General features: G+C 45.0%; 1 protein-coding gene across 2 annotated transcripts; it reads right to left on the bottom strand.

Annotated features, from left to right (window-relative positions):
* Positions 1-157568: 157568 nt before the first annotated feature.
* On the bottom strand, positions 157569-498251 carry CFAP69 (cilia and flagella associated protein 69). 2 transcript variants are annotated; one of them, XM_069211560.1, is made up of 23 exons: positions 497989-498251; positions 436717-436779; positions 430992-431057; positions 426023-426132; positions 420703-420779; positions 410432-410530; positions 405068-405220; positions 402206-402383; positions 357976-358099; positions 356682-356730; positions 346770-346891; positions 337936-338152; positions 333999-334163; positions 330247-330365; positions 306348-306466; positions 305059-305140; positions 300577-300766; positions 298627-298764; positions 269993-270069; positions 201735-201932; positions 194599-194685; positions 179436-179540; positions 157569-159326 (listed from the first exon to the last, which is right to left on the bottom strand). In XM_069211560.1, exons 1-23 carry the CDS (start codon positions 498106-498108, stop codon positions 159150-159152), a joined length of 2835 nt encoding a protein of 944 aa, XP_069067661.1. In that variant the 5' UTR covers positions 498109-498251; the 3' UTR covers positions 157569-159149. The 2 variants fall into 2 exon arrangements, with proteins under 2 accessions (XP_069067661.1, XP_069067662.1); XM_069211561.1 differs by lacking the exon at positions 436717-436779.
* Positions 498252-528720: the final 30469 nt, after the last annotated feature.

Below are 528720 nucleotides of genomic sequence, written 5' to 3'. Positions count from 1 at the left end.
TAGGGGCAAACTTTATTCATTTGAGGCCCAAATTGCCCCTCCTGTAGACTGACATCTACATTACTACTCAAGTACTACCACTCCTATCTACTACAGGTAGTGGGGGACCGCATGTGCCAGGAGATAGCCACAATAAGGGGATGCTGGGGGGAGGTGTCTGTTGCGGAGGCGGTCAAATTAGTCATCAGTGTGGCCGTCCTTCCATCCCAAAGCGTTCATGCGGCTTATGCTCTGCATGGTGGGCCCTATGCAGTGCATATACTTGACTGCTGCTTAAGGAGCGCTCTGGTGGGCTGACTGCTTGTGCCACTCAACACAATGGATCACAGTGGTGCATTGGTGGGTTAGCAGAGGCTTGCATACCCCAGAACCTACATAGTGGTATTTCACATTGCACCCACCAACATGGTGAAAGACAGAGCCCCCCGGGTGTCAAATAAAGTACTTTGGACAAATACCCACAGCCCGGAAGGTCGGCCCCATCACAGGGATATGTGGACAAGAAGGCACAATACCAGACAATGCTGCGCTTCTGGAGGCCATCACACAATCAAGGGGCATGCTGGACATGAAGATCAGAGCGGTTGGTGTGAGTGCCAATCTGCTTCACTAAGACCTCAAGAAAGTGATTGAGTGGACCACGGAGACAGAACAGGGTGTCTGGGGTGGACAACTCAGTAAATACACTGCAGCAGACAGTGACCAAACATACTGCAGTGACCAAGGAGATGATGGTGAGGGTCAAAGATGCTGAGGGCAGGGCCCGCCGCAATGACCTGCAGTTTGTAGGCTTTCCTGAGGGCTGTGAGGGACCCTTGATGGAATGTTTTCTGGATCAATCACTTCATTCCCTCATGCTTTTGAGGCCCTGTCATCCTGCTTCATTATAGACTGAGCCCATAGGGTGGTGCGGCACCCTCCATCAGGAGCCCAACCCCACCCGGTCATTGCCCATTTCCTCAATTATAATGACAGAGACGCTATCCTCCAACATACAAGGCTTCAGGATAAGATCTACCAATCACACACCATCATGATATTCCCTTATTATACCAAGATGGTCAAACAACAACAGCACTCTTTCCAGGCTGCAAAACAACACTTTCATGAGCTGAACATCCAGTGTGTATTGCTCTACCCAGGAAAGTTGAAAGTCATCTACCTTTCACAGACCCTCTTTTTTTGAGACCCCAAAGGAGGTTTCCCAGAGAACGGATGAATGTATGCACCTGAAGCATCACACTCCTCTACATATAGACTCAGACTCCTCACAGGCTGTCTGACAGAAGAGACCTACAAAAAACCCTTTGAAGAAACGCAACAGGTTCCGGCCCCCATGGAGGATTTTCCGATAGGATGGGGAAGTCCCAACAGAAGGGGCCAATCCCTCAGAAGCCCAAGAGGCGGCCTCATTACCCACCGTCTGAACTAAATGTTTAACCGAATGTAGTGTAGAGCCTGTGAAATCCCCCTGATGTTGCTATAATGAGTAGCGCCTGCCAAGCTACAAGAGTGATGCCTCCAGTTATATGACTTTGTTGTGTTCGAGGATCCATTGGGGGCGAGTCCTGTTGTGGTTAGTCTCATGACGATACTTCTTGGTTCTTGGAGTATGGGGGTAGGGAGGGTTGATTGGGGTTCATTTCAGTTGTTTTCATTGCAGTATAGGTTTCTACTTATTATTCTGCTTACCACTGCCCTCTCCCTGCATCCTCATGGCTTGCCTAACCCTTCTTCCCTAATGTGTAATGAGTGTCCCTAACATGGTCGGCAAAATAGACCTAATACAGGTGGTATCCTGGAATGTCAACGGCTTACTGGATAAGGTCAAATGTGGTGCTGTCTTTAAATATACTAAAAGCGTGGGGATGGATGTCCTCTTATTGCAGGAGACTCACCTCATGGGTAACAAAGTCCCTTGCCTTGCCCGCTTTGGGTTCACGCAGACGTATTACTCCAGCTTCATAAGGGGATCTAGGGGTACATGTATTTTAATTAGGACCCAAGGGCCATATGTACGAAGGCATTTTGCATTTCCTAACGGTGCAAATCTCAATTAGGAAGTGCCAAATGCTATTTTGGGATGTAGAAAAGGTGTTTGTGGTGATTCAAAATTAAATTTCTACCTAGTAGAAATCACATTTTGGAAATCGCAAAATAGGAAATCCCAAATGGGGATTTCCTAATTATGAATCGCTAACTCCATGTACAATTACTTCCTAATTGCAACTAGTCACAAAATTGCCATTTAGGAATTGCAATTACCATCGGATCTAATGGTAACCAGGTGCAGACTTAAAAAAGGCACCCAAAATGCATCAGGATCATTCCCAGTGGCAGCTGTGTACATTCTGGCAAGGAGGATGAGCCTCTTCGTTACTAATTAGGTAGACTAGAATAACATGTCTTTACAGGAGATTTTTTTTTTAAATGTATAAGTTGACTAATGCTGCTTTTCAAGCTCCACACCTTGTGACTCCACCACTTTTTCTCTGCCACACCTTGACCCCACAAATTATGGGTTCCGGGAGTAAACGTTTTCTAATTCCAGCAAAAGTTGGAGTTTGTTATATTACACATCAAAATAAATAAATGAATAAATAAATCAATTGAATAATTTACATTCAGAAAATGTGTCCCTCTCCTTGGTCTTTTCCAACTATGTATTTTGATACCTAGCTAGATCACTCTACCAGGTACCTAGCAGTGTCGGAACTCTTTGTAAGTATGCGTTGTGATGGGCAGAATTAGAAAGACAGTTTCTACCCAAATAAAGCCCATATGGCCATTGACATTAAAGATGTTATATGGGGCACGCCCTTGTTTCTGGTGCACAATGAATATAGCAGAATGTTTTGAAGCAGGTGAAAGGTCAATGCATCCTGTTAGTTTTCAGTTTGCATCAATGTGTCTATGGAGAGGGTGTATTCCAAGCAGCATTACCTAGAGGTGCGATATTGGTACTTTTTGGCAGACAAGTGAGCTACACATATATTTACACATTTGAAGGGGAGCAGGGCTGCGCAGTTTTGTTGGAAAATTAGGCCGTAGGAACATTGTAGGGTCCAATCTGTCTTAAACAGCATACACAGATTTGCTATGTCGAAGCAGTACATAACATTGTGCCCTGGATATGACGCAATGGCATCACAATGGGGTGTCTGAGAAGATATTTCAGAACCAGGACATACAAATGCTATCTTGCAGAAGCATTCTTAGAAGGCACTCCCACCAGGAAATCCACAGGTCAGGAGCCACTGTCACCAGTAGCAAGACCTGTGTCAGTGTTGACTTGCCTGTGTGGGCGCCCATGTATTGTAAGGTAACCAGATACTTTACCCCAAACAGGGATATCTTATATATAAAGAAGCAGGCTACGAAATTACAGTGATGCGATAGGGCTACACTATAGCACTTTGATGTATGAGTGTGCAGAAGACGCAGTTTCCATGACATTGCTACATAGACTTATGGAATTGACAACAAAATATTCTATTCTCACTTACTAAATATAGGTGTTTTTGTGATAATCACACACTAAAAAAAAATTAAAGCAAATTTTATGGTCCCCTTTAACTGTGCATATTTTAACAAAGACATGAGAACGAATTGTTGATCTAAGAAATGTTTACACTTATGATGCAGGGCAATAGGGAGATGCTGAGCCGGTGATACTCTGGCGCTGCACATCATATGTTTTTTTTTCTGTACATGTGATACTTGCTTTGCATGCCAAAAAACAGATCTATGTAAAAAGGTCACAACAGTATGGTAGGCTAGGAGGACATGTTGTGCACACGCCACGCTGGGCTACTGCCACTTCTGCGTGAGGGAAAAGCCAGCAAGGGGGCTGGTTGAGGAATGCCTCCCTTCTTCTCACGCTGCATGCCATAAGGTCTAACGGAAATTAAAGCATGAGCAGCGTCTTACTCTAATGCTGTGCCCCCTAGACTTTCCTCAAAACTGGGACATGTATTTAATTTTGGTAAAAGTATGGGAATGCCGAACAGAAGTTAAACAACTGGGACTGTTGGACCTGGCCCTTTTTGTGGTTCATCCCCAAACTTTTTGCCTCCTCCCTCCTATTTTTTCTGACCTCTTGCTGTTGGCTGTAGGACTCTGAGCACTTTATCACTGCTGATCAGTGCTAAAGTGTAGGTGCTCTCCCTTCTAAAATTGGTATGATTTGCCTATACCTAATTGACACATTTAATTTACCTGTAAGTCCCTTGTACAGTGGTAGCCCTATACCCAAGGCCTGTAAATTAAATGCTAATAGTGGGCCTGCAGCGCTACTTACGCCACCCACAGAAGTAGCCTTTCAAACCTGTCTCAGGCCTGCTAGTGCAGGGGCTGCGTGCACTGTTTGCTGCCACAGGGACCTGGCATCTAAATTTACTTGCCAGGCCCAGAACTCCCCTTTTACTACATGTAAATCATCCCTAAGGTAGGCCCTAGCTAGCCCTATGGCCAGGGTGCTATGTATGTAGAAGGCAGGACATGTGCCTGGTTGCCTGGCCGGTCCTGATAGTGACACACAGCCTATTTGGTTTCACACTGCTGTGAGTGCTGCCATCTCATAGGATTGCATTGGAAATGCCCTGCCTTATGTCTAGGGGGTATTTGTCTGAATTATGAAGGGAAGCGTAGGCATGTTTGGTATGGTTGTAATGGTAGTGAGAAATGCTGCCTATTGGTGTAGGTGACCTTTTTATTATCATTACAGAAAAGCCACTTCTAGAAAGTGAGCATTTCTCTGTGTTTATGACTCTGGTGTTATGCAGCTTGACTCCAATCCACGTCTGGGCAGAGTGACAGTTGGGCTTTGTGCATACTTTTCAGACAGCCTGTACACAGTGAGGGTGGAGGTGTCACAGAGATGCATCTGTATTTTGAATGGTCTTCCTAGGCTGAGAGAAGGCTGAGGTGGGGCACACTTACATCTGTAAAGGCTATGCTAGGCCTCACACAAAGGGCTCGTTTACCCCCAACTGATGTTTGGAGCAGTGGCGGCCTTTCCTTTAGGGCGGAGGGGCCGCGCCCCCCCACCTTTTGCCCCCCATGAAGAGTGTCTGTCAGGCTGAACAAAGGTCAGCGTGACAGACACTCTTCATGTTCAGGTCAGGCAGCCAGGAGCAGACATGCGCGATTTGCGCAGACTCCTGGCTGCCTGAGCTGAACTTTGCTGGGCTGAGGAGATCACAGCTCCTATGGGCGTGACCTCCTCGGCCCAGCAAAGATGGCTCGAGGCCCTCCCCTGGGTGATGAGAAAAGCGTCACCAATTGACACTCTCCCTAGGCGCTTCAGGTTTAAGCCCTGAAGTGCCCAGAGTGAGTGTCAATCAGTGACACTTCGTCACAGAGTGGGGTAGGGTCAGCAGTCTCACTGACCACATCCCACTCTGTGACGAGGGTGGGACTGCTGCCTTCCCTCATTGGCTGACCTAAGGTCAGCCAATGAGGGAAGGCAGCAGTCCCAAGGCTCCTGGGACCTGGAGGCCGAAGGTAAGTGTGTGTGTGATGTTTTAAATTGAATGTTTGGTGCGTGCATGCATGTTTGAGTGTTATGAGCGTTGCTAATGGATGTGCATGCGTGTGTGTGTGAAAGAATGAGTGAGTGTGATGTTTTAAAATGAATTTTTGGTGCGTGCGTGCATGTTTGAATGGTATGAGTGTTGTTAATGGATGTGCGTGCGTGTGTGAAAGAATGCGTGTGTGTGTGTGCCCATCCCGCCCCCCCTCCCTCCTAAAGCTGCCGGCCGCAACACTGGTTTGGAGCCTGTCCTGGAGGAGAGAGGGGGCGCTCCCAGAACCAGTTGTAACTGGTTAGAACCTCCTCTCTCCTTTGTTAAACCTTTGCAAAACTGAGTATAAGTACAGGGGATTTTTCCCCACAATTGGGAACACTTCGGGAACACTTTAGGACACAGAATGCTACTGGAGGAACTCCCCAAGAACTGCCTTGGACTGCTGCTGTTGTGTTGACCGGTGACCTGCTGGGTCACTAGGAGGAACTGCCTCTGACTGCAACCCTTTGTGCTGGCCTGTTGCTGTGCCCTGCCACCCTGTGCTCCGTCTTGATGGCCCCCAGGGGCTGGGTGCTGTGTCCCCTGACCCTCTGCGATTGCTTGTTAGCAGCGCATGAGGAGCGCTTCCTGTACTGCATTTGCTGGACCATAGCACCTTGTGAAGCACTTTATTCACTGGTCCATAGCACCATTTGAGCGCTTTATTTCTGTGCCCCCTGCGCTTCTTCAGCACTTGGCGATGTCCTAAAATCACCACCATGACCCGGGCGTCCTGAAACATACGGCCACGACCCAGGTGGCTTATCTGAGCAAAGCCGGGAGCACTGCTGAAATGCGCTGTGCTTGGGACCCCCAAGGCATGGGAAGGCGAGAACAGGAGCACTCCAGGTGGTGCACCCGGGGCACAGGAGACCATCCAGAAGTGCCCCGGGGGCACCTGCAGTCACCCACTCTGGGAGCCTGGGGTCAGAAGGGAGAGGAGCCGGAGACCGTCGGATGAGCACAGCCACCCCCAGGACGAGGGCGGCTGCCACCTGAGAAGCAGGACACGGGGTGTGAGTCCCTCTCCCCAGGTCACTGCGCTAGGGGCATGAATGCCTCTGCATTGTTTTTGGGCCCTTTGCTGCTCCCAGGGATGAGTGGGGAAAGAAGCCTCATCACAGGCTCCCCGCCCCACCGGACCCCTATTTTCTTGGTCAGAGGTAGCAAACGGGAGGACGCTTCATCAAAGCCCCCCCAGCAAGGCTTGACCCCTTTCGCCATGTGGTTCTGCCCCACTCCCCCACCGGGAGGGCTGGTTGTGGCCCAGGGGGGCCCCAGAGGCTGCAGGTACCCGGTTTGGGCATCGGCCCCCAGGAGGTGCCCTGATATTAGAACAGATGGGGGTGCAAGCCACCCCCTTCCCCCAAATCATTAAACAGCCCCCGTTTGAGCGCCGGGGGCCCCCTTGTCTTGCTTCATGGCACCAGAGGTGCTTTCATCTTGACAACCAGTATTATTAAAAGGACATATACTTTGCTAATGTTCCTTTTATGGCCATTCTTCACTAATATGTTTTCATGACTTGAATAATGTTCCTTTTATGGGCATTCATGATGATGTGATGACAAGTGCTTTATTGTTGTAATGTTTTCCTGACTACTGCTTATGTTGCAGAATAATGAGTAACTTGTGTGTTATTTGTGACTACTGCGGATTTCTGCAGAATAACAGTACTGTGTAATGTTCTGACAACTGCTTGGGTGGCAGGGAATAACTGACATGCTGTGTTTGGTCTAATGATGTTGTGTACAATACAGTTTATTTTTATATATAACTTGGTGTTGTGTTTCCTTTGTGGTGGGGATAGTGCATCACGTGTGTTGTGTGTGTTGTGCAATCGCTTTGCACATTGCCTTTGGGATAGGCCTGACTGCTCGTGCCAAGCTACCAAGGGGGTGAGCAGGGGTTATCTTGGATGTGTAACTCCTTTGCCCTGACTAGAGTGGGTGAGTTCTGCCTGGCTTAGGTGCATACCTTAGCCAACCAGAAACCCAATTTCTAACAGGGACCATCCAGGGAAATCTGTGACCTCTGGTCACCCTAACGTATTGTCCTTTCGCCCACCAGTTGTTCCCTGTCCATGGCAGAACCTCGAATTCCAAGTTTGCGATTTACTATGAGGAATTTCTTTTAGGAAATTGCAGGTTACATACTTCCCCATTTGCGATTCCCACATAGCAATTTCTATGGATTTGGTATCTGGTAATTGCTGTTTGGGAATTCCCTAGAGATAGGCTCAAGTCACATTCCAACACCTGAGGACCTGGGTGTATCATCAAGGTCCATATATAGCAGTAATGGACACACTCTATGGGAAGCCCCTTACATTCCTAAGCATGCCTCCCTCCCACACGTAATCAATTCTTCATACATTTGGTTACTAGGGTCTGGAGAGAATAATGAACCACTCGGTAAATAGGTGGCATCTACGCAGCCCATCACATAGCCACAATAAAACTCCCCTGACTTTATTTGTTTCAGCTTTAGGCCTGGTGGATGTTTGGAGGACCCACCACCCCGGGGGGGAGCCCTTAACCTTTTTCTCCTCTGCAAACAACTCCTTCTCCCACTTAGACTACTTCCTGATCCCACATACACATTTACACGGAGTCGCAGATATTTCTGCTTTGGCGCAAGGTCTCTTGTATCACTCTCCAGCCAGCGTTCATCTCCATGTGGGTCATCATCGTCCGGTCTTCCAATGGCACTAGTCACCTTGGCATATGCAGAACCCAGACTACAGACCCCGTATGGAGAGCTCAAGAGAGGAATATTTTGCAGTTAATACCAGCACAGTAGCATCAAAGGCGCGCTGTAAGAGGCCCTGCAGCCCACACTGCAGGGGGGGGTGATATCCATTTGCAAAGCGCAGGACTTGGTGAGTCTAAATGCCCAGATTGCAGGTTTAGAGATATGGGATTGTATGGGCAACAGGCCTGTTGACCGCTAGGCCTCTTGCAACAACAATATCAATAGATGCTCTTAGAGGAGGCTAAGCTGTAGTTGAGGGCAGCCCAAAACCACATCAATGGGGTGATAAGTCCAGTAAGATTTGCATTGGCTGTGCCAGGGTCCCCGACTCGCCCCTCTCATGCACGACTCAATGGGTGCGTTACTTACTGACCCTAAGACAGTGGCGTGCAGTTTCGCCGCATACTTCCAGGATGTTTATATTGGCAGGAGGCACTATCTGGGGAGCAAGTGGAGGATTTTGTGACAGAGATCCCTCTTAAAGCTCTTCCCTCTTTGGACCGTGACACCTTAAGATTGTGCTTGCATGGGGAAGGAGCTTTCATCGGTTCTGGCGGGGTTACGCCCTGGAAAGCCCCCAGGCCAAATGGATTTCCCTGTTAATTTTATAAGGCCTTCATGCCAAAACTTCAGGAACATATATTGGGGAGATCCAAGCTGCAGCTGACATCACTACCCAACCTTCCAACTGGCGCCATGCTCCCCAAACCTGGTTGGCAGACTGGGGACCATTCTTCTTATCACCCTATCTCCCTTCTACATTTTGAGGTGAAGATCTTCACAAAGGCGTTGGCAAACAGGCTGGTGTGTGTCATCCTAGACTTGTTCTATCCGGACCAAGCTGGATTCATGCCTGGTCATGCCATCCGACATAATAGTCAGTGCCTGTATAGCACTTTGTCCTTGGCGGCAGACAGGTTGAAGGGACCAGCAGCAGTCCTCTTAACTGACACTGGCAAGGCCTTTGACTCTGTCAGTTGGTCTACCTCTTTGAGCTCCTCCGTTGCCTCAATTTTGGCCCCTTCAGACTCCATTCTGTTCAGGCGGGGGACAAGCCTGGGGTGCATTTTATCTACTCTGTTGTTTGTTATGGCTATAGAGCCTTTAACGACATGGGTAAGGATGGACACCCAGGTTCGTGGGGTGGAGTGGGAGGATGGTCCTTTGGATCAAATAGCATTATATGTGGATAATGTCCTTTTCTTTTTAAATTGCCTTGCAGCCTCAGGGCTGTACGTTCTACAAATCATGCACATTTTTGGTGAATCCTCGATATATGCCTGAACATCTCAGAATTGTCTGTGCTCACAGGACCTTAGCTGAGCATCAGGACTCCAGATTGCCACGGGTGGTCTCAAGTAACTGGGGGTATTCATATCCCCTCACACAACCTTGACCCTCTTCTAGGGCACCTCAATGAAGACATGTGTGGTCGGTTCTACCTCTTTCCCTTACAGGTAGATGTGCCATTCTCAAAATGGTATCACTGCCCAGGCCGTTATACCAACTACAGAATTTTCCTTATGCAATCCTCCAACAGTGGTTTCGATTTGATAACTCTATTCTTATTAGCTTCCTTTGAGCGGGCAGCATCCCTCGCATTACCCTGGGGAAATGATCCAATCCACATACTGTGAAGACATAGCTGCTGCTGACATCATATCTTACTATCTGGCAGTGCACCTTCTGGTCATTAACAACTGGTGGTATGTGGTGTAGGAGGACCCTGCGTATGCGTTCAAGCAATTGGCAATGGGGGCACTACAGTCATCTCATATTTATATAGCAAAGGTGGCTATGAGGTTCTTCCACCAGCAACACATGTTGTTATTATGCAATGGCAGTGTTCCCTTCTACAGATGGGGTGGTGGAAAAGACTAACACAATGGTGACCACTGTGGCATGGCTGTTGGCTGTCAGAGGTGGCCACACTTGAGGGTTCTCAAAAATGGGGTCTGACAGAGATTTCTACATGTGGTGACATTATGTGTGGGACTGTCCTCAAATCATTTCAGACATTGCTAACAGACTACCACCACCACCGTTGCCAGTTCCATTAATATTTGCAATTCTGCCACTCACTAACTCCGTGTATATTGCAGATCTTCCAGACTTTCCTGAATTCAATCCCTTGGAAGGAAGACTCCTTATGGGCGATTTAGGTGATTGTAAGTTTGCAGAAATTTACCAGATGCTCGTCTCTAATCACCCAGTTGCCTTTGCGGCTCTCCGACAGGCATGGGAGTCTGTTGTGAGAGTGTTTGAGAGTGAAGACTGACCCAAGGCACTGGGTGCACCTAGGAATGCAGCCATCGCAGCCTGGCTCCGACTGATCTACCTTAAATACCTACACAGGGTATACAATATGCGTCATTGACTGTGAAGGATGGAGGTGATTGCCTCCCTGGCCTGCCTCAGTTGTGAGCCGGAGGAGGGTACATTTCTGCATACAGTGTGGGGCTGTTCTGAATTAATTTGCTTTTGGAAAGGTGTGACATCATGTATAGGTGAGGTTCTGGGCTGGACCATCCTGATGGGCACAAAACATAGTCTTCAGCAAGTCTTGGCCATGCTAGGGGGCAATCAATACAGACTGGTCCTGCTTGACTCTGGCGAAGCAGGATATAGTAAAGGGATGGAAGGCAACGGCCCCCTCGACCTTGGCGGTATGGAAGAGTGGTCTGGATTATTGCATGGGCCTTGAAGTGGCAATGTACAAAGCCCGGGGATGTCCACTGAAACACACAAATGTATGGCTGGCATGGGCAGACTACAGGGGAATAGTGCTGGAACCTGTCCATCCCACAAGACATAATGTAAATGACAAAATACGCCAGTTTGCATGATAGGGTGGGATGGAGTAGGCATGGCACGGCAGAATTGGTCTTCAGGCTTTTCTATGTTGTATTCTGTACCGTCATTTTGGGAAAGGGCTGGGGCTGGGTTGTGTTGAACAGATGTATAGAGGTATACATGTTTCTTTTACATACATTTGTTGTTTTTCAGATCATTGGTGGGCGGACAGTACGGCTTTGGCTGGTGAGAGACTTACCTTGGGCACGAAATTCCAATTTTTCCTGCTCAAAGCTTTCCCTCCAAAAGCCAACAGCATCACTGGGACTTTGTATGATGGTTATCTCATCTCATTAAGCTCTCCTCAGCTACACCCTACTGCCTTGCCCAGCTGAAGATTTTGGACTTCCATTTTTTAGACTAAAGGCCTCATTACGAGTCTGGCAGTCAGACAAGCCAACCACCAGACTTGCGGTGAGGAGACCACTGCAGAGCTGGCGGTCTCCCCACCAGACCCATCACCAAGATCTGCCCAGTGGAAACTGCTGCAGCATTGGTCTCGGCTCCACATGGAGCTGAGGCCAATGCTGTCGCTTGGGGGGGGGGGGCCCCAGCACCATCCAAATGCACACTGATAGTGCGCATTCTGATTGTGCTGGGCAGCGAGGGCACTGGCTTTCCACCAGCCTTTCCATGGTGGGGTCCCTGGCATGGAAAGGCTGCGGAAAGCTGAATTGTAATCAGCCAGGCGGTGGTGAGTTCAGCGCCATCCTTGCTGAGTACAAGTCCGACTGCCATCACCCCATCAGGAACCATGTTCCTGGTGGAAACAGCCGCCCCCGGTGGGTACGCCCGTCAGGGTTGTAATCTGGGGGTCGGACCATCACAGTTGCGGCGGTCAGACCCCCTCCACGAGGCTGGCAGTCCTTGGAGCGCCGGCCTCGTAATGAGGCCCTAAGTCCCAAGGTAGAACTTTAAACCAGGTTGAACCTTGTTTCTGTCTCCAATCTATGCAGTTGGCACGTAACAATTTCTTTATTTTCAACTTAAAAAATGTGTATCTCAGATTCCGCTTATTGAATTCTTGTCATTTTGTTGTCATTTTATTTAATACATTGTACTCTATTCTTCTAACTCAATTTGAGATTGTTATTGCATTGTGTTAAGACTTTATTACTATTACTATTTTTGTACTACATAAATACTTTACACAGTGCCACTAAATTAAGCCTGTACGCTTTGTGCCTTAACTACCTGGGGGTTCAGCTAAGGACAAAATAGTGAATTAGGGCCTGATTTAGTTCTCGGCGGAGGGCTTACTCTGTTGCAATGATGACAGATACCCTATCTGCCGAAATCTAAATACCATTGTTTTCTATGGTACTTAGATTTCAGGTGATGGGAGATCAGTCACCGTTGCAACAGAATAACCTCTTTACTGAGATCTAAATCAGGCCCATAGTGTTTACCCTGACAAGAATTGTGATTTTCCTAGCCTTGGTGTCAGAAAGGCTAGATTTTATTAAAGACACAGGGGCAAGTATTATGCATTTCTTTTGTTACTTTATTAAATAGCAGCCAAGAACTATAAATCCCAGCAACCCTCACAATGGGGCTGACCAATCCGACGTCGAGCCTCCACATAACAATCTTGACTGAGAGCAACAAGCCCTCTTTTTTACAAGAGTCAGTCCAAAGCAGAATCTGAGAGCAATAATAGAACCATATATAAAGTCAGAAGAGAGGAGAAGAAATCCTTGCAGAAATCCATGTGGAACTGAGAGGAAAAAACTGTTGAGAAAGAACTTCCACACTGAGCTTCCGGGCCAGGAGAAACTGGAAGAGCATCAACCAAAAGCGGCGGAATTGGTTGAAGACGTGGCAACTGCAGAAGAAGAAACGGGGAGGGTTAAAAGAAATGTGGTGGGATAATACTCGCCTCCATTTCTTTATTAAAATCTAGCCTTTCTGACATCAAGGCTAGGAAAATCTAATTTTATTACAAGACCGGAGGCTCATATTATGCTTGTTTACAGCAACAAAATAACAGTGTCCAATGGATGATCAACAGGCTTACAGTAAAAAGTTCTCAATGTACTAACGTTTGACCAATCTGCAGATCTAAAGATATCTTGTAAACTAGCCCATGCCCAGAAGGCTCGAGAAGCCATAGCTCCTCTCACCAAATGAGCACCATAAGAAAGGGTAGAAACACCAGCCAGGGACATGAGCCACTTAACCCAACGAGCCAAGGTGGGAGCCGAGACAGGTTTGTGGGGTGCCTGAAAGGAAATAAGCAATTGAGACGAGGAACAAACCCTGAGATCTTCAGTTCAGAAATGTAAGTCTTCAAACAATTACCCACACACAATTTAGGTTGAGAGGGAAAAAAGGGATAAAGAACAGTAGATAAATTAGTCTTGGTACATCTAAAGACTTGAAAATAAACACCTAAAACAGAAAATGAAAGGAGGAAGCATCCAGAGCTTCAACATCTGATACACGTTTAATAGAGACTAAACACAGGAGCATAGTTAATTTTGCAGACAAATGTTTCAACGATAAATCAGCATTATCTGGCCATGCAAGGAGTAATCGAAGTACTGAATCAACATCCCACATCACATTGTATTTTGGAACAGGACGTTTAGCAAAACGTACTCCCTTTAAAAGTCGACAAACCAAAGCATGTTCACCAACAGGCCTTCCATCCACCCTGATATGTTCTGAAGTGATTGCAGACCTGTAAGTATTAACAGTACGCTTTACCTTGTGAAGCTAAGGAAGACAAAAAATTCACCACTAAGGTGACATCTGCTGAAAAGGGATCTGAATCCCTGTCCACACACCAGCTACACCAAACCAACCAAGCAGATCTGTAGACCCTTGATGTACCCGGAGCCCATGATTGCTTAATGAACTGGACAGCTTCCTCCGAAATTCCTGGGGTTCTCCAGGAAGCTCCGAAAGGCTCCACGCTATGAGATGAAGGGAGCCTTCTAGAATTAGACTGTGAGGAAGACCCTGAGGGTTCAAGAGAAGATCAGGAAAAGGAGGGATTAATACTGGAAGGTCTGGGGATAGTTCCCACAGAGTTGGATACCAAGGCTGGGACTGCCAGAATGGAGTCATGAGAACCAGGGAGGAATGCTGTCTGCTGGCTTGCGTTAGCACCCAAGCAATAAAAAGGATGTGAGGAAAGGTGTAAAGAAGAGAAGCAGGCCATAATTGCAGGAAAGTGTCCATGGCCATTGCTAACGGATCTGGCCTCCAGCTGAAGAAGGCAGGAAGTTGAGAGTTGATCCGGGAAGCAAAACGGTCTATTGACATAACCCCGAAGAGCGAAGAAAGATGATTGAACACGGAAGGGTGACGTTTCCAATCGCTTGAGTCGTAAGTAAGCCTGGAAAACCAATCTGCCACCACGTTCAGCTTGCCTGCGAGGTATTCCGCCTTGACCGAGATATTCAATGGGAGACAAAACTCCCACAAACTCCTGGCCATGAGTGCCAGAGGTTTGGATCTCGTACCGCCTAAAACGTTTATATACCTGACTGCAGACAGGTTGTCCATTCTCAGAAGAATTGGGCATTTTATCCTGTCTTTTATAAAGGACTGGATGGCAAAGGAACCTGCAAGCATCTCTAAACAGTTGATGTGCAGTGAGGTCTCCTGGACGGACTATGGACCCCCAGTCGAGAGGTGACCACATCTTGCGCCCCAACCTGTCAGACTTGAATATGACTCTAAGACAAGATCTGGGGCGGCAGAGAAAATCATTCTACTGTTCCAAGCGACTAAGCAACTCATCCACCAGGAAAGTTCTTCCCTGCACTCGGGATCCAGAATAACCAGATCTGAGTAAGCTAGACCCTTGCGAAGGTGATGGATTTTTAACCTCTAAAGAGCCCTGTAATGAAGGGGACCTGGAAAGATGGCCTGAATGGAGGAAGAAAGAAGGCCTACCAAACGAGCTAGAGATCTGAGGGAACAGAGAGAGGTAGATAAGGCGCGAAAAGAGGGATTGTTGCTCTCAGTCAAGATTGTTATGTGAAGGCTCGACGTCAGATTGGTCAGCCCCATTGTGATGTTGTTTTGTAGTTTTTCTCCCAGGGTTTCTGGGATTTGTAGTTCTTGGCTGCTATTTAATAAAGTAAGAAAAGAAATGCATAATATGAGCATCCGGTCTTGTAATAAAATTAAGTTTGTTGTTTGAGGTCGGTAGCCACGACCTTAACTAACAACCCAATTTCTTAAACACACCAACCCCAATGCATTGAGGCATTCTTCCATCCATGTTACCTCTAAAACACCCAAACACTCTGATCACGGATCTCAAACTGCTCCCTGTTACAATAAACTCTAGAGCTAGATATTCTATTTACAACCAAACATTAATCTGCCCAAGCATCACCTCCTCAACCTAGTGGTGCATCATGTATACATCACATCAGAGCTGCGATCCTGAATTGTAGGTCTGCGGTGGTTAAGGCAACTTCCATATCTGCTCATATCCAAGACAGTGATCTTGACACTATTGCACACATTAAAAACTGGTTGTGACCATCCTCCATATTACTATCATAACAGTTGAAGACAAAATCATTACCTTCAATAAAATAAGTACAAAAAAAACATTGGGGACGCATTTGTTTACATGAAATGCCTTAAGTGGAATTTGGCTAGTTTAATGAACTGGTCCTTATTCCCATGCCCCACTGTGGAGTTTATATATATATGACACCTAAACCACTGATAATAAACATCTTAAAATGCTCACTTGGCAGCAAAAATAATATTGTAATTGGTTTTGTAGATAATAGCACTGATCAACTCACATCCTCTTGTAGTCAGATTAAGGGATATTTTCGAACTCTACTAGGAAAAAAATCAAGACACCAATCCATCACACATACAATCCTTCCTGTCCTGCTCCCGGCTTCTTGCATCCATTTCCACGCTGTTGCACACTCCAAGTCTTCTTTCTTACTGAATGCTTCCTGGTGATACTCATTCTGGTGTTTTTTAGAATACACATTATTGGTTTATTCAACGTTTATCATCAATAATAACCTTACAGAATATTAATATCATGCCAACATTTTCTAATACCGTTTTGCAATTAGAAAATAACTTAGGCTAAGGGCAACCATTTGACCCATTCATTTCCCTATGGATTAACATCAGTTGGTGCCCTAAAATAAGCAGCAAAAAATCAACATTACTATCATGTGCCTAACTTTTCCAAGTACACCATCAAAGGCAAAAAGCAACAAAAACAACAAAAAGATTGTTGGTGATAGAGTAAAAACAGGAATGATTCTTAATTTTTTAAAGTCCTTGTTAGTCCTTTGGGGCGGCATGGTCCGGCCTCGGCATTGTTGTCCGGGTGACGACACTTATATGTGATTAATATGAAACTAAATGTTATGTGTAAAATGTGAGCCTGTAGCTACTCGCTGTCATTGCCAACTGAAGGGAGAAGGATTCGTCCAGCATAATTATGGGAACATCATGGCTCATACATTGCCTCCCATGACTGAGCTACATCCTGCTTCCTCAATCTTTTTCTCAATGATTGTTTTCAGCTCATCGACATATGGCGCCTGGCTAATATAAAATCAGACTTTACTATGATTTTGCGTCGGTGTTGCATGAGCTTTCTGGCCCGGTCTCGGTGCAGAATCATTTTTAGTATTTACTAAGCCATGCAAAAGCTAGTAAACTTGGGAATGTTTCAAAATGCTACACCTTCCCAAGTGAGGCGTAAGAAGGAGAGATAGGTTTATTCCTTCTCGGTACTTCCTCTATGTGTGCTGCATTCTGTAGCGCATATAGGAAAAGGAATAAAACTCCAGGATTTAACCCCCACAAAAATAATTCTGCCTGTAACGCAGGCACTTTTGCACCATGGTGCAAGGGTGTCTGCTTTAGTGCTGGGCAGTCTCAAGTGCGCCAGTGTAGAGAGAGAGCTGAAGAGTTCCATATCTTAGTAGATATGACGCTCTTCAGCTCTCTCTCATTCACACAACTCAGCGCAGCAACATGCCTTGCTTTCCAGTGTTGCAGGTTTTCCATGTAAATCTGCTCCTCAATCCGCAAATCTGGTTGTGACAGCATTTGTCTAGTTCCTCAGAAAAAGGCCAAGCAGACCGGACTTTGGAGATGTAAGGGTGGTTCTGACTGTGACAAACAATGATGATTTGCACCACTTTATCCCAGTATTGTACAAATGAGAGACAACTCCAAACCCTGTGGTAGAAAGCAGCTCCATCAAGTCTACATTTGGGGCACACTCCTGGTGCATTAGGAAACATTAACTTAATACATATAGAGGTAATATAAACTTGGTGGAGATAGCAGTATTTAATTCATTTAAATATAGAGTTCCTGGTGGTTTTAGGGGTATTTTTTTAAATAGTGGACCAACCCACTTCTGTTAGAGGTGTTCTCATGTCTTGAGACCAGTGATCATCCATTGTGGTCAACTCTTCGGCATCCAACCATGTAGCTAACTCCAATTGCTCATATGGGGCAACATCAATAGTTCTGTTAGTGGAGTATTTGGTGTATGCAGTAGTCATGTGCATGTCCTTTGCTGGGCTCTGGCCCATGCGTGCTTAAGTGTCCTCACCAAGATTCCCACCTTCTGAAAGTTAGGTTTTCTGGACAGGTTCAGGAGCAGTCATGAGGATTGCTGTCATGCGTATCCAAATAACAGACCCCTGGGGCACCCCATTGGGAATCCCTCCATCTGGTCGCCCACTGTAGCTGTGCTGCCAAGAAGTACAACTCAAAGTCAGGGACAGCCAGGCCTCCCATGTCAACCAGTAGTCCAAGCTTGTACAACACAATACTAAACCTATTCTGCCCCAATATCAGGTCTTTGAGCAGAGCATCTATTCCTCAGAATACACCCTGAGAAATCCATATTTGCAGAGATATGAAAAAACACAAAATCTGTGAATTGAGGTCCATTTTGGAGAGTGCAATTTTCCCCATAACTAAGAGGGGGAGGGTCTGTTAAAAATTGCTAGTTTGTCGTGCAGAAGATAAGGCTGTCATGATATTGTCTTACAGCAATTCACCTGTGGTCCAATAAACACATACCCCCAGTAGTTAGTGGGGTTTAGCCTCATCCAGTTGGGCATAGACAGGGATGACACTAGATTTACTCCAGTTTACCCTTAATACGGACAAGTGGCCAAATTGTTCAAATGTCTACAATGAGCCCATTCCATTTGCCCGCTCACCTCAGAGATACAACATCTGTGTATAGTAAAAATATAGTTATGTCCGATACAGTACCAGTCTCTGATAACAGCTGCCCCGGCTAATTGCTACTGCTAATGATTTCACAGCTGTGGCAAAAAGCATTGGTGACAATGGATAACTCTGCCTTATTCTCCGGGCAGTTGTGCTTTCTGCCAAAATTACTCCCCCCATTTTATTATGATCTGTTGGATTAGTAGATAACAATTTAGTACATTTTAGAAAGCCCCTATCTAGACCGCTGCCGGCCATGACCACATAAAAAAAAATCAATTTCCAGAAGTCAAAAGCTTTTCCAATGTCTATGGACAGGACTTACACTTCTGGATAGACTTCCAAGGGAGAGTTTAATTCTTGCACCAGCTGCCTAATATTTAACATCGTGCCACAAGCGGGTATGAACCCAAACTGATCAGCTTGTATCAGCACCCCAATTTTAGGTAGAAGCCTATTCATCAGGATCCTGCTCACTATTTTATAGTCAACATTGAGCTTAGGTAAAGGCCTGTAGAAACCCATGTATTCTGAATTTCTACCCTTCTTAGGCAACAAGACAATTGCCACTTCTCTCATCATTCTTGACAAGCTTCACCGTGTCCTATCCACATTAAACATCGTAGTCAATTTGAGAGCAAATATATTCATATATGCTTGATCACATTTTATGGGCAGTAGACAGGGACCTTCCCCTAGCTAATTCCTTTGTGAAGTCCCTGACTTACTGACCAAATATGTCACCGGCCAAAGATTTAGGCCCTCATTACAACCCTGGCAGTTGGTGATTAAGCAGCAGTAATACCGCCAACAGGCCGGCGGTAAAAAAAAGGAAATATGACCACGGCGGAAACCGCTCAGACAGACAGCCACTTTAACACTCCAACCGCCACGGCGGTAGCAACAAGAACCACGGCGGTAACCGCTAACAGCCAGGCAGAAGACAATGTACCGCCCACTGTATTAAAACAGGCCTATCCGCCACCTTTTCCGGGGCGGTAACAACGACATCAAAAGCACGGCGGAAACAGAACACAGAAGTCAAAGGACTCACCTCTGGACACTCAGGGAACAACCACAATGCCATGGAGCCCGAGTTGCACATTTTCCCCATGCTCGTCTACCTCTTCCTGCATTACGAACATCAACGCCGACAAAGACGACCACGGTGAGTACTGCCACCTAGCATACAAGGGAAGGGGGAGGAAAAAGAGAGTGACACACACACGGAACACGCAACACCCCCACCCCCACCCCCACCACCATACACACAACCAGATGCAGTAACATTACATATTCACCCCCTACCCAACAGGAATAATGCAAGGACAAAAAGAATAGAAGAAAGTGAGTGAAATAAAATAACATGAATAAGTGCATCAAAATACAAACGTATATACATATTTATAAATGGAGGGACACTGCCCAGTCCTCAATATCCATGGGCCACAGGGCCACATCACATAGGCCAATGCAGAACACTGCAGGCATCAGGGGCATCAGGTCAAAAATACACAGGCAGCTCAGGGGGGCGGGGAATGGGGGGCACCTTAGCTGGAAGATGGTACAACACCTCTGGTCCTGGAGGGGGCTACATGCCCTGTGCACTGTCCTGAGGAGTGCAAGGCCATAGTCTCTCAAGTGGGTGGATTGCCCACTGCTTGGGCCTGGGGAGTGCAAGGCCACAGTCTCTCTAGTGGATGGCTTCTCCACTGCTTAGTCGTGGGGAGTGGAAGGCCACAGTCCCTCAAGTGGGTGGACTGCCTACTGCTTGGTCCTGGGTAGTGCAAGGCCACAGTCTCCCAAGTGGGTGGATTGCCCACGGCTTGGTCCTGGGGAGTGCAAGGCCACAGTCTCTCTAGTGGATGGCTTCTCCACTGGTTCTGGAGGGGGCACTGTGCCCAGTGTGCATCATCCTGGGAAGGATGGGGTGAGTGGATGGCTTCCTCCATTGGTTCTGGGGGGGGAATTGTGCCCAGTGTGCTTCATCAAGGGAAGGATGGGGTGAGTGGATGGCTTCTTCCACTGGTTCTGGAGGGGGCCCTGTGCCCTGTGTGCTTCATCCTGGGAAGGATGGGGTGAGTGGATGGCTTCTTCCACTGGTTCTGAAGGGGGTCTTGTGCCCAGTGTGCTTCATCCTGGGAAGGATGGGGTGAGTGGATGTCTTCTTCCACTGGTTCTGGAGGGGGCCTTGTGCCCTGTGATGCAGACCTTGGGGAGTGCAAGGTCACAGTCTCTCACCTGGGTGTCACACCTACAGGATTTTCAGGGACCAGGACACACTACAGCCCATGGAGGCAGGACTACACACTGCCCGCCAGCGGTGACGGGTGCTCAGTGGTGGCAGTGGCGGGTCTGGTGTCGGGGCTGGCAGTGTTGCTAGTGGCGGTGCTGGCAGAGGTGGGGGGAAGCTCCAAACCATCCCCTGCAGCCTCAGACAGCTGCCCACTGGGGCTGCTGCTGCTGGCAGTGGTGCCGGCGGCAGTGCTGGTGGCAGTGCTGGCAGTGGTGGGGGGAGGCTCCAGCCCATCCCCTGCAGCCTCGAACAGCTGCCCACTGGGGCTGCTGCTGCTGGCAGTGGTGGCGGTGCTGGTGGTGGTGGCGGTGCTGGCAGCGGTGGGGGGAGGCTCCAGCCCTCCCATGCAGCCTCGGACAGCTGCCCACTGGGGCTGCTGCTGCTGGCAGTGGTCCTGGTGGCGGTGCTGGTGGCTGGGCTGGCAGTGGGGGGGAGGCTCCAGCGCTTCCCCTGCAGCCTCGGACGGCTGAACCGCCATGGTTGGTGGTGGGGGCTCCGAATGAGTCCCAACACCAGGCCTCCTGTCCTTCCTGCCTGCAGGTGTTGGCCCCTTGCCCTTCAATTTTGCAGGTGGCGGTGCCTCCTTGCCCTTCCCTTTTGCAGCTTGTGGTGCCTCCTTGCCCTTCCTTGATGCACATGGTGCATGCACACTTCCAGTACTGCTGGCTGGTTCCCGGGATCCTCTCCCACCTGCAGTAGCTGTCAACACCACTGTGGCCGTGGACTGGGTGGCTGAGGTGCTCGCCTGCGTTCTGACCACCCTGGCCCGATGTGAAGGACGAGGGGGAGGGGTAGGGAAGAGGTCAACGGTGGAGAGGAAAAGCTTCTTAGGGACACTGGGACAGGAAGAGGGTGAAGGTTTGGGAGTGGAGAAAAAGGAAGTGGTTGTAGGAGGTGACAAAAAAACAGCTGCAGCAAGCTCATAGACAACGCACCATCCCAGTAAGTACCTAGTGATTCGTAAGATCAAGTGAACAACAATACTAATATTAAATCTCCATGGGCGTGCAACTTCACCAAAGCTCCTGCTACATAAAGGAGCCACAAGGGCTGAACTATCCCCACTACAAGAAACTCGAAAGGCGGTGCACCGCCATGCAAGCACATGCGTAGTGTGAAGTAAAAGAAGAGTCCAATGCTGTGGCAGTACAGATGAGCAATACTTCTTTTAATAATTCTTTGCAAGTCCAATGTGTTAAGTTCACACAGTTCCGTAGATGAGGCGTATTAGGACAATGAATAAAGCAGCCTTGTATTCTTACAGTTCCGTAAGCAAATCGAATTATGTTATGAGTGAACAGCCAACGCGTTTCGCCCACTTAAAGGGCTTCTTCAGGGCAAAATGGTGTCCAGTCAGTCATGATAGTCAAAAAGTGCAGCAATGCAAATGGTACCAATCGAAACGGCGGTCCATACGAGTCCCGTCCACGGGTTGGGATAACGCGGTCAGAGCGACCGTTGAAAATAACATAAAACCGGCACAAGTGCAATGCCGGTCCCTGAAGAGCAGTGAGTTGGTTGTAGGAGGTGTCTGTCTGCTGTGTTTGGGTGCAGGTGCATGGGCTCGATGCTGTTGTGAGGTGGATGGCTTTTGGGTGTCTGAGTGCTTCCGTTTGTGTACTTTGGGAGGTGGGGCACTGACACAGTGGGAGAGGACACAGGGTACGTGTGCATGGATGTGGGGGTGGTGACTGCAAGTGAGGGGCGTGTAGTGATAGGCGTGCTGGCGATGGAGGTAGTGGATGAGGATGTAGTGCATGCAAGTGTGTGTGTAGGCGCTAATGGGAGGGAGGTGACGAGGAGGGGGGCACAGTGGAGGCAGTGGATGTTGGTATGTCTGCATCTGGATGGTGTTTGTGTGAGTGCCTGTGGGGTGATGTGTGGTGCTTGTGTTTGCCTGAACCACTCCTGTGTGTTGTCCTGGGTGCATGCCGGTCTGCCTGTGTGCTTGAGATAGGTTGGGGTTGAGGGGAATGGGACTGGGTAGAGGAAGTTGGAGGGGGAGGCTAGAAACAGGGACAATGGCTGCCATCAGAGAGGCAGCCAGAGCCTGGATTGATCTCTGTTGGGCCCCCATGCCAGAGTGAATGTCCTCCAGGAACGCATTTGTTTGTTGCAAATGGGCTGCCAGCCCCTGGATGGCATTCACAATAGTTGACTGCCCAACAGAGACGGATCGCAGGAGGTCAATAGCCTCCTCACTCAGGGCAGCAGGGCTAACTGGAGCAGGGCCTGAGGTGCCTGGGGCGAAGGAGATGCCCACCCTACTGGGTTAGCGGGCACAGGCAACTCACTGAGGGGCTGCTGGGAGAGTGGTGCTGGTATGGGGGTGGCAGTTGTACCTGTAGTTGGGGTGGTCACACAGGTGTCCGCCACCACCAGGGAACTTCCATCGGAGGAGGTATCACTGTCGGAACTGTACACTCCTGTCTCCACCGTGGTTCTCCCCTCGCCCTCTGTCCCACTGGTGCCCTCACCGTTGGTGGATTTGGCCTCCTGGGCCCTGTGGGATGTAGCTCCCTCCATCGCCGGTGCCTCAGCTCCTCCGCCAGATGATGCTAATGCACAGAAGGACAGGGTGACAAAACAAAAAGGGGGGGTAGAGACAAAGAATACATTTGGTCAATGGCTGCTACAACACCACCGTTGGCGTACACAACACACATAGGGGGAACAGTCCTACACATTAGGCAATGCACTACCAGTCACAATGCTAGTCACCAGCCCATGGACAGTAATACCTAACCCCACTAACAGCATACCTGAGACCCACAGACCCCTGCCCAGTAGTGGATGCCTACTAGCTTGGTTGGAGGTGGTTCACATCATACCCTGCCCAACATGGGACCTACCCTGCAATGTCCGGCCTAGCCTAGGGGCACCAACAGGCCCACATCCCCCACCCGGAGACCACGCCACCACATGCAAGTAGTATATTTGGAAACTGTACTCACCCCCTTGTGGCTGCTGTGATGCCCTCAAGCACCCATCCAGCTCCGGATAGGCAACCGCCAGTATGCAGGCCATCAGGGGGGTCAGGGTTCGACGGGCACCCCTTCCTCGTTGGGAGGCCATCCCCAGCTGATCTTCCGCCGTCTTCCTTGCCCAGCATCTCAGGTCCTCCCCGCATTTCCTACAGCAGGTGCTCCGCCTGCCATAGACCCCCAGGGTCCGCACGTCCTTGGCAATGGCACGCCATATACGCATTTTCTGATGGGCGCTGACCTGCAGCAAAATACACATAGAAAAAAGGTATCAGTCGGACCGTCCGGCCTGTTGCACTCATGTCCCACCATAGCCCTCCCACCCTTTATGCACAGACATTGCCCACCATACATGCAGCACGCTGCCCAGGACCCTTCCACCAACCCCCCCTTACACGAGGCCCTCACACACAGCACTCTATGCATTCATGCCCCATGCATCGTGCTCACAGTGTACTCACCTGTTGGTCTGGAGGCCCATACAGCATTCGGTACTGGGGTAGGACCCCATCCACCAGTCTCTGCAACTCTGCAGTGGTAAAGGCAGGGGCCCTTTCCCCAGTCACACGAGCCCTGGTCGGTTCCAGACACATGTCACAGCAGCACTTGCAGTGTAGGTCCTCTCCTGTTGAAGGTAAGGTAGCAAGTGGGTGAACAGATAGAAAATGGCGGTCACGTCCGCAGCAGTGCGTACCATCACCGCCGGCGTACATCACCATTGGCAACTGTAACCCATAGGGCCCAAAGGGATCCAATGAGGAGTTGCACAGTGGTTTTCGACCACCTACAGCGATGACGCACAACGTCAGCAGAATTACCTCATTTCCACATGTCACTACATACAGGACAGGCAGATGCCTTTCAGGGGGGAGGGCAGGCCATGGCACCTAACTGCGTCACAGTACACATATGCACCATTTGGGCCTATACAACAATCTTGTGTTACAGTCATAACATGCAATGCAGTGTAGTGTTTTGAAATATGGGAGACTGACCAGCTACTCACCGTTTGCCCCCTAGATTGCAACCGCTGCAGATGAATCGGCAATGGAGACATACCCTGTGTACAAGCCCCTGGTGGACTTGGCAGCAATGGAGGACAGGCACATTATCCTCAAATATACATTGGACAGGGCCACAATCACAGAGCTGTGTGCCCAATTGGAACCTGACCTGATATCTGCTATCCATTAGCCCACCGGGATCCCCCCTCTTGTGCAAGTCCTACCTGTGCTCCATTTCCTGGCAAGTGGCTCCTTCCAAGTGACAGTGGGCTTGGCAGCAGGAATGTCTCCGCCAATGTTCTCAATAGTGCTGACCAGAGTGTTGTCTGCCCTGATTAAACGCATGCACAGCTACATTGTTTTCCCCCAGGTGGAGTATTTGGCCACAGTGAAAGCTGATTTCTATGCAATGGGACATATCCCCAACATTATTGGGGCAATTGATGGTACCCATATTGCATTTGTCCCGCCCCCCCCCCCCCCAGAGAAATGAACAGGTGTTCAGAAATCGAAAGGCTTTCACTCTATGAATGTGCAGATAGTGTGCCTGGCGGACCAGTACATCTCCCTGGTCAATGCAAAATATCCTGGGCCTGTACATGATGCCTTTATCCTGAGGAATAGCAGCATCCCATATATGATAGCTCAACTCCAGAGGCACCAGGTGTGACTAATAGGTGAGCCCTGGTTCCCACCCATTGGATGTTGGTGTATGGGTATGGTATGGGCCCTAAGAGTTAGTGTGTGTCTAACAGTTGTCCCTCGATATTTGCAGGTGACTCTGGTTACCCCAACCTCTCATGGCTACTGACCCCCTTGAGGAATCCCAAGACAAGGGCAGAGGAATGTTACAATGAGGCACATGGGCGAACAAGAAGAATAATAGAAAGGACATTCGGTCTCCTGAAGGCCAGGTTTCGTTGCCTCCATCTAACAGGTGGATCCCTGTACTACTCACCCAAGAAGGTGTGCCAGATCATCGTGGCATGCTCTATAATGCACAACCTTGCCTTACGTCGCCAGGTGCCTTTTCTGCAGGAGGATGAGGCCGGAGATGGGTGTGTGGCAGCAGTGGACCCTGTGGGCAGTGGAGATGAGGAGGCAGAGGATGAGGACAACAGAAGTGCTATTATAAGACAGTACTTCCAATGACACACAGGTAAGACACAGTAATTACACTTAACATTGACAGTTTTGTATTTGACATTGTCATTGGCAGGCTGATTTTCCAAATTTTATGCCCACTTACTGAACCCTTTGGCATCTCTATTTTCAGATATTTGTGTCCCACTATCGCTCTTGGTGTGTTGACTGCAGCCAACTACAGGTCATTCCTATGTATACAATACTGTACAGTTATATTGCAGTGTTTAAAGCTTGTTAAACAAATACATGGTTAAATGATTTGACAGACTCCATACGTGTATTTTTTCAAATGGTGTTTATTTAAGTGCTAACAATTAGAAGGGGATGTGCAATGGGCTGGGGTGATGATGGAGGAAAGTCCAAGTTGTAGTCCAGTCTATTTGTATCACAGATGCATTGTCCAAGGGGGCATAGGAAGGGAAGCAATGGCAGTTCAAGGTGGACGGGGTGACAGAGTGGGACACAAGGGTGACATTCAGGAGAGTCTTATTTCCTGGCGGGGGTCTTGGCAATGTTCTCTGGCTTCTGCCTGGACCGCAAGGACCGTTTGCGCGGTGGTTCTCCTTCTGCAGGGGGTGTGGTGGTGGTGGCCTGTTGGTCCTGTGGCGGAGCCTCCTGTCCACTAGCGGCAGCGGAGGTGGAAGTCCTCCCTGATCCCCAGGTACTGTCCCTCCTGCAGCTGCTGGGTCTCCTGCAACTTGTCCAGTATCTGGCCCATCGTCTCCTGGGAATGGTGGTATGCTCCTAGGATGTTGGTAACTGCCTCCTGTAGAGTTGGTTCCCTGGGCCTGTCCTACTCCTGTCACACAGCAGTCCTCCCAGCTTCCCTGTTGTCCTGGGCCTCTGTCCCCTGAACCGTGTGCCCACTGCCACTGACCCCAGGTCCCTGATCATCCTGTGCCTCTTCTCGGGTGGACTGGAAGTTGCTGGCACCCCCTCTCCGGTGACATTGGGTGGGGGACCTGTGGGGATGTAAATGCAGTGTTATTGTTTCTGTGTGTGTCATCTTGTGCATGGGCGTGTTGCCCTCTATGGTTGTTATAGCCCTGGCAGCTTTGCCTTGTGTGAGTAGTGATTTTGTGGGCTAGGTGATTGTCTCTAGTGTGCATGCTTTAGTGATGGGTGTCCATGCATTGGTGTTGCATGCAGGGCTTGGTATTAGGATGAGTGTGTTGTGATAGTGGGGTATGTGGGAGGTGGTGAAGGAGTGAAGTGATGGGAGTGAGGGTAGGGGTGGGGGTTTGTGATGGCATGCAGGTAGGAGAGGTGATAGTAATAGAGATTTGACTTACCAGAGTCCAGTCCTCCTACTCCTGCCAGACCCTCAGGATGTATGATCGCCAAGACATGCTCCTCCCATGTTGTTAGTTGTGGGGGAGGAGGTGGGAGTCCACCGCCAATCCTCTGTACAGCTATTTGGTGTCTTGCTGCTGTGGAACGTACCTTCCCCCGTAGGTCATTCCACCTCTTCCTGATGTCATCCCTTGTTCTGGGGTGCTGTCCCACGGCGTTGAGCCTGTCCACGATTCTCCACCATAGCTCCATCTTCCATGCAATGGATGTCTGCTGCACCTGCGATCCGAATAGGGGTGGCTCTACCCGGATGATTTCCTCCACCATGACCCTTAGCTCCTCCTCAGAGAACCTGGGGTGTTGTTGTGGTGCCATGGGTGTAGTGTGAGTGGTGTGGGTAATGGTGTGTGGGTGGGGTGCTGTGTTGGGGTGTGGGATGTGGGGTGCTTTGATGGTGTATAGGTGATGGTGGTGTGTGTCTGTGGTCGTGTCTGTGGTCTTGTCTGTGGTCTTGCTATCTCTCTTCTGGCACTTGTTTGTAATGGTAAAGGGTTTTGGGTAATGTGTGTGTGTTTTATAGTGGTGTGGGTGTGGTGTGTGTATGTGTGTCAGGTGTGTTTTATTCAAATTGTCTAATGTGGTGCTGTTTTGTTTGAGTGTGTGTATTTTAAGCGTGGCAGTATGTACCGCCAATGGTTTAGCGCTATTGAATGTCGGCCACAGTGATTTATGGGTCATAATGCTGTGGGCGTAGTTCTGTTGGCATAACGGTGTGGGTTTTGGTACCACCAGTTATCACTGACCTTTGGGCTGGTGGACTTGTATGAGTGGCTGTATAGTGACAGACTGCTATGTGAGGGTCATAATATGGGTGGTGGTAATCCGCTGCGGTGGCGGTATGTTGTCGGCAGTCAGCATGGCGGTAAGTGGGATTTACCGCCAAGGTCATAATGAGGGCCTTAGTGTCATTGGACAGCAGTCTGGGTGTTTTAGCAACCATTATGTAGTCATGTACCTCCTGTGAACCAGGATCCACCCGGGAGACCAGTACTTAATTTGAGCTGGTGGATTCTGGTGCTCAGCACCACTGCTCAATCGCTAACATCTGCACCAACATCAGCACCTATGAAATTCTGCCACATGGTGGCAATGTTTGTCTTACTTAGAGATGAGCTCAACAACAGTTTATTAATTCAGTATACATTAAAAATGACAAAATACCTGCCACCGAAGCCAAGTCTGAATTATCACACATGTAAAAGTGCAATAGTTAATACGACTGTTTGTACTGTCATTGGCAGCAATAGCAGGGGCAATGTGTAGTGCAAGCTGCAGTGGCCTCCTGAGGATGGCCCTGGTACTTATTTTTTAACAAATTAAGCACTGTGTGAGGCATGTAATTTCATAATAAGCCCTGACCGTCTCATTAATTTCTGTCTGTATACCAGGTCCTCTTTGTCACTTTTAAGAATCGGGAGCCCTTTTTGTCTGGGGTAGCTATCCATGTTGGTAGCCTCCCTGCCATTTCCCTTTCATCATGCACTTTATGGGGATAGATTATGGAATCACGTCGTTTAGTGGATTGACCATAGCCAATACATTATCCCTTTCCATTTTTAATGGTTTATCTGCAGCAGTTTGCTTAGGGCTTCTCATTCGAGTTTAGTCCGTTTTTTCTTTTTTGTGTGAATGTCATTGAGCTGTTGCACCCTAATTCCTGCTGTGGTGGTCAGGCTGTGTCCCCTAGCTACAATTTAATATGTATCCCATTCCATCATTAGTGTAGTGACCGTGCTCTCAATTTTAGCAAAATAGTTATTGATTATGTCATTCAGAGCATCTTTAAACACATGTATCAATTCGGAATAACTGATCTGGGGTGCCCTAATCTAATGTCAATAGTGGGCTATGGTTAAAGTAGGTCTTAGCAAGATACTTCACCTGTGCAACCCTTATCTGAAGCTGGCTATTGCACACAAATGTGTCTAGGCGAACATGCAAATCATGCACGCCGAAATATTGGGAATACTCATGCCTTGTGTGGGATATGCGTTTTCTAGGTATCAGCTGCTGCCAGTGTTGCAGCCTGCTGCAGAAGGTAATAACTGTACTATATATCATATAGATGGGCAGAGGCGAGTGAAACCCATCCAAAGTCATGTCTTCCATGCAATTAAAGTCACCTACAATGAATAGCGGGCAGTTCAGCATAGTGGAGATGTGTGAGGCCATGGAGTCATGTCTCTTGGTCCACATTCAATTGTATATGTTTACTAATTCAAAGACCTTCCCCTCTAGCGTAACTGAGGTTGAACAGGCTTCCTCTGAGGTATCCATATCAGAACCCTGCAAGGGAACTGAGAACATGTGGTGTCATACACCAGCCCGCACCACTTATTTTGCAGAGCTTATTTCCTCCCCTTTGTAAGATGTGTTTCCTGAAGGAAGGCTACCTGTACACCTTGTCTTTTAATGTAAGCAAAACACCATATCACTTATTTGGAAGTAAAGACCCCTCACATTCGATGTTAGTATTTAATGTGGCTTCTGTGCACGTATATGGTTGGCTTTCCTTTTCCCTTCCTGGACAAAACAACAAGGACTTTTGGAACCCCATATTACCTCTGATTTCAAGGAATCTGCATTATATCCCACCCTTTATAAGTTTTTCGTCAGGAAAACTCAAAACTATAACCACCACTGAGACAGACTTCACAGTTACAATACTGTTACCTGTTCATTCGATCTACTAGGATTCAGGGACGGCCGCCTACCTTCCTCATAGAAGCTTTCAACCTTTCCCTTCCCTCATTCTCCTTCTTGCAGGATCTTCTTTGTCTCATGAGCCCTGATGATGGCCCCCCATCTACTTCAGGAGTTGAAACGTCGACTACCACTACGGACCCCATATAGATTATATTATATATAAATGAGCTGTGCTGTTCTTGTTTTTTAAGATACACAACTTTGACCACTGAATTTGTTCACTTGTATCACTTTGATGGGAGCACCAAGCACATTTCGTACTACACACCCACTGCACAATCACGAAGTAAACGTTTTTTTTATAAAAGTTCCTCATATATGATTCATTATAACTGATGAGTAAAATAACCCTTTGGTTAATTTGTATTGATTGTATTGTTTTCAACTGCGGAACCAGTGTTTCTTTTGCACATACTTACCAAAGGTACCTGATGATCCTCAGGTTCCCTTTTTAACTGCAACTCTCAATGATGGTTGGATCCCATCCCTCTCCCTTCCCCCACATTTATATCATTGTTCCTCCGTCTTCCCCAACAGATGACAATTAAATTAAACAAAAACAAAGGCTTATAAGGCACTTTCACCCCCCCCAATGCACTGCTCCCAGGAATGTGGAGTGAAGACACTCTCCTAACTGTGGTAAAATACAACATTACTGCATGTCTGGCATGACACAAACTTGAGTGCGAGTAGGAGTCCACAGCCATTGGTGCTGTTTGGGAAAGAGTCTTTAAGATTAAAATTCGTGAAGAGGTAGAAAAGGAAGATCATAAATTGCTCCCCCGGCTGACACCAGGACCCAATTTTTGAGTGAAGGACATTGATGCGCCCATGTTAGTGCCCTGTGATCAGTAGTTAAAGTGGGTGGAATCAGAGGGCCCGGCGTGCCCCTTCTTTTCTGATTTATCTGAGACCATTCTCCTACTTCTTCTAAAAAGACAACAGCATTGGGATGGTTAATTCCTATATTATAATTGCGTCAGCTGAAGCGTCGTGCAGTGAGTCTCCCTTGCAGTGAACCGAAGTCGACAGACAGCTAAACAAACCTTCCTGCCAGGGTGCCTGCGTGTCTGAAAGAAATGCAAACGTGTGCAGTGAGTTAATCTGCAAGTGTATAGGGTAATGGACTCTTGGGAGCCGGTACTGACTTTAATTGATCAAATCATTCAAAGTTTTGTGGTGACAAAGATTTATTTTTGAATGGTGGTGCAAAGAATTAGCAACTTAGCTGTGAAGTACATGCTTTTAATTGAAATTGTATTTACATAGAGTTTACTACTCCTAACGAGGTGTTGAAGGGACAGTTATGTAAAACAAATTGCATTACATTCAGTCTCGGTATTTCCAAAATCTATATTTTGGAAGCACCATTTTATTTTAAACCTTTTTGTGCATTTTGTAGCAGTCTACATTATACTGTGTTTAAAGCAAATTTAAAAGAATGACTTACATATTCACACAAGCTCTGACCTCTAGCACTAAAAATACACGTCACTGTTCTCCACTACACCAACCAAGATTCTGTGACCCCCCTCCGGTTAGAAGTTTCATAATATACCTTAGTGCATTTCCCAGAGTAACAACTTATTTATTTATTTTTCATTTAAGCTGTGTGTTACTTTATATGTAGCTACCTGACTGCGAAAGATAAAAAAAGTACAGAATATTTTGTTTTTTAGCCACACGTTTGACCCCACCCCCATGCTCACTGACCCCACCCCTTTGCATGCAGCATCACAGTGCCCACACATTTATTAAATGCTCCTTGACCACTGCCTGTGAGACTGCCAGACTGGATACTCAATGTTTGAAGTTCATAAATTCTTGTCCACTGGGGCAGGGTTGATGTTGGACACCACAACTCTATAATCAATAACTCAGCACTGCCCTCTCCAGATCCTGAGACCAGGTTCTCCTCAGTGTTTGTAGATGTGCTGCATAGCGTGGATGTCACCAACAATGCCTGCTCTCTCATCAGTAGGCTGTTGCGTGGTGGGACTCACACATTTTTCTCCTTTTGCCCTGCATCGCTTCCGCTGTGAAGTTTTGGAAATTGTTCATCTGTACAAAGACCTCTGATAGCTTCATATTGCTCCAGCTGTTCCAATGCCTCACACTAGGTGGCAAAGAAATGAGAGTCATGGTCTATCTGCACCTGTAGGTTAGTAGTGTAGATTAAGGCATATTGCACTTCCAACTCGCTCATTCTTCTCTTAATTGCTGTTTATGATGCCTTTTCCCTGTTTTCTACAATGAAGGGTTTCTTGAGGTGTGCTTCTTGTAGGATAAAATCACTGTCTCTGTAGTATAAAAGGCAGGCCACTGCCAGCCGTGGGGGCCCTCCAGGCCTCAGAGGGTGCATGACAACCCTATGCGACCGTTGCAGCAAGAAAACGTGGAGTAACCATACGTGTAATCAATTCTTGTTGTAACTAATCCACCAAAAAGGTTGAGGAGCCCTCGCTATTCGTAGGGAGACCATCACTCATATTATTGTATCTAGCTCGCTCTTCCTGGTCCTCAGCTGGGGTTGCAGTAAGTTTATCTTCATGTTTGTAGCGGCAACTTGTTTAGCAAGGTTTTCTGCCACAGGGTTAGATGAGTCACTTTAAGCCTTCTATCTGACATCTTGACATCGTCATCTCATAGCAACCGTAAGTCCATGGTCAAAATGTCTATTTTATGTTCCAGGAGGTCTCCTCGGCTCCAAAGTCAGCCAATACAGCATCTAGTTTATGCCCTGCTGCAGCGCTCTCTGTGGGGGTGGCTCTGCCTGGCTGCCTGAGTGGACCTACCTGTCTCAACTGGGACCACCCCTGCCACCTCATCCTTGGGTTACTGGGCTCGAAGTCTGTGGGAGGAGTTCCATATTGTAACTGTTGGTGATCGACTTTCTTAGGAGTGAGTAGCCCAAGTCACCAATCATTAATACTGCATGTGTACCCACACGCTGTCCTCAAATCCAGATCATGTGTGGAACTGCGATTATAGCATTCTGGCATGCACCATTGCCTCTAGTTCGGCGTGTGTAACTTGTTTCGCAACATCAGTCACAGTTCAAGTTTTCCATGTGCCCCATTCCACAGTTTTAAGCTTGCAAACAAAGGTGTGTTTGCTTAAGGTCTCCAGCTGACCGATCCCTCAAGGTATTCTCTAGTCAGACCGGCACCCTCCGGTACTCTAGGGACAGTCCAGTGTTGCAGAATCTCAGGGATAGTTCCTCCCCCTTCCTCTCACCTTTCCTGTAGCCTCACCGCTAGCGGGCCTCGACTTCGGCTGGCATACACTGTTTCTGAAAATTAGGTGGGGCCTGGCAATCAACCTTCAGAGCATTCTAGGCTTTGTACACCTTTATTTACAGGCCTCCACCTTTCTCCCAGCTCAAGGGGTCCGTCTGCGTCCTCCCTTCACCAAACCTGGCCACCAAGAGTTTCGTGCAGAGACTAGTTGGCAGACACCCGATATCACTCCAAAATCACACGATAAGAATATAATCTTGGTTTAAAAACTGCTAAACAAATTCTATTCTACTAATCATATTTACATATCTGTAAATGTAGCAAATTAACTATTCAGGATTGTTGCAGACTCTGCCAATCCCAGGTATCTGACTAACTGAAAACACTTTTTATTCCTTGGGGCTTCCTCCCTCCTTCACCATTGGTATTCTCTTTACTTCAGGCCTCATCAGGGCTTCTGGGCTCTTCACACATGCTTTTTGGGCAGTTTCACACCGCTCAAACTCGACCCGACGGTATTAGAGCGCTTTGCATGACAAAATATTTAAAAAGGACACATTCTGATTTTTTAGGCATGGCGAGATTAAGGCCCATATTTATACTTTTTTAGCGCCACATTTGCGCTACTTTTTGATGCAAAAACGGCACAAACTTACAAAATACAATTGTATTTTGCAAGTTTGCGCCGCTTTAGCGTAAAAAATGACGTAATGCAACGCTAAAAAAGTATAAATATGGGCCTAAGTGATTTGCCGAGAATCACAGGATGATGAGCCTTTACATTTAGTAAGGGCTGTGAGAGCAGTGAGAGCATCTCCTCTTTTAATGCTTTTAAAATGTGCTCTGAAATCTGGAGAAGATCCCCTTGGCCTCTAAACAGCAGCTATCACAATGTTACTAAAGGGTGATGGCAAATTTTAGAGGCAGATTTAAGAAAAGCAGCGCTGCACACAGTGCAGCGCCATTTTCATTCCACCCCTTAGCACCTCCCTACTGCCACCATGTATGCGTCGTATTTAAAATATTGCACACCATGGCGCAAGGTGGGGTGCAATAGCATAATTATTTTTGACGCTATTGATGTACTGTTCAGGGTTAGCACCAAAATGTTGGCGCTAACCCTGAACAGTTCATAGGAGCCCATTGTAACCAATGGTGTGCCCCCTTTTAACGCCTGCTCTGAGCAGGCTTCAAAAATGCCCAAAGAAATGGCGCAAAGAAATTGTTTGGATTTCTTTGCACAGTTTTTTCAGCCCTCCCCTAATGGGGGAATGCCTCCCTTACATACATTACGACTGGCGTAGGCATAATGTGGTGCAAGGGTTACAAAGTGGCACAATGCATGCATTGCTCCACTTTGTAAATATGGAATACGAATTTGGTCTTGTTGGGCCACATTAGCCTCATAAAATAGGACACTAATGTGGCGCAAGGTGGCGTTAGGCCTTCTTAAATCTGGGCCTTGGAGCACTTTCACTTCTTACATTTATTAGAAACAAAGGGGCATATTTAGGAGCCCCTTTGCGCCGCCTTAGTGTGACTATTTTGACGCTAAGGTGGCCTTTTGCCTGCACCATATTTAAAAGTGGTGCAATGCATGCATTGCACCACTTTGTAACCGCTTGTGCCACATTATGCCTGTGCCAGACATAATGTATGCAAGGGGTCATTCCGGCACTAGGAGGTCCGCAAAAAATGGCGTAGTGACATTTAATAGATATCACTGCACCATTTTTGCCATCATTTTTAATGCATGCTGAGAGGAGGTGTTAAAATGAGTCACCCTTAAAACCCTACGGGCCTCCTTACATTTTGCTGCACTAGCATAAAAATTTGACGTTAGTGCAGCAAAGCACCACAATAGCATCAAAAATTTTCACACTGTTGTACTAATGGTCGCCATGTTGCGCTGTATTATAAATACGGTACAACCATGGTGTTGTTAGGTGCCGGTAGAGGGGCTAAAAAAAAATGCCGCATGAACACTGATGAGCCACCTTTACATAAATATGAGCCAAAGTGTTGTAGAAACAAAGAACAATGTGGATCCTGACTAAGTTGACTTTCATAAGGGTAAGTAACTGGGTGGTTTAGCCTCGGTGATTTACGAATGGAGGGTGATTGTGGAGGTGTCAGAGTGCTGATTTTGCTTGAACTTTTGGTAGCCCCTGACACCATCACCTCCTAACCCAGTGACTGTCCGGAATTAGTGTGTGTTGTAAAGCTTTAGAGTGCCTAGCTGAGGTCATCTCAAACAGAATTCAAATTATTGCATTATCCAAGTCTTTATCATTCCTACTAAACTGGGTTGTTCCTCAAACTAGCCATTCGATCACCATTGTTTTTCAAATATCTGCAGTCCAAGCCTTATTTGTCTTCTGTGCAATCTAGGTGGGCAGGTTTACATTTCAGCCGACCACAAACAGTTACTGTTTACTTTGGCTCAACGGATCTTCTCTAAACAAACCTTTGAGACATCAGTTCACATAGCCTCTTGTTGGTCTGCTGGGCATTAGTAGGTGTCTGTTGTCTTTTCCTGGATGGGTACCAACTGTTGATACCCTCACCATTTCTTTATGGCCTCCCTGACACAATCACCAGTTTGGTATTAAACAAAGCTGATTTTACTCTTCTAGGGGAATTGAACATTCATTTTGATGATCCAAATAGCACCATCGGCATTAACCTTTTACAGGATCTAGCGTGTTTACAATTGACGCAAAGCATTGATGGACCAACGCATAAGAAAGGACTTCTTCTTGATCCTGTTTTTAGTATCTTTCAAATATGCTTGTATTGAAACCACTTCCAGTTATATGGTCGGATCACTACCTGATAGCAGTTATTCTGTCCGGACAGTCAAGTAGCAGACTTCTAGCACAGAATGCAAGGACAGGCCTTGCTGGCCTAAACTTGATCCCATGGGAGGGGAGCACATGCTTCGTAACCCCTGACCTGAATTAGGAGATATCTCTACTTCAACACTAAAATTCAATGATTGGATTAAGACCTTCTTGGACCAAACTATTCAATTTAAACCCATAAATCTGTACAACATGAGAGATAGTCTCCATGGTATAATCCTCATGTACTAGAGCAAAAAAAAAGAATGTAAAAGGCTGGAGAGGGAATTAAGAAGGTCTTATGACTCCAACAGTAAACTAGCTTACAAGAAGGCTGTAAAAAAGAATAATTCCGAGATTAAAAGTGCTCAGTCACTTACTATGCATCCACAATAGGCAAGGCCTCAAATTCGGCTAGAGAAATGTTTCAAATAGTTAACTCTTTCACAGATCCCTCACCTGTTCCGTAATTTCACTTTTGGTGGCACGTTGCAATGATTTGGCTAATTTCTTTTTTTTAAATGTCACTGATCTATACTTGATGGTTTCTGGCAAGGCTAACCATTCACAGTTGCTTATCTTGCCTTGGTAAACTAAGCTTCCCTGGGAGTCACTTTCATCTTTTCCATCTCTCAGTCCAGAAGATACACTGACTTTAATCAATGTGGTCAGATCAGGCTCATCACTAAACTCTGCTTAACTAAGCGGGGGGTGAAAGTAATATATCCAGCATTACAAGAGTTGCTCAATCTTTCTTTAAGGACTGGAGCCCTTTCATCCCCTTGGAAACACGCAGTGGTAAAACCACTGTTAAAAAAATCTACCTTGGATCCGTTAATAGCCGAAAACTGCAGATCAATTTCTTTACTTTCGGGGATTGGGAAAATGGTGGAGAAACAGGCCAATCTGCACTTATCATTATTCTTGGAAACCAATGAGATCTTGCACCTTATACAAATGGATTTCAGACCAGGACACATTACCAAGACAACATTACTTGCAGTCGTGTGGGAGCTCAAAATGATCCTTGATCAAGGGGGCTTTGCAGCAGCTATATTACTAGATCTAAGTTTCCCATTTGATACCGTAGCCCACTCAGCCCTTGCACAGAGACTTGCAAGTGTGGGTTTAAGTGATCTTGCTCTAAACGGACTCACATGATTTCTTGAGGACAGGAGCTCTCAAGTATTTGACAAACCTTGATATTCGGAGATTGAATCCTTGTGTGGAGTGACAAGGCTCCTCATTGAGCCTGTCTCTTGTTAATCTTTATGTGCGCCCCGGTCTTTCAATAGATACCTATGCTGATGACACCCAAATGCGTATGTCCTTTACTCCAGAGAACTACCCAAAAGCACATCAACTTGGACCCTGCTTGAAAGAAGTAGCAGATTGGATGGCTAAATGCTGCCTCAAACTTGATGGTAAGAAAACCGAAGTCATGGTGTTCGAACAGTGAACCTCCTGTTCCCCCCCCCCCCACCAAGCGCCTTGAGACCCTCACGGGTGAGTAGCGCGCTTTATCATTTCTTTTGATTGATTGATTGACTTTAACCGCTGGCCTTAGGCTGTTAGCCAGACCCTCTAGGAAATCCTTCCACCCCAAAAAGTTCAATAAAAATCTAGGTATTTGGTTGTAATGCAAATTTTCCTTTGACACACAAGCTAGAAAGGTTGCAGCAAACTGCTATGGGACGCTGAGAATGTTTAAAAAGGTAGTAGACCACTTAACTTTTTTCTCTCAAAGATTAATTGTACAGGCTCTGGTCCTGTCACACCTTGACTGCGGGAATTCCCTTGATCTTGGTTGCCCACTATACCTAATCAAAAGATTACTGGTAGTGCAAAATGCTGCTGTCCGTCTTCTATTGAAGGTTTCAACGCATCACTCAGTCTCAAGTTTGATGGCCCAATTACATTGGCTATCAATCAGACAAAGGATACAATTTAAGGCCTTTTGTATTGCTCATACGTTGTACTACAAAAGGGGCCCTCAACTGATACATTCTTTGTTGCAACCCTACGTTCTTGTTAGGGCCTTAAGGTCCGCAAATTTATGATTTATGGTGATTCCAAAGGTCTGAATGACGGGAAGTGTAGGCCGCTCCTTCTCCTTTCTGCCCCCTAAACGTAGGAACTCCTTATCAATCAGGATACGCAAAATTGAAAATGAACTAAGCCACAGGAAGATATTGAAGGCATGTCTGTTCATCTAATTAAGGTTTTGGCCTTCCTTGGTGCCTAGAAATCGGGGTCGCTGATGGATTAGGGTCTCTTGGTTGTTTATCACTGGGAGGCCTGTTGTTTAGTCATGGGCTCTGTAAATTGCATACAATAGAATAGAATACTTACACTGACTGCACGCAATCAGTCATTTTTTGTGGCACACTCAATGAAAACAACAAACAGTTCAGCAATATGTATTTACAAACAAAAGTAGCAATGGTGGAAAGAAATATACATATGAAATAAGTCAATGCATAAATAAATCCATAAAATCAATTTCAAAACAAGAGTAAAAAATGCTGCTTTCTCACGTCCCTTTGTCGGATAATTTTTGCAGCTTGAAGACCTGCACAGATGCCGGACCCGGATAACAGGGCAAGTGACAAAGTGTTGGGTGCATGCTTGTGTCACGTCTAAAACAAATGTGCATGACACACACTTCTATAGGAACAGCTTTGCCCTCAAAAGCCTTCCAGCCCTTCTCTGTACTTTTCTATGTATCACAAGCCCATGTAGGTGACTGGACAGTGTCCAGTTTCTCAAGATTTCCCTCATGCTGGCTGGACAGTGGCAGGCCCTTCCCACGACTACATTAATTCTGCAAAGAAAGACGTTTTGGCGTCATGCTCTCTGGAAAACGTCAGCATCAGTTTTGTGTAGGGAACTGCAAGAGGCTGTCACCCCCACTGGAGCTGTAGAAGCCTTGTCACTGTTCCACCCCAGGTTCACGGTAACAATCACTGCTTTGCCCTGCTGCTCTTTACTCCCTTGAAGATCAGGAGAACCACTCCTTCAAGCAGTGTGAACCATTTAAGGTGTTCTGACGAGATGTGTTCTACAAAACGAACTGATCTACACTAATCAAGATCTAATCCTTACTCATGGGAGCTGACCCTACTTCTAGGAGCTATGATAACATCAGAACACTACCTATGTGATTTTCTTGAATTTAAATATCACGAAGTAATTTTTACCAATGCCCCATCGCCTGTGTGAAACACTACTGAGTGGTCTTTATCCATGGACACTCACCCTTTGCCTCTCAAGTTAGTTAGTAATCCAGTTATCATGAGTTACGAGAAACTATTTTTGAGACTACGAATTGCAATATCAATCACTTCCTACTTTTACTATTTGAAAGTACTGCATCGCATTACTTCCCTCCTTTACTCACACCATCACATTCCATTAATTTATGACCATATTCAGTACTGGAAAGATTATTATGGAAATAATGTGTATCTGAGTACCACAGAATAAATGTTTTAGGCCATCCAATTTATTCAAAATGCTGCAGCAAAGGCAAGTTGCAAGATTAAACAAGCATTTGCAACGCAATGGGTCTCACGTTTGCTCGATTTAGAGCTCTTAGCGTTGCAAATTCCTAAATGGACTTTTCTTGCTATATAAATTGAGAATGAAAAAAAACAGTTGACATAATCAAGTTAATTCAAGGCACCACGGCCGCCATGAGCGTGAGCACAAGAGTTATTGTCTCTCTGAGTAAATGTCTAGAAAGGATTGTGGCTGGGATGAAAGGCAAACCAAAACCAGAGGAGGGTTCATCATAGGCTGTAACAGGAGGAAGTGTGACTTAGTGTGATGGCCAGCAGAAAAAGGATGGACATTTCACAAAATGCACCAATAAAAATGAAGCATTCAAAACAAGCACACCAAAGAATAAATAGCAAAAGTCGGCGTGGTTAAAAGCCCACACAGAGATTACAACAGGCCAGAGCGCTTGCGAGCTCGACCCTCGAAACACGTGATCACATTTTCCTCACACTACACTGGCTTCGAGAGAAGTTTGTTAAATCTATAACAATTGTCCTCAAAGCATTCTACTCTCTCTCTCCTACATTATACACACTTTGCAAATAATCCTTAACGTAACATAATCTAATTCAATATCAGATCTTCTCCAACCACCATAAGGGCTCTACCTTGGATCTGATTTTTAAAACTAAAACCCGCAAACAAACCTCCCTCCCTTCAAATTGTGTTGGTCAGTTCACTACTTCATTTCGTTCAAAATCCTGACTTTAATGTGCTCTCTCAATGCCAAGCAGCTGATGGAAGTGATGAAAGTTAGAGGCTTCAAACACATTGACTACAAGCATAGACAATGCTTATTAGGTCTGGTTTTACTGTTCTAACTCTTGCAGATACGTGTGCAGACGATGCTGTGTTTCTATGCAATATGTCTTTTCCTGGGTCTACCATGCCAGGTCTCTGTTTACATGTCCTAGATTTCAATGCTGCTGTTTCTTATACTTTAAAAATGGGCTTGGTGGTGCCAAGCAGCCCCAGAAGCTTGGGGCAATAAAAATAGGCCACAGACATAGGAGGCAGAACCAGGCAGTTTGCAGAGAGATACATCACAAATAGACTAGAGGCATTTTGTGTCTGCATGTTTTGCCACATAAAGGACTGAACTATTGGCCTTGGTTGTTTTTATTTGTGTTTATAATTTTGTTAGAGTAATCTTTCAGGATCTGCCTTTTTCACTACCTCCATTAAATCTCTTTTTTTAAAAATCAGATACACTCTGTGGAGAGACTCCTATATATGAATCACACCTATGGGATCCATGGTTGGGGCCTCATATCCCTTGCACATTTGTTAACAAATAATAATCATAGGATTACTAGGGTCGGCTCCTCTGCTATGGCAGAGGAGCGTCACCCCCACCAGCAGCAACCGCTGCACATCCTTTAACAATGAAAGGATAATAACTAAGTTTATTACCTTTTAATTGTTAAAAGGGCGGGGCATTGAGGACGACAGGGACGACCAAACACACATGCACAGTAGGCTCTTTCCAGCCCGGCACACTGCTGCCGAGCTGGAGAGAGCTGGCACAGGCTACCAGTCTGCCTGGGAGCGCCCTGGCTGGGCACTCCCAGCCAATCCTGATGCTGCTCTGAGCAGCGTTAGGATTGGCCGCAGGGCAGGCTGTGAGCCTGTGCTTGCAGCCTGCTGAAGAGACGGAGGAGCGGTGTGGCAGAGAACGGCATACAGGTAAGTTTATTTAATTTTTTATTTTATTGATATTCCTACCCTGCCACCACCCCCTGCTCCCCCGCGTCACCCTGCCCCCTGCAACACCCACGAGCCGCGACTTAGTATTACACAAGAAATAATGCCATTGGCATGGTGACTATTTTATTTAAAGCATCCTTTATTCCTGCTTCTCATGTATGCAGCTCAGTTGCTATTGGGAGGGCAGGCTCTTGCTATATAAAATCAGAAAAACAAATAAATAATATGTATAGATAAGAATTTTAAAAAGTATGAATGAAGGCCACTATATCTACATAGATTTTTATTTTTTTTAAAGTAATTATTTATCATGTACCGATTACTGCCATTAAACTTTGTTCTATAAAAATATTCCTAACGTCACAGAGTGGTAACATATGTATTTATAATGCTAGTAATCTAAACTAAAGAACAGTTTACATCGTTTGAAGTTTAACTTATATTTTCCTACGCTTTAGGTTTTTGTCTTTGGACTGATACATTCAATGTATGTATACCAGTGGTTTTTATAGTAGACCCACACTGTGATGCTTCTCTCCATTTATTTCCTGATCCATGTAAATCATAAAAGATAAGATAACAGCACAGACTTTAACATTGTTTTCAGGAGATGAATTTATTCATGCCACGGGCATATTGTGAATTACAATACCTTATGGCTTAGAAAGAGCTCCAATAACAGGTTTGCAGCTGATTACCTTCTTATTATTTTAATTCACACCTACGCATTTGCTATGTGCATGAACATTTTTATTACAACAGTCATCAAATAGGAAAAACATATATATTGTGCTTCTTAAGATGTCGAAATGTGTCACATTCTAAAGTAAAAAGCCATAACATTTGAAAGACTTTATTGCTGAAAGTGAGTCACACATAATAATGACATTAAGATGAAATATATATCTTTCCTTTAAAAAATATTTTAACAGAAATTAACTACGATAACAAAAAGAAAAGCATATAAATTTCACATCTGAAATGTTATTATTTGTCATATTATGGGAGTCAACTTGTAATAAAATGTTCTAGATATGAAAATCAGACATCATATACAAGTTCAGCAAGAAAATAATTTCAAATGGACTTAATTTCTCCATTTCCCTCAATATATTTTACAGGAGACCTAGAATAATTATGAAGAGCAATTTGTGGACGCTCATGGACATTTAGATTTTTCGGGGTCTTAAACTGCGATTGTTATAATTAAAAAAGTGCTAATTAGTAGCACGTTTTCACTGGATACTGAGAAATTTCCTAGCTATCGTGAAGGAAAGTTTCAATTCTATTAAGGACACTGAGGCGAGGATTATGAAGTTCTTTCTTCACTTTTTATTACACAGCAGGTTCAAAGTTCAACAGCAAAAACATTAAAACCACAAATCCCATGAGTCCGTAGTCATGGCAACCATAATCCAATGAACACAGATAACGTCGACAGTATAAATGCCCAAAGTAACGTCATCCTCCCTCGACTTCACTGCGAAGGGACATCTGAACATCAAGTAGTCGCTGTCTCCGGACCTAAGAGAGATTGTAAACAGCATCAGACAACCCGAAATGTAATTCCGAGATGTACATCTGAAACCAGGAATAACATGAAGTAACAATGCAAATAAGGTACAGTATAAACCCACAACATAGTATCTGTTACCAGAATCGCATATCCACCCGTATAAAATACACAGCAAGTAGACAGAGACTGTTAGAAGCGGAGAATGCACTCCGAAAAGCCAAGTATACCACCTTTGAACGTGATCCAAAATGTCCTCTCCGGGTGGAAAGGAACGGATCATGTGACGGGTGGGATAATCCTCGCCTCCATGTCCTTAATAGAATTGAAACTTTCCTTCACGATAGCTAGGAAATTTCTCATTCTATGACCGGACCGGAGGCGAGGATTATGCAAGTTCAAAGCTTACTCACCACTAATGAGGCCGCCTCATGGATCGGTTTAAAATAGATTTTTTTTTAAACCAACTCCGAGGACCAATCAGCTGCACTCATGATGTCCTCCAGCCTACCACCTGCACTGCCTTAGAGGCCATGGCACCTCTAGTCGAGTGGACTCCAAAAGCCTGAATGTCCACACCAGCTTCCGCCAGGATCCATCAGATCCACCTAGCGATGATAGGCGAGGAAATCGCTTTAAACGGCTTCTTCAAGGAAATCAGTAGCTGGCCTTCACCAGGAGGCCGAAGGGCAGCCGTCACCTCTTCGTACGCCTTTAGGCAACAAACAACGCACAATTTAGGGGCAAACGGAAACGCCGGATAAGACACTGACCTAGTATTACATTTCGTCCTTCGGGCGATCAGGAAGGTAAGTCCTTTAGGAGAAAAAACTCTGGACGAGACGTCAAGAGCCCGAACATCCGACACTCTCTTGCAGGATATGAGACACAACAACATGGCCAATTTAGCAGACAACTCTTTCCTAGACAGGAAAGAATTGTCCTGCCAAGAGGATAACAAACGTAATACCAGGTTAACATCCCACAGTACAGTGTATCTGGGTTGAGGAGGACGGGACAGGCGAACGCCCTTGAAGAGTTCCCACTGGATAGCCCTCCAAAGGAGGGTGTCCTGCCGAAATAGCAGATCTAAAAGAATTTACAGTGCAATACGATAGACCTGACGCTGCCAATTCCACCAGGAAATTCAGCACATCTGTAATGTGGGCCCTCATGGGATCTGTATGTTCGTCCAGACACTAGCGAGACCATCGAGACCAGGCTGACTTGTATCTCTTGCCAGTCCCTGGAGCCCAGGCCTGAGAGATGAAGGTTTAAGCTTCCTGTGAAAGTCAGCAATCATGCCAGCGGTTCCGGAAATCCTCCAGGCTACCAGCTGTAGGTGACCCTGGAGCACTAGCGGGTGGCACTGGCCCAAAGAATCCCGAAGGATTGAGGGGTAAGACGGGAGGCGAAGGGGAAAATCGCACAACAGTTCCAGTAGGGTTGGAAACCAAGCCTGAGAGCACCACAGAGGAGTCACCAGGATAATCGTGGCTTGTTGTCGACGCACTAGTGACAGAACTCTCGGAATCAACAAAAACGGGGGAAAAGCGTATCCTAGAAAAGGGCTCCAGGTCTGTTGGAACGCATCCACCGCCTCCGCTCCCGGGTTTGGGACGCCAACTGAAATAGCGAGGAAGATGCGCATTCCACCGGGAAGCAAAGAGGTCTACCGCGCAAGGACCCCAATAAGACATGATCGCCTGAAAAGTCGTCGGATCCAGCTGCCAATCGCTGGAATCCGTCAGATACCTGGAATTCCAGTCAGCCGTAGCGTTCTGGATGCCCCGGAGATACTCCGCCGTGACTGATATCTGGTGCGCCAGACAAAAATGCCAAAAATCCTTTGCCAATTCGGCCATTGCCCTTGACCGGGTGCCCCCCAGGCGGTTGATATACTGAACCACCGATATATTGTCCATCCGAAGGAGCACCACACAAGAGACCTTGTCCCGAGTCATGGACTTGATCGCGAACGAACCAGCTAGGAGTTCCAAGCAATTGATATGCAGGTTGAGTTCCTGGGGCGTCCAACGACCGCCGAAGGAAAGGTCCCTGCATCGGGCTCCCCAGCCTAGCAGACTGGCATCCGACTCTATGACCAGATCGGGAGAAGAACCAAAGATGGCCCTGCCGTTCCAGGCCTCCATGTGGTCCAACCGCCAAAGCAACTCTGTCTTGGCCTCCGAATTGAGGGAAATCTGTTCGGAATAAGTCAGCCCCAGGCGAAGACGATGCGCTTTGAGGTGTTGGAGAGCCCTGTAATGAAGAGGGCCTGGAAAAATTGCCTGAATCGATGAGGATAGTAAGCCCACCACTCTGGCGAGCTGGCAAAGCGAGATCTTGTCCCGTCTCAGCACGATCCTTAGCTCCTTCTTGATTTTCGCAATCTTCTGGAGCGGAAGGCTCAGAGAAGCCACCTGGGAATCTACCAGGAAACCCAAGAAGGTAATTGACTGCGAGGGGGTCAGATCGGACTTCTGGAAGTTAATCACAAACCCCAGATCTTGCAACAGCGCAATAGTCATGTTCACATTGGATAGGAGATGAGGTTTGGACTGGTCCATCAAAAGGATATCGTCCAGGTAGATAATGAGGCGAATTCCCCTCGAATGAAGGAATTCCACCACCGGTTTGAGAAGCTTGGTGAAGCACCAAGGGGCTGAAGAAAGGCCGAAGGGGAGAGAGGTGAACTCGAACACCTGTTGTCGCCACCGAAATTGCAGAAACCTGCGATGCGGAGGGTAAATGGGGACCGTGAGGTACGCGTCCTTGAGGTCTAGACGAACCATCCAGTCCCCTTGAAGTAAAATGTCCCTCAGGAGGTGAATACCCTCCATTTTGAAGTGCCGATAGACAACCCAGTCGTTGAAGGCACGCAGATTGATCACCGAACAAAAACCTTTGTCCTTCTTCTCGACAAGGAAGAGATTGCTGACGAAACCCCTTGGGTGAAGCGACGTGGGGCAAATAGCGTCTTTGCGTACCAACTCCTGTACCTCTGCATCTATGAGGAGGGAGCCTGAGTCCGAAAAAACCATAGGCTTGGGAATCGATTCCTGAACTGGGGTCCCCCAGAGCTCTATGTGAAAGCCTGACACTGTTTGCAAGACCCATGCGTCTGAGGTGAGGAGTTCCCAGTTGTGTCTGAACAAGCGGAGTCGCCCTCCCAGTTTTTGAGGGAAAGAAGGGGTAATCCTTACCCGAGGTTCCTCCTGGGGCATTGGCTGCACCACGGGCTCCTCTACCCGCTTTACTTCGTCCTTTACCCCTGTTGGGGAAGAAAGTCCCCTGACGACCATCTCGCCAGCCAAACTGTCGGGAAGTTCCAGGGCCTTGTTGGAATTGGCGGCCGGAAGAGCGACCCCTTCCTCGTCTGGTCCCGCCAAAAACCTTTCCAGGAAAAATCTTCTTTATCGACAATTGGGCCTTATCCAGGGCCGAAAAAGTGGCCACGAATTTCCCAAGTTCCTTGACAAAGGGGTCGCCGAACAAATTACCCTGCGCCACCGCCCCTGCCTCCGAGGGTGACAGTTCTCCCAACTTGGGGTCAATCTTAATAAGCAGGAAGTGGCGCCTCTCCGCTGAAATAGCGCAGTTGGCATTGCCGAGAAGGCATACCGCCCTCTGGGCCCAACCCGCAACGACTTCTGTCTGAAGAGGTGTACTTGACAATTTGGCGTGCTCGGCCAATTGGATAATTTGAGTCAGAGGTCCAACCACGTCCAGGAGCTTATCCTGGCACGCTCGCCAAGACCTATCAATCCCTTTTTTAGGATCCTTCACATACTTTCCCAAGAAGGTACACAGTTTAGGGTCTATCTCTGAGGTGACAGCCACCCTATCAGGGAAGGTAGGGCGGGGGCATTCGGCGCTGAGCCACGCCCGCACATCCTTATCTAAAGGTTGGCGAAGTTTACCCGCCACGTAGTCTGCCACCTTGGGATCCGGGTGCCATTCAGATGAGCGGGGATGATAGATGCCCTCCGGCTCAAATATGTCGGAATCCGACTCTCCCGGATCCTGGGATTCCGGGATAGAGGCTCCCGGGCTACACGGACGACCCGTTTCCTCCTCCTCCACCGAGGAGGAATCCCCCTCAGAGTCACCAACCATGCCCACTGAAGACCCCAGAAGGAGGTCCGATTTGGGGTGCCACTTGTCACCAGTAACCCCGGGCAAAGAACCCTCCCGGGAGGGTAAACACAGTTGCGTGCGCGCACTCTTACCGGGAAATGTAGAAAAAGACTCTGCTTCTCCGAGGTGCTCCGCAGCACACTTGCGTGGTTTCCTGGGGGAAGCCTCATGGGCAACCCCCGTCACCCCCGCCACGCCTGGCCCTTTAGATACCTGTTCGGCCAGCTGCACCATGCTCTCCTTAATAGGAGCGAGAGCCTGCCGATGGCCTGCGACAGGACGACATCCACCCCCGGGGGGAGGATGCGGAGAGAAGGGACCTCAGAAGACATGAGGGGAAAAGAGTCTTGATCCTGGGCAGGTTGCATACCACTCATGAGGGTAATGACTGGAGAAAAATATGCCCCAAAAACTTTGCGGAGTAACCCCCTCATACTCCTGTCCTAGCCAAAGGCTTAAAGCTCACCAGCCTAAAGTCAAGGAAAAAATGGTACACAAACCCTGTGTGACCGTGTAGCCAGAGCGTACCTCCCGCTCAAGGTAATGCAACTAAACGGTGTCACTAGAGGGGGCAAAAAACACAGGGCAGACGAAATTTGCCCTAACGCGTTAGAAAACACAGCACCGAGCGTTAAATGACTCGCGCGCTGTGAACGCGAATGAAAAAACCGTGATGCGCGCCCTCTAGAGGGCCCGACGCGTCAGCACAGTGCAAACGCGCTCAGGCTTGCAAAGCCTACCGCGCGTGTAGCAAACCACTTGAAAGTGAAAGGATTGACGCAATTGACGCACGCGAGCCAAATTATCAAAACACACACTCGTGACCAAGTCAAAAAGAGCGTAGAAGCAGAAAGGCACTTATCTGTCACCGCGAGCAGTAAAGAAAGAGGGAGGATGACGTTACTTTGGGCATTTATGCTGTCGGCGTTATCGGTGTTCTTTGGATTATGGTTGCCATGACTACAAACTCATGGGATTTGTGGTTTTAATGTTTTTGTTGTTGAACTTTAAACCTGCTGTGTAATAAAAAGTGAAGAAAGGACTGCATAATCCTCGCCTCCGGTCCTGTCATAGAATTATTCCATAAAGTTTGATAAAAACATGAACAGCTAAGGCTTTGTTTATAGGTCGGTGAAATCCACTCCAGGTAGACTGGGATAATGTCTCTCCTGGGACTATTGAGCATCAGTGACCAGGAAGAGCGTTGCGTAGTTCAACGCGGTGTCCCTCGGTATTCCAGTAGGAATCTGTGGAGGCTGTGTTCGGGGTCGATTCCTTCAACACTGACGATCCTGAGGGATTTGTTTCGGGTGTGCATAAAGCACTCAGCTTCTGCATTCGCCTGCTGGCATTGTGGGGTGATGCGGCAATGCCAAACTCCTAGGCACTCAAGTAGTTCTTTGAGCTCTGCCCCTTGGAAGGGTCGTGCCTTATCTGTTTTAATCTCTTCTGGCAGGTCAAACAGTGCGAAGATCTTCTCTAATACTGGTGCCACGTTGGTGTACGCTGTCGAGTCAATTACATCAACAATGGGATAGTTATTGTTAGAACTGGAGTCTCTAGTTGGAAGTGGTGTGCACCCTGTCCATGTAGGGAGCCTCACTCTAGTCAGGGTAAGGGAGTCACACATCTAAGATAACCCCTGCTCACCCCTTTGGTAGCTTTGCACAAGCAGTCAGGCTTATCTCAAAGGCAATGTGTAAAGTATTTGTGTACACACACGCACACACTAACACCGTGAAAATACCACAAAAGTGCTCCACACCAGTTTAGAAAAACAGCCAATATTTAGCGGAGTAAAACAAGACCAGACAACAAAAAGCCAACATGCACTAGTAAAGATACAAATTTTCAAAGATTAAATGTAGTATAGCGCTTAGAAACACAATAGCTCCAACTGGAGCTATCAATGACTTGACAGAGTCACTTCCAACAGTCCAGCACCACCCGCAAGGGGGGTGCGGCCGGTCACGGAGTCGTGTAGACCACAGTTCCAGTTCCATAGAAAATGATGAGTAAACAGGAACGTTACACAGAGTCGGGGAGAAGAGGCATCGCTGGAGCCGGTGTGGCGTCTGTTCCTTACTGCCACTATGGAGGTGAGGTGTAGGTTCCTTACTGCTAGGCAGGGGAGGTGAGGTGTCGGTTCTTTACGGTTGCGAGGAGGTGATGCGGCGTTGGGGGCAAGGCGTAGGTTCCTTAGGCAAGGCAGAGTGCATGAATCCACCAGGTCAAGATGCAACACATCAACTTTGTGGTGTCGTGATCACACCATGGGGCCACACGTGCTGTGGTCAAGTCAGAAGTCATAAACGTCAGTGGCACAGCACTCGGGACTCATGCTGTGGCGGGACTTCAGTGGTACATTTCCCTGCCCTGACTCCAGACACATTCCAGGGGTTGGAGACTGTTTTGTGTAAGGACAGGCCCAGCCCTATTCAAATGCTAGTTTCAGCTCCTCCCTCCACTCTATCTCAGGAAGATCCATCAGCCCAATGATGGGCCATCAGGATATGCAGGGCACATCAGCTCCCTTTGTGTGACTGTCTAGAATGAATACACAAACAACCCAACTGTTATCCTGACACAGACATGTATTCAGTAGATAGGCAGAGGCCCAGAATGGTTAATCAAAAAAATGCCCACTTTCTAAAAGTGGCATTTTCAAACTCACAATTCAAAAATCAACATCACTAAAAGATTTATTTTTACATTGTGAGTTCAGAGATGCCATACTCCACATCACTTTCTGCTCCCAATTGGAAATTACACTAAAAATGTATTTCAAGGCAATGCCCATGTCATCCTAGTGGAGAGATAATGCCTTGCTATAGTACAAACCGAATTTAGCAGTATTTCACAATCAAGACCTGTAAAACACATCAGTTCATGTCCTACCTTTCAGATACACCACACCCTGCCATGGGTCTGCCTTGGGTCTACTTTAGGGTTCCCTTACATGTAGTAAAAAGGAAGGTTTGGGCCTGACAAGTGGAGCACTTGCCAGGAGGAAATGGCAATTTAAAACTGCACACACAGACACTTTAGTGACAGGTCTGAGACGGTTCCCCCGCAGCACTGAGTCACAAAATGATTGATCTTTCCCCAGTTTGAGCAGGAGCGTCCTTGAGCAAAGCATTGGTTGAGGGGGTGTTCTTCACAACCACAATAGCTACATCAGGGTCCAGCCTCAGGAAGCACAGGTAATCTGGGTCTGTTTGTTTTTCCTTTGGTGTACATCGCGCCACGCGTTCCACTTTCACCCTGGGTGTCTTTTCTGGTGTCTGAGTGACGATCATGTTCATCTCAGAGGCTCTTGAGGCCGAGGGTCATGCTACCTGGCCATGATGAGGATGTCGCCCAAGCTGATATTTGTTTGCCTTAGGATAAGACCTCGGAGCGTCTTGTTGCAGGATCCTTGAATGATTTGCGCCCTTATTTCCTCTGGTAGATTGTCTGCTGTGCGTGTAATGGCTAGTTTCCGCAGGCGGGTGTAGAAGGTGTCAATGGCGTAGTTTAAAATGCTCAAAATCAGGATTTAAATGTGGGTCTAAGTGTGCGTTGAGGGCTCTAACTGCAGAGTAATTTGCTGTTCCAGTATTTGGGAGATATTTGAACATTTTGTAGATTTGGTCCCCTATGTGATGAAGCAGCAGTGAGCATTTCACTGCCCTGCTAGTCTCTCTTGTAGCAACAAAGTAGTTGTCTATCCTTTTCACCAAGATTCTCCACTAGGGCGAGACAGTTGCTGGGTCAGCGAGCTCACTGAAAGACAGCATGACTCCCACCAGTGTCTGTTCATGGGAGATCCTTATCTACTGGTCGCATTTGCATCATCAGCCATGGCTTGGCAGCGTTCTGAGCAAATCATGGAGAACTGGCTGATAGTGGCTTCAGACACACAGTGTGAAGGAGTTCAGGCCTACAATCCAATGAGGGGCACTTGTGGCTCCTTGGTGGTGTGTTCAGACCCCTGGCCCAAAAGTATGTTGTCCCCCAACAGGCTATGAGTCTATCTAATGCACATAGTGGGCAGTGCAAGGTCCAACAATGTAATGCCTGTAAGGCCTTGAAAACAAATAGCCCGCTTACAGTTCAGTAGGGCTTGCAGCCAGTACACAATAGACAGTTGTCTGGGAGCCATCAGGGCTGCTTTATGCTGGGACATTGCTCTAGGTCCTTCAGGTGTGCAGGGCTTCCCAGCTGTCTTTGATGTGAAGTGCAGCTCATCTGGCCACTGGAAGGAAGTTGCAGTGCCTGAGGCTAGAGTCGGTGCTCGCCGGCAGTGAGGGGCCGTGATGCCAACTCTTCTAACACTGAAGGAGTGCTGCACACTTCGGCACCTGGGTGCTGCTCGGGCAGGAGCCATGCAAGGAGCCTGTGCAGGTGGAGACAGAGCCACTTGGACAGCGGTGGTCAGGTGCGTCAGAGCAGATGCGCTGCAGTATGCCTGGTGACATCTGGAGCAGGCTGGGGGCACGGGAGGTAAGTCTACCTCCTCGTCGCCAAATGTTTCAGGGTATGATGTATGCCCTCTTGGTGCTGGACAGGATATCTTGGCCTGCACGCAGTTAGTGCCAATGCTAAATACACACATACCACATTGCAGTACAGGTGTAAGGCCTCATGCAGTCTACAACCGCTTTGTTTTATAGCATCTGGCCGGCGGATATACACATCTTGGGCACCGAGTTACGACGGAGTGGTCCAGGTGGCTCACTACACAGTGGAAACTGTCTCCTCATCCCTATCACTCTGCGCAGGCACATATTCAAAGCTGTGCTCTGGTCGCCCCGCACCCAGAGCTAGATTACTACTGAGGAGCAATGCTCCTGCACACAAGTAGTTGAGGCTACCTGCTGCAGCATTATCAGAGGGGAGAAGGCAGTAGTGAGGCACAGGACACCCTGAGATGTACTGGGACAGAAAATAGGCCTGGGCACCAAAATAAAGATTGACCCCAGGAGAGAATTAGATAGCTAAAATAATGGGCTATGATTGCAAACTGGGACAGTTTTAAACTTGTAAAAACATGCTGCATATGTGTTTTGCAGGGTATGGAAGACTGCATGCATTTGTGTGGGAATATAAGGGAAATCAACAGAAAAAGCTGGCCAAACACACCATAAAACAGGCCCACACATAACTGACCTTTGAAACCAGACCTTTGGGGTAGCCTGATTGTCCTATATGCCAGTCCGACCCTGAGAACATACGAGTAACTGCTGTCACAGTGCCCACAGTCCACAAGGGCCAAAGTAGATCACTGTAATAAATAAAATAAAAAATGCATTGTCAAAACCAGTAGGTCTCGCTTTTATGAGTGCCAAGCTGTTGGCTTTGCCAGTGCTTGTGTAGGGCCTGCAAACCTGAATATGCCCCAGTAAAAAACTTCTGATTTGATCATTTGCCTTTGCAGGGACCAATGCTTGTTTACATAACCCAATGCTTGTTGGAACTAATGCTTGTTAGAGACCAATGCTTGTTTGGGAACATGTGATGCAGAAGCCTCCAGCATTGCTGTGAGACAGGCTGGGTGTGGCTCCCTATGACTTAGACTGGGTGTGTCTGGATGCAGCATGTATTTAAACCACACCCATCCTTAGTGAATTGCTTGCTGTAAAGGTCACCGCCTGCAGAGAAGGAATCTCTGCCCCTCGCCTTTTGATCTTCACCTTCTGTTCTGTTCCACATCTTGGAGGCCGCTTCTGGAAGAAGAGACCAAGGGAATTAACCCTTAAAAAGGCGGTAACGGGCTGCGTGCAATTTAAGAACATTTATTGCTAAAACTTGATACTTTATGACTTGAAACTGGATAAGCAAATGTTCCAGGATGTGATGTAAAAGGGCACATCTATGGGTTTTAAGGTCATTGGGATGTTTGCGGCTTGCCATGCTATAACACTTATTGTAGTTGCTTGCATTATACCACAGAAAGGAATTTCTATTGGATAATTATTATGAATTATTATGAAAACGATATTGTGTGAATACGTTTATCATCTCCGAGTTTAATGTGTCATTACATTTGTTAGGAATATGATGTACTGTGAATATGGTGAGTTCAAAGTGGCATTTGCATTATTTCAAATTGTTGCTGGTGATGCGGAACTTTCTGTGTTTGGTGCATAAACAAAGTTGAAGCTTATCTTTGCCATGCTCAAAATTATGCAGTGATGTAACATTGATAAGCCGGTTGTTCATGAAGTTTAACACTACTGATTAACCCTATGTTTGCATAGTAATATAAAGTGAACCGTAATCCTTGATATTAATCCTCTGTTTTCAGTGTGATTTAAACAATGAATTGCGTTCCTCGCAATACTAGCATAGTATAATGATTAACCCATGAATATCTGGAGAATCTAATTCCCTGAAAGTTTGTTTTTATTATTGTTGCCTATGTAAATGTCGAGTGAGTCAGCATCTTGGGAAATCTCATCAAGGTGAAACGCAAAATATCCACTGAACATCAAGAAACATCTAGGTGGGCTTCATAGAGGTGATGAGGGACTAATCTGGGATCACAGTGGGAGTAGTTATAGACAGTATAGGAGGTTCAAGGTTCTTATTTAATTACTGGTAATCCACATTGTTTCCAAAAATTCCTAGAGCGAGGGAGAGCCATCAAAAGCGGGAAAGGGGACACTAACAGGTACACCTAGCATGTACATCACAGTTTAACAGTAGAGTACACATGAGTTCTGAGATATTAGTTATTTATTATTGGAAAGACCGACTCTTCAAGAACCATCACTAGGCATCCAGATCCAGCCCTGTGACTCCAGTGCTTCTCTCCTTCTCTCATCCAAACCCTTTCCTCCGGGACGTTGTGGTGCCGATCATGTGTATATAAGTGGGAGGCATGCAATGTTTAGGTGGAATTGGGAACAAGCAGCTAGGTCAACATTGTGTCTCCATGGGACGAACAGGTTAGTGCTTGACAGATTGTTTGTAAAGGATTGCTTAAAACATGCATTGGCATGGCAAACAAGTCTGGCATAGTTTCCCGTTGTCTGAATTTACCAGTGCTCATTTTGTTTGTGACAGTTTTGAAATCAAATTTGTGAGACGTTAGCGTCTCAATAGAACAAGTTACTTACTTCCGGTAATGATTTATCTGGTAGAGACATTTCCTAGTTGCAGATTCCTCACCTTAGAATTTCCCCCAGGTGTTAGACTGGAACCAGAGATTTTTCTTCAAGCACCCTTGCGCGCCATCAGGTGGCGTCGGTCAACTCCGTATCCGTAGTTTGCGTCGTGATTGCTGTTATGACTTTGCAGTCGTATATAGGCGCCCCCCTGGCGAACTAATGCCAGTTTCTTTTCACTACTTTCCACGCCAGTAGTGCGGAGCCATGACAAATACTGAGAATGGTGCACCAGAACTAGGTCCTTGAAAAAGGAATCACCGGTCCCTAGAAATCAGATCACAGTGAAGGGAGGATGTGCGGGTTGGTAAGGAATCTTCAACCAGAATATGTCTCTACCAGATAAATCGTTACTGAAGGTAAGTAACTTGTTCACCTGATAGAGATCTCTAGTTGCAGATTCCTTACCTTAGAATAGTGACCCAAGCAATACCATCCTCGCCGGTGGGCTGCAACCCAAGATCATACTAGAAAGTCCTGCAGAATTGTACGACCAAAGTAACAGTCTCTGTGGACCCAACTGTCCTGGCAGTATTGTTTTGTGAACGTGTGCAGGGATGCCTATGTTGCTGGCTGGTAGATGTCCAGGATAGGAACTCTGCATGTTAACGCTGTGGTAGCAGCAGTTGCTCTGGTGGAGTGAGCACGTAAAGCCCTTATGGGGTTGCTTCTCTGCCAAAGGATAGCACGTTTTGATGCAGAGCACCACCAGTCGTGAGATGGTATGCTTCTGCAGCACCTGCTCTTTCTTCGCACCCACATATCCTATAAAGAGTTGATCGTCCATCCTGAAATCTTTAGTACGACTGAGGTAGAATGCAAACTACCTTTTTGGACCCAGATAGCAGATTCTCTCCTTTTCATGAGAGAGATGTGGGGGTGTGTAAAAAGTAGGAAAAGTGATGGATTTGCCTACATGAAAAGGCGTAACAACCTTAGGAAGGAAGGAGGCGCTGATATGAAGCATTACTCTGTCAGGATGGACAGATAAAAATGGTAACTTTGAAGCTTGAAGCTCCCTCACTCTTGAAGCAGGGGAGACTGCAATCAGGAAAGCAGTTTTTAATGTTAGGAGCTGCAAAGGACAATTATGTAGTGGCTCAAAATGGGCACACATAAGGTAGCTAAGGACCAGGTTCAAATCCCACTGATGATTTTGTACGGGGTAGTTGAAACAAATGGATGAGTCCCTTAAGGAACCGCCAAACAATGGGAAACTTGAATAAGAAAGGTTGATCTGGTGATCTGAGAAAGGCCAAGATGGCAGATAAGTAGCCTTTAAGGATGCCCAAAGCAGAGCCCTGCTTGGCAAGAAAGAGGATGTACAGTAGAATCTTGGACACAGGTGCAGAAAGGGTATCAATAGACTTGTTGGTACACCACTAATTTGTGCCAACAACAGGCGTATACCGTTTTGGTGAAGGGATGCCTGGCTGCCAAGATAACATTACAGACTTTAGGCGGAAGGTCGAAAGCTGTGAACTGCCGCCGCTCAATCTCCATGCAAGAAGGCGGGGACTGGACAGGGTTGGGTGGAGAACCGTCCTCTGCTGCTGCAACAGAATATCCTCCCAAAGCGGCATTCTGGTTGGAGGATCCATGGCCATACCCGGGAGCACGGGATACCATACTCTTTGTGCCCAGTACAGAGCCACAAGGATTACTTGGGCCTGGTCACTCTTGATCTTCTTCAAAACTGTGGGCAGAAGTGGTATTGGAGGGAAGGTGCAAAGGTGGCCTGAGTTCCACTCAAGATGAAAAGCGTCACTGAGCCAGTGCTGCCTTGGAAACTTCAAAGCACAAAACAGCTGACGTACATTCTCTGCGGAGGCAAAAATATCTAACCAAGGCTCGCCCCACTGCTGAAAGAGACCTTGCACCACCTCCGGCTGGAGACGCCATTTGTGACTGACTTTGCATCAACAGCGGAGTTTGTCTGTTCTGACGTGAAGAGAGCCTGCCAGATGTTGAAACACCAGGGTTATGCCCTGGTGTTCCACCCATGTCCAGAGACGCAGAGCCTCTTGATAAAGGGTCCATGACCCCACCCCACCCTGTTGCGGTACCACATGGCGGTGGTGTTGTCCATGAACATCTGCACTACTTTCCCTTTTAGAGAGGGAAGGAATGCTTCCAATGCAAGCCTGATCGCGCGGAGCTCCAAAAGATTGATGTGGAATCCAGACTCCGCTGGACACCAGAGATGTCTGATCTCTGCCTCTCCCATGTGGCCGCCCCATTCCAGGAGTGACACATCTCTCACTACTGTAAGATCTAGCTAGGGATGGGAAAGGGATCTGCCACTGACCCAATCCCAATTCAAAAGCCACCACTGCAGTTCTTGTGCGGTTCCCTTGGAGATCTGTACCATGTCGGAGAGATTTCCCGGATGTTATGCCCATTGGAACTTCAGGTCCTACCACAGAGCCCACATATGCCATCTGGCATGTGTCACTAGCAGGATGCAGGAGGCAATGAGGCCCAGCAGACTCAGAGTCATTCTCACCAAAATCTAGGAGAGAGGCTAAAACATCAGTATCATAGCCTAAATATCCTGGTCTTGCTTTTTGGGGGGGATAAGCCCGAAACTGCACTGTTTCCAGAACAGCTCAGATGAAGGGGAGCATCTGAGAGGGAGTCAGGTGTGACTTTGGCACGTTTATAGCGAACCCTAGCTAATGCAGAAGGTTCACCGTAGTCTGAAGGTGTGAGACGACAGTCTGGGGTGTGCTCGCCTTCAACAGCAAGTTGTCGAGGTAGGGGATGACTGAAACCCCTAACCTGCGCTGAAGAGCTCCAACCACTCCATCACTTTTGTGAACACCCGAGGGTAGCTGGTAAGGCCGAAGGGGATCACAGTAAACTGAAAGTGCTTGTGACCTACCAGAAATCGCAAATAGTGTCTGTGGGCAGGCAGGACAGGTATATGAAAGAAGATATCTTGCAAATCCAACTTTACCCTCCAGTCTACAGGATCCAAGGTGGACAAGACCTGAGCCAGGGTGAGCATTTTGAACTTCTCCTTCCTGAGGAAGAGGTGTAGGATAGGGTATCAGAAAGTAGCAAGAATAACAACTACAACTGTGATTTCCTCAAAGAGAAGTGCCGAATTATCCTCAGGAAGTGGTCGTAAGACAGTGGCATGAGCTGAGGTGTAGTCTCGAATGGGAGGGAGTAGCCACTTCAGACTATTTGCAAAACTCACCTGTCCGCCGTGATGGATTCCCAGTGAAGTAGGTGATGGCGGATCCTGTCTCCAACTGGTCCTGGATGTTATGACTGACTAGGAGGGTTTGGAGGTTGCATCGGGGGCAGGGGTGGACTGGGCAGACCTCTGGCTCCCTGACCACTGAGCCCATTGGATTCTGCATCTGTGCAGAGGCTGTGCAGCAAGCGCGGCTCGGTGACGGGCAGGGAAAGGACGCGTGAGGAAGGCCCTTCCATGAGCACAAAAGGGGCAAAAAGCAGACTGTGCTGGGCGAGGGGCTGCTAAAAGGCTAAGTGTCGGAGCCATAGCCCGGGACTCCTTGAAATGCTCGAGCGCCAAGTCTGCTTTGTCTCTGAAGAAACGGGTGCCATCGAAGGGCATGTCCATGAGAGACTGTTGGACAACCCCCAAAAAGCCAGACGTCCTCAACCAGGCATGGTGCCGAAAGGCCACCGTTGATGCAACCAATTTGCCCAGTGAGTCAGTTGTGTCCAGCCCACAATGTATCATGAACTTGGCCGTATCCCTCCCATAAGCAAAGGCTTGGGAGATGATGGCCCAGGCCTCGTCGGGACCTGCAGTAGCACCTGTGTGAACGTATCCCATAAGGAATGGGTTTAGCTGCCCAAGAGGAATGCGATGTTCATGGACTACAATGCCAGACTGGAGGAAGAAAGCATCTTCCCAAGCTGATCCAGTCTTTTTGATTCCCAATCCGGGGGGTCAGATGGGAATGTGCCAGATTAGGAAGAAGCCTGGATGACAAGGCTCTCAGGCGTAGAGTGTTGGGACATGAATTTAAGGTTGTTCCACGAAGGCCACTGGCAGTGGGCGATTGTCCTGTTCACAGGAGCTCCTGTGCTAGGTCTAGACCAGGTACCCAGTAGGACATAGGTAGGTAAGCGGAGTTCCGAGGTGGAAGCCCCAGGCTGGAGCACCTCCATCAGGAGTTTAGTCCTGACCGCCACAGAAGGGGTGTTCGAGGCCGAGGACCTCAGCCGCCCTACTGACCACCATGGAATATGACACTCCCTCCTCCATAGCCACGGTATGGGGAGAAAGCATGTCAGCATCTGGAGAAGTATCCAGACTGCTAGCCTCACCTAATTCCTGGGCCCAGTCTGAGTCAGAATTTTCTAGCTGGTATTCCAGAGGGTCCAGCGACCCCTCCAAACCTTCCCCGTGCCCATACCCATAGTAAAAAGGGTCACAGTCCAACATGGGATGAAAAGACTCAATCCAAGATGTAACCGGTGTCGAGCAACACCATTCCGGCTCATCAGGGATAAGGATTGAGTCAATTTGAATTGTCGGGAGCTTCAACAGCTTTGCCTGCACTGGGGAAGGTCGCGTTGGCAAGACCGGCATTGGCACAGATCCGATATTGGATTGGAAGGGACCCTCGGTGGCCGGAGCCAAAGCCGCCAGCACGGAATCAGAGGGACCCTCATCTGACCCCTCCCCCCCAGGGCCCGAAGACGCCATAGGTGGGTCAGTCTACCCAAAGATGAGGCGCATGGCTTCGTAAAACTCTTTCAGCTGGGCATGGGTGGCTCCAGCTCCCAGAAACTCAGGGAGGCACAGAGCCAACCTATAAGCAGGGCCCCCAGACGGAGACCTAGATCGTCGATGCTCTTCACGTGGTACGTCGGCCGAGCAACAGGGCGAAGTCAAAAAATGTTTGGACTTCTTTTTCTTTGACTCAAGTGTCCCTAGGACTTAGAGTGGGATGACAAAAAGTGGTGGTGACTTAGCGGGCGGTCTTGTGATCTTCCTCTCTATTGAGACCGGGAGCGATGCGGAGTCGATCGCCGGTCCTCCATGAACTTCAAAGACCACTCTCTTAAGGACTTCGGGTACATGGCCTGTCACATTTGGAGCACAACTTCATATCGTGGTCACGCTCCAGGCACCAAAAGCACAAGGTGCAGATCCATCACCAGCATCATTCGGTGACAGGAATCACACGGTTTAAACCCAGTCTTCTGTGACATCCTTGATGCACCAAAAGAGTAAAAAATATCGACAAAACTGTTGAAGTTAGTCAAAAAATGACCAAGGGTAGCTCTCTCCAGATCTGTGCGCAGGCTAGCGCGGAAAGAAAACAACTGACATTAGCTCTCCGGGTGGCGCCCATATCTGACCACAAAGTCATCAATGGAGACAGAGTCGACCGACGCCACTTGACAGCGCGTAAGGGTACTGCTAAAAAAAAAGTCTCCAGATCCAGTCTGACACCTGGGGGATATTCAAATGTAAGTAATCTACAACTAGGGGTCTCTATCAGATACAATGTTAGAAGAGCTACTGGTTCCTCTCCTAAGTAAAACAAGCATCGCCCAATATATACATATTATATATGAATATATATATAAAAAAACATTTATTTTTTTTACCGTAGAAGCAGACATTGCCACAAATAGTCCCTGAATGCAAGGCGACTACTTATTTACAGATGAGCACATTGCACAAGAGCGGAATGCTTTTACAGTGAAGTAAGTCAGTAGCTGACGTAGACTGGTCATGTGCCCACACTGTATGCTGTATTGGTTGGAAGTAAAATGTAAATGGCACTATTGCAGACCAGTGGATCAAGAGGACTGACTGAAAGCACCTGTATGTATGTATAGTATACATATTTCAACATAAAATGGTCTTGGCTCTCGCCAGATCGAAATGGGAAGAAATTACAGAAATAAACAAACCCACTCTTCATCGTTGCTGCTAAATAACAGGCAGCTTGTTGCATATCTCAGGACACAGACAATTCAGTTTGACCATGAGGTTAGCAAAAAAGAATGCATTGATTAAATACATCTACCTGAAATGACGTGGAAACTAAAAAAGTAGTAAGCATGTCATTAACGAATTAAGTATGTTTTGGACAAAAGTAATGATGTGTGTCAGAATATGCTAATATGCTACTTAATGTCAAGTCAAATGATCTTTATTCAGTCAACATTTCACAACTATAAAAGATGACATAAAACAATACACAAAATATTTTTAAAATATAAATTCTGATATAATTTGCATTCACACCAGGTAGCGTTTTCCGAATCCTCACAGCACTATTTACAAAACTTAGCACAGTAAAACAGATAGGTATAGTATGAAGATATTGTAAACATATAAGAGCTACACTGTTTAAAATGCATTACAAATTGTTTTAAAAAGCAAAGTAGTATAAAAGGTGTAGGAAAGATGTAATAAATGTAATATGCTTTGTGCAGGTACTTCATCTCACTCATTGATATGGGATGTCCTACCATAAAATGGATTGTACCAAGATAAAAACAGGTTAAATACAGCACTAGTGGCTATTTCAACATGCAATAGATAAAATTGCAAGCCATGTCTTGGAGGGATTGGAGTATAGGCTGCCACTGAGCTCTTAGCAGTTTCATATTGTTCTCTAGCCTCGCTGGTTGAGGCTTTCAGATTCTGCTTGACTTGAAGTTTTGAAATTTTCACAACAATAGGAAGAATACTTTCTTCAGGACTGCCCAAAGCAAAATCTAATAATTAATGTGTTGATCTAATAAATCCCAACCAGTCAATTTTATGTAAGAAGTCAAGAGACCAACAGTGAAAAATGAAAGCCCTATTCAAAGTGAATTTCGGTTTCAACCAAAGTGAATGCCGGAGCAGTATTGGGCAAAGTCTAAGAATGTCTTTAATATATGGAAGCCCCAGTTCCTTATGGCAAATGAATGCATGGGTGGATTGAGGGACAGCTAAACGCCTTCTAGGAATTTTGTTCTAGTTCCACTGCAAGAATGCACAGTTCACATAGCCCCAAATGCTACGACGGGGCTGAGACATTTTTACAGTTATAAATTATAATCTCTCTAATTGGCCTAGTTTTGAATCAAACAGATGCAGATGTCTCTATTAGTTGATGAATCTTAAGCCGCATTTGAGGGGTCCAGTTTCCTTTGTTGTCAAATAACACACCCAGATATGAAAACGAAGGAACTTTCAGGATTACAGTATCTTTTACAGCAAATAGTTTTAGGAATCCCCTTTCCACACAGGTCATTTTAACTTTACTAAATTCAGATCGTCCATGTATATGTACATGAATATAACAACGACTGAAGGCCATTTGCAGTGCGCGCCAGAAGAACCACATTGTTTGCAAACGCCGTCACGCCCTCACAGGATTTGTGTGAATCCCTCGCCACCTTCTTCCACCGCAAGATCAGCGACCTCCACGACAGCTTCGGACACCAGACCCAACCTAACATCACCGAACCCACACCCCCGGCCTTCACCCTCAACAACTGGACCCACATCAACACTGAAGAAACCAAATCCATCATGAACTCTATCCACTCCGGCGCCCCTTCGGACCCCTGCCCTTACTTCATCTTTAATAAAGCCGACGACATCATCGCCCCGCACCTCCAGGCCGTCATCAACTCTTCTTTTTCTTCTGCTACCTTCCCCGAATGCTGGAAACACGCCGAAGTCAACGCCCACCTAAAGAAACCTACGGCTGACCCGAGCGACCTGAAAAACTTCCGCCCCATCTCTCTCCTGCCTTTCCCAGCCAAGGTAATAGAGAAGACCGTCAACAAACAGCTGACCACCTTCCTGGAAAACAACAACCTGCTCGACCCTTCACAAACCGGATTCCGAACCAACCACAGCACGGAAACCGCCCTCATCTCAGTCACAGACGACATCAGAACCCTGATGGACAACGGTGAAACAGTCGCCCTCATCCTCCTCGACCTCTCGGCGGCCTTCAAATCAAATCAAATCATTAACATTTATAAAGCGCGCTACTCACCCGTGCGGGTCTCAAGGCGCTAGGGGGAAAAGGGGGGGTTATCGCTGCTCGAACAGCCAAGTCTTTAGGAGTCTCCGGAAAGCGGAGTGGTCCTGGGTGGTCCTGAGGCTGGTGGGTAGGGAGTTCCAGGTCTTGGCCGCCAGGAAGGAGAAAGATCTCCCACCCGCCGTGGAGCGGCGGGTGCGAGGGACGGCAGCAAGTGCGAGGCCAGCGGAGCGGAGGGGGCGGGTGGGGACGTAGAAGCTGAGGCGTCTGTTGAGGTATTCCGGTCCCTTGTTGTGGAGGGCTTTGTGTGCGTGGGTGAGAAGACGGAAGGTGATCCTTTTGCTGACTGGGAGCCAATGCAGGTGTCTCAGGTGGGCGGAGATGTGGCTGCGCGCTTTATAAATGTTAATGATTTGATTTGATTTGATTTGCAGGTAGTAAAGCAGGTATCATTCTGGGGGCAATCTTAGGTAGATCAGTAGTAGTATAAATGGTCTTGAATAAGCCCTCATGCAATGTAATTAAAAATAGGGCCAGAGCACACCCTTGCCTATTTCCCTAGTCTCCCCAGAAAGGCCTGGTTCATTTCCCTCCCAGACCAAACGGGACTCTGATAGTGACATTCTGATAAAGGTGGCTGAGCAAATAAGTGATTTGAGGATCCACACCCATAGAGTACATCATCTGCTGTAACGTAGTATGGTTTACACAGTTGAATGCAGTACTAAAGTCCATAAATGCCCGGAATAAAAAGCTTTTTTTATCCTTTGTGTGTTTACACAGAAGAAGTTCCAGTTTAGGCATGGTTCTAATGTACCAAGGCCTTTCCTAAAACCATACCGTAAGTCGGAGATGATAGAATGTTCCTCTCCCCAATTTTGTAGCCTTTTCAACAGACCCCTGCCCAAACTTGTTACTGAACTGCCGAGCAGGGAAACTGGGCAGTAGCACTCAGGGTCACAATTATCCCCCTTTTCAAAAACAGGTACAAGCGTTGTTTTAGACCAAGTGGAAGGAATCTCTCGTTTTTTTTTTTACTGCATTTAACACATTAGTTAATAAAGGGACCCAGAGTGTATAATTACTTTTGAATAAATCAACTGGAACGCCTTCAGTTCCTACTGCTTTGTCTGAGTGACTCCTGCTCAATGCTAATTGAATTTCATCCATACTAAAATTTATATAAAATTCATTAGCTGCCAAGTTGATTACTCGCTCAACAGCATCTCCCCTATCTTTATTATCCAAAACAATTACTATAATGGGTTATCCAGTGATCTTCCAATACCCCTTGATCCAGATAGGGGTAATTTCCTCCCCTTAAAATAAAATATGTCAAATTGCATCTAGACCAAAACATGCTCGAGTCCTTTAAAACACTAGTTTTAACCAAATTGTCCCATTTCACTCCCCAAATAGTATGCTTACGCATTTTTAATGTATGCTTGTAATCTAATCTACATTGGGCAATTGCAGTATGATTTTTAGGGTTGCCTTTCAATGCCTTCTTAACTTTTGAATGTGCCTTCCTACATGTGGTGTGAAACCAACCCTTAGTGGGATTACTCTTTAAAGTTGTAGGCTTAGTAACTTTTAGTAACTTTTACATTAATAGCAGGACAAATGGCTTCAAAGTACTTTACTACCTCACCTGGACAAGAGTCATTTGCTAAACAAATGATAAAGCTTCCCTTATTCTCTGAGATCAAATAAGAGACCTATTCCTTAGGGTCAATCCTAGCCCATTTAATACGAACCCCATTTGATTTAGATTCGCTTATGTTGCTTACTATAGGGAGATGGGTTTTCCGAGGGATCCACAACTTGAGTAGTATTTCAATTATATTATGGTCACTCATACATACTGCAGTGACCTTAAAGTCTCTTAAGGTTGGTAATAGATTCACTGAAATTAATATACGATTGGTAATATGTGTAGCTCCTCTTCCTGTAAAGGTTGGTAGAGTCATCTCAGAGATAGGGCAAACGTCACTACCAAACCTCAGATTAATAGTACATGCTAGGGCCTGTAAAGAATCTCCATAAGATGAGTGAGAGAAATTAGTTTGTCTGTCTCCCATATTGTCTACAAAGCCACACACTGCCTTTGAATCAAAGGTGCAAAGGTGAGCATTACAATCTCCAACCCAAACAAGGAGAGTTTTAGCTTAATTGGAGCAATGTGTTTCACGAAGCTGAATCTAAGGAATCCAACACATTCGCATTATTTTGATCAAAACAGTTATCATAATGATTTATTAATATTAAATAATTTCCTTGTGTAATTTCTAAACAAAGTAGATGAAAATGAAGAGTGCCTTTGATAAACCACATTAGTTTTATGGCTAGGAGACTAAAGATTAGGGTAACTAGACCACCTTTGGCTCGTCCAGCTCTAGAAAATTCAGCAGGTGTAACATGCATAGTATTCCCATTCACATGAAAGGTATCTAAGGCCCACATCGCCTAAAGGAAAATAACGCTACATCTTAAAATAACAGCCAGCCAGTCAGTCTGGATTAGTTAGTTTAGTAGATGTTCCTGCAACATTCCAAGCAGCTAAATTAATAATGCCACCTGAAGTGCAGGAATTATTCTTTATATGTCAATCCAGATATGTAGCTTTAGCAAGTGGGGCTATTAGGTCTGCCATAACTGATGGGCCCCCTAACGTAGGATAGTGGGCCAGAGGACCAGAGACCTTAGGCCTATGATTCAGATGACAATAAAAGAACATCAAGGGAAGAAGCTAGATAGAATACAGGGACAAAAGGCCAGTACTGGCCAAATCTAATAAACAGGCTGCCACCAGAGGGTGCCTAAAGTTAACTATTCACACATGCTCCAGGATATTCCTTACTTCGTAGACCAGCCCAAACCTGTCTCCTGACCATTAGAATATCATTATCTTTATAGTTATTAAACTTAACTGAGCATCTCAACCAATGGAAGACTTCATTCTTTAATTACTCAGACAATTCCAAAGTCGAGAGGGCTAAATTGTGGAACATCCATTAAAATTATCACAAAAGGGCATGCAGGCAAGGGAAGGGGAGTATTCCCAGATAATATACTTGCCTCCGTGTTAACGCTCCTCTAAGGAGCAGAATCTTGCACAGGACATTGAGCCTCTCTATTTTGGAAATTATGTCTGGCACTTCCTGACAAGCCATTATCTTGATTGCTTTAAACTTGAGGGGGCTTCCAGGCAGATTGAGAAATGGATATAACATTAGATGCCAACAAAGATGTTCCTTGTGGGTTTACGTAGGTAAGCTCGGTTTGAAATTCCACCAATTATTACCCAGGCTTCTGAGCGCCCCATCAATAGTCCCTAAGGATTCATATAATGATTGCAGAGTCTCCTCCAAAAAAGATTTAATTCTCCCACATAGGAGGTCTGTTAAAACATTTATGTCAAATGAGGGCAACAGTGACACATCTTCTAGTGGTTGGGATAAAGGTTTTGGGGGCTTTCTAGGTAATACCTTCCCTGACTTTTTTGGCCGCTTTGGTCAGGCCCAGAATTTGAGGCTGAGGACCCAAGTGAAGAATGGGGGCTAATGGGTGCTTTAGCAGGACAAACATTATGGATCGCCACTTCAGTAGTTAAGACATGAGGAGCTGCTGAGGCGGGAAGCACAGTTAAACTGATTGGGGTGGTATCTGTTGACAAAGTCAGATGACTTTCAGTGATTTTTATTTTTTCTGAAATCACCCCACCAGCACGATTTAGAAATACCTCAATCATTGTAGGTCTTACCTCCTTTATACACCCCCTTAAAAGCTTCCCTTATGCCACTGAAGCTATGGGTAATTTTGAGACCAGGTACCAAAGACGACGGGCCGAGCCTAGTCCAGCCTGGACAGGCATGTACGGGCATGCCTGGGTTAATCTTGCGTGCATCCTAAGCCATGGGAGAAGTCAGAGTGCTGTAAACGCTGGGGCTGTGTTACTCCTCCTTCTTCCTCTAGCAGCGAGTTGTGGTCCTTGGCTGCATGAGTCCTTACCATAGGAGAAGTCAGAGTTCTATAAGTGCTGGAGCTGTGTTGCTCCCCTTCCTGCCCCCAACAGCAGCAACAGCAGTGAGTTGTGGTCCAAGGCTGCTACTACGTATTGCCAAATGTAGCATGCAATCAATCCAATACTGAGCACCTTCTAATACCGGTTGAATTTACATATGTGCTAATGGGCAATAGATGAGTGGTTCTGCTTTTGATCAGGTTAATGCTTTACTTACAATCAATATAACAGAAATTATTTAATGAAATAAATCATTGATAGTGATGTGAAAATATGTAGAAGAACTTTGTGTTGAATCAATTACGGCACAAGGAGGCACTGCACTTAAAAACAAAGAAGCCCCACTTAGTTTCACTGAAGGCTACTCCAACACAAACACGACAGATATGCTGCCCGCCTTACCCAAGTGGCATATGATGTAACGCATGTGTAGTAATTAGGACAGAATATCCTTCACCATTATGTTGGAGTAACCTGTCCGCTACACTTTAAATCAGGCCTAGAGTGACCCTAAGGCACAGAGAGATTTTACTAGTCTTGAACAAAAAACAGACTGGAAAGGACAATACAATAATATCAAGTTCTCCATTTTACATTGATACTACAAAATATGATTTCGCTGTAAGCGAGTATTTGTGGCATAATTAAAAGCTGTAATGTATTAATGAGATAGCGTTTAACATAATGCCAAGACATACTTTGACAGCTCTGTATAAAGCGGGACGAGACCTAATGAAGAAAGTAACCAATACAAAACAAGCATTTGCAATGCAATAGTTCTCACATTTGCGAGGGGTAGAGCTATTGGCGTTGTAAATGCATAACTGGACTTTTCTTGCCACATAAATTGGTCAACACTGCCTTATAATTTGGTTCTTTCCTGCCACATAATTCCAGTGGCCCTGCCTATAACTAAAACACTTCTGTTTACCTTCTTCCTCTGCAGCAAAAAATGAAAATGTTGCAATTTAGCATCCTAATGTAAATCTTCCATTCTAATTACAATAGAATACCACTTTCACCACCCCACCATCAGAGTTGCTGGCTGTCATAAGGGGCTTTGGCTTATTAGCCTTCACATGACACAGGTGAAGTACAATTGGCTACAAAGAGACATTCAGTGACATATTCTGCCTGAACTAATTGCAGAAATTAGATGTTATACTCACCGAGAACAACAAGGAGGGAGTAGTCAAGAGGAAAACAAATGGCGAGATTACAAGTAATCCAATGTTTACCATGAACTGTAGGGGGCAGAACAATAAAGAGGGAGTAGTCAAGAGGAAAACAGATGGCGACAGGGAGATGGCAGAAGATATTGTGACCTGGTGTCGAGAGAGGCCACAGATGGGAGCATCTTTGCCTCACACAAGGCTAGAACCCAGCTCCTTGTTACCTAGTTTAAGGCATCAGTGAACATTAGCTTATTTTAGGCCTAGGTCTAGTGTTGCAATGGAGTAGGCACTTCCAGCTGTATGTGAAGGAGGAAGTGGGAGTGGGTTTCCACTTACACAGCACCACGTGTGTATGTTTTGGAGGAAGCTATAGTGTTTTGGAGGAAGCGTATAGACATGACGCTTTGACAGTCATAAAAAGAACCACAACTGTTGCTCAAATAAGATGTGAGCATTACTGACTTTTATGTCCTGTATAAATACATTAGGTTGACAACAACTGGAATATGGGAAATAGAAATATATGAAAGTTGGAGACCAAATTGCACACTTTTCTACAGTATGTTGTTCAGGTTTGGAGCTTAAATGTACAATAATGGAGATATGTATTTTATATATTTTAGCAGTTTGCTATAGTAAAAAAAGAATTTTGTCAGTTTTACTGTATGTATGGCTTAAATGGCATAATAACAAATTGGCATAATATTATACAAATTAACTTGATTTGGAAAAATCGTAAAACATCTCATTTTAAGTACACAGAGTTTCTAATCGTTATGAGGCCTTGAACGCCACTTTGGGGGCCATCTTCATGTTGTACGCAAAACGGGGTAATACTTGGTGCTCAAAACGCCAGGGTTTGCTTCTGCGATTCGTGCAAGACTTCCACAGCTGCAAAGCAAGGAGCGAACACCACAAATACGCTATTTGCACCTGCAGACATAGGCGAAAATTGTGCAAAATGTGCTTTTAATTGCAACTGGTAGTTTGTAAAGCGTGCACATGGCTGCGGCCTGAGGGCAAAAACTACCGAAAAAAGCCTGGCTGTTTTAAATACACAATTATCACTGTATTAAACGGGTTGTTAAGAATGGGTCACAAGGCTTGTGCAAAGTTAAGAACAAAGATGTTTGTGGGTGTTGTAACACTATCACCTTTCAGGTGACGATTAACTTAAATTTACACCTACATGTAAATTTGGCGTAAACAGCACTTGCGTTCTCGCACAACCACCCAGGTGGCAGATTTATTTCACAATTTAAATACAGCTGCTGATAACACAGTAAAATACACAGCTTCCCTCATTTCTCAAAGCTTCAAGTGGAATATTTAGGAAAAGCATCCCTTCGCACCACGCAGAGTAAATAAAGTGCAAGTAAATGACAGCTTTGTGTCAAAGTGCAGCGATTACTCTGACTAGTTTCTACTTTGTTCTATTTTAAAACTACTGGATATTTGAAACAAATACTCACCTGCATAATGCACAATCTATTGGTTTGTTGCGGTTCACTGATCACGCGATACTTCCTGCCCAAGCATGATTTGTTTTTAAAGCAACACCACTTTGCATTTTGGGATTAGTAGTTTTCTTTTTTACCGTAATCAGTATAGACTTAAACATTTAAACATGCAAAATGCTGTTAACTCAAAAAGCAGGGGTGATTAAAGGTGCCACATGCATTGATGAATTGAGGTAATTTGGAAAACACAACTGGAGTAAACACAATTTAATGTTACACTAAATGCTGGTATTTGTTGTAAATCACATAACAGAGCGTGCTTACCCCACAGAAGGTAGGCTGGTACGTCCTCTTTAGAATGAACGCTGGACATGTTGAGGGACTCCATTGTGTGAAGAGAGGTGTGTGGGCAAGTAGAGGACCACACCGCTTACACTCGGCTGCTCAGAGCATCCTGGGGGGAAAATAGGTCCTTGGGGTGTGGACAAAACTGCCCAAATGTCAAATTTAATTATTCAACAAGGGGTTGTGGTCTTTGCTCAATTCAGTTCAATCTTTGGAAGCACTGGTTAGCTAGGTCAAAGGTGATAATGAGCGCACTCTGCCTGGCTCTCCTAGACTCTCATCCACTTGAAGCCATACAAGCAAGACCGCCCACTTCTGTAAGGTTATTCACTTCTATAGGCGATATAAAACACACCATCAGCATAAGCGCGAAGGAGAGACCCAAAAGGAAAAAGAAGTTAGCTCTCAGTCAAACATATCGGCAAATGTGCAATTATCAATTTAACAGGGTCAGTCTGCAAGGCGGTGAAAAACCTCCCAGAGGCGGGACAAACGTAAAACATTTATCAATGATGTCAAAGGATTTTTAAATGGCAAGCCCAGAACGAGTGAAAGTGATGGGCGTGAGGTGGGTGTGGTTAAAAACCCACAATACTTACAACAGATCAAAATGTTTGTGTGCTCGACCTAAAAGTGTTGACAGAAAGTGAAAATATTTTTTTCGTTTCATACAGCACATATTGCGAAAGTAGTCCCCAGCACTGAAGGGAACAACTTTATGTGTTGCTTTGCAACTTGTGAAAGGCCGGAATGCCATTACTCAAGTTAGCCAGTGGCTGAAGTGGGCTGACCCTCTGCCCATGATATAGACTTACGTGGGCAGAGGAAACATGAATGACACAATACTAGACAAATGCATAAAGAGGGCTTGCAGTAAGCTCCTACAATTCATTATAGTATACATATAATTTTAGTAAAATCAAAGTTATTGTCTGATGCCTAACCAAAAAAAAGTGAAAGTAAAAAATTAAAAATCTTGGAGGTACAGCAAAAACATATCTTACATTGTCGCAAAAAGATTGAATTCTGTATTTTCAATCTCTGTACACAGCATTTTGTTAGCCAAATACTTTTGAAGCAGGACACTGAATAGAATGAAAATATTTGTTGTAATTGATCTAGCTTAAAGCAAACAAAGAAGGTAAGCTGCAGTCATTTAATAGAACATAACACTGTCTGTTGCCATCAATAATGTAATTTCCATGCAACTCTGAACTGAAACTGCCCATTCGCTTCTTTAGTGCAGCCCCGAGAGCAGATGTTCGGCCTTCCAGAGAAGTGTCATTTTTTCAGAGGTGAGTGCAGCAGCCCGCCTTCACCACAGCCATAAATGCTGCCTTTCTATGCTTAGTCCTGCGTTTCAATCCAACATGGGGAACAAAGGACATAAAACAAACCCATCCCGATAAAATCAGATCTTATTACAAACCTCTGCAAACATATACTCATCTCTGTGCTTTTACAAGCACCCTGGAAGAGGGAGCAACAACAACTGTGCGGGGTGTTAGATGTGAAGGGAGAAGTCTCACTTAGAGAAGCACAACATACATACCCTCCCACAGAATGCTGAAAGAGGAAAAGTACAGAATAGTGAAACAGTTTGTCTTCTTTCTGGCACTGGCAGGTACAGTGCTTATCTTTAGCAATCGGTTTGCAACTTGTAATGTCGAGGATTCGTATCCATTGTAATATCCTGCCATTTAATCTTTGGCTCCGAATATTAAAAGTTGTTTTTCTTTAAAGAAGTGCTTTCAGTTTTGATATGATTCCAGATACCTCAATCAGACCCACAATAAACTAAGATAGAGACCCCACCTCATACTATGGCCCATTTTAATACTTTTTTTGTGCCGCATTTAAGTCATTTTATTTATATTTTGGAAATTTGCGCCATTTTTGCGTAAAAAAAATGATGCAAATTCGGCGCAAATTTGATAAATATGGGCCTATGTTTTTCTACAATGGAGAAAGTGTGCACATTAAGGTGTCAAACAAGAAAACATCTGTGTATTGTGCATGAAATAGTGTGTAATGGAGGTGTAAGGACGAAAAGCTGCAAACTTTTCCTGTCTGCAGGATGTAATTATGCAAATCACATGTTCTGCAAAGACTACAAAGCAAAACTCAAACCCTATAAAGTGGTGGTGTAAGAAATCTACCTTTTATGCATGGGCATCCCAGATTTTTTTGCTGGACCCTAAATTTTTGCTAGCTCTTGTACTCTGTGCACTTTACTTCTACTAATCAGTAAAAAAGTGATTGTGTTCCTCCTTTCAGCATGATGAAATTGTAAATACTTATAATTGGCATATTTAACTTACATATAAGTCACTAGTACACGGTACAAAGTGTACCCATGGCTTGTAAATTGAACGTCACAAGTGGACTTAGGCACCATTGTGCCATCTCTACATTGACAGTGTAACCATGAATGCAAGGCTATTCTTTGTAGCCTGGCTGTGCAGTTTCAAACTGCAGTTTTGACCTGTCAAATCAACCCCTTTTGGGAGGCAAAACATTATTTTAAAATATATATGTCACCCCTAATTAGACTTTATTCCCCATAAGGCAGGGTGCATGGTATTTAAAAGTAGGACATCTAAAAGTTTAATGTGAAACATGTCTTTACAAGGAAAAGAACCGAAAGCTATTTTCCCTGTAGCAAGGCTGGGCATTCCATAGGAAAATACGTGGGTGCAATATTAAATATTAAATAATAAAATTGTATCTCAGGAATGGAACTAGATACAAAAATAATGAAAAACTATTTTTAATTGTCATAAAAAATCCAGTTAACTAGTGAAGTCAGAATTTGACTTCATATTTTCAAAAAGGTACTTTGAGAAAGTTACCTTTTTCCTGCATAATGCCACTGGAGGCCCATTCGCATTTGTCTTCACACTAATGACAGTCAGTAATTGGCATTTGAATAGGCATAAATTGTTGTGAAATGCCTCCCATGACCAAGCAATAGGCTGACCAGAATGGACAGAAATGACAACTCTGAAATTGACAGATTATTGAGGATAGGGGGGTGACCATCCGTTTTTGGCATTCAAGTGTCAAATCCTGTTTGAACATCACATCCTGATTGACAGGTCTGCTAGAGTTTTTCATAGAACACTTGGGGTGCACTTCAAAGAGGCCTCTCCTGTCACAGGCAAATATTAGCCCACACTTGTGCAAGGCCATTCATTTGTCCCTGTAGCCAGGCAGGATATACTGACATTGGGCCCCTTTTTGACATTAGTGTCAAATCCTGCTAGTGTCAAAACCTGCTTGACAGGTCTGCTAACGTTTTACATATAGAACATGGGACACACTTCAAAGGGCAAGGACAGGATGCCAAAATAAATTCTTGTGTGTCTGGTCTATCAAAAACTCAGCTTTGTTCTACTAGGCTTCTATTTCTCCGTTTCTTGGGGCAGCAGGAACTGCATAAAACAGGATTTTGGTATTAGTTGTGGGAAGACAGAAGAATTACCATAGTACACCCCCCTCCCCACACACACACCTTATGCCCTCAGAGTCCAAATTTAGTGTGGCCAAAGACATGCCATCTTGAAAATGCCCAAAGTGGATAGGAATAGCCCCACAAACCTTTACCCCATTGGTTAGGGTTACCCACAGGTCAACCCCACCCACTAACTTGTGCCAGGCATAAATGTGGCCTATCCAGATACCCACACCAGAACACTCCTTGATCTGTAGAAAGTCAGAAGAGGGCTGAACATGCTGTCTGAGACCTGCTTTCTCTCCCATACCAGGTTCAAATAAGTGGATTCCAAGGGTCATAAGGCTGACTTCCTGTTCAAGTTACAGGCATACAACAAGCTACAAGAGGCCTTTCTTGCAACTTCCCATCTGATTAGAGGTAACTGTACCTGGACTAGACTCTGCCTGACACTCTGATAGTCTCTAAGTGGCCCCCCTGAGGTCCTGGGGGAGAGGGGCTTTAGAATTGTACTCCTGTGGTGGATTTGGGCCAAACGTTCTAAGGTCAGAAGGTAAAATCTTTGATGAGGATGAGCATAGTGTATATGCTCCGCATCCCATCATGGTCAGATTCAAATTGAGCATTGGCAGAAAGTCAATCCAACTGCGGTATGGGCACTTGGGGACAGCTCAGCTCTCTGGAAGGTAGTCAACCACCCTTTTTTTAGCGATTACCAGATGTCTCAATTAGAGTCCCTCATTTGTGAATATATTTCGGTGGAGCATTTTACGAAAACCTTTAATCCTGTAGATCCTGAATCATTGCTGTGGCTCCTTTTGATCAGAGGGCTACAACCACTGTTGTAAGGCCTTCCTAGGCCCAACTTGGTTCTCCATTTTAGTTGCACATTTTAGTTTGACACTTTTCTAATAATGATGTATTGCATGTTTTTAAGCTTGCACGTTAATGTACTGAGAATATGCTGTACATGCTGTGTATTTCCAGTAAGCCTTTCTCACCATGCAATCTGCACATTCTGTTCAGCGCTAGGAACATAGAAGAAGATATCCTAGTGCTTGCATTGTCCATTTGGAGACAACCCCTAAAACCCAGACATATCATTGCATCAGAGTTGCACCTCTAACACAGTGTGATTTTATTATATAAATGGTGTGCTGCCCTACACGGGTAAGAGGAGCACTTCAGCCGAGCTTGTCACAGAATGGATCCCGTGTTTGAGATGCAACACTGTTGACGCTGACCTCTTACCTTTCAAACGACAATAGACTACTCTGTACCAGAACAACTCCTTGGCACATCTTTTCAGGCATGGGAGGTCAGGTAACCCTTCTAAATCTGGCAGAAGGTACTCCTACTTTGTTCTTAGAGTATAGGTAGTAATAGATTGTAATCTATAGAAATATAACCATGTAATGTTGCCATGGTTGGATTGTTTATCCTATTCATCATGTTAGTAATGCTGAACACAATGCTTTGTTTCATCTGCTTGATCATCACAGCTCATTCGCTGTATGCAAGAATGCGATTATTTCAATAAATGTTTGAAAACGTTTATTTTTATCTTTTTTGTGTGTAACTTGGGCATGCATAAGTAAACAACAAAAGGGAAGATCTGTTTTCACAATTTCCTAGGAAATCTGAGTGGTCATGTGCAAGGATTCCAAAATTGTCTGCTACCCTGGGAAGCTTAGGGGTTCAGGTGAGGCACTGTGAGCCAGCTAGGAATTGGGCCGACATTTCCTGATGGTGTAGATGGACTCAGTCCCTACATCCTGAAGTTTATATTGTCCTAATACACATTTCTACCTTTTTGTGGGAACCGTATGTCATGGCGCCACAAACATAGTAGGTCAGGTGCTTATTTAATGGGTCTCCTCAGTAGTTTTTATGTGTGTCCAAAGACCCTGTTCACCTTTGAAAAGGAGGCGACCATTTTGTTAGGGATTAAAGGGTTTAAAAGGTTATCCCACTATAATACTTTCCTCTCTGAATTCCTTTCATTAAAATGGCACAAGTAATTAGCATTCCTGCTAATTGCAGACATGCTTTTATAGACAATTAACATTGCATGGACTACCTCTTGGGGGTAGAGATGTAACCTCTGTGTTTGAGGCTCATGAAGCTTACAAAACTGAAGTATTTTACTCATGGGCCACTTTTCCTGCAGTCAATGCCAACAAACATACATTTCACACAAACACCAAAGCTGCCTTACCAGACCAATATAGAGCTTGTAATGATTTATGAATAGCATTAACATATCAGAAACATTAAAATTGGTTCCAAGGTGCCCTACCACATGTATTACAAAAAAAAAATAACTGAGTCCCTTCAACAATTATGGGGCAACATGGCCAGTCTTTGCTGGCTACACACCATATCCAAATTTAGCACTGGTAAACGTAAGTGAACTGTGCACTCTGTTCACAGGTCTAGTTAGTCTGTACAGGCATTAAACACAGTTTGTTATGCACACAATAACACCTGCCCTAGCAAGGGCTGTTCAAGCTGTCCAGCCACAGTTAGCTGTGCCTGTGATTAGTCCAGTAACTATTAATGCAATTATGGGTAAAGTACCCACAAGACGAGGGGAAATTCCATTCTGGATTGCACAAAAAACAAACTACCTTGAAGCAGTATTTTCCCACACGGGACCCCAAGATAACCATAGGATTCTCAACACAAGCTTACCACTAGGAATTGTCCCCCCTCTTGATGCCTGTGCCACCTGGGATACAGTCTTTGCTGCAATATATACCAAACACATGGTACATCATCAATTGCTGTTTTGCCTGAAGTGCTAAAGCAGATTCAAAAAGAATACTGGGCTTCCTCTGCCCTAGATTTGGGAATTAAATTGTTTGGAAATGTCACCACAGTTTCATCAGTCATATTAAGTAATATTAAAGAGGAAGCAGCAGCGCTGGCACTATGCCAACACATCATGCAAGTTGCGGTTGTACACCAGGAGCGCAAATCACCACAAATTATTGTGGACACTTACACGTCTATAGGCTGAGATAATTTGAGCGCCAGACCAAATAAGGTTGTTCTGAAAAGGACAATACCAAACAAGGACATGAGGTTTCTAAAAAAGGCTGGGACAAGTCAAACAGAAATATAAAGAAGAAGTAAAATCACAGGGTGGATGTCTGCAACTGGAGTCCTCTGGGGAACGTTATAACCAATATTACTGTGATACAACTAAACTCCCTATGAGGTCTCAGTACACTGATACACATCCATCTCGTTCCTTTCAGGGCTCATTAGATTAAAAATTGGAGTGTGGGGGTGATCAAAGTGCAGACAAAAAGAGTATGCAAGACTGAAAAAGACTCACAATGCTCGTCTGACATCATAAAAAGGAAGAGTAGAAGAGAAAGTTCTACAACAAAAAACCCAGTTCAAGAAGAAGAGGTTAGCAGGTATTTCAGCAAAATATGAAACACATATTGAGAATGCTTCTTCAGAAAAAGATGTGGGCAATGACACTGTTGGACAGCGCAGCAGGGGTCGCAATAGTTTGCCAGAATCTTCAAGAGTTTGTGGATGTGAAAGCAATTAATTACTTTATTGAAGTTGAGACCACAGATCAACAAGCCTGCTCTCCTGACAGACTTTATCAATTGAATATACAAATTGAGGATGATATAACGCATACTATTAAAGTAATATTCTGGGGAAGTGTAACACTTAGTTATGACAATCTCTTAGCTGGTGTCGGTTGGCCACCAGAGTTTGTTAAAAAGGTCCCACAAGGAAAGGAATTGGTATTACCATTGTTTTCTGTTCTTGTTCCTGAAAAAGTTAAAAAAACATTTGCCGCAGAATGGGCTGTTTCTCAAGCCCCAAATTTATACCACAATAATGTAGACTGGGATAAGGATTTGCCTTGTCACATTATACCCCTAAGCTATTGCCGCAAGTGCAACCACAATACCCAATAAAACATCAAGCAAAAGCTCCTATGAGGAAAATTCTCTCTCAACTGAAGTACTAGAGCGTGAGTGAACCATGTGTATCTCCCATGAATAACCCTTTATTCCGGGTAGCTAAACCAGATAATTACTAGTGCATAGTCTTAGATCACAGACATTAAAACAGCCATACACGCACATTTGCAATTTAAAACTCACATAGTAGGGCTTTAATGAACAATATTGTCCGTAAAAATATGAAACAACCTTAGATATTTCCTAGGCCTGGCAGCAGTGATCTAACCGCTTTCAGCACCCTAGGGAGCCAGATGAAGTTTTACAGACTCCATGAAGGATATAAGAACAGGCCTGGACCGTTCGCTGCCCTAATAACGTCAATTCTACATGATATAGACTCAGTACCATTGTCCTATGTTGGTGATATATAACTCATGGATGACTTAAATACACATTTAGCTAGAGTAGATTACATTATTGTGGGATTTGCAGAACATGGCTCTAAACTTAACTTCAAGAAACGAAAAATTGCTTTTATCAGTGTCTCATTTTTACGATATGCACTATCAAGTGAAGGCAAAAGTCCTGTGCCACATTTCTTAGAGAAATGTGCTCTCTTACAACCTCCAAACACCATTAAACAACTGCAATCATTGTTAGGTTTTCCTAACTTTGGTAGAACATGCATACCAGATTAGGCACAATGCATAAAACCATTATACAATTTAATTTGCCCAGATTTTTCCAGTGCACATTGGACACCAGAACATACACAAACACTCAAAACATTACTGTTAGAAATTGGGACTTTAGTTGATAGAGGTATATACCCTGGTGAAATACGGACACCACTTCTAGTCAGGGTAAATCAGATACACAGCCTAAATTAACCTATGCTCACTCTCTGGTAGCTTGGTACAGAGCAGTCAGACTGAACTTAAGCGCCAATGTGTAAAGTATTTGAGCAATACTTAAGCAATAACAGTGAAAACACTGCAAAAAGACTTCACACCAGATTAGAAAAATAGAATATGCTTGTGAAAAAGAAACAAGACCAAAACGACAAACATTTTTGCAGTAGAAGTCGAGATATACATTTTTGAATATTAAATGCAAAATATAGCGCTTAGAAGCAAGTAGGGCCTAAAGAGTTAAATGATTGTGCTGGACCAGGACAAAGTCAAGGGTTCAGTCTGACTGCAATGGAGCATGGGCCAGTTCCCACAACAGCGGCGATGCATCGATTCAGCTCTCACAGCACAGGATGCATCAGTTGCACACACAACATCATCCACTGCCTCCACTGTCTCCACCTCCTCCTCCTCCCTCACTGTCACATCCGCACTCACACCTGCATGCACTGCATCAACAGTCCCTGAACCTGCAACCTGCACAGTTTTGCCCACAGTCACAACAGCAGACCTGCAGACATGCTACCCTACATGCACAGTCAACACCACCACCATCACCACCTCATGAAGCACACCCTCCTCACTTGCAGACACCACCACAACATCCATCCACACGTCATGTTTGACCTCCTCACCCTGTCTGCACCTCCTCCAAAGACACACAAACGCTCGCACTCAGACCCCCAACAGTCATCCACCTCACACATGCACACTGTCCATGTGCCTAAGTCCAGCATACCTTCTCCTCCTACAACCACTCCCACTACATCCACTCCCATCCCTCCACCCATGTCTCACCCCATTAGCCCTAAGAAGCGTTTCCTTTACTGCCTTGACCTCTTGCCTCCCCCCTGTCCTGCCTGTAAGAGGAAGGACCCACCCTCTCCAGCCCAGTACCTCCAGCACACACTCTGACCCTGTCCCACCCCCAAAGATCCCAGCTCCCACTAAGGGGCACATGAGGTCTGTTGGGTGCTGACCTACAGAGGAAACACAAACAGAGGGACACTATGAACCAGACAACCCAGCCTGTCACACATATAGCATATAAACTGCATTTGGCCCTCATCAGGCACACACATGACCCATACCTCTACATTACATACCCCCCCAAATGACACACTGCCAGCACACACACATTTCCATGCAGCCATGTTGCATGAAACATAACCATGGTGTACTCACCTGTTGGTCTGGAGGCCCATAGAACTGCTCATACAGGGGTAGGACCCCATCCACGAGCCTCTCCAACTCCTCTGACGTGAAGGCTGGGGCACTTTCCCCTGTTGCACGGACCATGGCAGGATCCAGACACAGGTCTCAGCAGCACACGCTGTGGCGATGTCGTCCTGTGGAATGTCAGGAATCAAGTGAAGTGGTAGAAATAAAATGGAGGTCATGTCCGCAGCGGTGAACACCATCACTGCCGGTGTTGATCATCATTGGTTCCCATTCTCCATAGAGGGTCATGTTAGCCAATGAGGAATTGCATGGCGGTGCAGTCTGCCTCCCGCCATGACGCGAACACCAGCGGAGAGAGATGTCCATCTCTTTTAGACTCAGTTCATGAGCCAGTAGAAGTTTCTTCTCTGCAAAGGCCTTTTCAACCTTTTTGTTCTCAGCTTCCTTTTCAGTTTGGCCATCTGCAGCTTGAACTCTCTCTCCTCCCTCCTCTCCCTCAGCTCCTCTGTAGATAGGCCACGGGAGGAGACACTGCTTCCTGCTCTTGCAGGGAGCTCAAATTCAGGGGTGCCCCCCCATCCACTGCAGGTGGCTTCTCGGAAGAGCCATTCCCAGTCTCCCCAATCCATCATGCTCCTTAGAGTGGGTTTTTGCCCAGACCCTCACCACCTTTTGAAATTCCACCTTCTTGGTGGTACTCTTGGCCAGAACCCCATCTCCCTGCAAACATCTTTAACCTGAGCCAGTGTGTAGGTGTCCAAGTTGGCCACCTCAGATTCCATGATTCTAATTGTAGAACAAGCATCCAGAAACACGATTTTGAGGAAAATTTAAAAAATGCCAATAAGGGAGAATTAAACATTTGAAATGGTTTTGGATGTGTATGGGTAGTGTATACCAAGTTACTGTATGGCACTGCAGAAACACAAGGCCTATACTCACCACTGATCACCAATGTCAGAACTGGGTCTCTAGTTGCAGAGGAAAACACCTTGTCCAAGTGGGGACCACAAGCCTAGTCAGGTTAAGTCAGGCACACACCCTACATAAACCTGTGCTCACCTTCTGGTAGCTTGGCACAGAGCAGTCTGGCTTCTTGTATAAAGTATTTGTGAAATACTTAAAGAATGTCAACACCAGAGCAGTACGCGCTCTATTGGCGACAAAAATGCCAAAAAACCCAGCACTCTCAAAACAAAGTAATTTATGCATTGTGCTGATATGTTGTGGTTTAACCTTTTGCATTGCAGAGTTCAATCCTGAAAACTTATTTTTAATATGCTTATAAATACTGTTCCTTTGCAATGTATTGCTGCAGGTTTTCAGAGTGTGTTAGGGTGTGGTCCCTTTCCAGGGCCTTCCAGAGACTTTCCCTGCAACATGCCTGGGCGTGGTTCTGAGCTGGGCCAAGACTCTATAAAAGAGAGCCAGCCCAACTCCCAGTGCTCACTATTTAGAGGTCCCGGTGCAGAGCAGCAGCTTCTTCCTGAGCTCCTGTTCCGGCGGTCTATTTGGATTTTCCAGTCTTCTGCCCTTCATCCTTCATTGGTGATCATTGTTCCAGGCGGTAAGACGGTGGTTGGACTGTCCCGACACCGTTATTGAGAATTTTCATATTCTTGGTTTAATTCTTAAATGAGTAACAGATTACTTGCGCGCTACCATTTCTTGACATTTATATGGTAGTTTACAAATAGGCAAGACGCGCGATTGGTTTCATAAAGGTTTGACTTTGTCATTCATTGCGTGCTACCATTTCTTGACATTGGCATGGTGGCTTAAGAATCGGCAAGACGCGCAATTCGTTTTATGGTGTTTAAACATTGTTGTCCATTGCGCGCTACTATTTCTTGACATTTACATGATGTTTTACGAATTGACAAGGCGCGCAACTCGTTTCATGAGGATTTAACTTTGTTATTCATTGCGCGCTACCATTTCTTGACATTTACATGGTGGCTTAAGAATCGGCAAAAGAAGCGTGATTCGTTTCATTGTACTTTGATCTTGTTATTTATTGTGAGCTGTTATTTCTTGACATTTACATTGTGTTTTACGAATCGGCAAGACGCGCAATTCGATTAATGATGATTTGACCTTGATATTCATTGCGTGTTACCATTTCTTGGTATTTTACATGGTGACACTTGAATCAGCAAGACGCACAATTCTCTCCTCGAGTTTATTTCATGTTGTTTATTGTATGCCACTATTCTAAGATATTTATTATGTAATATTCGAGTTGACAAGTTATGTGATTTGTTTCCTGAATCCATATTGTGTTATTCATGGTGCACAATCCTTTTATGGCGTTTACTATATATATATATATATATATATATATATATATATATGGAATATGCGCAATTTGTATTGAAACATTTTAAGAGTACACAGAAGGCCAGAGTTTCTAGATGCAATATTGTATGGTCCTAGTATACATTCTCAAAACAGGATTTATATGACTGGTTTAAAATTTAGTCAGAATGTTTTTCTGATTCTCATGTAAAGGAAAGTACTTGAATAAGAAAGTTTTAATTTAATTCATCTTGATTCCCCTACAGGTATCCGGCCATCTTGAAACTTAATCATTTTAAACTTAACTCTTAGATTGTTCATGTTTTCAGAGTGACTAGGCTTAGAATCATAGTCTAATATTGATTTCAGGAGATATAATTTTCATATCGTGTGTTCTAACCTTTTTCTTACTACAGGTCTCCTTCCCAGCTGTTCCCTTCCTAATCCCCTCTTCCCCTCTTGAACTCTCTCAATCTCTGTGATTTATCTATCAGAGTCTTGGAGCTGTTCAGTGGTGGATGTGTTGGGAACGTGCACAGACCCTGAGGATCTGGTGACTCTGACAAAGAACAAGTTACTTATCTTCAGTAATGCATGATCTGGTAGAGACAATATCTAGACACAGACTCCTTACCTGTGTCTAGATATTGATCACTAGACACAGTCTAGTGTTAGACTGGATATGGAATTTTTTCTTGAGCAGTACCTGTGCGTGCCATAAGGTGGCTTCATTTGATTCAGCGCTGCGTCATCAGCATCATACTCCTCATAGTGACATTAGGGTCACCTGTATAGGTGCCACCTCGGAGCACGGATGTTAGTTACTTTTACGACTTATTACGCCAGGATCGCACAGCCATGAAGTGCACTGGCATTGGCGTGTCCAAAAGTAGGGCCCTGAAAGGGATCATCTCTATCCCTAGAAACTTGTCTGCAGAACAGAGAGGAATGGGTGGATTGGTAAGGAATCTGCATCTAGATATTGTCTCTACCAAATAATGTGTTACCGAAGGTAAGTAACTTGTTTATCTGATAGAGACATCTAGGCACAGATTCCTTACCTTAGAGTAGACAGCCAAGCAATGCCATCCCCGTAGAAGGGCTGTGGACATCCTTTCTAGACTAAAAAGTCCTGCAGAGCTAAATGGCCGAATTGGCGATGGTGGAGTCACTTTTCTTCTTTAGAAGGATGTGGAGGAGCATAGAAAGTGGCCAGTCACTGGAGTCACCACTTTTGAGAGGAAAGAGGCCCTAGTGCAAAGCAGACGGAAATGGAAGCTTGGATGACAAAGCCTGCAGCTCACTCACCCTCCGGGCATGTGTTACTAACACTAGAAAAACTGTCTTGATGGTGAGCAGTCAGAGGGAACAATTATGCAGAGGCTTGAATGAAGCACACATCAGGAATATGAGAGCAAGTTTGAGATCCCACTAAGGCAGAATAAAGGGCAAAGGAGGAAACATATGTACAAGCCCTTTGAGAAATCTATGTACAAAAGAGGACTTAAAGAGAGAAGGTTGGTCAGGCAGCCGCAGGAAAGCGGACAGAAAGATAACCATTAAGAGTACCAACAGCAGAGCCCTGCTGAGCATAGTTAAGAATGAAAAGAAGGATATCAGAGAGAGAGGCAGAAAGAGGGTACATAGATTTTTCTCCACAATAATTTACAAACTTCTGCCATCGGCAGACATACACAGTCTTGGTGGAGGTACGCCTGGCTGCCAGAATGACATTCCAGACTTTGGGGGGGAAGATCAAAGGCTGTCAACTGTTGCAACTCAATCTCCACGCGAGAAGGTGTAGTGTTGACAGGTTCAGGTGGAGGACCTTCCCCTGCTGGTGCTGCAGAAGATCCTCCCAAAGGGGCAGTCTGATCAGAAGATTGATGTTCATGATGAACAGCTCAGGATACCAAACTCTTTGTGCCAAGCCCGGTGCCACAACGATTACTTGGACCCAGTCATTCTTTTAGAGAACTCTGGACAGAACTGGTATGGGCGGAAAGGCATACAAGAGGCCTGATCTCTACTCTAGATGAAAAGCGTCTCCGAGCAAGAAACTCCTGAAATTACATGTTCTCAGTAGGGGCAAACAGATCTAACCAAGGCTCTCCCCACTGCTGAAAGAGACCTTGCACCACCTCTGGATGGAGACGGCACTCGTGATCCGCTAGGCAACTGTGGCTGGGTTAGTCTGCCCTGGCATTCAGAGAACCCGCCAGGTGTTGAACCACCAGGGATATGCCCTGCTGTTCCATCCATGTCCAGAGACACAGAGCCTCTTGACATAGGGTCCACAACTCCACTCCGCCTTGCTTGTTGCAGTACCACATGGCAGTGGTGTTGTCTGTGAAAAACCTGCACTAGCCATCCCTTAATGGAAGGAAGAAATGCTTTCAATGCCAGTCGGATCGCTCGGCGCACCAGCAAGTTGCTGTGGATTCTGGAATCCACCGGAGACCAGAGTCCTCTGATCTCCACCTCTCCCAGATGGCTCCCCAATCCCAGGAGTGACACATCTATCACTACTGTGAAATCTGGTTGGGTTAGAGAGAGGGGTCTGCCTCTGACCCAATCGTGGTTCGTTATCCACTACTGTAGATCTTTTGCAATTCTCTCAGAGATCTGAACCATGTCAGAGAGATTCCCCTGATGCTACATCCACTGGAACTTCATCCACTGGAACTTCAGATACCACTTCAGAGCCTGCATATGCCATCTGGCATGAGTTAACAGCAGGATATGGAAGGCCATGAGGCAGGCAGCCTCAGAGTAATTCTCATTGAAACCCAGGATAGAGGCTGAAAGATCTATATCATAGCCTACTCGTTTCTTGAGAAGAAGCTCGAAACTTCACTGTGTCAAGAAAAGCTCCTATGAAAGGGAGCATCTGAGAGGGAGTCAGGTGTGACTTCAGCACGTTGACAGTGAACCCAAGTGAATGCAAGAGATCCGCTGTAGCCTTGTGGTAGGAGAAAACTGCCTGGGGCGAGCACTCCTTCAACAGCCTGCCATCGAGATAGGGGAAGAGTGACACCCCTGATCTCCGCATATGAGCTGCAACCACCGACATCACCTTGCTGAACACTCGAGGGGCTCTGGTAAGGCCGAAGGGGAGCACAGTGAACTGAAAGTGCTTATGGCCTACCATAAACTGCAGCTAATGTCTGTGGGCAGGCAGGATGGGAATATGGAAATATGCATCCTGAAAGTCCAACGCTATCATCCAGTCTCCTTGGTCTAGGGCAAACAAGTCCAGAGCCAAAGTGAGCATCTTGAATTTCTCCTTTTTGAGGAAGAGATTGAGGGTTTGAAGTTCTAGAATAGGTTGAAGACCCTTGTTCTTTCTGGGCATCAGAAATTTGCGGGAATAGCAACCACTGCTTAATTCACATATCAGAACACTCTCTATGGCTCCCTTGGCCAAGAGAGCCATCACATTCTCGTAGAGCAAGGTCAAATGATCCTCCATCAGCTGATGGAATGTTGAAGAAATAGGAGGATTCAAAAGGGAGGGAGTAGCACCGTTGAATGATCTGCAATTCCCATTTGTCTAATGTAATGGACTGTCAGCTGTGGAGAAGATGGTGGATTCTCCCAACAGCTGGGTACCCATTGTCTTGCAGTAGAAGATTAGGGGCTTGGAAGCTGCAGCTGATGTGGGAATTGTGGTTGTGGCAGACCTCTTACTACCCAACCCGCGGGGTAGGAATGCACTGCGTCCATGCCCACACAGAGCTTAGGGAGCTAAGTGTTAGATGGTAGCTGGCATAGGGATGGCGCGGTGACATGCTGTTTCCACAGCCACCAAAGGAGTGAAAGGCAGACTGAGTACAAGGGGTCATTGTGAGTCCCAAGAACTTGGTCTTAGACCAGAAGTCCTTAAAGCGCTCCAGCGCAGGGTCTGTCTTTCCTCTGAAGAAACGTGTCCCATCAAAGGGCATGTCCATAAAGTATAACTAGGCATCCCCAAAAAAGCCAGATGTTCTCAGCCAGGAAGGACAGTGAAGTAGGACCATTGATGAAACCGCTCTGCCCAGCGAGTCGGTCATAATCAACCACACCTGATGGTGAACTTGGTTGCATCTCTCCTGTTCTTTGCTGCTTGAGAGAGAATGGCCCGGGCCTCCTCCGGGACCTGTGGCAGCACTTGCGCAACCGTTTCCCACAACATGTGGGAGTAACGGCCCAAAAGGCATGCAGTGTTCACTGACCACTGCACTAAGGTGTTGGAAGAAAACATTTTATTTCCTAAGGTGTCCAGCCATTTGGATTCTCTATCTGGGAAGCGGAAGGGAACATGCCATGGGAAGTTGAGGCTTGGACAACCAAGCGCTCAGTGGTGGATTGTTGAGTGAGAAAAGCTGGGTGCCCTGGGGCAGGACCATGGCAGCAAGCAATTGTCCTATTCATAGGACCCCCTGTACTAGGCTTGGACCAAGTTCCCAGTAGAACATCTATCACTGCTTCATTAAAAGCGGGCAGAGGTTTGGATGAGGAAGCTCCAGGCTGAAGCACTTCTGTCAAGATTTTTATCTTAACCGCTACAAAGGGTAGTTTGAAGTCGAGGACCTCAGCCGCCCTCTTCACCACCATTGCAAAATATTGTCCCTTCGCAGCCATGGTGGTAGGAGACGGTAAGCCAGTATCTGGTGAAGTATCCAGTCCACTGGCCTCTCCTGGTTCCTTACACCAGTCCAATGATGTCTCTAACAGGTATTCTAAAGGGTCTTCAGAATATGGCTCAGGGGGCAACCTATGATGTATGAATCCTGTCAACACCAGAATCAGTGTTGATTGATGCCCTTCTGACTCCAAACTGTATGAGATTAGAATGGGACTGATGCCGGTGGTGGGCGCCGCTGGGAGCATCAGAGTCAGGACCAACGTTGCAGAAGGTCGTGGTGGCATGAACAATGTCAGTTTGGATCTGAGATCGGATCCACAGGGGCCCATCAGCGCTGAAGCTGCCAGTGTGGAAACTGATAGGGCCCCCTCTGACCCCCACCGGGCCCAATGGCGAACTGAAGGGGCCGGCCTGCTCAAATACATGGCGCATGGCCTCAATAAATTCTCTTACCTGAGCAAGGGTGCGCTTCAGCTCCTGGAAACAGAAGGAGGCTCAAAGTAGACCTAGGCAACAGCTCTACAGAACCATGCCAGGAATGCTGATGTTCCTTACTCGTCATGTTGGCCGACGGATGAGGAGAAGTCGAAGCACGCTTCGACTTCTTGTGATTTTTGTGCCTCTTCCCAGAGTGTCCTGAGGACTTGGAATGGGACGAATAGGACTTGGGGCTCCTGGAGTGGTCCCGCAACCTTTCCCTTGATCAGGACCGAAACCTCTGAGGAGTTGTTCGATGTGATGTCACCTGCTGGGCCACTAGCAGCTTCAGGGATTACTCCAATAAAGCCTTTGTTTGGCGCCATGGCCCGGCAGTTTAATTGGGGTCCGTAACCACATGGTGCGGTGACAGACGCCGCAGGGTTTAACACTTGTCTTTCTGGAAGACACCCTCAACACACTCAAAAAAGATTTCAACAAAACATTGGAAAACGTTTGGCAAAAACCAACAAAGGGGTTGCTCTTCCCGGATCTGTGCTAACTGGCATGGAAAGAAAATAACTGATGCCCGCACACCAAAGTGGTTCCTATATAGGTGACTTTGATGTCACTATGGCGTGTACGACGCTGATGCTGACGTGCAGAACTGGAATGAAGCCATCCAACGGTAAGACTGGATACACAACCTACGTGGGCCCTGGCGCAAAAGTACCTTGGTCCTGGTGACAACAGCGAGATGCGTCATTGATCCCCACTCTGGTGAGGTGTTGTGCTGAATTTCTTCAAGCAACTGCGGCAATACGTCAGAACCAGGAGGAAAGAATTGATTCTGAAGTGCAGCAGTTCCTAATGCGATGCGCCGTGTTTCTCCATGCTATAGAGGTGATCCGTCGATTTTCTCCATATAGTGCCAGCGTTGAGTCGGTTCTGGGGAGTAGTTCTGAGTCTGATTCACTGATCCTGTACCCGCAACAGCGGAGATGCCTCAATTCTGCTCTCACAGCAGAGGATGTGTTGGTTCCATTAGAGCAAACATCTAGGTCCACCGCCAAGGGTCCAGGACTGGGTGGCACCAGTTGGCAGGACAAACTCACAAGCAGATGAGCCCAAGGGTTGGAACAGGAGGGTTCTCTATCTTTTGTGTCCCTGAGATGTAGGCAAGAGGAGGCAAGTCAGCAAGCCCTTGGAGACACTCTGGGGTCAAGTAATGCAGGTCCAGTCTTCTGGCCCAGACAGGGGAAGAATAGGTAGCAGGGCAGCTCAGCAAGGCAAGAGCACAGCAAAGCAGAGTTCAGCAAAGCAGCAGTCCATCAGAATAGAAGTCCTCTCAGCACAGCAGTTCTTCTTCCTGGCAGAATAGTCACAGGTCCAGAAGTGTACTAAGTAGGTGGTGTTGGGGGTCCAGTATTTATACCCAGTTGTGACTTTGAAGTAGGGAAGACTTAAAAAAAAAGCTGAAATGCACAAGGTCGCTGCCCTTCCTGCCCTGGCTCCAGCCTCACTACAGGGGGCTATGCAGCTGTTTGTGTGGGAACAGGCACAGCCCTTCCCAGGTGCAGGTGTCAGCACCTCCTCCCATCCACCCCAGGAAGACCCATCTGCCTGGTTATAGGCCACCAGGAAGTGAATAGCCTATCAGGCACACCTAGGCTCCCTTTATGTGTGGTCGTCTGGAGGGAATGCACAAAGTCCAGCTGTCACCCACCACAGACTTGTATTGGAGACAAACGTTACATACAACAATGCCCTTAAAAGGATTTCCTTTTAAGTGAATTGTATGTAATGTTTATTCTCCACCCAGCCCTTTGGGGTTTATGGGTTACCCTCTGTGGTTTATAAGTTGTATTGGATACAGGCAGTAGTCACCAGATGGCTAAAGTAAGAAAATTTGAACTTTCTAAAAGTGGCATTATCAGACCTGCAATTTAGAATCCAACTTCACCACGCATTGTGATTTTAAATTGTCAGTTCAGAGACACCAAAACTGACAAACTTATCTCTTCTAGCTTAGGAAGTACACTTATAAGATGTAATAAGTTGAATACCAGTGTACTCCTATGGGAGAGATAGGCCTTGCAGCAGTGAAAAACAAATTGGAGAGTTTTTCACTACTGGGACATGTAAAACTTGAAAGTACATTTCGTACTTTTAAATACACTACACCCTGCATGCAGGCTGTCCAGCGCCTAGCTTAGGGGTGCATTTTATATATTAAAAAGGAGGTAACTGGCCAGGTCAACATGGCTGTTTGAAAGTGCACACATGGGCTCTGCAGTGGCATGCCTGAGATAGTTATAGAGCTACGTAAGTGGGTGGCACAATCAGTGCTGCAGGCCCACTAGTAGCATTTAAATTACATGCCCTGGGATCATGCAGTACACTTTGCTAAGGACTTATAAGTAAATTAAATATGCCAATTGAGTTTGAGCCAATGTTACCATATTTAGAGGAGAGATCACATGTATGTTAGCAATGGTTAGCAGTGGTAAAGTGCTCAGAGTCCTAAAGCCAACAAAAACAAGGTCAGAAAAAGAGGAGGAGTAAGACAATAAGTTTGGAGTGACCCTTCTGAGAGGGTCACTTTCCAACAATTACAAACTGACATGCTAGCATTTAGACACTTACACATGTGTCAAGAAAACAAATTTGGTGATCCGTACAATTTAGGATTCCACTGGTTACATATATGTCACATTTAATGAAGATGACACAGTGCCTATAGCATATAAATCACATCTATATTCCAATGCTGAAATGTATTTTGCATCCACTAAACAAATGTTGACTGCAGTTCATGTGGCTGTTATAAAGAAAAGACCTTTGACTAAGGGGAAACACATAATTGTGGTTACTCCTATTCGAGTATTAGAGGCCGTTACAAAGGCCAGTGTTCCTACTGTGAAAGCCTTACATTCTAGATGGATACAATGGGACTCTTCCTTAACAGCAACTGATATAGACTATTTCTTTGACCCTACTTTACAAACACAAGAATTTCTCCAGTAGGAACAAGAATACCCCGTGCCCAGTGATATATTGCCTCTTGATCAGTGTACGTATGTAATATATACTGATGGTTTAGTCCAGCATTCGATAGACAGTAAAGACCAATACTCAGTGGCTTGCACCACCGTTCATGGTGTCATGAAAGATAGAGAATTCCATCTACAAATAACATATCCACAGACCTTAGGAGATTTGACTGCAAAACTTGCTGAACTAAAAGCTTCAACTCTGGCACTAGAAAATATGGATTCAGAATTTCCCACACTCATAATGTGTGATTCGTATTATTGTGTCTAGTCTTAGAAAAAATTATTAGCGCCTGAATAGATTCAGAGAATCAGGAAATGCAATCAAGCATACATTGCTTTGGGGAAAAGTGGCACAACTTAAAGATTTTTTCCACGGGCTCATGTGATACGTACACTGAGGCCCTCATTATGACCTTATCTGTCCGAAGACCGCCAAGGCCGCGGTGGCGGTCTCACCGCTGACGGCCCGGTGTTGAAGACAGCCACATTACAAGTGTGGTGGTTTGGCCTCTGGCAAACTGCCACATCTCCTCTGGTACCGCCAGGGCTGTAGGACAGCCGGGCCGGAGGACATCACCTCGAGGCCGGCGGTCCTTTGCAGACTGTCGGCGGTATTACGAGTCACCTTTCTGTCAGGGTTTCCTCGGCGGTAGCACCTCCACAAAACTCCTGGTGGAAAGGCTGCCAGCGACTGGAAAGTCCTTTCCTGCTGCCAGCAGATGACTACCCCAACCGCCCTTTCGATTACATGGCTCCTCCACCCCCCCTTCCATGACACCACCCACTCTCTCCACATACACATACACGCACCCCGCATACACACATTCACCAACACTTACATACACACACTCACCAACATTTACATACACGCATACACCAACACTTACATACATGCATTCACCAACACTTACATACACTCATTCACTCGCACCAACAGACATGCATTCACACATACATACCAACACGCACTCACTTCAACAATCACACATGCATTCACAGACGCATACACACTTACATTCACACATGCAGACAGACACCCTCTTACAGGTGCACACACAACACCACCCACCCTCCCACCCCCTCCTCTGTCAGACAATCGACTTACCTTGTCCGACGAGGAGGTCGTCCACCAGGGAACAGGACCCACCGTTTCCACAGCGGCAGCGCTCAGCCATCAGGACATCGCCACACCATATTACCGCTCGTAATACAGTGGGTGGAGTCCTTTTGGTGTGGCGGTGAGGGCTGTGGAACCACCTCTGTGCTGCTGACTACCAGCACGACTGTTGACCGATTTCTGTCCAAATTGTGGTGGAAATCCTTCAGTAGTCGGAAGAACGGCAGCACTGGTGGTCTTCTGGGGCCCCCGGCTTTGGCAGTCTTTGTAAAAGACTGCCAAAGTCGTAATGAGGGCCTGAGTAATTGAGCGTATTGGAATACTGGTTGTGGGGAATTCATTGGTTGGTGAAGCAGCCAAATCTGCTGTTAAGATTGCAACTGTAGCTGTGATTACTCGTTCACATACAAGAGTAGATGAAGATATTATGGCTGCTGTCACTGCATTATGCAGTGGCAACCCATTACTGAAAAAATATCCAGCAAAATATTCCTATCTACTGAGTGCCCAAAATATTTCCTTTGCTCGCATTCTGGGGGTGGGCTATCGAGTAATACCCAACCAGCACTACAGGCTACAATTAATAGTAGCTGCACATGAGGGTTTCGCATTTGCTCGTGCAGGTGTGGCTTCCACAATTTCTGTACTACAGAAGTGCAATTGGTGGCATGGTCTGTACAAGCAGGCAAAACAGTATGTCCTCAGTTGTGAATCTTGCTAACAAAAAGTTCCACTGTTGCTCACCCTCCGCAGACAATTCACTTAGTTTCAAATAAACGCTCCAATGCGTGTATTTCGATCACTGCGGACCTCTAAAATGAGATGTTATTTTACTAGCCATAGATTCTTGTACTAGATTCCTATGGGTGAGCTGACACCTGAAATGCTATTAAGGGTTTGCAAGTCTTTGTAGGGACATATGCAGTAGCCGCATTCCACTGGTACCAGGACCCTACCCTTAACTCTAAGGCTTACAGGGACACCATGGGAACCTTGGGTGTTTCTGTGCATTATTCCTCTCCATATCATCCTGAGGAAAATTCAGTAGTGGAAAGGAAAACCGTTGACTTAAAGCACACCTTAACAGCTAGAGGATTAGGTTCAGGTCATAGTTGGATCCATCACTCTTATGGAGTCCAGAGAGCATTAAATAATCTGCTAAAACAATCCCACTATGTGGTACTCTTTAGCATCCAGAAGTACGTTCCAGATTTCAACAAGGCTGGAGCAGTCTTTTTACATGAATAAATATTTTGCTGTCTTATAGGAACTACAAGACTCTCAAATTAACTTTTAAAACGTTCTGCCGCCAACGAAGTGAGGGAGCAACCAGCATCTTCTGGCTGGATTCCCCCAAAAATTGGAGCCTAGTTCGAGAGAAGTTTACAACAAAAAAGGAATTTAGGCCATCATATCGTGCACAGGTGCCAGTTCTTGTCATTCAAGGTATCAGAACAGTGATTTTGAAACTGCTAGCTGGTTGCAAAGATGAGAGATTTGTCTCTATAGATCAAATTAAATTATATTGTGTGGCCAATCCTACACACTAGGCCATGAGTGCTCCTGAGTAGTCCCCTAACTCCTCTCACTACTCTACAGAAAATACCTCTGCGAGTATTGAGCAATACCAACTGATCAGTATAGGGAAAGGTGCGGAAGACATTGTGATGCGAAGGGTTAATTAGCTTGAACAGTGGAGATGAGCGTGATGCCTGCCGAAGCCAGAGCAACGTAGAAGAAATTCACGATGTTCGCTTTCAAGCTTGTTTTCTTTTGACATTCCGTAGATAAACTTATTCGCAGCTGCATGTGTGAGAAACAGGCTGTGAAGGAGATTCAGTCTCAACCTCGAGAACAAGACCACAGTAAAAGATGGAATGAAAGCAATGGCCAGGGAATGGCAAGGCAGCCAAGAGACATATACTGATAACATAGCTAGGAAATACTGGAAGGGGGTAAAATCCAAGCTTCAGGTTATTTAAACACTGAAAGGTGGGTGAGGGAATTTGAAGCTCGCAGATGGAGTTATGAAACTGTCATCTTCAGACCCAGAGTTGCCTCCCTGTTTTGCTGTTCGAAGACCGTGACGCTCGAGGGGGAGAGAGGTCCAAGCGGGCGGTAGAGGGCTTCCCAGCATTCGTGGACTAAGTTAAGTTCCACTCAGGGATTAAAGGCTTTTTGTTTCTCTGCTCTATTATTATGATTGAGTATTATGCTTGCACTGTGTTTATAATCTGAGAAATTAAGCTTGTTTATAGTTTTTCTGCCTTACTGAACATCGTAGTGTGAGTCTGCCACAGTAATTGAAATATGCACTTTAGTGTGCAATAAATCAAAGCTTATCTGAAGTATTCAACTCGTTAATATTCTGCTCTATGAACATCGTAGTGTATCACATTTTGGTATACAGTTACTCCAAGTTTATATCTGTCAATTAACTCTTTGCTCAGATGTATACATAGATGCTCTTTGTAGTGTACTTATATATATATATATATATATATATATATATATATATATATAGATGCTTTTCTTTTTTTTATTGCTATTCTTACTCTGTCAATGAACTCTTTGCTCATACGTATTCATAGATACTCTCTGTAGTGTACATATATATGAATAGATGCTTTTCATTGCTATTCTTATTCCACTATTGTTAATGTGCTAAATGCCTGCATTTACCTGAAATTATATTAAAGCTAAATTGTATTCATAATTGGCGTGTGGTCCTTCATTGAGCGTCCTTATTGACTTATACCGAACAAGTGTCAACTAGCCACCTGGATAAGACATTTGGTACCAGAAGTGGGGTTCAAGTCAATAATGCCTCTTTGGGATTGTAAGAAAAGTGAGGCAGAGAGCGGAAGACAGCATGGGGCAGAAGCCAGATCCATTCCCGGGTGGTTAGCAACTGACCCGTTCTCTGGTGTGGCAGGGCTCCTGAACCGGTGGGCAGCGCCGGTGTTATGGGAGGCATTAGATGAGAAAGTGACTCCCCTTTTAGTGGAAGATGCGGTTGAGAGTTTGAAGCTAAGAGGGGCGAAGCTGGAGCTGAAAGCAGCAGGGCAAGTGGGATGGCTTTTCCTGTCTGCGCTCCGTATGGTATACAGGAAAACATTAACACAAGATGCAGAAATAAGAAAACTGCGGGATGAGGTTGCAGCCTTGCAGGAAAGGCAGTTACTTATGAAAGAAACTATAGAAAGTGCAGTGACTAGGGGTGATCAAATGGAGGCAAGGTGCACCGCATTAGCAGTTCGAGTAGCAAAACAGAAGAGTAGGCAGAAGCCTAAAATACCATCAGCTGTGCAAGTGAGGGCATTGGTACGCAAAGAAAACTTGGATCCTTATACTTGGGATGGAACAGTTTCGGATAATGATGATGACTGGAATTGGGAGGATGAGGTGGAACTACGTGTAGCAAAACTAGGTGGAGTTGAAAGTGGAGAAGGACGTGCAGGTGAAATTGAAGGTGAAAGGGGAAGTGTAATGGAGGTTCGCCCACTCGTGCAGAATAAATCAAAGGGAGTGAATGGTGGGCAAATACAGAATTCACATTTGGTAAGAGATTATACACAGAGTGAATTGTTAGAAATATCTCGTATGTTTAGGCAGATGCCTGCAGAGCCCTTGTTTAAATGGTTGGTGAGATTGTGGGACTCTGGAGCAGATGGTACATATTTATCACCAACTGAACTTTTGAAAATGGGATCAGTAACTATACATGCTATGTTAGGGCAACGGTTACAAGGTGCACAGGGGCAACAAGCTTTCTCTCTAATGGGTTGGTTGATGGAAGGAGTGAAGCAATTGTACCCAACTGCTATAGATGTGGAGGAGAGTTGGGGTCCTTGGCATAAGATTTCAGAGGCAAATGAACAACTGCGAGAAATGGGGATGCAGAACGCAGTATACTCCCAACAGTTTTTAGGACCTGATGTTGAACCCGTGACAGCAGGGATCAGGACACGTTTAATCAGAAATGCCCCTCCGCATATGAAAGGTGCCTTGTTGGCCCTTCTAGGACCCGCTCAGGGAAGACCAGTGGGGGATGTGGTATTATTAATGGCACAATTAGAAGGGCTTGATAGACAAAAATCAGCAAGAGCAGTGGGGCAGGACAATAAGTATAAGGGAAGAGAATCTACAATAAAAGTGACCAGACGACAAATGTGGATAGATTTGTTGAATGCTGGGGTGAAGAAAGAGGAGATAGATGGAAAGCCTACCCCTTATCTGCTTAATAAATGGAAAGCATTGCAGTGTAGACAGAAAGAGAAAGAGGCATTTGATGAGAAACAGCCCTCAGCACCACCCATGGAAGAGTCTGAGAAGGAAAAAACAGAATCAGGGAAAAATTGGAAGGTGCCTGTCTCAACTCTATATCCTGACTTGTCCAGCAATGGCTGGGAAGTCCCACACCCCTTATTATGAAGGTCAGGCCAAACCCCCGGGGTCAGAGCAGTGCAAGAGGTAAGCCCCGGTGACAGGCGGACATATGTACCTCTCATCATTTATTGGCACAAAGGAACACATGTTATGGCACTGCTCGATACAGGTGCGGAAGTAACTTTAATAAATGGAAACCCTAAGAGGCTGCCAGGGAAGGGTGTGATCATTAATGGTTACGGGGGTGCAGAGACAGAGGCCAAACCTGTTAAGCTTAAATTGTCAGTCGGTAAAGGACCTCCGTTCATGGCAGAAGTTTTAATAGCTGAAGTACCACAATACATTATTGGCATGGATTTGTTACTAGGCAAAACTATTGATACGCAATGGGGAACATTTACTTTTGGTGTGAGGAGCGTACACATAAAGAAATCTAGGACAGTTCTGGTTGGGCATGCAAAGTGGAGTCCATTACATGTGCCTCCTCCAAAGGAGCCGGTGTGCATTAAACAGTATCGCATACCCGGAGGTCATAAAGAGATTTCAGAAACCATACAGGGGTTGCTAGATGCAGGTGTGTTAAGGCCGGCTGTGAGCCCATTTAACTCTCGTATGTGGCCTGTGAAGAAACCAGATGATACATATTGAATGACTGTCGACTATCGACAACTGAATAAAGTGGCTCCACCTTTGGCAGCCACCGTCCCAGACATCATCACGCTGGTGGAACAGTTGAGTAAAGATGTGGGGGAATGGCATGCCGTGATTGATCTAGCAAACGCCTTCTTTTCAATTGATATTGATTAGGCCAGTCAAGACCAATTTGCAATAAGCTGGCAGGACAGACAATTCACATTCAGGAAGTTGCCCCAGGGGTACGTGCATAGTCCCACATTGTGTCATGGGCTAATAGCCAGAGATTTAGCCAACTTCTCGGCTGGAGACACCCGACTTGCACATTACATTGATGACATCATGATCACTGGGGACACTAAAGAGCAAGTCTCAGACACGCTGGAAAGATTTATTGAATACTTACAGCAGAGGGGATGGGCTATTAACCCAAAAAACGTCCAAGGCCCGGCACAAGAGGTGAAATTCCTGGGAGCTATTTGGTCAGGACCAGTAAAAAGAATACCACAGAAGGTGATTGATACGGTACAGCAGCTAAAGATTCCTTCAACTAAGGCAGAAGCACAACGATTTATTGGTTTGATGGGATTCTGGAGACAACATATCCCTTACTTAGGATTAATATTGAGACCAGTATATCAAATTACACGAAAAAAGCACCCTTTCCAATGGGGACCTGAACAGCAAGAGGCCTTTGAGGGAGCAAAAGATGCATTACAGAATTATTTTGCGTTAGGTCCCATCACAGAAGGAGACCCGTTTGAGCTGGAAATGATAGTACAGGATGATGTAGTGATGTGGAGTTTATGGCAGAGGCAAGGAAAAAAGAGAGTGCCACAAGGATTTTGGTCAAAGAGATTAACTCCCTCCATGAGCAATTATACCCCGTTAGAAAAAGAACTAGCAGGAGCATATTGGGCGTTAGTAGAAACAGAGCGCATAACTGGTGACCGGCCGGTTACCCTAAGAACACGGATCCCCTTACTAGGCTGGATAAGAGAAGGAGGGGTTGGCACTAAAGTAGGCAGGGTGCAGGAGTCTACCATCGTAAAGTGGAAATGGTATCTGCAGCAGAGGGCAAAACCGGGGCCAGCAGGAGTATCGAAGTTACAAGAAGATATGCTGGGGGCAGTGGACTTCCAAGCAATGGTCCCCTCACCAGAGCCATCTGAGATGGAGTCCTCACCATTTAAAACAGCCCCACCTTTTGAACAGCTCACAGAAGAAGAACAGCAAAATGCATGGTTCACAGATGGTACCGCCCGGTACCATCAAGGAAAGAGACAATGGCAAACAGTCGCATTCCAGCCTGCTACAGAAACGCTGTTGCTGCGAGGAGGAAATAATGGATCAAGTCAGCTTGCAGAACTGCAGGGGGTAACAGCAGTGATCGACCAGGCCCCCATCGGAGAGAAAACGTTTGTGTACACTGACAGCTGGGCCACCTACCAAGGACTAGTAAGCTGGGCCCCGACTTGCCGCAAGGATGGATGGAAAATCAAAGGCACTCCCATTTGGGGAGGCGAGCAGCTATGGGAAGAGATGTGGGAGAAAGGGCACAAATGTCAAATCTATGTGGGACATGTGGATGCCCATTGCCCATCAGACAACTCACTTGCATCTCTATTCAACAACACCGCAGATCAGATGGTCAAAACACGAACAGTGATCATCAATGAGGAGGCTGAAGCTGCTCTAGCAAACTGGGCTCATGCAACATCTGGACATCTAGGAGAGAATGGCACTTATGCATGGGCACAGCAACAACAGATTCCAGTCACTAAAGAACAGGTCCAACAAGCAGTAAAAGAGTGCCCCACATGCAACCAGATGAAACAAATGCCCCTGCAAAAGAAGCCTAGCGGCCATATCAGAAGAGGAACCGCAGCCGCTACAGTGTGGCAATTGGACTATATCGGGCCGCTACCAAAGGAAGGAGGAAAAAGCTACGTATTGACCATGGTGGACACCTACTCTGGCCTTATGTTGGGTATGCCCTATAAGTCTGCAGACCAAAAGTCCACTTTGCGAGGGTTAAACTACCTGATAAAACATTATGGGGTACCTGAGAAATCTGAACAGATAGGGGCACACACTTTTCAGGGAAAACAGTGCAGGATTGGGTGCAGGAACAGGGAATTCGGTGGATTTTACACCTTAGTTATTATCCACAAGCTGCAGGCATGATTGAGAGATATAACGGATTGTTGAAAGAACAGCTAAAAATTTTATCAGCACATCAGACTCTAAAAGGATGGAGTAGTAATTTAGACAACGCCTTGTTTGAATTGAACAATAGACCAGTTGGGCAGCAGACTCCTTTCATTCAGATGACAGGGTATGATAAAGAAATCACCCACACAATGATTGTCTGGAAAACAGACCCTCGAGCTCGATTACCTTTACAAGCTACTTCTGGCAGTATAGCACTGGACCTGTTTGCTCCAGAGGATGGAGAAATACCCATAGGACAGGTGAAGACTATTCCCCTAGGAATAGGAGTGAGAGTACCACCTGGAACATATGGTAGAATTGCCCCTTGATCCAGCTTAGCCATCAAGGGAGTGTCGGTGCTAGGGGGAGTCATAGACCCACATTTTAGAGGAAAGGTTAAAGTAGTATTAATGAACCAAGGAGATGCTACTGTATCGTATCAAGTACATGACAGACTTGCCCAATTGATTTGTGAACAAGCGTATACCCCCCACATTGAAGAAAGATCTGCCCCCCGATAACACTCAGAGAGGTGAAGGAGGATTTGGAAGCACAGGAAGAAGAGTATGGGTGCATCATCCAGGGAAAAAGCCAGAGGCAGGAGAGATATTGAGTCAAGGGGTGGGGAGTACGTATGTTGTACTTTTAAAGAATTCTAATGTACCTGTATTTGTACCTGCAGTGAGACTTACCCTACGGTCGTAAATGATGACATCTGCATCGATGACGTGGTTCCTGTTTGCGGTCATGATTATAACCGAAAAAGTGTATAAGTCCAACCAAATGTGGCAGAGAATGTCATCACGGATCTTCATGTCACTTGTGCACCTCAAGCCGCTAATGTAACTGATGACCAGGGAAATGTTTCACTCTGCAACGTGAAGGTACCTGGAGGCAAATGGATGGCTGCCAAAGCTGTAACCTGGAAGGTAACTGGACAGCAAATCCGACATGCCAACGGACTGAACGAGTTGCAGGGAATACCCACAATGGTACAGGCTTTGAATTACATCCTAAACATGATATGTAAATATTGTGATACCATTGTACCTTTTACACCAGTACAGACATATTCATGTAGATCTTATAATTGTTCAAACAAACAATACATTTTACCAGGACATATGGTGGTTATTACAATGTCTAATAGAACTACAGGAGTTCGATACTCCAAACCGCCTGCCTTTATGTTTTATGTAGCCGAAAGACGCATGGTCAGCAATTTAGGCAACGTTTCCATAGTTCGATATAGAATAGGATGTAAGCAAGCTTTACATGCAAGCATAATTAACCATATTGTGTTACAGATAACTATTGCCAAGGGGAATGTCTCTAAGTACAATCCATTATGCACACCATGGACACTACAGTTATGGCCCTTGCCGAAGTTACGCATCAGAAGAGATCTAGGATCCATGATAGCCGGGACCACCGGAATTGGGGTAGGGGCCCTGAACGCTTTCGATATTGAAGCCATCAGGAATAAGCTATCTTCAACAGGATATAGTACAGGGGAGGCCATAAAAGTAATTTCACAATGGGGACCCACACACTCACAAGAAGTATGGAAGGTTACGTATGGGTTGTATCGTGATTGGCAATGGCATAATTTCACTTATGAACAATTTGGAAAAAGCTTTCAAAGCACCCACACAATGTCCAAAGGAATTCAGTGCATACTATGGCAAAGCATTGTTAATCAACAGTATGTAGACTTCAAAGCGGAATGGGGACAGCTTCAAGGTGAATATTGGAGACAACAATTGCATTTGCCTGAGGAAATATGGGTAAAGCCTATACAATTCCATTGTGAGGGAGAGATGTGTTATGCTCATTTTGATATAGCTAGAAGTAATCTTCCTCCTGAAATATGGTGCCCCTTTATATTGCCCCCTGTAGTAATAGGTGAAGAATGGTGGATACCTCACACTGACGGATTGATCAAAAAATCACACCGTAGATCCCACTAGATGTGCCGATTGGTCTAAGGGGTGGGTATGTACCCACACTGGACGGGCGCTAGACCCATGCCTTCACCCAATACCAGGAGAATGTGAATGGTTACCTTATCCTATTAATGGTACAGACTTATATCAGATAGGAACAGAGAGTATATGTTACGTTACTAATCACCCCTTACTTATTAACGGATTTGTACAAACCACCGGAGAGCAGGTAATGTGTATGTGCAATATTACCAGCATTATTGACATAAGAACTCACATCCTATACCGACCGACTAAGTTCACCACAACCACATTACAGACGCAAATGCAAGCACAGTTAGAATGGAACATCCCGCTTGTTGTGAAGCTACCTAGATTAGAGGCAATCAGGCGCTACGCACAAATCACATTTGCTAAATTCGACATGGCAGCTAAATATACCAAGGATACAGCCATACAGATGACCATAGACGCCAAACAGCTTATGCACACTGCTTCACGCATCCAGCAAGTAACTGAGCACCATTGGTATGACATCTTTTTAGGTTGGGCACCAGGAGCTACGAAGACGCTAAATATAGTGTTACATCCGCTAATCTGGTTATTGGTTGTCTGTGTCATGCTAATGATTATACTATGTAGACTGTATGTACGCACAAACCAGCTTTATACTAAAATGCAGGCGCTTAGAATAATGCTAACAAGTATTCTTAGCAATCTAGCTAGCGAAGTGTTACAATAAATACTTCTGGTTTCGCAAGCATCACGCTCATCTAAGGGGTGGAGTGATCAGTATAGGGAAAGGTGCGGAAGACATTGTGACGTGAAGGGTTAATTAGCTTGAACAGTGTAGATGAGCGTGATGCCTGCCGAAGCCAGAGCAGCGTGGAAAAAATTCACGATGTTCGCTTTCAAGCTTATTTTCTTTTGACATTCCGTAGATAAACTTATTTGCAGCTGCATGTGTGAGAAACAGGCTGTGAAGGAGATTCAGTCTCAACCTTGAGAATGAGACCACAGTAAAAGATGGAATGAAAACAATGGCCAGGAAATGGCAAGGCAGCCAAGAGACATATACTGATAACATAGCTAGAAAATACTGGAAGGGGGTAGAATCCAAGCTTCAGGTTTTTTAAACACTGAAAGGTGGGTGAGGGAATTTGAAGCTCGCAGATGGAGTTATGAAACTGTCATCTTCAGACCCAGAGCTGCATCCCTGTTTTGCTGTTCCAAGACCGTGACGCTCGAGGGGGAGAAAGGTCCAAGCGAGCGGTAGAGGGCTTCCCAGCATTCGCGGACTAAGTTAAGTTCCACCTAGGGATGAAAGGCTTTTTGTTTCTCTGCTCTATTATTATGATTGATTATTATGCTTGCACTGTGTTTATAATCTGAGAAATTCAGCTTGTTTATAGTTTTTCTGCCTTACTGAACATCGTAGTGTGAGTCTGCCACAGTAATTGAAATATGCACTTTAGTGTGCAATAAATCAAAGCTTATCTGAAGTATTCAACTCGTTAATATTCTGCTCTAAGAACATCGTAGTGTTTCACATTTTGTTATACAGTTATTCCAAGTTTATATCTGTCAATGAACTATTTGCTCAGATGTATACATAGATGCTCTTTGTAGTGTACTTATATATATATATATATATATATATATATATATATCAATGCTTTTCTTTTGTTTATTGCTTTTCTTACTCTGTCAATGAACTCTTTGCTCATACCTATACATAGATACTCTCTGTAGTGTACATATATATGAATAGATGCTTTTCATTGCTATTCTTATTCCACTATTGTTAATGTGCTAAATGCCTGCATTTACCTGAAATTATATTAAAGCTAAATTGTATTCATAATTGGCGTGTGGTCCTTCATTGAGCGTCCTTATTGACTTATACCGAACAAGTGTCAACTAGCCACCTGGATAAGACACCAACAAATCTACTACTCGGCTGGAGAGGGAAGAATGAACTTTTGTTAATTCCTGTTACCACTGCAAATGCAGGGCATACAGCCCATGTGAGTCTAGAGTTTTTTACTTCTACTCCTAACAACAGAGTTGTTTATGATGAACCACCTTTGGAGGTGTCTACCAATTCTCTTCTGCCAACTGAGGCCGCTGTTTTTACAGAGGTTGCTTCTATTTATTTTGTCGATGTTTATGACTTTTCTTCTGGTTCCTTGTATATTTCACTACACTGAGTACATGATTTTCTTTTTTGGCTGAAACACACTGATCTGATAACCAACATTTTTCTACAATTGGATTGCAATTTTATTAATTTTCGTATTCATTTGGATTGGATTTGTGACTGTTTTTTTCTTGCTCGTAAATGTATATTATCTCCCAGAACACTGCTGCAGAACTGGTGGCTAAGGTGCTGAAACCTCATTTGTCTTAAGTGCAAAGAGACCTGTCCCTTGTGAACATTTACGCTTTTCCAATCCGTGATGGAACTGTTTGGGATAAGGTCCATATGATATTTTTTATATCCTACAGTAGTTCTGCAGATTCCCAATGTATTTAAGGTCGCAAATGGATGACATAATAACCCCAGCTTTTATTTCGGATGAATGAGACCTTAAAACTGTAACACATATGCTTTCTGAGCTTGAATTTTATCCAGTATTTGAAAGTGGGACTTGTACCTAAATTCTGCTAATTATGGCAAAATGTTTTTTTATCACTACATGCCCATCCTTATTCACATACAGTTAGTACTCCACATACAATTTTCAATTATGCACAGTGGGAACACAGCTTCTATTATTATAAAGATACTCCATCACAATCAAATAAAAATAAGCTAACCCAAACAAAATTAATTTATTCAGATTCATTTCTTTCCCAACTGGCCCTACAAGACTATGAGTATTGGAAGAAAAATATTGATTTAAAATCAGTTTGGGAAACAAGCCTAGCAAGTCCTGGGCACAGCTGCTTTATTTAGAGCCTGTTTTATTCCAATACAAATGATTTTTCTGAGCAAGACAGTGCACCAAACGAGTTGCCTGGGTCTAGCTAAAATGAAATACATAAACATGGCTACTAGCATTCCCTCTCCTGGACATTTTGATAAATGAGATCACTTTGCAAATCACACAGAAGAGCAGCTCAGTGGCATGGTGCAGAATGGTACATAAAATTCTTCTCTTTTAGGTCCAAATGGATGGCCAGTTGACACCAATGGTTGTAATGCAGGTTTTTAAACTCCTCAAAGGGGTTTAAAACTAGGAGACCAGAACCTTGTTATATTCATTCCCAATACTCAAATGTGGTTACTGCCTAAAGCTTAGGAAAGTTGTGCAAGCAATTGTTACAACATTCCACTCTGTCTGCAGTAAAAGAACAACTATCTCTCCTTTCTGATGAGATGGATTTGCAAGATTTCTTGTTAGGTCCTAGGTCACCAAGTTCTCAAAGATTAATTTATGCTGCTTATAATGAAATTTAGAAGCACGGATTGATCAGTTTAATTTGGAAAAAGTATTGGCTGTTGTAGGTAATGGTATGTGTACGTTGTCAACTCATATTTACACTTTGAATAACATTGTATCATCTGCAATTGATATTATACAGAATGACATGTTTTACTTACTCCATGGGAAAAGTCAGCTAAGTTTGATTATGCAGTTGAGTTTGACACTGTTAGAGCTGATAGCCTTAGGGTGGTCTTCCCACCAACAAATGCTTGTACTCTCTCCCCTAAATCATGGTAACATTGGTGTATACACAATCGGCATATTTGATTTACTTGTAAGCCCCTTGTAAAATGGTATAACATATACCCAAGGCCTGTAAATTAAATGCTACTAGTGGGCCTGCAGTATTGATTGTGCCACCCACTGAAGTAGCCCTTCAAACAAGTCTCAGGCCTGCCACTGCAGGGCCTCTGTGTACAGTTTACTGCCACTTTGACGTGGCATTTAAAACCCCTTGCCAAACCTAAAACTCCCCTTTTATTACCTATAAGATACCCCTAAGGTAGGATTAGGTATCCCATAGGGTATGGTGCTATGTAAAGGTAGGACATGTAAATGTAAGATTTAAATGTCCTGGTAGTGAAAAACTCCCAAAGTCGTTTTTACTACTGTGAGGCCTACTCCCTCATAGGTTAATATTGGGAATTCCTTAATACACTATAAAGTTGTAATTCCTGATTGAGAAGGAATTCTATGTCTTCTTTCACATCTTTGGAATGGTATTGATAAATCCTCTTTACTGATAAAGTTGGATTTCGCATTACTATTTTAGAAATGCCACTTTTAGAAAGTGGACCTTTCTCTGCTCTTACAGCTCGGTGAGCCTGTAGCCTGTCTCCAATACATGTCTGGAATGGGTGATAGCTACACTTTGTGCATTCCCTCTAGACAGCCAGAAACACAGGAAGATTAGGTGTTTCTGAGTACTCAACTACATTTATCTGCATTCTGATGGCTCTTCCTGGGTAGAAAGGGCAGGAGGGGATGACACTTACACCTGAATAGGCAGTCCCTGTCCCCACACAAAGGTCTAATTACCCTCTTCTAATATTCTGGGGCCAGGGGTGGGAAGAAAGGATCACTGTACACTTCAAAAACACTTCTTTGAAGTCCTCCCCACTTCAAAGGCACAACTGGGTAGAAGTACTGGGTCTCTGATCCCCACCAAATCAGCACACTTCTGGACCTGTGAAGGCTCTGCCAGGAAGAAAGATTGCTGTGCTGCTTCAAGGACTGCTACTCTGCTAGACCTTTGCTTTGCTGTGCTGCCTTGTTGCCTGCTGTTCCTCTGCCTCGGTGAGAAGGACTGGACCTTCATCACTTGAACTTAGAGTGACTTTAAGGGCTTTCTATCTTGCCTACTGTTTTCTGAAGTCTCAGGGACACAAAAGACTTCCTTTAACTCTACCGCGACTGTCTCGTATCTTCTGTTGCTCTGAACCGGAGACCTCAGCTAACTCATGAGGGGCAGAAGGAACGACATACAAAGGTGGAGGGCGATCTAGTAACAAAAAATCATTGTGCGGTTTACTAAGGATAGGATAGAGAGGTTGCCGAACAGTGTATTGGCCAGTTACCTGTAATTTACGTTCTTTCTCTTCTATCTCCTTTTATTATCCCGTTTATTTCTTTCTTTCTCATTTCCAATACTTTCACATATACATTCTTCCGCTGCTCTTTCTCAAGCAAGGCTTGCTCACGCTTCACGCGTCCACGCACTTCTTTCTCCCACATTCGTACACAGTCAAACATATCTTGCCTAGACCTTCGCTTACACATACATTGTTCCACGTACTCAATCTTTCACAAATCAAATGACCCATGCATAGGCCAACGTAACTTAGGATCCGCACAAGTGTATTTATTCCATAATGTGCTGTACATTATAGAAGAAAGACCATGTTTAACATACATATCTCTATTGGGCGTCCCCTCTGGGGTGCCGGTTACGATTCTTCCTGTCTCAAATTGGTACCATTACAAAAGCAACATATCCTACGAAGTGCGCTAAAAACAGGCATGCCAAAAATAGTGCAGAATATGCAGTATTATAATCAAAATAGCACTTAAAGTACCTCTAGTACGATGTGCCGTTCAAATCAAAATTAAATTGGAGAAAATTCTCCTCATTACCTGCCTATATAAATTGCAATTTATATCTCAATTCAAAGGACATAAATTGACTAGTCACCCAAAACACGAGAGCCACAGTAAGTGGTGCTAAACTACATTACCAAACAAAGGCATCAAAACCCACAGCAAGTGCCGTAAAACGGCTCTTACCAATCACAGGGCGACCAGATTCCAACTGCCAAGTTCTAAAATCGACCAAATGGTCACTGCACGAAGAATGAACAAAAAGGATCTCAGTCGAGGACCGGCGCCACCTGGATGGTCAAATCAGAAAGAAGGGAAAAACACCGTGGTTGCTAAGACTCGGGTCTCCTCAGGAATTGATCGTCCGCAGCGAGATCCCAATCCTTCGTTGCGACCAATCCGTCGGGCGTCCGAGTCGCCGATGAGTCGCTGCTTGGGCGCCAATTTGTCAAAGTAAGCCTAAGCAAGGCCAACTAGTGCAAGGGGTTCGCCCTTCTCTGCACAAAGTCCTCAGACCATATAGGAAGAAGTTGGCACAGAAACTGAAATAAAAGACAAAGTTTATTAAACCTCAAGAGGTGGTACTACAGTCCAAACAGCACCCTTCGGTAATGTTTGAAGTAGCACACTGAACTTATATACATATAAGGTCATTTGGAAATGCACAGTCGACAGGTAGGAGGGGCTGACAGTTTTCAAGGACTAGTAGACACATTACTGTCTGTTACTAATTACTAACAGCTGCAGACCTTATTGGGCATGTGTGAAAGTGGGTGATGCTAAATTTAACTTGTCACTAGACAGATTTTCAAGAGTAGTTAACAGGAAGGTAGGACAGAGCACATGGTGAGCACATGGCAGCATGTGGCAGAGAAAATGGCTGCCATGAATACAAATGGATTCCGCGAAATGTTCACAATAGTTACTAAATACAAGATGTCTTCTGCTAATGCTTAATCTATTCGCTACTAAATTACAACAGACGACTCTTTCAGCATTAGCTGAAGACATTCGTCTTTCTGGGATAATCTAAATATTCATCTTGTATATTTATGCCCATCATTTCAGCTATTTCCTTATCTAACATATGTTGTGCTTTCATTTCTGTAATATCTCTTTTGTTAGGCATACAAGCAGGAATACACATGGAGCAGAACATTGGACCACACTAAATACAGATACAGCATGTGAAAAACATTGCAATCATTACACACAGGATAGTCAGTAGTTTCCAGGCCCCAAGCAGAAACAAGAGCCCAAAACCATCCTCAAAATGTCCAAGTACCAGTCTCTGTGTGAATTTCTGCAGCAATTTAATGCAATTTAGATATTGCATCATATACTGAAGGTGAGTGATCTGGAATGAAAACGCAGCAGCTACTACCGATGATGCGACATGCACCACCTCAATCAGCTAATATCACATCTAGTACCATACGATTTTGTAGCGCTACAATCCTCGCAATTTGGAGTTCCTCTGTAATATTCCCAAGTGCCAGAGCTGCCTGATTGGTAACAGCTTCCACAACCCTAGTCAATCGTCTCACTTTCCTACTGATTAACGCACCACCCACAAAGAAGAACAACCCTAAATTAAAATCAACATATTGTTGCAGGCCCGTGTCTGTTTGGTCTACCTCATTTGTACTTATTGTCCTTTTATATATTTTTTTAATGATGTCATTGAACAGTTTAAAATCTCAGTGACATGATGCAGGTGCCAAAAACACAGGGGGTAATAGAAAAGATACATAACACACACCTGACCACCCAACAGGTAGTTGGTAATATCCATAATTACCACAAACAAAATATGTATCATGTGAAGCTGTAAAACTACTATTATTTACACCCTCAATAGTTAAAATCAAGGTACAATCGCTTATCCCCATTGGAATTCGCCCAATGCTACATACACATAAATCTGCTTTAGTTTTTGTAACAGAAATCACAAATTGTTCTTTCTTGTCTGAGTCTCTTATATTTGTGAAGACATATGGGGGGTCATTCTCACCCTGGCGGTCATTGACCGCCAGGGTCAACGACCACGAGAGCACCGCCAACAGGCTGGCGGTGCTCTCAAGGGCATTCTGACCGCGGCGGTTTGGCCGCGGTCAGAAAGGGAAAACCGGCGGTCTCCCGCCGGTTTTCCGCTGCCCTCAGGAATCCTCCATGGCAGCGCAGCTTGCTGCGCCGCCATGGGGATTCCGACACCCCATACCGCCATCCTGTTCCTGGCCGTTCGCCCGCCAGGAACAGGATGGCGGTATGGGGTGTCGTGGGGCCCCCGTAAGAGGGCCCCACAAAGAATTTCAGTGTCTGCCTAGCAGACACTGAAATTCGCGACGGGTGCAACTGCACCCGTCGCACCTTCCCACTCCGCCGGCTCCATTCGGAGCCGGCTTCCTCGTGGGAAGGGGTTTCCCGCTGGGCTGGCGGGCGGCCTTCTGGCGGTCGCCCGCCAGCCCAGCGGGAAACACAGAATCACCGCAGCGGTCTTTAGACCGCGGAGCGGTGTTCTGTCGGGGGAACTCTGGCGGGCGGCCTCCGCCGCCCGCCAGAGTTGGAATGACCCCCATGGTATTGAAACATTGTCCGGTTGATACTCTTCTAATTCCCATTTAGTTCCTTTGGCTTGGGAATACCCATCTTTGTCTTGGTAGCATACTTTATTAAGGCAAAAAAGAAGTCCCCCCTCTGTACGTTTTCCAGGTGCAAACAAAAGCGTATACCAAGCTTGACAAGAACCATTGTGTGAAAAAGGAAGAGGAATGAAAGGTGTTCCTCCTTTCTTTTGATGCGCAGGTATCATTCCACATACCCAACAGTTAGTAGTATTTGTAGCATTATGATTATGATGCAACATCTGAATGAAAGTATCACTGAAGTACGATTGACAGTGATTCTGCTCATGATAGGGAAGCGTAAAGTAACAGTGATCCTCTGGTACTGGAGTAGTGGCAACAAAAAACTCACGAGCAGGAGCCATCTTTTCAACAAACCAGGTGATTACTGCCATAACCACCAAAACAACAACAAACCCCATAGTACTAATGATCACTTTGTTATTCATGTTAGCAACAGTGATAACAGACCCTTCCTGAAATTAATTAAAAACAATCGTTGGAGTTCTTATCCTTGGGCAGCCGCTGATTTCTTCACCACGGGCCAAGACGGGTGTCACTACTCTAATGCATGGCTGATCCACCCCCCTTGCCACATTGACTCTCTGTTTCACTAACCCAGGGCGGTAGCTCCACCCATTTTCTCCAGCACTACAGATTCTTTCCTCGGTCTCAAATTATTTCGCGACACTCCAGAAATCGTATGGTCCGGGAAGAACTCTGCAGATTCGTCAGGTGATATAGCACGGCCTTTCTCCGTAGTCAAGATCTCTCGATGATCGGTCAGCACAGCAGCTTCCACCAAGGTAGGTAGCACTCTCTTGCAGTGAGTACTATGGACCCAATTCTTTTGGTTTGTCACTCAAACTGCTGTCCTCGCTGCAAGGAGCACCTGCTCTGGGCCTCGCCACCTTGGTTCCAAGCTGCTTAATCTTTCAAAGGACTTAATCATCACCTGGTCACCAGGTCAGAGTTCATGGCCTTCACCTGTAGATCTGTCAGGAAGTGCTTCTCGAACCTGTTGATGAATAGAAACCAAATTGTCGGTTAACTGTGCCAAATAATCATTCATCAGGACACAAGGTACATCATATACAGAATTTGGCTTAGGAACTCCCCAAATGTTCATTGGCCTTCCAAATACTATTTAATAGGGGGTAAGGCCTGTTCGAGAATGTGGCACTGACCTAATAGACAATAATGCCAACGGTAATGCATCCGACCAAGTTAAAGATGTGGAAGCCTGTATCTTCGCTAACTTCAGCTTCAAAGTAGCATTATACCTTTCCACCAACCCTGCTGATTGTGGGTGGAAAACCTCATGGAACTTCTGTTTGGTCCCTAATCCTTCCAGGACATACTTAATAACTTCCCCAACAAAATGAGGTCTGTTATCATTCTATAAAAGTCTGCAAACACCAAACCTAGGGAAAAATTATTTCAAAAGCACCTTCGCTGTGGTAACGGCAGTATTATCCTTTGTGGGGTACGCCTCTATCCATTTACTGAAGGCACATACCACCACCAAGACATACTTTAAATTGTTGCAGCATTCAAGCTGAATATAATCCATTTGTAGAACTTCGAATGGTGCAGTTGGTGTAGCAAACCCTCCCGCAGGAGTTTGTGTCCCTTTTCCAGGATTGTATTGTAAACAGATCAAACAAGGCTGTACTACTCTCTTAGCTGTACTGGAAATTTCTGGATGCTCCCAAACTTGCGTAAGCAACGTCGTTATTGTTGAAGCTTCAACATGTGCCAGCCCATGTGCCATCTGAACCATAGGTTGTACAAAAGCTATAGGCAATTTCCATTTATCCATCTGCTTATTCCGCCAACAGCCCTCCTCGTCCAATTCTCCTTCTTCAGACCATTGCTCGCGTTCTTTCACAGAAGCAGATTTCTGAATATCTAATACGACTTGTCTAGCATTATGCCAACGTTCAGCTTGTGACTTCACTACATACATAGAAGTAGTACTTATCGCAGTCTCACGTGCTACGCAGTCCGCAAGGGCATTACCTTGCCCTATCTTATTGGTCACTTTCTTATGTGCACTACATTTCACAATAGCTATTTTCTTTGGATATGTCAATGCAGTCAAGAGGTTATACACTAATTCTCTGTGCATTATCTGCATCCCTTGGGATGTGAGAAAACCTCTCTCCTTCCAAAGCAAACCAAAATCATGAGCCACTCCAAAAGCAGAGCGGCTGTCTGTATAAATGTTCACACATAAGCCAGTACTAAGCTCACATGCTCGTGTCAAAGCTATTAGTTCAGCTGCTTGAGCTGACTTCTGTGGTATACGAGCTGTCTCCACTACCGTGTACCGTGGTGATTGCATATGCAGCTGAGGTCGTACCGTCTGGCAACTTCAAACAAGACCCATCAACCCACAATTTCCCGTCTACATCTGGAAGGGGTGTATCTTGCAAATCAATACAACCCTTTGTCTGTTCTTTGGTAAGGAATATACAATCATGTGTTTCTTGTGACTGAGGCTGAGTCACCGGATATGGCAACAAAGTGGCTTGATTAAGTGTTGCACATCTCTTCAGTGTAATGTGAGGAGCCAGCAATGTCAAATCATATCCTGTCAGGCGAGTGCTAGTTAAATGTTGCGTCTTTGTTTGATTTAAAAGAGCATCAACCGCATGGGGTACTAACACCAACAGCTTATGTGACAAAACTATCCCTTCACTCTGACTTATTGACACAGCTGTTGCTGCAACTGATCGAAAACACCCAGGCAACGCTCGAACGACAGGATCAAGTACTGCTGAAAAATATGCACAGGGACGCTGCTTATCGCCATGTGTCTGTACTAAAACTGACAATGCACATCCATCTTTCTCATGTACGGAAAGTGCAAAAGGCTTCGTGTAATCTGGAGTACCTAACACTGATGCTGAACAAAGGGTTTGTCGTAGCTGCTGGAAAGCAGTCTCACATTCAACTGTCCATGGGAGGGGCATTGGAGTATATTTAGTCAAAAGTGCTAGCAAAGGTTTGACAATGTGTGAAAACCCTAATATCCATTGCCTACAAAAATAAGTAAGACCAAGGAATGCACGAACATCTTTCTGAGTAGAGGGTACTGGTGTGTCTAAAATTGCTTGAATACGATCTGATGTAAGTGCACGGCCCTCCTTAGACAAAAGGTGACCTAAATAGGTTACCTTTGGTCTACAATATTGCAATTTCTTTTGTGACACTTTATGATGGTGTGAAGCAAGAAAAGAAAGTAAGGACAAAGTGCACTTTTCACAATGCTCAGGGGTATCAGCTGCCAACAAAATATTATCGACATATTGAATGAGAGCCACACCTTCAGGCAAAATAAAAGAATCAAGGTGTCGTTTTAACGCTTGACTATAAATACTAGGACTCTCAGTATAGCCTTGAGGAACTCTGCAAAATCTATATGATCGTATATTCAAAGTAAAACAAAACAAATATCGGCTGTCAGGATGAATAGGGATCGAAAAGAAAGCATTCTTCAAGTCTATCACAGAGAACGTAGTTGCTGTCGGGGGAACCAAAGTAAGAAGTGTCGTGATGTCAGATACCACAGGATATTGTGGTACCACAATCTTATTCACTTCTCGTATATCAATAATGAATCGGTAAATCCTAGTATCAGTATCCTTTTTCAGAATAGGAAGAATTGGACTGTTACAAACATTATACAGAACTTCCTCAACAACTCCAACTGCAATACGATCATGCACAATTTGTGTGAGTGCTTCTTCGCCCTCCTGTGAAATTTTGTATTGAGGCAAACGTGGCAATACAGCTCCCTCCTTGACACTAACATGTACCGGTGGAATAATCATTTGTACCACACCAGTGTCTGAAGTAGCCCACAAAGTACTAGGGAGTGAAGCTAATGCAATATCCTCTTTAACAAGACAAACTCTTTCCATCACAGGATGATTATCATTCAAAATAACACGCACCCCTTCAGGAGAGCATCGTATTGTAGCCCTGAAATACTTGAGCATATCGAGACCCACAATATTGTCTGGTGGAGAAAGCAAAAACGGACATGGAGCAGTAAATTTATCAACATGGAATGCAAGTGGTTGTGACAATGGGCTAGGGGAAGGTGTTCCATCGAAACCTATCGATGTAATGGTTAAGCCAGACAGGGGAGCCCTTGGAACCAATTGTTTAGACAAGGTGCTACGAGTAGCTCCTGTATCAACCAGAAACTGATCAGTAGAACCCAAAACATGTGCTGTAACATAGGGACCCCTCTGATCTACTGGAACTTCAACTGATTCCTTACCCCATCCTAGACAATCCTATGCATAAGCAGAATCTTGGAAATCAGGCTGCACATAGTTAGACATCTGGTATTGGTTCTGTCTATCAAAAGTGTTAAACCCATCCTGCCCTCATATATTAGCATCAAACCTAGCATGATCATTAGTGCTTCTCGTAGGCCCTGAATATCCTGAGCGATTTCTCATTTGTCCCTGACCACGTGAACACTGCTGAACACGTAGTGCTGGACAATCAGCAGCCCAATGCCCAAATTTCTTACAATACGCACACTGATCAACAGACAAATTCGAACGAATGTATGAAGAACCATAAGATCCACGTCCACCTCTATCACTACCTCTAAAAGGCGGACCATAAGCTTTAGCCAACATAACCTTCGTCTTTAATTCTTTAGTCTTTTTATCCTCACTACCTTTTGCTTCTAATTCCTGACGTTCATAATACTGAGCCATAGTCAAAAGAGAAACCGGAGCAGAGGTAGTCCATGAACTTTCACTAGCTTTTAGACGACTAGCTATTCCTGGTAACAGATTTACGACATATTTATCGACAAACAAATGTCTGCCCGTATCATCTGACAATAACTGGCCGCTAAAATCATGAAATGCTTCTTCAAAGCGTGTAAAGAAATCAGAGACGATTCATCTGCCTTTTGCTTACAAGACGCTAAAACAGTCCAATCTATCTTTTTAGGCGGAATAATCATTTTTAACTTAACTAATATGGCTCCGGGAAGATCTAGAATCAACTGATACGGCTTTTTCGCAGGTTCCCTATCCCCATCCATTTGTTCTAAATCTGTCCATGATGCCCCAAAAGCTATACGATCATCAACTTTACGAACAGTTCTCCACATATCTGGCGGTAATATCAATCCGAAAAATAAATCAATGTCAGCCAAAGTCATAGTACAAGAACTAATTGCTCCCTCAACTTCCTCATAAAAGGCGGCTGGATTTTTCCGCGGGTCAGGTAATGCTGCTTTAAGTGCCATTACATCTGCCCTATTCCAAGGAGTATACACCCAATTATAAATAAAATAACCCTTAGCATCAACAGAAGTTTTATCATCACTTGTACCCGATCCTTTAGGAGGAACATACAAAGGCGCGGCCTCCCTCACTGGTTTCACGTGAACTATGATAGTCTTATCTGTTCCGAAGATGGAAGCTTGCACACCGCCGGTCTGAGATGTCCGTGCAAGTACGTCCACGGCCTTTTTCTCCTTTCGCAAAGGGACTGCCGCAACACATAATTTCACCAAACGCCTGATTGCATCAGCCACCTGGGAGAAAACAAAAAGACCATCACGCATTTGCTTACAATCAGCTGCTACATCATCGAGCTCTAATTCATCAGAATATTTCCAAAATAGTTCAATAACTTCTGTGCCAAATGCCTCAGTAAAATATAGCTGCTCCTTTTCCGTCCACCCTTTCATGTTGTCTAAAAGTTCAGAAGAAGAGACAACACTACGAATTGCTTTACGAGCAATAGATCTAAGCTCAGACGCACGGTCAGCAGGCAACATAGAGCGACTGTCTCGTATCTTCTGTTGCTCCGAACCGGAGACCTCAGCTAACTCATGAGGGGCAGCAGGAACGACATACAGAAGTGGAGGGCGATCTAGTAACAAAAAATCATTGTGCGGTTTATTAAGGATAGGATAGAGAGGTTGCCGAACAGTGTATTGGCCAGTTACCTGTAACTTACGTTCTTTCTCTTCTATCTCCTTTAAATCGTTTATTTCTTTCTTTCTCATTTCCAGTGCTTTCACATATACATTCTTCCGCTGCTCTTTCTCAAGCAAGGCTTGCTCACGCTTCACTCGTCCACGCACTTCTTTCTCCCACATTCGTACACAGTCAAACATATCTTGCCTAGACCTTCACTTACACATACATTGTTCCACATACTCAATCTTTCACAAATCAAATGACCCATGCATAGGCCAACGTAACTCAGGATCCGCACAAGTGTATTTATTCCATAATGTGCTGTACATTATAGAAGAAAGACCATGTTTAACAAACATATCTCTATTGGGCGTGCCCTCTGGGGGTGCCGGTTGCGATTCTTCCAGTCTCAAATTGGTACCATTACAAAAGCAACATATCCTACGAAGTGCGCTAAAAACAGGCATGCCAAAAATAGTGCAGAATATGCAGTATTGTAATCAAAGTAGCACTTAAAGTACCTCTAGTATGATATGCAGTTCAAATCAAAATTAAATTGGAGAAAATTCTCCTCATTACCTGCCTATTTAAATTGCAATTTATATATCAATTCAAAGGACACAAATTGACTAGTCACCCAAAATACGAGAGCCACAGTAAGTGGTGCTAAACTACATTACCAAACAAAGGCATCAAAACACACAGCAAGTGCCGTAAAACGGCTCTTACCAATCACAGGGCGTCCAGATTCCAACTGCCAAGTTCTAAAATCGACCAAATGGTCACCGCCACCTGGATGGTCAAATCAGAAAGAAGGGAAAAACGCCGTGGTTGCTAAGTCTCAGGTCTCCTCAGGCATTGATCGTCCGCAGCGAGATCCCAATCCTTCGTCGCGACCAATCCGTCGGGCGCCCGAGTCTCCCATGAGTCGCTGCTCGGGCGCCAATTTGTCAAAGTAAGCCTCAACAATGCCTACTAGTGTAAGGGGTTCGCCCTTCTCTGCACAAAGTCCTCAGATCATATAGGAAGAAGTTGGCACAGAAACTGAAATAAAAGACAAAGCTTATTAAACCTCAAGAGGTGGTTCTACAGTTCAAACAGCACCCTTCGGTAATGTTGGAAGTAGCACACTGAACTAAGAGAGCATGGTCCTTTTATACCCAGGCAGGGGCTAAAAAGAAGGTGGTACAATTATAGAAGCAAGACTTATATAGATATAAGGTCATATGGAAATGCACAGTCGACAGGTAGGAGGGGCTAACAGTTTTCAAGGACTAGTAGACACATTACTGTCTGTTACTAATTACTAACAGCTGCAGACCTTACTGGGCATGTGCGAAAGTGGGGGATGCTAAATTTAACTTGTCACTAGACAGATTTTCAAGAGTAGTTAACAGGAAGGTAGGACAGAGCACATGGCGAGCACATGACAGCATGTGGCAGATAAAATGGCTGCCATGAATACAAATGGATTCCGCAAAATGTTCACAATAGTTACTAAATACAAGATGTCTTCTGCTAATGCTTAATCTAATCGCTACTAAATTACAACACGCTAATCAGAACCAACGTATTGTCTTCACTGTTGACGCATCACAACTGCATCGCTGCTACTGTGTGGTTTGAGGACACTGCATCGCTGTCAATGACAGTGGACCACTGCTGTGTGAATCAGAGCATAGCATTGCAGACTGTGCAACTCATCATTCCTTTTGTGTAGCCTGGAAACAATGCATTGCCTCCCTCCTTCAGATTGATGATGACGCATCGCTTCACTTTTTTCTTCAGCCTGGGTCCAGAACCTCCACATCAACACCGTTGTGCCGATCAGAACCGAAGCGTCCCAAGTACCAAGGTACTTTTGCTCAGCAGGTCCTGCGTGGGTCTTGTAGCCAGCCGACGCTCCATCACAGTCAGCCTGAACTTTTGACCTTGGCCCATCTAGCACAGATAGCTCAGGTTGTCGCTTTTTGCGTCTAAGGACTACCATCACATTTATCATTTAAAAATTCATAACTCAACTTCTACTTATTGGATTTTTGTCATTTTAGTCTTGTTTTATCCATAAAATCATACTTTATTTTCCTAACCAAGTGTCGAGTGTTTTTGTGGTGAACATACTGTGTTACTGCTTGTGTGTTGCACAAATCATTTACACATTGCATCTAAAGTTAAGCCTGATTGCTCTGTACAAAGCTACCAGAGAGTGAGCACAGGATAATTTAGGTTGTGTTGTGACTTACCCTGACTAGGATTGTGGCCCTACTTGGATAGGGTGCATACTTCTGCTAACTAGAGACCCAATTTCTAACAAACACTACAGGTTTTGAACTCAAAATGCATGCCATTGAAATACCAGAATGTAACAGAATTGTTTTTGCCTTTTAATTTAAAATGCAGGCAACAATAATGGTGAAAAAAGATCCTACTTATGCAATGCTAAATATCGAATGCTTAGAAAAGTTGCCTTTTACAGTAGCTGAGTGTCATGACCCTCCTTCTGGTGCAGCTGCAGAGCCCAGTTATGATCTGTCTAACCCAGCGAGATGTTAACCCTGCAATCATAACATTTGCATAACACTTGCATGTGGCAGTTGCAGTATGCGTTATCCTTTGAACTGGTATGATGTTAACTCCAATGACCTTGCCATATACCTGCCTAAAAGACTGCCTGTCAGTAACAATACTAATGCCATCCCCGACTGCTGAGTGCAGATTATTGAGATTCCCGAGATTGCCACTTCTATCCAGAGCTTCTGGCAGTTTCCAGTTCTTGCATTCTTGAAGTCATTGGTTCCTGGGATCGTTGTAGGGCTTGCTTCTATTCAACTACAATCAGGTAGAAGCACAAGTGTCCTGGCAATCTGCACTGCACCTGAGTGAATTTCTCGACAGAAACCAGCCTTGCCTTCATGTAGTGCTCATGCTTGGCCCAAACAGCACTAATTCGTTGGAACAAGTTTGCCACTAACAGAGAATTCTGGTACCAATACAAACACAGACATATTGCATCATAGAGTTTGTGGAGAAAGCCTAAAGAATGCTCTATCAAAAAGAAGTTGAAGACAACAACAGACACTATTGGCATAAAAGCAGTATTTTCCCTAGGAAAATTAACTAGAGATGACACAAATACCTCTAGGATATTCCTAAAATGTGTACTGACATAGGAGTAAAATAAATAAATGCCTATGTACTAGCAAAATAACATTCATATATATTGTTATAAAAATAAATCCAAGTACTCAGTTGGAACAATACTGACATAATAGTACGGAAACTATGGTGGGCATCATACTACTTAGGAACGCAACAGCCATCCAACCAGTCAAAGCAATACAAGTTGTCTGAGACACCACCATTAAGCAATAGTAATGTAAAGATGAATAAGATATTAAGACTGAAAAAGAAAACCTGGTAGACTAGTGAAAACCAAGGTTAGCATGCGACCCTACTGTATGACTAGAGTCCCATCTACAGATGATTTAGAAAAGGTTTCCCATACTTAAACTGGAAAATGTAAAGGATTCTATAACAAAAAGAATCCAAATGATGCTATATATTCCATCTAGAGACAACATTCTGTAAATTTTGAACCTAAACCCACCAATAACTAGAGTCAGTTGAGTGATGAAAATAGTTGTCGCTTAAAAGAGCAACAATCCTTTACTATAAAAATAAGCGTCTTGTACAAAAAGGAGAAGTATATGAAGCAAATACCTATTCCTCTCATGTACAACAAATATGAACATCTCCGTAGAGAAGAAAAAGTACACCAGTAGCAGAAAAAAGAAAAGAAGGAAATCTTAAAAAATAATGCAAAGGCATCACAACAACTCCTAAAGAGTCAAGAATATTAAATACTCTATACAATAGAGTGAATAGTAATCTACAGAGAGACCACGTTTCAATGGAGACTTATGATAGCATGACATAATGCCAGGAAAATAAAAGAATAACTTTCAAAGAACATGTATAAAGCAACAAACGTCTACACAAAGGTTCTGAATAGTCATGAAACTGAAATGGCTATAATACAAAACTTTGAAGACCAAAGGCTCACATGATGATAACTTTCTGTTTTATAATGTACTAAATCTAGCAAAAGTAGAAAACATTTACTACTAAACATAAGCAATAACATGAGGGATACACCCTCAGTACTATATCATTCCCAACAATGGATCAACTCTTGAGCTCAAGCACTTCTTCAGAGTAAAGAAACTGTATGACCTGAAAATCAGGTAAACAAAATAAACAGCTAAAGAGCTGTCAACGACAGACATTAAGTGGAAAGCCATCACGTCTGCACCAACTAGTTAATAATAACAATGAAAGCCACCTGAACAGGGAACAAAGCACCCTTGCAATGTGAGCAAAGCACCCACTATGAAAGTAGAATTGGGTAGAAGCCCAACTTCAAAGAGAAAGAACACCTTGAAGTGGCAGGTGTGAAACTCCACATAGGGTCCCAAGGCAATATCCACCCCAGGGAAGGAAAAAAAACCCAGTAACCTGTCATTGACAGTATAAGAAAGAATAAGATCTGCGGAAGGCAGGAACACCTTACCAGGTGCCACCATTAGGTTGAATATGTATAGGAAAGAAAAGAAATCTCATGGACACTGCCAAGGTATGGCTTATCTTGTGAGAAAAAGCATAGACAAATATCACCCAAACAAACCTGTAAAGGAGGAACTGGCGAGACAGAGGGGAGAGAGGAACAGAGATATTTTACAGTACCCAATAAATGGGTGCCATCAAAAGGCATGTCAAAGAGGCTTGCACAGTCTCTGAAGACTCGGAGTTGCATAACCAGGCGCAGCGCCGTAGTGCCTTTGAAGAGGCCAAACCTCAACTCACAGTCAGTGGCATGCATACCACAGTGAATGATTAATTTAGCTGCCTGCTGGCCATCTCGGATCAAAGGGGCAAGATTGTTCTGGGTGTCACCCTGAAGCGATGGCAAGACGTGTGCCAATGAGTCCCACAATGAATGGGGAAAACGTCCAAGAACACAAGACATAATAAGAGAGCGCAGAGCAGAACTGGTGGAAGAGAAAATATGCCTGCCACAAATGTCAAGACTCCTAGAATCTCTGTCAGATGGGACATGTGGAAGAGAGTCAATATTATGGGAGGCCAAAGCCGCCTGTACCCCCAAACTACAAGGAGTAGGATGCCTGAGGAGACAGGCTGGATTACCAGGGGCAGGTCGGTGCTATGAGATGCAGCCCGATCAACAGGGGCCCCTCTATCAGGAATAATCCAAGCCCTCAACAAAATGTAGGGCTTCACCATAAGGAAGCAACAGCCTAATCCCTGCTTGACCTTGATGAAGGATGTCAATCAGTAGTCAATTCCATGGAGGAAAGTGTCAGATCCCAAACCACAGCAATCCACCTCAGCATGTCAGCCATAGCGAAACTCGTCTCTGTAGCAAGGCAAGGGGGGAAAGGATGCCAGAGGCTGGGAAAGAGTCCAAGTCACTATCCGCACCTAGGTCAGTCAGCCAGCTATGCTCTATAGGAGGCTGACCAGCGTGAGAAAAGGGCAGTAGACATCCCAACTCTTCTTCAGCATCTCCAAAACCATGCCCTCCAGAAGGATAAATATGAGGGGACTCCCCAGAATGTGGAGGGAGGGTGTCAGAGACAACTGGCACGACTGGCACTGTCCACGATGTGCCGAAAAGGTGATGTCTCAATGTCGGATGGAGAGAGCGGTGTGACATCTATCGGCTCCACCAACGGCGTCGCTGGAGTTGAATGATCAGATACAGGAGCTGAAGGTGGAAACCCTGAAGGGCTGTGCACCGGCGCCGGAACGGCTTCAACAATTGGAGCAGAAGGTCTAACAGAAGCCAAGGACAAACCCACCGACATGGACACAGTCAAGGCCCTTTGCACCTCCTTGGGGCCCGAAGGCACTCCAGGGAAAACTGATTTTCCAAAGATAACGTGACGAGAATCATAATATTTACACATCTGGGTCAGGGTTGCCCCGGCCCCAGGAAAGGGAGGGAGGCACAGGGTATACTTGGGCCTCCGCTCCTCTACCGAGGAGTGGTGGGAGCTCGTACGCAGTGAAGTCAGGAAATGCTGTGACTTTGATCGCTTCCATCGGGACTTACCGCATGAAGTCGATGGAGAATGACGTCCACAAGAACGACTCCTGGAGCGGGCCCACAAACAGACCTTAGTACATTAAGGAGACCATGGTTGCTGTGAAGCCTGGGAAGACTCCGACAGCCGCACTGCCAGAAGCTTCATATGACTCTCCTGCAGTGCCTTTAGCCGAAGATGACAAGAGTCGCACTCTATGGAGTCATGGTGCTCACCCAGCCTCCATATACAAATAGAGTGGTAGTCCATGGCGGACATTTGTCATCTACAGGGCCTACAGGGTTTCGAACCCTGAAGACATGGACAGAAAAAAGCACACTGTTCTGTCTACGAAAATATCAAAGTAGGCCCAAATCGGCATGATAAACCATTATCAGATCTGCGTTGCAAGCGTGGAAAAGAAGGAACTGACATTGGAGAGGAGGCTATATGGACTCCGTCAACATCACATCCAGTGGATGGCGTTGCTACGGAGTCGCGCAATACCCTCTTCCGACACGCAGACGTGCTAGGAAAAACATTCTGGATCCAGTCTTGCGCCTTGGGAGGATTCTAAAGTAAGAAATCTGCAGCTAGATGTCTCTATCAGATACATTATTTACAAGTATATCTCTCACACACATGGTTCAGAAGGTGAACTTACTATGTGATGCTGAATTTGCTTATAATAATCTTAATCATGATTCCACCAACATGTCACCATTTTTTGGAAATCATAGTTTTCATCTATGCTTCCTGCCACTGCTGACGCCACGCACCGAATCTCAAATACAGCATCTGGCTTTACGATTACAAACCATGTCAAGACTTGCTTTGCAGTTGAGCACTAATGTACTGAAAGCCAAAACGATGTATAAAAAATTTGCAGATCAAAAGCATCAAACTGGCCCAGGTTACCAACCAGTAGACAGCGTCTGGCTGTCCACTAGCAATTTGAAGGTTGAACAATGTTACAGGTTTCATTTTTGTTTTATTGGTCCCTCAGAGGTCAGTGAAAATAATAATCTAGTGGCTTTCAAAGTTAAACTTCCCAAACCTATATCCGCCCATCTGGTCTTTTACACCTCACTCTTGAAACCCACGAGCATCACAGCTCCCCCTTGACCGTCCCCTGAGGTTGTCGAGGATCATGTAGAATATGAAGTCTGCAGTATCAAAGGCAGCAAACGATGATGGGATAAACTCTGGTATTTAGTTTCATAGAAAGGATATGGCCCTGGGGACGACTTTTGGGAGCCCAGTGTTGCCATTCATGCTCCACACCTTATCCGATGCTTTTATGCTACTCACCCTACTGCTCCCGGCTTGGACTTATGACCCACATTCCAGTGCTGCTGTAGAGCCCAATTATGATCTGATTTGCTGACGTGATGTTAACCCTATGATTATAACATCTGCATAACGCTTGGATGTGGCAGTCGCAGTATGCATTATGCTTTGAACTGGTGTGATGGTAACTCCAAAGACCTTGCCATATTGCTGCCTAAAAGACTGCCTGTCAGGAACAGTACTAATGACTCCTTGATATCTTAGTCGAGTGGCAAGTGATTCTGACTCTTTGATGCCTCCGTTGTCTGGTATCAAGATGCAGAAAGTGAGCGTTACACAAAACCTAAAAAATGATTCTGCACGATGCGCACTATAAGGCGCATATTTTACTTTAGTTTTATGTTTGTTTATAATATCCTTTCTTAGTTGCAGTTGCAATGGCCTCCTGCGAAAGACTGCAAATCCTGGACGCCATTGCCTGCAGCAGGTATATTTGCGGCCATGCCGCACCGATTATAGCTGATTATTGAGCTTCCAGAGATCGCTGCTTCTACACGCAGTTTCCAGTTCTTGCATCGTTAAGGTATTGGTTCCTTGGATGTTGGTAGGCCTTCCTTCTATTCATCTACAATCAGATAGGAAGACACATGTCCTGGCAATGCAGGCCATGCCTGAGTGGATTATTCGACAGAAACCAGCCTTGTCTGCATGTAGCGTTCATGTTTGGCACTAAGGCCCTCATTAAGACATCAGCGGCAATTGCTGCTTACCGCCATGCTTACAGCCGCCGATATACCACAGCGGTGGCGAATATCCGTTCCCCATATTATGACACACACACACCAATCTGACAGAATACTGCCACATACACAAATCCACCAGCCCAAAGGTCGGTGTAAAAGTAGCCGTCCCAACACCCATACAGTTACGCCAACAAAACAACGCACATCACATTATGACCCACGAATCACCACACTGGACATTCAATGGTGGTAAACCATTGGTGCTACACACCGCCGTGCTCAGAATGGACACCCACATACAAAAAAAACACTATATTGGCCAATACAAAAAGCACACACCTGACACTCAAACACACACCACACCCACCCACCAACAGCACTATAAAGCACACAACCACAGTACCCACAACCCTTTACAAACAACAATTACTGCCAGGAGATTGACACAAACAGCACAGAGACAACTAGACACACACACCACATACACCCATGCATCCCTCACTCACCCCACTTCACATACCCCATCACCTTACTCAACACACTCACACCAACACACACCACAAAACACCCATGTCCCCACAAAGGCACCCCGTTTCACTGATGAGGAGTTAAGGGTCATGGTGGAGGAAGTTGTCAGGGTAGAGCCACAGCTGTTTGGAGCACAGGTACAGCAAATATCCATTGCAAGGAAGATGGAGCTATGGCGGAGAATCGTGGACAAGGTGAACGCCGTGGGACAGCACCCAAGAACAAGGGACGACATCAGTAAGAGATGGAATGACCTACGGGGGAAGGTACGTTCAATAGCAGCAACGCACCAGCTCACTATACAGAGGACTGGCGGTGGACCCCCACCTCCTCCCCCACAGCTTACAGCATGGGAGGCACAAGTCTTGGCAATACTGCATCCTGAGGGACTCGCTGGAGTAGCCAGAGGACTGGATACTGGTAAGTCGACATTTAACACATCACCCCTCATACCTGCAGGCCATCACACCCCCTTCACCCTCACTCCTATCACTCCACTCTACCCACACACTGCACCAATGCAGATGACTAACCCCAATGCCAAGCCCTGCATGCCCTACCAATGCATGGAGAGCACTCCCAGCCCTGCATGGACATCCATCACCAAAGCATGCACAGCAAAGGGAAACTAATAATCAAACAAAACATCACCATACACAATCAAAGGTGGCAGGGCAACACCAACGATAGAGGGGAAGCCAGGGATGTACAATATGTCATACACATGAAGCATAATACATCACTTACATCCCCACAGGTACCCTAGCCAATATCAGTGGAGAGGAGGTGCCACGACTATCCAGTCCCCCAACAGAAGATGCCCCCAGATGATGACAATAACTCCAGACTGCAGGATCTGGATGACCTACTTGGCCCATCAGGGACCACTGGACAGTCGGTCACCCAAGCCCACTTACAGACCACCTCAGATCCTCCTCCCTCAGTATCCAACACCACATCACCCACCCAGTGTACCCCCACCTCTGTCCCCAGGACACATCAATCAGCAGTGTGTCCACCTGTACAGGGACCCCAGTTCACACCTCACACCCAAAACAATCAGGGACCTGGGGTCAGTGGCAGTGGGCACACCATTCAGGTGACCGGGGCACAGGCCAACAGGGCCCCTGGAAGGACTGCTGTGGTAGGACAGGACCAGGGAACCAACTCTCCAGGAGGCACTCTCTGAGGTCCTGGGAGCCTACCAACATTCCTAGGACACGATCGGCCAGATCCTTGAAAACATGCAGGAGAACAGGCGGCTGCAGGAGTGACAGTATCAGGGGATCAGGAAGGACTTGCAGGCCATTAACACCACCCTGATCTCCGTAGCAGGGGTGCTGGCAGACATGGGCAACATCACGAGGGAGGCAACAGCACAGCAGCGGGCCCCTACCACTAGCCAGTCCATTGACCAGCCCTCCACCTCCGCTGCCGCTAGTGAGCAGGAGGCCCCGCTACAGGACCACAGGCCACCAGCACCCCTCCCCGTGCAGAAGGTGAACCACCTGCAAACATTCCCTGCGACCCAGACAGAAGCCAGAGACACTTGCCAAGACCCCCGCCAGGAAATGAGACTCTCTTGATTGTCCCCTTCGTGTCCCACTCAGTCACCTTGTCCACTTTGAACTGCCGTTGCTCCCCTTCCAATGGCCCCATGGACACTGCCCCTGTGCTATCTACAGACTGGAACTACACCCTGAACTTTCCTCCATCATCACCCCATTCCATTGCACTTTACCCTCAATTTACTAGCACCACAATAAACACCCTTGAACACAAATCGACTACTAGTATTTTATGTGTTGAAAATATGTATTTATGGAAACAATCACATCCATTGCAAATGACATGTACACTGTGAGAGCATAGAAATAATGACCTGTAGCTGGCTGTAGTCAGCACATCAGTACACAGTTGTTATATCACCTACATCTGTAAAATGACAAATCATAGGTGACAGTAATTAGAGGTAAAAGGAAGTTAATGCCATCATGCTACAGCCACACAGAATACACCAATAGTCAAAGAAATTTGAAATTGCACTGTCTCGCCTGTGTGTCATTGGAAGTACTGACGGATAACTGATGTTCTGTTGTCCTCATCCTCATCCTCAGCCTCTTCATCCTCACTGTCATCAGGGTCTAGTGCTGCCACAGGGGCATCTCCTGTCTCCTTCACCTGCAGAAAGGGTACATGGCATCTGAGGGCCAGGTTGTGCAACATGCAGCTTGCCACTACTGTCTGGCAGACCTTCTCGGTGAGTAGCACAGGGATCCACCTGTCAGATGCAGGCACCTGAACCTGGCCTTCAGGAGGCTGAAGGTCCTCTCGGTGATCCATCTGGTTCGCCCATGTGCCTCATTATAACGTTCCTCTGCCCCTGTCCTGGCATTTCTCACAGGGGTCAGCAGCCACAATAGGTCTGGGTAGCCAGAGTCACCTGCAAGTATCGAGGGACAAAATTTAGCCACACACAATCCTATGAGGTTAACACCAGAGGCATACACTAACATACAGTAGGTGGGGGCCAAGGCTCACCTATTAGCTACACCCTGTGCCTCTGTAGTTGGGCCATCACATGTGGGATGCTGCTATTCCAACATAACAAAGGCATCATGCACCGACCCAGGATACTTAGCATTGACGTCAGAGATGTACTGGTCCGCTGGTACACCATCTGCACATTTAGTGAGTAAAAACTCTTACGATTCCTGTACACTTGTTCATTCTGGCGGGGGGGCAAATGCAATATGTGTACCGTCAATCACCCCATTGCATAGAATCCGACCTTCACACTGGCCAAATCTTCCACATGGGGGAAAGCAATGTAGCTGCGCATGTGTTTCACCAAGGCAGACAATACCCTTTCCAGCACGATTGAGAACATTGGCTGTGACATTCCTGCTGTCAACCCCACTGTCACTTGGAAAGAACCTGTTGCCAGGAAATGGAGCACTGATAGCACTTGCACAAGAGGTGGGGTCCCAGTCTGAGGATAGAGAGATGAGATCAGGTCAGACTCCAATTGGGCACACAACTCTGTGATTGTGGTCCTGCCCAGTCTATAGATGAGGATGATGTGCCTGTACTCCAGTGTAGCTAAGTCCACCAGGGGTCTGTGCATGGGGATATGTCTCCACCTTGTATTCATCGGCAGCGGTAGGTATCTAAGGGACACAAGAGTGAGTAGGCTGTCACAATTGGAACAACAAAATCACAACTGTAGTCCACATGGTGCACTTATGTATTGGGACAGTGTTAACGGTGAAGTATGTGACGATCTAATCTGTGACGCAGTAATAGTCGATATGACTGCCCCCCCCCGAAATGGCGACTGCCTGGTATGTATGTAGGGACAAGTGGAAGTGAGGTAATTTCGCCGACGTTGGGTGTCGTGGCGGAAGGCGGTCTTGCACCGCCGTGCAATTCCCCATTGGATAATATGGGGCTCTATGGAGTACAGTGGCCAATGGGGATCTATGCCGGCAGTGACGGTGTACACCGTCGCGGATGTGACCACCATTTTCTATTCAATTCCTAACTTGTTTCCTGACCTTCAACAGGAAAATACCTACACTGCGTGTGCTGCTGTGACCTGTCTCTGGAACTGACTATGGCCCGTGTGACCGGGAAAAGGGCCCCAGCCTTCCCTTCAGAGGAGCTGGGGCAACTGGTGGATGGGGTCCTACCCCAGTACAGACAGCTGTATGTGCCTCCAGACCAACAGGTGAGTACACTTTGGGCACAATCCATGTGGGAAGGATGCATGGAGATGTGTGTGCAAGCAGAGTGTAAGGGGGGTGAGGTAGTGGGGGAATGTCTTGTGACAGCGTGCATGGCAGTGCGCATGGTGTGCGCAGGTCTATGTGGGTGCCAATGGTGATGGAAACAGGTATGGTGGGCCATTTGTGTGACAGGCTGGACTCTTTTTGTAATAGTATTCTCCTGTCTGTATTGCCTCTGAAGGTCAGGGCCCATCAAAAAAGGAAATATGGCGTGCCATCGCCAAGGACGTGTGGAGCCTTGGGGTCTATTATCCTCAACCCAAACCCATCCCAGGCACACATACAGACGAGCATGCACACAAGACAACACACTTCATCATACATGCAAACACAGGCACCACACTTCATCACACATGCACTCACGCAACACCATACAGTTGCAGACACGACAACATCCACTGCCTCCACTGTCTCCCTCTCCACCTCCTCCCTCCCAGTTACATACACACTCACACCTGCATGCACTACATCAACATCCACCACCAGCATCACCACACCAAGCAGCACACACACCTCACTAGCAGACACCTCTACAACAGCCATGCACGCATCCCCTCTGTCCTCTCCCACCCTGTCTCTTCCCCCTTTCTAAAGGACATAAACACAAGCACTCACACACTCAACAGCCATCTACCTCACATCAGCATACAGCCCATGCACCTGCACCCAAATCCAGCAGACATACACCTCCTACAACCACTTCCTCTATCTCCACTCCCATCACTCCTCCCTCCTCCTGCTCCAAAGTCCCTAAAAAGCTTTTCCTTTTCCAACTTGACCTCTTCCCTCCCCCTCGTCCTGCCCTTCAGAGCAGGGTACCAAAGCCCCAGCCCAGCACCTCATCAAACAGTCCACAGGGACAGTGGAAGCACTAACTACTCGTGGTGGTAAGGATACAACACCTCCATCAAAGAAGAGGAAGGAAGCAGCACCTCCAGGCAAGAAGGGGAAGGATCCTGAACCTCCAGGCAAGAAGGGTAAGGAGCCTGCACCTCCATCCAAGAAGGGGAAGGAGCCTGCACCTCCATCCAAGAAGGGGAAGAAGCCATCCACCTCTGCCAGGAAGGGTAAGGAATCCACGCCCCATGTGATGGAGGAGACAAAGCCCTATACTCCAGCGGAGGCTGTCAGGGTGACACCTCCACTACCACCAGCTGTCACGGGCCCCCACTGCCAACTGATGAAGTGCAGCCATCAGCAACTGCAGAGCATGCACAGGAGGCACCTCCATCCACCACCACAATGCAGCTATCAGCAACTGCAGAGGATGCGCAGGAGGCACCAGCCTCCACCACCACACTGCATCCATCAGCAACTGCAGAGGATGCCCAGGAGGCACCTCCATCCACCACCACACTGCAGCCATCAGCAACTGCAGAGGCTGCCCATCAGGCACCTCCATCCGCTAACATACTGCAGCTGTCACCGCCAGCGGATGCCATGTAGGCCGTTCTCCATGGGCTGCTGTATGAGTGGCCCCCTCCAGAACCAGTGGTGAAGTCACCCACCTGAGAAATTGTGGCACTGCACTCCACAGGACAGAGCAATGAGCATGTTGCCCCCTCCTGAACCAGTGGTGAAGTCACCCACCTGAGAAATTGTGGCACTGCACTCCCCAGGACAGAGCAATGGGCATGTTGCCCCCTCCTGAACCAGTGGGGAAGTCACCCACCTTTGAGACTGTGGCCTTGCACTCCCCAGGTCAGAGCAATGGGCATGTTGCTCCCTCCAGAACCAGTGGGGAAACCACCCATTCCAGAGACTGTGGACTTGCACTCCCCAGGACAGAACAATGGGCATGTTGTCCCCTCCAGAACCAGTGGGGAAATCACCCACTCCAGAGACTGTGGCCTTGCACTCCCCAAATTAGAGCAATGGGCATGTTGCCCCCTCCAGAACCAGTGTAGAAGTCACCCACACCAGAGACTGTGGCCTTGCACTCCCCAGGACAGAGCAATGGGCATTTTGCCCCCTCCAGAACCAGTGGGGAAGTCACCCACCTTCAAGACTGTGGCACTGCACTCCCCAGGACAGAGCAATGGGCATGTTGCCCCCTCCTGAACCAGTGGGGAAGTCACCGACCTGAGAAACTGTGGCCTTGCACTCCCCAGGACAGAGCAATGGGCATGTTGCCCCCTCCAGAACCAGTGGGGAAGTCACCCACTCCAGAGACTGTGGCCTTACACTCCCCAGGACAGAGCAATGGGCATTTTGCCCCCTCCAGAACCAGTGGGGAAGTCACCCACTCCAGAGACTGTAGCCTTGCACTCCCCAGGACAGAGCAATGGGCATGTTGTCCCCTCCAGAACCAGTGGGGAAGTCACCCACTCCAGAGACTTTGGCCTTGCACTCCCCAAATTAGAGCAATGGGCATGTTGCCCCATCCAGAACCAGTGGGGAAGTCACCCACTCCAGAGACTGTGGCCTTGAACTCCCCAGGACAGAGCAATTGGCATTTTACCCCCTCCAGAACCAGTGGGGAAGTCACCCACTCCAGAGACTGTGGCCTTGCACTCCCCAGGACAGAGCAATGGGCATTTTGCCCCCTCCTGAACCAGTGGGGGAAGTCACCCACCTGAGAGACTGTGGCACTGCACTCCCCAGGACAGAGCAATGGGTATGTTGCCCCCTCCTGAACCAGTGGGGAAGTCACACACCTGAGAGACTGTGGACGTGCACTCCCCAGGACAGAGCAATGGGCATGTTGTCCCCTACAGAACCGGTGGGGAAGTCACCCACCTGAGAAACTGTGGCCTTTCACTCCCCAGGACAGAGCAATGGGCATGTTGCCCCGTCCAGAACCAGTGGGGAAGTCACCCGCTCCAGAGACTGTGGCCTTGCACTCCCCAGGACAGAGCAATGGGCATTTTGCCCCCTCCAGAACCAGTGGGGAAGTCACCCACTCCAGAGACTGTGGCCTTGCATTCCCCAGGACAGAGCAATGGGCATGTTGTCCCCTCCAGAACCAGTGGGGAAGTCACCCACCTGAGAGACTGTGGCCTTGCACTCCCCAGGACAGAGCAATGAGCATGTTGTCCCCTCCAGAACCAGTGGGGAAGTCACCCACCTGAGAGACTGTGGCCTTGCACTCCCCAGGACAGAGCAATGGGCATGTGGCCTCCTCCAGAACCAGCGAGGAAGTCACCCACCTGAGAGACTGTGGACTAGTACTCCCCAGGACAGAGTGATGGACATGGAGCCCCTTACAGAACCAGTTGGCTTGTTCCTGCATCAGGCTGAGGTGCCCTCCCTCCCCCTGAGATGCCTGCCCATTTGCAAACTGATGCCCCTGCGTGTACTATCCGGATGAAGTGAGGATTCGAGTGGGGCCTTAAACTGTGCCCTGTGGCCATGTCAGCCCTTTGAACATTGGACTGGGCAGTGTCCCTTTGTGTACATGTGTACATATCTGTTTCATTGACAAATCAATTACGTTTTTTAGATATTGATTTGATTACAATCACTTTGGTCAATTCCTGTTGTCCTTGCATTATTTTGGCGTGAATCCAGATCAAATAGTTTTTTGTGTGCAGCTGGTTGTGTGCATGGTGTGTGTGTGTTTCGGGTGTGAGTTGTGTTTGTGTCACTCTTGTTTTCCTCCCTCCCTCCCTACCTTGTGTGCTGGGTGGCTGTACTCACCGTCGTCACCTTCGTCGGCGTTGGTGTTCCAGGTGGAGCATAACTTAGAAGATCATTGGGAAGACTTGCAGTTCGGGTTCCATGGTGGCGTTGTTCTTCCCTGTGTCTCAGATGGTGAGTACTTTCTCTTATCTGTTGCGTTTCTGCCAGGCTTTTTATGGCGTTGGTACCGCCCTGTAAAAAAGGTGGCGGTGTGCTGTATCATAATATAGTGGGAGGTACTTTGTCTTCCGCCTGGCTGTTGATGGCTACCGACGTGGATAGTGTTGTTTCCGCCAGAATTATCACCGCCATGGTCATAATTTGGCGGTAGTCACCACCAGCCTGTTGGCGGTATTACCGCCACTTTATCACTCACCGCCAGGGTCATAATGAGGGCCTAACTGTACTAATTCCTACCCACACACAAATAGAGAAGTTAGCCTGTGGCCTTCCATTCTGACCTATAAGGACAACTTTGAGAAATTGAGTAAACGGGAAGCATTGTTGTTTCAAAAGGATGTGGCACTTACATCTTCCTGTGAAATATTGCAAGGTCGTCTTCTGAAATAGTCGCTATTGTGCCCAAACTTGCCTCATCATTTTGGTGAACTTGTGCTTCGCATATTTAATGCTTCCAACATTGCGGGTGTGGTAGACGTTTTTAAAGCGGTTAGGTCTAGCTTTGTTAGCATTTTCCAGCCTATTAGCCTGATTTAGATTTTGGTGACGGATAGCCCATCCGCCGAAATATAAACCCCATTATATTCTATGGGATTTATACTTCGGCAGACAGGATATCCGTCACGTTTGCAACAGAGTAACCTATTTGCCGAAATCTAAATCAGGACCTCAATTTGGAGTGATACAGTCCTTTATATATTCTATGTTTTCACTGTATTTGGAGGCATACCACTTCTGTTATCTCCTGATTGGTGGTATTTTGGTCCTATTTTTGTTGCTCTGCAATGGATGTTCCATTGTGCAGCCAAGTGGTTATGGAACTACTGCATTTCAAGCTATGTTGTGAATGCATGATATAGTACTTTGGAGTGCCTTTGCTTGAGGAACTGAACAATAACTGGTTTTTGTCCTTTAGACCAGGGTTGTTACACTGTGTGCAGCCTGTGTTCCACTGTCTTTGGTGCCCTTTCGAGTGTGCACTCAATATTTGTCTTGTGATGCAATTAGTACAATCTATCGAAACAGATCTGCAGGTGTGGGCATTAAGGGCTCACTTCCACTGCTGTCCTATGAGACTGCCATTGCTACAGGATGCTTTCTATGAGCAATTCTTTTCACTGGATATGGATGATTCAGTTTCTGGATTCCTGAATCCTGGCTCTTCTAATGTGGTGAGAATACAGGATGCCACACCATCAGCACCAGCTGATGGCAACAACCAAGAATGTTCCTTGGAACTGGTTGTCCGGGCTATTGTGGATCTGTTGTCTGCTGAAGCGGGTTCCTCTTTGGATACCGTTGACTCAGAGAATATGGAAAACATCTTGGGTGCCATCTATGATTTTTAATTTGGCCTTTTTAAAAACAGGAATTTCCTTTTGTTTCATTTTTATTTATTTTTTAAATTGACATGTTTAATAGCTCTCACTTGCTTTTATTGTTAGGTTTAAGATCTCTTTTATTACGTTTGAAACATTACAACATCACCCACCTACAACCACAGGCCGGTGGGGGAGAAACAGTAGGAAAGAAGAATAGTAGGAGGTAGAGAAAGAGAAATACAGGACACCCTGAACAATGAGCCGGTGTCTTCGGCCAAAAGGGGTAACCAGAGTAGCAGTGATCTGCACACATGTGGAGAAGGGGGGGATCCACCAGTCAGTTCTGGGAGTCAGCCACAGTATACGGAGGTAGGAGGGGCAGGATAGTTCCCGGAAGTCTGCTGACATGTATCTAATAGCCGGCCCCCACGTTTTGTCAAAGAGGGGCAGTGTGCCAGTCGCCGCTGCTGTCCGCTTTTCCATGCCCCAATTTGTGTAGCCAGTCCATGTGAGTGGGGACACTCTCCGAGCCCCAGCGGGCCAGCAAAAGCTGCTTTGCTGCCCCAAGGCCAGAGAGATAGCCCGGCCCCTAGGAGAACGGAGCAGATTCGTCAGGGGGTTAGGGAGGCCTAGCAGAATGTAACTAGGAAATTGTGAAAAGCTAATATCGTAAATGTTGTCTAGTGCCCGCAGGATCAGGCCCTGAAAGGGAGCAAACCTCGGACAGAGCCACAACAAGTGCGTGAGTGTGCCCTCCCCCCCACAATTACGCCAGCATCTACCGTCGCTCTGCCCTCCCCATAGAGCAAGTCTAGCAGGTGTGTAGTATATGTAGTGGGCTATTTTCAGAAACATTTCTTTGGTATTCCTGGAGTGAACCGTCACCCGTGTTCTGTGAAGGATATCCCTCCATTCGCAGTCAGTAAAGGCGCATCCACATTCGGACTCCCATCTACGTTTAGTTGGGGTGTCAAGAAGCTGAGGCTGTGGTATCAAGAACGCGTAGATATCAGACAGTAGGTGCTTGTCCGTGTCCCTTGTTATGAGCCACTTCTCAAAGCGGGTCAGGGGTCTACTCACATGGGATCGTATTGCGGGGGAGGTTACCCAACGATGGACGGCCCTGTATTGCCATGAGGCATTATCCGGTAGACCATATACCGCCTGTAGCCTGTTAAAAGTCATGATGCCATTCTCGTCAAAGAGATCTCCAATTCTCTTACACTGTGCATCCTGCCATGGTAGGTACGCTGGATCTCCGATCGCAGGAGGGAAGTCGGGGTTACTGATGAGCGGCGTCTAGGGGGAGATGGGGGTGGACAACCCCTTTGCCGTCTGCATTCTGCCCAAGCCCCCAATGTGGGACGCAAGACCGGGGAGACATGCACCCCAGACCGACGGCGTCCCCTAGGAAGACAGGGCACTTTCCATATGTGTACACCCGCGACGGCCTGATCAATGAAGCACAAATACTTTTCCGTTTGCAGATTGGCCCATTCCACCATGTACTGCAGCTGGGCAGCATAGTAATAGTTCAGCATGTGTGGAACACCCAGGCCGCCCTCCGCCTGCGGTAGATAGGCCTGGGCCTTTGACATTCTGGCCCTCTTTCCATTCCAGATGAATTCCCACATAAGCACCTGTAGTTTGTCTAGGAGGTGGGGTGGCGGACGCAACGGCAAAGTTTGAATAAGATGGAGTATTGTAGGCAAGAGAGTCATTTTAATTGCCACAACCCGCCCCAGCCACAAGAGGCCGAAAGCCCTCCACCTCACCAATGTGGTATGAGCGGAGTCCAACATCCTTGTATAGTTACTTGCTACTGTTGCGTCGGGTGTGAGGTGGATTCTCAAGCCAAGATATGTAATGTCCTGAGCGGCCCAAGAGAAAGGGGGGGGCGGCCTCCAGGGCGCGCCTTTCTGCATCTGGGATGGACAAGTTCAGAACTGATGATTTAGTGAAGTTCGTTTTAAAGCTGATACTGCTCCAAATGCCGTCAGCTCTGACATAATCCCCACCAAGGAGGGCTGAGGCTGAGAAAGCTGGAGCAGCATGTCATCTGCATAAAGAGCAAATTTATATGACTTGCCTCCCATCGGGATGCCAACTATGTCAGGGTTGCTACGTATACGTTCAGCAAAAGGTTCCATATATAGAGCAAATAATAGGGATGAGAGGGGGCAGCCCTGCCGCGTGCCTCTAGAAATAGGAAACTGCTGCAACAGCCCGCCATTCACAGACACCATACCTCTAGGGCTATCATACGAGCAACATACCCAGTCACGGAACCTAGGGCCAAGCCCGGCATGCCGCAGAACCTCATGGAGGTATCGCCAATGAACCCTGTTGAAAGCCTTTTCGGCATCGATAGAGAGAAGAAGCGCCAGAATTTGAGCTCGCTGAACTTTGTCCAGTAAATTACATAACGTTTTAGTGTTGTCACTACATGAGCGCTCGGGAATAAAACCAGTTTGGTCCAGGTCGATAAAGCTCTCTATGTACGATTTCAGTCTGTTGGCCAGGATACCCGTAAAAATCTTAGCATCCATGTTCAATAACGTGATGGGGCGATAAGAAGCACAGAGGTATGGGTCCTTTCCCTGTTTTGGGATTACAGTGACAATCCCCAGCTGCATCGAGGGGGGAGAGGGGCAGCCGGCCCCAATCCGTTATATAGTCGGACCAGGACCGGCGCCAAAAGGGAACCGAAGGATTTGTAGAACTCCGCTCTAAAGCCATCAGCCCTAGGTGACTTCCCAGCCGGCAGCCTCTGTATAGCCGCCAAGACTTCTGCTATAGTGATGTCACCACCCAGCGCCTCACTGTCGGTCGGGGGAGTCGAGACAGGGGAGCAGAGGCCAGATAGCCCTCCACTCCTTCCTCATCAAGCCCCTCCTCCGCATACAGATTGGTGTACAATTGCTCAAACTGAGCGATAATGTGTTCCTCCCGGCTTAGTCTCCTACAGCCAAACGGGAGGGTGTTGTAAAGCCTTCTAGGGACCAACTTGGCTCTCCTTTTAGTTGCACGTTTTATTTTGGCATTGTTTTTCTAATAACAATGCTTTGCATGTTTTTATGCTTGCACAATAAAGTACTGAAAATGCGCTGTTTATTTCCAGTAAGTCTTTCTCACCATGTAATCTGTACACTCTTTTCAAGGCTAGGAACATAGAACTAGATACCCTAGTGATTACTTTGTTCATTTGGAGACAGCTCCTAAAACCTAGACATATCATCGCATCAGAGCTGAACCTCTAACGCAGTGTGATTTTATTATATAAACAGTGTGCTTCCCTACACTTCGGTTGAGCTTGTCCTGGAAAGAATGCTGTGTTTGAGATGCAACCCTCTTGGCGCTGACCTCTAACCCTTCAGAGGATAACAGCTTACACTACACCAGAATGGCTCCCTGGCACATCTATCTAGCTACGGGGGTTGGCTATCTTTCTAGACCTGGCAGAAGGTACCAACACTATGCTCTCCTAGCGTAGGTAGTGATAGATAGGAAACTATAGAAATATAACTATGCCATTTTGCCATGGTTGGATTGTTTATCCTATTCACCGTGTTAGTGATGCTGGTAACAATGCTTTGTTTCATCTGCTTAATCATCGCAGCTCATTCTCTCTATGAAAGAATTAGATTTTTTCAATTAATGTTTGGAAATCTATATTTGTATCTTTCTTGTGTTTACCTTGGGCACGCATAAGTAAACAACGAAAGGGTAGATCTGTTTGCATGATTTCCTTTAGAATCGGAGTAGTCATGTTTGAGGTTGCCAAAAATCATCTGCTACCCTGGGAAGGTTAGTGTTATAATTTGGGTCTCTAGATGGCAGAGATATGCACCCTGTCCAAGTAGAAACCACAAACCTAGTCATGGTAAGTCACAACACAACCTTAATTATCCTGTGCTCATCCTTGGCTCGGAGCAGGCAGGCTTAAACTAGAAGGCAATGTGTAAAGTATTTGAGCAACTCATATAGTAACCCAGTGAAAACACCACAAAAAGTACTCCACACCAGTTTAGAAAAATAGATATGACGTATCTGAATAGAATAAGACCAAAATGACAAGAATCCAATATGCACAAGTCGAGATATCACTCTTTTGAAGCTTAGATAAGTCTTAATCTATAGTAATCAATGGATGTATCTTTTTAGCACAAAGTACCTGGGATGCGTCAAAAATAACAACACAGGGGGCCACAGGGGAGGTGATGCATCAGAAAATAAAAGCAATGCATTGATTTTTCCCTTGCATGCAAGGGGATGCATCGATTTCCGAGTGCGCAGCCTTGGCTTCTTACTGCGGTGCGAGGATAATTTGACGTCCAGGTACGATGCGTTGAATATCCAAAACATGCCGCAAGGATGAAACAGGTGCAACATCAATTCGGTAGGCATTGCAGCGATTTTCCAGCTGCAAGATGGGCACTGCATCGATTCTGCAGGCAATGCGTCGATTTTGCAGGCATTGAATCGATTTTCCGGGGCAGTGGATTTTCGCTCTCTGGTGATGACTTTGATGGTCCTGAGACTTTGTATGTGGAGGCAAGCTCAGTCCAAGCCCTTGGAGATCACTTGTGGGGGAAGGCAAAGTCCTTCCAGCAGAGTCAGGGAGCAGCAGGCAGCAGTTCTTCTCGAAAAGCAGTCCAGATGAGTCCTTTGGCCAGTAAGGCAGTCCTTCTGACAGAATCCAGTTGTAGGTCCAGAAATGTCTGGTTTGAGTGGGGGGACGCAGACCCAATATCTATACCCATATGTGCCTTTGAAGTGGGGGAGACTTCAAACAGTGGTTTTGAAGTGCACCAGTTCCCCTTTCAACCTAGTCCGGTCTGCCAGGAGATCTGTGGGGGATTATCAGTCCTCAGTGTGAGGTCAGGCCACTAGCCTTTGAAGTGTAAGTGAGAGCCCCTCCACCCTTCCTGCCCCGGAAAACCTATCAGTATGCAGATAAATGCAGATGCAGCTGAGTGTCCTGTGTTTACGGTTGTCTGGGTGGAATGCAGAAGGGGAGCTGTCAACCAGCACAAACCAGACATGGATTGGGAACAGGCTGTAAGGCACAGAGAGCAGCAAGTGCAGAGAAATGCCTATCTTCTAAAAGTGTCATTTCTAGAATAGTAATGTTACATCTAACTGTACCAGTAAGCAGGATTTCTCTCTACCATTCAAACCATACCAAACATGATGATGCCACTTCTTTCATATCAGAAATTACCGCTTAAAAGTATATAAGGGTTATTTCCAATGCTAGTCTATGAGAGGAGCAGGATTCACAATAGTGAAAAACAACTTTGGGTGTTTTTCACTACCAGACCATGTAAAACTTAGAAATACATGTCCTGCCTTTTACATACTTAGCACCTTGCCCTGCGGGCTACCAAGGGCTTACCTTAGCAGTGACTTATAAGTAATAAAAGGGAAGTTTAAGGCTTGACCAATATTTTTAAATGCCAAGTTCGACGTGGCAGTGAAACTGCACACACAGGCCTTTCAATGGCAGGCCTGAGACATGGTTAAATGGCTACTTATGTGGGTGGCACAATCAGTGCTACAGGCCCACTAGTAGAATTTCATTTACAGGCCCTGGGCACATATAGTGCACTTTACTAGGGGCATATATGTAAATTAAATATGCCAATTGGGTATTAGCCAATGTTACCATGTTTACGGGAGAGAACACAAGCACTTTAGCATTGGTCAACACAGGTAAAGTGTGCTGAGCTCTAAAACCAGCAAAACTGAGATCAGAAAAATGAAGGGAGGCAGGCAAAAAGTTGGGGGAAGACCACCCTAAGGCTGTCAGGTTTAACAGTGGCTCAGGTGAGCCACTGTGAGCTAGCTAGGAATAGGGCTGACACTTCTTGATGGTGTAGACTGACTCAGTCCTTACATCCTAAAGTTTCTGTCATTCTAATAAGCAGTTGTGCCTTTTTGTAGGAACCGTATAACACCACTTGCAGTCAGACTACTAATATTCATGAAGTTGAGCTTGCTATTAGGAGAAGCTCTCCAGGGAAGGCCTTAGGCCCAGATGGGGGGGCCTTCAGATTTATTTAAGGAGAACATTTATTGTTGGGCTCCCTTGATCACCAAAGTGCAGAGAGCAGCAGTAATTTGTCCTCTAGTCCCACCTGGTAGAAGGCAGTTGCGGTCTCAATGTTGAAACAAGGGGATAGGAATTACCCTAGTAATTACCATTGATAGCACTACTGGATAGCATTTTTAAAAATGTAGGTAACATTTTAGTCTCTAAGCTGAACGATTGGGCTGCTGAAAAACCAGTCTCTTTTTGAAGTAAACGTGGGTTTTGGTTGAACAGTGTCTCAACCTTTATCTTATAGCTGGGAAATATGTTAAACCCAGGAGAGGTTCCAGTCATATCGCTTTTATAGACCTCTCTTGTACATTTGATACATTTACTTCACTCAAACTATAAAAAATTACGAAGGGGATGGGTGCTGACATAGCTCTGATTTATTTGCTGCAAAGATTACCTGTGGATACCTCGGCTTTGATCCACTATAGCACTAAGGGGGAACTTTCCTTGGGGATTAGATCCAGTAGAGGCATCCGTCACAATGTGTGATGGCACCCTTTTTTTTTTTTTTTTTACTTGAAATCTTAATATTGAAAGATTGTTAGTAATGGTGTCCCTAGTTGTCAGTCAGTTTGCAGTCTGTCCAAGGAGGGACCCTCACTCTAGTCAGGGCAATGGAGATACACAGTTAAGATAACCCCTCCTCACCCCCTTGGTAGCTTTACACAAGCAATCAGGATTATCTCAAAGGCAATGTGTAATGTATTTGTACCAACACACACACACAGTAATACAGTAAAAACACTACAAAATGGACACCACATCAGTTTAGAAAAATAGCCAATATTTATCTAAATCAAACTAGACCAAAACAACAAAAATCCAAAATACACAAGTCAAGATATGAATTTTTAAAGTAGAAAGAGTCTTACTCCATAGAAAACAATGGAAACATGGTGGTTACACAAAATACCTGGTTTCCATCAAAAATAAAGGCGCACGCGCAAACGTGCATTGGAAAAGTCAGCAATGCGTAAATTCCTTACTCGCAAGTGAGGCCATGCTTCGTTTCTTCTCTGGTTGGGTAGGCAATGTGTTGTTTTTTTTATCTCCCACAAGACAGCGATGCGTTGATTTCCAGATGGGGCACCACGGATCCATGCAGGTTTGCGATCATTTTGATGCCCATCGATGATGAATGTGAACTCCAGCCACACAGTGATGGAAAAATTGCGCTGCAAGGGGTTGCGTCGTTTTTACCACCGCATTGCAGGTGGTGCGTTTAAATTTCCCCCCCACGGCGTCTTGTGCATGGATTTCAGTCCCTTTTCTACCAGCTTCACCTTTCAAGGGCCAGTTGCAGCAGAGTCCAAGTGCTGGCAGAGGAAGTCTTTGATGCCTCTGAGACTTCAAAACAGGAGCAAGCTCAGTCCAAGCCCTTGGAGACACTTCACGGACATAAATATACCACAATGTCCAGTCTTTGTCCTCTTTCAGGCAGAAGCAGCAACTGCAGGCCAGCCCAGCAAGGCTCAGTCACAGGCAAAGGAGCAGTACTCCTCCTCCAGATTTTCTCCTTGGCAGAGGTACTTCTTTGTTCTAGAAGTAATCTGAAAATCTGGGGTTTTGGGTCCACTACTTATATTCCTTTCAGCCTTTGAAGTAGGCAAACTTCAAAGGAAAGTCTCTGTTGTTCACAAGATCCTGCCTCACCAAGGCCTGGCTCCAGACTCACACCCAGGGGGTTGGAGACTGCATTGTGTGAGGGCAGGCACAGCCCTTTCAGGTGTAAGTGACCACTCCTCACTCCACTCTAGCCCAGATGGCACATTGGGATATGCAGGCTACATCCCAGCTTCCTTGTGTCACTGTCTAGTGGAGATTCACAAACAACCCAACTGTCAGTCTGACCCAGACCTGGAATACACAAGCAGGCAGAGTCACAGAATGGTTTAAGCAAGAAAATTCTAACTTTGAAACTATACATCTCTATCTGCTCCCAAAGGAAATCCACACTTAAAAGGTATGTAAAGGCAGCCCCGTGCTAACCTATGGAGAGATAGGCCTTGAACAATGGAAACGTAATTTGGCATTATTTCACTGTTAGGACATGTAAAACACATCAGTACATGTTCCACGTTTAACATACACTACACCCTGACCATGGGGCTACCTAGGGCCTACCTTAGGGGTGTCTTACATGTATAAAAAGAGAGGGATGCGGCCTGGCAAGTGGGTACACTTATCACGTCGAATTGGAAGGTTAAAACTGCACACACTGACACTGCAGTGGCAGGTCTGAGCCATGTTTACAGGGCTACTCATGTTGGTGGCACAATCAGTGCTGAAAGGCCACTAACAACATTTGATTTATAGGCCCTAGGCACCTCTAGTGCGCTTTACTGGGGACTTACTAGTAACTCAAATATGCTAATTATGGAAAAGCCATTTCCTCATAAAATTTCACATAGTGAGCACTTGCACTTTAGCACTGGTCAGCAGTGGGAAAGTGCCCAGAGTATCAAAAAACAGCAATAACAAAGTCCAGCACACAGTCCAAACATAGGAAGCAGAGACAAAAAAGACAGGGGAAACCACACCAAGGATGCCAGGTCTAACAAAAATTATAACAAAACATGATACAATGTGTCCACAAAGAAAGATATTGGTTGTAAACTAAGCATGGCATTGCAAAACAATCACATGTGATAAGGCCCGATGGTCACCTCACAGTGATATTCAAAAATGAAAAGGTGGAGAACACACAGGGATGACCCTAACAATAGGAAATGCCCCACACCAATGAAACTGGGAAATAATTCAATTCTGCAATGACAGGCCAGTGTGTGCCACAAGAAGCCCCTGGGACAGAACGGCTCCGTGTAGCACTGTGTGAGGAGTCCCCATAAGCGGTGGGGGTTAGTGTAGTTAGTGCCCGGGCGTTCAGCAGGCAGCAATGATATTGTCTCAACTGCAAAAGGGCTGTTTAGTCAAAAGTTGCAGCGCTTTAAGTTTTGGAGGGGTGAGGCAAGCGAACTTAAGGTGGGTAAGGTTCACTAGGTAGCAATGGTCACTAGATGAGCAGAAATTTGGCATCAGTGTAGCCTCTGTGTTTGAGAGTTGTTCCAGAGCCATCAATGCCACAGATGTTGAAACCACAGGGCAACAAAGGGTGCTACAGCCTTTTTCCAGGCCAGCATTATAAGCTGCCTTGCAGCATTCAGCAAACGGCTGATGAGTCTCCAGTCAGTGTGCATCATTGTTTCCAAAGAGAGGTCAGATCCCCAATATAACAGTGGGTATGAGGTGGGAATCGGGTATCCGACTGTGCCCTTGATATGCCCCAAAATCTCTTTCCAGTACATGGTTATGAGTAAGCAGGACCACCAAATGTGTCAAAAATCCCCTCTTTCCATTCTGCAGCACCAGTAGAGGGGAGGTGTAATAGAATAAATAGTGTGAAGGCGGGTCAGTGTGTAGTATCACTGAACCATAAGCCTATAGGCTGTCTCCTGCTGGGGTATGCTTCTGTATGTCTTGAGGATGTCATGCCAGAGAGTCTCCCACTGCTTGGATGAAATGCCCCCTGTGGTGCTGTTCTGCCAGTGGGTTTGATCGGAGTGAGTGCAGGGGGGGGGGGGCATGGAGTGCTGAAGTACCCAGTAAGTATTGGAGATCAGGACTCTTGAACTGCTATTTGCCCTGACTAACTTTTTGAAGGAAGTGTAGGCTTGAGTGGCCCCTTGAACATTAGGAGCATATAATTCCCAGTGGTGCATCTGATGGTACTGCAGACATGTTGATTCAGGGAGATTAAAATCTGTTTGCATTGTTCAAAGTGCTTAATGGTGCAACCCACAATGAGTTCCCCAAGTGTCTTACATTCCCCCGTCTCCCAACTAGGAAATGTGTGGGGATTAAGCACCAGGGTGAACTCTGGATTTGTAAGCAATCAGTGCTCTGGGGGCAGGGATGCTAGTGAGTCCCGTCCTGAATGCTATTTTGCCTCAAATCTCAAGAACGCTCTGAATAGAAATGACTATATAAGCACTTCTTGGCCTGGCATGTTTAAGGAGCCAAACCAGATCCCAAAGGGGGTGACAGAACACCGCTCGGTCCTTTTGAAACCAGGGCTTGTCACTCTTGTGAACGACCTATTCAGAGATGTAGCATAGATGGGATGCCCAGTAATATTTGAGAAAGTTGGGGCAATACCAAACCACCCCTGTCTCTGGGCAGTATTAGCAAAGAGTCAGGCAGTCTTGTTCATTTACCCCCCCCCCCTCCCGATAAAGGAGCATGTGTCCCGTTACAAGCACAAGATGTCATCCATGGGGCTAGGAGTAGGCAGGGAAGGAAAAAGGTAAAGAACCCAGGGAAGAACATTCTTTTTTTTAACATTGATATGGCCCAGACAGGAGACGAACAGGGGTTTCCATCACTGACGGTCATCCAAGATGGACCACCTGAGAATCGGGCAATTGCCCTGCATCCAGGTGGTCAGGGTGCGAGTTAGATTGAGACCCAGGTATTCAATCGTGGAGGGGGACACCAAAACTGCACCAATTCTTATTGTGCATGAAGGGCTTGCCAGGGTATGGTAAGATTGAATGCATAGGACTTGGTCAAGTTGACTTTAAACCCCACTACTGCTGTGAAAGCAAAGAGGCAGTTGACGACCACTGAGAGAGAGGTAGCCAGTTGAAAGATGATAAGGAAGAGGTTTTCTTCAAGAAGGCTTATCTTGTGGGCTTGGCCACCAAAGGGAATGCCTACTACTTCAGCAGTTCATTGAATGGTGATGGCTAAAGTCTCCGCGACTAGAGCAAAGAGGAGGGGTAATAACGGGCACCCCTGGTGGGTGCCCCTGGAGCTGCATAGGAGGCCATGAGCTTGCCGATGATGCCTGGCTCTAGACCAATCTTGCCCAGGACTGTTCAGAAGAAGGCTCAGCTCCCCTCGTCAGATGCCCTCTCCACGTCAAGCGGGAGAAGGCATGCTGGAATGTTATGGCAGTAGGATATTCTGACCAGGTGTGCTACCCAGCAGATGTTGTCTCCTCCTTGCCTTTTGCGGATGAACCTCATCTGGTCAGGGTTGATAAGACCAGGGAGGAATTGTTCAATCTAATGGTCAGGATCTTTGTGAAAATCTTTGTGCCAGTGTTCAGGAGGGCTATGGGGCGATAGGAGGAGCAGTGCGTGGGGTCCTTCCCCTGCTTAGGAATGAGGGCGATTTCGACTACTGCCATGGTTGATATGACACTTGTTGTGAGTGAATGAGTTTAAGAGTTTCAACAGTTGGCCCTGCAAGCTAGGGAGAAACAGCCTATAGAAGGTGATAGGGAGCACATCAGGGCCAGGCTCCTTCCCAAATGGCAGCCCCCAAACTGTCCAGCATAAGTCCTCAAGGGTGACTGGGGCGTCAAGGAGCTCTGCGTGCCAAGGATCGATAGGATTCCAATCCCAGGCCTGTAGGTAAGCATGAATCAAACCTTGAGGGGTGTCATCTTGCTTGTCTAAGGTCTGGTAATAGACATGGAATGCCTGTTGCTTGTCTCATTGGGTGATCACTCTTTTTGTGGCCCCGGTCTGGATTTTAGCTATGTGTGATTCAGCTTGGTGCTGGTGGAGTTAACGATCTAGCAACTAAACTAAATTGTTCCCCCATAATATTTTTGCTTCAAGGCTAGGAGAGAGTGCTGAGCCTGACCCTGGGGGTCGTGTGATCAAGCCATTCTAAAGGTTTAATCTCAGCTGCTAAGCTCACCTCCACCAGTCTGGACTCTCTTGCCCTGGCAATGGCCATGGTGGCTAGCAATCCCAGAATAGTAGCCTTGAACCTATCCCAAAAAGTGTGTGGTGGTGTGTCCGGGACAGCATTGAGAGCAAACTAATCCACAACACCCTTGCAAATTGCTGCTGTTTCCATCGGGTCCCTAAGGAGGTGTAGAGGAAGGGATCAGCTTGGTAATCCCCTCCGGGTGTGTGCTTTACTGGTCCACACCAGCTCCACATGGGCATGGTCAGAAATGGAGATGTCTGAAATGGCTGCGGTGTCCAGGTCACTAAATAGAGGGTGAGTAAGAAAGACATCATCAGTGCTTGAGTATGAAGCATGAACATGGGAATAAAATGAGTACTTGCGCACATCTGGGTGTCTATAGCACCAAGCATCCACTATCCCCAGGTCTGAGATATCAAGACTGAGTTGAGCAGATGTCACCCTCGTTCCCCGATATGTTGGGTTGCTTCTGTCCAGCGCTGGATCCCACACCAGATTAAGGTCACCAACCACTATAATGTTGCCCTCATACCTGCCAGCTGGATCCGCAGAATACCCCGGGGGTAGGAATCTTGCACCTGATTAGGAGCATAAATACTGACCCACGTGAAGGGGTGCTTGCCTCTCAAAACCTGTAGTTTTAGAAAGCGACCTTTCTTATCCTTAACTAACTTCAAAACAGTGGAGCAACAGCCTGCCTCACATCAGATGCCCATCCTGATGTTTTAGTATGATCATACGCCCAGTAACAATGCAGGTATTTCGGATGACCCATACGGCGGCTATCTGCCCCCAAAGATGAGTCTCTTGAAGGAGGATGACATCCTTGTTGTGTTGTAAAAGTAACGCCAAACCTACATGGGTTTGCTAGGCGAGTGTAGACCCGGACATTTAAAAAGAGGAGCTTTGTGTGTAGTGTTGTTTCCATGGTTTAAAAGTAATCGCAATGCCGTCAAAGCAGAGTGGACACAAATCAGACTGGGACATGTGAGGATTGAGGGGCCCCAGGTGTAAATGCGACTCATCCTCTAGGACGTAGGGCAAAGAGGATGGTGGTTGTAGGAAAGTACCATCTGTCTTGGCATGTTACCCCCAATTTTACATGTATGTCAGTATGTTTTTGCCTGTCTCACTGGGATCCTGCTAACCAGGACCTCAGTGCTCATAGTGTGTGGCCTAAATGTGCATGCCTGTACAGAGCCTAACTGTGTCACTGAGGCTCTGCTAATCAGAACCTCAGTGCTCATGCTCTCTCTGCTTTAAAATTTGTCACTATAGGCTAGTGACTACATTTACCAATTTCAATTGGCATACTGGACCCCCTTATAAGTCCCTAGTATATGGTACCTAGGTACCCAGGGCATTCTGGTTCCAGGAGAACCATATGGGCTGCAGCATTTCTTTTGCCACCCATAGGGAGCTCAGAAAAACCCTCACACAGGACTGCCATTGCAGCCTGCGTGAAATAACGTACACGTTATTTGACAGCCATTTTCACTGCACTTAAGTAACTTATTAGTCACCTATATGTCTAACCTTCACTTGCTGAAGGTTAGGTGCAAAGTTACTAAGTGTGAGGGCACCCTTGCACTAACAAAGGTGCCCCCACATAGTTCAGGGCCATTTCCCTGGACTTTGTGAGTGCGGGGACACCATTACACGTGTGCACTACATATAGGTCAATACCTATATGTAGCTTCTCAATGGTAACTCCGAATGTGGCCATGTAACATGTCTAAGATCATGGAATTGTCCCCCCCGTTCCAACTCTGGTATTGGGGAGCCAATTCCATGCATCCTGGGGGCTCCATTGTGGACCCTCAGTACTGCCAAACCAGCTCTCTGGGGTTCTCTCTGCAGCTACAGTTGCTGCCACCCCACAGACAGGGTTCTGCCCTCCTGGGATCTGGGCAGCCAGGTTCCAGAAAGGCAGAACAAAGCATTTCCTCTGAGAGCAGTGTGTTACACCCTCTCCCTTTGGAAATAGGTGTTTAAGGCTAGGGAGGGGTAGCCTCTCCCAGCCTCTGGAAATGGTTTGAAGGGCACAGATGGTGCCCACCTTGCATAACTGAAAATGCTTTGAAGGGCACAGATGGTGCCCTTCTTGCATAAGCCAGTCTACACTGATTTAGGGAATCCCCAGTCCTTGCTCTGACGTGAAACTAGACAAAGTAATGGGGAGTGCCCACTCCCCTGTCCATCACCACCCAGGGGTGGTGCCCAGAGCACCTCCAGTGTGTCTCAGACCTCTGCCATCTTGTTTTCAGAGGTATGGAGGCACTCTGGAGGCCTCTGAGTGGGCAGTGCCAGCAGGTGACATCAGAGACCCCTCCTGATAGGTGCATACCTGTCTAGGTGGCCATTACTCCTCTGAGGGCTATTTAGGGTCTCTCCTGTGAGCTTCTCATCAGATTACGACTTGCAAGAATCCAGCAGGACTTCTCTGCACTTCTTTCTTCGACTTCTGCCAAGGATCAACCGCTGACTGCCCCAGGGCGCCTGCAAGACTGCAACAAAGTAGCCAGAAGACTACTAGCGACATTGTAGCACCTAATCCTGCCGTCCTTCTCGACTGTTTCCTGGTGGTGCATGCTCTGGGGGCTGCCTGCCTTCACCCTGTACTGGAAGCCACGAAGAAATCTCCTGTGGGTCGACAGAATCTTCCCCCTGCTTCAGCAGGCACCAAACTTCAGCTTCCCCGGTACTCTGGGTCCCCTCTCATCCTGACGAGCGTGGCCCCTGGAACACAAGTGGTGGACCCAAGTGACCCAGACTGTCCAGAGGTCCAACTGTCCGAATTAGGAGGAGGTAAGTCCTTGCCTTCCCTCCCTATACAGTAATCCTGTGCACCATGTGATCTGCAGCTACAAGGGCTTCAGTGCACATTTCCAAGAAATCCTGTATGCACAGCCGAGCCCAGCTCCCCAGCACTCCGTCCTGCGATGCTCAGCTCCCTGAGTTGACCTCCAGTGTCGTGGGACCTCTCTTTTCAGTGTTGAGACAGCCGCAGTGCTCAGTCTTCTTGAACCTGTGTTTAATGACTTCTGTTTGTGCTTCCTTCCTTTCCGTGGGCTCTCTACATTGCAGAGGGCCTCCTCTGTCTCCTCTCCCAAGTGGCGACATCCTGGTCCTTCCTGGGCCCGGGCAGCACCTTTTTCTCCAACCACGACTCTTGCAGGTAGCAAGGCTTGTTTGTGGTATTTTGCAAGTAAACAACTCTGCATCCTCCAACACGCCATGGGACATCTTCTGCATGAAGAAGAACCTCCTTTCGTTGGTGCAAAATCAGCATCTTCTTCAAACCGGAGGCAGCCATTTTGCACCTTCATCCGGAGTTTAGTGGGCTTCTGCCTCCCCCCCGGACATTTTAGCGACTCTTGGACTTGGTCCCCTTCCTTTGCAGGTCTTCAGGTCCAGGAATCCGTCTTCAGTGCTTTGCAGTCTGTTGTGGTCCTTGCAAAATCCTTTATCACGACTTTAGTGTGTTTAGGGGGAAATAGTAGTACTTTACTCCTACTTTCCTGGGTCCTGGGGTGTGGTCTCCTTTACACCCTTAGTGTTTTCTCACACTCCTAGCGACTCTCTGCACACTACACTTGCCTAGGGTGCGCATTCATGGTTCACATTCCAATTACTTAGTATATGGTTTTTGTTGCCCCAGGCCTATTGCACCCTATTGTGTTTTACAGTGTTTGCACTATTTTCTGACTGTTTTACTTACCTGATTTGGTTAGTTGTGTATATTTTGTGTATGTTACTTACCTCATAAGGGAGTATATCATCTGAGATATTTTTGGCACATTGTCACTAAAATAAAGTACCTTTATTTTTAGTAACTATGAGTATTGTCTTTCTTATGATACAGCACCTATATGATATAAGTGGTATTGCATGAGCTTTGCATGTCTCCTAGTTCAGCCTTGGCTGCTCTGCTATAGCTACCTCTATCAGCCTAAGCTGCTAGAACACTACTACACTCTACTAATAAGGGATAACTGGACCTGGCATAAGGTGTAAGTACCATTGGTACCCACTACAAGCCAGGCCAGCCTCCTACAGTGGTCTCATAGGGACCGTCGTCCCGGAGGGGGGAGATGTACAGAGGAGACAGGTAGCGCATTGGGTTGTCTGGGGGGGCAGCGTGTATGATAGAGCCTTGGGGAATCAGATGTGGCTACCCCACAAGGTATCTGATCTGAAAAGGAAAATAAAATAGTACCGGGTCTACAGGCCCAAACAAGGTTGTCCATGTCCCACAAAGATCAGCGAGTATTCGCACAGATCCCCCTAGAGGAGTTACTCTCCTGGGGTGCGAAAAGGGATAAGTGGGCTACAAGGAATGATTCATGTTCCAACATGTGCAAGAGTTGAGGATGGCTTATCCAGGAAACAGAGCCCCACAGACCACAAAGGCCGCAGCAGGAGAGGTAGGGCACCCCTCCCCAGGAGCGCACTGTTGGTGCAAATTCACAGGAGGCCTGTGGTAGAAGCATACAGGGAGGGGTCCTTCCCATTACTTTGTAGGTGAGTAATGATATGCCATTTGGCATCCTAAGATGCAGTCTATTTTTGCTATTTGTCATGTCGGCTGTATCACACCATACTCTAAACAGGGCGCAAACACTCTGGTCACTCGATGGGAGGGGGAGAGCCTCCACAGGGCAGATCATTCGAGATCCCTAGCAATTGCTTCCCTTCTGCCAAAGAGGGCAGGGAGCGCCATTTCCCCCTCAGAAGAACAAGAAGGTGAAGGTGTGCTCCCACTAATAACAAATGCCCAGTTCACTCAGTATGCATGTAATTGGTTTAAAATCATCCCTCTTGTGCAGAGTGATCCATGAGAGACCTTGGAAAATCTGAATAGTATGACCTCGGAACAGCAAGTATGCTTTACCCCTGCAAAATTGACTCCTTTTCAATGAAGAAGTGGACCTGTGTCAAAATGTCCAGGGCTTAGTTGGGGCGACTGGGCACTGAGGACACCTGGTGAGCCTTATCAAGGGCCAGTGGTGGGTCATCCACATCTCGGATCATCTGTAGAAGCTCAGTGGTGAAAGCCATGATGTCATCCCCCTCTGCTCCCCTGGGCACTCCTTGGATATGTATAATGCAACGGTTGCTTCTGTTTTCTAGGTCTTCCTGTTTGGCTTGTGATTCAACCTGATGGTCCCCGAGGGTAGCTACCCTGTGCCAGAGCATCTCCAGATCCTCTGCGGGGGCATCAACTGTTCACTCTAAGTCATCGACACGCCACCCTCCTCCCCCTAATTTCAGAGACGTCCCAGCAAATATCTTTGGTGCAATTCTTAAAGTCTGCCTGGAGCGATCTGATTTCAGAACAGACCTCCTTGAGGAAATGATCCATACAGTCCTGGGATATAGGCACTGGTGCTGAGCATCTGGGCGTGGCTGCCAGGGTGCTTCCTGCAGTTACCGTGTCTGCTAGGGGGAATTTGTTATATAGCGAGGTCACTGAATTTGTTTTGGCAGGCTTGAGGTGTGGCATGTTGTTGTGCTGTTGTTGTGCAGCTGCTGCTATCCCAGGCATGGGCAGTGCTCCCCTGAAGGCACTCCAAGCAAGCTCCAGGTAAAGGTGTGTGTGTGTCCTTCCAGGCCCAGGACTGCCTTTGGGGGAGGTGGGTTGGCCACACCAAATGGAAAAGGGAGGTCCCAACTCCTGTGGACCCAGGATTGGTTGGCTGGCAAAAGCAATGGATCCCCAATCCAGGTGCCAGAGAGTCTCTCCCTATGCACCAGCAACAGGCAGCCCCCTGGGCAGGCAGAGATAGGGTTGAAGCCCTCAGAGCCTCAAGTGCTGGTTATGTCAGGCACCCCAGGCCACCCCTCTCCACAGTTCAGGCCCAAGGCTGGGCAGTGTTCACGGGCCCCGCAGGGGGCTACCCCGCAAAAGAGTCTCTGGGTGGGGGCCACCATCCAATCCTTTGTGGGCTTTGGGCCCAATCTGCAAGCGGGCAAAGCCACACAGCGTTTTAGGAAGGGGGCATAGTGTACTTATCGGGCCCGCAGTGGTGCACCAGGCCCAGCCTCTTCTATGTCTCAGGACCGCTGCCCTATAAGATCAGTCTTTCTCCCTCCAAGAATCCCCCACATGTCCAAGCTCCAGCACTCCCCCGATGTTGATTCAGGTACTCACTACATGCAAAAAGGGGGAGCGAGCCCGCTTTGCCCATGCAGTGTCCTTCGTTCCCGACGCACACCATAATTGCCTACCAGCGATATCCTATGTGGACCAGGGCAACAACCACCAGCTGTCCCGCGCAGGCACAGTCTGCGTCAAGTCCTGCTGCTGGCTCCAGAGTGGTGAGCTTTTCCCCCCAGAATGGCAGCATGGCGTCTCAGCCCTAGGTTGTAAGACCCAAGTTGTGTCCATGGCAGGCAGCTCCACAGGTCTAGGCAGCCATTCAAGGTCTTCCGCAGGGATCCTGTATGGATCCCGGGGGCGAGTGTATAGGGTGAGAGGCTCCGGTAGTCAGGAAGCTGCAGTAGAGGCCCACAGGGGTCCAGGTCAGAGAGAAGGTGCATCTCACTCCATTCTCACCTTGGCCACGCCGTCAATGGCACTCTTCTTGTTTTTATTGTACATAAATGGCCTAGATAAATATCTGTGTGAAGTTGGCAAGGACTTGCCCTACCTCGGCACCTGTCCAGTGCAAGTGCTTTTACACACATATAATTCTGTCTTAAAAGACTGGATGGACAATGGACTTCAAATTTTACTTGATGCTTTTAGCTCTCTTATGACAAATTTAGGCCTAAAAACAAACTTTGAAAAAAACTTGTTGTTAGACCTGACTGCCTTAGGGTGGTCACCCTCAACTTTTTGCCTGCCTCCTTACACTTTTTGACACTGTTTTTGCTGGTTTTAGGACTCTGCGCACTTTACTACTGCTAACTGTGCTAAAGTGCATATGCTCTCTCCCTTAAAACATGGTGACATTGGCTCATACCCAATTGACCTATTTAATTTACTTATAAGTCCCTAATAAAAGTGCACTACATGTGCCCAGGGCCTGCAGATTAAATGCTACTAGTGGGCCTGAAGCACTGATTGTGCCACCCACATTATTAGCCCCCATATCTATGGGGGTCATTACAACCCTGGCGTTACAAGACCGCCAGGGCTGTTATGATCGAAGCACCGCCAACAGGCTGGCGGTGCTTCACAGGTCAGTACGACCGCGGCGGAAGCGCCGTGGTCGCACCGCCGGGTCCGGCGGTTTACCGCCACAATGGCCCCAGTGGTAGTAATCCGCCAGGGCAGCGCTGCTAGCAGCGCTGCCCAGGGGATTACGAGTCCCCCTACCGCCAGCCTTTTCCTGGCGGTTTGAACCGGCAGGAAAAGGCTGGCGGTACGGGGAGTCGCGGGGCCCCTGGGGGCCCCTGCACTGGCATGGGCAGTGCAGGGGCCCCCTGACAGGGCCCCGTGCAGCTTTTCACTGTCTGCATAGCAGACAGTGAAAAACACGGCGGGTGCAACTGCACCCGTCGAACGACCGCAACACCGCCGGCTCCATTTGGAGCCGGCCCCTGTGTTGCGGTCCAGCGGGGATCTCCAAATGGCCGCGGCGGGGGTGCGGCTGCATTGGCGGCCGCCCGGCGGTCCAATCTTGGCTGCCCGCCAAGGTCGTAATGAGGGCCTACGTCTCATTGCAAGGCCTGTGTGTGCAGTTTCACTGCCAATTCGACTTGGCATTTAAAAGTACTTGCCAAGACTTAAAATCCCACTTTCTACATATGTCACCCCTAAGGTAGGCCCTAGATAACCCATAGGGCAGGGTGCTATGTGGGGAAAAGGCAGGACATGTACCTGTGTAGCTTATATGTCCTGGTAGTGTAAAACTCCTAAATTCGTTTTACACTGCTGTGACGCCTGCTCCTTTCATAGGCTAACATTAGGGCTACCCTCATATACTGTTTGACTGGTAGATTCTGATCTGAAAGGAGTAACAAGGTCATATTTAGTAAGCCCAGGATGGTAATACAAAATCCTGCTGACTGGAGAAGTTGGATTTAATATTACTATTTTAGAAAAGCCACTTTTAGAAAGTGAGCATTTCTCTGCACTTACATCCTTCTGTGCCTTACAATACACGTGTGGCTGGGTTAGTTGACAGCTCCCTTGTGCATTTCACTCAGACAACCCCAAACACAGGATGCTCAGTCACACCTGCACACATCTGCATACCGAATAGGTCTTCCTGGGCTGAGAGGGTGGAGGGCCTGACACTTACATGTCAAAGGACAGTGGCCTGTCCTCACACAATGGACTGCCAAACCCCCTACTTGGACTGTGGCAGACAGGATGGAACTGAAAGGGGACCTTTTGCACTTCTAAGCCTCTCTTTGAAGTTTCCCCCAATTCAAAGGCACATTTGGGCCTCTGACCCTATGAACTCAGACACTTCTGGACAAGATACCCATGGGGAAGAAACTCTGAACCACAACCTGCAACCTGCCAAGAGAAGCTGCATGGCTGCCCAAAGGACTCATCTGACTGCTTTGCGTAAAAGGGCTGCTGCCTTGCTGTTGCCCTGCTGCTTTGCTGCCCTCTGTCTCTGCTGAGGAGTGCTCTCCAATGGCTTGGATTGAGCATGCCTCCTGTTTTCTGAAGTCTCAGGGCCAAAAAGACTTCATCTATGCAAAGAACTCCTTCTGCGGCGAACATCGACGAACAGCCGGCTGCAATTGACGCACAGCCTGCATCGCAGTGAAAAAAATCACAGCACTCGAACCGGAAAGACGCAGCCCAGCTCCCCGAGTGGAGATCGACACAGCGCCAGCATTGCGACTGGAACTTCGACGCACTGCCCACTTGATCGACACATAGCCAAGCCAGAACAACGCAGCCCTACTTCCTGCGAGAAGAATCGACGCAGCTCCTGCCGTGCAACAGAATTTCTCCACAACGCCCACTGGATCGAAGCAGCCCCCTATGACTTCGTCCTGCATGCCAGGGATTTCTCTGCATCGTCCCTGGGGCATCCAAATACCCCACAACCCAAAGAGGATCCAAGTCCGCACGCCGGTAATCGACGCATTGCCTTTGCTGCATGGAAAACATCGACATATCGTCTGTGTGCACCCGGAGAAACTGACGCACACCTCCCTGTTTCCTACGCATCTCCTCTCTGCTCCCTTGTGGAGAATTTGGATGCAAACCAGGTACTTTGTGCTTGCAAGAGACACTTATTGCTTTTAAGAACTTAACACTCTTTATCATTTCCTAAAGTGATATTACAACGTTTACTTATCAAATCTTGATTGTTTTTACCTTATTTTACCCAGATAAATATTCTATATTTTTCTAAACCTGTGTGGTGTATTTTTGTGGTGTTTATACTGCGTCATTGCATGATGTATTGCACAAATACTTTACATATTGCCTTCTAAGTTAAGCCTGACTGCTCAGTGCCAAGCTACCAGAGGGTGGGCACAGGATAATTTGGATTCTGTGTGACTTACCCTGACTAGAAAGAGGATCCTTGCTTGGACAGTGGGGTAACCTGACTGCCAACCGAAGACCCCATTTCTAACACGTGTGTAATGAGTTGTAGCCCAAAGAACTTGAAAACCAAGACCTATTTATTAAATGGGGTTGAAGTATAGAAAATTAGCGCATTTATTTATCTAGGTATCCCATTTGATTCTGCAAATACGTTGGGATCCACTGGATAAAAGTCGGGCTCTCTATATGCAGAGATCTATTGAGACTATTTTCCGATATGCGGCTAGGTTAGGCCATAAACCTATTGGAAAATTCATAATTTTTATAACTCTAAATGTGTGACAATTGGAATCTATGGCATGGAGTTGTAGGGGTACATTGGTGTTGAACAGCTGCAAAAGGTGAAAAACAAATTACTGCGGAAGATGCTTGTGGTCCCTCAATCCACTTCTAATATAATGTGTTAATTGGAGGGTGGGCTAGAGTACCTGAAAGGTAAAATCAAGCTTAGCCTCTTCTTGTTATGGCTGAGGATTTTGTGAACACCTGAAGCAAGGCTCTCGAGAATGTTTATTTCTGACTGCTTAGCATTAGATAATATGCTCCTATGCCATGGCTGGTATATGTAAAAACAGATCTTACCAGCGTGGAATTTTCAGAGCTCTTTCATAACCCTGAAAGCATAAGGAATGAAGCCGAGGCCTTGCTTAAGGAAGGTTTTATAAATTACCAACAAGTGGCCCGTTTGACTAAATATGGCATGGCAAAGGAAACGCTTTTTAGTACTAATTATGAAGGATTCAAATATTAAACAGTATAAGCCAGCATTGGTGTTCTTGCAGCAACTGAGTACACCCAGAGTATGTCAGGCAACACTTGAGTTTATTAGATGCATATGATCTGTTAGAAAGAACTATGTAACTATGTATTAGTAAACTGTATCTAAATCTTTCTTTCGAAGACTGTTTTAATGTTCACCCTTGTATATATATAATGATGTACTGTACTCCTTTTATCTTTGAAACTAGTATTGTGTATAATATTTTATAAACTGTGTGTGTGCTTTTATGGTTTGCTTTGAAGCCAAATAAAGCTAACTTTGACTTGATTTTGATTTGACTATTATTAGCATTTTCTGCTTCTTGGCACTATTCTTACTTAAAACGTTAGACATTTGTATCTCCAGTCCCCTTTTTGAATTTTTGTAATTTTGCTTATTAAATATTAGTCTATTTTCTAATTCGTTTTGGTATTATTTTTGTTGTGCATTTCAATTTTATTATTGTTTTGGCACTGCATGAATTCTTTACCATTGCCTAAGTTAAACCTGTCTGCTCTGTGCCAAAGCTACCAGGGTTGAGCTCAGGCTAACTGAGTGACTCTGACGGTTCACCCTGACTAGGATTATGATTATGACTATTACTTGAGGTTGTTATGAAATTGGGTTACTGGTAGAGGGGTTGGAACCCTACTCAAGCAGCAACCACAATCATTGCCAGGCTAAAGACACAAGCAAACTCCAAATTAATCTGTGCCCAACCCTCTGGTAGCTAGGCACAGAGTAATCAGACTTAACTTAGAGGCAATGTATAAAGTATTTATGCAGCACTTCAAACAGTAATAAAGTGAAAAACACAACACAAGAAGGCTCCCACACCAATTCAGAAAACTAGAGTACGTTTTAATAAATACAACAAGAATAAAACAACAAAAACCCATTCAGTAGAACCGGAGATACACAATTTTATATATTTAAGTAAAAATAGGGCCAGAAAGCACAAAGTGCCATCTCAGGATATCTGGTCGAGATACACCAGGACAAAGTCACAAGTTCAGGCCAAGCGTGATGGAGCACTGGCCTGCAACATGGACCCAGTTAATGCCACTGAATAAGAGTACGTTGCGGAGCGTTGAGGAGTACCGTACTGAGGATGCGCCATGCACCGTTGATTCCTAGAAGCTGCAATGCAGATTCCTGCATTGTCAAGATTGCTGTCTTACAATGTGAAGCCCTGGGTTGAGGACATTCATGCACTAGAGCTGATGCTTTGGTTGTGCTTGGGGTTGTGCTGCGCAGCAGGGGAGATGTGTCAGTTCTGCTGAAACCACAGCTGGGCGGGCAATGCACCTTCAGACCCACTTCCAAGGGTCCAGGAGTGGGATGGCACCACGTACCAGGGTAGGGCTCACAGACTGCAGAGTCCAGGTGCTGGGTTCAAGGTTGTTGGAGCCTTCTGTACCCGAGGCTCTAGTCAAGAGGCCATCTAGCCCTTGGAGCCACCCTGTGGTCCGGGGATCAACAGATGCAGGTCCATTCCTTCTCACCCAGGCAAGAGGGCAGCAGACAGCAGGTCAGAAGAGCAGGGCAGCAGTCTTTCAGAGCAGCAGCACAGCATTCCTGAGGTTAAACATTTATGTCTGGTGCCACTTTGAAGTGGAGGAAGCTCCTAGAGGTTTCCACCCCTCTGAGGTGTCAGACATCCCCCTTCTCCCTGTCCTGGCCCCAGCTTGAGGTGGTCACAATAGACCAGTGTCAAACCCTTTGTGGGAGTGCTCAGGCAGAACTTTTGTGATGTGCAAGTGTGGTAGGTGACAACTCCTCCCCTTCGTTAACTCAGAGTGACCCATGCTGCCAACACATATCTTTCTCACTGTCTGAGAGCAATACGCAAAGACCAACTGCCAGCTACACCTAGTCATGTGACCCAGGGTCAGGCTGAAGGCACCAATTGGTTAGGACAAGAAAGTGCCCTCTTTGTAAAAAGGGAATTTTCAGAATTGTGATTACAAATCCAACATTGTCATTATAGAAGGCTTTCAATGTGTTTAACTACAGTTCTGTAGACACCAAACTCAAGCTGTCAACCTGCTCTCAACTGGAAGTTACAGCTCATTAAATGTAATATGGTAACTAAAATGGAGTTTTTCACTCCCAGGACATGTAAACTTAAAAGTACACGTCCTATATTTTAAATACCGTCTAGGCTCTTCAGGGCCTATCCTAGGTTTGAGTTACATGTATTAAAAAGATTTAGGCCTGGGAAAACGTTTATTTTGATAGATCGAAATGGCAGTTTAAAACTGCACACACAGGCTGCAACGGCAGGCCTGATACTTGTTTACAGGGCTACCTAAGTGAGTGGCACAATCACTGCTGCAGGCCCACTACTAGCGTACTAGGAACTTATAGGTTAATTAAACATGCCAGTGGGTCTAAGCTAATTCTGCCATGTTTTTCGGAGACAGCACAAGCACTTTAGCAGTGCTAGCAATGGCAGAGTGTGCAGAGTCCTAAATCCAGCAAAAACGAAGTCAGCAAAACAGGAGGATTGAAGGCAAAAAGTTTGGGGAGAACCACACCAGGACACCAGGTCTAATTACCCACCCCAACTAATAATCCAGTTTCTTACATATGACTGGATGGTGGGAATTTTACAATCACCTACCTAAGACACATCCCACCAGCTTCACGATCTTATTCTCCACTCCAACATGGGCAAAATATTCTATCACATTCGTAAATTATCCCCACAACTAATTAACCGTTGACCTACATGATAATTTCTTTTAAAATTACTTTCTATTTCCTTAGATCCAACTGTACAGACTGTGAAACACAACAGATGATTTCACCAGATCCTGGCAACACTTTACCTGGACCCAATTCCCTGAAAGAGACAATCATAATTAGAAACTGCTCCAGCCCTTGGGACAGTGACTTATGGCTATACCGTCCATTTAACCACTAATTATCGTTTGCACACACTGTACAGTTTATGTTAGCTCTTCTGTTGTTTTATCATGACTGCCCCCTCTCCCCCCTTTCACGTCACCTCCCAGAACACATACAAACTTGAGGTAATCCCAATTTCTTATAAGTACCAGCTTACTTGTATTACTGTTATCATGAAGACTGTTACTAAACCATAATTTACCCTCATTTATTAAAAGATTACCTGCCTCTATTTATCACTACGGAAAACAGTCCTTGGTATGTGGGACTTTGGCCTCTAATTACTAAACACAGCCTATTGTGGACTTTTTGCACCTGATCATCTCTCTAATTTCTTTTCCATTACTAGTCCCATAATGATGCAAAGACAAAACCAAGCCAACACCACCAAACTAAGAACCTCACAGGATGTTTTCAGTTCCAATTTACGGGCTTCTACCTTGAACCGAAAAGACTGCTGTACCAAGTGGGCAAGTACTCCCTGGCCCCTTCCCTTTCTCTGCTGTACTATGAACTGTTTTTTCCATTAACACCTGATTCTTCTTGACTTACAGAACATCAGGCTTAATACATTTATACTACATCAGCTATAACTGTGACTATCAGTTTGGGGACTCAATCACATAGATCTCTAGGTAATATTCTACAACTTATGTATACCGAACACAACCTCACTAAATGATTCTGCCACTAGGAGGAACTGCCCTTGGTTAACTTGGAATCCTGTTTAAGACCCCTACATGTTAAACTTCTGAATCCAAAACAACATATTATCATCCAACATAGGCACAAGGTCGAATCTGGATAACCACCCATTTTTAATTTGTACCAGAGCTCAGGTTTGCAGGGTACACAGACAAAGTGAATTACACTTGGATCTTAAAAAATGATCAAAAACAATTTTTTGGACATTTCAATTATTTGTTTGTTTTTTATGTTTTCTTGTTCTCATATCTCACCTTTCAATTTCTGTTTTATATTTTCACATTTTCTGTACCTCTGATTTACTTGTTGATTGTTCAAATGAATCGTTTGTTGCTACAAATAACCATACATCCTTGAAAAAATCACAAGACCTGTGCGCTGCATAAGGGGCAAAACACATGTTGGCTGGCTGAATCTTCTATAATTAAACTTTACCTAAATAAACCACTGAGCTAACAATGTAGCCTCACTCTGTCATTGAATGTGTGCAATTTATCTCAATTGGGAAAATTTCCCCATCCATAATGTACTGTCTGTCCTATTCCCCCTAAACCTAATCTAGAGCAGATAGTAATCTCAATCTAATTTTACCTATCTACAAAATAATAAGGTTGACATTTTAACCGTTCGTTTACTCCTCGACCTTTACAGGCTGCTATGCAATTTAAGCAACAATACTCGCCAGTGAGCCTTACCTTCCCACCAGTATCTCAATGTAGGTTTTTGCATGCCAGAAAAGGTCCCTTTAACCCAGAGTCAGAAAATGGCACACAAACTTAACTTCTTTATAGACAAATGTCTCATGCACCTTTCATGAATCACTGAATATTTTGCTTAATTAGTGCATAATTATACAAAAAATATCTGGACACTCATATTAAATTCAAATGTTTATTTCTGCAAACGTATAATAAGTGATTCAAATAGATACAGGTATATACAAAAATATAGGAGGATTTCTACCATACAAAGTCATGGCTGCACATTGTGCACCCATGCTTTGCCACAGACCTCACAATACTCTTTGTAAATTACTCTAAATGGATTAAGTGATTGCTATATATAGAACGTTCATCACAGTTCGTATTTTTTCCATTTTAAAAATAAAAAAAGATTTTCTATTCATCATAATTCACATTTTCAATTAAAAAAAAAAAAAAGATTTTCCACTCTCAACCTGTGGCTAAATTACATCCCTTTGTAACTAAGAAGTAAATATACAATCTTTCTAAAATTAATTTTCTGGTTTCGGTTTAGGGTATTCGTGCATAAATGTTTGAAAATTATGTTGGCCAAGTATAAAATTAATATTCCTGTGGAAGTGTGAGGAAACGTATGATAGATGCTAATAATATATATTTATAATAGAGTGATGCCTTAGAGACTTCTTCTTAAAATATAATTTGGCTGAACTGCTAAACATATGGTGTGAGTGGAAACTGTGTGCCAAGAGGGGTAAGGTGTAGGATGGAGAAAGGGTGACCATTTAAAGTATTTAGAAGACTTATGAGAAATCAATATTTGGGTTAACTTAGGTGCATCTGCTCACCTGTCCAGTTTTAAAACTGCTCTCGGATGTCGACTGTCAAATGCAGTCCAGAGGAATTGTATAGCATTCAGGGAGAGGCAATGGAAGGTGCATACTAAGCGCAAGCTTTGCCTCCCACGTGCTGCTTCTCCACCACATCCCCCAAATATCAGACATATATTCTGCACTTTGTGATTACAACTGAATATTTAATCAAGCCAGTCCATTTATATCTGAAGAGGGGGTGAGGCCCAGAAAGGGGGTTGACGTCTCTAAGTAACATGTAAAGATTACAAATAAATTGGCAGTGATCATCCAAAAGATCTATGCAGAGTGTACATCTCAATCATTTTGTGGATCCCCCTCTCCACCCCTCAGGTGTACTAGTTTGTGTTTGACACTGAAAGACAGTTGTGAGCCCTCACGATATACGTTTATTTTGGTATAAGGTTTCACCCTCTCGTAACTTGAGATGTTTACAGACACTGCAACCATGGAATTTAGAGAAGGCAAATGTACCGTGCCTAGAAAGTTGGTACTACCATTTCCTGTGAACACAATACAAGTAATGTTTCCATTTGAAATTCATTTTGAATGATTTACCCGGTAGGAAGGGTTATACTGAAATTCATAAACGGAGAAAGAGGCACACCTTATCGAAATAATCTTCGCTTGACATGTAGCCTTTTCATAAATCTTATCTGAATTTCTGCAGCAAAATGTAAATCTAACCAAAGTCAAAAGTTAACGGGCTTGGTGTGCCTACGGGTTACTGTTGCATGGTTTGAAATGTATCCGAAGAGACAACATTTCCAACAAATCCTAATACCTTGCAATTATATTTAAAGGCTAACGTGCAGATCATATATCTACATTGTATTTACCCTTAGTCATCAATTGATTATACAGCTATTTACAAATAAAGTGCATTTATTTTACAGACACTTGATCTACTTTCGAATGATTTGCCATTTTAATGCTTTTAACTTTTTGAAGCGCTCCTCCTCGAATAGGAACTCTCTTGAGAGCGAGTGGTGTGTCTGCCAGAGGTCCACCAGTGATTTCAGAAGGTGTGCTTTTAACAGCCACTGTCCGGCCATAAGAAATCTAGAAAACCAAAGAAATATGTATAGTTATCTTTCCACAATGATTGTGCTCTGTCAATAAGAAGCATGTTTAAAACCATTTTCAACAGATGAAACAGGTGTTTGGACGTTGCTTCAGGCATATAAACACGTTAAGGCACCAGATGAACAAGGTACTTACATTCGCTAACACTCTTTTTTGTACAGACCCTTTATATGCACAGATTCCTCACTGCTGTACCGCCCCAGAAATTATAAGCAGAGCCTATGTAGGGACCACTTCCTCCATAAATTGCTTCTGAGACTGTACACATCCCCATACGCAGAACCCCAAAGGAAATTAGTGAGACCAGTGTGTAGATTCCTAAACGTGGGATCTTATTAATGGATAGCGCCCAGACACAGAACAGGGAGGATTGGAGGTTCAGTAAGTAATCTGTGGAAAGATTGAGTTTCTACCAGAAAAAAAGGTTATGGAAGGTCAGTAGCTTTTTCTTCTGATAGAAACTTCTAGCCATAGATTCCTTACCTTTTGAGTAGTTATCAAAGAAGTACCTAATTGGAGGCTGACTCAAACCAGAAAGTTATGAAGAAGTGTGCAGGCAAAATACCCTCTCAGCAGACCTGCTTTCCAGACAGCTGCGCTATGTCAACATACGGAGGGACACCCACAAAGCTGCCTGGCAGTTGTCTAGGTCGGGGCCTCCGCATGCCAGTGCACTGGTAGCAGCTTTGGACCTGTCAGAATGAGTATGCAGTGCTCATAGATGCTGTGAACCGCGCCAGGCGGTTGCTTATTGGCCAATGCGTAGCAGATTTTAATGCAGAGCATGACCCACCTAGAGATGGTCCACTATTGCACCGCTCGACCTTTCTTTGCACCGACATACCCCACAAAGAGTTTGTTGTCCAGCTGGAACTCTTTTGTGCGATCAAGGTAGAACGACAATGGTCCTTTTAGGTCCAGGCGGTAGAGTTGCTTCTCTTGTTTATAGGGATGTGAAAGAGCGAAAAAAGTCAGCAGTGTGATTGACTGGGCTACATGAAATGGGCTGACAATTTCTGGCAGAAAGGAGGCCCTAGTGCAAAGCACCAGTTTGGCAAGGTAGACCGAGAGGTAACAATTCACAATGAGAGAGTAAATGGGAGCAAAGGGAAAGACAAAGGCAGAACACAGCCGTACTCGGCTCCCAAGACAACTACAAAAACACAACAGGGAGTACGGGGTTCTTAAAAATGTAACGAGGGATAGCTCAGTGGTGCATCAATTGTAACACCAAATTCCTCGTGGACCTGAATTAGGCTCGGGGTATCGGTTGGCTGTGGTGCTGCAGAAACAGAGGGGGGGAGAGAAAGAAACGGGGGAGTTTCCTTTACGGACTAGGTGGTCTCACACACTATATAGTGTCATGCTTCATCATATGACCACCTAGCCCCACCCAGGTAGGACAGTGCCACCTGGGCGGACTCAACCTTGCTGTTAAAGGAACAGGAGGGAGTGCGTAAATTAATTCTGATTCTGGAAATAGAGGGATCCAGCTATACTACGGAATAAAAACACCTAAACAGATACCTGTGTGAGTATTTAATAGAAGGTTCTGTCTGGTGTGGTTAAAAAAGAGGAGATTGGGACACCTCTGTGAGAACAAGGACTCGCAGGAGTACTACTCGCGAAAATCTTACGGCTCCAATCTGACACCTGGGAAATTCAAAGGTAAGAAATCTGCAGCTAGAGGTCTCTATCGGATATACTAATACACTTAATACTAACGTGTACAAATTCAGCTCTCCCAGAGTTCGTTTGGATCGGTGAGGCCAATGCAATGTTCATTATCATTACATCGACTATTTGTGATGAAAATTTGCAACTAACTTGCTGTTGTCTCCTTCTTAACCTGGTCTGGTGTCATCTGTTTCTGGGGCGATGTTCCAGACCTGCCCTGGGTGTCGTCTTCAATCTTCAGTCCAGTTGTTGACAGGTGCAGACACAGGTGAAGACCACCACTCATCTTTGAGATTTCATTCTCTCTATTTCACTTAGCCACATTTGGTGGTGGGCTCCTTTTAATGAGAGTAAGGCAAATCCAGGTTGGACTTGCATCCACCTTGACCGCAGTGTGGGAGTTAACAGGACTTGTCAAGGTGCACTCCACCTTTGCTCAAGGAAGTCACTCTTTCTGAACTCTCTAATGCAGGTCATCAGCAGAGAACATATATGCCACTGGAGTGCTGCCAGTGGGACAAGAAAACCTTCCTACCATTTTGCTTTACCCTTAATCCTGCCTCCTTCACAGCAGTCTCACTTTTAGCTCCAGTGCACACAGGGCAGCCATAGAGATAGCAGGAGCTCTAGGTGTCAAATCACTCTGTGATCGCCACCCTTGCCACCAAAAAGAGAAGGGAAAAGAATGAGCAAAGAGACAAAGTTGGAGGAAAGGAGAATTTACAAAGGAACAAAGTCAGACGCCTGGTGGCCCTTACATTCAACAATCAGCAGGTTATAGAGTGAAAGCCCCCCAGTCACTTCAGTTGTTTACATCACGGTGACCCTCGTAGACAGAGGACCAAGCATCCTGTGCTCTGGCACTAAGAATTGTTGCAGAACTGATAAGGTAGTTTGTAACTCCTCAGCACTGCCTTTCGTCTCCGAAGGCCCAATTAATAAGACCAGGTACACCAGGTATATTCCAAAAAGTGTCAGGGGTTTATTTGCATTGTACAATGTGGTGTGATGCCCTCAGCAGAACCTCAAGAACGTGTCACACTGCACACTTTGTTGAGCCAGTATTTATACACCTTGTTGCAGACCGTATATATAGCAATAATGTTCGAGAAGTGGACAGTTGGAGCCATAAAATATACATATGATGCATACAAGAGTAAATGTAAGACAGAATCTGGTATTCTTTGTGAGTTCACAGAGAGTTTTGGGCCTGACCTTGCCTAGGGCCCAGTGCCTTATTGCTACAATTCAATGCAACCCTTCAGCTAAGAGGGCTTTGGCCTCGCCTGGCTGTGGCAGGCATAATGAGGAACACTGTGGCATGCATAATGAGAAGAACACAGTGGGCACACACAGACAAACACACACACATGTAACAGAAAGGGTCAGTAGTTCATAGTAGCAAAAATTCAGCATTCCAAGGTACGGTAAGTTGAATAGGTCAAAAATTCAAGACTCCCGAGTTGCCAGAGTCTAAATAGGGAAAGGGATTAGCAATAGTTCATTTGAAAAGAGTTCAGCAAGAGTATGTTACACTTCTGTCTCAAGACCATGCACCACCTCAGGGTGTAGTTGCCACTTCTGATCTGCCTGGCACAGACAGTTGAGCTTGTCTGCCCTGGCAGTCAATGATATTGCTGTGTTGTTCACCACCAGGAAGATAACGTGGTGATTTAGCCATTTCCAGAAGCGCAAGGCTTCCTGGCAGAGGGTCCGTTACACCACCCCACCCTCTGTATTGCAGTACCAAATGGCAGTGGTGATGTCTGTGTGCATCTGTAGCCGCCTCCCATTGCTGGATGGAAGGAATGCTTTCAAAGCTAAGCAGATGGCCCAAAGCTCCACACGGATGTAATGGAGCTGGGACTCTGCTTGGGATCAGAGACCTCTGACCACCTCTTGCAGATGGCCACCCCTACCCAGAAATGATGCATCGGTCATCAATATGAGCTCTGCTTGGACAAGGGAGAGGGGTCTGCCGCTGACCCAACTGCAGTCCAGTAAATACCACTGCAGATCGTTCTCAGTTCTCTCTGAAATCTGAAGAGGTCAGAGAGGTTCCTTTGGCGCTAGGCCCACTGAGGTTTCAGAGCCCACTATAGAGCCTGCATATGCCACCAGGTATGTCTGGCCTGCAGGATGCAGAGGTCAATAATTCCAGCAGCCTAGCAGTCAACTGCACTGAAATACAGTTAATCCCCTGAAGTGCAGGACCAAGGCTGAAGGATTGGGATCACAGCCTGTACACCTTGGACTCTCTTTCTGGGGAAAAAAGGCACAAAACCGAACCGTGACTAGAATGGTTCAGATGAAGGACAGCATCTAAAAAATTGTCAGGTGTGACTTCTGCACCTTGATAGTGAACCCCATGGATGACAGGAGGTTCACTGTAGTCTGGAAGTGGTAAACGACTGCCAGAGGTGAGCCTGCTTTTAACAACTAGTCTCCGAGGTAGGGGAAGACTGTCCAGGGTTAGTGTGAGCATCTTGAATTTTTCCTTCCGGAGGAAGGAATTGAGGGGGTGCAGGTCTAGAATAGGCCAGAGGCCTCCATCATTTTTGGGAATGAGGAAGTAGCGGGAATAGCAACCACATCCTAGTCCTGGTGCACACACCCTCTCAATAGCCCCTTTGGCTAAAAGGGCTTGCATTTTCTGTCACAAAACAGAAAGATGGCCCTATGTCAGCCACTGGGGAAAGGAAGGATAGGGCATAGCTCTTCCCAACAATTTGCACGACCCACCTGTCTGATGTTATGGCCTGCCAACTCAGCAAGAATCATCAGATCCAGCCTCTCACTAAGTGGCTGTGCTCCACTATGGACACGCTGAAGGGGTTTTGTTGGTGGGAATGCAGGCGAGGAGTAGACTGGCTGCAGGTATGTTGTACCTCTGCCAAAGCCATGAAAGGAAAGGTAGGGTTGATTTGGCTGATGAGACTGGGCAGATAAACCCAGAGAGTGTGCTCTGGCCCTGTTATTTTTTTACCTGCTTGAGAGCAGAGTTTGCTCTGTCCCCAAACAAGTCAGTTCCATTGAACGGCATGCCACTAGGGATTACTGTACATTGCCTGAAACAATGGTGGATAGTAGCTATGTGTGTCAGAAAATGGATCCACTGGTGCCAGTGGCTTGATGAAACTGCTTGTACCCCAGCCAAAATGAATCATGAATTTGGCAGCATCTGGACTGTCCTGAACCGCCTGGGCAAGAATAGGTTAGAGATATTTGGGGACACCTGGAAGTATTTGAGCCATGGAGTCCCTGAGGGCTTGGGAATAGCCCCTCATCAGGTGGCTGGCAGATGAAAACCCTTGTATACAAAAAGGTTTCAACACATTTTGACTCTCTGTCTGGTACAGTAGTTGGGAATGATTTGGAATTAGTTTTGCTTGTGGATGTCTGCACCACCAGATTTTCTGGAAATGGGTGCTGAGATCCAAAAGCGGGATCGTCTGGGGCAGAGCAATAGCGTTGCACTATTTAGTGGCTTACTGGTGGACCAGAGCAGAGCCTAACTGGAGGACTAGGTCAAGGTTTGGCCCACGCCCAAATAAGGTATCTGTGAAGGCTTCCTTAAATGGTAGAAGGTGCTCAGACAATGTTTGTCCCAGCTGGAGAACTTCTGTCAATACGTTAGTCTTTACCGCCGAGGTAGGGAGCTTGATATCAAGGACTTCAGTGGCTATATACACATTACCATGGCATAGAACATAGACTCTTCTAAGGCTGGTTCAGGGTGTGAGAGAAGGCCCATTTCAGGGGAGGTATTGAGACCACTAACGTCCTGCAAGTTATCATACCAACTGTCAACTTGATAGGTCCATGCAAACTCATAAGACTGCATCATAATCTGTGTCCCATTCCATGCCAACAGGTGAAAGTAGGGTGTGTTGTTTCCCCTGTGGAAGTTGCAGGGCAAGCACAGGAAGTGGTGCCTCAACTGTCATTGGGCATGGCATCTGGGGAGGTTGGATTTGCAGTGTCCTGGAGTCGGACAGTACTATGGGTAACTCATTGTGCAGCAATGATGGATTCACAACTAGTGTCAAAGTCCCAGGGACTGACGTGGACCTTGGCGCCAGAGGTGCAGTTAGGACTGGGGCCAGAAATGTAATGGAGTCAGAGGGTCCCAGCTGGGGCAGAGGGTGAAACCTCCAGTGGTACAACAGGTGGAGGGCCTCTTGACTGTGTGGGCCTTCAAGGCACACCAGAGACTGTCGACAGTGAGCTGAAGAGCCAGAGCATGGCTGCATAAACTCTTCGATCTGTTGCAGAGTGGTAGACGGCCCTGTAAACTCAGATTATGCCAGAACCAGTTGCGGTGTCAGCTCCGAAGTCAGTTGACTCTGGGAGCTAGACCCATGATGCCTCCTCAGATGAATGTGAATGGTGAGAAGGTTCTGAGTCTGGCTTTGATTTCTTATGTTTCTTTTTAGACTTACCAGACGATTTGGATTGCTATGAATATTGGCCTCATGAACTCTTTTGGCGACTCCTGGAGTGGAGATGGACCAGGGTTGAACCTTGGAATTGGACCGCGGCTTACAGCGGTCCTGGTGGGCAGTCTTTTTGATGTTTCGTGACAAAGTTTCATCTTGCGGTCTCAGATGGCCTTTGAGATATCAACGCAGGTCTCTGAGTTGTGGCTCGACACCAGACACCACAGGCGGACATGATGGGGATTTGTCATGGACATTTGCTTGCAGCAGTCCCTACAAGGTATAAAACCTGTATTTTTAGAAGGCGACATCACTTCACACTGTTGGAAATTCGGTAAAAATATAAAGGTAAAATGTAATTGAAAGATGAGAGAGAGCTCCGGATCTGCATTAGGATGTGCAGAAAGAAAGAAATTGATGTCAGTCGCTGGAGTGGCTCTTATATAAGCTCTGCACATCTTTTCCAGATTGGCGACAGTGAGGAACCACGCAGCTTCACCTACTGGCACACATAGGTACTGATAAAAAAGTTTTTGGGTCCAGTCTGACAACTGAGGGGTATTTTAAATGTGAGGAATATGTGGATAGAAGTCTCTACTAGACGTGTGTACTCATAATCCAAAATAAACTAGTCCAAATTATGAGTAGAAGTCATTTACATATTTTAATGGCATTACCCAAGCTCTTGGCTTTGCTAAAAAAAATTGTGGACGCTGTTCTGTATTTAGAAAAAACAAAATGCTTGTTTGTATATGAGTCACTACATGTGCGTGCATGCATCATAAAGGAGCCATGTTTTTTAAACTTTTAATTTTGAGTTCCAATATGGACGAAACCAGGGTACAGGAGCTGCCCAATAGCAAACTGCAGCAGTGGGCCTGCAAGAAAAGTTAAACAAAATACTTATTTCTTATAAGAATAAGAAAAGGAGGGGTGGGGAGCAACAGCGGAGTTAGTGGTGAGTGAAAGTCAATGGCACAGCAAGAGCTAAGTGGGTGGGTCATATGAGCAAGGAAAGAGAGCTGGAGGGGATAAAAACAATTATACAAAAAAAGCAAAAAGATGAAATAAAGGGCAGGGAAAGCAACTGACGGGGGGGAAAGAGATAGAGGGGACAACACAGAAACCATGGGGTAGGAAGCTGCACTGAGGAGAGAGCCAGACACTGTAGGCACCCTCATGAAGATATGATAACAAAAGAAAAAACTTGTTTCCTGCTGTGAAGTGTTGGAAGGATACAAGTCATCCCTTCAAAACGTGGGTAATGAAGCTATACTCCAGGGATAGGACAAACACAAGAAGAGGAAAGAAAGCATTCAATAAGACGCAAGCAAAAAAAAAAAAACAAGTCTGAGAAGAACAGGACTTAGCCATGACAGCTGAAAGTTAAAAGCCGTCTGCAGGCGAAACATAAAAATTAGATAGAGAAGAAAGATAGAAAAAAATTGTGATTGATTGATAGTGGAAGTTGTGGAGAGAGACACAGGTTGGTCATCAATACTACACAAGGGATTCGTTAGTTAGCTAATAGTGTAGCTCTCCAGCAGATGTAGATTTGTCTTAGAATGAAATATTTTTTTGATTCATCTCCATGGTCAGGATGGAAATACCCATGCCTGTTTTTTTTTCTTTTTGTATTGCTAGCAGTACACCTAACTTGTACCCATATTCACGTCACGTACCTATATCCTTTCAGGCTTTTTGTTCTGAAGCCAATCAGCATCAACTGACTTTCTAGGCTCTTTGTGAATCTTTTTGCATACGGATACTTAGCAAACAGAAGCGTATTTGTCATCACTGGAAATTCTTGAAACAATCATGTTTAAAAGCAGTAGGTTACCTGGCACCAGGGTGACCACAGTGGGTTCCTGATGGGCATATGGACTTCTGCGTCTGATTATGATTTATTTACTTTGTTGCCATGCAGAACAGTTGTAAGAGTATCTGCAAACTGAGCTCTTGTGGTTGCTATCCTTTTCGTATAATGACAACGTCGTTGCCCAGCAACAACCTATTGCCTAGGGTAAAACAAAACTTTACAATCCCCCCAACCCCCCAACACACCAACCAAAATTTGCTTGGCCGTCAATTATGCACTTATCTGTAAAGAGCCAAAGTTCTTTGTTCAGTGTAAGTAGTACTTGTGCAGCTGTGCCCACATTATATACTAGGTGCACTGCCCCTTTTTGCACTATGTTGCACCCTAATCTAGGTGGTCTCTCTGCAGACTGGGTAGTGCGAAAGATTACACACACAAATGTGCTCTCATCAAAGCAGGCACAAACTGGGATGGTTTGTGTTTGCATTGAGGTGAGTGCATTAGTAAAAGACGGGGCAACTGCAGCTTCTCTTTCTGCGGAGGCCACCCAGCTTCATATTGGATAGGGAGCAGAGATCCCTGGTTAGGCAGGTGCAGTGTGTCAATGTAATCTCCTGCAGGGAACTCCCTGGCAGGTATATTCATATGACAGCCTTTGGCCCCTTCACTCACAGCGCCCTTGTGGGGTAAAATGATATTATGCCACTTCTGTATGGCACAAATAAGTGTGCCTCTTGATGAATTCCTTGCCACAGTGCACACATATTTAATTCTGCTTGGGTGCAATGGCAAAGAGTTGCCTCGTGACCACCCTTGTGCAAAATGTGCACCAGCGAGATCCATATTATAAAAGGGTCCGCACAAGTATCTATACAGCCCTTCTATATTACCACAGTGCCCTGGAGGTGCAAAAAATAGTTTCAAACGACTGTTGCACTCCTGGAGTGCTTTCTGTAAGACGCCACCGTTTGGCATTTAGGGTACAAAGTAACTCCTCTGCTGCAAAATTTTGATTTGAGAAAAACTGGTCTTTAATCCGTAAGAATGGCTCCTGAAGTAAATATGGCTATAATTCTGTTACTCTTCCGGCTGACATAATTGCACCAGAGTACCACCTTTCAAGACTTCTAGATGCAGGAACGCATCAGATCACAGAGTTTGCTCATCAGCTTCGACAACATCACACTGGCATCTCAATTGGGAGACACTTCCTCAAAGCTGGAATCTTCCTTAATTAGTCTTTTAATAGATTTGGACAACAGGAAAAAGCAACATCGCCTGCTCTTCTGTAGCTCGCAATCTTCATGAAGGGAACTGAATCAAAGGCATGTTGCTGGCCGAATCTCACCACATGCATGAGGTGAGGCAAAATGTCTCTGAGTGAACAAACAATTGTGGCATCCGATGCTAAACCACTTCCATTTCCTTCTGCTAGCACGTTGATGTGTAACTAACCCATGTTTGGCTTTTCCCAGGTGTAGGAAGCTGGCCTGGTGTGTGGTGGGTACCTATGGTACTTACACCCTATACCAGGTCTGGGCAGTGTCTAGAAGCCAGGCTCTTTAGAGGTAGCTGTGGATGAGCAGCTAAGGCTAAACTAGGAGACATGCAAAGCTCATGGAATACCACTGAAGTCACACAGCAATTACACACATGAAAGAAAACACTCAGTTGCACAAAAATAAAGGTACTTTATTTTTGGCACAAATCACCACAAAATACTAGACAGGTGACCCACCGTTAGGAGGTAAGTAATACACTAAATATATACACTAGCAATCAGAAATAGGCATAGAAAAGGATAGAAAACAGTGCAAACAGTAATAGCCAATGGTGGCCCTAGGGGGAGCACAAACCATACATTAAAAAAATGGAGGGCGAACAAGGTACCCCCACCTAGGTAAGTAAAATGTGTAGAGGGGATTTGGGAGTACTAGAGAAGCACAAAGGTAAGTAACACAGTCCCCACCAGGGACCAGGAATGCAGGAGAAATGCACTGGCTTTTCCCCCAAACCATCCTAAAGGAGGAAAAGAATTAAAAGAAGACACCCAGACCAGCCTGCAAGAAACCCAGCGGTAGATTCCTGAAGAATGAAGACTTGGGGAGAGAGGGGACATATCCCAAAATTCACAGTGGAGTCCAAGAGCAGCAGGGGGTACTACCCACCCAGCTGTGGATGCAGGAGTTGGTCGACAGTTCTGAAGAACAGGTCAGCAATGCATCCCTAGAGCCGGAGAAAAGTTCCTGATGGATGCAGAAGATGTCCCACGCCGGAAGGAAGATTGCAGATGGGTCTCTGTGCAGGATTTCCACCAAAAAGCCTTGGCAAAGGCAAACTCACAGTTAGTGGAAAAGAGGTGCTGCCGGGGACCAGCAAGGCCCAGGAGAACTCAACCCAGCAGGGAGAGTCATAGGGGACCCTCAGCGTTGTAGAGAGTCCAAAGGAGTAGAGGCAGTACCCATAGGAGTCCCACAGGACGGGGACACAGGAGTTGCAGAAGGAGCCCACGCAGCACTACAAAAGAGGATCCCGTGCCACAGGAGAACCACGCAAGATGATGTGCTTTGCAGGATGGCATGCTGGGGGCTGGAGCTACACGTCGCCTGAAGATCCCTTGGAGGAGATGCAAACAAGCCTTGGCAGCTGCAAGAGACGTGGTGCACGGGTTACTGTCTTGCTTGGGAAGGCAAAGGCTTACCTCCACCAAAGTTGGACAGCTGGCAGAGAGGACCAAGAGGACTACTCCGGACCACAACACGTGATACAGGATCTACGCAGCTCAGCAGGAGAGGGGATCCATGCAGCCAGTCATCTTGTCGTAGGTGCCTGCAGTTGCAGGGGAGTGACTCCTTCACTCCAAGGGAGATTCCTCCTTCTTCTTGTGCAGGCTGAAGAGTTGCAGTCTTCTGAGGATGCACGGTGAGGAAACTGTGGCAAAGCTGGCAGGAGCCCTGGAAACAATGTTCCTGAAGGGTCCTTTCTTCTTGGGAGCAGCTTGTCGGGTCCTGGAGGTTCCATTCGCAGTTCTGTAGGCCAGAAGTCAAAGTGAAGGTTGCAGAGGAGTCCTACCGGAATCTTGCAAGCCGAATCTGAGGACCCACCCAAGAGAGAGACCCTAAATAGCCCTGAAAGGAGGATTGGTCACCTAACCAGGTAAGCACCTACCAGGAGGGGGCTCTGACGTCACCTGCCTGGCCTGGCCACTCAGATACTCCCAGACTTCCCTGCCAACCTTAGAATCACGATGGCAGAACCCAGGGACTCTCTGGAGGATCTCTGGGCAACACCCCTGGGGTGGTGATGGACAGGAGAGTGGTCACTCCCCTTTCCACTATCCAGTTTCACGCCAGAGCAGGAACTGGGGGTCCCTGAACCGGTGTGGACTGGTTTATGCACGGAGGGCACCAAATGTGCCCTTCAAAGCAAACCAGTGGCTTGGAGAGGCTACCCCTCCCAAGCCAGTCACACCTATTTCCAAAGGGAGAGGGTGTTACCTCCCTCTCTCAAAGGAAATCCTTTGTTCTGCCTTCCTGTGCTTGATCAGATCAAGCAGCAGGAGGGCAGAAACCCGTCTGAGGGGTGGCAGCAGCTGGGCTGTCCGAAACACCCTGTAAGACTGATGAAGCAAAGCTGGGGGTCCTCTTAGGAGCCCCAAGAGTGCACGGAATCATACTTCCAATACCTGCAAAAGTATTGGGGTATGATTCTGACATGTTTGATACCAAAGATGCCCAGGTTCTGAGTTACCTACCTATGTCCAGCTACATAAAGGTAACTATGTCCAGTACACGCGTAAAATGGTTCCCCCACACTGACAAACTCCAGGACAATGGATCTGGAGTTTGTGGGGGCACCTCTGTTAGTGCAAGGGTGCCCTCACGCACAGGTACCTGCACCCTGCCATCTGGGTTGAGAGGGCCTACCATAGGGGTGACTTATAATGACCTAGTGTAGTTACCTGAAGTGAAAACGGGTGCACGCACCCGTTTCATGCAGGCTGCAATGGCAGGCCTGCAGAACCCTTTGCATGGGCTCCCTATGGGTGGCAGAATAACTGCTGCAGCCCACAGGGATCGCCTGGAACCCCAATGCCTTGGGTACCTAGGTACTATATACTAGGGACTTACATGGGAGGAGCAGTATGCCAATTGTGGGGAGAAAAAGTTACCAGCAACCAAATTTAGAGGAGAGAGCACAGTCACTGGGGTCCTGGTTAGCAGGATCCCAGTGAACAAAGTCAAACACACTGACAGACAGGTAAAAAATGGAGGTAACCAAGCTGGAAAGAGGTTACTTTCCTACACCAGGGTTTATGTTGGTATCTGAATTGCAATTCTTTAGCAGCCAGGATGTTATGTTCCCTAACTGAAGCCAGCCTGAATTGAAGAAATGGTGCAGCTGAACCCAGAAAAAAATCAGTTTATTTCCGTGGCACTTTCTGACTGGGGTATGAGAATATGGCCCTCATTACGACCCTGGCGGTATAGAACCGCCAGGGCCGCGGCACGCGGGAGCACCGCCGACAGGCTGGCGGTGCCCCGCAGGGCATTCTGACCGCCGCGGTCAGAACAGGAAAACTGGCGGTCTCCCGCCAGTTTCCCGTGGCCTGTTTGAATCCTCCAAGGCGGCGCAGCTTGCTTCGCCGCCGAGGGGATTCTGACAAGCCATACCGCCATCCTGTTCCTGGCGGTTCGGCCGCCAGGAACAGGATGGCGGTATGGCTTGTCGTGGGGCCCCTGGGGGCCCCTGCAGTGCCCATGCCAATGGCATGGGCACTGCAGGGGCCCCCGTAAGAGGGCCCCACTTTGTATTTCACTGTCTGCATTGCAGACAGTGAAATACGCGACGGGTGCCACTGCACCCGTCGCACCTTCCCACTCTGCCGGCTCGATTCCGAGCCGGCGTCCTCGTGGGAAGGTTGTTTCCCGCTGGGCTGGCGGGCGGCCTTAAGGCGGCCGCCCGCCCGCCCAGCGGGAAACTCAGAATGCCGGCCGCGGTCTTCAGACCGCGGTGCAGTATTCCTGTGGCGCAACTTTGGCGGGCGGCCTCCGCCGCCCGTCAAAGTTGTAATGAGGGCCTATGTGTCATGAAGATCTAGAGACACCAGCCACCTTCTAAACCTAGAGCAGCCAATCTTGTAAATCATAATCAGATATTTGATGGAGAGTTGCCTTGTTATTTTCTTTTAATTTTGTGAGATATTTGTTTAAGGAACAGAGATTCAGACTTTATTTTAATCCTCACGCGTTGTTAGGAAAGAGGAATTATGTTCAGTAGAATTACTGATCTATTTGAGTTTTTTGGCATCCTTTCAACTGCACACTTGAGCAGTAGTTTCACCCCTTTACTTATGATGTTTACCAGGGTCCTGATTCACAAAGGGCATCCACACTCGTGGCGGAGTCTCAACACTTGTAGCGGAATCACTGTAATGAGAATTCTCATTTTGGAGATTCCAATATGAGTGCAGAGACTCTGCCAAGATTGCGGGGCCTGCGCCAAAAGTACAAAGGCTCTTTGTGCATCAGCCTGTGTGAGTTCAAGGGTGGGATCAGAGAGGCAAGGTGGGGAGCCTGATAGACACCACTCGCGATTTTATGAAAAGGCACAGGATGCCAATATTATGCAATCCTCCCTCCTGGTCTGAAGATATCTTCTTCTACTACACAAAATCGGCCCCCATTCCTCCCTCTGGAGCATCTGGTAACTTTTGAAATGAAATTAGAGTCCTGGCTTTTAAAATGGCAGAGGTTTGATGAGTGACTGCTGTAGCTCATCTCTAACATGCTGGTTACACTGACAATAAACTGATACTTGGGTAACAACTGGGGTGCTTGTCTCGAGCATGTATACAGAGAAAACTGAATACACTTAATTTCCAGTACTACTGACAGATTTGCCAGAGCAGGGAGGTCAAAACCACTAAACATGGAGTTTATGTAAACCGGTTTAGCAAGGAAACTGCCTTCATTCCAAACCTGGGCCCTCATTAGGACTTTGGAGGTTAATTTCACTGACCGCCAAAGCCCAACCCGCAGACGACTGCCAGCGCTGGCGGTTAGCAGACCATCAGATTACGAGTGCTGGCTGCTTTCTGCCGTTAATGAGGTGGAAAGCAGCCAACAGTCGTGCTGGTGGGCTGCCCTGCAGAGGCGGTCCCTCGCTGGCACCACCACACCAGCAGGACTCTGCCCACCATATTACAAGCTGTAATATGGCTTGGCAGAGTACTGCTGGCATGGTGGTGGTGGCGAGGGTGGAGCCATCCCCTCCCAGACGTTCCCCCTTGTCTGAGGAGGTAAGTGGGGGGCAGGGGTCTGTGTGTTTGGGTGCATGTGTGCATGTTTGCGGAGGGGGGTGCTGAATGCGTGCGTGTATGCAAGTGAATGTGAATGTGTGTGTGCGAGTGAATGGGGGTGTCTGTTTTCATGAATGTGAGTGAGTGAGTATGTCTGAATGCATGTATGCGTATGCTCAATGGGTGTGTATGCATGCATGTGTGTGTGAAGGGGTGTGGGGGTGCGTGTGTAAGTGTGTGGACAGGTGGGGGATGTGTGCATGTGTGGGAACATGTGTGTATGTGTGCTGACGACAAGAATGAAGATTCCTGTTGCCAGGTGCATGACCACCAGGGTTTTCATTGAAGGGTGACCGCCACGGAAAGCCTGGCAGTTTGCACCTTCGTAATCCAGATTGCAAGCTGAGGCCTGCCGCTGGGTTGGAGGTGCTCCCCGCCAGCTGTGGCAGTACGAGTGCACCGGCAAACCTGGCGGGGTTGAGGAGGCTTGACATCTGCCAAGCCTCACAACTCTTAATGTGGTGGTCCTTACCGCCAGCTCCGCAGCGGTAGGACCCCCACGGCAAGGCTGGCGGTCTCATGACCACCAGCCTCATAATGAGGGCCCTAGATAGGAGTATTACACCTTACGCCTGAATAAGCCATGGCCGCGCCTGTTTTTGTAAAATGTGACTCATCATCTTCAAGTTTGGCAGATGAAGTTTGAAACATGAGAATCTGAAGATATGGGTGAGATCCAAACCCTTGGGTCACAAAGTGCAGGTCTGTGTCTACAATATTCTGATGGTATATATTTCAGCTTCTCCCAGGCTTCCATAAATAGATATAGCAGTGATTGATTAAGTTGTACCAAGAGACTGTTGATAACTACTAACAGCTGCAATGTTTTTATAAGTTGTTGTTGTTTGATCTTAGTTGTGCCAGTTGCACTTTTAAAACTTCCACAGCTATTTTGCTTAATGTTTCAGTATTCCTTATCCTTTTGGCATGAGGAAATTGCCTACTTATGATGTATTTAGGTCCCTTGCATTCTGTAAATCTGTGAAATCCTTTTCCTTGTAGTCTTAAAATTTAGATAATCGCCTGCACATTCTATGGTCAGTCATCATTGCTTTTCTAATTGTTTGCTGCGGTGTCAAAACTTTTTCTACAATTGTACGATTGACCTTTGCAGTTACTATCAGTGTAGTTAGTGCCGAATGTGCTGGAACCAATGGCCATGGTGGAACCTACCTCAAATGCAATGCTAATCCTTGCCACCGACCTGGGGCAAGAGCTTCCAGCTTCCTTCTCTTTGTTTTTAATAACTTGACAATGGAAGTTTCTGTAAGTGGATAATAGGTCAGAAGAGCCAACAGGGCTACCTAGGACCTACCTTAGGGGTGTCTTACATGTAAGAAATGGGAAGGTTTAGGCCTGGCAAGTGGGTACACTTGCCAAGTTGAATTTACAGTTAAAACTGCACACACAGACACTGCAGTGGCAGGTCTGAGACGTGATTACAGAGCTACTTATGTGGGTGGCACAACCAGTGCTGCAGGCCCACTACTAGCATTTGATTTACAGGCCCTGGGCACCTCTAGTGCACTGCGCTAGGGACTTACTAATAAATCAAATTTGCCAATCATGGATAAGCCAATTACATACACATTTTGTAAAGGAGCACTTGCACTTTAGCACTGGTTAGCAGTGGTAAAGTGCCCAGAGTAACAAAAACAGCAAAATCAGAGTCCAGCACACATCAACAACCTGGGAAACAGAGGCAAAAAGTTAAGGGAGACCACGCCAAGGATGAAAAGTCTAACAGCGGGACATGTACAGTACTTATGTGTTTAACATGTCCTAACAGTGAAATACTGCCAAATTCGTTTTTCACTGTTGCAAGGCCTATCTTTCTCATGGGTTAATATGGGGACTGCCTTTAAATATTATTAAAGTGCAGTTTCCCTTAGGGAGCAGATAGAAATGTGGAGTTTAGGGTCTCTAAACTCACAATTGAAAAACACACCTTTTAGTGATGTTGGTTTTTAGATTGTGTGTTTGAAAATGCCACTTTTAGAAAGTAGGCATTTTCTTGCTTAAACCATTCTGTGACTCTGCCTGTTTGTGGATTCCCTGTCTGGGTCAGTTTGACAATTAGGCTGTTTGTACCTCTCCCTAGACAGTGACAAAAAGGGAGCTGGGGTATAGCCTGCATATCCTAATGAGCCATCTTTGCTAGGAGGGAGGGGCGAAGTGGTCACTTACACCTGAAAGGGCTGTGCCTTTCCTCACATAATGCAGTCTCCAACCCCCTGATGTGTGTCTGGGGCCTGGCCTGTGTAAGGCAGGATCTTACAAACAAGAGAGACTTTCCTTTGAAGTAGGCCTACTTCAAAGGCAGAAAGGGGTATAAGAAGAGCCCCCAAAACCCCTGAAAATTAGATCACTTCTGGAATCAAGAGGAACTCATGCCAAGGAGAAGAGCTGAAGAGCTGAGGAACAGTGCTGCCCTGCCTCTGACTGTGCTTTGCAGAGCTATCCTGCAGTTGCTGCTTCTGCCTGTGAAAGAGGACAAAGACTGGACTTTGTGGTATATTCCTGCTTGAGGAGAATCTCCAAGGACTTGGATTGAGCTTGCCCCCTGTTCTGAAGTCTCAGGGCCATCAAAGACTTTCCCTACCGGAACCTGGACTCTCTGCTGAGACTCCTGCCATGACAGGGGGTGCCCTATCCAGTCCCTGGGCCCTTGGAAGGAGAAGCTGGTGAAAATCCACAAAACCTGAATTCGGATGACTACGGACAGACGCCGCTGCCAAATCCCGTGACGCTGCCTGCAACAGATTCCGTGGTCCTCGCTGGAGTGTGACAACCCTGACAGGCCCAACACTGCTGCAGTCCCACTGAAGTCCACGACTCCGTGGAAGTCGCCGCACCACGTCGTGACCGACGCTGCCCAAAGTGCACGGATTCAACGCTTCGCACCGCCGCCGCCGCCTCACCTCCACCGCTCCGCAGCAATGACCCGATGCCTCTTCGTGACACCTCCGCTCCTTCGCCCCGCAGCACCGGAACCTACGCCGTTGCGATCCAGTGATGCTGTGATCCCCGACTTCACGCACTGACTTGTGCTCACAGGATACTAAGGTACTGTGCTTTGGGGTCTGCGTGAATCCGTACCCAGCCGCCTTTGGCATCGGATTGTTGGGAACGACTTCATCATGACGCAGTGTTATCACCTCATCGAAGCATTTTGTGTTTCTAAGCGCTATTTTTTAGTTTAATCTTTAAAAATTCATAACTTGACTTCTGTATGTCGCATTTTTGTCATTTCGGTCTTGTTTTGTTTAGATAAATATTGGCTATATTTCTAAACCTGTGTTGAGTCATTTTGTGGTGTTTTTACTGCATTAATGTGTGTGTTGGTACAAATACCTTACACCTGGTCTCTGAAGTTAAGCCTACCTGCTCGTGCCAAGCTACCAAGGGGGTGAGCGGAGGTTAACTGAGGGTGATTCTCCCTTACCCTGACTAGAGTGAGGGTCCTTGCTTGGACAGAGGGTAACGTGACTGCCAACCAAAGACCCCATTTCTAACAGTGCACTATCCTATCCTGCTAAGTGTTACTGCAGAACCTTGCCATAATGCCTTCACATAGCAACTGTGTTATGTTTACCCTCTCACTTCCAAAACCAATCCCTCCTCCCATCTACCTGTCGGCTGCACTGCATCCTCCATGAATGGTGACAGTAGCAGTCGACACAGACAATGCAATAAAGCTATCTTTGCTCAAATTAAAAACATAAGTGCTCATGCACACCGCAACAGTCCAAAGCAAAAGGCATACATTACAGGCTTAGAATAAACATCCTTTGGCTTAACAACAATACACGAGAAGATAGTAACTATAAACAAAGGGCTACAAAAAGCTTCACATCTTCTACTCCCCTCATCATACTAGAGTGGAAAATTCCAAAATGCCATCGTTCAAACCACTTGATGCATTATGTCTCCTAAAAATCATCGCTATCATCAATCTCTCTATGTGAGCCAACATCGCTCAACCAGGAAATAGAATGAAAGCACGTGCCTAAATACATGTCCTACTTAGGGCCTGAAGTATGAAACCTCACATGCTTTATTTAAGACCACAAAATAGTGGTTTACAATACAGTAAACACATGCCGTGATTCAGTAAAGAGGATCTGAATCGTGAAATGGATTTACCAACTCGTTCTCAATCAGTTTGGAAAGTGCATAATAATAGCGTTCCCTTCTAATTGTGAAGAGATGTATCAATGGTTTGTAACTGCAGTTGCGGTCACAAACTAGTAACTGACACGACAAAGGAGGGTGTCACGCTTCAAAGAAAGTTGTCAACCATTCGCAAAGAAGAAAGTGACCACGATGGGCAGCTTCCCCTTTGGGAATTGTGTCAGCTCACCTCAGGTGGTGAGGCCAGGGCTGGTGGCTTGCTGTTCCATACATCCAATATTATTGATTTTTCCTTTTTTACTACAATAGACGCAAATAATGGATCACGGTGTCTAGAACAGCCAGGGGGTGAGTCTGTTGCTTCCATCTTAGTCACAGCCTGTGTCCATAACGTTTGAGAAATTGTCTACACAAATGACATCAGGAAAAGAACCATATAATTCCTTCTTCTCACTGCTGCTGTCCAATATTAGCGTAGATACCCCAAAAAATCTTGAAAAGGGAAATGCTCTGTACCTAACAGAAACTAAAAACAGGGTGAGTGGGCACACAAAAAGTGGGAAGGGTGCTTGGGTGGGGTCTAGGCTAATGGCACAACAGAAGGCTACAGCCTGTGCCAAGTATCCACTAAGTACGATCCGCACCAACTCTGAGTGAGGCGAATTCTGGACAATGGATCCAATACCCCTACCCTTAGAGCCCACTTGACAAGGGCTTTGACCATGTATGTTGGCTGCCTGGGAAACAGTGTTTAGCTTTTGCCCACACTGTACACCCTGTAGCCATGGCCTACGGTGTGAGGGTCATCTATTATTTTATTTTTCAAAGTTCTTAAACTGTTTGGCAGCCAGCACTGAAGGCAGTCATTAGTATAATTGTTGCGAATCTTTATAGATTGACATAATTTTGTTAGCACCTTGCCTCGTCTGCAGCCCATCACCCTCATATTGTCACACCCTCGATTGAGTATCACTGTTCTCTCCTTTAATTCCAAAGGGTTAAAGTGTGCTCTTCTGGCCACTATGTGTGCCACACGATTTTTCTGGCTTAACACATAATTTGTGAACCTTTCACATCAGTGGATGAAATTCTAGTCTGAAACAGCCAGTCAGATTGTCGGTGTTTGTGATGTATGTGGACACTAAAGTGGCCACCTTAAAAACAATGTCTCCCCCAATCAGACTCGTGTTAATGTTTAACTTGCATTTCACAAACCGAAAGCTTGTAGTCAAGATAACTCCTATAATCGGTTTGAAACTCCATATGCCGTAGATGACCACTGACTACAAGATCATATCACTGTAGGTGTTAGCTATACTCTGCCTGTCTTCCCACCACCACACCAACACCTATTAGTTGGTGTCTACTGCTTGTTTTCTGTCTGCTGTTGCACTCATTAAACGCTTATATTCGAAGGGTTACCTCTGCATGCTCCACACTATCACTGCCTTTCTCACCAGCAATGCAATACAAACACACACCAAAACACACACAGCACCACTGCCGCAAACACAACGTTCCATGTATACCCAGTACCACAAAGAACGCATGCAACTATTGTATCTCAGACCTATTTTCTTTGCCAGTGATTGTTCCCAAATTGCATGTAGTCATTTTCTTGTGAATTGCTATTTAAATCTTTAAACCACACTTACTGTTGTACGTAGGCCTGGAATTTGGGTTGAATGGAATACTCCATTCCTGGGTCTGGCCTTTGGCCTCGAAGATTCTATGGATTTCTCCTGAAGTCTTTTTGCCTTCTATTAAACAAAAGACAAACACAATTACACCAAGGTGCATTGAGATGATTACATTTTGTTAAAAATATGAAAAATACATATTTATGAAATTCATTCTTACCTACCAATACCTGAGCACATCGCATTAGAGTTGCATGCAATACATTTACAGGGTTAAAGTAACCGAGCTCATACCGTCAAATAACCAATGCACATATCATTTCAGCTAAGTACTTAGGTGTGCTCAGTGAGGCCCCTGAAGAGGTGGAGAGTATATCAGAACTACTCTCTACGGCTCAGTTTTATGTACTATGTGTATTTAGCAATAACTGACTTTTCATGCATATAACATAGGATGACGTCAGATGACAGCGTATGTCTAGGAGACTGGTGAAGCAATATAATTCAAAAGACATGTTGTGGACCTACTGAAGAATTCAACACTGATTGTGTTACTCGGGGAATCTGTGAGCCGTGATCTGCTTGGAATTATTTACCAGAGGTGGTACTAATTTACACTGGCAGGACAAAAATAACATTTACCATCAACCAGCTTTCCCCTGCACTGGTGTCTTGTCGTAACAGAAAGGTTGGTGTGGCTTTTGACACACTGGCCGAAACTCAATTTTGTTTCCTTATTAATTTTTGAGGTTGTGGCAAAGGAAGCTGAGTGGTGAATCTCACAACTAGTTTTGTTTACAGTTATTTTTGGTTTAAGTATTAGACCCTTGTTATAATCAAGTCTATAAACGTTAGTCCCAGGCGTGCATCTTGATTTCTACTCGAAGCTACAGGCAGTGATGGGGAGGTGGATGAACGAGGGATGAGGTGGGATCAAAACTAGTTAGTCTTAGTATTCAGCAGCAGATTGTAAAGAAAAACTGATGGGCCCCAGAACTCATTATTTGTTTGTTTGTTTATTTGTGTATCTTTTACAAATTATGCACTGCCACTTTTACATGTTGCGCTTTCTTATAAACAACAGCAAACATTTTTATCTGAATTCTAAAAAACTGAGCTTTCTTAGTGTGAGTGAGGAAAGTATTGAGCCTTTGTCATAAAATCATACCTAGTTAATTCTTATGGTATTTCATCACACAGTCTGGCTTCAGACGCGGCCACGGAAGCAAAGTCAACTTGATCATTCACTCCTCTTTCTTCAAAGTCGCCTCGATAAAAGGTGCCCCACCTCTGTACATAGCATCCACTGACTTTACTACTGCAGTTGACAGAGTGGACAGAATGAGACCATGGCAAAGGTAGCACAACTGGGGCATACCGCAAATTCTACTAAGAACCCCCAGGACCCTCTACACCAAGACTTGGGTAAGAGTGAAAACATCAGCAAATAGGGTCACAACGCACACAATCTGGACCAACACTGGTGAAAAACAGAAATATATCTCAGTCCCTCTTTTGTTTAATCTCTAATTGGCTGATATAAACGATGCACTATCTGCAGGACGTCCTTTCCCCACCCAAATTTACACATACATTGTCTCCAGCATGCAGATGATATGCTACTTTTTGATCTCACTGCAGTGGGGCTCCAACGCCCTGGATGCATTTGCACGGTACTGCAAGGAAAATAAATTATCAGTCAATCACTCCAAACCCAAAATTATGGTCTGTAGAGCCAGTCCAATAAATAGCAATATGTCTTGGAGGACGTACATTTGGAACAAGTATCTAGCCTAAAGTACTTGGGCATCCACTTCAATCAGTAGGGCTCACACTCGACACAGATTACTAGCCTGAAAGAAATCTCCCTGTCCAAGGCCATGAGCTTCAAAAAATTGACAGAAAAGATGCAAGGCCCAGATCTCAAAGGCTTCTGCAAAGTAATTAATGCCAAGTTCATGCCAACCCTAACTTACAGCTCACTAATATTCAAAAACCGTGTTGCAACATGGCTGGACAAAGCTCAAACCTGATTATTATATGTGTCTATTCCACCTTCCAGATGCCATTCCGGCATTCCAACTATGTTTAGAATTTATTTGGCTAGGTATTCAAGATCACCAGCTCCAATCGGAATCCTACATGAGGAGCTCAATAGAACTTTTGGTGCATGCGAAGCATCATTGAACAAAATCTCCCACCAAAAGTAACCTAAAAAATGTTAGGCAAACATGATATCAGGAGAAGAGGACAGTCAAGAAGAATTAGCACAAAGTTTTTGTGGTTCTATGTGCGCCTCTTTATCAGGATCTGGGGAATGCCTCATACCTTTCCAGCCATATGAAACTGGGCTTCAAAAGAGAACTTATGAGGCTCAATTGAGGACTAATTAGAAGCATACAAATTTGGGTGCATAAAAGGCTCACCTGAACATAATTGTTGCCTGTGCAACTTTACGCAGGAACCTTAGATGCACATTGTTGTCTTTGCTCTTGTTTAAAAAGTTTAAGGTGCTACTGGTTAAAGCAAATATTTCGCCAACTGGGCATATATCATTGCAACCAGGCTATCACTGCATCCCTGAGTGGTGTTGATACGCAGCTGTCAGTTAAGTGTGTGAAATTCCTCAGGGAAACTCTTAAGTTACTGAACAAAGTCTCTTGGATAGCTAAAGGGGCAGTCTGCATGCAGCCAGGCAATCCTAGTCTAGAAATAGCTCCTTTGTTGTCTGTTTACCGTCATCTGCTCTAGCACCACACACTTTACTTTTGGACTCGTCAAGCTAGACGCGACTGCACTGTGCACTTTAACCCCTGGCCGGCAGCCTAGTTGTAACACTTCGGCTTCACCAACGGTGATCCAGCAAGGTAAGCTCCTGCCAGCACCAAAGCCCTTCAAGTCTGCAGATGGGAGCCATCTGGGCACTCAACACCCACTTATTGAGAAACTGTGTAAGCCAACATTCTATATACTCACATCTCACTGAATAGGGCACCCTATTAATTTATCCGTTATCACTGGGATTTTAGCCTGACGTTATTGTACTATGCATTTTACTTACCAGTTTATACCTATATCATGAGACACTGACTATGGCTGGTGGAAATTAGGCGTATTCAGGCCAGGATGAGGATGTGACAGGTCTGGTAGGCTCCTTTTAAACGTTGCGCGAATCATAAACCGAATGATATTGCACACCGCACTTTAAAGATTGTTTTACTTCGATCCAGACTGGCGTGAGCTAAGGGTAAAAGTCCCTCGCTGTTACAATCAGTACTCCTTGACTCGGACAGGGAAATTGCATCCTGACGGAAGTTTTCAAACTACTCTTTAATTGGGAGCTTGAATCCTATACACTCTGTCTTGTGTTTTAAGTTTGTGACATGGCAGAGCATGTAAGCCTTTTACTGGATAGCTAGCTTAGAGGTGTGGATTGGCTCTACAGAGGCTCTAGTTTTTCTTAAACTAGAAATGGTACCTTAAGTGTACTAGTTTTATTGATGCCATGGTGTTTCTTATACTTTTCTTTTATATTTTTTTAATTAACCTAGTAATTATTGTTAGATTTTGGGACGGTCTTAAAACTCAGTGGGCTTTATGCCGCAACCTACATGTTGTTAATGGATTCCTGGGCAGAACTGTAACACATCATGACTTTATATGGTCTGGGAAAGGCGTAATAACTAAACACTCACATGATGTATTGAATCCGCTGATGTATGCCTCGAACTGACCAAATGTGATAGGAATGGTTCTGCTCTGTTTTAACTAATTTTCTATCTTTCAAATTGTTTTGCTAATTGTTGTGGTTTTCAATAACTAAAAAGAATAAAATCTATCTATCTATCTAATGGTAAAGTACATTTAGAAATCCTACCGCTTTCAAGCTTAATATCTCAATTAAGTCCGATAAATGTCTACTTTTGTATGGGGGAAAATGTAGCACCAGAAAGCAACAGTAATCAGGATATGTACATTGAATAACTTTCTACAAGTTGCTTCTTCATCTCCAGCATGGGACCATGTGTAGGAGTACTCCATATGTTATAGAAGTACTCCAACCGAAACGCAAAAGTTTAAATTGATTTTACAGTTTGAGAAGTCATAAGATAGTTAATTGTACTGTAACAGCACGTCATAACCTTTTAGGGGCTACTAAAAGCTTTCTTGATGGTTAGTTAAGAGGATACCTCCATTGCCCGTGATTGGTAGAGTGAGGGTTCCTACTGTGACCTTTATAGGTAACACTGGGTATAATATGTGAGGTCTGGATGAATACTCCAATCACATTGCTGAAACTTTACAGCTAAGCATATCCATGAAGTGATGCAGAAAGCAATAAGACAGAATTGCTTTTGGCAAGTATATTTGGGAATTACTAGGTCATTCTGCTCTTTAGAACTTCAGTTAGTTGTGGTTACAACATGGACCAAGTTCCAGAGCCTGACTGTCCGGATATACAAAGACGTACCACTGATGCAAGACTGTCTGATAAGAGATGGTGAGGAGCTGGTTGGATTGGAAATAGAGGTCCTTCAGTGGCTATAAGTGGGAAGTTTCATTTGAAGGAAGATCAATCAAGTGTCAAATCTGGCTGATGGACTATGCAGACAGCCCACCCACAATAACATAATCTTACCACTGGTAGCCAGTATAGGGCTTAAAGAGCTACATTGATATGAATGCACATGCCAGATCAGGGTACCTTTTTTTTTTTGCTCATGGGTATGACCCTTGAGCCGTACGGAAACATATCACAACCATATATTTTCAAAACTTAAACGTCCTAAAGTTTCTTTCATTGGGTCCAGGACCTTCTGTGCTGACTGACCAACCAGCGCAATGCACTAACATGACATTGCTCAGATTTTCAGTGATTTTTTTGCTTAAAACATGGTAATTCCCTCAGGCTTCGTCAGACAAGAACATTTCCCTGCATAGGCTTGACTCATATTCTTATTCCCTTGGGCTCCTTAGTGTCTGGGATAATGGACACTGGTGATTTTTCAGTAGATATGAGAAAGGATCCACCCACTAGACCAGGGAATGTGTTTGTGAGAGTAGCTTTCAGTTAGAAAGACTGTAGTATCCGGGCCATGGTTCACTGGCACCCAAATAAACCACTAGCCCTGAACATTTCTGGTAACAAAAAACTAAATGGATTCCAGGATTGTGCGAATCTCTGAGTGTTTTATTAGACAGACAAATGTGAAAATGTCAAAGCATGAGAAAGAAATCACAGTTTCTTAATTTGTCTGTGACAGAAATCTGTGGAACGGCCTTGCCTGTGTCTTGAGCTTTTACCATGGGAGCAAGGCTTTTAACAACCACTATAGTCCTTGGTAGCGGGCTATAGAAGAAGTTACTTTCTTTCAGAAATGCTCTTTCTGGCGGTTACTTGAACTGCAGATACATAACTTTGAAAATATTTCCCCAGGCGACAGACTGACTCCAGAAGCCCAAAAGCATGGAGGTAAGAGGCATCCATACTAATGTTGCTCAGCTCTGGAAGGGAGGAGCAGAGCCACATATAAGTCCCCCCCCCCACGTGTGCGCTTATGTCAATTGGTTTCAAAGGCTCGTCCGCACCCTCAGATGAAGAGGCTTCGGCAAAGTGATTTGACCAGGGTGCAGGCCTCAAGTTTGGAACCTTATTAGGTGGAAAAGAGTCCATTCCAAAGAACAGGGAGGTGGAAGGGAGATGGGGAATCTGAGGTTAGATAGAGTATCTACCAGAAAGAACATTACCAAAGATAAGTAACTTCTGATGGATATTTCTTACCAAGTGAATAGATAGCTAAGCAGGACCTCCACAGATGGTTGGTCTGTGTCAGATGAACAAGTCCTGCAGAACCAAACATGCAAAATGTCCACCACAGACATGTCAAGGGAATAGTGTTTCAGGAATGTGCGCATTGACACTTATGTAGCAGCTTGACAAATATCCAGTACAGGCACTACATGCACAAGTGTTGTAGTACCAGAATTGACTCGAGTGGAATAAGCCTTTAATCTTCAGGCTGCTGCTTCTTAACTAATCCGTAGCAGATTGTAATGCAGAAGACTATGCATCTATCAATCAATCAATCAATGCATTTATAGAGTGCGCTACTCACCCGAGAGGGTCTCAAGGCGCTGGGGAGGGGGGGTGGGTTACTGCTGCTCGAAAAGCCACGTCTTGAGGCGCTTCCTGAAGGTGAGATGGTCCTGGGTAGTTCTTAGGTGTGCGGGGAGGGAGTTCCATGCTTTGGCTGCCAGGTAGGTGAAGGATTTTCCTCCTGCAGTGGTTCTGCGGATACGTGGGACGTTGGCGAGGGCGAGGCTGGCTGAGCGAAGCTGACGGGTGGGCGTGTAGAACGAGAGGCGGCTGTTGAGGTATTTGGGGCCCATGTTGTGGAGAGCTTTGTGTGCGTGAGTGAGGAGCCTGAAGGTGATCCTCTTGTTGACGGGGAGCCAGTGCAGGTGTTTCAGGTGGGCGGATATGTGGCTGTGGCGAGGGATGTCGAGGATGAGGCATGCGGAGGCGTTCTGTATGCGTTGGAGACGTTTCTGTAGCTTTGCGGTGGTCCCTGCGTATAGGGTGTTTCCGTAGTCCAGACGGCTTGTGACGAGGGCATGGGTAACTGTCTTTCTGGTTTCGGCAGGGATCCATCTGAAGATTTTTCGGAGCATGCGTAGGGTGTTGAAGCATGATGACGAGACGGCATTGACTTGCTTGGTCATAGTGAGGAGGAGGTCCAGGATGAATCCGAGGTTGCGTGCGTGGTCTGAGGGGGTTGGTGCGGTGCCCAGAGCCGTGGGCCACCAGGAGTCGTCCCAGGCAGAAGGGGATTGTCCGAGGATGAGGACTTCCGTCTTGTCTGAGTTCAGCTTTAGGCAGCTGAGGTTCATCCATTCCGCAACGTCTTTCATTCCTTCCTGTAGGTTGATTTTGGCGGTGGTTGGGTCTTTGGTGAGGGAGAGTATCAGCTGGGTGTCGTCGGCGTAGGAGATGATGTTGATGTTGTGTTTGCGTGCGATGTCGGCGAGGGGGCTCATGTAGATATTGAAGAGGGTTGGGCTGAGCGAGGAACCTTGGGGTACGCCGCAGATGATCTTGGTGGGTTCTGAGCGAAAGGGCGGGAGGTAGACTCTTTGGGTTCTGTCGCAGAGGAACGAGATGATCCAGTCAAGGGCCTGTCCTAGGATTCCAGTGGAGCGGAGGCGGGTTATTAGGGTGCGATGGCACACGGTGTCGAAGGCAGCCGAGAGGTCCAGGAGGATGAGGGAGGTTGTTTCTCCGTTGTCCATCAGAGTTCTGATGTCATCGGTGACTGCGATGAGGGCGGTTTCTGTGCTGTGGTTGGCCCAAAATCCTGATTGGGAAGGGTCGAGCGAGTTGTTAGCTTCAAGAAAATTGGTCAGCTGCTTGTTGACGGTCTTCTCGATGACCTTGGACGGGAAGGGGAGAAGAGAGATGGGACGGAAGTTCTTCAGGTCATTGGGGTCAGCCGTGGGTTTTTTCAGGAGGGCGTTGACTTCCGCGTGTTTCCAGCTCTCGGGGAAGGTGGCAGATGAGAATGAGCTGTTGATGATGCTCCGGAGATAGGGGTGATGATGGAGTCGGCTTTGTTGAAGATGTGATGGGGGCACGGGTCCGAGGGGGAGCCGGAGTGGATGGTGTTCATGGTGATTCTGGTCTCCTCAGAGCTGATTGGGGTCCAGGCGTTGAGTGTAGTGGTGGGGGCTGTTGGTTCGGTGGTGGGCGGCGGGGTCTGGGGTCCGAAGCTGTCGTGTAGGTCTGCGATCTTTCGGTGGAACAAAGTAGCAAGGGAGTTGCAGAGTTCTTGTGAGGGCGTGATGACGTTGGAGCTGGCGCTGGGGTTGGGGTTGGAGAGCTCTTTGACGATGTTGAAGAGTTCTTTGCTGTTGTGGGTGTTGTTGTCTAGTCGCTCTTTGAATGATGTCTTTTGGTGGAGCGGATCAGCTGATGGTGTTCACGGGTGGCGATCTTGAGGGCTGACATGTTTTCTGTGGTGCGTTCTCTGGGCCAGGTTTTTTCGAGGGTACGGCAGGATTTCTTGGATTCTTTGAGGGCGTCCGTGAACCACGGGGGTTTCCTGATGCTGGTCCCGCTTGGGTGGCTTTTAAGTGGAGCGAGGTTTTCGGCACAGTTGGCGATCCACTGTGTGAGGCTGAGGGCTGCGTTGTTGGCGTCAGTGGTGATGGCTGGTGGGTTTTCGTTCAATGTTGAGAGGAACTGCTCTGTGGAGATTTTGCTCCAGTGTCTGCGGGGGATTTGTTGTGTGCGATGGTGGTGGGTCTCCCGTTTGAAGGTGAAGTGGACGCATCTGTGGTCGGTCCAGTGTAGTTCAGAGGAGTGGCTGAAGGATATGTGGTTGCTGGCGGAGAAGATGGGGTCGAGCGTGTGGCCAGCGGTGTGGGTGGGGGTGTTCACCAGTTGCTTGAGTCCGAGGTTGGCGAGGTCGGCAAGCAGGGTGGCGGTGTTGTTGTCGTTGTTTTTCTCCAGGTGGAAGTTCAGGTACCCGAGGAGGATGTAGTCTGGAGAGGCTAGGGCGTGCGGGCTGATGAAATCTGTGATGGTTTCGCTGAATTGGGTGCGTGGGCCCGGGGGCCTGTAGACGAGAGTTTCTCTGAGGGTGGTTCTGGGGTCGGTGTGGACGTGTACGTGTTCGGCGGCGAGGGGGGTGTCTTCGGTGGTGGTCGTGATGTTGATGGAGTTCCTGTAGATGATGGCGATTCCTCCACCGGTTTGGTTGATGCGGTCCTTCCGGGCGATCTTGTAGCCGTCGGGGATGGCTATGGCGATGTCAGGAGCCGAGGAGGCGTTCATCCAGGTTTCTGTGATGAAGGCGACGTCTGGTGCTGTTGTGTCCAGGAGGTCCCATAGTTCGATGGCGTGCTTGTGGACGGAGCGTGTGTTGAGGAGGATGCACTTGAGGTGGTTGTTGGTGCGAGGGCCGGTGGGAGGTCTGCAGACTCGTGGAATGTGTACTTGCAGGCTTGACAGGTGAAGGGTCCATGAGCATGTTTAGGGCTGGCTTAGTAGCAGGTGGCTGTTTGTCCGGGGTTGAGGGCGTTGAGGGAGGCGGCGTCGTATCTTAGTCAGGTGTTTTGAGCGCGGTGGGGGCCAGAGGTTCTGGCGCTGGGCGCGGTCCAGGCGCGGATGGGCACAGACGGGCTTGCCTTTGGTGCGCCTCTGGTGCGCCAGCGCCGCTGCCGCACAGCGGCCGCCATAAGAGGGAAGGGGGGAGGAGGGGTCAGCTGGGAGGCAGGACAGCGAATGGGAGCAGGGGGGGCGGGGCCGCACGGGTGGCAGCGGCGGGAAAAAGCGGGAAAGCGCACAGCAAAAGAAAAATAAACAGTGGAAAGCAAAGAGCAAAAGGGAAATGGCAAGAAACAGTGGAAAGCAAAGAGCAAAAGAGAAATGGCAGGAAACAGTGGAAAGCAAAGAGCAAAAGAGAAATGGCAAGAAACAGTCGAAGGTCAAGAGAAGAACCTGAAATACCTGAACACCCTAGCAAGGCGAAACTGTTCTTTTCTGCAGTGCCTTGCTTAAGAAGCCCACGAAGAATCGTCCACCCTAATGTCGCTGGTATGATACATGTAAAAATAAGGGATATCTTGGGATCCAAACAATGTAGTCTGTCTTTCTCTATTGTGGGATGAGGCGGAGCAAAGAATGTCAGGAGCCTGTTCAACATGAAAAGATATTACGATTTTCTGTAGACATGCAGCTCAAGTTCTGAACACTACGTTGTAAGGCGGCTGGATCGAGAGCACCTGAAGCTCACTCAAACGATGAACTGACGTTATTGCGATCAACAATACCATTTTCAGGGTCAACAGATGTAGTGGGCAGCTGTGCATTGGCTGAAATGGGGTGCCCTTTAGGAAAATGAGAACCAAATTAAAGCCCCACTGTGGCATCACAAAGAGCTTCAGTGGAAAACTTATGCTGTAAACCTTTAAGAAATATCATCACAACAAGTAATTTAAACAAGGAAGGCTGGTCTGGCAACCTTATAAAAGCTGAAAGAGCTAACAAATAGCCTTTAAAAGTGTCCAGCACAAGTTCTTAGTGGGCCAACAACAAAACAGACAAATACATTTCAGACAGCTTAGCTTGTAGCAGGTTAATCTGGCGGGTACCGCACCAAAAGGCAAACTTGTCCCAGTGTCAGCAAACACTGAATTTATAGATGGGCTCCTGGCTGTCAGAAAAACATCAGCCTCCTTGGGAGGATGATCAAAGGAAACTATCTGCTGTTGCTCAATCTCCATGCTTGGAGATGCAGATTGTGAAGACCCGGGTGCATAACCCTGCCCTTTTGCTGAGACAGTATCTTCCTGAGGCAGCAACTTGATTGAAGGACAGATGCTCATGCCCAGAGGTTCTGGATACCATATCCTTCTGGCCCAATCCGGAACCACTGGGATGACTTGGGCCCAGGTGGTCTTGATCTTAAAGGTGAGAAGGCATACAGGAGTCCCAACCTCCACTCCAGGAAGAGTGAGTCTCAGAGAGAGTGCCTTCTTAGAAACGATGCTGGGCAAAAACATGACATTGCATGTTCTCAGCAGTGCAAAATGTTTGAGACAGGGTTCTCCAGATTACTGGAAAACACCTTGTGCCACCACAGCATGTAAATGCCAATCATGATCTGCCAGGCGACAGTGACTTTCCACCCTGGTGTTTAGACACCCCGACAGGTGGTTCACAATCAGAGAAATGGCCTGACGAGTTTGCCACTGCCCGAGGCACAGAGCCTTTTGGTACATAGCCAAAGACTCCACATCAACCTGCTTGTTACAGTCCCACATGCCACTGGTGTTATCTGTGAGCTCCTGAACTGGCCTTTCTTTGATAGATGGTAGGAATGCCTTCAACATCAAGCATATCACCCATAACTTCAACAAACTGATGTGAAGGAGGATTTCCTCTGGAGATGAGAGTCCTCTGATCTCCGCCTCTCATAGATGACTTCCCCAGCACACTAGTGATGCATTTGTGACCACTGTCAGCTCTGGGTGGGGTAAGGAAAGGAGTCTGCCATTGGCCCAATCGCAGTTCCGCAGCAACCTCTGCAGATATTTTGCAGCCTCCTCTGGAACCTGGATGGAATCCAATGAGTTCCTCCTGGTGCTGAGCCCAGTAGGACTTCAGATCCCACTGCAGAGCCCAGATGGGCCATCTGGCATTTTCGACTAGCAGTACGCAGGAGGCCAATAGTGGCAGATGCCTCACCACCATCCAGAGTGAGATCCTAAACAGAGGCTGAAACATTGGGATCACTGTCCGAAATGTCCTTGGCTCTGTGCTCCAGGGGAAAGGCACAAAACTACACAGTATCCTAGATGGCTCAGATGAAGAGGAGATTTTGCAAATAAGCTGGATGTAACCATGGCACATTGGTAGTGAAACCCAACAATATTAGGTTTGCTGTTGTCTCAAGGTGGTCTAAGACTGTGTGGGTTCAGCCTGCCTTCAATAGTCAGTTGCTGAGGTAGGGGAAGTCTAGAACACCCAGAGTCTGAAGGTGTACTACTAGCATCAGCAACACTTTTGTGAACACCTCATGGGCATTGGTAAGGCCAAAATGGAACACTGCAACCTAAAATGCTCCAGGTCCACTGTGAAGCGCAAATCATAGCTGTAGGACGGGAATATGGAAATACATGTCCTACATGTCAAGACTACTATCCAGTTTGCAGGCACCAGAGCGTACAAAACTCCAGCCAGCGTCAGTATTTTGCACGTGTCCTTCCTCAGGTAGGGGTTCAAAGGGCAGATATCTAAAATAGGATGAAGGCATCAGTCCTGGGGCACAAGGAAGTAGCAGGGGCAACATCCCACTCCCTATTTCTGAGGCCAGAACACACTCTATGGCTCATTTGGCCAAAAGTGCCTGCACTGCCTGCTGCAAAATGGACATGTGCTCCTCTGTCAGCCACGCTGATTGGGTAGAAATAAATGGGAAGGTGCAGGCCAATTGGACAAATTGGAGGACCCATGTGTCCTAAGTGATGTCTCTGCACCTTTACAGGAAATATCTGGCCCTGCCTTCTACATGGTGGGTGTGTGTCAAAAAAGACACACTAAAGCAGTTTTGCAGTTGTGGTCGGAAGAGGGGCTGGAGATTGAACTCCACATTGTTCCTGATGCTCAGAACATTTTCTCTGAGAGCCACAGCCTCGGCCAAGAAATGGCTGAGAAGGATGTTGTGCAGGTGGCAGGGTCTGGCCCTGGTAATATTGAAAATCCCTGTTGTAACCATGGAAGTTGCAAAACTGTTGGGGATAATACTTAGTCGGGATAGACAGACCCAGAGCATGCACCGTGGCATGAATTTCTTTGAACCTTTCCAAGGATGAGCCACGTTATCACCAAAGAGGCGAAAGCCATTGAATGGTAGGCCATTAAGGATGCCTGGACATTCCCTGAGAAGCCTACAGACCTCATCCAGGCATGGTGCCGAAACACCACACAGGTGCCCATTACCTGACCCGAGCAAATGGCTGTGTCCAGACCAGAGAGAACAACAAATGTTGCTGTATCCCGGCGTTCTTGTATGGTAAGGTCTTAAGACACTCATAGATCTTCCGGACCTGCCAGCAGGATTTTACTTACCATATTTCACAGAGCATGGCTGCAGCGAACTAAGAGGTAACTGTGTGTTTCCAGAATGTAAAGTAAGGCTGGCAGAAGAGAACTTGCACTTGCCAAAAGTCTTCATGCATTTAGATCACATGTCTAGCCCACTGGCATCCTGTAATTCTGTGTACCAATTGTACTCATAATAGTATTTTACAAATGTGTCCCCTTCAACGCAGTCATTGATGTCAGAATCAGAACCAAAGAGCTGACAAAGTATCAACTCTGCCATGTGGTAAAGACAATGTGTCAGAGTCCAGAGTGTTGGCTACTGACTGTGTTCCAGTGGACTGGGGGTGCAGGCGAGGTCAAGGTTGACAGGAGGTTGGCTTGGAGTTGGAAACCATGATTGGTGATGGATCCTCTTCCCGTGCCAGCAGCATCAGTGCCTATTTTAAAGGGAATGATGCAGTAAGTGGCGCCAAGACCTAATTCAGCATTAAAGGCAGTATGGAACCCCAAGGGGTTCAATAGGCACAGATGGTGCCATGGTCAAACACACAGGCAGAACCCTGACCGGAGGCCACTGCAGATCATTGGAGTCTGAAGGCCCACCAAAGAAAGCTAGACACATGTCAATATGTGTAGTATGGCCTCGCTGAATTCCTCACTTTGCTGGGATTTCACTGATGGACATTAGAACCAGTTGCACTATTGGCTCTTTAGTAGTTTGGGAGTGAAAGTGAGTGGCACGTTGATCGCCTTGAGCGCTCTATGGAATTCCACAGTGATGGGAAAGGGCTGATTCCTGCTTGGACTTTATGGGCTTCTTTTTTGACTTACTTGATGACTTCAACCAATTCGGGAGCTGGAAAGAGACCTTCCATTCAACTTCAAACAGTTGTGGTGCAGAGTCTTCTGATGTTTGGCAACGTAACACATTTTCGGTTTGTCTGGCTGCAGTCGTTGCAGACCCTGGAGATGTGTCGGACCTCAGGCACCCTAGGCATACCTCATAGGGATCTATTACTAACATCTGTAAACCCTCTCATTTGAGGAGGATAAATATTTCCCTTACATACTGGAAAAATGAGACATTTTGCAATAGAGATGAGAGGAGTAGAGCTTTAGATCTGCATTCAAAGGTGTAGAAAGAAAGGAACTGACATTAGCACACATGGGTGGTGCTCAAATGCAGCCCCGCTCGTTATTTCCACAGCAAAGCAAAATAAATGCAGAGACAAATGACGCCACTAACAGGCGCTCAGGAGTATTGCTGTTGAGTTTCCACATCCAGTCTGACACCTGGGGGAATTATATGTTGAGGAATCTGGTGTTAGAAGTATCCATCAGAAATGTATTATGTTTCAGGTTAAATAATTGTTAATTTAGATCCTTAAATAAGTAAATAATTTTACCCTCGTCAGAAACAAAATTATCAGAATGATCTGAATCTGTTAGAAAAGTTGTTAACGTACAGTGTTTCCCTTACAGTTATGGTCCTGAAACTCAATGCCTAAAACAGAGAACCAAGGGCCTTATTAAAGTAACTTCTTCAGTGGTATCGGTCTTATAAATTAGAGGAAGCGTCATCACTTCAGATTTTAATACCTTCTGAAATATACTCATGTGGCTAGTACACACAAAACTGAAATTGATTGCATCAGTGATACAGTGTCAGCCAAGCCTTGCTTTTAACCAACACCTCTTTGTCTTTCAGAAACTGCAGTTTTAGGTTTCCCTTTGTACCGACGGGATACAGGTCCATCTCTGTATTGGGGGAGGAGGGGCTGAGTTTTTTTTGTAGTTTGCTGTATTCTGAGCAGGGCCAGCATTAGGACGATGCGACCTGAGCAGCTGCACTGGGCGCTGACCTGGAAGGGGGCACTGACCCCGGGGGGAGGGTCAGGTGTTTGAGGGGGCGCTGTATTTAGCAATGACTTTAACATTCTTGCTGCAGAGATCCTGCTGCGCCCAGCTTTCAGGCAGCAATAAAAATGTCAAGATAACTTGTGATTAATCTGTCTGCCAGAAAGAGTTTTTAGTAGCCGTTCTGACTCGCCATAAAGTAGCGCAGAGAGTTAATTTGCCTGTTGCAAAGAACAGATCTATATTTCATCTGCATAGCTGAGTGGATTAGCAAAGCCCTGCCTTTACCAGCGCTTTAATACAAATTAAATGTATGTGTGAGAGAGGGGCTCTGGAGTGATGAGAGGCACTTTTGTCGGGTGGTAGTGAGAGAATCCGAAGCGGAGGTCATGGGGGGAGGGGCACCAAAAATTGTGACACCGGGCACCACCAGCGCGAGAACCGGCCCTGATTCAAGGAAAAGGTATCTATTTTATGATGGTGTTGTGTGTACATATGTAGGGAGACGTATGTGGGAATTTAATGGGGGTGGGTGCTGCGTACAAATGTGGGCACGGAGTGTTCGCTCTGTGTAATGAGTTCTATTAAATTCCCCTAGACTGTTAAGCTGCAAATCAATGCTGTATAAAAGGCATGTTATATCTTAAAATCGAGGCTGTTTCTCGTAATTCAAGACGTATACAAGAGGGTAAAAGATAAAGAATATAGTCTCACCTTTAAAACATCAAAATTGGACGTTCTGGCTAAGAAATCCTCCCAGGATTTAACAGTCAATTCATTTTGTTTATGGTTAGCTTGCATCTACGGGATGAAAGTTATACAACTTACTGTCGGCTCAATAAAAAACAAACGTGAAACAAAATAGAAAACGAAAATAAATAGCTCGCAAACAATTACAATAAATATTGACAAATCCAATACAGTTTGACATACGGGCTTTGGCTGCCAACACAAGGAAAATGCAATTTTAATTGAAATTCAATCACCGTATACATTTTTCAATAAACAGTTAATACACACTTACTTAATGAGTTCACTGTCAATATGTCTATGCGATCAACAACTTATTTTTTTTACTTATTCACATTTATATAGTTCAAACATATTTTAGCTTCTCTGGCCCTATTTAAGAGTGGCCTGTGATTTCCCATGAGTCAGGTAATGGGTGCTACTGGGCCTATCAGTATAATGATAATTAGGGAATGGGGAAATGACCGGGAGGTTAATGGGCCACTCATAAAGAGGGCTTTTGTCTTGTAAAATAAACGGACATCAAGACATTTAAAACTCTCACAGCATCCGAACACTGCAGAAACACAAAATGCCATTTCACTCACATCACAACAGTCACAGGCATGGACAACATGAGGTCAATCACAGCATTGACAACTCACAGTATACAACCTTTACAAAACTCATTGCCTAATTTCAGCCGGTGGTTGAAGGCGGGGCCCACCCGCACTCGTCTTTGGGTACTGGCACTTATTTTGCTGATCAAACTTTGATCCAGAGTTAGAGAGAGAAAAACACAAAAGGGGAAAAGAAGAAGGTAGAAAAAAAACAGAAAAAAAGAGCCAAATAGAGAAAGCATTGACAAAAACAAACCCGCAAGAGTGAGACAGATAAAGGGGCAGGGAGTGCCTGGTGGTGTGGATGAAAGAGGCATGTGGTGGAATCAAACCATGCAGACTTGGTATTAGGCACCCAAAACATGTGATAGCACCTGCTGCGACAGTTTGAGCAAAACGTTGGGCCCGGCAATAATTATTTTTCAAATTAAGCACTGACAATACTAGTTCATCTTCAACATCAGAAATCTAGCGAGATAAACAACTGCACCTCATTCTCCAATGCTCCCCATCCAACAGGAAAGTTTACGGTTAAGTAAAAGTGTTGGATTTCACAAGAAGCATAGTCACTCCCAATCTATTTAAGACCTTATTACAAAATGCTAATATATGCGCTGAAATCTATCCTTTTTTTCTGTAAAATGATTTATCTGAGATAAAATAATTTTTCTAGTTGTTAGTGTTACATTGATGGTCATTTGTTTGTAATGGTCACTTCTAGCTCACCAAGTCTAATTGATACAGTGCTTACATACAATAGTAAAGATGACACTCATGAAAGCACAAAAGTTCCCAGATCCCAGTGCACTGATGTTCGTCTACTTGGAGAAAGCTTTCAATTCTGTGAGCTGGAAATTATTTATTTAAAGTACTCCAGAAAATTATTTTTGAACAACATTTTATAAAACTTAACCAACTCCGATACCAAAATCCAAATGCTAGAGTGTGAGTCAATGACATCTCGCCATACAAAGAGGAACAAGAATGGGGTACCCATTCCCTTATTGTTTGTCTTGGTAATTGAGCCACTCAGGACTTGGATAAGACAGGGCATACTGGTTCAGGGCTTGGTCTGGATCAACAGAATTGAAGACTAAGGGCCTCATTAGGAGTTTGGTGGACTGTCTGCACCGTTTGCCAAACTTCCAATAGGTAGGTTGCCGCCATACTGGCTACCCCGCCGCCAGACCCACTAAGAACTCTAAAACGTAACATGCACCCAATCGGTCTAAAGTGGAGGCTTTGCCATGTCAGACATGTACAGCTACTACCTGGCAGCTCACACAATAGTAATTAGCATTTGGCTATTCGGAGGCAAGGGAGAGTCCACATTCTGACTTGAACTATCTAGCCTTGATGAATATGACCTCATATTCCTATAGAATAGAACCCCAAATCCTGAAGCGCTTCCTTAATTACCTAAACTTCATTGAATTGCTTGCACACAGCATGAAAATGCATTAAATGTGAATGAAGGCTAACTTATAAACTCCAGATTCGACATTGGACTTGGGTGCCTCAACCAAGGGCACTAATGGGCTATAAATCATGGGAATGCATAGGTATCTCTAAATTGGGTCATATGTGCGAATATACCCACATGGAGTACATACATGACGTATTCTTTACAACTCAGTAAAGAATACGACTTGCACAAATCCTATTTCTATTTATATTTACGGCTTAAACATGCATTGTACACGTGATGGACTAAACATCCTGATTTTAGTCCCTTTGAGGCCAAATTGATCATAGAAATACTAGAACAGTGTGGAATTTCTCAAATATACTGCATCTTCATAATAAATTCCCTTGAACATTTCAACCATCGACAACTAAAAAGGAAACCAAACATAGGAAAATTAGATGATGAATAGAGATGTGCAAAAATAGCACAGTGAGCATTGGCAATATTAGCCAAACTATGCTCGATACAGCTCAAATACTTTCACAGAATACATTAGGCCCCCCAAAGACTCTGGAGCATGGACAAGCTCCCAGTGCCAAAATGTTGCAGATGTGAGTGAATAGGAAACTGTTTCATGCACGTAGTCTGGAAACACAATAGAATTCATGAATATTACGGAAACTCACACTTTAGAAAAACTAATCCAGATACCAACAGAAAATGCCCCCAAATCTATTCTTCTAGGAATAATGGACAATATAGATGCCACAGATTCACCAAGATGTTGATAGGATTGGAAATCTAATAACCAAAAAGGACATTGCCAATATTGTGTATTGTCAAACATACGTGTAGTGTTTTTATGACTCTAGAGACTGTCCTGTCTTTTAATGTATGGAGTTCTCCACAGTCGTAATGATACCATACGTACAACTACACTTGTAAAAAATAGTAAACTTACACTGAAAGTTTAAGTTGACCATTGAGAGCTGTGTGCCATTTGCTAGACGTCTTTTTGTGTCCCTTGCATCTCAAAAGACCTAAAAAGACCACTGCAATTCTACTACATATCTTGTCTAAAAACTCTAAAGAGCAGTTCAACAGAATGTAAGTTAGAAATTTCCAACACACAATCCCAACCGTTAACTCCATACTAATTGTTTATTAATATATTTAGCTGCTGTGGCATTTAGAACTGCAATATTGTACACAGGGATTTACAGAGACCAAGCAACATTATTGCTAAAACCAAACCATTCTCCCATTTCTTTGAACCCATACCTTCAACACTACTCAAAGAGATAAGCTCCCCACTTACACCCTTCTGGAAGAGCCTAAATAACTCCTCTCTGTCACAAGACTCAGCCTGGGGTGCATTCAAGCTGGCCACATGTATCCCAATTGAAAACAATTAACTTTTCATAGCTAAAAAGGATCTCTTTATAATGTCCAATCTGGCTTTAAATTAGGATGCAGTACAGAAACAGGAACTCTAGAAACTGTTGCCAAGGTACTGCAAACTCTAGAAAAAGGTGACTATTAATTGTAGGAGCACCCTCTAGAACACTCCCAACAGAGGCTGAGTCCCTCAGATTTTATACCGCACTTCGTGTGAAGGCAGTCTCTCTGAGCTTTGCTCGGTTCTTCAGCTTTTACTTCTTTTTGGATCATCCAAGATTATATTTCCTGTTTCATTTCTCTAACCCTGGCACTAACATGTCAGAGTAGCAGTAAACAAGGTAAAAGACTACATAAATATGTCAACCTTTTCCTCAAAAACTCTCACGTTCTGAGAGATGAGGCTATTACTGGCTGGAATAACAAAATCTTTAATCTGTCACTAATAATGACAGTGAGGATTCCTTCACCTCACAGGAGAGGTCAGAGAGAGACATTGCGCCAGGCTCTCCAGAAGTCACGCAGAAAAGTCATAAAAAGACTTACCATGAGTCTTCATAAGGCACTTCTCACAGAGAGGAAAAAAAATGGAAAAAGACCCTCAACTCCCTCTTCAACTCTGGCAATACATCAGAGAGACCTTTATAACCTTACAATGGGGCGTCTGAAAACCGCCTGTAAAATCATAATTCACAGGAATTACTTTGAGGTGGTTGATGACAGTGTTGACTATTATTACATTGTCTACGAAAGGCCTCGGCTACGGTGGTCGTTGACAACGGTCGTCTAAGGTGGTCACCTCCTTGGTAGATTGGCTCAAGCAGTCAGGCTTATCTCAGAGTTAATGAGTAAAGTATTTGTACAATCACCCACAGTAACACATCGAAAACACCACAAAATGACTCAATACCATGTTAGAAAAATAGCCAACATTTATCAGAGTAAAACAAGACCAAAAAGACAAACATCCAACATATACAGGCAAAGTTATGAATTTTTGAAGATTAAACTTCAATATTGTGCTTAGAAACACAAATACTTTGAATTGGTGATATCTTGGCGTCGTGGCGGGTTCGTTCCCAACAATCCGACGCCAAAGGCACCGGTCACAGAGTCACGCGGACCCCCAGGTACAGTACGTTGTGGAAATGAGGAACAAGGTGGTGCATGGAGTCGGGGATTGAGACGTCCCTTGATCCGGTGCGGCTTCTGTTCCGGTGCTGCGGAGGGTGGTGTCGGTGCGAGGAGTGGGTCCTTGCTGCTGAGCTGTGGAGGTGAGGCACCATCAGTGCGAAGCAATGGATCTGGGCACTTCCAGCGGGCTCAATATCCAGCAGTCATGGTGTGGCGAAGTTGGGTGTCACAGACCTCGGTGTCACAGCACTTCGGGACTTACAGAGGCGTGGACTTCAGCGAGGCTACAGCAGCGTTGGGCCTGCAGGGTCATCGCACTCCAGCACGGACCATGGGTTCAGTTGCAGGTGGCGTCACGGGATCCAGCAGCGGCGTCAGTCCATAGTCGTCCGAAGTCGGTACACTTGGTACTTCTTGGCTTTTCACCAGCTTCTCCTTTCAAGGGCCCAGGGACTGGAGTCGGTGCACTTCGTACTTCTTAGTTATTCACCAGCTTCTCCTTTCAAGGGCCCGGGGACTGGATTAGGCACCACCTGGCAGGGTAGGAGCCTCAGCAGAGAGCCCAGGTGCTGGCAGAGGAAGTCTTTGATGGCCCTGAGACTTCAGAACAGGGGGCAAGCTCAGTCCAAGTCCTTGGAGAAACTTCACAAGCAGGATACCCAGCAAAGTCCAGTCTTTGTTCTCTCTAAGGCAGAAGCAGCAACTGCACGCCAAAAAGCAGCAAAGCATACACAGCAAATGGGCAGTACTCCTCCTCCAGCTCTTCATCTCTTCTCCTTGGGAGAGGGTCCTCTTGGTTCCAGAAGTTTTCTAAAAATTTGGGGTTTTGGGTCCACTACTTATACTCCTTTCTGCCTTTGAAGTAGGCAAACTTCAAAGGAAATTCTCCGTTGTTGACATGATCCTGTCTTGCCCAGGCCTGGCCCCAGACACACACCAGGGGGTTAAAGATGGCATTGTGTGAGGACAGGCACAGCCCATTCAGGTGTAAGTGTCAGCTCCTCCATCCCCACTCTAGCCCAGGAGACTCATCAGGATATGCAGGCTACACCCAGCTCCCTTTGTGTCACTGTCTAGAGGGAATTCACAACAGCCCAACTGTCAGTTTGACCCAGACATGGAATACACTAGCAGTCAGAGGCACAGGCACAGATTTAAGCAAGAAAATGACCACTTTCTAAAAGTGGCATTTTCAAATTAACAATCTAAAAACCAACGTTACCAAAATATATATTTTAAAATTGTGAGTTCAGTGACCCCAAACTCCAGGTCTCAATCTGCTCCCAATGGGAAACTGCACTTAAAAGATATTTGAAGGCATTCACCATGTTAACCTATGAGAGAGATATGCCTTGCAACAGTGAAAGCCGAATTTGGAAGTATTTCACTGTCAGGACATGTAAAACACATCAGTACATGTCCTACCTTTAACATACACCGCACCCTGACCATGGAGCTACCCAGAGCCAACCTTAGGCGTGCCTTACGTGTACAAAGAGGGAAGGTTTGGGCTAGGCACTGGCAGTTTAAAACTGCACACACAGACACTGCAGTGGCAGGTCTGAGCGTTGTTTACAGGGTTACTCATGTGGGTGGCACAATCAGTGCTGCAGGCCATTAGTAGCATTTGATTTACAGGCCCTGGGCACTTCTAGTGCACTTTACTAGGGACTTACTAGTAAACCAAAATATGCCAATCATGGAAAAATATAATTTACACAGAAAGCATATGCACTTTAGCACTAGTTAGCAGTTGTAAAGTGCTCAGAATCCTAAAGCCAACAAAAACAGGTCAGAAAAAATAGGAGGGGGGAGGCAAAATGTTTGGGGATGACCCTGCAAAAAGGGCCTGGTCCAACAATGATGCAGGTCAGTGAGCCAAGATCTGATGGAAAGGTGACTTCCAGAATGGAAGGTCTACAAAACAGGGACTAGAGTGAAGGGGGAGAGAGTGTAAGGATAAACTTCGAGGAGAGAAGAACACAGGAAGATGACAAAGGGAGCTGAACTGACAGCATCGATTGAGAGGGTAAGCCAATTCAGATTCAGCTGGGCAAGGAATCTGGAAGATCCAGGGGGCTTGGCATCCAGCTTACTCATCCGAATGTAAGTGACACCAGAAACAAAGCCAGTGTTTGAAGGGGGCTAACCCATTCCTCCATTTCTATGTTAGATGTTAGGTGAGCTGAGCCACAATGTGAATGGCAGTCTAAGAAAGATATGTCTGAAGAAGGTTGACTTGTAAGCTCGGCTATCTATACTTATTACTATTATCTATTATTAATTTTTGTGATTACACAAGCCTGTTAGAGAGCTAAAGTTAGCACATTAGACGTAAAAAGACAATTGCATTCACCAAATAGGAATAGAGACAGTTATTGATGAAATGATATAGAGCATCTCACTCAACTTGAGTGGCTCATAAACTTTTGGGAGCCAACGGTTTTACATGGCCAGCAACAAAAAATTGATATGAGCTCATGGTGATGATAAAGATTACATGCATTAATGTAAACACTCTCCTGGCCCCAGGTTATTTTGAAACATTTTGTAAGGTTCACCTCAGCATATATTTGCTGCTCTTCCTGAAGATCCTGTTGCCGTTTATTTTCAAGTATCGTTGCTTGATGGGAAGCTACCATCTTCCCACTATTTTCAAAGGCCTTCCCAATGACTTCCAGAGCTTCTTCATCTGGAGTAACAGGACGGAAACCTTCTTCTGCCAGTTCAGCACTTATTTCGCTCCAAATTTCTCCAACCTTTTGTACATTGAGAAAAAAATAATTAATCATGTAAATATTCAAACACTCAATCTTATGGCAAATACATTAAAGATTGCTTATAAAACTGTTTATCATTTATCTTCATGATTATTTTTGTTATGTGGTATCTAGAGATGTATTTGAAAACAAGTGTAAAAAGTCAAAGAGATACTAAGATTTTTTTTTATCTAGGCCCTCTGAAACTATTTTTCACATTGAATGCGACAACATCCTAGATCATAAATGATACTGCCATGTCTGTGTCTCACTTCCCTTTGTTGTACTTTAGGAGTAGGTGCTTAATAGTTCAAGCAGGCATGTGTATTTCATTCAATTCGTGTAGACTTCTGCGACCGACTCTTTAAACAAAATAAACAAAAACACCTACAGGTTTAAATATTACGATAGATGCCCTTGAGTTGCGTATGTAACTGCGTCCCATTAAGTAGTTATATAGTGACTGTGGGTCAGTCATGGAAGCCAAAGTGCCATTCAGATGCCTATCCACTAGTAGTGTTGGGGACAGTGAGAGTGGAGTTGGCAGACCAAGAAGCCACCATAGCCAAGTACAAGTACAGTGCCAATACGATAGACTGCAATGCTTAGGGAATATTGCAGATTTAGTGATATCGATTTCATTGTGGCGTGCAATGGCAACATTCTTTCCTAGTGTTTTACAAAGTAATAACTGTGGATAAACAGTGCAAGGGCGTCATCCGAACACAGTTGAGACAGAACAGTGGATTAGATTTTTCGAAAAAAACATTTTCAATGTATTAGGGTAAAGCACAGGGATGCGGACATTATTTCAATCAAAATGTTTAAACTACTGAAAGTTTAGTTAAGGCATGTTCAATATCTACTCTAATTGATGTGGGTAAATAATTGCAAAACCAAGAGAGAATGGGAACCAAAAAAGTGTCTGTCTTAGCTTTTTCTCTAGGTTGTAGAGAAATATTTTTTAAGAATAAGCTCCTTACAAAGTAGTAATTGGCAAGCACCTAAATGTTTGAAGGCAAAATTCCTGTTGAGATACATTAACCACTATGGGACAGATTTAGATCTTGGTAGAGAGGAATACTCCTGTCATAAATGTGACATATATCCTGTCTGCCGTATTACGATCCCAATATATCCTATGGGACGTAATACGGCGGATGAGATATCCGTCATGTTTGTGACGGAGTATTCCATACACCACGATCTAAATCAGGCTCTATATTGCCATTGGAAAATTTATGAAAATGTTCAACAGGAATAATAAATATGATAATGAAAATATTATGTTATTAAAATATGCAAGAATACAATAAAGTTTTATAACAAAATCTTGTGCCATAAGGTAAATGTTATACCAGTAGCACCACAGGTGTGCTGAAATACACTCAAAACAACAAATGTGTGGCAACAGGGTTTATATATATTGAAAATGTAAAATGATAAACACTTGAATTTACGCAATCAAGTGCAGATAATATAGATAACAAAGTAATGGTGCACTGTACCGGAAACCACTCTGTTGCTGACAGTGTACCATGTGGTTATTTTTTTCCTTTTTCAGTCTTTAGGGGTCATTTTTCCTATTTAAAAATATCTTTAAAACATGTGGTAACATGTTTGCTGTTTAAATAGATAGTCAGCCAGCAGTTTACATTTTTTAACCCGTTTTTTTCTGACCTTTTCATGGCAGCGAAATTCTAAAGCCATCTTGAGCCTCCTTAAGTCATTTACAACCACTCATTGCCCCTCCAGCTCACTCTTGCAACTTTTTGCTTTCTCACTTTGTGACGCTTTTTCCATCTTTTTCTTCCCCTGCCTTTCCCATATGTGTCTTTTGCTCACAGTAAATGCCTGATGCAGAAATGTGCCAGCCCTCAAAAATAAGTGCCAGTGCCCCGCACCGGAAAACACTGGCTCAAATTAAGCACAGATTTTCAGCCTGGGAGCGAAAGCAAGCGCTTCTGTTTTCAGCATGTGGGAGACACAATGGTGGTCATTCCAACTTCGGCGGTAAAAGGCGCTTACCGCCAGACAGAAGACTGCCATAACACCGCCGCGGTCGCGGTAAACCGATACGGTCATTCTGACCCACACTAGGCAAACCGCTAAAATACCGCCATCCACAAAAGTCAGCGATAAACTGGCGATGACCAAACCTCCACCGTCACACCAACAGAAATACGCCCATGCCATTACGACCCACGAATCCACGCGGCGATCTTTCAACTGCGGTATTCTATTGGCGGTACACACCGCCGCGGTCGAAATACACATACACCTACAAAACACTACCACATTGGACAATTCGAAATACACACACCTGATACACATACACACACCACTCCCACACACCCAATACATTACAGTATAAAACACACACCCACATCACCCACAAACCCTTACGACCAGAAATTCGAACGAAGACCAGAGAGAGACACCACAATCTACAAACAAGCATCCACAGGCACACAATACCAATACCCACAGAACCTCCACGCACCTCACACAACACACCACTAAATAGCACCCCACCTATCACTACACACTCCACCCCACACATCATCCACACCACCCCATGGCACCTCAAAGACACCCCAGGTTCTCAGATGCTGAACTCAGGGTCATGGTGGAGGAAATCCTACGAGTAGAGCCCCAGCTGTTCGGGACACAGGTGCAGCACACCACCATTGCCAGGAAGATGGAGCTATGGCAAAGAATAGTGGACAGGGTCAACGCTGTGGGACAGCACCCAAGAAATCGGGATGACATCAGGAAGAGGTGGAACGACCTACGGGGGAAGGTGCGTTCCATGGTATCAAGGCACAACATCACGGTACAGCGGACTGGCGGCGGACCCCCACCTCCTCCCCCCGAATTTACAACATGGGAGGAGCAAGTCTTGAACATCCTGCATCCTGAGGGCCTCGCTGGAGTAGGCGGAGGAATGGACTCTGGTAAGTCTCATCTTCACTACTTCATCCCCCCCACCCCACCTGCATGCCAACTCATACCCCCACCCTCACCCCCTTCACAACTACCCCTTGCAAATGTCCCACCATCACAACCCACCCATCCCAAAACTTACCCCTGCATGCGGCCCCAAAGCATGGACACCCATCACCAAAGCATGCCCAATGCACATACCCATCACCCCCCCCCCCCCCCCCAAAACACCGTCACAACAGCTCCCACAAAGGAATGCCAGCACTGGGGTACACGGGCACCCACCCATTGCACGCCATTGGCACACACAGAAGCAATAACCATACTTTTATACCCCTGCAGGACCCGAACGCCAGGTCACCGCGCAGGAGTGTCCACAAATGTCCCCTCCACCCCCAGAAGAGGCCCACAGTGATGACAGCAGCTCTGTCTCCCTGGATCTAGATGACCAGCCCGGTCCATCGGGGACCTCTGGACAGTCGGTTCCCCTCAGACAGCCACAGGCCACAGCACACCTTCCCCCCTCTGGGAACACCAGCACAGCACCCACCCAGCGGGCCCATACCTCTGTCCCCAGGACACGTCAATCAGTGGTGTGTCCACCACTACAGGGAACCCAGGCTAACCCACCACCCCAACAACAACAGGGACCTGGGGGCAGTGGTAGTGGGCACACGGTCCAGGGGACAGAGGCCCAAGGAAACAGGGGAACTGGGAGGGCAGCTGTGCGACAGGGGGGGACAGGCCTAGGGAACCCACTGTCCACGAGGCCCTCTCCTCCATCATGGGAGCATACCACCACTCCCAGGAGACGATGGCGACGGTCCTGGCCAGGTTTCAGGAAATCCAGCTTCTGCAGGAACAACAGTATATGGGGTTCAGGGAGGAACTGAGAAACATCAGTACCGCCATGGGTACCATCGTAGTGGCCCTGAATGAGTTAATCTCCACATTGCGGACCACTCTGGCACCTCAAAGGGCCCCTGACACTAGCATGGACCAAGAACTGGCTACCACCTCCGCCGGCGCTAGTGGACAGGAGGCCCCAACAGAAGACCAACAGGCCACCAGAACCCCACCCCCTGCAGAAGGAGAACCACCCCGCAAGCGGGCCCTGAGATCCAGGAAGAAGACAGAGTAACATGTCAAGACCCCCGCCAGCAAAGGATACCGCCCTGATTGTCATCCCACTGTCCCACATTGTCACCCTGTCCAACCTTAAACTGCCCCTGCTCCACTTCCCACAGGCATTTGGACAATGCACCTGTGAACCTGATAGTCTGGACTCTGCCATGGACAATCCTCCACCATCACCCCTCACCGATTTGCAACCACCCATCCAAATTAGAGCACTTGAATAAACACACTTATTGCACATAAACAATCTGGAGTCTGTCTGTGATTTTAACAAATGTATTAGACATGACAGTGCCAAAATTGTTATTCACATAGTGATGCCAAAAAACCGCTGTCACACAGCTGTAGTCCATGAGGAAACTAAGCAGATGTCACGCAGTGGGGTCCACAGCTCTGAAAACGGAAGGGAAAGTCACAACACAGTTACCATACACTGGGGGAAAAAGTCAGACAGTAGAGAGGTAGGAGTCTTTAAGTAAATGTAATATGCCGGTGTGTACTCTTACCTGTGTGTCACTGAAAGTATTGCTCTATTACTGTGTTCCTGTTGTCTATGTCGTCCTCTTCGGCTTCCTCTTCTTCACTCTCCACAGGCTCCACAGCTGCTACAACACCACCATCTGGACCATCCTCCGGCAGAAAAGGCACCTGGCGGCGCAAAGCCAGGTTGTGAAGCATACAGCAGGCCACGATGATCTGGCACACCTTCTTTGGTGAGTACATTAGGGATCCACCTGTCATATGGAGGCACCTGAACCTGGCCTTCAGGAGGCCAAAGGTGCGTTCGATCATCCTCCTAGTCCGCCCATGGGCCTCATTGTAGCGTTCCTCTGCCCTGGTCCTGGGATTCCTCACTGGGGTCAATAGCCAGGAAACGTTGGGGTAACCAGAGTCCCCTAATAGCCACACACGGTGCCTCTGGAGTTGCCCCATCACATACGGGATGCTGCTATTGCGCAGGATGTAGGCGTCATGCACAGAGCCAGGGAACTTGGCATTAACATGGGAGATGTACTGGTCTGCCAAACAGACCATCTGTACATTCATCGAATGATAACTTTTCCTGTTCCTGTACACCTGTTCACTTTCTCTGGGGGGTACCAAAGCCACATGGGTCCCATCAATGGCACCTATGATGTTGGGGATATGTCCAAGGGCATAGAAGTCACCCTTCACTGTAGGCAAATCCCCCACCTCAGGGAAAACGATGTAGCTCCGCATGTGTTTCAGCAGGGCAGACAACACTCTGGACAACACCTTGGAAAACATAGGTTGAGACATCCCTGATGATATGGCCACTGTTGTTTGAAATGACACACTTGCTAAGAAATGGAGTACTGACAGCACCTGCACTAGAGGGGGGATCCCTTTGGGTTGGCGGATGGGTGACATCATGTCTGCCTCCAGCTGGGCACATAGTTCATGTATAGTGGCTCGGTCAAGCCTGTATGTCAGAATGACATGTCGGTCCTCCATTGTCGACAGGTCCACCAGCGGTCTGTACACAGGAAGATTCCTCCATCTCCTCGCATTGCCAAGCGGACGGTGCCTAGGAAGGACAACAGCGAGCACAGAGTCAATCAACCCACGGGTACGTTCCCACAGCTTGCACACAACACGATCCACTATGCATTGAATGGTGTGTATGAGTGTTGTGGAAAGGCCTAGGTATGTGTGACGCAGTAGAAATTAAGCCATGTGGGCCCTTGAAATGGCGGCTGCCTGACCTGTGAAGTGTGACAATGGGATGTGAGGTCAATGCGCTGGCGTGGCACACCGTGGCGGTAGGCGGTCGAAGACCGCAGCGCAAAGCCGCATTGGTTCACATTGAATCCTATGGGTTTCAGGAGCCAATGACGATGTGCGCCGGCGGTCGCGGTACGCACCGCCGCGGGCGTGACCGCCATTTTCTATCAGCTTAATCACTCGATACCTGATCTTCCACAGGAGAGGACCTACACTGCAAGTGCTGCTGTGACCTCGGTCTGGAAGAGACAATGGCTGCTGCGACTGGGGAAAGGGCCCCTGCCTTCACTTCTGAAGAATTGGAGAAACACGTGGATGGGGTCCTCCCCCAGTATGTGCTACTCTACGGTCCTCCAGACCAACAGGTAAGTACACTGGGACCATGCTTTGTGGGCAATGCCTGGGTTGAGTCGGGTGGATGAAAGATGGTGGGGAGGGGAGCGATTGAGGCATGCATCAGACGACAGATGAGAGCATGTGCCATATGGCAAGGGTGGGGATGGGGGCCACTCACATTGAGCATGCAGAAGGTGATGACAATTTTTCTCTCCCTGTACATGTCACATAGGTCAGCGCCCACCAGAAAATCGCGATTTGGTGTGCCATCGCCAAGGACGTCCGGACCCTGGGGGTCCACAACAGATGGGGCACTCACTGCCGGAAGAGGTGGGAGGACGTCCGCCGCGGGAGCAGGAAGACGGCGGAGGCTCTGCTGGGGATGGCCTCCCAACGTAGGAGGGGTGCCAGTCGTCAATTGACCCCCCTGATGTCCCGGATCCTGGCGGTGGCCTACCCCGATTCGGATGGGCGCGTGAGGACATCACAGCAGACACAAGGGGGTGAGTACAGTCTCATTCTGGTGACTTTGCGCGCAGTGGAGGTGTCTGGGTGGGGGAAGAGGGCTGTGGGTCTCCCTAGGCCAGGGCAAATTCTGTAGGCTAGGCCCCTCCGTAAGGCATGGCCCTGTGCCCCCGCCCCCCACCTCTGTAGGGTGCCAAGTTCAGGTATCCATGGCCCTGTGTCATCTATGTGTGCAGTTGTCGTCGATAGGCTTGTAGGCCATGTCCCACGGATTGCGTAGTGGACCCCAAGTGCGCGGCGTAGTGCAGGGGGCTTCTGTGTCTGTCTTGTCCGCCAACGGTAGCGGTAATCCATGCACTCAACATGTCTTCATTCCCCCCCCCCCCCTTTTTTTGTGATCTTCCTGTTCATGTGTGCATCAGCATCATCAGGCGGAGGAGAAGTGGCATCGGAGCACGAGGGAGCTGCATCTCACATGGCCATGGCGGGCCATGCAACTGAGTCGGATTTCACCAGTGAGACGGAGGGCGAGGGGAGCTCCACAGCGGGGACTCGTGCTGATGTCAGTGGCAGCGACTCGTCCTCTGAAGGGAGCTCCCTTGTGGTGGCGGCAACATCCGTGCCCCCCGCAACAACAGGCACAGCCGCCACCCAGCGCACCAGCACCGCCCTCCCAGCAGCCCCTCAGCCTTCACCCCGTGCCCACTCACCCAGGAAGGTGGGCATCTCCTTCGCCCCAGGCACCTCAGGCCCTGCCCCAGTCACCCCTGCTGCCCTCAGTGAGGAGGTCATTGACCTCCTGAGGACGCTCATTGTTGTCTACCCTTTTGAATGCCATCCAGGGTGTAGAAAGGGAGGTGCACCGGAGTAATGCATACCTGGAGGGCATTCATTCGGGTCAGGCTGCCCATCAGCGATCGTTCAACCTCTGGCCTCAGCACTGACAGCAGCAATTGTCCCTGTCTCTAGCCTCCCCCCTCCAACTTCCTCCACCCAGACCCAATCCCCTGTACCTCTGCCTATCCCAGACACACCTACAGACCAGCCTGCACACACCTCAACACCCAAGGGAAGCTCATCCAGACATAAGCACCACACATCACACAAGCATTCACACAGGCAACATCCACATGCAGACATACAAACAGCCACTGCCTCCACTGTGTCCCCCACCTCCTCGTCTCCCTTCTCCCTGCCTGTGACATCTCCACTCACACTTGCATGCACAACATCTTCAGCCACTACGTCCATCACCAGCACACCCACCAGAACACTCCGCACAGGTGCAGTCACCACCCCCACTACCATGTACACGTCCCCTGTGTCCTCTCCCAGTGTGTCTGTCACCCCCTCTTCCAAGCCACAAAAACGCAAGCAGCCACCCACCCAACAGCCATCCACCTCACGACAGCCTCCAGCCCAAACACCTGCACCCAAAGACACCAGACTTCACACTCCTACAACTACATTCTCTTCCTCCACTCCCATACCCACTACGCCTACCCGTCACTCTCTTTCCAAATTGCTTTTCCTTGCCAACCTTAGCCTCTTTCCAACAACTCCCCCACCCCGTCCATCTCATAAGACTGCAATCAGCACCTCAGCCACCACCAAACCAGGACCTATCAGGACTGTTGTCCAAGGACTGTGGAGTCCCCCACCCTCAAGGGCAACAACTCCGGCGAGGAGCCAAGGCACGCCCAGCCCACCCCCGGAAAAGCAGCCAAAAGTGAGTAGTGCCCGGCCGAGAGGCCATGGACACCAGGGACCAAAATCCCTACCCTGGCTCCGTCTGGAAGTGGGGTGCCACCTGGCACACCGCCAAAGGGGTCAAAGGGCCACAGACGACCAGGGAGGGGTGGGAAGGGCAGCACGCCCGAAAAGTCCGGCAGCAGGCCAGCTGCCCAGGAGTGCCCCACCAGCCCCCTCCCAGGTGTGCAGGAGGACACCCAGAGGCCCGGTACGGCAGCCCAGGAGGGCCCCGCAAGCCAACGGACAGATGGGCAGGAAGGCCCTGCCAGCCACATGCAAGGTGGCGAGTGACACCCATGCCTGGGCCGTAACCGATGAACTGGGCCCTTTCAAACAAGCACCGCTGAACTGGGCCCTTTCAATCAAGCACCGCTGAACAGGGCACCTTCATCACAAGCACTGCTGAATTGGGCCCCGCCGTCTCAAGCACCGCTGAACAGGGCACCGCCGTCTCAAGCACCGCTGAACAGGGCACCTTCATCTCAAGCACCGCTGAACTGGGCACCGCCGTCTCAAGCACCGCTGAACAGGGCACCGCCGTCTCAAGCACCGCTGAACAGGGCACCGCCGTCTCAAGCACCGCTGAACTGGGCACCGCCGTCTCAAGCACCGCTGAACTGGGCACCGCCGTCTCAAGCACCGCTGAATTGGGCCCTTCATCTCAAGCACCGCTCCGCTGGGCCCTTCATCTCGAGCACCGCTCCGCTGGGCACCGCCGTCTCAAGCACCGCTCCGCTGGGCCCTTCATCTCAAGCACCGCTCCGCTGGGCCCTTCATCTCAAGCACCGCTCCGCTGGGCCCTTCATCTCAAGTACCGCTCCGCTGGGCCCTTCATCTCAAGCACTGCTCCCCTGGGCACCGCCGTCTCAAGCACCGCTGAACTGGGCCCTTCATCTCAAGCATCACTGAACTGGGCCCTTCATCTCAAGCACCGCTGAACTGGGCACTGCCGTCTCAAGCCCCGCTGAACAGGGCACCGCCGTCTCAAGCACCGCTGAACAGGGCACCGCCGTCTCAAGCACCGCTGAACAGGGCACCGCCGTCTCAAGCACCGCTGAACAGGGCACCTTCATCTCAAGCACCGCTGAATTGGGCCCTTTCATCTCAAGCACCGCTCCGCTGGGCCCTTCATCTCAAGCACTGCTCCGCTGGGCACTGCCGTCTCAAGCACCGCTCCGCTGGGCCCTTCATCTCAAGCACCGCTCCGCTGGGCCCTTCATCTCAAGCACCGCTCCGCTGGGCACCGCCGTCTCAAGCACCGCTCCGCTGGGCCCTTCATCTCAAGCACCGCTGGCCCATTGGCGGAAGGGGCAGGCCCGCATCTGTGTCGGGCAGGGCTGCACGAAGCACTCTGGGCATTAGTCCCCCTCCAGTACCAGTGGAAACTGTTATCCACTTGAGAGACTGTGGCTTTGCACTCCCCAGGATTGGACAGTGGGCAAGCCACCCACTGTAGAGACTTGAGAGACTGTGGCTTTGCACTCCCCAGGATATGGCAGTGGGCAAGCCACCCACTGTAGAGACTTGTGAGACTGTGGCTTTGCACTCCCCAGGATATGGCAGTGGGCAACCCACCCACTGTAGAGACTTGTGAGACTGTGGCTTTGCACTCCCCAGGATGGAACAGTGGGCAACCCACCCACTGTAGAGACTTGTGAGACTGTGGCTTAGCACTCCCCAGGATGGGACAGTGGCCATGGAGGCCCCTCGTGGATCTGGCGTCGTGTACTCATGTGGCTGGGGTGCCCCCCCTTCCCTTCCCCCTGAGGTGCCTGTAGTTTTTCTATCTGATGCCCCTGCAGTGTTCTCTCCGTTTAGGTCAGGTATCTTGTATGGGCCTTGCCCATGTGATTTGGGCCCATTGGTCCACGGACAATGACAGCTAGAATTATCGGACTTTTAATATTTATGTATATATTAGTTTTAAATGTGTGATATTTTTATAAGGCAATGATCCAATATATTCGACTGTTTATGAGCTATTCCTTTTGTCTTTGCATTCTTTCGGGGGGGTTTGGGGGTTGTAACAGTGATGTATTGCTATGCATTGATGTGTGTGTTGTAGTGGGTGGGGGTGGGTGTGTCGCATATGTGTGTCCCCGTAATATTTTCTCCTCCCCCCTCCCCTGTGTCGTAGGTGCAGTACTCACCGTTGTCTTCTGCGCCGGCGTTCGTGCTCCTGGTAGAGGAGCAGGAATACAATAGCTGGTAGGATGTGTAATTTGGGTTCCATGCTGTCCAGATTCCTCGTGGGGTGTATGGAGGTGAGCGTTTTCGGTTTGAAATGTCTGTTTACGCCGTGTTTTTATCGGCGGGGCTACCGCCCCGGAAAAGGTGGCAGATTGGTGGGTTGTGATAGGGTGGGCGGTACATTGTCTGCCGCCTGTCTGTTGGCAGTGACCGCCGCGCTGTTTGTTTGTCCCGCCGTGGCGGTCGGAGTGTTAAAGTGGCGGTCTCTGTTGGCGGTTTCCGCCAGGGTCAGAATTCCATTTTTTTAACCGCCAGCCTGTTGGCGGGTTAGCCGCCGCTTTAACACCGACCGCCAGGGTTGGAATGAGGGCCAATGTGACCTGTTCGTTTCGGTGCTTTGCATATTCAGTTACTTTATCTAATTTCACATTTAAATGAAATATTTCCATATAGAAAAAATATAATAGATAGGCTCCGCTGACCTCTACACAAACCTATCCCACTGCATTTCACCACAAATTGCCGCAATCCAATCTACCACACCACAGTCAAATCTTCCACACTCCACTCACATCTAACAAAGTACAGCACAATATACCACCCTACCACAATATACACTACTCCAAAATACACCTGACCCAAACCTACCATACTCCAGTCTAACCCATATAATCCACTACAATCACTCCAGTCCAATTTAATCCACTATACAACCACTTTTACCCAATCAACTCCACTTCACTCCACTCAACCCCAACTCAATACAATCCACCTCATAACACTCTAACATACTCCAATACACCACACTCCACTCCAATCTATCCCAAATCCAACACACTATAACTCAGTCTACTCCATTATACGCCAATATACCTCTCTACCCCTAACACAACCTAACCATTACACTCTAACTCAAACTACCCCATTCCAATTTACACCAACCCAAACCACTCCACACCACTAACTTTTAGCTATAATTAACACCCGCCACACTGGTCTACAACATAACTAAAACACATAACCAAAAAAAAACTAGATCTTGCATAGGCAAAACTTACTGTCTTTGCCAATGCTTGTTAATATATATATATATGTCACCCCTAAGGTAGGCCCTTAACCGCTATAGGGCAGGGTGTAGTATATTTAAAAAGTTCGACATTTACCCTTAAGTTTTACATGCCCTCGTAGTGAAAACATCTTAAATGCATTTTCACTATGTCAAGGCCTGCTCTCCCATAGGATAACGTTGGATTAACCTATTACATTCAATAAGTGATATCTTTCAATTGGGAGATGGTAAGAAATTCAGGTTTGGTGTCTAAAGAACTGCAATTTAAAACCCTCTTTAACTGTAAAGTTGGGTTTCATGTCACAAATTTGAAAATGCCACTTTTAGAAAGTTGGCATTTTCTTGCCCTAACCATTTGGTGCCTGCAGCCTGTTTCCTGTGTCATATGACTAGGTGTAGCTGGCAATCGGTCTTTGTATATTTTCTCTCAGACAGTGAAACAAAGGAGCATAGGTATTGGCAGAATGGATCATCTCCCACTTGATGAGTGGGAGAAGCTGTCACCTACTACACTTTCACATCAAAAAGGCACTGTCTGAGCACATGCACAAAGGGTTTGATACTAGCATACTATGGCACCAGACAATCCGGGGCCAGGGCAGGAAGACAGGAAATTCCAAGCACCTCTGGGGGTGAAAACCTTTGAAACCTTTTCCTACTTCAAAGCAGGCACCAGGTGTAAATATTGGACCCTCAGTCTGAACTCTTTATTCACCTCTGGACCTGCAGAAGAGTCAGAATGATTGCTGTGCTGCTTAGCAAGAAGGAATGCTACTCTGCTGCCTCAGTGGGAGGACTAAACATGCACTTTTAACCCACAACCACCAGACAGACTGCAAGGGCTAGTTGGCAGGCTTACTGATTAGGGCCTCAGGGACAGAAAAGTCTCTAACCACCTTGAACCCAGCACTTGGACTCTGTCTGCTGTGAGCCCTAATCCCCCCAAAGGATGCCACCCCATTCCTGGATGCTTGGAAGTGGGTTTGAAGGTGTTCTGCCAGCCCAGCCTTGGTACTGTGAAGCAGAATTGACGCAGTATGATGCAGTTCCTCACAACTGCTGCGGAAAGTATCCCTGATGCTGGACCTCACATCGCAACTCGCAGTCCCTTCCGAACTATCGCTGAGCAATGCATCCTCGACACAGGCCTTCACACTGAAAGCCCCTTGTCGACGGAATCCTTGATGACAAGGCAGAAGTCTGCATCACAGCCCCACATGTCTTTGGAAGCGCTGCTGTTCGATATATCTTTGTTGTAGGATTTTGCATTGCAAGCCCCTCATCAATGGCATCCTCGATGACATTGCCAGACTTCACATGGCAGTCCTGCCGCTTCTCGTATCTACCACTGCGCTGCGCATCCTTGATGTGTGATCTCGCAATGCACTGCAAACCAGGGTTTAAAGTACATTTGTTCAGCGGGCCTAACTGGGTCCCTGTAGCCTGCCTGTGCTCCATTGCGGTTGGCCTGAACATGTGACTTTGTCCCGCTACAGCATGACCAGATAACCTTGGTTGGCACTTCATGCTTTTAGGCACTATTCTTACTTAAAACTTTGAAATTGCATATTTCCCGTTCTACTGATTCGATGTTTGTTGTTTTGTTTTCAAATAATTTATGAAATTATACTCTATTTTTATAAATTGGTGTGGAATTTTCTTGTGTTGCCTTTTCACTTTATTACTGTTTGAAATGGCCCATAAACACTTTTTTTAGTATTGCCTCTAAGTTAAGCCTGACTGCTTATGTGAGCACAGATTAATTTGGAGCTCCTTGTGTTTCACCCTGATAGAAATAGTTGACATCCGGGTGAGGTTTATGTTTTGTCTAGGAGAAGAGCTTTCGGATCAGCGGCGGCAGAGACAGCAGCGGCCTCTCCCTCTGTGTCCAGCCTCCTGCAGAGGAGGCAGGCCCCCCTGTCTGTCTGTGCAGTTATCTTCAGACCCTCACAGACCACCTCAGACCCCAAATCTGAACCTGCCCCACCCCAACCCCGGAGGAGGAGAGAGCCTGGAAATGTCTGCACAGGTTTCTGCGCAGCTTCAGAACACCACACTCTTTTTACCACACACCACCTGCACAGTCATATGCCAAAGGTTCGATCAGTAGATTTTCAGAGCTGCCAAACTCTGCACGACTTTCATCTGGTCCAGGGATTATCATTATCTTTGGAAGAGGCGTGCACGCCCTGGGGAAGAATCCACGTTACCGGAAGAGGAGGAGTCGTGCTCTGAGCGCGGAGCTCAGCAGCAGGAGCAGCGTGCAGTGAGAAAGAGCGGCAGCCACCTGCGAGGTACTCGCGAGGTATGCTCAAGTGGCCCCTGCGGGTGCACAGCAAGGTGGGCCTGGTGAGCGTTTTCCCCACCCACACCCCGCTCATCCGCAACCCACGACCGCGGCCCGCAGGCCTCATAGCCCATAGCCCAGCAAACCAGCAAGCCGAGCCGGGAGAAGGCAAGCGAGGGGAGAAGGAAAGCGGGAAAAAAACACTTGAAACCAGCAACATCCATGGCCCCGCCCCCGCTACCACCGCCTGGCAAGACCAGGGAAGACCAGGGAATCTCATGGAAACCGCGGTGAACGCAGCGGAGCAATGAAGAAGCAGTTACAGTGAGCGGAGGGTGAGGGGGATCCCCCTTGGAGGGGGTTGGGGGTAGGGGTGTCGAGGCGTTGAGGTGTGGAAGGGTTGGGAGGTCGGTGGGGGCCAGTAGCTTTTGGTGTCTCCCGTGTAGGGGAGGTGAGGTGAGCAGGGTGGTGGTCGGTGGATGGTGGTGGTTAGCTGGTGTGGAGCGGCGTATGGTGCAGGGTTCGCAAGTTGGTGGGCTTGAGTGTGTCCAGAGCGTGTTAGGAGATTGGTGGTGTAGGCTGCGTGGCATTACTGTATCTGCGGCACGCTCTGACAGCCAGCTTTCTTGCACCTCCACGTCGCACCCCTGGTCCCCGTCCCTGTGCTTCTCTGCCTGGCGGCCCCCCTTGCGGCTGGCGCCACTGATCACTACGGATCCACCCCATCTCCCCTGGCGCTGGTCTCCTCTGTATCATCCTCCTGAGCACTACGTGCCACCACCCTCGAGCCTCGCCCTGCCCGGTCCCCATCCTACGTCCCAACCGGGCCCCGTCCACCCCACCTCTCCTCCCCGGGCCGGCATCCACCCGATCACCTCCACAGCACAGCACTCCATTCTCCATCTAACCCAGCAGGAGGCCTTGCGCCAAGAGGTCCTCCAATCGGTCCATCAGACAAGGTGAGCGCAGCTTTGTTAGACAACAGCTGCAGAGTGAGTGCACCAGGACCACACAGAAGCGGCCTAGCTAGGTCTGGGTGCGCCCTGTGAGCGTCCTGTGTGCCCGCTCACCCATTGCCCCTGTTTCCAAGATCTGCCAGTCTTTCGCCTCCAGAAAGTTCAACTTATCAGGCACACCTGCTCACTGCTTCATCATTTCACTCTCCATTAATCCAGCAGGAGGCCCTACGCTTAGGGCCCCGCCAATTGTGTATCAGCCAAGGTGAGCGCAGTTGTTTTAGTCAATAGCTGCAGAGTGAGTGCACCGGGGCCAAACGGAAGCGGCCCAGCCAGGTCTAGGTGCGGCTTGTGAGTGTCCTGGGTGCCCCACTGACCGGTTGTTCCGGTCTTTAAGATCAACTCATCAGGCATAAGCAGACCGTGATTCCCCTGAAGGAATCTGGGACAAGAGATAGCCGTTATGAGATTGGGTTGTGTCAGGATCCCAACAGAGGGCAATACCAGGTCTCAAAGACCCCAAAGGAGGGCGCAAAGGAAAGAAAAATGCCCTGCACAGGGTCCACGAAGCAGTGGTCTTGATCAACTGGTGTCGCCTCTCACTCCTCTTCAGGTCTACTTTAAGAAGCCAGGAGTCACCAGCAAGTTTGCATTTCTAAAAGATCCAGCTGCAGCTTTCTTCTCAAATCCCAATACTGATGAGGGCCTTCCAACCCCACTGGTACCACAAACACTGGGTATAAGGCAGTCGGGGTTCGATGCATCAACAAACTCGATTCAGCATTTGGGGCTGGATCTCCCTCTCCAGGAAGTTCCCAAGCAGCAAGCTTCTGAAGAGTATAACGCAAGCTTAGTCCATGAACGTCAGAACAACCCCGGGGTTACAAGTAGCCCAACAGCGTGCAAAAACTTGCAGGTGGGAAGTACCCTGATCACAGCTCAGGTTCACTCCCAGGAGGGGAAAACTCTTCAAGGTGATCAACAACAGGGCACGTCTGCCAACCCAAGTAACACTGTGCCTCCAATCATCAGTGGCAACTTGACGGAGGCATACAACGACCCTTTGTATGCGGGAATTCGCCAACAGTCGACCCCCATCCCGTGGTCACATTTTGACACCCAGGGGATCAAAGACAGATTGGACATCGGCTTTGGTGCATCTACAGGAATCTGGAGGATTCTTGGTTGCAGTCATTCCCTATAACGAATAACAAAGCTCTGGGTGAGGCATTGGACTTAAAAACCTTTGACTTAACAAATCCTAAGGAACAGTATCTGAACCAACCGTCATTGCCGGAAAAAGCTAAACACAGTTCGGCCATACTGCAACAAGAAAGAACTTCTAACTCGATCATTGAAGTTTCCAGTGGCATGAGCAAACTACAACCAGATGTTGGAGCAACAGAAAGTAGTAATCTAGCTACTCTAATTACCAACAATACCGCCCCAGCGGCCACCAACAGAAAAAGCAAAACTCTTTTCAGAAGTCCCCCTCCAGTTGGAATTACTAGTTGTGAGTTGGGGGACCTCACTCGACTACACGCCTCACTTCTAAACGCTCGACACACTTCAAAGACAGTTCTTAATATGCAATCGGATAAACTTGATTTACAAATTGATCTAATGAACGTTATGGCCACTCAAATTGCTGATATCAATCGTAAATTGGATCTGCTGGCCATACGGCCAACAGAGCAAAAGTACAATACCGATCAACAGCAAGATTTTTGCAACTGTGGCCCAATCATCGATAAATTGAGCATATAACCAAATATTTTAACAGAGATACTGGAGAAAGTCAAAACAAATAAGAGCGATGGTGCTATTTCTAAGAATCCTAAGCACGATCCATCTCACACAGTCACACTCCAAAAGATACTAGGAGCTGTAACAAGTTGTCCTGCAAAAGAGGAGGCAAATATTCAGGGTACATCCTTCCGTGGCTACACCGATTCAAAAGCCCGAAGTAAGCCTTTTGCACTCTTAAACATTTCAGATGTTGATCCCGCCACTGCAATGGGGATACAGAAGGAAAAATTAACATCAATAAACTCAATTTGTACAGACGAATCAGCACAGTCGGAAAAAACAGTTCCTACAAATTCAGAGTGTGCAAACGAGCATTTAGCCCCAACACCTAAACGTCTATCTAAGAGACAAAAAAAGCGAGCCAGAAAGGCAAGGAAAAACATATACCAAAGCTGCTAGTGGCAATCTCTACCCCATATTTTCGGTGCACCAGAAACCACAAACCCTGGTCTTTAGGAAATCCGCAGGCCCCAAATCACGTGAAAGTTACAAGGTTACGGGCAGCCAATGGCTCAGTCCAGTTAACAACCAGCAGCATTCAACCTGCTGCCTCGCCGCCATCAGTAGAACACAAAATGCACCAGCCGACTGAACAATCTCAGTCTCAGCTGTACTGTTGAGAGACGAGGGTGGAGGAGCTCATGGATCTGGTTTCATGCCAGGGGTGTCCAATGGCAGAAACACACATGGGTAGTGAAAAATCTGCGATCCAATCAGATGCACATTCACCTGATGTTCCACAGGTAGTGGCATTGGGTACCAATTTGTCCGGTAGGCATAAGAAGCAATCGGTGCTCCAAAGATCATCCACCCAAGTTGGTGCCTTGCAATTTACAGCAACTCGCTCAGACACCACATGGGGCAACACGTCAAGACTAAAATTACAGCCACAGAACAATAGTGATGAGGTTCAAGCACAGCCTATTAGCCAGTGTAATAAACTACACCCCTCAGCATATGGCACACAGTCCGGCACTAACATCGCTAGCAAGGAAACAACCTCGGTAACAAGCCCAAGTTATAACCATCTTTCTAGGGTGGTCACAATCACTAACGATCATGGGCTTACAACTACAAACGTTACGTTTAAAAACGCACAAACGTTTGCAACCGAAAACCAAAATAAGACTTCTTCAACTAAACAAACTGAAACATCAGAAATGGTCCCGAATAGTAGCCAGTGGGAGGGCGATCAGCCGAGAAGGCCAACGTTATACAGAATTACAGATCACCCCCACTAATCACAATGCATCCATCCTACCGAGAACAACTGGGAATCCTTCTAACCCCACAATATATATCACAGAGCCAACAAGATAGCTTGAATAGGGGTAACATCCTGAGGCTCCTGGCAGAGGTGCCATCAACTCAGAAGATCGTATCCGCAGACCTAATGTCGGTGAAATTCCTCTCCAGTAGCTCTCAAAACGGGCCAGAGCAAACATCAACAAATTGGAGAACAAGGGAAATCGCTACATCAATTATGGCTGTAAAACAGCAATTTGAAACTTGTGGCATACTGCTGTCAGAACCATCCAGATTACGCTATCCTCTCCCCCTGCTGTCAAGCAGTAGAGAAAAATTAAATCATAAATTGGAGTCAAAGGCCCATGAATCCGTATGGGGCCCGCATTCAGGGGAGTTTGGAGGTGGATGGCTCACACTTCGAATTTGAGAAGGAATAATTGACCTAGCATTTGCAATGCAGAAAATGCAGATCAGAGGTTGGCAGTCACCATCATGTCTTGGAACATCGCCGGAGCGAAAACTATCATTACAGACGGGTTCTCAGCAATAACCAGCTGCAACTATTCTATAATCATACTGCAAGAAACATGGATAGTAGACCCGATCCAATTAGGAGGCTACTTATTATACCACATTAGTGCCGAAAAATTAAACAAATCGGGCAGGCCAAGTGGTGGTCTAGCCACGTATATCTCCACGGCACTTTACGCCACAACAGAGCAGCTGGCATTCTCAAAAAGCGACTTGCAGGCCATTAAAATCAATTTTAGCAATAATCGACACGCCCCGTTAGTAATTTTTTATGTTTATGCACACTCACAGAAACATCGGAAAACCCTCCTTTTTGAGAAACTATTGAATAAGGTAGAAGAGATAAGATGCGCCCATCCAACATGGGACATTTTAGTGACGGGTGATTTTAATGCCAACTTAATACACACTCCCGAACCGGATGAGCAACTGGCAACGGAAAATGCCATATGGTCAGTGCTTCCGCAACTTCCACCAGTACAGAAGAGATTGCATGCAATGGGTAAACAACTGGTAGAGGCGCTAGAGCATCTGAGCATGAAGGTTCTAAACGGTAGGATCAAAGATGATGCACCGCCAAGCTTCACCCATCACAGCACAATGTCTGCGACCATAATAGATTATACAGCTGTGTCTCTTCCATTGCTAGCTCATGTAAGCAAGTTCAAAATTATACCTACTGTCCACAGTGACCACTCATATCAACATATAGAACTGGACTTGAATGCCCCACACTTTCTCCCAGCTGCTATTGAACTAGGAACAATTACATCCATCAAGTTAAACCGCCTGATTTGGTCGGAGTCCTCATTACCACGGTTGTGTGAAAATATAAAAACTGTTTCAGTCGACAACGTGCCAGGACTTGCCTGCTGTGGAAGCATGGGCCGTCTTTCTACTTTCGTTATCTTCACTTGGCTCTGCCAGGCGTCAATCTCCAAATTATAATCGGATGATGCTGTCAAGCCTAACGGTAAAAATCCTAAAGTTAAGAAAGGAACTGAGGCACAAGCTCAGACTAATAAAAGACAGACCTTTCACAGATCTTTCATGTGCCCAAATAAAGGCTCTTCGAAAAAATTATAAAAATCAGGTATGGTATGAACGCACTAAAAAGGAGGATAACTTCTGGCTTAAAGTACTTCACAACTCAAGCAAGCCCAATTTCAGGGCCTTTCGGGCAATAGTCAAAGGTATTGGCCAGCAGGTAAGAGTAATAAACTGTTCATCAATTCCCAAGGACTACCTGTCCGACACCTTTTTCAAACCGCTCTCATCTTATGTAAATCTGCATCTGAAGGACTTTGTAAACCCTGAAAGCCGTCTGTCAGAGCGATGCTGGATTCAGTGTCAAAGCGGTCTCCCTAACAATCAGGAGGGGCCGCAGGGAAGGGGCTCCCGGCCCCAATGGTCTTCCACAAGATATATTTAAGGCTGATCCTGACTACTGGTCAACCACACTGTCAACCTTATATACTGAAGTTGAACGTAATAGAACCATCCCAGACAGTTGGAGAGGATCCATCCTTAATCCAATATTTAAAGGGGGTAATAGAACAAACCCAGCCAACTACAGACTGATAGCTCTAATCGACAGTGAGGCCAAATATTTTGCCACCTTAATTTTGGACGACTTGCTCAATTGGTCTAACTCAAATAACCTTTTTCCCCTGAATCAAACTGGTTTCCGAAAGGGTTATGGCACAGTGATTAATAACCTCACGTTAAGTGACATCGCCGACAAAGCAAAATGCTTAAAGAAAAAGTTACATTTATGCTTTGTGGACTTCAAAAGTGCCTTTGATCGGGTGGCAACTCTCTGGCGTAAACTGCGAAGTTGGGGCTTGCAAGAACGGATTCTTAGGAGTATCAAAATGCTATATGACGAAACTTGGGTGCAGTTCAAGGTAGCAGATGGCTCGAAAATTTCAAGGAGGATACCAACAAATATAGGTTTAAAACAAGACTGCGTTCTGGCCCCGCACCTCTTTAACCTCTTCATGGCGGATCTCTCCCCAAAGCTGGATGCGACCAACTCACACTCTCCAAGGATGAGAAGTTTGTCTATATGGCACCTTTCGTTTGCTGATGACATCGTTTTATTGAGCCACACGAAAATAGGGATGCAGCGGCTGGTCAGCACCCCGGGCGACTTTGCAACGACAAATAAATTAGAAATCAACACCACAAAGACTAAAACTATAGGATGCCCTTCTAATTTTGTAAACAAAATAAAGTTGAGCGGCATTACCCTTGAAATGACTCACTGCTACAAATACTTGGGTTTTACTAGACAGCAAGGCTAACCTCGTGCCGCAAAACCAGTACATTGCGCAGAAGTGTAAAGCCCTGGCGGTTGCCTTCTGCGCTCTAGCCAAAAGGTTAAAAGGGCCTTTGTACAAACCATTACTGTCTGTCATGTCGGCCAAATTCCTCCCAGCTATTACATACGGAAGCGCAGCCCTATACGGGAAAGAAGCCTTGCTTCTGGATCAGCAACAAATAAAAATGTACAAGCAAGTCTTTAATCTTCTTCGTACTGCTTCCCCTGCATAGGTCAGGTTAGAATTTGGCCTCAAACAGCAGCAGTTGGACAGGAAAGCTCATACAATAAAGACCTGGTATAAAATAAGCAGAAACACTGCTAGCCCTTTAGTTGTGGCTTTATGGAATTTTGAGAGTAATAATCCAAAGTCAGTATACAATAGGTATTTGCAAAATTCTCTGCAAGAGACACAAATGATGCACCTATGGGACTCCAATATCACATATCCCCTCTTGTGTCGTGTGTTAAAAAAAGAAATAGGACTGCAATCCTTTCTAGATGACAAATCTAAATTTGCACAACGCTTGCACGCCTGATTTCTTATGCACACTTACACTACCCTGCCACCATCGCAATACCTGATTTCAACTTTTGCAGTTCACATCAAACATGGCCTGCTTGCGCTTTGTTTAGGAGCTCTACCATCTAGAGCGGATCAACCATCGTGGACGAATGGAGGTGAGACGTCTTGCAGGCTATGCAATGGTGCCAGGGAGGATATGTTCCACTTGATCTGTATTTGCCCGGCCTTAAACCTTAAAAGAAGCATGTTGACAACTGCTAAAACCAGTTTTCAAGAGGAATGGGATTAGTTTGTGTCGGCCAGCAGAGATGAAAATGTTTGCCTCAACCGATCCGCAGACAATCTGCAGACTCGTCAAATTCTTGAATGCGCACACCACAAGCGTACACTTGCTATCTGGGACGCACATTTAATTGATAAGATTGAAGAGTTTTGCGTTTTACAAGTGTTCAGTTACTTTTATTAATTGCTTTTATTAATGTTATAGTCCGAGTCTTTTTGTTTTTCTAATACTATTTTATTATTGTTCTTGTTGCTAAGATTTTAATTAATCATGCAAATAAATAAATAAATAAATTGTTGCTTTTTAGTAGGGTTTCACTCCCCTCAACCAGTAATCCAATTTTTAGCAATGTTTTACTTTTAAGGCACCGAATTCCAAAGTGTTGAAGGAGAGTGGTGTAATTTCTCTTGAAGCGGTGTCCTATAGACCACGGGAGAGGATAGAATCTCATTTTCAAGGACTTTGCCTTTAATTATCTCCTGCATACTATCAAACATCTCCAAATATTCAAGAAACGTTACTAGAAGAGATGCAACATAGGGAATGAATGTTTAATAAAAAATGTATGTGGCGCATTTAGATACTCCTTTGGCAATGAAAGAGTTGATAAAGGTACCATAAATGACATAACTCTCCTTTTTACCCTTGTATATGGCACAACATGAATCCACTGCATTAGGATGGGCAATTGCAGAAACCGTCTGTGCAGGGCTTACAATATAGAATACACACCTACAATAAACTAGACCTATTGGCTTTGCCAAGGTTTATTTATTAAATAAAATGGAAAACTGTCCCCCATTTGATGTCTACTATTGCAGAAATACACGTCATTCTCTCTTTTCAGTGGCAAGTTTGATCTTATGTTTTTTTTTCAGAAAGTCTTAACATGCCTTTTGATTCACACTTCATGCACAAGGAAACCTTAAATGGATAACAGCCTGAGCATAATATGGGTTGAATTTAGACTTATCTATCATAATAATTTCTGGTCCTCCAATATGAAGGGTCAGACCATTTCTTGAGTAATGGCGATGGGCTTAATAACAGAGTATAGCCTATTTATTCGGTTCAAGACCTCAATTTGATTTTCCAAAGTGGCAAGAGATTAAGGCATATCAATATGTGATTTCTTAATATCTTATCTTTTGGGGATTGAAGGCTTGGTCACATTACCTTGCCAAAACGCAGGGCCGGCTTTTGTGCGGTGAGACCGCACCAGGCGCTGTGTTTAGCAATTACTTTAGGAAACTTGCGATTTAAAAGCACCTGCTGAAAAGTTCCTTGTACGTTTAGCTTTCAAGAAACAATTAAAATGTCAAGATACCTCTTATGATTAATGTTCCTGCTAAGGAGAGAGATCGGAGTTTTGCCTAGTGGCAGCTTTGACTCAACATAAAGTAGCATAGAGGGTTGATATGCCTGCTTGCAAAAAACAGAACTATGGGGCATATTTAAGAAAAGTGGCACTGCATACAGTGCAGCGCCACTTTTTTTGCACCCCTTACCACCCCCTAACGCCACCATGTGTGCGTCATATTTAAAATACGGTGCACCATTGCAGTAGTTAAGGGACTAGAGTCAGAATTTTTTATGCTAGTCCGGCGCTTTGCATGATTAGCGTAAAAAATGTTGACGCTAATCCTGCAAAGCAACCAGAGGCCCCTTGTAACCAATGGAAGCTTCTTTTTAACGCCTGCTCTGAGCAGGTGTTAAAAGTGCCAGAAAAAAATGATGCAAAGAAATCTGTCAGATTTCTTTGCGCCATTTTTTTGGCCCCCCTAACGGGGGATGCTCCCTTTGCATACGCAGGCATAACGTAGCGCAAAGGGTTTCAAATTGGCGCAATGCATGCATTGCGCCACTTTGTAAATATGGTGCAGTGTTTTTGGCCTCCTAACGCCACTTTAGCTTAAAAAAAATTACACTAATGTGGCGTTAGAGTGGCACTAGGGGCTCTTAAATATGCCCCTATGGGGCATATTTGAAAAAAAGTGGCACTGCACACAGTGCTGCACCACTTTTCTTGTGCCCCTTAGCGTTCCCATAACTCCACCATGTGTGCGCTGTATTTAAAATATGGCGCAACATGGTGGTAGTTAGGGGACTAGTGCCAGACTTTTTTACACTAGTCTGGCGCTTTGCAGGATTAGCGTAAAAAATGTTGATGCTAATACTGTAAAGCATCCAGAGGCCCATTGTAACTAACAAATGCCTCCTTTTAATGCCTGCTCTGAGCAGGCGTTAAAAGTGCCAGGAAAAAAATGACGCAAAGAAATCCGTCAGATTTCTTTGTGCCATTTTTTTGGCCTCCCCTAACGAGGGAATGCGACCTTTGCATACATTATGCCTGGTGCAGGCATAAAGTAGCGCAAAAGGATACAAAGTGGCGCAATGCATGCATTGCACCACTTTGTAAATATGGCACGGCGCTTTTGGCCTTATAACGCCACATTAACGTAAAACAAATTACGCTAATGTAGCGTTAGAATGGCGCTAGGGGCTTTTAAATATGCCCATATATTTTATGTGGCTAGCTGAGTGGATCAGTAAAGCCAGTCTTTACAAGTGCTTTAAAACACATGAATGTATGTAAAAGGGGAGCGATGGAGAGATGAGGAGCACATTTGCCAGTGGTAGTGAGTGAAACCGAGGAGGAGGTCATGGAGTGGGTGGTGCCACAGTCGCACAGGGCGCCTCCAGTCCTAGAGCCGGCCCTGCCAAAACGACCACAGTATACAAATCTGCTATTTCTGAAATTAGGTCAGTTTAAAGAACATTATGCCACTTCTGTTTTATGATATTTATTTTCTTGACATTTCTGTATTTGTCCATGTTTATTTTAAAATAATTGTATCTGTTTGGGTTTTGTGAAAAAAAAAATGGAAACTAGTATGTTTCTGCATTTATTTAACCAAAAATGTACACTCATACAACAACACGTGACCGGATTCTATGAAATGACTGCCCATAAATGACAAACCAATACACTGGTGCCAAAACATGTGTACATCTGCAGCTGTTTAAGCACTATTAGGAAATCTTCTCTATTTTATGACTCCCTTATCTGTCAATCTGCACAGCTATTGGCCAGACAGTTATGACTGGCAGCACTTACAATCCCTCAAAAAGTAACCTAATTCCTGTTTTATCCATATTTAAAAATAAATACAGATCGGAAAATAGATGGTTTTCTGTCTGTATTTATCTCTATAGTTTTCCGTCTGTATGTTTCAGTAAAAATCACTAAAATATATTTGCCATGTGGCTCAATTAATAGTGACAATAAGTCGTCGCCTTTGTGAAGTACTTTAAATGTTCTTAACCCTCATATTTTAAATCAGAACCAATACTGTGATTGTATCTGTTTGTGATGTAACCATAATCAATTTATTAGTACCTAACCTTATAAAGAACTAAAGAAAAGCAACCTGCCCTCAGCTAGTAGAGCCGAGATCGTTAAGTCATGGACTAGCTATGCTGACAGACTATAAGCATGTCATCCATTAAACAATGTAGTTCAAGGCACCTGATTTCCCCTTCAATAACATCTCTACAGAACTGAATAAACAGCTATGGATTCCATATCATGTTCTGATACATGTGCACCTTGAAGAGCTCCTACTCAGTGCGTACGTTTCCACTGAGCCAGCATTAGTATTAAAAGTACAGTTAACTCAATCTCCTAAGAATATATAGGGGGTTATTCTAACTTTGGTGTTAATCCGTCCCAAAAGTGACGGAAAAGTGACAGATTTACCACCAGCCGTATTACGAGTCCATTATATCCTATGGAACTCGTAATACGGCTGGTGGTATATCCGTCACTTTACCGTCACTTTTGGGACGGATTAACACTCCTCCAAAGTTAGAATAACCCCCATAGTGTCCTTGAGCCAGGCAGGTAGCAGTGAAATGTTACTATCCTAGTGGGACACTCCAGTTCTCCAACAGGAGGAGACTGTTGCGATTGCTTTGGATTTTGCATAAGTAATTAAAGTTACCACCCTGTCATCCGAATCCTTTGGGAAAAACCTCCATGAGTAACAGGTTCATTCCAGTTGTGGCTCGAGGCAAGCAGAAGGGGCGGGACAGCGTGCTGGTGGGTGGGGTGAGGGGGGAATAAAAATTTAATTAAAAAAAAACACTTACCTCCATCGCCCACGCCACACTGCTCCTCTGCCGCTGGCTGCAGGCAGAGGCTCCCAGCCTGCCCTGCGGCCAATCCTGACGCTGCTCAAAGCAGTGTCAGGATTGGCTGGGAGCGCTGACAGACTGGGAGCCTGTGCATGCGCTCTCCGGCCTGGCAACCGTGTTGCTGGGCTGGAGAGAGCCTACTGTGCATGTGTGTTTGGCCTGCCCGAGAAGGCCCGATGGGCACTTCAGTGCTTGTCACAGCCTGTGGCCCCACCGCTTTTACCAAAAAAAGATAATAAACAGAGTTTATTATCTTTTTTTGGTAAAAGGTTTGCAGCTGCTGCTGGATCGGATGGCAACTCTCCTCCACCCTAATGGAGGAGCCACCCCTGGTTCATTCATTTTTCTTTTACAAAAACAGACTTCAACTTTTGGAGTTTTTACTAAAAAACAAAAGGTTTCCTAAAAAGCCACATGAATCATGATGGTAGCTCAGCAAACCTTCTATAACTTCCAAGGAGCAGCTGTGGCAGCAGTGCCTCTCAAGGCATAGGGATCTCCTCCAGGGAAGTGGAGATCTCTAAATATGACAAGCCATAGTCTGCCAGGACTTTGTAGTACAACCCTTTTCTGCTTTGGGAGAATGGAGGACACCCCCTACGGTCTACATGACCCCATAGTCAACACTGCTGCAGCCAGGCTGATGAGGGTTAGGAACATAAACTAGCATCAGCAACAATTCTAATACATAATACACAATATAAAATATATGGCAAGAGATTTCCCATTGTTTTGCTAGATGCTGTCAATTTCAACATTGTATGGCATTAGGCTTGGTTCAAGGTCATATATGGAAATACATTGCTATCCACAACACCACTCTTGTGATTATCTCCCTGTGAGCCCAGAAAGCTGGGAAAAACAAAAATAAACAAACAAGAAAATCTGCTCTCTCCAATACTATTTGAATTTATTATTTACCTACTGGCCAGCAAATTCAGCAGCAACTTGTCCAAATTGTATAGAGGCATTAGTTATTCACACATAGTCCCATTATATGAAAACGAGTTATTTCTTAAACAAAGAATTCTAGGGCCTGCTTCACAAAAGTAAGTTTTACTTTTGAGTACATTTACTACTTTCAGTATTCAGAAACTCGGAGTGTAAACTTACTACAAAAGAGGGTTACATGTCCCCACCTCCAGAATAATAAGACTGGCCTATTCTTGTGTGAGTGGGTGACAACACTCCCTAAGCCCCTCCCTGATTGACCCTAAAAACCTTATTGCTCCCCAACCACATTCCTTTTAGTAGTCTGCCCTTTTCCCACCCACTCCCTTATGGCCCTCCGCTATTTACCATACTATTATAATTCCACATATATAAGTATAGGCACAACTTAAAATGTTTAGTACGTTTTTCAGTAATACTATACGTATAACAAAGTTTATGAATGAGGGCCCCACTGTAAACTAATTGTACCTTTAGAAAGCAAATAGTTACCCAGAAGGGTGTCCTTGTGCTATGAGATTTAGCTTGTAAGGATGGTAGCACATTGGTAGAAAATCAGTATAGAGATCTACTGAAGAAGCCATGTTTTGATAGATTAATGGTAAGTTGAGTGGTTTGATAGCATATTATACAAGTGGAACACCTAAGTTTTATTTTCTTGAAATTTCATAGCAGAATAATTTTGTTAGGATTCTGCCATCCTGCCACTAGATGGCACTCCTGAATGCCCTCTGAACTCCTGCCTTTATTATTAAATATGAGGTTATGCACTTCTACAACTTGCTTTGCCAGGTACACTTTGTATTCTAGTCCAGGCTTCCATTCTATTGTCTTGATGCATCATGGTCCTTGTAGCATCCTCTGTCTTCAGCCCCTTCCTAGATCACATCCCGGTGGTGGTTTCTTCTTTGCTAGATTTGTTCCTGGATCTTACAGTTATTTTGAACCCTTTATGTTGGTATTCTGGACCTGTCTCCATGTTTGCTCTGATCCACACTCAGTTCCAGGTTTTCCTATTCCCTGTCTTATGTCTCCTGGTTTCCTTGGTCTTCTTTCCTACAAGCCTAGTTCAGACTTCCCTTCATTGGTGCTTCCCTGATTTCCTGCATCTGGTTATTTCCTTGTACGTGGCTCTCTCCTTGCACCTGTGCTCATCCCCTAAATCTCTGGCTATTCCAGTCCCGTGAGAGCAGCGGGCTCTATCTTGCAAACTGACGTCTGTTGAATATCCTTGTTCTCTGGGATTCTGCTACTGTATTACAGGTTTATCCTTGCTTCCGTTTTACTTTTCATTGAATCCATTGTCCTGTTTTTGACTATTTGTAGTATCTGTTGCCTGCATGTCTGTTCCTGTGTTAGCCATAGTGCATAGTCTCCTGTTTCTGTTCCTTGTTTTCCTGCATCTGTGTTCCAGTTTTAGACATTGTTCATAGTCTCCTGTTTCTGTTCCTTGTTTTCCTGCATCTGTATTCTAGTGTTAGCCAATATTCTTAGTCCCCTGTTTCTGGTCCTTGTTTTCCTACTTCTCTGTTCCATTGTTATTCACAGTTCATAGTCTCTTTTCTGCACGCTTCTTGGTCCGACCTGTTATATGTGGACTCCCTCCCTTGTATTCTGTGTTCCTGTTTGTCTGCATATTTCCTTCTTGCCTTGTTTGAGTGCAGAACGTTCCTAGCCTTGTGCTCAGAATCCAGTCCTGCTTTGCCTCAGCTCATGTTCTATTTTGGTATTCCCTGGTCTGTTCCAGGTTGTTCTGTTTTGTGTTGTTATCCTGAGTTACATTGCTTTCAATGGTGCCAGTTAGATTCCAAGGCTTGTACCTTTGGCACAGAGAACACCCCGGCACACCTTCTCCATTGGAGCTGCTGGGTGTCTTCCGGAACTCTGTGAGATTAATCTTCTTCTTGCTTTCTTAGAAGATCTTTTCACCTCAGAGAGATCATTTCAGAGGAGTAGACAAACTATAATTTATGATAGCTTGTCTATTATTTCACTGCTTTATATTCCTGTTGTGTGTACTTGTGTTTTCCCTGCAGAATTCCAGTGCCCCCTTCACAGCCGGTTCCAACCTGCTTTAGTCCTCTGCTTCTGTCCTGCTTCCCTTCTAGCCTTCCGGTACCCTCTGGGTAGTCTTTCCGTCAGAGGCCACACACACACCCTGGTGAGTGTTTCTTAAGGCCTTATTTCTCTATGGGGATTCACTGAGCTTTGGTCTTGATGATCCCATGAAAAAGCAATGCAAACTAACACAGCACTTCAGTGGTTAATTTAATGTGCTTAGGAATTGTCAACTAAATCAACCAAATTAAAGCATCTTCAGATGAAAAGCATTGTTTGTTAATCAAACAAAAAACAAAAAGTGGGTAAAATCCTCCAGGAAATTTGAATTTTATTTTCCGTGCAATATTGTAGCCCATTCTCATCAGTGTGTGACACGTTTTGATGGTTTCATGATATTGGCTGCCACTTCTTAAAAAACATTTTATTAATTTCAGGCAACACTGAATTACAATTTTCAATACTGATTAATTTTATGTTCCAACAATTTAAAAAAACCTACCTTCTTCCATAAATCGTGCCTGTCCTTCCCTTAGGGTCCTGATTCCCACATTCCAGTTACAAAAATTTCTTTGGTCCCTTCATGATTATATTCCACACCCTTTGTAAATCGTCGTCAACACAACACTAAGCCTCTTCCGGGGACCAGTTCATTCTCAGTGACCTTGGTGTTCTTGAGAGTATAGTTTTGGACTTAATCCAAGATTGGTTTCCAGCATGCTTTAAATTTCTTGAATTCACCATGTAACATCGTGTTATATAATTTCCATGGCTAATTATCTGGAGGCTTGTCTTTTTACCATATGCAGCAATTTCCTGTTTTGCTGCCAATGTTTGATCTACTACTGTCCAGTCCCTCCATATCAGTCCTTCCTAATTTCTTAGTCTGATATCAAAACTGTTGTCAAAGGGCCTGCTGGTATTGGGAGACGAGTGGCCTTCTTTGTATGACTTAACATCTCTTTCCAGAGTGTTTCAGTTACAGGACATGGCCACAAAATTTGCGTTGCCCAGTCCTCCATGTTACATACACTACATATTTTCCCTCTACAGGGAGTGCAGAATTATTAGGCAAGTTGTATTTTTGAGGATTAATTTTATTATTGAACAACAACCATGTTCTCAATGAACCCAAAAAACTCATTAATATCAAAGCTGAATATTTTTGGAAGTAGTTTTTAGTTTGTTTTTAGTTTTAGCTATGTTAGGGGGATATCTGTGTGTGCAGGTGACTATTACTGTGCATAATTATTAGGCAACTTAACAATAAAATATATATACCCATTTCAATTATTTATTATTACCAGTGAAACCAATATAACATCTCAACATTCACAAATATACATTTCTGACATTCAAAAACAAAACAAAAACAAATCAGTGACCAATATAGCCACCTTTCTTTGCAAGGACACTCAAAAGCCTGCCATCCATGGATTCTGTCAGTGTTTTGATCTGTTCACCATCAACACTGCGTGCAGCAGCAACCACAGCCTCCCAGACACTGTTCAGAGAGGTGTACTGTTTTCCCTCCTTGTAAATCTCACATTTGATGATGGACCACAGGTTCTCAATGGGGTTCAGATCAGGTGAACAAGGAGGCCATGTCATTAGATTTCCTTCTTTTATACCCTTTCTTGCCAGCCACGCTGTGGAGTACTTGGACGCGTGTGATGGAGCATTGTCCTGCATGAAAATCATGTTTTTCTTGAAGGATGCAGACTTCTTCCTGTACCACTGCTTGAAGAAGGTGTCTTCCAGGAACTGGCAGTAGGACTGGGAGTTGAGCTTGACTCCATCCTCAACCCGAAAAGGCCCCACAAGCTCATCTTTGATGATACCAGCCCAAACCAGTACTCCACCTCCACCTTGCTGGCGTCTGAGTCGGACTGGAGCTCTCTGCCCTTTACCAATCCAGCCACGGGCCCATCCATCTGGCCCATCAAGACTCACTCTCATTTCATCAGTCCATAAAACCTTAGAAAAATCAGTCTTGAGATATTTCTTGGCCCAGTCTTGACGTTTCAGCTTGTGTGTCTTGTTCAGTGGTGGTCGTCTTTCAGCCTTTCTTACCTTGGCCATGTCTCTGAGTATTGCACACCTTGTGCTTTTGGGCACTCCAGTGATGTTGCAGCTCTGAAATATGGCCAAACTGGTGGCAAGTGGCATCGTGGCAGCACGCTTGACTTTTCTCAGTTCATGGGCAGTTATTTTGCGCCTTGGTTTTTCCACACGCTTCTTGCGACCCTGTTGACTATTTTGAATGAAACGCTTGATTGTTCGATGATCACGCTTCAGAAGCTTTGCAATTTTAAGAGTGCTGCATCCCTCTGCAAGATATCTCACTATTTTTGACTTTTCTGAGCCTGTCAAGTCCTTCTTTTGACCCATTTTGCCAAAGGAAAGGAAGTTGCCTAATAATTATGCACACCTGATATAGGGTGTTGATGTCATTAGACCACACCCCTTCTCATTACAGAGATGCACATCACCTAATATGCTTAATTGGTAGTAGGCTTTCGAGCCTATACAGCTTGGAGTAAGACAACATGCATAAAGAGGATGATGTGGTCAAAATACTCATTTGCCTAATAATTCTGCACTCCCTGTATGCTTTGGAAAAGAGGATGCCGTTTTTGGAAGTCAGGTACCAATCATAAATAATGTTGTACCCAATTTCCCATCCATCTATGCTACAAAAAGTAATTGGGATGCCCCTCTTTCATTGTGGCTTTTAGTAGCACTTATGACTCTTAAGTAGTGCCTTCAGTGTTGTGTAAATAGTAGAAATTAGGCTTTTGGTCATACTTTCATAGTAAAGAAACATATTCTTTAAAGGTGTATGCTTTCTTATTCCCAGCTCTCTTTTATGAAAACATGTTCTAGTGTTTTATTTGAAAACATCTCATTCTCTGATAAGGTGCAGTCTATTTTACATTGAGAACAGGCCTCACAACATTGTACAATCCCCCACTTGTTATTTTGCAAACTGTGATGCATTCAGTGACAGCCTGAAATCTGTGTTATTGAATATCAGTGTGAAGAATGAGGGGGAAGGGTGCGAATTCTTTATTTTTTGTGAGGAAGTCCCATATCTCCATAAACGGTTTGTAATGTCAGCTCTGGCAGCCACTTTTGGCTTGCCTTTTTGGGGAGACAGATTACATCCTAGGGTGGTCTACCAAGTAAATGCATTTCCATAATTGGTGGGGGTTTCGCTGTCTTTTCTATTCACTTCGATGAATCTAGTCTAAAAAGGCCTTAATGAGCCTTAACAAATGGATATAGAGGCATATTACAACTGGGAACCTTAGCAACTAATTAGAACATGAACTTTACTTTAGTTAATATAGGCCACAATAACCCGAACAGATTTGTAGGCATATACTTCGGTAACCAAGTGAACCACATGTTATCCGTAGTGTTAATGATTATTGTTTGTCAAGTAAATAAAATGAAAGAGTATTTTCCCTTTAAATACCCATTGGGATGTCCATCTCATTAAGTATGGTTGGGTCTTTACTTGCAATTCAATGATAAATGTGGAATTAATTATTTAACATTCTAACGTGACAGAGGTGGCGCCACTACATTGATTGCAAGGAATTTCAACACTGATGTTTTTGTCAACATTCACTGAACTGAACCATGCCGACTTGTTTACACCAGTTTTAAAGAGGCTACATACTGGTTCACCTTCCAAATACTTTGTTTAACAGATTATGATTTGTGAGCATGACAGCCAACTGCTTTCAAATCACTGTCCAACATAGATTTCATGCAGAGTTTTCTTTATTTTCCAGAACCTAGGATCTTCTGAGAAACCTGGTGAGGAATAAAATGTCCCCTTCTACTGCTAAATCAATATATGGATCATTTTGTCTTTATTGATAATTAAAATTATTCATTTGCTTATCTCAGTGATATTCAGCACGTATCCTGAATGTTTGCCCCACTTCTCTGAACCGCATCTCAACATTCTCTTCAAAGCTACAATTACTTCAAACATGTAGAACCTTCCTACAGACAGTGCTTCCTTTTGGAGATGGTAGATGATGAATAGGTCCACAAAGGGCCCTTTTTTATTTGTGCTGATCCTAATATTCTTTTTCCAATTAGGTGACCAAACTTTCACAGATCTGAAATATATTGTAAGTTACATCTATAATAATTATATAGTGCGAAGGGCGTGGTCATGGGTGTCAAGATGGCGTTCGCACTCTAAGAGTGCTCTGGACCCCTCTGTCATCAACCGGTGAGAAGCCCGCTGTCCCTGTGCCTCTCTGCATATCCGACGACCCCCAGACATCGAGAATGTAAGGGGGAGGTCGGGGGCCCGTCCTTCTCTGAAGAAACAGCGGCAGAGCCGCAGACGGGCTCCGCTGCCTGGGGCTGCCGCGCTGGGCGGCCGCGGTACCAGCGGGTGCACGCCTGATGCTGGAGCGGCGCTGCCCCGGCTGGTGGTCGCGCTGCGCCCGGCGGCAGAAGAGGGCCCTTGTATCTTGGCCGCCCCAGGCTGCGGCCTGTGGTCCGTGCTGCAGCCTGGAGTGGGGGAGGGGCGGAGCGATGGGGAACGGAGTTGGCATCTCCCAGCGCTCGGGCCTGAGACATTGCCGGTACCCCCCGCTTGAAGTTAGCCGTGTCAGCGGCAGAGTGTAATGAGGGTCTCCCGGCCCGGCCGAGCTCTGACTGTTGGCCGGTGACGGAACCCTGAGACTAAAAATACCCAGGTGGCAGTTGAGAGCCCGGCCCCCCTGAGGTAGATGGCGGTGGGGTTGGGGCCCCGCTGGCAGTGAAGGCTGTGGCAGCGAAAAGACAGGAGCCCCACGGAAGAGATGGCTGGTATTGAGGGGCCACAAGCGGTGGACTGATTGGGCTGGACGCGCCCAGTGGGGAGCTTCTGCGGACTTTCCGGGGCGACCCTGGGCCCCAGGCCCCCTCCTTCTTTCATCCTCCTCCCCCTGTCTTCTTCCCCCGCTCTCCCTAGTGGAGCCCGGGGCCATGAGCAGTTGGTGTCGGCCCCTGGGGGGGCCCAGGTGTGGAGACAGAGACCTTGGAGGAGCTACGCGGACCAGGGGGGGCAAGATGGAGCCCCAGTGAGGGACGTGTGGAGCGCAACTCTCCGACTAGAACACAGAGCGGTGAACGACGGGTGAGTCCAGATTGGTGATCGGGTCTGAGTGGGCTCTGGACCGCAGCTGAGGTGACAAAGACCAGGGGCTGGTGCTGGTGCTCCCCGAGATGGCAGGGCTGTGATCCGCTCGCCTGTCTGGAGACACCCTCCAGGGCCCGGAGTGCGCAGCTGGGCACCCCATTTAAGGATCCCCTGTGATCGAATCGGCAGAAGGCGAGTGGTGGCGTCGGTGCAGCCCTGACCGCACTCCTGAGATGGGGAGAGACAACGCGGGCAAGCAGCCTCCGTATCGCAGCAGCGTATAGATCAATTTGCTAAACAAGGATCTTCTCGGGCGATGGGAGAGCCAGAGCCAGAGACCACAGCGACAGGGGGAGTGAACACGATTCTTCAAGCTATCCAGACCTCGCAGCTGGCCGTGGAAGCCAAGGTCGGTGAAGTGAAAGAGGAAGTGGGCCTCTTGCCACAGGACTTGTGCAAGGCGGTAGGCCGCATCAAGGAGGTCGAGGACCGAGTCTCCCAGGCTGAGGACGAGATCGCAGACTTTAAAATCAAGGTTGCTCAGCTGCAGACCCGTGCCGGCGAACTGCACCACAGAGCAGAGGATGAAGAAAATCGCTCCAGACGCAATAACCTGCGATTCGTGGAGACAAGCTCCGCAATTGAATTCCTGGAGCGTTTGATTCGATCGTGGGTCCCGGAGCTGCCGCTCCCCACGTGGTTTGCCATAGAGCGTTCTCATAGGACTCTGACGCCGCAGTCACCGCCGGGTGGGCCCCGGCGGCCGATGATAGGAAGATTTCTCAACTTCAAGGACCGGGATGTAGTCCTCCGAGAAGCTAGGGCCCAGCCAGACCTCCGCTGGGACAATCATAGGATCCTGATATTCCCGGATTATACCCGTGAGGTGCAGGCCAGGTGCTGCTCGTACGAGGGAGTCAAGCAGAAGTTGCAGGTAATGCAATTGACATACATGCTCCTCTTTCCTGCGTGGCTGAAGGTCATGATGGACGGAAAATCCTTTTTCTTTGACTCGCCGGAGGCTGCGTGGGAGTGGCTCACGGAAGAGGGTCGAGTGAGTCAGAGGAGCCCACCCGGTCCCATCAGAGAAGGAGGAGTGGTCCTCGGGGGACTCAGCAGAGGATGCTCGACCGGACCCGACTCCCTCAGAAGGAGAGACTGCGCAGGATGGCCCTGAGGAGAAGAGGCCAACTTAAGATGTAGAGGGGGAGCGCCTGATCCAATCCCCCTTGCTCTCCTGATTCTGACTCTCTGTACTGTGTGTACTTGGGAGAGCATGAGCGAGCACTTCCCCGGAGGCAGGGCGAGGGACAGTGGCCGGTCACATTGCAGAACTCCGACTCAAATGGAGGGGTCCACCACTCCACACCTACTGTAGACACTCTGTACCTACTGTTTGGGGTGACAGATGCTTCTGGGGTGGAAGTATGGGGAGGGGCAGTTGGGGGGAGCTCAGGGGTTGTTCAGCTGTTTTTTGCTATGGTTGACTCAGTGTTTTACTTTTCAGGGTTGGCTTAACAGGTCCCAATGGAAATGTCTGGTGGGCGCACGGGGCACACTGTCCTTGATCTCTTGCTTATGTCCGAGTCGGCTAAACAGGTATTATCCTGGAACGTAAACGGGCTCCTGGAGAAAATCAAAAGGTCAACGGTGTTTGGCACCCTCCGTCACTTCGCTCAGTCTGTGGTCCTGCTGCAGGAGACCCATCTGCTTGGCACTCAATGCCCCATGCTGCTGAGTGGGGGGTACAACAGGGTCTATCATGCAGGCTTTTCCAGAGGCTCAAGGGGGGTGGCCATTTTATTGCACCGGTCTTTACCCCGGGCTGGTGGGAGGGCACTCCATCAATTTCCTTAGTGTTTATGCCCCCCCGGAGCGCTACAGTGTTTTCTTATGACCCTTAGGGACGTGGTGGCGGGCTTCCCCCGGGCTGACTATTTTGGGAGGAGACTTCAACTCTGTACTGAACCCAGAGTTGGACATCGTGGGACCTTTGTCCTTAAGTCGGGCTGCCAGAGCGTCAGGGCTGCTTAATTGGGTGGAGGATCTCGGTCTCTGTGATGTCTGGCGGATATGGCATCCCCGTTTGCGGTGGTACACCCACACCTCGGCAGCACACCACACTCATGCCAGGATAAACCTCTTTCTTGTTCCGGCCCTTGACGTACCTCATGTCACGGGGTGGAATTGTTCCCACACGGGGTCTCGGACCATGCGCCGCTCTTGCTTCGAATGGATGACGTCGATGCGGGTAGGCGTCTGATGTGGCGGCTCAACGTCTGGTTTCTTCAGGATAGGGATTATGCCCAGGCTATAGGAGACTGCCTGTCAGAATATTCCTCTATTAACCTCGGCTTGGTGTCATCCCCGGGTACGCTTTGGGCTGCCTGTAAGGCCACCCTTCGGGGGCGCGCCAAACACCTTCTTCGCGTGCAGGAGCGGGTGCGTAGTCGGGCGGTGTAAAGAAATGCCTCCTTGCCATGGTTACCCCCTGACTTTTTGCCTTTGCTGATGCTACGTTTTGATTGAAAGTGTGCTGGGACCCTGCTAACCAGGCCCCAGCACCAGTGTTCTTTCCCTAAACTGTACCTTTGCTTCCACAATTGGCACAACCCTGGCACTCAGATAAGTCCCTTGTAACTGGTACCCCTGGTACCAAGGGCCCTGATGCCAGAGAAGGTCTCTAAGGGCTGCAGTATGTCTTATGCCACCCTGGCGACCCTCACTCAGCACATGCGCACTGTCTCACAGCTTGTGTGTGCTGGTGGGGAGAAAAAGACTAAGTCGACATGGCACTCCCCTCAGAGTGCCATGCCAAACGCCCACTGCCTGTGGCATAGGTAAGTCACTCCTCTAGCAGGCCTTACAGCCCTAAGGCAGGGTGCACTATACCACAGGTGTGACCCTACAGTGCCTAAGCAAAATCTTAGACATTGTAAGTGCAGGGTAGCCATAAGAATATATGGTCTGGGAGTTTGTCAAACACGCACTCCACAGTTACATAATGGCTACACTGAAATCTGGGAAGTTTGGTATAAAACATCTCAGCACAATAAATGCACACTGATGCCAGTGTGCAATTTATTGTAACATGCACCCAGAGGGCATCTTAGAGAACTTGTGGTTCTAAAAATAAATTAAGAAAATATATTTTTCAATATAAAAACTATTGGCCTGGAGTTAAGTCTTTGAGTGTGTGTTCCTCATTTATTGCCTGTGTGTGTACAACAAATGCTTAACACTACCCTTTGATAAGCCTACTGCTCGACCACACTACCACAAAATAGAGCATTAGAATTATCTAATTTTGCCACTATCTTACCTCTAAGGGGAACCCTTGGACTCTGTGCACACTATATCTTACTTTGAGATAGTATATACAGAGCCAACTTCCTATATTGATGGATCAGCGGTGGGGTCTAAGACTTTGCATTTGCGGGACTACTCCGCCAATACCTGATCACACTACTAAATTCCAAAAATTTTCATTAGAAACTGATTTTTGCAATTTGAACTATTTTTCAAAATGTTTAAAACGTCTTGCTAGGTCCTTGTGTAAGTCCCTGTTAGCATTTCATTTAGAGTTTAAAAGTTTGTAAAAGTTTGGATTTAAGTTCTAGAAGTAGTTTTTAGATTCTTAAAAAGTTAGCCCAACTTTTAGAGAAATAATGCCTAGCTCAGATAAGATGGTGGTGGAACTCAACCTCACCCCTTACCTGCATCTAGGGATGTCAGAGTTAAGGACTCTCTGTAAGCTGAAAAATATAAAGACTGGGTCCAACCCTACCAAAGTGAAGCTCCAGGAGCTTTTGGCAGAGTTTGCAAAGGACCACCCCTCTGAGGATAATCCTACTGAGGGGGAAGCTAGTGACCAGGAGGATGAATCCCTCCATTCTGTCCTAGTTAGGGAGAACAGGGTCCCTCAAACCCTGACTCCACAAGTGACAGTCAGAGATACTGGTTCTTCCACAGGGGAGCCCAGTAACTCTGGAAGCATTGAGGGCAGCCTCAATGAAGATGACCTCCTGTTAGCCAGGATGGCCAAAAGATTGGCTTTGGAGAGACAGCTCCTAGCCATAGAGAGGGAAAGACAAGAGATGGGGTTAGCTCCCATCAATGGTGGCAGCAACATTTATAGGGTCAGAGAAAATACTGACATGCTAAAATTCCCAAAGGGATTGTAACAAAATATGAAGATGGTGATGATATCACTAAGTGGTTAACAGCTTTTGAGAGGGCTTGTGCAACCAGAAAAGTAAACAAATCTCACTGGGGTGCTGTCCTTTGGGAAATGTTCATTGGAAAGTGTAGGGATAGACTCCTCACACTCTCTGGTAAGGATGCAGAATCCTATGACCTCATCAAGGCTACCCTGATTGAGGGCTTTGGTTCTCAACTGAGGAGTACAGGATTAGGTTCTGGGGGGCTCAAAAATCCTCGAGCAAGACCTGGGTTGATTTTGTTGACTTCTCAGTCAAAACACTAGATGGATGGATTAATGGCAGTGGTGTAAATGATTATGATGGGCTGTATAACTTGTTTATGAAAGAACAACTTTTAAGTAATTGTTTCAATGATAAACTGCATCAGCATCTGGTAGACCTATGTCCAATTTCTCCCCAAGAATTGGGAAAGAAGGCAGATCATTGGGTCAAGACAAGGGTGACCAAGACTTCCACAGGGGTGACCAAAAGAAAGGGGTCACAAAGCTGCCCCAGGGGAAGAGTGTTGAGACATCCAAGGGAAAAAGTAAAGAGTCTTCTACAGGGCCCCAAAAACCTGCTCAGGAGGGTGGGTCTAAAGCCTCTTCACAACCCTTATTTGGGCATAAGGGTAAAAACTTTGATCCCAAAAAGGCCTGGTGTCGCATCTGTACTCAGCATGGACACCAAACTGGAGACAAGCTCTGTCCCAAGAAAAGTCCCACAACTACCACTCCAGTTAGCACTGGAATAGCCAGTCTCCAGGTGGGATCAACAGTGTGCCCAGAGCAAATCAGGGTTCACACTGAATCTACATTAGTCTCAGAGGGTGGGGTGGACCTAGCCACACTTGCTGCCTGGCGGCCTAACATGCAAAAATACAGACAGCAGCTCTTAATCAATGGGACTTGAGTAGAAGCGCTGAGGGATACAGGTGCCAGCGTCACTACGGTGACAGACAAACTGGGTTCCCCAGGACAATACCTGGCTGGACAAACATATCTAGTCACCAGTGCTGACAATGAGACTAAAGTCCATCCCATGGCAATGGTAACTTTAGAATGGGGAGGGGTCACTGGCCTGAAACAGGTAGTAGTCTCTTCTGCTATACAAGTAGAATGTCTGCTTGGAAATGATCTGGAGTCCTCAGCATGGGCTGAGGTAGAACTCAAAACCCATGCAGCCATGCTGGGTATCCCTGAACTGGTATGTGTCAAGACAAGGGCACAGTGCAGGGTGAAAAAGAAGTGTTGGAGTCTGGAATAATGGCCCATCCTTCTAAGAGAAAAGGAAAGAAGACTTGGGAACCAGCTTCAACACAGCACAAGAAACAGAACCTCTCTTCCCAGGAAGAAGTTATATCCTCTGAGGGAACTGAGTACATGGAGCTGGAACCTTACCAGGTTGAGCTCTTGGGCCCAGGGGGACCCTCAAGGGAACAGCTGTGTAAGGGGCAAGAAACTTTTCCCTCTCTAGAAGGCCTTAGACAGCAAGCAGCTGAGCAAGAAAAAGGAAATGTCAGTGGAACACACAGGGTCTATTGGGAAGATGGACTCCTTTACACTGAGGCAGGAGATCCCAGACCTGGTGCCACTAGGAGAGTGGTAGTGCCTCAGGAGTTTAGGGAGTTCATTCTAACCTTAGCCCATGACATTCCCCCTGCTGGGCATTTGGGACAAACCAAGTCATGGGAGAGGTAAGTCAACCATATCTATTGGCTCAAATGTCCCAGAAGGTAAAGGAGTTTTGCACCTCCTGTGTCACCTGTCAAGCCAGTGGTAAGACAGGTGGCCATCCGAAGGCCCCCCTCATTCCACATCCAGTGGTGTGGGTCCCCTTTGAAAGAGTGGGGGTGGATATAGTGGGCCCACTTGAACCTCCCACAGCATCAGGAAATCAGTATATCCTAGTAGTAGTGGATCATGCTACTAGGCACCCTGAAGCAATTCCCCTTAGGTCCACTACTGCCTCAGCAGTAGCCAAGGCACTCATTGGTATTTTTACCAGAGTGGGATTTCCTAAGGAGGTGGTTTCTGACAGAGGTACCAACTGCATGTCAGCTTACCTGAAACACATGTGGAATGAGTGTGGGGTGACCTATAAATTCACCATACCATACCATCCACAAACCAATGGCCTTGTTGAGAGATTCAACAAGTCATTGAAGTTTTGGAGGATTCCCCCAATAGGATTAGGGATGTGCCCCCCTCCTCCCCACAGGGAGGAGGCACAAAGAGGGTGTAGTCACCCTCTAGGACAGTAGCCATTGGCTACTGCCCTCCCAGACCTAAACACACCCCTACATTTAGTACTTAGGGGTACCCCAGAACCCAGGAAATCCGATTCCTGCAACCTGAACTACAAAGAAGGACTGCTGACCTACAAGCCTGCAGAGACGACGGACGACGACAACTGCTTTGGCCCCAGCCCTACCGGCCTGTCCCCCGAGTCGAAAACGTGCAACCGGCGCCGCATCCAACGGGGACCAGCGACCTCTAAAGCCTCAGAGGACTGCCCTGACCCCCAGGACCAAGAAACTCCAGTGAGCAGTGGCTCTGCTCAACAACAGCAACATCTTTGCAACAAAGAAGCAACTTTCAAAGAACTTACTCTTCCCGCCAGAAGCGTGAGACTTCACACTCTGCACCCGACGCCACAGGCTCGAGATCCAGAGAACCAACACCACAGGGAGGACTCCCCGGCGACTGCGACCCTATGAGTAGCCTGAGACGACCCCCCTGGACGCCCACAGCGACGCCTGCAGAGAATCCAGAGGCTCCCCCTGACCACGACTGCCTGTAACAAGGGACCCGACGCCTGGACCAAGCACTGCACCCGCAGCTCCCAGGACCTGAAGGAACTGAACCTCAGTGCAGGAGTGATCCCCAGGCGACCCTCTGCCTAGCCCAGGTGGCGGCTGCCCCGAGAAGCCCCCCTCTGCCCTGCCTGCACCGCTAGAGTGACCCCCGGGTCCCTCCATTGTTTCCTATACAAAACCCGACGCCTGCTTTGCACACTGCATCCAGCCGCCCCTGTGCTGCTGAGGGTGTGTTTTGTGTGCCTACTTGTGTCCCTTCCAGTGCTCTACAAAACCCCCCTGGTCTGCCCCCTGAGGACGCGGGTACTTACCTGCTGGCAGACTGAACCGGAGCACCCCTGTTCTCCATAGGCGCCTATGTGTTTTGGGCACCTCTTTGACCTCTGCACCTGACCAGCCCTGAGTTGCTGGTGTGGTAACTTTGGGGTTGCCTTGAACCCCCAACGATGGGCTGCCTATGCCCAGGAACTGAGACTTGTAAGTGTCTTACTTACCTCACAATCTAACCAATACTTACCTCCCCCAGGAGCTTTTGATATTTGCACTGTCTACTTTTAAAATAGCTTATTGCCATTTTAACAAAAACTGTATATGTTATTGCTCTAATTCAAAGTTCCTAACTTACCTGTGTGGAGTACCTTGCGTTTTATGTATTTACTTCAAATCTTGAACTTGTGGTTCTAAAAATACATTAAGAAAATATATTTTTCTATATAAAAACTATTGGCCTGGAGTTAAATCTTTGAGTGTGTGTTCCTCATTTATTGCCTGTGTGTGAAAAACAAATGCTTAACGCTACCCTCTGATAAGCCTACTGCTCGACCACACTACCACAAAATAGAGCATTATAATTATCTAATTTTGCCACTATCTTACCTCTAAGGGGAACCCTTGGACTCTGTGCACGCTATCTCTTACTTTGAATTAGTATATACAGAACCAACTTCCTACAGGCGGTGTCAGTGTTGGAGGCCCAGATGGTGCGTCTGGAGGGCCGACTTGCTGAGGCCGAAAGTGAAGCAATCACGAGGCAGCTCATCCTGACTCGGCAAGAGATTAGGCACATTACCCTTGAGACGGCAAAGCATGTGTGGCGTGCTTCTGTGGCCCAGGTTTATGGGTGGGGAGACAAAAATGGCAAGCTTCTACACTGACTAGGGACTGGCCCGATGGAGGGGAGGATCGTTCCAGAAGTCATTGACGAGTCGGCAGTGGTTTCACGATCACCTTGCGAGATTGCGCAGAGCTTTGCCGCCTATTATGCGAAATTGTACGAGGAGTGCCCCAGGCGGAGAGGGACGATACCCTGTTATATGAGGTATCCTTTCCGAAGATTTTGGTGGCAGACAGGCAGGATTTGGATGAGCCTATAGGTGTTGTGGAAATCGGAGCCGCTATATCTGAGTTAGCTGCGGCTAAGACTCCAGGCCCTGACAGGTTCCCGGCTGAGCTCTATAGCAAGTTTCGGGATGTGCTTGCCCCTCACTTACTAGCCATGTTTGAGGAGGCAGAAAAGCCCGGGGGGTTCCCACCGGGACTCGACCAGGCAACTATTGTAGTAAATCCGAAGAAGAAGCCTCGATCGCGGAGCTGCTCAGAGTATCGTCCCATCTCACTCCTTAACACAGAGATTAAGATTTTTTTCCACAGTTCTGGCTGCCAGACTGAGAAAAATGTTGACCTCACTAATACACTCGGACCAGTGTTTTATGCTGAATAGGAGTACTAGGCATTGTATCAGACGGCTGCATGTGGCTCTGGCTAACTGGGCCCTCTAGGCCCCTGCACTGGCACTTCATCTCGTGGATTTCAAGAAGGCATTTGATACGGTGGATTGATCCTATCTCCGGGGGGGGTGCTGGAGAGGGTCGGGTTTGGTCTGCGATTTAGGGCGTTGGTGAAGCTCCTCTAACCCCACGACCCGAGTGCAGGTGAATGGAGTGGTGTCGGATCCGTTCCCCATCCGGAGGGGGACCCGTCAGGGCTACCCTCTCTCCCTGCTTTTGTTCGCATTGGCGATGGAGTTGCTGGCGAAGCTGATAAGGGAGGATCCTTTGATTGATGGGTGGGCCTGGCCCACTGGGCAAGACGTCCGCATTGCGCTATACGCAGACGACGTACTGGTGTTCTTGGCAAATCCAGCTAGCAGCGGGCCTCGGGTGTTGCATCTCTTAGGCCTGTTTGCAGAGGCGTTAGGTCTGGTAGTAAACCCAGGTAAGTCTCTCCTGGTCCCACTGTGCCCAGCCAGGGATAACTATGATTGGCAGCATAATATCCCCTTCCACCGTAATAGTTTCCGGTACCTTGGGATACATATAGCGCTCTTGCCTGGGTTGGCTTGGTCTCTTCAATGTGGCACCCTTAACTCAGCGAGTCAAGGAGGCCCACGCGCGCTGGCGGTCACTACCCCTCAATATACTGGGTCGAATTGCGCTATATAAAATGATGGTGCTTCCTCGGCTCCTCTATATGTTTCAAAACTTACTGCACCATATTCCTAGGAAGTGGTTAAATGAGATGAAGGCGGTGGCGCGGCCGTTCCTCTGGCATGGTTCGCGCCCCCCAGCTAGCACTCCGTACCTGTCAGGGAGATGTCTACGAAGGGGGATTGGAGATGTTGGGAGGGGGCTGGTCGGATCCTGTGTATCAGTTAGAACTCTTGACAATGGGTTTTTCTGGTTTGCTGGGGATGCTGTATGGTGACCTCCTGCGGCGTAACGTACCGGAAGATACTCAGGTGGTGTTGGCGGGCGTAGGTCCGCACAGCAGACGACGGGGTGGTGGCGCCGTCTCACCAAGCAGACACCGCTGTGGCAGGGACTGTGGCTGGGGGAGGTCTCAGCACTTCAGGGGCTCCACAAATGGGACCTCATAGGTATCTCCCAGCTGGGTGATGTTTGGACTGGCTCCCACATGAGATCATTTCAGGAGCTCCAGGAGCAATTTGAGCCTAATAAGTCCCAATTTCACAAATATCTGCAGCTCAGGCACGCATTACAGGCGCATATTCGGGTGGGGGCAGAACTCCCAGAGTTCAGCCCCGTAGAGGCCAAAATTCTGATGGGCGCTCTGGGTAAAGGAAGGGTGTCACACATCTATCGCTCATTAGTTACTAACACAACCCAAACGCTTGATGAGTCCCGAGAGCGGTAGGAGCGGTGGGTGGGCCCGATAGACGATGGAGACTGGAGGGAGGCGTTGATGGCCCGCAGTCATACTTTCTTCATGCGGAATACCTCACACCTGACAAGTTACATAGAGCGGGCCTATGGCCCCAGGCGGATTGTCCTCGTTGTGCAAGCCCCAGTTCAGACTTCATTCACATGGTGTGAACTTGTCCCCATATAACCAGCGTCTGGAGGGTGGTGCTCAGAGAGATCTCAGGAGTTATACAGGTGGAAGTTGAGGTTGCTCCACTGCTAGTTCTCCTTAGAAGTGCTTGAAGGGGTGGGTTCCATCAGAGCACAGTGGACATTCGTGGGAGCGGCCTGCTTGGTGGCCAAAAGAGACATTGCAGCGAATTGGAAGGCCGAGACCGCCCCTGCGATTGCAAAGTGGTGGCGTGGGGTGGACTGGTGTGCTCAGCAGGAGTGTAGGAAGGTAGCCTCTTTCTAGCCTTGTTACCCCCACTTTTGGCCTGTTTCTGAGTATATGTCAGGGTGTTTTTACTGTCTCACTGGGATCCTGCTAGCCAGGGCCCAGTGCTCATAGTAAAAATCCTAGCTTGTCAGTGTGTTTTGATATGTGTCACTGGGATCCTGCTAGCCAGGACCCCAGTGCTCATAAGTCTGTGCCCTATATATATCACTGAGGCTCTGCTAACCAGAACCTCAGTATTTATGCTCTCTCTGCTTTTAAAATTGTCACTACAGGCTAGTGACTAATTTTACCAATTCTAATTGGCACACTGAAACACCCTTATAATTCCCTAGTATATGGTACCTAGGTACCCAGGGGATTGGGGTTCCAGGAGATCCCTATGGGCTGCAGACTTTCTTTTGCCACCCATAGGGAGCTCAGACAATTCTTACACAGGACTGCCACTGCAGCCTGAGTGAAATAACGTCCTCGTCATTTCACAGCCATTTTACACTGCACTTAAGTAACTTATAAGTCACCTATATGTCTAACCCTCACTTAGTGAAGGTTAGGTGCAAAGTTACTTAGTGTGATGGCACCCTGGCACTAGCCAAGATGCACCCACATTGTTCAGGGCAATTTCCCCGGACTTTGTGAATGCAGGGACACCATTACACATGTGTACTACATATAGGTCAATACCTATATGTAGCGTCACAATGGTAACTCTAAACATGGCCATGTAACATGTCTAGGATCATGGAATTGTCACCCCAATACCATTCTGGTATTGGGGAGACAATTCCATGCATCCCGTGGCTCCAGCATAGAGCCCGGGTACTGCCAAACTAACTCTCCGGGGTTTTCTCTGCAGCTACTGCTGCTGCCAACCCTCAGACAGGTTTCTGCCCCCTGGGGCCTGGGCAGACCAGTCCCAGGAAGGCAGAACAAAGGATTTCCTCTGAGAGAGGGTGTTACACACTCTCCCTTTGGAAATAGGTGTTAAGGGCCTGAGAGGAGTAGCCTCTGGAAATGCTTTGAAGGGCAAAGATGGTGCCCTCCTTGCATAAGCCAGTCTACACAGGTTCAGGGATCCCCCCAGCCCTGCTCTGGCCCGAAACTGGACAAAGGAAAGGGGAGAGACCACTCCCCTGACCAGAGGTGCCCGGAGCTCCTCCAGTGTGTCCCAGACCTCTGCCATCTTGAATGCAGAGGTGTGAGGGCACAATGGACACCTCTGAGTGGCCAGCGGCAGCAGGTGATGTCAGAGACCCCTCCTGATAGGTGCTTACCTCTCTCTGTAGCCAATCCTCCTCTGAGGGCTATTTAGGGTCTCTCCTGTGGGTTTCTCATCAGATAACGAATGCAAGAGCTGACCAGAGTTCCTCTGCACTTCCCTCTTCGACTTCTGCCAAGTATCGACCGCTGACTGCTCCAGGATGCCTGCAAAACCACAACAAAGTAGCAAGAAGACTACCAGCAACATTGTAGCGCCTCATCTTGCTCGCTTTCCCGACTGTTTCCTGGTGGTGGATGCTCTGAGGGCTGTCTGCCTTCACCCTGCACTGGAAGCCAAGAAGAAATCTCCCGTGGGTCTACGGAATCTTCCCCCTGCCAATGCAGGCACCAAACTTCTGCATCACCGGTCCTCTGGGTCCCCACTCATCTTGACGAGCGTGGTCCCTGGAACACAGGAGCTGGATCCAAGTGTTCCAGACAGTCCAGTGGCCCTTCAGTCCAAATTTGGTGGAGGTAAGTCCTTGCCTCTCCACGCCAGACAGTAATCCTGTGTACTGCGTGACCTGCAGCTGCTAGGGCTTCTGTGCACTTTTGCAAGACTTACTTTGTACACAGCCTAGCCCAGGTCCCCAGCACTCCGTCCTGCATTGCCCAACTCGCTGAGTTGGACTCTGACTTCGTGGGACCCTCTTTTGTTGTGCTGAGACGACCGCCATGCTCAGATCTTCTGAATGCCTGTTCAGGTGCTTCTGTGGGTGCTGCTTGCTTCTGCGTGGGCTCTGTGTTGCTGAGCGCCACCTCTGTCTCCTCCTCCAAGGGGCGACCTCCTGGTCCTTCCTGGGCCCTGGCAGCACCCAAAACCTTCAACCGTGACTCTTGCAGCAAGCAAGGCTCGTTTGCGGTCTTTCTGCGTGGAAACAACTCTAATAACTGGACCTGGCACCAGGTGTAAGTACCACTAGGTACCCACTATAAGCCAGGCCAGTCTCCTACAAGGAGAAATTGGTCTATGAAGCACGGGGTGCCCAGCCAAATATACAAAGGTGTGGGGGAGCTGGGACGGGGCAAGGAGCCTAGCGTTATCATGGGGGGGGGGGGTGCAGTCCAATGAGTGGGGCGGTGGTTCTAGTGTGTGCACCAGTTTGTCACGCGTTGGATCTACATGGTGTGTTATTTTAACTGTGCCGATTGTACCAGTGACCTGTTGGGCTTTTATGCCGTTTGTTAGACCTGACAGCCTTAGGGTAGTCACCCCTAACTTTTTGCCTGCCTCCCTCCACTTTGTGGACACTGTTTTTGCTGGTTTTTAGACTCTGCACACTTTACCACTGCTAACCAGTGCTAAAGTGCATATGCTCTCTCCCTTAAAACATGGTAACCTTGAATCATACCTGATTGGACTATTAATTTACTTATAAGTCCCTGGTACGGTGCACTTTATGTGCATAGGGCTGGTAAATTAAATGCTACTACTGGGCCAGCAGCACTGGTTGTGCCACCCACTTAAGTAGCCCCTTTCCATTGTCTCAGGCCTGCCATTGCAAGGCCTGTGTGTGCAGTTTCACTGCCACCTCGACTTGGCATTTAAAAGTACTTGCCAAGCCTAGAACTCCCCTTTTTCTACATATAAGTCACCCTTAATGGGTGCCCTAGGTAACCCCTAGAGCAGGGTGCTGTGTAGGTAAAAGGCAGGACATGTACCTGTGTAGTTATATGTCCTGGTAGTGTAGAACTCCTAAATTCGTTTTTACACTACTGTGAGGCCTGCTCCCTTCATAGGCTAACATTGGGGCTGCCCTCATACACTGTTGAAGTGGCAGCTGCTGATCTGAAAGGAGCAGGAAGGTCATATTTAGTATGGCCAGAATGGTAATACAAAATCCTGCTGACTGGTGAAGTCGGATTTAATATTACTATTCTAGAAATGCCACTTTTAGAAAGTGAGCATTTCTTTGCACTTAAATCCTTCTGTGCCTTACAATCCACGTCTGGCTGGGCTTGGTTGACAGCTCCTTGTGCATTCACTCAGACACACCCCAAACACAGGGTACTCAGCCTCACTTGCATACATCTGCATTTTGAATGGGTCTTCCTGGACTGGGAGGGTGGAGGGCCTGCTCTCACACAAAGGACTGCCACACCCCCTACTGGGACCCTGGCAGACAGGATTGAACTGAAAGGGGACCTGGTGCACTTCTTAGCCACTCTTTGAAGTCTCCCCCACTTCAAAGGCACATTTGGGTATAAAACAGGGCCTCTGCCCTACCTCATCAGACACTTGCTGGAGAAGAAACCGGAACCAGAAACTACATCCTGCCAAGAAGAACTGCCTGGCTGCTCAAAGGACTCACCTGTCTGCTTTCTACAAAGGACTGCTGCCTTGCTGTTGGCCTGCTGCCTTGCTGAACTCTTGTCTGGCTGTGAAAGTGCTCTCCAAGGGCTTGGATAGAGCTTGCCTCCTGTTCCCTGAAGTCTCAGGACCACAAAGACTTATCTCTTTCACTTGGACGCTCCGTACGCCGAAAATTACGACGCACAGCTTGTTCCGCGGCGAGAAAAACGCCGCACACCGACGTGACGCTCTTGGGGCGACCGAAAATCCGACGCACGGCTTTGCAAGGACAACTCCGCCCGACCTCTAGAGGAGAAATCGACGCGACGCCTGCCGTGAGATCGTAATTTCAACGCGCAGCCCCGCAGAACGACACGCAGCAGGAAAACAAGCAGGAAAATCCACGCACAGACCCGGGACATCTGGTAATCCCTGCGATCCACGAAAAGAGACTGTCCGCGCGCCGGAAAACGACGCACGACTTCCCCGCGTGGAAAATAACGACGCAAGTCCGTGTGTGCTGGGGAGAAATCGACGCACACACCCTTTTTCCACGCACTTCTTCTTTTGTGGCCCTCCGAGGAGATTTTTCCACTCCAAACCAGGTACTTGTGCTTGAAAGAGACTTTGTTTATATTCTAAAGACTTAAGACACTGTATATCACTTTTCAGTGATATCCCTACAATTTCCCATTGCAAACTTTATTCTTTTTGACCTACAATTATCCAGATAAATATTATATATTTTTCTAAACACTGTGTGGTGTATTTTTGTGGTGCTATATGGTGGTATTGTATGATTTATTGCACAAATACTTTACACATTGCCTTCTAAGTTAAGCCTGACTGCTCGTGCCAAGCTACCAGAGGGTGGGCACAGGATAATCTTGGATTGTGTGTGACTTACCCTGACTAGAGTGAGGGCTTTTGCTTGGACAGGGGGTAACCTGACTGCCAACCAAAAACCCCATTTCTAACACCGTTCTATATAAAACTAATAAAAATGGTTTATCAAAAAAAAAATATATATATATATATATATACAATGCATTTTTAAACATTGCCAACTCAGCAGAGAACCTCTCATACATAACAAAACGGTCATCAATGGAGCATACATACAAAAACACATAGTTCAGGTACCTATGTTTGTTGGAACCACCTGCATTAGTCTCACCAGTCCACGGTAGGGTTAGAACAAGATGGCACGTATGAACTGTTCTTTTCTCTAGCTCGGAATTGGCAGAATTACATTTTGGTGAATAAAAAATTGCTTTAGATAGACAAAAATGCTACAGTCATTTAGCAGATTTAAGGATTATGGTGATTAAAAATAACTCCATTTGGGGGGCATTGCCAACCGAGATGGTCGAGTGAACATGATCCACATGGGCTCTGCTGTGCTAATGAAAGAAAATCATGGCAACTGACCTCCAGTCACAGCAAATTTAACCCCTTTGCGATGCGGTGTTTGTGGAGAAAGGAGGGCTCCCCGGAGACCACTTATTGACCCCTGGACCAGTCGGAGAGTGGGGAGACAGTGCCGCTTTGCAGACACATGGGAGCCATGGAGCGGCCTTGACAAGAGGTTTACTGGCTCGGTGGGTGGGGCAGCAGCCTCTGGGTTGATCCGCCGTACACTACACGACAATTGGAGTGATGAGGGTCCAGAAATAGTGGTGAGGAGACATTCTGGGGCACTCTGGTCTTAGTGCAATACAGTGTTGTGGTGCTGGCGAGCCCTCAAGTCCAGCTGCAGATACGCAGACTCGCCAGGGGAGCACAGAGGTAAAACTAATTTTGCTGGCTCCTAGCACTGTTGGCACCAACCGGGGAATGCCATTTGGAGTTATGTGGTGCGGCGTCGAGCTGCGAGCCGCGTAGCTGGGAGGATCGACTCTTGGGTACCGGTGCCTGACTTCAATGTGGCAGACCCACCATGCAGCAGCTGAGTCAACTTTAATGACGACCTTCCGTTCCAGGGCCTAAAAGAGAGGAAACCCGCATAAGGTGACCCGAGCCTTGTCTCAGGCTATTCCCTCTTGTGTTCAATTTGTTTTCTTGTAGCAAAAGAGTAAACTTGGGCTCAATTAACAACAGAGAGGCAGGGGGTGACCCCCTAAGTATGCCCCTCACCATACAGCACTAATTACAGCTGGGTGACCTACCTCTTCAGTAACCTCGGCTGAATAGCAGACCTGGGGGACTGCGGCCTGTAGTTCTCATTGAGGTGGCCTAGTTCTCTCCCTTACTGGAGCCCCGCAGACCAGACGAACCTTCATTATAGAGGGACAACTTCTTTGGCCTCTTAGAAGAGGAGTCATCTGTTGCACAAAGTGAAGTGAAAGCCCAGAATGCTTCATTAACCTCACTGTTGCAGCATTGAATTTGAGGCCACCCTACAGACTATGGGGTGATGTTTAATACCATGGGACTTAGTTGATAATCGCCTCCATCTCTTACATGAGAAGCTACATCTAGAAAAGTGACGCAAAGATTAACTGATTGCCCCCTGTTCTTTCAACATGCATTCTGTAAACGGCATCAATTCACAGTCATTTCCTCTGAACTTGCCTGTTGCATTTATGCCTCTGAAAAAGCCTCAGTCCAATAGAGTTTCAAGCTATTTTGTGCCTGCTGAGGCTATAGACACCTCTCCTGTGGCTAGTCAAAGCAACATGATGACTCTCACCAAGGAAGGCATCATCACAAAACAAAATAAAATGATGGACAGAGTGTTGGGACTTTTCAAACATTCACTCCCAGTCACAGATTTGGGTTTAATCCATCGGTTTTTTGCTCGCCACATAACCTCAGTTTGGACCCAGCCAAATGCAAATCAGTCTTGACCCTGTTCCATGTGGGAACAGTCCAGCCCGAACTGCCGGGCCAGGTCCTCCCTGGACAGCAAACAAGCATCCTAGGACTGGTTTCAGGGTATCACCCTTCATCAGCCAGGCTAGCTTGAATCTAGTGGCACAGCGAGCAAGAGACCCACGGTCACAACTGATGCCCAAGTGAGACAAAATGACTGCAGGATGGTAGGCTCTCTGCTACTGAAATACTTGCTATGAAATGTCAGTGTCCCTTGATAACAATTTGCTTCTCTTGAAATGCACTAGCAGTTTCTGACCTACACGCCTGAATTGATGCATTGTGCTGAAATATCTTTACCCCTTTGGGGACTTAAAGTCCTAGATGCGAATTATATATGGTTTAATGAGCCTAGAAATACCGCAGCACTCCTAAACAGTTTACATTTTTTCATTAATCTAAATGAGTCCAGTAAAAAATGAGATCCTTTTGCTAATGTTAAAAGCATCGATTTAGCAAGTAACAAATGAAGATAAATCCATTTATTTATCTTCATATGTTACTTGCTAAATCAATGCTTTTCACATCAATAAAAGGATCCTACTTCCACCGCACACATCTGGATTAATGAAAGAATGTGGACTGTTTAGGAGTGCTGCGGTATTTCTAGGATCACTATATGTGTAGTGTCACCTTTGTTTTGCACTATTATGCTTTTGGGTAGTAGGGCATAAATTACCATCCAGCACCATGTTAGTTTACTATTATCTGACTGTTTCTTGTACTTGTTTCATCATCTACTATTCAATATACATGTAGGGTGTGCACCCACTGATACCACTACTACCGGGTGAATGTAGTTATATGGTTTAAGTTGTTTTTGTTCATGGTACATGAAGGCACAAACTCAAATGCAGCATGAGAGAGAAGATGGAGAGGGCAAAATTTGAGTCACGATCTTCCTTGGGGTGGGAGATGGGTAGCGAAGGTGAAATTATGGGGCAACTTGAAACAACATTAAGAGCTAACCGCTATTGATCTGTCATGATAACTACCACGCTTACATGGCTTGCATTGGGAGCTGATCTTCAAGGAGCTAAACAGGTCCACAAAGAAAACCTGACTCTAGCCCTACAACAGAAAGTTACAGCACTGGGTGAGACATTCACACAATCTACATCAATAGACGAGAGTTCACTCTATCATGCCTTAAAAAAAGAACATACGTTCAGGGTAACAAAGTGGGTTCTCATTTGGCGAGACAACTGAGAGCCAAACACCAGAAAGAATGCATAGGGAGCATTAATCGAGAGTTTACCAGCTGACTCAGAAGATGAGAAGGCTAAGGCATTTGGTCAGTTCTATGAGCAACTCTGCTGTGCTGATCCAGTAAACAAAGCAGGGCAATTAGATTACTTAGGCGGAGTGGAGCTCCCTCAGGTGATGGAGGACCACAACGAAGTTCTAGGGAGTACTATACGAAAAGACAAAATCCAGGCCGCAATCACTGCCCTGAGGCTCTATATATCGCCTGGCACTGATGGATTTACAGCTCCATTTTATGAAACCTTTAGCTCTGCCCTGGTACCTCATCTGACGGCTTTGTTTAATTATATGGCTGAGACTCGTGCAGCCACCCCTTCGATGAGTGAAGCATTAATATTAGTTATCCCAGTATCTGGCAAAGGACCCACACTCTTGAGGCTCATATAGACATATCGTGCTGCTCAATCTAGATGCCCAACTGTACGCTAAAATTTTAGCCACCAGACTGGATGATATTATGCCTGACCTGATCCACACAGATGAGTCTGGTTTTATCAAGGGCAGGCAAACACAGGATAATTTGCGGAGGGTGATCCACTTGGTCGAAAAAGCTACTAAACTAAAAAATATACTAGCAGTATTATTGGCACTTGACGCTGAGAAAGTTTTCAACCGGGTGGATTGGTCCTTTCTGTTCCATACCCTACAATGGTTCAGCTGCCGTGGTTGTGCCTTAGGGTGGCTAGGATCACTCTGGCAACTACATGGAAGAAAAAAGAAGTGCCAAAGCTATCTCTGTGGCACAGCAGGCCGTCACTATGGAGAGGATGGCTGACATTCTCTTAGACACCTACAAGAATTTTTAATACACCTGAGGCCCCCTGGTAGAAATATTTTCAAAAAGCTTCTTGTTGTGTGCATGTCCCACCTGCATGAGGGCGCTTTACCTCTTTCAAATCTAATACTGCCAATCAGCACCATTCCCCTGGTAAACACTACGTTCCATGCCCCAAAATGGAGCCTTACTCGTGTCTTCATTGTCTCATGCCACAATACATACCATTAACCTCAGTACGCTCATGTACTTCTGTTTAAGGGTTTTATTTGGGGGGAGAGTTTGGGGTAAAATGGTTTTGAGATATGACTGACAGTGATATTCTGTAGAACTGTATTATTTTACTTGGGGAAACCGTCTCACAGCGGAAAATGTTTGCCAATCTAGCAATCCATTTGTTTGTTATTGGTATCCAGTGATGACTAACCTGTCAGTATTGTGTTGTATGCTAAAACCCAATAAAGAAAGTTCAATAAAAAAAAACTGCATGCATTTATACCTTGCTGATAGATGGCATATGTATAAAATGAAGTCACATCCATAGTGACTAGCCTGTATTTAGATTCCCTTTGAAAACGTTCTAGTTTGGCAGGTCCATTGTAGCTAGTTTGTATGCAGTTTACCATTGAAGGTTATCTAGTCTTCTTAGAAAGTCTACAGTGTCTCTCACTTGAGGATTCAAATTCATCATCCATGGATCCAAATGTGTCACCCAGTGGTAGAGTGCTTCCAACAGCACAGGAACAGATTAAACAACCAGGCAGTCATCTTGGAGGATTTATATTCTGGACGAGGTATACAGATGGAGATACTGAATGGTCTTCGCTGAGGAAACAACATTCCTCATCGTTGGTAGACACTATATAAACTCCTGTCAGCTAACACTTCATATTTATGACACCAGGTTTTAACGACTGCTCCCAGATTGGAATCCAGGATCATAATATTGTATGTACCTTTGTAATTTTCCTATATAATTGGATTTATTGATGATGATCCAAGCACTTCCTCTGCCAATTAGCTTTTTAAGTACACCTGTATCCTATTTCAGTCTTTGACTCACCGTCCTGTAATGGGATTTAGTAGTTTGTCTTTTATTGTTGAATGTTTCTCTTCTTAATTTCCAAAGAACCTTTCAAAAATTTCAGGGTCATTATCAATACTGATCCTATCTGGAAACCTTAGTGAAAACAAGAGTTTGCTCTTAAGTCCTCAGGCATCATTCAACTGATCATCTATCCCTGTTTCTGTTGATAACCATTGCTTGTCCTCATTGTTAGTCTCACTATATGCAGACAATGCCTTTTTTATATCAAAGACCAAAAAGAGATACTACACCATCCGCAAGAATCAAAAGGGTAAAATCTGGAATAGTGACACCCAGAAAGTTACAAAGAGAAAACATGTATTTGACTCATGGTGAGTAGCAGAGGGTAGCAATTACATGAAATTCCAGTGTTTGGCATCCAGGGGAAGCCCAGTTATTTTATAAGTTAAGCACATAAATTGATATCTCTGCAGTGGACACCTATGACTTCAGTAGAGATACAGCTATGCAAATTCTAAAGAGCTCTGCTGAATTATTGTTAAGAATGCCCATTTCACTTAAGGGTAACATAGTCTTTGAACTATAATATAATAACTCTATGTTTGTCTAGCCAGGGGAATGGAAGTCGGGAAAACTTTATTACTTACTGACTTGATGGAACATATCCAGATGCTGGTTTTACTATGAGCTAACGGCAGAGGCACATCATTTCCTAAGATAGTGAAAGTGAGCCACCAAGTATGGAAGAGAGTGAAAATGAAACTGAAAATACAAGGCCCACCATGTGGCCCTACAGGTATTGTAGCGAGGTCAAAATGGCCGGAAGTGACAAGTCACAGCACAACAGACAGCGAGTGGAGCAGGACCCGAAACATCTGTGATTGCTGCTGACAGCGACCGAGAAGTCCGTCCATGAGCCTGAGTCAGAGCCCAAGTTGCTGATCTGTGCAATGAGCCTCAAGAATACAGAGAACCCAGAGGCTGGTGGAGATGCAGGGGATGCGAACTGCAGAGCAAAGAGCCCAGGACACACCAGGGCGCCACAGAGGGTCGCGGCAGGCGATGCCAGCAAGGCTGCATGACAGGCACTGAACTGCTTAACTTAACTGAACTGTTTAATTGTTTAGTGGCTGTGAAGTGTAGGTCCTAAGTACGGGGGTGGAGGGGGCACATTTTAAAGCTAGCCCACATTTCGTAACATTTAAGGGGCCATGTCCCTGAGCCCGAGTGCCTCCCAGCCAGGCACAGTGAGTTAAGTGATCAGGGAGTCTGCTATAATGCTGCTTGCACCACCTACTCCATCACTGTGACACATAGCACCATCTTAACGCCACCTTAACGTTGCAGCAAAGTGGGGCTTTTTTCTTCTTTTCTGGCTCTTCATGCTCACTGCTTGGGGCACCAGAACTTGTACCAGTGCCAGTCAACGCGGAGGACACAAGATGGGCCAAGGGAGGAGTATAGTACTGTTTGGGGCTTGGTGCAGTTAACAGAGTAAGCGAGTGTGTCAGCGGTGTTAGTCTTGTGGCCCTAGAGCCAGAATGGGGCAGAAGAAGTCAGGCTAGGACTCCTGGTGCAGCTTGCACTACTCTGTAAGCTCCCAAACTCTATTACACTTGCCCCCCTCCTGCACCTTCATACATCCTCTGACTTCCTTACTGAACACAGTTCAGCAAGATCAATAAGCTGGTTGACTCCTGTACCAAGTGTTTGCTTTAAAGAAACACCCCCAGTCCAACAGAGTTGAAAGAGTGAAATTTAAACTGAAGGAAGAAGAAACAAATTACAACTCAGGTGTGAGAAAACTTCTGGGGGGCACATCGGATGTCACCAACAACTCTAAGACCAGATACAGGGCTCGACTCACACAAAGGAAACGAGTCAGACTCCACAACCCCTTTTTATTAGGTTGGACATTATTACAGAAGCTTTTCCTCTATAGACACTCAAGTGCCCTGGTAAATAAGACAAGCTCAGCGTCAAGCAAACTGCAAGCTGGGCTAATCCTTGCCCCAGTTCCAGACTCACCCCTAGCTCCGGCTCGGGTGTCCCAGACTGGTTCAAGCTCCTCAACGGCCTTGAGTGGGCAGACTAGTACAAAAGGGTTCCGGACGAGGGCAGCATGAAGAGGCCAAAGGGCACTTTGCAAACCAGTGTTACAGCTTCATAGCCAAGTCCAAGCAATACTGGTGACAAATATCTGCCCTGCAAGACAAAATCAATTGAATTGTTTTTCCGGAAGTGGAGGTGCTCCAAAATTGAAACTCCAGATCCAGCAACCCAATTCCAGCCTCACCCATACAGTCTACTCAAGTAGGGCCGCACCGCCGGATTTCTTATTGCCCCACCTTGTGCAGGGACATCCCCATCACTGACCTGTCATCTGACAGTTTACTAAGTGTTTTGTTGGAATGTAATTCAAGACTAACAACGGGACAATGGTCCCCACTTTTCGCAATAGCTGAACATATAATTCAAGATGACACTAACATCCTCAGAAATCAATACCCTTCAGCACCTCATAAGCTGCACCCTCGCATTCCCAGCACTTTTTTGGAGATTCCAGCACAAGGAACTCCTGGGCCCCTTTAGTTCAATAGGGTGCAGGCATCAGCATCGAATCCCACAGAGGATGTTGTGCCCCTGGAGAGAATGCAGGACTAGTTTTAAACCCTTGACAGTGGCAACTACCTCGCCATTTTCTCTCAACAAAGTGCAGCCACCCCAAAGACAAACTGGCAAACACGCCGAAATCTCTTCACTGGGAGATGATTGGTCCCCAGAACTTTAATCAGACAGAGCTATTAACCAGTGGTGCGTGACCAGGCCACTCCCTCCTTCTCACATACATCAGGGTAATCTACTGGCCTCTATTAATTCCACCTTGGCCATCATTATAACCGCTCTTACCTGGCAGTCAGACAAACTGGAACTCCAACTGGATCTAATAAATACATTAGCTGTGTTAGACCTGACAGCCTTATGGTGATCACCCCTAACTTTTTGCCTGCCTCCCTCCACTTTTTGGACACAGTTTTTGCTGGTTTTACGACTCTGCGCACTTTACCACTATTAACCAGTGATAAAGTGCATATGCTCTCTCCCTTTAAACATGGTAACATTGGATCATACCCAATTGGCTTATTTAATTTACTTTTAAGTCCCTAGTAAAGTGCACTATATGTGCCCAGGGCCTGTAGATTAAATGCTACTAGTGGACCTGCAGCACTGGTTATGCCACCCACTTAAGTAACCCCTTAACCATGTCTCAGACCTGCCATTGCAAGGCCTGTGTGTGCAGTTTCACTGCCAGTTCGACTTGGCATTTAAAAGTACTTGCCAAGTCGAAAGCTCCCCTTTTTCTACATATACGCCACCCCTAAGGTAGGCCCTAGGTAACCCATAGGGCAGGGTGCTGTGTAGACAAAAGGCAGGACATGTACCTGTGTAGTTTACATGTCCTGGTGGTGTAAAACTCCTAAATTCGTTTTGCACTGCTGTGAGGCCTGCTCCTTTCATAGGCTAACATTAGGGCTACCCTCACATACTGTTTGAGTGTTAGCTTCTGATCTGAAAGGAGTAACAAGGTCATATTTAGTATGGCCAGAATGGTAATACAAAATCCTGCTGACTGGTGACGTTGGATTTAATATTACTATTTTAGAAATGCCACTTTTAGAAAGTGAGCATTTCTCTACACTTAAATCCCTCTGTGCCTTAAAATCCACGTCTGGCTAGGCTTAGTTGACAGCTCCCTTGTGCATTCACTCAGACAAACCCCAAACACAGGATGCTCAGCCACACTTGCATACATCTGCATATTGAATGAGTCTTCTAGGGCTGGGAGGGTGGAGGGCCTGACACTTACATGTCAAAGGACAGTAGCCTGCAATCACACAAAGGACTGCCACGCCCCCTACTGGGACCGTGGCAGACAGGATGAAACTGAAAGCGGACCTTATGCACTTCTAAGCCACTCTTTGAAGTCTCCCCCACTTCAAAGGCACATTTGGGTATTTAAACAGGGCCTCTGCCCCTACCAACTAAGACACTTCTTGACAAGACACTCTTGTCACAGACACTTCCTAGAGTAGAACCAGAACCTGCAACCTGCCAAGAAGAACTGCCTGGCTGCCCAAAGGACTCACCTGACTGCTTTTCTAAGAAGGACTGCTGCCTTGCTGTTGCCCAGCTGCCTTGCTGCTCTCTGGCTGTGCTGAGAAGTGCTCCCTAAGGGCTTGGATAGAGCTTGCCTCCTGTTCCCCAAAGTCTCAGGACCAAAAAGACTTCATTCCTGCAAGAAGAACTCCCGGTGCGGCGAAAATCGATGCACCGGCTGCCAGAAACGACGCACAGCCTGCATCGCAGTGAGAAAATCACTGCACGCCGAACCGGCATGACGCAACCCGACTTCGCAAGGAGAAGATCGACGCAGTGCCAGCATAGCGACCGGAAATTCGACACATAGCCGACTGGATCGACGTAAAGACGAGCCGGAACGACGCAGCCCGACTTCCTGAGAGGAATCGACGCAGCACCTGCCGAGTGGTAGACATTTTCACGCAACGCCACCGGATCGAGGAAGCCCCTGTGACTTCGTCCTGCCAGGGCCGGATTTCCACGCATCATCCCCAAGGCGTCCGAAATCCCCGCAACCCGAAGAGGATCCAAGACCGAGCGCCGGAAATCGACGCAAAGCCTTCCCAGCGTGAAAAATAAACAACGCATTGCCGTGTGCGGCCAGAGAAATCGATGCACACACCCTGTTTTCCACGCATCTCCTCCTCTGTGGTTCCTTGCGGAGATTTTGAATGCAAACCAGATACTTTGTGCTTGCAAGAGACATTTTGTTACTTTTAAGAGACTAAAGACACTTTATATCATTTTTACAGTGATATTTCAACATATACTTATTGCACCTTAATCGTTTTGACCTGTATTTATCCAGATAAATATTATATATTTTTCTAAACATTGTGTGGTGTATTTTTGTGGTGTTCTACTGTGTTATTGAATGATTTATTGCACAAATACTTTGCACATTGCCTTCTAAGTTAAGCCTGCCAGCTCAGCGCCAAGTTACCAGAGGGTGGGCACAGGATAATTTGGATTGTGTGTGACTTACCCTGACTAGAGTGAGGGTCCTTGCTTGGACAGGGGGTAACCTGACTGCCAACCAAAGACCCATTCCTAACAAGCTGCATCCTAAAACAGGTTTGAACGCAAACTGGACGTCCTGATCCCAGATGTGCAACTTGCTAATAAAACCTGTGAAAGGGCCAGCCCTGCTCCGCCAACCCAATAGTAGAGAAATTAAGTACCCTGCCGGAGGCATTATCAACTATGATAGCAGACAGGAAACAGGCTTTACCAGGACCGAATTCAGGCACACAATGTACTTCCCAAACCTTGACTGCGACAGTAGCCTCAGTGGCCCAATTGTAAATAGTTCACAACCAACAGCATCTATCACGACCTCGGCTCCCCGGGGTGCAACTCATCCAGCCCGGCCACGAAGACCAATTATCACCCTTAGATGGAATGGAAGCCCCTGTATCTAGCAAGGGCATACCAAATACTCTGGTAGCCAGTTTGGAAACTATTCATTATGACCCGCAAAATACAGCCCTTCCACTGGACACTAGACACAGTGCCCCTTGAAGACCAACCGAGCGCAACTCAAAACAATGCTTCCCAGAGGAGTAACCGAATCACCTCAATTGATGTTTTACCCTCACTGTCATTGAAGGCCAACTCAGTGCGAACCTAACAGCAGTTGCCCAGCTGGCCCGCCTGGCTACTTGCAGAAGTCATTGCTTCTGCAAGTACAGGAGGACCGAGGAGTGCAACTACTACCGTCAGTCACAATCTTAGTGAACCAACTCAGGTGGCGAACCCAGGGAGTAGATCATTATCAAAAAGATCTAAGAAAAGGATGGAAAAAAAGCTCAAAACAAAGCCATAAAACAATGACAACTAGTATCACTAAAGATGCTCCAAACGTGAATACATCCCCCTAACTGAAATACTAGCCAATGTGTATACCATCTTGCAGGGAATTCTACCCCCAAGGAAGACAATGAGCAGGTTTAGTATAAATCAAGCTGAGGAAATGTGTGTGCCTTCTTGCCAGGCACCAGAGGACTCTGGAAACAGGCATTCCAGACAATCACTCCCAGTCTATTGATCATCCAAGGCTTACCCAAATAACAATAAATGCCTGGCAACAGCTAGCACAAACTTCACAAAGACATTCAATCCAGTTCCGAACTTCGGACCCAGACAATGTGACTATTTCGCAAATAACCGCAAATCAGCTTTGGGGCGGAAAATTAGGGGAAAATCATGTTGCCAGCCCCATGAGTAGCACCAGCTCTATCAACAAGCCCAGATTTAAACAAACATCAGCAAAAATGATCCTCACTCTCCTCTATCATACAGAGGACCAACACGACATTCTAAACCAATCTAACCTGCTGAAACTGTTCCAAACCATCTCACAACTTGCAAGAATAACCACAGAAATTATCTTGGCAGTCAAATTTAGAACATTGACAAATAGTCAAAACGGCCTTGAATCAACAATTGTAACAAAATCCTCCACACTAGTCACAGACATTCTGCCCTGCAAGACAACGTTTGCTAATTTGGGGGATAGAGATCAAGGAACCTCTGGCCCCAAAATACCCTCATCTAACCTTATTCCAAGAGAGACCATCTTCCACTCGTCACTTCTTTTAAAGTCAGTTCCAACAGGCTCAAAAACCTCAGGAGAAAAGCTGATTCTACAGGGAGGAAATATATAACTTAAACAGAAGGATCAAATGGGGCCCAGTGAATTTTGCCAAAACTTAAAGCTTGGGAGTCGACCAGAGGCACATACCTCAAGAACCTAAGGGATGAAACTCTCTTGGTCAACCCAATGCTAAGTGAATTACACAGTGTGTCTGTGGTGACATCTTATGCTCTTAATGTGACCTGGCCAAAACTCCATGGAAAGTAATCGAGCCCTACATTAATGCAAGTAAACTGAGGTTACGTAGGCTCAAGAAAAATTGTCAAAGGGAACACAGAATCTCAGCTAAAGCAGACTGGTTACATGACTACAAGTCCCCAAAAACCATGAGAAACAGTTCGTCTGGGCTGTTAAGTGCGAACAGACAGGGGTAGAATGGTTGCATGTGTACTTGCTGATGAGCAAACCGGGACAGGTTGATCTGTGGAGGTAACTTAAGTAAAAAAAATGCCCCAAGAGTTAACAATGTTTCTGAATCCAAATGGATTGCTCACATGCAAAATTTGATATGCTGCTGAGAATGCATCCGATGTGCACTCAGAGTCTCAAACTGACAGTCCTGAAATCCTGCACCTGGAGCCGTCACTATTGGGACCCACCATCTCCAGAACTCTGAAAATGATCCGAGCTACAGGGGCACCTGGCCCAAACGGGATACCTGCAGCAGTCTTCAAAGGGGATCTCTTGTGTAGACTGCAATACTGCTCCCCCTTTACCAATCTTGCCAATAGACTGCGCAGGTTCCAGAGATTTAGAGGGGATCCATCCTGAATCCTACTTACAGGAAAGGTGACAGGGCGGATCCGTCCAACTACCGCCTCATTGCCCTTCTGGAAATTAAAGCTAAGGCCTACACGACCATCTTACTTAAAGAACTCAAAGGCTGGGCAGAAGCTGGCATAATTCCATTCAAACAATCCGGTTTTAGGGAAAACTCTTCTACCCTGAACAGCATTGTGGCCCTTCCTTACCTGTATCACACAGCAAAAAGTAAGAAGCAACTTCCACTCTTTGCCTGGTTTATGGATTACTCTGCAGTCTCTGACCGGGCAGACAGGAACAGACTATGGAAAAAGCTCTGAGGATGGGGTATCCCGAACACCTTGTTCCTAGCCATTATATCGTTATACACTGTCACCTGGGACAGAGTCAAGTTAACACCCAGAACCGTCTCTAGGAAGATCATGACTGACAATGGCCTTAACCAAGGCTGCGTGCTTGCGCCCCTTTTATTTAATCTGTAGAAGGCCAACACGGACAGTGTGTTGAAACATGCCAACCTTATCCCTTCAAAGATTGGCAGAACCAAGACAACAAAACTGCAATACACTGACGACATCGTCCTGCTGGACAATTCAAGAATCGGCCTGCAGAGCACAGCACAACTGTAATATGGCTAATAAAATGGCAGTAAATGGTTCCAAGACCAAAGTTCTTGCCTTTGTACACCCAGTCGAAAACCCAAAATACAGGTGAAGCCTTGGGGTGTTACAAATCATAAATGCCGACTCTTACAACTAACTGGGTGCATGATTCACCACTAAGGGAGATCATAAAAAGCAATTGAGACATGTCACTATAAAAGCTGAGGCAACCGTCATTAGTGTGAGCAAACGGAACAACTCTCTGGAAAGCCGGTCTATTGGCCCAATAAGACGGGTTCTGGCAGCCACTCTGTTGCCAATGATTTCCTACGGTCAAGAAGCCTACCTGGGTCATTTAGTATGTAGCCTGGACAAATATCAAGTTAAGGCTTACAAAAGAGTCTCCAGCCTTCCTCCGTACCTCCAGGGTTGCCTGAAAAGGCTGGAATTTGGACTGGTGGCCCAAACGTGGGTGAGTATGGCAGCCTTTGTAAAGTACTATCACAGAATAATTAAGGCGTGCAGCCCATCTTCACCTAAAGTGGGAATCTATGGTCACAATACTTACAACTTTCAATCGACACCCTTCAAATTGACCATGAGGTGTTAAACGGCCCGAAACTCTCATGTGCAGGCTCAAACAGGCCTTGGAAAAAACAATCCAAATTGCTATCCAAGGCAAGTGACATGGACAAGCTTAAACATTTGAGAGTTCTGCAAGCTGTGGGGATGTAGGTGTTCAATTGGATTCCCTTCACCGGAACCCTATTTGTCAAGTGCCCTCCCTTATGGCTATCAAACACAAATCCTTTTTGCAAGATTAATCGGCCTACAAATCAAGGAATTAAATCTGAGATGGCGATCTCTCAGGGAATTCGAAAGTCGATGACTCTGCAACTACAAATATAAATCTTTTAAACAACTGCTTTGCTGTTGCCCTACTCTTCTTTCGTCACGCCTCAGACTGCTAAAACCGCTTTTTAATGTCTACATTAAGTGTTGCTTGGAAATTAACTTGACCGTTTAAAAGGTTCTACCGATGAAACCTAACCTGAATGCACACAGAGAGCAGTCTCTACGCGAAATCCGGCCCGAACGATAGTTAAACCTACAAGGTAGGTAAACATTAGAAACCTGTGGGTCATGGACATAAACTGCAAAACTGATAGTCTAATGTTGTCAAGGACTCACAGGCTCACCAGGCATATTATATTTAAAACAAGCTTTTCTGTAAAATACGTAATAGGCAGCACAGAATAAACCCCGACATTCACTATGATTGCTATAAATGTGTTCTCCCAAGCAATTGCTCCATAATTTGGTTCATGCGTACCCACTAATTAAAGATTAGGTTGACATAATTAAAGTACTGACTAAAAGTGTGTAACGTGGACCTGAGAAATGTCTTCCGGAGCACATATGAATAGCTGTTGGTAATGAAACTGTCAGATGCAATACTGTGCTCTAACGCAAAGTGTGCAATACAAACAAGCATTTGCAAAGCAATAGGTCTCGCACTTGCTTGAGCTGGAGCTATTGGCGTTGTAAATTCATAACTGGACTTTTCTTGCAACATAAATTAGTCAACTCTGCCTCATAATGTGGTCTTTTCCGGCCACATAATTCCAGTGCCCCTGCGTTTAACTAAAGCACTTTAATTTTCCTTCTTCCTCTATCTGCAAAAAAAAAATGAAAATATTGCCATTTATCATTCTAATTTAAATCTGCCATGCTAATTCCAATAGAATACCACATTCACCACCCCACCATCAAAGTTGCTGGCTGGCTAAGACAATTCCCCCAAAACTATATTTTTCCTGTTCTTGCAAAACAGCGCACACCCTCCTCCTACACAACCTATGGAAGAAATTTCCAGATTATTAATTTTTTGGGTTTACGGAAACAAACGTCTCCCCGAGTGTTTGTTTCTGAAAATCAAAAAATTTAAACGCACTTTCACTGCTTATTAACACTATTGCACCAGATACACTAGCTTCACTCATAGATTGGCACAGAAAGTGCTTCCAGTGGACACATGGGGCACACAGCACCTGACAGATTTTCACTGTCAGAGAGGAGGTAGGGTCTTGTGGAATTGGCGAGGAGAGTAGGCGGGGGTTAGTGTGTGTCAGTCTTTGGGCATAGCAGTAGGCAGACATTGGAGGTAGAGTGGCCAGGGGCGGGCGTATGTGCCTGTCACTGAAGAAAAATCTACTGCCCCTTATTTGGAGAGGTTATAAAATGGGAAAGTGAACTTAAGTCTATGGATCCTCCAGAAATGTATTAGAAACCTACTACATGCAGAGGTTTCCAGCTCACTTTGGGCCAGATGTAGGAAAATGCCAATTTGCGACTTGCAAATTGCGAGTCCCTGCGACTCGCAATTTGCAACTCGCAAATTGGTATGCAGAACGGTGTCTCAGACACCGTCTGCGAGTCGCTATGGGGTCGCAATGACCCACCTCATTAATATTAATGAGGTGGGTCGCAAATTGCGGCCCCATAGCGAGTCTAGGCACTCGCAAACATGGTGGCCTGCTGTCGTCAGCAGACCTCCATGTTCGTGACTGCTTTATCAATAAAGCAGTTTTTTTTTTTTTAAGTGTAGCCCGTTTTCCTTAAAGGAAAACGAGCTGCACTTAAAAAAAAAAAAAAAAAAAAAAACCTTTAGTTTCGATATTTTTTCAGGGCAGTTAGTGGTCCCTTGGACCACTAACTGCCCTGAAAAAATGGTTTGGGGTCCATTCGCAAAGGGGAAGGGGTCCCATTGGGACCCCTTCCAATTTGCGAGTGGGTTACCATCCACTTGAAGTGGATGGTAACTGCGATACGATTTGCGACCGCATATGCGGTCGCAAATGGTATTGCATGCCACTCCGAATCGCAAATAGGAAGGGAACACCCCTTCCTATTTGCGATTCTGAAATGCATATTGCGAGTCGGTCCCGACTCGCAATATGCATTTCTGCATCGGGAAATGCGATTAGCGAGACGCAAACGGCAATTTTTGACATTTGCGACTCGCTAATCGTTTCCTGCATCTGGCCCTTTGTTCGCTGAGTGATACTGGCGTCCTTGTGGAAACTGCCGCTAACATGTGGCACATGGCAGCACTGTGTGTTAGCAGGCCTGTTGCAAATGAGTTTCACCAGGCACAGGTATAGTGTTTTAATTAAAATGTAAAGTGGAAACTCAAGCTATCTAAAAGAGGGTGATTCATGAATATGGGTGAAAAAGTGACAGCGATAGCAACCAAATAAATGCATTTGACTAATTTCTTTTACCCCAAAAGCAATATAGCTATGGTTGTTTTTGATAATATGTTTTAAATGCGGCTATTACGTTAAACATTGCTGAGTGATTAAAATGAAGGCAGTATGTCTGACAATTCCATTCATTTAAATAGAGTTGATCTACTTTTTTCTGCATTTCCTTGTACCTCAGTATTCTTGGCTAGCCTCAAAAGGTTGAATCTATATGGAGAGTTGATATTTATGGCGTGTATTGCAAGTTTTTTTCAAGTCGAATCCATCTCTAATATAGTTTCTGGTGCTATCACGGTAAAAGTTCTTCGGTTTTTCACTTGGTGTCAGCATTGGATAATGAACACAGATGCTGAGGCCTGCCTAAACCACAATATTTGTCTTGCAAATGCATTGGACTTTAGTGTTTAATATGGATGATTTTAATGTAAATCCATCCCTGGGATTTCAGTGACCCTATACTAGACATTTTGTAGCATTTTTAAGCTGTAAAATGGACCTTGACTATTGATTTAAATATTAAACAGTAGTTGGAAGGGAATTAACGACTGGCTCAAATTGTCGAGCTGAAAGATCTCTAGAACAAAAAACATTTTTAAAACAAATTGTATGTGGATTGTTCAGTAGCATGAGATAACCGTCCTTCAGCAGTCATTGAGGAATTTCAGACCCAATATTTCGAGCATATCGGTTGAATGAACCCATTAACTTAAATTACTCTTTTAACCAGTGTCCAATCACATGACGTCCCATGATCCTATTTTACGAGCAATATTATTCATATGTTACTTGTCTCACATTATTTGAAAAGAGGAAAGCATTTTGAATAACTATTTATGCCACTGGTTGCAATAAACTAGGTGACAGTTCAGTGTGTGGAAACAAGACACATCTTAGAGCACTTAATCCTTGCGGACTCCTACAGGGACTTGCTGTTTTGAATGTGCACTCATTGTCATTTTCATGGGGGACACAGAGACATATACTTTGAGGCTTAGCTTGGCTTACTGCACTCAACTCTTAGACTTGGATGTAGATGACGTCATAAGTTCAGCTACTATTTCACATGAAACACAATACTTGATTAGCTTCACACTATCATCATTTACAAATCCACAGTTTGTTGTCAAAATGATTTAATTTGTGCACAAATCACCTAAATTGATCTGTAAATAAATTGTGAAATGTCACTGAATGCTTTGACGTAGATATGAAGATATATTTCTGACTACTTAAAAAATGATGAGGGTGAGAAGGACACGGAAAAAGCAATAGAAACACCATTGCAGTGGCAGGGTTCTCCAACGGTTCGAAGCCAAAAGCAGGCTGTTGGGAGCTACAGTGAAATAAATGATAATCGCAACTAACTTTAAACCAGACCTATTTCTGGAAAGTGGATGTTCTGCGTACCCAAATAGCAGGGCTTAGGGAAAGAGAAGTAGATGTGTGATCAGCATGACAAGGACAGGTAATGCAGAATGCAGTTTAAGTAAAGACAACCGAGTCAGAATGGTACAACAGGAAGAAGGTGAGGTGCAATGACTACAGCTGCCGACTCTGGAACCAAGGACCCCCGTTCGAGTAACGGCGTCAGCTCAACATCACTTAACCTCCCTATGCCCCCAAAAAATGAATATATCCTTGTGTAATGTAGCTGGTTCTCATGTAGAGCCTCCAATACCTCCGCAAAGTTAAAACAAGTATTCAACTAAACAAGTAATTGAGTCAAAAAGCTATCCTCCGTCCTTGTTGTCAGCATCGGGATCGCAGGTAGGCACACTTGGTAAAGAAAATGCAAGCCTAGGAAGGGCGGGAGCCAGGCAGCTAAAAGAGGGTGCTGAAAGCCCACAAAGACCAGATGTGACCAAGATAACAGCCTTATTTATAGCACCGTTTACATGTAAGCTAAACTCAGAGCAAGAACACTCTGTAAATGGAAAGGGATGCCCCTGGACATGAGCAGGAAACAAAGTAAAAAAATAAAGCCCCCACAGCCCAAAAAAACAGGACACAGCGTAATTATACATTAGTTGGTCCCTGTTCCCACACAGAAGGAGAGACAAGGAGGCATGACTGACCACTAACAAGCAAGGATTTTTATATGACACTTAAACTAACAAATGAAATAGCTGGAAGCCCACAGAAGAAGTATACTTAAAAGTATACAAGAGGTCATACACTTATGCTTGACCTAAAAAAGGAGAATTAACATAGCAGTATAGCTGTGGCAGGTAGAAGGTGTGTTGCAAGCTTAAGTTTTATTGTATACAATTGACCACTGTCATTAGTAAGTATGTGATCTGGACAGTTACTCAATACAGGTACACAGTTTATTTTCTCAATTTTTAATGAAAGCTGTATAAAGACGTTTAAAAAGAATTTTAAAAACATGATGTAATTATTATGATGCTGAGTCAGGTACTTTATTCAAAGACACACTCACTTGAAAGTTTTATACTGTTTAGTTCTCCAAGAAATGATATTCCTTCTTGTATGTAAACATACATATTGATTAAGAACACATGAAGAAAATACTTACTTTAAAATCGAGGTATCTACTTATGACGGAAAGTGTGACATAATCCTTAGCCTCCAACCCCGGCAAATCTTCAAAACCTAATTGCAAAGGTAATTCATAAATTGACTAAAAAGCAATCAGGGAGAAGGACAACACATAGGTACATATATGTACATTTGAAGCTTTTTTTCTTGCTTCCCAATCAGAGAAATCAATAAGTAAAGTTATCCTGAGTCATTTGAGCCTGGCCTTCACAAGTTACACTAGGCCACTTACCACTAAGAATGTACTTTCCATGGATCCCTTATGTGAACCTTTCCCTGCTGCAAAGTAGATCTAGAATTCCTGTGGCATCACCAATCACTGGCGTCATGTGTTGAGTCAAAGCTTTGGTGGTGCACTCAAATATTAAATATAAGGCATCAAGAGCAGCAAAATTATTTGTTCCACTAGAAAATCCTCTGCACTCTACAGAAGCAAAGTCGACACTGGCGTCATCATTGTTGTTCTTTTTTTGCTCCGGGTGGAGGCAACATGGAGAGGAAGACTGTGTGGGGGTGCAACAGGACTACATTTGTGGGGAAAAATGCACAATGATGCGACCAGCACTGCCATATCATACAATTTTTTTGTTGTTTATTGCGGGTGGAGGTTGGGAGGCAAAACTTAGGGAAAGGTGGGGAGAAGTAGGTGGTTGGGAAAGAGAGCAACTACATGGACAGTGGGTAGGGGCAGGAGGGGGAACAGACGGACAGACAGGTGGAGAGGCAAGCAATCACAAGGATAGCAGGTGGGGCAAACAACAACAAGCGCAGTGGGTGGGGCAAGCAACAAATGCGTACAACAAACACTAAAAGTGGGTGGGGGCAAGTAATAATTACGAGGGAAGAGTGAGGGTTGGAGAAACAGAGGTGGAGAAGTACATGAGGGAGCCAGCTGACCAAGATGCACTTTTGTAGAGGGCTTAAACACAAACAAAAAAGTAGTGCCTAACAAAAGGAGCAGAGGAAGGACATAAGTAAAGAGTCCATGCTCCAGGGGAGGCACAAATACATGAAGAGGGAGGAAGCGTATGGCAGCTGATCAAGAAAAAGCAAGGAAATTAGACTGACTGTGAAGACAGCCAAAGGCAAGTAATGGGTGGTTCCAATCACACTGTATATAGAACAAAAGATCTTGCAAGCTACAGTACATGTGCTGTCATAAGTAAGACATAAAAAGGGAGCACACAACCGTTTGTCTACAATGTGAAGAACTAGTTAGTCTTTGGAAATCTTCTTCTATTTCTGTTAACACAATGGCACAACAAGTCCTGAGTAGAGAGATGTGATTGTTTTACATCAATAGGAGTGGAACTAGAGGATGCAAAGGATGATGGAGACTTACTTCCTCCATTTGTGTCTTTGTTTTGGTTGAACAAAACTGAGGCCGTTTTGGTTACTGTCAAACAGGTCCCCCTGCCAAAAGCAGAGTTTTCATCTCTATTCCTTGCATGCAGGATATGCGTTCAGGGAACAGAGATGAAAGCTTTGCTCAAGCAACCACGGAGCTGCTACTTAGAACAGCTCCTTGGTTGCTGGAGCAATGGGACCATGGGGAGGTCTTGAGGCTACCCACATCCCCAGATAATAAAAAGAAAATTAAGAAATCATCACAGACCTCAGGGGAGGGGGCATATAATAAAAAGAAAATTAAAAAATCATCAGAGACCTCAGGGGAGGCCTTGAGCCCCCCCCCTCACTGTCTCAGATAGCCCATAAAGGGCTGAAAGAAAATATTTTTTTTTAAAACTCAATAGCTCAAGTGTGAAGGTCACAGACCTTCACACTGAGCGTTAAGGGTTTGAGTTCAGGTATATCCCTGGTCATTTAGCTCCTTTATTCTTTTTTTTAAATTCAAATGTTTAAGGCTCATGCTGAAAGGTGATCTTACTCTTTTTAATTGACAAATATATTTTTCTTTTCAATTTGTGCAGAAATATCTCATTCTAAATATATCAACCATCAAAGCCTAAAAAACTCTGTATCTCTCTCAATGTCACTCTCTTTCTTTCTCTTTCTCTCTTTCAATTTCTTCTTTCCAATCTGACACCCACTCAGACCCTTATGCAACCACTCACAGACAAGCTCAGAAACTCATGCACCCACTCATAGACCCACTCAGACCCTCGAGTACCCACTCACAGCCCCACTCAGACCGTCACACACCCACTCACAGATGCACTCAGACTCTCAGAAGCCCACTCACAGAAACACTGACACCCTGATGCACCCACTCACACCCCTGCACAGACACTGATGCACGCATTCTCACACCCAGACACTCTCACAGCTACTCTCATCCAAAGATACACACTCTTACACCTATTCTCACACCCAGAGAGACAGGCTGCGGTCAACTCCCGCCACGCACGGCCAAAAGGCCGTGCACAATGTGCGGTTGAGTGGTTAGGGGGGTTGGCCGTAGGGGTGGCTGCAGGTCAGGCCTTGCGGGCAACCCCTGTCGTGCAGGGGCGAAGGCTGTGTAATGTGCAAGGTTGGGCATGGCTGAAAATTGAATGTAAAAGTAAAATGAAGATTACTATACGTTTAAAAAAAAAAAACATAGAAATTCACTGACAAACCAAAGGTTACAGGGACGTTATAGTTAGGAAATAGAATTTAAAAAAAAACATAGAAATGTATTTAAAAAACAAAGGTTACAGGAACATTATAGTTAGGCTCACATTTTAAACGTATGAAACCATAGAAATTCACCAGTTATAGTTATAGTTATCTCAAGTTACTATTACTCGTGCCCTAAGGTAACTATATCTCACACCCTTGCCATGCACTGCTAATTACCCCACAAATTACGGCACTCATGACATCTTTGATAATATATTGATAATATCACTGTAATATTTGCAGTAAAATGCAGTAAAAGTTTTGACCAAAAAAACTGTACTTGGTTTTGAATTTCCTAAAAGGAATTTGCAAATTAGGAAATGCAAAACCATTCGCACCTACAAGGCTCATAGGAACAAATGGAGTCTCATTCTCACATAGTGATTTCCTAATAGCAATTGCTAATAGGGAGTCGCTATTTTGTTACATGCCATTTTGCATTACCTAAATAGCAATTACCTAAAATTCGCTATATAGGTAATGCAAAATGGAACTTTGATACATCTGGTCCCAGATCTCTACTTGAACAAAGGCACTCAGCCAGGAACTGCATTGCTGTGTTGATTTACTGCTTGCTGTGATGTAGGAGGGACTGCCACTTTTCTACTTGCTTTGCTGTGTGACCTGCTGCTTCTTGCCTTCAATGAGAAGGAATGGACTTGTTCTCTACATCCTTGAACCCAAGAATTTCAAAGGACCTGCTTGCAGTTCTTCTGTAGTCTAAGGGACAACAAAGACTCATTGCTACTCTCCCGGTGCTGCTGGGCTCTGCCTATTGTGCGTCCTACCCTTGCCTGAGGTGCCCCCTCCCCACTCCAGCCCTGAGCCTCAGAAGTGGATTCTGCAGCCAAAACCTGCAAAAAGCAGTGTATAACCCGAGTGTGGGAGAATAACCGGCGCTACGGTCATCAACGGTGATGCAGCGGCTGCCCGAAAACAGAGGATGCACAGACTGCGTTGACCGACGACAACGCTCTAAGCAGCCCAATGACGACGCATCTGATTCACTCCCACAGAGCTCAATGACGACGCAGTGCTCCAAGTGTAGTAGAATTATCGACACATCCTGCCCTCGCCATCAACGCATTGCTCCATCAATGGTGCTGTGCCAGCAGACCATGCATGGGTTCTGTAGCTGGCCTACCCTTCACTGTGGTCAGCTGGGATTTTGGATTTGCACCGGTCCCTTGTGACCTCAAGTAACCTTTTGGCTGTTAGTGACTTCTAAGCACTGGTTTCACATTTAGGCCCTTATTACGAGGGTTGCTGTCTTGAGACAGCCACACTCGCGGTGGTGGTTGGACCGCCGCCAAAAGGGCAGTCCAACAGCCACATTACAACCGTGGTAGAGCCGTCATGGTCGGACCGCCGGCACCACCACGTTGCCGCCGGTCGACAACATGGCGGTGCTGGCAGTCTTAATCTGCCAGGGCTGCGCTGCCCAGGGGATTACAAGTCCCTCTCCACTGGCTTATACATGGCGGTTCCACCTCCATCCAAAGGCTGGCGGAGACAGGGTGCTGGAGGCCCTATGGGGATCCCTACATTGCCCATGCACTTGGCTTGGGCAGTGCAGGGGCTCCCATGGACAGCTCCATCGTGCTTTTCACTGGCCGAATTACAGGCAGTGAAAAATGCGACAGGTGCTTTCACACCTGACGCACCACAACATTGCCACCGGCTCAATTACAACCTGGCGTCAATGTTGTGGCCTGTTTCCTGCTGGGCCAGCGGGAAACTCGTAATAGGACCAGTGGGCGGAAAACCGGAGTTGTGGTTTTCCGACCCAAAGAGTTTGGCGGGCGGCCTCTGCTGCCCACCAAACTCTTAATAAGGCCCTTAATCTTTAAAAATTAATATCTCGACCTCTGCTTATTGGATGTTTGTTATTTTGGTCTTGTTTTACTCAGATAAATATTCACTATTTTTCTAAACTGATGTGGGGTCTTTTGTGGTATCTTTCACTGTGTTAAAGTAATTTAAGTATTACACAAATACTTCACACATTGCCTCTTAAGTTTGACTGCTCTGTGCCATGCTACCAGAGGGTAGCAAAGGTTAATTTAGGTTGTGTATCTGACTTAACCTGACTAGGATTGTGGCCCTTCTTAGACTGGTGCATACCTCTGCCAACTGGAGGCCTAATCTCTAACAATGTGCTACAACTGTCTCAAATGAGTCTAGGGAATTAAGATCTCAACTTCATCCAAGTAGGCCCCAGCCTGTGAATGATGCATCAGTTACCTCCATAACTACTGGGGAAGGAAAGAAGGGGGACATGCCATGCATCAGATTACTGTCAGTGAACCACTACTGCAGATCCCAAGAAGGAAAATTAGTTACTTACCTGTAACTGTGGTTCTCCAGTATTGGTATCTTTCATAGATTCACATGCTTGAATCATTCCCCGTCATCGAAGTGGGAGTCCCACGGTACATAGAAAGCAATAATTAGAGATTTTTTTTTTTTTTTTTAAATCAATAGGAAAAACACATTCAATTGTAGAACTATCAGCCTCCTTAGAAAGAGCCCAAAATTCAGCCAATCAGGCGTGACCACCCCTTTAGAACCCTCAGCACAGAGGCTCAGTCTCTCAGATTTCTGCGCACTAGAGATTACCGGAAACAACCAAAGGAGGTGAGCCTCCATGGGGAGGAGGGTGGGTCGCATGTGAATCTATGAAAGATACCAATACTGGAGAACCACAGTTACAGGTAAGTAAGTCATTTTCTTCTCCAGTATTGGGGTATCTTTCATAGATTCACATGCTTGAATCCGAATAGCTAGCAGTAAGAAAATAGTTTGATTTATGAAACACCAAGAGTATGCCTGTGCATAATGCATGCTATATGAACTCATATAGGTAATTAACATTTGCAAATCAACCATTAACCATACCTATATAAAATATATATATATATATATATATATATATATATATATATATATATATATATATATATATATAAAAATATGAATATATATGTATACACACATAGGTATATAAACATAAAATTATCTTTGTAACAGTACATAGAGGAAGGAGGGTAAGAGGTTATTGGCTCACCTTATGCAAATAAATTACGTAATACTGCTTGTCCTACCGCAGCATCCATTCTGTCCGTAGCTTCCAGGCAGTAGTGCTGGGTAAATGTGTGAGCACGTGTCCATGTTGCCGCCCTGCAGATCTGGGTCAGAGGGACTCCTGCGAATAGAGCTGCTGAAGTGGATACCGCTCTAGTGGAGTGCGCTCCGACACTGGATGATAATGGCTTCCCTGCCAACTGGTGGCACAACTGTATGGCAGAAGAGATCCAGCGTGCTATGGTCTGTTTAGTAACGGCTTTACCTTTATTGATCCTTCCATAACTGACAAACAGTTGTTCAGATTTACGGAAGTCGCTTGCTCTTTGTATATAAAATTTTAAACAGCGTTTAATGTCCAGAGAATGTAGTGCGCATTCCGCTGCAGTTTGTGGATCTGGAAAAAATGTTCTGAGAACCACCGGTTCACTTAGGTGAAAAGACGATGGAACCTTGGGTATAAATTTTGGATTAGTTCTCAAAATGACCACCTCTGGCTTGAATTGGAGGAAAGGTGGAGAAATTGTGAAGGCTTGGATATCACTAACCCTCTTTGCTGACGTCAAGGCTAGAAGGAGGGCTGTTTTAAAAGAAATGAACTTGAGGTCCACCTTATGGATGGGTTCAAACGGATGTTTCATTAGTTGGGAGAGCACAATGTTCAAATGCTACTGCGGTGAAGGATGATGAATTGGCGGAAACATCCTAAACAAACCCCTGAGAAATTGTTTTATTATTCTAGACGACCATAATGAGGGTGACTGAGACGTCCGACGGAAACGGGATATGGCAGCCAGATGCACTCTTATAGATGAATGTGAAAGGCCGGATTTAGCCAAATGTAATAAATATGGCAGAACCTGTTCAGGAGAGGATCTTAGAGGATAAACGTTGGAAGTTGAACACCATAAGCAAAACCTCTTCCATTTTAATTTATATGTCCGATTTGTAGACTGAGCCCTGGCGCAGGCCAGCACTTCCCTGCACTCTGGAGGGATATCTAGTCCCTCGAATTCATAGAATTCAGGAGCCAGGCTGATAAATCGAAGAGATGTCGGGTTGGGATGACGAACTTGACCCTGGTTCATTGTTAATAAGTCCGGTATTATCCTTAGTCGAACGTGAGGTTGTTCCGAAAGCAACAGAAGCTCTGTGAACCAGAACTGGCGTGGCCATCTGGGAGCAATTAATAGAACTCTGCATGGTGCTCTCTTCATCTTTTGCAGAAGTCTCGGGATGAGTGGAAGCGGGGGAAAAGCGTATGCATAAATCCCTGACCATCTGATCAAAAACGCATTCCCCTTTGATCCCTTCTGCGGTAGCCAGCTTGTGAAGTGTTGGCATTTCTTGTTGTCTCTGGTCGCGAATAGATCTAGACTGGGTTTGCCCCAACGACGAAAGAGACGGTCGAGAACTGACTGATTGAGTTCCCACTCGTGGCAGCTGGTTCGAGTTCTGCTTAGGGCATCTGCCCAGGTGTTGGTGATTCCCAGGAGATGTTCTGCTCTGATGGAAATTCGATGTTGAATTACCCAATGCCACAGCTTCTACGTTTCCAGCGATAATGCTCGAGATCTTGTGCCTCCCTGTTTGTTGATGTAATGCATGACTGTGGTATTGTCTGTTCTTATCAAGACTGAAGAATTTCTGATGTTAGTGAGGAAGGATTTGAGTGCCAAGGCAACCGCCCTTAGCTCCAGCACATTTATGTGGAGAGTCGATTCCTGAGTGGACCATTTCCCTCTCACTGAAAGATCCTGCAAATGAGCACCCCATCCCGCTAGGGATGTATCTGTTGTTATTATGTGCATCGTCCTGTCCTTCAAAAATCATAGACCTTCTGAGACGAGGGGAGTATCCTTCCACCACTTGAAAGCCTGTCTTGCTGATGGGGTTATTCTGATTATATAGTCGAAAGAGCCTTCTATTTGTCTCCATTGATTGTCTAACTGCTGTTGAAGTGTCCTCATGTGTAGACGACAGTTCTTTATCAATGGAATGCAAGACGAAAGTATCCCCAGAAAAGACTTGTAAATCCGTACTGAAGCGGACTTTCTTTTGCTGAACTGTGCTGCTAATTCTCTAAGTTTCTTTTGCCTGTCCTGTGAAGCAGAGGCTTTTGCATGGACAGTGTCCAAGATGGCTCCTAGAAAGGTGATGTTCTGGGTAGGATCTAGGTGAGACTTGGGGTAATTGATTGTCAATCCCAGAGCTCCGAAAAGAGATAGACACGTTTCCGTGTCTCTGGCAGCCTTCGATGTTGTTCGCGCCTTTATTAGCCAGTCGTCTAAATACGGGAACACCTGTATCCCTAGTTGTCTGAGGTGTGCTGCCACCGGTGCCAAAACCTTGGTGAATACTCTTGGGGCCGACCTGAGGCCAAAGGGTAACACTCTGAACTGGTAGTGAGTGCCTGCCACCCTGAAACGTAAGAATTTCCGATGATTGGGGTGAATGGGAATATGGAAATATGCATCCTGAAGGTTTAAAGATGTCATAAAGTCCCCTCAATTGAGCAGGCGCAGGACGTCTTGGAGGGAGATCATGCGAAAAGACTGCTTCTTGAGGTATTTGTTGAGCGAACGAAGATCTAAAATAGGTCTCCAGTCTCCTGTCTTCTTCCGAATAAGGAAAAAACGGGAGTAAAAACCTGCTCCCCTCTGACTCCTTGGTACGATCTCTATTGCTCCCTTCTTCATTAAAACAGCAATCTGATCCATAAGCTCGTTGAGATGGGCTGGCGGGGAACCTCTTGGTGGTACATGAGGGGGGTGTTGGTTGAATTCTAGTGTGTGCCCTCGGTTGACAATATCCAGTACCCACTTGTATGAAGTTATTTTGGACCACTGGTGTAGAAATTTGGAAATTCTGCCCCCTAATAGAGTGTTGATATAGGGGCTGGGTGCAGGCATTCGATGAGGGTCAGTGTTTTCTTGGCGTCTCCTTGGCCGTGTAAGCCGACTTTCCTCTCGTTTGTTGTCTAAAATGAGAGGCTGACTGTTGCCGAAAGGAATGCGGTTGTTGCTGGCCAAAAGTTGATCGAGATTGCCCTTGGTAAGAGGAGTATTAACGATATTGTTGAGATGTTGAGAGCCTCCTCTATATGAAAAGGTTCCTCTTCCTCTCGCTCCCCGAAAGGGCTGCCTTTTGTATTGTAGTGTTGCCAGAGATCTGGCTGTCTCAGTGTCTGCTTTAATGGAAAGTAACGCATCATCCACATGTTTGCCAAACAAGAGCTCGCCATCATACGGCATGTCCAGAATCTTTAATTGTACTTCCGGCCTAAAAGAAGTAGCTTTGAGCCACCCCTGGTGCCTGAGTACAGCCGCCCCGGCCAGCTGGCGAAAACCAGTAGAGGAAACATCTATGGCACAGTCTATGATTTCAGCTGAAATCTTTTCACCTTCCTGTAGAATCTTTCGAGCTTCTACTCTACTGTCCTCCGGTAACATGTCTATAAATTGTGACATGTCAGACCACATCTGGCGATCGTATCTCCCTAGGATTGCCAGAGAATTTGCTGCTCTAACATTGGTGGCCGCCATAGTTGAGAACTTCTTCCATATGGAGTCCAACCAACGTCCTTCTTTGTCTGGGGGAGCAGTCAGAGATGCCGATGGATTCCTGGACCTCCTCTGAGCTGCCTGCGATATGACCGAATCCGGTTTAGGGTGGCTAATCAAACATGCTGGAGAATTGTCCGGTGCCTTATATTTCTTTTCAAGTCTCGGCAAGACTGTGGGAATGGAGGATGGAGTCTGCATGACCTTTAGGCCTTCCTCCCAAATGAAGTCAACAATGGGTATTGGCCCTTACCGACTTCCTCGTATCTTCCTTGAAATCATACAGAAAACAGTCTGACTGCTTCGATGTAATAGGCAGCTGAAATCTTTTTGCAGCTCTTTCCATAACACTATGGAAGCCACCAATATCTTGCGGTGGAGAGTCCACTGGTGGCGGTGTAGATGGAGATGGAGTTTGGATTTGATACTCATCCCATTCTGGAATGAGTGAATCGGAGTCCTGAATCTCACCTTCTTCTTGCTCTTCCTCGGATGAAGGTGAAGCAATATCCTGTGCAGAAGAAGGTGCTGTAGTAGGATCCGGAAATTCCGAAGGTCTAGCAGGGGTGGACACTGGTGTCTGCGGAGGTTGTACCGGGGTAGAAGAACCAGGTGGAGGAAATCTCGAATAATAATCCTGCATCATCTGTTGAAGGTTGGCTATTAACAAGACAGGCATCTGAACTGTTTGTTCTTGTTGTCCCTGAAGCTGTAGGCGACTTTGATCTTGCTGGTCCGAATAAGGTTGGAGATCTTCCTCTTCGTCCACCTCATGGCACTTAATGCGTAGTTCAGATGGACTACGTGCCACCGGAAAGAAACCGTCATCAGAATAAAGATCGTCAGCATCATCTTCCTCAGCAAATAGATGCTGCGGAGGTACTGGTGTGACCTTACTGGGCGATGTATGCGATGGAAGTAATATAGAAGACCTGCACTTTATAGGAAGAATTCTCTGCGGCAGATAAGGAGATGCTCCAAATTGAGTCCTCGACGGAGCCGCCGTCGACGGAGCACTCGTCGATGGTGTTTTCGTCGACGGTGTAGGCGTCGACGGAGCCGTCGTTGGTGGAGCCTCTATCGGTGTCGTCAGCGTCGACGAAGTTGCCGTCGACGGTGCCAGTGTTGACAAGCTTTCCGTCGACGGGGCTGCCGCTGACGGGGTTGTCGTCGACGGGTGCGTTGTCAGTACTTTTGTCGGTGAGATCGACGGAGATTTTCTGAATTTACTCGTCGACTAGTGCGTCGACGGTAACGATTTCAGCTTCTTACCCGTCGACGGTTTCGTTATGATCTTCAGGGTAAAAAAGAAAAAAGGGAGCACACTGCCTCACACTCAAGCAAAAAGTTAGCCCCAATGCATCATGGTAAATGCAGTCACTTCGTTTTGTGCTGAAAAAGTAATCAAAAGTCTTTCACCTAAGTAGGTGCAGCAAGTGCTGTGTATCTCTGGACACGTGTTTCAGGGTGTGAGCCGACGATGGACCATACTTCAAACTCACCTACCTTATCGTCGTAGATGACAGTGGTGACGAAGTTACGATCATCGGCGATGAAGGAGCCGTAAACGTGGCCGTCGCTGTAGTCGTCGACGAAGGAAGGCCTGCCGTCGACGAAGCGCTCGTCGACGGTGTAGATTTTCTGGACGGTGGCAGTGAACTTGAAGGCTTCTTGAGCTTTCTTAATGAGGAAGCAGGTGTGGACGGCTCTGAGTGAACCTTACCACACTTTACCTTGGATGTAGAAGGTTGTTCCTCCGGCTTGTCTTTAAATACATGCAGCTTCTTAGCTGACTTACTGCTCTTGGGGGATAGGCTCTCCTCAGACCTCTTCCTTTTCTTTGAGGTCACTGAAGTGTCACTCTCTTCCTCCTCAGAAAGGGCTTCTCTGGCCTTTCTTTTTTGAAGCCATAGTAGGAGTCTGGCTTCTCTGTCCCTCAGAGTCTTATTGGGAAAGGTCCTGCAGATCTTACAGTCCTTGTCCTTATGCTCTGGGTGTAGGCAGTAGATACATTCCTTGTGAGGGTCCTCACAGTGAAGTCTTAATTTTCCACAGGTCCCACAAGGTCTAAATAAACCTTTTCTTACTGTAGACATGATGAAAAATACTACAGTAAAAGCAAAAGTGAAAACTAGTAAGATTTTCTCTTGAAGAGATAGAAAACTGAGCAGAGCTCAGGGAGACTCCCTTACACACGACGTGCGGTAGAAAATCTGAGAGACTGAGCCTCTGTGCTGAGGGTTCTAAAGGGGTGGTCACGCCTGATTGGCTGAATTTTGGGCTCTTTCTAAAGAGGCTGATAGTTCTACAATTGTATGTGTTTTTCCTATTGATTTAAAAACAAAAACAAAAAAAAAACCTCTAATTATTGCTTTCTATGTACCTTGGGACTCCCACTTCGACGACGGGGAATGATTCAAGCATGTGAATCTATGAAAGATACCCCAATACTGGAGAACTTTCTCTAAGAAAATGGGTTACTGGTTGAGTGGGGGTAAAACCCTTCTCAAGCAGCGCCACAATGCTTCTCAGTGTGAAGTCACAAGCAAACTCTAAATTAACCTGGGTTCAACCCTTGGGTAGCTTAGAACTGAGCAGCCAGGCTTAACTCAGAGACAATGTGTAAAGTATTTGTGCAACACTCAAAACAGTAACACAGTGAAAACACACCATAAAAGAATCCCACAACATATTTATAAAACATTTTTTTAATAAATAAAACAAGACCAAAATGACAAAAATCTAATCAGTAGAACCCAGAGATATGTGGGTTTAACAAATTTAGTAGAAATTGTGCCAAAAAGCACAAAATGCCAAATGTGGATATCTGGTCATGCTGGACTGGGACAAAGTCACCACGATGGACCATGGGTTGGCTACAGGGACCCAGTTAGGCCCACTTAACACAGTACCTTAAATCATGGTTGGATGAGTGTTGCGAGTGTCCGTGTCGAAGATGTGTCATGCAGCCGAAGCAATACATGGGTTCTGAGATGTGGTGAGGCTGTGGTGTGAGGTCCAACGTGTCGTCAAGGATCCCATTGATGAGGCTTGTGATGTGAGGTCCGGTATCGATGATGCATCATGCAGTAGGAGCGATAAGTCGGTTCCAATGAGCTGTGAGGCTGTCCAGTGTTGTCGATGAGGGATGTGGGGTCTTTCACAATGAGGTGATGAGCTGTGATCCAATATGGATCTTTGCAACATTTCTGATCCATGCACCAGTGATCGATGCACCTGTCTGCTTGGGGTTGTGCTGCGCAGCAGAGGAGATGCATTGGTTCTGCTGGATCCACAGAGGCTGGCAGAGCATCTTATGCCCATTTCCAAGTCTCCAGGACTGTGGTGGCACAATGTGGCAGAGTAGACTGACAGATGGCAAAGTGCAGGTGCAGATGCAATGTTGTTGCAAGCCTGTTGTGTCCCTGAGGCTGCAGATCAGGAGGTAAGCCAGCTAGCCCTTGGAGTCACTTTGGGGTCCTGGGTTCAACCGATGCAGGTACAGTCCTTCTCACCCAGGCAAGCGGGGAGCAGGTCAGCACCACAAGGCAGCAATCCTTCAAAGCAGAAGTCTAGCAGCGTGGCAGGCCTTTCAGCAGCACAGCAATCCTCCTTCCTCACAGAGTTTCCACAGGTCCAGAAGTGTACTGGAGAGTTGATGTCTGAGGTCCAAAAAAAGCCCTTCCTATGGAAGTTGAGAGAAATTCCATTTGAAGTCACCTGGCACACTGCCTTCCCTGTCCTGGCTCCAGACTAACTACAGGAGGTGTGTAGTTATTTGTGTGGAGGCAGGACAAAGCCTGATCAAGTGTACGTAGGGCTGGGCTAGGCCCAGCTCTGCCCTCCAGTCCTGCCAGGGATGACCGATTCAGGCACGCCTAAGCTCTCTAAGCTGTCTAAGGAATACACAAAGCCCAACTGTCAGCTACATACATCCAGCCATGTGACCCAGAGACAGGCTACATGAACTAAGTGGCTAAGAAGGAAAATGTCAACTTTCTAAAAGCGGCATTTTTAAAACTGTAACTTAAAATGTGATTTCACCATAAGATAGTGTTTTTCATTACAAGTCCAAAAACACCAAACATAAACAGGTAACCTGTTCCCATTTGAAACTTACAGTTTATTAAATGTAATAAGGTAACTCCAATGTTGTCCTATATGAGCCATAGACCCTGCACTAGTGAAAAATGAATTTAAGTGTTATTTTACTACCAGGACATGTAAAACTTAAAAGTGCATGTCCAATGTTTTAAATACACTGCACTATGCCCTCTGGGCTGTCCAGGGCCTACCCTAGATGTGACTCGTATGTATTAAAAAGGAATATTTTCTCTGACAAAAGGTGCATTTTAAAGGTCGAAATTGGCTGTAATGACAGACCTGAGACATTTTTAAAGTGGCTACTGAAGTGGGTAGTACAACCAGTGCTGCAGGCCCACTAGTAGCATTTAATTTACAGGACCTGGGTACATGTAGTACCATTTTACAAGGGACGTAGAAGTAAATTAAACATGCCAATTGCGGATAAGCCAATGTTACCCAACTTTGAGGAGAGAGCACAAGCACTTTCGTACTGGTTAGTAGTGGTAAAATGCACAGAGTCCTAAGGTCAGCAAACACAAAGCTTAGACTAGCAAAAACGAATTCAGAAAAAAATGGAGGTTAAAGGCAAAAAGCTTGGGGGTGACCAACTGAGACGGCCAGGAACAAAACTTCTTCAGAGAAATCTTGTCTAAAAGACACCCCCAATTTTGGGCCCCAATAAATGCTCAAGTTCCAATTGAAATCCTGAATGTGTCACTGAGCAAAGGACACTAGCAGGATGGAGGAGGGTAGCAGGGCCAGAAGCCACTAACCCATTGTTGCTGGCACAATAACTGTCACCAAAACATCAAAATCACAGAGTGAATGCCCTGGGCTCTTTCAGTGAGTAGGAAGGTTTATCAAATATAGCCCCAGTTAAGGGTCGTACCTGCCTGGGTTGGAGGGGGGGCTAGGTCCCATTAATGGAGAATGGGACTGTTGAACGACAGTGACACGAGTCAGACAGCGGCACCGGTTCCAAAGTCGCTCTGGAATCAATGTTTTTGGTTTCACCAGAACTCACTCCCAAGGGCCAGGGACTGGATTCAGCACTACTTGGCAAGTCAGGACTCTTAGCAAGAAAGCCCAAGTACTGGCAGATTAAGTCTTTTATGTCCCTGAGACTTCTAACAGGAGGCAAGCTCAGTCCAAGCCCTTGGAGAACATTTGGAAAGCAGGATGTAGAAAGCAAAGTCCAGTCCTTTCACTTCCAGGAGAGAAGCAGCAAGCAGCAGGCTGGTACAACAAGGCAGCAGGCAGAGTGGCAGTCCCTCCTATGGCATTTAGCTCGCCTTTCATGGCAGAATGTCCTCAGTCTAGAAGTGTTCCAAAGTTGTGGTCTCAAAGGTCCAGTACTTATACTCATTTCTGTCTTTGAAGGAGGAAAACTTCAAAGTAAAGTATTTGTACTGCACAAGACCCTGCCTATCCTTCCCTGGCCCCAGGCACACCCCAGGGGTTTGTAGACTTCTTTGTGTAAGGACAGGCACAGCCCTATTCAGGTGCAAGTGTCAGCTCCTCCCGAAACTTTAGCCCAGGAAGACTCATCAGGATATGCAGGGCACACCTCCGCTCTCTTTTTGTGACTGTTTAGAGTGAATTCACAAACAGCCCAACTGTCACCCTTACCCAGGATGTGTATTCCACAGCCGGGGAGAGGCACAGAATGATTAAGCAAGAAAATGCCCACTTTCTAAAAGTGGCATTTTCAAACTTACAATTTAAAAATCAACTTCACCAAAAGATGTATTTTTAAATTGTGAGTTCAGAGGCCCCACATTCCATATCTCTATCTGTTCCCAATGGGAAGCTACACTTGAAAGATATTTCAAGGCAATCCCATGTTAACCTATGGGAAAGATAGGCCTTGCAATAGTGAAAAACAAATTTAGCAGTATTTCACTATCATGACATGTAAAACACACCAGTACATGTCCTACCTTTTAAATACACTGCACCCTGCCCATGGGGCTGCCTTGGCCCTACTTTAGGGGTGACCTACATGTAGTAAAAGGGAAGGTTTGGGCCTGGCAAGTGGGTGCACATGCCAGGTCGAAATAGCAGTAACAACTGCACCCACAGACACTGCCGTGCCAAGGTCTGAGACATGTTTACAGGGCTATGCATGTGGGTGGTACAATCAGTGCTGCAGGCCCACTTGTTGCATTTGATTTACAGGCCATGGGCACACACAGTGCAGTATACTAGGGACTTACTAGTAAATCAGATATGCCAATCATGGATAAACCAATAGCCAATACCATTTAGACACTTGCACTTTAGCACTAGTTAGCAGTGGTAAAGTGCCCAGAGGCCTAAAGCCAACCCAAACAGGCCAGAAAAGATAGGCGTAAGAAGGCAAAACGTTTGGGGATGACCCTGCAAAAAGGACCAGGCCCAAAACAACTATCATCATGAACATCATAAAGACCCAAATGGAGGCTATAAGGACTACAAACTGATAGTAGGTGGAGTACACTACAAAATGCAGGTAATTTCTAAGGGACTGCAGGACCTGCACATTAAAGTGCATGCCCTGCAAGTTCAAAGAATCATTTAATCATCACGTCCTAGTCCAAAAGGACTTGAGCCAGGGGAATAGTTTTTAATTTCTCCTTCTTGTGAAACAAGTTCAACAGCCTGAGGTCTAGAGTCAACTACAGACCAGAGTCCTTCTTGGGTATTAGGAAATAACAAGATCAGCACCTTGAATCCCATTCCGTCTTAGATAACAGTTCGGTTGGATCTTAAGCAAGCAGCGTTAATACCTCCCTTGAATCAGTGCGTGCTCCACAGAGACTACCGGAGAGATGTGGGGAGGAGCCTCTTGAAAGTGAAGGGGATAACCAAATTGAAAATCCTGCTGAACCCATTGGTTTAAAGTAAACCAATGCCACTGATGCAGAAAGTGTTGTGATTGACCTCCCACCTGTCATCCATGCTTGCATGAGGACAAACTAAAGAAGTCTGAGCGGAGAGGCATTCCGTGTACAATTGGGGTGCTCTTCTAACTACAAACTTGTGCTTTAGGTGCAGAGAAATAAACAACGTTTGAACAATTTATCCAGGAGACGCTCTATATTTATGTTACAGTTATGCCTTGTGATGATGATGTTGCTCATACCAGTACTGAGAACTTACTAAGTACTTGTTTTCCAAAATCTCTGGTTACTAGCAATCAGATCATTTGTGTTAGTTATTTATAAAACAAATATCCGTACATAAATATTTATCTTTATTATCCTTTTCCAGTCTAGAAACACAAAATGCAGCTTTTCACAACAAGGACTGCAACTCTATGGTTTTGGCCTTTTACAGTGGAAGATAACAGTAATCTCAGGTAACTGAAACAAAATCCATTGTAGTCTAGGGCCATTAATTAAGTATCCTCTTTGAGTAGTATAAAAGCTTTTCGTCATAGGAGGCAATCAATAAACTTTCTGTGTTTATACATTTTGTATAAATCCTGTGAATTATCAGGCATATTACAAATATCAAAACTTCTCAAATGGTCTCTCAGTCAGTGCTTAATTTGTGAAAGAATAAAAGCTGTCTCCCAAAGCTCTGCTCAGAAACCTGCGTTTGGTGCAGTTAAATATCAGTGCACCAAATACCAAATCTGCATAATCCTAAATCCAACTCATGCCTCCTTAATCCACTATTAGGCACTCCATGCCCCTTATCTCACTCTTGCAGGTTCCTGCTTTCTCCCATTGTAACTATTTTGGTATTTAGCCTTCCCCAGCTTCTCACTTTCTGTGTTTCCTTCTCTTGAGTTCAGTAAAGTCTGATGCTGAAATTTAAGTACCAGTCCCTAAAAGTGAGTGCTGGTGGCCTCTACTGGCAGCCACGACTCAAATTAGCCACTGCTCAGAGTGATATGTTGCATCATCTGCTCATTATCTAAAGGCTGTGAATGTTTTTCTCCAATGGAATAATATAACATTGTGAGACATGGTTATTGGTGCAATATTTACTTATAGAAAACAGAGGCATTAGCTTCAGTCTTCCACTTTTGTTTCTTTAATAACTTAATTACAAAATGTATTCAAAAAATGTAAATAAATCTTGGAGATTTCCCCCAGTTATTACACATCACCAAACCATAAATTTTTCAGACCTTTATTTTAAGATAGGTGCAAACTGCAGTCGAGTGATTTTAGAATGATGCACAGCTAATCACTGACTGGGGAGGGCGAGGCAATCGGTAAGGGGACACCTGTGAAAAACGTATGTAGTAACACATGGAAATAGGACTCAATGGAGCATTGAACCACAATCAGTTGGGAAGAAAAAATCTATAGGTTGATATTCCAACTGTGATATTGTGGTACAAAACCCTGTTTAAGAAGCAACAGATGGTTAGTCTCTCACTTTTAATGCCAGAAACCTGAGGGCAGACCATTTTCTGACTAGCTGCTGGGTTTTTGGTTAAGGGGTCTGAGAATATATATATATACTCTCTCTCTCTCTCTCCCCTGGAATTTCCTCCCTCCATGCCCAGACTCCAAGGAGTCTGCTGTAAGAAAAGGCTAATGTGAAGTTCTTTGTGAGTGTGCTGAGGCAGCTCCTTTTACATGTAGGTGTGGCAGGGAAAAGCTCTGGTGCTCCCATAGTGGGATGATGGCTCATCCAGCCAACACACAGTCCCACTTTGTTTCATTGTCTGGGGTAAATGCTCAACAGCTAACTGCCAGTCACACCCAGTTATGTGGCACAGGACACGGGCACCAGGCACCAAATGGTTAGGGCAAGAAAATTACAACTTTCTAAAACTGTCATTTATAGAATGTTGACTTAAAATCCAACTTTACCATTAACCTCTTAAATGCGGGCGTCGGCCACTGGCCGACGCCCACACACCCTCCCTGGTGCGGGTCACGACCAGTGGCCGACACCAGGAAGGGCATTAATAAATCCTCGGGTGCGTCGCACCCGAGGATTTATTTTTTATTTTTTTCCCCCCCCCGGGAGACACGGAAGCTACCGTGTCTCCCCCCGCCCCCCACCCGCCCCTTTGTGACGTCAGCGCGCCGCGAGGCGCGCTGACGTTGCAAAGGTGTTTTCCCCATGAAAGCAGGAAGCAGCCTTGCGGCCGCTTCCTGCTTTCATGGGGAAAACGGCCTTTTACACGATCGGGAAGGCCTCGTAAGAAAGGGGAGAGTCTCCCCTTTCTTACGAGGCCTTCCTGAAAGTGTTTCCTGGCCCCCGATCGCAGCACAGCTGCGATCGGGGGCCAGCAAACACTTTCAGGAAGGCCTCGTAAGAAAGGGGAGACACTCCCCTTTCTTACGAGGCCTTCCTGAAAGTGTTTCCTGGCCCCCGGTCGCAGCTGTGCTGCGATCGGGGGCCAGGAAACACTTTCAGGTTTCCTGGCTCCCCCGATCGCAGCACAGCTGCGATCGGGGGGGTCAGGAAACATTTTGAAAAGGCCTCGTAAGAAAGGGGAGACTCTCCCCTTTCTTACGAGGCCTTCTGAAACTGTTTCTGGCCCCCGATCGCAGCTGTGCTGTGATCGGGGGCCAGGAACAGTTTCAGAAGGCCTCGTAAGAAAGGGGAGAGTCTCCCCTTTCTTATGAGGCCTTCTGAAACGGTTTCCTGGCCCCCGATCGCAGCACAGCTGCGATCGGGGGCCAGGAAACCCCACTAGACACCAGGGATTTCACTTTTGGGGGGCGGCCCCCCCCCGGAAAACGGGCCGCCCCCCCCCGGCATAATTTTCCTAAAAAAATAAAAAGGTAGGTGCCCCCAGGGGATTTTTTTTTTTTTCCAAAAATAAAAAAATGTAAAAAAAATGAAATGACAGGGGGTCGCCCGTGGGCAGGGTGACCCCCTGTGGGGGCAATTTTTTTTTTAGATGTTGTAGGGTTTCCCTGGGGGCCATTTTGGCCCCCAAGGAAACCATACAACAACTAAAAAAAAATATATGTATATATCTATTTATATATCTATGTAGATAGATATATCTAGGTACATGGATATATCTATAGATATATCTATGTAGATATATATTTATATATATATATATATAGGTAGATCTGTATCAAAGAGATTTATAAAGCGCGCTACTCACCTGTGAGGGTCTCAAGGCGCTGGGGGGGGGGACGGGGGGGAGGGAAAGGGGCTAGGAGGTTCACTGTTCAAAAAGCCAGGTTTTGAGGCCCTTCCTGAAAAGAAGTAGGTTTTGGGTCTTGCGAATGTGGGTTGTGAGTGCGTTCCATGTTTTGGGTGCAATGTAGGAGAAGGATCTGCCCCCGGTGGTGGTGTGTTTGATGCGGGGGTCAGAGGCGAGAGAGAGGTCAGCTGAACGGACGTTTCGTGTGGGGGTGTGGAAGGTGACTCTCGTTGAGGTAGGCAGGGCCTGTGTTGTGGAGTGATTTGTGTGTGAGGATGAGGATCTTGAAGGTGATCCTTTTGTCAATGGGGAGCCAGTGGAGGGATTTGAGGTGTGGAGAGATGTGTTCGTGTCGGTGGAGGTCGAGGATGAGTCGTGCTGCTGAGTTCTGGATGCGTGTAGTTTGCACTTGAGTTTTAGAGTGGTGCCGGCGTAGAGGGCGTTTCTGTAATCAAGCCTGCTGCTGATGAGTGCGTGAGTGACAGTTTTTCTGGTCTCTGTGGGGATCCATTTTAATGTTTTTCAGTATACGGAGTTTGTTGAAGCATGATGAGGTAAGAGCGTTGATTTGTTGGGTCATAGAGAGGGAGGAGTCTAGGATGATGCTGAGGTTGCGTGCGTAGTTGGCGGGGGTGGGTGCAGGGCCTAGCGTGGTGGGCCACCATGGGGGGTCCCAGGTTTTTTTGGTGAGGGCCAAAGAGGATTATTTCGGTTTTGCTTGAGTTGAGTTTCAGGTGGTTGGCTGTCATATATACATCACTTTTGTCAATATGTGTGTGGTTTCCCTGGGGGGAAAAGGGTCCGACTTGTCTAGTGGCAGTTTTAGTGCCATAAAGAAGCGCAGAAGGTTTATATGCCTACTGCAAAGAGCACATCTGTATTTTATGTAAATAGCTGAGTACATTAGTAAAGTCTATGGAGAGATGAAGGGCACTTTTGGTGGGTGGTAATGAGGGAATCCGAGGAGGAGGGAGTGGGAGCACCAATAATGATTGTTGGACTGGGCGCAGGAGGTGCTAAAGACTGTGACGAATGGTATGTGACAAGGTGTTTTTTGAGTGTCTTGAAAGTACGTGCTGATTGAGGGAAGAAGCGCAGGTAAGGTGGCCTCTACTGTTGCACGTATCTCACACACACCATCGATTTTGTGACTGTCTACGTAGGCTAGTGTTTTAGAGCAACAGTTTAGCCAATAGCAGAGATGGCATCTTGATGGATGACTGCTGCCTGCACTCGGGTTATAGAGGACCGCTCTGACATAGGATCAGAGACTGAGACATCAGATACTGAGACAGCATCTGAGGGATAGGACAATGGCGCAGACTCTGGGAGTGATTTTTCAGTCAGAGGAGTCCCATTCGAAAACTCCTCTTCCAGTACATTATGAGGGAGGTGATGAGGACAGTCCTGCTGTCCCTTCGCAAGCTGTTCGTGCAACTGGGTAATAGTGGGTTAGGCCAACCCAGAGAGCAGGTGAATGCGGCGGCAAGCAGAGAGAGAGTGCTCTCTTGGGAGCTCACCAATTTAGTTCAGCCCCAAATTCCACCACCCAAATCATATTGTGGAGACATCAAAATTGTCTATGGCAAAACAAACTGGTTTTGTAAGGCAGGCACCTGTGTTTTTGGTCCTGGATTCGGCGGCCATATAGAGAAACACACTAAACCCAAACATTTCTGGAAACTAGACATTCGGGGGAGTCCACAGAGGTGTGACTTGTGTGGATTCCCCAAAGTTTTCTTACCCAGAATACCCTGCAAAGCTGAAATGTTGAAAAAAAACTCTATTTTTCTCGCATTTCTGTCACACAAACTACAGGAATATGCTGGGATCCACAACATTCCTACCACCCAGTGACTCCTCACCTGTCCTGATAAAAACACTACCCCACTTGAGTGCCTACACCTAGTGCCTGTGTCAGGAATGGATCACCCCAGGGTCAACAGCTGCCTCACGTAAGGACCAACATTGACCGTTGTGTGATCTATTCCTGTCGCAGGCACCAGGCCTAACCACACAAGTGAGGTATCATATTTATCGGGAGACTTGGGGGAACGCTGGGTGGAAGGAAATTGTGGCTCCCCTCAGATTCCAGAACTTTCTGTCACCGAAATGTGTGGAAAACGTGGTATTTTAGCCACATTTTGAGGTTTGCAAAGGATTCTGGGTAACAGAACCTGGTCCGAGCCCCACAAGTCACCTCATCTTGGATTCCCCTGGGTTTCTAGTTTACAAAAATGTGCTGGTTTGCTAGGTTTCCCCAGGTGCCGGCTGAGCTAGAGGCCAAAATCCACAGGTAGGCACTGTTTTCTATGAAAAAATGTGATGTGTCCACGTTCTGTTTTGGGGCATTTCCTGTCGCGGGCGCTAGGCCTACCCACACAAGTGAGGTATCATTTTTATCGGGAGACTTAGGGGAACGCCGGGTGGAAGGAAATTTGTGGCTCCTCTCAGATTCCAGAACTTTCTGTCACCGAAATGTGAGGAAAACTTGTTTTTTTGGCCACTTTTTGAGGTTTGCAAAGGATTCTGGGTAACAGAACCTGGTCCGAGCCCCGCAAGTCACCCCTCCTTGGATTCCCCTAGGTCTCTAGTTTTCAGAAATGCACAGGTTTGGTAGGTTTCCCTATGTGCCGGCTGAGCTAGAGGCCAAAATCTACAGGTAGGCACTTCTCAAAAAACACCTCTGTTTTCTTCCAAAAATTTGGATGTGTCCACGTTGCGCTTTGGGGCGTTTCCTGTCGCGGGCGCTAGGCCTACCCACACAAGTGAGGTATCATTTTTATCGGGAGACTTGGGGGAACGCCGGGTGGAAGAAAATTTGTGGCTCCTCTCAGATTCCAGAACTTTCTGTCACCGAAATGTGAGGAAAACTTGTTTTTTTAGCCACTTTTTGAGGTTTGCAAAGGATTGTGGGTAACAGAACCTGGTCCGAGCCCCGCGAGTCACCCCTCCTTGTATTGCCCTAGGTCTCTAGTTTTCAGAAATGCACAGGTTTGGTAGGTTTCCCTAGGTGCCGGCTGAGCTAGAGGCCAAAATCTACAGGTAGGCACTTCTCAAAAAACACCTCTGTTTTCTTCCAAAAATTTTGATGTGTCCACGTTGCGCTTTGGGGCGTTTCCTGTCGCGGGCGCTAGGCCTACCCACACAAGTGAGGTATCATTTTTATCGGGAGACTTGGGGGAACGCCGGGTGGAAGGAAATTTGTGGCTCCTCTCAGATTCCAGAACTTTCTGTCACCGAAATCTGAGGAAAACTTGTTTTTTTAGCCACTTTTTGAGGTTTGCAAAGGATTCTGGGTAACAGAACCTGGTCCGAGCCCCGCGAGTCACCCCTCCTTGGATTGCCCTAGGTCTCTAGTTTTCAGAAATGCACAGGTTTGGTAGGTTTCCCTAGGTGCCGGCTGAGCTAGAGGCCAAAATCTACAGGTAGGCACTTCTCAAAAAACACCTCTGTTTTCTTCCAAAAATTTTGATGTGTCCACGTTGCGCTTTGGGGCGTTTCCTGTCGCGGGCGCTAGGCCTACCCACACAAGTGAGGTATCATTTTTATCGGGAGACTTGGGGGAACGCCGGGTGGAAGGAAATTTGTGGCTCCTCTCAGATTCCAGAACTTTCTGTCACCGAAATCTGAGGAAAACTTGTTTTTTTAGCCACTTTTTGAGGTTTGCAAAGGATTCTGGGTAACAGAACCTGGTCCGAGCCCCGTGAGTCACCCCTCCTTGGATTGCCCTAGGTCTCTAGTTTTCAGAAATGCACAGGTTTGGTAGGTTTCCCTAGGTGCCGGCTGAGCTAGAGGCCAAAATCTACAGGTAGGCACTTCTCAAAAAACACCTCTGTTTTCTTCCAAAAATTTTGATGTGTCCACGTTGCGCTTTGGGGCGTTTCCTGTCGCGGGCGCTAGGCCTACCCACACAAGTGAGGTATCATTTTTATCGGGAGACTTGGGGGAACGCCAGGTGGAAAGAAATTTGTGGCTCCTCTCAGATTCCAGAACTTTCTGTCACCGAAATGTGATGAAAACTTGTTTTTTTAGCCACTTTTTGAGGTTTGCAAAGGATTCTGGGTAACAGAACCTGGTCCGAGCCCCGCAAGTCACCCCTCCTTGGATTCCCTTAGGTCTCTAGTTTTCAGAAATACACAGGTTTGGTAGGTTTCCCTATGTGCCGGCTGAGCTAGAGGCCAAAATCTACAGGTAGGCACTTTGGAAAAAACAGCTGTGTTTTCTATAAAAAAAATAGGATGTGTCCATGTTGTGTTTTGGGGCATTTCCTGTCGCGGGCACTAGGCCTACCCACACAAGTGAGGTATCATTTTTATCGGGAGACTTGGGGGAACACAGAATAGCAAAACAAGTGTTATTGCCCCTTATCTTTCTCTACATTTTTTCCTTCCAAATATAAGAGAGTGTGTAAAAAAGACGTCTATTTGAGAAATGCCCTGCAATTCACATGCTAGTATGGGCACCTCGGAATTCAGCGATGTGCAAATAACCACTGCTCCTCAAAACCTTATCTTGATCCCATTTTGGAAATGCAAAGGTTTTCTTGATACCTCTTTTTCACTCTTCATATTTCAGCAAATGAATTGCTGTATACCCAGTATAGAATGAAAACCAACTGCAGGGCGCAGCTTATTTATTGGCTCTGGGTACCTAGGGTTCTTGATGAACCTACAAGCCCTTTATATCCCCGCAACCAGAAGAGTCCAGCAGACAAAACGGTATATTGCTTTCAGAAATCTGACATCGCAGGAAAAAGTTACAGAGTAAAACATAAAGAAAAATGGCTGTTGTTTTCAGCTCAATTTCAATATTTTTTTATTTCAGCTGTTATTTTCTGTAGGAAAACCTTGTAGGATCTACACAAATGACCCCTTGCTGAATTCAGAATTTTGTCTAGTTTTCAGAAATGTTTAGCATTCCGGGATCCAGCATTGGTTTCACACCCATTCCTGTCACTAACTGGAAGGAGGCTGAAAGCACCAAATATAGTAGAAATGGGGTATGTCCCAGTAAAATGCCAAATTTGTGTTGAAAAATTCGGTTTTCTGATTCAAGTCTGCCCGTTCCTGAAAGGTGGGAAGATAGTGATTTCAGCACCAGAAACCCTTGGTTGATGGCATTTTCAGGGAAAAAACCACAAGCCTTCTTCGGCAGCCCTTTTTTCCCATTTTTTTGGAAAAAACTAAATTTTCACTGTATTTTGGCTATTTTCTTGGTCTCCTCCAGGGGAAACCACCAACTCTGGGTACCATTAGAATCCCTAGGATGTTGGAAAAAAAGGACGCAAATTTGGCGTGGTTAGCTTATGTGGACAAAAAGTTATGAAGCCCTAAGCGCGAACTACCCCAAATAGCCAAAAAAGGGGTCAGCACTGGGGGTGGAAAGGCCCAGCAGCTAAGGGGTTAAAGAAGATTTTAAATTACAATTCCTTAGAGCCCAAATCTGGCTTTCTACCCTACCTGCTCACAAACAAAAGGTATCATGTAATAAATGTAATAAGGTACCTCAATGCTATCCTATGGGAAAGGTAGGCCTCACAGTAGGGGGGAACAAATTTAGAAATGTTTCACTACGAGGACAAGTTAAACTTAAAATCACATATCCAACACTTTAAATACAAGGCACCTATGGTGGGGTCTTCTAACTGGATGGCAGGCCATCCTAGTGGGGCCTCAAATGATTCCAGGGAAATGCCAGGCTCTGGTCAAAAGAAGCATTGTGCTGATAACAAGACTTTGCTTTAAGCTGAAAAAATGATCAGCGACAAACCGTTCTGTTGTGGGCCATCACTAACATGTTTTGCCATTTATATCCAAGCTGGGGTTATGGTATGTGTCAAAAGGGAAGGGATTCCAAATGCTCTTCAAAATTCCCACTTCCAATAATCACACTGTGGATACTTTTTCACGTCAGTAAGGCCTGCCTGACCAGAACAGTATGTTTGGCATCATGTATTTCACTTCATTTTTAAAACAGTAACAGAACTTAACCGCATTGTTTAAATAAGCCTAGGCAACATTGCCAATTTAATAGGGAAATGGTGAAAAATCTGGAGGGGGACCAGATTTTTTTACCCCACTGGGGGACCGCAGTTTAAAACGTCTGAAGACCACTGCCCTATGGGCTGTTTAGGAACTACCTTAGGTGTGACATATATACTTTAAAATGAGTTTTAGGCCTATCAAAAGTTTATTTTGCCAGGTCAAATTGGCAGTCTAAAACTGCACACAGGCTGCAATTGCAGGCCTCAGATATGTTCTAAAAGGCTACTTAGGTGGGTGGCAAAGTGTTGCAGGGCCACTAGTAGCATTTACTTTACATGGCCTGGGTACATCTTGTGCCACATAACTAGGGACTTAAAAGTAATTAAATGTGCCAATCAGGTGTAGGCCAATCTTCCCATGTTTAAGGAGAGAGTAAAAGCACTTTAGCCCTGGTTAGCAGTGGTAAAGTATACAGAGTCCTACAGACAACAAAAAAATATTTCAGCAAACAGGAGGGGAGAGAACAAAACATTTGGGAGAAAGACCACCCTACAGGTGACAGGTCTAACAATGCCCATACTCTGTAATGAACTACACTTTGAGAGCAATCTTCTTAGTTTGAGAAAACTATTATAAGTTATTTATTCAGACCTATGAACATTCATTTAAAGTGCCACAAAACCATAGAGTGTCTGTGTGTTCTAAAGATAAAAGGCTATACTCGTTCATTAGTTAATAACTGTGGCATATTTATCTAAATACTACATCAATGTACAATTTTTGGGAAACTCCAGCTAGGACATCATTATTAGGGAAACATGCTAGAAAAAGTTACTTACATGCAGCAATGATCTTTCTGGTGGATGCTTTATCAACCTTCAGAATCCTCACCTGTGCAATGATTCCCGGAGACAGATAAGATCCGGAAACCTAAAGCTCCCATGTCACCGATAGCTGGCTATATATCAACACTGGAAGTGGCGTCAGATGATATCACTGAAGCCATATAGTGCCCACTCCAACACAACAACTTCAGGTTCCATCCAATTTTTCCCAGCCTTCAAGGCGAGAGGACAGAGTGACATCAATAGAGTAGTGCAGTGCCAAATAAATGAATATTTGCGATCTAATCACCTTTCCCTAACCTTTTGTGTGTTTTATGTACCACCCTAAATGGCATGGGTATGCTCAGACATGGGTCCCGTGTGCACTATGTCAATAAAACCAAGTTGTACCTGGCTGATAAGCCCATAACCAGGACAAAACCAGTCCTAGGTTGCTTGTGTTCATTTCAGGGAAGATCTGGTGTGGCAGTTCAGGCTGGACTATTCCCATGAGGAGTTAAGAATGATTTGCAAATGGCTGTGTCCAAACAGAGGCGGCATGGTGTGCAAAAGAACGCTTAGTTGGAGTGCTAATCTGAGTTATTGCCAGTGGTTCGACTTATTGCAAGCAGCATCCGATCACCTTTTTTGTGTTTCATGTACTGGCCCTTATTGGTATAGGTAGGCCCATACATGGGTCTGGTGCTCAATATGTCTCTGGAACCAAGCTGCACCTGGCTGATAAGCCCATAACTAGGGTGAAACGGTCCAGATTGCTTGTGTTACTGTTCAGCACCTGGCTTGGGAGTTAAGGCTAGGCTGTTTACATGAGGAGTAGGGTCAAGACTGATTTGCATATAGCTAGGTATAACTGAGCGAAAGAACAATGGGTTGGATTGCTACCATGAGCTACTGCCAGTGGTTAGACTTATTACAAGCAGCGTCCCATCACCATTTGTGTATTTCAAAAACAGCTTTCAGGCTATATGGTGCCAGTGCTAGAACATGGGGAGGCTGAAAGGTGTCCCTTTTCAGGTGGTACCCATGAAGGGTGCGAGGCCCTTGCAAAAATGCTGAACAATGCGTTCAGAAATGCAACTTGGTCCATACTCAACACCAGGAACTCCTGGAACTATGGTGTCATTTCCAGGAAGTCTGGCATCAGTGGTGCTGATGTATCTGGCAAGAATGTAGCTGGCGCCGGTGGCACAGTAAAGGTAGGAGTTGGGAGTTGCCGCTTGTGTAGTAGGCTCGAGGGTCAAGTTCAGCTGAGGTACAGGCATAGAGCCATCCAGAGCAGGGTCAGACACTAACACGAATAACTCGGAGAATGAGGAACCTGTGGGAGACCCGTGATACTTGGGAAACGCATCTCTTCCAGAGCATTTGTTATACTTTAGCTGCTTCTACTAGTTTGCTCTGAATATATGCGAGAAAGGAGATCTGGAAGGGAGTCTCAAGAGTCAATGGCTCTGTCTGTCATCATGGGCCCGGCCATAGACAACTTTGCCTTACCTTGATGGCCTTGGGATAAGTAAGGCAGCAGGTGTTGCAGGAATGGGAATCATGGTGTGATCCCAGGCACCACAAACAAACAGAGTGTGGATCTGTGCTGGACAATCGTCCCTTGCAATCCTTAAAAGTCTTAAAGCCTGAATGTTTATGAGGTAACGTAGCACTACTAGAATAAGTAACATTTTTGTGATGAAACCTACGACTCTTGTGAGCTCCAGATCAGTGTGGAAGATGGGGAAAAAAAGGAAACTGAAGTTGTTGCCCGTAAAGGGCAATATATGCCTTCAGTGATGTCATCTGACGCCACTTCTGGCGTCAATACGTACCTAGTACCCTTTACTGGCAACATGAGTGATTTGAAGTGCCTGGGATTATTCTACAGCTTGTGAATGTGCAGGTAGAAGTATCCCTCAGAAGTTGCACTTACTTTGTTAATATGTAGGAGTAAGTTTATTTCGTTCCAACATTATGTTTTTTAGGAAGATTTTATGTAATTCTAACAAATGCGTTTAATGAATGTCCACTCTTTATAATGAAGATATTAGACATATCATTCCATAAACGTATCCTCAACATTGTACAATATTTGCTAATCTCAATTTAACACGTAAGTAAAGCAGAACAAGTTAATGTGGACAAGTTTCCCGTGGTGCTACATTCTGCTATATAACCAAGGTTACCACAATGAAAATTCTTAACATAGAAGTCAAATAGAGAACACTCTATTTATGGAAATTTGCACCTCAATAATTAATTACTTAATATGTGACAACCATCACTTGTGATAATAGCAATTGAACCAATGAGCCACTTACCTAATTTGCAAAATACTGAATATATTTTTGCCCTCATGTTTTCAGCTACATCCATGATAGCACTGCTTGGGCAATTTGCGGACATTGGGATTACTCCCTGTTCTTTTTGGAGAATGCCGACTAAAGGTTTCTTTATATCTGCACAGGAACATAAAATAAAAATGTAATTTCATAAAACTTTGTTTCAAATGAAAAGATGAAGACTACATTTTAAGTGTTCTTTAAAAGTAAAGTATTTAAGCAAAGAACATCCCACATAGTCCCTGGTCCCAAAATTAAAAATTATAAAAATATGATTCCATTTGTTTAAGATGTGCTATAGGATTTGCAAACAATACTATTAACATTAGTACAATTGATAAGGGGCACAGGGGATCTGACCCTGTGGGACTCCTAGCATAACTTCTCTATGAAAGTCTTTTTACTGAACTTCCTTAGTTGCCAAGTTTAGCCACTGAAGGATGTCATAGTGGAAATGACATGGCATGACTAGAAGAACAAGGTATCCTACCTCAAGGATGAGTGTCCCTTCCCCCTTCCTGACCACAATCCTGAAGTGAAGAAGGTTTCCTGTATATAGCACTTGCTCGAGAGCCAATAAGCATGATCTCCAGTTAAGCTGTGGGAGATAGTGAGTTTGTTCTGCTCAAGCTGCTAAGCTGGTACATACCTGTGCTTGCCTAAAATAAGGGCCTGGAAGGATAGACCAGGCCGTGTTTACAAGAGAACTTGTTAACAACATCAACACATCGTATATAGTATTTTCCATGAAAGTGGGTTAATGTACCCAAAATAGGCAACCAATATGCAATAAACAAAGCAATGGTGTGCATTAGAGACTTCATTTCCACTAACGGATTGGTGTTAGGAAAATTGCCTCCACAGAAGGCAGGAAATAAACTGTCAGAAGCATCACCATCCATTGCAGTTACCGCATTGAACAGAGTGGAGTGTTTCTAAATAACACTTTATACCAGCTCATTAATGCTTTTTGGGCCTTTGTCAGAGAAGTTGAGTTTGAGAAGCCAGTATCTAGGTTTACTTGCATGTGCACGTGGGAATATTGTTCTGCTATAAGGATGACAGTAAAACAACTTGGAGTCACTCTGGGACCCCACTTTTAAAGATATAGGGGGTCATTCTGACTCCTGCCGGCCGCGGTAACCACAGGGCCGGCGGGAGCCGCCAGAATACCGCTGCGCGGTCAGAAGACCGCCGCGGTTATTCTGAGTTTCCCGCTGGGCGGGCGGGCGACCGCCAGAAGGCCGCCCGCCCAGCGGGAAACCCCTTCCCATGAGGAAGCCGGCTCCGAATGGAGCCGGCGGAGTGGGAAGGGTGCGACGGGTGCAGTTGCACCCGTCGCGATTTTCAGTGTCTGCTAGGCAGACACTGAAAATCTTAGTGGGGCCCTGTTAGGGGGCCCCACGACACCCGTTACCGCCAGCCAGGTTCTGGCGGTCAAAACCGCCAGAACCAGGCTGGCGGTAAGGGGGTCGGAATCCCCGCCATGGAGGATTCCCCAGGGCAGCGGAAAACCGGCGGGACACCGCCGGTTTTCCGTTTCTGACCGCGGCTGTACCGCCGCGGTCAGAATGCCCAAGGGAGCACCGCCAGCCTGTTGGCGGTGCTCCCACGGCCGTTGGCCCTGGCGGTCAATGACCGCCAGGGTCAGAATGACCCCCATAGACTCATCCATGCCTTGGTAGCACAATCTAAATTTACAAATACAATGTTATTTGGTGGTAAGGATTCTAAGTTATACAAATGCGAAGCCATGCACTGATGTTTGGTAAGTTCATTGATTGATAAACTTTAAATGATAAGGATGAGGTTCTTCATTAATGCATGTAAGTGTTGTAGAAAAAAAAAAAGAAATAAAAAGGAAAGTATAAATTGGAGCAATTTAAAAAAAAGTCATAAAAAGTGTACCTCTTCGTTTGGGAAACTCACCTATAATCCTATTTTCATCATGATGAACACCTAATAAATCCTCTTCTTGTCTCCAAAGTTGAACTAAAAGTTTTGCCGTGGTCTGGTTTTTATTTCCTCGCCAGGTGTTGAGGTGGGAAATTGTTTTGGGGTTGTCGCAAAATTCTACCAGGATCCCAAGAATTACATTGTTCATATTGCTCTGGTTTAACTTTGAAAGGAATAACAAAAAGAGAATGTCGTTAGTGAATTAATTTCCATAATAGCCATTTTGTGAAGTGTACTAAATATTAAACTTGAGAGATTTTTGTTAATCTCTGGGATTTCCGTTAGCAGGTTTCCCCTGACATATGTTGGCCAGTTATGCATAGGCTGTAATGTTGCTGCATTTTACCCGATTGCTGTCCAAGGAAAAATATGTGATTAATGGATTACAATGTATATTGCATTTTACTTCTTCAGTTGAATTTGAAGAATTAACATTATTATAAAGTTACAACTACTTGAGTATTTTAAGCTACACCAAACTGACACACTAGCCCCATGTTCTTTATTGTGTAGTAGTCAGAAAGTAAACTAGACCTTTGTAAACATAGCATAATACATATGTGTTGGCTTCTAAATTCTCTGCATAAATGAAAACCTACAACGCATAGTTTATTCTATGTAGAATTCGCATCAATTCTGGCAGCAGGATTTTCAGTAAAATGCTCACACATTATGATAAGGTAATCAAAGAGTTACATAATCTCAGTTCAACTACTGCTGCACCTTTGTAACATTAACTACTACACTAAGTCTTCCTAATGGCGGCTTCTTTTCTATAACTGAATTGTATGGTTCACAGTTAGGAACCCCCAGGACACCAGATCTCGAGATGACCTTTGGATTTTCTAGGAAAGGGACGAACAAGCAGTCTCCCTGGGCACCTCCTACAATGCCTGCACATTTGAGACTAACATTTAGCTTCAACCATCAGTAGGTGACCTCTAAGCCTGGTACGAGACAGCAGGAGCGACCCCGGCTATGGGCTAAGGTATATTTTGGGTGCACCCATTAACCAGCATAGAATACATCTGGGAGCCACACATCAGACAAAAACAACTGGAGTACTTTTGTAAATTCGTGATTAAATAGATTATGAAATTCACTGCGGGAAAACAAACATGAGGTCATAAATGAAAAAACAAAACAGGGTAGTCCTTACAGGCTCTGATTGGCTTATTAAGCAGACACTTAACCCACACATATTATGGTAGTACTTGAGCATTTGAAGGCAGTATCGGGATTTAGAGAGTTGATTTCCTGATTTGATTATACTCTTTGCCATTTGATATTACTTGGGCATCCCAGGGCAAAATTTACCATGGAAATATGAATGCAGTAGCAGCCCACACAGGTCAAGTAAGTTGGAATGAGTAGCCTGTATTCAGTATCTACTGGTTTCTGTGCATACTGTGTGCCCATTTGAACATTTAATACCAATGCTTTGCAAATGAGATTTGGGTGTTTATGGCAAAGTATGCTCTAAGAGAAGTGTAGTTGGCCAAATGATTTCCACCTATGCCATACTCTGAATGTCAGTACATGTGTGTTTTCCGTTTCTGAATTGTAAGGTTTCTGTGTTTACGTACATGCCATCATGGGTGGGTTCACACACATATGTGCATTGGTGCATGCCTTTTATTTGTCTGTGTGAAAAAGAGATGCTTGGATATATATTGCTTGAGGGTGAATGATAGCACAGGCCTCTCTTTTCTGGAGTGAATGGATGTCATGGCATGATATCAGCGGCTGTAGTATCCTGCTGTTGCTACACATCTTCATCGCACCCCACCTCACTCCTTTTCCGACCACTAGTCTGCTCCATGCAAGTGCTCTCAAACCCCTATAAAGCATTTCTGGGTCCACACATTCACAACATACATTCAACATAAAGAAAGCCACTAGTCAATAGAGAGGTCTCTTTTATGAGGTGCAGGAACGATGTAGCAAGCCTGATGTATGGGTGATGGTATGATGTTCTAGGTCCTACATGCATGAACACAGCTTGTTTCCTTTCATTAAAATTCCTGATTTTGAATCTGTTGACAAGGGGGCTCCCTCTGTTGCTTGGACACCTGCGTTGATCTACTTTTTACTAGTCATAGCTCGTTCCATTTGCTAAGTCGATAATGAAGCAGGAAGTAAAGATGGAGAAAGTCAGGGGCAGGTAGTGCAGGTCCAGTAATAGTAAAGTGCTCTTTAATGCCGTAACAATTTGGGTTATACAATGTAGCACTCCCTTCAGTGGGGCCATTGAACAATCAACCTGGCGAAAAAGTAAGAAAGAAGTAGGGCTCGAACAAAAGCCCTGAAGCCAGACTGGGAGGTATTATTTTTTCTGTGAGTTGTTTTTGTTATGTGAAATAGGTAGGCAAGCTTGTTAAATGGTCAACTGTAGACACTAAGGCCCTTTCTGCTGCCCTGGCGGACCAACAGTTTGCACTGAAACTCTTCTGAGTAATCACCATTTTTAATGTGCAGCTTATCCAAATTTTTTGATCTTCAAAAACAAAGTCCCAAATTTGGTACTGAAAAGCGAAAAAGAAATGTACCACATATGATGGGAGTTTCTTCTCCCGGTGTGTGTGGTCAGTTCTTTGGTTTGCTGTTCAGGGCTGGCAGGCTTTCCCTGGGGGTCCTGAATAGTAAAAATGTAAGTTAGAATGTGTGCCTTAAATAGGGTGGACAATCTGAGGTACTTTGAATTACCACACAATATCTGACAAGGTTTCTGCCAACAGATCCAGAATCGCTACACTGTCGGACACATGGCAGATACCCCGATTAAATAGAAATAGGGATGCAAGTTTTGTGGATGAAATATCTACAATTTTTTTTTTGAGTATACTGTAAACTAAACACTAAATGAGGCCTGAGTGGGGACACAAATCCATCCTGCTTCATTTCGGACAGCCTTTCAGGATCTAAGCACGTCTGGCAATAGACATTGTAAATGGATTTGGTATTAGTTCGATTGACTCAAATGAGACCATATTAATGCAGTGGATATCCTGGGTTTTCAAGATTTCCAGATAGATTTGTGATCCATTAGCACATTGTAGATTTTGATTCCAAGGTTAGGAAGAAGGACTCGGGTAGACTTCTTACAGAGTTTATGTTAACATAACTGTGGGTGGAACTTGAGGTACCCCTCATATCTGATGGGTTTTATAGGGACAATCGGGTGACAAGTGGAGTGTTTGCAAATCTCCTGATTTAGACTTGGGATAAATTATTAATGGTATTTCTAGCTGACAAGATGTTGAGCAAATCTAATAAGAAAAGTTAATTGTGTTCAAAGATGAGAAGGCCGACATGCATAGCAGACTTGTGCCATGTCAGTGCTGCAGCATGGTCTGAAGTTGAGCATGGAGTTTGCTAGAACACACTTGTTGAGTTAGCCTGGCAATTGAATAGTGACTGCCTTTCTGATTATCCTTCTGAGCAATGCTAAATCTATTATGAGGTGGTGTTATACACGATTGTTGAGGATTACTATCCTCAACAGTGAAAGGATGTGTACTGTTTTGAATTTGTCTGGCTGGGGAAATTGCCTAATGTAGGAGATACATTGACAATATTGATGTGCTAAGTGAGCATTACTGCAGAGAATGACATTCAGGTAGTTAAGCACACACTCCATCTATATATGAGATGGATTTCAGGGCAGTCAGGCTATCCAACAGGCTGTGATCTAGAGACTCTACTCAGGAAAACTGCATGTTGGGATGAAAGCTTAGTGGCATCCTAGTGACGTCTGATCTTGTCTATCTTATGAATGAAAAATGGATTGAAAGTGCCCAGTTTCTCAACTGCGTGCAGGCAATGCCGTGACAGCTTTGAAGAGTGCTTTGATTTTTGTGGCCATTCTATGAAACAAATGTACTCTATATCTTCATTTGTTTGGGAGCTTGATTTTCTGTGAGCAAAGTGATTTCTTTACACGGTTTTGTGTTGTTTCTGTCATTTAGTTCTTGAGTGTAGCAGGGTGTGAATGGCTCTAGCTTTGAGAAGCACAGCGTCACTGATGCAAATGCAGCCATGTTGGCTTTCATGCTGGTGTTGAGTGAATTTACAATCGTGTTGTCATTGGTTGTGGATTGGTCGAGGATGCAACGATACGTCATCAGTTGGTGATGAGGAGTGCTGATAGAGAAAAATTCAATGGAACAGAAATGTTTTTCACATGTACATCTGACCACAGTATATGTGTTGTATGTGATGGAGGAAAATTGTGTTTGTTAAGAGGTCAGTCCACAGTGGGGCAGACCAATGGCATGAGAGCATGAAAAAGACCAGATACTTTGGAAACAGTAACATGTTTAGTTCCTTCCTAAGCTGTAAGTTGAATCGAAATAACAGCTTCCCAGTGCTAGTTAAGAGAGGCAGAAATACCTGCACTTCACTCATCCGTTATCCTGTTGCATAGTCTGTTGCTATTATACACTGTAGACCTACCAACAGTAAATCCAGAAGGATGAAAATGCCTTCTTTTTCCAGAAAGTAGTCTTCTGCAGTGTAGCATCCGATAACACAGCACCTTAAAAAATAAACATACTGTTACTATCCTAAATTAATATCATAACTTCTTTATAAAGGAAAAATCTAAAGGTTTGGTGAGCTGCGGTTTAGCCTTATGGTGTCTTATTTTTTCCACACTATATGAAAATAACTTCAGAACTGCTGTCAGAGCTCTTGTAGTCTTGCATCTGGATTGTGCAATGGCCTACTACACGCACCCCAAATTCCACATTGATCCTTAGGAAGGACATCCTACATGCTGCAACACGTCTCTTCAATGGAATGAAGAAATGTGACCACATTATCCCATCTTTATGGAGGGTAACGGGCTCCTCTTATCACCCCACACCATCCCCAAAACCAGCTACATTACATACAGTGCAATAATGAAGCCCCCCTGCATTTCTGGCAGACAAGTTCACCACCTCTTGTGTATCTCAGCACAACCCCTCCAAGACACCATCAAACAGTATGTCAGTACAAATAAAACACAAGGCAACGGGCCTTCTCCATTTGTGCACCCAGGATCTGGAACAAAATCCCTCTATCCATCAGCCCTCCAAAGTCCAGCTCCAATTAAGGATTGAGCTGAGGACACACCTCTTTAAGAACAAATTTAACCACCCATGTCCACTCTCTGAACCAGCTACCCTGCCAACTGTATTCCTGTTACTGGCCCTGTTAAGCTTCAATGACTTTTAGGAAACGTTTGTGCTATACAAACTCTGCTTAGACACACATGTACATGTCTTACATTACAAGCTCACAGTCCACCCAAGCAACTGGTTAAGCCTTTTCTGCTTGCCACTGTACACAGATTCTTTAGTTCTCCATGTGTCTTTGATGGGCCTAATTGTAACGATTTGAAAATTGTAATTACCTGACTTAACACACTTGCTAAGAAACATTCATGCATACATGCTGCTAAAATTGCATAAGAGGGTGACGTTAAAAATGTCACTTTGAAGAGAAGAGCCGTTTTTCAAATTTTAGGATCACATGCAATGCTTTGTGATCAAATTTAGGCAGAAATTAAAGCAAAAGTAGGAATGCTGCACCTCGTTCATGAAAGATTCCAAGCGTTTTGCAATTATTTAAAATATGTAATGTTTTATCAAATCACACATTAGATCCCAGGGTGAAGTGTACACAAAATAAACCAAGGGAGTTGCATGTTTAAGAACATAGCATAAATAATGAATTATTTAGGAAATGTGGACACTTACCAAACACTATCCAGAGTGCTGAGAATGAGTCTATTGTGACCGATTCCACTGTAGAACTTATTGGGATCCATCCTCAATAGCAGAATAAGCAGGTCTACTCCTTCCGTACCAAACAGCTCCTATAGCGGAATAAATATTTTTGCATACATCAATGTGGAGTGAAATTGCATTTAAAACTTAGAGATAAAACCTCGGATCCCCAAAAAACTGAAGTTTTTTTAATCCCCGCATACCTCCAAAGGCTTAGGGTCTCATTAGAAGGTTCTCGGATTTACCACTAGATATACCGTTAAGGTTAACAAAGATTACAGGTCAAACTGTGGGGTTTTCCATGAGAAAATAGGAATAAGGAAGTAAAAGCGAAACAGTAATTCTAGGTCCTATCATCCCAGTAATTTCTCATTTTGCATGGATTTTAACTAGAGATTTCAGCGGCTGTTATGCGGGTGAAAGTAAGCAGATCTTGCAATGTTCCTTTGGGTGTCATGATTCCATTGGGGCGGTAACTGCTGTTACTGGTCCCACTAAAATTAAGGGAGTACTCAAAATGAGACCCTTAATCTACTTTCAAGAAACATTCATGTGAAAAGATTTTCAAGTCTGCTTTAGAAAATGTTGGTATCATGGCAAATGGGTTCCAGAGGAAGGGATTTCGATAGTCTGGCAGCTGTAATAAAAAAAGATTTGCTTCACTTTCTGGTTCTCCTAACGAGTGGAAGCATCAGAAAACGGTTTTGAGGAAAACAGGGGATCCTGCTGTGCACCAGATGCACCTTTTCTTAAGAACATCAGGTGAAGTATTAAATACAATTTTGTGAGTCATGGAGAGGACTTTAACATGATTTTTTTAAGCCATTTACGTAGTAAACTCTGATATCTAGTGGCCGTTTCCTATTTGTAGTGGGCACATCTTAGACAAACGCCCCAAACTGCCCCTGCAACAGCAGTGAAGCAAGCACTTGCCCAAAAGATATGTGTGATGGCCGCAGGCATAACAGGGCAGGTCCCCACTCATTTAACATTTTCAAATGTAAGCAAGATGATCTCTGGTACGTAGAGAGGGGTTCACCTACCCTGTTGGGCAGACTGAAGATAAATATCCCATCTTCTGTCCCAAGGGGATAAAAGACAACTCTGCCAAGTACCACGCATCAGGCATTAGACTAACGCATTTTAGTGTGGTGATCTGCATCACCGCACTAAAATGCCCAAGTCACGCATTTATAGCACCTCCTGACATCACTGGTGCTGAGGCAGTGCCGCCCATAGAAGCACTTAAGCAAACAGTGCAGACAGTGCGCTGCTCTGGCACAGAACTCTGCACTCCCTGCACTTTGTGCAGGTCTGCCTGGTGGAGTTGTTGAAGTTCACTCATGGCAGTGGGTCGCGCCAGTTTGGGGGCTCAGCTATGCTAGCGGTATTCATTATCTGATCACAGCTGCTGCCGAGACTCACTCAGGCCTGGCTGACAACGATGGCGTCACATAATTACAATCACACAGTTTGTCCGTTTGTCACACCACTGCCTGTGCCACCAGTTTGGTGCGTGACGTGCCTCATCATGCGCAACTATTAGGAGACCCGAGTGTCAGACAGAGTCATCGCTGCACAGGCCGGAATCATGTTTACAAATGATCTGCCTAAGTATAGTGCCTTGCTGCAACACTCACAGGCCGCTCAGGTCTGGGAATTAATCACTGAAGTTGATCATTTATATTAAGAACATTAATAAATTATAAATATATAACTTAATTTTAGCAGGCAGGGAGCCTGCAGTTAGGGAGGCAGGAGGTGATTACCCACCTGAGGTAGTAGACATGGAGGTATCAGGCGTGTTACAGAAAAGCCCCATGTAATTGGCATAAGATGATTGGTTGTAGAAATTCGGACTCTGAATCTGTAGTTTCTTTTTTCCATTTCGCACTGGCAGAGAAACAGAAGCTATGACCACAAAGCATGCAGATGCCTTCTATAAAATGCCTATGATCTATGTACATAATGGGGGCTTAACCCATCAGTGTACTCCCCCGCAAGTGTGGGCACCTGGGGTCTTCCTTCCTTCTCTGCTGGTGGCGCATGGCCCCTTCTACTCCTTGCCCCCTGTCCGACCCCTCTCTGTTGCTGCTTATCAGAGCCCCGTCGCTCTGAAGGGTGGGCTCATGCATGCAATGGGCTTTGATGTTTTGTTTTAGACGGTGTAATGGGCAATCAGTGGGCACTTGGCGCATAGAGGTCAATGGTGTGATGTTATGGGACACTTGTCATCTTAAGACACACACAAGCGTATTAATGTGTGCTAGGTAGGGCGAAGCACATTTGCCACCATGTAGCTGGAGACATTTGAAGATTATTTTTGTTTAGCTAATTATTGCTCAAAGGGGGTACTTTCTGATATTTATATATCCAGACTAACTTCATTACGTTGTTTTACTCGTGAGAAAGTGTCACAATGTCACACATTTGGCCATAGAATGTCACCCACACGTACCCTGAAACCACGATGTCACACATAAGCAATCTGTGAACTTGGCAGCTATATGTTTCCCTAGCCTTCCTTCTTTGATTTTGCTCGCGAGAAAGTGTCACTCATAGTCGTTTAAATGTCACTCATCATTACACAGAAATTATGAAAATGTCAAACATAGTAATCTGAAACCTTGGCAACTATGGAAAGACTGTTTCATTTTTCCAAGCAGGGGACACACTTGGCTTGTGCCGTGAAGAGAGAGACATCCACATTTTGTTAGACTCCTGCTCAGGGATGCCCTCCTGCAGCAATCCTTGGGAAGGAATCCATTTGAGGAGCGGTAATGCTGAAAAGATGAGTTTCCCATTTCCAATGACACCTCATGTTTGGGGGATGTCCTCTACTCCTACCAGATCGTGCCAGATGCTGCCGTTTGAGTGACTCTGGTAGCTTCCACTATCACTGACGTAATGTCAGTACGGTATGGGTGCAGTGCATAATTGCTAAAAGAATACCAATACTCGGCCTAGGGGAGAGAAATCAATTCCGTTCCACTGAGGGATGGAACAGAATGATTTTCTGGCTGTCTGCTATCAATAGGAGAAACCATCCAGTGAATGCCCTAGAGAGCTGACCCATCACGGGTGCAATGCCAAACCTCCATTTCTTCTGTATCACAGAGCTTGTGCAGAGGATGTGGAGTTTATATAGTGAGCACCCAGGGAGTTAATAACATAATTCTGGCTCAATAACCTGCCTTTTATCGTAAAAGGAAAATCAGTAGCAGATTTTTATACAGCTATTACATATATGACACAGGGAGCCTTGTTAAACCCTGACAACCCAGAAGGATCACTTTACAGTTATAAATGTAAAAATGACTCAGTTGTAAGAGACATATGCAAATCATGGGCACTTTAATTGTTGGGATGCTTCAAAAACACACCTCAGCCCTGTTATGGAGGTCAATAGAGCCCTGGGACTGATAGTGCTGGATGTAGCACACAACTATGCTTAATGAGACCATCCCGGATTTAAAGTGTCCTTACTATGTGGGGCCCTAAGTTTTTAATAAATAGTCAAATGCTGTGAAGATGAACTTTGTTAACTTTTTCCTACACAAAGCGATGGAAATATATATTTATTCTTAAACCAGGCTTTGTCAAAAATCAAAAGGCTATTTAAGTTTGTTCAGCAAACAGCATATTTGAATTAAAAAAACACAGCATTTACAACTTCAATCCCCAAATGGACCCAATAGTTCTCGCCAAATGCCGCCTGATCTTGTCCAAAGAACCAAAGATAACTGTTAGAAATAGGGTCTTTGGTTGAGAGTCATGTTGCCCCCTGTTCAAGCAAGGACCCTCACTCTAGTCAGGGTAAACGAGAATCACCCTCAGCTAACCCCTGCTTACCCCCTTGGTTGCTTGGCAGAGCAGTAGGCTTAACTTCAGAGTGCTAGATGTAAAGTATTTGTACCAACACACACAGTAACTTAATGAAAACACTACAAAATGACACAACACCAGTTTAGAAAAATAGGAAATATTTATCTAAACAAAAGAAGACCAAAACTACAAAAATCCGACATACACAAGTCAAGTTATGAATTTTTAAAGATTAAACTCAAAAATAGCGCTTCGAAACACAAAATGCTTCGATGAGGTGTTAACGCGGCGTCGTGACGGAGTCGTTCCCAACAAGCCGACACCAGCGGCGCCGGACTCGGAGTCACGTAGACCCCCAAGTACAGTACCTTTGGTGAAGAGTGAAAACAAGTCGATGCGCAAAGTCGGGGATCACGGCGTCTGTGCGAAATGTTGAATCAGCGCACTTCGAACGGCGTCGTCACGACGTGGTGCAGCGCTTTCCACAGAGACTTCAGCAGGGCTGCAACGGCGTCGGGCCTGCGAAGGTTGTCGCGTTCCAGCGAAGATCACAGAGTCGGTTGCAGGCAGTGTCACCGGATTCAGCAGCGGCGTCGGTCCGAAGTCATCTGAAGTCGATTTCCTTGGATTTCCACCAGCTTTCCTTTCAAGGGCCCAGGGACTGGATAGGGCACCACTTGTCAGAGCAGGAGTCTCTCCAGAGACTCCAGGTGCTGGCAGAGAGAAGTCTTTGCTGTCCCTGAGACTTCAAACAACAGGAGGCAAGCTCTAAATCAAGCCCTTGGAGATTTCTTCACAAGATGGAAGGCACACAAAGTCCAGTCTTTGCCCTCTTACTCTGGCAGAAGCAGCAACTGCAGGATAGCTCCACAAAGCACAGCCACAGGCAGAGCAGCACTTCACCTCAGCTCTTCAGCGCTTCTCCAGGCAGAAGTTCCTCTTGATGTCCAGAAGGGATCTAAAGTCTGTGGTTTTGGGTGCCCTTCTTATACCCAATTTCTCCTTTGAAGTAAGCCTACTTCAAAGTAAAGTCTCTTTTGAATGTGATATCCTGCCTTGCCCAGGCCAGGCCCCAGACACTAACCAGGGGGTCGGAGACTGCATTGTGTGAGGGCAGGCACAGCCCTTTCAGGTGTGAATGACCACTCCTCCCCTCACTCCTAGCACAGATGGCTCATCAGGAAATGCAGACTACACCCCAGCTCCCTTTGTATCACTGTCTAGTGTGAGGTGCAACCAGCCCAGCTGTCAAACTGACCCAGACAGGAAATCCACAAACAGGCAGAGTCACAGAAATGGTATAAGCAAGAAAATGCTCACTTTCTAAAAGTGGCATTTTCAAACACACAATCTTAAAATCAACTTTTCTAAAAGATGTATTTTTAAATTGTGAGCTCAGAGACCCCAAATTCCACATGTCCATCCGCTCCCAAAGGGAATCTACACTTTAATCAGATTTAAAGGTAGCATCCATGTTAACCTATGAGAGGGACAGGCCCTGCTACAGTGATAAACTTATTTAGCAATATGTCACTGTCAGGACATATAAAACACATTACTATATGTCCTACCTTAACCATACACTGCTCTCTGCCCTAGGGGCTACCAAGGGCCTACCTTAGGGGTGTCTGACATGTAAGAAAAGGGAAGGTTTAGGCCTGGCAAGTGGGTACACTTGCCAAGTCGAATTTACAGTTAAAACTGCACACACAGACACTGCAGTGGCAGGTCTGAGACATGATTACAGAGCTACTTGTGTGGGTGGCACAACCAGTGCTGCAGGCCCACTAGTAGCATTTGATTTACAGGCCCTGGCACCTCCTGTGCACTTTACTAGGGACTTATTAGCAAATCAAATATGCCAATCATGGATAAACCAATAAACAATTAAAATGTACATGGAGAGCATATTCACTTTAGCACTGGTTAGCAGTGGTAAAGTGCTCAGAGTTCAAAAGCCAACAGCAACAGGACAGAAAAATAGGAGGCAGGAGGCAAAAAGATTGGGGATGACCCTGCATAAGCAAAAAAGTCCAACAATAATCATCTGGCCAGTCATCACCGCAGAAAAAACCCCTGCCACCATGAAGTCCATCTACTCATTCCCCACCTTCTTCTTCCAGAGAACTTCAACCCATCAGCGCCATGCTCACACTCATTCTGGATGCCTCCATTTTTTTTGCGACTTTGGAAACAGAAAAGGCAAATGTCCTCACTGCAGACTCTTTAATGCTTGCCAGCTACAGACCAATCTCCCTGCAACCATTTCCAGCCAAAGTCTTAGACAAAATCATCAGAAGATACCTCACTGAATAACTCAACAACCACCAGTTCCCAAACACCACTCAGAATGGTTTCAGACCCAACCACAGCACAGAAATTACTTTTATTGATGCCACAGATGACATTTACATGGCTCTGGACGGAGGAGACATGGCTACCCTCATCCTCTGGACCTCTCCACAGCATTGGCCAGTCGCCCACCACTTGTTCATCCAACGTCTACATGACATCAGAATCCAAGGACACGCTCTCTGATTGATTCGCTCCTTCCTGATCTGAAGGGCTCAGTCAGTCAGCCTGTATATCTTGGACGCCATAGATCTCATCTACGGAGTTTTTGAAAGGATCCTCCCTGAGCCCGAACCTCATCAATACATGCATGATCCCTCTAGCCGGCATCATCGGTACTCATGACATCAACATCCTCTCCTACGCCGAAGACACACAACTCATTCTCTCCCTCCTGAGACACCCAGTACCATGATCAAGTGCAATGGCAGCATGACTGAAATCAACCACTGGATAAAGCTCAACGGCCTCAAACTCAACACCGAAAAAATACCAAAATCATGATCTTTCAGTAGAGCACATCACCGTGGGACTTCACTTAGCAGTCAACAGAGCTATGACTGGCACGGACCCCCACCACCCACGCCATAAACCTCGGAATCATCATCGACAGCAAAGTCAACATGACCACCCAAGACAAGGCTGTCACCATCTCATGCTTCCATATCCTAAAGATGCTGAGGAAGATTTTCAAATGGCTCCCAAACAGCAGCCAGAAACCAGTCACAAACGCCCTTGTCATGATCAAGCAGGACTATGGGAACACCATCTATGCAAGGAGTCACATAAAAGTCACCAGAAGGCTGCAGACCGTTAAATATAAAGTGGCCAGAATCATCCTCAACCTCCCACACTGCATTCACATCACACAAAACCTAAATGAGCTCCACTAGCTCCCCATACACAAACAAGCACAATTCAAACTCCTCACACACACTTTCAAGGCACTACATAACATTGTCCCAGCATACCTTAACAATCTCATCTGCTTTCACATATCTTCCAGACAGCTCTGCAAGTCCAAACTCCTACTTGCACACATCCCATACATACAGAAAACCAGATCCAGGAATCAAGTTTTCTCCTATATCGCTCCTAAAGCGCAGAACAACCTGCCGCTACACATAAGAGCCCCCTCCTCTTTTCTTAAATTCTGCAAGAAGCTGAAAGCCTAGCTTTTTGAGTATTCTAATTAGGGCCTACCTTTGGCTAGAATCACACCTGATGCCAGGACACCCTCCTAAGTGATAGAGCGCTCTACAAACCTCCATAACATAACAAACAGCTCAGTGAGCCACTGGACAAACAGACCAAACGACACAAAGAGCCATTCAGTGTTCGCAACAAGTGTCAGGAAAACAGCACAAGATGATTGTGCACCACTCACAGTTTGCAGTGCAGGAGCAGTGCTCCCTTCTGCAGTCATTAGCATACTTCTACAAGAACTGCTTTGCGCACAGCTCTTACAAAAGTTCCTTTTCTCTTGGATCGAAATTACCATTTTGATTGGCATAGGTGTATAAGCCACGCTAAGTGCAACAGGTGCACGTGCTAACAAGACAGGTCCTCCCAATACAGGGACCCTACATCTGCTTAGCCAGCAGATGTTTCAGTTTCCTCTTTCCCCTTTGGCGCATTCGTCCAGATGCCTGTACTGTCATTCAAGTAGCCAGAGGAATTCCCAACAGTGTGAGGTTGTTCTGACTTCGGCTTCAGGGAGCTGCTGAGGCATGTATCACTTCTTCACAGAATGCACACAATAATTGTTGGATCTGAGGCACGCTTTGGAGTTTACCTAATGCTAGAAGAAGGCTTTCTAACAGATGCAGAAAATGATTTGGAAATGGGGTTGCTGCATCTTTGAACTGCAGGAAGTCACGATTGCAGGGGCTGCCCTGGTACCATTTTTACAGTCTTCCATGGGTGGTGTAAGATAGCACAGAAGCATCGTAATTTGAGTTGTAACTCGTGTCCTTTCTACACCACGTTAATGAGGCTTTTTTAAACGTCAGAAATGCCAATTACTGATAGCAAATTATTTGCATTGGCTATGGCCCAAAAACATTCACTTCTCACTGGGACTCCCAGTGCCCAGAGTCAAACTATGCCAGCAAATGTAGCCATATAAAAATTGAATAGCTATAGAGATCAATCAGAAAGTAGAATTTTCCTACATTTTCAACCCATTGACCCATTAACTTTATTTAAGTTTTTTTTCCGTTAACTGCTAACGTGAAGTGCATGAACCATTCACGTCCACCACACTATCTCCGCACTGCAGAGAAGGTGAACAGTTCATTCACCGCAGAGTGGGAGAAAATCCTTCTGGTGCAAATTTCAGGTTTTTCCTTTAAAAAAAGAAAATTAGAATGCAAGGGAAGTTTTTCCCTCATGTTGTGAAGTAGTATTGCCTGTGTGTCTGATTACAGTTATTCATAGTGTTCGGATATCACATGTAGAAGCTGAAAGTAGTCGATTATATGTCTCCATGTTCTGTTTTAGGGCCTTTACTGTCACAGGAGATAGGCCCAGCTACGAGTGCGGTACCGTTTTTACCAGGAAAAGTGCGACAATGCTCTGTGTAGGGACTTTGTGGATTCCCCCAGACTACAGAACTCTCCCTCATGATTTTTGCCTATTTTCGAGGTTTGGAAGGCATTTTGGGTAAGAAAAGAGAGTATCCAACCCTTGTGGCAGCTGAACTCCGCCCAAATGCCACAGATACCTAGATCACCAGAGTATATTAATTCTGAATCCGAAATTCTTATTTATGCATGTTGCATCTTGGGTAGTTTCCTGCTGCAGGCTGCAGACCCAGCTAAGCAACCGGGGTACTGTTTAAGGGAGAAGAGTGGAAACACACAATAGCAGAAGATTTGCAATTATCTACAGAATTTTTGGCTTCCAAATGTAAGCCCAGTGTGCAATGTACACATTTAGTAAAATTCTCTCTGAATCATTTGATAGTATGGGGAACTGCGTATTCAGAGTTGTACACAACCACTATTCGTAAACACAGTATCTAGGGCACAATTCAAAAAGTGTATAGGCATCCCTCATACCCATTCCTCATTCATTAGATTTTACCATAGGAATTAATGCATAATTGGTACACAATGAAACATCATTATAAGCTGCAGCTCAATTGTTGCTCTGGGTATTGCATATTTTTGGACAACCAACATACACAATTTTTCCCTGTAGTCAGAAGTGTCTGATGGTTGTAATGATATATTACGTTTGTAAATTGGCCATTGGGCCAGACAAAATTACCGACTAAGGGCCTCTTTACGACCCTGGCGGGTCGCGGTGGCAGTCGGACTGCAGCTAATGCAACGGTCCGAACGCCACATTACGACCGCGGCGATAGCACCCCGGTCGGACTGCCAGCACCGCCAGATTACAACTGAACATTGGTCTGTCGGTCTTAATCCACTAGGGCAGTCCAGCAATCCCTGGAGATTACGACTTCCTTCTCCGCCAGTGGTTTTATGGCGATAGCACCGCTATGAAACGGCTGGCACACACGGGATGAAGTGGGCCCCAGGGGACGACCCTGTACTTGGCATGGGCAGTGCAGAGGCCCCTCTGGCCAGCCACGTCACAATGTTCACTGTCTGCTTTGCAGGCAGTGAACACTGCGACGGGTGCTGGTGCACCCTACGCACTACAGCATTGCCACCGGCTCTATTATGAGCTGGAGGTAATGCTGTAGGCTGTTTCCTGCTGGGCCAGCAGGGGGAAACTCAATTTCCGCCCACTGACCCAGTGGGTAACTCATAATGGGGCCGGCGGATAGGCGGCTGCACTGCCCGCAACCTACACGCTGGGACTTTGGTTGACGGGCTTTTCCATCAGCCGAAGTCATAATGACCCCCTAAATGTTCTCACCTATTCAAATTTTTTCAGAATTAATTTCATTATTTTTAAATTTCAACCGTTTTCTTGTGAAAATCATGAGCAATGCACATACCTTCCAGCCAAGATGAATTTGGATTTTTTCTACTTTCCAGAAATATATAGCTAGCATGCGTTTCCATCACAAATTCTTAGGAAAAAAAACACTAGGCTTAAAAAAATGCTTGCTTTTCAACTCTGGTTGATCCTGAAAATAGGTAAAATGTTGACCTTAGCACACGTAAACCTTTGTGGGTGCCAATTTTTCTTGCTCAGCACTACACCCCTGTCCTTGCAACAAATAAAATCCCAAATTTTGCTATATTATGGTTATGTTCTTGGTGCCCACTAAGGAATCCAAAACTGTGGGTACCTTTAGAATCCCCAAAATGAGGAGAAAAAGGCATACATTTGGAATGGATACTTTTTGCGAGGCAAAGAAGTTGCAAAGGCTTAAGCGTGAAGTGTCCCAAACATGGAAAAACAGGGCTTCGCATTTGGGGTGAAAAAGCCTCAGCAGCTAGTCTTGCATACTTCGATTTGCTGTGTACGTTTTCCTTTTTTTATTTCTTTAACTAACTGTATTCGGTTCTACAGTTACTTATTACACCTGTCACATATATAGGCTGCCTTGCTGCTCAGGCTGAGGTATCGAAGATTAGTTACCTTAATGAAACTTGTTTACCTTTAGGAGCTGGTCTGTTCGGCAAGCCCGGAGCTGAATCATAGCTCGCATCGAAACTGCGACCTCTTTTCCCCAAAGACTGGCAGACTACTTTGTGCCAGCCACTGACCGTCAGTTACTTGTGAAATCCTAACCCCGTAGTTAAGATGCAGAGAAAACAAGATGTTTCCCCTTTTTTAAAGTAATGCATTGAAGAGATGATTATAAATCTAATTATTTCTGAACTGTCCTTTTGAGAAACTACTTCAAAATATATTCCCAAGTACCATGATCATTTTGAACTAATAAAGCAATTAGGCAGGCAAGGATATACCTTCCTGGGGAATTGCTTCTCATCGTGTATGTTACAAAGCACAGAGTTTAGTTGCTCAGTGACTCAGTCACAGGAGAAAACAATCCTTCCGGAAAGACACTTTCTCAAGATCCTACCTTTTTAATTATTAGCTATAATACCAGCACAGGAGACTAACGTTTTTGATGTAATAGGCGCATGCATCTGGTACAAGTCTGTTCATAAACAAGATTTCTGCGCAGGGGACTTTAAGCACTAATTTGCAGCATTTTCTTGTGAGGTACATTTTTATTGGATCGTATTAAACACACGTGTTGTCCACGTGAATTTGGAGGGCTTTCTGTGTCCTGGCAATAAGAATGGAGTCGTCTGCATATAAAAGGGCAGGGACATGAAAGTCTTTAATTGCCAAAACGTCAATGTTTGCGTTCAAGACTTCGCTGTACAGATCATTTGTGTACAGAGAGAAAAGTAAGGGTTCAAGCAAACATTCTTGTTTTACTCCACTTGGGGAGTTGAATCTTTTGCTAAGGTGGTCTTGTTTGGTTAAACCTGACCTGTAATGTATTTGAATAAAGCATTTCTATTCAGGATAGAAATGCCGGATCTAACTCCAACGCGTTCAGCTTTTTTCATATGCTGAGGTATTAGGTCAAAGCTGTTTTGAAGTCTATATATACGCTACATAATTTGGCATTTTCTTTGATGTATTCTATTTGTAAATAATAATCCTTCTCTGAATGCCCCTTGCATTGGGGTCAGTATGTTTTTATTTCGAACCCATTCATTGAGAGCCGGAACATAGGTTTGCAAAATAGTTTACAGTAGATCTCAATTTGGCTATTTGTGCGATAAGATTTTTGGGGGGCCATTTTTGTACAAAGGTACAATAATGCTGTTCTGCCCAGATTCCGGGCAGAAATTTGCTGTAGCATTTACAATGACATTTTCAGTTAGAATTGGTTGTCACAAATCTTTGTTTTGTTAAAAGGCCTCTGCCTGTATAATCTTAGACACTGACTTGCCAGTTCATTTATTGCTGATGTTATATTTTCCTGTGTGAGGATCTTTTCAAAGATATTTCATCTTTCTGTCTTGTGTATTTCTATTTCCTTAGGGTGCAGATTCTCTGAATTGCCTGGAGTTACTTAATTAGGGTGGACTATAGACGTGAAATGCTGTAGCCAAATATCTTCTGGGATATTGGCCTCATGTATATTCCTTTTTTAGGTCAAGCGCACAAGCGCTTTGACCTGTTGTAAGTATTGTGGGCTTTTAACCATGCCCACCACACGCCAATCACTTTCACTCGTTTGTGGGCTTGCCTTTTCAAAAGTCCTTTATCATCATTGGTAAATGTTTTACATTTGTCCCTCCTTGGGGCGGTTTTGTTACTGCCTTGCAGACTGACCCTGTTACATGGATAATTGCATGATTGCCGATACGTTTGACTGCAAACAAACTTCTTTTTGTGTCTCTCCTTCACACTCATGGCGGCAATATCGCTTTGAACTGGCTCCCCTACGTCAACTGTTTTACTCTTAATTTTCAATTTATGTGGCAAGAGAAGTCCAGTTACGAATTAGCAACGCTAATAGCTCTAACTCGAGCAAATGCGAGGCCCATTGCATTGCAAATGCTTGTTATTATTCCGAGGCTCTCCTCGACTTTTCACCAGAAGGTCGGCAGATCTTTTTCAAGTGCAGCTTTTCAAGGATAACCATTTGTTTTACATCGCTTCTTTCTTTATTTAGTCAGCAACTTGTAGGCCGTTCTTGCATGTTTTATTTTGTCCTGTTCTCATTTTGACCATACAAGGGATTTTAGTGCCTCTTTCACTGTCTTGCATTCTCTATCAAACCTGCAAGTATTTGTATTTCTTTTCGGCGTTGTGCTTTTGAGAAGCCTCTTTGAAAGTAGGCTAACTGGGACCTTGTGTTTATTTCGCACTTCAACCTGGTAAGTAGCTCGTTTGTGTCTGAACTCTTTTGACACCCTTTAATGTTTAGTTCCATGTCCTCATTCCTTCTTATCCTTAATTGACCATCGAATTCTCATTCACAGCTCGGATCATGGGGCTCCTTAATTACGTCAGTGATGATTCCATTACCGTCCAGTGCATTGTGGTCACTTTCCACCTGCCATATGATTCTGGAATTTTCAAATCTAGTTAAATCCTCAGTTTAACGAGGATATTTTCAATAAACGCCTGGACCCCTCTTGCACTGTATGTCGGAATCCAGTGTTTTCAAATGGTTCATGTACGTTTCTGGTGACCTACGCTTTCCTTGCTGAACAATTTTGTTAGTGTTTTGACGTTTGCCTCAGTATTAAATAATTTATATCGATGTAAAAAGAAGAACTTCGTAAACAAAAGAAACCTGTAACTCTGTAGAAAATCCTGTATCTGACACCATTCCTGAACCCCTTCCACCACAAGAAGGCCGGTCACATACAACTCAACATAATGAGTTCCCTCTCTGAGACTTGACAACAGATTAGATGCAGTTTTGCTGTTAAAATGTGAAAAAATCAGTTAAAAAGGTATAGTTTTTATACAGGGATTTGAGGCTATTTCGAACTTCTCTTGATTTTTCCAACTTTGTTTTCTTCACTTTTTTCTCAACCTATAAATTGAAACTTTTAATGTTAAAACTTGTTTTGCAAATTTTAACCTTATGCAAACCAGGTGCACCAAAGTGAAGCAAATGGTGCAGTGGTTAAGTAAATTTGCAAGAGGAAGGGAAGAGACTTACATATCCACTCACAAAGCAGTCTGGAAATGTACTTTTTATAAAATTGTAATAAAAAACGAGTTCACAAAAATCCTGTAAAGAGAAGAAAAGAATGCCTCTCTGTCAATATCACATGAAACATGAAATTATTATGTATAATGTACGGAAATAATTGATGAATTGCTAAAAGGAAGAATACATTCTAATTTACTTTGTGCAGGTTTTGTATATATGCAGCAGAGGCCAATATGCAAAGGCAATGCCATGGATTACATGACTGACCAGAGAAGTGAAATAAATGCAATACAATATATAGAGGGAGCAGAGCAATGCAAATGTTGTATTTTGATTGATTTTCTACAAAATCAAAATATCAGGAGTTCCAAACTGTTGTGCTGGTATGCCATTTGAACCTCTTGGAACTGCACATTAGCACACTTGAGTTAAGGTTCTCCTTCATCCTGATTTTGGCAATGGGCAGAGGACATAGGTTTTCATTTTGGTCGGTTCCTACTCTGAAATAACCATGTTATCATTCAGAGATGAAGAAGTCGTTGACATGTAAAAATGTGTCATTCCTTTTAATGGCATTAAGTGGAAAACAAATTCAGAGAATGAAGGGAGTCCAACTTCAACTCCACAAGGATCAGGTCGGGAGCTGCATGACGGATGATTATTAATGGGGTCAACGTAGAACTGATATGCCACAGAGAAATGCTTTTACTCAGTGAAAATAAGTTAGGACAAATGTTATTGCGATTGTCCTGATGTGGGATCAAGCACCTGATATCACAAAGAAAACATAGCTGACAAGATTTTGGTTTTGAGATGAAAGAGCCACATGCTTTGAAGAGCTAGCTGAGGATCAAGGACAATTTGTTGTGTGGGCAAACATAGGGGGCAGCAACATTGCAATTTGTTAAATTAAGCAGTCAGCGGGAGTGATTATTCTTACTGGAACATGAGAATCACAGGTCTGAAATTCTTGATTCACCTGCCGTTTAGGCTTCTATGATTAAAGTCACATGGCTCATAAGGTGAATTCTTGAGGGACTCTGCCCTTGGCAGAGATGTAGCAGACACCCAGGAATATCTGTAAAAAAAACTGCTATGTTGGAGCCTACTTAGCTGTGCTACCTATTTCCTTATTTTTATTTCAATTAATTTCTATGCATATAGTCTTTGCTGTACATAATTTACAGTATCTTAAATTGCACTATAATTGGTTAATTGATACTTTGCTAGTTTTAATCACTACAAGAGGGAGTAAAGTTGACAATTGGACTTTTCATCTCTCAAGCTCAGAACTATGGCTAACTATTAGAATGCAGTGGTTGTATTTAAAATGTGTTAAAATGTCTCAATTTTTGCTGTGTTTCTTACTTTATGCCAAGTAACACTACATGTCAGCCTCTGTAAGACAGCATTATTTGTTTTGTATAGGAGCTGCCGCTGAACATGATTACAAGGCAGTTGAGATACAAAGACTTGTTCAAGATGCAATGTACAATCAAGAAATGTTCGAACGGAAACCTGCAGAAGATAGCCAAAGAGTGGCTATGTATTGGACTTACCGGCATGGTGCTTACTAGACCTTGCAAAAATAGTGGCGGTAACAGACATAACTGCCTGAATGGAAGCAAGAGTGGCGACCCTGGGTGATCTATTAGAAGGGGATGCTCTGCAAACTTTCCAAATTTTGGAGGAGGTCTAACTCACACAGGTAGTTCAGTTCCTAGACTTTATGTCTGTAACTAGCAATGTTAACTTGGGTCTGCGCCTGTGGTATGGAGGCGTCTAAGACACACAGTGTGGCAGTGCAGATGTAGGAGAGCAGTGGCCAAGCTTTATTCAGCATTAAGGAGTATGACAGAAGCATCTCCTCAGGCACTGAGTAAGGGGTGTGGAATTTATTAAAATACTTGTCCATGTGACAAGTTGCTTCATAAATCTACTTGTCCTGTAAAAAAAATCTACTTGTCCCTATAGTGGCATGCAGTGCAGCAACGAATTATGACAGCAATCTCATTATATTGGAGCTCTGATAATAGCCTCTTTAATTATGCCAGGGTTAATACTATAGTCAGGCTTGAATACTAGCAATTTACTTATTTTGCCACCCATTTGCAGATCTACATACTGCGGCTGGAGGTAGCATTAAGCAATAGTTGGAATGCCCTTTTGAGTCTGTACAAACCTACTAACTTGCATATTTCAAGGGTTTTCGCCAGCTCTTCGCTAATCTTTTCCCTTACTGTGAAATATTGGAAATTTACTCCTGACAAGGGCAGAAGTAAAACTTCTCACAGGCTTGGGAAAAAAGTGGTTGGAGGGAAAGCAAACCTATAACTGCTCAACAGATTTTTCGCATGATCAAATCTACACATGCATATTTGCTTGTGGTAAAATACAGTTCACAAATATTTTCAAGGAGTATAATTTTGTGGTCTATTTGTGTAAATTCATGAAATACATAAATCTGCATTAATGCAAAGACATCTACCCTAGGTGCACTTTTAGGACTTTCTTTAAGAATACAGCCTCTAATTAGGTCTGGGGTTAACCAAGACCTTTTGTTTTTATTAAAATGCTATCTCTCTTTATCAGTTTATTGACTGGCTTCACTGTGAATGATAGGAATCTGCTCTTTCACAAGGAGCATTTCAGCACACAAAGTAGTTGTGTTCATTGCCAGGAATTCCTGTGGCAACGTATGGTTTTTGATACCAAAAAATATTTTTGCTTTTGCCAATGTGTGTTACAATGATGAGGCCCTGGCAGCTCCCACAACAATAACGTTTTATAAAAGCCATGTCAAAACAAGACACGTATTCACAAAACTAAAAGACTGACCACCAATGTCTGGCCTATTGGCTTTGCCAGTATTTGTTTTTTTATGTTTCTATTAATCTTGTTGAATCTGGTTACACTGATTTTTCATTATGAATATTTTGGGAAATACTAGCATCCATCAACAGTTTAGTAAATGATACCTCAAAGAAATGGTACCTAAAATCTCACAGTAATGTAACAAATAGTTTTTTTCTAGTTGCATTATTTTGTGTACATTTTATTTTGAAAGCAAAAAATCATCAATCTTGCTTTCAAGCTTATGTAAATATTTGAATCTAGTCAGAGAACATTTTGGGAGCATTATACATAGCCTTATATTGTTAGACCTTTCAAACGTGTGTACACATTTTTTTTACTGGAACCACTACCAGTAATGCAGTCCGACCTTACGACATTTATTTTGAGCCCTCACCCTAATAATAAAAGCTTTGCAGTAATGAACCATAAATACAGGGTTCGAAAAGCATTACCAAATGGACAGAAATATTACCTCAAATGCAAACAATTCCCTTTCTTGCTTCATAATGTGGTACTATAAACTAGCAGCCAAAGGGTTTGTGCTAAATAAACACGAAAACTCGTTGTTCTTGACCCCAAACAATATGTTCTGTGCGCCAGACTATAGGAATTCCACACCAATGCATTGAGAGATGCACAGGCTCATGAATAAACCATCCCAACCTCTACAGTCCTTCAAACAAATATCCCAGGAGGAATTTATAGATTTGGTCAAAGCAAGCAGACCTTCTGGTTGCCCTTCTGACCCTTGCCCACCACAGATCTTCAAGAACATCCTGCTATCTACTTCCGCTGCCACACCTGTAAGAAGAATCATCAACAACTCTTTAACTTCAGGAACTTTTCCTACAGACCTGAAAAAGGCATACATACGACCATTATTAAAGAAAACAAATCTAGACCCGCAAGACCCCAACAACTACAGACCTATCACAAATGGACCTTTCCTGGGCAAATTGATAGAAAGAGCAGCATTCGCCCAGATGTCACAATTCATTGAAGACAATTCTATACTTTCAGACTTCCAAACTGGATTCCGCCCAGGAAGAAGCACTGAATCGGCACTCATGGCAATCTGGGACGATCTTAAAAACACAGTTGACCGAAATGGAGTTGCTGCACTACTTCTCTTGGACCTCTCAGCTGCCTTTGATACGGTTGACCATGACACCCTAACTCAAAGACTCCACGAAGCCGGCATACAAGGGATTGCGCTCGACTGGATTACTTCCTATCTCCAAAAAAGAGCAAATATCATCCACTCACCCCCCTTCTCGTTCGAACCCTACCTCACAAAAACAGGGGTCCCCCAAGGGTCAATCATCTCACCTTTGCTTTTTAACATCTACATGATATCTTTACCAGAACTGATAAATGATTTCCATCTCACATGCTACAACTATGCAGATGACACACAAATACTACTTCAATTAGAAGACCCCAAAAACATTGAAAACTCTCAAATCTTCAGTTGCCTCAGAGCCGTTGATCAGTGGATGACCTGGAGCCATCTCAAACTAAATACCTCCAAAACTGAAATACTCACATGTGGTGACTGGAAACATTATGACCCTCTGTGCGTCTGGCCTGACGATCTCGGACCACCTCCTCAATTATCCAAGGAAGTGAAAAACCTAGGAATCACCATGGATTCCAAACTAACTATGAATGCCCAAGTAGACAAATTAGCACGCACAAGCTTCATCACCTTAAAGACTTTACGACGCATTTTCCCTCACCTCGGATTTCCACACAAGGTGCAAGCTACTATCTCACTTGTATTATCCAAACTGGATTATGCCAATAGCCTCTACCATGGATCATCTCTATCTGTTATGAAAAAACTACAACGTATCCAGAATTCCGCAGCCAGGCTACTACTACATATAAAGCCGCAAGCCCACATCTCCCCTGCCTTGAGAGCACTACACTGGCTACCCGTTGCCAGAAGATGCACTTTCAAGCTGCTTTGTATCACCCACAAAGCTATACATGGAACAGGACCGCTTTTCATCAGAAAGAAAATTACCAAATACATCCAACAAAGAACCCTCCGCTCAAGACTGGCACCCCGCCTTAGAACACCACCATACAAGAAAAAGACTGTAGGTGGTACATCCTTCTCCGTCCAAGCAGCCAAACTATGGAATTCATTACCCCCAACTATAAGAGCCACAGATAACTTTCTTGTTTTCAGGAAACTACTCAAGAGTTGGCTCTTTCCTTCATAACCACCTTTTTCAAACAACTATGAATCTGCATATGCCTATGTGGATAATTATTTTTTTCAGATTATATGTATATTTCTATTTATTTATAGTTTCTTTGGAAACTAAAGCAAGGCTGTGCGCTCAGAGATCCCATAGCAGAAAAGATCTAGAATCCTTCCTGGAGGTGAACTGATGATGTACTGGAGCGTAACCTGTATCTGACTGTGACGCGCGGTTTCTATCTCCCTCTCCTGGAGACACAGAGTAGAAGGTTCTCCCTTTATAAAGCACCTGTAAGCTCCGCCCGCTGAGCCACGCCTGTCCACCCTCGAAGTAGGTAAAGGAATTCCCACCTTTTACCAGGATGATGGACAGCTTTCCAAAACGACCCCAATGCGTTTACCGCCGATTCCGGTGGTGCGTTGTTAATGCTCAGAAGCACGAGGACATCTCCACAAAGACGCACTAGTAACAATCACATTGCCAAAGGAACACAAGGTTGCTGGAGACGTTTTTCCCCGTGGCCCATCACGTACCCTTAGTGTACAATATAAACGGGGCGTATACAACATGCTAGGTTACGCTTACTAACATACTTGTAGAAAATACTCCGGTTGGGTAGGCCACGTTGCTCATTTTACTGAAACTAAACCTCAAAGGAAGCACTTGCAATTATAATCGTAGCAGGTGCCGCAGTTGAAGCTCAGCTTCTGGAAAGGACAAGCCACCCTAACTCTTGGGCTTGGCAAAGATAAAGCACGGCTGTGCGCTCAGAGATCCCATAGCAGAAATGATCTAGAATCCTTCCTGGAGGTGAACTGATGATGTACTGGAGCGTAATCTGTATCTGACTGTGACGCGCGGTTTCTATCTTCCTCTCCGGGAGACACAGAGTAGAAGGTTCTCCCTTCATAAAGCACCTGTAAGCTCCGCCCGCTGAGCCACGCCCCATCCACCCTCGAAGTAGGTAAAGGAATTCCCGCCTCTTACCAGGATGATGGACAGCTTTCCCAAAACGACCCCACTGCGTTTACCGCCGATTCCGGTGGTGCGTTGTTGATGCTCAGAAGCACGAGGACATCTCCACAAAAACGCACTAGTAACAATAACATTGCCAAAGGCACACAAGGTTGCTGGAGACGTTTACCCCGTGGCCCATCACGTAACCTTAGTGTACAATATAAACGGGGCGTATAAAACATGCCAGGTAATGCTTACTGACATACTCGTAGAAAATACCCCGGTTGGGTAGGCCACGATGCTCATTTTACAGAAACTAAACCTCAAAGGAAGCACTTCCAAATATAAACGTAGCAGGTGCCGCAGTTGAAGCTCAGCTTCTGGAAAGGACAAGCCACCGTAACTCTTGGGCTTGGCAAAGATAAAGCAAGGCTGTGCGCTCAGAGATCCCATAGCAGAAAAAGATCTAGAATCCTTCCTGGAGGTGAACTGACGATGTACTGGAGCGTAATCTGTATCTGACTGTGACGCGCGGGTTCTCTCTTCCTCTCCTGGAGACACAGAGTAGAAGGTTCTCCCTTTATAAAGCACCTGTAAGCTCCGCCCGCTGAGCCACGTCCCGTCCACCCTCGAAGTAAGTAAAGGAATTCCCGCCTCTTACCAGGATGATGGACAGCTTTTCCAAAACGACCCCAATGCGTTTACCGCCGATTCCGGTGGTGCGTTGTTGATGCTCAGAAAGCACGAGGACATCTCCACAAAGACGCACTAGTAACAATCGCATTGCCAAAGGAAAACAAGGTTTCTGGAGACGTTTACCCCGTGGCCCATCACGTACCCTTAGTGTACAATATAAACGGGGCGTATAAAACATGCTAGGTAACGCTTACTGACATACTCGTAGAAAATACGCCGGTTGGGTAGGCCACGATGCTCATTTTTACAGAAACTAAACCTCAAAGGAAGCACTTACAATTATAATCGTAGCAGGTGCCGCAGTTGAAGCTCAGCTTCTGGAGGTGAACTGATGATGTACTGGAGCGTAATCTGTATCTGACTGTGACGCGCGGGTTTCTATCTCCCTCTCCTGGAGACACAGAGTAGAAGGTTTCTCCCTTTATAAAGCACCTGTAAGCTCCGCCCGCTAAGCCACGCCCGTCCACCCTCGAAGTAGGTAAAGGAATTCCCGCCTTTTACCAGGATGATGGACAGCTTTCCATAACGACCCCAATGCGTTTACCGCCGATTCCGGTGGTGCGTTGTTAATGCTCAGAAGCACGAGGACATCTCCACAAAGACGCACTAGTAACAATCACATTGCCAAAGGAACACAAGGTTGCGGGAGACGTTTTCCCCGTGGCCCATCACGTACCCTTAGTGTACAATATAAACGGGGCGTATAAAACATGCTAGGTTACGCTTACTAACATACTCGTAGAAAATACTCCGGTTGGGTAGGCCACGTTGCTCATTTTACAGAAACTAAACCTCAAAGGAAGCACTTGCAATTATAATCGTAGCAGGTGCCGCAGTTGAAGCTCAGCTTCTGGAAAGGACAAGCCACCCTAACTCTTGGGCTTGGCAAAGATAAAGCACGGCTGTGCGCTCAGAGATCCCATAGCAGAAAGGATCTAGAATCCTTCCTGGAGGTGAACTGATGATGTACTGGAGCGTAATCTGTATCTGACCGCGACGCGCGGTTTCTATCTTCCTCTCCGGGAGACACAGAGTTGAAGGTTCTCCCTTCATAAAGCACCTGTAAGCTTCAGCCCGCTGAGCCACGCCCCATCCACCCTCGAAGTAGGTAAAGGAATTCCCGCCTCTTACCAGGATGATGGACAGCTTTCCCAAAACGACCCCACTGTGTTTACCGCCGATTCCGGTGGTGCGTTGTTGATGCTCAGAAGCACGAGGACATCTCCACAAAGACGCACTAGTAACAATAACATTGCCAAAGGCACACAAGGTTGCTGGAGACGTTTACCCCGTGGCCCATCACGTAACCTTAGTGTACAATATAAACGGGGAGTATAAAACATGCTAGGTAACACTTACTGACATACTCGTAGAAAATACCCCGGTTGGGTAGGCCACGATGCTAATTTTACAGAAACTAAACCTCAAAGGAAGCACTTCCAAATATAAACGTAGCAGGTGCCGCAGTTGAAGCTCAGCTTCTGGAAAGGACAAGCCTCCGTAACTCTTGGGCTTGGCAAAGATAAAGCAAGGCTGTGCGCTCAGAGATCCCATAGCAGAAAAAGATCTAGAATCCTTCCTGGAGGTAAACTGAAGATGTACTGGAGCGTAATCTGTATCTGACTGTGACGCGCGGGTTCTATCTTCCTCTCCGGGAGACACAGAGTAGAAGGTTCTCCCTTTATAAAGCATCTGTAAGCTCCGCCCGCTGTGCCACGCCCCGTCCACCCTCGAAGAAGGTAAAGGAATTTCCCGCCTCTTACCAGGATGATGGACAGCTTTCCAAAACAACCCCACTGCGTTTACCGCCGATTCACGTGGTGCGTTGTTGATGCGCAGAAGCACGTGGACATCTCCACAAAGACGCACTAGTAACAATAACATTGCCAAAGGCACACAAGGTTGCTGGAGACGTTTACCCCATGGCCCATCACGTACCCCTAGTGTACAATATAAACGCAGCAGATACCGCAGTTGAAGCTCACCTTCTGGAAAGGACAAGCCACCCTAACTCTTGGGCTTGGCAAAGATAAAACAAGGCTGTGCGCTCAGAGATCCCATAGCAGAAAAGATCTAGAATCCTTCCTGGAGGTGAACTGATGATGTACTGGAGCATAATCTGTATCTGACTGAGACGCGCGGGTTCTATCTTCCTCTGCTGGAGACACAGAGTAGAATGTTCTCCCTTTATAAAGCACCTGTAAGCTCCGCCCGCTGAGCCACACCCCGTCCAACCTCGAAGTAGGTAAAGGAATTCCCGCCTTTTACCAGGATGATGGATGGATGACTAAGTATTTTTTACCCATGATTCTAAATTATGTATTGTATGTGCATATGTGTGTGTAGTCATGTGTGTGTGTGTATAAATATATATATATATGTGTATGTATGTGTATATGTTGTTTCTGTGCCTGGCATGTTTGTGGATCATTGCATGGCTCCTGTTTTTTTTTTTTTTTTGGGTTGTTATACTAGATATCTACGAATTTCTGCTCTCTTTTTATCACACTTATCTACTCATCACTCTTATGTCATGTCTCTATCAAACTATCCTCCATTCTCTCTCGGACTCTTCCCAAATCCCTTCGACCACTTTCATCTCCTAAATATCTCTGCCTAAGCTCTTCCCTCCACCTCCACATCTAACTCACCAAACCTCACTCTACCTCTGTGACCTCCCACACAACCCTACTAAATTCTCCTGCATTCATCTCACCCTGCTACTATGCTCTCCCTAACCCTTCCACATCCTCTTTCCCCTCCGCCCCCCTTTTATTCATCCCAAGCCTTTGGATTGAGTAAATGAAGGATAAACTCCCAATTAACACTTCTGGATTTCTTTCCTCCTCCACCCCTCCATTACTCCAGTCAATCTAACTAACAAACTCTCATATCCACAACTCAAATTAACTCATAATAATACTAAAACTGTACTCCTTATTAAATTATACTAATCCATCACTAATTCTTGTTTGGGTACCGGAGTAGCGTGCTACTCATCGAAAAGCGCTTCGACGCCTCGTCAGGGGTAGTAAGCGCTAAATAAATACGATTACAATACAATACAATGATAGAGGAGGAGTCTTGACTTATGCAGAGTGTAGATAATTGATGCTGTGTATTGAAACTAAGAAACTTAGTTGCATATTGTAAACCTCTTAATAAACAAATAATAATATATATAGTTTCTACATCAAACTATTCTATTGACACATCAATAACAGGCATATAAGCTGTAAGAAATATGAATAATTGGTTAGTCATCAAGCATCAATGACCTAATGATGTCACTTAAAATGTGGTTTGAAACATCTTCTTGTATATACGAGTTGCAGGGTGTACTAACCTTTCTATGAAGATCGTTTTCACAAACAGTAGATAAAATATATAATATATCCGCCTGGATTTCCAATACTGTAAGATCTTCTTTTTCTTTAGCACCTTGATCTGTTCTTTTTAGAAGTCCTACAATTTAGAAAAATCTATTACTACCCAAAACATCTTAACACTGATCAATTAAAGATTTTAAAGCTCTCCTTTGCTAAGCATGCTAGCACATAATGTACATTATTGTACATGTGAAGATATAACAACATGATAACTTGTGCCATCATATAACTACAATGCCCAATAGATGGGGAATAACAAACTGTAATTAGAGCCACACAAACTAAGTTGATTATCATGTATTGCAAGCTCATTCTTTTACGCAACATAACATATTTATTGAAATTTGAATAATAAGCTTTGTAAATATAAAATGGTATCCAAAACAAGCCATTTGTATTTAGGTTGTGTGAGTCATCTAACAAAGACACATCAAACTGTTCGTTCCAGAAACTCTTTTCTGAATAAATGACAATATAAAGATGATGCAGAGTACCAACTTCTGGACAATATGACACTCTCACTACGTATTTTGCAGAGTGCCACTGAGCAGTGGGCAGGGTGACCAACCCATGCTAGTGTGCCCTTGTTATGCGATAGGGGTGGAGCTGAGGGTTGTGCTCTAAGGGTGGGTATTTTACCAGGAGTGGTGAGTGCTCCATTGTACTCACCGAGCTGGACCACATTTCTGTATTGATATGCTTGAAACAAATACAACCATCTTCATGGCAGCATTGTATTGCAATTGGCAATAACAGATGTATTGCAGGGGAGGGAACATAGCACAGTACTCATTGCACACACTGTACTTGTGCCCCATCAATCCTCCACCCTCAGTATTTTTGGGACATCATCTGCAAATTTGGGGTAAGAAGTGGCTTTCAATAGCTTAAGTATCTGCCACTTAAAACCTTGACATGCTTGCTGCAGACATCTCTTACCAGGACCCACATATACATAGTGGCCCAAGCATCAAAGTAACCAACTGTCAAAGTACTGCCCATCCATACCAAAAGCATGCAGTACTGATAAACACAGAAAGGAGCTGGTGGCAAGGTCACGGAGAGGGAGACAGAATATTCACTATGCATATAAGAGTTATTTCACTAAGTAACATATATATGAACCCCCTCTTCAGTACTTTTGCATCACATTACCAAGAGTCCAAAACAACAAAATGGCAAATTAGTCTACTGAGCAGGCATAGGGGCTTATACAAACACAGGGAAGGCTTAACCAAACTGAGTGGCCAAATATAGGGAACGTTTGAAATACATTATGCTTCCAAATGGTGTGTAAAAATCACTGCACTAAAACTTCAGCTGCTGGAATGCAGCACGTCTCAGAAAGCCTGAACACGGGTGTCCCACCAGATGGCTAAAACCATCTACAGCCATATATAAACAATTTTGAGGAAAGTTCCCTTGTTGAAGCAAACCCATATTGTACAAAAAGCATGGTTACGAAACAATGTCCTTGGTGAACTTCTGGTAAGGCTTTGCAAAAACCACAATTTTGAGTGGTGTGCTCAGCATCACAAGAGTGAGAACAGATGGGAGAAAAAAGAATGTTAGCAGACATGTATCCTGGATTAGATGGGATTCCAAGAGGATATTGCATAGAAAGAAGAGACATGCCTGCAAATCAGTTCTTATTTGTGAGACAGATAAGAGAGCCCAAAGCTCACCAGGCAGAGGTGACACTTTCTACAAAATCAGTTTCCTAGTCACCATTTTAATATCACTCATGGTCTCAGGCACACATAGTTTGTATGCTAAAACATCTAACACAGCATTCAGGTCCCTAACAAGCCAGGGATGCATGAACTAGGAGACACACGTGTAGTAAATCACCAAAACTATGCTTAGCAATCATTTTAAAATTTAGAGTTCCGGTACACTGAGCAGCAAGAGGGATTAAAGAGCAGCCTGGGGAAAAAGCTGTGCTTAGCTAATTTTCATGGTAATGGTAAATATGCAAGTCTCGAAGCTTCAGCACTGCTGCACAGAACTGCATTTAGGGAGACTACCCCTGAAAATCTGAGAAGTATATGACTGACTATCCACGAGATTTAGGGAAAAAACATTTTGAATTGTGGGTCATTACATTAATTTCCAGAAATATGTTGCAGGTATTTAGAAGGGTTTTGATGTTGAATGAGGTGGCATGGCAAGGCATGAATTTAAGTTTTAGGTTGCTGATAAGAGACGATTTGAAGGATATGAATGCGTGTTGTTTTCTTTTCGGTTGACCTTGATGTGTTAGACACTGAGCAGGGCAGTGGGGATGGCAAGGTCATCTGTCCAGTTGAAAAAAAGGATTGCTTAGGATGCTTCGTGATTTTGAGAGGACGAGGTTGAAGATGTGGCCTTGGGAGCGAGACGATTGGGTGACATACTGAATGTGTCAATAAGGCTGCAGGGGGTGTATATATATTTATATATTTTATTTCTCTCTCATTCTCCTTTGCCTGCTTTTTCATGTTTGAGTTTTCTGGGCAGTTGAAGTCACTGTTGAGTGTGGTATTGGCTTGTCAGGTATTCTGTTCCAGAGGCTGGAAAATCAGATGGGAGCTGGCAGACAGAGCAGCTGAGAGTAGGACGTTGTATCTGAGGAGCTCCGTGGAGTAGATGTTACTTGCTTGCCTAGGGCAAATGCCAGAAGAATTTATAGATGACAGTGAGTCTTCCTTTTTCTTATGTGCATGTATTGCCCGTTAGATGCTGTAGCCTAGGGGAACAAAGACAGAGGATGTGCAATGATGTGAGGGATGATCTATGTTTCTGTAATGAAGAGTGTGTAGCTTTAGGATATGTGAAGAGGCATGTGATACCTCTTGTTTGTTGTACTGTAAAATCTTAAAGAGCATAAGTTGGGTTGTGTGTTTTGGTAGTTTTATGGTGTGTGGTGGTTAGTGTGATGGGTATGAGGTTGAGTGTTGAATGTGTTATGAGGATGGAATAGGTGTGGTCAAGAACTGGGTGAGATTTTGTGGATGGGCTGTGAGAGATTCTTTGCTAGGAACACAATGAGGTTTTAACTTCCCGCCTCTAGTAGACCAAACCAGATAGCACCCTTGTCTGTGTACCTATGTGATAGAACACACCAAGAAGCTGAATCAAATAGGGTAGGAGGCAAGAGGTTTACTGATCTCTATAAATGAGCCTCAAACACAAGAAGTGAACTTACTTCACACTTCTGTGCACATCATGGAGCAGTTCTTGACAGTAAATAGCACAGAATGCACAGAATTATTGATTACATGGATTAAGGGCAGTATATGCAGTACCTGTGGAAGTCTGTCCCAGGAAAATGTGAACAACATTCTCACATTTATTAAACCACGTTTCTTGTTGTAGTATAGTAGTGAGAAGTTAATGCAGAGACCAAAATAAACACATAAGAAGAAAGTGTGTGTGAACATGAGATCTTGGCAATATTGTAAAATTCGACAAAGTAGAGAGAACTTCTCTCATGCTACATGATGTGGCAGTGTACTCAAATAGTTGCTAAAGGAAAAGGAGCCAATGTAAGTGGACTATTAGTGTGCACCAAAAATGCAAAATTTAAGTGATAGTAAAAAAAAGATATATAGTACAACTTAAACACAAAAACACAATAATAGTTATGCACATTTCTTATACTGTGTTTGATATTACAGTTTAAGACAATTTTATTCTGAGAAATAGTGTAACTTGGCTTATGTTTTACCCAGTAGTTGGCTAATTGATCCCTGATCACAAAGATCCTGGTTCACAGTTTCATCGCCAAGGGACACCATAGCCCGCAGCAGTCTAAGGCAATATCTCATCTGGGCACGCTTGTTCCCACGACCGCCTGTACCATGGAAACTGTTACCCTTTCCAAAGAATTGATCTGTGAAAAGATAAATATTTATTTGTAGCCTTCTATTTTTTTCTTCATTTATATAGCATCAAGTGCTATGTTTTATTAATGGTATAGAAACTGTCAATTATCAAGACTAAAAACATATATATTATAGTGTAATGTGGTATACCTCAGACTTCTAGTTCAACAGTGCACACACAGATATTGCAATGTTACAATATCAGTACACCTTGAAGTGTACCATATTGATATCTTCCAGACATGAAACGTCTTTCAGGCTCACACAGTGCACCATGACAAAATACAACCCATAACTCTCTCATTTATGTGCACAATCTTGAATGTTCTCTTTTACCTACAATATAGAGGAGTTGGTTGTTCCCTAGCCAGGTTTGCACAATATTAGTAAATACAATTACAGAATAAAAACGATTTTGAGACGCTCACTTTTATATTTTTTCTATCTAAAAGCTATTACATCTATAGGATGGTCACTTCATTGAGGAATAGGTCAGTCTAATGTTAGCAAGAGCTGAATTGACACTGTACACCACCTTTAACTGCACATGCTATTTATAAGTAGTTTGTAGCACCAAGACTGAAAACCTGCAAGAATTAGATGAAGCTCTCCACATTTTCCTTGATGGTGGTTTATGCTCACTGGTTATGACATAAAAAGGAATAACCTCGACTATCATACTTTGGGAGATGGGACGTGTAGGAAAGGACCGGGGTTGGTTCTCTTCTTTCCTGTCAGAACAATCTTGAAATTGAGTCTTCCAGTGGCTGTATTATGCATTGCGCGCTGGGGCCACAACAGGCATGTGAGCCGACTTTGTGCATGCTCTGGGGAAATTTGGTATTACAGAGGGGGCTGCAGACGCTTGAATGGCTTCTCCTGTAATACTCATATGCAAATGAGGTAATCTTGTTGCCTCTGCACCTGCGCCATATTACGGACACAGGTGCAGAGGCAAAAACAGGTAGAGCACTATTAGTACGTCCCCTGAGGGCAGCCCTCTGGAGGGAGTAAAAGGGGTCCCATGAATAACCCCCCCAGTCCCCCTGTGGGTGGGAGCAGTCACTCACTGCTCCCTCCTGCAGGGGAATCTCTGTCCCCTGCATTGTGAAACACGGAGCTGCTTGTAAGCAGGTGCTCTGTATTTCACTGAATGCGCTGCTCCATGGATTTTGATTCGCGCAATCGCCTCTCAAGTTTTTTTTACACTAAATATAATTAAGGAGTGCTCCGTCCAAAGTAATGGTAGAGGGATATTGCAGCTCAGGTTAGGGAAATTCGTAAAAATTAGATCTAGCGTGTGGCCCACAAAATAAGTAGGTGCCCTAACCTTCTGCTAAAGACCTAATGTCATTAGATCGGTAGTGAATTGTGCTGCGCCTATTTTGGAACAGTCCTCTCCATAGAAGTTAAAATCACCTAATAATAGAAAATTATTGGAAGCAAGAACACAGGGGCGATGAATTCAAAAAGATGAAGTACTTTTTGGGTCCCGGGGAATGATATAACAGAGCACCTCTCCAACAATCCTTAGAAGAGACTTCCACTCTAAAAATGCAGATCCCTACCCACTCTGCTACCAGAGTATCAATAAGTGAGATATTAACAGTATTTTTGTGTAAGATTGGTACACCGCCCCCTCTCCTACCTTCTCTGTCTAGTCATAACATACAGTAGGTGTCAGGGATAAATGGCACTAAGGCCGGGGTGGCGGTGGTATTCAAGTATCTAAATGGTAAGAGGATGTCAAATCCCAAATTTCCATTGCATGTTTAGGGAGAGATCTAACATTACATAAGAAATCAGTAAGATAAGATGACGTCTGGGGAGGTGTCCTAGATTGGGGGAGCAGCACCGGCCTATGGTTGAGATAGAGCTGGTCAGATGGGATAGATGGTCAACTGCTTTCAACAGTGCAGCTCAATAAGCTATCAATCCGTTGGGGAGAGATTGAAATTTACATATCCTGCAGGCAACAGGACCTTTTAACTGAGATGGAATAGACGCTGATCCAGAAAGATGGGGGGGCTGGGTTGTAATCTGTGTGCTTGCTCATTAGATTGCATAATTCTGTTGTAGTATAGGAAATCCTGGCCGAGTACCTGTCATCTGGAGAAAAAGGAGCAGGGGTCCTGGGTCATAGCGCCTGGCGGAGGTCTGGCGCAGAAGGGACGGGCCCCATTTTAAATAGAGAACATAAGTGAATAACTAGACTGCTAATCCCTCAGACAGGAAGTAAGGTGGCGAGTGAATCTCTCCACAACAAACGGTAACAACCACGGTAGATGGAGAGTCAGTAAGTAGAAAACGGCGCAGTTAAAATATCTGAATAAAAAAATCAGCAAAGCGTAACCTTCAATAGTGTGGCAAGACTGTATGGCAGTCAGTAATTGCTACGTGTCAACCTCATCTTAAATAGAGAGCACAAGTGAATAATTAGACTGCTAACCCGTTAGACAGGAGAGCAAACAGGAAAGAAGTGGCAACTGACTCTCTCCACAACAAATGGCAACAACTGCAGTGGAGCGGCGAGTCAGTAAGTAGAAAACTGCGCAATTAAAATATTTGAATAAAAAAATCAGCAAAGTGTAACCTTCAATAGTGTGGCAAGACCCGATGGCAGTCAGAGAGTGCTGAGAATCGGCGCGGGCCCCAATTTAAATAGAGAACACAAATGAATGACTAGACTGCTAAACCCCTAGACAGGCGAGCAAACAGGAAGTAGGGTGGCAACTTACTATCTCCACAACAAATGGTAACAACCGCATCAGACCAGAGAGTCAATGTCTTCACAGTCTGTTTTTACTAATCTCAAACAATTTTTTTTTTCCTTCTTCTACACCTTAAAGAATCACTAATAAGTAAAGAACTGGATGTCTCAAAACATTTCTAAGGCTACCAAAAAACCCTGACTACATGTGCTAAACTTCTTGGTTTTACTCTGGAGTCTGATATCACAACAACATCTCAAATCTCTCCACATCGGCACTCTAAGCATAACAACTGATCAGCAAAATAATACCATGGTTAACTCTATTAATTTCCGTAGAGCATCAGAAGCTCTAGAAGTATTCCATCTAAATGGAAGCAACAACCCTCCACTAAGACTTTCCCATCTCAAAACTCTATTGATTGAGAGTTCCATTATCCCATTCTGCTGTACATCCTGGGCACTAAAAAGCTGGAACATATCCCAGCTACCCTGCAAACTGCTTCCTCGTCAAGCAACCATCAAATTTAAAATGTGATACAATAAATAAAGCTCTCTGCCAACAGCCTTTTTATCTTACCAACAAACTCTACTTCAAGGAAAAAAGATCCTTTTGCGACAAAACGTACTAAAGCAAAAACTTGAACTTTTCTTGGGCGGGCATCATGTTACATGGTTTAACAGCTTGGATAGGCTCTTTCTGTTGCAACATTATTGGCACGTGGCATACCTGCTTAACAAAGATGTTGTCAATATTTGTACTTAAATCTTATTTAAAAGACTATTGGGTTTTCGTACATACCCTTAACTCAGCTACCTGCAATTTGCTCTGAGGTGTTAATTTGCTAATTTGTTTTCTTTCTCATTTGCCAGGCATATAAAACTTTTTGTTCCTCTGCTGCATTATGATGGAATAAAACTACGTTAAATAAAAATAGAAAAGAATGTTGTGCAGCTGTATTTTCTTTACTTGCCATTCAGCTATTGGAAATTGCAACGCGCCTCAATAAAATATAAGAGACGTTATTAATAGTCACAATGATGTGCCATCTGTCTCCGCCTTCACTCACCTTGGCCAACACACCATTCTAAAAACAAAAGAAGTCGAGTGTTTCCTTGGCAAACCATGTAGTCTTCCACTAGCAAATGTGCCACAGTACCCAGTGTAGCAATTGCATGAAGCTGTAAATCCTCAAAATGGGCAGCAGACCAGTCGTGAACTCCCGGCTTTTCATTTGGCTTCACATAATGAAACAAAGCTAGTACCACTTTGCCGTCGCTCAGCATCTGCATAAAATGGGAAACGAAAAACACAATTTAGGATAAATATAAAATCAGTTATTCACTATACAATTTCTATCAGTGAAAGCAGATCACAAACCAACAAAGGACATAATCTGATCAGGTCTCAGCCAATTGTTCTAACCACAGGGCAATTTTCTCATTGCCTACCTGCTTTGAAAATAATCAAGTGAATTCTTACCTACCATCTTTAGCAATTCTTAGGGACGGATGACAAGAGGCACATTATACTGTGCTCCCTGCACAAATGTGTTTCTCCAGGGATCACAATTATAAGTGGTGCAATTTTACTTCACGCGATAAATAGAGGGTGCTGTAAAGTTCGTTACCTTTGTCATATTTTGACAAGTCAAACCTGCCAGAATTTAACAGACCCAGATTTACATAGAACATGCACATGTTCAGGTTTTATACAGGTTACTACAGGCATTTTTACAGGTTTTCAAAAAGTCAGAATAGGCAATAAACATTGAACTCAATCAAATTCGAACATTTTGGTGTTGGATTTTAATGGTTGGGCTTCATCCTTATTAAGATAGTTTTAGGTCACAAAGAAGCACTGATTCGGTTCGATTGTAAGTCCTGAATGTCCTTAAATGAGTACTGTGAGAAATTGAATGGTTGGTTGAATTGGGGTGATCCATGCTCAAATGACAGCAATAATCCTGGTCAGGGTGAACCCCCAAAGTCACTAAATCACCCTGTTCCTAACCCTCTGGTAGATTGCCACTATGTTAAGCCCGACTGCTTTTGTGCCAATGTGTAAAGCATTTATGCAGCACACAAACAGTAATAATTAAAAACACAACACAAGAAAAATCCCAAACCAATTTAGAAAAATAGAGTATATTTTAATAAATTATTTGACACCAAAACAACAAAAATCTATCAGTAGAACCAGAGTTCTGAATTTGTTTTGTTTTTTAGTAAAAAAAATTAGCACCAAATAGATAAAAGCGCCAACTGCAAACATCTAGATGAGAGAGACAGGGTCAAAGTCGAAAAATATGGCTGACCAAGATGCATCCCAGGACGGACAGAAAAAGTGGATTTGGCCCAGTCGGCGCTTACCTTCGAACGTTTGAAATTTTGAAGAAAATGTTCTGAGAAGGCAAAGTTCAGCAGGACTGGATTGATGAGCAGGTTGTCCCTCAGTTCTTAGAGCACCTTTTGGCTATCTGAGCACTTTTAACCAGGGGTCCAGGACTGGAGGGGCACCACTCAGGCTGGGTCCAGGTGTGGGCTCAAAATGGCGGGAGCCTTTGATGTCTCTGAGGCACTGATCAGGAGGCCAGCAAACTAGCCTTTGAAGTCACTCTGGTAGTTCAGGGTTCAAGTAATTGTGCAGGGTAGGCCACTGAGGGTTCAAGGCAGGCTTGAGGCAGCAAAGGAGTCCTTCCAGGTGCAGTAAAGCAGTCTTGTGAAGTACACAGCAGGCCACAGCAGCAGGCAGTCCTCCGGGGGTTGTTCCACAGGTGCAGAAAATGAACTGAAAAGTGGGTCTGAGGTTCCTATTTTTAAACCTGGTGTCTTCTTTGAAGTAGGAGAAGCTTCCAGAAGTTTGCCTTTCAAGTGTTTGGAATTTCCTGACTCCCCTGCCCTTGCTCCAAGCCCGCTGCACCCTATTCAGTTGCAAATGGGGCCGTGCCCAGCTCCACCCCCCCATCCTGCCAGCAGATGGCAAATTCAGGCAAACCTAATCAATCTATAGTGTGATTGTCTGGGAGGAATTACCCAAGCCCAACTGCCAACCACACCCAGTAATGTGACCTACGGCAGGGGCTGTCACTAAATAGCAGAGGGCAGGAAAATACCAACATTTTAAGTGTGGCATTTTCAAAGTTGTAATTTAAAATTCAACTTTACCCTTAAAGAGGATTTGTAATTACAATTTGACAGATGACAAACATGAAATGCTCACTGGCTCCCAACTAAATATTATCACTTATTAAATGTAGTAAGGCAACGCAATGTTATCCTATGGGACAGGTAGGCCTCAGACTAGTGGAAAATGGATTTAGCAGTTTTTCACTATCAGGACATGTACAATTTAAAATTACATGTCTAACCTTTTAATGCACCCTGCCCTACGGGCTACTTAGGCCCTACCTTAGGGCTGACTTATATACAATAAAAGGAGAGTGTAAGGCTTGGCAAGGGAGTTATATTCCTAAATCAAATCGAATTGGCAGTTTAAAACTGAATACAGGTTGAAATGGCAGGCATGGGAAGATTTAAGACACTACTTAAGTGGGTGGCACAATAAGTGCTACAGGCACTAGTAGCATTCAATTTACATGCCCTCGCTATATGGTATACCACTTATAAGTACAATTAAATATGCCATGAATTCAATGAGATGTAACCCAACTTCACTATGTTTAGGGGAGTGACCACAAGCACTTTAGCATTGGTTAGCTGTGGTAAACTGCACAGAGTCCTAAACCCAACAAAAATGAATTTCAGCAAAAACAATTGAGGGAAATTGGCATAAAGTTTGGGGGAAGATCACCCTAAGGTTGTCAGGTCTAACATGCAATCCGCCAGCTGAAAGTGGGGAGACCTACCCAACCTCCTGGAATCCGGAATAATCTGGACAGACCATTAGCATGGGAGTCATCTGACCCAGGACATTGTTCCACCATGACTGCCATCCCCTGTAGGGAGATGGACCAACTCAACAGTTTTCGATTCTCACCCCTCATTTGCATGAGCCATTTGAGGGGCCTGTAATCTGTTGGAACCCAGAAGTGGGTCCCAAACAGGTATGGTCTCAGCTTCTTCAGTACCCAAACCACAGCAAAGACTATCCTCTCGACAGCACTCCACCTGTTTGCTGGAAAGTAGCCCCTAGAGATGAAAGCTACAGGTTGGTCTAGGCCCTCCCTATTTAGCTGTGATACGATTGCCCCTATACCATTCTCAGAGGCATCTGTACAATGAACTCTTGTAAAAAGTCAGGGGCCTTGAGCACAGGGACTGTGCACATGGCCTGTTTGACGGAGTCAAAGGCTTTCGACAGGCCGCCATCCAGATCACCTTCCTGGGCTGTTTCTTGGAAATCAGCTCAGTCGAGGAGGTAACAATAGTGCCATATCTCTTGATAAACCTCCTGTAGTAACCAGCGAGGTCTGGGAAGACCCTCACGTCTGTCTGAATTTTAGTGGGCTCCCAGGCCAAGACGGTCTCTATTTTGGCTGGAGGGGCTACACATTACCCAAGTCCTCTAGGTGTCCCAAGTACACCACAGAACCCTGCCCTATTTGGCACTTACTGGCCTTCATATTCAGGCTCTCTGTTGAAGAGACTGATACTTCCTGCAGGTGAAAGAGGTGGTCCTCCTAGCTGCTACTGAAAACAGCTATGTCACTCAGGAAAGCAGCACTGAAAACCTACATCCCAGCAAAGATGTGGTTCACCAGCCTGTGAAAGGTAGGAAGGGCATATTTCAGACCAAAGCACATTACCTTAAATTGACACTGGTGTGGAAAAGTCTGACCTCTCTTTAGTCCTATCAGGTAGGACAATCTAACCAGTACCCCGAAGTGAAGTCAAAGATATTCAAGAACTTGACAGCCCCTAATCTGTCAATGATCTCATCAGTTCAGGGGTGGCGGTGAACATCAGTCTTGGTGAGTGAGTTGAGCCCCCTGTAGTCCAGGTAGAACATGAGTTATGGGGTAGTGCCCTGCGGGGCAGCTTTGAGTATCAACCCCACTGGGCTGGTCCAGGGACTACTGGAGTGCTCAATCACTCCCAATGCCAGCATTTTAGAGACTTCCTCCATGATGCTAGCCCTAACTTTGCCAGACAGCCTGTATATTTTATTTTGACAAGCAGACTGTCCCTTGTATCAACATCATGGGTACACATATGTGTGAACACAGGGGTGAGGGACAATAGTGAGGCAAACTGTCCCAGCAACTGTCAACAGTCCCTCTGCCTTTCTGGCATCAGGGCAGGGGACAGGTTGACACCCATCACTGACCCATCTTTTTCTTTAGATTACATGAATCAGGGAGAGGTTTCCTCTCCTCCTCATCTGACAACAGCAGCATGGTGACATCAGTTCTTACATAGTGGAGTTTGAGCTGACTGAGATGGAGTACCTTTGAGGGGTTTCTGGAGGGTCTTGAGGTCCACCAGGTAGGTGGTCTCCCCCTTCCTCTAAACCACCTCTTGGGTCTAGAACAACAGTCTTGGAGGGCCCTGGGCTTCGCCAACTCCATCACCCACACTTCTGACCAGGTTGAAACTCCACCATAGCAACTTTCTGGTCATACCATTGCTTCATGACTTCCTGGCTGGCCTCCAAGTTTCAGAAGCTTTCTTCCAGAACTAGGCCATCTGGTTCAGAAGGGCTAGCATAGCTTAACAACATCTAGCCAGGGCTTCTTGGGAGCTTGCTCTCACCCCTCCTTTACCAGACTGGGAGGCCCCCTAACAAGGTGACCATATAGAAGTTCTAAACCGAACTCCCTTCTGTGGTACCTCCCTGTAGGAAAAAAGCAAGCATGATAAGGGGCTCAGGCAGGCCCATACTCATGCCTTTAAGGGACTTGTTGAACCTTTTCAAGGATCCCACAGGTATGTGGATAGCAGGCTGTGGAGAACTTGTAAGTAACCCCACACTCCTTCCACATGCACTACATGTAGGCAGACATGAAGTTGCTGCCCCTGTCAGACGCCACCTCTTTGAGGCACCCCACTTGGGTAAAAAGTAACATCTGGGCCCTAACCACTTCAGGTGAAGTCACAGTCCTCAGAAGTATGGCCTCTGAGTATCTAGTGAAATGGTCCATCAAACCCGGGATAGACCTGCTGCCTAAGACAGGTTTGGGTCCACGGAACCAACAATGTCAATTTTTTTTTCTGTTTTTCCATTGGCCCTGCAGGTGCGACAAGCCCTGCCAAATGTGTATGAGGATATCTGTGGGAGACAAGCCTGGCAAGGGTCTTGCCCTTCCCCAGATGCCATGCCAGGGGACTATCATGAGCCAGCCCCAGTAGGATGGCCCTGTACATTGGGAGACTACCAACACAAATTTTGCCCCATGCACAGGTGCCTTAGGCTCACTGTACGCGAGGTCGTTCTCCTAGCATATGAGCTGATCTCCAAAGGTATCACCAGCTACCTGGGCTTCAGCCTGACGCCTCATGCCTTCAGGGGTTGAGCACTCCTTCTGTGCCTTACAGAACTCCTCCCTGGTCGGCCCACTCTCTGATTGTCATCTATCAAGCTCAGGCAGGTCACCAAGGGAGGCAATGTCCTCCCCGGTAGGCTCTGGGGTGGCTTCCTCTGGTACCCTATTCACCTGTACTATGGGAGTTTCAGGACCTGGTTTCCCACGCCCCCACTCTTCCCTTTCTTGGCAGCTGTCTCGGCCATTTTTCTAGGCTCCATATCTTATTGACTCCTGCATCGGGCAGACATGGAACTGGTGGTCACACAGACCAACTTAGGCAAAACCAACATTTCCAGGCGGGAACTGAGCTCCACTTCCTTTTACAGCAGTATGTGCCAGATCATTCCCTACAAAACCGTCCACAGGCATGGCTCACAGCAAATTTCACAAGATCTGAAACCCCTCCACCCTTTACTCAAAGAGAATCAAAGCCACAGGGTAGAGGTTCCCCCGGTTGCCTGGTACTACAACCTGGTGGAATGCATTGGGTATCACCTGCTCTGAACACACAAGGTGATACTTGACAGTAGTTATACTGGCTCTTGTGTCCCACAGTGCCTTCCCCCACTGCCCACTGATAGTGACCCACTACCTATATTTGGAAGTATTGGAAGGCATGTGGGCTTTGGATATGATCTCCTTGTCACCCAGAGACACTAGGGTAACCTCAGCTGTCTCCACCCCACTAACTGGAGCCATCTCCCAAGGTCTTCCCACCACTGGGAGACTGCGCCCTCTTAAGACACTTGGCATCATCCTTGGTGTGCCCATACTAGTAGCATTCATAGCACCTGGAGACAAACTTACCTGTGTTCTAATCAACGAAATCTTTTTTCTGGCTGCCAGATTGTGAATGGGAACCTTTCCTTTATGAACTACTTTGGGGGCCTTGTGAGAACGTGTTCTTGTTTTTATCTCCCCTTTCATCTTCTGGTGAGATCTTGACCACCCTTTTGGGATTCCTCTCTGATGCGTTTTGGACATTATGATGCTGAACCAGAGGTCCTCATCCTGAGCAAGCTTCCTGGGGTGAGTAAGCCTGTGCACTAGGTGCTAGAACAGCTCTATAAAACAAGTATTGAGGATGTACTCCCTCAAAATCAAGTTGTGCAGCCCAACATAATCATCAACTCTGCTGCCCCTCTCCCAGCTCTTCGATCTAAGAAATCTAGTCAAGACTGGTGGTGGGAGTTTGTGACTGTCTTGAACCTCTGATATTTCTCATGGGTCAACCTAAATTTGGCAACAAGTATGGCTCTCATGAGGGCATACTTTGTCTTATCATCTACCTCATGTGTGAGCATGTACTTCCTTAAGCTACCCCTCCCCCCCACACACACACAGTACTCCTCTGGAACCTTGTGTACCCTAAGAGCTACCACATCTGCAGAAAACCCTTTGTCTATATCATCTCCTACCACATAATTGGGCACCGCTTCTTGTGGTATGTGGACGCTCACCTTTCCAGTGGACACTGCAGGTATGCTGCCACCAATTTTACTGGATTCTAGGGTCTGCTTGGCTTTCAGCTCCCGCTCATTCAGATTATTTCATGTGACAGCAAAAGTTTCTTCTCAGCCAAGGCTCTTTCTGCTTCACCTTTCTCTCGGGCCAAGACTCTTTCCTCCTCAGCCCTCACTTCCTCTGCTTTCAGCTTCATCTTGGCCAGATGATGTTTGAGCTCCCTCTTCGCCTTCCTGTCCTCCAGTTCTTCTGATGACAGGCCCAGTGCAGACACACTTCTCCATGCCCCATCCTGGGGTTTTGCTGGATTGGAGTTGGGCCCTCCTTGCAGTTCAGGACCCAGGTCTGATTCCTCAATCTCCTCATCACTTAAGTTTGTCCCCTCCTCCTCTGGGTTATCCTCCTCAGGGGTGACTTTTCACCTCTATACCTCCTTAAAGACTCTGAGGGCTACCTGGAGATCTGCAGCTCAGCCTTGTTGAGGGTGTCAAAGTTGATTAGATCCATCTCCATGTCACAAAAAGGAAGGTGAGAGTGCTTACATTTAGAAAACCGCCAATAGAAAAGAATGTAAAAAACGGTCAACACTGGTGTCCAATTATTTATACAGGATATTTCTGTTACACAAATCCCTGTATGACACTGCACAAGTACAAGTACTGAATCCCACCACTGAACAAACATGTGAGAAATTAGGTTGTTGGTGGGAGAGTGAGACCCTACTCAAGCAATAGCCACGAAGGCTGCCAGGGTGAACCACACAAAGTGACTACATTAACCTGTCTTTAACCCTCTAGTAACTTGGCACAAAAGCAGTTAAGCTTAACTTACAGGCAATGGGTAAACTATGCATGCAGGACTCAAACAGTATCCAACAACTCAATTTCTCATATATATATATATATATATATATATATATATATATATATATATATATATATATATATATACGGACAGCCTATGGAGTTCCGCAGGGTTAATTTTACTCATCAACCATTTTATATATGTACTTTGACCTCTATAGCCATACTCATTTATATACATGACACTTATTAATCACATAAATATGATTTTGTGGACATAGTTTGCCTAATCTTTAACTATATACATTACTATATGTGGTGTAATTAGTACAAAGGTCCACGGTCGTTCTCGAAAAATACTGACAAAGCCTTAGTTATCATCTCGAACCCTTTCTTTGCAACAATTGCGTTTTGCCATAACAAAAATCCTTATGCTGAGAGTTCACTATCTCCTCTTTGATATATTTGGAACACCTGCCATTCCCACTATGCAGCTCAACAAACATCCTCATACAAGGGAATTAAAACCCATGTAAAATTGAGATGAAAAAAACTTAGATTGTGCATGAAATGTACAAGCCATGCTTGCAAAAGCTGGAATTTTTTCCCCTTTCATTTGAAAGTGGATTTGGGGATATGCAAGGTATACCAGAATAATTTGTAGAATTCTACGACTATCAGTTTTCCAGCATTACATCACTAGATTTATTCTTATGAATATTACACCAGGTGGAAAGTCTGCGTGAAGAAAATCAAGCGATAATGCACATAGGCATTTGTTTGTTTTCTCTCTACAGGAAAAACATTTTCTATCTGAGGAAATCCCTTTCCTACAAACCATGACATATAAAGTTGAACACTACGGTTTCTAACTTGAAAGGCACCTACTCCTACCTTTAACAGGAATAGCTTTACGGGTTTTTCCAGCATGCACAATTGCCCACACAATGTTTAGGTGTTCACTTTATTATTTCTGCACCCACAATTTACACATCGCAGTGTTAGACACAAGGGTGAAAACACCGGTGAACCGAGATTTACACTAGTGACTTTAAAAACTGGTTGATGTATTTAAGTTCACATAGTTCCTAGAACACCATTGAAACTACGTAATATAAAGTAAACATGGTAAAATGCGTTTTACTGTACCTGCACACAAGGCAGATCCCTAGATAGGATCACAAGCATGTTGAACAACAGTTTTTTCATCTCAAAGTCCTCATTGGTGTAGGAGAGTTTTATTGCTCGAACTAAAGGGTTGTGGCTTTTAACTGTAAAAAATGAGAGCAGAGTCATTCCAGTGCAAATGTAATATAAACTCAGTTTCATTGTTGTGCAGATTCACTGATTTTAACTGAGGGAATCCTTCAATTTAAAACCTCTGAGTAAGTAAATCCCTCTTAACAAGCGACCTTTACGCAGACGTCTAGGTTCATGGCGGACTTGATTGTCTTCTGCAAAGACTGTTGCTTGTACGTTGTATCTGGGGCGAGGTTTAAAACTCGAAGGACACGATTCACAAACAGGCTCCACACTCATTCTCATTGCGGAGATCCAGCCAGGAGCGCGGAGATTCCGCTGCCACTGTGGGGGCTCTTTGTGAATCGGGCTTAAAGAGTTCAAGACAGGGAGGTAATGGAGACCCAAATTATGCGACAGGACTCACTAAAGTATACAGCACAAATGAGCAAATTGATTGTGCTGCATAATGCAATACATTCTGTGACAGTATCGTTTTCCTATTTTGACATTGAAACACACATTTAACACTGTTCGAGCAAACATTTTGCCTCATAAGTGTAACAATTGAATACAGCGATCTGCATGTGAAAGGAGAACAGTTACACTTTACAAAAGGTGCATCGCTACCCTGAGGCACATATGTTTTTTTTTAGCAACCTTTGTTCTGTTTCAGCTAGAATCAATTATTTTTGTGAAATTTGCAAATTGTGCAACGTTTGATGCAGTATATGGCAAGTGTGATAAATCTTTTATTAGAGAAAAAAAGCCACAACCGCAGGTTGGAATAATTTAAATAGCTCTCGGCATACTTTGTTAACAAGACAAAAACTAAATTGCAAACTCCAGACCATCAAGAGTTAGAATCCCCACTGATAGCCGATAGCTAGAACACAAGTCCATGGGTGGGAGACAAATGAATTTCATTGTACCAGAGGAGCCCAGCTGCATGTCTATTCATACCATACTTTCTGGGAGTCAGTTCCTTTTAGTGGCCAACATTATGGGGAAGCATGCATAATAAAAGACAAAGGATGACCAATTATTGCACTCTTGCCACATTCCATAACCTAGATCTTGTATAATGCCCCCTAATGTTATGCAGGTCACTGGTATTACAACTGGTGATCCCTCTGAATTGTAAAACGTGCATATTTTTTAGGCTCACCTGAGACAGCGCATGCACGGTTGCTTGCAAAACATTTTGTTTACTTACACCACTGGTTGGCTTTATCATCACTCCCGTTTCCTTGCTTCCCTTTGGTCAGTGATTACCAGCTTCACTTCCTCTTTGTGTGTTTGTCCCTCCTCTTGAGCATGGCCCAAGTACTGCTTCCTTGCCCAGTGTGCTTCCACTGCTCGCTCTTTCGGAGCTAAATTATTTCTTTTAGTTGCAGTACTGCATAAAAGTGCAAGTGTTTGCACGTCGTCTCCTCCCCTAAACTGCTCTACATTGTTGCCTGCTCCCTCCTGTCCGGTTGCTTGCCCCTTCCCACGTTGTTCTTCCCCTGTCCCACCCGTTCCCACCCATGTTCCTGCTTACATGATACATTACAAACCACCCTATTCAGCATTGTTTGCTCCCTTTATCCCTCCCAAATTGTTGCTTGCTTGGCCCTTCCCTTCTGGCCCCCTCCCGCGTTGTTGCTTTCTTGCCCTGCCACTTCCACCCCGTGCGTTGTTGCTTGCTTGCTTGACCGGTCTCACTCACATTGTAGCTGCTTGCTCTGCCCCTCCAGAGTTATTATTGCTTGTCCATATCCCTCACACTCCCCTCAAACGCTTTGTTTTGCTTGCCCCATTCCTCTGACACCCCTACTGTGCTATTATTGCTTGCCCCATCACTCCCACCCCTCTCCCGCATTATAGCTGCTTGCTCCTGTCCATTCCACCCCTCTCCTGTTACTGCTTCATGCCCCTGTTACTCCCAAACCTGGCATTGTTGCATGTCCCCTTGCTAGTTGTGCTTGCCCCTGCCCTCTCCGCCAGAAAAAAAGCTGCTATGATGCGATCACGGCTGCCCATGTCATAGTACCTTTAATTGTTTTTCTAACCTTCAGCCATACTGCTGTACAACATGGCTAAAATACATTGACAAAGTCAATAGATCTTGCGTAAGCAAGACATTGGTTTTGCCAATATTTGTTACTGAAATTCTTTGCATTTTATTTACACATTCACTGTAACAGTGAGCTGAGCTCAAAACAAACCAAATCTCAAAAAACACAGCTACAATGCTCAGGTACCCCTTGCACGGGACAGTGCATGAGGTTTTAATCAAGCTGTCAGTATTTTGCCCGAATTACTTGAAGTTCAGTTAATTCACTTTGGAATATTGTAAACGTTCATCGGCTGTACACAAATTGGATACATGTTCTCTGTCTCAGCCATTAGGCAGACAGTTCATTAAGGCATTTATGAATACATGAGGTGGTACTACCTACTAAATACAAGTGTAAAGAGGCCACCATCTTTTCTGTTTGTACCAAGTGTATTCAATATTCTACGAATAATAGCATTTTTGATGTTTTGGGGGCAATTCACAAAAGCATGTAAGATTTTGTTAAATAGCACTTCAGGAGCACTATTGTATGTAAGCATGAATTCTTTTGTGGATTGACCATTCACTCATTCCTAAAAGCCCGCCTGTTCTTGGTGAACCTCACAGACAGTTTTTGTGACATGTATTTCAAATTTACGTTGATGTCTGGCCCTAGTGTAAATTGAAGCACACACCTACCTTTGACCCACAAACAGCAAAATCAATTAAATTTAATAAATCGGGGTTCAGTAAGTGGCGTCTGTGATGCCAACAAAAGTGGTGGTATTTTGTGCCAGAAAGAGATCTGTTGGACTGTAGGAACCACCTCTTACTCTCTCATAAAAAAAAAACAAAAAAAAAAAAACAAGCGTTGGCAAAACCATTAGAGTGGCCTTTAACCACAGAAAGCTGTGTATTTTATCTAAGTGTTGACAAACCAAATTGCAGTCCCAGCTGACAGTAGGTGGGAAAGAGAAAGAAGGGTAGAATATTGGTGGGTACTGTGAAAGTCGGGCACCGAAGAGGCTAAAGTGAGAACTGCAAGCAGTCTGCTGCTGGGATTGGAACATGCAATGATAACGGGTTCATGTTAAAAGAAATGGGCAATACGCTATAACAGATGCTTCGTAAAAGAGATCCTGGAAATTATTCATCAATTAAAGCTGTGTTTGCTATATATATACTTAAAAGTTTGCTTACATTATTCGCGAGGCTGTGGCTTTTAGGGAGCAAGACTTTGCATTCTTAGAGTACATGCCACCAGATCAAAAACGTTTCTCTGAGTTTCTAAGCGAACTTTGCTTCAGAATAATCCCTTCTATGTGAACAGACAGCCCACGCCTGCTTTCTGGGGGATAAGGAAAAAGTGCCTGAGATCAGAAGTGTACTGGAAGAAGTGTGAGGGAGTTGCTAGGTCTCACTTAAAAAATACATTGGCAAAGATATTTGCTTCACAACCATATCTGTAATGAGAGGAGACACTAGCTCAAGACCCCTAACAGGGAACTGCACAACTTTGAATGCAGATATGCACAAGCACACAGGCAAAATGCTGTCCCTCACAGTGAACCGAGCCAATGACAATGGCTAGAGTGGGCTGAACCACCCCATCCTGTGCACAGTATTGGGCAGAAGCAAAATTGATGTGAATTACATCTGAGCAGACCAATGGATGAAGACCAAAGACCACTGATCTAAAGACCCTCCGTGTATTCATCTACATATGTGTTTTTATTTATGAATTTTTGATAAAACACGAGTCTGGTGACACAGCTAAAACTGTCTCTAGCCCAGACCGAAAAAAATCATTTGTATTTAGTTGCGATTTTACTGGCCTGCACGCAATGAACATTAAACATAGCTGAATGCATTACGACACATACATTCCTGGTGGGTTTACAAAACAAAATTTCTCTGCAGCTCTATTCCATCACATAGCATACACATAGCGGTTAACATCATAAGGAGTAGGCTATTGCTATCAACAGGAGCATGGACAGGAGTGGAAGAACGGTGGAGGTAGGCAAAGAATAGAAGTAGGCCAAAAGATGTACACATTTATTGCACTGCATCGACACTTCCAGTTTACGAATACAATGGAAACATTATTCAGGCGTATTACTACACCCAATAGCATTACAGTAAAGAGAAACTACTGCTGCGGGCAGATCTTTTCACCCAACAATGTCTGAAGGGGGTGTTACATCGACCAATGGCTGAAGGAGGTAACCCAAAGCTACTCTGCACTTTTTTTACTCATTATATGAGCTCTGACATACAGCTGAAGCGGGGTCTGTCACAATCCAAAACACAGTTTGTTCCATCACATGCCAAAACTGGATCAAATGGGATACAATGAAACGTGTATGCAGGCGCTGATTCACGAATATCTTTTAAAAAGTAACAAATCTTGAGTATTATAGTTTTCCCCAAACATCTGAGCAGACTGAAGACTGAGATTCATAAAAATTGTTAGCAATAGGCATGGAAGTCCAAGAAATTCACAGCATGACGTGTACCTGAAACGCTTCAACGTTGTATTGAAGGAATACATAATTTTCTCTGCCGTGTTAGAGCAAACATACATAGTATAATAAACCAGACATAAAAGCTATTGCTAATACTAAATCGTGTGGGATGTAGTTCTTTTTGAAGGTATGTATTTTCTTCCTGAAACCACATTTGCGGCAGCGTATGAAATACTTCACGCTGATCAGCCCTCGGTTTACAGGAATCGGATGAGCACAGGTCTGCCTTCTCAGAAAGCCACCATTCACATGAGTTTGAATCAACAAACAGGCCGTCTCCTCGGCTCGGATTTCAAAGGAGGCTTTCTGTGAGCAATCCGCATGTGTCTGCCTCACTTACTTGACTGATTCACAAGACAGAAACAGACTCCCTACCTCAGTACCTTACAGCACTCGAAGTTTTAGTTGCTTTTTACTGTGAAATAAGCACATATAATTGTGAAGAATGCATGTGTGTTTTGTACTTGAAAGACAAGAACGTAGTTTACAAATGGAACACATTTTCCTCCCCTCTTCTACTTTTGTGGTCTTTCCTTTTGGCCTCTTTTTCATGAATTACATCCCTTAACTATCTTCTCCCTTTTTCAGGTACACGTTTGAGCTCATGGCAGGTGCCTTGGCTGACTCAGGTGAGCAAAGATAATCAGTACCTCACCCCTCCCCCCGCAAAGCCAGGGTTGTTTTAAGGGCTATTAATCGCATTTCATGCTGTACGGAGGATTTTCATAGCGCACAAATTTCACAATGTGCAGCAGTGACGAGTCGACATAGGAAGGGCCATCCTTTTTTATATGCTTTGTGTGCTTTTGCTTTGATACGCTAATTTGGAGAATCATTTCTATCAATGGTCTTAAATGGTGGACAAGGATTGTCAATTTAACAGTTATTCGAGGATTCAACCATATTTTCTTTTAGAACTGTGAAGCTTTATCTGTAAGGCTTCTATATGTGTTTTAGCTTCCTTTACCTAATTTAACATCATAAAATCCTTTAAAATGTAATTAGAATTACAAAAGACTCTTAATACCCTAATATCAGTCAATAAACATCAATACAATCAATGCCATTCATCCAAGTAGCCTTGTAATCATCTTTCTGTGCTGCTCAGCATCCTTTAACAGGTACATTGACTAGTCTCTTATTGAGTGATAGGCTAACTGCGTTAGAGAGCTAAGATGGTGGGCAAACTTTATCGGAGCTCCGCTACGAAGCCCCGATTATCCTTCAATTGTCCAAAAAGAAGAGAAGGTAGCTGTGGTAGAGCCAATACGCACTTACTCTTTGTAAAAAAATAAAATAATGCAGGTAAGTATTCTTTGTCTGCTCAACAGGTAGGAGACCCCATGCTACCCAAGTAGTGTAAGAAGCATTGTGAGAGAAACCCCCACACCCACATAGATATACATGCAATCCTAGAGCAGAGACAGGTATTTTAAATAGTTTTTTGAGACATGATTTGCCAAATTAGTAGTCATAGTCCATTAAGGAAATTAAGTTGTTTAATCCACACAGAACAGGAAGCCAACACGTGTTTCATCCTTTGACAACTTTTTCAAGGCTCTGAAAACATAATTTAAGTCCACAAAAGCTCAACTTCAAGAAAGCAAAATAGGCAAAGTATATTATACACCATATCAGCAGAAAAACACCTCCTGAAATAAGACAGTCTGTAGCCCAATGTATTAAAGGCAGCTCTCAAGACAGAAAAGCCCTGATAAGTCCCCCGCATATCTGTTCTTTAGCCAGTAAACAGCTCTACATTAACGGTATGGGTGCACCCCCAAAGACCCACATTGCCTCTGCAATCTTTATAACCTATCATTGGTCACGGAGAAAATCAATATAAAAGATTCATGGATAATTGAGTAATATGCTAACTGCGATTTTGAGCTATTATGTACACTGTTTACTAAACTGCAGTTATTTTGTTTTTTACATACACTGAGCAACAAACTGCTACGAGAAGATTTTAGAGCTTCGACGAGCATACTTTGTGTCAGCGCTATGAAAACGTTACAAAATAGTCAACATAATACAAGATATGGGCACGCATTGGACTGCATCCTGCCTCCCTAAGGGCGATGTAGCAGTTCTGTTCCCTAGTCTCTTTCCTTTATAAAAGAAGGCTCGGGAGCGCTGCTTGCAAAATCTGTTATTGTGCGGTCTACATACTTTTTTTTTTTAGGGTCTAGCCTGCGTCGCATGCGCTCACGCATGCGTATCGCTAGCGAGGCGCTTTAGGTATTAGGAAAGGGCTCGGTGCCCCGTCAATGTCACGTCAGTGTCTTTCATTGGCAAGTTGGCTTGCCTGTTAGAATCCGCTTCCTTTGATTAGTGGAAGGCACGCATACGTCATGCCTTTTCCGGTGGTTAGCCCTCCTCGAGCGCAGCGACCAAGTACAGAAAACATGGGAGGCTCGCTGTTTTCCATCAGGTTTGTGGACTACTTTTTCTCTATTTTCGCAGGGCGTTCTTGCTGGGCAGAAGTCGAGCACTTTGCATAAAATCGACCTTGTTACACAGTTAATTGCACTTTTGCCGGTTACGTGCATAATTGCACTTTTGCTGATAGGTGTGAACTGTAGCAGCGCGATCATGCTGTTTTTTTCTTTTAATGCAAGAAAAATCCGGTTGGGAGTTTATAACTGTGAATAGCTGTAACTCCGATAAATGCGAGACCCTAGTGCATTGCAAATGCTTGTTACTTTTTTTTTATTTTCAAAAGTAACACAACCAACAGCAGTTACAGTGGCATACATATTGCTCCGTTTAGCATGGCTATAGTCCTATTAACAACACAGCATCTTTTAGAAACATATTCCATGAACTACCCATATCAGAGAGCAAGTTCAACACTACATTTTTATCCAGCTCATTCCCCTGACGTCAGGGCCACTCATTCTAGTCCCTCTTTAACATGTCCCACCTCCCAACCATTCAGAGTCGTTATCACTCTCAGAAGAATCCTCTTCCATTCATAGATTGCGAAATGATTTGCACACGGTCCTCCAAGCCTCCACATCACCCGTCATTCGTTCATCCCTCCTGCTTTTCCTTATATGCTCTTCCTCAGCTAATGCCCATTCCGCGGGCCACATACTTTGACCTTCTGAGTTAAGGCATAACATAAGTGGCTATGATAGCTTGAGGTGTTGGGGGATTAACCTCTGTTTTTTAGGGCGCATTTATTTACATTTTTATGTATGTTTTTATAGGCATTGGCCTTTACTAAAAGAAGGTGGCTTCTCCCTGTGCCGCACGCTTTTTGAAAGACCTGCTTTTTGGGTGACATAATCTTTAAATAAGGTATGGAAGGATTTTCCTCCTCCCTAATGAACTATCATTACCACAAGGGGTGCTTTCAGAAGATGCATATAGTTACATTCTGGTTGTTTTTTTTGAATAGCTGATGCCCTAAACTGATAATCACTTTTAGCAGTCTTATAGTGGGTATATTGGGGTGCTTCCGTGTTTATTTAGAGAAGGTAATGACAAACATTTTAACTGCAGTTAGTACATATGTGCAAATCTGGTGTTAGAAGTGTTTTTATAGCTGGAACAGGAGTATTGCCCATAGCCCATATGCGTTCAAGTATGAAGTTAAAATACTTTTTTGTCATATGGAATGTTATGGTGATTTATGACCCCTCTCCCTTTAATTTGTTCTTGGATGATTTTGTGCACGTTATAGCATTTTATTATTTAAGGCCCTTGAAGTTCACTGGGCTCTTTATTAGAGGCTATTTTGGCTTTTATGTTTTTATTGCACTGTATTGCTATTTGTGCAAAAAATGTGCAATTAATGTATTTATGTCTATGTTATATAATGTCTTGCTTTATGTTTGTTTTTAGGCAATATTATTGGCCAGCCTTGTCGTCATATGTTGAATTATATACTTATGTTATAAAACATTTTCATGTCCTGATGAGGATGCTTTCAAGAATTCTACTCCATTGAAACATCACGACGAGCATTAAGGCTCATTTTTTGGCAACTTTGGGTTTTAAAATAACAAAGGAAAATATGTATTCAACACCAATTGCCGTGTGATTGAAAGAGCCTGGCATTTAAATGTATATTTCATTGTATTCAATTCAATAAAATTGTATATATTTGTCCTTTTGTCCATATTGTGTTTGGCGTGTTACTTTATGTTATGAAATGCATGTAGTTATACGTTATTGGATATTATATTTTTGTTTATTTCTGTGTCGTTTTATATGTCTTTTAGATTTTTACACATTTTTTGCACAAAGTTTGTAGCATTAAGCATTATAGTAACCAGGGGAAGCGTTCTGTGGTTATAGTTGCCCTCATGTCTATTTATCTGATGGTGTTGGGGGAGGGTAATCAGAACAAAGCAACAAGACAAATTTAGTGCCTGGTTCCTGTGGGTATTGGCAATGCATGGTCGATTCTTTGCTGCTCTGGATCATGGCTCCTTAGCAGGTGCCGCGCGCTCTCTGCCTCAGGCACCTCTCTCCTCTCCCTCCTGCGTCATGAGTTGCTACAGTGCTGTTACAGTTCCCGGGATAGACACTGGCGACCCAGCTCAATGCAGCATACAATTGTGCTCCCACACACCAAACGTCGGGCACAAAGGGGCACTCTGTTCACTGGTGCAAGGTAGGGGAGCCAGCACCTGCGCACAGCGTCAGCTGAAAGCAGCCATCTTGGTCGGCTCCTAGCTCCAAATACATAAACCGATTTTCCTTCAGTAAAACACAAAAAACTGGTATTTTTTTTAAAATTAAAAATCAGCTTCTTTGCAAGTTTGGGAGGACTTACAAATCATTGTCCCTCCCAAATTTGAACGACATAAAAAATTCATTTTCTCCTTCTCCTACCACTAAACAATATCTCCACTCTTGTGGTATGCTTAATAACTCTGTTAGTAACTAGAAGCAAGTGTATTTGGGAATAACCTGTAAGGTTTCCTCTAGACTTTTCCAATTTAGATACACAGGTAAGAAAACAGCTTTCCAGTAACTAGTTTTCAGCAAAGATCACCAACAACACTTCTCACTATGCATGTTCTAAGCTTTGGCATAACGAACCTTGAGGCGGCCCCCCAGCAAAGTACATACAGGGGCACCCTCCGAACTCACTCAGGAGCTCTCTGGCCAGGGTAATGAGCTCAGGGGGCCCCTTGGAGCTCAGCACAGCGAGGGGCTCCCGCACAGGGGGGCCTTGGGGACCTTAGTAACATCACTGGTTCTTAGTTTACGAGATTTAACGTTCAAGAGTCTTACCTTCAGAAAATGTGGCATACAGAATCAGCTCCTTAGCAAATCCACTTTCCTAAAATATAAATTTCACATTTTACATAGCTGAAATGTTTATATTAAAATAATCATATAACAATTACATTTTAATGGGTAACATGCATGTTACTTTATAAGGTTGATTCAATTCATAGCTTCAAATCTTACCCAAGCTGTTTCTTGATTGCTATAATGTGCCATAATGCCCCTCTGTGAGTACTTTTCTTAACCCACAAATGCAAAATTTGCCAAAAATTATCCAAGACGAAGTGTGTGTAAACAATAATGCCAATTTAAATCTGTCAAAATCGAAATCAGTTTTACAGCTTTCCTGGTTGTAAACACAATGTCTTGCACTCTCTCAACATTTCTAACATAAAAGCCCTCTTCAGTTCGGAATTTGGAAAATTTGGGAAAATACATTAACTTCATAAAAAACAGATGGTCAGAACTCTCAAAATGGACAACCCTTGAATTTAATAAGGAACAGAAGATCAGCTACAATGGACTCTTAGTTTTTCGAATTACAATGCTGCTCTCGTCTGACGTCCCCATCCCCCACCTGCTTACACTACAATTTAAGTTTACAGAATGATGAGACTGTTCTTTTACAGGTGTCAATATTCTCTCAAGCTACTTGAGTTGCCAAGATACAACATACCAGGAGATGCAGTGTAGTACTTTTTTTTTGGTCTTCTGCTATCAATCCTTCACACTTGCCACCAATGCGATGGAGAGGAGAAAGGTAACATGTAAAAAGTACAAGCCTGTCACCTCACTCGTTTAGGCAGCTAGTCATGATCTTTCAACAATCATTCTGGCTGTTGTTAAGCATGAAAAACACAAAAAAACATGGAAAAAAATAAACAAACTGCACAAGACTTGGAGACCCAGAGTCACATGGTAGGTGCATTTTCATCCTCTTCATCTTCAGTACACATTTCCAATCATTTTCAATCATTAAATCTAGTCAAGCTGACAGGTGGAATGCTGCAATGATTCTAGCAGAACATTGCTGAGGAAATGCCTTCTTCTAATTTAGTAATTGGCTCTTGAATATGTATCTACACATCGGCCACAATTTTGGCGGAAATCCTATCTTTTGTGTTCAGCACGTCTCAACAGATAGTATCTAGCAAATAGATTGCATTGTGTATAGCAAATAATAAGTATCCACGCCTAGACTAGATGCAGGCACATGCGGAGCTGGGATCATCATTGGTCAACATGTACATTTCTTTAGATATGTCAATATCTTTAACATATTAAGCCTGTTACTTACAATCATCGCTGTGCCAGGGTTTTCAGCAATAAGTGTAGCTATCACAAGAAGGTCATTCCTTAGCTGATGGTCAAAATGGCGGTATCCATTTTTCAGCAGTTTTCCAAAAGCTCCTTTTAAAGCACTACAAAAACATCAGAAAGAATAGAGTTTTATACTTTTGTCAGTTTAAGTATTGAAGAGTAAGTGAAAGCCTCATTAACTGCAGATCTAGCCATTAATTGAAGATTTTTTAAAACGTCTCTTACCTTCTCAATCTCTGTAGCTTTTTCTCTACTCCTAGTCTGTCTAGCTAAACTACATGAATCCGTGGGTTTATTGATCATCTTTCACCTCCACATATTTCTCTTCTCTCTGAAGCACTTCTTGGTTAAAAATTGTATTTCTCATATAAGAATTACATAATTCAAAGATATTACACAACAAGCTTAGACACTTTTCAATATGACTTCTGCCTTTTGATTGTAGTACATTTGGCGTTGCTATTCATATGCATTTTTATTGCCATTTTAAGTTAGCCAGACTGCGCTTGAAGTATCAGACTTTGATGGGTAGTGTTTAACAACCGGTCTGTGCACTGACAGCAACTTTAAACCATGACCATTGATTTCACTGGGGGATGCAGGTTGCACCACATTTCTACAAATATATAGGGGGTGATTCTCACCCTGGCGGGCGGCGGAGGCTGCCCGCCAGAGTTCCCCCCTCCAAAATACCGCTCCGCGGTCGAAAGACCGCTGAGGGTATTTTGTGATTTGCACTGGGCTGGCGGGCGACCGCCAAAAGGCCGCCCGCCAGCCCAGTGCAAATCATCCTTCCCACGTGGACGCCGGCTCAGAATTGAGCCGGCGGAGTGGGAAGGTGCGACGGGTGCAGTGGCACCCCTCGCGTATTTCAGTGTCTGCAAGGCAGACACTGAAATACAAAGTGGGGCCCTCTTACGGGGGCCCCTGCAGTGCCCATGCCATTGGCATGGGCACTGCAGGGGCCCCACGACACCCCATACCGCCATCCTGTTCCTGGCGGGCGAACCGCCAGGAACAGGATGGCGGTATGGGGTGTCAGAATCCCCCATGGCGGCGCATGGGGGATTCCCAGGGCAGCGGAAAACCGGCGGGAGACCGCCGGTTTTCCCTTTCTGGCCGCGGCTGAACCGCCGCGGTCAGAATACCCTGTGGAGCACCGCCAGCCTGTTGGCGGTGCTCCCTCCAACCCTGGCCCGGCGGTCCATGACCGCCGGGGTCAGAATGACCCCCATAGTGCCACTGTTTTGAGCTAGTTTGTGCATTTTAATGTTATATCTCTGACCCTGAGTTGCCCATTGGCAACTGGTGACAGCTGCACTCTACCCACACAGCTGGTTACTGGTATGGATCAGACACCAGTATAAACTGATTGATGGGTTGATGATGGTCTCAGCTAATTTTGATGCAAAACGTCTACTAGCTATTCACCATTGTCAGAAGGTTTTCTGATGGCATTCCATTATAGAGAGCTCCAACAAAGAGAAGAGCGAGTCTCTGTTATTTGTGGGAAGGCAGAGAAAGAGAGATGGCATTACTTTACAAATCTGGCACTCTTTCTGAAAAGTGCCTGTAAATTGCAATCAGAATTCCTGGGCTCTCCACAGCCATCTCCAGCTGCATGTACACATAAACAACAATGGGGCTTTTCCTATCTAGAGCAGAATTTTCTTTTGGTTTTATTAAAGACAAGGAAAAGTATATTATATGCATGTATCTTTAATGTACTGAATCCTGAACAGCAAATGAGTTATGGTGCTACTGTATTATCAGATAACAAGCCTTCAACACCAGCCTTTGCTTCTTGCTTCAGAAGGATGATGACGACAGCGAAATCAGAAAACAATTCTGTACCAGAATGAAGGCCTGAGCCAGGACTACAAATACAGTATGAATTAGGAATCTGAAAGGAGAAAGAAGAACGGAACCATCTGCTAACCAATCTCTTTTATACAAATTATTGACTTGTATAATATCTTTGTACCAGCTCGATCTAATGCCAATATTTTTAGTTTTTCTGGTTCCCAGTCTTCAGCAAAGGAGGGGTCTTGGTTTGTGCAGGAGGGGCCTTGTTTAAATGGTCTCATCTTCCAGGGCTGCAGGGTCCCATAGTGAACTTGGGCTAGAAAGATGGCCTAATTTGAGGCAACCAGGGGACGAATGAGTCTGCTGTCGTTCCTACTTATGAGGAAAGGGATATTACGTGTTTGTTGTAGAAAGGCTACTGAGACAAAGGCTGATTTCTGGACAAGACAAATGGAATGAGGGTGACAAACCTGTGAAAGAACACTGCAAAATGCATAAGGCAACCTGTGCACGGTCTCATGTTTAGGGGAAACAAAGTAATATAGCCCCGAATTGTCCAGAGAATAAGGTGGTTTTGAGTAGGTATTTACTTGCCTGAGAAGACTGACAAGAGAGTCTGAAGGTGAGTCCATCAGACTAGCCTCTTTTACCTTGCCACCTCTTTGAAAGAAGTTCAGTGTGTTAGAAACTTGGGCCCTCATTACAACCCGGGCGGTCGGCGGAGAAGCGGCGGTCTTACTGCCAACAGGCTGGCGGTCAAAAGTTTGGAATTATGAACTTGGCGGTTACCGCCATGGTCATCCGCCACTTCTCCGATCCGACCACTGGGCTGGAGACCTGGGTCTCCAGCCCGGCGGTCCTCACTATACCGCCAGCGGAATCATGACCCGGCTGACCGCCATGGATTTAATGGGGTTTGGAACCGCCATGAAATCCATGGCGGTGAGCACTATCAGTGCCAGGGAATTCCTTCCCTGGCACTGATAGGGGTCTCCCCCACCCCCACCCCCACCCCGAGTCCTTCCCCTAAACCCCCCACCACCCCTGCCACCCCAAAGGTGGCAGGACCCCCCTCCCCACCCCTACCCCCAACATTACATTACACATTCACACCCGACACGCACGCAGGCACCACCAACACACATACCCGCACACACATCAACATACATGCCAACAGCCACACACACAGTCATACGCACACACCCACATTCAGACATACACGCACACATCCATACAGACATACATCCAGACAGACACGCACTCATTTCCAAACACACAACACCCCTGCATGCATACACACACGCACAGCTCCAGGCACGCACACAACACACAACACCCCCCCAGCCCCCTCCCCTAACGGACGATCAACTTACCTGGTCCGTTGATCCTCCGGGAGGGGACGGGATCCATGGGGGCTGCTCCGCCACCACCACACAGTCAACAGAACACCACCACGCCGAATCACAGAACGTGATTCGGTGGGCGGTGTTCTGTTGACGTGGCGGTGGAGGTGGAGCAACTTCCATTTCCCCGCCGCCCGCCAGTATGGCTGCTGGCGGCTCTCCGTCCGAAAAAGGACAGAGGGCTGCTAGCAGTCATAATACGCCGAGCGGAAAACCGCCACCACTGGCGGTCTTCAGCACGGCGGTCCCTCAGCGGTCTTGTCAAAAGACCGCCGAGGTCGAAATGACCCCCATAGTCTCTAGTTGGCAGAAGTATGCTCACTGTCCAAGTAGGGACTACAATCCTAGTCACAGTAAGTCACAGCACAACCTAAATTATCCTGTGCTCACCCTCTGGTAGCTTGGCACAGAGCAGACAGGCTTAAGTTAGAAGGCAATGTGTAAAGTATGTGGGCAATAACTCACACAGTAACACGGTGAAAACAACACAGAAAGACTCCACACAAGGTTAGAAAATTAGATTATGATTTCAAAAATAAAATAAGACCAGAATGACTAATATCTAATGTGTAGAAGTAGAGATATGAATTTTTAAAGCATAAATTCAAAATAGAGCTTATAATCAAATATCGCTTTTATGGGTTAGATTAGGTCACGCTGCACTGTGGCAAAGTCAAAGTTTGGGCCAACCGCATTGGAGTGTGGGCCAGCTACAGGACCCACGCAGGCCTCAGGGAACAAAGTAGATTTCCTAGTCGAAACAGTGAAATGCGTGGTGAGATGTGTCAATGTGTCCCATGCAGTGATGGCCATGCATCAGTTCTGAAGACAAGCGCTGGAGCCGAGATGCATTAGTTTTGAAGTGCGAGGCACTGGGTTTCTCCATGTCGTTGGGGGATGGGTCGATCTCCTTAGACTGCTGTGGCGGAGAAGCACGGTTCCGGTGCGTCGGGCACTGAGGGCAATGCGTTGGTTCGGAGAGCAATGCGCAAATTCTGCTTCCCGCTGCTGAGTCTATGCGCCGGTTCTGCTACAAACAGACAGGAGATGCATTGATTTCCATGGTGCAAGTATCTAAGTCCACTTCCAGTGAACCAGGCAAAGGAGCAGGTGTAGAGACTTTGATATCTCTGAATCTCAAGCAACAGGTGGCAAGCCAACAAGCTCTTGGAGATCACTTGTGGTGCAAGGCAGGGTCCAACTGTTCCTTAGCAGGGTCAGAGAGCAGCAAGGCAGTACAGCAGAAAAGCAGTCCTTTAGGTCACCCGTCCAGCAGTGTAACAGTCCTTGTTGCAGCACAGCAGTTCATCTGACAGAGTGTAGTTGTAGGACCAGAAGTTTCTGATTTGGTGGGGTCAGAGACCCAGTACTTATGACCAGTTGTGTCTCTGAAGTGGGGGAAGACTTCAAAGAAGGGTCTTTGTAGTGCACAGAGGCCCTTTTCTCCCAGCCCTTGCTCCAGACTATCGGTAGGGGGTGATCAGCTGTTTGAGTGGGGACAGGCACTGACTATTCAGGTGTTAGTGTCATCCCCTCCCACCCTTCCTGCCCAGAAAAAGCCATCAGAATGCAGATGAATGCAGATGAGTACTCAGGCACACCAAATCTTCCTGTGTTTGTGACTGTCTAGAGGGAATGCACAAAGTGTAGCTGTCACCCACCCCAGACGTGTATTGGAGACAGGCTGCACGCACACAGAGCTGTAAGAGCAGAGAAATATCACCTTTCTAAAAGTGGCATCTCTAAACTAGTAATGTTAAATTCGACTTTACAAGTAAACAGGATTTATCATTACCATTCCGTAGATATGAAACATGATGCTGCTAGTCCTTTTTAATCAGAAATTACAGCTTAAAAATATACTGAGGAATTCCCAATGTCCTTATGATAGGAGTAGGCCTCACACTACTGAAAAACACATTTGGGAGTTTCTCACTACCAGGACATGTAAATCCTAAAAGTACATGCCCTTCCTTTTAGTTACCTAGCACCCTGCCCTATCGAAGTGGCAGTAAACTCAACTCACAGGCCCTGCAATGGCAGGCCTGAGACATGGTTAAGCGGCATCTAATGTGGATGGCGCAATCAGTGCTGGAGGCCCAAATGAAGCATTTCATTTGCAGGCCCTATGCGCAGGTAGTGCACATGTACTGCAGGTTATTTGGGACTTATAGGTAAATTAAATATGCCAATTGGGTATAAGCCAATATTACCATGTTTAGGTGAGAGAGCACAAACAATTTAGCACTGGTCAGCAGCGTTGAAGTGCGCAGAGTCCTAAAACCAGAAAAACCAAGGTCAGAAAAAAGGAGGGAGGCAGACAAAAAGTTGGGGGAAGACCAATCCAGGTCTAACACAGTGCAAGAGCAGAAAGAAACATTCCAGCAGCCACAAAGGCATGGGTATGAGAAAATGCCCTTGACGCTGCACACTGGGGTACTGCTGTCCAGTGCTCTGTGTATGTCGCCTGACCCCTTAAACATGTAGAAATTGCCTAATCCCTAATTGGCTTATTTTAACTTTTTATTGATGCCATAGTATAGTGTCTAGAAATATATGCATGGCATGAAAAGGTAAATGTCACCTTTGGACTGAAATACATACTGCGCAATCCACTTGTGTGACAAAAAAAACCATGACTTCAAGCCTACCATTGTAGCCTCACTGCTACAGTGTAAAACCTGCTATGCCACCTGTTAAAATAACCCTTTTCACAGGTAAAAATCTCCCCTTTAAATATTAGTAAGTCAGCTGTATGTAATGTTTTTCAGCCACAAGGTATAGTGTATGGTACGTAAAAGTGGGACATGTAGAAAATTAGTGTTACAATGTCCCTAATGTGACAAGATCCTAAAAGCTATTTTCACTGTGGCAGGCCTAGCTGTCCTATGTAGACAATCAGAGTACAAATCAAAGTACTAGTTCTGCTGTCTCGGAAATGAGACCAGCTAGAAAAAAATAAAATAAGTATTTTCAACAATTATACAAAATGTCCCTTTTCACGTCTTGAATTTCCTGCAGGCTAATTTGCGGTAACATTTCAGCTTCTTTCAGCCTGTACAAAGCCACGGAATAGGTGTGAAATGCCTCCAAGAAGTAAACAATAGGCTGACCTGAATGGGCTAAGATGACTATTCTGAAGTCCACAGAATTATCAGAATTGGGGGTGTGGGCATCTAGTTGATACCACGCTGTCAGATCCTGCTTGACAGGTCTCTTGAGCCACATGTAACACCTGGACCACACTTGAAAGGGAGACTACAGGATGCAACGACATTTCTTGTCTATTCACTGCCTACTTGTGAAGGACCCTGCTTTGGCCCTGCCAGACCTCTGTCTCTCTATTTGCTGTGGCTACACAGCCTGCGTCAAACTTGGTTTTTGATGGATATAAAAGGACACCTGTGATTGTCCTATGAGACTCCTATGCACACACACATCTCAGAGCCCAAGTTTAGTGTGGTTGAAGACTTCTGCCGTCTTGAAAATGCACTGGCACATGGAATTTTGGGCCTGTTTCAGTAAGGCAAACAGGAAGTACTTACAAATTGGTTAGGGTTGCCCTAGGAACTTGTACCCCACATTGGTTAGGGAGTGCCCAGGAGCAAACCCACTCACTAGCTGGTGCCAAGCATAAATGTGGCAACCCACAACTCCTTTATCAGAACATTGCTGAACTTGCAAAAGGACAACAGGTGGAATGAACCTACTGCACTTGAAATTTTTGAACTGTGAGAAGGATCTGTGGAGGTTGCATTCCACTTCCCTTAAAATCCAAGGACAGAAAGCTCTCCGAGCATCATAAGGCTTATCCCATTGGGGGTCTCTAGGAACATAAAAAATGTGAAGAGGACATTTCAGTGAAGAATCCCATCTGACAGTGGCAACTGGACTGGACTTTACTGTTGCTGTCTGCTTGACACCCTGTGAGTCTCTAATGTACTTCAGTGATTGTTTGGGGACCAAAGGAAGTTTGAGAAGTTTTTCAAAACTTTTAGCCCAGAGCTTCTGATTAAATTTCAAGCTTGTTCCGCATGGAGAAGAGTTTTCCTCAGAAAAACAACAAAGTCTCTTTTAAGGTTGGGACTAAGAAACGTTTTCGAATTTCCCTACCCCCCCCAGCCCGTGTTGTGGCAAGTCTACTTGCTGTATCCACCATGTGCTTCACTGCCTTAATAGATTTTTCTCTGTTTTTATAAATTGGAGTTTTTTTCCAACTGTTTGCTTCAGTACTAAACCATCTGACTGGACCTAACATGAGAGTAAATGTCACCAGTGATGTATAATTGAAAATGCAGTGCATATTGCCACATGCATTACCAGAACACAAGTGGTGTAGAATAGTGTTCTTCCATTATTACAAATAGATAATTCCAGACTTGCAGTGACACTTCTTTAGCAGTTGATACTGCAACTAAGCCTTCTGAAAGGTGGTCAAAAGAAAAGCGGCATCAATGGGAGAAACCTATGAACTTTTCTCATTTCTATATACACAATGTGGCAGAAACCTAGGAAGTCTGGCATCAACAATACATTATTCTTAGAAGTGTGGGTGATACGTTCTAGTGTTTCAAAGATAAGAAAGGCTTCTTACACAAATTGGAATTTATACTATCTTCACCCTCGGTGAAGTTTATTTTATATTAAATGTTTTACATTAACATAACTTCAATGCATAGACATGCTAATGCTAATGTAAAGAGAAATTATGTTTAAAGAGGTTGAGTTTTTTGTAGCCAATGTAGGTCTGAATTTCAAACTCAGTTGACCTTTTCTGCCATCTCTGCGGCATGTGAACATTTTATTTCTAGGCAAGATGGAGTTCTAATATTGTTGAGTGCAATGTTTCTTTTCCTTCTTTCCCATGTGAACATATTTTTTCTTCCTTTGTGATTATCATAGAATGTTGTTTTAATGAACAGTGCATGCAAGAGACACTTGCAGTGTGCAGACTAGTGCATCTAGTTCATCTATCTTATTTTGTTACAGACAGCATAAGTTTGAAGGATGCAAATAGAAACATGTTTATGAGAAATCTTGAGAACCTACTGATTATGTAATTGTGTCATTTCATTTTAACCTGATTGGACAGTCTTTTTAACAGTCTGTAGTTGGTTAAATGTTATTTTTTGTGCCATCAGAGCAGAGGAAGAGATTATTCTCAGAGAGAGAGGAATCATTTTTTTGTCCTTGTCTTTTTGTGGTGGCCCCATGCTGGTTAGTTCTCTGCTTCGTAAGATTGATTGCATTTGACTGCCAATTAATTGAAGCATATGCATTCTGATTATAAATTGCTGCTAACCCGATTTTTGCCCTCTATAAACCATTAACATTTATAAGTAGTCATGGTTTGATACTAAAATATTCACTCTCCCTTTCGTGGAGCCTAAGGTGCTTCAAATGATATTGGATGTATTGATTTGTTGACCAGACTCAGGTGTGGAGCTCCAAATCCTTAGGGAATAAATACCACTCCCAGTCTATCCAAGAAGTGCTTTATGGGTCCCAAATTTAAATAAAGAAAAACACCAGCAAATCTGGTAGCACAGGATGGTTACCAAATGGGCCTAGATAACTTACAATTCATTCCTGAAATTGTGGGAAGGTTGAGAGCTAAGGTACTTTTGATTTTCATGATTTCTGTCCTTTTTGAGTGCGGGTCCAGCAGTGTCTATTATGGTTTTGTGCTGAATGTGGAATATTTTAATGCTCTTTTATGTTTATTTCTTGTGTTTTTTGTGATTAATGTGCTATTGTTCAGAGATTTAGATTATTGGATTTGTCGAAATCCACAACCCTGGGATAGAGATATAGGTGGTCATTACGACCCTGGCGGATTAATTCCGCCAGGGCCGCGGGACGCGGTGGCACCGCCGACAGGCCGGCGGTGCCCCGCGGGGCATTCTGACCGCCGCGGTCAGAGAAGGGAAACCGGCGGTCTCCCGCCGGTTTCCCGCTGCCCCCAAGGAATCCTCCAAGCCGGCGCAGCTTGCTGCGCCGGCTTGGGGATTCCGACTCCCCCTCCCGCCATCCAGTTCCTGGCGGTTCTCCCGCCGGGAACCGGATGGCGGGAGGGGTAGTCGCGGGGCCCCTGGGGGCCCCTGCAGTGCCCATGCCAACGGCATGGGCACTGCAGGGGCCCCCGTAAGAGGGCCCCAAAATGTATTTCACTGTCTGCATAGCAGACAGTGAAATACGCGACGGGTGCAGTAGCACCCGTCGCACCTTCCCACTCCGCCGGCTCGATTACGAGCCGGCTTCATGGTGGGAAGGTCGTTTTCCCCTGGGCTGGCGGGCGGCCTTTCGGCGGCCGCCCGCCAGCCCAGGGGAAAACTTGGAATACCCTCCGCGGTCTCTGGACCGCGGAGCGGTATTCCTGACGCGCAACATTGACGGGCGGCCTCCGCCGCCCGTCAATGTTGGAATGAGGGCCATAATACTGGTATTTAACTTGTCTGCTGCTGCTGAGACGTTAGACTGCGAGGCACTAAAACCACACCCAGAGACTTATTAACCTTCTTTTGTGTAATTGTACTAAGATTGGTGTTCAGTTGATCCTTTGCACATAGGAGTAGATCACACTAGTCATAGTGGGTTCCAGCTGGTTGAGAACTTGCTTTGTGTGTTTGATAGTACCAGGAGGGTATTATTTCCTATTTCCTTTACAGTGATTGCTGATTCCAATTTCCCTTTAGTTAGAGAAGACCAGGATTGTTGTACTTATTATTTTTTTTTAAATATCTTTATTGCGTTTTGTAAAAACATAGTACAATTCACATATTGATCACAGTCATCTATAAATAGGTATTCAGCTTATCACAGAAAGGAAATTGTGTTGCATGCAATCCCTGGAATGGACCCATTAGGGCAGCCCCTTCTCAGGATATTCGATCTGCCTGTTAGGCTTGCCATTTGTGCTAATGGTTTGGGGGATAGTGACATGAGTGCACAAAGGTTAGCAGAAACATGTGATGTGATAGGCATTCAAGGAGGTTGGTCAAGCGAACCCGGCTCAAGCTTGTCTAAATATATATTACAGTTTGTTAGAGGGTCAATCCATTCCCCCTCGTGCGTAGTCATTTATGGACCACGAGCTCCACAGCTGCTAATCGGCGCATATCCTGCGCCCACGTGAGAGCAGAGGTGCTGTTGGTGACTTCCAAGCCATATTTATACAATGTTTAAGTAAGATTAGCGCCAAATTCTGGAATCACAAAAGGCGCTTATTCTTTTTAGTAATCTGTCCAGTATCGAGTAGGCACCAGAGCGGTTCGAGAAGAAGCAAGCTGTCTGTTACCTCTGTCACCACGGTCAGTCCCCAGTCCCAAAAAGGACATTTCACTGAGCAAGACCACATCATGTAAAAGAAGTCAGCATCATCTGTTTTACATCTCGAGCAGATGCTAGGGCTTCCTGCAAACATCTTGTGAAGCCTATGTGGGGTAAGATATGCATGGTGTAAATAATAAAACTGTATAAGGTGGAACCACACATTTCATGTCACTAGTTTGACTGCCTGTAAACACCAGGTCCACTGTTTGTCTATAAAATCACCAGCCTTGGAGCTGTGCTCTGTCTCTGACTGTGGAGCTCCTCAGCGCATCATACAAGTGTGTGATGTTAATGCTGCTTTCAAAGGAAGCCTTAAAGGAGGTTGCTCGCGATCTGAGCCCCTAGTCTGCCACATCACACCTCGTGAAGCTGAGTATTACTGAAACTGTTCTGGGCCAATCCAGCATCCTGTGCCAAAGTATTGAAGGCACAGAACCTTTCCTCAGACACCACGTCAATCCAAACCTTGACCCCCACTTCCTCCCAATCTCAAATCTCAGGCCTGCCTATTATTGTATGGCCCAAATTGGCAGACTGGGGGCATAGGGAGTGCGACACCACCCCACATTTGTGTGCGTTCTCCATATGTACAACGCTGTTGTCAGAAGCACACTATGCTTAGCACTGGGGGTGGCTGCATCCAGGGGCTCCATCGCCAGGGCAAATAACAGCGGGAAAGTGGACACCCTTTTTGAGTCCCTCTTGCCACTGGGATGGTTGGGAGACTATGTCCCCTGTCTGCACCCAAGCAACTGGGTTAGTGTATAGACTTGCCACCCAGCAGAGAAAAGAAGGTCCAAAATCCATGTGTTGTAGCACTGCCATCTGATACAGCCAACCTAGTGCATAGAACGCTTTCTCGAAGTCCAAAGAAGCGCCCCAACCCTTCGTTCCGGTTCGTTTCGCCCAATCCATAACATGGAAAATGAGTCATAGGTTTATGAAAGTATTGTGGCCAGGAATAAACCTGTTTTGATCTGGGTAAATTAGAGGGGGAATAACCACTGTCACGCCGTTGGCTGTCAATTTCCCCAGCACCTTATAATCAAGGTTGAGGAGGGAGAGGGGCGTATAAGAGTTTACATGTAAGGGGTCCTGACACGGTTTGGGAAGGACCACTATGACCACCTCGTTCATAGAGGGCAGCAGCGTCCCAGCAACCAACGCATCTTCATAATCTCTAAGGAGACAAGGTGCTAATTTAGTACGATAGTGGTCATAAAATTTTATTGGGAACCCGTTGGTACCCAGCACTTTCACTTGGGCTACCTGAGTTATTGCCTCCTGTACTTCCTCTAATGTTATCGGGTCCTCCAGTTACGGCTGTTGTAGCGGGTTAACTGTAGTGGTATGTATTTGTGATAGACAGTAAGTGTAGAAGTATCAGTCACCTGGGACTCCCTATATAACTCCATATAGTATTTCTCAAACTCGCCAATAATGTCTTCCTGGGCATTCACAACCTGTCCCATCGGTAATCAAAGTGCCACAATCTGGTGTTTGGGAGTTTCCGAGCGTAACAACCACACGAGCAGGCAACCCACTTTGTCCCTGTGTTCATGTTGTAATTGAGTGTGTGCTCTATAATTCAAGGTCTAGAGAGCAGTTGGCTATACTCCTTCCTCAAAGAGGAAACAACCGGGTATTGACGATGATCCAATACGCACTTGCGTTCCAATTCACCCAATTGAGCATCTGCGGCTGCCACCTCGGCGCTAAATCCCCTACACACTCCAATGGTCGTTTTCATAAATAACCCACACAATACAACTTTAAACGCATCCCACGCAACCAGTACATTCAATGCCGTCCCATCATTTTCCTGAAAGCAATTACCCAGGGCTTCACCAATCAGTGCACTTAACACCTCATCTGCCAGCACCTCCGTGTGTAACCAGCAGGTGGGGATTCCCCATCTTAGCGACATCAGTAGGGGATTAGGATGAGACAACGTCTTGTCTAAATATTCTGCCCTTACACACTTTAAAATCAATAATGTAGAAACAAAGACCATATCCAGATGAAAATGTAAGATGTGCACTTCCAAATAATGGGAATATTCCTTTTCTGTAGGGTGTAGTGAGCGCCAAACCTCCCCCCACCTGCAAGTCATGCGCCCATGCATTGAGGTGCTATGAGACTGTCCAGGGACGTATCCCTGGAGCGGGGTGGAGGGGGATTGAGGGTGGACCTATCCATTACCAAATCAAGTACCCCGTTATTGTTCCTGCACCACAGCGAGTGTGCCGTCGAGTCCACTAGCAAGGTGGGGTCAGTGTCCCATAATAACCCTGTTGCCCCATGTTTGGGGCATTAACCGCCACCAGTGTGAAGGGTTACCATCCAGCATCCTGTTTACAACCACATAACGACCCTCTGGGTCCTACTGCAGTCTGGGTAACTGTGTAGGACACAGTGGAGGCCACCCAAACCAGCATGTCCCTCGCATAACTAGAAAATGTAGTAATAGACGCCCTGCCCCTCCAACTCCTATTCAGTCTTGTGAGTTACAGCGCTGTCAGATGTGTTTCTTGAAGCCAGGCGAAGTACGTCCCCCCCAGCCCCTTCAGGTATGTATAGATTTTGAATTGTTTAACATATGAGCCCATCCCCCTCACATTTCATGTGATAAAAATATATGTTGGTATTGACACATGTATAAAAGTAAAGAAATGTCTCTCTGTGTCATCTGACTAAACCAGCCGTTCTGTCCCCATACTCATCTTTGTTTCCCAGCCTGAGCTCAAACTCCCTTCCCCGGGCCGTCATACAACGACCGGCCAAGAACCCCACAAAACACAGTCATGGAACATGTGAATAGTCCAGCGGACCATGGGAAATAACACATGGTCACCAGTGCATGATGCATCATATATGTAAATTTTCCCATTCTATGATGCCATGATCTCCATATAGCGTCCACCATCCCACCACCCCGGACACATCTAAGCAGTTCCAATTCACACTACTTCCCCTAGACACTTAAGCTCTGCACAATCATGAAAAAGGACACAGAAATGTAGGTGTCATCCAAAGATATCAGCTGTCGTTGGGGTAACCACAGGGCCCCCTGCAAGGCATCTGGTAGCCATCTAGTGAGGATCCACCCAATGATTGGATATCTGAAGTGTCTGGCAGTCTGATGTCAGCCTCTGTATCGGGAGACCCCCCCCCCGAACCAGAGCACCCACCACTTGCACTCGTTGTTGTGCAGCTTGTATCCTGGGAGGGGCAAGATCGGGTCTTGCAGTTTGGTCAGCATTGAGTCTTCGCTAGCATCCAACCTTCCTCATGTTTCCTGGTGAATGTTCTCCTTTGGACTCCAACCAATCCGAAGCCTCATCAGCAGTTTGAAATAGGAGCGCCTTGTCACAAGTGAGAACCCAGACCTTGGCTGGGAATAACAATGCATACTTGATGCCTATTTGTCGAACTCTCAGTTTCACAATGTAGTTGGAGGCCCGTGGTCTCTGTACTTCTGCCGGGTAATCTGAGAAAAGAGTCACTGACTGGTTTTTGATTTGCCATCGACCCTTCGCTTGAGCGATCTGTAGTATACTGTCACTGACGCGGTAGTTGAACAGTCGCACTACCACAGGGCGTGGAGGCACTACAGGCAGCGGTGGTCAGGCTGGTACTCAATGAGCATGTTCAACTGAAAAGAAGGTGCACATCTTGCCTCCCAGTACCATTTGCGCCAGCCACTGTTCCAGGAAAAGATCCATACTGAGGCCTTCAGTCATCTCGGGAAGCCCCACTAACAGTATGATGTTTGGCCAAGATCTCCCCTCTGCATCTTCAGCTCTTCGCTTCAAGACATCCACTTCCATCTGTAGGGTCTTTAGCATTGACTGTGTGTCAGAGACTACCTGTTGCATTTAGTTTATGGTCGTCTCTTGGGTGGACACTTGTGCTTGTAACTTGTTGTCTTCTTCTCGCATGTGCCCCATATCTATGATTAAGGTATTTAGTTTTGGTTCTAATGTCACCTGTAGTCCTTGTACAGCTGCAAGCAACTCGCCAAATTTAGCATTGGTATCCTGTATTACTTGCTCCAGGCTGGAAGTTGGGATCTTGTTCTCTCCACCCTAGGTCCACTGTACACATGCACACCTCCTATACAATATAGTGTGATATTTAAAGAGGGGGGAAGGGAGGCCCATGGCCATTATTCAACATATACTTAAGCAGTCTTTCCCTCAGGCCAGTACTTCAGAAGGTGCACCATACCGGTAGGTATCTCAAAGTATGAGTGGATGGGACAACCAAGCATCCTGCAGAAAGAGGTGGACTCAAAAGAACAAGATCCACATCAAAAGTCCAGAACGGGAGAATCCTAGAGGGTTCCTTTCTCAGTTCATACTCAGTTTGTACCCAGAAATTAGTCTCCAGATGCAGCAGAATGTGATTTGTTGGCAGTCAAAGTCAATCTGGAAGCAAAGGAGAAGAAGATTAAGGATGAAATTATATTGGTGCTAACTAAGCTGGCATAGAAAGGATATCAGAATTTGGTGATGGATTCTGGATTTAATTCTGTTTCTGTTGTTGGTGCAGGAATGCAGGGAGTGGAGTTCAAAGGGGGTACGCAGGTGGCACAGACAGTGAACGTTGGTTTGAAAGGCAGAGGCCGAAGGATGGCTGCTGACTCAAATGTATAGATGAACATAAACACGTTAAAGACAGACATTGCTTGCCATATGTGTAACAAGGTGGGCCACCGGAAGGAGTGAAAATTGTACCCTAATTGAGTACAAAAAGATGTTCAAATGCAGAATGTGAATGCAATGCCAATGCAGAATATGCAAGTTCAAAGGTCATATAATGATGATGTGCCCCATGAAAACAGGGTAAAGAAAAGGTACAGTTTAAATCCAAACTCTACGATTCAACTGAATCCATTCACAATTGTTGACAGTCTCCAACAATTTCCAGTTTTTGACAGTCCCTTTGGACTGGACTGAATCAATCACAATGACTGCTTCAGAGGGGAGGAGGATTGCATGCTTAGAGCGGTTCTAAAGGTAGACCAGAGCAGACCAAATGTAGACGGAGAGGTGAATGGCCACCCCATATCATTTCTAATTGATACTGGAGCTACCTGTTCTACTATGAGAACAGGAGAGGTCCCTAACCTATCCCGACCAAACACCTGCGACGCCTCCAACGCATCCAAAACGCCTCCGCCCGACTGATCCTCAACGTACCCCGCTGCAGCCACATCACACCCCACTTGAGAGACCTCCACTGGCTCCCCGTTGACAAGAGGATCACATTCAAGCTCCTTACCCACGCACACAAAGCACTCCACAACTCCGGACCTGCTTACCTCAACAACAGACTCAGCTTCTACACCCCCACCCGACAGCTCTGCTCCGCAGACCTCGCACTCGCCACCGTCCCCTGCATCCATCGAAAGACATCCGGCGGAAGATCTTTCTCCTACCTCGCCGCCAAGACATGGAACACTCTCCCAACCAACCTACGACAGACCCAGGACCTAGTCACCTTCAGAAGACTCCTCAAGACCTGGCTCTTTGACCAGTAGCAGAATAGTTCAGGACCTCAGGAAGGTGAATCAGATTGTAGTCCTGTGGTACCAACTCCTGCTGTGATTCTCTTTCAGATTCCATATGATGCTAAGTGCTTCTCGGTCACTGATCTGGATAAAGTATTTTTTTCCATTCCCTTACATAAGAATAGCCAATTTCTTTACATTTTTTATTTTAGGGAATACCTGGTGGGGAGTCGAGTCCCACTGTGGTATACACAGAGTCCCTTAATCAGATATTGAATCAAAATTTGGAGACCCTAGAACTGCCCTGCAGCTCGGTCGGTTCTAGTGCAGTACATACAGAACCTATTGGTTGAGTGTATCATTTTCATGATTGCAGATTATAATTTGAGAGGCCTACAAGCAAGACACAATTGCCTTGCTGAATGACCTTCCAGAGAATGGACACAAGGTGTCCCCTACAAAACTTCAGTACTGCCAGTGGAAGGATCTCAGCTTGGGACACTGCCTTGAGAAGGCAGCCAGAAGAATGCCCAAAGTATGCGCCGTCACTGTCCCACAACACAAAGAGAATTTAGCATGTTTCCAAGAATGGTGGGCTACTGCCGTCAGTGGATTCCAAACTTTTCTCCAATGGCCATGGCTCTACAGAGAGTTACACACAATGTTGTATATTGTCTGTTACCCTGAGAAAATAAATACTTGAGTGCCTTCCGAGATCTCACAAGGAAACTACAGTGCACCAGCACTGGGGGAGTGCCTGATTATGACAAAGATTTTGTTCTTTTACTGTCATAAGCTAGGAAGGTGTGTATTGTTTGTTTTGACACAGACCCATAGGGAAGCAAAGGTCTTGTGGCTTATTTCTTTGCCACACTCAATCCAGTGGCAGCGATGGCACATCTTGCATGCCTCAAAGCTGTAGCCGCTGTTAGCATTAGAATCCAACAGTGCAAGAGCATAGTGATGGGGTTTTCACTTATTGTGATGGGCTGTTCACTTATTTTAATGGTTCCACATTCAGGCAAAATGTTGCTGACCAGCACTCAAACCCAGCACATGGCAAACAGCAAGCTCACTAAATATGACAGGATGATTTTAGGTCATTTTGGCAGCAAAAACTGTTACCTCAGGAGGAATAATATCTTACTCTCCATTTAGCCCTACCCGAAAGTAATCCAGACATTAATGATGTTGATCACGATTACCTTTATGTTACCCAGTTGTGCTCTAACCAAGGGCTAACATTTGAGGTGTCTCCTTGGAAGAGTCCGATCTTATCTCGTTTGTGGACGGCTCTTGTTTGAGAGATAGACGAGAAATTTTGAGAGCAGTATATGCTGTTTGTACTATCAATAGTGTTGCAGAAGCCTCCTGTTTGTGCAATGTAACTTCCGCACTGATTGCTTTGACCAGAGCATGCTGCGTTTCCAATAATTTTAAAGTCAACATTTACAGCAACAGACAATATGGTTTTGGAAGGGTCCAATACTTTGGACAATTGTGGTCACAGAGGTGTTTCCTAAACTCTGTTTCCTCAATCCAGAATGGAAGATATGTAACAAGTTACTTAGAGGTGTTGAACCAGCCCAGAGAGAAATCAGTCATAAAATATGCAACACATGAGCTGATGTGATTTTGTTATTTTCCGAAACTGCTATGCAGAAAAATGGCCAAGTACTGTGCTCTTAAGTCCAGCACATTTAATCAAGATGAAGAATGTGACCTTGACCATGACCCCTTTTCAAACATGTTGATGAATACTTTGAATACTTACAGAGGTTTGAGAGAGTTGCAGAAGGAAGTGCATGAAAATGGGAAGAAAAAGTTGGTGACGTCTGAATGTGTAAAGAATCAGAGCGACATTTGGGTTTCGGCCTTTGTGATATCTGTTTTAACTGATGTTATGCTTCCCATGTGGCCAAGCTCTTCCATGGTTCTACAAAACGTAGGAAGGGATGCTATGATCCACACATTATAAAACTACCGGTACAATCCTCATTTCTTTGCCACTGCTGAAAATTTGAAATGTGGCCAGAAGGACAGTTGTGACCTTTAGTCATATAGGGAAGTCTGATGGTACTTTTAATCATAGGCATTTGCATTTTCTCAAGAGGCCCATATGTAATTGGCTTTGCTATGTATTAGTATGTGTGGGTTGTCCCATTGGGTTGAAACATACTTGACTAGGAGGTGTGATGGTCTGACAATTATTACTGAGGTAGGTGATCCCTCCTTTCGGCCTACCAATTTCTTTGAAGTCAGACGGTGGCACTCATTTTAAAAATGAGATAAAAAAAAGTGCTGTGTGTAGCTTTTAATATTGACCAGAGGTCCACTGAAATTACAGGTTAGAAGCTTCAGGTATTGTGAAACAGATTAATGGCACTCTGAAATGCAAGATGGCAAAGATGTGTGGCTCTACCTATTTAAAATGGCCCAATGCACTTCCCCTTGTCCAGGTCCTTACAACTGAAAGATCAAACTTTCCCGCAATAAAGTGCTAATTTGAAGAGCCCTGGGGGTTCAGTCCATGCTGCAGCAGTGCTTCTGAATATAACAGATGACATGGTTCTGGACTTCAGTAAAGGATTGGGTGATAAAGTGAATTCTGTTTCTCATCAGGCTGACTTGAGAACTGCACCTGCAAGACAAGATCTGTGTCATGGCCTCAGTCCTTGTAACTGGGTTTTGGTGAAGATACACATCAGGAAAGTGTGTCTTGGGCTACACTGAAAGAGACCCTTTTAATTGATGCCTGTGATGAACACAGTTGTTGAGTGTGGCAGATCACCCCACTGGATATATACCTCCCATACCAAGAGAGTGCGACGACCCGGTGAACAAGATTTGACAACAACCACTGATTTGCAGAATCAAACCCAAGATTAGTGCAAACATTCAGTGGGAGAAGAAGACAGTATGCAAGGGTCTCAAAGTCAAGTTGTGACAACAGGACAGTCTGTAGCAAATGAGCTGGGAATAACAACAGTAATAAATCAAACAAATGAGAACAAGTGTGTACACCACAAACTGGAAAGCAGTGCAAGCACTTCAGATAGTAGAGTGCAGAGTGAAGAGAGGTGGCTGAAAAGTGGTGAAAGACTGAAAAAAATTGTGACAGAAAAACAAATTCCAGAACAGATCAGAGAACAACCTGAGCCAATAGAATAGAATGCTAATGACAGTGAACAACTAGAAGTCAGAACAAAAAAAATACAAAAGTGCCAAACCAAAGGTATTCAGCTTCTGAGTGAACCTACTTCATTAGATTCTTATCTGAGAAGTTATGAAACTGAAAATCATCTAAATGTTTTGAAAAAACTCCATTAACGATATTACAACAGTTAAGGATTAAAAATAATTTTTGATTATTGAACTGGTGACATATGTCCATATTCGAAATTCATGTTTTGCACTTTTGGTAACTAGAGAAAGATATTGGGTTTTCACAGCAATCCAGCTGAAGCATACAATTTCCCTTAAGGTACCCAGTCAAAGTTATAGGTTCCTAATCCTAAAGTTTGCACCACCTAATCGATTTGCAGCTAAAAGAACTGAAATTGTGTTGATTTGCAAAGCCATGTCCACAAGTAGAGTTTGGTTTTTCTTTTTGATTTGACTCACAAGAAATCATGGTGTCAAAGACACAGAAGGATTGCAAAATTATATTTTGGCATTTGCCATAGTTGTAATAAGAGCAGGTTTATTAGAGAGTCTTAACTCTCCAATCAAGCATGGTGCATTCTCTCAAACTTTATTAGAGGGAAATCATAGATTTAGTGGGCAAACATTACACAAAGATAGTTGTGAAGGGAATTTTTCAGACAATGTTTATTTTAGCTTGTTAAATGAGTATTCCGAGGTGACTCAAGACTGCTCAAGACTGTTATAGTTGAATGTATCTTCCAGCTACGACTACAGCAGGTGTTACCTGACATCATTTACTGCTCACTTATTCTCTTTCTCTCAGTGTGATTATGAATTTGATCCATCTTAAAGATGAGCTTAGGTATTATTATTTTTTTTTATTTTGATTTGGCTGTGGATGATGTACCTGTGTTTATGTCTTCAAATCCGCAAGAGGGGCAACGTCCCATGTTGTACAATTATATGAGATCTAGCACGCAAATTGACACAACTTTCCCTATTAGTTTTAAGGCTTTCTTTAAGTGGAATAGGGCTGAGAACGTTTTTTTTGGAAGAATTGAATGAACAAAAATCAAACACTGAAAAAAGAGTAAGGAAAGGGGAAATTTATTGGGAAAATGCAGAACAGTTAAGGAATTAAGAATACATCCAAAACCTAGCCTGGATTTTCAAAAAAGAGGAAATGTATATGTAGTAAGTAAGAATGTCCAACCCACCATCTCTGGCCTTAGCACCTGATCTGATTGTGTACAAGAGTTTAGAGCTAGTGATGCAGTTCTGACAGGGGAAGAACCTCTTGTTAGAGGAGTTTATTATGTGTGCAGAAATAATGTGTATTTATTTATTATCGCAACATAGTTTTAGTGTTTCCTCAGGTATATTATGTAGATAATATAGATGATAGGAGTCTAAAGGCTTCTGGAAAACGTAATCATAGTACTTTACAAGTAGTATGTGACATATTTAGAGCTATGATGCCTTCTGTAGGTGTAGTTTTAATTGATGTAAAATTAGGAAGCAATCTCCTTTGGGAGATCGCTTGGGTACTAACACTGTTGGAACTTTAACTGCAATAAATATAGAGCTTTTCGCCAAACGAGCTGTGATATTACAGAACAGGATTGCTTTAGATATCTTTTTGGTGAAATAAGGCGGAGGCTGTTGCATGATTTGCTTCAGCAGTGCTGTACTTATGTACCTGATGCAAGTAAACAGACCAACAAATTCATAAATAATGTGACAGATGTCTCCCACAAGTTGAGGGATTTAGAGGAGACAGATGTAGGGAAGAAATAGGGAGGATATTTTCAAAAATTGATGCGTGGTTTAGTATTATTGGAGGAGGAATCCTGAGGACTGTATTAACGCCAATACCGATTCTTTTGATTTATGTGATACATATTTTTCTTTCCATTAGAGTGACTCAAATGATTTTAACAAAGGGTAGGTGAAACAGCAGTGGAGGACAGAAGCTGTCAGCAATGAGAGAAAGAAAGAGGAAGAGGGATGAAACTGAAAAGGATGACATTCAAGACAAGGTGTACTACGAACTCAATGGGTTGGTGGAGTCCAGAGCAAGCTACAAAACCAATAACTTCTATGTAAAATGAGAATTTAATTAGAGAAACTATTATTTGTAGGGACACCCAGAATCACCAGAGAGAGGAATTTGGAGGAGTTTTTTTATTACATTAAACATTTTAGATTAATACGACATTAACACAAGGACACACTAATGCTAATATAGATATAAATTATGTTTATTCATGTTGAGTTTTTATTATAGCCAAAATGGGCCTGAACTTAAAAAAGGTAACATTGGTTGCCATGTTTACTTTGTAGCATGTGAACATTTTACTTCTAGGAAGATGGAGTTTTAATGTTGTCGAGTGCAATGTTCTTTTTCCTTCTGTCCCATGTGGAGAATTGTTTTCCTATTTGAGATTATTGTGGAGTGTTGTTTTGATGAATGGTGCATTCAAGAGATGCCTACAGTGTGTAGACTAATTCCTGTAGCTTATCTTGTTGCAGACAGTATATGTTTGAAGGATTCAGAGAGAAGCTAGTATTGTAAGAAACCCTGAGAACCTATCAAGTATGTAATTGTATCATTTTGATTTAACCTGACTGGACATTCTTTTCAAGAGATGGGTGTAGTAGAGTAAATGTTAGTTTTTGTGTCACATTGGAGCAGAACAGGAGATTTTAAAGTGCTCTCAGAGAGAAAGAGACAGAGAGGACTGAGAATTACTTTATTCTTCTTTTTTTGAGGCCACCTGTGCTGGTTATTTCTCTGCCTTGTAAGACTGATTTAATTTGATTGCTTATTAATTGAAACATATACATTCTGATTATAAATTACTGTTAAACTGATTTTTGCGTACTGTAACTTTTATTAAAACATTTACGGTTTGGTACCTAAATATTATCTGTTCTTTTTGTGGAGCCTAATGGCTCCACATGTTATTAAATATATTGATTTGTTGATCAGGCTCAGGTGTGGAGCACCACAATTTTTAGGGGATTAACACCACTACTAGTCTATCCAGAGAAGCACCTTATGGTTCTTGAATTTGCAAAAAGAAAAACACTAGCACCTTTTTTCTAGTAATGTCGGCAAATGAAAAGATATTTTCACAACATGAGGGCTTTTTAGTGCTAAGTTGTTCCATTGACAAGGCTGATAACACACATTCAGTGTGATGCAAAAGTCCTCCCGGAGCTCTATAGTAGATGCAGTTCAACCAGTTCCTGTTACTCAGGTTTCAAATGTTCTAGCAGTACTATTAGTACTTGTTAAGCTAGTGCTGGACATTTCCACACACATGTATCAAGAGAGAATGTCTCTAAATCTTACAATGTCAATTCTATGTTCAATCGAGGTCTGCTAACATCTAAGGCAGAGGCTAGCAGCATGAAATTGATCTGAGTTAGGATGGATGTTCTGAGGACCTTTACTTCAGTATCAAGGAGTTTTAAGAATGTTTACCAGAGAATATCATCAAGAAAAGAAGTTGCAAGAAATGGTACATTTTGACACCAAGGATCATTTCAAAGTCGACTGCCTCCTTAACATCAATGATTGTTTTAGATATTTTAATTGAATATCTTCATTACATCATGTACCTTCTTAGCATTTTGGTGTCACTGACAAGGCTCGCAACATTAAAGGAAATCTTCCTGACCATAACACTGAATGAAATATATTTGAGGAAATCTCAGTGGAAATTGAGGTTAGCTAAGACGCAGCCCTCAATATCTTGTAAGGATGAGAAGGTCTTGTTTTTTTCCATTCTTTCTTACTAACCTCTGCAGTGCCCCAGCTGGAATTAGATGCTGTTCTAGGAGACAGAATGCTCAATTTTAGGTGAAACACATACTCTGTAGTGGATGCATAAGTCCACTTACGTGCTAGACCGGCTATAAAAGAACAATTGTACCTACCTCAAAGTATAGATCTTCAACGTAACTCCGGTTTATGGCCTTTCAGGTATGTTATAATATGAGCTGCGGTTATAACGTTACCTTGGCACTCCTAATTTGGTGACGTGAATTATTTGAGCATGTAAATCTGAGGTACAATCCAGGAGAACTGAGCCTGTATACACTTCCTCGGCTGTTTATAAAAACAATATTTTTCCGCAGAACATTGAGAAACGGACTGATAACGTTGCAGACAAATAAAAAAAGAGTTACTATCACTCCAGTCAAGGGAGCACATTTAGCAACATCGCAAGGATGCATGCCTAAGTGGCCCTGCCTGGATTAAAACTTCTGACCTTCTGGTGATAGACAGATCTTAAGGCCGCAAATAGCGGGACCTTAAAGTGCTGTTCTGTCAACATGTTTGTTTATCTTAAGGAGTGAGTGGGTATAACCGCAAAAATATTTATATACTCTGTGGAATTTATAATGCAAAAGTAGCTGGGAGATTGTGCCCCAGTGCCTGGACGCTTGGCATAAATATGAGCAGAGGAATGTGTGATAAATGAGCGTGTTTGTAGCGCCTTTATAAGCATTACAGCACCAATAGGTGATGTGCAGATGAGGATGGGTTATTGGGATTTAGTGTACAGGTCAGTGTTAGGAGCTTTCTGAGGTGTTCATGTTGTCTTTCCCTCCAAATAAGGCATAATTAAAGGACACGGACTAAAAATGTCTTCCTCGCTTTACTCGCACCCAACATTTAAGTTGGTTTGCTGTTAATAACTAGAGACAGACAGAGTATGTGGATGTTCTCTATTTTTCAAGACTGTCTCACTATAAAGATCTGTAGGTGTAACATGGCCCACTTACAAGGCTACGATCCTTATCATAAGCGGCCGGACAGACAGACTGATTTTGGCAGATACCCTTAAAAATAATATAAAAAATGCTCACTGCGCAAAATACTGTGAGCAAAATCCAAAGAGATGATGGGAAAGGGTGCAGGGTTGAAGTGATGATGAGAGAACGGGAGTGGAAAAATCATGGCAGGAAGTGACAGAGGTGCGCAGTGACAGAGGGAGACCATGATAGGATCAAAACGTCACCATCATCAAAACGTACTGGGCTCAGTAATGAGACCATGTCACATTCCACAAAATGCTATGGGCTTCATGGACAACCACCCAAGAAATGGCAAGCCATACAAACACACAAGACTAAAGGTCCACTCTCCGTTCTTCCTCTTATTGTACTTTCTAATGTATTCATGACACGAGGTGACGCAGAAAACTAAAGCTGCGCGCAATGAGTCCCGAAAACGCTTCCAGTCTTCACAATGGCAGATCTGGCTGGATTTGTAGATCTAATTTAGATGGGTTATGCAAAGTAGGGAGGGAAAACTATTGTTTCCTCTTAATTAACCTTCTCTTATCTTTCCACATTGATTGTTGGGGTAATCACAACTAAGTATGTAGGTGTTTAGAAAGACTGGTTATAGGAGGGCATCACACATGTATTCAGACTTCAAAGAAGAGTGTTGCTAACGCAATACATTTTTCCGGTAATTACAATCTCTCTATTCTTGATGATAATTTCACATTTTGGAATTATGTATCTGAAAAGAAATTACATATATTGATCCTCAGACCAACACAAGAGTCACACTCCCATAGCGGAACTATGTGATAGATCAGGAACACGGCACAGCACAACGGGGTTGATGCACAAAAGCATTTGTGAGTTTCATAAGTAGTCCTATAGGTGTGTCATTAGGTAATATTACACGCTTTTCTGAATCAGCCCCACAACATCCAACTTCATCTTAGTAAAAGTAAAAAGAGAGCACCGTATTTTTATTTTACTAATTGTGAATTGTAATCCCAAAATATTCAAATGTTACTCCTAGTTAAATGTTATGGGGCCTATTCACAGAGGCATGTAGGAGTAGAGAAAGAGTACTACTTTACGTTCTCCAAAATGCCGTTGTAAAAACAGCCAGAATAGTCATACAATAAATTTAACACTCCTTTTTGTATCACAGGCGCAGGATGAGTCTTGTGTTTAGTGGACACAGGACACAGCTTACATTTAGCGCAGACAATATATACTCACAAGTATGAGCTGAAGGCAGTACATGCAAGGCACAGTCACATACTACATCCTATCTACACTTAATAGCAAACCAGGTCACTGTTACAATCTGTCCTTTATTTAATTTATTTAATGGGCAAGGCCAAAGGGCTGATCTCTGTGCTCTGGATATGATTAGTACAGGAAAGGTCTGTTAAGAAATGGCATAGCACGTTCAGCACTTGCAGGGAATCGCGGAAGGTCTCTCTCTATCCATACTTAACACAGTAGATGTGAAATCTTCCCTGTTTCAGGCCATGTTCTTAGCCCTATAGTTACCGGAATAGTTTCATAGTCTGCATGCCCTGGAAATGTGCAACAATAGCTGCGCGCTTCTTGTGCAGTGCCATAGTTGGAGCTTTTTTTGTGACAAAAATATTTGATTGTACATGGCAATTTCAAGGGCAACTTTTACTCAGCTCTCTAACTTGTCCAGCCTTAGGACCTCATTTAGAGTTTGGAAGAGTGGGAGCTCTGTCATAAACTGGCGAAAATCCTGCCACACCAAAATCAAGAAACGCAGTTTTCCACCAGTTTCCACCAGCCGAGCCACAACTCAAGACGTCAAAAACTTTGACCCAAGGATCTGGAACGACAGGGGCCCCAGGCGGGAGAACACGTGACGGCCCTGTAAAGGCTGTTGCATTTTTATTTTATGAAACAAAGTTGTCCATTTCAGAAATACATTGCCAAATGCCAAGCAGAACAAAAAAAAAAACAACACAAGTGTGTGTCTTGACAAGGACTAATCAATCAGCCGTCCATCATTCCTAGGTTGGCAAATTGAAAACTGTTACATTGGGTGATAATACTGCCTACTCTTCTGGCTTCTTCCCTCCTCTATCCCTCCATTACTCTAGTCACTCCAACTAACAAACTCACATATCCTCTGCTCAAATTAACTCATAATAATACTAATACTCTACTCATATTTCCCTATACTAATCCACCACTAATTACTTTTGGGTTGCGGAGTAGCGTGCTCCCCGCCAAAAAGCGCTTCAACGCCTCGTCAGGGGTAGTAAGCGCTATATAAATACTATTACAGTACAATACATGTTCGAGAGTCTGCTCTGCCTTCAGGATATCTACCCAACAAGCAGATGTAGAGCTCTAGTTTTGGCAGACAGTCCTCTGCCAGGAGCGTAACCATATGGGGTGGGTGGCCACCTGGGAAATAAATGTGAAATGATCCCATTAGCTTCCTCTTTCCTCCTTAACCTTCCTTCTAACAATCCGCATCAGCTAACAGGTTGAACCTGAGCTCTGTCTGGTGGCTTCCTGTAAACCAAGGAGCACCTTTCAACACTTTTTTATTTAACAAGTATTTTCAATGGGTCTTTAACAAAACAATCATAAACACAATGACTGATTGCAAATTACATGGTGTCCATATATGTGTCCTTGAAGCTACTACTGCTCATGGTGAATCAGGAGGTGCAGGATAGACGTTTCAGTGCAGGACCGACAGTCAGGGGAGTGTTGTTTGACCATATGAGCAGTTCAGTGGTAGTGCGAGCATATCATGTGTCTCGAGGAGTAACATATTGGGGATGGATTTGGGAGTGAGACCAGGGAGCTGTTCGGTGAAGGTTGAAGCTGGTATTAGGGTGCGGGTGGGAAGTGCCCAGTGCGGTGGTGGCGAGATGGGGGGGGAAATGAGTCTCCCAAAGGGGTACACCAAGATGAGGCTGAGTGGGGGGAGGGGAGGATGGGGTGGAGGAATGCCTGGCCTCAGGGAGGGCTATATCTCTGACGTTATCGGCGAAGGTCGTCATCACTGGTGAGTTGAAGGAAGTGGTCAAGGAGGGTGTCCCATGCTGGGGAGATAGGGCATCTACAAAGTGCAGGGCCTCACCTTCTGCCTTCCCCACCTCTGTATTGCACTGTGCCAGGCTTGCAACCTGAGGGACTCGGGTGATCACCAGTGGAGGGTGATAGCACGTTTAGCTAGAAGTAGCATGAGGCATGCAAAGCGAGCCCTGACTGCTTTTCACTTAACGTGCTTAAGTATACCTAGGGTGCAAGCTTCCCAGGGACTTATGTCTGGGAGTTCCATTACTAAGCAGAGCTTTTCGTGTATTGCATGCCAATACGGGAATAGGGAGGGACAGGACCACAGCATGTGTTGGAGGTCAGCCAAAAACTCTTGACAGTGCAGACAGCCGAGCTGGGCCATGGGGAAGAAGCGATTGAGCTGGTATGGTGTGACATAGGCCCTGTGAAGCATAGTGTATTGAATACTCTTGAACAGGGTGTTGCGTGAGACCCCGTGAGAGAATTCAAGAGCTCTTTCCCACTCAGCATCTTGCAATGGTTGTCCAAAATCCACTTCCCACTTGTTCCTGAGTGAACAAGTCGAGTCCCAGTGGGCTCCTTTATGGTCCTATAGTGCCATGTTATGAGGTAGCAAGGTTAGTAGGGAATGGAGGACAGAGTCAGTAGGAGGTTCGGTGTCTATGATCGCCCACTGGGCATGGAGTGTGTATCGCAGCTGGTGGAACCTTAGGCATTGACCCCTTGGGAGAGCAAAGTCTCTAATGAGTTGGTCAATGGTGAGGAGATGGCCATCTTGAAACAGGTCACCGATCGTGGTGAGATAAGTCATGCCAGGGTATAAGATCTTTGGATGTGAAGGGGTTAGAAGGGTGTGGGTGGCCCTGAAGCTGGAACACAGGTGCATACAGGATTACATGCCGAGTTAGAGTTAGTGTCCGACGAATACATTTATGTGCAGTCGTCACCAGGAGAGAGAGTGATTGGCAGTGGCAGACTCTAGGGGTCTGTACAAGAAAGGGGGCCATCTTCAGTGTTCATTTTGACCAGGTTGCAGTGCACCAGACATCAGGAGACCCATTGGAGTTGTGCTGCTAAGAAGTAGGCTTCGAATGAGGGTGTTCGAGGTCGCCTTTCTCCACGGGTAGTTGTGGTTTCTGTAGTGCTATGTGGTGGCGCTTACTGCCCCAGATGAACACTGACTAATATGCTGAGATCCTCAAAGAAGCTGCGGGAAGGATGATGGATAGGCAGTCTGGCATAGTAGTAGAGAAGGCACAGAGTATGATCATTTTCGAGACATCTATTGTGCCTGTCATGGCTGTTGGGAGAGATTTCCAGAAGTGAACCTGGGATTTCAGAGCTGTAATGGCTCTTATGAGGGCGCCCTTACAGAGGTTCGTGGGAAAATGGTAGAGTTGCACCCCTAGCTATCAGACAGCATCACCCTTTCACTCCAGCTGCCCGCCCAGTTCAACTTCAGTGGAGAGCAAAGATCCTCCCAATGGGAATACACTGGATTTTGCCCCAGTTAACTCGTAGTCCAGTGACACATGCAAATGATTGTAAAGTGCCATAGATGGGGGCTAGCCCGAATGTAGAGGAGTAGATCATCCACGTAGAGGAAGACCACCTGGGTTGTGTTTCCTAAAGGTATTCCCCAGGTTTCCCCCTCCGATCGGAGCCTAGCGGCTAAAGGCTCCATTGCAATGTAAATAGGAGGGAAGGGGAGCAGTCATGTCTGGTGGCTCTCTCCACTAGGAACGCTGGAGAGATCAGGTGACCCAGCTGGACCCTGGACCTGAGGGCGGTGTTTAAAAGCCTTGTGTATGCACAGAGGCACTTACCAATTACTGGTGTGGACAGTATCTGGAAAAGGTAGTCCCACTAAAGGCTATCTAAGGCTTTTCCAGGCCCAGAATGAGACATGCCATGTAGGAGAGTGATGAGGGGCTTGGTCCATTAGGTGGAAGACAAGGCGAATATTCTGGGAAGTTCTCTGCCCGGAGACAAGGCCATTTTGATCCGGAAGGATTAGGGTAGGTAAAATCAGGACTTATCGTTCAGACAGTATTTCCCCCAGGATTTTATAGACGGTGACCAGTGTGGCTATAGGACTCAAGGATGGTTGGTTCTCGATCTGGCTTCGGGAGCGATCTGGCAGGCGCTTGAAGTGTAAGGCCTCTTCATACAGTTTGGCCAAGCAGGGAGTGAAAAGAGTGCTGAAGGTGCTGTACTATTCAATCGGAAGGCCACCTGGGCCTGGGGTTTTATTACTGGCCAGGGTGCGTGTACCTTGTTTGATCTCTTGGCATGTAATAGGTTCATCTAGTTCCACTCTACTGCAGGTGTGACGTTTGGAAGGGGGCATTTGACTAAGAAGGAGCTAATTTCTGTCTCTGGTGGGCGAGGGGAGGCAGCATAGATTGAGGAGTAATAGGTGAAGAAGGCCTCTAGGATAGCCTATTAGATGAAAAGGGTGCTTCCAGTGGGTGAGGTGATCTCAAGGCCTTTTGGGGCGGTCATAGCTTTGTGTATTCCACCTGTCAGCTATGGAACAAACTGCCATTACATCTTAAAAGTCTGTCCAATCACAGTGCTGGGACACTCCAGGGAATAGCTGTGCACATAATAAGTCTCATTTTATTTTCATAAACAGCTAAAATCTTGGCTGTTTTCCCTCCCACTTTAATTTTTCCCAGTTTTTGGAGTGGTATGTCCCTGGGTATTCAGACGTTCTAGAAAATTTCGAATCAATCAAGGATAGTCCTGGGAAAATGTCTTGGAAGACTAGCTATCTGACTTGTCTCCCTCTATTTGAGTTATGGCTTTATAAGCTTTGAAGTAGGGCATTTGATCTAGGACTACTGCATACTGGGTTTTTGGATCTGTGAGGGCTGTCTTCTTAAAGGCATCTAGGGTTGCTGCCTTTCGTAGGTCAGCTATCCGGCGTTCATTTGTAGCTATCCCTCATTCTAGCATTTTGCAGACCCCTGATATTTCCTGTATGCAATGTCCATGCATGGTCACCATGAAGGTGTCCCACTCGATTGAGCTTAAGGAGGACGAACAGCTTTTGTCGGAGAACAATTGGATAATGTGTTTAGCATGCGAGGCCTGAAAGAGATATCCTCCAACTTTTCCCTCGGCAGCCGCTATGTAGGCACTAGGGGGTTCAGGGAGTTCCAGGATAAGTCAACGGTGCGCACATCGTAATCTGAGAGTCTACGACCCAGATAGTCCGCCTGTCATTTGATATCTAGGCAGGCAGCTGACACAAAGATTCGATCTAGGTGCACAAAGAGATCCTGCTCTGCCGAATAGGAGTAGAATCTTGTGTTGAGGTGAGTGGACCGCCACGTATTGACCAGTGCTCAATGACAGGTCCATTGTTGGAGGTGTGCCGCTTGAGTGTGAGGGTGTGTGGGGGAGCAGAGGGTGAGAATGGTCCAAAAAGATGTCTAGTGAGCAATAGTAATCACCTGCAAGGATCCATGGGGTTCTCATTTTGTGTGCAAGCGGTTGAGATAGTGTTGTCCAGAAGGCCTCCTGCTCGGTGTTGGGGGAATAGATGCTGCCCAAAAGGACTCTGGAGCCATCCAGATGGCCCTTTAATAGAGCAAAACGGCCCTCCCTGTCTACTATTGCTTTGATGGTTTTTAAGAGGACCCCAGGGTGAACCCAGAGGAGAGCATTGCGTGTGTACGCGAAATAGGTAGTAGCTATGATGATTCCCATCCAGCGCTTATGTAATTACTGCAGCTTGGGTAGTGTAATGTGTGTTTCTTGGAGGAAGACGGTTTGGGCCTTTGGCGTAGTAGACTTCATGGCACTTTTTTGCTGTGTGCATTCCTGGTTAGGATTATTGTGCCTGCAGTCTGTGGTGTTACCAGTGGTGAGGTCTGGGAGCGAAGGTGGGAACCATCAGTTGCAGTTTAATTATCATCAGTAGAGAAGATGTGGGTGCCCCGTCCATCTTCTAAGGAGTCAGTGCTGTCCCTCAGCGACATCACCACCTGGATTGCCCACCTCTGGTCCTAAAAGAGCTGCCTGGGGGGGGGGGGTATTTGTGGAATTGGGAGGCAGGAAGTTATGCCTGCTCTCGTGGCATCTTCTCCACCATCCCGCTCACATTGGTCTAGGAGGTGCCCCTCCTTAGCTCGTCGAAGAGGTGTCGGCTGGTGCTGGTCCAGCCAATTCCAGACATCTGTGGAATCAGTGAAGAATAGAGACTTGCCCTCCCACAGCAGCTTGAGGTGGGCAGGGAATGGTAGAGAGTATTGGATTCTCAGTTTGCGGAGTCTCTTGTTGGTGCTCAGGAAGGAGGCTCTATGACGTACTGCGGGTATACTCAGAATAGCATTATAGTTTGATTGTTCAGTTTTAGGGGACCAGCGGTGCATGCTGCTCATAAAATCGTGTTTCGGTAATGGAGTAGTTTGGCTAGCATGGGGCGGGGTTGTACCCCTAGGATCGGTGGTCATGCTGGGACCCTGTGTGTCCTTTCCAGTGAGAAGAGTGGAGGTGCTGGCAGAGGTGGGAGGTTGGGAGAAATTTGTGTCAGTCTTGAAAGTCCACAAGGGAATGAGGGGGTCTCCCCAATGGAAGAGCCTCCAATGGTGTCCTGTTGTGTTGGGCTTCCCCCTCTCCGTCTCCCGTCTGGTTGGTTACAGAGATCTGGCAGGAGCCCCATGGGGTTTAGGGCCCTGTTCTGGTGGCAGAGCTCCCCTGCGGGCTCACGCAGGTCCCTTGGGCAATTGCCTGTAGTGGCTGCTACATTGTTCACCGGATGGGGTAGCCTTGCTGCTGTGTCGACTTGCCCGGTTTCCTGATACTGCTGAGTAAGCGGGTGCACCCCTGGAAGCTGTCAGGTAGGCTGCAGTTAGGCCTTGCTCCTGTGAAGAAGGGCTGGTCGTTTATGGGGAGTGAGCCAAGCTGGAGTTAGGCCTCGGGCGCGTGATGCTGTGGAGAGACCCAAGTACTGCCCGACTGCGGTGTTATGCCTTTCTGCATGATGGGTTCACCACTCCACGACCCGGGTACCATCTCAAAGATGGAGGAGTCTGTTTCAGCTGCTGGGGTTAGATGCAGAGAGGCAGCTGATGGCAGGGGGAGGAACGCTCCAGGCTGCTGCTCCGGCTGTGGCACTGAAGCTATGATCAGTCAGATGTAAACTCCGTTGGCGATCCCTGGTGTGTGGAAAACATGGAGTTCTGACCCCCAATAGTCTCCAGGCAAATCCCCTTCGCCTGTGTCAGTCGTGGCACAAGGCTGGCTCAGAGTGGGTCTCTCAGGGGCATGTACAGTGGCAGTCGCCCCGGCCATGGATTCCGTTGGGAGGCCCCAGAGTTCGGGGAGGGGGGAGCAAAGCAGCCAATTCCAATTGCATTTTGGCTTTCCACTCTTGTTTGCTGAGGTTCGTTGGTGGTCCCTGGTGTATGGGAGATGCAGAGTTGTGGAGCTGTGGCCACCGGTCATCTCTAGACCCAGCTGCCCCACCTGGGTTGGTAATGGCGAGCGACTGGCCTGGAGTGTGTCTCTCAGGAGCACTATGCAAAAGGTCCAGGTGATCCCTATTTGGTTTTGCAGGGCTTTCTTTAATAATTGCAAGTGCTCTATTTGTGATAGTGTGGTCGAGCAAGTTAGGCTTATCAGAGGGGAGTGTTAAGCATTTGAGGCACTCACAGAGTCAATACATGGTACACACAGCTTTTTTTAAATTCTACTGTAGGAAAGTACCCTCTTTCTTGGCATGGTTACCACCTTTTTCTGCGTGATGTCAGTGTGCCTGACTGTGTTCACTGAGAACCTGCTAACCAGGACCCCAGTGATTATGCTCTCTGTCCCAAAACTCTGTATTTCATCCCATAATTAGCATACTGGTGCCCCCATGTAAGACCCTAGTATATGGTACCCAGGTACCCAGGGAATTGGGGTTCCAGGGGATCCTTATGGGCTGTAGCAGTTATTCTGCCACCCATAGGGAACGCATGCAAAGGGTTCTGCAGGAATGCCATTGCAGACTGTGTGAACTGGGTGCATGAACCCGTTTTCACTATAGGTCACTAGGCCAGGTCACTATAAGTCACCCCAATCGTAGGCCCTCTCAGCCCAGAGGGCAGGGTGCAGGTACCTGTGTGTGAGGGCATCCCTGCACTAGCAGAAGTACCCCCACAAACTCCAGACCCACTTTCCTGGACTTTGTGAGTGTGAGGATGCCATTTTACGCAAGTATTGGACATAGGTCCCTACCTATGTCCAGTTACATAATGGTAACTCCGAACCTAGGTATGTTTAGTATCAAACATGTTGGAGTCATACCCCAGTACTTTTGCAAGTATTGGTTGTATGATTCCATGCACTCTGCGGGCTCCTTAAAGGACCCCGAGCATTGCTCCTACATTCTTCTGAGGTTTTCCAGGCAGCCCAAGCTGCTGCCACCTCACAGACAGGTATCCGCCCTCCTGTTGCTTGAGCAGCTCAAGTCCAGGAAGCAGAACAAAGGATTTCCTTTGGGAGAGGGGTGTTACACCCTCTCCCTTTGGAATTGGAGTTACATGGCTTGGGAGGGGTAGCCTCTCCAAGCCACTGGTATGCTTTGAAGGGCACATTTGGTGCTCTTTGTGCATAAACCAGTATACACCAGTTCAGGGACCTCCAGTCCCTGCTCTGGTGTGAAACTGAACAATGGAAAGGGGAGCGACCACTACCCCGTCCATCACTACCCTAGGGGTGGTGCCCAGAGCTCCTCCAGAGGGTCACTGGGTTCTGCCATCTTGAATCCAAGGTTGGAAGGGAACTCTGGGAGCATCTGAGTGGCCAGGCCAGGCAGGTGATGTCAGAGCCCCCTCCTGATAGTTGGTCACCCAGCTAGGTGACCAATCCCCCTTTCAGGGCTATTTATGGTCTTTATTTTGGGTGGTTCCTCAGATTTTGGCTTGCAAGATTCCAGCAGGATTCCTCTGCATCCCTTTCTTTGACTTCTGACTTAAGAAACTGCATCTGGACCATCCAGGACCTGACAATTTGCAACAAAGATGAAGACTTTACCTGCAACATTGTTTTTCTGGCTCCTTCAAGCTTCTGCAACATTTCCCCAGTCATGTATCCTCTGAGGACAGCCTGTCTTCAGTCTGCAAAGGAAAGAAAAAGGAATCTCCCTTGGAGTGAAGCAATCACTCCCCTGCATCTGAAGGCACCAACAGCATCGACGACCGGCTGCATCGGTCCCCTCTCCTGCTCAGCTGCGTGGATCCTGCAACACAGGTGGTGGTCGGAAGTGGTCCAGATGGTCCTCTCTACCAACTGCCCAACTTGGGTGGAGGTAAGCACTTGCCTGCCCACGGAGGACAGTACCCCCCTCCACTGCATCCTTTGAAGCTGCCAAGGCTTGTTGGCACTTCTTCCAAGGGATCTCCAGTCTGCACGTAGCTCTAGCCCCCAGCACTCCTTCCCGTGACGTACAGCTCCCTGAGTGACTCTCCTGCGGCATGGGACTCCTTTTCGCAGTGCTGCGTGGGCTCCTTTTGCAACTTCTGTGTACCCGTCCTGTGGGACTCCTGTGTGTGCTGCTTCAGTGGGCTCTCTGTGATGCTGAGGGTCCCCTCTAACTGCCTCGTCTGGGCCTTGGTGGTCCCCAGCATCACCACTTTCGGTCAACTGTGAGTTTTGCCTGTGCCAAGGCTTGTTGGTGGAATCCGGACACGCAAACCCGACTGCAATCCTCCTTCTGGTGTGGGACATCACCTGCATCCTCCAGGAACTCGACTCCGACTCCAAGGCTGTAAGGCTGACTCTTGTTCCTCACCGTCGACCAACTCCTGCTATCCTCAGCTTGGTGGGTAGGGGATCCTGTCCCCACTGGACTTTTCTTGTCTTCTGGACTTGGTCCCCTCTTTCCACAGGTCTTCCTCTTCAGGAATCCACTGTTGGTTTCTAGCAGTCATCTCTGGGTTTTGCAGTTCTCTTCTTTTCTGGGTGTTCTGGGGACATTCTAGTAATTTACTCCTGCTTTCCTGGTTGCTGGGGGGTGTTGTGGACTTACCTTTGTGCTTTCCTGGTACCCCCAACGACCCTCTACACATTCTACTTACCTGGGTGGGGGTGACACTCTCACATTCCATTTTTTTGGTATATGGTTTGTGCTCCCATAGGTCCACTATTCTCTATTGTGTTTTACACCATTTGCAGTGTTTTCTAACTATTCCTATGCCTATATATCTTGTGTGTTACATACCTCCTAAGGGAGTAGTGCCTCTATGGTATTTTGGTGTTGTGTTACCATAATAAAGTACCTTTATTTGTTGTAACACTGAGTGTATTCTTTCATGTGTGTAAGTGCTGTGTGACTACAGTGGTATTGCATGAGCCTCACATGTCTCCCAGATAAGTCTTGGCTGCTCATCCACAGCTACCTCTAGAGAGTCTGGCTTCTAGAAACAGCCTACATTACACTAATAGGGGATGCCCGGACCTGGTATAAGGTGTACGTACCTTAGGTACCCCCACACACCAGGCCAGCTTCCTACATTGGTGGCAGCAGTGGAATAAGCACTTGCAATTGTTTTATCACTCTGTCACCTGCTACTTTCCACAGGAAAGACCACTCCTTACTTAGAGGTACACGTAGTACCTGGTGTTAGGAATCTAGTCTCTGGGTTTGGGTAAGCTAGAGGTCTATGCACAGCCCTTACTCTACACACTAAGATTATCAAAATCAGGCAAGTATTTCCAAAGTTAGCACATTTAGAAGAAAATGTTAAAAATATACAAATAACAGGTTTTGAGGCATGCAACTCAAACGCAGAAATGTTTTTTTCTGAAAGAAAAGACATTTACTGCTAGGGGTACTTGTAGACAGAGTTCGGGGATGCCCTGCGAACTTCAGGTGCTAGGGGGGGCCACGGTCCAAAGAAACACTAGCAGTTTGGGTTTACCTGCCCTGACATGTTTGGGTGCAGAGGTACTGGTCGGGTTGGTAGCCTTGAATGCTACACTGTAGTAAGCAATGGGCACTTGTGATCACAGGCTGCAAGGGGGGACTTGGGCGCTCAACTTGTGAGGGTCTTTGGAGCAAGGGGACACAGTCAGTTGGTGGGAACCTGGGCTGTGGCTCTCAGATGCAGATGTGTTTGTCTGGCTGGTCACTTGGTTGGAGGCTCTCACGCTTCTCGGGTATGACCTGCAGAAGGGAAAAAAAATACAACAGCAGGGCCACTCTCTGTGTGGCCTTGTTAGTCCTGAAGTCCCATGTCATGCAGGTCGGTTTTGGCGGTGGTGGGGTCCATAATGGACACTCAACAAGACTTGGCCGATCCAAGTGCTCCTGGAGGGTCTAGCGTCTCAAAACTCAGCAGACAGAAGAGGCTGACCTCCTAGAGCCACAAAAACCTCCTACTGATGTGATACTCCTTTCGAGTGCACAATGGCCAGCAAAACAGTGTACCAGAGAGATGTGTTCACTGCCTGCAGTTGCTGGGAGATGACTCCTCCACTTCAAGTGAGATGCTAGCAGGTGAGCAAAGGGCTGGATCGGCCTCCACAGGTTTGGATGCACAGCTTTTGGATGAGTCTGGTCAGTGCAATTGTCAAGATAACAGAAGCAGCAAAGGGTTTTGTGCCAATTCCAGTGTAAATCCTCAGTTCTTATGGTGATCACTCTTTTTTTGCCCTTCTTCTATTTCCAGGTAGTTTAATCTGACTCTCTGGTGTAGGGGAACCCCTTAATACTGTATTTAGGAGCATTTAGGGGACTGTGAGGTAGTAGCCAGTGAGCTACATTTTTGAAAATGTTATTTATTGGACTTACATAGGATATACATGACAGTCTCAATGAGCAATACTGTCCGACCAGAACTTGTGTACATAAATCACAGCAAGATCATAGAAACAATGCCCAACTTTCCCTCTACCCCTATGCTCTTGTACTCTTTGTCCCATGTAGTAGTATTCATCAAGTCTGAGTTAGTACAGTGTTAACTTCAATATTTTGATACACTCTATACTAAACCCCACTTCCCAATCTCAATTCACCCTGCCAGCTTACTGGACGATCCAACCGTAGGCGTTTCCTTTAGATCAGATAGCAGGCCTGTCCAAACTCTCAAGCCCCCAAGGGCCCATCGTTCTGGGCAATCTCTCTGCCATTGGCTCTATCATGAGCATGAACAGGAGCAGCGGTAAAGGGCATTCCTGGCTTGTTCCCCTCTCTAGGTTGAAGAAGTTGTAAATTGCACCCTATGAGTGCACCTTAGCACAAGGAGCTGCATAAAACAGCCAAACACCTTGTATGAATATAGGGCCTATCCCTGCTTTCCTCATCACACGCCATAGGTATGTCCAGTCAAGGGAGTTAAACGGTAGTTCAATATTCAACAATGCTAGGCCATATGCATCATCAAGCAGTTGTGGGGCGTGATAGATGCAGGAGAGCCTCCATAAATTACGCAGGGTACTTCTTTTCAGGATAAATCCTGATTGATCTATATGGATGAGGACCAGAAGGCAAGGGAGGAGTTAAGTCGCTAAAATATAACTAAGGAGCTCACCATCAACGTTTAAGAGAGAGCTGGGTCGATAAGCAGAGGCTATGGTTGGGTCCCTGCCAGGCTTAAGCCTCATTACTATTAGGTCTTCTAGCATTGTGGCTGGAAGGGCACCCTTCCGGAAGGCCTCTTCAAAGACCTCCAGGAGTTTATCAGCTACTGTGTCTGGGTACCTACAGTAAACCTCAGTGGGAAGGCCTCTGCTTCCTGGCATTTTTGCTGTTCTCAATCCTTGGATTGCAGAGAGAATCTCCTTGATTGTAATGGACCTGTTTAGAGGGTTGCGGTAGTTGGGGTTGAGTTGCGGGAGTGGGATTTTTGTCAGGTATTCTTTGACTTGATCCAGTTGGTCTGTCTCCCCTCTGACACAGAGTTTACTTAAGTGGAACTGGAATATCCGATTAATGGCCTGCTGTGTACAGACCGTGCAGCTCACATGATCCTGTAGGGTTAGGATCGGAATCTGAGGATTCTCCTGCCTGATTAATCAGGCCAACATCGCCCCTGTTTTGTCTCCTTCCGCATGTAGACATTGGCGATATGTGGTGTATGTATGTTTTCTAGTCTACAGCTGTCATCAAATAAAGCTTTGCAGGAGTCACGCCAGTCTGTTGGGGTGTAGGCGGAGTGGAAGGATGAAGGATGCAACACTCTGAATGACCTATGTCACCCAGATCTCTCACATCTCTGGATATCTCGTTCCAAATGTTCTTTGCCTCCGTAGGTAGTTTTGAAACAAACATCTCGGAGAACCGCCTTCATCGCCTCTGAGTCCATGCTTCTACTTCCAGAGGTGCCCCAGTTCTCAAGAAAGTAGTGTGTGGATGTGTCGTTAGGTACAACCTCGAATGGTGGGTTTGGCAAGGCCTCTGTCCTCAGGCGCCAGAGCAGTATCGCTGTGCATCTGCACTCCCTCCCAAAACATGGAAGAACATGTCCACTATTTAGCGGGCCAGATACCGTGACACGATTTGTGTTATATCACAAGACACCCTAGAGACCAGACAATAGTCTAATTGGCTGCGGGTCCCTGCTTCGGAGGTGTAACAGGAGAATGTTTTTTCCAGTGGGTGCTGTCCCTGCTTATATCGAAAAGGTGCAGATCCCGCAACATGTTGCTCAATGCTTCGGTCATATGGGGTTTAGTGTGGAGTTTGACAGTCAGTACTTGAAGCATAAATATTCACTATGAAGACTTCTCGTCCGTCTAATAAAATGGCGTATCTACTCTCTGGATCTAAGACATGACCTCTGTGATAGAAAGGGATCCCTGGGGCCATCCATAACAGCCCACCTCAGGCATAGCCAAAGTATAAGGTGGCAAACAATCGCCCCCTACTGCATTTCCTGAGACAAGGTATGCAGTCCCCCATATATGCATTTCTTGTAAAAATGTGACGCATACTCTATGACGCTTCAGATAGGCATGTATCCTTCACTAAATTGGCTATGGCCAAGACATTCCAGGACATGAGCTTAATTGTGTGGCCCGACATCTGTAAATATTTGGTAAAGTCACCTGGCCCAGCAGTTGGGATGTTCCCTTCTCTGGCGCAGCCTCGAAGGAGGCGGGCTGGGTTCAGATGTTGAGACCATAGTGTACAAGAGCAGCACTGAATTCCGCAACTGTGAAAACATGCCACCCCATATCTGTACCCAACTCTCTGCTCCCTGTGGGCAGCTGAACTAGGACTTCCCACTCTTCAAATGGCCCAGTAGGAGGTAGCATATGCCACCCCATTCCCAGAAACAAAAAGTTAAGAAAAAACAATAACTACAACAATAAATAAACCTTATGCTATGCTAGAGGTAAGGAGGGGGTACAAGGTCACTGGCACTCAAACTCCCACTCTCTGCGTACCTGCCACTATCCTAAGACTCTCCCACCGGCATATAAAGAAAAATTACAGAATAAGTAACTTATTACATCAAATTCATCCAATCTCCCTCCCTCCTCATAACATTTCAATAGCATTCACCATCTTGACCAGTATTACCATGTGGCTCATGTCAATGCAAACATCACTGGCACCAGGGGGACCCACAAGACCCCCTGGCGCTCCTTAGAGGTGGTCCAACATACTCACAGTCATCCAAACAGGCTGCAGAAGTCACTCCAATCCAGTGCTGTCAGTAGCTGGACCACGTCTGTGAGGGTGAGTGTTCCCTCCATGCATTCTACAATTTTCTCTGCTTGTCTGGTATCATCGAGACTCCTTCGCTGCTCTTTCTGCCTTTATAGACGGGCAGATTGTCTTTGTGTGCTCGGGATCAGTGGCTTCTGTCGGCCCATGCTCTGAGCAGGAGGCTGTGCTAGGGTGTCCAACCGATCACTAGCTTCTCCAGAACTAAAGAAGAATAGAAGAATAGAACCTACCCTTCATGTTGTACTTTGAGTTTAGCTGGAAAGATCAGGCTATATTTCAAGTTCATGTCTCTCAGGCGCTGTTTGACAGCGATAAATGTTTTCTGTTGCTCCTGGACTTGCTGCGTACAGACAGAGAAAAAGGAAATGGGTCCATCTGGCCACATTGGAGGATGGTGTCCCAGTCACGGAAATTAAACAGGCGAACAATAATTGCTTTCAGCAGGAAGCCAAGTTTTGGCTGGGGGGTGGGGGGGTGGGGGGGGCAAGTGCTCTATAGGCCCTTTCGATCACGAAGAATTTACACAACCTTTTAGGAAGGCAGGGCTGTAGTGATCCATTCATCCAGGAATAATTCAACAGATTGCCCCTCTGCCTTTTCAGGGAAACCAAAAAAGTGTAGATGTTCCTTCTAGATCGCCCCTCAGAATTCTCTATGTGTTCATCCTGGTGAGCCGTCAACTTCTGGAGGTCAGAGACTGTAGTGCGTAGGTTATGGTCCACTTGTTCAAGGGTGTCAAGATGCTGTTCTGTGACGGTCACTCCCTCTGCCACCTTCCACAGGCCTGCCGGAAGCAGATTAACATCAAAGGCAACTGATTTGATCTTGTTAACCATGTCATTTCTCGAGTTCTGTAATGCCACCAGCAAATCAGTGAGAAGCAGGTTAGAGCCCGCTGCCGCTCCAGCCCTGTCCCCGTGCACCCCATCGTCCCTTCTTAACTAGGATCGCCAGGCTGCAGCGTATTCATGTAGTTGACAATTTCATTGGACTGTGCTAGCTTAGGTCCTTTATCCTTCACCATGGTGGTGGGGAGTCCAGGCTGTGGGGCCAAGGGTCCGGGAGTCAGGTAGATGTCACTATCACCTCTTGGAGTCTTCGCATACACTGCAAGGGGTCAACGTCACTGAAAAGGCAACACTATTACTCCACAATCTAGAGTGTGGTGCAGTGGAGTGGCCCACAGAAGACAGGTACACCCCATATCCGCAGCCAGATGTCTTATGCAGGTCATGGCAGCCCGGGGGTAGCATCCAGATGTGCAACCCTGCCAAAGATCCGTATCTGAATCCTCCCACAGCACGATTTCCTTTCTGGCAAGCCCTCGGGTATCTCAGCCTTCCATCCTCCCCCCACAGTCACCTGGGGGCGGAAAAGACCTTCTTGCCATAACCAGTTCTCCCCAGGGCTACGTCACTACAAGCGGGCAGTGCACAGTATCACTGTCCCCAAGCCTTCGAGTCCTTATGGGGTGCAGTGATTAGTGGGCAGTAGGGTGGTTCCTGTGCCCCCTAGCTGCCTCCACAAATCTTCAACAATGGGGTATGGCAAATCAGCATGAAGGGCATCCTGGAAGCCCCCATCCGCCCTCGCCTCAGTCAGAGGGCTAAGCTGTCCCATTTGTTTCTCGCCCCACAGTCACACAGAGACCTGGTCTCCCCGACTCGCAGAGCCCAGGGACCCCATTTTCTGACCCAGGACCTGAGTAAGGGTCTGTAGAGCAGTTCGGTCCAGGAGCTCGAGCCATAGGTAAAGGCCCCCGGGACCCAGCACCAGTAGGCTGTTGAAGTGTTTCCTTTGGCAATGAGATGAGGGGGACGCCAGGCCACACCACCAGGTCGGTTATTCACAGGGCTCAATTCGCATGCTGGACGAAAAGCTCCTCATTCACTTCAGGGAAAGGGGTCCCCACCACTTTACAGTAGTGTTTGAGGATTAAAGTCACCCTTGTGAGGAAAATAAAAAATGAGTGGGGGCTTCACCGAGGATGGGCCAGTCCGCTGTGAAGATGTTGTGAGTCAGCTGGGTGTAGGGTGCTATAAATGAGGCTGCCACTGTCACAGTGCCTTGCACAAATATCAGGGGCTGTTCGCACTGCTCTTTTGCCTGCTTTTCCTTGATCCACTTAAATCTGATTTATAGGCACGGAGCGTGTTTCATGCACCTTCCTTTCAGAGAAACCAGAAGGTCAGAAGGCCAGGTCTGTGGGCTAGACCCCGATGCAGCTGGGAGTGAAGCAGAATGGGCCTCAGCATCTTCTTCGTGCTCCTCCAGGGACACCTGTTAGGGCCAAGTGTGCAGTGGTGTGGTCAAAAGCAAAAGGGTTTGGGGTCCTGTCCAGCTCTACAATCTCGGCATGACCTCCTCTGCACTTCCTCATGGGCCTTCATGGGCAGTATATGCCTGCAGCACCGCTTTGACAGTCGAGCGCACTGCAGCCCCCACTGCCAGGGGGTAGAAACAGCCTCAGCAACAGTCCACTGCCCCAAAGAGACCCACCAGTATAGGGGGAACATTACAGAATGCAGCACTGTCCCCAGTTGTGACATCTGACCCCTTGCCTCACAACTGACAGCCCCTGCTAAGCAACAGCCGGAAAACAAGGAGGCCCGGTGCAGTCAGGTCTGAGGCTCACTCGGGCAGCAGCAAATCAGTCCCTGGCGATTCCAAAAATCTTTCTGTAGGCTCTCGCATTATGGCTCATCTGGGGAGTGCGTGGATGGAGGGAGATGGCAACAGAATCAACATGATTACAGCAGGATTATTCTATGGACGGCGGGAGCAAGGGCAAGAGCGTTTAGCCAGCCATTCTGACTGCCAATGCCCTCAGCAATGGGTTACTTACCCCTAGGATGACTACACCCCCTATAACACCACTTCCTGTGGGGAGGGAGCATAACTCTGACCCAGAATTGCTAGTTTCACCTGAAACAAGATGGTGAACCCTTCCTCGACTGTCCACTTCAGGTGGCCAAACTTATGGGTGTGATTAGCCTGTAAGTGTGCCATGCCTTCTGCATACCTAATTTCTCACCTGCTCTGGTGCCAAATGGGCCTCAGGGCAGGGGGTGGCATTCCCCAGGTCTGGGGGAAGCCAGGATTGCATATCAAAGGGTGGCAGGGGCTTTGAAGCCTCCAGCCCATATATGCTAAATTGCTGAAGGAGGTGATAACACCTTCTGCTGAGCAAGCATTGTTTCTGGCCTATGAGAGTGTGGCCTCTGTAGGGGTGACTTACATAGAATACATGCAGTGGTAGTGGGCATTGCACATAGGGTTGTGTTTCTGGAATGGTTTGCACCATTTCACGCATCCTGCAATGGCAGTCTGCATGCAGTTTGTGTGGGGGTCTCTTAGGGTGGGCTAATACATGCTGCAGCCCTTAGGGACCTTCTTTAGTACCCATGCCCTGGGTACCAGGAGTATCATTTACATCGGACTTACAGGGGTGCTGAAGTCCTTGCCAATCGGGTTACAAATTAGCATTGTCTCGTTTAAGGGGAACAAAGCCTATTTTCCTACACCCTCCTACTCTGAATCCTGCTCTAACACAACCTTCCCTAGGTTGAGCCCTGTTAAAGGTGAAATACTGCTCACCCAAGTGTTATTTTCATCTGCTATGTACTACAAAATCAAACTACAGGAGAGTAAGGAAAAACTACAAGAGTGATGGACACAAATGTCACTGGTGGACAAGGAATTTGGGCTCTGTGGGATCTATTCAGGCGTCATCAGTGACGCAAAACTACCCACTACAAAAATTGCAAAACTATGGTCTAAACATGGGCAGTGCTGCTCACAGTGCAGCAGTAACATAGGGAAGGTATTCTATAGGGACAAGGCCTCATTCACCTGTGGAAGACTCCATGCTAATTTTCACCAGCTATCAATGAATTTTGAGGGTAGAGATTTTCCATTCTTGGGAGTAAAGAAGTGGTGGCCTAAACGTTGAGAGCTTACTGTCCTCTTACCTCATTCGGCCTATTGAGTTTCTACACAGATGGACGTTGACATAACGAGGCAGCCTGGTGACCAACACAGGCAAACAAATGAGTGGTTGTGCATATAATTTCAGGTTGCAAGTTGCTACAGACTGTGAATTGTAGCATCAAAGAACAACTTAAAACGCCCTTAGAGTTATGAAAAGGGGAATTCATGGCGTCTACTTGGCATGTTTATGTCGAGTCCAAGAACATGGTGGAGGCATGTCTACCATTCCAACACCTTTGAAAGCGATGCTGTGGCACCCTCATCACCCAAATACACTGTAATACAGGGCCATCTAATTAAACAATATAAAACATACTACACTAATGCAACATGGAAAAAAACGTTTAGCCCAATCACTCGACCAAATGGAAGGAATGTTTGGTGTCCTGCACAAAATAATGACTCATAATAAGGGCATTTAAACTGCTATGTAATTGCTATATGAAAGTGCTTAATACCAGTGTACATGGACAATTAACCAGAGACTCACTGAATGCATTCCAGGTTACTCAGCTGATTGATAAGTTCTTCCTGTGAACCATTTTCTAATAAGTTCCATAGAATTTCTGATGATCTGAACAGAAGTTGCCCAGAGGGATCTGGGTCATTAAGGCGGGTGCAGATTGTGCTGGCTCCATGGGCTTTTATCATTAGGTTGCAGTTGGTTCCTAGAATTTCAAAAAACATCCTAGTTATTCACCTACAACCAGGACGCACATCCATCATACCATAAGAAAATAAGCACACGTGCATTGTCACATTTAGTATTGTATTTGGTATATCCTCCTTTCCAACAGCCAAGTATTAAACCCATCAAATCATCAATGTAAACCTATTTACACCCCAACAAGGCAACATCAGCAGTATTATTTCTTAAATATTTAATTTACAGAACTCGACATACCACATGAAACCCCGACAGAATGGTTGTGGGGAAAAATACAAGCTACTGGCTATAGTCAACTATGTTCTCCCAATTTAAAATCTGTCCTTTGCAGGCATTTCGCAAAGCAGTGTAAACGGTTGGGAAAGCAGAAGGCTTACAAGGCTTAAAGTGAAAGTAATCTTTGGGTACTGTACATGAAAATAAACATTTAGGGGGTCATTCTGACTCCCGCCGGGCGCGGTCACCGCGCGCCCGGCGGGAGCCGCCAAAATACCGTACCGCGGTTGGAAGACCGCGGTGGGTATTTTGAGGTTTCCCCTGGGCTGGCAGGCGGCCTCCAAAAGGCCGCCCGCCAGCCCAGGGGAAAACGTCCTTCCCACGATGAAGCCGGCTTGTAATCGAGCCGGCGGAGTAGGAAGGTGCGACGGGTGCTACTGCACCCGTCGCATATTTCACTGTCTGCTAAGCAGACAGTGAAATACAAGCGGGGCCCTCTTACAGGGGCCCCTGCAGTGCCCCTGCCATTGGCATGGGCACTGCAGGGGCCCCCAGGGGCCCCGCGACACCCCCTACCGCCATCCTGTTCCTGGCGGGCGAACCGCCAGGAACAGGATGGCGGTAGGGGGTGTCAGAATCCCCTCGGCGGCGCAGCAAGCTGCGCCGCCTTGGAGGATTCCAACGGGCAGTGGTAAACCGGCGGGAGACCGCCGGTTTACCCTTTCTGACCGCGGCTGAACCGCCGCGGTCAGAATGCCCTCGGGAGCACCGCCAGCCTGTTGGCGGTGCTCCCGTGGTCGGTGGCCCTGGCGGCCACCGGCCGCCAGGGTCAGAATGACCCCCTTAATGCATATTGATATGTTCAAGGCATCAATTTACTCTTCTGCGAGTGTGATAACCAGTGTAATAATATAGACTCATGCTTATGTTTTTTTACAAATACAAGGGTGAAAATGTAGTTGGGTTTATATCTAGTGCATTTGGTGAAGGGCTATCATTCCCTCATGCCTCCATGATAGATGTGTTCCTGTTGGGGATTGAAGCAGATAATGCAACAAATAGTTCACTTCATTTTTCTGAATAATTAAAACTAGTGTGCATGTTTTCTCATGGTTGTACCTCATCATGTTGGTATTACCCTGACATTAAAAATGTTCATATTCGTATGTGGTTAACTGAATGTATCTCCCCACTTCTCCTATTTGCCAATTATTGGAAAATCAAAGGCAATTATCCTTTGAGTAATGCGTGCCTGGTCAAATCCAGTTTGTTCCACGTTCTGAAAAATGCATATTTTGCAGACCTTCTCTTGAACTCTAAATTCGTGAGTCCAGTGAACTAGTGAGTAGAGTCCATCTAGATGTCAGGCTTGGTGAATAGAAACCAAATGACACACGTGGTCTGGCGTTGCAGGGGAACTAGGCTCATTTCATACCTTTAGGTCTGATGGTGGAACAAGAGACATTTCCTTCTACTCTGATGTATGTAGATTGTTTTATGACTTCACTGTAATGTCAAGGCCAACAGGAGACAGATTCTGTTGAACACATGTCAGGAAGTCAAGAAACAGGCATTCTAGCTCAGCAACTGAGAGGAAGGGTATATATCAGTACCTCTCCCAATACTGAAAATGTAGTTTTTCTTGGGGAAGCAATAGAGTTGTGCCCCCTGAAAGTTGCAGTAAGATTGCGAACCAAACTCTCTTCCAGTATCACTTCTACAATTACTGGAAAACAGGGGAAACAGTTCCCCTACATCTGGGGACATGAGGCAAATTCTTACCTCGACCCCTCCACAATGCAATTGTCTATCCTCCCATGAAAAAAATACATTATTGTCCAAATGGCATGTATATTGAAAATGTGATTGTGAGGCGATCAGGTACACAACAAGCTTTATGTGAATTTGTTGTCTAGAGGCAACAGAAGTGCACCACTGAATATTGCAAAAGGCTGCAAAAACTCTAGAGATAGCACAACTGTAATTAGCTGTGAGTGACTCACATGGTGTCCTATCACCTAGAGTTGTGCTGGCCTAGCGCAAAGCGGACCACCACTTTTTTGTCTGAGGCATTTCAGTTAGTGCATATTAACTTGCAATTTATCAGAATTAATGCATGAAATGCAGATGGCATAAGTCATGAATTGTGAGGCAGTTTATGTTTTTGAGCTCTACTATCAATAAAACATACACAAGCTCAGAGATATTTCGAGTTAATGCATGCACTGAAGATGCCAAAAAGCAAAGCACAGATCCCGGTTGCACCAGCACAGCACAGAAAACAGGATCATGATACGAGCCCTGGTCTTTAAATCTTAGTAAATCAGAGGTTAGCCTGAAACAGTTGGCTGGCAAGACAGTTGAAAATAGAAATCTGGCATCATTATTTTGGGTACAGAGTAATAAAACAAGTCAATTGCAGACATGACTCTACATTAGTATCATGTTGACATTACAGCTTCTACTTACCAGAGGAGCTGGAGAGCAGCTGGAGAGCTTTAAGTACCCAGATCTTCATGTCAAGGTCATTTTCAAATAAAGACAGCGACAAAACTAGACTTTCTGCCAATCCTCCACGCTCTGCCATCTCTATCTTATACCAGTTACTGGTTGGACGTAAGCCTGTTAAGTTATATGAGAAAACAGTACAATATTATAATGAATTTATCCCCTTATACAATATATTGAAACAGTGCCCTTTGTGAACTGCAAGACAGCAAGGTGCAAGTAATTACTTAAAATAGTGATGAACGTTATCTCTAGTTCTTAGTCTGTTGATCTGAGTAGAGTAGGTCACGACTGTTGTAGAGTGACTGATGTATAGAGAAATACAAATAAATTAAGTAAACAGCTACAACTCTCTTTATTACATATTTGAAAAAGTTACTTTCCTGTAATCCTAGTTCTCTTCCCGGGGAATCCACATCAAAGTCATAAGCAATGAATGGTTTGTGCATGCACAGGATCCCAGAGAACTTTGTCAAATATATAAAAAAACATGTATATATGTACATCTACGAAAATCTTTTCAGTAGAAAAGTGTGCTTAGGTAGAAAAAAAACAATTGTTTTTTGCTGCCTAATAAAGATTAAAAAAAGGCAATTTTTTTTTTTTTTTTAAATTTAAAAAAGGTTTCCACTTAAAATAAATAGTTACTAGATTAAGAAAAGTGACCAGAAAACATATTTCACAAACCTTTTTTAATAGTGAATGAAAGACATTGTTAGCAGATAGGCCGCACTGTGACTTTGATGGCATCACACTTCCTCCAGTGTCCCATCATGACTCAGAGGATACAGGTAAGTATATTTTTTTCATAGATTTAATAGGATCCTGGATGAAGGGAAAAAATCTGTAATTCCGTTTTAGTATTTTCTTTTTGAAAGTAAAAGAAGAAAACATTTTGGTGCAGGGCTCCGTCATGTTGGCAGAGCCCTGCACCAAACAGCAAAATGCAGTGACAGGAACCACCGTGATGGTGGTTCCTGCCAGTGCTTTATAAATTATAAATTAATGCCAGCTTGGAGGACAACAGCCTATCCAAAAGAAAATAAATTGTCCCTTATGAGCATATTTTGCTGGCTTACGTGTATACACAGTGAACAAGTAGTGAGCAGAGCGCTGAGCACTGTGGAGCAGGAGGCGTCAAGCTAATCAAAGAGAACCCTTCCACAGCCAACAGGCCAGGTACAAAGGCCAATGGGGTAGTAAAGGTATTTAATGTGGCAGTAAGTATAGATCAAGAGTCATAGTATCAAGGCTCAGAAGACGTGTGCAGGGAAAGATGAAGAATCCATGTCCTAAGTACTCATACCCATCCAACAGTCAAAGCAATATTGTTTTTTATGCGTTTAGGAACAGGTATAATGCTGCCTGGATTCTTTGGGAGGCCCTGCCACATTGTCAGAGGCACTTCATCCATCATTTGATAGATTCTTCATGTGTTAGAAGTGTAGGGTGGAGAGGAGATTAAGGGTCTGATTTAGAGTTTAGCGAATGGATATCCTGTCAGGCCGTATTACGATCTCCTCAGGCTGTAATGTGATTCTATTATGGTGGACGGGATATCGGTCACGTTTATGACAGAGTAACAACCTCCGCCAAACTCTAAAACAGGCACTAAGTTAGATGTACAGTGTTTTTCAATATGGCATTGCAAAAACTGTTAAGAGTGTCCTAGTTAGTGTGCTCATAGAACACATCACCTGTTGGTTGAACATGGCTAGCAAGACAGAGGACTGCATGACAAGGGCTTTACATTGTAGTTCACGAAGGGATCACAGGGTGTAGTGATATTGAGAATCCAGCTGTGCTGCACACCTATACACACATGGAGGGATCCAAAGGGATGGTATATTACAACCAGGGAAACCCTTGATGAGAAAATCCTCATCGCCGCCACCGACGACATCAGAACTATACTGGACAACGGCAAAACCACGGCCCTCATCCTCCTGGACCTCTCGGCAGCGTTCGACACCGTCTGCCACCACACCCTACACTTACACCTCAGCAATGCAGGAATCCGCGACAGAGCCCTGGACTGGGTAACCTCCTATCTCTCCGGCAGAACCCAGAGAGTCCGCCACCCCCCATTCTGCTCGGAGGCCACCGAAATCCTAGGGTTCGTCCCTCAGCCCGACCCTCTTCAACCTCTACACACTTGCTAACATCGCCCGATCCCACAACCTCAACATCATCTCATACGCCGACGACACCCAGCTGATGCTCTCCCTCACCAAGGACTCCGCTAAGACCTACCTCCGCGAAGAAATGAAGGCCATCGCTGAATGGATGAAGAGCAGCAGCCTCAAACTCAATTCCGACAAGATGGAAGTCCTCATCTTTGGCTCCACCCCCTCTGCATGGGATGACTCCTGGTGCCCTGCCACTCTCGGAGCCACTCCGACTCCCTCCGACCACGCAACCTAGGATTCATCTTGGACTCCTCATTATCCATGACCCAGCAAGTCAACGCCATCTCCTCCTGCTTTACCACCCTCTGCATGCTCCGAAAGATCTACAAATGGATACCCACCGAAACCAGAAGAACAGTCACCCAAGCCCTCGTAAGCAGCAAACTGGACTACAGCAATGCACTCTATGCAGGAACCACGGCCAAACTCCATAAGAGGCTGAAACGCATCCAGAACGCCTCTGCACGCCTCATACTGTACATCCCCAGCCACTGCCACATCACAGACCACCTGAGAAACCTGCACCCGCTCCCAGTCAACAAGAGAATCACCATCAAACTCCTCACCCATACTCACAAAGCACTGCACAACACCGGACCAGAATACCTCAACAGACGGCTCTCCTTCTACACCCCAGCCTGGCATCTCCGCTCTGCCGACCTTGTCCTCGCAACCGTCCCACGGGTCCACAGAACTACAACTGGCAGTAGATCATTCTGCACCTGGCCGCCAAAATATGGAAAATCTTCCCACCCACCTGCGCCAGACCAAAGACCTCCTTACCTTCAGGAAACTTCTCAAGACCTAGACGTTCGAGCAGTAGCAGCACCTCACCCCCCCCCCCTTTGCTCCCCCTCCCCCCCTCCTCAGCGCCTTGAGACCCTCACGGGTGAGAAGTGCGCTTTACAAATTCCTGATTGATTGAATAAGGTTAAACAAAGGGGAAAAGAATGAGCTCTTATGATGTGAAATGATGAAATGTCAGGTATCTTATTTACATTAAAAGTCAATAAACATGTTTTATTCAAACAATGTGTCTGCCAATGTGCACACAACGAGCCATTAGTTACTTTAAGCCCAGAACTGCCAGACTGACAATCATTAAAGCTGCTAAAGAGGTTGAAGATGTGAGATATTTCATCAAGTGATTAAAGTCTTCTAGGACCATATGTTGAGAACTGTAGAGGTTTGGTTGTGAGACAAGGTCTTCAGTCCCTAAAGCATCACAGCCAAGCAGGTGCAGGATAAGAAGAATTGCTGAAGTAGTCTGTAATGACTCATTCTGATTCCAGAAGAATTACTTAGCACTGTAAGACACAACTAGAATTCTGGCAGGTAATCTGATGAAAAAAGTACCTCATAGTGCATTACACTCTTATTTGTGACCTAGGGCCTCATTCACAATGGTAAACGTACACTTTTAGTGTAAGTTTACTATTGTTTTGCTATTCACAAACTACATGTGTAGTTTTACGTGTAGTATCTTTACAACTGTGGAGAACTCCACACATTAAAAGATAGGACATTATCTGCAGTCAGAAAAATACTACAAGTAAAACTACAATTGTAGTTTGTAAATAGCAAAAATGTAGTAACCTTACACCAAAAGTGTAAATGTACCCTATGAATAAGGCCCACAATCTATATCTCAACAACCAATCATTTGGAAGCATTTCCAATGGTTACAAAAAGCTACCTGTCCACTCTATATTTTTCAGAACTAGTAATGCAGCAATTAAAAGCCTTTTTAGGTGCAATGTAAGCAGGCTCTGTTCTGTTATGGATGGGTGGGGAGGCTGGAAAAATTGGCAAGTGTATATATAAGTAAAAATAAAATTCCTTAGGAAGAAAATAGGTCTTTTCTCTCGAAGTCTGATTTTCCCTAGACTCAACTGTGTACATCTGGTAGCAAGAAATGCACCTGGTTCACCCTTCTGGCTGAGGCAATCACCACCAGGAATTTCCTTTTCAGACTCAGATGGTTGTGTCCCACGAATAAAAAGTGGTCCTTCTGGATACCCACAAACTATTCAATCTTCTCTCCTGGGTGGGATACAGCTCTTAATAAAAATAAAGAATATAACTAGCAACGTTTTCACATGGATACTTGCTATCTCTGAAGAAGAGAAATCAATCTCTAAATTACGATATAAGCATTAACAGAGCGCTAATCAATTTTGCAACAATACTTCTCTCATGGTTTCTTGAAATGTTATATTAAGAGAAAGGGTGCTTTACTCACAATGACCTTAACTGCAATTCCTGATGCTCACAATCAACCTTCTCTGCGACAGAAGCTTCAGCCCTAACCTGAGCGCAGACTCAGACATATATAGTCGACTATTTTTTAAATTTGTTTTAAAACAATAGCTACTTAAATTGCTGATAATATATGGCCAAATATATCTGAACTGGTCGATAGAAAGTGTAAGGTTACGTGATGTTGTGCAGGGATGATAGGGGAACAAGCAGGCGGAACAGAGAACAAAGAGAGACATGCTGAAAGGGAAAGGAAGTAAGAGTCTCCTTAAGTTACCAGTGGAAGGATACAACTCATCCAATCAGAACACTGTGAGGTTCAAATGCTCCATTGTGGGATAAACAAAAGATTAGGGAGAAAAATCATTGAATCAAGTGTAGAGACCTTTGATAGACAAAAAGATTAATCTGATCATGACCAGGGGCCGATCTAAAGCCCACTACAAGGCAACTAGTCTATCAAAGCAGTTAAGACCTGAAATGGTTCTAAGGGGCTCCTCTCCTATCAAGGCCTCTGAAGTGATCCACAGTATCTAGCCTACATTTTTTCATTTTTTTAAACTGTCCTGCTATCTCTGACTGCGTACCTTGTAAACAGAAACATAGAAAAGATACTCAACTAAGTTTTGATCAGCATATCCTTAGTACACATCTAATATAACGTGAAGGGCATCCTAATCAAAAGTGATCAGAAAAGTTCTAAATTGACAGGACATTAATAGAATGATGCAGAGTTGCAGCAAACAATAGTAGGGGGTGTTTAGTGCCCATTCGTGCAAAGACATGGTTTGTTTGTAATTAAACAGAACTTTTTACACAATCAAAAACAACTCAATTACTGTTTGGCAGAAACATCAATTAGATAAGTGAGTCCTACCTTCAATAGGTTGTGTTGCCGTATCTGGACTGTAAAATCGAATAATAGTGGCACAGATCTGCATTCTCACCTGAGAACTTGGCACTCTCATCAGATAGCCTTCAAAGACATGCAAAATATACATTTGAGAATTAATATACCTCAATAGAAACATTTAGAACAATTCTTCATAACAGAGTTCCGGACCCCATAGTGAAATCCTTTGAAAAAAAGGATGGACCTGAGAAAAAGTGCAGCTTTGTTGAGGGAGGAAGGGTGTCCAAACTCATTAGCACAGCCCAACCATGTTCTACTACAATAGTGTTGGGAGAAAGGAGTACCTTGTTCTAACATGATTTGACCAGATATGCACATACTCTTAGAAGACAATATACCCATTGATAACCATGATCTTACAGAAGCTGCTGAAATTTTGAGGATGCAAGGGCAAAGTTAATTAGCATTGTCTTGTATTACCTACTGCAAAATTATTATTGGTATAGAGAAATCAGATTAAACAAATAATCAAATGGTCGTTCACCTGGCTAGATTAGCCCGAACTAACGTCGGCCATACCCCAGTCGATATACACAATGCCTTAATGACTATCATGTCCTTCTGTATTTCCGATTATACATCATCAGTCAGACATTGTTGCACAACTATGATAATAAAGTCCCACTACAGACACTGACTCCCGACATGATATGCTAGATGCCCTGCTCACTTTCGAGGGAGTTTGTGAAGCTATAAAAAAGCTGGCCCATGGCAAGTGCTGGAGAGCTGCAGTCTTCCAATGGAATATCATGACACAAAGTCATACTAGCTTCAAGATTACTTGACATGCACGTCAGCAAAGGGGAAAGTAACCCTGTCTGAAACGACAAGGGAAGCTATTATAGTACTAACTAAGGTCTGATGTGACCAACTGGATGTGAAATCATATAATTATTCATCAATGTAAGAATTAGACAGCAAAAGCTTTGGGCAAACTCCGAGGCATGAGATTAGCAAAGGTTTTACTTCATCATGTCCACTAGGATCAGAAGGAATTTGCATGCAGCAGAAATATTTCCCACCAATTGATGACGATTGTGTGAGTTTTTGGGCAGGTCCGGGAGGCAGCAACTAGTGCAGCAGTAGCCCCATTTGAAATGAAACAGGCTGCTTGATGTGGGACTACGTATTTCAAATATTGCATATTGGTAGAGAGGTTCTTACCTGAATAGAACTGCAGTATTGAAAGCTCATGGCACATGCAGCACATACAGCAAGCAGTGACGAAGCCCATATGTCTCATCTTTGCAAGAGATATTGACATGGGCAAAAAGTACTGTTTGCTAGAAAGGGGTCCCTTTCCCAGCGTAGCACCACCTTGAGTCATGGGAGTGTTACTTTGGAGTAACTTTGGTTAATTAGGGCAAGTATCCATAGTTTTTGATTCACAGCCCAATTGACGTTAGCCAGACTGAGCTTAGCATACAAAATAACACCTCCTGCAAATAGGTGCTAGCATGAAGAAATGTTTTAATTTTTCCAAAACATTCCACATATTGCATTTGTGCTACACTGCACAGCACTCATATAATGAGTAGAATGTTTAAGAATTGTCGAGGCACAGGATGTTTCCCTGGAAGGCTATACTTTCAGTACAAATCCTATACTAGACAGCACACACAAACCTCTGCACCATGGTGCAAATGTGCATTGCAGTAGGTAGCCTGTTTGTGTGCCAGTGCAGGGAGAGCGAGTAGTAGTAGGGCATTTTTAGTAAATAAAGCTGTATGATGCTTTCTACTCCTCACTCAATTCAGCAAAAAAGACTTTGGCTGCCCATGTCGTAACCCCCACATTCTCCGTCAGTTATTGGTAATTAAATTAAAACATATTATTTATCTGTAATTTGTTTAGCTTACTTCATCATCAACTTCATTACGTTAACCTTCTCTCTTCATCTTCATCTCCCTATCTCTCCTTCTCTATGTACCTTCATCATCTCTCTCTACCTAACCTGATATGCCTCACTGAAATTCATTGCCCTCCTCCTCTTTCTCATGACCTTGCCCCTCTCTTTATCACTCTATGTACCTACATCTATATATATATATATATATATATATTGCTTTTGATCCCTTCTCTCGACCTCATTCCTCTCTCTGTACCTCACTGCTCTTTTTCCATCTGATCGCTAGTGTCTTCCCTCTACCTACTTCATTTCTCACACAACCTTATTTCTTTCTTTACCTCTCATCTCTCTCTCTCTGTCTCAACTACTTTACCTTTCACATCATTTCATCATTTTTTTCAACCTTATCACTCCCCGCCTCCTCTCTATCTTTTTTCTCCTCATGTCCCTAACTCAACTCTTCTACCCAGGCTTACTCTCTCTCCTTGCATAATCAGAAGTAAACATGGATGATGGAGGAGAGTGAATGAAGGTGTTCTGCTGAGAGGAGAAAATATAATGCTTCACATGAGACCTTAAGTGCTACACTCTCTGGGGACGTGGCCAAGATGGCGATCGGGACAGTCATCCAAACAAGTGCTCTGGCTGGACCCGCTGAATACCCTCCAGCATCCTGCCAAGGAGGGCCCACGGAGGCCCCTTCCCGGACAATGATGCTTACCCCAGCAGATTTAGAGCATTGGGTGATTCTTCCTCCACCTAAGCGGAGTGCGTCTGGAGCTGGCACCTTCGCTCCCCCTACTCAACATGGTCACGCCATCGGACGCCAGATGGTTCCTGGCAGCCCGGCGGTGCTGTGTGGAGGGCTCCCAGCCTGGCGGCTAATAAAGGCGGGAGGATGTGCTATCACCCCCTCCTCCCGGTGATGCCCAGATGACGTGGAGTGCTTGATGTGACTGGCGGCATGAGATGTTGTGGGCGACCAGTGGGGCCACAGCGCCTGTGGCTGGGTGTACCTGCATGGCATGCCCCTTGCAATGAGTAGGGGTGCACTGAGGAGCTTGAGCCCTCTCTGAGGTGATGCAGACTTCTTGCTACCATAGCTCCCCCCAGCTCTCGCCGGAGCCCAGGAGACTGCATCGTCATGAGGCCTCCTGCGGAAGAGCTTTGGGACTCTACCGGATTACTAATGTTTCCCTGATTGGCACCAGTGATTTTTGACAGGTGACCATTGAAGAGTGGCCTGCTCTTGCCCCGGGCGGGCAGTGTGACCGTCTGGTGGCCCTAACCTAGTGAGGATCTTCTGGCTGGGTGCTGGGCTTGTGGGGATCACAGCAGGGATCGCTTGCGTCCGTGGCCCTCTGACTTGACTGTGGTCTGGACCTGAGACCATATATCCGGACCTTTGAGCTACCATGTGATGGATCAGGGCTTGGTGCCCTTCTACATATATTCATCCTCAGCTTTGTGAGATTTGCAGGTAGGGGCCGCTACGGAGCTGGTGTGCTGACCTCTGGCAACTAGACATTGTACTGGGGATTATTACGGGTAGTGTGCCCTGCTACGTCAGCACTCTTACTGGGAATTGAGGGGCTGCAGGAGGAAATTCCTTGGTGCACCTACTTGTGTAGGGAATGAGGTGCGACACACCCTTTATTGTTTGGCGATGCTCGGACACTCTGAACAAGGCGCAGCTGTCAGCTGTGGGAGAGCTCAGTGCCCTACTGGGCCTGTCTGGCTCATACCGCTGAAATACACGGACGTTCAGTAGATACCTCCTGACCTCTCCATGAGTGATAATGGGGAAACCTAAACCTCCTAGGATGCCCCCTACTCAGGCCATGCCGGACTCCGCCAGTATGAACGTGGGCCTGTCACCAGGAACTAATGTCCTACACCAAATTAAAGCCATGCTGGATACACATTCAGGGCAATTCGAAAGGATAGTGTAAGCTATTTTGGATACCAACAGGCATCCTGGAGCTGAAGATAGATGCAATGTATAGACGTGGGCTGGTGGAAAGGGTAGATGATGCAGAATCCATTTTGACTGCAATGTGCACCACAGTACAAGAACTACAGTCTCACCTATGGGTCATGCATGTGGACATCACTGCTCTAACAGCAAAGGATGGAGATGGAGATGGAGATAGCTGAGGGCCGATCCAGATGGAACAAGATACACAGGCTCCCCAGAGCGCATGGAGGGCCCTAGTTTTTTCCATCAAGCAGGCACACTGCATACTGGGCTGCCCCCACCAGTGGGGGCCCCGTCGTATCTTGTAATAGCACGCATTTTTTACTTTAGGGACCAGGATCTGATCCTTCAACCTTTACACTCCAAGGACCCCTCGCAATTCGAGGGCTCTACCATCATGGCATACCCAGATTACACTACAGAGGTGCAGAGACATCATAACATATATTGTGTGGTGAAGTGTCACCTCCGAAACCTTGGACTGCAATACGCTCTTCTTTTCCTGATAAATCTGAAGGTCATTGAGGGAGAGGACATCTGCTTTTTCTTGCCTCCTGAAGATGGCTGGACATAGTTGCTTTCCAAGGGGATGGTGACACTGCCATTGGAGTCCCCACCAACAGAAGAATGGCTAAGGTTTCATAGAGGAAGATGCTACAAACATACACCATTCTGTTTCTTTTTTTTACACTTCGGCATGCTTACCCCACCCGGCATGATGGGCTGGGGTCTCCCCAATAATAACGTCTGACATGTCTGCACCCCCACGTAGGTTAACACAGCAATAAAATCTGATAACATGGAATGTGGTGGGGTCTCGCTACTCCTACAAAGAGGCAAAGAATCCATTCCTATCTTAAAGTAACCACATACAAATAGTGTACTTACTGGAAACCCACATGATGGCAACAGAACTGCATAAACGCCGTGCCTAGTGGAGAGGTCAGGTGTACAGGGCGTGTGGAGGGTTTTGATCTGGATAGTGCAGGGGGTTCAGTTCGAGCAGGTCATGCACAGGGAGGACCCAGAGGGACATTACCTAGAAGGTGCATCCCTTGCACTGCTGGCTATTTATGCCATGAATGCTGGACAATCAGCGTTACTAGATGGTCTTTCCCAGGCTCTTCTTCAGGACCCCCGAATCCCTGCTGTTTGGGAGGTGCTTTAATTGTGTTTCGGCTATCACCTGGGATCGCTCCACCCCACCATTGGTGGTGGAGAGCTGCCACACAGTGAAACTCTGCTTCAAGGATTTGCTATCTATCTAATGGTAGACTGCATGACATTTGGTGCCTACACCACCTGGATGACGATAAGTATTCTTTTTACTACCCAGTGCATAACCTATACACACAGATTGATCTATTCTTTTGTACTGCTGAGCTCTGTTCTATGATTGTCCTCTGGCTGTCTGCTCTGAATATTTGGTGCAAACGTTGTCTGACATCTGCCCGCTTTTATTAACACTGCGATGAGTGAGGGCTAGTCCTTGTATCCCCATGAGACGGCTACAACTGGAGGCACTTTGATATGTCCCTTTCTGTGATGCGCTGGTGACGCAAGTCAAGCAGTACTTCACGTTAGATGTGTGGTCTGCTTTACACTAGGCGGCAGAGTGGGACGCTCATAAGGTACCTGTCCCTGGTTATTGCATCTCCAAGACATGGGAGAGTGGGCAGACATCACATAGAGAGCTTCAGGCGAGGGAAGAGGAACTACAACAGCTGGAGGTGTGACACTGGTGTGCTCCGGCGGCTGATCGACTTCGCCAGCTGAGGGAGGAGCATAGGTACACCGAGATTAGGCTTCGGAAATTAAATTATAAACTTTATCTAGCTTGGTTATATGTTGAGGGTGACAGGGTGGGATGGCTCCTGGTGTGGCTGGTCAGGGACAACACTCACACTCTCCAAGTGACAACCCAAGTGATCCTTGATGAGTTTGTCACAAATAATTAAGGTAGAAGCATGAATAAGGCAAAGGTGCAGATGTTGGTGCCCCATAACTCAAATGTGCAATCAGTTCACATATTTATTCGAGTTCTTACTCACAGTAGTGTAGTGGTTAGATATTTCAGGGCAGATATACAAAAATGGGAATAGTTATTACCTAATTGTGTTTTTTAGTGAATCACAATTAACAGATCACTATTCTTAATGTATGAAACTCTTTCGAGCTTCATTAGTTCTTCATAGTGGGTTGTAAATAGACCTACCACATGAATATTAATGAGGTAGATGGCAATTTCTGTCTTACTGAGATTCACTGCCACCACAGGGATGGTGGCATGCTGGGTTCGGCAGACCACCATGTCTGTGACTGCTTTTAAATAAAGCGATAGTTTTTTTGGAGTTTTTTTTGTTTTTTTAAGCGCAGCCCATTTTCCTGACAGGTAAATTTGATGTGCTTAAAAAGCAAAAAATGTAACTTTGAAGTTTCATTTTTTAAGCGTAGGCAATGGTTCTTTGGACCACTGCCTGTTCCTATTTGCGAATGGGTTCCCACCAACTTTGAGTTGTTGGTAAATTGCGAATGTTTTGTAATCGCATTTTGGTTGCAAAACATTCCTACATAACACTGCAATTCACTATTATGAAGGGGTGCCCTCAGCACAACCCTTCCAAATACTGAATTGCAAAACCCAAATTGCTATGCTGTAACAAGTTATTGAATCAAAATTTGGGCTTTGTACTTCATAAAACGCTTTTTGCAGTCGCAAAAGGCCCGTTTCTGTGAATCGGGCCATTTGTGAATGCAACAATGCTTCGCACATCTGGTCCTTAGTCTCTTAGAGCGGAGGCCTGAAATGAGTGGATGCAGTCATTTGGAAGCCACCGATGATGCAGGGTATGGCCCCTATCTCTATAAGCGGCCTCCCGGATTTGCCCAGTATCAACTGTTCTCGCCCATGTACAAGTGGGGGCTTGGTTGCTGCAGTCCTGTGCAGCTGGTGAGATAGGTGCAGCCCCAATGGGGCTGAAGTATTGACTCCTAAGCAGGCCATGACTGGGCCAATGCTATATCACCAAGGCAGTTTCAAACCCAGCTAAGCGGATGTGATCCCCAAAGCAATCGAAGTGCCAACCAGACTAAGGTGTGGCATCACTTAGACTTATTGCGGTGCCCTGCCAGGAGCCCATTAGACAACCTGTAGCATGGGTTTATTCTGGCTTTGCTCTCACACAGTCCACTTTCTCTCGATGTTGCTCTATTCAGGAACTTATTGGGCTTCTCCTCCTGGACAGCCTCTCCTCCTGCAGGAGTCCTATTCTTTCTCAGTAAGTAGGCAGGCATGTTTCTCTGCATTATTCAGGCCATCACCTCCTTCAGTAGGAAATGCAGATTTCCTGGGACCAGTGATGCTCCCTGTCCCCCATGAAACTGTCTGTCAGGCAGAGATCAGCCCTGGTTCCGCATCAGTCAATCAAATCTTCTGTGGAGAACTCCTTTCCTTGGTCATGAACAGCTTGGAACAGGAACAATGGGAGGTGGTTTAGATTCAACTAACGCATTTTCTAGACATGGGATGTTGATCCACTGTCTTAAGCTTCTCTGATGGTTATATCTTGTTGTTTTCTGATGGATGGACCTCTAAAGCAATTAAGTTGGACACCTTTTAAAATCTAAGGGGTCGCAAGTGTGCAATCAAGTTCCCCACTCAACTCAGCTGAGTAACAAGCTGTAACAGAGTCGAGAAAGTGGCTTACCTTGGGTTACAAAGGCCATCTAGACATGGGACGTTGATCCACTGTCTTAAGCTTCAACGCTAATTTGGGTGGCTCGCTTTCAAGTATCCTCATAGCACTGTTAAGTTTCCATGATACCATCCTGCATTTCTCTTTTTCACATTCTTGATGAAAGCCTTGAGACTGTAATCCCTCTTGTTCACTATTTGGAATTAGAAATAATCTTCAGGAAATCTCCATTTGATGGGAAGCCTCCTCTGATAGTTATACCTCTTTGTGTTTTCTGATGGATGGACCTCTGAAGGAATTCTCTTGAACACCTTTTAGAATCTGAGGGGCCTGCAAGCATGCAATCAGGTTTCCCACCCAACTGAGCTGAGTAACAAGCTGTAACAGAGTCTAAACAATGGTTTACATTGGGTTACAAAGGCCATTGAAGCTAAAACCTGAGCTGCCATTTTTTGCTTTGTTTATCCTCTACCCCTTAACAGTTTCTTTATTGTGGTGGCCTTGTGAAAGATGTACTTCACAGTGTATAGAACATTCACCTACAGTACTCGACAATATTAAAATGCCAAATAATGACTAAAAGCGTAAAAGTCTGGGTAAAATCTTTGTATGATTAACTTTACCACCAAAGAATTTGCTCTATCCCACAGCATGTCAAAAATTTGAAAAATAATATCTGTAGAAAATGAAGAAAACATAATTCAGGAGTGAAACCACGTGGTTCTAGAGGAATCCATGAAACATTTGATGTAATCAACAGCAAAAAGTCCAGCTTGAAAAAAGTACTTTAATAAATTCATCAAATGTGGCAAAAACTGTGATGATTGAGTGTACTTTTCAGATGTAAAATAATATCTCATACACTCTAATGAAAAGACTTCCTGGAAGGTGGAATAATACACAAGAGAGGGTGACAGCCATAGCCTACTCTATCTTTGTTTCATAGAACTGGAAACAATATATCTTGCAGACAGTTGGACAGTCAAGTCTGATGTACAAATGCTACTTAGGGGTTAGAGCCATCTCAGGACTTAGTTGACACAAGCAAATTTACCTGAATGCCAAGTGAAGTGTTCAGACTACTTGCATCCTGCAAATACTGTATGGTTTCATAAATCACTTGCTGGGTTCTGCATAAGAATAACTATAGGGCTTATGGGTTGTGGGGAGGCACTGCCTTTTCTTTCTCTGATTTCAGCCTGGACTCTGCTGACAGTTCCTTGGTTACTGGTATTAGGCTGGACTTTGAAACCTTTAAGGCCATACAGGTAATCCTAGGTCAGTTCTGTGACATGGCACATGGGAATGGTTCCAGCACTTGCTCCTTCCCTTGAGACAAATCTTTCTGTAATGTCTCCATAGTATTCTCTGTGATGAGCCTGTAGCCTACTGCTGAACCTTCGGCCATTCTTAATGAGGCCACTTTGGCTCCACACTCTGGAACAAGCACCAAGTGGGACGAAGAAACAATTGTTCTAGTGGCAAGTGGGTCAGGACAGCTACAATCCCACCGTTAACTGATTTGAACAGCACCTGATACTTCTTTCCTACACTGAAGCAGGCATCTTCTTCTCTCTAGATTCAGAGACGATCACCAAATAATTTCATAACCAACCATGGTTCCCTACAATGTCCTGAGAGCGATTTCTAATCTTTCTCTTTTTTCAAAGGAAAACTTGATCTAAAAATCCTGAGATTTGCACCAGAGCCTCAGTGTCTTCTATTTATGCCCCCACCAAAAGATTTTTCAGCCTAGGCCCAATAGTGGCGAAATAAATCTTTATTAGCACAATCTACCGATACATCTCTCTGGTGAGAATCTTATATTGACATATTATTCCTTTCTCTCCAGGTCAGTGCAAGGAACTTAATACTTAGGCAAGCACTGCATACAATCAGACATTACATGTATCAGTGAAAGATGTCTTGATTTGATATCACCTTTTTACTTCTGCTGCAACTTTTAAAACATGCAGGCCTCTCATTATGGGGTGTTCTCTATGGCCCTTAAGAGTTGCTGGAGTTGTATAACGCTAACATCTTTGTCTTTAAATCCAGTTCCTCCTAGTCCACACTTGAAAAAGTGATACTGTAGTTACATGTATTGTTATATATGGCCATTAGCATGGCTTCTAAAACCAGTAATGCACTACTGTGACATGCCAACAGTTTGTAACAGAACTTGTTAACCACTGTTGCTAAGTCATAAAGGAATTCCAGGCTGCTCTGATAGGGTGGTCTGAGCGTCTGTCAGAGTGACACTGGAAAGCAGGGAGCACAGCTCCTGGAAGGAAGGGACATAGTGGTGAGGGTGGGTTATAGGAAGTCATGTATTTTTTAAAAATTTGGGACAGGGAGGAGATGCCAAGATATGTATGGCTCCCCCATTACTCACCTGCCGCTGCGTAGCTGTTGAAAGCAGGTGCAGATGATTCTGAGGGCTACACATAACATGTAATTATGGATGGGTATAAAGTGAATTACGGGGATGCTTTTCGTCTCGAGATTCTGAGTGACAACATCGACAACTCGAGCTTCGCTCTGGTTATCTATTTAATGTTACTCAAAATGCCTCTGTGAAAAATATTCAATTCACGATTAGCCATCCATAATTCTATATGACCATCAATGTAAAGAGTTAATTACTTTTAGCAACACTGTATGTAAACTAAAACCTCATGCCATGAAGTAGAAACATTAAAACATGTCTTACCCAATTGTGAAATTGATTCTGAGACCACTTGGGCATATTTTATTTCATCAGAGGACTTTGCTTTTAAAAATGGCAGCCTAGTAATAAGAGAAGTTCAAAAATCATTAACAATTACACCAATAGCACAATGTATAATAGATAATAATTAGAAGTAATAACTAGCCAACGTGGTGGGACAGTTAACAAACGCTCATTGTGTAAAACCAACAGGGCAAAATTGTATATAAAATATCAAACGAGAAATTATGAGCATTTGTAACCCTGAACCTGCTGGGGCTACAGAACACAAGTGACATAACGCTAAATGTAGGTTTGATTTTATTTTTGAAAATGGTAGTGCCAATGTTGGGGTGCAGTTAAATGTTTAGAAAAATTGTGTGAATGTTGACTGCATGACTGGGGCAAATTTGATTAGGAGTTAAAAATTCACATTTGGTTTAGCTTGATTCACACAGATAATATGTGGCCTCCTAGCACATTGGTAAACATATCAACAGTATGAATTAAAAATGGGGAGTTGTAACTAAAACAGATGAAGCAGTACAGAATAGTAATACACCTTTATGGATCTGACTTTCATGTGATCTCAGGTTAACGTGATTTTATTTCTTAGACATGGCCATAACAGGAAGTATCCCAGCCAGCCATAGGGGGTTGAACTGGATGCGTAAGAATCAGCCACATCTACTGCAGTGCACTCCACTTGAAGTCATTAGAATGTAACTATGGGGCAGCGCTTTTTTTTTTTATCTTAATGAGGTCCCGATCCCGAACATAGTCCGAGGAAGAGAGCGACGGAACAATAGAATAGGAATAGAGTTTATCAAACAACGTAATCCCAATCAGAGGCTAAACAATAGTTTTTACATGTGAAAAATACGAGTGGAGACTACAAGAAATCCGAGACTCTCAGATGTTGCACTGCAGATTCTGGGACAATGAAAAAAGTCTCAGACTGTCGTTCACGGTGCTGAACTCCTCTCCTGTTATGCAAAACAGAGCAATGAAATAATAAATGGCATGAAATCTTTATTTAAAAAATAAATAAATAGACAGCTGAGTTGTCGAAGATAAACAGGCATAAGTGATATTGTGTTTCTTGATATAATTGAAGTACGGTCAAAACGGTCATAGAAAATATTCACTGGGGTCTCCGTTTGAATCCGAGTAGATCAGGTACAGCATATGAAACAGCTGTAGATGTGCTGCTGAATGCTTTCCAGGAAAGGGTCTTTAGGTGGCATATTCAGAAAGCTTAATTACCAGTGTGATATGTTAGTACAAAAAGTCAGCTCCTGCTAGTTTACAAGAAGCTTGGGTGATCTAGATTGAGTCTAAGAAGTGCATGCTTCTAGCATTGTGGAATCCACGTGCCCTTGAGATGAAAATGTAATCTGGGAAATGTATGAGGGAACTGCAGCGCCTCGTTTTCTTCTGGTGGGTGTATGAATTTTATAGACAACAATGAGTTTGAAACTTGCTCTTTTTTGTAAGCAGCTGCTACAGATGTTTAAGGAGTGTAGTGTTGCTTCTTTGCGTGTTCAGTCTAGCCAAAGAACTCTGGATGAGATAAGGAGCGGAGAACAAGTAAGGCAGTGTGCCTCCCTTAAAGAAAATCACTCTAATCAGGTTTTTAATAGGTACAATATTTTACAGATCATTATAGTGATCTGAGGGCGTACTTATAGTGTCAGAAACTTCAGGGGAAGATGGGTTCGCCTCAGAACCTAATTGCTCTTGAAGAGGATTATTAAAAGCTGTTGGGTGGAGTCAAAGACGGGGTGGAGGTGGTAGTTGTAATTACTACAAGTTTCGGTGAATCTGTGACTGGCTTAGTGTACCAGAAAGCAGGAGCATATTGACAGCATTGTTACATCACTACAAGCCCAGGAACACCTATCTACCCTCAGCTCCTTATAATACTTATCATCCCACAGTGGCTGGTTGGACTATACAGGGAGTGCAGAATTATTAGGCAAATGAGTATTTTGACCACATCATCCTCTTTATGCATGTTGTCTTACTCCAAGCTGTATAGGCTCGAAAGCCTACTACCAATTAAGCATATTAGGTGATGTGCATCTCTGTAATGAGAAGGGGTGTGGTCTAATGACATCAACACCCTATATCAGGTGTGCATAATTATTAGGCAACTTCCTTTCCTTTGGCAAAATGGGTCAAAAGAAGGACTTGACAGGCTCAGAAAAGTCAAAAATAGTGAGATATCTTGCAGAGGGATGCAGCACTCTTAAAATTGCAAAGCTTCTGAAGCGTGATCATCGAACAATCAAGCGTTTCATTCAAAATAGTCAACAGGGTCGCAAGAAGCGTGTGGAAAAACCAAGGCGCAAAATAACTGCCCATGAACTGAGAAAAGTCAAGCGTGCAGCTGCCACGATGCCACTTGCCACCAGTTTGGCCATATTTCAGAGCTGCAACATCACTGGAGTGCCCAAAAGCACAAGGTGTGCAATACTCAGAGACATGGCCAAGGTAAGAAAGGCTGAAAGACGACCACCACTGAACAAGACACACAAGCTGAAACGTCAAGACTGGGCCAAGAAATATCTCAAGACTGATTTTTCTAAGGTTTTATGGACTGATGAAATGAGAGTGAGTCTTGATGGGCCAGATGGATGGGCCCGTGGCTGGATTGGTAAAGGGCAGAGAGCTCCAGTCCGACTCAGACGCCAGCAAGGTGGAGGTGGAGTACTGGTTTGGGCTGGTATCATCAAAGATGAGCTTGTGGGGCCTTTTCGGGTTGAGGATGGAGTCAAGCTCAACTCCCAGTCCTACTGCCAGTTCCTGGAAGACACCTTCTTCAAGCAGTGGTACAGGAAGAAGTCTGCATCCTTCAAGAAAAACATGATTTTCATGCAGGACAATGCTCCATCACACGCGTCCAAGTACTCCACAGCGTGGCTGGCAAGAAAGGGTATAAAAGAAGGAAATCTAATGACATGGCCTCCTTGTTCACCTGATCTGAACCCCATTGAGAACCTGTGGTCCATCATCAAATGTGAGATTTACAAGGAGGGAAAACAGTACACCTCTCTGAACAGTGTCTGGGAGGCTGTGGTTGCTGCTGCACGCAATGTTGATGGTGAACAGATCAAAACACTGACAGAATCCATGGATGGCAGGCTTTTGAGTGTCCTTGCAAAGAAATGTGGCTATATTGGTCACTGATTTGTTTTTGTTTTGTTTTTGAATGTCAGAAATGTATATTTGTGAATGTTGAGATGTTATATTGGTTTCACTGGTAATAATAAATAATTGAAATGGGTATATATTTTTTTTTGTTGAGTTGCCTAATAATTATGCACAGTAATAGTCACCTGCACACACAGATATCCCCCTAACATAGCTAAAACTAAAAACAAACTAAAAACTACTTCCAAAAATATTCAGCTTTGATATTAATGAGTTTTTTGGGTTCATTGAGAACATGGTTGTAGTTCAATAATAAAATTAATCCTCAAAAATACAACTTGCCTAATAATTCTGCACTCCCTGTAGCTGAAGAATAAGAAAGAAAAGAGTGGACATCCCAAGCGTACTCTATATTTAGTCGAGTCGCTCATTCCAGCTCTTTGAAGGAGTGTCCAAGTATTCTCGCCATGCTTCCCATTTTAGCTGGTGGGTTTGTATGCAGCCCCTTGTTGGATGAGATTGGTTTTCACATCACTATGCACATATTAATGTCATGAAGCCACTCCTCCTTTGTTACCGCTTCTCTATTGCTTTGCAGTGGAAGGTTTGCCATGATCAGGTTCACGTTTCGCTGTATACTAGTGCCTTTAGAGAATCCTAGGTCTTCTACATGTCCCAGAGTAAAGAGATTTCATCCTATTTCCAAGTGCCAGCATAGCACCCCGTTAGTCTACCTGTGAATTAACACAAGATTTGTTTGCACCTTCAGACAAAGTGGTAAAAAATCCCTGGCTCAGAGAGGCATCTCAAACAATTTGGGAAGTGGGTGCTTTTATTCTTTCACATTTTTCCTCTTGCAAAGTGCATGCACTGGATCTTGTTGAGTTGAATCAATTGGGGTTTAGATGGTATTGTCACTTCTTCATACCATACAGCCTGGCTTATTTTGCCAACCTTTCCCTAGACTTGTAGAAATTAGGTGATGCATTTATCATTAGAATCATATTTGCTAGAGAAACTTTTTTTATGGCTATATGTAATGAGGAGTCTTACTTTCAATGAGCTAACTTTGGATAGTATTTCTATTCGAGTTTGAATTCCACAGTCAACCAGTAAAGGGTCTCAGCCAGATGGCGAAACGAAATTAGGCTATTGAACAACTTTAGGGAATGGTTTATAGGCACAGGAGTGGGCAGTTTAAAAAAAAATCTGTTGGCCATGATAGCAGATTAAGAAGATATTTTAAGAAGATAAGACAGAATGAGGTGTCATCTCTCAACCCGCTTTCTGCCTGTGCTGAGCATAGCATAATATAGCCTCATAATCTGCTTTGGAAGCTATGGTACACCGGCCATTCAGCTCAGGCCTATAATACTGTAATACTGCAGCAGGTTTTTAATGCTGGTATATTCCGCTGTGAACGTGTATTTAACATTTACTGTCCACCCGCTGTGAATTTCAAAAATGTGTAGAGCGAGCTACAAAAGTGGGCACTAGATAGCCGATTCTCTTTGGGCTCTGCCAAACTGCTTTTCTATGGCACAGCTGAGGGAGATGCCAGAGCTCAAGAGAATTCCCCATCCCTCTTTTGAGGCTCCAGTGACACTGTGAGCTACAACAGGAGGGATTGAAGATGGCTAGCTGGTTTCTTCCCTTACATTGTCTCGCCCTCTTTAACCCTTCTTCACAATCCTTAACCCTTCTTCACAATCCACATATCCTGGAGAGGTAAGGTGAAAAGGAGTGCCAGATTGTGTGGATTAGAACATTTGAATTGTGACTGCAGTGGGCCTATCCTCATGTTTATAGGCAATGTTATGTTATTCCATTGAATTCAAAGGCACTCGACATTCCACATTTCTAATTGTATCTAAATGTCAAGTGTGTTGACAGCTGAAGACGGATCTAGAAGGCAAACAAACATCTGGGATGAATAGGTTTCTTTGCAGAGGGCCTAAAACACAGCTATTTGGGCAAGATTGCACTTTTGGGTTGGATCAAGATTACTGGCATAAAATCAGCCCATTTTGTACCGTACAGACAAGCATGTAACCAGAAAAATTCCCGCTGGAGAATAATCTTTGTCTGCAGCTATGTCATACATGCCATTTTGGTATCTTACTAAGAACAACCACACAAACTATACAGAATAAAGACATGTACTTACCCACATAATTTAACAATTTCAAATATAGGCTCCACAAACTCTTCCTGTTCAACAACTTTTTCTGCACAGATGTTTAGAATTTTGAATAACTGTTCCAAATCCTTGAGAGGCTTATCACAGTGTTTACGTTAAGAAAGCTAGATGCAAAACATGTGATCTATTCAAACTGTATTGCAAAAGAAATAAACTTATATCAACCATTCTTTAATTCCTTGTGCATACAGCGCTATGTTAGAATCTTCATCAATGGTATAGAGCAATGGAACATACATTTACATTTCCAAAATTCGGAGGGCACTAACAATTATCCTGCAATAGTGGTGCTATGTAAGTAGTTTTTTTCTGTGTCTGTAAAATTTAATTCCCTTTACAATTATTTTTATGCACTTTAAAAATCCTGTTACGTGTTAATCCAACTGTCTAAAGACAACACAAAGAAAACAAAATCCTTAAAGAAACTTGATAACCTGTTGGTCATGTGAGAGAAAGTACTGTTCTTTATAATGATAACCAAATGGCTAGATGCATTATCCCATTCAACACCAGGGTTGTGCAATTTGCACATTGACTGGTTTACAAATGGGAATGGAATTTGTGATTCAACCTATGTTATGTCAATTTGTAGAGCACTCTAATTGCCCGTGCGGGTGTCCAGGCACTTGAGAGGGGTAAAGGAGAATGGTCCCCACAGCATTATTTAAAGAGCCAGGTCTTCCACTTCTAGCGTAACTCTAGAATCAAGGAGTCTCTGATATGTTGTGGGTGGGGGGTCATTCCATGTTTTGGGCATGATGTAGGAGACCCAGCGCCCCCCTGCTCTACGTTTGTGAAAGCGGGGGGGGAGGTGTACAAGTGAGAGTGAGACTGAGAGAGGTGCCTGGGTGGATTGTGAAAGTGTTGAGGTATACGGGTCCAGTGTTGTGTAAGGCTTTGTAGGTGTGCTTGAGGAGTTTGAACTGGCTGCATTTGTGAATGAAGAGCCAATGAAGCTCCCTAAGGTGAGGTTCGAAGTAGGTGCAGCAGGGAAGATTGAGTACGAGTCTTGGGGTGGTGTTCTGAATTGTCTGAAGTCTGTTCAGGAACTGCTTGGAGATTCTGGCATACTGTGTGTTGCTGTGGTCAAGCCTGCTTCTGATCAGTGTTTGCGTAATGGTTTGTTTGGTGTTCTGTGGAAGCCACTTAAAGGTATTTTTGGAAGCAGGTAAAGCTCACTGGGTAACTTGTACCATCATGTTGAGCTTGTCATCCAGGATGATCCCCAGACTTCTAGAGTGGTCGGAGGGTGTAGGTGTTGGTCCTAGTTCTGTCAACCACCAGGTGGCATCTCCTGGGGAGTTTGTGTTTCTGAAGACCAGTACTTTTGTTTTGTCAGAGTTTCAAGCAGTTGGTTCTCATCCGTTCTGCCACTGAGGTCATGTAATGGGTGAAGTTAGTTCTAGTGGTGCCATCTACTTATACATTTGTTTTCCAAATTGTTCTTTTGCAGGGGTCTCAAAGTGCATATTAATTAGTCAGGTTGCAATCTGCAACTCCCTGCGAGAAGCTGCAAAGGCAGTGATGTAGACTGCAAAAGGCAGCAGACCTCGGTACTTGATTTTGCTTTCCCAAACATGAAGCAATTTTAGATCTTCTTTTAAGGCAGCTCCACGCTTTCTGTTGTTTAAGATCTATTGTGTAATTAGAGTTGACTTTGTGTCATCCCACTGCTTATCATTTATTGACTTTCTTGTCCATCTCACTTGCTTGCTTCTTATTTGATGGGTTTCCTTCTTCGCCTTGGGTTTGACCCTTTTCTGGAGCATAACTTCATTACTATCCTTTTGATTGTATGGCTTACATCCTTAATCAGCTCATATTACGGAACAGCAATTTTCTTTTTCTTTGACCACTCAAAGGGAATGTATGTTTTTTTTTTTGCTCCACCCCTTATGCTGCTTCACCCTCATACATCCCTGACACATTGTACTCTCTGCGTCAGCCCCTCCTACCTCGTCCACAATAGCATAGCAACAGGTGAATGTTTGCCAGCTTTGTCAAAAGTGCATATTTTACAATATTTTTTTTTTAATCACCTTCTTTCCACATATTATATAAAATTTCAAGCCACGGCACACAAAGGCAGCATTATTGGTGCTGGGGAGGGAGAGGCTGCAGCACCCATGTGTTTGAGGCAGAAGAATGACCGGAAAATGTATTTTATCCCAGAGATAATAAATCTGCTCCCTGGGCTGCTGCAGGCTGGAGCATCTGTTTCAGTTCCTAGTTGCTTGGAAAATAAATAGCAAGAGTTTCCTTTACATTATGACAGTTCCTCAAATAGTTGTTATGTTCTTTAAAGTACCTGCAACTAACCCTCTGTGTTATTTACAAGCTGGATCAATTGAACTAGGTTTTATAAATTGTATTCTAAGCTCCCTGTGTGAAAACTGACATATTAACCACGCCCTTTGTAATGGTTGAAAATGTTCAATTCAATGTTAATTTTCAAGATATCGTAAGTGTTTGCCTTTCATCCTGTATTTTGTTTTTTTTCTATCACTTTTTAACAATGCTTGACAAACAATCAGTAGCCAAGGCAATAGCTTAGCACTCACCTTATAAAGCCCCCCCCCCATTGGCTTTGGCAATGCTTGTTTGCAAAAGCAGCCCATGTCCATTGAAGGGACAGGTGCTGCTGTAAAAAGAATTTTAAAAAAAGTTTCATGTTTTAGGAGACATCGGCATTGTCAGTGGTCATTAGGTCCACAGTCTTCTTCTCTAGGACTACTGGTAACATATTCACCGGAACTGTTTGCTGTTTATGAATCAATTGCCACCCCACTTCGGGGTCTGTAAGGGATCATTCATTTGCAACTGCAACTATGGTCTCTAGCCACAGACACATCCCTATCTGAATCGCAAATCTGAGGGCACGCCCTTTTAAGCTCCTCTTAGTGGTGACAGAAAAGGAAGCCAAAGGCCGTTTACGAGGCAGACTTTTCTGTCTCATACAAGGGCTTTAGAACATGACCAAACAACATCTTGGGGTAAACCTTCTTGATAATTTGCGAATTGCTGGGGTTTCATGCATCTGGCTCTAAGTTACCAAATCGACAATAGAGGCATTCAGCTTTGTTTTCAACCATGATATAAACCTTGCCTAAAGCTTGAGTCCCGTTATGCCTCAAGAAGACAGGACCAGTACTGACGATCTAATGGTCCGCATCCAATAAAATGCAATTGTGCGAAGTTGTGTTTTCTAGAAATTGGTTAGTCAGGCTTTAGATACTTCATAACATGACAAACAGAAGTAAGTCATGTATGCCCAAGATTTGCTAAAACTGGATTTGCGAAAAGCAATCGGAAGTTGCACACTGATTTTTTGCTAATTCAATCTGATTTGGCAAACTGACTAAGTCGGTTTGCAAAGTAACTAATGGGCATCCCACCTACCTAATTAATATTCATTAGATATGGTGCAAATTGTAACCCACTCCAAATGACCACAATCACAGGGATGGTGGACTGAAAAGGACGGTAGGCCACCATGTCTGTGATTGCATTTAAATAAAGAAAACGTTTTTAAAACAACCCGATTTTCTTAAAGGAAACAGGGCTGCTTAAAAAAAAAAAAAAACTATTTTTTTCTTTAAATTTCAGCCCACTCCTTCTGAAACTTTTATCCCAATTCTCAAAAGAAAAGGAGTCAAAATGGGACCGCTTCCCTTTTTCAAATTTGTTACCTACCCAAAAAGGAAGTCTGTAACTTTTCAATGGTTTGCAGCTGGAATTTCGGTCACTACCCACTGACACACATGATACAGAATAGTTATGTGGAAGCGGCACCCATAAAACGTCCCTTCCAAATACAGACTAGGCATCTATTTCTATACCATTTAGTAATTCATTTTCACTTTGCTAAATGAGTCTAGTAGATTAGAAAAATGATTTTAGTATTCACAAATTCACAAACCCTATCACTTACTGAATAAAAAGGTCTGTGAATGCTAAAACCTGTTACACATCTGGCCTGAAGACACTCATTCTGAATGTTGTAAAGCAGACCACAAATAAATCCATGGCCATTCCTTTGCAGTTTTACTCACGACGATTGTATTAGCAGATTTCGAGTTTTAAAGTTTGTTAAGTGAAATAGCATGTGGGTGTAGTTTTCTCAATTACTGACCTCTACTCAGAGTGTGGTTGTTCTGAAATAATCATAACTCGACAAGAGACCTAGAATGTTTCTTGATAGACTATAAACTGTATACTGACAAGATAGGATCTAGAACCCACTTGTTTAAAGGAATAGCTTTCCAGACACTGTGGGGAATCTACACAATTCCCCCAAACTGGTACAGTGCCTGAGGTGGCACAGGAAGAAGGCATTTAGAGAACATTAATCACTCAAGCTGAGTCAAATGAGGGCTGCTTTCAAGCATCTTCAGCTGAGAACTCCCCACCTCTTCTGCTGCCAAACACTGCCTTCCCTTAAATGCTAACATGATGAAACAAGGCTCACCAAAACAGGGGGCGGGGTAAATTAGCAGAGACAATGAGCAATGACATCCCTTCATCAGAGGAAGATATTTCACAACCATATCACCTCCTTCCCTTTAATTCAAATGGTTTATTTTTGAGGCTCAGCTTTGATATGAACTGTATTATATTAAACAAAAATGAAAGTATATATATATATATATAATATGTGTAGAAGCAATTGTTGTCCATATTGCTTAAGGTGTTTATAAATACAGAATCTGAAATAATTCGATAACAACTAACCACCTGTCAACATCTCATGCATATATAAGATTAACGTAACAAAGTATTTTAAAAGAAAGGCAAAAGAGAGTGAGAGTGAACTATAAAAAATAGATAATTTCAGAAACGCATGAAAAAATCTCACAAATGAATAACAGACACGAAAAAGTATATCATTCTCAATAGTACGCAATCTACATTCCCAAACGTCAACTGAAAAGGATACAACTCCGTTTTGGTAATATTTCACTATCTTCCGGAGTAGTCGCACATGTCTTTCAGTGAAATTACACTGTAAAAAAAACATTGTAACTAGGTGGTGCATACAAATTACATCTGAATGAAAAAAATATTTGTTTACTTCAAAATATTAGAAATGATGGCACATATAAACCTTGCAGCAACTATGTTGTACCCCCCACACCAACTGAAAGGAAATGGGAATTAACATTCTCCCCAGGCTCCATAATTTCAAATAATGTTAAAAAAACACACAAATATTTGGTGTTCTCGCCCCACTAAAGGTGGGGCTATGTTCGCAGACCTTCAAACTTTCTTTAGCGTTGCTTTACTTCAATTATTGTATAAAATAACCACACTGGATGGTAATATTTACTGAAACAAAGAATTAGCAGGATGCTATCGAATAAGAGCTGCCATGACTGTTATGGAGGCATCCAACTCCCAGGCCTGACAGTTCAGTTTATAAGACTTCTGATCCAACAGCTTTCTTCTCAACATACCATATCAAAAAGTGAATTAAAAAATACAGCCATGGAAAAAGCATGTTAAAAGTATCGGATAACAAGTGCATCAAAAAACGTGATCATGGCCAGTACTTACAATCTCAAGCAACACATCAATTTAAATCAAAATATTCACTGTTCAGCTTTACAAGATTAATAATAATTTCTTCTGAGAAAATATATGTGGTGCTTGATGCAAAAGATTTGGGTAAATATATTAGCCATTAGGTGAAAAAGTTTTTTTTAAAGTACGTTTTCTACATGAAAATATATTTTAAGGGCATGGCTCAATGCACCAACATCCTTATAACAAAGTAGAGAAAAAGAACTGAAAGAAAATAACTATCAGCACTGACCACTGTGGTACCGGGGTACATTGGTACGTCTTCACATTTTAAAGGAAGGCGCATGGTTACATTTTCAGCTTGGTAAACCTGTCTTCCTCTTTGAGAACGTAAATCCATATGTTTAAGCCTTAATAATTGCTAATATGCAGTGTGAACATGAATCTACACATGTCCATTAACCAATGCTAAAATATTGTTTATTAATACATTGGGATTCCGTTTGTCTACCAGACTGAAGATCACTAAAACGTAGCATTATCCCACATTTACACATATTTCAAACAAACTGCCATTTTGTTATACTGTGTTGTACAGTGCACATTTTAGCTCGACCATCACAGTAAGCATAGCCTAGTTTCATATTCACAAAACAAATCAAAGATTTCAGAAAAGAGTAGAGATAGATTTTTACCTGAGAAAGTTGTGTAGAGCAAGCTACTTACCAACGATAATACTCCTGGTGGATAGGATACTCTATATAACCACAGATTCCTCACCTTGTGAATACACTCAGGCACCAGTCTGGATCCAGAGATTTTTTGATTATCATTGCTCCTGTGTGACGGTAGATGGCACTGTGTGGCTTCAGGTTAGCTTTATCCCGATAGGAGGGAGGGCAGCGAGGAATCTGAGGTATATAGAGTATCCATGAGAAAGAGAGTTACCGAAGGCAACCAACTTCTTCTGATGGATACTTCTAACTACAGATTCCTCACCCTGTCAACAAATACCAAAGCTGTAACTCCTGCCTGGGTGTGGATTTTAATAAAATATCTACTTGTTCATGGGATAGGTCGCTTCATAAATCTACTTGTCCTGTAAAAAAATCCACTTCATCTTTTAGTGACACATAATGCTGCAGCAATCTCTTTATATAAGAGCTCTGATTATAGCATCTCTGATTATGCCAGGGCTCATACTATAGTAGGGTTTGAATTCTAGCGATTCCTATATTTTGCCACTTTTCCACAGATGAACATCCTGGGCTGGAGTTAGCTTTAAGCAATAGTTCCAGGGTTTGAATGCACTTTTGCGTCTTTGCAAACCTACTAACTTGCATCTTCTAGGGGCTTTCACCAGCTCTTCTCTAATCTTCCCCCCTACTGAAAAAGGTTGGACATTTACACCTAACAAGGACAGCAGATAAACTTCCTCCACGGTTGGTAAAAAAGTGGTTAGAGGGAAAGTGAAATCATAAATGCTCAACAGATTGTCGCATGAGCAAATCTACACATGCATATTTGCTCGCGCTAACATGAAGTTCACAAATGTTTTCTAGGACTATGATTTCATGGCCTACTTTTCTAAATTATTGTGAATTCATGAAAGCTGTAAATCTGCCATAATGCAAGAGCATATATCTTGGATGAAAGTCTGCGCCTTTATTTAAGAAATGGGGAACTAATTAGGTATTTTGTTTGTATTAAAAGTCTGTCTGTCTGTCTCTCTCGCTCGCTCTCTATCTATAGGCTGGCTTCACTCTCAGTGACAGCATTCTGCTATTTCACAAGGAGCATATCAGCACACAAAATAGTTCTGTTCAGTGCCAGTGCCAGGGACTACTGTGGCAACGTGTGGTTTTTGCAACTAACATATTATTACCATTAGCCAATGCTTGTTATAATGGTGAGGGCCTGGCATCTCCCACAACAATAACATTCTACAAAAACCATGTCAAAAGCAATTTTACAAAAGCAAAAGGCTGATCAACAATGTCAGACCTGTGAGCTTTGTCTATTATTTACTTTCATGTTTCACATAATCTTGTTGAAACTGGTTGCACTAATTTTCTAATATTAATATTTTGGAGTACTGGCTTGCATCAAAACATTTTGCAAGATGAGGCTTCAAAGAAATGGTACCTAAAATGTAATAGTAGTTGAGCAAAACATTTTTTTCTAGATGCATTTTTTGTGAATATTTAATTTGAAAACAAAGACTCGTCAATCTTGCTGTCAAGCTTCTGCAAATATTTGCATCTAATCAGTGAGCATTTTGGGAGCATTATCCATAGCCTCACATTGTTAAACTTTGCAAACGTGTGTATAAATTGTTATACCGGACCAGTGTCAGCACTGCAGTCTGAGCTTTCAACATTTCCTTAAAATGCTCACCCTAATAATAAAGGCTTTGCAGTAATGGACCATAAATACAAGTTCAAACAGTACTTACTATGGATAATAATATGACTTTAGGTGCAGAAAATGCCCTTCCCTGATTCATAAGGTGGTACTGTAAACTGACGGCTAAAGGGTTTGTGCTGCAGGAGGGTTGGGCCTACTTGTCCCAAGAACAAAGTAAACCTATGAACTTGTGGTCCTTGACCCCTAACAATATTTTCCCTGCTCCCTTGGTGGTGGTATGTTGAATGGTTAGAGCTGGAAAGTCATGCAGGCCTGAATGGGTAAAGTGCTTTTCCCGGTGGACCAGCCCATGTCTCATCCTGACAGATGTCCAGTACAGGCACTCTGTATGCCAACACAGAGGTGACAGCCTGTGGTCGAATGACCCTCAGGCCCTCTGGTGGTTGCTTCTTGGCCTATATGTGGAAGATCTTTTTGAGGACTAGCCACCTTGATATGATCCTTCTTGCACTGCCTTACCTTTTTACCCACAACAAAGAGTTGATTGTCCACTCTGTAGTGTTTGGTATGATAGGTGTAAAAGCAAAAAGCTCTTTTGGGATCCAAGCAGTGGAATCTCTCCTCGTCTTTTGATAGGTCAGCCAGAGCAAATAATGCCACAATGGTAATGGATTCTCTGACATGAAACAGCACCAAAAGTTTTGGTAAAAATGCCTCTCTGGTTCACAACGCCAGTTTATTTGGTAAAAAGCTGGTGTATAGATGGTGAACAGACAGAGCTTGTAGCTCACTCATGCGAGCTGATGTTGTTATGAGAAAGAATGTTTTGAGAGTAGGTAGATGCAAACAACAGAAGTTATGTGGCGACTCAAATGGAGTACACATCCGGAAAATGTGAACCAAATTAAGGTCCCACTGTGGTTTAAAAAAGTTCAGGCTGGGAACATAAGAACCAGACCTTTAAGGAAAATTATCATAACAGAAGACTGAAACAAGTATGGTTAGTCTTCTAAATGTAAAAAGGCTGAAGTAATCCTTAAGTGTGCCCAGGGCAAGTCCTTGCTGGACCAAAGATAGCCCAAAAAGGAGAACATCTGACACCTTTGCTTGTAAAAGGTCTGTGTGATAGGAACACCACCTAGTCATGAATATGTCTCATCGGCCAGTGTAAACAGATTTCTGTATAGATGCCTTGCGGTAGACAACATCCACTACTTCAGGAGGAAGAGTGAAGCAGTCAATTGTCAATCTTTAAGCATGGAGGTATAGATTGCACCAGTCCAGGAGCAGGGCCCTGCTGCTGCAACAGAAGATCCTCCTGAAGTGGCAGCCTGATTAAAGAACAGACACTAATGGGCAGATGTTTCAGGTAGCACACTCTTCTGGCCCAATCTACAGCCACAAACGTTAGTTGGGACCGGTCATTTCTGATCTTCTTAGGAACCTGGAGCAGGAGAGGCAGCTGCGGGAAAGCACACAGGAGTCCTGTGTTCCACTCTAAGCAGAATGCTTCTCTGAGAAACAGCCTTCTGGGGAACTCCAGTGCACAGAGGTGTTGACAGTCCCCGTTCTCAGCAGTGGCAAAGAGATCTAGCCAGGGCTCTCCCCTTTGCAGGAAGGCAACCTGCACCACGTCAGGAAGTAGTTGATATTTGGGATCCTTGAGGCATCGCCAACTGAGTTTGTCTGCTTTGTCATTTAAAGATTCTGCCAGGTGGCTCACAATGAGGGAGGTACCCTGCCGAATCCAAATGTTGATATGGTGGGTCCAGAACAGAGGTAAATAACACCTCATTTGCTTTACGATTTGTGGGTTATAACCTCTGCAAAATGAGAAGGTGATTTGTTTTTTATTATGACTTGCATGATTTCTATTGGAGAGAGCTTTAAAATTAGACCAGATGGAGGATGTTTTCTTCACTGGTGTAGGATTGTCCTCTTCTAATGAAACGATTGACAATGAGAGTTCAATCCATTACACATTTTCCTTAAAGAATTTGTAGATTTTTTTGTATCACTCTGGTGGGTTGTTGACATTCAGTCTATTCAGTTGTCATTTCATACTTCTGAGAACCACTGAGCTGATCTTTTGCTTTTTAGTTTAAGTGGTGCAAAGGAGTTCAGGATGTTGGGCATGGAGCCTTTGTACAATGTAGTTAGTGTGTTAACATCTTTTTAGTGGTGATGGTTTAAGGCAATCAGTGGCGTGTTTGTTCAAGGAAATTGATGTTGATGTTTTTGATGTCCTTGGCCCAAAGCTTTGGTCTTCTAGATGATCTGCTTTTGCTTCACTTGTGTGAAGTTATGGTTAATGGAATAAAGTAGCCATCTGACCACTCCATTTGGTTGGAAATCTTGGACTTGATCATTCCTTCCCATACAACTATGAGTTCTAGGATAGAACCTATATTGTGTGTAGAAGTAGGATAGTTGAGAAAGAATATTAACTTATAGGAATGCAGATAACTGGCGACTCCTATGCCATCCTTATCTGCATAATGAGTGCTGAAATCCCAAAGGAATGCATTATTATCCGAGTAGAACATTTTGTCAGTAATGAACTCTACAGGCTGATCTTCTAAGGTTATTCTGTCTCCAAAAGAATGGTAAATTATGTTAGTTATCTAGACATTTGACTTCTCTAGTTTCACTTCTACTGATAAGCATTCAGCAGAGGAGAATTCTCGGATTGTTGCAAGATTTTGTTTCTCTGTGAATCAAAATACAGATCAATCTCTAATGTAGTAAATTATTCATTTGTAGTGTCTACTTACAGACAATGGATCTTCTAAGAGTTTGATAACACGATTCAAATCCACAGATTTCAACAGAACTTCCTAAAATAACAAAATGCGAATATGAGTATTTTCCAAACTGCCATTTACTCACATAAAATTATAAGGATTACAAGACATACACACATACACTTTAGGTATTGACATATAATTTCCCATTAATGTTCATGCATCATAAGCCTTATGCAAAGGTGATAGGTGAAGATGATGATGATGATGTGATATGAACAACATCTTCATATTAATTTTAAATAGGTGGTTGGAGTGTTTAATGGTCACCCTTTGGAAGATGATCAAGCAATGCAGATTTTCTTCCTCATTCAGATTAATTCTGCAATTTTGATAGAGAAACTAACAAATATTGATAGTCCAAAAACATTTCTGTTTCAAAGACAATGGGTGGAATGGAAGATAAGAATATGTGGATGAAGACAGAGAAGATGGACATGAGGTGGACAACATAACAACAGTTTTCTGCAATGGAGAATCTCCTCTGTTGATGCTCCTTGAATCAATGGCAACATTTGAGAGTTTGAATCACTTCTCTCTGCTGAATAGAGCCAGGAGCTTTGTAAGCTCGTCTGCTGCAGCTGTAATAGGCTGGCATTCTATCTTTGTGAGAGGAAAGCCGGAATAATATCAAGGGTTGAGAGTCAGAGTCTTTAGCAGTGGAACATGGACCACCATAGGCCGTGTTTTCCCTCACTGCTTTTGATATATACCCTCTACCTTTCTATGAGTCCTAATATATTTCACTATAAGCTTTTAAAACTATGCTGATGATTTGCCAATTATTTCCATCTTTTCAAAGATCAAGTTGTGGACAGAATTAGAGTACCTCCAGTCAGAAAGGTCATTGCCTGAAATGGAAAAATACACAAATACCTTCTCTAAAAGAGTTATGAATTAAGGTTTTCCTAATATTGACATGGTTAAGATCTGTTTTTTTTTATGTTTAATGGAATTTTGTATAATCCTTAAGTCGACATATTGCATACAGTAACAACACTGTGTAATGAAGGAAGTTAGTCAGTTACAGTTTTGAACAAACAAGTTACTTACTTTCGGTAACCCTTTTTCAGGTGGGTACAGTAGCTACCTGTGGATTCTTCACTTATAAGTTCTCGCAATGCGCCAGCATTCGATGGAGAGTTTCGTCCTACCTCCTCACATCGACGAGGACATCACAATTGCACGGCTCCGCATGCAACTCCGCCTGACGTCATCGGAGCCATAAGAAGTCCTCTCCGGCGTGCTGACGTCAGTTTCACCATTTCTTAACGTGCCTTCAGGGCGAAGAGGTGAATACCAACCTCATAAGCACAACATGTGCCAATCCACCACCCCCCCAAAAAAAGAAAAAAATATATATACATATATATATATATATAAATAAACAAAAATACAAAAATATATACATTTTATAATAAACAAAGTCTTCGTATGACCAGACAGGCAACGGGGAGGAGGGAGGGACTGTGAGGAATCCACAGGTAGCTACTGTATCCACCAGAAAAAGCGTTACCGAAGGTAAGTAACTTGTTCTTCTGATGGATACAACTACCTGAGGATTCCTCACCTTATGAATAGAATCCCACAGCAGTCCCTCACAGCAGTCCCTCACTCGGAGGTGGGTGCCCCACTTGTGAAACCAAGAAGTCCAGCAAAACAGAACGTGCAAAATGGCCATCCATCCCTCCTAGCTTCCGAGTCTAAGCAATGATGCTTTGCGAAAATGTGGAGGGAAGCCCAAGTTGCTGCCTTACAAATATCAACAACTGGTACACCTCTAGCTAAAGCCAAAGTGGCAGACTTAGCCCTGGCGAAATGGGCCCTAATACCTTCAGGAGAAACCCTCTTTGCTAGTGAATAACAAATCTTTATACAAAGAATGACCCACCTTGAAAAGGTTCTCTTATAGACGGCTTTGCCCTTCATTTTGCCCACATATCCAATGAAGAGTTGATCATCAATTATAAAGTCTCTTGTCCTCTCAATGTAGAAACTCAGAGCCCTTCTTGGATCCAAGCGATGCAATCTTTCCTCCTCCTTTGATGGATGGGGAGGAGGGTAAAAGCACAAGAGTGTTATAGATTATCCCAGATGAAAGGGAGTGACTACTTAAGAAAGGAAAGACGCCCTTGTTCTCAGCACCACCTTGTCAGTATGAAAGGTTGTAAAAGGAGGTTTCACAGTATGAGCCTGAAGCTCACTCACACATCAACGGGCAAGAATGCACAGGCTCAAACGGTGAACCCATTAAAAAAGTCAGAACTAAATTTAAATCCCACTGAGGCATTACAAATTGAGTGGGATGAAACTTGTTAGTTAAGCCGTTAAGGAACCTAAGAACTATAGGGGACTTAAATAAGGAAGGCTGACTAGGAAGGCAAAGAAAGGCGGACAATGCTGACAAATAGTCTTTCACTGTCGCAACTGCACAACCCTTCTGCGCCAAGTAAAGGGCAAAAAGAAAAGTATCAGATGAATGAGCCTTTAAGGGATCAATTTGTCTCAGTCCTCACTAAGTAACAAATTTTGCCCATCTACCGGCATAGAGAGTCGTGGTGGTGTGGCGCCTGGCGGATAAGAGAACATCCACCACTTCTGGAAGAAGAGAAAAGGAACTCAGATTGCCTCATTCAATCTCCAGGCATGTAGGTGCAGGCTCTGGAGGTAACGGGTGTAAAACCTGCCCCTGCAACTGCAAGAGGAGGTGTACCCTGTGAGGGAGACAGAGCGGAAGTCACAGTGAGAGTTGAAGAAGGTCTGTGTACCACACTCTTCTCAGCCCATCTGGGGCTATTAAAATGACTTGAGTCCGATATGGCGAATCTTTTTCAGGACCCGAGGAATCAAGGGTATGGGAGGAAACACGTAAAGCAATTGGTCGCACCAAGACAGCTGAAACACGTCCCCCAACGTCCCCTGCACCAGATACTGGAGGCTGCAGAACGATGGGCAGTGTGCGTATGTCTGGATGGATGGAGACGCCACTGGTGATCGTTTGATAAGTGCTGACTGAGACTGTCCGCACGTAAGTTGAGAACTACAGCCGAGTTTGCTACTATGCAAATCCAATTGTCCTGTGCCCAGGACTAGAACCACAGAGCCTCTCTGCAGAGAAGGTGTGACCCTACTCCTCCCTGCTTGTTGATGTACCACATCACGGTAGTGTTGTCCGTCAAGACTTGAACTGACTGACCTCAAATGGACGGCAGGCAGGCCTTAAGAGCCAGACGTATCGCCCGCAATTCTAACAGATTGATCTGAAACATCTGTTCTACTGGAGACCAATGGCCTTTGATGCCCAGGTCCCCCAGATGAGCTCCCCACCCTAGAGTGGAAGCATCCGTTATGACTGTGGTCACCGGAGGTGGTAGACAAAACGGCCTTCCTTTGGAAAGGTTGCCGTCCACAGCCCACCATCGTAGATCCATTGCAGCATCTCTGGAGATCGTTATCAACTCCTCGAGATCCCCTTTGTGTTGAAACCACTACTTGTGGAGGCCCCTCTGGAGAGCCCTAATGTGCCAATGTGCATGAGTGATCAATAGAATGCAGGAAGCGAACAGACTGATCAGAAGTAGGACCTTGAGGACTGGAACAGCTGCTCCCTTTTGAAACACTGGAATCATCGCCTGAATCCGCTGTGGAGGAGGGTAGGCCTGATTCAAAGTTATGTCCAGTACTGCCCATATGAACAGGAGGCATTGAGAGGGCTCCAGGTGAGACTTTGGCACGTTTACCGTAAAGCCCAGGTTGAACAACAACTGGGTTGTCACCTACAAGTGATGCAGCACGAACTCTAGGGACCCGGCTTTGATCAGCCAACCGACCAGGTAAGGGAATACAGATATTCTGTTCCTTCTGAGGTCCACTGCCACCACTGCCATCACCTTCGTGAGGACTCGAGGTGCGGAAGTAAGACCAAAAGGAAGGACCGCAAACTGGTTGTGTTGGAACCCTACCACTAACAAGAGATCCTTCCTATGTGACTTCAGAATAAGGATATGAAAATAAGCATCCTGTAAGTCGATAGACACCATCCAGTCCTCCCTGTTCAACGCAAGAAGCACCTGTGCTAGGGTCAGCATTTTGAACTTCGCCTGTTTGAGGAACCAATTTAAAATCCTCAGATCCAGGATAGGTCTCAATCGACCATCCTTCTTAGAAATCAGGAAATACCTTGAATTTCATCTGTGACCCTTTTCCTGCTCTGGAACCAACTCCACTGCACCTTTTAACAAAAGGGCATGCACCTCCTGCTGAAGCAACAGGAAATGTTCTTCCATGTAAAATGAATGTCAGGGAGGGAACGGAGGGGGAAACTCCCAAAAAGGAAGGGCATAACCTTTTCCCACTGTATTTAGCACCCAAGAGTCCCATGTAATTAACTCCAACTCGTGAAGAAAATGTAACAGCCTTCCCCCTACGGGTAAAACATGCTGGAATATGGAGAGAAAACTAGGGCTGCTTTCCTTGAGGGGCTCCCCCAGAGGAAGAGGATGAAGCGGAAGGCTGCAGTGTGGCTCCTAGCATTCTAACCCTCCCTGGGCCCCTATAAAACCTTAGAGAGGGTTAGTAGGCTGCTGGAGGTTGGATTGTAGTCTTCCACGAAATGAGCACCCACAGCCAAATCCTCTGAACCTCCAAAAAGACCTAAAATGTGCAGACAATGATGCTTGGAGAACCAAAGATTTTGCAGTAGCCCTGCTTTCTTTAAATCGTTCCAAAGCTGAGTCCGCTTTAGTCCCAAATAACTTCTAGCCATCAAAAGGAAGGTCCATCGGTGTTGCTGAACATTAGAGGAGAAACCAGAACCTCTGAGCCACGCATGCCTCCTGGTTGCTACAGAAGCGTCCATAGCCATGGCAACTGAGTCTGCAGTGTCCAAACCAGATTGAATTACCTGCTTTGCTGCCGCTTGACTGTCCAGCAGGAGTTCATTAAAATGCCCCTGCACATCCTGAGGCAAATTTGGTGCTACTGCTCTTGCCGTGTCCATTAGGTCATAGATATACCTCCCCAGCACACAAGTAGCATTCAGAGACTTTAAGGCCATAATGCCTGAGGAGAAGCACTTCTTAGCTGTCTGCTCCATACATTTTACACTCCCTATCAGATGAAGTTGTACGGAACGAACCAGGAGCCAACCGCGCTGAACAAGAGGCTTGCACCACCAAGCTCTCAGGCGCTGGATGCTGTAATAGGAACGGAGGATCTCCTGGAGGTACTCTGTACCCCCTGGCCACACTCTTGGAAACCGCCAGTATTGTGACAGACTTCCTCCAAATTTCTAAAATGGGCTCAGTGAGGGCATTATTGAAAGGGAGGAGAGGTTCAGAAGACATAGCCGATGGATGCAACACCTCAGTTAAAATGTTAGTTTTCATCTCCAATGCCGGAAGTGGCAAGCCCAAAAATTCACACTTTGTTAAGAAGCTGCCTCCACTGCGAGTTCACCTCCAGGGAATGAAAACTCCCACTCAGGGGATGTATCCAAACCACTAGCAGAGTCTAGGCCCCGAAATTCACCTACAGGCTCTGGAATTTCCCCTTCCTCCAATAGTTGTTGATATTCTTGCTCCTTCAGGAATCTCAAGAGTCTCAAGCCTGACCTCAGCCTGTACTCCAAACGTTGCATCGACGGAGAGATTACCAAAGTCGACGACGCAGGTTTCAAAGTAGAAGGTCACCCTGGCAGAGGAGAGGGAGGCGAATCCAGACTGTGTGCCTATCGGGATCCATCTGGCGCCGGTATCGACTCCATCGGTGCCGCTGGCAGCATCGTTCAGGGCAGAGGTGTCGATGTCATCGACGCTGAACCAGTACCTTCACATGGAAGAAAGGGTACAAACGAGGCCTGCTTGTACGGCGCCAGTGATCCCAGCACGAATACCAACAGACCCGTGGGACAAGCAGGTACACCAGAGGAGCCCATACCTCTGTTAAATATGCTAAACATACCATTAAGGAATGCTAATGGATCCACTCCTGGAGCCGGGAAGGCAGGAAACCCTTGCTCCTCCTGAGGTGGCTGGACTGGATCCGATGTTTGCACACCCGACTCCTGATCATGAGTGGATACAGGAGAAAAATGAGCTACTAGGCTTGCCGGGGACTCGGAGATCTCAATTAAAGTCGGCACTGGAGAAGCCTGTGAAATCTGAGGCTAATGAGACACTGTAGGGCTGATCTCCCACGCCGTGTGGCCCCCGTCTCGGAGGAGAACGAGACAGACCTCTGGACGAACAACGTTGAGATTCATGCCGGAGTCGCTTCTTATGTAACCTCGAGGATCTATGCAACAAAGTGTCTCTAGCCTTTGACCTTCGACGACCACTCTGCTCCTTAGCTTTTGCCAAGAAAAGCTTAGCCTCTCTCTCCTTCAAGGCCTTCGGGTTCATCCGCTGGCAGGACACGCACCCCTCCACGTCGTGATCTGAGCTCAAGCACCACAGTCAATTTTCATGCGGATCAGTCACTGACATGTGACCCCCGCACTCGCTATAAGGCCTAAAATCCTGATTTTTTTCGATGGTGACATTGTAGCACTCTACAACAATTTCCTCGAAACAGTAACTGCCAAGAGGAAGGAAAAAAAATGTTAGCATCGAAGGCGCGGAAAAAAGGGAACTGACATCAGCACGCTGGCGAGGACTTCTTATGGGTCCGATGACGTTAGACAGAGTCCCTTGCGGAGCCGTGCAATTGTGACGTCCTTGTCGACTTGAGGAGCTAGGAAGAACATTTCCATCGAATGCTGGCACTTTGGGAGAATTCATAAGGTGAGGAATCCACAAGTAGTTGTATCCATCAGAAATAATTGTTCGTATCATCCCATACATCATGTGTGGGTCCCCCCCACCACCACAAACACTCCAAATACATGGGAGAGGGGGGCAAGCTTGCCCAGCTAAAATAGCATTAGGGACATGCCTATGCCAATTGGGAAAAAAACATTTTGCAGGAATAAAGGCCTCAGCAACAAACACATTCACGTTTTCAATATGAAAAATAACAATAAAAAGAAAACCCCCTCGAATCGCGTGTGTGTGTGTAGTCTTCTTCCCCCAACCCCACGTCCCCTAATGTCCCTTCCATTACACAATCACGTACAACAAGTTTACGATCTTAAAAGCTATTTTGCATGCACAAAATGACAACATATAAAAATTATATTATCATATTTGATGTGTTAATATATTTGTAATCTCTGCTTAAGCACCACATATGAACATACAGCAGCCCTCACCAGAATGAGCCTTCACAGTTCCACACTGCCACCTGCTACCATCAGGTTACTGACACGTGTCTCAGTACCATTGTTCCACAGCTCTGCCTGAATTATCCCCACTCAACTTCACAATCAATCAAAGTAAAATAGGCCCCCACCAGTGCACCATTACTCTTAATCCATTCCTTGTCCCTCCACCACATTGCCATCTCAGCCTTACCACCATTGCACTACCACCTCAAAGTACCAAACTACTGCTCTATTACTGCACTGCCACAACAGAGTACAATTTCCATACTGTGGAACAAACAACCACCAGAGTACTCCAAAAACACCCCCACTATTAGGACAACAGTATTTCACTAGGAGCCCACAGCACTAAACTACCACCCCAGCACTTCTCCAAGAATAAAATTACCAGCCGTCACCAATACACAGCCACCCCACAGCACAAATACAACTAAAGGCTCTCGGGCCTGCAGTGACTCAGTGAGGGGGGTGCGCACCCCCCTACCATTAAAAAACACAAAGGCCTCGGGATTAGGGTTCCTGGGGCTCATAAAGGGTTGAGGAGTGGGAGGGGTTTCTTATCCCCTCCCCAAAAATTATAAAAAAGGATGTCCTGGGTGAGTTTCAGGACATGAAAATTAATAATAAATGAGTGACAGGGCCTGTTAATTTATTATCCACTGCTCCTTGAAGGAGTGCCTCATAATGCCCTGCAAGGGATTTTTTTAGCTTAGTGGTGCCCTAGAATAGGGAGGGGCACCACCAAGTATATTTTTGTGGGGTGCTGCAAGGAAAGGAGCAGACCCCTAGCGACATTATAAAAACAAAACGGTAAGTCTCCTAGGTCAGCATTTTTAAAAGCACTCCTAGCTGGAGCTCTGTGCTCTTCAGCTGGAGTGCAAGGCCTTCTTGTAGTTGTTTTTATGATTTCATTTTGTGGTCTGACAAAATGTTAAAAGAAAGACTCAGAGACAAGTTAGTTTTATTTAAAACAAATAAGTTTCTGAAGCTTTCTTTTAACATTTTCAGCCCAGAAAATATAATAATAAAAACTATGTCAGAAGAAACACTCACAAACATGTTTCTTATTAAAACATTATTAAACATTGTTATAATTATCACTATTATTGAACAGTGCATTGTGTGAAATACTGAAATATATATTAGTTTAAAAATATCGATTTTAGGAGACAGATGACAGATATGTTTTATGTATATCAATATGTTCACCCCTTGAAAAGCCTATAGACTCAATTTTTATACTTTGATGTTGTCAATCTTTGACAAAATCAGTATGTCTGCCTGAGTGCGGTCAGGACCTGCAAGAGCAAACACAAGTTGTGCATGCCAGAAGGTCATACATGGCATGAGGTTGCTTGCATGCATAGGTTGCAAGAACTGTCTGGAGACACTGTGCGGGGAGTGTTGGCTTTACATATGGTAATAAAATATTATACTTTATGTTAAAATACCAAAGAAGTTTAATGAAAAAAATAAAGATTAAAGTGATGATATAGTCAGGAATTGTAATTGGATCTTACGTTATATATTTTTTTAAACTTAGCATTTCAATGGAAAAAAAACAAAGGATGAAGTGATGTTATACTTAGATGAAAATGTCACTTAAAACATACTGTTAAGAACAAACAAAACCTTTAAAATTATCCAGTTATCGTTTTCTCAATAATCAGTGGTGTTGTTCGTTTAAAACAGTATGCTTTAAGTGACATTTTCACCTAACTATACCGTCCCTTTAGCTTTTCTTTTTTTCAGTGAATTTATGCATAATAGATAGATATATATATATATATATATATATATACACACACACATTACGATTAGATACCTTCCATCGCTTAGTAACTTTTCTGACTATGAATGACTGGAGCACAGTCTTAAGAGTATGCCCCTGTGACGCAAAGGCATCCCAAACTACGATGCATGTGGTCCTCTTTTGTAAATTTTATGATAAACAGAGAAAGCGTTTTTTATTGCCTCTTTTAAGATTGATTAACTTGCGCCAGTGTCATGGTGCGTATTTTAGCCTACAGGTTTTATCTTCTATCGAAATGTGTGGAATCTTTGCAATTTTTTTATGTTCAGTATTAATTGTAAGGAAGTCTATGGGTGTATTGGCCTAAACTTATCAAGGTTATTTAAATACTTGTACACAGATCAATTAATGACGTGCATTTCTATCTTTACTATTTATTCTTTTATTATCTCACTTATTTATTGTGTTCTCATACATAGATGTGTTTTTTTATTTGATACTTTTATGACTTGTTGAAAGTCGAATAAAGTTTGCACTTACTTACTTACTATATATTAATGAAAAATTGTTAAAGCCATTATGTAAACTATACAACAAACTAGCACACTCATTGGGTGATGTCATCAGTGATATTAAAGATGTCATTTCAGATGCCATCACTGATGTCGAAATTATGTCATAGCATATGTCATGAGTGATTTTATATATGAGGTCATAAGAAGTGTATGGCGGGGGCACAAGTTATAGTTAGCTCTGCTAACTATAACTGGTGAATTTCTGTGTTTTCTAGTACAAAACTTTAATGTTGCACTGACAACTTCACCTAACTAGAATGTTACTTTAACCTTTGTTTTTTCAGTGAATTTCATGGGATTATTTAAGTAAATTCTTTTTTTTTTTTTAGTTTATATATGGTATACTGACTGAAGAATATATCCTGTGTATGCACATCATTTTTGACAGGGAATGGCTTTCTATTGTAACATGGCAGCCTGCAAAAAAAAAGTCAAATAAATGATGTCTGAGTATAATACGGTGTAAGAAAATATTTCAGTTGAGACTGTCCAGCATCTCAGTTCTGACAACTATCACATTGAGAGATCGTCCCAGCAAGTTTATTAATAATATAAAGGCTGACTTTTAAAGGGTCTTGTATGTCTTTTTACATTAAAGATGTAATTATAATTCAGAAAAAGAGTGATTAGTTTTTGCAATAATGTATACTATTTGCTTTAACAAGAACTTATTTTTAAGGTGTTTTGTTACTCTTGGCAGAGTCTCGCGAGTCGCTTGCGGGAAGTTCACAGGATCGTACAGTGATTAATTTAATTTTAAAGTATTGTATAGAGTTAACTTGTCTCTGGACTGACGGGTGTGTGTAGTAGGGTTTGGGAGGTGGAGGGGAGTGCCCCTCCACTCAAACCTCACTGTTGGATGATGGATTTGTGTAGTAGGGTGTGGGGAAAGACTAGCCTCTCCGCTAAGACCTCTTCCCAAGATTACATGTGTATAAAGAAGGGTGCAGAGAGGGAGTGGCCTTTTATGTGAGACCTCTCTCTTTGATGACAGATGTGTATAGTAGGATGTGATAGGGAACTGGACTCTCTACTGAGACGTCTCTTTGGATGAATGATGTACATAGTAGGGTGTAGGTTGGTACTGGCCTCTACACTGAAACCTCTCTCTGTCAGATGGCAAGTGTACATGGTAGGATGTGGGGAGAAACTGGCCTATCCTTTCAGTTTCTCTCCTGGATAACAAGTGTGCGTAGTAGAGTATATGACAGGACTGGCCTACCAGATGAGATCTCTCTCTAACATGACAGGTGTCCGTAGTGGAGGGGCAGAGGGACTTGCCTCTCTGCTGACACCCCTCTAGTGTATGACGTAGGGAGAGTCTTAACTCTCTACTCAGAACTCTTCCCTAGTCGATAGGCATGAATACTAAACTCTGATAAACACCATGTCCACTAACACTCCTTCCGGCAGTGTGTATACTGGAGTGTATTAAAAAAACACCTACCCCTTTCTATCTTTCGCAATCCTGTGAGTTTTGCAAGATTGTAACTTTTTTTTTTAAGAATTACATTCTATTCTTCACAGTGTTTATGTCTTACACACTTCCTCTCAATGATAAGGGTTACAATATCCATTTCTAATAGAGTGTATTGACAGCTCACCTACTCCTTTTTACTGTTCACGATCCTGAAAGAGACCCACAAGATTGTAATTTCTTTAAAAAACAATATACATTTATTTATTTTCATCATAAGTAGGTATGTCATAGAGACCTCTCCAAATCTAGGAGAACAGGATTTCTTTCTCCTGGTCCCGATATACCTTTTTCAACTTCATTTTCACAACACCTGCAATTTTACTCAGTGAACAGTAATGGCGGCCATTTAATTTCTAAGCCTCCAACAGCCAGCCAATGAGTGCTCTCGCAGGGGCCTCTAGCTGTCGGAAGAGCGTGAAGGCTTACGGGGAAAACTCGCCTCTGGGCCAATCACAGGGCTCCTTTTTTTAATTTGTGCTCTTGTGGGACTCTTGCAGACCCAACCTTCCAGATATACAATAATTTTTTAGGCCTAATTTCTCAAAAACGACTGTACGAATTTACACCAAATTTACACTAAATCACAAAAAGCACAATCTGCAGACCAGGGTCTAGCTTCCCGCCACATTTGATGTAATGTCGTTCAGCAGTTTTTGCTTTAGCCCGTTTTAAAGAAGTCTAATGAAAATGCTTGGGGATTTTGCATTTTGGGATCCCCCTTTTTTCTTGGCTGCCGCTTGTGGGATCACACTGAAACTTTCCATGCACAAAGAAGTCAAAATGTTGCACCTTTCTAGAAAATGTTGTGACATTCATCAAACGATACACACACACACACTAATTAGTGCTCACAAGTAGGTAGTTATAATAGTTAGGACCCGGGTACAATAGGGAGAACGTTTATTCTTTTGCCAATAACTTTGGCGCCGCTTGACAAATCTTCAAAAAAAAATTACAACTTATACTTTGACTCTGACTACAGCTGGATGTAATTACACCAAATTTGGCAGCTAGCTCTTGGTCTAGAAAGAGTGCTTTTTGTGATGTGGTGTAAATCCGTTCAGTAGTTTTTGAGATATTAAAGGTAAAATGTATTGATATCTAGGGACGCAGATCCTCAGTGGGTCCATCGGTCCCTGTGCTAATATCTGATTGGCTGCCAATACTTCAACAAGGAAGTGTTGGCAGCCATCTTTGGACTCGCCTTCAGCTGAATCCCAGAAAAAAAGTGATAAGAAAGAAAATGGTCCAGGGTAGGATCACCCTGACCCCCTAGCCTTGGTCTAGGGGTTCTTAACAGACACCGACAGGGCTAAAATGCCCATTTATTGTGTCCCTTGGTGGGCCAGGTCCCGGGGGACTGGGGGCTTGAAAGAGGAGGGGGTGCATGAGGACCCCTCCTAGGGCTTGTGTAAGTCTCAGGGAACGCCACCTCCCCAGGGCGACGACACAGAAATATGTGGGGGTCCATGCCCCCCCCACACCGGGGGACCACCACCTCCCCAGGGCTATTTAAACTTTGGAGGGGGGCCACGCTGCCCCCCATGTGGAGCCAATAATCGCCCTGAGGGCTGCCACCCCAAGGCCGGCTCCTGCTATGCCCTGGGGTGCCCACCCTCGGGACACAGCTGTTTGCTCCGACTTCGCGGGAGCTTTGACAGCCCTGCCATGTCAGAGCAAACACTGCTTCCAGTGGGCAAGAGCTGTCAAAGTGCTCTCACTGTGGAAGCAGAGGTTTCCTTTGTCTCCCTGTCTGTAGAGATGTAGGCAGGGAAAGAGAGGAAACAATTGCTTTTGCAGGCAGAGAGCTGCATGTTTAGCAGCTCCCTGTGCAAAAGCAATGTTGACTACCGCAGGAGGCAGGGTCCCATTGTGCACTGGGTGCCCTATGGGGCACATAGGACAGATGGTCAGGCCCTGGGTCCCCAGGGCCAATATTGTCCTAGGGTGGGGGGGCGTGCGTCACCCATTAAATAGAGGTGGGCCCCAGACGATGAGTTCCCCAGTGCCGAAATCTGCCAGGGACGTGGGACAGTGCATACTCTTATCCATCCCAGTGAATAGTGTTGGGCCTGGGGAATGGGGTTCCCTGGGTAGAAATCAGCCAGGGGAGGGAGGGTGCGCTCCCCCATGGTTCTCCCTTTAAATTGCTAAGAGTATGCAAATGTACAAATCACATAGAAGCTGCACCCACTTGTCCCCGCACCATCTACCTTAGCAGTATGCATCAGTCTTCCCCTTTTTGCAAGGATGATGGACAGCTTCCCAAAGGGCCCCTCAGTGCATTTTCCACTGATTTTTATGGCTCATTCTTGATGGCAAGGAATATGAGGACATCTCCACAAAACATAGAAGCACTTACTTCATATAGAAAAAGAGAAATGACCCTGGTTTGGTGGGGATTTATGTCTTTGTAGTCTCGTTGGCTTCTCTATAGGAGGATTCATGTTATCAAATAATTATGGAGAAAATGCACGAGGAACAAATCACATTGCTAGACGCAAAGATCAGTGGTGACATTTCCTTGTGGTCCATTGTGCAGCTGTAGTGTAGAATACATATTATACATTTACCCAAGAAGGTAGAAAGAACGCCACTTGAGTAGATATTTCATGCAAAGCTGTGGACGCTTGTTGGATAAAAGGGTAGGTGAGGCTACTCTGTGGCAGAGTCACTCACAAAACTACTGACACACCTACAGACACACACACCCACTCACAAAGACACTCTCACACCTACTGTCACAGCCAGAGACACGCTCTTACACCTACTCTCACATCCAGACACTCACACCCACTCTCACATTCACATAGACCCTCTCACACCCACTCTTGCACCCCAACAGACACTATCACGCCCACTCTCACAATCAGAGACACCCTCTCACACATATTCTCACACTTAGAGACAGGCCTTGCGGTGAACTTCTGTCACACGGCCAAAGACTGTGCGCAGCATGGGGGTAGGTGGTTGGGGGGTTGGCTGCCGGCCAGGCCCTGCCGCCAACCCCGCCATGCATAGCCAACTTCTGCTGCACACTGCCAAAGGCTAAGGACGTCAGTGGTTGGATTAACGTACAGGAATTAAAATAACTTTACATTAAAAAAAACATCGAAATTTACTGAAAAAAAACAAAAGGTTACAGGGATGTTACCGTTAGGAAAAATAATTTTCTATAAACATAGAAAATCTCTTAAAAAAAACAAAGGTTACAGGGACGTTATAGTTAGGTTCTGAATTTACTTACACAAAACCAGAGAAATTCAGCAGATATAGCTAGAGATATTTCACGTAACTATAACTATAACTCATGGCCTAAGGTAACTGTAACTCACAACTTCGCCATGCACTGCTAATTACCCCAGATATTACAGCACTCACAACAACTTTTATAACATTAATAAAAATATAAATGAAACATTAGAAATCAAATTATTGAGGAAAAAAGTGTGCATGGCGGGCCGCGAGCTATAGTTGTAAGAATTGATTTTCCCCACAGACATTGAAAAAGAGTATTTTTTTAAAGAGGAGACAGATAAAATAAAGCCCTTCTGGGCTTAAAAGCATCTGTTGTTTCCAGCCTGAATCAGGTCTATTTGCATATATGGCTGTACTGCCACTGTCTCTTCTTTCTGCCCTCGAAAGTCTGTTATATTGATACAGCCTCTCGCCTGTCCTGAAAGGTTGGTTTGTGGCCCCTGCCCTTCATGGTCCGTTTGCTGCCACTGACCCTTCCGCATGCCCAACGTGGTCAACTTGTTGCCTCTACACCCTCCTCCCTGTCCTCGATTATCCAGGTTTGTGGCCCTGGCCTCTGCCTCCCCATAGTATTCTAATGAACAACTAGACTGTTAACATTCTATATTTATTACAAAAGTGTGGCATGCCTTTAACTGTAATACCTAAAGCATTTTGTTTAGAAATCATAATACTTAGAGGGTTTCATTCCCATAGAAATTATGGTTAGTGCTCTAAAAAAACAAAAAGAGGGCCTATGTTTTGAGTTTGCAATAGCAACAAAGCACTTTTAAATTATTTGCTGTCCTTTTGTTTTTTTATCCAGTTGCTCACTTGTTTGTTACACTTAGGAGAGAGGATGTGGCATTACGACCAGAACTGCAATCTTAGCAACTGGGGAACCAGGTTAGAGTTTCAGATTCTGCTCGACATCCTGTGATACTGGGCAAATCACTTAATCTCCCCATGCCTAAAACCAAAATGAACGTGTCCTTGTGGAAAGTAACTGATGTTTTGCACACTTCTGTCAATGGGTTATACTTGGGCTGCATTTGGGCTCTTTTTCTCTGGTGGCCATCTAAATATGCTTATGTCTTATAAAGCTCCCTAATTTCCTCATTTATTGCAGTATCCCCAGTAGAAAAACCTTTCAGTTTTCCACGTCAGTTCCATCAAGATGGCTTTCAGATGTGCCACACTTTTGGCAGAAATTAAGAATGTTAGCATTCTAGTTGCTCATTAGAGCACTGTAGTAAAGCTGCTGGTCACCAGGGAGTTAACTGTCAGTCTGGTTTTGGTGTTGAACGTGCATGTTTCATTCTGCATTGGAGGAATGTTTTAATAAAAAAGAAAAGGAAGATATTTGAGAACTCACTTGAAACATGTCCTAATTTTGCTTTCTACAGCACTAACAATCATCATCATCATAAACTTTATTTTCAATCATGTAGATCTTATAAAGTGTTAGTTTAAAACAAGAATAAAAAAAATAATAAAACAATATTACCTCCCTACAAAGAAGAGGGATAGATGACTCATTGGCAGCATGATACAACATTGCTATATTGAACATTAACCTGTCTAATCATGTAGTCCCATATGTACACAATAGTTCCCATAGCAACATGCATGTCATTCATTTTTAACCTCTTCTGTGCCTTGGACGAGATTATCTCGTCCAAGGCTTCAGTTCCCCTGTGCCTTGGACGAGATCATCTCGTCCATGGCACATGGGAACTTGGGGGCGCGCTAGCACGCCCCCCGTGCACCCCCCTCCCCCCCCCAAAGTCGGGGATGGAAGGGGAAGACCTTCCCCTTCCACCCCCGACCCCCGCACTCCGCCCTGTGACGTCAGCGCGCGAGCGCGCGCTGATTTGTCACAGGGGCCTCCCTAGTCGCGCTGGAAGCTCTGCTTCCAGCACGATTGAAAGAGAAATGCAAAAGCATTTCTCTTTCAATCACTGGGGAGGCCCGGAGGGGCTTCAAAGGGAAGGAAAAGTATTTCCTTCCCTTTGAAGTCTCTCCGAGGGTTTCAAAAGCCGGATTGCTTGCAATCCGGCTTTTGAAACCCCACTAGACACCAGGGATTTTTTTTTTTTTATTGTTATTGACAAAAGGGAGCGACCCCTTGGGCAAGGGTCGCTCCCAGGGGGGGCATATTTTCGGGAAGGCCTTTTCTATTATTAGGCCGATCTGCCCCCAGGGGGGGCAGAAACCTCTAGGCACCAGGGACCATTTTTTTTTTTTTTAATGTTTCATTTTTTTTTTTTGGGTGGGGAGCGACCCCTTAGGCAAGGGTCGTTCCCCTTGGGGGAAAATTATATTTTGGCCATTTCTGCCCCCCTTGGGGGCAGATTGGCCTATTTTGATGAGGCCAATCTTCCCCCAAGGGGGGTAGAAACCACTAGACACCAGGGAGTTTTTTCTTTGCGTGAATTTCACGCAAAGGGAGCGACCCCTTAGGCAAGGGTCGCTCCCTGGGGGGGAGGGCAATTTATTTTAGGCCGTTTCTGCCCAGCGCCAGGGCAAATTTTTTTTTTGTGTATTTTTTTTTTCTTGTTTCTTTTTTTAGAGATGGGGAGCGACCCATCAGGCAAGGGTCGCTCCCCTGGGGGGCAAATTGTATTTAGACCATTTCTGCCCCCCTGGGGGCAGATTGGCCGATTTTAGGTCAATCTGCCCCCAAGGGGGCAGAAACCACTAGGCACCTGGGATTAGTTTTTTGGCGCCAATGTCACGCAGGGGGAGCGACCCCGTAGGCAAGGGTCGCTCCCTGGGGGGGGTGGGGCTGGGGGGGTCAAATTTATTTTAGGCCATTTCTGCCCCCCCGGGGGGCAGATCGGCCTATTATTAGGCCGAACTGCCCCCGGGGGGGGCAGAACCCTCTAGGCGCCAGGGCAATTTTATTTTTTTTGTTGTTTCTTTTTTTAGAGATGGGGAGCGACCCATCAGGCAAGGGTCGCTCCCCTTGGGGGGCAAATTGTATTTAGGCCATTTCTGCCCCCCTGGGGGCAGATTGGCCGATTTTAGGTCAATCTGCCCCCAAGGGGGCAGAAACCACTCAGCACCTGGGATTTGTTTTTTGGCGCCAATGTCACGCAGGGGGAGCGACCCCGTAGGCAAGGGTCGCTCCCGGGGGGGGGGGGGGGCTGGGGAGGGGGAAATTTATTTTAGGCCATTTAGGCCTATTATTAGGCCGAACTGCCCCCAGGGGGGGGCAGAACCCTCTAGGCGCTAGGGCAATTTTATTTTTTTTGTTGTTTCTTTTTTTAGAGATGGGGAGCGACCCATCAGGCAAGGGTCGCTCCCCTTGGGGGGCAAATTGTATTTAGGCCATTTCTGCCCCCCTGGGGGCAGATTGGCCAATTTTAGGTCAATCTGCCCCCAAGGGGGCAGAAACCACTAGGCACCTGGGATTTGTTTTTTGGCGCCAATGTCACGCAGGGGGAGCGACCCCGTAGGCAAGGGTCGCTCCCGGGCAGGGGCAGGGGGGGCTTGGGGAGTTGGGGGGGTCAAATTTATTTTAGGGCATTTCTCCCCCCCCCCCTCCCGGGGCCGGCTGAGCTAGAGGCCAAACTCCACAGGTAGGCACTTTGCAAAAAACACCTCTGTTTTCTGTGAAAAAATATGTTCTGTCCACGTTGTGTTTTGGGCCATTTCCTTTCGTGGGCGCTAGGCCTACCCACAGAAGTGAGGTACCATTTTTATTGAGAGACTTAGGGGAACGCTGGGTGGAAGGAAATTTGTGGCTCCTCTCAGATTCCAGAACTTTCTGCCACTGAAATGTGAGGAACATGTGTTTTTTTAGCCAAATTTTGAGGTTTGCAAAGGATTCTCGGTAACAGAACCTGGTCCGAGCCCCACAAGTCACCCCATTTTGGATTCCCCTAGGTCTCTAGTTTTCAGAAATGCACAGGTTTGGTAGGTTTCCCTAGGTGCCGGCTGAGCTACAGGCCAAAATCCACAGATAGGCACTGTTTTCTTTAAAAAATTTTGATGTGTCCACGTTGCGCTTTGGGGCGTTTCCTGTCGCGGGCTCTAGGCCTACCCACACAAGTGAGGTATCATTTTTATCGGGAGACTTGGGGGAACGCTGGGTGGAAGGAAATTTGTGGCTCCTCTCAGATTCCCGAACTTTCTGCCACAGAAATGTGAGGAACATGTGTTTTTTTAGCCAAATTTTGAGGTTTGCAAAGGATTCTGGGTAACAGAACCTGGTCCGAGCCCCGCAAGTCACCCCTCCTTGGATTCCCCTAGGTCTCTAGTTTTCAGAAATGCACAGGTTTGGTAGGTTTCCCTAGGTGCCGGCTGAGCTGGAGGCCAAAATCTACAGGTAGGCACTTCGCAAAAAACACCTCTGTTTTCTTCCAAAAATTTGGATGTGTCCACGTTGTGCTTTGGGGCGTTTCCTGTCGCGGGCGCTAGGCCTACCCACACAAGTGAGGTATCATTTTTATCGGGAGACTTGGGGGAACGCTGGGTGGAAGGAAATTTGTGGCTCCTCTCAGATTCCCGAACTTTCTGCCACAGAAATGTGAGGAACATGTGTTTTTTTAGCCAAATTTTGTGGTTTGCAAAGGATTCTGGGTAACAGAACCTGGTCCGAGCCCAGCAAGTCACCCCCTCCTTGGATTCCCCTAGGTCTCTAGTTTTCGGAAATGCACAGGTTTGGTAGGTTTCCTTAGGTGCCGGCTGAGCTAGAGGCCAAAATCTACAGGTAGGCACTTCGCAAAAAACACCTCTGTTTTCTTCCAAAAAATTTGGATGTGTCCACGTTGCGCTTTGGGGCGTTTCCTGTCGCGGGTGCTAGGCCTACCCACACAAGTGAGGTATCATTTTTATCAGGAGACTTGGGGGAACGCTGGGTGGAAGGAAATTTGTGGCTCCTCTCAGATTCCCGAACTTTCTGCCACAGAAATGTGAGGAACATGTGTTTTTTTAGCCAAATTTTGAGGTTTGCAAAGGATTCTGGGTAACAGAACCTGGTCCGAGCCCCGCAAGTCACCCCTCCTTGGATTCCCCTAGGTCTCTAGTTTTCAGAAATGCACAGGTTTGGTAGGTTTCCCTAGGTGCCGGCTGAGCTAGAGGCCAAAATCTACAGGTAGGCACTTGGCAAAAAACACCTCTGTTTTCTTCCAAAAAATTGGATGTGTCCACGTTGCGCTTTGGGGCGTTTCCTGTCGCGGGCGCTAGGCCTACCCACACAAGTGAGGTATCATTTTTATCGGGAGACTTGGGGGAACGCTGGGTGGAAGGAAATTTGTGGCTCCTCTCAGATTCCCGAACTTTCTGCCACAGAAATGTGAGGAACATGTGTTTTTTTAGCCGGATCGGGAGACTTAGTAGTGTTCCCTGAGCTAGAGGCCAAAATCTACAGGTAGGTACTTCGCAAAAAACACCTCTGTTTTCTTCCAAAAATTTGGATGTGTCAACGTTGCGCTTTGGGGCGTTTCCTGTCGCGGGCGCTAGGCCTACCCACACAAGTGAGGTATCATTTTTATCGGGAGACTTGGGGGAACGCTGGGTGGAAGGAAATTTGTGGCTCCTCTCAGATTCCTGAACTTTCTGCCACAGAAATGTGAGGAACATGTGTTTTTTTAGCCAAATTTTGAGGTTTGCAAAGGATTCTGGGTAACAGAACCTGGTCCGAGCCCCGCAAGTCACCCCTCCTTGGATTCCCCTAGGTCTCTAGTTTTCAGAAATGCACAGGTTTGGTAGGTTTCCCTAGGTGCCGGCTGAGCTGGAGGCCAAAATCTACAGGTAGGCACTTCGCAAAAAACACCTCTGTTTTCTTCCAAAAATTTGGATGTGTCCACGTTGTGCTTTGGGGCGTTTCCTGTCGCGGGCGCTAGGCCTACCCACACAAGTGAGGTATCATTTTTATCGGGAGACTTGGGGGAACGCTGGGTGGAAGGAAATTTGTGGCTCCTCTCAGATTCCCGAACTTTCTGCCACAGAAATGTGAGGAACATGTGTTTTTTTAGCCAAATTTTGTGGTTTGCAAAGGATTCCGGGTAACAGAACCTGGTCCGAGCCCAGCAAGTCACCCCCTCCTTGGATTCCCCTAGGTCTCTAGTTTTCGGAAATGCACAGGTTTGGTAGGTTTCCTTAGGTGCCGGCTGAGCTAGAGGCCAAAATCTACAGGTAGACACTTCGCAAAAAACACCTCTGTTTTCTTCCAAAAAATTTGGATGTGTCCACGTTGCGCTTTGGGGCGTTTCCTGTCGCGGGTGCTAGGCCTACCCACACAAGTGAGGTATCATTTTTATCAGGAGACTTGGGGGAACGCTGGGTGGAAGGAAATTTGTGGCTCCTCTCAGATTCCCGAACTTTCTGCCACAGAAATGTGAGGAACATGTGTTTTTTTAGCCAAATTTTGAGGTTTGCAAAGGATTCTGGGTAACAGAACCTGGTCCGAGCCCCGCAAGTCACCCCTCCTTGGATTCCCCTAGGTCTCTAGTTTTCAGAAATGCACAGGTTTGGTAGGTTTCCCTAGGTGCCGGCTGAGCTAGAGGCCAAAATCTACAGGTAGGCACTTCGCAAAAAACACCTCTGTTTTCTTCCAAAAAATTGGATGTGTCCACGTTGCGCTTTGGGGCGTTTCCTGTCGCGGGCGCTAGGCCTACCCACACAAGTGAGGTATCATTTTTATCGGGAGACTTGGGGGAACGCTGGGTGGAAGGAAATTTGTGGCTCCTCTCAGATTCCCGAACTTTCTGCCACAGAAATGTGAGGAACATGTGTTTTTTTAGCCGGATCGGGAGACTTAGTAGTGTTCCCTGAGCTAGAGGCCAAAATCTACAGGTAGGTACTTCGCAAAAAACACCTCTGTTTTCTTCCAAAAATTTGGATGTGTCAACGTTGCGCTTTGGGGCGTTTCCTGTCGCGGGCGCTAGGCCTACCCACACAAGTTAGGTATCATTTTTATCGGGAGACTTGGGGGAACGCTGGGTGGAAGGAAATTTGTGGCTCCTCTCAGATTCCCGAACTTTCTGCCACAGAAATGTGAGGAAGATGTGTTTTTTTAGCCAAATTTTGAGGTTTGCAAAGGATTCTGGGTAACAGAACCTGGTCCGAGCCCCGCAAGTCACCCCTCCTTGGATTCCCCTAGGTCTCTAGTATTCAGAAATGCACAGGTTTGGTAGGTTTCCCTAGGTGCCGGCTGAGCTAGAGGCCAAAATCTACAGGTAGGCACTTCGCAAAAAACACCTCTGTTTTCTTCCAAAAAATTGGATGTGTCCACGTTGCGCTTTGGGGCGTTTCCTGTCGCGGGCGCTAGGCCTACCCACACAAGTGAGGTATCATTTTTATCGGGAGACTTGGGGGAACGCTGGGTGGAAGGAAATTTGTGGTTCCTCTCAGATTCCAGAACTTTCTGCCACAGAAATGTGAGGAACATGTGTTTTTTTAGCCAAATTTTGAGGTTTGCAAAGGATTCTGGGTAACAGAACCTGGTCCGAGCCCCGCAAGTCACCCCTCCTTGGATTCCCCTAGGTCTCTAGTTTTCAGAAATGCACAGGTTTGGTAGGTTTCCCTAGGTGCCGGCTGAGCTAGAGGCCAAAATCTACAGGTAGGTACTTCGCAAAAAACACCTCTGTTTTCTTCCAAAAATTTGGATGTGTCCACGTTGCGCTTTGGGGCGTTTCCTGTCGCGGGCGCTAGGCCTACCCACACAAGTGAGGTATCATTTTTATCGGGAGACTTGGGGGAACATAGATTAGCAAAACAAGTGTTATTGCCCCTTGTCTTTCTCTACATTTTTTCCTTCCAAATATAGGAGAGTGTGTAAAAAAGACATCTATTTGAGAAATGCCCTGTAATTCTCATGCTAGTATGGTCTCCCCGGAATTCAGAGATGTGCAAATAACCACTGCTCCTCAACACCTTATCTTGTGCCCTTTTTGGAAATACAAAGGTTTTCTTGATAGCAATTTTTTACTCTTTATATTTCAGCAAATGAATTGCTGTATACCCGGTATAGAATGAAAACGCACTGCAGGGTGCAGCTCATTTATTGGCTCTGGGTTCCTCGGGTTCTTGATGAACCTACAAGCCCTATATATCCCCGCAACCAGAGGAGTCCAGTAGACGTAACGGTATATTGCTTTCGATAATCTGACATTGCAGGGAAAAGTTACAGAGTAAAACGTAGAGAAAAATTGATGTATTTTTCACCTCAATTTCAATATTTTTCTTTTTCAGTTGTTATTTTCTGTAGGAAACCCTTGTAGGATCTACACAAATGACCCCTTGCTGAATTCAGAATTATGTCTACTTTTTAGAAATGTTTAGGTTTCTGGGATCCAGCATTGGTTTCATGCCCATTTCTGTCACTGACTGGAAGGAGGCTGAAAGCACAAAAAATTGCAAAAATGGGGTATGTCCCAGTAAAATGCCAAAATTGTGTTGAAAAATTGGGTTTTCTGATTCAAGTCTGCCTGTTCCTGAAAGCTGGGAAGCTGCTGAGTTTAGCACCGCAAACCCTTTGTTGATGCCATTTTCAGGGGAAAAACCACAAGCCTTCTTCTGCAGCCACTTTTTCCAATTATTTTGAAAAAAACGAAATTTTCCCTTTATTTTGGCCAATTTCTTGGCCTCCTTCAGGGGAACCCACAAAGTCTGGGTACCTCTAGAATCCCTAGGATGTTGGAAAAAAAGGACGCAAATTTGGCTTGGTTAGCTTATGTGGACAAAAAGTTATGAGGGCCTAAGCGCGAACTGCCCCAAATAGGCAAAAAAAGGCCTGGCACAGGAGGGGGAAAAGGCCTGGCAGCGAAGGGGTTAAATAAATACTAAAACAAGATTGGCAACCCGGCCCGTACATAAATATTTAAAACGGAAGGGTGGTAGAAATGGGGTCTCTAGTTGGGTGCGGCTTGCACCTTATCCAAATAGAGAACATCACTCTAGTCTGGTTAAGGGAGTCACACAACTAAAATAACCCCTGCTCACCCCCTTGGTACCTTGGCTCAAGTAGTTAGGCTTATCTTAGTGACAATGTGTAAAGTATTTGTACACACACAGTAACACAGTGGCAACACAACAAAAGTACTCCACACCAGTTTCGAAAAATAGCCAATATTTATCTAGGTAAATACGACTGAAACAACAAATATCCAACATACAAATAGTTCCACCTGAGCTATCAAATCGGCTTGATGGAGTCGCTTCCAACAGCCCTGCGCCATGGGCTAGGGTGCGCAGACAGCCACGGAGTCGTGTAGACCCCGGATCCAGTAACTTGGAAAACAATAAGGAAACAAAGATTCTGCACTGAGTCAGGGGGGTGAGGTGTCACTGGAGCCAGTGAGGCGTCCGTTCCCTATGGTTGCAGAGGAAGTGATGTGGTATTGGCAGCGAGGCATCGGTTTCTTACAAGTCAGGGTCAATGAATCCAGTAGGTCAAGACGCGAGGTGTCGACTTTGCGGTGTTGCAATCACACCATAAGGCCTACAGGTGCTGCTAGAGAATCCGGATTGGGTGCCACGCCACTTTAGACTCATGATGTGACAGCACTTCAGAAGCACTGCAGTGGCATCAGACCTGATGCCACGCCTCCAGGGCAGGTGGCAGCACAGGGTCAGAGAGCAGCGGCGGTTCCAAAGGCATTCTGGAAGTCAATGCACTAGTGTCTTCCATGCTGCACCACAACTCACTCCCAAAGGCCCAGGAACTGGCTTTGTCACCACTTGGCAAGTCAGGACTCTTGGCAAGAGAGCCCAGGCCCGGGCAGGTGAAGACTTTGAAGGCCCTGGGACTTCTTAACAGGAGGCAAGCTCAGTCCAAGCTGTATGAGGCTGGCACTCTATGTAGTGTGCAAAGTTTGTCACACTGTGCAGGAGGCCCAAGCAACCACAATAACTAGATCACCTAATGCTCTAATTTTTAAGGTAGCTTGGTTGAGCAGTTACGCCAATCTTGGATAAGTGCAAAGCATTTGTTGTACTCACAGTATCAATCCTGAAATTCACATATTCGAAGGAATAACTTGAGACCAATTTATAAACATACTTCAGATTTTTATATAATTTTTAAGACCAAGATTATCAAAATTGGTTAAGTACTTCTGGAGATATGGATTTTTGAAGTTTAATAAAAATAGTACTTTTTTGTGCATAATTACGCACCATAGGAATCAATGGAAAGTCACCTTTAAAAATGCAAATAAAATGACATAGTTGCCTTACCAATTTTTTTTTTTTTTGAAGGTTGGTCGAGGTCGTCAGTTGGCACACTGTGCCAGCTGGGGAAGTTCGGGGGGCTCCCGGTTCGGGTGGGAGAAGCGGGGAAAAGTCTCTCGACCTGGTGCAGGGCCACCACGGGGACCACTAAGAAAAGGTCTGTGCAGATAAGTTGAGAGGTGGTTCCTTGGAGACACCTTGCAATGTCGAGGTCGTAAGGGGTGAGGGACCTTAGGACACAGTAGTTCTTCATTGTAGGGCACAGTGCGTCCGAGCCAGGAGTTGTGCGCAAACATTCCCTTTGGATCTGGAGGTAAGTTACTTCAAGAGTCACTTACAGGACAACAGGGGCACTTGGCAGGAGGTCCAGGGTGTTGCTGAAGTCCCTCGACTGAGACATCCTCCTGGTCCTTTTTCAACCCCGGGCCGGCTAGTTTTCTTGGTCTCAGACATCAGCTGAACAGTACCCAGGGTATTGGTATGGTCCGGCCACTGGAGGGTCCAGTATCACCAAACTTGGCACACTTGCAGGATTTTTCCTTGTGGTCGTTTGTGGATCGTTGGGTCTGGCTGTGATATCTGTTTCGGGAGTTAACAGCCGGTCAGTGAAGTGACCCTCACTGGGTTGCTGGTTTCTTCTTTGCTGCAGAATGGTACCTCCACTCTGGAGGGAGTTCTTGGGTGGCTGGCTAGCCTGGCGGTCATCTGGGGTTGTTGAGGGCAGTCCAGTTGTCCAGCTTCTCCTTAGCTTCGATTGTCGGGTCCTGGGTGCAACAGACAGGGTATGGCACCTTTTCTTTGTGCAGCAGGTCCACAGTTCTTGTGCCTTGGATCTTCTTGATGCTGGTCTTCTTTGTGTCCTTCAAATCTGATTATCAGGTCTAGGGGGGGCTCATTAAGTACTGAATTTAGGGTACGTTTAAGGGGGAACCCGGTAGCATCCAATGGTACACTTACCTTTTGGTGGCTACAACCACTATAGTGACCACTTCCTGTGGGAAAGGTCACTTCCCTAGCCCCGATTAGCTATTTCCCTTTCATCTAAGATGGAGAAAAACGAAACTGAGTGTCGATCTCGCATGAAACACCTTAAGGGTGGTGCATGCCAGGTGGAGCCAATCCCCCTACTCTTTGTGTGGTTTCCTGCCTTTTCTCCTGCCAAAAGGGGGAGTTTGCAAAGGGGCTGACCATTTGCTGCTAGCAGCAGGCCTGAGGGTCGAGTTTCAAAGGCGGTAAGCCCTTTGAAGCTTGTGCCTGGGCAGTGTACATTCCTGAGGGAGGGAGTGTAAGCACCTCCACCCAGAAGGGCATTGTTCTATAAACCAGAGAGATGCGGCTCTCCCCCAAGGTTTGTAGATTGGGTGTCTGGGGGTGGCAGGCTGGACAGCACCAGTCAGCAACCATGCCAGGGTAGTTAGCTTTTGCAGGGGGCACTTCTAAGGTGACCCCTTGGAACAGTTAGGGATAAATCCAATACTGGTATCAGTTTGGAGTTATCATTCTGAGTTGTTTGATACCAAACAACCCAGGGTTCAGAGTTGCCATCATGTAGCTGGGAAACTCATGTTGACCAGTGTCCAGCACATGTATTAAAATTGCTGCTCTGTTCACTCACTATGTCCCAGGTTCGGCAAGGACACAGTGGGGGCATACTGCTCATGCATCTATGCCCTTACATATAATATGGTGCATCCTACCTTAAGGCTGTATGGCTTGCCAGGGGGCGTCTTACCATAGTTAATGCAGTGTATGGTGGACAGGGCCCACAGGCAGCATGCCATGTCGAGTGTGTGTTTTAGATTTGCACCAGGACACTCAGCCTGCAATGGCAGTGCTGGGTGCATCTGGATGTATGGCCCTTGAGGGTGGCACAATTAGTGCTGCTGCCCTCATGGCCCTACCCATAGTACCCCATGCCCTGGGTACCTAAGTACCCTTTTACTAGGGACTTACAGCGGTAGCTAAGGGTGTATCCAATTGTGCCAATGCATCACAACAGGTTTGGGAAAAGAGCTCTGGCCCAGGGAATCTGGTTAGCAGGGGCCCTGGGCAATGCAATTTCTAGGCTACATCAAACATAAGGCAAAACGTGGGAGCTAACTATGTCAAAAGAGGCCATTTCTCACACAAGCCCTTGGAGAAACTTTGGAAGCAAGCTGTAGAAAGCCAAGTCCAGTCCTTTCACTCCCAGGACAGAAGCAGCAAACAGCAGGCGAGCACAACAAAGCAACAGGCAGAGTGGCATTCCCTCCTACAGCATACAGCTCTTCTTCCTGGCAGAATTTCCTCCGTCCTGAAGGATTCTAACTATGTGGTGTCAGAGGTACAGAACCCATTTCTGTCTTTGAAGTAGGCAAACTTCAAAGAGAAGTCTTTGAAGCGCACAAGACCCTGCCTTTCCCTGCCCTGGCCCCGGACACACTCCAGGGGTTTGGGGACTGCTTTGTATGAGGACAGGCACAGCCCTATTCAGGTGCAAGTGTCAGCTCCTCCTACCACTGTAGTTCAGGAAAACCCATTATCATCATGCTAATGTGCCTTCAGGATATGCAGGGCACACCTCAGCTCTGTTTGAGTGACTGTGTAGAGTGAATGCACCAATAGCCCAAATATCACCCTGAAGCACACGTGTGTTCAGCAAACAAGTAGAGACAGGCACAGAAAGGTTACGCAAGAAAATGCCCACTTTCTGAAAGTGCCGTTATCAAATTCACAGTTAAAAAAACAACTTCGGAGACCCCAATTTAAAGATCTCTATTTGTTCCCAATGGGAAATTACACTTAATTTTTTTTCAAGGTAATCCCCATGTTACCTTAGGGGAGTGAGAGGGTTTGCAATAGTGAAAAACGAGTTTCGCAGTATTTCATTATCAGGCCATGTAAAGCACACTGGTACATGTCCTACCTTTTAAATATACTGCACCCTTCCCATGAGTCTATCTACTTTAGGGGTGACTTGTATGTAATAAAAGGGAAAGTTTGGGTCTAGCAAGTGGGTGTACTTGCCAGGTTGAAATGGCAATTTAAAACTGGCAATTTAAAAATGCACACATAGACACTGCAGTGGCAGGTCTGAAACATGTTTACAGGGCTACTCGTGGGTGGCCCAATTAGTACTGCAGGCCCACTAGTAGCATTTGATTTACAGGCCCTGGGCACACACAGCCTACTTTATTAGGGCGTTAGTAGTAAACCAAATATGCCAATCACAGATAAACCAATCAACAATACAATTTAGACAGGAAGCACTTACACTTAAGCACAGGTGGGCAGTGGTAAAGTGCCCAGAGTCCTAAACCCAGCACAAACAGGGTTAGAAAAAAGAGAAGGAGGACGGCAAAAAGTCTTCCAATAAAGAGCCTAACGCCTAAAAAAATACCTCAATAAATAATAAAGTAATAATACAAAAATCACAGAATATTAACTAACCATAATTTCTATGACAAAATGAATTCCCTCATTTTGTTCCTTTCTAAATTAAATGTTTTAATTTTTGCTAGTTTGATTCAATTAAGATGGCTTTATGTGTGCCACACTTTTGTCGTAAGTAAGACTCTTAGCATTGTAGTTGTTCTTTAGAACACTCTCAGAGGCTAAAAGTAGGATACAAGGGAATCAACTAACAGGCTGCCCCTGTTGGAAGTACATGTTTTACTGAGGTCAGACTTCATTCTCATATGGCTGAAAAAGATAGTGTGAACTTACAGAAAATATACTTTAATTTTAGCTTCTGGAGTACCTTCTATAACCTTTGTGGGAAAATCATGGGAAAACAGTTTTCTCTCAAACAAGATTTATGAAGTCCCAGCAGAAGGCTTTTTCATGGGGTAAAACCACCTTAGAACACATCACAATTCCTAAAATTAGTACGGTACCATAAACAAATTATATATATTGTAACTAAAATCTGTTCTCACCCTATAAACGTTGTCCTTCGTCCTTTGTGTGACCCTCTCATTTTCCTTAAAGTGCATTTTTCCCTACATTTAAGCTTTAGTTCTCCTTTTTAGCTCTGTAGATTTAGAGGGTGCTGTCATGTATACTGGTCCCAAGATGGCTGCCAGCACTTCCTGATTGAAGTGCTGCCAGGCAATCAGATCTCACCATTAGATCTGTGCTTAGCCCCCCCACCCCCCCATGTCTGTATGTCTTTCTTTTCTTTAATATCTCAAAAACTACTTAAGGGATTTAAACCAAATAACAAAAAGGGCTCTTTCTGGACCAATGGCTACCTTTATGCCAAATTTGCAAACATTCAAAACAGCAGCTGAAGTGAGTGGCAAACTAGTTTTGAAAATTTTGTGACAATTTGTCAAACAGCACTAAAGTTATTGGCAAAATGAAAAACAATTTTCCTATGAAAAGTAGGTCCTAACTATAACTACGTACTGGCGACCGCCAGTAGGTTATATATATATATATATATATATATATATATATATATATATATATATATATATATATATATATATATATATATATATATATATATAGTGGTTGCTTATATATATATTTTTTTTTATTTATTTCTTCATTTAATACAACCACATGAAAAACTAAACACAGTTGGCCCTACAAATTCACTAAAACTTTTGTAAGGTTAGTGGGCTATTAACTGCCTGGCTAGATTAGTGCATATGAAAACAAATACATCCAAAGTATTAAAATAATATAAACGTGTGATCGAAAAACACAGTACACAAAATATCTCACGTCAACAACAAAGAAGTATTTAAATATATGTCTGTATTGACATGTATACAGTTTAAGTGTGGTGTGACAATGTGTTCAAAAGTGACAGCAGAACGTTATTCTTAGTAACAGTGTAAGGCGACTCAAGTGTGGGAACATATGGCCAATTGTACTTATGTGCCATCCAGGATTTTGTCCTTTTGCATTATTTGTTCCACATTTTTAGGATCACAGTTCTGAGAGAGCATCCCTTTTACTTGCGATCTTCAAAACTTATTAAGAGTGTCATTATGCAAACAGGCATGATCTTTGATCATTGTTATGTAGTCAGGATTTAGTGTTCTGTTTCAAATTTGTTGTCAAGCTCTTTCAATAAAAGCGCTATAATAAATTAATAAACTGCCTTCCCCATCATGCATACAATTTTATTCCAAGTTCGTAAGCTTAACTAGGCTTTCGAGCATCTCTCAATTTCATTTCAAGACTGGAGACTACCATTGTGCATTATTATTTTAATGCCACAGCACACAGCACTTGAAATAACTTTAAAATCATAAAGAAAATCATTCTAGAACAGATGACTTAGTTACAAGTATGCAGGTCGTGCTTTACGAACAGGGGTTTTAGCTACACACTGCACTCCTTATCTTAGATAGTTACACAATATCCCTTTCATGGCCACAAAAAGGACACTCCCCCAACACTGGTACAGATTTCCATTCTAACCTAACATTTTACATGGAAACGAATTTCAGTTATGAATTTGCATTTTGCTGATACGGGATGGAATCAAACAAAAATCTCTGTCTCAATCGTACTTTGTATGAGTTCAGGACCAGTCAACAAAGCTTTTTTTCTAGCGAAATCAAAGTACTTCTCTTCAAAGTATTTTGATTATAAGAGTGTTCCTCCAGGAATGACAATATACCTGTAACAATATAAAGAAAACAGTGCAAAATGGTACTTTTATGCATTTATAATCAAAATGCTTCTTTAGACTGTGGCATTCTAAGCAAAGTTGAGTGGAAATTGAAAGGAAAAAAATATTCGCTAAGCCATTAGGTTTGACTTTAATATGGTAACACATGCAAACACAAGTATGGACAAATGCTGTTAGGATATGTTTACCACTCAATAAAGCCAGACCTATTTGCTTGGACAGCATTTGTTTTCTTTCTGATAACACACGCATAGGGCCTCATTATGACCCTGGCAGTCGTAGTCACTGTCACTGTGGCGGTCCAACTGCCACATTATGACCGTGGCGGTAGTTCCACGGTCTGACCCCCAGCACTGCTAGTTTTCCTCCATAGGAGGGACTGGGAGTGCTGGCGGTCCTAATATGCCAGGGCTGCGCTGAAAGCAGCGCTGCCTTGGGGATTACGACCCCCTTTTCAGCCAGAGGTTACATGGATTGGCATGGGCAGTGCAGGGGCCCCCTGGCCAGCCCCGTCACGATGTTCACTGTCTGCTTTGCTGGTGCACCCTGCACACTACAGCATTGCCGCCTGCTCTATTATGAGCCAGCATCATTGTTTTAGGCCATTCCCCGCTAGGCCAGCGGGCGGAAACACCATTTCTGCCAGCTGACCCAGCGAGGATCTCTTAATGGGGCCCGATGGAAGGCTGATGCACTGGTGGCAACCTGACCGTTGGGACTTCGGCGGATGGTGTAAACCGTCTGCCGAAATCATAATGACCCCCATAACGTCTCTCACACACCGAAAGATGACAATTTCTTCTACAAACACACCATGTCCTCATACACACAAACACATGAGGACATTGTAGTTATGTGGTGGGGTAAAGGTGGTGGTGACGGTTGTAATGATAGTGATAGACGCGGTAGTGATAATGGTGGTTGTGTTGATGATAGAGGTAGTGGTGGGAATAGTGGTGGTGGTAATGGTGGTGAGGTAAGTGGCAGGGCTTTTCCTAACCACCTGTACATATTGCATACAAATGAGGCCTACTAGTATGTTAATTAAACATGACTTCACTAATCCATTATAGTGTATATGTGGAAGGTTTAGGGCCCAAGAAACTAATGTTTCGAACTGTGATAACAGTTTGCAGAGCATACAAGATCAACATATTTTTAAAAAATATGCTGACATTAATGGCGCTAACAAAAATTGTGGGAGGAGAATTTGGGAGGGACATGCATGAAGACTGTTTGCTTGGAGAGCTCATATCTGTCTGCAAAGCTTCTTAGAGGTATGCAGGGGATAATACATGGCTTGGTATAATGTACGAACAGATGGTGTAACAATTCAGCCACAACCATTTTTGAGAGGATGACAATAGTATAAGTATGAAGATAGATACGTTTTAGACTAATTAATACTGACAGTAGGAATTGTCAGATATACGACACTTTGGGTTTTTCTAATATTCATTATGTTGTTTGCTGAAATAATAATAATAGTTATTAGCATCATTATACATGAAGAAAGTTTGCTGATTGTAAATAGTAACTAATCATTATAAATCCCAAATGGTGTGTATGTCTACTACATTCAAGTATCAGGTTATGGGTCTTCACAACTAAGAATAACCTCTTTATATAAGACCGTTTCTGACAGGGTTGTGTGACTCAACACTAAATCTAGATGAGCCTAACTCGTTATAGAAAATAATGAGACTAAACAATGGCTCAAGTATTTCAGATCTGAACTGCAAAGTAAAACAAGAGCTAGGACTGCTGGGCCACAGTAAAGAAGTGACAAGGTTGGTAGGGCAGAGTATAATCTGGGACTGCCATGAACCACGGTAAGAAGCAGGATGGTGTACAGCAGGAGCCACAAATTTGCCAAACATTAGAGCAACTATTTGGGGGTTGGCTAACCACATCTATACGCACAAAAACGTGATAAGAAGCCCCTTTTAAGCTCAGTGTGGCACAGTCCTATCAAAGCAATAACAAAACTCCTTTGTTTTGTCTGTGGTAGTGAAAAAATGTTTTGTGTTAGAATCAAGAGGTTACAAAATGATTGAATGGGGGTTGGCATTCAGCTGCCATAGCTGCCAACTTTGGAACTGAAAAAACAGGTTTGAGTCTTGGCACCAGCTCCACATTCTGTGATTCTGGGCAAAACACTTATTCTCCCGGTGCCTAAATTTTTGTTTTTTAAAATTGTACCCCTGTGTAATGCAGCTGGAGCTCATGTACCCCGCTATAGTAACTTCTAGTCAAGTTCACACTATATAAAAATGCAAAAAACAAATAAGGTGTGAAGATTTACTTTGGTTGTGAGCTGTAAAGTAGACTTGTGCATTGTAAAAGAGGAAATCCATAGAAGGCAAAATCATACTCTAAACATCCAGTAGCATGTATTGTATTCCTATTCCAACACACGTAATATATATCACTAAGATTTAGGAAAAACGCCAATCTGACAGCCAAAAACTTTCTGAACCATACCTAAAATAAAATTCAGAAGGAGAATGGTATCACCTACCTAAACGACCCACAAAACCTTCAAGTACAATACACATTCCCAGTCATTACTTCTATGGTAGCCTTCCCCTTCTGGGGCACACATTCGCACAACAGGCTCTATGGGTGAGGGAGAAAAGAGAATACTGAAGTGGCAATTGTGAAAATCTTAAGTTTTAACATTGGTGCTGGAAGTGTGAGGTGCGGGGGTGCTGTGACACCCCCAAAATAGTCATGCTGGAATTCTGAAAGTGAATGTGCATTAAAGATTACTTTAAGTTTTATTCTTTTATTGACGCATTTGCTGTGCGTACAAAGTCAGGGTTCAAATGTCAGTGTACTCTTTTGACAAATTGCTGCTAATTCTTTTAACATTGAGACTGATGTTTACTTTTCTTTCTCTTACTGCAAAGTGAGAGTATTTTGTAAGGTGAACTATGTGGCAATATTACCAGTGTTAAAGGAAAGCCTGTAACATGTTGTTTCTCCTAACAAACAACAAAATGTAAATACCTATAAATAAACTCTACAAATATTTCAAAATAAATAAACAACTAGGAAAGCACAAATTAAGCATGTTTTTTCTAATTCTGTAGTGTGATGGAAACAAAGGGCCTGATTTAGATATTGGCGGAGGGGTTACGCCGTCACAAAGGTGACGAATATCCCATCATCCAAAATCTAAATCCCATTATATTCTGTTAGATTTAGATTTAGGCGGACAGGATATCCGTCACCGTTGTGATGGAGTAACCCTTCAGCCAATATCTAAATCAGGCTTCATTCCCAAAACAGGGTGCAGTGATAACACAAAAGGAATGGTTCAATAATTAACAAGAAGTCCTGAATAAATTAAGACCTAAATTTAAAGCCTGACTATTGAGATGCTGATCTGGCTATGGGGCAAAGGTTAGAGCCAATATAATTCTGTCACAGCCCTTTAGGGTAAACAAAGGCATGAGGCAGGAATGCCCACTGTCTCCAACACGTTTTGCACTATACACAGAGCCACTAGTAAAGAAGATTCTATTAAATCCCCAGATTAAGGGGATATGGATTGGAACCAAGAGTATAATCTCCCTTTATACGCTAACAATGTGCTTGTCATGTGGTCTGACCCTCTGAACTCAATTCCGGCTCGCTTAAAAGTATTAGACACATCTGGCCAAAGCTATGGGTTTAAGATTAACTCACAAAAAGGGTATTAATAACAGGATATTCAAAACAACCTACAAAAACTCCCCCCACTCACTTGGATGCAACATCACATTCACAAGATTAGTATTAAGATATGTTCCACCACTGATAAAATAGCCTCTCAGAAATATAATGACTTTCTGGAGACTGCTTGTAGAGAACTACAGAGTTGGCAGATGGGGGGTGGTGGTGTCTGGGCTATGCTTCATCGGTTAAGATAACGTTGATACCCAAGGCCCTATGCTTGATGCAAACAGTGCCCTTACAGCCACCCTAGGCATAATAGATAAAATACAGAGACTTGTACAACACTTTAACTGGCACAGTAAGAAGCCCCGTACTGCTGAAAAGAGTACATATTGTGCTCTTGATGGAGATGGTCTGGCAATCTCTTGCCTGAAATATTATTACCTCACTACACAAGTCAGATACATGGTAGAGTGGCACTGCCCTTCCTTGAAGAAACATTGGTGCTTTATGGACCAAGCAATTGTAACCACCCACATTTGGAAGGCTGCCTGGTTGGCCAGAAAGCACAAACCATGGGGTGTGTATTATTTGCCGGTACTAACAGCCTCTGTGGAGGATTAGGATAGAGTGGATGTATGTAAGGGTCTGACACGATTCCCTCCGTGACGACTCACATATTAGGCAACCTCGAATTCTTATCAGCTGTGGAAGCGGCAGCATATATAGATTGCCAAACCACCAGCTATAAACTTATAAGAGACTTCTATAATGCTGAGGGCATGTAGTCCTTTGAACAACTGAAACATGATTATAGCCTTACAGAAAAAGAGTGAATGCATTATCCCCAAATCCAAAAATGGGTCATCATCCCTCAATTAAGATAAATGCCAATAGACCATTAGCACAATTTGAAAAGTTGATCATTACATAACAGGGTGACAAACATCTATTTTCAGATATTTACAAATTCTCACAAATGTCAGTCCCCTTCTATATGGTGGAACAAAAGAGGTGGGAAAAAGAATTAGAGTGCTTCTTTTCTGACAAAGAATGGGAGGATATTTACACCAGCACACACACTTCTACGATAAGTAGCTCCGGCAAAGACGCACTCTTAAAAACAGTTCCATGTTAATACTACACACCAGAGCGGATCCTTAAAGGGTATCCTGTAAGATCACAGAAAGGTTGACAAAATGTGTGGAAATAAGCACACTTACACACTTATTGTGTAGAGGTCCAAATTGTATTGTTATTGGCAGGAGGTGCTCTTTATATAGGATACAGATATTATTTAATTCCCTGCCTACATCCTGTTGGGTCTCCCAAATCTACAGACCTTTCCCTTCAGTGGCACTATTCATGGTCCGAAAGCAATGTTGGGGAAAGAGTGTGCAGAAGAATGTGGGGAATGGATCAATAGGCTTTTGGAACTGTTAGGCATGAAAAAACTGTTGGCAGCTTTGGAAAACCATGAGGCCCACTTCGAGAAAACTTGGGAGCAGTGCATTAGCTTCATATCAGCAGAATTTAGACATCTCACCTGCCCATGATACCTCCGAATCCTTCACAATCCTTCACATCACAAAAGCTCATGTACCTGAAAAGACAATTAGCATATTGGGCAAGAATGCTATGGCCCCGGCGAAGCAGATGCATGGGAAGAAGAAGTCTAACGTGGCACAAAATGACATATAGACACCCATTAAGTATGTCCAACTGCATCTTTCCCCACTTTAATTTGCCTGACCGGCAATGTTTTTCCTAACCTGTGGGCTCACCTAATAGGTTAGCCCACAGGTGCAATGGATTACATACAAGGAGCTTCAGGTCAACCTGTATTACTGCTGGACAGTGACAGCTTTCATTGCGCTCCGGGTGGAATATCCAAATCAATTTGTTTTAGTAGCCATTTTGTGACAATAAAAGACTGCAATCGGGACTGGGGACAGGGCCCGTTTTCCTGCAGGCAAAGGAGGTCAGCATCCTTAATAAAGTTTAGTGCCCGCCTTGCTTTAAGCCTGTTTTAGGCCTCCAGGAGATCATGGTAATGTTGGGCTTGTGAGAAACTGGCCCTGTGTATTTGGAACTGGAATGTGTGCGAGTTAAACAGTTAAAAAAAAAACGTCACGGGTGCTTACATATCTGAGATACCAGCGGCCTTTCTCCAAGAGACCATTTTGAACACACAGGAAAATACTAAGGGCCTGATTACAACTTTGACGGAGGGTGTTAATCTGTCCCAAATGTGACGGATATACCACCCGCCGTATTAAGAGTCCATTATATCCATTTGGAACTCGTAATATGGTCAGCAGGATAACCGTCACATTTGGGACAGATTAACATCCTCCGCCAACGTTGTAATCACGCCCTAAGCTTTCTACAAAACGAAGAGTTGAATTATTCTATTTGTCCTACTAAAACTAAAAACTAAACGTTTTTGAGGAAGAAAGTCTACCCCTATATGACGGATGAGTATGTCAAGCAAAAGGATTTGAAGAACAGAACTGGGCAACAACAAGGGGAAAAAGAGGAAGACCCCTCAGGCCCAGGTAGTGAGAGAAGTGACTGGGGATTTAGACCCCGTCGAAGGCGAAGAGGAAGGAATATCCAGAGAGGATATACACAAGCACATGTACAGTATTTAACCACCTCAACCACCAATGATAGGTCAAGGGTTTGGGTGGCCACCACTGTTCCCACCAACGCAGACATTCCAACCCTATCAATTCCAACAAAATAGGCAACCTTTTTTAGGAAGAGGAAGAACACGAGGGAGAATAAGACAAAAAAACGATCAACAAGTCAAATGGGAAGACCTGAATCAACGAGTAACCCGGAGCATGTCCCAGGAGTTCTCACCAGGGACAAGCAAGGACTGAATTTAGTTATGATTTTGTCAGATGTTACCCTTACCGCCCCTCAAGAGAAAGTTCTAAGAGGAGGTTGGGTTTTGTGCCTACAAATAGAATGGATACTTTCAAACTGAGACAGGAGCTAGCAGAGTTTTTTAGACGAATATGTCTAAGGATATTTTTTGATAAAAATGAAGAAATAGCTCAAGCCCAGGGAGATGCTAATCTATGTCCCAAATCTACTTTTACACCACAATTAGCTCAATTAACACATGAGGTGGCTGCTTTTGAACAAGCAGTGATTTATGAAGTAGAGGCTTTAAGTAATAGAGAAGGACATCCATTCATGAACCTTTCAAGATCTGAGAAAGAGGCCAATCGGGAACTCAATTAGAATTCAGATATCATCATTAAACCGGCTGACAAGGGAGGGGCTATTGTGATTCAAGATAGAGAGAACTATCATCAGGAATGTTTACGGCTCCTGTCAGAACACCTGTAATTATAAAGCTTTGACAGCAGATCCCACTAGGGAGATAAAGAGGGAAATCCTCATCTTGGATGAGGAGGCAGTCAATCACGGGTGGATTACGGAGAAAGGATTGTTCCTGTGTAATAACAAACCAGTGACCCTTTACTTTTATACCCTTCCTAAAGTGCATAAACCCATTAGACCTCCCCCAGGTTGCCCAACTGTGTCAGGGATTGGTTCTCTGCTAGAACACTTACCAAAAGTTTGTGATTTTTTCATGAATCCACTGGTTCAGAAGAGTGACTCCTATACCAAGGACAAAAGAGATGTGTTGAACCTCATTAATGAGATGGATTTTGACTCAGATAGAGACTTCCTGGTGGGATTGGATATTGAGTCTCTATACACTAATATTCCCCAAGAAGAGACCTTAAGAGTCATAGAGGATATTCTATATCAACAGGATTGGCATTACAACACACCAAGACCTTTCATCGTAGACGTGGCATGGTTAGCTCTGAAGAAAAACCTTTTTGAATATGATGGAACAGTTTATCTTCAAACCCACGGTACATCAATAGTAGTACCTTCGCTCCTAGTCTAGCCTGTCTGTATGTGGCGGGATTTATTTTCAATCAGGGACAATTTTGGCAGGAGTTGATAAGATTGTGGCACCGGTTCATAGCTGATGTCCTCTAGATTTGGAGAGGGAACCGACAGACCCTAGATAAGTTCCTAGAGTGGCTGAATGGACAGAATCAAATGATATTGTTTTCAGCTACAATCACAAGGGAATCATTACCTTTTCTAGATCTAGTAATTAGACCGGAAAGGGGGAAATTGACCACCAAGGTATATCATAAACCAACAGATAGAAATGGCCTTCTGTTCTTTAAGAGCTTCCATCCGAAATTTCCAGAGGGAGAATTCACCTTATGGGCAATTTCTCTGTATTCGAAGGAACTGTTCTGAACTGAGGGATTTCAAAGAGGAATCCTTGGCCTTTGATCATAGATTAGTTGAACGAGACTATCCTTTAAAAATAATTCAGAGGGCTCAAAAAGGAGAAAGACACTGTGACAGGGAGGTGCTGTTGGAAGAGAAGACTAGACCACAATTGAATAGATTGTTTTGTGTCACTACTTTTAATACTTCCTCAAATCAGATGAAACGAATCATCAATAGGAATTGGAGAATTTTGAATTGTAGTGGGCGAAATTTGGAAAAACAATGTTTTCCTTCCATAAGAGTGCAAATCTATGAATCTGCTAGTCCACACTAGACCCCGACAATCAGTATCCAATAAAGAGCCAATTATTTGAGATTTACCACCAGTAAAAGGCCATACTATGTGTGGCTCATATAGTGTTTGTCATCTAACTACGAATACTAAAATGGTAGATATGGGCTTGGCATCACCATGGATACAGATGAAACATACTAACTGCAATTCTAAAAATGTTATCTATTTGATCTGGTGCCCATGTAATCTTCCCTATATTGGAATGACTACTCAAAAAGTGAAAGTTCGAATCATGAAACACAGGAGTAATATCAAATGTAAAAGGACAACAACAAGAATGATGACACATTTTGCTGAAATGGGCCATCAAGCAGATGATTTGATCAGGACAGTGTTGGATAAATTCACTCTTCCGACATATGTGACAGACATAAAAGAATTTCTATTCAGACTTGAACAATGGTGGATTTATCAAATTCAAAGCCATGTACATGGCCTAAATGATGATATACCCTGAATGCGCTGTCTCCCAAAACGCCTTGGGTGTTTTATTTTTGCCATAATAAATTATTTTTGAAATCGAGGGCATCTAGTGGTCGGGACGTTTCTTTCAAGGTAGAAAGGAGCATTTGGATTTGATATATTGAGGTTTGCGACCCAGTCTCGGTCTGCCGTGTGGACGCAGAAAACAGCGCAACTTGAAAGGAGTTGATTATATATATATATATATATATATATATATATATATATATATATATATATATATATATATATATGGCTATATGTGCCCCAGAGTATGTAATAAAACTGAGAGGTTGTTCAACGATTGATATTATCTATCCCCTTGCCCTCCTGTGATTCTATCCCACCCAGTTTTTCCTTCACCCAAGTTAGGGGTACACTAATTAGTAATTGACTTAGAAATGCGAAATGGAGAATTTATTCAGCATCTAATAAAAGTATAAAACTTCATAGGTTTGCAAACAAGTTACTATCTGCAGTTTAGACACACACTAATTAGTTTTGTTAAAGTAGGTGACCTGGGGAAGCAAAGTGAAGTAGTTAATTTGAGAATTACAGTTTATTACTCACGAGGTTCGTGAGTGGTTTATTTTCCCTGCTACAAATGTAGAGTTTAAAGCGCATAACAAACATGGCCGCCCAATGTGGACGAAATACGATTTGGGAATATACGTCCAAGTTGGCCGCCAAATGGGAACATCGTGTGAAGGATGAGGGAATCAAGTTGTACGACACGGATCACGTAAACAGAATGACGTGATCTGGAACAGGAAGAATATCAGCTGATGGTAGGGCTCTGCTCGGCGTCCTACACGGAGCCGGAGATGGCATGAGAGGAGGCACTGGTCCGTCGATGAGGTGAGGAGTAAATGGGTTGAGTGTTTCAATGAGTGAAAGGAAAGGGGGATGACTAAGAGCACCAACGAACTTAATAAAACACACGTATTTGACTATGTGATGACTATAAAACCCATGATAAAAGGGGTAAGAACACATGATTACAGACTCTGAAGGAACGCTATTTTTACACATTCTGCTACACTGAGAGCTCAGTACCAGTATCTGAACATACTATTTGTTTTACCTAGTGTTTGACTACAGGGAGGTGCTCCCATTGGGCTCCAGTTTAAGAGTGATTTAATGAAATCTCAGTAAGTGCGAGATATGATGATGAGATTTACGGCTTGGGCGGAATCACTGCTGGGTGATGGGATGTTTCACAACAATATATTTTTTAACATGTGGAGGAGACAACAGGAGTCATGGGGGAGTCAATGTACACATCGGCCTTAAAATATGTATGACTGATGGGAGAAAGAGGAAATGGATCTGAGGAATTCTCATCCATGAAAAATGACTGTACGTGTGTCATGTTTGTTTCTCCACCCTTTTAGTTGTAAGTAATCCAGAGTGTGTATACAAACAAGGGTCAAGTGTGCCCGGATATGCATATTGATAGAAGTCCTGATTAATGACAGGTAGGGGATAAAAAGGAACGGAGGATCGAAAAGGTCCTGATGAAGGCCAACTGACCCTTATGGGCAATGGAAACGGCCGAAACATGTTGACTGGAGAACAGAGGCGGGGATGAACAGATAATCGAGCCCTAAATATCACCACCAGATATCTATTTTTAACCCTATCCATGGGGTCCCTTAATAAACATGAGGAGTGGACACCCATGAGATAGTTTTAATGTATATCTGCGTGTCTAGATCCCCATTTGTTTTTGGTTTGTTGTGTATTGTTTTGTGTTCCCCGCCCCTACTGCTCCATTCCGACGTGGGTACACACAGGAATGTGTTAGCAGATGCCCAATGATGAAGCATGCCACAAATAGTGGGTGGGGGCAGTTTTCAAACAACTATGCTGTGTTCATGATCTAGTAGCAGCCCATTTAAGTTGGGTTGGTTTTTTAAAAACTATTTTTCTTGTCCCTTTTGTGAAAGTGATCACTATTCTAGTGATCATAGTGATAGTGCTGTGTTTCATTGTCCTAATAATCGCAATTTGTGCCTTTTTACATAGGACACAGTTGCTTCAATAAAATGTATTAAACCAAATCCTGCTTCTGTTTGTCTTTTACATGTATGAGACTTGTGTAACTGAGAGAAAGGGGTAAGATCTGTTCCACCACAACTTGTGGTGGTGAGAAGTCAAGGAGTGTCATCCAGCAGGCTACCACAAATCACCTTTACTTTTGGGTTTTGGTGTATAGCCAAAAAGGTTAGGCTGACAGCTACCAGAAAGTGGGGATTTAGACTCATTCCCCCACACAGGGTGGTGCTACCGCCCGAAACCAGCAGACTCCTCCCCATGACGAGAGTCCTACAACAAGGTAAGTGCAGTGGGTGGGGAGCATGTGGGGACAAAAATGACCTTAGGTATCACAGAGGCCCAGTTATTCACAAGGTATCAAGGGTGTGGGGATAACACCCACTGTACAGGGGGAGTAAAGTTGTCATAAAAATCTTATCATGGAATATAAACAGTTTACAGGTGAAAGGTAGGTGGAAAAGACTTCTCCAATACTTAAGGGACTCTCTGGCCCATGTCATCATCTTGCCGAGACACACCTGGCTGAGGAAGAGTGCACCGATCTATTTAACTCTAGAAAGTGGGTACAACAACTGGTTTGGACGAGGCATACTATTAGTACAAAATGTGTGGCTATCTTGACTAAGAAACATCAGAAAATGTCCATCAAAGAAAGTGTTACGGATAAGGCAAAGAGATGGGTTTTTACTAAGCTAGTAGTGTATGATCAAAACCATACTGTTGCGGGCTACTACGGCCCCAATATAGACAACACAGAATCACTGGGGGAAATTTTCTCAAATTGATCACGTTTTTCAGATTCTATTATCTGATTTTTTATGTAACTTTTAATAATATCTTAAATAGATCGACAAAAAGCAGATCGAGCACAAATACGAAAATGTTATCATGGATTAGAACCACTGTCGCGTAGGCTCTCATTATTCTTATGAGACTACTCGATTTGAGCGGCAGAATCGCCTGCAGTGTGGGAGACTGAGTCTAACCCACTACAGGTGACACCGGTCAGCCTAATCCAGGTTTTGCTCCGGCTAACTAACAGTGTCTCATCTCCACCCAAGAGCAGGGATGGTTGGGCAGCCAAGCGCATGACACAATTGATTCCTCAGGGAAATCGTGGTCACTCAGATAGCATCCGTTTCTCTCATTTACATTAGTCTCACATATACAAGGACATCAGAGGTAGTGTATGTTTCAGTAAGGTTTTAATGAAGCAACTACATCTCAGATAATAAAGCATGTACTGCAATAAACAGGACGATAAAGCATGACAGGATTAAAATTGTGACAAGGAGAGCAAAGCATAAAAATAACACTACCATATTGTCACTAGAGTTACTACTATAATTTCTACCTAGGCTATGTTGGAGCACAGCATGTTAAGCTCTAGTTCTGCCCTTCAGGTTCTCCTGGGAAGACATCGTCCCCCCACACCTGAGCAAAAGGCATGAAGTCTGCATACGCAGCTGTAGTTAAGCGTTCGGCAATCAGCATCCAGTCGTGGTCATCTGGCTGGAATCTCCCTCTAACGTGTATGGGACATAGAAGTGTTTTTATAATAAAACAGCTGATGTTCTGAGAAAATGTCCCTATGTAAGGATGTGTATGTTTCTATGAATACCAGAGACAAAGCGTTACCACGTTTACCGGCGACCTATCTTTCTGCAGCCTTGAGAAAAGCACAGAGTGAAAGAAATGTCTGGTTTAAGAATACAGTGGTGGCCTAGGCAAAGAACAGCTAGATAGAGAGAAATAAAACAAGACCGCAAATGTGGCTATTGCTAAAATAAGCTGAATAATATATATCTAAGTTGAAGTGCACAGCGGCAGGCCTAGTGTGCTAAAATAACATGAAATGGCTACACAACACCAGAATGAAGCAGTTGGGGCTACAAGATGTATAGAGAGAGAGGGCAGGACAAAGACAAGGATATACCTATAACAACAAAAAATATGGCCATCAGTCAAGAATCAATAATTTTTTTGTTGACCAGAGCATAAGGAAGCAGGTTCAAGATGTCTGACATGTAGGGGCTCATATGTCAGATCATTCTTCAATTTATCTTGACCTTAATTCAGCTAGTAGGGTGGAACAGAAGAGGTGGATGCTGGACTGCACGCTCCTGCTGGATAAGGAGTCTGTAAAACTACTATTTTCAGAAACAGAGGAGTTTTTTGCACACTAACTTAGTTTCAACATCTTTGGGTATGGTACGGGATGCCTTCAGAGTCTTTTTGAGAGTTAGAATCACTAGCTTAGTCTCCTTCAAGAGGAAAGCCTACAATAAAGAGGTTAACGATTTGGGGTCAGAACTACGGGAGGTAGAGTGGAAACTTACTCAAAAGACGCTTGACCCTAGCAAGATGGACACATTGCAGGAGTCATTACAAGCCATAAAAGAAAAGTTGGTGGTAGTCCTGGAAGGCAGAGTTAGGACAAGATGGGAAGCCAGTAAGCTAACCCACTTCAAGTGAGAACTATGGTAAGCTATTAGCCTGGAAAACAAAATCAGACCTAGCAAGGAACCTTATTAATGAAATAAAATGCATCACCAGGACCACTCTAAAGAGTGAGGAAATTTAACATGCTTTCTGACAGTTCTTTGAGGATCTACACTCAGAAGATTTAGTGATCACAGAAAAGAGGGTGAGGAGTTGGGGAAACGAAGAAGATCTAGGTATGCTCAATGAAGAACAGAACACCCTTCTTAATAGTAATATAAAACTCTCTGAAGTTAAACAGGCACTTAGGACTGGTAAATCAGGCCTGGCAGCAGGCAGGGATGATGTACAACTTGAATTGTATAGGGCTTTAGGGGACATCATGCTGCCGTCATGACTAGGGTACTTGGGGAGATTTTTGAGAAAGGGTCACAGTTACCTCCATCGTGGAAGGAAGCTGTAGTCGCATTAATCCTGAAGCAGGGAAATGCCCAAGGAGTTTTGGTTCATATAGGCTAACCTCGCTCCTAAATTGAAATGACAATATCCTTCACCAAGGTCTTATCTGAGAGGCTCAATGGTGTGATTGGGGGTCTCCTGCATGATGATCAAAAGGGCATTCTAAGGTGGAGAGCACTACACGAGCTGACCTGTGGTTTGACTGGTTCAATAAATCCAGCTACGGCACACAAGGCACCCTTGGCAGTGGTAAAGCTGAATGCTACAAAAGCGAACTGGATTTACCTGAAAACCATGCTCAAGTATTTTAATTTGGGGGAAAGGTTTTGTACGATGCCACAACTGATTTACTAAAACCCCTTTGGTAGAGTTCCCATTATCACTTTTATTGCTCAACCTGTATTTCAAACAACTAGCATGTAAAATCAAATAAGAAAACTACATTTCCCCTTTCAGCTGTAACACATGGGAAAAGAAGATTGCTTTATATGAAGATGATCTCATGGTCTACACTTCAGGCCTGTAGGCTGCTTTACCAATTATTGAGAGGCTGACCTGATTTTTGACAGATTGCAGGGTACTCTGTCAATAACACCAAGAAAGAAATCATGGTCTGGAATATGCTGAGGGAAAATGGTCTAATTAAAGAGGAAATGAGGGAGATAGGTGCAAAGATCATGCAGGACATCAGCAAACGGAAGGGCGTGGTCAAGATGGAGGCGTGATCGGACTCGTCTGTTGGTGCTCTGCTGTCTGGACCTGGAAAACGGCATAGCAGCCCTGTGCCCCGTCTCAGCCGCCCCTAGGTGCTTCGGAGCTCTGCCGCGGTGGGAAGTGCCGGGGGCGTGGTCCGGCGCTGCGGAAGTGCCAGTGGAAGGGCTGCTCCTGGCTGGGCCGTTGGTGAGGCCCGAGACACGCGGGGTGCGCTATTCGGTGAGGGCCGGGCCTTGGGCCTGCGCATGGGTGGGCGGGACCCCAACAAGTGGAGAGGACGCGGGGCGCCCTGACGAAGGGGCGGGAGGACCCGGGCCCGGTGGTGCGGTTGTGAGGTGGGCCGGGTCGGCTCTGGAGCCAGTGAGCAGCGGCACAGATGGGCAGCAGAGGTAATGGGACAGGGGGCGGGGTTTTGGCGGCTGCGGTGCGCTGCTCTGACCCCCAGTCCTCTGAAGCATCGGCGATCCCGATTGGGGACCCCGGGCATCCAGACGCGGATAGGCGGGATAGCCGGGCCCCCCCCCCCACCCTTCTTGAAATATTTGCTGCCCACGGGCAGAGAGTATGATACGGCTTTGTTTCACTCGCTTCTGGGCCGAGAGTAAACAGGAGATCATGCTGGACCGGGTCCACAGAACAGGCCAATGCGGGGGACTGGTGCACGCCCTCCCGACATCCTAGTGTGTATCCACAACTTTATGACCAAAGAAGATATTCTCCAAAAGGCACGGAATTTAACTCAGATCCACTTTAGGAGCATACCTTGCTGCTCTATCAAGCTGTCTCTCTACTTACACTACAGAGATGTAGGGAGTTCAAGCCTATCACGGACTACCTCCGGGGTAACTCCACACCTTACAGCTGGGGTCACCCCTTCTGACTCATATTCCACTGGGGCGACCAGAGGCCCGACAGACCCTAAACGTGGAGGAGGTCGATGACGGGGCGAGGGTCCCCAAAGAGCCGTACTGGATGGAGGCGCAAGAAACGCCATCTGGCACATATGCATCTAGACTCCTACATAAACACACCATACAGGGCTGCCTCCGGGTCCAGATTACTCACAGCACACGGATGCCATATCTTTCCACCTCGCACACATACACTGGACACTCATGTGCCTGAGCCTCAATGTCCGAGGCATTAATAATCCCTCAAAACGGTTGGCAATCCTCTCCTTCCTTGAGCGGTCAGAGAGCCATATATGCTCACTACAAGAGAGACATCTGCTGGCCAAAGACACATATCGAATGTGCTCCAAATGGTTCCCTCAACAATACTGGTCTTCAGCTTCCACAAAACACAGATGGGGGGGGCAATTTTGGTTTTAAAACATTCCCTGGGGAATTCATCACCAAGGTTCATGAGATAAAGGGTAGATATTTAGCCTACAGGGTGCGGATAGATTCATTCCATTTCACAATAGCTAATATTTATGCGCCTAACACACAACAAGAGGCATTCATGTCACAGGCTCTTTCTTCGATGCTAACCACCCCCGACACAGCCATACTCGTGGGAGGTGACTTCAACTTCGTTATGGACAACGAGCTAGATCGGTCAGGGCGACGACACGGACAGCTGGGGGCTCTTACACCAGCAGGTCTACAGTGGCTCGCAGACTGCGACTTAGATGATATCTGGCGGAAGGCTCATCCGAACCTTCGAGATTATACATTTTACTCGGCTGCCACAAAGACTTATACACGCATAGACTATTTTCTGGCCTTTTCTGAGTTCCGAGCCCGTGTTCAGGAGACCACAATAGAGCCCTGTGCTTAACAGACCATGCCCATATAATTTTAACAGCCCGACTTAATCTCAGCCACACTCGGGGTCCTGGATGACATTTTCAGGACAAGCTCTTGCAGACGCAGAGTGTGGTGGACGTGTTGAGAGACCCGATCACAGATTGCCTTAGCCGAAATGATGATGGGCAAACCTCTGTACCGGCACTCTGGGAAGCTCTCAAAGCAGTGGTACGCGGAGAGGTGATTTCTCTCTCTGCAATGGAAAACAAGGCTCGGAGAGAATGGAGGGCGTCGTTGGAGCAGAGGTGGCTTCACTGGAGCGTTCCCACAAGCACACGGGAGCCCCAAGAGTTTGGAGGGAATTGGAAAAACCCGCCTCTAACTGAAACGATTAGATGGGGCCAACCGTTGCGGGAAGCTTCTTGTCCACAAACTAAGGGCACAACTTCATGCTAACACCATCAAGAAGGAACGCTCCTCCTCTCGGGGAGAGGCGGGCACTGTCAGGCAAATTGCAGAAGCGTTCTTCAAATTTTAGAGAGTTATATGCAGCAGACACCAAACATTCTGCCCTGAGCTGGCCCCAACACTCACACGACTCTTTAGCTCCTTCACAGAGACCAACGCTCTCGCTCCCAGCATGCTAGATGCGATTATCACTGTAATTCACAAGCCAGGAAAGGACCCGGAGGAGTGAGGCTCGTATCGGCCCATTTCCCTTCTAAACATAGATGCAAAGCTGTTCACTGGCATCTTGGCACAACACCTCAACCCCAATATGCCCGGGTTGGTCGACGCAAATCATGCTGGTTTCATACCCCACGACAGGGCGGAGACAACATGAAGCGACTTTTACATCTTATAGACAAAACGCACAGATCGCGCAGGGAGGCACTCCTCCTTTCTATTGACGCAGAGAAGACGTTTGATAGGGTGCACTGTCCCTATCTCTTCCAGGTGTTGGAGCGCTTCGGGGTTGGACCGATACTTCTGAATTGGATAAATTGTGTTTATCAAGAACCCAAAGCGGCAGTTCGAGTCAATGGCACGTTGTCTTCGCCATTCCCGATTCGGCGAGGAATGAGACAGGGCTGTCCACATACCCCGCTTCTATTCGTTCTCTACATGGAGCCCCTAGCACAGAGACTGCGGGCCAATCCCTTTATAGTGGGCATTACATTTGGGGGCGACTACCACCTTATTAGCCTCTATGCAGATTACATGATCCTTACTGTGTCAGAACCCATGGTCTCACTTCCGGCGCTTACTGGCGCTTTACACGCATTCGGTTCCACTTCAGGCTTCAAAGTGAATGCACAAGAATCGTAAAATTCTGAACCTGTCGGTCCTTCCTGCACACAAGGCGGAATTACGCTCCAAATTCCCCTTTGTTTGGACATCTTCGCATGTCCCGTACCTTGGGATTGACCTAGCAACGACGACCACAAAAACAGCCCACAAGAATTACGCTGCCCTCTCCAATGCTGTAAAAAAGGACTTGGAGGTTTGGGGTAAAGATAAACTTTCCTGGTTAGGTAGAATTGCTGCAATAAAAATGACAATCCTACCCGCATACTCTACCTATTCCAAGCACTGCCCCCTGCCCTGCCACGTAAATCCATAGCTGCACTTCAGTCAGCGTTACTAAAATGTATATGGGACCGGAAACCTGCACGCATTTCGCGTCGCACACTGTACCTTCCTAACATAGAGGGGGAGCTGGCGTTCCCGTGACTCTTGAAATACTATCAGGTGGCTCAGTTGCGTTCTTGCTAGAGTGGAGCCATCCGCTCACCGAGAAACACTGGTGTTTCATGGACCAAGCTGTCACGGGGTCTCATAAATGGAAGAAGCCCTGGCTGCAGCGTAGACACAAAGCTGTAGGGTTATACTCTTCCCCTATCACTAGCATTACCTTCAGGGTCTGGGAGTCAGTGGCGACCAGAAACGGTCTAACGACCTTTCCCTCCCCTATGACTCTGATTTGCGTGAATCCCGACCTCGCCCCCGGCCTGAAATCTGAGGGCTTTCAGCGATGGCATGATGGGGGATGCAAGAGGGCGGGGACCTTATTTGACACGGACGGCATTATACCCTTTGACCACCTAAAAGAAGCATATGGGCTCACTGAGGCAGATCGGTTGACATATTACCAGGTTAGACACTGGGTGCTCCAGCCAACGATCAATCCCCTAGTAGCGAGAACACTCACAGCATTCGAGAAGAGGTTATTGATCAAAAATGATGACAAGCGGCTGATTTCCGAAATCTATAAGCACCTTCAAACCACCACATCACTTCCTAAAACTAAAGGACAAAAAAGGTGGGAGGCTGAGGTGGGGAGGGACCTGACGGAAGAGGAATGGGAAGGAATCCACTACAAGGCACACCACACAGCTCACAACATATCAGGTTCTGAAACAGCCTATAAAATAGCAACATTTGGTACTACACACTCGCGAGAATACACACGTGGGATCCCACTAAAACTGAGCTTTGTTGGAGGGGGTGTGGAAGCATGGGCACACTCATACACTTGCTATGGCACTGTCCCAAGCTGAAACGATTAACATCCTAGACGAAATTGATGGGCTTACCTAACCCTCTCACCTTCCTCCTCCGATCCTTACGAGGACGGCAGATTGCCCTCGCCCTCAACGTGGCTCACCAGACGATACTTTTTAGGATTTGCTGAATTCTATTAGAAATCTGTAAAAAGTTTTGCAAGTCTTGTAGAGCCTTTATGCTCCCTCTTGAAGAAAAATGTGAGATCCAATGCCAGAAGACCTCTGAACAAATCAATTCACATAACTGTAAAGCCTGATATGCCTACCCACAGATGGCAACAATTGGGTGCCACTTCTACTCAAACCAAAGAGAGCAGTAAACAAGTTGTTCCATTTGTATCCCACTCCCTTAAAGGACAAGATATTGTGTTATCCAGCAAAAAGCGTGAGGGTGCTTCTGGGCAGTAAAACACTTCAAATGTTCTTCTTATAGGGCATACCCTTCATAATTTGTAAAGACTATAAAACCCTAATACTTGCCCTTAGCACCAGAGAATCTGAATGTACCACCCCTAGAATTTCACTTTGGCTGTTGGGGTTAGAAGGATATATTTTCAGGACCCAATACAAGCCTGGTAATAAAAACGTTGTGGTATACTGTTTGTGCAGAATTTCTGTCTGCATGGATCCTAAGACTGATGAAGATAATTTAGACAAATGTGTCCTAACGATAAACATGAGATGAGTGAACAAAGAGGAGTGGGAGGAATGCATGAAGAACAACAAATAGATGGGAAAACCCAAAACATATTTTAGGAGTTTGGATCAATTCTTTCCGCAGTCTACCAGAATCTGTGTCCTAATTTTGGGACGTAAGGCATGGAGTATCTCTTGTGGGAAGTTCTGTCTGTCGAGATAAGAAGGTAATTCCACCTGCTATGTGATCTAAAAATAGGGCAACTAGCACATGTGCGACACCTAGGTGTCGCACATGTGCTTGGAGTATTGCTTGGAGTATTGGTGGTTCGGCGTGGGTAGGTTCATTGATAATAATGAAAGGAATTGTTTAGCCTGTGCTCAAAGTGACAAATCGCACGTGCTCTGGAAGGCTCCTTTATTTCCAATTGAAACATCAGCAAGACCTTGGGTACAGGTAGCTCTGGAAATCACTGGGCTGACCTAACAAAGAATTCCCAGTGTAAGATACCTCCTCGTATTGGTCAAATATCACATTAGATTAGTGTGGACACAGCATAATGACTGACATGCTTATAAAATCTGTGCAGAACAGTTTTCATGAAGAAGGCACGCCAAAAACTAACTACGGACAACAGGGTACAATTTACCTTCAGCCCCGTGCAAGACCTTTTGAGAAACAAGTTAATTTGCCAATTCAAAATGGCTTCACATTGCCCATGTTCCAATGGGCCAGTCGAAAGAATCAATAGATCAGTCAAAGAATGCTTGCAAAGGTCAGAAGTAATTAAAACACCTGCAAGGACAGATATTCTAGAATGCAAATCCCTGGATCAGAAATGAAGGTCTAATTGAGACTGACCGAAGTAAAGTCATAAAGAAGATTTGTTCTCATCAAAACTTTTATATAGAACGCTACAACTAACTGAGCTGTGTCAAGAGATCCTCAATGGCTGTGGGAGATTGGGTGGAAAAAAGCTGCCTGGTGCTCACAAGAAAGAGGGTAGCATGTTGTCTAATCCGAAAACAAATGTTCAGCTAGGATACAATGGACCTGATTACGACCTTGGCGGATGGAATACTCCGCCACAAAAGTGACTGATGTCCCTTCCACTGTATTACAAGTTCCATTATAAACTATGGAACTTGTAAAACGGCAGGCAGGATATCCATCACATTTGTTACGGAGTATCCAATCTGCCAAGGTCATAATTATGCCCAATATGTTCATATTGGACAACTGACAGACTTAGAATATGGACAAGGTATCCAAACACTTCCTAACATCCTCAAACCCATCAGATGTCAGTGGGGGCACAAAGGACTCACCGAGCGATGCTGTTAAAAGACCCCTGAGGAACATAAGATCTCTACTCAAGTTTCACAAGGATTATATCTTCAGTTGACTAACCACTATCTCAAGTGATATACCTATCAAGCTGTTACTAGCTTCCTTCCCTTCTCTTCCTCTCTTCCATCCTACTTTTCCTCCTTTAACCCCTTTGACACTGCAGTAATATGTCCTGTTTTATATCTAAGGTTGCGCTAGTATCAATGCTATGCTTATTTATAAAGCGCATAGCTACCCGAGGACTTCCCAGTGCTTGATGTTCAGTCCTAGAAAAATCATAAAAATGTTACTAGACCTGAAGATCGAGTAACTTGGATAATCTACTCCACCTAACTGTTATGTACTTAGCCCGTAAATGGGTCTCAAATTGTGTGATCTTATGGTAATATTTTAGTTTACAGCGTTGCCTTTTTCTTCATCCGCACGTGTACCTTCAAATATGTGAGCTCAGCAATTCTGCTGTTAAAAAAAACATCTTTTTTTACTTTGACTAAATAGACTAAATGTTTGCTCCATGTTCAATAAGAATCTAGCCCACATAAAGTGGACACATGATCCATGACTTCCCTCCTAGTTTACTAATAGCGTTGCCATCAGGGCACAAGTATTTCTCAGTTTATGTTAAAACACTCACTTTCAATAAATATATTACTAAAGCATGATGCTGTAGCACACTGCCATTTACAGACAGTAAATTTCCAAGAAATGTCCAAAACCCTTCCCAATAACTTGCAACTTTACTGATAAAACTTTATAGCGTATTAACAATAATCTGTGAAAACTGGGTTTCAGAAAACAGATGTATCTTTACACATCACCAAATAAAGTGTTCCGATTTGTTTTAATCCTAGTAAAATATTTTTCATAATACAGAAGTACAAAAAATGGCCTTTCACAACTACGGAAATATACTTTGAAATGTTTGTACAGTTGACTGTTATTTAAATGATGTGTGGTATGAACAAACTGACACCCTACAGCCTTTCATTTCATACTCTGTACAGCAGGTCAGACAATTCACCTTACAAAATCCTGGAACTCGGCAGTAAATGGAAAATTAATTGTAAGAAGACAAACTGACTTCTGACCTCTGTCTCTTAATAAAGAGCAAATGATATGTGATAGGAACAAGATTTAAAGGCATCTTTATTGCCCCTTCACTTTCGGACAAAAGAGGCGGTAGGTCCTAAAAATAGCTCGAACTGTTAAAATATGACTCGCCATAGCAAGTGGGCGAGTAGATTTTTCGAGAACTGATGTTTAGTTATTGCTTATATAAAACTCTCCCTCTTAAATGTTCTCCTATTATGTTTGGGAGGGGAAGATGTGTTGTATCCTGGAATCTTTCCAATCTTCGCCTACTGCTACCCCACCACATCCTTATCCTCTTAACCTTATCGTAGTACGCTCTGGTGCAGTCAACTGCCACCTGGACTGTTGAAGGGTGATCATAATCTACTGTTGACTAGATTGGTGATGCTCAATAAAGTGACCTCTTCATCAGCAACCGAGTCATTTAATTTGAAAATGATTAACTGTCATTTCTATTATGGAACACCCTGATAAATCAGCATTTATCCAACTATCCAATACTATACATAATCTGCAGAGTTTTTCACATGTGAATTACTTTGTAGATAAATCTTGAGACAAGTATGCAATTGCCTCTTTAAATGCAGACACAGAATTTGATACTGTTTGGTGGGACTTAATTTTCCTGATGCTGGAAAAGTTGAATTTTAGTCCACCAATACTGTTGTGAATACAGCTGCTTTACTCAAAGCCTCTAGTAGGAGTCAGAAGGGGCAAGATAATTTGTGACAGCTGGAGACTCAAACATGGTTCCCGCCACTCATTCTATTCGTCTTTTTGACTGAACCATTAGTAGATAAATTGAGAACAAAAATGGAAAATGGAGAATTAAGAGAGGGACTGTAACATCATGTGTCTCAATATTTGTGGACAGCACTGTAATTTACCTAAGGATTCCACGGTTTCTACCCCTTCTTGCTTGGCATATTACAAGAATAAAGTGATGTATTTCTACCTTCATACAAAAGGATCCAAATCTCATTTGCACTTTTAGGTTTCTAGTCACACTTTCCAGATACTAGTTTCTTCAAGCCAACAATTTAAAATACTTGCTAATTAGTGTATCATATGACCTTAATAATTATATTACATTTGACACAGGCTAAGTGCTATATGAAATAGGAGAACCAGTGTCATTCTAAACAAAACTACTCCCTATGATGTTGTAGTATACAAAAAAAGATGGACAGAATGCTTGAAGTAATCTCAGCCACTGGTCATTACTTGGGGCTCAGCACAGTGCTTTGTTATTTTGCACACCATGTCACCTCAGTTTAGACCCTGCCGTTTGCAAATCAGTTTTAACCTTGCCCCCAAAAGAAAAATTCCAGCACAAAACAAGCTGCACCAGACTGAAGAGCCCCAACTCGGACAAAATCAGTCTTGAGTTGCTTGTGTTGCAGTTCAGAGCGGACTGGCTCAAAAGTATGTCTGAGCTGATCCTACTGAAGCAAGATCAAGGCAGATGTAATCTGAAGTGGCATGGTGGGCAAAGAAAAAAAAAAGATGGACTGGGATATGTCCCCAAATAATTAACAGTGGCTGAAATAAATTTTAGCATCACACCCATCTCTTTTTGTTTAATTTAGTGTGACGCCCTTAATGGGGCGAGTGTACCCAGATTTAGCTCCTATACTCACTGTGCCCCTGGAACCAAAATCCAGCCAACAGAATAGCCCCAAATAAAGTGAAAACGGCCTTGGATTGCTTTTGTTCCAGTGCAGAAAAGAGCCAACTTGGCAGTTCAGGTTAGACTGATCCTATTAGAGCAGAATCAAAACATTATATATGGCTCGGTCTAATCTGATGTGGTTAGATGAAAAAAATGATGGACTGGGATATGGCCCCAAGTATTTACCGGTGGCTGAGATTAATTCAAGCATTCAACCTATAACTTTTTTTTATACTTCAGTGTGACGCCTTAAGTGCAAAAGGTATGCCCAAAATTGGGGGGGTGCTCACTGTGCCACTAGAACCAAGCTGTACACGACTGAAGAGCCTCAACAAGGGGAAAACTGGTCTTGGGATGCTTGTGACCTGGATCAAAGAGTGCTTGGCTTTGCAGTTTGGGGTAGAATTTTCCAACTGGAGCAGGATCAAGTGTTATTTGCATATGGCTGGGTCTAATCGGAGGTGGCATATGGGAAAAAAACAAAAAACACTGGACGAGGATGTAGTCTGAGTAATTAGCAGTGGCGGAGAATAATTTAAGCATCCTACCGATCACTTTTTTGTTTACATCAAAGACTCTCCATGATAGGCAGAGTGGCCCTGATAAAGATTGTGATCCTCCCAAAATGTCTTTCAATTAATGTTTTTCTTGATCTTACGGGATCTTATGCAAGAGCTGGATAGTATCTTGATGTCTCTTTGTGTGGACTGGTGCTCAACCCACAGTGAAACTAAACACTCTGAAATTACCATATGACGGGAAGACTGGGAACATCTGACATGGAGTACTATTACCCAGAATCAAAATTGCAATACCTTTCTGAATAGTTATCAGAAACATACGGATGTGAACACAGACATCTGGAAGTTTACCATAGAGACCTGGACGTCTAATATGTTTGTTGCCCCAGTGATAGTGGGTCATGGGATCTACCACATGGTCTCTTTTGTGTCACAAATATGGGACTGAGTATCTTGATTGATTATAAATACAACAGCTTAAACAAGCTATGCCCTATTATGGATTGGAGAGAGTGCTGTAGACGACCTGGCTAGATAATGGCTAAAAAAAGATGGGGGACATACATAAAGGTGAAACCTTGCACACCTTGGAAAAAGCAAGGACACATCATGGAGTACTGACGGATAATTTTCTTTTATATCCCAGATTATCCAGAGGGAGGGACACACACAGACACATATATATACACACTAAATTGGAAGGGTTACAAGGGGTTACAAGGTAGATCACCATAAACGTCCAACCTAAGTGAACTTTTTGGGATGTTGCCCATTATCATCTTTACCCAAAGAGCTGTGTTTTGACTGCCCAAATCATGAATTATTAGCAGGAGTAAATGGATAGACATTGTGGAACAACACTCACTGATGAGTGGAATGAAGCACTAGTATATTTTGAAAGGTACAATGTGTAAAGTCTGATTCCATCTCACCCATTAGGATATATTTTACACCTGTGGTATTACAAAATATACTATCCACTCAATTCACAAAGGGTCCGCAACATCAAGTAGATGAAGTTGATGTGATCCATATGTTCTAAATATGTAAACCTACAAACATGCTGAGAAATAGTGGTTCCTACACCACAGGTTGAGGTGGGCAACATGGCTGTTAGATATTCAACAGAATGTGTTTCTTCCTACCCATGCCGCCTGAAGAAAAAAAAAAAGCATGCAATACAGTGAGGGTACTGACCCTATTTCCAGCTGAAAGGCATATTTCAGTACGTTGGGAAAGGGATAGGCATCTGGTGTTTGATCTATAATGCAAAATAATGAATGGCTGGCTGATCGCAATAGAGGTGCAAATCATAGCGATCTGACCTGACTCGCAAATGAGAGATTCTTTAGATTGCTAAAGCGAAATGTATACATCTGATACAAATTCTTGAGAAAGAGAGAACACCCACTTACTACTATGAATGTAAGTCTGACTGGCATTGTCTTGCTGGCTCTCTATTACATTTTGTTGCTTTTGTTTTGAAAATAGTTTCAAAACATTTTGAAGAAAGTAATCTGATCTATGACAATTATTTCTGTTAAATTAGGAATGCAGTGGGTAAAAAAAGCATTTTCAGCCGCAGTACTGTAATAACCTCTGCAGAAATTAAATACGAAGGGCCAGATGTAGCAAAATGCTAATTTGCGACTTGCAAATTGCGAGTCCCGGCGACTCGCAATTTGCAACTCGCAAATTGGTATGCAGTACGGTGTCTCAGACACCGTCTGCGAGTCGCTAAGGGGTCGCAATGACCCACCTCATTAATATTAATGAGGTGGGTCGCTAATTGCGGCCCCATAGCGAGTCTTGGCACTCGCAAACATGGAGGCCTGCTGTCGTCAGCAGACCTCCATGTTCGTGACTGCTTTATCAATGAAGCAGTTTTTTTTTTTTTAAGTGTAGCCCGTTTTCCTTAAAGGAAAACGAGCTGCACTTAAAAAAAAAAACGAAACCTTTAGTTTCGGTATTTTTTCAGGGCAGGTAGTGGTCCCTTGGACCACTACCTGCCCTGAAAAATAAATTTTGGGTCCATTCGCAAAGGGGAAGGGGTCCCATGGGGACCCCTTCCAATTTGTGAGTGGGTTACCATCCACTTGAAGTGGATGGTAACTGCGATACCATTTGCGACCGCATATGCGGTCGCAAATGGTATTGCATGCCACTCCGAATCGCAAATAGAAGGGAACACCCCTTCCTATTTGCGATTCCGAAATGCATATTGCGAGTCGGTCCCGACTCGCAATATGCATTTCTGCATAGGAAAATGCGATTAGCGAGTCGCAAACGGCAATTTTTGCCGTTTGCGACTCGCTAATCGTTTCCTGCATCTGGCCCTTAGTGAGCATCCTTTCAGAATTGCTTCTGACACCTATGGCTTTTCAGTCAGTAGAATGGTTAAAATATGTTATGAATGCAACCATTTATCCCATGTTTTAAAAATATTCTCAGCACTTTAAAATTGTGGTATAATTTGATAACTCTAGAAACCTTGACAACTCAAATAATTTCTGAAAAATGACACTTGTGTTTCACAATGAGACGAGAGACCTATGATTAAGATCCAAAAGCGGTACCCATCCCACTTGGGGAGACAAAAGCTAAAAGAATAGATGACGGATGGAATGCTGAACAAATTAAACATTCACCCCCCAGTCACAGAACAGAGTTTACTCCATCGTATGTTTGCTTACCATGGCGTGGAGAGCAAAAAAACGATAGATTTAACGCAGATCTGTGACTGGGGTGAGTATTTGACAATGTTCAACATTCCATCAATTTTTTTTGTGTTGCTATAGTTGCCCTAAGTGTAAAGGGTATACCTAGATGTGGGTCCGTGCTTGCTGTGCCCCTGGATTCAAAGCAGCCTGGCTGAAGAGCGGGGACATCCCGAAACTGGTCCCTGAATGCTTCTTTCCAGTCCAGGGAGGACCTGGCCTGGCAATTCGGACTCAACTGTTCCCATGGGGGTCAGGGTCAAGACTGATTTGCATATGGCTGGGTCCATACTGGGGTGGCGTGGTGAGCAAAAAAACGATGGATTTAACCCACCCTGTGACTGGGGATGAACTTTTGACAATGTTTATCATTCCGTCCATCGTCTGTTTGTGTTGCTTTGGGTGATTCGGGGGCATGGTTGTTCCCCTGCCATGCTCTTACTATTTTACTATTGGCAGTTTTTTGGCATAGCTGATAAGGCTGACATGGGCATTGTTGCACCCACTTGCTTGTCATTTTGATGTAATAGTAATTGTAGACTGGATGATGGACTACCTATTTGCTACCTCGTTTCACTGTTTTTTAATCCACTACCATCTTTGAGAATTGACTTGTTATCCCCCACAAGGGGAACTAAACTGCAAAACGTCTTCCTTGTTTTATTGAGTTTCTTAAGTCTCTTATTCTTCCTTGACAGGCTGGAAACCTCAGAGGGTGGAGATTCTGTGACAGACTTGATCCCCTGAGCATTGCTATTCCCTAGTTTTACATGCAGGATTTGACAACAAGTTGCTAGTATCAGCACGTCTCTGCTAAAAGATCATACTAGCCATTGTGAAATTGTCTCTTTTGTCATCTGTCAATCTTATAGCATTACACATTTTGTCAAAGAAGCAGTGTTGCCATTCGGGCCTGAATCAGTTTTACATCCCCCACTGAGATACTTCTATCGGGTGGCATTTGACCTTGTTGCTTCTTCTTTTAACTCCTCAATCAGGGTACACATTTTAACTCCTCTCCAGGAGAGATGAAAGTTTCTCTACCACCAGGCAGCAGGAGCATAAATGTTCCTCCCTCATTATGGCAGATCTTTGGGCTCTCAGTATCAGTTGATCAAATTGGTCGAGTTGCCCATCTATCATAATTATGATGGAGGCTATTGTTTGCAAAATTATTACTTCTACATCCAGTTTATCCGCATCTGAGACTGCCAGGGCAGGACTTTGCCCCATGGGGTCTCAGGGGCGACTGCGTTGGCTTCAAAGAGGGCAGTATTCATATCCTGTATCTATACACTGGGACTTATCCTTCAAGTTATCCTTGAGCTGGGAAGGCGTATTTTTTACCACTGTCTGCCTTAGTCCTCTCTATATCTGTAACCGTTGCGCAACAGATGCCACACCTCAATTTCTCGTTGTAATTCTGTAGGACCCTTAGTGAGCTTTAATATGATAGTAGGCACTGTTGGGCATAGTGGGGGTTTAGGATTAGAACAGGAATAATGTGGAAATTGAGGGGGCTGTTGTGGAGACAGCTTCTCAAAGCTGTGGTTGTCATTGTCTCATTTGTCAGTGAGATTTCAGCACTAAGTCAGCCTACAGATCATTGGACCAATTCTTTCATGCTTCCCCATTCCATTATCCTCATGTTGTTACCCAGTTGAGGTTTGTGTGCAGAATTATGGATGGCGTACCAATCGCTGAGAGCCAACATGTCCTTACAACAGTCGGCCTGTCATTTTCACTCCTAGATCGTGGCTTAGCATAGCTCCCTACATTTCTCTTGCCTAATAAGTTTTCTTTAGAATGCTATGCTGCCATGCAAACTATACTCTGATGTTCCTACCCCTTAGAGTAGAGGGTGATGTGAGATGTGGGATATGATTTAGCAAATTGACTTCGTCAAAAGCACCTGATTGATTTGTTTTACTGTGGGTACTTGTAGGTAAAGTTTTTTTTTCCAATTTTCCTTTACCCAATAGTTGTGGTCTTCATGGAATACTACTGAACGCCTTGTTACTTTTTTGTATCTTTATTATCCTATTGGAGCGTCTTTGGCCATGTGCATATAGCAGTGATGAACTACGTGCCCTCGTGTTGGTTTTCAAATTCTTGAGAAATGTTTTAAGATGGTAGATTGACGTATTGCTGTTACAGCTTTGAAACTGAATAAATGGAACTTAATTCTGCTTTGTTTCGCAGTTCGTTGGCGACTTATGCCTAACAGGTCAGTTGCTCCGTTGTACCTCTTGAATTAAGAGATATTTTGCAACTGGGCTCACAATTTAAGGTTAGGCTCTTCTTTCCTGTAATTTTCATAGTATCCCTTTCTTTTTAATGTTGCCCTCGCTGATCTCCTCCACTATATTCCACTGAATTGCTTCTTCAGTAGTATATAGCACAGAGGCTGCATGTAAGCAGTGAGCAAGCAGGCGACAGTCGTCACAATATTGCCTGGTTGCCTGAGAGTGGAGGTAAAGATACACTGATGAGCAGGGATGTAGTGCTGCGGCAGAAATCAAGCGTGCTCACAAACAGATACTTTCACTATTCAACAGGTGCCGTGAGAGCACCTACTGATATACATATATGCAAAAAAGACGAGAGTACTCTGAGTAGTTCTCAAGTTTATGTGGAGAGAAGCTCCAATAAGGAGCACCATGTAAACTCAGTGGCACACTAGATTTGCTCACCTCAATGTCAGTTTTTCTAGCAAAGTTTTTAAGCATAGGATTGGCATAGTGCCATCCACGCCAAGCTAGAAAGTAACAAAGTCTTTTGCCATTTGTACAGCAACATCTTTAAGAAAAGAATTGGCACAGTGCCATCCTCACCAAACAGTAAAATGACAAAAGCCTTTCACCACTCCAGGCACAGTATTACAGATTTGGCTCCGCAAAGTACCATCCAAGCCAACCTGGAAAGAGAAAAAGGAACCCCTGACATGTTTTGCTATCATTACAGCTCTTCAGAGCTTTTTAGCTTTGTCCAGACACAAGGGAGCACAAAGAGAGTGAGTGAGAGAGAGAGAGAGAGAGAGAGAGAGAATATATATATGTATATGTGTATATATATATATATAGTCAGTTTAATTTATTGAACACCACAGACCAACACAAATTGAATAATTAACACACAGAATTGACCTCTGGTGTTCAATGGTAGAGAGAGGGATGTAACACTAGAGTTGCTCAACTCCAATCATGAATTCAGATCCAACCCTCCCCACTTGACCAAACTGCGTGATCCTACAGCACATTTGCTTTACTTTGCTGTAAATAATTTCCCCAACCATCCAGTTTAAGAGCGCACTGAAGTAATTCAGTACATGATATCCGTTGTTTCCAAATCTCACTCATGTATTGTATATGGATGAAATAAAAACATCTTCGCACACATGGTTTAAACTCAGATCTGTGACTGGGGTGAGTGTTTGAAAAGTTTCAACACTCCGTCTATCATTTTATTTTGTGATGTTGCCTTGTGTGCCCTAAGTGGCTAGAGTATGCCTAGACGTGGTTCCCTTGCTGACTGCCCCACTGGATTCAAGCTAGCCTGGCTGATGAAGGGTGATACCCTGAAACCGGTCCCAGGATGCTTGTTCCGGGCCAAGGAGGACCAGGCCTGGCAGTGCGGGCTGGACTGTTCCCACCGGGGAACAGTGTCAAGACTGATTTGCATATGGCTGGTCCCAAATTGGGGTAATGTGGCAAGCAAAATAACATTGGATTAAACCCAGATCTGTGACTGGGGGGTGCTTGTTTGAAAAGTTTCAACACTCTGTCCATCATTTTATTTTGTTATGTTGCCTTATAATTACCCCAAACCATCCAGTTTAAGCGCCCATTGAAGTAAGTCAGTACATGATATCCTCTCTTTCCAAACCTCACTTATGTATTGTATATGGTTGATATAAAAAAAAAAACAATCTTCCGACACATTGAATAACAACATAGGCTATATAAATACAGAACATGACATACTGACACATTTTGTTTTAACTCGTGGAAAAGGGGTGTTGGTGAATGTTCATTATTTAAAAAATACTTTCAATAAATGTCAAACAATACAGTAATGTAATTGTATGTAATTAATTGAGCCACTGAGAAATGTTAAAATATATCTCTCTTCATTTCAATGACTACCATATTTTTTGTACATTCGTTGCCTAATTTACATATTTTGATATCCCGCTAGTGCTTTGTTTTAGCTCCCCAAACACGGCTCTCCCCTATGCTTTTCGTGTCCCCTCCAGAAATGTTGTGTCTCCTACGCCCTTTTAACGTGTTTAACTTGTAAACTTCCACGAGCACCATCACAAACTAACGTCCAAATTCATAATCATGGGCAGATTCCGTGTCCCCCGAGCGCTAGCTCTTACCTCTCTTCCGTCCTGGTCGCTCACTACCTGCCGCATCACGGGAATGGGCTTTCTGGGGCTCGGGGTGTGGAGCGGCTTCCCCCGTTGAGGTGGAGCCACCTCTGCCCGTGCCGCAGACATCCCTCTCTTGGAAAGAGTCCGATCATCTGCCGGCGAAGTGCCTCAGGGACTATGACAGCGGATTCTTCCTTCAAACAGGGGCCCACAGTTCCGTACTCCAGTCCAGCCGCTCCCGCTCACTGCTCCTGTACCAAGCTATAGCGTCTCCATGGAGACATGAAGCAATGGAAACAGAAGACGGCGAAGCCCCCGCATTCTCCTAGCAGCGACAACCATGGACATAGAAAGGGGACATAGGCTCCAAAAGCTCCATGAGCCTAACCGCAATGTGCCGTGCCAATAATGCCCTGGATTAGTGGATCTACTCTACAGTTTATCTTTAGACCCAGAGCCACTAGAATTATGCGACAAGAGAGTGTCAAATTATGCAGCAGAATTGAGTAAATTATGCGACATAATGCGTCACATTTTGGAACAGAATTATTTAGCCATTTTAAAACTTGGTAACACTGTCTGTTCATTGGTTGCACCTCAATAGTACCATTTTAATATCCAAGTATACTAATAAACAACAAAAAGGTTACAAATCCTGCTTTTCAAAGGGCCTTTCACTGCAGGGCAACACGTTTACTAACTTTTGAACTATTCGAGCTAGAAACAATTAAAAAAAAGAAATCTGCAGATTATACAGCAGGCGATAGATTATGTGGCAAATGCGGCAAATTTATAAATATGAGAAAATCGCTGCAGCCACACAATCACATAATTCCCATGGTCATATTCATAGCTGAGACGAGTAAACCTGACTGAGGCATCTTGATTAGACAAGAAATTAATGTTTTACCTTCTCCTAAATAGCAGCGCCGAAGCGAATTTTTTTGCTAGAAGTGTTCTTTGATATGTGCCCAGTGGTTGAAGTGGGCAGGATCTGAGAGGCACAGCATGCCCATACTTTTTTCAATTTAAGAAAATCAGTTCCTCTACTGTTTTGTGAAAAGACAACTCTGCTGGGAGAGTTAATTCTGAGAACTGAAATCCTTCAGCTGAAATGGAAGGCAGAGAGTTTTCTGTGCTGAGCAGCTGAGGGAGGGGCGTGGATGTTAATTCACCAAAAGGTCAGGGGTAGCGGAAGTGACATCACGTGGCATTCCACTTTTATATACACAGACACTTATGCACACTGTCACAACATAAACAATCTCACCTGCAAGCATGCACACAACTTATATTTAAAAGTAATTTTTACTTAGGTTGGCTGCCAGAGAGGGTCATTTTTCAACTAACTGCAGTCCATTTTTTAATACACTAATCGTGAATAATATGATATTATAATTTACAATTAGTGTGATAAAAACATTGATACAAAAAACAAGGAAAGTGAAGCCCCAACCAATGTCCCCTATGTTCCTGGCACTGATTTTGCGACTTGTAAGGCCAGGGGTCACAAACACAGTGCCAAGGGTTGCAAGGGGGCAGCCAGGGTTTGCAGCTGCGACCCCTACATGATGTCCATGTTGTCAGGGTGTCTGCTTGTCTGAAAGAAATATGTGTGCACAACTGGTCAATCATTAAAATGTAAAGGCTACTTGGAAGCAGGTATTAGCTTTAATTGATGTAATTGCTTGAAGCGTTCTGTTGACAAAGATTTGTTCTTTTTTAGTCGTATTGCAAAGGAGTTACCAGCTGAGCTGTGAAGTCCGTGCTTCTTAAGGATAGCTATAAAAAACACTCATTATGTGCAGTTTGGGTATTACTAAAATCTTTATTTTGGAAGCACTTTATTGTAAACCTTTTTGCGCATTTTGTAGCAGCCTATCCTACTGTGTGCATCCAAGTTTAAAATAATGACTTACATACTCACGGTGCTTTGTCACAGACTGGGCCTCATAGCGTTAAATTTACATAATGGTGATTAATGATACTTTATTGTTCAGTTAATTAAAACTTACAATAATAACAAGGTAATATCCCGGAATAAAATATCAACCAAGAAATACCATCATAGCACATAAGACTACCTGTGTCATCACCTACAACACACACTTGTAACTCACTTTAACAGGAAGCCTGATTTCTAACCTTGAGTGGTGAGGTTTTAACAAAAGTCGTAAATCACATAATATCTCTTGAACTATTCTAAAATATTAAAATGTTTAAATCTCACATAATTACATAGCAGAGATGAGTGCCATAAAAGCAGAATTAGATTTTGATCTAAATTCATAGAGGACTCTCGATAAAGTGCCTAGAGCTTAGCTTATTGCCAGATAAAGATACTAATTATATATATTGGCATACTGAATCTACCCAATGCATTTGTAATAAAAAGTTAACAATAAAAGAAGAAATTCTGCTAAGTACTAATCTAGGATTAAAAGCTAATTCAGTGTGAAAGGTAGAACCTCAAAATTAATCGTACCCATAACCCTAGCACTTTGAATATATTGAGATAGTACTTTGAGGTTTGAATAAGCATATCTAGCCAAGACAGTAGGTCCAGTAAAGGTTTATTGCGAAGTGCATCCCACACTCACCGCTGAAATAAGGGATTCATCCAGTGATTCCTGGCATACATCTATACATGTGTTCCTTGATTACCTAAATTTGATAATGGAGTTTCAAAAGAATCTACTTTAAGATTGCTTAAATAGCCTTGAGAAAGCCCCAGGTTTATATACCATTAGGGGGGCAAAACACGTGTCGGCATTTTCCTCACATCCTTTCAAGTTATACTGATGTTGTGCTTGTCATCAATGCACTTCACAATACACCTTTACTGGACCTAGTGACCTGGCTAGATATGCTTATTCAAACCAAGAACTTTGATGTGAAGATATGGACTATTTGTTGAAATATGGGTTTATTAGTTAAATACTGAAGGCCCACCTTGGTGTAGCTAATCAAGACAACATCGTCGGCATACAACATGTGCGAAACAATGAAGCCAGTCACTATAGGCAAGTGAGAGATTATATTATCTAGGGCCGTCGTCATCTCCGCAAGATACAGATTAAATAAGAGCGGGCCAATGCACAGCTTTGCTTTAGGCCTTTTATTGTAGGATTTTTTTTTTTTTAACCGTTGTGCCTTTTCCCAACGTTACCCTTGTCCAGGTGTCCGTATGCAATAATTGAATGGCATTTAACAGGTGAGGAGCAATGCTCCAACTTTGTAACTTATACCACAGGATGTTTCGCTGTGCTGCATCAAAAGCTGAGCAAACCTCTACGTAACATAGATGTAGATTTAGAGATCAACTTATTGCCTGCTCAATTAGCATGGCCAGCATCTGTATGTTAGTGGATGTGCCAATCCCCTCACAAAACCCAGTCTGGTTCATCGGCACCAAAGAGCATGTATTGTCCCTGTCTGACTATTCAGCCATAAGGCATCTCTCGAAGCATTTTATTTCACTATCCATTCATGCAATCAACATGTAATTGGATGGTTGTGTGGCTTTTCCTGTTTTGTGTATTAGGGCCAAAATAGACCCACACCAACTATCTGAGATTTGCAGGTTAATAAGGCCATGATTGTATAAAATGATAATTTTTTCTTCCAGTAACGGCGATTTTGTTTAAATATTGGCTGTGGTAAACTGTTAGGTTCAGGGGCTCCATCACAACAGCTTGCAACGATTATTGTCTCCACTTCTTTTATCGAGATGGATGCTAATGCTCCTAACCCCTCCAACTTTTGGGACTCTATCTTCCGAGCTCCCTGCGGAGATTCTACACCGCTGTACATTTCCTGTAAGTAAGCTGACCAAGCGGCTTCCGATATGTTGGAGGTCAAAGCAGACAACCTCAGGCATTCAGCATGATTCACTAATCGCCTGAACTCTCTGGTGTCATTGTGTCTGGTGGCGAGAGAATTTTACAAAAATGTGAATCGGCCTCAGCTTTGACTTGACTCCCAAAGGGCTTTTTTGTATAATAATCTTAGCTTTGGGAGTATCTCGCTTCATATGATCAGATTTTAATTCTTTTTTAACAACCGTAAAGCATGGTTCAACTTCCTTTTAGCTGTTTTTAACTGGTCAGAGACCTGTCTGGGCAGTTTGCGAGCCCCGCTGAGGGGATTAAAACTCTTTAGACAGAATCTTGATTCTTCAAGAGTGGCTTAAAGAATTGGTCCCACTGAACCAATGGGTTTGGGGTTAGATCACGTACCAGTTCCCATTGCAGTCGGGCTTGATGTCCCACATACTCAGTGGTGTCTGAGGTCCACTGCAGCCTTCTATAGTTGATCATAACATTGAGCCAATATCCGATTGAGTTGGATTGTGCAAGGCGAAGTATATGTTTAACTGAATCCTCTGTGGTTGATGACCACTTACCAGCCTACTTCCCAGGGTAAAGTACACCACCATATTGAATAAAGGAACACATACGCAAGTCACTATTCTCCACTGCACTAACCAGGATTCACTTCTGTGGCTCTCTGGTTACAGACACAGGCCTCTGCAGTGCATTAACTAATAGAGGTTCCATAATGTATGATAACTGCATTTCCCATTGATTAACTTAAGTTGCATTTATTTTTCATTTAAGCTGTGCTTTATATTTTATACGTAGTTACCTAAAGGTGAAAGACTGAAAAAAGTTACATATTTGTTTTTTTAGCCACACCTTTGACGTCACCCCTACACTCACCCATCCCCATCTGTGCACAGCATCACAGTTCCCATACTTTTTTAAATCACTTCGACCACTGTATGTGCCACGTGCCATGCAAATTAAGTATCACTGTTGACTATATACCAGTGCTGGAAATAGGAAAATTACATCTGGAGCACACTCTGATTTAAGGAAGGAAGCCTTTATTTATTTTTTACAAGTTCTAAGCCCCAAAGAAAGCTACAACTTGGAAAAAAAAGTGACTGCATTTTGTTTTATTTAATTGTTCACAGGCACTGATTTTTAGGTTTTGCTTGTGCTTGCAAAATTGTGTGTAAAATAAAAAAATCTTAAAAGGGGCTTACTGCTCACCAATTACTTACCATGTGTTGGCTTGCTTGTCACTCATTTCTTTGCTTTTATTGCCTGTGCTTTCCTGTCCTCCCTCATTTGTTTGTATTTACTATAGCACATGGACCATGTACTGCTTAGTCCATCCGCTGCTTCGTTGCCAGTACTCTCTTTTTATAATTTTAAACCACCCCTCACCCCTGCAAAACCTCACTCCATACAGCAAAGCTTGAGTATCACATTACATCTTTTTAACCTTCATGACACTTTTGGGACTCTCCTTATTGTAGTCAATTTATGTCATTTAGCAGTTTTATATATCGCAAAATCAACCCGAAGGTATTGGAGTGCTTCACATGAGTGCCATTTACATTTCACAAGGTCACATTAATTTTTATCATTTTTATAGGCACGTGGAGATTAAGTGATTTGTATTATGCTCACAAAAAAGAGGGTGAGACTTACCACCCCTTCACCATCCTCCCAAGCCAATAACCTAAAACACAAAAAAGGACAGAGGAGGTAAAATTTAAAACCAAACACTCACCCTTTGTGGGAAACCCTCAGTAGTGAATTGCCCTCACCCACTAAATAGTTGCAAGCATCATCACTGGGCATGCTACAACACTCCGGGGCAGACCGATGCTCAAAGTGGAGCAATGTTTTTTTTTTATTTTGGAGTAAATACCCCAATATTACAAGGGATGCACTATGCAGAATATCAATAAAATACCCTTAAGGGATACCCTCTCTATTTTATTCTGGGCCCCCTGCAGGCAGGGTTAAAAAAGCGTGACCTGGGGTAAACCATGGTAATTATTGCCCTGTCACCATCTCTGCTTTCAACATGTTTTGGCCTGTGTGCCACCATTGTGGGTCGCTGGCCTTCATCAGGACTAAGTTCCCTCTAATCACACTTTTTTTCCCTACTTATCAATGATTCTAGTGATACCTCGAGGTAGAATATCATATGGTGACCTTACTTGCCACTTCTGGAGATATAATCAGGAACTACATGTAAGATCAATATTATACCATCAGTCAACTACCACTTGAGGGTGTAAAGCACCAATATTTAGCGTTAACAACTATTGAAGTTCCAGTCCTGTGTCAGGTCTTTGAAGTGTCATTGTCTTAACTCTTCATACCTAAATACCAATCCTGTGTCAATCACCTATCACCATACCTGCAAAACACAAAGTTAAACAGAGGGCAATGGATAAAAAATAACTCTTAGGTATATTACCCTGATCTCTAGCACTATTTTGTAAAACCAGGGTAGGAGTAGGAGCATCACCCTGTAGTCAAAACACTGGGTAGCAACAGAATACTTCAGTCACACCTCCTGTATTTGTGTTCCTAAATGCAAGTCTACTAATGTCAGATGCTCTGTTGTAGTAAAGAGACTGATGTTTTGATGTCATTGTTTGGCGATATGTGTCCCACTTATCCCAATACATCATTGTAATTATGTTTTCAGATAAATACAGTGATCCCTAACACAATGGGTCATTCTATCAATTAGCACGGAATTTGACCCCTTTTGAACAATATATAGACCCTCCAACCATAGTCGTGCCATCAGGGGTGTATCCTATCATCCACCACTGATGTTTAATCCCATCTTTACTTTTTATTTGCAAATACTCAATAAAGTCTTAGCCCCAAGCACCGGCTCTTAGCGCAGCACAGCACAGGAATGTGTAATGGAGGATGTGAGGACCAGTAGGCAAACTGATTCTTTATTTCAATATCTCAACCCCTGGCCCTTACTCCATCAAGGGTCTGACATCACCCATATTTGCCACTCGCTGAGTGCACATAATTTATCATGTAATCATAAGTGTCCTCCAAAAATAATAGTATGGCCATACAATATGTACCCCGTACAACACTTCTTCGTTAAATATCTCAGCCCCCAGCACTTACTTCGTCAAGGGTCCAACACTCGTTAAAGCCCCCCTGACTCCCATCAATCACTTGGGAAAAACAGCCTAGGGAATGGTGAGTGCGTGTTCTTGACAAACTTATCCTGTATATCGATGCGACCATGTGATTGACTGGGATCCAGGGGTCTTAATTATTACTGTGGCATAAGACAATCAGCAGTGCCCTAGTGGAGAGACAGAGATGTCAAAGCGTAATTAATCCTGGCTTTGGATGTGAAAACTGAGAAAGGCAGAGTGCTGAGAAAATGCACATGTTCTGTTAAATGTCAGCGCACAGAGAGGAGTGCTTTAAGCAGAGCGATCATCAGCACTATGGTAAAAGGATGGGAGATAACATACTTTGAAATGGAGATTGAAATGACTGGCATCCAGTTCACTAAGATTGTTATTAATTCAGCACCAATGCAAAAGTGAATAGTGTTTAACTACAAGTACCAGAATGCTTACCAGGACATATAAGGGTACGCATTGGGTACTGGGAAGAGATGGAGTCGTCGTCATCAAGACGGGAAGGGTTGAAACGTGTTGGTGGTGTTTTTAATGCAACCGCTGTTGCCAACTAAATCAAGTGATTTAAAGTCCCCGTGAGTGCAGCGGCATATTTTTGGGATGTCAATGTTTGGGAATACATGGGTCATGTCCTAACGCTTGCACCAGCAGCCAGAGCGCACCATTTTTTACCACATTCTTGTGAATATATATATAGATATAAATATTATATATATAGATATATAAAGAAAATATTCTTTGAGTTGCACATGGGATGTTTGGTCAAAACCTACAGATAATTTAGACCCACACCCACGGTTTTAGCAGTTGTAGTCAAGCATTATGCTCCACTACAGGGGGAAGGCCCAAAAGTCTTGGTTCCACTACGGGTCCCTACAGCTGTGGTCTGGTATGGATCAACCAGTTCCTAATACTTGCACTCTTTTTAAATGAAAACATGGGGGTTGTAGACCCAGCTCTCTGGAATTCAAGATGCTCCAGTTTTTGGTGATGATTCTCTTGATCTGATTTGAGGCTGTGCTGAATGTCGCTAAACATATACCTTAGGTCTCTCATTAGTTTCTAATAGAGATTCTCTGTTATTTGTTCCTCACCCTCTTCCGTGCTCTAGTCACTATCTAGTTTGGGTAGTGACGCTCTGGTAGCCTCATATTTAGTCTACCTGCCTCATGATTATAGTCGGTAACTGAGCAATCCCTGCAGTGACACATAAATTGACCATACAGCAAACTTTCTCTAAGAGATATTGGGTGAAATGACAGGAGATTACTTCTGTCCGTTGGTTTGTGGTACATCTGGGTCAACAATTTCCCATCTCTGACATTAATTTACAGATCTAGAAAGGAAAGGGAATAGCCATACTTGTGATGGGTAAAGTAAAATGTACACAGCGGTTCCTACTGTTCAGCTAATCCAGGGATGTATATACAGATTGTGTGTCCCCACACCAGATTGAGAGGACATTGTTGATAAAACAACACCACATTCTTATCAAATTCATAAAAGGGTTATTAGGGCAGTAAATTAATTCTCTTGAATTACCACGTGTATAAACATGCTAGGCTCGGTGCAAATGTACCCCCCACCCCTCAGTGGAAGTCCCTTGTGACTGGAGGTACATAATTGTGTTAAACTCAACGTAGCTCTTAGAGCCAGCTGTGCCAGGCTCAGGATGAAGGCTCTTGGGGTCTGGTAGACCCATCCTTTTTGGTACAAAATATTCTCAACGACCCGAAGGGTCTCATCCTGGGGGATATTTGTGTATAGGGACTCAATGACGAGCTCAATCTTGGGGTAGAACGTAACCGTTGATTAGACTAAAGACATCCCTCGTGTCATTGAGATAAGATAGATAAAAAAAATCACAGAATTGCAATTTTTAACACAGTATTGTATTATTTAAGGTGGATTCAATTCTTTCAGATGGGTTGCACAGCATTCAAGATTTCAGTTTGCTTATGTGTCACATTAATAGGGTTTTTAGAGCATATATAACTGACATTACACTGCCTTATGTTTGACACTTTATAGCGAGTTCAAGACCGCTCTCAAGGGCTTTTTTCTTTTACGTTCATATTTCCATAACTTCTTGTAAAGTCTTGTAACCAGCCTTTCTCCTAACCTAAAGACCACAGTTTAATCTGATAACCCTTTTGACAATAGCTTTCATCGATATTATTTTTCCATTATAGAAACCAAAATATATTAACATCTCGATGACAGCAGAAGCGGCCAAAAAGTACCAGTTTAAGCCAATGGCACTCTTTAAACCAATAATATAATTTAATTGGGATAAAAGTGTAATTAGAGGTAATTATTTGGCCAAAGAACAAATACATACTGCTTAAAGACTATCCCTCAAAACAAACACATAGTTCTACTCTCTGGAACATAATTCATTTTTACAGACCTGCTCATTTTTTGCAGTCCCTGGATAGCAGCTGTTCCCAGTGCTGCAGGGCTCACTTTTGTTGCTGGTGACGTGGTACTGAGGACAGGGCGAAGTTTAACTTTCATCCATTTAGAGAATGGTAGCCTGTGAGTGGTATACGCACGGCCCACTCGGGTTCTAAGGTGTCAACATAATATAAAAGTCTCCACTCATGTTATTTAGGGGGAGAGGACCGGGAGTGATTGAGAACCATCCTAAAGAGAAGCTTTCCCCTAAATCCCCTGTGGTGCCAACCACAACAAAAACAATAACATTCAAGATCATGCACCATGCCTGCTCTGCTACCTGGGTGGGCTGCAAGGCGCAACAGCACCACCTTGACTGAGTGGCACAGGCAGGCTCAGCTGCTGGCCACCAGAGAAAGCAAGCTACCACTTGGTTGGGCCAGGTGCACACTAGCACCCCGGCCTAGATGCACAAGGCGCCAGGTCCGGTGTGCCTACTGTTTGTTTATTAGAGATGCGCTAGGTCACAAGATCTATGTGTCCAGGGAGATCAGGCCAGATTTCAGCGATAGTTCCAGTGTAGCACCCAGGAGCATATTCACTTCTGAAGACAGATCAAAACATGGCTATTTCTTAGATAACTATACCACAACACATCCCGGCAACATAGCCCAGAATCCAGTTGGACCCTCAAGCACAATCCTCAGCTTACAACCCACAGATTGGGAATAACCCAACCAGCAAACTGCTTTGAATATACAGGTAAGCTATGAAGGACTGACGTATGATTCACAGTGGCATTAGATAGTTACATACTTGCATATATAAGAGTTATGACCCAAAAATAATACTTAGACGCTAATACGCAGTGGTCAGCAGTATACTGTAACATACCTGTACAGCAAAAAAAACAGATATAATGAACAAACAGGGAATAACTGAAAAGATCTGTCTCTCACTGCTGGAGAATTTGGAAGAATTTAATATAGTCCATCACTGCAGGTCTGAAATGTCTATACACTATGACTGCTTGATTTCATTACACATGGATACCCAGGTATGGGATGATAAAAACAATGCCCATTCCAGATCTCTCCTCTTCCCCGTCTCCCTCCAACCAGCTCAGGACCACAACTATACACAAAATCTTAGACTGGACAACTCAGTGCAGTTACCAAATAAGCATACTATAATTATAAGAAATACCATAAAGGCACCTGCAAAGCTGTTCAAAGTTACAAGCATACTGAAGACCATAAAACTGCACTTCTTTCAGTCACACTTCATCATTCTAGGCGTTGCATCTCATAACTTGATAACCACATCTCAGTGGTCATCACACACAATTTGGAAACATTTAACACAGAAGATCAAAACACAGACAGCATCCTTCCAATGACACACTCTATATGGTGTGGCATGCTACCCGTGTAGGCAAGTGCGTCAGTGCCCAAGAAAGGGGTAGTAAGCACTATATAAATGTTGCAATACAATACAATACAATATGTAAGGGGTCTTAACTTAAAAAATGGAAGTAGATCATTTTGAATTACATTGTCACTCAAACCATTTATAAATCAGGAATACCATTCTGGGAGATGATTTAACTTCATGGCTACACAATACCATATATGAGGTCTTTGACTATCAAAATTGACACCTTTACAAATTGTTTATCCTAAGAAACTTCTTTTTTAGGCACAGAGATTTTAATTTAGTAGCAGGCACTATAGACCAGTGGCTCCCAACCTTTGGACTCCCAAGGAACCCCACTTAATCATTACTGGAAGCCAGGGACCCACAAGAATTTTGCACAATTCAAATTTCAAACATTAAATCAGTAATTTGCAAAAAATACACAAACATGTACACACCAAGCAAATACTCAAATTACTAAAGATATAATTACATTATATTAAAATAATATGCAAAAATCGAAGTTTAATGGGAAGGTTAGTGCTGCATCTCAGCGACTAACTTTTCAATGTTTAGTTTTATTTAGGAAAGCTGAATCTTCAATTCAGATTCAACATTTCCCAAGCGATTTCTGTTTTCATTTTTTGGGTACATACATCTGAGAAAGCTTTTTCACAGAAATATGTGGTGGGGAAAGGAAGTAAAACCATAAGGGTCACTCATCTCTCCATAGCCTCTCCGTCACAGGCAATCCATTTGTTTTATAGCACCTCTCTTTCTAGTGTAGGTTGTCAGAGCACTTTACAGGGGAATACAAAGTGCAGGATTCACGTCATCCACTAAGCATTTTCTAAGAGTGCTTGGTCTGGAGAAGCACAAACTCGGGATTCAGAACACAACACAGTGGTTAACGTTGACTTTAACAATAAGAATGTATTTCTATGCAAGTAAACCTTGTTTAGCAGCATTGGGGAAAAAAAATAACTTTCTAATTTGTGCCATGCAGTTTGCATGCAGCTTTTTAATCACAGTTCATAGCCCACTGTGCTAGATTATGATTGTAACTTATGAACTGCACGGTAGCAAAAGAATCTGTTACAAAAGCAGCACCCCACTGTGGTATGCAAATAAAATACTGTTCTTCGCATAATACACTTTCTTTGCAGCAGGCATATTAACCATCTGCGCTACCTTGGAGTCAAAACTGCCACTAGAAAAAAACACCTGCATCTTGCTCCAGCAGGGACGTTAATCACTAGAGTTATCTTGACACTTTTATTTTTGACTGAAAGCTGCTGGGTGTAGAAGGAACTCTGCATTGCTTTTAAAACTGCTGCACAAAGGAAGCAATAAATATAAAAACATGCACATGTTTGTCAGAGGCCCCGAGCTGGAGAAGTGCCTTCCTCCCGGCTTGCAGACTGCAGACCCCCTGGGAATGTATCACGGACCCCTTGGGGTTCGCGGACCACGGATTGGAAACCACTTCTATAGACAATCTTGTTCCTCGTAGAGAAAAATCTTATATAAAATCACAAAGAAACATTTTAGCTGATAATATAGCTACATTTTGGTTATCCTTATACTCAGCAGCAATATGTGGTAATGCACATACATTTTAGTATTTAATTTTGAAAAGCCTAGGCAAGGATTGCCAAAACAAACCCCAATAGGTGAAGAGCACTGACGTGTTTATTTTATTTTATTTCAACAAAAATAACTCCAGACTTGAGGTTATTTCCTATCTCCTTTAACTCCTATTAGGATGTTCTGACAAAGGAGGAGATAGTAAAGATTATTATTAAATTTAATAATCCCCGAGCACAAGGTTCTCATGGTCTACCCACTAACATTATGAAATTGGATCCAATAATCTGGTTTTGGTGAAGGATGCTTCATGCTTGATAATATTTTATAACAATTTGAAAAATGTGTCAGGCATGGCAAAATGAAGATCTACGGAGAGTTTGTGGATTTTAGCATCACTTTTGATTTCGTGGATATGGCTTAAATTGATTAACTTAGGTTTCCCGACTGATCTACTGAGACCTGTGTTTACAGTACTCCTGGGAGTAGCACATGAACATACCATTGAAACAGATGTGTTCAATGATTTAAATCAGGGCTGTACGTTAGCCATGTTACTGTTCTCACTTCACATAACGGATTTTCAAATTATAATAAAAATAACTAATACCAACCTACCTAGACTAAGCATTATAGAAATATCAACCTTGATATATGAGGACGGACCTCACGCCTGTGGGGTTACACAGACAGTTCCCTTGCATCATTTCCTGCTCAACATAATCTCTCTGTTAATGAGGGACTGTAGGAAGCTGGCTCTGTGCATACTATAGCAAAATGATATATAGTGTGCAGAGAGTCCAGGGGTTCCCCAGAGGCTTGACAGAGGCAATAATAGATAATACCTATGCTCTATTTGTGGTAGTATGGTCGAGCAGTTAGGCTTATCAAAGGGTAGCGTTAAGCATTTGTTATACACACACAAGCCATAGAAGAAGCAATAGAAGAAACACACACTCAATGATTTAACTCCAGACCAATATGATTTTATATAGAAAAATATCTTTTGTTAATTTATTTCTAGAACTACAAGATTCAGTTTCCAGGTAAGTACATAAAGCGTAAGGTACTTCACATAATTATACTTAGAACTTTGTTGATTCCATTCAATGTATACAGTTTTCTTTAAAATGGCAAAAAGCTATTTTAAAAATGGACACTGCAATTTTCAACAGTTCTTGGGGGAAGAAAAGGTTGTACAGTTTTACAGGCAAGTATTCAACTTACAGTTCTTATCTCTGGGTTTTAGGTAGTCCGTCGATAGGGTGGTTCAGGTTAACCCCAAACACCTATCATCAGCAACAGGGGGCTGGTCGGATGCAGAGGTCAAAGAGGCACCAAATTAACGTGGGCTCCTATGGAGACGGGGGTACTTGGAATCCGGTCAGCCAGCAAGTAAGTACCCGCGATTCAGGGAGCAGACCGGGGGGTGGGTTGAAGATAGGGCTGGAGGGGACCCAAGTAGGCACCAAACACACACCCTCTGCGGCACAAGGGCAGCCAGGTGCAGGGTGTAAACAGGGCATCGGGTTTCCAATGAAACTCTATGAGGGGACCCCAGGGGCCACTTAGAAGCTTCAGACGCGGTCTGGGCAGTGGTGTCCCAGGCACACCACGGGTTGGACAAGTAAGAGGGCCGCTTTCTGGTCGATGCTGCACCAGGGGTCAGGTTCTCCAAGGCCTGGGGCTCCGGATGATATCTTCGTCCGGAGCTCGTGGTCAGGGGGGTCCTCTGGATTCTCTCTGCAGGTGTCATAGTGGAGGTTTGTAGGGGTCGACCCATGGTGGGCTCTTGCTCCCAATCGCCTGGGGGTTCTTTCTTGCTGGGTGGACCACCTGGACACAGGCCGTGGGCGTCAGGTGCAAAGTGTCAGTACTCATGCATCCGGAGTGAGGTGGGAGTCCTTGGTTGAAAGTTTCTTTCGGGCAGAAGTGCTGTCCTCTGGAGTTCTTGGTCCTTTGGGGTCCAGGACAGTCCTCTGGAGTTGTCAGAGGTCACTAGGCCCGCTGGATGCATCGCTGTTCTTCTTGCAGGTTCTTTGAAGCAGGAGACAGGCCGGTAGGGCTGGGGCCAAAGCAGTTGACATCTTCCTTCCTCTCTGCTGGGTTTTCAGCGTAGCAGTCCTTCTCTTTGTAGGTCGCCAGGAATCTGGTGAGCTTGGTTTAGGGAGGCCCTTAAATCCTAGATTTAGTGGTGTGTTAGGGGTCAGAGGGCAGTAGCCAATGGCTACTGTCCCTGAGGGTGGCTACACCCTCCTTGTGTCCACTCCCTTTGGAGTGGGGGGGGGGGACACATTCCTATCCCTATTGGTTCCTGTCCTCCAAACCAAGATGAAGGATTCTGCGGTGGGAGTGGGGGGGGGGTCACCTCAGTTCTGGAAACCTTACGGGTGGTCCAGGCTGGGGTGGTCACTCCTCCCTGTTTTCCCTAACTTTCCTGCTGGACTTGCTGCCAAACATGGGGCTTTGTCTGGGGAGGGGGGGGGGGGCATCTCCACTAGCTGGGGCACTGTAATCAGAGGCTTGAGCCTTTGAGTCTCACCGCCAGGTGTTACAGTTCCTGCAGGGGGAGGTGTGAAGCATCTCCACCCAGGACAGGCCTTGTTTCTGACCACAGAGTGCACAAAGGCACTCACCACATGTGGTCAGAAACTTGTCTGAAAGTGGCAGGCTGGCACCAACAGTTCAGTCTTTCACTAGCAGTTGGGCTAACATTCAGGGGGCATCTCTAAGATGCCCTGTGTGTGCATTTTTCAATAAATCCCACACTGGCATCAGTGTGGGTTTATTGTGCTGAGAAGTTTGATACCAAACTTCCCAGTATTCAGTGGCCATTATGGTGCTGTGGAGTTCGTAATGACAAACTCCCTGACCTTATACTCAATATGGCTACACCTCGCATACAATGTCTAAAAATGGACTTAGACACTGTAGGGCCATATTGCTCATGCAGCTGTGGTATAGTGCACCCTGCCTTAGGGCTGTAAGGCCTGTTAGAGGGGGTGACTTAACCTATGCCACAGGCAGTGGTTTGTGGGCATGGCACCCTGAGAAGGGTGCCATGTCGACTTTGTCTTTTTTTTCCCCCCACCAGAACACACAAGCTACCAGGCAGCGTACATGTGCTGAGTGAGGAGTCCCCCAGGGTGGCATAATATATGCTGCAGTCCTTAGAGACCTTCCCTGGCCACAGGGCCCTTGGTACCATGGGTACCTTTTACAAGGAACTTTACTGTGTGCCAGGGCTGTGCCAATTGTGGGAACAAAGGAACAGTTTTAGGGAAAGAACACTGGTGCTGGGGCCTGGTTAGCAGGGTCCCAGCACACTTTCAATCAATGTTGGCATTAACATTAGGCAAAAGGTGGGAGGGTAACCATGCCAACAGTGGCACTTACCTACAGGGACAAACTAAAATAATGGTAATGGGGGCTTAGGGCTTAAAAACTCTGCATAATTGGTACCACACAGGAAACCGGCTTGGAATACTAAAAGATTATACATAGCTATTAGTGAACATATAAAGTAATTTTCTAGGGCTACACATGATAGTTGTCAAAAATCTATAGGGTGTGGTTCATTGCAATTCTTCAGATCTCAAGGTAAAAGAGATAGACAATAGTTACTTAAAGTCTATATTGTAAAACTCCCAGCTGTATGCTATTGAAGCACAGTCCATGGTTTCCATCAATAGATTGTCTGTAGTTGAATCCTAACTTGGGAAACACTACTTAGGTCTAAGTAGCTCTGGTACTATTGAAGTGATTGGCCTTGAACTAGGACTAACGAGTATGCTACTCCAGTATATTGTCAGATCATGCTTTATGTTTTTTGTCTTTTTGCTAGTTCAAAACACACACTGAAAGTGTTTAGTGAGAACTTAACTATGATATGAACAAGAATTATATTTTTTAAATACCAATTTTATTTGAAAGTGAATGTCTGTCCATTAGTCCGAAGGGTATTTCTACAATATAAGCTTGGTCAGCTTCCATTTGGTGAAAATGTATAGCTCATAAGTAATAGGTACAGGTACTCACCAGGGGTGCAATTAAGTGGTGCTATTGTGAATGATATTTCCCACTTATCTTTTGTCCTGGATTATTGAATTTACAAACGAAAATTTTCAGACCTACATTTGTTTTTGAATATATATTATAACCTTATGATGCTCTACAGTTGTTGGCCAGACCCACCAACTCTGAATATTTGCTATCTGTTGTCATGATTTAATTGTTCTCTTAAAGTGTAATTATGTCTTATTGTAAAATGTATTATAAATATAAATTTATGAACGTTTAAATTGTTTATTATTTTTGTAGTCTGTGGAAACATTTTTTTAAAATAAATAAATAATAGTTGTGACCATAAAACAGATACCTGTAACTGGCATTTTACTGTCAGCTACTTTCCACATTTCTTAAATCCTTCTGATTCAGTTTAATGAATGTAGCACAGATCAGGGTGAAGTCTTGGCAGGGATTTATTCTTGCACAAGGTAAAATGGATGGCATTACCATGTTTTGGAAAAATAAGGCAACAAATCTGATAAACGGAATGTAAATGTTCAGTATATTATACTGGCTTGCCAATAAGGGCGAGAGAGGACTGTCACCAACAAAATACATTTTAGTATGTGTAGATGTGTAAAATATATGGCTGTGGTATATTACCAGTTTCCCCAGGGGAGATACTTGCAACCAAAAGACAGGCTTTCAGTTAGTTTCCAGATTTCCCAAACACAATGCATACAGTTTACCCCAGGTACACCCCTGACCCATAAAAGGCCTACATCTCTATTACCCCCTCCCGCCAGCCCCCATCAATATACAGGAAACCAAGAAGAACACAAATGGGGTTTACACCTTTGTAAGGTTGAGTTCGTAGAAAAGAGACTGGAGGGATTGACAATGTCTTGAAATACCATGGTCAGCGAATTCTAGAGGTTAGCCAGTCAGCTCCAGTGATGGCTGACACCCAGTGATAGAAATCCTAGGATATGCACATGCGGGAGTTTTTTGATATGGTATGTTTTGCAGAGGGATAGTTGTACTCAAAGGACGCACAACTTTAAATAGCATTTAACTCTCATTTGCTTTCCTCAAATGCAGTACATCTAATTGAACCCACATAAAACTCAAATCTCGGGTACCGTACATGGAGGAAACACTGAAGAACACAGATTGGGGTCAAGACTTGCCAGAGGTATATTCTTGCATGAGAGAGACTCAAGGTAATTAACATTTTTGGAAATAAAAAAAGTTAAAAATCAGACAAACATCATGTTCTTCTAGGGGCCAACTAGGGAGGTGTGGCGTGCCCCAAAAGATTCCTTGAATAATCCAAAACTAAACAAAATATTGTTTCTCTACTTATAGTCCTGGATTTGATATTCGTCATCAAATAAACAGTGCACTCTTAGCAGTGAATTCTGTCACAATGTATGTATCAGTGAGGAATCTGCAGTTAGGGAGTCTCTACCAGAAAGAATATTACATAAGGTAAGCACCTTGTTCTTTTGTTAGAAACTTCTAACAGCAGACTCTTCACTTTCTGAATAGATACCACAGCAGCACCCATTTGGAGGTGGGTCTGTGAATGGATTCAACCCAGAAAGCCCTGCAGGGCCGAGTGGGCAAAATGGTCCTCTTGGCAAACCTGGCTGTCCAGACAGTAGTGCTTCATGAATGTATGGAGTGGCAACCACGTAGCTGCCTGGCAGATGCACAGGACAGGAATTCTGTGTGTAGTCCTTCCGGAGGCTCCTTGTTGGCTAGTGCATAACAGATATTAATGAAGAGCACCATCCAGTGGGAAATGGTCCTTTTCTGTGCGGCCTTGCCTTTTTCTGCTCTAGGGAACCACCACAAAGAGCTGATCCTCCACCTGGTGTTCTCCGGTACCATCGATGTAAAAGCTCAATGCTCTTTTGGGGTCCAAACAATGGAGTCTCTCTTCTTCCTTAAGGGGGTGAGGGAGATAATAGAGCGCTGGTCTGATGTTAAATGGCGTCACAACTTTTGGAAGGAAGAAAGCTTTCGTTAGCAGAATCAGTTCATCTTGGAAAAAGGTGGTATACGGTGCATTGATAGAGAGCTTGAAACTCACTTACCAGATTTGCTATTAGTCATCAAATAAACAGTGCACTCCTAACAGTGAGTTCTGTCACAATGTATTTTCAGACAAATAGGGAAACAGTTTATTGGTTAGTGTTCTGATATATTTATTTTTCCATTTTAGAAATGCCACAAAATATTGAGGCAACTTTCTTAAAAAATGAAAATATCTCAACATTGTTCTTTATATCTTTAGCTGCAAGGAGATATTTATGTGATGTTTGCACCATTACAAAGCCCTCAGAGTGCTAATAAAAGCAACATATAGTTTGCAAAGGTGTACCAAATAATCAAAGAAGACTGTATTTGAGGAAAGTAATACCAATTAAAAAATTATAATTCTCTGGCACAGACGTATGCAAACATCCCAACAGTGAAAGGGTTAGTGGCTACAGTACTTCTAACCACAATATAGTGTTGGCATTGTTTTACAGAACTGATTCAGATGAAATCTATACTTCCCATATCTAGTCTGCATTGTTGATCACATATGATGCTATACAGGGGTAGCGAAGGAGGTTAATATTAACTATTATGGAAAGTGAGGAGTAATTTTGCTTGTCCACTTTTTATTTCAGTTTTTACATTGTATGATCTATTTTTTATTACTTTGTGTATCTGTGAAAGTGTAGTATTTGTACACCGAGAAGAATAAATATTGTTATGGCCTTAGGTGATATCAAGAAAGAGATATAATAACATTTGCCATGTCGGTACAGGAATCCTTAAGACTGATAGAACACACAAATTGTTTAATTACATAAATTGTTACCTCAAAATAATAAAATACAACCATCGTTCCTAGGCACATGGGTCATTGTTGAATTTCCTCAGTGGATTGCTTATAATTTTACCCAACACCATTTGGATTAGGAACCTTAGCCTTACTGATCTATGGAGAAATTAAGTAATAATACGAGCTATGAAATTGCTAATGGATAATGTTTGGTGTTTAAGCATGCAAGTTAAATCTTTTGCTTCACATAAAACGTTTTATTTTCCATCATCAGAAAGGCAGAAAATACCCATACATATAAAAATATATTTGTCAGATTAGTTAGAGTTAGACCAGGACTGGTAAATGCATCTTGATGGCTACACAGTAGCCTCAGATCTGAGGGGACACCTGTTTACAACTCGTCTGAAAAAGGCAATATATAGTATATAGTAACCAGCAAAATGTTTACAATGTATGTTGCACAATGCAACTTTCCATAATAAAATTAAAGTTGTACGAATTCGCCCATTTCACTTAGAAAAGGTACATATCAAATAAACAGTATGACTGAAATGTGCTGCTGCACTGCTTATTTCCATAAATGGCAAACAGAGCGATTCCTTATGGGGTATTTACTCAATTTAGACTAAAAGGTAGTAATTAAGAAATGATTAGCTCAACCTTTGTAAGCAGAACTAGCACACAATCACATAGGATTAAATAGAAGTACGGCTGAACTAGAGGAGTATTTCCCAATATAAAATTACAGACTTAAAATGTGCCATTATTTAATTTCCTTCTCTGTTTGGTTCTCCTAAAATATATTGATGTTCTTTACTTTTACTAGGAGAAGAGAGATTCAGAGAGCGGGCAAAATGGTCCTTTTGGCAGACCTGGCGGTCCAGACAGTAGTGCTTCATGAATGTATGGAGTGGCAATCACGTAGTTGCCTGGCAGATGCCCAGGCCAGGAATTCTGTGTGTAGTCCTTCTGGAGGCTTCTTCTTGGCTAGTGCATAACAGATCTTAATGAAGAGAACTATCCAGTGGGAAATGGTCCTTTTCTGTGCGGCCTTGCAATTTTCTGCTCCAGGGAACCGCCACAAAGAGCTGATCGTCCACCTGGTGTTCTCTTGTACCATCGATGTAAAAGCTCAATGCTCTTTTGGGGTCCAAACAATGGAGTCTCTCCTCTTCCTTAGGGGGGTGAGAGAGATAATAGAGCGCTGGTCTGATGTGAAACGGCATCACAACTTTTGGAAGGAAGAAAGCTTTCGTTAGCAGAATCAGTTCATCTTGAAAAAAGATGGTATATGGCACATTGATAGAGAGCTTGAAGATCACTTACTAGCCGTGATGGTATTATGGCGACAAGAATGTGTCTTGGAGGTGAGAAGCATCAGAGGACAGCTGTAAAGGAGCTCAAAGGAAGTGCACGTCAAATAGGTGAGAACAGCTGTATGTTGTGTTAGGGAGAAATTAGTGTACGAAGGTCAGGGCTGTCTAAAATAAAAATAAAAAAAAGTGTAGGGAGGGTGGTCTGTGGGAGAGTAATTATTGGGAACCGTGGCACCTCACATTGGGTCTCTGGCTTGCCGGGCACAGTGGCGTACTTGTATCAGAACTGCATATCAGGAACGGACTTACCTGAGAACAATGCTCTACTGACAAGAATTTTATCGTTCATCAATGCATGGACTCGCATGCTTGCTGCCAGGATTGGGGAGGGGGTGAAGTAGGGAAAATCCAGATTTCACTGCAATTTTGTATAAGTTGAATATTTGTGCATGTTCTTTGAATGCCGATAAAATATGTTAGGACCAAGCCAAGGTCCCACTCTGGCATGAGAAAGAGCGGGGGAGGAAATAGGTGTGGTAAACCTTTCGAAAAACGCATCAGCACAGATGATTTGGATAACAAGGGCTGGTCCAAAAAAAGGCCAAAAGAGCAGAAAGGTACCCTTAATGTCAGGTACCCTTTAACAATGCCCAGAGCAAAGCTTTTGCAGGAGAGGGAGAAAAGCAACAAAATGCCAGCTAACTTTGCCTGGAGAGGGTGTATCTGCCTAGTGCGCACCAAGCCACACTGTGGCATGGGAAAGGGTGAGGGAGGAAATACAGGTGGTAAACCTTTTGAAAAATGCATCATCACTGGTGATTTGGATAACAAGGGCTGGTCCAAAAAAGCCCTATAGATCTGAAAGGTACCCTGTATCTCGGGTATCCTTTAACTACACCCAGAGCAAAGCTTTTGAAGGAGAGGGGCAAAAGCAACAAAATATTAGCTAATTTTGCCAGCAGAGAGTGTATCTGCCTAGTGCCGCACCAAGCCACAAATTTGTCCCAATGACAGATGTATGCAATTTCTATCAAGGGACGCCTGGCTGCTAAGGTGACATCAATCACCTGCAGTGGAAGGTCAAAGGTGTACAGTTGTCACCGCTCAATCTCCAAGCATAAAGGTGGAGATTGTGAAGGGCATGATGCAGAATCCTTCCCTATTGCTGCAACAGCAGATCCTCCCAGAAAGGCAGCCTAATATGAGGATATTTGTTCATGGCTTGGAGGTCTGGATACAATACTATTGTGCTCAATATGATGGCTTGGGCCAGGTCAGTCCCGATCTACTTCAGAACTTGGGGCAGAATAAGTATAGAAGGTACAGGAGTACAGAGTTCCTCCCTAAGTGGAACGAGTCTCCTAGCAAGAGATGCCTTGGAGCCTCCAACGCACAGAACTGCTGACATTGCACATCCTCTGGAGGCGATTGCTATTTGTGATCCGCTAGGTGTCAGCGGCTGATCTCATCCTTCCTGGCATTCAAGGATCCTGCCAGGTTGTTTCTCACCAGGAAAATTCATTGATGGCTTTGCCATTCCCAGAGGCATAGGGCCTCCTGGCACAGGGTCCATGACCCACCCCGCCCTGTTTGTTGCAACACCACATGGCGGTGGTGTCGGTCGTAAACACTGATACCAGGCTCCCTTTCATCGATGGAAGAAAGGCTTTCAAAATCAAGCTGATGGCCTTTGGCTCCAGAAGGCTGATTAGAGCTGGGACTCTGCCCGACACTAGAGGCCTCTGATCTCCACCTCTCACAAATGGCTGCTTCAACCTAGGAGTGACACATCAGTCACCACTGTTAGCTCTGGATGGGGTCTGCCGCTGAACCAATTGCAGTCCGGTAGTCACCACAGTAGATTTTTTGCAGCCACCTCAGAAATCTGGATGTGATTAAAGAGGATACCTTGATGTCGGAACCACAGAGACTTCAGGTTCCACTACAGAGCCAGCATACGCCACCAGGCATGCTTGCTCAGCAATGTGCAGGTAGCCATCAATTCCAGTAGCCTTAAAATTGACTTCACTGAAATTTAGGACAGACAAAATTTGGGATCATAGCCAGAGTGTTCTGGATTCTCCTTTCCTGAGCAAAGGCGTGAAACAAAACCTTATCTGGAATGGTTCAGATTAAGGGGAGTGTCTGAGAATGAGTCAGATATGACTTCAGCACGTTGATAGTGAACCCCAACGATAAAAGGTTCACCATAGTCTGGAAGGGGTTGATGACCATTTGGGGAAAGCTTGTCTTTAACAGCCATTCGTTGAAGTAAGGGAAGATTGGACCCCTAACCTCCAAAGGTGTGCTGCTACCACCACTATCACTTGTGTGAACACCCGAGGAGCAATGGTTAAACCAAGGGGAGCCCTGTGAACTGAAAATGCTCCTGACCCACCATGAACCACAAGAAGTGCTGATGAGCTTGCAGGACGGGGATATGGAAATATGAGTTTTTCAGATCCAACGTGGCCATCCAGTCTCTAGGGTCCAGGGCAAACAAGATCTGGGTCAGGGTGAGCATTCGGAATTTGTTCTTTTGGAGCAAGACGTTGAAAGGGTGCAGGTCTAAAATAGAATGAAGGGCTTTGTTATTGTTTGACACTAGAATGCAGTGGGACTAACAGTGGATAATGTTTATCATTGGCCCCCTCCCGATAGCCCCATTGTCCAAAAGGCTAATTGACTTGTTGACCCGGACCACGAGTCGGAGGACCACATCCTCAGGTCACAAAACTGCTGGACACCTTGCTGGGGCTGAAGTGGCCACTGACATAGGGTACCTCTGTCAAAACAGCAAAAGAAACAGTATGGCTGATACGGCTGCTGAGGTAAGACAGATAAGCCCAGGGAGTGTGCTATGGCTCTGCTCTCTTTGAACATGCTCGAGAGCAGAATCTCAGAAACGAGACCAAGACCGACCTTTGGACTAGGACCAACCTTGAGGAGTTTTCTGGTGCTTTGTAATGTAGTTTGACCTCGGAGTCCCGTAATGCCTTCTGGTTCATTGACTCATAGTCACTACAGGCCTAAGAGTTGTAACCAGGTTGTAGGCACTACAGGGCAAACCTGATGAGGATCAGCCATGGACATTTGCTTGCAAAAGTCCTTACAAGGTTTAAAACTTGTCTTTGGAAGTGACATTTCCCTTGCACACTACATTTTGAGGAAAAACAGCTCACAAGAAACGAGATGGCCTAAGATCCGCGTCTGGTGGTGCAGAAAGAAAGGTATTGACATCAGCATGCAGAAGTGGCATCTGCATTGGCTCTGCACTTCATTTCCAGAGTGAAACAGCATCGGTATGGAGCTGCACTGTGTTAGGTACTGTGGAAAAGGTTCCTGATTCAGACGGATGTCTGGTAAATATTCAAATGGTCAGGAATATGCAGTTAGAAGTCACTATGCAGAACACAATTTATCTCTGGGATCCAGGGACCATCTTACTGTTGGACCCACAACCGGGCACTCATTTAGCACTTTACCTTCGAGATGACAAGGCAAAGCAGTCCAAGGCTTCCTCAGGGAGCCAATGTGGACTAGGTAATCAAGATTCAACTGAGACTGTAATCACACTCAATAATGCAACTGTTGGACTTTTTTTTGCTTATGCAGGGTCATTCCCAATCTTTTTGCCTCCTGCCTCGTATTTTTTCTGACCTGTTGCTGTTGGCTTTTGAACTCTGAGCACTTTACCACTAGTAACCAGTGCTAAAGTGCATATGTGTAAATTGTATTGTTGATTGGTTTATTGATGATTGGCATATTTGATTTACTAGTAAGTCCCTAGTAAAGTGCACTAGAGGGGCCAGGGCCTGTAAATCAAATGCTACTAGTGGGCCTGCAGCATTGGTTGTGCCACCCACATAGGTAGCTCTGTAATCATGTCTCAGACCTGCCACTGCAGTGTCTGTGTGTGCAGTTTTAACTGTAAATTCGACTTGGCAAGTGTACCCACTTGCCAGGCCTAAACCTTCCCTTTTCTTACATGTCAGACACCCCCTAGGTAGCCCCAAGGGCAGGGTGCAGTGTATGGTTAAGGTAGGACATATACTAATGTGTTTTATATGTCCCGACAGTGAAATATTGCTAAAATCCTTTTTTCACTGTTGCAAGGCCTATCCCTCTCATAGGTTAATATGGGGGCTACCTTTAAATCTGATTAAAGTGTAGATTCCCTTTGGGAGCGGATGGACATGTGGAGTTTGGGGTCTCTGAGCTAACAATTTAAAAATACATCTTTTAATAAAGTTGATTTTCAGATTGTGCGTTTGAAAATGGCACTTTTAGAAAGTGAGCCTTTTCTTGCTTATACCATTTCTGTGACTCTGCCTGGTTGTGGATTCCCTGTCTGGGTCAGTTTGACAGTTGGGCTGGTTGCACCTCACACTAGACAGTGACACAAAAGGAGCTGGGGTGTAGTCTGCATTTCCTGATGAGCCACCTGTGCTAGGAGGGAGGGGAGAAGTGGTCACTTACACCTGAAAGGGCTGTGCCTGTCCTCACACAATGCAGTCTCCGACCCCCTGGTGAGTGTCTGGGGCCTGGCCTGGGCAAGGCAGGATTTCACATTCAAAGGAGACTTTACTTTGAAATAGGCCTACTTCAAAGGAGAAATTGGGTATAAGAAGGTCACCCAAAACCACAGACTTTAGAACACTTCTGGAAACAAGAGGAACCTCCGCCTGGAGAAGAGCTGAGGAGAAGTGCTGCCCTGCCTGTGACTGTGCTTTGTGGAGCTATCCTGCAGTTGCTGCTTCTGCCAGAGTAAGAGGGCAAAGACTGGACTTTGTGTGCCTTCCATCTTGTGTAGAAATCTCCAAGGCCTTGATTTAGAGCTTGCCTCCTGTTGTTTGAAGTCTCAGGGACAGCAAAGATTTCTCTCTGCCAAAACCTGGAGTCTCTGGAGAGACTCCTGCTCTGACAAGTGGTGCCCTATCCAGTCCCTGGGCCCTTGAAAGGAACGCTGGTGGAAATTCAAGGAAATCGACTTCGGACCGCCGCCGCCTGCAACCGACTCCGTGATCTTCGCTGGAACGCGATGACCTTCGCAGGCCCGACGCCGCTGCAGCCCCGCTAAAGTCCACGACTCCGTGGAACTCGCCACACCACGTAGTGACCGATGCCGCATGAAGTGCGCTGATTCAACTTTTCGCACAGGCGCCGCGATCCCCGACTTCGGGCATCAACTTGTTTTCACTCTTCACCAAAGGTACTGTACTTGGGGGTCTATGCGACTCCGTGTCCATGTCAAGCTACCAAGGGGGTAAGCAGGTGTTAGCTGAGGGTGATTCTCTTTTACCCCGACTACAGTGAGGGTCCTTGCTTGAACAGGGGGTAACCGGACTGTCAACCAAAGACCCCATTTCTAACAGCAACAAATCCTTTAACTTAAACAAGGAAAAGTACCTTTCTCGGGGGCACCCACAGATCTAGTTAGATTGCAGAAGTGCACCTAAAGGGCTCTCATAAAGCAGTGCTTTACAGTAATATTTCCATACATCTGCAGGGGGCATTTGCAGTGGTGTGAAGCATCTTGCAAATCCCCACCTTCTGACCCCACCAATCACAATAAGCCAGAAGGTAGATCCAAGTATGCTATGGGTCCTTATAAACCCATCAGGGCTACGCTGGTTGTCAAGCCAGTTGCAGCTCCTCCTCCAACACACAGTGCTGTTGGTAGGTGGTTCAGATGTCCGTCCTGTTTATCTCTTTGGTCAACAGGCAGCTAGGCTATCGTTTCCTCATCTATACAAATAGCAACTTGGCTTCTTCCTTCAAGGCAGATCCAAGAAGCTGCTCCTTCAGTTTTGGGAGAATAAAAGCAAATAGGTGAAGCTGACTAAACAAATATTTTACAATTTTAAAAACTTTGCAAGAAGCATTATCTGTTGCTTGAACTGAGGATACATATTGAGTAATTCTAGGCTGCCAACACAACTTTTGTAAGTTCTAATTTCAGGGGTAAGTGCTGCACGTTGAGTAGCATTATACCCGACTCACTGAAGCATTTCTGTGTTTTGCAGCACAGCAAAGCACCACTAATGGAATAAACTTCGTTTAGTTAACAAACCACATGCATATTTACAGTCGTTTTTGGTCAATCAGGAACATGTTGTGTTTTCGTATAACAGATTCCATTCTATACTAGGATCTACATGCACATGAATTGTGGATACTTCTTGCTACACATAAAACACCCATGCAGTGGTTGTCATTGTCAGTAGTATAAATAGTGTTTTTTTTCTCGGCCAAAATCCTTCTAGATGAAAGTTTCAACTGTTAAATATTAAATTGCAAACTGCTTGCTCCTCCTTATAGAAGCGATTCCTGCTCGCAGCATAGAATAATACCAAGCAGCTGTTCTGCAAAAGAAAACAAGCAATGGCAAGACCAATAGGCCCGAATTTCCTCTTCATTGCATTCACTTATTCATCCATCTGTTCACTCAGTCACTCATTGCCCACGCAGCAGATCACTCATCCTTGCAGTAATACATCCATTCATCCACTCTGAATCATTCTTGCATTCACCCTTTACTCCACCAACAATACCACAGACACATACAAACGCACCATTTAGTGTGGAGGCATTTTCAGTTATAAGGCAGTCCTGTTGGCTTTGGCAGTACTTGACTTTTTCAACTTTAAAAAACAACCAAAAATGATTTAACTTTAGCACTGCCTTAAATATTATTTTATAACATAACCCTACGGAATGGTTCATTTAAAATAAAAGTGTAATATTATTCAACCATCAACCTCACACAAAGAAAGTCACCTCACAGCTTTACACATTCACCACAAAAACTGCAATCACAAGAGATCTGCGATGGAAACATTGGAATGGTATGAATGGCACCCAGGACAACCATCAGCATTATTAAGTCATATTAATGGCAACTTGTGCGCTGTACAAATGTCAATCACCCAATATAATGTGCTTGTGTTGCCTTTGTCTCACTTAGAAACAGTGCTGCTAATATAGGATTTTCATGACAATTTGTCATTATTATCTATCAGTGTGACAAAGGGATGTATACTTCATACGTAGACTATAGCCTATACCATTTCAGATTTTTCATATTTCCCGGAGACACATTACATGTTTTGACCAACTTCAAAAGGACCTGTTTAACAGTCTAGATCTTACTTTAGTAATAAAAAAAAATGCATTCATTCCCCATTTCCTGAAGACCCACAGTCGTCTCTTCGTTTTGAGGCTTTGGCTGCCCCTGATTCCAAGACAAGATTCTGGAGCAGGTCCAAACACGGCCAAATGCTACCTTAGTAGAGCACTCATAAGAGTGCCCAGCCTCAACTCACCTGCAGTGTTTGCACTCGTATTTATAAACAGATGACCTCAAGACAGGATGTGGCCCTCATGACATTTCTTGCACGCACAGATCTGTCAGATCAAACCCATAATCGCCCATTCCCACAAGCCCCTCTCGCCTATTTTGTGGCCAACACTGCTCACCACAAGTGGTGTACCTCATAGTACTGCCCTTTGTTCTGGTGCAACACCAGCACTGTGTCCCACATGGTGTGGGCTTTGAACATCCACTTAACCTGGTGTTTGTTTGGTGTCAGCTAGCTCAGGCATCCATTACCCAGCAAAGGGCAGTGGGACCTGGGCCTCAGTTGATTCCCTAGCGAGATGAATCTACAGGCTTAGAAAATTAATTAGGCTTGATATGCAACACCTCTGAGCTCAGGCAGGGAGCAGGCAGGAGGACTGGTAACATTGCTAGAGCCCTAGAGAAGCTGCCATTTCAAAGCCTGATCTAGGCCGAGCTTCTCAAATGCCCTGCGATTCAATGGTGAGAGCACTCAGCTCCATTCATGGGTATCCCAGTTTGGCAGGTTAGGAGCATTGGTAAGGATTTTACTATGGCCCAAAGGAAGCAGTAAGGGTGCTGCAAGGTGCTCTGAATTTCACACGAGATGATGGTGGCTGAGATGTCAATTTAGGCATAAAAGGCCTGGAGAACTGTTTTGGCTACCGATCACCAATGCAAAAAAGTACATGCCACAAATGTGAACAGCTGCAAAAAGTCCTGGGTTGACCCAGCTAGCAAGCCAATGGCTGAAGACAGCTGACCCAAGCTACCAAAAGGCTTAAGGAGACGGACTCCAAATCCATTTTTAGGTTGAGCCTCAACAGCCCGCATGCGCTGTCTGGAAGACTTGTTGTTAGGGATATAGGCATTTTTGTCCTGCCTGCCACTTTCAATAGGTTGAAGGTAGTGTTGCTCTTGTTGTGCTGCCTTCTAAGTGGTTTGGCAGCCGAAACGCCAAGGAGCACAGGCCAAGTACAGTTTACTTACGCCTCACATGTTTTTCTGTTGTTTGGGCGGACTATTTTTCTTTGTTTACTGCCTCTCGTGTTTGTTAGCACTCACGTTCACGTGCGCACTTCGTTGTCATGCACTATGGCGTCATTTAGGTCATGACAAGGCTGTCTGTTTTCCTTTGCTATTGTTTAGTTAGCTATGTGATTGCTGCGAGCTGTGACTAGAATCATTGTCGTGGGATTGGTTACAGGAATTCTTGGGAGTAGTTTATTCGCTGTGCTGCGTTGGAATTGGCTTGGTGGTTTCCGATTGGCTAGGCAAACTGCCTTGAGTTGGCTGTAGGAAGTTGCATGAGCCGCTGGCACTGTTTTGAGCAGCTGCACGGTGGCACAGCCATCAGCAGACTAGGTTGCAGTTCTCAGGTCAAGTGCACTGGCGATCCACGTGGATACGATTGGTGCGGGTGAGTAGATTTTCCTAATGCTTTTCCATCAGAGCGCCACACAGCTACAGCTACAGCTAAGTATGGAGTATTGTGATACCACAGGCTGCTGAAAGTCACCCATTCCCGACTCGTGAATACCTCATCTCTCACACGCCTCCCTCTCAAGCCCTCTAGCCTGTTGCTCTTGAGCACCACAGCTTCCCAGCCCTGTGCAGGTCCCACCCACCCTCCGCTACAGCAGCAAAAGCTCCCGTGGGTTTCAGGCCGAGCTCTGGTGAAAGCCTGGGTAGACAGTTTCCTGTTCCAAGAAGCTCCATCACAAAGTTAGGGGTCAGCTAAGCGTCCGGTGGGTGACGTGCAGAACTTGCTTCTCTTTTCTGCACCCTCCAGCCCAGCTTTAGCAGGGCATATAGTGCTTGTGGTGGAAGGCTCACAGAGGCGCTGCCATCTTTCTCTACTGCCCATGAAGTGTCACAGGGGAGCGCACGTTTGCACACTCTGCTTGGCATCCAAGTGCTTCCCAGAAGTGCTTGTGTGCCTTCTACAATCCTGACCATTCTTGCAAGCAAAACACCACCAGGTGGCTTTATTTATGGAACTTGTGTTGTGCGCTCTCTGCATGCAGTCCTCTCGATCTAATTAATCATTCCTTTGGGTAGATGTCAAGAAGAGCAATATGCACAGAACCTCGGCCATGTCAACTTGCTGTGCATCCATTTCTGAGATTGGCTTCACTCGTATTTCAAAATATGATGTAAAGTAATATCTTACATAAATATTGTTTCCTAAATATTGTTTCTAAACATATGCTCCTATTGGGTGTAAATAACTGTTTGAACACTTGATATGTTTGGCTGACCATTCCAGTTTATTTCTCTTGTTACTCCTCTGTGGCTGTCTTGTGTCTTTTTTGGGGGACTTGTATTAGCCAGCCAGCAACTCTGATGGTGAAGTGGTGAAAGTGGTATTCTATTGGAATTAGAATGGCAGATTTAAATTAGGATGCTAAATGGCAACATTTACATTTTTGGCTGCAGATAGAGGAAGAAGGTAAATGGAAGTGCTTTAGTCATAAGCAGGGCAACTGGAATAATGTGGCAGGAAAAGTCCAAACTATGAGGCAGGGTAGACCAATTTATGTGGCAAGAAAAGTCCAGTTATGAATTTACAGCACCAATAGCTCTAATTCAAGCAAATGTGAGATCTATTGCACTGCAAATGCTTGTTATATATTGTTATAGGCCGTATTTTTGCTACGGAGATGAGACTGTTAAGCATTGAAACTCCTCTGGTTAGAGGCATGTAAAGGAGTTTAGAGAGAACACACTTCCATTCCACACGTTTTCTACTCTGGTGTATTTTGGAAAGGCAATGGCGTTTTTATGAACCAGATTAAAAAATAGAAGCCACACTACACAACACACATTTTTTACA

This window comes from Pleurodeles waltl, chromosome 10 (assembly GCF_031143425.1).
Source record: "Pleurodeles waltl isolate 20211129_DDA chromosome 10, aPleWal1.hap1.20221129, whole genome shotgun sequence".
NCBI classification, from domain to species: Eukaryota; Metazoa; Chordata; class Amphibia; order Caudata; family Salamandridae; genus Pleurodeles; species Pleurodeles waltl.
Note: the sequence above shows the minus strand (reverse complement) of the source record. Positions and strands in the feature narration are given on the sequence as shown.

Coding starts and splice junctions, on each gene's coding strand:
- CFAP69 (XM_069211560.1), bottom strand. CDS start 498,108: ATGTCTGCGGCACGGGCAGAGGTGGCTCCACCTCAACGGGGGAAGCCG. Junction 402,384..405,067: donor GCTGCTCTCCAGCTCCTCTG/GTAAGTAGAAGC, acceptor TTGAAATTCTAG/GAACCAACTGCAACCTAATG. Junction 334,164..337,935: donor AGAATGGTGTGTTGGCCAAG/GTGAGTGAAGGC, acceptor ATCTTTTCACAG/ATCAATTCTTTGGAAAGGGT.